Below are 496294 nucleotides of genomic sequence, written 5' to 3' on the forward strand. Positions count from 1 at the left end.
CAGTGAATATTCAGGGGTGATTTCCTTTAGGATTGTCTGGTTTGATCTTGTTGTCCAGAGGACTCTCAAGAGTCTTCTCCAGCACCACAGTTCTGGTTTTAGCATTCTAAAAACGCCAAGAATATCAAGACTCCATTTTGGCATTTGGCTCCATAGTTCACATTTTTCACATGATGATTTCAAATATTTAGAGATCAATTTCTAAGTTTAGAGATAGCACAAATGACTTTTTTGTTGGGTTGGGTTGAGTTGGATTTTTATACCCACTTGTTTTGCCTGGTTTAAGTGTTTCACCACATACAGTTATGGAAAGGGAAATGTGCTCCCTTCTGTCTTAAAATAAAGAGATTCCACCACTACATAACAAGTAAACTAGGCAGAATTCACCTGGATTTTTAAAGATTTATGTTTGGCAATTCTCACATTCAGTTGGAAAGCAAAATTGATTCCAACTTACAAAGTAGCACATGGAAGGATGACTTTCTCTCTGGAATTTCTCGGTGATTCCACAGCCATGTGTTCCATGGAAGGGCTGTGTTTCCTAACTTCCCCCTTCCCCAATAAACAATTGAGGAGGAGATGACGAGTGGGGAGTTGTGGGGAGTGGACCAGATTGTCAGTTTAGGACCCTAAGAGGACAATTCATGTTTGACTTCATCCTTGTAATAGAAGGCCGTGGGGCACATTTACAGGAATGATTGTGCCCTCCTGGCTGTCCTGCCACAGCATGTATGGTTTCCATCATGTATGAAGGTCTCTGTGGGCCTCTGTGGCCTCCAGTAGTTGTCCAACTCCCTATCCTGTTATGCGGAACACGATGGCAGGAACTGCTTATAGGCAGAAACCTGCTTGAGAAAATGATCTGTTGTTTAACGTGTTTCAGGGTTCCCTGATAGCTCAGTTGGTAAAGAATCCACCCACAATGTGGGAGACCTGGGTTCGATCCCTGGGTGGGGAAGATCCCCTGGAGAAGGGAATGGCTACCCACTCCAGTATTCTGGCCTGGAGAATCCCATGGACTGTATAGTCCATGGGGTTGCAAAGAGCTGGACACAACTGAGTGACTTTCAATTTTACTTAAAGTGTTTCAGACTCCCCTCTAGCCCCAGTGAGCATTGTCCCAAACCAGTCAGTAGTGAACCCCTGTTCCCATCTTTAAGAGTAAAACCCAGTGCATCTGAAGGTCCTTAGTTGCTGCACAAACATGGTAAGCTTTTTAATTCTGAACTTTCATAATTTCCCTGAATTAATATAGTTTAAATGCAATTTTGGCTTATTGCTGTTTTGTTATATCCATGGAGCTTAACTTTAGGATAAAATTACATTTGAAACGTCATGGTATGAATACAAGCAATGCCTGTGTTTATCTCCTGACTGTGCAGAACAGGGTGATCAGAGTGGAGATGGCTCTGGTCAGAGCACAAGTGCCCTGTTTCCAGGTGTGTTTCCCTCCTGTCTTTCCAGGAGTCACCCACCTGGACTCCATCACTATTTTTCAAGCTCTTCAATAAAGTGTGAATTGTCACTCAAATGGTAAAGAATCTACCTGCAATGTGGGAGACTCAGGTTCAATCCCTGGGTCAGGAAGATCCCCTGGAGGAGAGCATGGCCACTCCAGTATTCTTGCCTGGAGACTTCCAGGGATAAGGAAGCCTGGTGGACTACAGTCCATGGGATCACAGAGAGTCAGACATGACTGAGTGACGAACACACACACCCCTAGAAACTATTAAGCTTGCTTGTTTAATTTTTGTAGTGAAAATACATATTGAGATTGAAAAACCAGAGTGACACCAGGCTTGAGGAGGGTGAGTGGAGAGCTCATGGCCAGTCTTTTCACCTCACCTTGTCTCCTGTAATAAAGCCCTTGCGAGGGTTGGGGTGTAGCAACATAGTTGCATAGGATGCTGAGATGAACAGAGTTGATGTAAATCCCCAAAGACACAAAACTATTAAATTACAACTGGATTTCAATTCAGAAGTATTTGAACAATCAGGACAAAGCTGATACCGGCAAATAAAGGTGGGTTCTCAAAGGACCAATTTTCTAACTTCAACTATGGACTTACTTTTCCTAACATTAGTGCTATAAAATTCAGTACATCAATTCAGTTCACTCAGTCGTGTCTGACTCTTTGCAACCGCATGGACTGCAGCACGCCAGGCTTCACTGTCCATCAGAACTCCTGGAGCTTACTCAAACTTATGTCCATCACATCAGTGATGCCATCCAACCATCTCATCCTCTGTTGTCCCCTTCTCCTCCTGCCTTCAATCTTTCCCAGCATCAGGATCTTTTCAAATGAGTCTATTCTTCACATCAGTTGGCCACAGTATTGGAGTTTCAGCTTCAGCATCAGTGCTTCCAATGAATATTCAGGACTGATTTCCTTTAGGATGGACTGGTTGGGTCTCCTTGCAGTCCAAAGGACTCTCTCAAGAGTCTTCTCCAACACCACAGTTCAAAATCATCAATTCTTTGGTGCTCAGCTTTCTTTATAGTCCAACTCTCACATCCATATATGACTACTGGAAAAACCATAGCTTTGACTAGATGGACATTTTTTGGTAAAGTAATGCCTCTGTTTTTGAATATGCTTTCTAGGTTGGTCATAGCTTTTCTTCCAAGGAGCAAGGGTCTTTTAATTTCATGGCTGCAGTCACCATCTACAGTGATTTTGGAACCCCACCAAATAAAGTCTCTCACTGTTTCCACTGTTTCCCATCTATTTTGCAATACACAGCTTGACTACAGTACTGAGTGGATACATTCAGCCTGAAATGTAGTGACCAACACTCAACAGTATGGCTTTGCTGGGTCTCTTGATTGGTTTGCTACAGGAATAACCAGAAATAATTATTATAAGAATTAAAAAATGGCCTCAACTGGTGGGGAGAGTAGATGTCAGAAGGCTGGCAAACCTTACATATGCATGTGTTATGAGGAAATTTATTTTTAAAGGAGACAGAAAGCAATAATTATTCAGTTAGTATGAATTTTTATTGTGCATTTTTAATCTAAATTTAGAGTGAAATGTCAGTAGGAAAACACATTTAAGAAAAATTTTATATATATAAAAAAAAGTATCTCCTAAATAGTAAGCTTAAAAAACAAATTTTGCCCATTAGCCCCTAAGAGAGCTTCAAATGCAACAACTACCAAAACATTTATTTTAATAATTCATCTAAAATAAATTCCCCAACTTATGTATACAGACTTAATTGTGTCATAGTTGTTGATGATTTCCATGTTGTTTGCATTAAGGCATTTAGAAAGAAAATTAAAATATAATTGGAACAAACTGTAAGTTGTAAAAATCTTAAAGGAAAACATCTTTTCCTCACTATAATAATTCTTTGTCAAAAATATATCATTATTTAGGGGGTAGGGGAGGGAAGGATTGGGAGTTTAGGATTAGCAGATGTGAATTATTATATACAGGATGAGTAAACAACAATGTCCAACTGTATAGGACAAGGAACAATATTCAATATCGTGTAATAAATCTTCAGTTCAGTTCAGTCGCTCAGTCGTGTCCGACTCTTTGTGACCCCGTGAACCGCAGCACACTAGGCCTCCCTGTCCATCACCAACTCTCAGAGTCCACCCAAACCCATGTCCATTGAGTCAGTGATGCCATCCAGCCATCTCATCCTCTGTCATCCCCTTCTCTTCCTGCCCCCAATCCCTCCCAGCATCAGGGTCTTTTCAAATGAGTCAGCTCTTCGCATCAGGTGGCCAAATTATTGGAGTTTCAGCTTCAGCATCAGTGCTTCCAAAGAACACCCAGGACTGATCTCCTTTAGGATGGACTGGTTGGATCTCCTTGCAGTCCAAGGGACTCTCAAGAGTCTTCTCCAACACCACAGTTCAAAAGCATCAATTCTTCAGTGCTCAGCTTTCTTTATAGTCCAACTCTCACATCCATACATGACTACTGGAAAAACCATAGTCTTGACTAGACGGACCTTTGTTGGCAAAGTAATGTCTCTGCTTTTTAATATGCTATCTAGGTTGGTCATAACTTTCCTTCCAAGGAGTAAGCGTCTTTTAATTTCATGGCTGCAGTCACCATCTGCAGTGATTTTGGAGCCCAGAAAAATAAAGTCTGACACTGTTTCCCCATCTATCCGCCATGAAGCGATGGGACTGAATGCCATGATCTTGGTTTACTGAATGCTGAGCTTTAAGCCAACTTTTTCACTCTCCTCTTTCACTTTCATCAAGAGGCTTTTTAGTTCCTCTTCACTTTCTTCCATAAGGATGGTGTCATCTGCGTATCTGAAGTTATTGATAATTCTCCCAGCAATTTTGATTCCAGCTTGTGCTTCCTCCAGCCCAGCGTTCCTCATGATGTACTCTGCACAGAAGTTAAATAAGCAGGGTGACAATATACAGCCTTGACGTACTCCTTTTCCTCTTTGGAACCAGTCTGTTGTTTCATGTCCAGTTCTAACTGCTATTTCCTTACCTACATACAGATTTCTCAAGAGGCAGGTCAGGTGGTCTGGTATTCCCGTTTCTTTCAGAATTTTCCACCGTTTATTGTGATCCACACAGTCAAAGGCTTTGGCATAGTCAATAAAGATCTTTTTCTGGAACTCTCTTGCTTTTTCCATGATCCAGCGGATGTTGGCAATTTGATCTCTGGTTCCTCTGCCTTTTCTAAAACCAGCTTGAACATCTGGAAGTCCACAGTTCATGTATTGCTGAAGCCTGGCTTGGAGAATTTTGAGCATTACTTTACTAGCATGTGAGATGAGTGCAATTGTGTGGTAGTTTGAGCATTCTTTGGCATTGCCTTTCTTTGGGATTGGAATGAAAACTGACCTTTTCCAGTCCTGTGGCCACTGCTGAGTCTTCCAAATTTGCTGGCATATTGAGTGTAGCACTTTCACAGCATCATCTTTCAGGATTTGGAATAGCTCAACTGGAATTCCATCACCTCCACTAGCTTTGGTCCTAGTCATGCTTTCTAAGGCCCACTTGACTTCACATTCCAGGATGTTTGGCTCTAGGTCAGTGATCACACCATCGCGATTATCTGGGTCGTGAAAGTCTTTTTTGTACAGTTCTTCTGCGTATTCTTGCCACGTCTTCTTAATATCTTCTGCTTCTGTTAGGTCCATACCATTTCTGTCCTTTTTGAGCCCATCTTTGCATAAAATGTTCCCTTGGTATCTCTAATTTTCTTGAAGAGATCTCTAGTCTTTCCCATTCTATTTTTTCCCTCTATTTCTTTGTATTGATCGCTGAGGAAGGCTTTCTTATCTCTCCTTGCTACTCTTTGGAACTCTGCATTCAAATGGGTATATCTTTCCTTTTTCCTTTGCTTTTCACTTCCCTTCTTTTCACAGCTATTTGTAAGGCCTCCTAAGGCAGCCATTTTGCTTTTTTGCATTTCTTTTTCTTGGGTATGGTCTTGATTCCTGTCTCCTGTTCAGTGTCATGAACCCCCATCCATAGTTCAAAGCATAATGGAAAAGAATATGAAAAAGAATATACATTTATGTAACTGAGTCACTTTGCTGTTCAGAAGAAATCAACACAACATTGTAAGTCAACCATACATCAATAAATTTTTTAAAAATAGATCATTCTTATCACTCTTTTCATGTTAAATAGATTAGATACTGGATACTACTAAATGTTCTTGAAGGCTCTGACCTTTTATTTTAAATTGGAGTAAAATGAAAGAAGCAAACATACAGACTAATTGAGGTTACTTATTTTAAGTAGAGCCGGAGGTTCAGGTCACAGAGGGGCATTATGTGAGGAAAAAAATGATGCAGAAGTGTCACAGATTTCTTTATATTCTTTATAATACATAATATTATATAATAATATTTCTTTATTGGATATTATTAAAGCCCTATCTGTGCTGGGTGCCTGTAAACTGGAGGTCATCACACCATCTGCTCAGTCACTGGTAATTTAGTGACAGAGGCAGATGAGGATACAAGGAATTCGAACTACAGAAATAATTGGATTCTGTGTATTACAACGTTGTAGTCTGACTGAGGATGGAGAATCACACAGAAAGCCACGTTAGACCTTAGAATACGGTTCTTTCTTGAGAAAAACATGTTTTCTTAACTAAATCCTGAATAAAGGTTAGGGCTTCAGCTTGGCCAAGAGGTGAAAAAAATACTTCGAATCAGAATCAAAATACATGTTCAGGTAAGAAGTCGAGAAAAGTTGTCTCTGGAAAACAGAGTGACTCAGATAGTTTAACTTTTGTGGTAAATACATGTAAGTAAAGAACACAGTAAGTATGTAACAAGAATAACCATTAGTTAAAAGAATAGCTTACTACAGGTGGGAGAATAATATTGTTGTGAAAAATGGAGAAAAACTAGGAGAATTCAGTGTGCAAGATATGATGATTGTATGCTCCTAACCATGAATATGAGTACATATCTACTTCACAATTAGAAGAGAAAGGAAATCATAACATTTCTGCATTTTTATTAGTGGATTATTAAAATTTAAAATAAGGAAGATACTTTGAAAAATATTGGCTTACTTGTTTTCTAAAATATTAATGCTAACTTAATAGTAATGGGTTTTCCAACATAATTTTAAAAGTCAGCAGATTTCAGAATAACCCCATAATTAATTTAGAGTCCTGGAATGATTCATTTTACAGTTTTGATGACTCATTATAATTGAGTTAAACTTCCTACAGATCAGATCAGATCAGTCGCTCAGTAGTGTCCAACTCTTTTCGACCCCATGAATCACAGCACGCCAGGCCTCCCTGTCCATCACCAACTCCTAGAATTCACTGAGACTCACGTCCATCGAGTCAGTGATGCTATCCAGACATCTCATCCTCTGTCGTCCCCTTCTCCTCCTGCCCCCAATCCCTCCCAGCATCAGAGTCTTTTCCAATGAGTCAACTCTTCGCATGAGGTGGCCAAAGTACTGGAGTTTCAGCTTTAGCATCATTCCTTCCAAAGAAATCCCAAGGCTGATCTCCTTCAGAATGGACGGGTTGGATCTCCTTGCAGTCCAAGGGCCTCTCAAGAGTCTTCTGCAACACCACAGTTCAAAAGCATCAATTCTTCGGTGCTCAGCCTTCTTCACAGTCCAACTCTCACATCCATACATGACATCAGGAAGAACCATAGCCTTGACTAGACAGACCTTTGTTGGCAAAGTAATGTCTCTGCTTTTCAATATGCTATCTAGGTTGGTCATAACTTTCCTTCCAAGGAGTAAGCGTCTTTTAATTTCATGGCTGCAGTCACCATCTGCAGTGATTTTGGAGCCCAGAAAAATAAAGTCTGATACTGTTTCCACTGTTTTCCCATCTAATTCCCATAAAGTGATGGGATCGGATGCCATGATCTTCGTTTTCTGAATGTTGAACTTTAAGCCAACTTTTTCACTCTCCTCTTTCACTTTCAACAAGAGGCTTTTTAGTTCCTCTTCAATTTCTGCCATAAGGGTGGTGTCATCTGCATATCTGAGGTTATTGATATTTCTCCCGGCAATCTTGATTCCAGCTTGTGTTTCTTCCAGTCCAGGGTTTCTCATGAAGTACTCTGCATATAAGTTAAACAGGGTGACAATATACAGCCTTGACATACTCCTTTTCCTATTTGGAACCAGTCTGTTGTTCCATGTCCAGTTCTAATTGTTGCTTCCTGACCTGCATACAAATTTTTCAAGAGGCAGATCAGGTGGTCTGGTATTCCCATCTCTTTCAGAATTTTCCACAGTTTATAGTGATCCACACAGTCAAAGGCTTTGGCATAGTCAATAAAGATCTTTTTCTGGAACTCTCTTGCTTTTTCCAGGACCCAGCAGATGTTGGCAATTTGATCTCCCGTTCCTCTGCCTTTTCTAAAACCAGCTTGAACATCAGGAAGTTCACAGTTCATGTATTGCTGAAGCCTGGCTTGGAGAATTTTGAGCATTACTTTATTGCGGGTGAGATGAGTGCAATTGTGTGGTAGTCTGAGCATTCTTTGGCATTGCCTTTCTTTGGGATTGGAATGAAAACTGACCTTTTCCAGTCCTGTGGCCACTGCTGAGTCTTCCAAATTTGCTGGCATATTGAGTGTAGCACTTTCACAGCATCATCTTTCAGGATTTGGAATAGCTCAACTGGAATTCCATCACCTCCACTAGCTTTGGTCCTAGTCATGCTTTCTAAGGCCCACTTGACTTCACATTCCAGGATGTTTGGCTCTAGGTCAGTGATCACACCATCGCGATTATCTGGGTCGTGAAAGTCTTTTTTGTACAGTTCTTCTGCGTATTCTTGCCACGTCTTCTTAATATCTTCTGCTTCTGTTAGGTCCATACCATTTCTGTCCTTTTTGAGCCCATCTTTGCATAAAATGTTCCCTTGGTATCTCTAATTTTCTTGAAGAGATCTCTAGTCTTTCCCATTCTATTTTTTCCCTCTATTTCTTTGTATTGATCGCTGAGGAAGGCTTTCTTATCTCTCCTTGCTACTCTTTGGAACTCTGCATTCAAATGGGTATATCTTTCCTTTTTCCTTTGCTTTTCACTTCCCTTCTTTTCACAGCTATTTGTAAGGCCTCCTAAGGCAGCCATTTTGCTTTTTTGCATTTCTTTTTCTTGGGTATGGTCTTGATTCCTGTCTCCTGTTCAGTGTCATGAACCCCCATCCATAGTTCAAAGCATAATGGAAAAGAATATGAAAAAGAATATACATTTATGTAACTGAGTCACTTTGCTGTTCAGAAGAAATCAACACAACATTGTAAGTCAACCATACATCAATAAATTTTTTAAAAATAGATCATTCTTATCACTCTTTTCATGTTAAATAGATTAGATACTGGATACTACTAAATGTTCTTGAAGGCTCTGACCTTTTATTTTAAATTGGAGTAAAATGAAAGAAGCAAACATACAGACTAATTGAGGTTACTTATTTTAAGTAGAGCCGGAGGTTCAGGTCACAGAGGGGCATTATGTGAGGAAAAAAATGATGCAGAAGTGTCACAGATTTCTTTATATTCTTTATAATACATAATATTATATAATAATATTTCTTTATTGGATATTATTAAAGCCCTATCTGTGCTGGGTGCCTGTAAACTGGAGGTCATCACACCATCTGCTCAGTCACTGGTAATTTAGTGACAGAGGCAGATGAGGATACAAGGAATTCGAACTACAGAAATAATTGGATTCTGTGTATTACAACGTTGTAGTCTGACTGAGGATGGAGAATCACACAGAAAGCCACGTTAGACCTTAGAATACGGTTCTTTCTTGAGAAAAACATGTTTTCTTAACTAAATCCTGAATAAAGGTTAGGGCTTCAGCTTGGCCAAGAGGTGAAAAAAATACTTCGAATCAGAATCAAAATACATGTTCAGGTAAGAAGTCGAGAAAAGTTGTCTCTGGAAAACAGAGTGACTCAGATAGTTTAACTTTTGTGGTAAATACATGTAAGTAAAGAACACAGTAAGTATGTAACAAGAATAACCATTAGTTAAAAGAATAGCTTACTACAGGTGGGAGAATAATATTGTTGTGAAAAATGGAGAAAAACTAGGAGAATTCAGTGTGCAAGATATGATGATTGTATGCTCCTAACCATGAATATGAGTACATATCTACTTCACAATTAGAAGAGAAAGGAAATCATAACATTTCTGCATTTTTATTAGTGGATTATTAAAATTTAAAATAAGGAAGATACTTTGAAAAATATTGGCTTACTTGTTTTCTAAAATATTAATGCTAACTTAATAGTAATGGGTTTTCCAACATAATTTTAAAAGTCAGCAGATTTCAGAATAACCCCATAATTAATTTAGAGTCCTGGAATGATTCATTTTACAGTTTTGATGACTCATTATAATTGAGTTAAACTTCCTACAGATCAGATCAGATCAGTCGCTCAGTAGTGTCCAACTCTTTTCGACCCCATGAATCACAGCACGCCAGGCCTCCCTGTCCATCACCAACTCCTAGAATTCACTGAGACTCACGTCCATCGAGTCAGTGATGCTATCCAGACATCTCATCCTCTGTCGTCCCCTTCTCCTCCTGCCCCCAATCCCTCCCAGCATCAGAGTCTTTTCCAATGAGTCAACTCTTCGCATGAGGTGGCCAAAGTACTGGAGTTTCAGCTTTAGCATCATTCCTTCCAAAGAAATCCCAAGGCTGATCTCCTTCAGAATGGACGGGTTGGATCTCCTTGCAGTCCAAGGGCCTCTCAAGAGTCTTCTGCAACACCACAGTTCAAAAGCATCAATTCTTCGGTGCTCAGCCTTCTTCACAGTCCAACTCTCACATCCATACATGACATCAGGAAGAACCATAGCCTTGACTAGACAGACCTTTGTTGGCAAAGTAATGTCTCTGCTTTTCAATATGCTATCTAGGTTGGTCATAACTTTCCTTCCAAGGAGTAAGCGTCTTTTAATTTCATGGCTGCAGTCACCATCTGCAGTGATTTTGGAGCCCAGAAAAATAAAGTCTGATACTGTTTCCACTGTTTTCCCATCTAATTCCCATAAAGTGATGGGATCGGATGCCATGATCTTCGTTTTCTGAATGTTGAACTTTAAGCCAACTTTTTCACTCTCCTCTTTCACTTTCAACAAGAGGCTTTTTAGTTCCTCTTCAATTTCTGCCATAAGGGTGGTGTCATCTGCATATCTGAGGTTATTGATATTTCTCCCGGCAATCTTGATTCCAGCTTGTGTTTCTTCCAGTCCAGGGTTTCTCATGAAGTACTCTGCATATAAGTTAAACAGGGTGACAATATACAGCCTTGACATACTCCTTTTCCTATTTGGAACCAGTCTGTTGTTCCATGTCCAGTTCTAATTGTTGCTTCCTGACCTGCATACAAATTTTTCAAGAGGCAGATCAGGTGGTCTGGTATTCCCATCTCTTTCAGAATTTTCCACAGTTTATAGTGATCCACACAGTCAAAGGCTTTGGCATAGTCAATAAAGATCTTTTTCTGGAACTCTCTTGCTTTTTCCAGGACCCAGCAGATGTTGGCAATTTGATCTCCCGTTCCTCTGCCTTTTCTAAAACCAGCTTGAACATCAGGAAGTTCACAGTTCATGTATTGCTGAAGCCTGGCTTGGAGAATTTTGAGCATTACTTTATTGCGGGTGAGATGAGTGCAATTGTGTGGTAGTCTGAGCATTCTTTGGCATTGCCTTTCTTTGGGATTGGAATGAAAACTGACCTTTTCCAGTCCTGTGGCCACTGCTGAGTTTCCCAAATTTGCTGGCATATTGAGTGCAGCACTTTCACAGCATCATCTTTCAGGATTTGGAATAGCTCAACTGGAATTCCATCACCTCCACTAGCTTTGGTCCTAGTCATGCTTTCTAAGGCCCACTTGACTTCACATTCCAGGATGTCTGGCTCTAGGTCAGTGATCACACCATCATGATTATCTGGGTCGTGAACATCTTTTTTGTACAGCTCTTCTGTGTATTCTTGCCATCTCTTCTTAATATCTTCTGCTTCTGTTAGGTCCATATCATTTCTGTCCTTTATCGAGCCCATCTTTGCATGAAATGTTCCTTTGGTCTCTGATTTTGTTGAAGAGATCTCTAGTCTTTCCCATTCTGTTGTTTTCCTCTATTTCTTTGCATTGTTTGCTGAAGAAGGCTTTCTTATCTCTTCTTGCTCTTCTTTGGAACTCTGTATTCAGATTTTATACCTTTCCTTTTCTCCTTTGCTTTTAGCTTCTCTTCTTTTCACAGCTATTTGTAAGGCCTCTCCAGACAGCCATTTTGCTTTTTTGCATTTCTTTTCCATGGGGATGGTCTTAATCCCTGTCTCCTGTACAATGTCACGAACCTCATTCCATAGTTCATCAGGCACTCTATCAGATCTAGGCCCTTAAATCTATTTCTCACTTCCACTGTGTAATCATAAGGGATTTGATTTAGGTCATACCTGAATGATCTAGTGATTTTCCCTACTTTCTTCAATTTAAGTCTGAATTTGGCAATAAGGAGTTCATGGTCTGAGCCACAGTCAGCTCCTGGTTTTGTTTTTGCTGACTGTATAGAGTTTCTCCATCTTTGGCTGCAAAGAATATAATCATTCTGATTTCGATGTTGACCATCTGGTGATGTCCATGTATAGAGTCTTCTCTTGTGTTGTTGGAAGAGGGTGTTTGTTATGACCAGTGCATTTTCTTGGCAAAACTCTATTAGTCTTTGCCCTGCTTCATTCCATATTCCAAGGCCAAATTTGCCTGTTACTCCAGGTGTTTCTTGACTTCCTACTTTTGCATTACAGTCCCCTATAATGAAAAGGACACCTTTTTTGGGTGTTAGTTCTAAAAGGTCTTTTAGCTCTTCATAGAACCATTTAACTTCAGCTTCTTCAGCGTTTCTGGTTGGGGCATAGACTTGGATTACTGTGATATTGAATGGTTTGCCTTGGAAACGAACAGAGATCATTCTGTCGTTTTTGAGATTGCATCCAAGTACTGCTTTTCGGACTCTTTTGTTGACCATGATGGCTACTCCATTTCTTCTGAGGGATTCCTGCCTGCAGTAGTGGATATAATGGTCATCTGAGTTAAATTCACCCATTCCAGTCCATTTCAGTTCGCTGATTCCTAGAATGTCGACATTCACTCTTGCCAACTCTTGTTTGACCACTTCCAATTTGCCTTGATTCATGGACCTGACATTCCAGGTTCCCATGCAATATTGCTCTTTACAGCACTGGACCTTGCTTCTATCACCAGTCACATCCACAGCTGGGTATTCTTTTTGCTTTGGCTCCACCCCTTCATTCTTTCTGGAGTTATTTCTCCATTGATCTCCAGTAGCATACTGGGCACTTACAGACCTGGGGAGTTCCTCTTTCAGTATCCTATCATTTTGCCTTTTCATACTGTTCATGGGGTTCTCAAGGCAAGAATACTGAAGTGGTTTGCCATTCCCTTCTCCAGTGGACCACATTCTGTCAGATCTCTCCACCATGACCCGCCCATCTTGGTTTGCTCCACGGGCATGGCTTAGTTTCATTGAGTTAGACAAGGTTGTGGTCCTAGTGTGATTAGATTGACTAGTTTTCTGTGAGTATGGTTTCAGTGTGTCTGCCCTCTGACGCCCTCTTGCAACACCTACCATCTTACTTGGGTTTCTCTTACCTTGGGTGTGGGGTATCTCTTCACAGCTGCTCCAGCAAAGTGCAGCCATTGCACCTTACCTTGGATGAGGGGTATCTCCTCACCACCGCCCTTCCTGACCTTCAACGTGGGATAGCTCCTCTACGCCCTCCTGCGCCTGCGCAGCCACGGCTCCTTGGGTGTGGGGTAGTTCCTCCCACCTGCCTCCCCTGGCCTCGGGCTTAGGGGTGTGGGCTATCTCCTCCCGGCGGCCGCCCGGACCTCAGACGTGGGGTAACTCCTCTCGTCACCACCCCTGACCTCGGACACTGGATATCTCCTCTCGGCCTCCCCTCCGACCTCGGATGCAGGGTAGCTCCTCTCGGCTGTTCCTGCGCCATCGCAGTCTGGTACTCTCGGCCTCTGCCCCTGACCTCGGACGTGGGGTAACTCCTCTTGGCCGCTACCCTTTGGGCATGGGGTCCTCCTGGCTTCTGCCCCTGACCTCGGACGTGGGGTGGCTCCTCTCGTCTGCGCTTAGCGTGCTGGTCACAGCCACCTGCGCTTAGCGTGCTGGTCGCAGCTGAGAACATATACATTGAATTTTAAGAAGTTTTTTAAAATCTGAATTTTATTTATTTACTTTAGAATATTGTATTGGTTTTGCCATACATTGACATGAATCAGCCAGGGGTGTACATGTGTTCCCCATCCTGAACCCACCTCCCACCTCCCTCCCCATCCCATCCCTCTGGGTCATCCCAGTGCACCAGCCCTGAGCACCCTGTATCATGCATCAAACATGGACTGGTAATCCATTTCACATGTGATAATTTACATATTTCAATGCCATTCTCCCATATCATCCTGCCCTCGCCCTCTCCCACAGGGTCCAAAAGACTGTTCTATATATCTGTGTCTCTTTTGCTGTCTCTCATACATGGTTATCGTTACCATCTTTCTAAATTCCATATATATGCATTAGTATACTGTATTGGTGTTCTTCTTTCTGGTTTGCTTCATTCTGTATAATAGGCTCCAGTTTCATCCACCTCATTAGAATGGATTCAAATGTATTCTTTTTAATGGCTGAGTAATATTCCATTGTGTGTATGTACCACAGCTTTCTTATCCATTTGTCTGCTGATGGACATCTAGGTTGCTTCCATGTCCCGGCTATTATAAACAGTGCTGTGATGAACATTGGGGTACACGTGTCTCTTTAAATTCTGGTTTCCTCGGTGTGTATGCCCAGCAGTGGGATTGTTGGGTCATATGGCAGTTCTATTTCCAGTTTTTAAGGAATCTCCACACTGTTCTCCATAGTGGCTATACTAGTTTGCATTCCCACCAACAGTGTAAGAGGGTTCCCTTTTCTCCACACCCTCTCCAGCATTTATTACTTGTAGACTTTTGGATAGCAGCCATCCTGACTGGCATGAAATGGTACCTCATTGTGGTTTTGATTTGCATTTCTCTGATAACGAGTGATGTTGAGCGTCTTTTCATGTGTTTGTTAGCCATCTGTATGTCTTTTTTTGGAGAAATGTTTGTTTAGTTCTTTGGCCCACTTTTTGATTAATTCATTTATTTTTCTGGAATTGAGCTGTAGGAGTTGCTTGTATATTTTTGAGATTAATTCTTTGTCCGTTGCTTCGTATGCTATTATTTTCTCCCATTCTGAAGGCTGTCTTTTCACCTTACTTATAGTTTCCTTTGTTGTGCAGAAGCTTTTAATTTTAATTAGGTCCCATTTGCTTATTTTTGCTTTTATTTCCAATATTCTGGGAGGTGGGTCATAGAGGATCTTGCTATGGCTTATGTCGGAGAGTGTTTTGCCTATGTTTTACTCTAGTTTTATAACCAGTTTTCCCAGCACCACTTGTTAAAGAGATTGTCTTTTCTCCATTGTATATTCTTGTCTCCTTTGTCAAGGATAAGGTGTCCACAGGTGCATGGATTTATCTCTGGGCTTTCTATTTTGTTCCATTGATCTATATTTCTGTCTTTGTGCCAGTACTATACTATCTTGATGACTGTGGCTTTGTAGTAGAGCCTGAAGTCAGGCAGGTTGATTCCTCCAGTTCCATTCTTCTTTCTCAAGACTGCTTTGGCTATTCGAGGTTTTTTGTATTTCCATACAAATTGTGAAATTATTTGTTCTAGTTCTCTGAAAAGTACTATTGGTAGCTTGATAGGGATTGCATTGAATTTATAGATTGCTTTGGGTAGTATACTCATTTTCACTATATTGATCCTTCTGATCCCTGAACATGGTATATTTCTCCATCTATTTGTGTCCTCTTAGATTTCTTTCATCAGTGTTTTATAGTTTTCTATATACAGGTCTTTTGTTTCTTTAGGTAGATATATTCCTAAGTATTTTATTATTTTTGTTGCAATGGTGAATGGAATTTTTTCCTTAATTTCTCTTTTTGTTTTCTCATTGTTCGTGTATAGGAATGTGAGGTATTTCTGTGAGTTGATTTTATATCCTGCAACTTTACTATATTCGTTGATTAGCTCTATTCATTTTCTGGTGGATTCTTTCTATGTAGAGGATCATGTCATCTGCAAACAGTGAGAGTTTTACTTCTTCTTTTCCAATATGGATTCCTTTTATTTCTTTTTCTGCTCTGATTGCTGTGGCCAAAACTTCCAAACCTATGTTGAATAGTAGTGGTGAGAGTGGGAACCCTTGTCTTGTTCCTGACTTTGGGGGAAATGCTTTCAATTTTTCACCATTGAGGATAATGTTTGCTGTGGGTTTGTCATATACAGCTTTTATTATGTTGAGGTATATTCTTTCTATTCATGCTTTCTGGAGGGTTTTTTATCATAAATGGATGTTGAATTTTGTCAAAGGCTTTCTCTGCATCTATTTCTATGCATAATCATATGGTTTTTATCTTTCAATTTGTTAATGTGGTGTATTACATTGATTGATTTGCAGATATTGAAGAATCCTCGCATCCCTGGGATAAAGCACACTTGGTCATGATGTATGGTCTTTTAAATCTGTTGTTGGATTCTGTTTGCTAGAATTTTGTTAAGGATTTTTGCATCTATGTTCATCTGTGATATTGGCCTGTAGTTTTCTTTCTTTCTTTCTTTTTTTGTGGCATCTTTGTCAGTTTTAGTATTAGGGTGATGGTGGCCTCATAGAATGAGTATGGAAGTTTACCTTCCTCTGCAATTTTCTGGAAGAGTTTGAGTAGGATAGGTGTTAGCTCTTCTCTAAATTTTTGGTAGAATTCAGCTGTGAAGCCGTCAGGTCCTAGGCTTTTGTTGGTTGGAAGATTTCTGTTTACTGTTTCAATTTTCATGCTTGTGATGAGTCTGTTAAAATTTTCTATTTCTTCCTGGTTCAGTTTTGGAAAATTGTACTTTTCTAAGGATTTGTGCATTTCTTCCAAGTTGTCCATTTTATTGGCATATAGGTGCTGATAGTAGTCTCTTATGATCCTGTGTATTTCTGTGTTGTCTGCTGTGATCTCTCCATTTTCATTTCTAATTTTGTTGATTTTTCTCCCTTTGTTTCTTGATGAGTCTGGCTAATGGTTTGTCAATTTTATTTATCTTCTCAAAGACCCAGCTTTTGGCTTTGTTGGTTTTTGCTATGGTCTCTTTTATTTCTTTTGCATTTATTTCTTCCCTAATTTTTAAGATTTCTTTCCTTCTACTAACCCTGGGGTTCTTCATTTCTTCCTGTTCAAGTTGCTTTAGGTGTAGTTAGGTTATTTATTTGAATTTTTTCTTGTTTCTTGAGGTAAGCCTGTATTGCTATGAACCTTCCCCTTAGCACTGCTTTTACAGTGTCCCATAGGTTTTGGGTTGTTGTGTTTTCATTTTCATTCGTTTCTATGCATATTTTGATTTCCTTTTTTGATTTCTTCTGTGATTTGTTATTCAGCAGTGTGTTGTTCAGCCTCCATATGTTGGCATTTTAAATAGTTTTTCTCCTGTAATTGACATCTAATCTTACTGCATTGTGGTCAGAAAAGATGCTTGGAATGATTTCAATTTTTTTGAATTTACCAAGGCTAGATATATGGCCCAGAGAAGGCAGCCCACTCCAGTACTCTTGCCTGGAAAATCCCATGGGTGGAAGATCCTGGTAGGCTGCAGCCATGGGGTCGTGAAGAGTTGGACACAACTGAGCGATTTCACTTTCACTTTTCACTTTCATGCATTGGAGAAGGAAATGGCAACCCACTCCAGTGTTCTTGCCTAGAGAATCCCAGGGACGGGGGAGCCTGGTGGGCTGCCGTCTATGGGGTCGCACAGAGTCGGACACAACTGAAGTGATTTAGCAGCAGCAGCAGATTTATGGCCCAGGATGTGATCTGTCCTGGAGAAGGTTCCATGTGCACTTGAGAAAAAGGTGAAATTCATTGTTTTGGGGTGAAATGTCCTATAGATATCTTAGGTCTAATTGGTCTTTGCATCATTTAAAGTTTGTTTCCTTGTTAATTTTGTTTAGTTGATCTATCCATAGGTGTGAGAGGGGTATTAAAGTCTCCCTGTATTATAGTGTTATTGTTAATTTCCCCTTTCAAACTTGTTAGCATTTGTCTTACATATTGCAGTGCTCCTATGTTGGGTGCATATATATTTATAATTGTTATAGCTTCTTCTTGGATTGATAATTTGATCATTATGTAGTGTCCTTCTTTGTCTCTCTTCACAGCCTTTGTTTTAAAGTCTATTTTATCTGATATGAGTATTGCTACTCCTGCTTTCTTTTGGTCTCTACTCACATGGAATATCTTTTTCCAGCCCTTTACTTTCAATCTGTATGTGTCCCTCCCTTCTTTCGAGGTGGGTCTCTTGTAGACAACATATATAGGGGTCTTGTTTTTGTATCCATTCAGCCAGTCTTTGTCTTTTGGTTGGGGCATTCAACCCATTTACATTTAAGGTAATTATTGATAAGTATGATCCCATTGCCATTTACTTTATTGTTTTGGGTTTGAGTTTATACACCCTTTCTGTGTTCCCTGTTTAAAGAAGATTCTTTAGCATTTGTTGGAGAGTTAGTTTGGTGGTGCTGAATTCTCTCAGCTTTTGCTTATCTGTAAAGCTTTTGATTTCTCCTTCATATTTGAATGAGATCCTTGCTGGGTACAGTAATCTGGGCTGTAGGTTATTTTCTTTCATGACTTTAAGTATGTCCTGCCATTCCCTCCTGGCCTGAAGAGCTTTTATTGAAAGATCAGCTGTTATCCTTATAGGAATCCCCTTGTGTGTTATTTGTTATTTTTCCCTTGCTGCTTTTAATATTTGTTCTTTGTGTTTGATCTTTGTTAATTTGATTAATATGTGTCTTGGGGTGTTTCACCTTGGGTTTATCCAGAGTTTGGGACTCTCTGGGTTTCTTGGACTTGGGTGATTATTTCCTTCCCCATTTTAGGGAAGTTTTCTCAAGTATCTTCTCATGGTCTTTCTTTTTGTCTTCTTCTGGGACTCCTATGATTTGAATGTTGGGGCATTAAACATTGTCCGAGAGGTCTCTGAGGTTGTCCTCATTTCTTTTAATTATTTTTTCTTTTTTTCTCTCTGTTTCATTTATTTCTACCATTCTATCTTCTACCTCACTTATCCTATCTTCTGCCTCCATTATTCTACTGTTGATTCCCTCCAGAGTGTTTTTGATCTCATTTATTGCATTATTCATTGGTCTTTTTTTTTTTTTTTAATAAAATGCCTCTGGGCATTTTCCTACATTATTCAGTGTGATTCTATTAACCTCAAGGTTGAGTTTTGCATGATGAACATTATAACTGACATTCTCTGTCTGTATTCAAACAGGCTGCAACCCCGATCCTCAGATCTTGCTTACCAAAGGGGAATTAAAATGTTTAGCTGAGTGAGAACAAGATTAAATATTGTTGCATTTCATCCTTTGAATAGCATTTTTAGCTCTTTGTGGGACAATATATGAAGGTTATTGATTAATTGAAAACAAACATGGTTGACCATTAAGACTGGGCAGAATTTGTCTTTTGTTGGTGAGCATTATTGGGCTGTAAAACCACAGACTAATTTTTACCATTACTTCAAAAGATGACTAGAAAGTACTTACAAAAATGAGTGTCACATAAAAAAATCAATTATTGCTTATCGTTTCTGATATTGTTATTTTGATTATTCAAAAAAGCTTTCACTTTGGATCAAAAATAATTCATTCCTTTTCAAAAGCTCTTTTAACATGTGTTTAGGTAACTGACGTCTAAAAACATGTTATTTTTCACTCAAGAAGGACAGATGTCTAGATAATATATAATAGATACTATCATGTGCAAGGAGATACATTAAGGTTATTCAAAGATAGAAGCATACCATTCACTTCTCTCAAAGTCAGATCAAGGGATAAATCTGAGATAGAAAGATGTATTTAATGCTATGTTAAATTTTCTGTACTGGAGTAATACATGAATTCAAGAAAATAAATATTTTAATTGGCCCCAATAGCACAATAAAATGTAAAACATGTGAATAAAGAGATAATATGGATGTTTAACAGAATACACAGGAAACAGACTGTCAAGGTTGAAATTTTAGTTCTCCTTCTCTAGTTACATGATGGCAGGCAAGACTCTTTAAGTATTTCTGCCTGTTCATTTGCTCATCTGAAAAATGGAGAAAACTGTCTGTCTCATTTGGTTTGCTGAAGAATTAAATAAGTTCTCATAGAATGCCCCAAAACACAGCTTGACATGTAGAATACACAATATATATGCTTTTATTTCATGTGTACCATGCTGTTCTGTCTTGGTAGTTAAGACCAAACACATTCATGACATTTAAAAATTAATAAATGGCATGTATATATGTATGCTGCTACTTCTAAGTTGCTTCAGTCATGTCCGACTCTGTGCAACCCCATAGATGGCAGCCCACCAGGCTCTGCCGTCCCTGGGATTCTCTAGGCAAGAACACTGGAGTGGGTTGCCATTTCCTTCTCCAATGCATGAAATTGAAAAGTGAAAGTGAAGTCGCTCAGTCGTGTCTGACCCTCAGTGACCCCATGGACTGCAACCCACCAGGCTCCTCCATCCATGGGGTTTTCCAGGCAAGAGTACTGGAGTGGGGTGCCATCACCTTCTCCGGTATATATGTATATGTATGTATAAATGAATAACTTTGCTATATATATACATACACACACACACACATTTTTTTTTAAGATTTATTTTCATGATCCCTCATTATAAGATATTGAGTATACTCCCCTGTGCTATAGAGTAGGTCCCTGTTGACTACTTTATAGATAGTCATGTATACATTTTAATCCCAAATTAATAATTTATCCCCTTCCTCCCCACTTTTATAACCATAAGTTTGTTTTCTATGTCTGTGATGCTATTTCTGTTTTGAAAAAGTCCATTTGTATCATTTTTTCCACATATAAGCAATATTATACAATATTTGTCTTTCTCTGTCTCAGTATGATAATCTCTAGGTTCATCCATGCTGTTGCAAATGGATTTCATTATTTTTAATGACTGGGTAATACTAGTGTGTGTGTGTATGTACATACATATGTATTACATTTTCTTCATTCAACTGTCAGTGGACATTTTGGTTGCTCCTATGACTTGGCTGTTGTAATTAGTGATGTAATGAACCTTGGGGGTTCATATGTTTTTTTCAAATTACAGTTTTCTCTGGATATATGCCCAGGAGTGGGATTTCAGGATTATATGGTAGCTCTATTTTTAGTTTTTAAAGGAACCTCCATACTGTTCTTCAGGGCTTTCAGGTGGCTCAGTGGCAAAGAATCCACCTGCCAATGCATGTAATGTGGTTTCAATCCCTGGGTTGGGGAAATCCCCTAGAGGAGAGCACTCCAGTATTCTTGTCTGGAGAATCCCAAGGACAGAGGAGCCTGGTGGGCTACAATCCATGGGGTTGAAAAGAGTTGGACTTGACTGAGCTACTGAGAAGGATTATGCTACTCCCTCTACCTCAAGTCTTAGGTAAACATATTTTATCCTGGATCTTGGCATCTTGTAAACCAACCATACATTTTTACAATCCTTCTGTATCAGCACGTATGAATCAGACTTAATTTTTTATTTTCAGGCACATTCACCAGCTGCCATGCATGGGGGATGCCAGATACTTGCTCTCCTCAATCTCAGTGCCCAGGTAATGGGCTTGTGAGCAGAGCCAACAAGCTGCTCCCTCCCTGGGCATGGGGTTAGCATGAATAATGCAGAGATTCTTGTGGTGGGTCTAGAGCCCTGGGGACAGCATCAAGTGCTCCCTGGTGGTAGGTCCATATATTGCCAGGTGAGCCAGGCCAGACTGGGGACAGCATGCTGCAGTAACACCAAGCCACCAGGGGTGGCGCTGTCCAGCAGGGAGAACCCAGTACAGTTCAGTCGCTCAGTCATGCCCAACTCTTTGCGACCCCATGGACTGCAGGACACCAGGCCTCCCTGTCTATTGCCAACTCCTGGAGTTTACTCACACTCATGTCAGTTGAGTCGGTGATGACATCCAGCCATCTTATCCTCTGTCGTCCCCTTCTCCTCTTGCCTTCAATCTTTCCCAGCATCAGGGTCTTTGCCAATGACTGAGTTCTTTGCATCAGGTGGCCAAAGTACTGGAGTTTCAACTTCAGTATCAGTCCTTCCAGTGAATATTCAGGACTGATTTCCTTTTGGATGGACTGGTTGGATCTCCTTGCAGTCCAAAGGACACTCAAGAGTCTTCTCCAACACCACAGTTCAAAAGCATCGATTCTTCAGTGGTCAGCTTTCTTTATAGTCCAACTCTCACATCCATACATGACTATTGGAAAAACCATAACTTTGACTAGATGGACCTTTGTTGGCAAGGTAATGTCTTTGCTTTTTAATATGCTGTCTAGGTTGGTCATAACTTTTTTTCCAAGGAGCAAGGGTCTTTTAATTTCATGGCTGTAGCCACCATCTGCAATGATTTTGGAGCTCAAAATGATAAAGTCTGTCACTATTTCCATTGTTTCCCCATCTATTTGCCATGAAGTGATGGGACTGGATGCCATGATCTTAGTTTTCTGAATGTTGAGTTTTAAGCCAACTTTTTCACTCTCCTCTTTCACTTTCATCAAGAGGTTCTTAAGTTCTTCTTCACTTTATGCCATAAGGCTGGTGTCATCTGCATATCTGAGGTTATTGATATTTCTCCCAGCAATCTTGATTCCAGCTTGTGCTTCCTCCAGCCCAGCATTTCTCATGATGTACTCTGCATATAAGTTAAATAAGCAGGGTGACAATATAGAGCCTTGACGTACTCCTTTCTCGATTTGGAACCAGTCTGTTGTTCCATGTCTAGTTCTAACTGTTGCTTCCTGATCTGCATACAGATTTCTCAAGAGGCAGGTCAGGTGGTCTGGTATTCCCATCTCTTTAAGAATTTTCCAGAGTTTGTTATGGTCCACACAGTCAAATGCTTTGGCATACTCAATAAAGCAGAAATAGATGTTTTTCTGGAACTCTCTTGCTTTTTCAATGATCCAATAAATGTTGGCAATTTGACCTCTGGTTCTTCTTTTTCTAAATCCAGCTTGAATACCTGAAAGTTCACAGTTCATGTACTGTTGAAACCTGGCTCGAATTTTGACCGTTACTTTACTAGTGTATGAGATGAGTGCAATTGTGCAATAGTTTGAGCATTCTTTGGCATTGCTTTTCTTTGTGATTGGAATGAAAACTGACCTTTTCCAGTCCTGTGGCCACTGCTGAACTTTACAAATTTGCTGGCATATTGAGTGTAGCACTTTTACAGCATCATCTTTTGGGATCTGAAATAGAGCAACTGGAATTCCATCATCTCCACTAGCTTTGTTCGTAGTGATGCTTCCTAAGGCCCACTTGACTTCACATTCCAGGATGTCTGGCTCTAGGTTGGTGATCACACTATCATGATTATCTGGTTCATTAAGATCTTTTTTTGTATAGTTCTTCTGTGTATTCTTGTCACTTATTATTAATATCTTCTGCTTCTGTTAGGTCCATACCATTTCTGTCCTTTATTGTGCCCATCTTTGAGTGAAATGTTCCCTTGGTATCTCTAATTTTCTTGAAGAGATCTCAGTGCCACTCAAAAGGCCCCAGCTCCATAGCACACTAAGCTTAACCATATATTTGTGTTTCTTCTATCTGCATATGTGAATGTAATTGTTTTCAGATGTGCAGTATTCTATTAATTGGCTAAGCTAGAATTTAGTCAATCTGCTGTTGAAGAACATTTAGGCCATTTCTAGTATTTCTCTATGATGCCACCATGAAATCCTCTTTCTACAGCGATGCATCAATCAGAGTCTGAATATACAGAATTCTAAGCAGCACTGCCTAAGAGAACATGTACCTTGTAGTGTTGCTAAGTCTTACCTAATCACTCTCTGAAGTGGTGTCCAGATCTCCTCCCTACCCATCTCAAGAGACACCTGGACACTGGGTCCCATTTCCCCTCCAGCCCCGCCCCAAACCTCCACCTTCGTCCTTGCCTCTCACTGCCCCCTTTCTGCATGTTATTAAATGCTGCTGCTGCCCTAGGAAATCAAATGCAGGGTACAGTTATTTTCTCAGTTATGCTTCTTAAGAATGAAGGTGAGATACAATTCATAGAATTTACCCTTTTAATGTATACATATAAGTCAAAGGTTTTTCTTCTTTACTATTAAAAATGGGGGGTTTGTGTTGCAGTGATCACCACAATCTATGTTAGAACACTGCTGTCACCCACTAAACTTGAACGGAGCCCCTCAGCAGTCCTCCTCCTCCTCACTCCAGCCTCCAGCTTTAGGCAACCATTACTCTCTGTATAGATTTGGCTGCTCTGGATATTGCATATAAATACAATCATTCAATACATTTTTTTTTTTTTTGGTGAATGGCTTCTTGTATTTAGCATAATGTTTTCAAAATAGTACTCCATTGTAAGGAAGTACCACTCTTTGTTGATCTCTTCACTAGTTGATGGACATTTGGGCTGTTCCCACATTTGGACACTTGGGAATAATGCTGGTATAAACATTCATGTACAGATTTATGTGTGAATATATGTTTTTTAGTTCTGTTGCTCATATGTGTTGGAGTGGAATTGCTGAACCTTGTGGTAACCCCATGTTTCAACTACCCAATGAATGACTGCCAGGCTGTTTTCCACAGCTGCCTTACCATTGTTACCTTCCCATCAACACAGTACAAACATTCTAATTCCTGCACATCTTTGCCTCCACTTGTTTGTCAATATGGTCTGAGCCACCCTAGTGGGTGTGAAGTGGTTTTCATTTTTGTTTCCCTAATGATCAATGATGTTGAGCATCTTTTCATTTGCTTGTTGGTCATTTTTGTCTTTGGAGAAATGTGTATTCAAATTGGTTGCCAGTGTTTTCGTTAGGTTATCTGCCTACGTACTATTTAGCTATAAGGGTTTACGTATTCTGAATATAAGTCCCTGAGTAGACACATGGCTTGCACTTTCTCCCATTTGATTTGGGGTGGGGGGAGGCCACTTCAATTTTCTTAGTATTTATTTTTTATTTATTTGGCTGTGCTGGGTCTTAGTTGTGCTATGTGGTATCTAGTTCCCTGACCAGGGATCAAACCTGGGCTCCCATTGGAGCATGAAGTCTTAGCCACTGGACTACCAGGGAAGTTCTGGGGGCTTTGACTTTAATGGAAAAATCAATTTATTTTGTTTCTTACACAAGTTTTGCATTAGAGTTGCCTTTCAAACTAACTTGTTTTAGTATCCATTTAAAGATAATCACTTTTTTTTTTCAGTTTATCTACTGACTGGAGACAATTAAGAGGTGGTTTATTTTTATCCATAAAAACAGAGTGTAGCCATAACTCTGAAATGAATGGCTCCTGTTGAAGCATTACTTACACACAGACTTTTCTCATTAGTTGAATGGGGGGCTTGCTTGTGATTCAAATTATTTTGTGAGGGAAATTGTTTTTTCTGACAATAAGCTCATCATCACATGAGAAGAAAGATTACTTGTTAAAGCAAGCTGCTGTTTTGTTAGATTAAAAAGAAATGGGGCAGTGCAAAAAAAATAGCAAAGTGATGGTTCCCGTCAGGCTGACTGGACCAGTAAACTCCGACATCCACAGAGTATAGTGCATGGCTTGCTGGGGTGTTCGTAGACGCAAATTACTAGAGAGTGTGTCTTGGAGAGAGGAGGGCAGATAACCACAGGATTTGGCTCAGAGCAAGAGAAAACTTCACTATCATTAGTGTTAGCCTATTTTCATTATCTCAAAATAATAGAACCCCACTGAAAGCACCATCTCATTGATGGCTGACTGTAATTTAAAGCTTTTCTATGTAAAAGGTCTTAGTTTGGAAAGGTGAATTTAGAGTATTTTATGATTAATTATCCCTTTTGGTCAAGTTTTTTGTTTTTCAAGTGTGATATTACACAGTTAGTATATATTTCCCTCAGGATATTGATAAAAGTTTTATGACATGAGTACATCAGGGACATCCATTGCCAAGTACTATACTTTCCTCTGAAAGGCTGCTCAGTGTCAAATCCTACATTGAAGTACTCTTCTGTGTACAATTAATATGTTAGTAGCACTCTGTAAGTAAAGTAGAAAGTAGCTGATACTATTCAGGAGAAACGTAGTGCTCATCATCTCATCTCCGTGAGAGATGCTGCTTCTCATCTGTGTTAGTAGCAACATAAGTGAAGATGTGTGTGAGAAGAGCTTTAGCACAAAGCAAACCCTCATACTGACTCTCAATCTTGACAGCAATAGGGAACTGACTCTTTACTGAGATTTCAGACGAATAAATAGGCTCAAGAATGTTGTAATTCCTCCTGGATCACAAAACTAGCAAGTAGATAAGGTAAGCTTCACATCTACTGTTTTTTCCAAACATTTTTCATGTCTAGTTAGTACTTGAGATAGACATAAAGAAGGCAGGCACATTTGTCTCTTCTGTCTAAAACAAACTTCGTTCTCATGTATGTCATGAACATCTTTCTACATCATTATGTAATCTTTGTTCTCTAGTGACATATACTAAGCTGTCTTCTATTTAATGTAACACACTGTATAAGATTGATGTAAGAAGCAATTCATTTAAGATAGATGTGTGAGATACCCAGGTTATTTCTGATTTCATGTATTAAAAATAATCCTACTATACACATACCTGAATATGCAAAAAAAAAAATGATCACATTTGTCGATTAAAATTTTAGAGGTAGAATCGTTGATAAAAGAATACTGTCAAATTGTATACATTTCACACACTCACCAAAAATGAACATTCAGGTGCCTTTTTCTAGACCACCCCAAATCATTGTTAAGAAACTTCAACATTCTCATAGCTGAAAATGATCTACCTTTATTGTCATAATACATATTTTTCAAGTTAAGATCTTTTCATAGTTTGTTGGCCATTTTATATTTAATATTCTTGGGGTAACGTAGTTTGTTTATTCTTTTGCATTTCCACTTTGCCTTTTTTCCTGTTTTTCAAAAATATCTCTTTGTAAATTAAGGATATTCTGTGTCTTGCATATTTATTGCATTTATACCAGCTGATATTTTCTATTTTGCTGCCAGTGAAGGGGACTTTTTTCCAAATACATGAGTCTTTCCCATTATTTTTGTTTCTGTCTCTTTCAAATCACATCTTTTCTATCACACTCAGCTCAGTCATCTGCAGACCAATCTGATACTTGCTTTGAAAAATCACGTAAGTGCAGCATACCTTGCCTTTCCAGCTCATATTTCCCAGTCTTTTCGGTGTATGTCACCTTGAAAAGTAAACCCTTCCCTTTCAAGTCTGGATGATACCTGATACACATGAAAGGGAAGAAATCAACAAGGATTAATCATAACCTCTCCTTTTATCATAATATATTATTTCTCTTATTTAGACATTAATGGTTCTCTTAAAAATTTGTCATTCCTTTGAGTTTCACATTTATAGTTAAAATTGAAAAATATAGACATGAACTTCAATTAACAAACTCTTTCTCATTTTGATCTCAAAAACAGTAGTAGTAAATTTGACACCTTATTTATAGGTTGAGTATCCTTTGTAAATGGGGACACACGTATGAATTACCTCAGAGCCTATATTATGTACAACTCACTGTGTCACAGCTACTGTCTCATGCATATCATGCAAGACCCTTTATGTTCAAGTTCTATGATGAATTAGTGCAGAAGCAAAGGGTTAACTTGCAAAGGAGACTGTGAAGGTGCATCTGGAATCTCCCTTTCTCAGCCCATGCAGGGTGGTTGCTGAGGCCTGGGTAGAGTCCCACTCTGACAGTGGGGCGTGGTCTGCATTGAGGCTCTCGTGTGTCCGGCAGGGATGGCCTGTCTCTCCTGGTCAGTTTCATTCTCATCTCAGGGACAGCTTTCTTCCATCAGATGATGAAGGGGTGACATGGCTGTCAGGCCAGGATAAGGGCCCTGAGTTTTCATGGTGCAGACAGGACCCAGGTTGTCTTGGAAGGAACACCCATTGGTGCCCCCACCTCTACGCAGACATGATGATTAGATGGCCCTCCAGGAAGTACTCACATAACCATCCAGTCCCCAGTTGTCATTCTCAAAATTGCTGATGAAAATATCCACTGGCTCTTTAGTCTGAAAAGCTTTCAGAAATAAGTGGGCCTCCTTCTTGTAAACTCCTAGGAAAGAATCACTGTGTTATTCTTACATCATAGGAATGCTTAGGAGTTAGGAAGGCAGGCACTCAGCTCATTTATGTGGAATATGATACAGAATGGATAGTGTTTTCAATAACAGAGATTAATTTTATTTTTAATATTTAGCTGCAGTCCTTTTTTCCTAAAAATCACCTCTTACTGAAGTCCTCATCTGTCTCAAGTAAGTATTGTTTACTTCACTCAATTCAACATTTTTATCCCACAGAAGGAACAAAAGTAACATACATTCAGTTATATTAATTCTTTAAGTCCAGCGTTTTTATTCAGTTTTTACTCATTCTGAGGACAGGGGTATGGAGTATAAGAAAGAAAAAGAGACTTAACCTAGAGGATTAAACTACTGTGTATGAAATAAACAAGCTACATGGATATACTGCTTAGCACAGGGAATATACCAAATATTTTACAATAATTTTAAGTGGAGAATAATCTATAAAAATATTGAATCACTAAAAAAAAGTCTTGATAAATACAGCTATATTCAAAATACATGTGGACGACCTTTAAAATATTTTTTATTGGAGTATAACTGATTAAACATGTTGTATGTTTCTGTTAAAAAAATAAATAAAAGAGAGCAAAAAAAATACATGTGGAGAGTTCATACAAAATTCTTACAAAATTTAAAACATAAATATTTCTAAATCAATATAAAAAAAAGACACACCATAACAATAGTCCCAAATACAGTTACTTATACAGATCAATTGCACTTATTAAAATGAAATGAATGGCATGGAGGACAAAGGTCCTTGGAATGATTGCTGAATGCCTTTGTCCAGGGGGTCAGGGTGTATGTGTGGGGTGGCGGGGGGATGTGTTTGCAGCATGGCTAGTTCCCTACCCAGAGGAGGAACCAAATATATAAGTAAACAAATGAACAGATATTAAATAATAACAACAATGAACCCAAATGTCTTCTGTGCAGAGAGACCGGTTAAAGGGAAAGTCACACTGTTCATTTCAGGGACTCTGGCAATTAATTCCCACTTCCTCCCATCACAGAAGCAACCCTCTAACATCACAGAAGAGTGGCCACTGGCTAATCGCACAGGATGGAAGGGAACCCACAGACAAGAAAGACCCGTGAATGGGGAGGACCCGAGGACGAGAAGGACCCACGGACAAGGAGGACCATCTAACGAGTTGACTCCGGGCTGCTGTCCTGAGTCAGCAGCTCTGTGTTCCTGGCATCCAGTTTAACAAATAAAACTCTGAAACCCACTTCTAAAAACTGTCAGTAGAGATAAGATTCAGGAGATTTTTATGGCAGTTAAATTTCAGCACCTCACAGAACACCAGGTCCTGGTTGATCCTCCAGAAGCGTGACTTCCACTTCCTCCTCTATGGTCTTTCCCAATCAGACTATACATGGCAGGTGGACTTCTGTCCACTGGGACTCAGTCTGAACAACTCTTGATCCAACTTCTTTCCCAAGTCCAAACCTCAGTCTGAACAACCCTTGATCCAACTTCTTTCCCAAATCTCCAGAGTCACACTGGAGAACATTTCCTTTGAGGGAAAAAAATTCAAACTCCATGAAGAGAAATATTATCCAAAGGACCTGAGTGAGCCTATGAAATCTGAATATTTTCAAAGTCTCAGTTTTTTCTGACACAGGACTAGATTTGAGCACCTGGTCTATCTCATTTATACATTCACAGGGTCAAGGGGCAAAGAAATTTTGGAAACCCTAGATCACGAATTCATAAATAAGTACCTATTAAAAATCTGTGAGTATGAATTATTTTTCTTTTCCTACATCCGGACTGTGTGCACCATTTTTAGATGTTTTCCCAGCCAGGGAAGCAGGAAAGTGAGATGTGAGGAATGGGAGGAGTCCTGAGTGGCTCTCAAACTTTCTGAGGTGAACCATGTGTCTGTCTAGTCATCAGTAACCTGTGGGTACCCCTTGGGGGCCCTTTATGTTCAGAACCAGGGCTGGGGCTTGTGGGTAACTCAGAGTCTGAACCCTTTAGGAGTTAAGTCTATAAAAAAAAGATACATTGTTGTAAGAAGTGAGATAATTAAAAAAAAAACAAACAGAAGTCAGTAGATTCAGTGTGAAGGTGCTTCTGTGTCCTATAGGTTGAGAGTGTGGGTTTGGGATTCTAATCACTGAGATTCTGATCGCAGAGTTCAAATCCTACTCCTGTACTGTCACTTAGGAAGGTTTCTTAGTTTTCCTGGGCATCTCTTTTTTTTAACCAGTAAAAAAAAATGTGTTTAATAATAATACTTAAATCACAAAATTGATATAAGAAGGAAAAGGACAATGTATATAAAGAGCTTAAAACTGTGTCTGTTACTTAAAAATAAACCAGAGCTGGTGCTTTTTTAAAAAAAAATTGCTTTTTTAAACTGAGACACATCAGTAAAAGCTCACCAGGAGCAAACAAGTTTTACAGAATGACAGAGAGAGGCTATCAAAACTGTGAATTTTGGAGATGTGACTATCTGGACATAAATCTTACATCTTTGCTGTAACAGGATCTGTGTGTAATCTGGAGCAAATTAATTTGCCTTTCTGTACTGGTTTTGTAACCTTTAAAGTGAGGAAACAGAACTGTCCTGCCCATCATGAGATGACATAGTGAGAGGCAGCAGGTGCAAAGCCCAGGTGACGTCAGCCAGCACTTGGCCTGGCGTTGGCGCCCCCTTGACCAGAAGACTGACAGGGGGTCTGGTGAGGGAGAGCCCTGGGCGCCTACCTGTCAACTTCAGATCCCCCTGGGAGGCTTCAATGTAGGTCGTGTTCACTTTGCTGCTCGCTGCGTTGAAACAGTTCAACAGTTGGGGTCACAGGCTATCTTTTCCCTGAATATTCATAATATCCCTTCCACAGCGAATGGATGAAAAACACATCTGAAGGAACTGTGGGGGGAAAAGCAGACAAATGTTAGCACACAAGGAACAATTACACTTAGACATGTTGCTCAGTTAAGACATCACGACATTGACAATGGTGAGGACAAAAATGACCTGTCTCCATGTCCCCTCACTTAGGTTTATGAGTCAGATGAGCCAAGCGGGGAGCAGGCAGGTTTACTGAGAGATGCAGACAAGCATCTGTCACTGGGGTGGACACCAGTGCACCCGTGTTACCAGCTCCACCAGGGCCAGCGTGCGCAGTGAACTGGGACTGCTGACACTAGGTAAGATCTCATCAGGCTGACCTGAAAACCACTACTGCTACTTCACTGAATACCCAAGTCCACTTGCTGTGGGAAGACTTGGCAGGCTCAGGGGAACTGACATCTGCCAGGGCTCTTCTGCCCTCAGAAAGCCTACACTTCACAGCACCACTCTGACTGCAGAGACCCAGCTTACAGAAACAAAGATGCTTTATTTCCCAAGGTCTTTATTTTGTAAGTAAAGCCAATCTCTCATCTAACTCTTCTGCTCTACTCTATACGAGAATTATATTATATATATATAATTTTATATATAATATATAATAATTATATAATTATGTTATATAATTATATATTTATGTTATGAAAGAAAGTGAAAATGAAGTCGCTCAGTCATGTCTGACTCTTTGCGAATCTGTGGACTGTAGCCCACCAGGCTCCTCTGTCCATGGGATTCTCCAGGCAAGAGTACTGGAGTGGGTTGCCATTTCCTTCTCCAGGGGATCTTCCCAACCCAGGGATTGAATCCAGGTCTCCTGCATTGCAGGCAGACGCTTTACCCTCTGAGCCACCAGGGAAGCCCCATTTATGTTCTATATATATATTCTTATAGAGTATATTCTCTCATAGAGAATATACTTCTCTTATATATAATTATATATATTGTATATTATATAATTATATAATATGAAATTATATATTTATATTATATTATAAATAATATATTTATAATTATTATAAATAATATACAATATATATAATTATATGTAAGAGAAGTATATTCTCCTATAGAGAATATACTCTACTTTATAAGAAATAGTCCAGAAATAGCAAGAAATCTAGACTAAATGATGTCAAAAACAAAAAGCAGAAAGTTTTCTTAAAACATCAATTTGCCTGGGACAGGAATTCTTACAAAGATTATTGAGCTATTCTTTCTTTGCACTGGTTACAAAAAAGTTAAACTTCTTTTTCACATTTCTGCTAATATGTATAAAATCCTACTATTTTCACAATATTGCTATAACATTTTACAGGCAAACTGATGTAAATCTATATCAGTGAATGTACTCAATCTCAATTTCTCTCTGCTTTGCTTCTCATGATAATGTGTAAATTGTTTAATTGGACAAGATCCACCATGAGTGGTAATGGTCAGAACATATTTTTGAACTTCCTAGGTAGAAAGAAAGATGCTTGTCTCCCTAAGTGTGTCTTTTTTTTTTTTTTTTAGCAAATGCACTTATGGACACAACGTGATGAAGACAAGCATGGTGTCCCTGGCTGTGCGTTTCTTTCCAGTTCCACTGGAAGTTTGCCTGTCTTCCCATATAGGCTGACACTGTAAGACATCGCCTAACAAGAGAACAACAGATGTCAGCACTTGTAGGGCTTTGATGGACCCAACTTCCTAATAGTAATCATTTTAAGACTCAAGTAAGTTTGAAGCAGACACGACACAGGCCTCTGACACAGCTGCTGATTGATCAGGACACTGAACAAGCCTGCCCGTCATCAGCAGCATCACCAAGGCCCGCTTTTAATCAGCAAGCCCAGAATACCTCATCTTCCTTTTCTGAAATAAATACCTTTTAAATAGTATCCAGATCGTTTTCCCCGGTCAGAAGGGACACACTCAGTGGAAGCAGTGATGCACAGAGGTGCGCCTTGGTCAGGTGGGCCAGCGGGAGCAGCAGCAGGTCTGCGGGGCAGGTCAGCTGTGGCCACTGGGGACCTGAAGGATCCTTTGGGGTCCTTGTCCTCTCACCTGCTGCTGCTGGTTTGCGGTATAATATAACCATCACAGCGGAGGTGCTAGACTGTGCCCCTAAACTAAGAAACCTGTTTCTTCAGTGCTTCCTTTCAGAGAGGAGAGGGCACACTGAGATAAAGTTTGCAACTCTGTGACTGATTCATATTGATGTTTGGTAGAGACCAATGCAATATTGTAAAGCAATTATCCTTCAATTAAAAATAAATTAATTTAAAAAAGAGCCTGCAGACTTTTCACTGTCCACGACAAAACCAGCAAAAACACAGAACAAACATACCGCCACCACCCACTGTGTTTCCCTCCATCGAAGAAAACATTGCCTGGATAGAGCACTGCTTTCTGTGTTTGATTTGTAAGTAACATTTACATAGAACAGTCCAGAAAAGAATTTTAAGGTAGGTCTCATATTTCATGGTATACAATGCATGACTTCCTTTAAGCATATTGGAACTTTTTGCCTCATCTAAAAATTAAATGCAAAACCTAGCCATCTGTGACTGAACTATATAGCATTTCATATACCCTCTTCACATTTGATCCTGGAACAGAGTTTATGTCTAAGAAACCAGTGTGAACACCTGAATGAAGAAAACACCAAAAAATGCAACTTACATAAGTGTTTTATGTTCTATTTTTTTAAGTTTGACTTACACTATGATTTGGAGAACACACTGTATTGTTTAAATATTCTCTAAATTTATAACAGATACAACAGGCCAGGTGATTTGGAATAACCAACATCTTCATTAGGAAATAAACCTGCACCTCTCCTGTTTGCTACAGCATACATTAAGCAAGGTATCACACACAACAGAAAGTGAGAATTAATGTATCAGAGGCAGAGGATGTCTGATTATGGAGATACTCGGGGAAGGATATAGCCCCACATTTGAACTGCTGGAATGCACAGCTGATGCTGTTATGATGTGTTGTTTACTGTGGCTTCCTCGTGTGGAGAAAAGACACACAACCCTCTTTATAAGGCTCTCTGTTATACAACATTCTGGGTTAACATCTGATGTCCAGTTTTGCCTATAAAGTGCCCAAGGTACCTATCAGTAAAACAGGGTGGGACAATGGAGGTTTTCCTTTCAGATAAAGTATTGTTTTTCCAAAATTCTTCAAGAGATGGGAATACCAGACCACCTGACCTGCCTCCTGAGAAAAATGTATGCAGGTCAAGAAGCAACAGTTAGAACTAGACATGGAACAACAGACTGGTTCCAAATAGGGAAAGGAGTACATCAAGGTTGTATATTGTCACCCTGCTTATTTATTTAACTTATATGCAGAGCACATCATGAGAAATGCTGGACTGTATGAAGCACAAGCTGGAATCAAGATTGCCAGGAGAAATATCAACAATCTCACATATGCAGATGACACCACCCTTTTTCACCCTTCTTGATGAAGAAGAACCCTTGATGAAAGTGAAAGAGGAGAGTGAAAAAGTTGGCTTAAAACTCAACATTCAGAAAACTAAGATCATGGCATCTGGTCTCATCACTTCATGGCAAACAGATGGGGAAACAATGGAAACAGTGACAGACTTTATTTTCTTGAGCTCCAAAATCACTGCAGCTGGTGACTGCAGCCTTGAAATTAAAAGACAATTGTTCCTTGGAAGAAAAGTTATGATCAATCTAGACAGCACATTAAAAAGCAGAGACATTACCTTGCCAACAAAGGTCCATCTAGTCAAGGCTACGGTTTTTCCAGTGGTCATGTATGGATGTGAGAGTTGGATTATAAAGAAAGCTGAGTGCTGAAGAACTGATGCTTTTGAACTGTGGTGTTGGAGAAGACTCTTGAGAGTCCCCTGGACTGCAAGGAGATCCAACCAGTCCATCCTAAAGGAAATCAGTCCTGAATATTCATTGGAAGGACTGATGTTGAAGCTGAAACTCCAATACAATCTTCACACCTGATGTGAAGAACTGACTCATTTGAAAAGACTGAGTCCCGGCATTTCCCTGATGCTGGGAAAGATTAAAGGTGGGAGGAGAAGGGGACGACAGAGGATGAGATGGTTGGATATGGCATCACCGATTCAATGGACATGAATTTGAGTAAACTCCAGGAATTGGCAATGGACAGGGAGGCCTGGCATGCTGCATGCAGTCCATGGGATCACAGAGTCAGACATGACTGAGCAACTGAACTGAACTGATTGTTGTTCCATTAATAAACCACAGTTATGAAAGAAACAGGAATCTGTATGGGCTTGGTATTTTAAATAACTGAAACATTAACTTGTTCATGGACTAAAGGAATCAGAAATTTGTTTATATGGCTGCACATAGTAGAAAACAGATCACCTTATTTGATTTAAGTCTGTAACTTTTCTGGGTTAAAAACCTGGAGTTTTAGTAACTGTTTCATTAACTTCTCTCCTTTACCTACAAGTAAAAAGACAAATTATCACTTTCAAAAAACATTTATTTTCAAATATGTTTGAAAAATATCAAACCAAAGCAAGGTTTGTTTCTCCAGATTTCTTGAATGCACAAAATAGGAACATGTTATACATCTCCACTTTAAACCCACATATTCGCAGCAGATTATCCTTTGCTTTTGTGGGAAAACTGAGGTTCGTAGTGGAAATCAACTTGGATCTGACTTGGGCATTCAGTGTATTACAACAGAGAGCTTGTAAAGGAGGATATTTAAGCCCTTTCTCACTCCTCTTTGGAAACTCTGTCTCCAAGGCAAAGGTAATTTACAAAATTACTATAAAAGAACCATAATTCCTCTCAGTTTTCCAAGCATTCACTACCATCAATGAACTCACGAAGTAGCAGTGAACAACATCAAAACACTTCACCTGCAAAATGTTTAATTTGGTTTGTCAACTTAGATTTAACTCATAATCTCTTCACTTTCATAGTTTTGTATCAAGCTGCAAATTAACACTTTTTAAAAGTATGTATCTGACTTTATGAGAGAGGGGCAAAGGAAAAGAAACATTAAGTGTCTTAATTCCTAACCTGAATTCAACAGAGAAGCTTTCTGGGTGGATTCTGACAGAGAAGGTTGTTTCCATGGAATTCCAACAGAGAGTCTGAGGATTCCAAGAAAATCCTGACAGAAAGGTGTGTAAGGGGTTTCTGGTAGAATCCTGAGGGGAAGAATGGGGTTTCTGGTGGGATCCTGAGGGGCAGAAGGGGGTTTTTCCTGGGGAATCCTGACCCACAGGAAGAGAATTCTCTTTCAGAATTGAGAGCGAGAACTACTAACAGGCTCTAAGAACCTACCGCTAAAGGCATGGGCTGTATCACACTCTGTCATGTCCATTTCTAATGCTTAGCTGTCATCTCTAATTATGGTTTGGCAGAGAAGCCGAAGGTGTGATGCTATCAGCTCTGAGTCGGTGTTACTTTTATTTGTAAATACACAACTCTGTGAGTCATTAGTGCATTATTCTGGTGTTCATCGTTTTTGTAAGTTTAGAAAGCAGAACCAATGTCAAAGACACATAAACTTATATTCTACCACCAAATATCTGTGTGGTCTCCAAAATAACAGACCTATGTTATATATTCACCAATATTGGTGATCTTTGCCCATTTTCATTAAAAAAATACATTTTCCAAAGACATAATGTATTTTACTTTCCTTTTAACGCATAGCACGTTTCTCTTTGACTTATAATGTGATCTGCAAATAATGAGATCTGCATCTCTCCTGAACTTCTGCCACCTCTGCATCCAATACAGACTGCACACATACTCACACACACACAGCTCACACACAGCAAGCATGGATTTGGGGGGATAACAGACAGTGCCTCCAAGAGGCTACTCCTTGGGGTTCTTCCACCTGGACACGAGTCTGTTCTGCAGGGACTCACTCTCACTTCTCACCAGTGACTTACTTTACAGACAGGGGACCTCCCTGTCCATTTCATGTCTGATTTACACATCCTGTGCTCAGACCCACCCCAGAAGAAGAATCCTGGATGGCAGGTGTACACCAAAGTGCAGCCAAAGGTGGGGAGGTCGATGGCTCTTAGGTCCGCGTGGGCTGGTGTTTCAGGCTGGCGGCAGGTGTGAGCTAAAATGGGATTTAGCCCATTAGTAAGTCCACTGTAGACTAAGCATGTGTGTCTAAGGAAATACAGCAAAAGAGCTGGAAACAGCTATAAACTTAGTTTGCCATTTAAAAATGAGAATACAAGAGCTTTACAGATCAATGACATTCTGGTCTCTGCAGCTTACGGCACAGCGAAGCCTTGATGTTGCCAGTTCTCTCTCTTCCTCTTCCCCTGCCCCTCTCTCGCTCTCTAGTCCTCCTCTATCATCTATTTATTATCGATCTAATCTCCTTCTCTGCATACATGTGTGTAATTATGTACAGAAATTTAGAAATCATAGCTTTAAAATAAACACTTCTGACATACTATTAAGATAAATGATATGTTAAATTTCCTTAAAAGAGCGGTCTTTAAACACAGATTAATGTGTATTTTATTTTACTGTTTTTTTTTCCAGTGCTCTGTAGAAACACTCGTTATTCAAATGACAGGCAGGAAGCGGTAGCAGCAAGGGGTGAGGGCAGCCAGGTGGGGGCTAGGCAGGTAATGTGTATTTTAAAATATGCTTTGATTTTTGTTCAATGGCAGCTAGAAAATTTACTGCCCAGTTAAATGAGTAATTAATTTTGGTAAAAATCCACCATGTGTTTAGAAATTAATTGAAATATAGATTCCTCCTTCCTTTAAAAATACCATTTAGGGGTAAATAAGGTTGTAACTGTTTTCACTGTTTAGTTGCTAAGTGTGTCTGACCTTTGCGACCATGGGCTATAGCCTGCCAGGTTCCTCTGGCTGTGGGATTTTCCACAGATTCTGGAAACAACTAGTGGTTCCCAAATGGGAAAGGCAGGCAGGGGAGGGATAAATTAGAGGAGTTTAACATACATACATACACACACACACACACATACTACTATATATAAAATAGATAACCAATAGGAACCTACTGTATAGCACAGGGAGCTCTACTCAATATTCTGTAATTATCTATATGAGAAACAAATCTGAAAAAGATGGATATATGTTTATTTATACCTGAAATGATTGCTGTACAGATGAACATTGATAATAACATTGATTATAAACTATATCCAAATATAAAAAAATTATATTAAAAAGAAAAACTGCCCCCAAATACCCAAATCATTATATTCTTCTCACTTTGATATTTATTGTGTGCTAAGTCACTTCGGTCGCGTCCAAATCTTTGCAACCTTATGGACTGCAGCACACCAGGCTACTCTGCCCACGGGATTCTCCAGCCAAGAGTACTGGAGTGGGTTGCCATTCCTTTCTCCAGGGGATCTTCCCGACCCAGGGATCAGACCTACATCTGTTATGAATCCTGCACTGCCAGGTGGGTTCCTTACCTCTAGCGCCACCTAGGAAGCCCAAACTTTGATATTGTTTTATATTTTTTGCTTATAAGTTTATATAATGATGTTTTTTCACCTTCAGTAGCAATATTTTATTTACAGGTAAGCCGACTCTTTGCGACCCCATGAATCGCAGCATGCCAGGCCTCCCTGACCATCATCAACTCCCGGAGTTCACCCAGACTCACATCTGTCGAGTCAGTGATGCCATCCAGCCATCTCATCCTCTGCTGTTCCCTTCTCCTCCTGACCCCAATCCCTCCCAGCATCAGAGTCTTTTCCAATGAGTCAACTCTTTGAATGAGGTGGCCACAGTACTGTAGTTTCAGCTTCAGCATCATTCCCTCCAAAGAAATCCCAGGGCTGATCTCCTTCAGAATGGACTGGTTGGATCTCCTTGCAGTCCAAGGGACTCTCAAGAGTCTTCTCCAACAGCACAGTTCAAAAGCATCAGTTCTTTGGCGCTCAGCCTTCTTCACAGTCCAACTCTCACATCCATACATGACCACAGGAAAAACCATAGCCTTGACTAGACGAACCTTTGTTGGCAAAGTAATGTCTCTGCTTTTTAATATGCTATCTAGGTTGGTCATAACTTTCCTTCCAAGGAGTAAGCATCTTTTAATTTCATGGCTGCAGTCACCATCTGCAGTGATTTTGGAGCCCAGAAAAATAAAGTCTGACACTGTTTCCACTGTTTCCCCATCTATTTCCCATGAAGTGCCAATCCTATTTAAAATATGCATCAATGCACGCACAAATGGAATCAACATTATTCAACACATTTTGCTTTTACTTACAACTAGCAATTTGTACTTTAACATAGTAAGGAGTTGTAGAATTTAGTCATTTTATGTACACTGAGTTAATTACTGTCATCAAATATATGCTCTTTAGTGGCTAAAACATAGCTTTGCAAAGCAAAAAGACATAGGGTGATGAGATCCCTCAATAGGCTGCTTACAAAAAACTCATTTCAGGGTGAAAGACACAGGACAGAAAGTGAGAGGATAGAAAAAGATTTCATGCAAGTGGGACCAAGAAAGCAAGAGTAGTAATACTTCTATCAGACAAAACATTTAAAATCAAAGGATAAAAAAGGCAAAAAGAGCATTATATAATGCTTGAAGGATCCATGCAATAAGAGAATGTTTGTTAACATATACATATCTAATATAGGATCACCTAACATATATAAAAGGGCTTCCCTAGTGGCTAGGTGGTAAACAACCTGCCTGCCAATGCAAGAGATGTGGTTCAATCCCTGGGTTGGGAAGATCCCCTGGAGGAAATAGCAACCCACTTGCCTGGGAAATCCCAGAGACAGAGGAGCCTGCCAGTCTACAGTCCATGGGGTTGCAGAGTCAGACACTACTTAGCAACTAAACATAAACAACATATAAAGCAAATATTAATAGATATATTAATAGACATGAAGACAGAGATTGATAATAGAAGGAGACTAACAGCCCAGTGACATCCAAAAAAAAAGTATAAGACAGTTAAAAATATTAATAAGTCAATCATAACCTTAAATGATATAACAGATCAGTTGGACTTAATTGATATCCATAGGTCATATCATCTAACAAAGCAGAATTTCAGTATTTTTGAAGTGCACATGGAATATTTTCAAGGATAGATCATCTACTAGGTCAAGAAATAAGCCTCAACAAATATAAGGGGATAGAATTCATATCAAGCATTTTTCCCACTGTTACATCAACTGAAGAGAATAAATTGAAAAAAGAACATGTGGAGACTAAACATGCTTCTGAAAAGAATCTATGTGTCAACAGTGAGATCAAAAAGGAACTGAAATACCTTAGACAAATGAAACAGATGGGGAAACAGTGGAAACAGTGTCAGACTTTATTTTTTTGGGTTCCAAAATCACCGAAGATGGTGACTGCAGCCATGAAATTAAAAGACATTTACTCCTTGGAAGAAAAGTTATGACCAACCTAGATAGCATATTGAAAAGCAGAGACATTACTTTGTCAACAAAGGTCTGTCTAGTCAAGGCTATGGTTTTTCCCGTGGTCATGTATGGATGTGAGAGTTGGACTGTGAAGAAAGCTGAGCAACGAAGAATTGATGCTTTTGAACTGTGGTGTTGGAGAAGACTCCTGAGAGTCCCTTGGACTGCAAGGAGATCCAACCAGTCCATTCTGAAGGAGATCAGCCCTGGGATTTCTTTGGAAGGAATGATGCAAAAGCTGAAACTCCAGTACTTTGGCCACCTCATGTGAAGAGTTGACTCATTGGAAAAGACTCTGACGCTGGGAGGGATTGGGGTCAGGAGGAGAAGGGGACAACAGAGAATGAGATGGCTGGATGGCATCACTGACTCGATGGACGTGAGTTTGAGTGAACTCCGGGAGTTGGTGTTGGACAGGGAGGCCTGGAGTGCTGTGATTCATGGGGTGACAAAGAGTCAGACACGAGTGAGCGACTGAACTGAACTGAGACAACAAATGAAAGTGAAACACAACTCTATGTAATTTACTGAACTCTGCCACGTTAGTTCTAAGAGGGAAGTTCATAGTAATATAGACCTTCAAGGAATAATAAAAATTCAAACAACGTAACCTACCAAGTAAAAGAATTAGCAAAACAAAAACAGCATAATGTGAACAGAAGGAAGGAAATGAAGATCAGAGAGAAAATAAAAGATCAATGAAACCATGCACTATTGAAAAAGATAAAATTGATAAACTTTTTAGCCAGACTCACAAAAAAAAAAAAAGAACCCAAATAAAATAAGAAATAAATGGATACATAACAGGTACCATGAAAATCCAAAAAAAAAAAAAATCATATTCTATGAATAACTATAGGCCAACAAATAGGACAAATTAGAAAATGGAAAATTTTCTAGAAACCTACAGAGTGCAAAGACTGAGTCAAGCAGAATTAGACAATTTGAACTGATCACCAGAAGTGAATCTGAATTTGTAATTAAAAAAACAAAAGTCTCATTAAAGAAAAGTCTGACCCAGTCTAATCTACAAGGTAATTCTACCTGGCACACAAAGGATTGCGTGCCTCTATCTACCCTTCTGAAACTCTTCCAAGTAATTCACTGCAGAGGGAACACTCCCAAATGCATTCCATGAAGCCACCCATCATCCTGACATGAAAACCAGACAAAGACACTACAAAATAAAAAATTACAGTCCAACACCTTTGGCGAACACACATGCAAAAATCTTCAATAAAGTATGAGCAAACCAAATTCAACAATACACAAAAAGGATCAAATACCACTCTCAAATTGGACTCATTCCAGGGTTGCAGGGAGGGTTCAACATATGTAAAATGAAAACAAAAAGTGATAACTACACTAAAAAAAGGAAGACTGAAACATAATCTTCATTTCAATAGATGCAAAATAGCTTTTGATAAAATGCACCATCCATCCAGGCTAAAACTTCTCGACAAAGTGGGTATAGAGGGAACATGTCTCAACATAAAAAAGGTCACTAAAGCAAACCCACAGCCAATATATAACACTCAACAGTGAAAAGCTGAAAGCCTTTCTGCTAAATTCAGGAACAAGACAAGAATGCCTACTCTCACCACTTTTATTCAAAATAGTATTGGAAGCCCTAGACAGAGCAAGTCAGACACAGCAAGAAATAAATGGTACCCAGCTGGAAGCAAAGAGGTGCAAATGTCCAGATGACACTATCAAGAACCCTAAAGTCTCCACATAAAAACTATGAGAACTAATGAATTCAGCAAGCTTGTTAATATACAGAAATAAGTTGCATTCCTATATACTAATAATAAAATATCACAATGAGAAAATTAAAAAAAAAAAAAAAACACCACTAATCCTGTTTAAAGTCACATTAAGAAAAAAACCCTATGAATAAAACTTAACCAAGGCATTGAAAAGACTATAGGCTAAAAACAATATAAAACATTGTTAAAAAATATAGAAAATGATTAAAAGAAATGGAAAGATACTTCATGCTCTTGGATTGAAAGAATTATTAAAATGGCCATAATATGTAAATCAATCTACACATTTAAGTCAATCCCTATCAAACTGTGTGAATATTATTCATGGAACTAGAATAATCAAAAAACTGGTAGAGAACTATAAAACACTCCAAATTTCCAAAGCAATCTTTAAAAAAAGAGCAAAGCTGGAAGTATGATACTCCCAGACTTCTGTCTATACTACAAAGCTCAGTAATTGAACCAGTGTTGTATTGGTAGAAAAACAGATATACAGCAATGTTACAGAGTATAGAGCCTAGGAATAAACTGACATACCTACCGTCAATTAATCTACAAAGGAGGCAAGACTATACAATGGAGAAAAGACCACCTCAACAAGTGGTGCTAGGAAAGCTGGACAACCACATATAAAAAAAAAGATAATTCTACTATGCGAGGTGACAGAACATGCTAAATTCAAAATTATTTTGAGACCTAAATATAAGACATAAAACCACAGAATCCATACAAAAGAAGATAGGAGCCTCTGACATATATGACAGCACTATTTCTTGATTCAGTCACTTAAAACCAAAGAAACTGAAGCAAACAAAACAAACAATAATTTAAAAAGACACACACAAATGAGACCAAATTACACATAAAAGCTTTTGCACAAAAGTCATCAACAAAAAAACGGCTGAATGGAAAGTACTATTTGCAAATGGCATGACCAGCAAGGGGTTAATAATTAAGATATACCAACAGCTCATACAACTCTGTACCAAAAAAAAAAAAAAAAAAAAGATCCAATCAAAAAAATGGGTAGAAGATTCCAACCAACATTTTTTCCAGAGAAGACACATAGATGGCAAACAGGCACGTGCAAAGAGGCTCCACACTGGTTATTAAAAGAGAAATGCAAACCAAAATTACAATGAGGTTTCATCCCAAATCAGTCAGAATGGCCACCATCAAAAAGTGTACAAATAATAAATGTCGGGGAAGATGTAGAGAATAGGGAACTCTTGTACTCTTTTATGAGAATGTAAAATGGGATAGCCACTATGTAAAACAGCACAAAGGTTCCTTAAAAAAACAAAATTGCAACTACCACATGATCCAGCATTTCTCCTCCTGGGCTCATTTTGGAAAAACATACACACACACACACACAAATACTAATCTGAAAACATACGTGCACCACAACATCCATAGCTGCACTACTTAAAACAGCCAAGATACGGAAGGCACCTAAGTGCCCAATACAGAAGAAGGGATAAAGAAGGCACAAACACACAATGGGAAAAAGACTAAAATAAAATGAAATAATGCCATCTGCAGCAACGTGGATGGACCTGGAGAATATTACGCTTAGAGAAACAAGTCAGAGAAGACAAATACTATATGGTATCACTTCATATGTGGAATCTAAGAAATGCAAACGGATGTATGTGTATAACAGAAACAGACACACAAAACTTACAGAAAACAAACTTATAGTTACCAAAGGGGAAATGAAGCAGGGAGACACAAAGTGGGGCAAATGTGAATACATGAAACAGATAAGCAACTAGGATCAACTGCATAGCACAGGGAACTGTACCCATTATTGTGTAAGAATTTATAATGGAGTATAGTCTGTAAAAACACTGAGTCACTATGCTGTACTCCTGAAACACCATACTTCCAGAGAGAAGGACCCATCCCCCAGAGCGGGTCACCCACACATGGAAGAACAGCTACAACTGCAGAGGGTCTCCCCAAGGAGCAAGAGGTCTGGGTCCCATACCAGGCTCCCCAGAATGGGGGTCTTGTAACAGGGAGACAAGCCCCTAGACAGTTTGCTTTTGAAGGACAGTAGGGCTTACTTTCAGGAGACTGGATGTCCTGGGTTTACAGCCACTGGGAACAGCTATCTGGGATCTCACTGTCCCACATGGACATGTGCCAGCCACCACCACTGTGGGATCCTCCCTCTAGCTGGTCAGCCTCAGGGGCCAGCCCTGCCCCTACCCAACAGCCTGTGGGCACCAGGACTGAGATGCTCAGGCTCTGCAACCAACTGGGCAAGGACAAGCCCCACCCAGCAGAAGGCCACTCTAAGCGCCCCACCACCACCCCACCCGCCAGCTCACAGATGCCCCACACATGGCCCTGCCCATCAGAGGGCCCGGGACCTGGCTCCACACACAAGCAGTGCACAGGCCCTAGATCAGGGACACCCAGAGCCCTGTAGCCAGAGACCCCATACCCAGCCCTGCCCACCAGTAAGCCTGCTCCAGCCTTGAAGACATCCTCACCTAGCAGTGGGAAGATACCAGCTGCAGGACAACTACAGCCTGCTGTGACAGGACCCAGCCCACTCACCAGCAGGCCAACACAAGCATCAGGTGTCACGCCACCCATCAGCGGTCTGACACCAGCCACGGAGCTCAGAGGCCCTCAGCCAGACCCCAGGACTGGCTCTTCCTGCCAAAGGGCCAGCACTCACCCCAGGACCCAGTGTCGCCACCTGGCGGGTGGGGAACAGCCCTGGGATTACCTGGAGCTCGACTTAGCCCACCTGTGAGCCAGCACTAGCCCCGGGGACCCCCCATGATTCTGCAGCCACCCTCTCAGGACCTCCCCCTACAACCAAAATCTAGCAGCCTCTGTGCAAAGCAGGGCCTGGCAACCCAATGGATGGGAGGGCCAGCCACGCCTACCAAACAGACCACCCATAGTATTCAGCCTTGAATACCATGCACAGGACCTATGCAGCCTTCACGGGGAACCCTAGAGCATACAGCTCTGGTCACAAGAGGGGAGTGTGCTTCTGGGACACGGAGGATGTCTCCTACAAGGGCCACTTGTCCAAGTTCAGGAAAATGAACCAAACATCACCTACACAAAGTGCAGCAATTTAGGCAAGATGAGGAGACAGAGGAACATGGTCCAAATGAAGGGACCAGTTCTTCTTAGAATTTATGTGAAGACAGGGAATCTACCTGAGGAGGATGATCATAAAGCTGACTGAAGAACTAAGGAGAAGAACAGATTAACCGAGTAAGAAGAGAGAAGTTTTAAACAGTTAAAAAAAATATTAAAAACCCACCAGAGATGAAGAATATAATTGAAATCAGTACAGCAGAAGACATCAACAGATTGAAGCAGAGGAACAGATCAATGAGCTGAAAGGCAGTAGTGAAAATCACTGATGCTGAACAGAAAAAATAAGAAATGGTAGTTTAAGAGACATCTGGGACATCAAGTAACTAATATTCACATTATAAAAGCCCTAGAAAGGGAAGAGCTAAGGAGTAGAGAACACGTTAGAAGAAAGAGCTGAAAACTTCCCAAACTAGAGAGTAAACAGACTTCCAGGTCCAGGAAGCACTGAGAGTCCCAAACAGGATTCACCCAAAGAGGGTCACATCAGGACACACTGTAAGTAAAATGGCAAAGGTTGGATGGAACATTAGAAGCAGCAAAGAAAAAGCAACAGGTAACAACAAGGGAAATTACCATAACGCTTTCAGCTGACTTCTCAACACCAACTCACAGGCCAGAAGTGAGCAGCACAATATATGTAATGTGACCAAGAATACTCTGTCCTGTAAGACTCTCATTCACACTTGATGAAGAGTTTAAGAACTTCATACACAAGGAAAATCTAAAAAGTCCAGCACCACCAAACCAGCTTTACAAGATATGTTACAGGACTTCTCTAAGCAAAGAAAGAGAAGGCCACAACTAAAACATGAAACTTATAAAAGGAAAACACTCAATGGTAAAGGCAAAAATTTTAGTAAAGCTACTAAATTATGCACACAACTGGTAAGAAGGTTACAATTCAATTTAATATAATCATCTACAAAATGGGTATAAAATACGACAAAGACAGTAACCTAAGGTCAGGACAGTAAAAATGCAGGATTGTTAAAATGTATCTGAAATTCAGGGACAGCAACTTAAAATAGTCCCATATACAGATTATATAACCTCATGGTAATGACAAACCCCAATCAACAATATTCCACAGTGATACAAACAACACAGGAAATTTAAACACTGAAGATTGTCATTAAAACTCCAAGTACATAAAGGAATAAAAACAACCCTGACACAATAACATAATGGCATTAAGTACATACAAATCAAAAGTTAAAGTAAATGTCCTAAATGCTCCAATCCAAAGACAGAATGATGGGACGCTAAAGCAAAACCCTTGTATACACTGCCTACAAGACACTCACTCTACATCTAAAGATACAGACTAAAGTGAGGGGATGAAAAGTAGTAGTCTATACAAATGGAAACCAAAAGAAAGTCAAGGTAGCAATACTTACCAGACAAAACAGACTTTAAAACAAACACTGTTACAAGAAACAAAGGATTGTGTATAATAACCAAGAGATGAATCCAAAAATATACCCTTGGAGGAGGGCATGGCAACCCACTTCAGTGTTCTTGCCTGGAGAATCCCTTGGACAGAGGAGCCTGGCAGGCTACAGTCCATGACGTTGCAGAGTTGACACGACTAAGCGACTAACACTTTCACTTTTTTTCATTGTAAATATACATGCCCCAAAGTAGGTGCTGGAGAAGGCAATGGCACCTCACTCCAGTACTCTTGCCTGGAAAATCCCATGGGCGGAGGAGCCTGGTAGGCTGCAGTCCATGGGGTTGCTAAGAGTCGGACACGACTGAGCGTCTTCACTTTCACTTTTCACTTCCATGCATTGGAGAAGGAAATGGCAACCCACTCCAGTGTTCTTGCCTGGAGAATCCCAGGGACAGGGAAGCCTGGTGGGCTGCCATCTATGGGGTCGCACAGAGTCGGACACGACTGAAGTGACTTAGCAGCAAAGTAGGTACACCTAAATATATAAGAGAAGTATTTACATAAAGTGAGAAACTGACAGAAGCAAAATAATAACAGAGGACTTAATGATCAGTGGACAGATCACCCAGATAGAAAAATCAATAAAGAAACACCAGCCTTAAATGACACAGTGGTTCAGATGGACTTTATATATGTACACACACACACACACAAACACACATATATTTAGATTATTCCATTCAAAAGCAGAATACATATTCTTTTCAAGTGCACATGGAACATTCCCCTGGATACATCACATGCTAGGCCTCAATACAAGCCTTGATAATTAAGAAAAAAGAAATAATATCAGTGATCTCTGACTACAACACTATGAGACTATAAATCAACAAGAACACTGCAAGAAGCACAAACCCATGGAGGGTAAACAATACACTACTAAATAACCAATGGACCACTGAAGAAGTCAAAGAAGCAATTTAAAAAAACACTTGGAGACAAATGAAAACAAAAACACGACGATCCAAAAAATCTATCAGATGCAATGAAGGCAGTTCTAAGAGGGAAGTTGCAGTGATATCAGTTTACCTCAGGAAACAAGAAAAATCTCTAACATTCTAACCTTATGCCCAAAGGAACAGATAAAGAATAAACAACCCCAAATTGAGAAGGAAAGAAATCTTAAAGATCAGAGGAGATAAGTGAATAATAAATTGAAAAACAGATAAGATCAAGGAAACAAACAGCTGGTTTCTTGAAGAGTGAAACAAAACTGATAAACCTTTAAACAGACTCAATCATGAAAAAAAGAGAGGGGGCCCTAATCAATAAAATTCAGAAATAAAAAAGAAGTTAAAATTGGCACCACAGAAATACAAAAGATCATGAGAGACTATTATGAGTAACTATGGTTTTTCCTGTGGTCATGTATGGATGTGAGAGTTGGACTGTGAAGAAGGCTGAGCGCCAAAGAATTGATGCTTTTTGAACTGTGGTGTTGGAGAAGACTCTTCAGAGTCACTTGGACTGCAAGGAGATCCAACCAGTCCATTCTGAAGGAGATCAGCCCTGGGATTTCTTTGGAAGGAATGATGTGAAAGCTGAAACTCCAGTACTTTGGCCACCTCATGTGAAGAGTTGACTCATTGGAAAAGACTCTGATGCTGGGAGGGATTGGGGGCAGGAGGAGAAGGGGACAGCAGAGGATGAGATGGCTGGATGGCATCACTGACTCGATGGACATGAGTTTGAGTGAACTCCAGGAGTTGGTGATGGACAGGGAGGCCTGGCCTGCTGCGATTCATGGGGTCACAAAGAGTTGGACACGACTGAGCGACTGAACTGAACTGATACATCAATAAAATAAACAAGCTAGAAGAAATGGACAAATTCTCTGAAATGTACAATCTCCCAAGACTAAACCAAGAATAGAAACCACCAACAGACCAATTACTGGTACTGAAATTTAACCAGTAATTTAAAACTCCCAACTAACAGAAGACCAGGACTAGATGGCTTCACAGGTGAATTCTACTGGACATTTAGAGAAGAGTTAATACTGACCCTACTGAAACCATTCCACAAAAACTGCAGAGGAAGGAACACTTCTGAACTCATTCTGAGGCCAGCATCACCCTGTGGCCAAAACCAGACAAATCACAGAAACAAGAAAGTTGCAGGCCTGTAACACTGATGAACATAGATGTAAACTCCTCAATAAATTAGCAAGGACATCCAGGAATTCATTAAAAGGACCACACATCATGATCAAGTGAGTTTTATCTTAGGGATGAAGGATGGTTCAGTATCCACTGTCCTTGTGATACACCACAGTAACAAGTCAAATCAAAGCCATATTACCATCTCAGTAGATGCAAAGAAAGCTTTTAACAAAGGTCAACAGCCATTTATGATAAAACCTGAAAGTGGGTATAGAGGAAACATATCTCAGCATAAAGACCATGTACATAAGTGCATAATTAACATCAGACTCACCAGTGAAAAGATGAAACATACCTTCTAAGATCAGAAACAAGACAAGGATGTCCAGCCTAGCCATTTTTAGTCAACATAGTTTTAAAAGTCCTAGTGACAGCAATCAAATAGAAAGCAATAAAAGGAATCTAAATTGGAAATTAAACTGTCACTGTTTCCAGGTGACATGATACTCTACACAGAAAATCCCAAACGTGCTACTAGACAACTACTAGAGCTCAATGAATTTGGTAAGTTTGCAGGATACAGAATTAATATACAGAAATGCCTTGTTATTTGTGCACACTAACAAGCTATCAGAGAAATTAAGGAAACAATCCTATTTACAATCACACCAAAAAAAGAAAAGGAATAACTAGGAATAAGCTTACCTAACGTGGCTCACCTGTAGTGAGGAAACAATAGAGACACGGGTGAGTGACACAGCACCACTGTATGGAAGGACAGACCATGTTCTTAGATTGGAATAATCAATATTGTTAAAATGACCACACTACCCAATGTCACCTGAAATTCAATACAACCCCCTATGAAACATCAATGAGAGTGTTCACTGACTGCAACAAATAATTTTGAGGTGTGTATGGAAAACCAAGAGAATTTGAAGAGCCAAAACCACCCATTAAGAATGGTCCCATTCCCTGACTTCAGACTACAAAGCTGATCAAAACACACAACACTGGCAAAAAAAAGACACACAGACCAATGGAACAGGACAGATTCCAGAAAGTAACCCATACACTCATGATGAATCAACAAAAGGGGCAAGAATACATACTGGGGAAACAATCTCTTCAATAAGTGGTGCTAGCAAGACTGGACAGACACAGGTAAAAGAACAAAATTAGAACATGCAGTCACACCACCTAGAAAAATAAAATCAAAATGGATTAAAGTCCTAAGGGTATGACCACAAACCACAAAATTCCTAGATGAAAACATAGGCAGACATGTGATATAAATCACAGCAGTATCTTCTGTATTTTTCTCCTAACACAAACAAGCAAAAACAAACAAATGGGACTCAATTAAACCTATATCACTGACAAAATGAAAAGAACCTGCTGAAAGGGAGAAAATATTTGCTAATAATATGACCAATAAAGGGTTAATATCCAAAGTATATAAAACAGCTCATACAACTCAGTATCAAATGAACAATCTGATTAAAAAATGGGCAGAGAAACTGAAAAGACAGTTTTCCAAAGAAGAAATGCAAATTCCCTAGAGGCACATGAAAAGATGTTCAACATCACTGGCTTATCAGGGAAATGCAAGTCAAAACCATAGTGAAGTTTCACCTTGTACTTGTCAAAATGAAAAGTAAAAAGTGTTTAGTTATCAGTCATGCCTGATTCTTTGTGACTCCCTGGACCCCTGCCAGGCTCCTCTGTCCTTGAAAACTATCCAGGCAAGAATACTGGAGTGGGGTAGCCACTCCCTTCTTCAGGGGATCTTCCCCATCTAGGGATCGAACCTGGGTCTCCCGCATTACAGGCAGATTCTTTACTGGATATCCTCAAAAAGAGAATGAGCACTGGTGAGGATGTGGATTAAAGGGAGCGCTCCTACACTGCTGGTGGGAATGTAAATTGGTGCAGCCACTATGCAGAACACAGTAGTGGAAAAAATTAAAAATAGAACTAACAAGAGATTCAGCAATCCCACTCCTGAGTACATATACAAAGAAAATGACAACACTAACTGGAAAAGAAACGTGCAACTCAAAGGTCACAGCAGCAGTACTTACAAAAGAGGCAGCTAGGGAGATCTGAGCCCACCCCAGGCCTGCAGTCACACTGCGAGTCCATGCCCTACTGACCAGCCTCTTGCTAAACGCACAGCCACCAACCGCGAGGTCCTGATGCCTGGCCTAAGTGTGTTCCCCTCAGGCCCCCAGCATCACCCAAGTCCTCGTGGCCTGAAGACCACGTGGCCTCTCTCTGCACAGAAAGAAGGTCCACATCTTCTCACCATCATTCCATCCCTCCAGCTGCCTCAGGGGATCCGGACCAGCCTCCCCCTGGCCTCTTCCCGCCGGTGCCCAGGCCTGTCCAGGCCTTTCTCAGCAGCCCTCCTCCACCATCACTTGCCCATTTCCCTGACAGTCACCCCTTCTGCTTGGTGACAGTCAGCCCACAAACGTGCAGTGACCGTTCCCGACACTGAGACCTCCTGGATCTCACATCTTCAACTGCCACTATTCCTCTTCACAGAGAACTCTGAAAGAGCCTCCTGCACACGCGATCCCACTTTCCCGGCAGCCCCCGCCCTCTGTCTCCCTGAGACGGGCTTGGCTCCCTCGTGGCATGCCCCCACCCTGCCATGGTGGCTCCCATGCCTGACCCTCAAGGGCACTCACACATTCACTTCCCCATCTCAAGGTTCCTCCTTGCAGATCCTGGACACGACCTTGTCTCGGTCCCTCCACCTCCCCAAGACCCCTCACCACTGTGCACTCCAGAGGCCAGCCCACCTTCCTCGCGGGTCTCAGTCAGGCCTGTCCCCCTAGGCTTCCAGGTTTTCCCTCTGCTCCAGCTGCACAGCCAGCTTCCCCCAGGTGACTCCAGGGTGTCCAAAACCCATCGAGCCCCACATCACCCCAAACCAGCCTCTTCTTGTCTTTCCTCAGCTTCTTCCGTAAAGGGCTCATCTTCAGTCACTGTTGTTTAAGTCAATACTCCTGGGACCTTCCTGGATGCCACTCCGTCAGCATGTCCTGCCGGCTGCACCTGCAGGACGTGCCCAGAACCCTCATCATCACCTCCGTCCACACCTCCCCATCTTCCCAGCCTCCACCTTGGCTGCCCGTCACAGCCTGGTCCACGTGGCAGAGCCACCCCGTTCCTGAAAGTCACCACACAGCTGTCCTCAGCTGAAGAACCGTGCCCCCCACCCCAGTGACTCTGCTCTCAAGGTAAGAGCCCCAGTCCCCACACCACAGCCAGGCCACTGGCACAGCTCCCCGGAATGGCTGGGTCCCCACTGGCCCCATGCACCTTTCCCTCCCTACTATTTCCTTACTTATGGGCCAGGGTTCCAGGCACCAGTCTGGTACGACCAGACTGAACAGACACTGAAACAGGTGTGAGCTCTCCTCACTATTTAAGTTAAGGATAAATTGGCAAAAATTAACAATAATTTACTCTTCTCAGTGAATGGTTGGTTTTGGAAAGCAGTTCTATAAGACAGGAAATGTTATGTCAATATTTAATGGGTTGAATACATTTTAATGGTTACTACAAATGAAAACCAAAACAAGCATGGACTCAGCCCAGCAAATCTCAGCCCCATGCTGTCCTCTGTGAAGTCAGGAGGCAGCTGGTCCCAACAGCAGACACGTGAGGATGCTGCCCGACAGGACACATGGTGGCCACTCCTCCATCCTTGGGTCCCATCATTGTCCACCCCCAGATGCTTGTCAGGACAGCAGAAGATCCAGGAAAGAGAGATTCATTCCTGCTGTGGACTTTGATGTCGGGGCGAGGTCAGGCTCACATCCCACTCTGGGGGCAACAGCCAGGAGCAGGGTGGGGCCACCAACAGGAAGTCAGTGAGAGGAAATGGCAGGGTGGGGGTGCGTCTGTCGAACTCCTATAACAGCAGGACCATGAGCCGAATCCTCAGAGCCTGGAGGACAGACGTCCAAGATCAACTCACTGCAGATTCAGTGTCTGGTGAGGCCCCTTCCTGGTTCACACACGATGCCTTCTCCCTGTGTCCTCAAGTGGCAGAAGGGTTGGGGGCACTCTGATCCCTTTCATGGGGGGCTCCACCCTCATGACCTCATCACTCCCCAAAGACCAACACCACCACCCTGGGCATTTGGATTCAACCTGAGTTTTGGGGGGATACACACTCAGACTGCAGCAGAATGACCCCACTAAACCGACCTACAGGATTCATGCTGAAGACAGGCAGGGGATCAGACCTCAGTATCGGGGAGTGGGGGACGAGCAGTCTGGTCTGATGTTGAGCCTGGCGAGCTCTGACTAATCGGACTCAACAGGAATCTTGCTAAAACTGGACAATAAAGAGACAGACCCCAAAGCCTGAGGAGTCAGGACCTTGCTGGCAGCCACTCAGAGGAGCCTGACTACAGTCTGGTCCATGAGAGACTGTGACCCTCCCCCATCCAGCCCACTTGTCACTGTCACTCTGGCCCAGACTGTCCCTTCTCCACAGTTCAGGGGGGCCCACAGCATTCCTGGACCCCCAGTCCTTCTCCCAGAACTCCACAGGCTCCCCCTGAGGCAAATGACAGGGAGACCTGGGAGAGAACTTGGGCTCATGTCTATCACCAGGACTTGACCACACAATGTGACCCATGTGAACTGGTATCCAGGGCATATAAAGCTCGCTGACACTACGCTGCAGTCTTCTATGTGTATAGACTTAGGTCTGAACAGTGCACACACGGTAATACCTCACTGCTAAAAAGTGCTAACCAGCAACTGAGCTTTCCAAGTCAGAAAAGTAAGATTACTGATCACGAATCAAATAATGAAAGTCTGAAATACCCTAAGTGTAACTAAAATATGACAAAGTGAGCAAATGCTGTTGGAAAACTGGCACCATATTTGCTCAAGGCAGGGTTGCCACAAACCTTTGATTAGTAAGAAACACAGCATCTGCAGAGCACAAAACAGAGGGCACCTACATCCCTGGGACACTCCCTGCATGGGTAGCAGCTGCCCAGGAGAGATGTCTGTTTACTGATCCAGGGTCCCCTGAGGAGCATCCACCATCGGTGCAGGACCACCCCTCACCCCCTGGCCCCTCAAATGATGGTATTTCCCAGAGTGGTCAGGGGACTGGACCCTCATCCTCCAAGTTCAGAGCCCACCATCTTTGGACAGCTGGATCTGGAAAAGCACTCCTGACAGCAGTCCACACCCGCCCTGGATCCTGGTCACACAGAATTCCTGCTGCCCTGGGTCTCCCTGACCTTCCGCCCCCACTCAGGAAGTGCTCCAGACAAGAGGGAAGACAGACTTACCTCCAAGCTCTGAACAATTAGAAGACTAGTCACTTCTGATAATGAGGTACATGGTCTTCAGGACTGACTGGCAAGGCCTGGCATCTGAGGATGCTGAGCCCAGCTGCACTGGGTTGCCCGTCAGTGGCTTTCTGGGGATGAAGCACACAGGCACCCTCCTAGACAACATGTCACAGGTGAAGTACTGCCACTGTTCGTGGGCCAGCTTCGTTCTGCCGGGCGCACACCCAGCCAAGACACTGAGATGCCAAGGCTGTCAGCAAACAGGGCTTATTTATGAGGCAGCCACGCGAGGAGACTGGAGAACAAATCTCAGGTCTGCCTTCCAGAAGTCATGGAGCTGGAGTACTGATGGGACAGTGAACAGGGCCGCCTGGGCACTAGGATTAAAAAGGTGCCTAAACATCCTTGTGCACAGGCGTGACTAGGCTCCAAGCCTCTGCATGTTCACAAGGTCATCAGCTCACCTCACCAGGTGAGGTGTTGGTGGTTGAGATGGTCCTATCCCATCTCAACCAGCTCAGCCCACATTCAACAGAGCCACCTCCAAGTCCCTAGAGGACAACTCAGATAAACAGCTAATTGATTAGGCTCTGAACTGCTTGGAGGACATGCAAGCCTTCACAACCCTGATTAGGGACAGCAGGTAGAATGGGTATAGCCTGCAGGCTCTGGGTTCACTGACCCCCTCATTTGTGATTGTGCTTCAATCTGGGGAAAGGGGTGAGGGCAGCTTTGGCAACTTTCTGCTGTAAGGAGACCCAACAAGGGCTTGAAGAGTCGAACTACTTAGCACTCGTCTGAGTGTATTTTCTTATTTATGGTTCCATGTTAACATTCACCCCAACAAAAAATAGCTCCTGCACCAGCTGTCAAGGCAGCCACAGGCCCAAGGCTGGTAACTGAAACTGCAAAGATGGACCATCAAGGGGCACAGGGGATGCCAGCCATGGCTAACGTTCAGGATTTTTAGGGGTTTTATCCATGGAAAAGGAATGCAAAATCAGGAAGTCAATAAATACCTGGAGTAACAGGCAAATTTGGCCTTGGAGTACAGAATGAAGTAGGGCAAAGGCTAACAGAGTTTTCCCCAAGAGAATACACTGGTCATAGCAAACACCCTCTTCCAACAACACAAGAGAAGACTTTACACAATGAACATCACCAGATGGTTGATACAGAAATCAGACTGAGTATATTCTTTGCAACCAAAGATGGAGATGCTCTAAACAGTCAGCAAAAACAAGACTGGGAGCTGACTGTGGCTCATATCATGAACTCCTTATTGCCAAATTCAGAAGGAAATTGAAGAAAAGTAGGGAAAACCACTAGACCATTCAGGTATGACCTAAATCAAATCCCTTACAATTATACAGTGCAAGTGACAAATAGATTCAAGAGTTTAGATCTGATAGAGTGCCTGAAGAACTATGGACAGAGGTTCATGACATTGTATAGGAAGCAGTGATCAAGACCATCCCCAAGAAAAAGAAATGCAAAAAGGCAAAATGGTTATCTGAGGAGGCCTCACAAATAGCTGTGAAAAGAGAAGTGAAAGGCAAAGGAGAAAAGGAATGATATACCCATTTAAATGCAGAGTTCCAAAGAATAGCAAGGAGAGATAACAAAGTCTTCCTCAGTGATCAATGAAAAGAAATAGAGGAAAATAATACAAGGGGAACGACTAGAGATCTCTTTGAGAAAATTAGATATACCAAGGGAATATTTCATGCAAAGATGGGCACAATAAAGGACAGAAACGGTATGGACCTAGCAGAAGATATTAAGAAGAGGTGACAAGAATACACAGGAGAGCTATACAAAAAAGATCTTCATGACCCAGATAACCATGATGGTGTGATCCCTCACCTAGAGCCAAACATCCTGGAATATGAAGTTAAGTTGGCCTCAGGAAGCATCACTATGAACAAAGCTAGTGGAGGTGATGGAATTCCAGTTGAGCTATTTCAAATCCTAAAATATAATGCTGTGAAAATGGTGCATTCAATATGTCAGCAAACTTGGAAAATGCAGCAGTGGCCACAGGACTGGAAAAGGTCAGATTTCATTCCAATCCCAAAAAAAGGCAATGCCAAAGAATGTTCAAACTACTGCACAATTTCACTCATCTCACACGCTAGTAAAGTAATGCTCAAAATTCTCCAAGCCAGGCTTCAGCAGTACGTGAACTGTGAACTTCCAGATGTTCAAGCTGGTTTTAGAAAAGGCAGAGGAACCAGAGATCAAACTGCCAGCATCCACTGGATCATCAAAAAAGGAAGAGAAACATCTACTTCTACTTTATTGACTATGCCAAAGCCTCTGACTATGTGGATCACAAAAAACTGTGGAAAATTCTGAAAGAGATGGGAAATACCAGACCCAGATACATCTATTTGCCGGTAAAGAAGCAACAGTTAGAACTGGACATAGAATAACAGACTGGTTCCAAATTGAGAAAGGAGTTCATCAAGGCTATATATTGTCACCCTGCTGATTTAACTTATATGCAGAGTACATCATGAGAAATGCTGGACTGGAAGAAGCACAAGCTGGAATCAAGACTGCTGGGAGAAATATCAATAACTTCAGATATGCAGATGACACCATCCTTATGGCAGAAAGTGAAAAAGAACTAAAGAGCCTCTTGATGAAAGTGAAAGAGGAGAGTGAAAAAGTTGGCTTAAAGCTCATCATTCAGAAAACTAAAATCATGGCATCCGGTCCCATCACTTCATGGCAAATACATGGGGAAACAATGAAAACAGTGACAGACTTTATTTTTCAGGGCTCCAAAATCACTGCAGATGGTGACTGCAGCCATGAAATTAAAAGATGCTTGCTCCTTGGAAGGAAAGTTATGACCAACCTAGACAGCATATTAAAAAGCAGAGACATTACTTTGCCAGCAAAGGTCCATCTAGTCAAGGCTATGGTTTTTCCAGTAGTCACATATGGATGTGAGAGTTAGATATAAAGAAGGCTGAGCACAGAAGAATTGATGCTTTTCAACTGTGGTGTTGGAGAAGCCTCTTGAGAGTCCCTTGGACTGCAAGGAGATCCAACCAGTCCATCCTAAAGGAAATCAGTCCTGAATGTTCATTGGAAGGAATGATGCTAAAGCTGAAACTCCAATACTTGGCCACCTGATGCAAATAACTGACTCATTTGAAAAGACCTCGATGCTGGGAAAGATTGAAGGCAGCAGGAGAAGGGGATGACAGAGGATGAGATGGTTGGATGGCATCACCAACTCAATGGATTGAGTTTGAGTAAACTCTGGGTGTTGGTGATGGACAGGGAAACCTGGCGTGCTGCAGTCCATGGGACTGCAAAGAGTTGGACACTACTGAAATGAAGTGATCCAGGGAAAGGAGGGGACAGGTGATCACTCAATTGATAGGTTACATCTGAAGTCAGTGAAGTTACCTGTGGTCAGAAAATTGACTAGCACAACCAAGGGGTCAGCACAAGCTGGTACAGAAACAGGTTTTGTAAGACAGAGCTGTTGCCAGAGAGATTACCCTCTTCTACTAATGTGGCAGAAATCCTCATCCTTACCTACTTCTACCACTGCAGAAGTCCTCCCAAGCCTGGGAGGTTAGAAACAAAGGCATCACAAAAGAATACGTCCTCCTCATAACCTAGCAAGTCTTTATGTTCCCTTCCAAAGGGTCCGACTTGAACAAAGCCACCACGGCCGCAAACCCACTCATCTTGGTTTCTTTCTTGCAGGGATTTTTTTTTTTTTCTTGCTGCTTCTGAACAGCAATTTGAGGTCTGTCGAGGTTGCTCTGCCCCTGGGAGAAACCAGTGTCTAGAACCAGTGAAGTTTGGACAACTTTGGTCAAGATCCTCCTTCTACAGCATAGTTTTCATTCCCCATTGCAGTTCTCCTGAGAGCCTGTCCAGCAGGGATGAAGCCAGTCTTCTGGATGTTCATCTTCCAAGATTCCAGTCTAGAAGTCCCCTGTCTCCTCCTTTAAAAGTGTCATGAGAAGAGTTTTCTGTTGAGTCCAAAGTTGGGGGTCCAGATGTGGCAGAGCCCAGTCACTCCCAGGACCCCTACAGTCTCTTCCGGTGGCAATTGCAATCCTGGTTAGAGCTCTACCCCTCCCCCATCAGCTCTTTGTCCTTGAGTTCAAAACTCCAAATATTTAGCAGATGGCTGAGAATCTGCCTTCTTCCTGGACACCTTATAGCCTCATTCAGAAAAGAAGTTTGAAGTCAAACCGGTACCCTGGTCTCAGGTGTCCTCTGTCCCCTAGTGATCAGAGTATCATCTACATCCTAGAGCAGGGCCTCCCTGTTTAGTTCAAGGTCCTCCAAGTGTGGCCAGGACTTCAAGTATTGTGAACTTGTAAGTCCCTGAGGAAGCACTAACTCCTTTATCTCCATCTTCCCACTCGAAAGCAGACTTGGGATTCAAAACTCAAGGGTGTGCAAAAAAGGCCTTCTTCAAGTCCATAACGGTCACCCAACAAGAGTCTCTGGACAAAGTCATGAGCAGAGGATGGGCTAGGGACAGAAATGCATTCCTACAACCTATTAAGTGCTCTTTAGTCAGGTACAAACACTCAGCTGTGGACCAGCCAATCACAAAGTGACCATCAGAAGCATACTGGGTCATCCTGGAGGAAGGCTGTTAGGAGTCCACCCCAGGGTTTGCTTCCTCCTTTTCATGGATACTGGATAAGACCTGGATGCCTGCCCCCTGCAGAGCCTGACCCTTACAGCTGTGCCCATCTCCCCTTTTCCCAGCAAGCGCATATGCCCATCCCCCAGACTCGCCCTCTGGGGTTTCTCTCCCAGAACTGCCACTGTAGAGCCTACAACTCGCAGGACTGCTCTGGTGGTGCTTTAAAATCCACCCGGTGTCCAGGTGCAGAGGAATACACTGGCACTTAGTTCAGTCAATCTCATCCCAGAGAGGGAGTGAGGCCATCAGGCATGGACAGAAAGCTATTAGGGGCTCTTCCCCCGCTGGAGAAAAGTTTTTCTCTAGGGTCCTCTGACGCCCCTTGCTACTAACAGTCTCAAAGAAGGTTTAGAAAGCCGGGTATTTAAAACCAAGTTCCCTGACTCCCATGTAGTGATTTCCATCTGCCAAGTGACCCAGAGCTCCAGGTGGGAGGCAGTGGTGACTTGGCAGCCTCACCCTTGGTCGCTGTCACTGTCAGTTACCTGGGGCAGTGGTGCCACCTGTTTACCTTCTTCAAGAGTTACAGCATGGGACACTATTCCAGGGTCCCTCCTGCCTGCAGTATACACATTAGTAAGGTCCCACTACTAGGTGCCCCATTCGAATGGGGGTTTAAGGCCTCCTCAGTTCAGTTCAGTCACTCAGTCGTGTCTGACTCTTTGTGACCCCATGAATCGCAGCACGCCAGGGCTCCCTGTCCATCACCAACTCCCGGAGTTCACTCAGACTCACGTCCATTGAGTCGGTGATGCCATCCAGCCATCTCATCCTCTGTCGTCCCCTTTTCCTCCTGCCCCCAATCTCTCCCAGCATCAGAGTCTTTTCCAATAAGTCAACTCTTTACATGAGGTGGCCAAAGTACTGGAGTTTCAGCTTTAGCATCATTCCTTCCATAGAACACCCAGAGTTGATCTCCTTTAGAATGGACTGGTTGGATCTCTACCTTTTCCCAAGTCCCTTGTGGGGGTCGTGGTTTGGTTCATTCTTTCATGAATCCAGGCTTCCCTGGTGGCTCAGATGGTGAAGCGTCTGCCTGCAATGCAGGAGACCCGGGTTCAATCCCTGAGTTGGGAAGATCCTCTGGAGAAGGAAATGGGAACCCATTCCAGTATTCTTGCCTGGAAAATCCCATGGATGGAGGAGCCTGGTAGGCTATAGTCCATGGGGTCGCAAAGAGTCTGATACGACTGAGGGACTTCACTTTCATTTTTCATGAGTTCAGGCAGCCGCCAGCACAATGGAACATTTCATTCTCCACTGTTTCCTTTTCTCCTGAAATTGATCCCTGCAAACACAAACTTAGGGCCATTCCAACAAGTTGAGACATCGGTATCCTTAAAGCACCCCCCATCCTTCGCAGCTTCTTCTGCTGTCCAAGTTGCTCTGAAAAGTGAGAATCATGGGACCATTTTAAATTCCCTGGATCCTCATGGTCTGTATCTGTATTGCCAGTAGGCTTTACAGACCCTTCTAGAAATTCTGAAGGCTCCTCATTCAGTTTCTGGTTTACCTTTTGTACTTCATTAAGGCTTCTTTCAGACATGACTGAGCGACTGAACTGAACTGAAGGCTTCTTTGTTTTGGCCCCCTCTTCACAGCACTGCAAGAATGCAATCTCTATGATGGTCACGTTTCAGCCTGTCCTCAGCACTCACATCCCAACTGGGATGTGCTCACACAGCTACACTTGCTGCAGCCCGAGCTGAGTCACCAGGGGTTTCTGTAGAAGCCCATCTGAGAAGTCCTTCTGAGCTTTATCCTGCACTATTCTACTTTTTTCTGAAGTGAGAAGGGTGTTTAATACACTTTGAACATCTCCCCAGGTCAGGCTGCTGATTGCAAGAGAAAAAAAAAAAAAAGATTGAAAGTGTTTTCTGTCCCCTTGGGGTCATCTCTGTAAGTTGGCATACTATTCTTCCAAATAAGTTCAAAGGTGCAGAAGAAGAGTGGACCTAGATCCATCCCACCCACCTTGCATTCACACCCCCAAGGGGAACTTGCTTTAACAGATGTTGCCCCACCTGAGTTTGGGTAGCTTTCTAGCCCAATCAGGTGCCCCAGTGGGTTTGACTGACAGCAAGTCATCCTCCTTTTCACTAAAACCAAGCAAAACAGCTTTCCTTCCTTCCCTGTGGGACTTTGTATCTTCCTGGCACAGGTGTATTCTGATACAACATAGGAGACTGTAAAAAAGCATTTCACTTTCCCATTTACAAAACCAATCTGCTTGAAAACTTGTACTGTAACTTAAGAATCTATTTCCAGGCTGTTTTCCTCTGGAGTCTAAAGGATGTTGTGGCCATGCAGAGAGAGAGAGAGAGAGAAAGAAAGGCAGGGGGCAGTAGAGAAGTGGGCAGGAAGAAAACCACCTTTTCCTTGGGCGTGGTTTCATAAGTCAAGGTCACCCAACTTTGGTGAACACAGTTTAAGGGAATCACAAGCGGGGGGGTTGCAATTAGCACCTCCCATTCTGAAGCGGCTTTGCTTCCAGTGGTCACAGCAATGAAATGTAAGGGTCCTTGCTGTGGTGACCAAGAAGCTTAGTCCCCAATAGCCAATTCTTGTTTTTCTTACAGAACCTTTACTTATTATAACACAAAACAGGAAACAACGCAGATGTCATTCAACAGGTAAATAAACTGTAATACACCCAAACAATGAGACAGTAACTTGGCAATGAAAATGAAAAGACCACTGAAGCCCTCAATCTATATGAATCTCCAAAGAATTACTGAGTGAAAAAAGCCAAAGGTTACATACCGTAAGATTGCATTTAAACAGCACCTATGAAAATGGGGAAATTACAGAACTGGAGATAAGGATGAATAAGGTAGCAGGGACAGGAGGTAAGCAGGTGTAGCCATTTAAAGTTAGGAACAAGGTTTTTGTGGGCACTTACGTGTTCTGTTTTCTTGAAAGCTCAGTCTGTAAAGACTTCCCTTGATGCTCAGTCTGTAAAGAATCTACCTGTGATGCAGCAGACTTGGGTTCAATTCCTAGATCGGGAAGATCCCCTGGAGAAGGAAAGGCAACCCACTCCAGTATTCTTGCCTGGGAAATCCTATGGACAGAGGATCCTGGTGGGCTACAGTCCATGCGATCACAAAGAGCTGGACATGACTGAAGCAACCTGGCATGTGACTGTATCAGGGTCAGTACGCTAGTTCCTATGTTTAACTATAGTTTTTCACAGGAGTTATTATGAGGGAAATTGGATAAAGAGCATACAGGATCTCCATATTATTCCAACGTCCAATTTCAACAATTATCCACAAAAGTTTAACAAAAGAAGTTCTCCACATCAGACGTCTCATCCACACACTTCTGTACTCTACACAACCTCACGCAGATTAAAGTGTATTTTCTTAATTTGTATAATTTTCTTAAGAGTTGAGCAGCATATTAAGTTTATTACCATTTTGGATAACTGTTTCTTGCACAGAACCAAGATCTGGGGCATTCTTTCATCAACCATAACCCAGAGGCCAAATCTCTACAGTTAAGCCAGTCAGACATGTCAGACATAAACAGACGTGAACAAAGGAGACCCAACACCAGAGCCCCGGGCTCCAGCCCTGGTGTTTCAGCTGCCGTGTGAGCTCTCAGCCGTGTCCAGCTCTTTGCGGCCCCATGTGGACTGAAGTCCTCCAAGCTCCTCTGTCCATGGGATTCTCCAGGAAGAATACTGGAGTGGGTTGCCATGCCCGTCTCCAGGGGATCTTCCTGACCCAGGGATGGAATTTGCATCTCTTGAATTGGCAGACGGGTTCTTTATCGCTGAGCAACCCCAATCCGGGAAGCCCCTCAGCTGCCAGACTTTGCATAATAGTCTCCAAAGCCCTCCAGCCGGCCTCGAGCCCCGCCCTGGTCAGGACAAGCCTACGACCTGGCACAGGTGCGTCTCGTTAACGAGGCAACACACCCAGAAGACATCTTGCTGCTGCTGCTAAGTCGCGCCAGTTGTGTCCGATTCTGTGCGACCCCATAGACGGAAGCCCACCAGGCTCTTCTGTCCCTGGGATTCTCCAGGCAAGAACACTGGAGTGGGTTGCAATTTCCTTCTCCAATGCATGAAAGTGAAAAGTGAAAGTGAAGTCGCTCAGTTGTGTCCGACTCTTAGCGACCCCATGGACTGTAGCCTAGCAGGCTCCTCCGTCCATGGGATTTTCCTGGCAAGAGTACTGGAGTGGGGTGCCATCACCTTCTCCGGACATCTTCCTACCCAAACTCTAAAACCGCTTTTCTGCCACAAAACGAAACAGCACAGGAGGTCAGGGTGCCCGGTGAGGGCTGGAGAGGCGGCCCTGGAGCAGAGGGACCCGAGGCTCAGGCTGGGCCTCCCGGTCCCTGGGAGGGGCGAAGTCCTTGGGCCGAGGTCCCCCTGTAATTCCTCCTTCCCGGCCCACTTCCAAATCCATCACCAAATTCGTTACCAAGCTGGTTTTGTTTGATGCAAAACAAACTGAGGTGAAGCACGGAGAGGGGTCACTCACAGCGAGACGAGAGGGGTCAGCAAGCTTCCAAAACGCCTCAGCGAAGCCCAAGGACTGACAGGAAAGAAGCAGCGAACAGCTGACCCGGGCTGCGTGGACTTGGGGACTCAGGGCGTGAGGAGCGTGGATGTGGGAACACAGGTGCGGGTGGAGCTAGACCCGAGGTCGCAGAGCGTGGGGTTGTGGCCCTGGGGGGCGTGGACGTGGGAGCGCAGGGCATGGGGGGCGTGGACGTAAGGTTGTAGAGCGTGGGGGCGTGGGCGTGCGGGGCGTGGATGCAGGGAACAGAGGGCGTGAGAGATGTGGATGCGATTCCGCAGGGCATGGGAAACGAGGGGGTGTGGGGAACCGGGGGTGCGGTGCGCAGGCAGCCAGGGGAGGCCGGGAATCCCGATTTAGAAAGGTGCCCAGTGGTTCCTGTGCACAGGTACAACTAGGCTCCAGGCCTCCAAACATCACAAGGTCCCCAGGCCTGTGCAGACCCAGCTGAGGGGTCAGTGGTCCTATCCAGTCTCAATCGTCTCAGCCCAAACTAGGCAGCTGAGACCGCGAAGGCCTGGAAAACTTGGGGAAAACCGCTTACTGTTGAGACTGCAGGCCGCTTGGAGGACAAGACTTCTTAAAACGACCTTGATTGGTGAGGGCAGCTGCAGTGGGTTTCAGCTTGAGCATCAAAGGAGCGATGGGGCTGTGATCCTTGACTTACAAGGAAGTATTAGAAATGTCACTGGTCAAGGGACTAAACTACTTGGGGCATGGGTCAAGGCCCCAGGAAACGGATTGTGAGGTTGAGACTTGGCCTTACTACTGACAGGCTCATTTTTATTTAATGGAATAAAGCCTTCCCAGGCAGCAAGGCTAATGCCCTTACAATGAAAAAAATAATTTTTGTTTCACTAAATATTAAATTCCAGTTTTGTTAATTAGGTTTGTGTTTGCAAAGCTCACTTCCCAGTTAGTTCCTTGCTATTGTGTTATATTGCTAAAAAGTTTAATTAAGCTATTAAGGGACACTCTAAGTTTCTAAAGCTTATCTCACTAATCTATCTTTAGATAAAGATCAGATGCCTCAGTGACCTGCAACCAGAGATTTATACATTGTGAAAAAGACATATTTCAAAGGACCATCACCAACCTGGACAGAGTATAATGGAGAAGGGTTAATTTTAAATTTACACTGGATCTGCTTCTGTGACTTTATCCCTTTTTTGTTATTATAAACATTCATAATGGCCTGCCTGAGGGAGATAACCTAAGCAACCCACCTGTGAAGGACTGTAAGGCTTGCCATTCTAGGGACATTTGCAAGGATTGAATAGTTTTTACTTTATTTCCTCACCTTCCACCCCACCCCACCCCCATCTCTGATCCAGAAAAGAACCCGGCAACCAGGCCTTAACAAGATGGTTATTTTGAGGCACTAGCCTGCCATTGTCTTGATCAGCTTTCTTTGAATAAAGTCTCTTCTTGCCTCATCCCCTCATCTCACAGATTCATCGGCCTGTCATATGGTGAACAGAGTGAGCCTGGACTCCTAACAACTTGGCTTAGCCAGCCAGGAGCCTCACTGCTGGTGGCTAGCCGGCCCCAATCAGGGAATATTGGGGCAAGCCCTTGGCAGCTGCTGGGGCCATTCGTCCTGAGGGTCTTTCCTTCAAGATTCCCTGTAATGGTACCAGCAGCCCCCAGCACTTGGCAGTTGAGACAAGGACCCGACAAACTTCTAAGAGTTGATGGACTTGATTTCATTTGTAGGTTAAGTCTACCCAATTCAACTGCCAGTTCAGCCAGTTTGCTTGTTTTTATGTACCCTTTTGTGTTAACAGCCCATGGGCTCAATTTTGGAGGGTAAGTCGCTCCAGTGAGAACACTGGGAACATTTCCATCCCCGACCCCCTCCCCCGCCCCTGCCCCACCAATTTGTGCTTTTCTGTAAGGGACAAGCCAGTTTGGTTGGGGTACCCTGTTGGAGAGGGAAAATGTTGTTGGACTCCACTCTGAACTGGTTCATTTGGAAACTAGTTCTTGTGGGGCAAGTCCACCCTAGTTGGATTTAGCTCATTTGTTTTGTAGGGTACATTTACCTGATTTGGGAATTGGCTCAGTTGGAAATGATTCATTGGGGAGCTATTTTTTGGGGGAGGGTAGCCTAGCTGTAATTAGTTCATTTGTGTAGTAGGGTAAACTTGTTTACCTGATTGAGGGAATCAGTTCATCTGTGCATGGATGCTGAAATTTGTGCCATTTTTGCTGAAATTTGTCTGCATGTTTTGGGCTTTGGTGTTATAAAGCTTACAAAATGGGAAATATTTCATCTATCCCAAAGAAAAGATCTTTGGGGTGAATATTAGATACGGTAAGATCAGAAGAGCAATGGCCTCTGAATGGCTCACATTTAAACAATCTGGCAGTCACATCTGTTAAAACTCAACACTCAAAACACAAAGATCATGGCATCTGGTCCCATCACTTCATGGGAAATAGATAGGGAAACAATGGAAACAGTAACAGACTTTATTTTCTTGGGTTCCAAAATAACTGCAGATGATGACTGCAGCCTTGAAATTAAAAGATGCTTGCTCCTTGAAAGAAAAGCTATGACCAACCTAGACAACATATTAAAAAGCAGAGACATTACTTTGCTGACAAAGGTCCATCTAGTCAAAGCTATGGCTTTTTCACTAGTCATGTATGGGGATGTGAGCATTGGACCGTAAAGAAAGCTGAACGCTGAAGAATTGATGCTTTTGAACTGTAGTATTGGAGAAGACTCTTGAGAGTCCCTTGGACAGCAAGGAGATCAATCCAGTCAATCCTAAAAGAAATCAGTTCTGAATATTCATTAGAAGGACTGATGCTAAAGCTGAGGCTTCAATACTTTGGCCACCTAATGTGAAGAATGGATTCATTGGAAAAGACCTTGATGCTGGGAAAGATTGAAGGTGGGAGGAGAATGGGATGACAGAGGATGAGATGGTTGGACAGCATCAGCGACTCGAAGGACATGAGTTTGAGCAAGCTCCGAGAGTTGGTGATGGACAGGGAAACCTGGTATGCTGCAGTTCATGAGGTCACAAAGAGTTATACACGACTGAGCGACTGAACTGACTGACTGGCAGTCAGAAGCACTTTACAAAGGTGAGGAATACTCTGAAAAGGAAAAGACCTGGGGCTCCCTTGGACTTGAGGCATCCAATTCTAATTTCCCCTAAAGAAGCCCTGGATAACTTTGACAGTGAGGAACAAGTTGATTGACTCTCTAATAGCTACTACTCTCCTTTGTAAATTAAATGCTTGAATAATCTTTTCCCCAGAACAGCTTGACATCAGGGTCCCACTGGGGCCTTTTTGACCTTGTCCAATCTGGGGAGCTTCACCTACTCTCTGGTGGGCTTTGGCGCCAATTTGGGGTGTTCTCCTTATGAAGGGCAACTGTTTATAAGGCACTTTGGAGAAAGGTCACTGGTCTAATGGGACTAGGAAGTCATGTTAATGTGACTTTCTGGCTGGCTAGGTTTGGGTTTATTCTGGTTACTTTGGTAATGTACTACCCTGGTGGCTCAGACAGTAAAGAATCTGCCTGCAGTGCAGGAGACTCAGTTCAATCCCTGGGTCAGGAATATCCCCTAGAGAAGGTGTTGGCAACCCACTCCAGTATTCTTGCCTGGAAAATCCCATGGACAGAGGAGCCTGGCAGGCTGCAGTCCATGGGGTCGCAAAGAGTCGGACATGACTGAGCAACCAATACTTTTCTACTTTCGGTAATGAGCAGACATCTGGTACTAAGGGCTTCCACTATGGTTTTCTCATTTCTTTCTCCTCGAACCCTCTGTGAACAGGTGAGTGACTGTAGAAACAATTGAGGAACTCTGTGTGTACCCACTGTGCCCCAGTACTGTCACTCAAGTGGGTAAGGGCTCTCCTTTCTTCTTCCTCCCTTAAGCTGAGGACCAGGCTAATGGGATTACAGGGCAGATTCCTCAGACCCTCTACCCTATCTCTCCTCTTGCCTTCCCCTCTTTCTTGTGGGAGCCTGGGTGTTGCCCCTAGGCCTTCCTGAGGGGCCTTCTCCCTTAGGCTATTAGGAGAAGAGGTGAAGCTTTCCAACACGGGTGGGTAGATGTATCAGTCCTTGTTGGGGAGGCCACCCAATTCTTTCGCAAAGGAGGGAAAAGCAAAACTGTCCTTGGTTTACAAGTGTAGCCTTCACAGGACTAGAAGGGTGGCTCCAAAAGTCCTTTCACCACTCCCAAAAGCTTCCCTGTCCATCTTATGAAGCTTGCCAATATTAAACAAAGGGGAAACAAAGTCATCCTAGAAAGAACTTGCCTTTATCTTTGAGATGCAAATATCCTCTCTGGTCTTCTCTGTTGTCTTTTGAATGCAAATTTGAAAAGAGTAGAAGAATTTAGAAGTTGGCTTGTCTGATGTAATTAAAAGTTGCTTTTTCTATAAATATTTAGCCACCTAGCCAAGTGAGCCTGACTTGTTTCATCTGTGAGAACCCCAATTTTAATACAATCTTTTTGTAAACTAATGGGTTTATATTACTGGACCTGACTGAAGGTTGAAACCAAAATAACTGCGACTTCAATGTGTGTCTGTGTCTTTTGGTTTTTTTTTTAACCACATTGCCATGGTTAATGAGTTTCAGTTTCACATGAACTGGGAAATAGGGTTAATATTAAATTAGTAACTGGTGAATCCCAGGGACGGGGGAGCCTAGTGGGCTGCCATCTATGGGGTCACACAGAGTCAGACACGACTGAAGTGACTTAGCAGCAGCAGCAGCATTAATGTTTAAGTTTGTTGATCTAATAATAATATAGACATGTCTTGAGTCATCAACATGTTAAGTATAATATTAAGTATAATACTTTCATTTTGTTTAGGTTTAACATAAATTAGGACTTCCCTGGTGGCTCAGATGGTAAAGCGTCTGTCTACAATGAGGGAAACCTGGGTTTGATCCCTGGGTTGGGAAGATTCCCTGGAGAAGGAAATGGCAACCCACTCCAGTATTCTTGCCTAGAAAATCCTGTGGATGGAGGAGCCTGGTACAGGTTACTGTCCATGGGGTCGCAAAGAGTTGGATATGATTGAGCCATTTCACTTTAACATAAATAAGTTACTATATCTGTTACAAATTTGTCAGCCAAAATATACCTCAATGTGAAAAAAACTTTAAGAAAACGAAGACACATGTTTTCAGTAGAAGGTGTGAGAAATAAAAAAAAAAAAATACTTAAGAGTTATGCATAGTGAAAGTGAAGTCGCTCAGTCCTGTCCTACTCTTTGCAACCCTGTGGACTGTAGCCCAACATGCTCCTCTGTCCATGGGATTTTCCAGGCAAGAGTACTGGAGTGGGTTGCCATTAAGAGTTATGCATGGATTCCTAAAACCAGATTGAATTTGGTTGGGTGAGTAAATCTTGGTGAATGGATCCTGTGTGGGAGTAAGCTAGGACATGGACTTGTCTTTTCTTTCTGTTGAGAGAAAAGCTCTCTTGGAATGTCATTTTGATGGTGGAGTAAATGAGCTTTTTGCCTTTAAGTGATGTGTATTCGCTTTGAGATCTCTGGTTACTTTAGTTAAGAAATAAGTATTATCCAAGCCCTTTGTCAACAGATCAGATGTTTAACCATGACTTTCCAGTCTTTTGTCATTTATAGATACTTTTGTATTCTGATGCTGAACAAAAAGGGCTTCATTATCAAGGAGATATACAGGAAGGCAGTGGAAGCAGTTCCACATCAACATGATGACTGTGTGAGAATGCCAGCCCACACAGATTAAAACAAGGCTGTCCTGCCCCTGGGCCCCTAGACCAGGTATCCTGAGATTTTTGCTCCCTGACCTCAGGGTCGACACCCCACTCAGTCTTAAAGCAATTACAGAAGGCAGACCTTCACCCCTCTGCTTCCCGTAAGAATATAGGAGTAAAATCTGAGGAGGGAAATGAAACAGGAAATGGGGCAGGACACAAGCTCTGAAAGAATGACATTACCCAAGGACATTACACAGGCTGAATATAAGCAAATATGTCCAGGATGGTGGAGTGGTCAATTTCCACTAGACCTTAAGCCTCAATATACGCTGTTTGTAACATATCAGCAAGCTAAGTGATACACCCACAAGTGGGTGGAGGCCCAATTAAATGTAAAGAAACTTTTAGAAATACATGTTTTAGGATCTCTCCAGATAGTCTACAACTTAAAAGTTAAAATTATGTTAAATTAAGTGATAAAAGGGTTTTTGTACATGATCATTTAGGATTAACTATGGTTTAAAATAAGTCTAATTGAATAAATGAAACTTTAAGCTAATGTAAAACATAAATTTGACTTTTCTCTCTCTCAAAACAGACACATTTTCTGAAGATGCTAAACTGCCTCTTGATACAGAGTTCAAGTGTATTTAATCTGTATTTGCCTTCAAAGTCTTTTATTGTCATTTTGGCTAAGTTTCACAGTGACCCATGGTAAAACATTACTTGGTGCTCCTTTGACAAGATTTCCCAAATCAAATTATAATAAAGTTCCTTTGACTTCCAGCTAACTTTGGAGTCTTTCAAAGGGGCCCCTGAGGGACCCCAAAGGGAGATATTAAACTAATCAGGTTCATTTGATATATTAAGCTACAAGGGAAGAGATGTCAAATGAATAATAAACTTTAAGTTATGTGGAAAATGGTACATATATTCTAGAGAGTATATGGAGTTCCTAAGAATTTAATGTGTCCTGATAGAATATTATCAGTCATAATTTTAGTTATGAAGGTTTTTTTTTCCATTTATTTATTTATTTATTTTACTTTACAATATTGTATTGGTTTTGCCATACATTGACTTGAATCCACCATGAGTGTACAAGTGTTCCCCATTCTGAACCCCACTCCCGCCTCCCTCCCTATCCCATCCCTCTGGGTCATCCCAGTGCACCAGCCCTGAGCACCCTGTATTATGCATCGAATCTGGACTGGCGATTCGTTTCACATGTGATAATTTACATGTTTCAATGCCATTCTCCCATATCATCCCACCCTTGCCCTCTCCCACAGAGTCCAAAAGACTGTTCTATACATCTGTGTCTCTTGCTGTCTCGCATACAGGGTTATCGTTACCATCTTTCTAAATTCCATATATATGCGTTAGTATACTGTATTGGTGTTTTTCTTTCTGGCTTGAAGGTTTTGTATATTATAGCAGTAAGCAGATTTAAACTTGCCTTCTTTAAGTCTTTGTTAATATACACAGTTATGGTTTCACTTTGATGCCTTTGTAAAAATGCTTCCTCTTCAAGAAAATTTATGAAAAAGACTTTCAGATACATACAAGTTTCTGACTTTTAGAAAATAACACTGAGCTGAGTTTAAAAAAAAAAAAAAACAATTCAAATGAGAAACCTCAAGATTTCATAAAGCTGTTAACAAAAGGGATTAGTTACATAGAACTGAGGAAACTGGTAAATATGGTTGTAATTTTTATGGTCTCTATTTCAAAGGATTACTGGTTTAAATCTGTGTTTTCTAGATGTAAGAAAAAAACTTCTTCAATTAATTCTGACTTGCAATAAATTGGTAGATTATGCCTTTTGGAATATTAATCTTTTTCTCTCTACCTGGTTGATTCTGCCAGTAACATATGGTTGTCTCAAAGATTAAGCTGTGCACAACTGTGCATGGCCAGTACAATGAAACTGCAGATAGCTCATTAAATCAGTTATGGTTCCTTTGGTCACTCGATTATTAAAACTGGGCTATAACTAGTTATACTAATCATTAGCTAAATTTGTTCTTTGTTTACAAACTGGCTTTGTAGCTCTGCATTGCATAATGTCATTGTCTGTGTTACTTATATACTGTTTAATTTGTAAGATTGTTGTTCTTACAGTAACCAGTGTGTCAATCAGGCCTCCAACAATACTTCTATGATTAAACATTCAGAGGAAATAATTGTAATAGTGTGATTCTAGATATGGGAAGAAGCAACAAAGGAAACTGTCTGATGGATTCAAGTTATAAAGAATCCAGAGAATTTTAATTATTGATGAGGCCTGGTCCCAAACTTAACAGCTGTAGTGACATATCAATAATTTTTTAACTGAACTGGGATGAGCCTCCCAGTGGATTGGGACAAATGCTGATTATGAAATGTTTCCCAGTAATGGTCATTCATGACCAGGAGCAGAAGACCAGAGAAATGGAATCAGCGAATGGAGCCCTTCAGTGTGAGCCAGTGAACCCCGAGAAAGGAAATGCCTGCCACCTAGCAGTCCTTAGACTTCAGCCACTCCAACCACTCCCTATGGTTAACCTTGAGGAAACTGAGAAGCAGGATTACAGGCCCCAGTTAGATAAGATAAATAAATTGGATTTAATGAACCCTGACTCTTGCATCTTCCCATGCATAGAAGAGTGCTAAAATTTTAAACTTGAGATGCTTGCTGCCTCTTATATTTGAAGTTCAATATTTCTAAATCTACAGGTGTAAAGTAGGCACTTTCCCAAGAGTAAAACAAGGAAGAGAAGTAATGCTTCCTAAGGCCCACTTGACTTCACACTCCAGAATGTCTGGCTCTAGGTGAGTGACCATACCATCATGGTTGTCTAGTTGTTAAGACATTTCTGTTCAATTCTTCTGTGTATTCTTGCCACCTCTTCTTAATATCTTCTGCTTCTGTTAGGTCGATACCATTTCTGTCCTTTATTGTGCCCATCTTTGCATGAAATACTCCCTTGTTGTCTCTAATTTTCTTCAAGAGACATATTTAAATGCATATTTATTTACCTACTTATTCTGCCTTAAAATTGTTTTATATTTAATACTTTGTTTACATGTATTGAGCTGTGTTAGTCTGTTGGTTCATGAGTTCACAAAGGGTACCACACATCTTTTTATTTCACTTAATCTCCATCACAACTATGTTACCTCCTATGAGTCTCAGAGTAGTTAAATGACACAAGTAACTAAAGAGCTCTGCTCTAATCCATGAGCTTCTAGAACATGACAGAACACAGGGAAGTGCTGAGGAAAGGACACATGATGGGCATAAGTTTCACGTAATTTTTTTAAATTGGTTTATCTTACAGAATTAAGTAATGAATTTTAAATAAATAAATGTGTTAACCATTTTCTTAGTATATTTTAAATACATTTCAGTTTTTAAATGGTTTTTACAAAAAAATTGCAAAGACAGTACAGAAAGTTCCCAAATGTTCAAAAACCAGTTTCCCGTTTTATTAACATACTATATAAGTATGGTATATTGGATACAATTAATGAATCTATGCAGATAGATTATTATAAACGAAAGTGTATTTTATTCACATTTCCTTAGTATTTACTGACTGTCCCTTTTCTGTTCCAGGATCCTGTGCAGCATAATGCATTACATTTATTCTTTGTCTTTCCCTAAAATTCTGAAAGAGATGGGAATACCACACCACCTGACCTGCCTCTTGAGAAATCTGTATACAGGTCAGGAAACAACAGTTAGAACTGGACATGGAACAACAGACTGGTTCCAAATAGGAAAAGGAGTATGTCAAGGCTGTATATTGCCACCCTGCTTATTTAATTTATATGCAGAGTATATCATGAGAAATGCTGGACTGGAAGAAGCACAAGCTGGAATCAAGATTGCCGGGAGAAATATCAATAACCTCAGATATGCAGATGACACCACCCTTATGGCAGAAAGTGAAGAGGAACTAAAAAGCCTCTTGATGAAGGTGAAAGAGGAGAGTGAAAACGTTGGCTTAAAACTCAACATTTGGAAAACAAAGACCATGGCATCCAGTCCCATCACTTCATGGGAAATAGATGGGGAATCAGTGTCAGACTTTATTTTTTGGGGCTCCAAAATCACTGCAGATGGTGACTGCAGCCATGAAATTAAAAGACGCTTACTCCTTGGAAGGAAAGTTATGACCAACCTAGACAGCATATTGAAAAGCAGAGATATTACTTTGCCAACAAAGGTCTGTCTAGTCAAGGCTATGGTTTTTCCAGTGGTCATGTATGGATGTGAGAGTTGGACTGTGAAAAAAGCTGAACGCTGAAGAATTGATGCTTTTGAACTGTGGTGTTGGAGAAGACTCTTGAGAGTCCCTTGGACTGCAAGGAGATCCAACCAGTCCATTCTGAAGGAGATCAGCCCTGGGATTTCTTTGGAAGGAATGATGCTAAAGCTGAAACTCCAGTACTTTGGCCGCCTCATGCTAAGAGTTGACTCACTGGAAAAGACTCTGATGCTGGGAGGGATTGGGGGCAGGAGGAGAAGGGGACAACAGAGGATGAGATGGCTGGATGGCATCACCGACTCGATGGATGTGAGTCTGAATGAACTCTGGGAGTTGGTGATGGACAGGGAGGCCTGGCGTGCTGCAATTCATGGGGTCGCAAAGAGTCGGACACGACTGAGCGGCTAAACTGAAGCTGAATATCAGCTTAGGGATGGTCAAGTCCATCCCCAAGAAAAAGAAATGCAAAAAGGCAAAATGGTTTTCTAAAGAGGTCTTACAAATAGTTGAGAAAAGAAGAGAAGCTGAAGGCAAAGGAGAAAGGGAAAGATATACCCATTTGAATGCAGAGCTCCAAAGAACAGCAAGGGAAGATAAGAAAGCCTTCCTCAGTGATCAATGCAAAGAAATAGAGGAAAACAATAGAAAGGGAAAGACTAGAGATCTCTTTGAGAAAATTAGAGATACCAAGGGAATATTTCATGCAAAGATGGGCACAATAAAGGACAGAAATGGTATGGACCTAACAGAAGCAGAAGATATTAAGAAGAGGCGGCAAGAATACATAGAAGAACTATACAAAAAAGATTTTCATGACCCAGATAACCACGATGGTGTGATCACTCACCTAGAACCAGACATCCTGGAATGCAAAGTTAAGTGGGTCTTAGGAAGCATCAGTATGAAGAAAGCTAGTGAAGGTGATGGAACTCCAGTGAGCTATTTCAGCCTTAAAATGATGCTGTTCAAGTGCTGCTTTCAGTATGCCAGCAAATTTGGAAAACTCAGCAATGGCTACAGGACTGGAAAAGGTCAGTTTTCATTCCAATCTCAAAGAAAGGCAATGCCAAAGAATGCTCAAACTACTTTTGAGAATTGAGAATGTGTTGGGAATGCTCAAACACAATTGCACTCATCTCACATGCCAGCAAAGTAATTCTCAAAATTCTCCAAGACAGATTTCAACAGTATGTGAACTGTGAACTTCCAGATGTTCAAGCTGGAAGGCAGAAAATGCAGAGGAACCATAGGTTAAATTGCCAACATCTGTTGGATCATCGAAAAAACAAGAGAGTTCCAGAAAAACATCTACTTCTGCTTATTGACTACGCCAAAACCTTTGACTGTGTGGATCACAACAAACTCTGGAAAATTCTTAAAGAGGGGGGAATACCACACCACTTGACCTGACTCCTGAGAAATCTGTATGCAGGTCAAGAAGCAAAATTAGAACTGGATATGGAACAACAGACTGGTTCCAAATTGGGAAAGGAGTATGTCACGGCTGTATATTGTCACCCTGCTTATTTAACTTATATGCTGAGTACATAATGAGAAATGCTGGAGTGGATGAAGAACATGCTGGAATCAAGATTGCTGGGAGAAGTGTCAATAACCTCAGATATGCAGATGACATCACCTTTATGGCAGAAAGCAAAGAACTAAAGAGTCTCTTGATGAAAGTGAAAGTGGAGAGTGAAAAAGTTGGCTTACAACTCAGCATTCAGAAAACTTTTAAGATCATGGTATCCAGTCCCATCACTTCATGGCAAATACATGGAGAAACAATGGAAACAGTGACAGACTATTTTTCTGGGCTCCCAAATCACTGCAGATGATAGGTGCAGCCATGAAATTAAAGGATGTTTGCTCCTTGGAAGCAAAGCTATGAACAACCTAGATACCATATTAAAAGGCAGAGACATTACTTTGCCAACAAAGGTTCATCTAGTCAAAGCTATGGTATTTCCAGCTGTGATGTATGTATGTATGTGAGAGTTGGACTATAAAGAAAGCTAAGTGCCAAAGAATTGATGCTTTTGAACTGTGGTGTTGTAGAAGACTCTTGAGAATCCCTTGGACTGCAAGGAGATCCAACCCGTCCATCCTAAAGGAAATCAGTCCTGAATAGTCACTGGAAAGACTTATGCTGAAGCTGAAACTACAATACCATGGCCACCTGATGCGAAGAACTAACTCATTGGAAAAGACCCTGATGCTAGGAGAGATTGAAGGCGGGAGGAGATGGAGACAACAGAGGATGACTCAATGGGTATGAGTTTGAGTAAGTTCCCTGAGTTGGTGATGGACAGGGAAGCCTGGCATGTTGCAGTCCATGGGATCACAGACAACTGAGCTGGACAGCTGAGCAACTGAACTGAACTGATCCCTAAGCTGCTCTTGGCTGTGACTAATTCTCAGATTTTCTATGTTTTTGATGACTCTGGTAGTTTTAAGGGATACTAGTCAGATGGGGCATTTGTAGAATGCCCCTCTATTGTCATGTCTGATATTTTCTTATGATAAAACTGAGTTCAGAAGTTTTGGGGAGAAAGATCACAGAGATAAAAATGCAATTCTTATTACATAATACATCATTTTTATTACACACATACTATGGACATGATTTATGTCTGTTGATGCAGACCTTGATATTGTGTGGCTGAAAGAGTTATTGTCAGGTTTTCATTGCAAAATTACCATTTATCCCCTTTTCTGTGTTGTACTTTTTGGAAAGAAGTCTTTCTTATACACAGTCCATATAGAAGGGGAAAAAATCACCTCTCTGAGGGAAGAGCATCTACATGAATTATTTGAAGTTCCTTCACTTAGGAGATTTGTCTTTCCTCTGTCATTTATTTATTTATTCATTTAGTTAATTACAGTTCTTTGAGAATAAACTCGCTTTTTCCCCCTCTAGTCCTGGGAATGCAGGCTGTTATTTTCACAACTACCACTGAGCAGGGGATGGGAATGAAACTGGAGTTAGTTGAAATTTCACAAAATTCTGTTCTTACTGAAAATTGGTCTGAATATGATCAAACTGGCACCAAGAAAGCAAGTGATGGAAGTATGAAATCAGTGTCATTACTATATCTGGAAATGTGTGTAGTATTCTGAAAAGATATAAAGAAGGTTTCTTGATTGGATAATATTTTTTTCCTTCACAATTAAGCTTTACACCTTATTTTATTGTTCATGTGAAAATATATCTAAACAATAAGTATGAATTGTATTCTTAAAAGTACCACAGAATCCTCGCAGTACATTTAAATTCAGGGATTATAACAGCAAATGATATAAGATACAGCAGAAGTAAAAGATAACAATGAAAAGCAATTTGGACAAGAAATGCAGATTGAAAAGCAATAGAACAATGTTACTAGAACACCTCAATGCCAAACTATTTTCTTCCTTCCCTTGTCACTCACTAGCTTAGACTTAAACTGAGCTTTAAAGGCCACGACTGTTGAACCTGCTTAATGGGACAAAGGCTCTTTGCCAATTTTCAAATTTGTCAGGAATGCTAAAGTCATGTTAGGGTATAAATGTCCTATCCAGGAGCTAGAAGGCATCCAAGTGCAAATTACATTCTGCTTGGCACCTGCAGGCTTGGAGAAAGGACTTTTTGCATTTTTCTCTCCTCTGCCAAAAATCTATTGGGAGAGAATTTTCCAAGAATTCTCAATAGATGCACCTGAAGTCATTATAGATCAGTGATTCTCAACCTGTGCCATGCATTTTAATCACTGTTGAGCTATAAATATTCTCATGCCAAAGTCTCATCTCCAGAGATGCTGATTTAATTGAGCTGGAGTGTATTCTGGGAAGTGATTTTAAAAGCCCCTAGGTATTCTAATTTACAGCCAACATTGTGAATAATGGATATCCTCAGCCTGGGAATTAAAGGAGACTCTAAAAATAAGCATATTTATTTTTCCCATTTTCCTGTCACTAGGTAGGATCATCTCTTACTGAGCCCAGATATCAGTTATAAGATAGCTTGTTTTCTGATCATCTGCTTGCTATTAGCTAGTCCTTCCACTCCTTCTAGGATCTACCCTTTAATTAACTCTTTTCTCCACATGCTATCTATTTAAACATATGAATTTAAATTTATATCTTTCCAAGATATGAGCAAGATAATTTTGAGGGTGATGGTGAATGCATAGGAACAAAAACTTCTGCAAGGTTATTATTTATAAATCTATATATTTGTTTATCTTTGGTAGGCCTTGATGTCTTACACACCTACATCTAAGTAGATATAGCATTTTAGAGACAACAAACATTTTTAATCCTAAATTTCTTTATTTTTCACATCAATATGTGTACATTAATATGTGCATAATTTTTTAAAGTTTTCAGTTTTTCAGGTTTTTTTTTTTTTGGTTGTAAGAAACATTTTTGTGTTTAAGTCCTAATATCATTGAACTAGTAAATATCAATACATTGACTGAAGCTAAACTTTATGACCTTTTAATCACTTTTCACTTTCCTGCATTGGAGAAGGAAATGGCAACCCACTCCAGTGTTCTTGCCTGGAGAATCCCAGGGACGGGGGAGCCTGGTGGGCTGCCGTCTATGGGGACGCACAGAGTCGGACACAAATGAAGCGACTTAGCAGCAGCAGCAGCAGCAGCAGCAACACTGTTGGATTTTCCTAGGTGGCGCTAGTGGTAAAGAACTCACCTGCCAAATGCAGAAGATACAAGAATCGCAGGTTCAATGGTTAGGAAGATCCACTAAAGAAGAAAATGGCAATCCACTCCAGTATTCTTGCCTGGAGAATCCCACGGATGGAGGAGCCATGTCCATGGTGTCACAGAGTTGGAAATGACGGAAGCAACTTAGCACATACCACTATTGTATTGCTTGGTGTCCGAGAATGGTTTGACAGCATATGCTAGTAAGTTTTCACTGTTTCGTCTACCTTCAGTTCAGTTCAGTTCAGTTGCTCAGTCGGGTCCGACTCTTTGCAACCCTATGAATCGCAGCATGCCAGGCCTCCCTGTCCATCACCAACTCCCGGAGTTCACTCAGACTCACGTCCATTGGGTCAATGAAGCCATCCAGCCATCTCATCCTCTGTCGTCCCCTTCTCCTCCTGTCCCCAATCCCTCTCAGCATCAGAGTCTTTTCCAGTAAGTCAACTCTTTGCATGAGGTGGCCAAAGTACTGAAGTTTCAGCTTTAGCATCATTCCTTCCAAAGAAATCCCAGGGCTGATCTCCTTCAGAATGGATCTCCTTGCAGTGCAGGGGACTCTCAAGAGTCTTCTCCAACACTGCAGTTCAAAAGCATCAATTCTTCAGCGCTCAGCCTTCTTCACAGTCCAACTCTCACATCCATACATGACCACTGGAAAAACCATAGTCTTGACTAGACGGACCTTTATTGGCAAAGTAAGTCTCTGCTTTTGAATATGCTATCTAGGTTGGTCACAACTTTCCTTCCAGGGAACTATCAAATAAGAACATTACTCATTGAACTAGATTCCTTGGGATATAAGCTTTGAACTGTTTTCAAAGGCATTTGTAGCAATCTGAAGAGAAAATTAACTAGTCTTCTACCAAATTAAAAAAGTATAGAGAGAAATAAACAATATTTTTGCTGGAGATTTTACTGTATATAATTCCAATAAGTAATATTTATGTTCAGATAAATAGCACTATTGAATTCTTATGACTGTCATATAATACCTATCTGGTTCCAATTTCTTTAAAATATTGTCATTATAATTGTTACAGAATCCCTCCCAGGAGTAAAGGCTTGCTTGGTGTCCCTATAGTAGCAGATACCAACTAATAAAGCTGTTTCAGATTCAGATTATTTTTGTATACCAATTACCTAGGCATAAATCAGAACTACTCCCCCTTATGTTCTCATTGATAATGAAGCAAGCCATAGTCTTATTAAACCTAAGGGCATATTTTGCTTTGGAGATAAAAATTATTGACCTACTTTCCTTCTGCTTCTTTTTCTCCTATAACAATCACTAAGCATAAAATGCCAAGTATAAAATTTTATTTCCTTATAGCATGTGGTAAGAATATTTTGTATGATTTATGTTTTCCTCTCCAGGGCTTATCTATCAATCTATTATTTAGGCCATAAGAGGAAGCCACTAGAAAGTCAATAAAAGAACTTAAGCAGAGGGAAACACTGACAAGATTAAAGTTTTAGAAAGATACCTCAAGTGGTTAAACAGAGGACAAGATCAAGGGACATGAAGCTGGAAGCAGGTAAAGTAAAAAGATTGCTATAATGGGTGATCAATAGAGGGGCAGTGGTAACTAAAAAGAGAAAAGGAGTTGGATTTGAGAAATTCAAGTGTGATAATGTTGGTAAGAATTTGCTAGGATATGGAAGCAGTAAAAAAAAAAATGGATCATTCTTCTAAGAAATTTGGTAGTGAAGATAAGGGCAGACAGATCAAAGGAAGCTCCAATTTTTTAGGTCATTGGTGTGACCACATTTTTAATTAGAAAGGAAGAAGAGGAAGGAGATATTGAAATCCTATGTGAGAGAAATTAGTGCAAGTTCCATAGGAAGCTATAAGGAATATGGCCATGAGACCAAATACAGCAGCTAGACAATGAAATTGGCACTTACAAAGAGAGATAATTTGATAAGGAAGAGTAAAGAACATGTAACTTTTGATGTAAAAGTCAATCAAAGAAACAAACAACTGAGATGCCAATAACCTGTATTTTCTCAGGGAAAAAATGTACATTTGGAGGAGCCTTTGACTTTGATGGAAAAAACACTAAAGATCTCCATATTAAATCCTGACCCCATACCAGTGCTCTAACTCTATTAATTCAAATCTTTCCTAGAGAATTTCTCACTTCTGCTAAGGTGTCCAGCTTCTACTTTGTTTTCAAATGCTGAAAAACACAAGTTTGAGGAAGCACACTTGCTCTCCAAGAGTGAAATGTAGGACATTAGAATAGATAAGGAGTTATATAATGAAAAGTGCCTTTGAACAGGTAGACAAAAAAAAAAAAGTAAACGTGATACCAAAACGTGATGCACACTAAACTTAAACATTTAATTCAGTATAAGTTTAGTAAGTTAAAAATATGAATGCCTTAAATTCTAACAGATTACTCTATAAGATTAAACACACTTGGAATTCACTACCTTCTTGAGTGTTCAAGCCTCTTCTAAAGACAGGCACTGTTTCTAATCGGATGTCTGTAAGTAATTTTGTATGCAGGTAGAGAGAAGCTAGCGCTGCTCTGAGTTTTGGCTGATGCTGACTTTCTGCTGTGCTGCAAGTCATTTGCAAGCTGCATTGATGAGGACACTCTCACTACTCTCTCTTATGCAACCCTGGAGAATGGCTTTGGAATTTATTATCAAATGCCTTTTCTGCTATGATATTAAAGAACTCAACATCAGTGTAAGAAATTTAGTGCCAAGCAACATTTGTGAGTGCAGACTGTGGAGTTTGACAGATTATTGACATCCTGTTTTCTTCTCCTTCATTTCTTCTCCTTCATTACTGACACTTTGCACAGTTTACTTGAAGTTTTGAATCATTAACTATTAATGTGATGATTCAAAAACATTGAGTATAATTCAGTGGGATTATATGTTAACATTTCTAGCACACTTTCTGGAATGGAGCATTACCAATAGTGTGTATGCTAATTTGCTTCAGTCACATCTGATTCTGCGACCCCATGGACAGTAGCCCGCCAGGCTCCTCTGTCCATGGGATTCTCCAGGCAAGAACAGTGGAGTGGGTTGCCATATCCTCTCCTCCAGAGGATCTTCCCAACTCAGGGATCAAGCCTAAGTCTTTTACATTGGCAGGCGGGATCTTTACCACTACACCACCAGGGAAACCCACAGGGAAGCTAGGAATGGAGCATGCCTAGCTGTTAAGAGCAGACTCTGAAGCTATACTACCTGGGTTGAATCTTGGTTCTGCCATTTACTAGCTGCATGTAAAAAGACTATATCTTAAAATGAAAGTTAAAGGGAATTTTTGTGCTTTTATAGCAAGACAAATCCTTTTATTTTTACATTTTTCAAATAAATCCTAAGCAAAAAGTCCAGTATTTGAACTTAAGTAAGGTGGCTCAATGGAGAAGGCAATGGCACCCCACTCCATTACTCTTGCCTGGAAAATCCCATGGATGGAGGAGCCTGGTGGGCTGCAGTCCATGGGGTCGCTGAGGGTCGGACACAACTGAGCGACTTCACTTTCACTTCTCACTTTCATGCATTGGAGAAGGAAGTGGTAACCCACTCCAGTGTTCTTGCCTGGAGAACCCCAGGGATGGGGGAGCCTGGTGGACTACAGTCCATGGGGTCATACACGACTGAGCAACTAAGCACACAGCACAAAAAGAGCAGGACTCGCTCCTTTCTTGCAGGTGCTAAGTGGCCGCATAGTCCCTCTGTACTCAACCTCCTCTTCCCTCTTGGGGGATCACTGTATAAATCCTGTATAAATCCAGAAATTCAAAGAATTAATTTGAAAAACATCCTTATAGACCAATATTCTCATTTTATAACTCAGTGCTATCGTTAAAAGTATTATTTGTTTCAAACCTCTCGGTCTGAACAGAATGTTACATAACCATCCATGTGAGAGTATCCACTGTAGAAGTCTAAATGGAGTTTGAACAATTAAAATTAAAACAAATATAAATCAAAATAACTCCAACTTTCACCAAAAGGACTTCTCAAAACCACAGGAAAACAAGAGCTTTTTGTATGTGTTGAAATTAGTTTTTTGGATCATGCTGATTAAATGGGGCTTCCAAGATGGTTCAGCCAGTAAAGAACTTGCCTACAATACAGAACACCCAGGAAGACTTGGGTTCAATCCCTGGGTTGGGAAGATCCCCTGGAGGAGGGCATGGCAACCCACTCCAGTACCCTTACCTGGAAACTCCCATAGACAGAGGAGCCTGGCTAGCTACAGTCCATAGGTTTGCAAAGAGTCAGACTGAAGTGACCTAAAATGCATGCACGCTGATTAAACTTTAGGGAACTTGCCTTACTGTTTCATCCCCATGACAGTTAAATCTTAATGATTTCAAAGAAAATTTGAACCTTGTTCTCATGATGATGGTTGAATTATTCAAGATTTTATGAAATCATGGCAGAGTTTTGGGAGTCTTCCATGGTGCTAGCTTTAGGGCATCATATTCTATAGGTAGCCATCTTTGAGCTTCCATTTATAAAAGCAAAAACATTTTGAGTCTTGAAAAATTCTTAAAATCAAATGGATGTGTTCCCTATACTAAGAAGTTATGTCCATCAGTTATAATCTTATCAGCAACTCTGCCCATTTGGAAGCATTTACATTATTTTTTGTGCAATTATAAATTTGATGTCTTCTGTACCTAGTGCAGGTTAAGAGAGGATACCACTGTGCATGTATCAATAAACTACATATAATTTTCCTTAAGGGAACCTCAATTATTACAAGATAGTAGCAAGTTTATTTTTGAACATGATCAATATTATTGCAGATTTTACCAGATAGCATAATATATTTAATAGATTGGGCAACTGATTTATTTGCAATTTTTCAGACATATAAACTGCATAGTAATCTTCTCTTTTTGTTCATGTTGGGAAATAATTTTTAAAAACTTTTCTTTATCAGTAATAATATTACACAGATAATGAAATTCTTTGTGTAGTTCTAACCACCTAAACTTTTAAAGTAGAAAACTGGGTTCTTTTTTATCTTTATATATCTAGGACCTGGAATGTGGCAGACATTGAGATGGGGGAGTGGACAAAAGGGAGGGACAGTGGAAAGGAAAATTAATAGCAGATACATTTCTAAAATTATAAGTTAAATATGCTTTGGAATTAGAGGTCTCATTTTACCTGTAAACTTAACTCCAGCGTATAAAATTTATTGGGATATTTGAAGACCATCACTACTAGATCCCAAATGAATAACTTGTCAGTTTAACTGAAACCTGTATTCTTAGAGTTTTTATTGCCATGTTTTGCATTTTTAATGTCATTAAAAAAAAATCTTTTGGTCAACAAAGAACCTATACCAATAATAATAACAACAACAACAAATATGCCATCCACAATAACAGCAACAATAGAAACAGTAGCAGTAAGAAAAATGGTTCAGACAGTAAAGAATCTGCCTGCAATGCAGGAGACCCAGGTTCAATCCCTGGGTCAGGAAGATCTGCTGAAGAAGGGAATGGCTACACACTCTATTATCCTTGCCTGGAGATTTCCATGAAGAGAGGAGCCTGGCAGGCTACAGAGCATGGGTCACAAAGAGCTGGGCGCAACTGAGCAACTAACACTTTCACTTTCATGACCTTTCTAGTTAAAATATTTCACAATGCATACATTTTAATGTTATCAAAACAAAACAGAGTATCTCTTATTATGCCATATTTTAAACAACAACAAAAAAATGAAACCCTAAATCCAGTCTTTTGAACCAAGTCTAGGCATTTTTCCTCATAGTCTTATGTACACACCTTTAATGCGTTATAGACATTCTAACAAAAACAAGGGTGAAAACTAAGTGTATTTGTTGCTTCACATGCTCTCACAGCTAGTATTTATTGAGCACTCTTATAACTGAGAAAGCTTTGCTTCAGGAAAGAGCTCATTACACTCTAAGAACTGAAGTAAGACTCTTCTGGGGAAAGGAAGGCAGGGGACAGGACCTTAGCCATAGAAACTACTGGTGCTTTTAAAAGAGACATTTCTCCAAAGAAGACATACAGATGGCTAACAAACACATGAAAAGATGCTCAACATCACTCATTATCAGAGAAATGCAAATCAAAACTACAATGAGGTACCATTTCACGCCAGTCAGAATGGCTGCGATCCAAAAATCTACAAGCAATAAATGCTGGAGAGGGTGTGGAGAAAAGGGAACCCTCTTACACTGTTGGTGGGAATGCAAACTAGTACAGCCACTATGGAGAACAGTGTGGAGATTCCTTAAAAAACTGGAAATAGAACTGCCTTATGATCCAGCAATCCCACTGCTGGGCATACACACTGAGGAAACCAGAAGGGAAAGAGACACGTGTACCCCAATGTTCATCGCAGCACTGTTTATAATAGCCAGGACATGGAAGCAACCTAGATGTCCATCAGCAGATGAATGGATAAGAAAGTGGTGGTACATATACACAATGGAGTATTACTCAGCCATTAAAAAGAATACATTTGAATCAGTTCTAATGAGGTGGATGAAACTGGAGCCTATTATACACAGTGAAGTAAGCCAGAAAGAAAAACACCAATACAGTATACTAACGCATATATATGGAATTTAGAAAGATGGTAACAATAACCCTGTATACGAGACAGCAAAAGAGACACTGATGTATAGAACAGTCTTTTGGACTCTGTGGGAGAGGGAGAGGGTGGGATGATTTGGGAGAATGGCATTGAAATATGTATAATATCATATAAGAAACAAGTTGCCAGTCCAGGTTTGATGCACGATACTGGATGCTTGGGGCTGGTGCACTGGGACGACCCAGAGGGATGGTATGGGGAGGGAGGAGGGAGGAAGGTTCAGGATGGGGAACACATGTATACCTGTGACAGATTCATTTTGATATATGGCAAAACCAATACAATATTGTAAAGTTAAATAAAAAAAAAAAGAATACGATGTCAGAGGAAATATTTTTTAAGCTTTCCTATAAATTGTGAGTCACCTGTTTAATAAGAAGTATAAGATAAGATATGAAATTAACAAAATCATGGTCTTTTAATAACAAGTGCTACAGATGATCAGTTTCCTAAAGGAAATATTGATATGTATAATATATGAAAAAAGATGTGTCTATTTTTAGAGCCAAGTTTTCTTGAGGAAATGCTTTTGAGTTAGTACTTGACAAAGTATGCCTCTTCCTAGATATTCTTTAAGCATACATACTAAGTTTTTATTTTTTAACATCTGTAAAATACTGATAAGCATTCATAATACCAGCATTTAAAGAGAGATGACTAATTTGAAGTATGCACATTTGAAATAATCTTAACATATGTTTATATTTTAAAACTAAAAAGAACACAGTATTTAATGTCTAGAAATAACTAAAATATGTTTCCATGTCATTGAAGAGTTCTCAATCATCCACTTAATGACTACATTGAATTCCATCACTTTTCTCTAATTTTCACATTGTGTTTTACCTCTAACTTTGTCACAGAGCGCATTTATAAATCATTGTCTTGAAAGTTTCCTGTTGATGAGAAAATTATAGTAGATACTGAGGCAAAAGAGCAAGTGTGACATTCTTAATAAGAAGACCAGGAAACAGCTGAACTATGTGTAGGCTCAAAATATGCTATTGAAAGTGAAAGTCACTCAGTTGTGTCTGACTCTTTGCAACCCCATGGACTATACCGTCCATGGAATTCTCCAGGCCAGAATACTGGAGTGGGTAGCTTTTCCCTTCTCCAGGGGAATCTTCCCAACCCAGGGATACAACCCAGGTCTCCCGCATTGCAGGCCGATTCTTTACCAGCTGAGCCACAAGGGAAGCCCAGAATATTCTATTACTAGCTTTTAAAATATGGAAATGCTAACATATCAGAGTAAGTGAAGTACACTAACATTTGTTTGCCAAACTATTTATAACAACATTATTTATGCTGGTGAAAGCTCACTTATTTAAAAGAATGCAGATTAAATTAAAATTTATATTCATACAGTGCATCATTAAACAGCCATTAAATGTGTCGAAAACAAAATGTTGGAGAGCTTGGAAAATGCTCCAATATATTAATTACTCAACATCTTTCTAAGGTATATATGAATGATAGCAAATCATATGTACCATCAAACCCAAATTTGAGAAGAGAAACAACTGATTAAAAAATATATATCTGGATTGAAGTACAGCTAATTAAAAAATATACCTGGATTGAAGTTTTATGTGTGATTTTATCTTTTAAATATATTTTTTAAATTCTGTTATTTGAAACACATATTGTTAATAAAAATATTCACTCTTAAATGGAATCTTATAATAGGTGAGTTTTAAATGACATCCTGTAAGACTTTATAGGAAATTAAGACATAGTGTTAAATGATGTGTCTGTACATTCTTTCTCCTTTTTGTAACTCCTAAAATCAAATCACTGCCCCTCCAAATTTTGTCACATATGCATGGTAACACAGAATGCATCATTTCCCTATAGCATTACTCACAAATAACACTTTTGTTCTAACAGAATTTGTTTTCCCTCACACACTATCCAGTTATCATGGAAACTTGTATCTCAGAAAGCACCTTTGAAATGATTTCATTTTCTTTCCCAATACTAAAAGATTGGCACATTTTCATTAAGCAGTAGAAAATATTTAAACAGTTATCACTGATTTGAAAGCCAAAGCTAGTTTCACAAAAGTTTGATAAGTATTCTTACATTTCTAGTAAGAAAATAGTTTTGAGATTCATTTTAAATTCTATTAGATACAACTGAAATTGGAATACCTAAAAATAAACAGTATTACACTTTAAAAGCAAAAGATATTTTTATTGATGTTACAATAACAGGAAAACCTCTAACTGTAATTCAAAGTCAAGCTTTGTCTTGTGTTCTTATCTTTACTACTACTTGTCAGTTTTTGAAATTAGTTTTATATCCTCATGTTCAACTTCATTAAAATAAGGCTCTGACTATAAAAACTTTTACCTAAAGTGCAGTTCTATTCAGTTATTGGTAAAATATTACAGCTGTTCTAATAAAGTGGGAAACAGAATATTATAAACATAATTGAGGGCAAAAATTCTTCCATAGAATATTAACTATACCTCTGGTTTCTTCTTGTTTAGTCATCAAGTCGTGTCTGACTCCTTGCAACCCCATGGACTGTAGCCTGCCAGGTTCCTCCGTCTATGGAATTTTTCCAGGTAAGAATACTAGAGTGGGTTGTCATTTCCTCTTCCAGGGGATCTTCCCAACCTAGGGACCAAACCTGCATCTCCTGAATTGGCAGGTAGATTATCATTGAGCCACTAGGAAAGTTAATTTATGTCATCATCTAATTACTCAGTTTCACATAATTCCATATAATGTCCTAAAAAGACAGTTCATTGTTTTCTGTGCAGATAACATGCCAGGCTACATGATTGTTTTTCATTAACTATTATTTTATTCAATAAATAAGGCCATATTTCAAGAATGTTAGGGGTCTGCTTGCCATGGTTAAGACACTCTCCCTTACTCTGCTTCACTGTTAAGTAACAATGTCAGGTCCACTGAGGAGAACCGGGCTGATCAACTACGGGCAGTGTGGAATTCTGAAGTCTGATTACTAATAGCAATATCCATAATAACAATTAATATCTTAGCATTTGACAGTAATTGGGCTGGGCTTCCCTGGTGACTCAGATGATAAGGAATTCACCTGCAATGTAGGAGACTTGGATGTGATTCCTGAGTCAAGAAGATCCCCTGGAGCAGCAAATGTCAACCCACTCCAGTATTCTTGCCTGGAGAATTCCAAGGACAGAGAAGCCTGGTGAGCAACAGTCTGTGGGGTCACAAAGAGTCATACACGACTGAGCAACTAACAACAGCAACACTATGCTAAATATACACAGGCTGGGATGGTGGATCCTCAAAACAATGTTTTTACAGATGTTATCAAACTCATTTAATGAGTTAAAAGAAATCTGAAACATAGAGAAAATATATGATTTATTGGGAGTACAGATGGGGCAAACAGTAGAGGCAAGACTTAAATCTTTGTCTATTTGTCTCCAGAATTATCAACAGCTATTACTTTTCCAGAGAAATAGGAGTAAGTACAGAAAAGGAAAACTGCAAAGCTTTGGTTTAGAAGAGTTAGGGAGATTCGCTTTTCCAGGGGATCTTCCTGACCTAGGGATTGAACCCAGGTCTACTGCATTGCAGGCATATGCTTTACTTTCTGAACCACCAGTGAAGCCCCACAAGAAAGGAAAATTGCAACACATTGATTTAGAAGAGTTAGGGAGACTTTTAACAAGATCAGTATATAAAAATTTATGAACAGAAGCCCAACAGAATTAGAAAGCAGTGGAGCAAATTCTTGAATGAAGAAATTAGAAACAAAATAAAAGATCCAAAACTATTGCCATAAATATATTTGATACAAATATGTATTAATTATGGATTCTGGTTAGACATAAATCACCATCAAAGCTTTTACTTTCTAGGAAATTAACCCTGAATATTCATTGGAAGAACTGGTGCTGAAGCTCCAATACTTTGACTACCTGATACAAAGGACCGACTCATTTGAAAAGACCCTGATGCTGGGAAAGAATGAGGGCAAGAAGAGACAGGGATAGCTGAAGATGAAATGGTAAGATAACATCACTGATTCAATGGACATGAATTTGAGCAAACTCCAAGAGATAATGAGAGACAGGGAGGCCTGGCATGCTGCAGTCCATGGGGTCGCAAAGAGGTGGACACAACTGAGTGACCAAACAACAACAACTTGAGGTGATGGGAAGTCCCTCTCCTTAAATGTGGGATACACATGCCAACTTCCTTTGCAAGGAAAAATATATGGAAAGAGCAATGTTACCATGGAGAAACCACCCTTCCTGTCACGTGATTAGCATTTACAAGCACTCCATGCTGAGAGCACTTGCTCTTGGTATGATTTGGCAATAATAGCACTTTACTTCTGTGTTCTTCCTCCTCCATATCCATAACTTCAGTCTCATCATGGGAAAATAAAAAGTCAACATTCAACTGAGGGGTATTCTACAAAATTCTTGACCAATGTACCTCAAAATTATCAAGGTCATCAAACACATGAAAGTTTGTTAAAAGCCTAAGAAGACAGGACTATGAAATGTATTATTCTGGATAAGAGAAAAGAAAAAGAAAAAAAAAAGATTAATTCAAGATGAAGCCTATATCATAATGCATGTTGTTAGTTGCACAGTGGTGTCTGACTCTTTGTGACCCCATGAACTGTAGCCTGTTAGGTGCCTCTGTCCATGGGATTCTCCAGGCAAGAGTACTGGAGTGGGTTGCCATTCCATTCTCCAGGGGATCTTCCCAACCCAGGGACTGAACCCAGATCTCCCACATTGCAGGCAGATTCTTTACCTTCTGAGCCACCAAGGAAGACACTTCACTGTGTGCTGCTGCCACTGCTGCTGAGTCACTTCAGTCGTGTCCGACTCTGTGTGACCCCATAGACGGCAGCCCACCAGGCTCCCCCGTCCCTGGGATTCTCCAGGCAAGAACATTGGAGTGGGTTGCCATTTTCTTCTCCAGTGCATGAAAGTGAAAAGTGAAAGTGAAGTCATTCAGTCGTGTCCGACCTTCAGTGACCCCATGGACTGCAGCCTTCCAGGCTCCTCCGTCCATGGGATTTTCCAGGCAAGAGTACTGGAGTGGGGTGCCATTGCCTTCTCCGCACTTATGTGCTATTCTACCCGAAAACCCATAACTTTAGTATAATCGTGAGAAAACATCACAGCATCCCAATGTGGGGACATTGTTTAAAATACTGCACTGGTATTCTTCAGAATTCTCAAAGATATGAAAAGCAAGGTACTTGAAAAATGGTCACAGATGGAGTATTCCTAGTCATGATTTTTTTTTTTTTAATGCAATGTAGGGACTTCCCTGGTGGTCCAGTGGTTGGGTGTTTGCCTTGCAATGCAGGGGACATGGTTTCCTGGTCAGGAAACTGGGATCCCAAGTGCAGTAGAGCAACTAGGCCAGCATGTCACAAACTGAGCCTGTATGCCACAACTAGAGAGTCTGTGCACCACAACGAAAGGTCCCACATGATGCAAACAAGATCCTGGGTGCTGCAATTAAGACCTGACACAGCCAAAGAAATAAATTTGAAAAAATCCAACATGGATTCCTGGACTGGATCCAGGAACAGGAAAAAGATGTGAGGGGAAAACTTGTGAAATCTGAATAAAGCCTTGCATATAGACAATAATAATAATGTATCAGTATTGATTATTGGTTCTCTAATCCAAACATTAAAAGAAACTCGGTGTGTGTGTGTATATATATATGTGTGAAGTTGAAAATGTATGTGTATATATTTCATGTTTTTAAAATGAACTGAAACTAGCATGTAAAGAAAATTTATAAATTTGCATGCATATGGATGTGGCCAAGACTAGGTGTCACCACCAAGAACTAAAAGCAGCTATTGCTACAATAATAGATGAGTTTAATTTTCAATTTACTTTAATGCTATTTCAATACTGCAAGAAAACAAACAAAATTTATACAGGAGAATCAAGATTGTTTTTTCAGGTTTCTCACACAAAAAACCCAAAATACAATAGAATTGTTCTTTTGTCACAAATGAACAAAAGAATCCTATGTTTTAATTTAATCCTATTCTTTAATTTACCCTTTGGGTAACTATAATTTTTGGTCTGAATGCCTCAGAAGATTGTTAAAGCTAGTGTTTATTTAATTCTCCTGAGTTTTTATTGGTTTTGTTCTCTGGGAGCACCTGTACTTTGGGGCTATGAGGGGAAAATGTGTTGGATATACATTTTAGCTAAAGTAAATGAATGCTTTTGACTCTTTCTAAGGTTTTGGTTTTTGCAGCTCTTCCATAGTTTATCTCTATCCAGGCATTCCCAAGTTTTAAGCTGTTTTTACCCAAACTGAAATCAAACCTTTTCTAAGTCATTCCTTTCCCTTATGTTCTGTACTTCCTGTTGAATTCTCTAAATGATGCAATTTCTAACCTCTTTTAATTTCCCAATTTAAGATGAATTCTCAGTTTCCATAGATTCTACCTCACTTCCATTGCTATTTTAGTTCATTTCCTTGTTACCCCAAAGGTTTCTTGTTAGTTTGTCTAACAGCCTTTGGTTTTACAGCAGTTGTAAATTTATATAAAAATTGAGCTGAGAATGTTTCCATATACGCTGTCCCAACATATGCACAAACTCCTCCACTACCAACACCTCACACTACAGTAGTATATTTGTTACAATTGATCAACATACATAGACTCACTGCTATTAACAGAGGTCAGTGGTTTACCTTGCAGTTCTTTCTTGATTCTGTGCAGTCTGTGGGTTTTGACAAATATATAACAGCATGATGTATATCTACCACTGTGGTATCATACAGAATAGTTTCATTGCCCTAAAAATCCTCTGTGCTCTGCCAATTCATCCTCTTTCAACTAACTCTTGGCAAACACTGATCTTTTTACTGTCTTCATAGTTTTGCATTTTTTCAGAATGTAACATAGTTAGGATCATCCACTATGCAGACTGTTCAGACTGGTTTCTGCTACTTACTAATATGCATTTAAAATTCCTCCATGTCTTTTCATGGCTTAATAGCTCACTTTCATTTTAGCACTGAATAATATTCCATCATGTGGACCTATAAGGGTTTATTTATTCATTCATCTACTGTGCTTCCCTAGTAGCTCGGCTGGCAAAAAATCCACCTGCAATGCAGGAGACCTAGGTTCAATTCCCTGGAGGAGGGCATGGCAACCCACTCCAGTATTCTTGCCTGGAGAATCCCCACAGACAGAGGAGCCTGGTGGGCTACAGTTCATGGGGTCACAGAGAGTCAGACATGACTGAGTGTTGAGTTGATATTCACCTTTGAACATCTACCAACGGGCATGATTGCTGAGCAATCATATTGTAAGTATACGTTTAGGTATGCAACAAATTGCCAAACTATCTTCCAAAGTGGTTTTACCACTTTGCATTCCCACCAGCAATTAATAAGAATTCCTGTCGCTCCACATCCTTTTCCGCACTTGGTATTCTTTTAGATAATTCTAATAGATATGTAGTAGTGTGTCACTATTATTTTAATTTGCAATCCCCTAATGATATATAGGGAAGAAGAATGATATATATAGGAAGAATGATATATGAAGAACTAAAGAGCCTCTTGATGAAAGTGAAAGAGGAGAGTGAAAAAGTTGGCTTAAAGCTCAACATTCAGAAAACTAAGATCATGGCATCTGGTCCCATCACTTCATGGCAAATAGATGGGGAAACAGTGTAAACAGTGGCTGACTTTATTTTTCTGGGCTCCAAAAATCACTGCAGATGATGACTGCAGCCATGAAGTTAAAAGGCGCTTACTCCTTGGAAGGAAAGTTATGACCAACCTAGACAGCATATTAAACAGCAGAGACATTACTTTGTCAACAAAGGTCTGTCTAGTCAAGGCTATGGTTTTTTCAGTGGTCATGTATGGATGTGAGAGTTAGACTATAAAGAAAGCTGAGTGCCGAAGAATTGATGCTTTTCAACTGTGGTGTTGTAGAAAACTCTTGAGAGTCCCTTGGACTGCAAGGAGATCCAACCAGTCTATCCTAAAGGAAATCAGTCCTGGGTGTTCATTGGAAGGACTGATGATGAAGCTGAAACTCCAATACTTTGGCCACCTGATACGAAGAGATGACTCATTTGAAAAGACCCTAATGCTGGGAAAGATTGAAGGTAGGAGGAGAAGGGGACAACAGAGGATGAGATTGTTGGATAGCATCACTGACTTAATGGACATGAGTTTGGGTAAACTCCGGGAGTTGGTGATGGACAGGGAGGCCTGGCGTGCTGAAGTTCATGGGGTCGCAAGGAGTCGGACACAACTGAGTGACTGAACTGAACTGAATGACATATATTGAACATCTTTTCATATGCCTATTTGCCTATTTGTATGTCTTCAGTGTGATGTCTGTTCAAGACTTTTGCTGACTTTTGAAATCAAGTTTTTCATCGTTTTATTGTTAAATTTTAAAATTTTATTGTGTATGTTGGATAACAGTCCTTTATCAGACGTGTCTTCTGCAAATACTGACTCTCGGTCTGTGTGGCCTATCTTCTCATTCTCTTGACACTACGTTTCTCACAGCAGGATGAAGTCCAGCCCATTGATTATTTATGTCATGGACCATGACTTTAGTATTGCATCTTAAAAGTTATCACTATACCTAGGTCATCTAGGTTTGCTCCTGTGTTATATTCTAGAACGTTCACAGTGTTGAATTTTACACTTAGGTCTATGATTCATTTTGGTTTAATTTTATGAAGGTTGTAATTTTTTTTTTAGGGTGTAGTCTTTGTCTAGATTTTTTTTTTTCATATGGATGTTCAGTTTTTCCTGTACTATTAGTTGAAAAGACTTTATTTTTCTCATTGTATTGCTTTTGATTTTTTGTCAAAGATTAGTTGATCTGGAATATAGTTGACTATATTTACATGGGTCTGTATCTAGGCTATTTTGTTCCACTGGTCTATTCTTTAGCTAATACCATACTGCCTAGATTGCTGTAGCTTTATTCTAAGCCTTGAAGTCAGAAGTTAGGCCATAAAAACTTTATTTTTTTAAAGTAAACTTTCTTTGCTTTCCTCACCCTGAATTGGTTTATGTTCCAATTTTGCTCACACATCACTACCACATCATTTTGACAAGGGCTCTAATCATTACTCACCCCAGCTTTGAAAACTATAAGAAATCCTATGGATTGGTTTTTCAGTTAAGTACACACTATGTAGTTCAATTTCTGAACTCCCTATTTACCCTTGTAGCATCATCTTCCAGGACTACCCTATTTTCCCTATAGTGAATCAAAAATGGTCAACCTTCTTGTTCCTGGATCCTTCTGATTAAACAGCTTATCTTTGCTTATGCTGTTTTCTTTACTAAAACGTTTTCCTTTATTCTTTACATAACATTCAAAATCCCCTCTCTCAGATCAGATCAGATCAGATGAGTCACTCAGTCATGTCCGACTCTTTGAGACCCCATGAATTGCAGCACACCAGGCCTCCCTGTCCATCACCGACTCCCGGAGTTCACTCAGACTCACGTCCATCGACTCAGTGATGCCATCCAGCCATCTCATCCTCTGTCGTCCCCTTCTCCTCTTGCCCCCAATCCCTCCCAGCATCAGAGTCTTTTCCAATGAGTCAACTCTTCACATGAGGTGGCCAAAGTACTGGAGTTTCAGCTTTAGCATAATTCCTTCCAAAGAAATCCCAGGGCTGATCCCCTTCAGAATGGACTGGTTGGATCTCCTTGCAGTCCAAGGGACTCTCAAGAGTCTTCTCCAACACCACTGTTCAAAAGCATCAATTCTTTGGCGCTCAGCCTTCTTCACAGTCCAAATCTCACATCCATACATGACCACAGGAAAAACCATAGCCTTGACTAGACGAACCTTTGTTGGCAAAGTAATGTCTCTGCTTTTGAATATGCTATCTATGTTGGTCATAACTTTCCTTCCAAGGAGTAAGCGTCTTTTAATTTCATGGCTGCAGTCACCATCTGTAGTGATTTTGGAGCCCAGAAAAATAAAGTCAGCCACTGTTTACACTGTTTCCCCATCTATTTGCCATGAAGTGATGGGACCAGATGCCATGATCTTCGTTTTCTAAATGTTGAGCTTTAAGCCAACTTTTTCACTCTCCACTTTCATTTTCATCAAGAGGCTTTTTAGTTCCTCTTCACTTTCTGCCATAAGGGTAGTGTCATCTGCATATCTGAGGTTATTGATATTTCTCCCAGCAATCTTGATTCCAGTTTGTGTTTCTTCCAGTCCAGTGTTTCTTATGATGTACTCTGCATAGAAGTTAAATAAACAGGGTGACAATATACAGCCTTGATGAACTCCTTTTCCTATTTGGAACCAGTCTGTTGTTCCATGTCCAGTTATAACTGTTGCTTCCTGACCTGCATACAAATTTCTCAAGAGGCAGATCAGGTGGTCTGGTATTCCCATCTCTTGAAGAATTTTCCACAGTTTATTGTGATCCACACAATCAAAGGCTTTGGAATAGTCAATAAAGCAGAAATAGATGTTTTTCTGGAACTCTCTTGCTTTTTCCATGATCCAGCGGATGTTGGCAATTTGATCTCTGGTTCCTCTGCCTTTTCTAAAACCAGCTTGAACATCAGGAAGTTCACGGTTCACATATTGCTGAAGCCTGGCTTGGAGAATTTTGAGCATTACTTTACTAGCGTGTGAGATGAGTGCAATTGTGCGGTAGTTTGAGCATTCTTTGGCATTGCCTTTCTTTGGGATTGGAATGAAAACTGACCTTTTCCAGTCCTGTGGCCACTGCTGAGTTTTCCAAATTTGCTGGCATATTGAGTGCAGCACTTTCACAGCATCATCTTTCAGGATTTGGAATAGCTCAACTGGAATTCCATCACCTCCACTAGCTTTGTTCGTAGTGATGCTTTCTAAGGCCCACTTGACTTCACATTCCAGGATGTCTGGCTCTAGGTCAGTGATCACACCTCTCTCAAATAAGCATAAAATATTAATATATTTTTTGTTACTATCCAAAATGAATGTTGTATCTATTTCTTCATTCTAAATATAAATGTGCTTATATCCTCTTTTATCATCTGAATCCCCTTTGCAGTATAGTTATATCTGTACATAGAGTGTGTACACTGAGTACAAAGACACCCCTTACTTACTTTTGTATCCCCAGCAGCCTTATCTCAGTGCCCTGATCTGTCTGTTGTTTTTAATTAAAAGTGGACTCCAAAAATGTTGAAAATTTTAATGTGATTAGAGAGAAAAAAACTTTTATTTTCAACTTAATTTTCTATAAATTTTGAGGTAATATACATGTATATGAGATGTAAAAAGCAGGGGCCCTCTAGAACTAAGAAAATAATCAAAAAAGGAAATAAGAAGGGCAGATTTCATGCCTTTTTAAGAGTCCATGATTAAGTTACCTTGAAAAACATTAGTATCAATAAGAGTAATATCTTTTATTTAGTTATTTTTTAACCACAAGCCAAGAAGTTTGGGTGACCTGATTTATAATCTTTTAGTAAAATAATAGACTTTAGTTTCTCTTGTTTCTCTGAGGTTTTGCCAGGAATTATTTTTCTTAGGTTTCTTTTTTTTAATAATGGCCCTTGATTTTAATTTATTAGCAGTATTATTTTTATAGGAATGTTTACATACTAACATATCTTGTTTGTTAAAGCAAAAGTTACACCAGACAAAGTTAAATAGGCAAGAAAGACTTTATTCAAGGTTATAACAGTAGAGGACACAGGCCAGAAGTAAAATCTGAACTCAACTCAGCTGAAACAAAGGCAAGAGGGCTGAGCTGGTGGAAAAGTACTGGAGGACTTGGGGAGAGGTCTACCAATGAAATGTTTGGAGTGTAGTTACTCTTGAGTTTGCTAATGTTCTTCTCTGTGATTAAGCCATGTGTGTTTGCTAATAGGTGCCTATCAAAGTAAGACTCCTACTATCCCACTGGGCCTCTGAGATGGGGTGATATTTTCCTTATGATTGTAATTCAAAGCAATGGTTCTCAGGTCCTTAAGAAAGACATCCATGGGAATTAAAACTGACAAGAGATTTGTTTTAAAAGTTTTTTACGTGTCTCAAAGGGGCAGGAAAATGACTCACAAGTTTTCTAAAGTAAGTGCTCTTAGAAAAAGGAAGTCAGGGGATACAGTCAGAAAGAAGACTGTCTAAAGTTTATTCAAGTTAGAGGGACATTAAGGTCTTCTTGTTCTTTTTAAAAAGTGTGGGTACACCCTCTGAGTCTTAGAATGTACTTTTTTTCCCCCACATCTAATGTTATTTAGTAGTTGTTTTTCACATTACATAGACATTCTTTATTTTTGTTTTTTTGTTTTTAGTTTTCCAGTTGTACCACGTGGCATGTAGGATCCTAATTGTCTGACCAGGGATCAAACTCACGGCCCTGCATCTGAAGCATGGAGTCTTAACCACTGGATCATCAGGGAAGTCCCTAGAAGTTACTATTGAAAATATTAAAAGCTAAAATAAAATGATCCCTAATATATTGTAGGGTTTGTTTTAACTTCATTTTGTCTTTACAATTAATCCAGACTATGTGTACTATAATCCCAACTTCTTAAAGGAGTTCTGTCATATGTTATAACATAGATGAAACTTGAAGACATTATGGTAGTGAAATAAGCCAGTCACAGAGAGACAAATACCATGTGATTTTGCTTGTCTGAGGTATCTAATATAGTCAAACTCAGAAGAGCAGAAAGTAGAATGGTGGCTTTCAGGGGCTTTAGAGAATGGGAAATGGAGAGTTGTTGTTCAATGGGTATAGAGATTCAATCATGCCAGATGAATTCCTAGAAACCTGCTGTATAACATGTGCATTTAATTAACAATACTGTACTATAAACATTTAAGATTCTGTTAAGAGGGTAGATTTTATATATATTGTGTGTGTGTTTTATCACAATTATAAAAATAAAAAGAAATTAATTAGGAGAGAGGTTAAAAATATGGATATTTGCCTGTCAACTTAGTGAGTCATGGACCCAGATTCAGACCCAGAAGCCTATTTCAAAGCCTGGACACTCAGTCATCAGTTTTAGCTGACTTCCACTGTGGTTGAGTGCTTCCCAGGTGGCTCAGGAGTAAAGAGTGTACCTGCCAACTCAGGAGACACCAGAGAGGTGGGTTCGATCTCTGAGTTAGGAAGATCTCTTGGAGGAGGAAATTGCAACCCACTCTAGTATTCTTGTCTGGGAAATTCCATGGACAGAGGAGCCTGGTGGGCTGCAGCTAAAGAGTCGGACACGACTGAGCACTCTACATTGTAGTTGGGGATTATTGTGGTGTACTCAGAATAAGTAGAGTTGTAAAGATGTGCAGTCACTCTAACAATCAAATGTGAGGTAGAACCTAGGGTCTCTATGTTGGATTCTATAACATTGCTTGGGACTAGCATTTCTGAGACTCATCCTTCTCATCTAGATACAGGATAGAGTGACATTTTCTCCCCATTGTGCTCAATTAAGGACAAGATTAAATCATCCAAAGGAAATCATTCCTAAACTTTGTGAATATTGATAATTGATCTTTTAACTGTGGAATCTTAAATCAATGTTGATGACAACCTTCATCCTCTCCAACACTGCAAACCCCCACCATGAGGAAATACATAAGGAAAATAAGAAAACTAAGAACAAATGCATCTTCAAAGTTAGCCACCAAATCCAAACCTCTTTAGAACCGGATATACATGTATTATCTACATTTGCCTTTCCTTGGAACAGTACTATTCAAGAGAAAGATGAGAGCCACAGCTGTAACTTCAAATTGACTATTCAATTGCTTCACTGGTTACTCAGTGGTAAGGGATCCACTTGCCAATGCAGGAGACTCAGGTTCAATCCTGGGTCAGGGAAGATCCCCTGGAGAAGGGAATGGCTACCCACTGCAGTATTCTTACCTGGAAAACCCCATGGACAGAGTAGGCTGGTGGGCTGCAGTCCATGGGGTCACAAAGAGTCAGACATGACTTAGCAACTGACAACAATGTGTTAAAAAAAAAAAAGATGACAACAACAGCAACCCTAAAACTAAGCTGGCTGAAATTAATTTTAATGCTATACTTTAACCCAATAGCCAAAATAATGCCATGTCAGAATATAGTCAATATGAAAATTATTAATGAGATAGTTTTGTTGAGTCCTCAAAATCTGCTGTTTATGTCAGATTAACAGAACATCTCAATTCCAATATTAAATGTTTATCTATGTAATTGATCAGTATTTAGATTTCATGAAATTCAAAGTTGACAAAGGCAACTCAGATATCCAAGTTGCTCCAAAGATGCTTAAGCTTTCTACCAAATGAACTTAGTAGCAGTTTTAAATTCACTAAAATTAAATAAAATTTACAATTCATTCCTCTGTTGCACTAGCAAAACTAAAAAATAATCGTATGTAACTGCCTGCCAGACTGGAAAGCCCAACACTGAAACCTCTGGAGCTTGTGTCCTCATCCCTACTGATACTTACTGTTGAGATATTCAGTGTGTGTGAGGGGAGGAATAACACAGACAAAAGCCAAAGCTATACATTACACAGTCTTGGGCATTCTGATCAGGAAGAGACATGAGAGAGGTCAAATGCAACCTAGATTATGCTACAGTAAATTTTGGACTTCATTAGTACAAACAGTCTATTTTATAAATGAGGAAACAGACCACTGGCAGAGAAAGCAACTTGTCTGATGGCACACAGTGAATGACTAGAAGAACCCCAGACCATTGCCTACAGGACACAGGGCTACCAACATCTTTGGAAGAGTAGCCCCAGACAGAGTGCCAGTGGAAAAGAAGTTTCAAAGCATTTAGACAGATACAAGTCCCAAGATTAGATTTTATAGGAAAACCTCTTTATTAGGCTAAGTATTGAGAGTGGGCCCATATCCTACTTTGACTTGACTCTTCCAAGCCTGACACTGGTGAGACAAGAAATGAAAGAGATCTTTATGAAAAAAATACAATCTGGCCCTGCAGTATCAGTGCCAGTCCTGGACTTTATAACTCTTGAGGAGACAAGGCTTCAATGGATAATAAATTGCAGTAGGCAAGTCGATATTTTATCTATCTTCAGAAAGACAATGAAGACCCAGAATCTGAAACTTCTAAAGTAGCATTTATTATGACTCCGAATCCTACCTTCCAACTTTTACTTTAAGTCCTGAATGTTGAGATCAACTAATCACAGATAATAAGGTCTAGAAAGGGTCTAAGGAATTTCGCAATGTTCTTTTCATTAAATAAAAGGATGTTCCACCAAGACAGAATGCATGATGCTCTTCTGGAGTAGATCCATTTATTTCAAATAAATTTATATTAATAATCTATGTTATCTGTTGTTTCACAAATCCAGGGAGGAGAGATCTAGATGCTTAATTCTGCCAAAATCCTAACACTGAGATTTTATCACATTTTCTTGGTGGAAATGGAGAAAGCAACTTCCTGGGGTGTTCATGAATTTCTTCTAATTGTGTATTTGTGCACGTATATTTGCTGGAGATAAAGTTCACTTCTATTTTTAATTTAAAAATATTCAAACAATAGACCACTTGAGGAAAATAGCACATTGTTAATTTATACTTGACAATTAACTATACATGAACCAAACAGCTGTACAAACTAATGCATTCTTTCTTTTGATTTTCTCCTATTATTATAGAAAGGTTGCTTTCATCCATGGAGTGAGCTAGTGATCTGAGGAAATCTCAATGTATTATGTCAGTCTGTACAAGTGTTATATAAATATGTTCACCATAAGACTAAACCTGCCAAGACAGTAAGAATATTTCTATCCATTAGTCATAGCATATTCTTACTTAGAAAATTGAAAAATTTTGCAGTATTTTTCTTAAGATTCATTAAAAGGAATCTGCTGTAAATCACAGATTGGTTTGTTAGTGAAGCAAAAGCATGCGTGTGATCCTCTATGTATATCTCCATGAAATAGTACAAACTTTTCTATCCTTACTTTAAATACATATATTTGAACACTTACTATGTCTTAAGCATTTAAGAGGATACAAAAAACAAAAAACAGGCTTCCCTTGTGGCTCAGCTGGTAAAGAATCCACCTGCAATGCAGGAGACCTGAGTTCAGTCCCTGGGTTGGGAAGATCCCCTGGAGAAGGGAAAGACTACCAACTCCAGTATTCTGGCCTAGAGAATTCCATGGACTACAGTCCATGGGGTCAGAAAGAGTTGGACACAACTGAGCAACTTTCACTTTCAAAATGTAGAAGAACAGAAGACTTTGAGCTCAAATAAATTTATGAAAATAATGTGATAATCTCATTTGGGATATAATTCCATTGAACACCAGCAGTTCAAATTTCAATGAAATTATAGAGTTTCAAAGTTAAGAACTGTATAATGTGCATCATTTGATGTCTTTGATATATAAAAATATACTTTAGCTTCAAAGTTCATTTGCACTGTTGCAATTATGTCATATTTTACATCAACCATATATATCTAGATGTTGAAACTACATCCATTTTTTTGTTTCATATTTTTCTAATTTTCTTTTCTCAAGTCTTTACCGTGTGATGTTAGAAGTCATGATACCTTTCAGGGTGAATCCAGCATAGGGAGAAAACTCAACATCACCATGTATGACTCTAAACATGTAAAATTAATGTTATAAAGGGCTTCATGGCACTTAACATGAAACAGTGACATACACATTTTCATAATGCTAATACACACCACCATGAAACTTTCTCTTCATATATCATATATACTATATTTCACCCCCAAGTATGAGAAACATGCTTTGGGGATGTGAAGTACGCAGGTGACCCCTTAGAAGGTGTAGCAGGTTTTAAGTCGTTCGTGGACCCGAGCTCTTAGAGATGAGAGCAGGATAAGCAGACTTAGCCACCTGCTCATTTCTATATCCACTGTATGCTATTGAAATACAAAGAAAACAGGATGGGATTTTGCAGTATTCTCCCCAGAAATTAAATTTAACTTGTACGATGTGTGCATGCTAAATTGCTTCAGTCGTGTCTGACTCTGTGACCTCATGCACCATAGCCTGCCAGGCTTCTCTGTCTATGGGACTCTCCAGGTAAGAATACTGGAATGGGTTGCCATGCCCTTCTCCAGGGGATCTTTCCAACCCAAGAATCGAACCTGTGTCTCTTATGTGTCCTACATTGGTAGGCGGGTTCTTTACCACTAGTGCCACCTGGGAAGCCCCAATAGAGGCATCTTACTACATCATACTAGAAGAAGAGAGGTTTTTGTTTTTTTTTTTTAACCTTAAAATGATAAAAAAAAGAATATTTTTTAAAATGTGAAGTTGAACTCTATTTTTCTCTAGACATAGTAGGTATAGTAGTTTTGGTTCTAGGATTTTGGTAGATTCAGTCCAATTTGGACTTGAGAAAGAAGGAATAATGATCACATAGAAAAAGATTTGGAACCAGAGCTTCAGTGGTGTGATTCACAAACCTGAACTAGTCTGCTGAAACTCTTGATACTTGGAAAGAAGTGAGGTTGAATCTAAGGAAATGAGGCAGATAACAAAAATAAACTTTCAGCCTCTATTTCTCAAGCCAGTTGCCGAATATTTTCATTTTTTAATGAATGGATTCAGGTATTTACTTAAATACACCAATGATACAAGATAGAATATAACAGAGTTAATAAAAAGTAGACGTAAAGTGCTCTGCAGTTCAATAAAAGTGTAATTTACTTTAATGGGGCAAAAGGGAAGGAAATCCAAGAGGACTTTGAACAAGAGTGGGCACTGATGCTGTACATTGAAAGGTGGGTATATCTTTAAGAGTGTGAGCAAATGTGCAGACAGGAAATATCAGATTGCATTCAGTATAGCCAGGGTATAGCATGCATGAGGTGGCTGTGAGCACAGGAAAAGAGAGTTTGACTAGCTTGGAGAGGGCCTTGCAATGCAACATAAGGTATCTAAACTAATTAGATAGTAGCAGAGGTTTGTCAGTGTTTGTGTGTAATTGAGTACAATGGTCAGAACTTGATTTGGGGGGACAAAAAATAGCTTTGCATGCTTGCGACCTGTGCCTTTGCACAAGACTCTTATTCAGAAGGGTGCCACACTTATGCAGTCACTGTCTTAAACGCTGTATTGACTTTATCTTTCTAAGTGAAATCTGATGAGGAACATGTATGGCAGGAGAAAACATGTTTGTAATACGTACCATTTCTGTCATCCCATTTGTGACGCCCCATGATAACAAAACTCTGGCTGACCCAGGCTGTGTGGAAGGTTAGCCAGAAATAAAGTGAGTACAATAAGTATATTTTGTCTGTGATTAACAGGGGGCACAGACAGCCCCAAGAGGCCACATTACCATTTTATCTAGAGAAAGTATCAAGCACAAAATGAAAATAAATATGTTCTAAGAGATACAAACAACCAGGAAATCCTGTCATAATCTTTCTGATTAGTTATACTCTGTATTAGCCAATCATTTAGGCTGAAAGTGATGATATAGAATGAAAGGCAACATATAGGACCTTTTCCCTTCAATCTTTCCTTCCCTATCAGTAAATCAAAAGTAGAGTATGTTAGTAGAAAGTGCATATACCAATAATTAAGTGAAAGTAAAAAAAGTTAGTTTTGTCCAGCATTTCATTCTGATAATAGGACACACATACATACTATGCAAGCTATATGCACACATATGCAAGCCACAAAATACCAAATGTGTAATGTTGGTGATTTGTGTACAGGTTTGGTATTTATTTGTAACACTGGCATGAATAAAAATAAACAATACAACTTATGCTAATAATTTAAATTTTAACTTTAATTAGACCAACTTTAAATAGTCACTAAAAACAAGCAAACATGGGAAGTAGGAAGAAGGAATACAGGAATAGATGTGCTTTTCCTTATTCCCCCACTGAGTGCAACTGAAGTCCTTAAACATTATGTATAAAGCAAATATAAGAAGATGGAAATCTTAGAGAAAAGGCAGAAGAGCTGGAGTCTACTGGACTCAAGAAATGAATTCCCAAGGGATTTCTTTATGTTTTCCATATCAAAGACTTGGAACTGAAAAAAGCCAGCAATCTGGAAATGCCAAAGAGTGAAAGAGAGAAAAGGAGCGTGCTGCAGTCCATGGGCTTGTGAAGAGTTGGACACGAGTTAGCAGCTGAACAACAGCAACAGCTGACCAGACTGTCCTCCACTTTCAGATGCTAATCAGAAACCCAAGTTTTACCTGCATTTCTGACCAACTAGCTATAAAACAGAGGTTTCCATGCCTCCCTCATTAGGTTTGATTAATTTGAGAGAGGGGCTTACAGGACTCAAGAACAGAGTTTACTCACTAGCTTACCAGTTTATTACACAGCAACCAGATAAAGAGATACACAGGGTGAGATCCCAAACAAAGCAGCTTAGATCCTAGTTTGGAGTCCAGCATGGTGGCATGTGGAAGAGCTGTGGTTTACCAACTTGGAAGCTCTCCAAACCCCATCCTCCTAGGTTTTTGTGGAAGCTTGGCTACAAAGGCATGACTGATTAACTCACTGGTCACAGGCTATTGATTCAACTTCAAGCCTTTCTTACCTCTTCAGAGATCAGGATGGGACCAGAAGTTTCAATCCTCTGATCACACGGTTTGCTTCCCTGCCAACCAATGCCCATCCTCAGATCGTTTCCAAAAGTCACTTTATTAACAGAAACTCAAGTGTGCTTAAAGGGGTTTGTTAGAAATATCAAGATAACTTTCTCTCTCATTACGAAAGTCCAGAGGTTTTAAGAGCTCTAGGCCGATTGAGTGACTTCACTTTCACTTTCATGCATTGGAGAAGGAAATGGCAACCCACTCCAGTGTTCTTGCCTGGAGAATCCCAGGGACGGAGGAGCCTGGTGGGCTGCCGTCTATGGGGTCACACAAAGTCGGACACAACTGAAGCGACTTAGCAGCAGCAGCAGGCCGGAATTAGAAGAGACCAAATATTTCTTTCTTATGATAAATATCAATATCATACCAACTCTTTCTATTCAAAGCACCAGAAGTAGTTTAACATGACAGAAAGTTTTAGACAATTGTCTCTATTCCAGCCAAATACCGCAGGAAATAATTGAGTCTCCATCTTCAGTCATATCAACAAAGGACTTCCATCCCACCTGGGAGTAATGGAGTCTTCTTCCTCTCCCAGTTGGGGTGAAGTCAGAAATAATTTAGTGCAGATTCAGGACTTTCAAACCTCATCATGATGACAAGTCCACCTCCTCTGTGGTGCCACGTGGGGAGTTGTATCTAGGTGCTCCTACAACTCCCAGTTAGGGTAGTGTCATCAGAGGCCTCACAAAGAGCTGAACTGTCACTCCCACCTCTCATATCAAGAAACCCCTTCTCCATATCAGGTATCAAAGACCAAGAAGAGAATCTGGATGTTTTTTGTTTGTTTTCATTGAAATTTAGTTGATTTACAATACTATGTAAATCTTGTTTCAGTTGTACAGCATAGTGATTCATTTATTAATATTTTGCAGATTATATTCCATTACAGTTATTACAAATTTTGGGCATTATCCCTGTGCTATAAAATAAGCAACAGTAAATCCTCATTGCTTAGTTTATGTATAGTAATTTGTATGTGTTAAAAATCACATACTTCTGCTTTGTCCTTCCCCCACTCCCAGAACCTGGACTTCTACTCCCACCTGGAAACGAGGAAATGATGAATGTAGGAAGAAGCCCACTGAAACAGGAGGTTTAAATAAGATCTGGAATCTCATAATTAAAGAATAATTCATTATAATAAAAAAATCACCCATTATAATAAAAACCATAAAAACATTTTTGGGATACCAGATATTCAAATTCCATATGCTTGACACCTAAAGTATAGTGCATAAAAAGAAAAATTGATGAACTTTATCCAAATTAAAACCTTTTGCTCTCTGAAACCTTGTTGAGAGAGGATGAAAAGACAAACTAAGTCTAAGAGAAAATATTTTCAAACTACAATATTTGCAAGCTCAAAACATGTGCTTAAAGACTACTAACTAGATTTGTATAGAACTCTCATTTGTATAGAACTAGAACTCTCAAAACTGAACTGTAAAAGTATAAACCACCCAATTTGAAAATGGATATAAGGGCAGCTCTTTCACTAAAGAGGATACGGAAGTGTCAGATAAACATATAAAATGATGTTTAACATTTTAGCCACTGATGAAATATAAATTAAAACCACAATGATACATGACTCCATGCCTATTGAAATGTTTAAGATAAAAATAAAAATTAAATACAAACAAACAAATAAAATAACTGCATAGGGACACACCAAATTCTTACAAGGATATAGAGAAACTGATGATATATATAATGTTGGTGGGAATGTAAAATAACACAGCCACTTTGGGAAACAGTCTATCATTTCTTTAAGAAATATTCACAGAATTACCATAAAATCAATCCATCACACTCCTGGGCATTTATCTAGAGAAATGAAGACTTACGCTTACACAAAATCCTGTCTATTGATGTTCCTAGCAACACTATTCAAAATTGCCCCAAGCTGGAAAGAGTCCAGGTGTTCTTCAACAAATAAACAGTTAAGAAACTGATATATCTATAACATGGATCTCCATTCAGCACTAAGTAAGAATGAGCTATTGATATCCAACATGAATGGACTGCCAGGGAGTTATGCTGAGTTGTGGGGTGGCGGGGGGGAGAAACCCTCCCCAAAGATTACTTACTTTGTGATTATATATTTCACTTATATAATATTCTTGAAATGATAAGATTATAAAATGGGGCAGTCGTTAATCATTGCCAGGGGTTAAGTACTAGGAAGTGTGAGTTTGGGAAGAAAGTGCAACTGACTGTAAAAGGCCAACATGAGAGATCCTTATTACTGTAACTTTGCAAGATGTCATCAATGGGGATCACTGGGTAAAGGAACATGGGGTCTTTCTGGATTGTTTCCTAGAAACTGCATGTAGATCTATAATTATTTCTACATTAAAAAAGTTTATAAAATCATCAAACTAAAACACACACACACACACACACAATAAAAGTCACCATGCCAGGTTGAGAGAGAGAGATCATAGAAATAAGGAGAACTTTCGTTTCAGAAAAAGCTAAAGTTTATGTTCAGTACCTTTAATAGCACTTCTTTCCTGCTTTTTAGACAAGGAGGGTCCATATTTTAATTTAGCACTAGGTCCCCCAAATTATGTAGCTGATTTTATATAGGGAAAATGTGTCTGTGCTTTGTCCCATTTTTATGAAACTTTGAAAAATGTGTGAACTCATTAAGTGGGATTTTGATAAGGGACACCTTAGAATCTGTTTGCTATCTGCTGTCTTGAAAGACTTTCAATTTCTGCTTCATGTGACAAGGAGAGAGTCTACTCAAACTTGCAATTTTCCCCTCAATTCATTCACTTTTCCTCTCTGTCAGTTGTCCACTCCTCTCTAATCTCTCTTCCCATCACCAAGTTCCACAGTCCTCCTCTGGGTCATTTCAGAAATCTTGACTCCATGGTACCAATCGGAGGTGCTCTCTCTAACCCTGCCTCAGTATGCTTTGCATCTCTACTTCCAAAAACCTACATGTTCTAGTGCAAGAAACGTTCAAACTTCAGATATTTAAAGATCAAATACAGTTAAGGGCCAAGTGAGCAATGAAATTGGGTGAAATGAGTTGTTATAACAACTATAAGAACAACTTATAAGAAGGAAGCCATTTGTTAGGATTGAGTATGTTTGCAAGCCTGAGTCACTAGTCCTTATCTCTGGCTGTATAGTAATATCACCTGGATTTGTTTTTGTTTTGTTTTGTTTTGTTTTTAACAATATACTGATGTCCAGGAGCCATCCCTGAACAACTATATCTGAATCTCTGATCAAAGTGTCAGGGCATATTGTTTATATTTTTAAGTTTTCTCAGAGAACAGATGTATAGACAAGGCTAAAGAATCAATTGTTCTTAAATGTAAATAAGCATAAGAATCACTTGAAAAGTTTCAAAAATTCAGATTACAGGTAATTTCTCAGCAAATTCTAAATGAAAGCAATAAATGATACTCAGAAATAGTCATTTTAGTGCAACTGACCCCCATCCCCTGCCCCACAAACATCCTAGGACTGATTTTGATGTAGAGGGCTTGTTGACCAATATATAAGACAATTTTAGATAGACACATCTTTCCTAGAAATGTGTCAATATTCAGTTACTGGTGCCCAAAATTCCCCTGATATATATTCATTTTTTTTTAACAGCTCACACTATTTTATTTCTCTGTTATTGTATTTATTTCTCTGTATTGTATTTCTCATGGTATTGTGGTTTAATCAAAGTTGAATGTATTTTTTTTTAATTTTTATTTTATTTTTAAACTTTACATAATTGTATTAGTTTTGCCAAATATCAAAATGAATCCGCCACAGGTATACATGTGTTCCCCATCCTGAACCCTCCTCCCTCCTCTCTCCCCATACCATCCCTCTGGGTCGTCCCAGTGCACTAGCCCCAAGCATCCAGTATCGAGCATCGAACCTGGACTGGCAACTCGTTTCTTACATGATATTTTACATGTTTCAATGTCATTCTCCCAAATCTTCCCACCCTCTCCCTCTCCCACAGAGTCCATAAGACTGTTCTGTACATCAGTGTCTCTTTTGCTGTCTCGTACACCGGGTTATTGTTACCATCTTTCTAAATTCCATATATATGCATTAGTATACTGTATTTATGTTTTTCCTTCTGGCTTATTTCACTCTGTATAATAGGCTCCAGTTTCATCCACCTCATTAGAACTGATTCAAATGTATTCTTTTTAATGGCTGAGTAATACTCCATTGTGTATATGTACCATAGCTTTCGTGTACCCCAATGTTCATCGCAGCACTGTTTACAATAGCCAGGACATGGAAGCAACCTAGATGTCCATCAGCAGATGAATGGATAAGAAAGCTATGGTACATATATATTCATTTTTAAAAGGCCAAAACCTTAATAAACCTCCTAAATTGTGAGTTTGTTGGTAGAAATGGTAGACTATGATCTTTGAGACTATGGATTTTAGACTTGATAGTGGGTAAGTGGGACTGATCCAAGACTCATGTTTTATGTAACAACATGTCTGTTATGTTCTATTGTGAGGCTGCAAGACTGATCAAAAAGTTGATGTGAGATACAAATCTTATATAATCTCACCAGAAGAATCACCCTTTTTGCACTTAAAGAACGAAAGTCAAGTTGAGGTGAATACAGTGTCTCCTGGGCAGGGTCTTAGCTAACCTACTAGTTTTGTATTGAGCACAAAACAGCAACATACTCAGCTCAGCCCTTACATTAAAAAAAAAAAACACAAACATAATGGGGTAGGAAGAGGATGGCTCCACAACCAAGTAGAACGCAGCAGAAGGGTAGCATTTATTGTCTATTCTTTTCCTGGTCTTTTCTAGACATCTTATTATGTAAGTCATCCAATTTAATTCCCCTTTACAAGTGTGAAAGAACTGTTATTTTATTTTTTGAAGATTCAAGAAAACTCAAGCTAAGAGGAGTGAAGCAATGTGCCCAAGGTCACTTGTTTGATGCATAGTGTAATACCAACTATAGTACTAACGATATAGCACCACATGCTGAGGCATTATTCTATTCAGTATTTTATTCTACACAAACTGTCTCCTCTGCACCTTAAAACAACCCCAGGATGTGTATGGGGAAATGGATGCTTAGAGAGATTGAGTAATGTGCCTAAAGCCTTGTATTGCAAACGATAGTGCTGGCAGTTAAGCACAGGGAGTCTGTCTCTGCAGTCTTTTCACTGTTTGCTGCAGTGATCACAAACCCTAGCATGCATGTCTCTACAAGGGATCTGCAGCTCTGCTCAGGACAAAGTAACAGGGACCAAGAGAGACCAGGCAGGCAGACCCAGAGTATGAATAAAAGAGGTTTCCTTATAATTCTACTAACTCTGTGTTAACTCATAGTAGTGAAGCTATAAAAATACGCGATGGAAATCATATAGTGGAAAAATAAGGGTTTGGAAAGAAGAAAAAAAAAATCTGAGTTCAAATGCAGCTTGTTTTTGCTAGATGACCAAGGCCTTGGTTTCTTTAAGCGTGTCTGGCTATAAGTCCAATAGGTCAATGAAGAGTGAAAAGTTACATGAATGTGTTCAGGCCCAGTCACGTGGTAGATATTTGGTAAATGTTAGGACACGACTGAGCGACTTCACTTTCACTTTTCACTTTCATGCACGGGAGAAGGAAATGGCAACCCACTCCAGTGTTCTTGCCTGGAGAATCCCAGGGACGGGGGAGCCTGGTGGGCTGCTGTCTCGCACAGAGTCGGACACGACTGAAGCGACTTAACAGCAGCAGCAGCAGCAGTTTATACATTATTGTTTTCAATCAGAATTTTGTACTATGATCTTAAATGACTATTTAGAGTGGATATATCAGCTAACAGTTTACTTATTTTATTTTCTTATATTTCTTGTTATTCCTTTGAGGGTACACCACAACTCTGAAATAAGAGAATGTATTCTATCTATTGATACACACATACACACACACACACACACACACACACACACACACACATATATATGACACTAAGGGATGTTTTTAAACACTGAGGCATTGTTGATAGGTGACAGAATCAGGTAGTGTTAAAGAGACCATTCTCAACTCCAAGATTCTACAGCCATCAGAAATCTCAGTGAAAGTTGACAGGGGCGCATCTCATCTCTCAGTGGAAAAATGACTGTTGAATGGCAGAAAGCGAAGAGGGACTAAAGAGCCTCTTGGTGAAGGTGAAAGAGGAGAGTGAAAAAGCTGGCTTAAAACTCAACATTCAAAAAGCAAAGATCATGGCATCTGGTCCTATCACTTCATGGCAAATAGAAGGAGAGAAAGTAGAAACAGTGTCAGATTTTATTTTCTTGGGCTCCCAAATCACTGCAGATGGTAACTGCAGCCATGAAATTAAAAAACACTTGCTCCTTGAAAGAAAAGTTATGACAAACCTAGACAGTGTATTAAAGTAAATATCACTTTGCAGACAAAGATACATATAGTTAAAGCTATGGTTTTTTCCAGTAACATGTACAGATGTGAGAACTGGACCATCAAGAAGGCTGAGTGCCAAAGAATTGATGCTTTTGAAACGCGGTGTTGGAGAAGACCCTTGAGAGTCCCTTGGACTGCATGGAGATCAATCATTCAGTCCTAAAGGAAATTAAACTTGAATATTCATCAGAAGGACTAGTGCTGAAGCTGAAGCTCCATATTTTGGCCACATGATGTGAAGAGCCAACTCATTGGAAAAGACACTAATGTTGGGAAAGACTGAGGGCAAGAGAAGAAGTGGGAGACAGAGGACGAGACGGTTGAATGACATCATCGACTCAATGGACATGAGTTTGAGCAAACTCCAGGAGATAGTGAAAAAGAGGGAAACCTGGGGAGCTGCAGTCCATAGTGTCGCAGTGTCCAACATGACTGAGTGACTAAACAACAACAGCAGCAGTTCAAATCTAGTTCCAGTTCCAAATAGTAACAATCACAGTTATCTTTATTCAAGATCACTCAGTTATCTTGTTCACTCTAATTTTGGAAAACAAAACCAAATGAAAATTCACATACCTTTATTGAGGTTCAATAGGAGGAAATGGAGAAGGCAATGGCAACCCACTCCAGTACTCTTGCCTGGAAAATCCCATGGATGGAGGAGCCTGGTAGGCTGCAATCCATGGGGTCGCTAAGAGTCAGACATGACTGAGGGACTTCACTTTCACTTTTCATTTTCATGCATTGGAGAAGGAAATGGCAACCCACTCCAGTGTTCTTGCCTGGAGAATCCCAGGGACAGAGGAGCCTGGTGGGCTGCCATCTATGGGGTCGCACAGAGTCGGACACGACTGAAGCGACTTAGCAGCAGCAGCAGCAGCAGGAGGAGGAAAATGTCTTTGACTAAGGGAAAAAAATGAAATCATGAAACAAAAGGCCCTCCAAGCTGTCTATGGGCTGGTGACTACACTGTGTCCTTTCTCAGGGACCTGAGTTCTCTGTGAGTAAAAAGCAAAGTGAGCCATCTAACCACTATCGGTCACATCCGACTCTGAACCCATACAAGGGAGAACACTCAGCCTTGAACTCCAGAGAAAATAGATTTTAATCCTGCTTTTATTGATTCTTAATTGCAACACTTTGAGGAAGTGGCTTCAATATTCTGAATTTCTCTTTGCCTATATAATGTAAAAACAGTAGATCTCAAACTCCATGGTAGTTAAACATCTCCTGTCAAGACTTTTTTAAAAAAAGTGCATACACAGGTAGCATTTTTTTTTTTTTTCTTATTAGAATGTAGTAGATCAGGGGTTGGGCTCAGGAATCTAAAACAATTTACAAAATAGAATTAGGTTAATCTTTGATTAATGTATGCTCATGCTTTAAGAAATGTTGACACTCATGCCTGTCATGTTTACTATAACCATATCTATATATATCTTATGTACATATGATATATATATATATGTATATATATCAGTTCAGTTCAGTTTTTTATATATATATATATATATATATTTTTTTTTTTCCTCACAATTAGTTCTCACAAAAATCTTGCTCTGGAATTTAATTGAAGATTTGTGAACCAGGGACAGGCTGGCCAGGGATAGTGTCAGGGATCATATTCTCAGATATCTTTCCAGATTCCATATGCTGCCTGTACTCTTCAAGGAATATAGGAATTAGCTTTGATCCTTTGATTCTCTTTAATAGACTCAGAAAATTTGAAATGCATCATCAAGAGCTTAGGGAAATATTACATTTTCAGTTTGAGGTATATTTAAATTACTTTCAAATGAGTTGTTATTCTCAGTAGTTTTGCTTAAATGATAATATTGAAATCAAATGAAGGGAGAAAAGAATATACCTTGCCCCATCCCATTTCCTACAGCTCGTAAATGTGCCTCACATTGTTTCATAGCATATCTACAATTAAACAAAGTGTGCATTTTTATTTTAACTTAGGAAATATGACTTAATGCTCAATTTAAATGGGTCTGGTAATGCCTCCATCTCCTAGAGGTAAAATACGTTTAAATTTTCTCAATAAACTGGGAAATGAAAAGCATCAATGGCTTTTGCTTAGCCCTGGGAGCCCTGTTTAGTTTTCTGTTGTTACACTTGCTTGCCCATCCCTGACCAGGGGGAGTTTATTCAACAGGATGGTGTTGTTTAGGGACAATGAGAAGAGAGAGTCTGTCAAAAGTAATAAATCCTACAACAGAGAACAGAAACTTGTGTCAGGCTTTTCAAGTTAAAACTGAGTTTTGGCAGAGATTTGCAAAATTCTTGTTTGCTTACAGGCCACGTTTATTGTGTGCTGTTTGCTGGCTCAAATAAGTTGTTGGCAGACACTTGGTTTAAAAAAAAAAAAAAAGAAATTATATATGACTTTCACAACTTCTGGTATTGGCCAGAGATCACATACTCTCACTACTTTGGGCAACAATTCTTCAGACCATCTGAATAGTTTGATTTTATTTATTTATTTATTTTATTTTATTTTGTTTTTAAACTTTACATAATTGTATTAGTTTTGCCAAATATCAAAATGAATCCGCCACAGGTATACATGTGTTCCCCATCCTGAACCCTCCTCCCTCCTCCCTCCCCATACCATCCCTCTGGGTCGTCCCAGTGCACTAGCCCCAAGCATCCAGTATCGTGCATCGAACCTGGACTGGCAACTCATTTCTTACATGATAGTTTGATTTTATACATAGAATTCTGACAACTGTGGAATTTTTTAAGGAACAGTCTTGACTCTCAGTATTGCAGAGCTGATGTATAACTTTCAAGGTCTTTGGATCAATTGGCTGCTTTCTCATCGTCTATCTGTCATGCAACACCTGAATTCAGAGTGTGCCATAATGCTACTCTAATTTTTTTTTATCAGAAATGAGGGATTACTTATTAAAGGGACTACAATTTAAAATATATAAGCTATGCTAAAATGTATGATAGAGAGATGGTTTAGTCCCTAAGTCACAGCTGACTTTTTGTGACCCCATGGACTGCATGTAGCCTTCCAGGCTCCTCTGTACATAGGATTTCCCAGGTGAGAACACTGGAGTGGCTTGCCATTTCCTTCTCCAGGAAATCTTCCCAACCCAGGGATCAAACCCAGGTCTCCTGCATTGCAGGCAATCTTCTACATTGCAGGTAGATTCTTTATTGACTGAGCCACCAGGGAAGTACAGAGAGATGGTCAAGTTAATTATGTACAAATACAGTGCAGTCTAATAAATTGCGTACTTATACTTTTAATTATTCTGAGTTATTTAAATGTAGTTGAGAAAACTCATGAGATTAAATTGGCCTTTTTTGCAATGTAGAACAATAATGAATACATCAAATGGGATTAGAACAATAGGCAGAAAGTGCAGAATCAAAACAAAAATTCACAATGAAAGAAATTGACAAATCACTCTGTCAGAAATAAGTTCTGTATACCAGAAATAAATTTTAAAATTATCGGACTTTATTTTTTGAGGTAGAAAAAAAATAGTTAAAAATAAATGAAAACCAAAAGAACCAAATTAAGGATCCTTTGGGACAGACCACTCTAAAAAACAGAAGCAAAATGGGAAGAAAAAAGCACACACTAAGAGAACACTTCTCAAAAAAACAAGGTAGTTATTGACAAGATACTTTCTCTGTTAAACATAAAAGGAAAAACAATAAGAAAACAAAACAAAATAAAAAGTAAACCATGCGCTTATAAGAAAAGTAATAGGAAACCCAAGGAAATGGCAACCCACTTCAGTACTCTTCCCTGGAAAATCCCATGGATGGAGGAGCCTGGTAGGCTACAGTCCATGGGATCGCAAAGAGTCAGACATGACTGAGAGACTTTACTTTTCACTTTTGACAATTCCAGGACACTTGGAGATAGTAGTTAAAATGGTGATATCTGGGGTTATAAAAAGTAAAATAATTGCATGTTGTCATTGCCACTCTCAAACATTTATTATTATAAAAGAGATTTTGATGGAAGGCTGAGGAAGTCATAGGAAAAATACTAAACATAAATGCTCAGTTGAGTTTAATTTTGCTCCATCTTCTATGTGCAGAAATCTTCATATAAGGAAACACATATTTTTATTTAACCTTATAATAATCTTCTATGAGCAATAATAATCACTACGAACAAAGCTAGTGGAGAGGTGTAATTCCAGTTGAGCTATTTCAAATCCTAAAAGATGATGCTGTCAAAGTGCTGCACTCAATATGCCAGCAAATTTGGAAAACTCAGCAGTGGCCACAGGACTGGAAAAGGTCAGTTCTCACTCCAATCCCAAAGAAAGGTGATGCCAAAGAATGCTCAAACTACTGCACAATTATACTCACATCACACACTAGTAATGCTCAAAATTCTCCAAGCCAGGTTTCAGCGATACCTGCACTGTGAACTTCCAGATGTTCAAGATTTTAGAAAAGGCAGAGGAACCAGAGATCAAATTGCCAACATCCTCTGGATCATCAAAAAAACAAGATAGTTCCAGAAAAACATCTATTTCTGCTATATTGACTATGCCAAAGCTTTTGACTGTGTGGATCACAATAAACTGTGGAAAATTCTGAAAGAGATGGGAATACCAGACCACCTGACTTGCCTCTTGAGAAATCTATATGCAGGTCAGGAAGCAACAGTTAGAACTGGACATGGAACAACAGACTGGTTCCAAATTGGGAAAGGAGTATGTCAAGGCTGTATACTGTCACCCTGCTTTTTTAACTTATATGCAGAGTACATCATTAAAAATGCTGGGCTGGATGAAGCACAAGTAGGAATCAAGATTGCTGTGAGAAATATCAATAACCTCAGATATGCAGATGACACCACTCTTATGGCAGAAAGTGAAGAACTAAAGACCTCTTGATGAAAGTGAAAGAGGAGAGTGAAAAAGTTGGCTTAAAGCTCAACATTCAGAAAACTAAGATCAAGGCATCTGGTCCCATTACATCATGGCAAATAGATGGGGAAACAGCGGAAAGAAGGCTGACTATTTTTGGGGCTCCAAAATCACTGCAGATGGTGATTGCAGCCATGAAATAAAAAGACGCATACTCCTTGGAAGGAAAGTTATGACCAACCTAGACAGCGTATTAAAAAGCAGAGACATTACTGTGCCAACAAAGGTCCATCTAGTCAAGGCCATGGTTTTTCCAGTGATCATGTATGGATGTGAGAGTTGGACTATAAAGAAAGCTGAGTGCCGAAGAACTGGTGCTTTTGAACTGTGGTGTTGGCGAAGACTCTTGAGAGTCCTTTGGATTGCAAAGAGGTCCAACCAGTCCATCCTAAAGGAGATCAGTCCTGAGTGTTCATTGGAAGAACTGATATTGAAGCTGAAACTCCAATACTTTGGCCACCTGATATGAAGAACTGGTTCATTTGAAAAGCCCCTGATGGTGGGAAAGATTGAGGGCAGGAGGAGAAGGGGATGACAGAGGATAAGATGGTTGGATGGCATCACCGGCTCATTGGACATGAATTTGGGTAAACTTCGGGAGTTGGTGATGGACAGGGAGGCCTCGCGTGCTGTGGTCCATCGGTTCACAAAGGGTCGAACACAACTGAGCAACTAAACTGAGCTGAATAATCATTTGTATTATTATTTTGCTTGCTTTTCAGTTGAGAAGGCAGAACATCAAAGGAATGATGTAACTTTCTCAGGTTCATACAATCAATAAGTATGAAAGGAACTATAATCTGAGAGAGTCTAACACAGTTCTTTCCATTACACCGAATTGCCTCGTGGAAGGGGCCAGTCGTTAATTCACATTTTTGAGCAATTTTCATTTGCTTCTTGAGTTAAGTTGTATGTATCATCTCATTTTACTAGGAGGTCAACATTGAGAATAAGTATCATTTTTTTTCTAACTTATAAGTAAGGTAGGGAGATTAGTAGATGCAAAATTTGTTTCTCAAACACTGAACCATGTGTAAATGTTGCTTGTGTTGAAATCTTCCACATTCCTACATGTAGAACAAACAACCAAAAAAATGAGAAACATGATAAAGTGATTTTTCTATGAAATTCTCTCTCCCTGTTTTGAGAATTGACACTTTCTTTTCATTTTTGAAATACTGGTGGAAAGATAGCAGTAGTAGTGTTGTGTACACCTATTGGTTTAGTATGAAGTTTCAAAGTAGCAATTACAATATTTTTATTTAATTTTACTCTGTGTTCATTAACATATAATTCAAAAAAACTGTAAAGGTTTTAATTGTTTTGGAAAAAGAATAAAATTTTAAAATTACAACTTTTACTTGACATTTAATAGAAAAAAATAGGAGAGTTTTAAAACACTGATAAATGAAAAGAACCATATTTTAAATTTTATGGTGGAAATGATTCTAGTAGCTTCTACATCTATTTTTCGTATGAGATTTTTATTCTCATTTGGGAAATTGAGCATTTCAATGTTTTCAATATTTCTTTAACCCTGCTTCAAACCTTCAAGGTCTAATGGACATATTTAATTCTTCTCCCTCTAGTACCTCTTTTTAAAAGATTGCTTGAGCAGAGAACCCTCCCTGATACACATTAAAATTTCTTTGAAAAAAGTGAATAAGACAGGGTCTCTGTAGAACTGAACAATTCATGAAAGATTTGGAGCTCAGAAAGATTTAGAGCTCAAAGCTTGTAAAATTAAACCTTTAAATTTTCTTGAATGACTATACTTGTCTCTTAAATTATCATTCCATTTCACCTCTTTTCCTTTCTTTATAGTACAAAAAGTCATAATATTATAACTCTTTTAAACGTAAGTCAAATCATACCATCCTTCCCCTTAAGACTATTCAATGGTCTCCCATTAAATTAATAAAATATCCTTATCTTTTGCTACTCTACCTATGGCTCACTCACCCTTGTCTCTATGGTATGCATAGAACTTCCAAACACGTCTTGCCTCTAGGTCTCTGCTCCTTTTTTCTTCCACGGCTGCTATTCTTCCAGTATCACATGTTTTAGTCCGTCTCAGATTCTAGTCAAATACCACCTTATCTGAGATGTGTACGATGATATCCTATGTAAAATAGTGTCCTCCACTCTACCACCCCAATCCTATCACTTTCTACCTCCAAGTTTGTCCTGAGAATATTTATTATACTTAACATTACACTTAATATTGATTTGTTAGCTGTCCAAAATACACTCTCCTTTAAAGGACAGACTTTATCTCTTTTGTTTCTGGCTGTTTTCTTAGTTGACACAAAGTAGTGCCTCACTAAATAATGATGGAAAAATGAATGGAAAGCTCACTTTCTTAGTGCTCCCATTGCTTCTTTGTCGTTGGTATTATAGTGAGAATCACTCTGAAATTAATATATTCTCAGTCCAAACCCTGGTTCTGCCCCTTGCAGGTTAATTAGCCTTGTTAAACTGAGGCAAGTCTTGAATCCTCCCTGAAATTACCCTTGCCTGTAAACTATAAGATCCACAACCACCCTCCTTTCCTCACAGGACTGCTAGGATGGCCAAATGAGATAAAGATAAAACTTCTAAGTATGGTTCTAAAAGGATTATATTTAAGGTGACTGATGGCATAACAAGTACATCTAGTTTAGTTTTAGATTGAGTTTAATATCTTGTTGGTTAGAAATACATGGAATGATACACTGAACAATTGTATTTTAGGGGTGCAACTTTCTTCCATTATTCAACATCATATAACAACATTTTTGGGGGGACAACTGACAGTATATCTTTCCTGGTATAATTAACAGCCTGTTTTGATGTAAGTGGTATTCCAAGTAGATTTTACTCTACACATGTATGTGCACCAACAACTATTCTTCAGATTTTAAAAGATGGTTAGATGCATCCGCTATAATAATAAACTGACACATTTAAAGGACTCAAATTTGCATGCCAGTGGCAACAGAGGGTAAATCTGGGATTTGTTTTGAATATTGAAAAAGTGTTCATAAAAGCAGTGGATGCTTGTGATAAACATGTAACATTTTATGGACATGTGAGTGTTGTCGCTTTAATCTTCCTCTCAAAGTCACTAGAATATCCCAGACAAAATATTAAAGAAATAAGACAAGATTAAAGAGTCTGAACACACAGAAAATTAAAGAAGAGGTATAAATCGCACGTCTTCATATTGGCAACTTAATGGGCTTTATTTTTCTTTCTGCTTGAATCTGTAATAGTGTTAAAGGTGTTAACTGATCACTGAAAATAATAATCATTCTAATAATCATCTAATCATCCTCCATGCAGGATATCTGTGATGAGGTCTCCCTAGCAGTGGCTCCTTCTGGAAGCTATGAGTTTCATGGGTTTTTGCTATGTGCTTGTAAATCACCATGAACTGTAATTACCGCCTTAAAAATAGAAGATCTTAAATTTGACATTGTATTCAAAGTACTACAGAAACCTGAGGATATCTGTTGGAGTGGGGATAAGAAGGAACTAGAGACTTGATCTTGAAAAAGGAAATCTGATGAATGTTAAAGTATAATTTTCAAAAAGAAAAAAATCACTCCACATACATGTAGAATACATATTCAAAGATTCTATACAATTATTAATTAAGAATAAAAGTTGTAAGATGTTATGACTAGTTCAAATAGTACTTGGGAAGCTTAGTGTACATAGAAAATTTGACAAAGAAATACCAAGTCAAGAGTGCTTTATATAGAAATCTAATTAATGCCTAGTGGGGCCATAAACCATAATCCCTGGGATTATTTGTTCTGCTAGAGATAAATTATTTGCCTCTCTACCTGACAAAAATCTACAGGTTAATATCTATGCTTATGAAATTATGAAGCAGCCCAATCAATGTAAATGTTATCAAAGTTGCAAGTTCAGAACTGCACTAAAAAAAAAGCACTCAGAAACCTGTTTGCTCATTTCCAAGTTTCAGATAATTATTCTGACAGAAAGGAATAAGTTTCAGGAGCAGAAAGTTTGTCTTTATCTAATCCATAATGCATTTTGAGTAACAATTAGGCCAGTATCAATGGTTGTGAAAAGGATTATATAGTGACAATTTGTGATAAGCTAGCCATTTGGTAGATCATTAAAGTACCTGAAACTGGACAGTTTCTTGAATATAGTGTTTGCTTCAGGCCCTTCTGTGACTACAAGGAAGGTTAAGAAGTACAGCCAGACTGAAATTCAGTGAAGCTCTATTTTGTACTCCTTAAGAAAAAACAACATGCTCACACTGCTATATTAAAAATGGATAACCAACAAGGACTTATTGTATAGCTCAGGGAACTCTGCTCAGTAATAAGTAACAACCTAAATGGGGAAAGAGTTTGAAAATGAATAGATACATGTACTTGTCTAACTGCATGACTTTGCTGTACACCTGAAACTAACAAAATATTATTAATCAACTGTGCCCCAATATAAAATAAAAAGTTAAAGAAAAAAAAATCAGATACTATAGTGATTTTAATTTCAATATTAGAAACTGGTTTCTGAGGGACCATATACTGGAACAACTCTGAGCTGAATCACTAAATTAAATCTTAAGTAAAAAGAATAGAGAACTCAAGAGAATAAAGTGAAAAATCAAATCACATAACTTTATTCTTACACTTCTATAGGTTCCCAGTCACTGAAGATTCAAACATCCCCCCAAGACCAACATAAGGCACTAGGGATCTGGCTTCTGGCTATTTCTCTGACCTCATGTCCCGCCACCACTCACTGCCCGCAGTATTCTTTAGCCAGAGCAGCCCCATGGTAAAAATAACTCAAAAAATTAATATAAAAGGGTATATCTCAATATAATAAAGATCATATAATAATCAGTGGGCTTCCCTGGTGGCTCAGACAGTAAAGAATCTGGCTGCAACACAGGAGACCTGGGTTCCACCCCTGGGCTGGGAAGATCCCCTGGAGGAGGGCATGGCAACCCACTCTAGTATTCTTGCCTGGAGAATTCCCCATGGACAGAAGGACCCTGGCCGACTACAATCCATGGGGCCACAAAGAGTTGGACATGACTGAGAGACTAAGCACATATCATAATCAATAATATTAACTCATTAACCAACCCAGTTATGGTTGAAAGTGAAAGTGACGTCGCTCAGTCAGGTCCGACTCTTTGCAACCCCACAGACTGACTGTAGCCTACCAGTCTCCTCTGTCCATGGGATTTTCCAGGCAAGAGTACTGGAGTGGGTTGCCGTTTCCTTCTCCAGAGGATCTTCCTGACCCAGGGATTGAATCCAGGTCTTCCACATTGTAGGCAGACGCTTTACCGCCTGAGCTACCAGGGAAGTCCTGGTTATGGTTGAGTAACGGTTAACTCATTAACCAACCTAGGGGTTGAACCCAGGTCTCCTGCATTACAGGTGGATTCTTTACCAACTGAGCCACAAGTGAAGCCCAAGAATACTACAGTGTGTAGCCTATCCCTTCTCCAGTGGATCTTTCCAACCCAGGAATCTAAGTGGGGTCTCCTGCATTGCAGGCAGATTCTTTACCAACTGAACTATCAGGGAAGCCCAATATTAACTAATTATATATTAACATATATAATGTTTTATGTGTGTGTGTGTGTATACATATACACACACACACACACACACATATATATGAATGACATGCCCACAGCTAACATCACAGAAATGGAAAAAGCTGAAAACTTTTCTTCCAAGATGAGGCATAAGACAACACTTCCCACTCTCACCACTTCTATTCAATATAGAACTAGAGGCCCTAGCAAAGCAATTAGGCAAGTAAAGAAAAATAAAAGGCATCCATATTAGACAGTAAGAAGTAAAACTCTTTCTGTTTCCAGATTGCATATTATATACAGAAAACCCTAAAGACTCCAAAAATTCTATTTAATAGAACTAATAAATTAATTCAGTAAAGTTTTAGAATACAATGTTAATATACAAAGATCAGTTGCATTTCTATACACTAAAAATGAACTATCAGAAAGAGAAATGAAGATCACAACCTTATTTATAATAGAATCTACAAGAATACTTTAACCACGGAGATGAAAGAACAGTACAATGAAAATTATAAGACACTGACGAAAAAGACTGAAGACCCAAATAAATGGAATGATATTCTAAATTCATGGATTATAAGAATGACTATTATTAAATATCCACACTACCCAAAGCAATATACAGATTCAAGACAAGAGCTATCAAAATTCCAGTGGCATTTTCACAGAAACAGAAAAAGCAACTCTAAAATTTGTATTGAATCACGAAGACCTCAAAGAGTCAAGCAATCTTGAGAATGCTCAAAGCCATCACACTTTCTGATTTTAAACTATATTACAAAGTTATAGAATTAAAACAGTATTGTATAGCTATAAAAATAGAAACAGAGGCCAATGGGTGAAGAGTTTTAGTTATGATAGATGAAGAATTCTGGAAATGGATAGTTATGATGGTTGAACAACTCCATGAATGTACTTAATACCACTGAACCATATATTTTCAAACAGTTAATATAGAAAGCTTTATGTTATACATATTTTACCAAAATAAAAAAAGTTAAAAAAAACTTAAAAATAGCTCAGAAATAATCCTACACATATACAGTCAATTAATCTTTGACAAGAGTGATAAGAATACAAAATGGGGAAAGGATAATCTCTTCAATAAATGGTTTTGGGAAAACTAGATATCCACATACAAACAAGTGAAATTGGACCATACCTAATACTATACACAAAAATCAACTTGAAATGGATTAAAGGCTAAAAAAACCTATGACTGAAATAATAAAACACTTTGAATAATACCTAGGAAGGAAAGTCCTTGATATTTGTCTTACAATAATTTTTTGGATGTAACAGATAAGGCACAGCAAGACAAACAAATTAGTAAATAAACAAACAAATGGGATTATATCAAACTAAAAATCTTCAACATAGCAAAGAAACAACAGAGTAAAGAGACAACAGAATGGTAGAAAATATTTGCAAATAATACACTGATGGGGTTAATATCAAATTCAAATGCATATAAAAACTCATACACATCATAGACACTCACATACAATTAAAAATTGGGCAAAGTATCCAGGTAGATGTTTCTCCAAAGAAAACATACAAATAGCCAACAGGTATATGAAAAGGTATCCAACATTTCCATTCATCAGGAAAATGCAAATGAAACCAACAATAAGATATCACTTCACATCTGTTAGAATGGCTATCATTGAAAAAAAAAAAAAAAATGTAGACAACAAGAGTGGGTGGGGACACAGGGACAAGGAACCCAGGTCAGTGAAAATGTAATTTGGTATAGTCATTATGGGAAACAGTGTAGAGTTTCATCAAAAAATTTAAAATAGACCTGCCATATGATCCAGCACTACCACATTTGGTAATTTTTCCATAGGAGTTGAAATCAGGATCTCAAAAACACACCTGCACTCTCAGGCTCATTGTAGCATTATTCACAATAGCCAAGATATGCAAACAGCCTAAATGTCTATCAACAGCTGACTGGATAAAGAAGATGTTGCATATACATACAATGGAATACTATTCAACTTTTAAAATGAAGGGAATCCTGCCAGTTGCGATATTCAGTTCAGTTTAGTTCAGTCACTCAGTTGTGTCCAACTCTTTACGACCCCATGAATTGCAGCACGCCAGGCCTCCCTGTCTATCACCATCTCCTGGAGTTCACTCAAATTCACGTCCATCAAGTCAGTGATGCCATCCAACCATCTCATCCTCTGGCGTCCCCTCTTCCTCCTGCCCTCAATCCCTCCCAGCATCAGAGTCTTTTCCAATGAGTCAACTCTTCGCATGAGGTGGCCAAAGTACTGGAGTTTCAGCATTAGCATCATTCCTTCCAAAGAAATCCTAGGGCTGATCTCCTTCAGAATGGACTGGTTGGATCTCCTTGCAGTCCAAGAGACTCTCAAGAGTCTTCTCAAACACCACAGTTCAAAAGCATCAATTCTTTGGTGCTCAGCTTTCGTCACAGTCCAACTTTCACATCCATACATGACCACTGAAAAAACCATAGCCTTGACTAGATAGACCTCTGTTGGCAAAGTAATGTCTCTGCTCTTCAATATGCTATCTAGGTTGGTCGTAACTTTTCTTCCAACATTACGCTAATTGAAATAAACCAAAGAAACAAAGACAAAAATATATTATGATCTAATTATGTGGACTCTGAAATACTCAAATTTAAAACAGAGAAGAGATGATGCTTGACAAGAACTGAGAGGAAGAGGGAATGGGAGGTGATGGGTCAAATGATACAAAGTTTCAGTTACACGAAATAAATTCTGAAGATCCACTGCACAGCATGGTGCCTACAGTTAACAATACTGTATTATGTACTTAAATTATTTTTTAATGATGATAGATCTTGTTTAGAGTTCTTTCAACACACATAATAACAACAATAATAATAATGGAGGCAAGAGGAAACTTTGAAGGGTGATGGATATGTGTTTGGTTTTGATGGTGGTAATGATTATAAACTTATCTCCAAACTTATCAAGTTATATACATTAGTATATATAGCTTTTTGTTTTCAAATTACAACTCAATAAAGTGATTTTAAGACAAAGGTGAAAATATTAAAGAAAATAAAGTTTTAAAAAACACATAATTCAATTATCCTACTAACTTTTCCAATTATGTATTGCATATGCCCAGTACTTGCTAAGAATTTGGTAGAAATATGGGTACTGATTTGAACAAGTAGTTTTCTGGTTAAATGTAAGGAAAATATTTTAATTAGTGTTTCAAGTATGACTACATTGCTGAGTGAGTAAGAAGAAACATTCTCAAGGTCTTTAGAAGATATATTTCAAGTGAAAGGAAAGGGTTGTCAAAACTTCTTTGAAAATAAGTGAGTGGGAGATAAAATTATTCCATGTCTATCTTGTCTTCAAGATAAGATCACAAAGAATCCAGATCAAAAACAGTCAAATAGGACTGATGGACTGAACTGACTGATCTTGTCTTCAAATCAATATAGTATATGGAGGTGGATTAATGTGTTTACTAAGACAAGGAGCACACAAGATCAAGTTATCTTTGTGTAGAATGAGCACTGAGTAAGACTACCTGTGTGACACTCTTCAAGGAATGGGTCTGCCATATATATATTTTTTTCTTTCTACCCCCTTTTATGTTTACCTGTATCTCAAAAGTAAAAGTGAAAGTTGCTCAACTCTTTGCAACTCCATAGACATAGCCCATGGAATTTGAGACCAGAATATTGGAGTGGGTAGCCTTTCCCTTCTCCAGGGGACCTTCCCAACCCAGGGATCAAACCCAGGTCTTGCGCATAGAAGGCAGATTTTTTACCAGCTGAGCCACAAGAGAAGCCCAACCTGTATCTTATCTTTGTCCTTTTCCTGTCTCCCTCCATTCTATCTCCATCCTTTATTGTTTTATATAATGAGAGGTTCTCAAGGCAAGAATACTGAAGTGGTTTGTCATCTCCTTCTTCAGTGGACCAGGTTTTGTCAGCCATGAAATTAAAAGACGCTTGCTCCTTGGAAGAAAACTATGACAAACCTAGCCAGCATATTAAAAAGCAGAGACATTACTTTGCCAACAAAGGTCTGTATATCAAAGCTATGGATTTCCAGTAGTCATGTATGGATGTGAGAGTTGGACCATAAAGAAAGCTGAATGCCGAAGAATTGATGCTTTTGAACTGAGGTGTTGGAGTAGACTCTTGAGAGTCCCTTAGACTACAAGTCCATCCTAAAGGATATCAGTCCTGAATATTCACTGGAAGGACTGATGCTGAAGCTGAAACTCCAATATTTTGGTCATCTAATGCAAAGAACTGACTGCTTAGAAAAGACCCTAATAAAAGATTGAAGTCAGGAGGAGAAGGGGATGACAGAGGATGAGATGGTTGGATGGACATGAGTTTGAGCAAGCTCTGGGAGTTGGTGATGGACAGTGAAGCCAGGCATGCTGCAATCCATGGGGTCACAAAGAGTCGGACATGACTGAGTGACTGAACTGAATTGAAAAATGTGAAGCATTTTACTTGGTAAATTAGATGAGTCAGTGGATAAACATCAAACAACAAATGCAGTTCAGTGGATGCAGGTCAAAAAGATTGGTTAAATAAGTTTAGTATATTTCAATTCACAAGTCTGTTCCAGCTGGAGAGAGGGACGAGTTTATTAGACTGCTCCATACTCTCATGTGCTTGTGTTCAATGGCACTTTTTTTGCCTGGTATATCATGAACTGTCAATCAGCATAGCTTCCTCCTGGAGACCATCTCTGGTTCCATCAATCTTTGTTAAGCTCCTTTATCATAATTTCCTGATTTCATGTGTTTACTTATTATTAATAACTTCTTGGTTTTGATTTACTTTCATATTCTATGAGAAAAAAAAAAAAAAAACTTTATATGTTGCTATCTTACCTGGGACTGCATTGTTAGCAGTGTCCCAGAGCAGATTATTTTCCTGAACTTAGAATTATTTGAGATACAACTCTTTTTTAATATTCCTGTGAATCTGTCCATGGAAATTTTCACCATAGCCACCAGAATTCATTTATTTGAGATTAGGAAACCATTGTCTTCGGTTCTATATATATATAACGATGGTCTCTAAATCACAACTTTATTTATACTGCATTAAAGGAATACTTAGACTACTTCTACAGAATTTTTAAATTGTGAAGAATGACACTGTTATTTATAATAAGAAACACATATTTGGTCCATCCAGTTTCCAGTGCAGAGTTTCTAAAAACCTTGCAATCTCTTAAGTGTGTCTTTTATTATGTTAATAACATGACTTTTGGAATGCCCTTAGATCACTTAAGGCAGGAGGCTGGTTGCCAGGGGGACCAGCCTAGTGTTGGAGGGTTGACACTCTCTGTCCCATCCCTTGACCTCAAAAGAGGGGAGAGAAGCTGGGAGTTGAATCAATTGCCAATGGCCAATGGTTTATTCAATCATGCCTACACATGGAAGCCTCCATAAAAATCCAAAAGGACAGGGTCCAGAGAGCTTCTGTGTTGATGAAAAGTGGAGATGTCAGAGGAGTTACACCCTGAAGAGGTCATGGAAGCTCCATGTTTTGCTCTTACATTTCCCTATGCATCTCATCCATCTGGCTGTTCCTAAGTTACATTCTTATATAATAAATGGCAATCTAATAAATAAAATATTTTTCTGAGTTCTGTGAGCTGCTCTAGAAAATTAATTGAACCCAAGGAGGAGGTTGTGGGAACATCTAATCTGCTGCCAGGACTGATCTCCTTTAGGATGGGCTGGTTGGATCTCCTTGCAGTCCAAGGGACTCTCAAGAGTCTTCTCTTTGTCTTCTTCTTCTAGGACTCCTATGATTCGAATGTTTTGGCATTTACTATTGTCCTGGAGGTCTCTGAGATTGTCCTCATTTCTTTTAATTTGTTTTTCTTTTTCCCTCTCTGATTCATTTATTTCTACCATTCTATCTTCTATTTCACTAATCCTATCTTCTGCCTCTGTTATTCTACTACCTGATGCCTCCAGAGTGTTTTTGATCTCATTTATTGCATTATTAATTATATATTGACTCTTTTTTATTTCTTCTAGGTCCTTGTTAAAACTTTCTTGCATTTTCTCAAAAGGGGTGTTCAGGATGGGGAACACGTGTACACCTGTGGCAGATGCATGTTGATGTATGGCAAAACCAATACAATATTGTAAAGTAAAATAATAATAATAATAAAATAATTTAAAAAAAAGAAATATATATATAAAAAAGAGTCTTCTCCAACACCACAGTTCAAAAGCATCAATTCTTTGGTGCTTAGCTTACTTTATGATCCAACTCTCACATCCATACATGACTACTGGAAAAACCATAGCCTTGACTAGATGGGCCTTTGTCAGCAAAGTGATGTCGCTGCTTTTTAATATGCTGTCTAGGTTGGTCATAGCTTTTCTTCCAAGGAGCAAGCATCTTTTAATTTCATGGCTGCAGTCACCATTTGTAGTGATTTTGGAGACCAAGAAAATAAAGTCATCACTGTTTCCACTGTTTCCCCATCTATTTGCCATGAAGTGATGGGACTGGATGCCATGATCTTAATTTTCTGAATGTTGAGCTTTAAGCCAACTTTTTCACTCTCCTCTTTCACTTTCATCAAGGGGCTCTTTAGTTCTTCTTCACTTTCTGCCATAAAGGTGGTATTATCTGCATATCTGAGGTTATTGATATTTCTCCTGGCAATCTTGATTCCAGCTTGTGCTTCCTCCAGCCTAGCATTTCTCGTGATGTACTCTGCAGATAAGTTATATAAGCAGGGTGACAATATACAGACTTAACATACTCCTTTTCCTATTTGGAACCAGTCTGTTGTTCCATGTCCAGTTCTAACTGTTGCTTCCTGACCTACATGCAGGTTTCTCAAGAGGCAAGTCAGGTGGTCTGGTATTCCAATCTCTTTAAGAATTTTCCAGTTTATTGTGATCCACACAGTCAAAGGCTTTGGCATAGTCAATAAAGCAGAAATAGATGTGAGAAATAGCGCGTGAGATGAGTGCAATTTTACGGTAGTTTGAGCATTGCTTGCCATTGTCCTTCTTTGGGATTGGAATGAAATCTGACCTGAGCATTGTTTGCCATTGTCCTTTGGGATTGGAATGAAATCTGACCTTTCCCAGTCCTGTGGCCACTGCTCAGTTTTCCACATTTGCTGGCATATTGAGCACAGCACTTTCACAGCATCATCTTTTAGGATTTGAAATAGCTCAACTGGAATTCCATCACCTCCACTACCTTTATTCGTAGTGATGCTTCCTAAGGCCCACTTGACTTCACATGCCAGGATGTCTGGCTCTAGGTGAGTAATCACATCATCATGGTTGTCTGGGTCATGAAGATCTTTTTCGTGTAGTTCTTCTGTGTATCCTTGCCACCTCTTCTTAGTACCTTCTGCTTCTGTTAGACCCATACCATTTTTGTCCTTTATTGTGCCCATCTTTGCATTAAGTGTTCCCTTGATATCTTTTTTTTTTTTTTATTGTTTGACTCCACTTTTATGAAGTTCTTAGAATAGGCAAATTCACAGAGAAAGAAAGTAAAATACAGGTTATGAAGAAATAGGGATGTTACTAGTTTTCTTAAAGAGATCTCTAGTCTTTCCCATTCTATTGTTTCCCTCTATTTCTTTGCACTGATCACCAAGGAAAGCTTTCTTATCTCTCCTTGCTATTCTTTAGAACTCTGCATTCAAATGGGTATACCTTTACTTTTCTCCTTTGCCTTTAGCTTCTCTTATTTTATCAGCTATTTTTAAGGCATCCTGAGACAACCATTTTGCCTTTCTGCATTTTATTTTTCTTGGGATTGGTCTTGATCACTGCCTCCTGTACAATGTCATGAACCTCCATCCATAGTTCTTCAGGCACTCTATTAGATCTAATCCCTGGAATATATTTGTCACTTCCACTGTATAAGTGTAAGGGATTTGATCTAGGTCATACATGAATGGTCTAGTGGTTTTCCCTACTTTGTTCAATTTAAGTCTGAATTTGGCAATAAGGAGTTCATGATCTGAGCCACAGTCAGCTCCTGGTCTTGTTTTTGCTGACTGTATAGAGCTTCTTTATCTTGGCTGCAAAGAAAATAATCAATCTGATTTCAGTATTGACCATCTGCTGATGTCCATGTGTAGAGTCTTCTCTTGTGTTGTTGGAAGAAGGTGCTTACTATGATCAGTGTGTTCTGTTGGCAAACTTCTGTTAGCCTATCGCTGTTTTATTTTGTACTCCAAGGCCAAACTTGCCTGTTACTTCAGGTATCTCTTGACCTCCTACTTTTTGCATTCCAGTCCCATATGATGGGGACCTGAAAAGGACACCTTTTCAGGTGTTAGTTCTAGAAGGTCTTTTAGGTCTTCATAGGACTGTTCAACTTTGTGTTCTTCAGCATTACTGGTTGGGGCATAGACTTGGATTACTGTGATATTGAATGGTTTGCCTTGGAAATGAACAGATTATTCTGTCATTTTTGAGACTGCACCCAAGTACTGCATTTCTGCTCTTTTGTTGACTATGAGGGCTACTCCACTTCTTCTAAGGGATTCTTGCCCACAGTAGTAGATATAATGGTCATCTGAATTAAATTTGCCCATTCCAGTCCATTTTAGTTCACTGATTCCTAAAATGTCCATGTTCACTCTTTCCATCTGTTTGACCACTTCTAATTTATCTTGATTCATGGACTTAACATTCCAGGTTCCTACGCAATATTGCTCTTTACAGCATCGGACTTTACTTCCATCACCAGTCACATCCAAAACTGGGTATTGTTTTTGCTTCATCATAGCTTCCTTTTTTCTATCATTCATTTAATATTACCCTTACCACTTCTAACACCTCAGCAGGTTGATTTCCCTATGTTTCTGTAAGAGCTATTTCTCACAGAAATAACTTCATCATTGAAATGAATGAGTCACTATAATAATCAGTGAAATAATCTCTTATCAGTTATTTTCCAATGAAAACTGTTATTATTTAGAAATAATGTATTGTGATATATCTTGTTTCCAAAGTTCTCCATGCCACCACTGTAGAATGGCAACCTTGTATCTCTTTGGTAATCAGAATCTAGTGTCCCAGCCAATACAGTAACCCCTTCTATGTTGTTGGCTTAGCCACATGAAGGGACTAAAATAGTTTATATCCACCCCATATTAGTCAGGAGTCTATTTAAATCTTAGTGATTTTGCTTCAACTTTATATTATTGTTATTATAATATAATTATATAATATTATAATATTATTAATATTATATTATAATAATATTATTATTATCCTCCCTCTTCAGTGTAAATATCTACACCTACCCTGTTAGGCATTTCTTTTCTAGCTCTTCTTATGGAATGAGATTTCCATCTTTTATAATTGTTTCTAATAGTAACTTAAAATTGCATCTTAGATCCCTAATAGTATGAAGACATTATCTGAGCTTATTATATTAACAATTCACTGAGCATCATTTTATGAATTAAAGTGAATGTTTTGTCCATTGTTGACAGTGATGTCATTACTACATACCGATAGGGATTTCCCTGGTGGTACAGTGGATGAGAATACGCTTGCCAATGCAGTGAATATGGCTTCAATCTCTGGTCTGGGAAGATTATACCTGCTATCGAGCAACTAAGCCCATGCGCCACAACTACTGAGCCCAAGCTCTAGAGCCTGTGAGCCACACTACTGAGCCTGTATGCCACAACCGCTGAAACCCATGTGCCGAGAGCCTGTATTCCCTAGCAAGACAAGCCACTGCAATGAGATGCCTATGCATCACAACAAAGAGTAGTCGCTGCTCACTGCAGCTAGAGAAAGACCACACAAAGCAACGCAGACCCAGTGCAATCAAAAATAAATTAATTAATTAATGAAAAAAAAACATGCTGGATGGATAAGTGGTATATACATAAAATGTAATCCTAAGCTGCAGGGGAAATAGAATATTATTAATATAGAATACTTATGTTCCAGGAGTATTTTTATTATTTGATTATAATTGTGTTGCATGGTTACCTTATTTTCTTGCAAACTATTTATTATAATATTGATATACTTTTTGTTTATAAACAAAATTGAAATGCAAGACAGCAAGGTAATTCTTGTGGACTTCACATTTGCAAATAGCAGTATAGTGATCTGAAGGTAGAATTTCTTAAGGGTCATGTTCCTTTTAGAACAATACAAAACTGTCCATCTCCAGAAGACTTGATTGTTGTTCTTCTAAGTTTAGCATATAATAAAACTTAATCATTTAGAGGAAACATTGTTCTAAAGACATTTTAATTCTTGCAAAATAAAGAGAACTTGAGGCTAATGGACTTGAGTATTATGTCAGACTCAGGGTCCTGTAATCACTATAATTCCACACAAAGGAGCCTGAAATTGCATGAGAGTAGAAGTTTAATAGTTGAGGGTTGCTCTATAAAAAACTCTAAAGCTATAAATGGAAATTCAGATGTGAGCCAAAGAAGAGGCAGGTAATGATTTAACACTGTGTTTTAAATCCTGTATTTATGGTAATTTGTTAAGAATTACTGTTACTTTTTTCGGAATAACTTTTATATAACCAATTATTTTGAAAATTGCAACTGAGGAAATGGTATCTGATTCAGTTTTAAATGAAACTTGTAAAAAGAAACAACATTATTTGGGAGAAAAGGATATTATGTGAAATAATCCTAGCCTGCATTCAATAGGCTGTTGGTGGATAACCTGATATTTGAATGACTGTCCATGCTATATGAAACAATCATACCAAACAGAGCACATTAAAACAGAGCTATGACAATAACCCACCTTTTTAAGTAAGCTGTATTTCTTCATCTATTTTCATGGCTCTCAGCAATCAAGCTCTTGCAGAGTACCTGCATTACCTCACTGGCAGACTCACCAAGAGGTAAATGTGGATCAATCACAGTCACAGATGATAAATGAAAGAAAATTGATGGGAGGTGCTGCCATTTACCCTAAATTTGGGGTACGCAGGGAACCAGGGTCATGAGTAGCTGACTGATGTTTTATAGTTGGAAGACAATCTTCAATCAAGTGACTGATTTGTCACTGAACCCAGATTTCATAAGAAAGATTCTGCACTACTCAGTCAAGCAGGAGAACAAGTGTATTCAGTTCCACAGTGTATTCCATGCCTTTCCTGTAAGCAGTGCTGAGGAGTAAAAAGGACATATCTGAGCACACATACAGTAGTAATAACAATAATGGATAATTTATATGCATGTTTTCTATGTCCCTTTCACTGGCTAAGCATTCATAACAGCACTAAGAAGAGAATCGTTGTTAGTATTATCACTAATTACATGCAAGGTAAAAGAGGTTTAGAGAGGTTAAATTACCTCCTAACATGTACATAGACAAATGAGCCTTTTTAAAATTAGAATTATATGTGTGTGTGTGTGTATCCAAATTCTCACAGATTGTGTCATTTGTTCATCACAACTACCCATTTTAAAGTAAAAGAAACTGTGGCTCCAAGAAGGTATTGGTCCTAGCACAGAAATGTAATTGCCCACTTTAGACGATTTTAATCAGTGATCTAATCTGAAATATGTGCGAGAGGGTTCACCATCCCTATGAATAACTGGTCTACTTCTTCAAAGATGATTTTATCTGTTGAAATAACTCATGTTTGGGGGAGAAAACCTTTTAATCTTCAGATATTGAGTGACTATGAGCTTCACAGAGAAACTGTCTAGGATTGAGGGCCATGAATAGATTTTTATCATAATTAGAGTATTTTAAAATGATCCAATTATTCATTACAGAACATCATTCAGAAATTATTTTAGTCTATGTATTTTGGCTAATTGGTTTCAGTTAGTATAATATATTATACTGAATGATATTATAATATGAATGTTAAAAGTGTTAGTTTTAAGCTTGTGGATGATGAAGGCTATAGATTACATAGTAGACTGAAATATTAATGGGCTTTCCTGGTTGCTCAGCAGTAACAAAATTCAGGAGACATGGGTTTGATCTCTGGATTGGGAAGATGCCCTGGAGAAAGAAATGGCAACCCACTCCAGTGTTCTTGTTTGGGAAATCCCATGGACAGAGGAGCCTGGTGGGCTACAATCCATGGAATCTCAAAAGAGTCAGACACGACAAAATATAAATAGGATAGGGCAGGATGCAATCTGTGAGCCATGGAGAATTGGATGAACCATTCTCTACACATGTTATAGAAAGACGACTAATCTGCAGCTGTGAAAAAAGTAAAATGAAAGCTAGCCTAAATACAAGTGCCCTCTCTGGTAAGGAAGAGACTCCTTCTTGCAAGGATTTTCTCTTTAACAGGCAGGTTTTAATTTTACACATTGATTACCCAGGGAACACTCAGAAAACAGGTTTTGGGAGTCTGTGATTTCTATAAACAAATAAATCAGGAAGGTGAGATAATGGACACAGTTTTAGTAATGATACAATAAAAGGGCATATCATTGCAAATACAGAACCCTATCACAGATATAAAATAACTCAATGTCCAAAGTGAATTTAGAAGAGAAGTAATCCTATTGTATTATTCAGATGAGAAATCTATGGCTTACACAAGGTTAAGCTGCCTCTCAGGGGTAAAATAAGACATCTGATGCTTTTTTGTACAGGTTATCAGAACACAGAACTGCTTCACAATTTGAATGGGAAAAAATAATATAAATCAGGAACAATTCTATAATTCCCAAGAGATAAAAAAGAACCACAAAGAATACAGGAATAATAGATATAGGGAACAGCCACTGTGTTCATGACTGAGAGAGAATGTCCAAAAAGAAAGAAACTTGGAAGGCAACCATCGTCAACTAAACAAATTAAGATTTTGTTGGACAGCCTGTGCTTTTAAATAATGGAAAGGTTTAAGGAGGTGCCACAGGCTGTGGCCAGAGGAACTCTTTGAGATGCTGCCCACTAGGATGCCACTGATATTCATTGGACCAAAAGAGAAAAACATTTCTAAAATTGAACTCGCCTGGTGGTCCAGTGGTGAAGAGTCTGGGCTCCCACTGCAGGGGCACAAGTTCCATCCGACTGGAGAAGTTGTGTGCACTGCACAGTGCAGTCAAAGGGAAAGGAAAACAAAACCTAGAAGAAAGAAAGAAATTCACGGGAAGGGATGACCGCTAGATGCTCCACACACTCGTGCAGGAGCTGGAAGAGAGGAGAACACCTGAACCAGTATGAGAAGACCCTTCCTCCTCCAGCGTTCACCCTGCACTCTCTAAAGGAAAAGCAGGATATCATCCCATTTGGCAAAGAAGAAAGTTTTATAGGCCCAGGTCTGGTATCATAAAGCAGGACAAAGGAGACTAAATTTGAATTAAAGAATGAACTGATAACCGGCAGTCCATCACATAAAGAAGCACAGGCTGGAATCAAGATAATCAGAGATATATCAGTCACCTCAGATGTGCAGATGACACCACCCTTATGGCAGAAAGCCAAGAGGAACTAAACAGCCTGTTGATGAAAGTGAAAGAGGAGAGTGAAAAAGTTGGCTTAAAACTTAACATTCAAAAAACTAAGATCATGGCATTTGGTCCCATCACTTCATGGCAAATAGATGGGGAAACAATGGAAACAATGAGAGACTTCATTTTCTTGGCCTCCAAAATCATTTTGGATGGTGACTGCAGCCATGAAATTAAAACACACTTGTTCCTTGGAAGAAAAGCTATGACAAACCTAGACAGCATATTAAAAAGCAGAGGCATTATTTTGCCAGCAAAGGTTGGAATAGTCAAAGCTATGGTTTTTCCAGGAGTCACATATGGATGTGAGAGTTGGACTATAAAGAAGGCTGAGCACCAAAGAATTGATGCTTCTGAACTGTGGTGTTGGAGAAGGCTCTTGAGAGTCTCTTGGACTGCGAGGAGATCAAACCAGCCAATCCTCAAGGAAATCAACCTTAAATATTTATTTGATGGACTGATGCTGAAATTGAAGCTTCAGTACTTTGGTCACCTGATGCAAAGAGCCAACTCACTGGAAAAGACCCTGATACTGGGAAAGACTGAGGACAGGAGGAGAAGGGGATGACAGAGGGTATGATGGTTGAAATGGCATCACTGACTCAACAGACATGAGTTTGAGCAAACTCTGGGAGATGGTGAAGGACAGGGAAGCCTGGTGTGCTGCAGTCCACGGGGTCTCAGAGAGTAAGACACAACTGAGCAATGAACAACAACAATCACATAAGGGTGTTTTATGAACTAAAGATATTAAGATATTTTGAAAATGACGGGGAGGGATATATATATATATATATATATAGGCATTATTAGTCTGCTATTCAACTGTAAAATCTACACTGCTTTTTGTTCAGTATGACCAGAGTGTACCAGATATTTATTTATCCATGTAATGGTTAATTTTCTGTCAATTTGACTTGCTTAATATCTGATAAAACATTATTCCTGGTGTGTTTGTGATAGTGTTGCTGGTAGAGATTACTAGCATTTGAATTAGTAGCCTGAAAGCAAAGAAGATTGCCATTTACCAATGTGGGTGGGCATTATTCAATCTGTTAAGATTCTAAATGAGGGGAGGGGGGAAGGGGTTAAAGACCCTTCTGGAAGGGGATTTGGGCCACAAAACCAAGCAATTTGTTGGAGCCAGCTCTCAATGGCAAGGGAAATTAAGAATGGAAAACAGAGGGGGAGAACAGGTACCAACTGTGATCCAGAAACCAACTGTAGTGAGTGGGTATAGTTCTGGCCACTACTTTATGTCTTCTAAGTATCTCTACAGGAAGAAAGACCTAGAAAGCTTGGTCAGAGTTGAGTCCTGAACATTTATATACAAGTTGATTAATGCAGTACAAAGGGTAAACAGTAACATTCAAGGTCATCTGCTATTTTTATATCCCTTCAAGAAAAAAACAAATCTGTGATATTGCAAGAGTACAGTTGGTTGATAATCTCCAGCATTCTGCACCCACTTCCATTTTCAAACCAACGCCATGGTCATGCCAGGCAGCCTGAGTCAGTGACTGAGAAATGGCCTGTCCATTTCTGTCCCCTGCATAACCTCTCTCCCAGGCAGTCCTTGCTTTAAACATTCCTGTTGAACTGACCAAATATTGCAGATCAGCATTAACATGAAGCATCTCCCTATCAATTCCTGATTTCTCCTCCCTTTCTTTTCTCAGATCGCAAACCTGCATCATACTTTGAAGGCTTTCTTTGTTCAGTGCTGCTCGCTCTCACTTTTGTCTCTCATAGAAATCAATCCCTAACTTGGTTTCAGTGCCTGAGTTCTGGTGACCAAACTGACATAGAAAATGGCTCTTAAATGCAAAAAGAAACTAATGATTCAGGAAGGACAGGAAAATTGCTACAGAAATGTCCATGAGTAAAAGAAGAAACAATAAGGCCCTATGTTTATTAGGTAAAAAATAAGGCACAAGGGTAACAGGAGGACAATTGTAAGAGCGGAGATAATTGTAAATGAACAGAAACCAGACCGAATACTATGAAATCATGAAATTTTAAAATGAAATTTAAAATCTAAAACTAAAATATGCAGAGAAAATATTTATACCTTTGTTTAAAACTGTGCTTATGGTGCATGTACATGAACAAAGAAGGTAAAGAAAAACATGTCTATTTTATTCTGTCTGGAGGCTAATTACATGAATTAATTTCTCCCAATTAATTTGCATCCTGTGTTGGTTGTCTGTAATTACTCTCCAGAGAGCTTTTCATAAGCTATTTTAAGAATGAATGGTTGTGGGCATAACGATTATACAGTCTGTGGTGAGTCAAAGGACTACACTTCAGATGGTATTTTGAGGTCAGTCTGACTAGTTGGAGATACAGACAAGCAAATAGGCAATGCCAGTGCAGTGCTAAGTGTCTCATGAAATATTTCATACATATATAAATATGTAGAAAATGCAGTAATGTAACAATGACAGTGTTATTTAGCAGACATTAACATTTGCCATACTTGTTTAGGAACAGACTAAAGAGACAACAATGGCAATCATCTATGGTAATTTCATAACCTGGAATTGAGCCCTTACTGAGAGCTAGCTGCTGTGTTACACACAGGGACACAGCAAAGAACAGAAGAGAAATGATTCTTCCTTCAGGGATATGAAGTTCAGTATGTCTGGATCTATCCATATCTTTCCATTTCCACAGCTATTACTCCAGGAAAGCCACAATCTCATGTAGATGTTGACTACTTCCTACACTGCCTTCTACCCCAGGACTTTAATACAGCGTAGTAACTCTACCCAGTACACTCTTTTCCAGCTCACCTGTATGTCTTATCTTAATTTTCACTTCCTTTGGGAAGATTTCCCTCATCCCAGACAGATTAATCATCTTCATTCATTATTTCAAGGCTACGTGTATTTGTTAGAACACTTACCACAGTTATACTGAACTAGCTGATGATATATATAAGGCTCCAATGCCTACACTTCCCCTCACCTGACAACCAGATGAAATGAGGATAGTCTCTTTCCTGCCCTCTGCTGCCATCCCATGTACATAACATAACAGGCAATTCTCAGTAAGTGCTGGGTTCCAGTGATAAAAGGATCACAAACAGCTGCCATATTGCCTTTGATTCTTAAATACAGCTAACCTTTGATTTCTCCCTTCTAACCCCTTCTTTGCATACAAATTGTTTAGTAAAAGTTCCCCTGTATGTGTGAAGGAATAATGGGGTGATCTTTTGAGAAAAGCACCTGGTTTAAAACAAAAAGACACATTGTTAGAGTGCTTAGTAAATTTCCTATAGAAATATTTTCTTCTATGAATGCAGCATAAAATGTTAATAGAAATTATGGGTGAATGTCTTCCTTAGAGGTGGAAGATAATATGTGAGTTTATGAATAGATGCAGGGCAAGCAATTGTATATTTCAAATTTCTTGGGGATGAATTTCTAAGGTAAAATGTGTATGCTCTGAATACTCGTGTAAACATTCTATGTATTTTAACCACAGAGCTGTTATTTTTTTTAGAAATTGTCTGCTGCTATATATTGTTTCAGGATCTGTGGGTTCATATTAATCTTTCAGGCCATTGTTTATTTGAGGGGCCAAGGGAAGAGCTGAATAAATTTACATAAAGGCAATTGATTTCTAGCAGAAGAAGTAAACGCTTGTTCTCAAAGATCTATCTGACATAACAAGTGGCTAAGTTTGGCTCAGAACAAAGAAGCTAATTCACTTGACTCTAGCTTCCATTTTACTTCCAGAAAGGATGGGAACGTCCAACAAGTCACTTATGTCACTTGTAGGAAGACCTCAGTGGATTGGTAGAAATACCTAGGTTGCTTTATTAAGTTAAAAAAAAACCTGGTCATTTGGCCATAAAATGCTCAGTTCTATTTCTTTTCTTCTCCCTCTTTCCTTCTCTTCCCACCTCCTTTCCCTGCACTCATCTTCCTCTTTCCCCTTTGAAATTTCTTTTTCATCTCTCATAGTCAATTTTCCTTTTTTTCCTGCTAAAATTGTCATCCCTACAACTCAGAGTTTCTGTAGCAGGAACAGTTAAAATTATTTCTGAAATGGAGTAAGTAGGTTTTCAGTAACAGTTTTAATGAACTCACCATGATTATTCAAGGGCCTCATTTTTAGCGCATGAACCTCATGACATCTGCTGCTTAATCAGAAGACAACTTTACCACTTTCTAGACTTGATTTATATTTTAGATGACAAATGTAATTGGGAAACTTTTTTTTCCAACATACATGGCAATGTATATATATATATATAATGCACACATAAATTTCCTTGAATGGATATTTTTTTATCACAGCGACATAAAAATTACACAATGGAGTTCATCTTTGAACAAATGGCTCATGCTTTCATAGTTTAATTCTAATTATTCAACTAATGGCTACTAGTTCATGATAATTTTCTTCAAACTGAGGAGTCATTTAATATAATTAATCATCAAATAGATTATCAAGAGTTAATCTATTTAATTCCACCTTCAAACACATTTTGCAAAATGATGGCTGTTTGTCCATGAAATAGTTTTCATTGAGAGTTTTTGTCTCTACTCTATTTCCAATTTTAGGCTAACACTAGCTGGAGTGATGAAAAGATAAAAATTCCATATTTTCTGGAGTTGTTCAAGGTTTGAAAGTGAAAAAAATTATATAGAGGAGTGAGTATTTTTTGTGTGAAATATGAAAGGACAAATGGAGACATGTATTTTGACAGTCATCTACTAATAAGATAGGCATCCTAGCAATAGGGACTCTACAGACCAAGACAGTCAAGTAAGATGTATACTTATTTGGATCCAATAAGAATATGCATTCCTCTTAAGACTCCTTATTAATTCTATTGATATGATATTTTAATGAAAAGCATTTGGAAGAGAGATAATCATTTATAATCATGTAAATACATAAATATAATTATATATATTATTATATTTATAATATAAATAAATAAAATAAATATAGTAAATATTTATTTATAAATAAATAAAATCATAAATAATATAAATTTATTTATAAATAATATAAATATTTATAAATATTATTATAAATAATATAAAATATAATATTATTATATAATATGTAATAAATATAATATAATATTTATAATCAAATAATATAAATAAATAGTTATTGAAAGCTATACTTTACATTTTATGTATATATTCCAATTAATAAATTAGGTGGTTTTAGCCTTACACTGCAAATAAGAAAAAATAATTTTAAAGACTGCTATTTGTCCCAGATCTCAAAGTATTAAAAAAGAGTCCATATCTCTATGGCAGTACAATACATATTGTCTCATAGTAGTAAATGAGCTCTGCCCTAGCTATAATAGGGAGTAGAATTTTATAAATGCTTCTAATCCATCTCTCTCTCCCTAGTTCAAAATGTTCCACTTTACAACATATCAAAGATTGGAAGACATTTTTAATGCCAACTAGGGAATGATGTTAGCATTGCAGGCCACTCTCTCTTATAACTAGTCAGTCTTGCCATTGTATCACAAAAGCAATGATACTAGTTGCTTTTGAACCCAGAAAGGATCAGCTGCAGCTACAAAGAACAGAGGAAGGGAAACACACACATTCCACACACACGCACAGAGACAGAGATGGTGCAGGAGAAGTAAGAGAGGGCAAGATATTGCTAGTATGTTGTGCTCAGATGTTCAGTCACGTGTGACTCTTTGCAACCCCATGGAGTGTAGCCCACCAGGCTGCTCTGTCCATGGGATTCTCCCAGCAAGCATGCTGGAATAGGATGCCATTTCCTTCTCCAGGGGATCTTCCTGATCCAGGGATCGAACTTGCATCTCTTTTGTCTCCTGCATTTGCAGGTGGGTTCTTTACCACTAGTGCCACCTGGGAAGTCCCTATTGCTAGTATATGCCACTCAATACCAGAACATAGTGCCTTTGGGGTTATTATTGAAGGAAAGTTACACGGCTCAAAATAGCCTGGAGTTAAAACTCCCCTCCAGGTCCTCCCCACCATTCTATGCAAAACAAAGAACTCTCTCACGGGAAGAAAAAAATGGACATTAAGGTTGATTACGCCCAGCTCCCAGTTGGTCCAGCCTCTGGCCAATTTCCAAAATTCCTTGCCCCTGCTGCTGCAAGATAACTACTCCGAACAACCCTGGAGAACAACAGGCCCCCTTAAGACAGTAGCTTTCCACATACATGCCTATATATACTTACTCTTTTCTTAGGTTAGGGTAGCAGCTCACTAATCTGACTGCTGCCCCTTCTCACCTCATTAAAGGCGATCTGTTCCTGTAAAGTGCTGGTCTCGTTCTTTTTCTGAATCTCACCTTCTCTAACTCCCTTACCTTACAATTCTCCAAGACATGTGTATAGAATAAATACAGTATATAATAAAAATTCATAATCACCTAGAACAATATTATTAGGTTTTTAAATCATTTAGAATCAGTAATGTTTGTAAAATTGAGAATATGGAAAGTTAATATACTCTGCTAGCTCAGTTCTTGCCTGGAGAATCCCAGGGACGGGGAGGCCTGGTGGCTGCCGTCTATGGGGTCGCACAGATTCGGACACGACTGAAGCGACTTAGCAGCAGCACAGTTAGTCCATAAGTCAGTATGTATGAAAACAGCTTACATTTTGTGAAATCACTCAATTGAAAGTTTGTTTTAATGGAAGACATTTTTTAAGGTGTACTTGTCAACCCTAAACTTTCATTACGTCTTTGCTAACACCACCATCTTAAAACAACAACAAAAACCCTCTCACTTAACACACACCTCTCTACATACGACAAAGCCTATGCAATCATAACAAAGCCAAGAGTTCACATCTGCTAAGAAGCAGACACATGGACACTTTTCCCATTCCTGTCACCTTGCTCAGTGAGTGACCACAGATCTCTCATGTCTTCAGTGTGCTTTTGCAGGACCCCTTCTCATTAACAATGATGGAATCACAGAATTCTTTATAAGACTATAAGCATTGGGAATTTCAAGAGGAGACAGAAAATAGAACTCAAAATTGTTTCTGAAAACAATGAAGGAAAGCCACCTTCTGTGGAAGGCATTAACAGGCCATTTAAAATCTGAGGGCACTTTAACCTGAGAGAGAATAGAAGAGTTAAATAGAGTTAAATAGAAGAACTTGGGCTTCTATTGAGGAATGGTGAGAAACAAGTAAGATTTTCACATATCTGGAATACCTGGTTCCTATTCCATCAAAATTAAAATAGGTTAAAGAATCTAGGAATAAAATTAACTATTATTTCATTGCAATCTCAATCCAATTCCCAACTAGAATTTCTATTGGCTTTTATGAGTCAATCTCATATTTATCTCATTAAAATAGCCATAAAAATTTGCAGCTCATGTGGATGTACATAAGATAGGTATCATCTTGAACTAAGTGATATTTTAATGTAAACAAAGTAAAACTCTGAGATACTGATAGAGAAATAATAGGATAATATAGGATTTAAGAGAGGTATAATGATGGTATTTTGAGACAAATGAACTTATTAAGTGTTAATAGTGAATATTTATCTCTCTTTGATGTAATAATATCTTTTAAAATGATTCATAACCCTTTTAAATTAAAGCTGGTGTTTTCATTTTTTCTTTCCAAGAGACACATAAGAAATGGATCTAATATTAGGTTGCATTACTCTTGAACAATTGCTGTAGAAATATCCTAATTTCAGATCTTCATTCCTTCTCTCCATCCCTCCCTCCTCCCCCCATCTCCCTGTATGCTGGGCTCCACAGGAGCATCTGGTCCCAGCTTCCCCTAGTCTCTACCATCTGCCTCCATATTCTCCTGGAAATCATTTTCCTATCACCTCCCATCTCCAAATACACTACTTGTCACTAAGCATTATGTACTAAAGACATCCTCAACAAAACACATATTTGAAGTATGTATATATACATGTATACATGTACATATTTGAACTATATATGTGCATGTATATATATATATATATAAAATATATACAACTATGTATCCTAGTATAGGCTCATATATTAGGATCATCTTATGTATGTCTCAGTGGTCCGAATCAGTCAGACTACCTGTCCACTTTGGTTGAGTTCTGTGGAAATTTTATTTTCCCAACTGTTCAAAACTTAAATTTCTTCAAGTATGAATCTGTTTTTGATAGACCATTTGGGGCCTTTGAAACATGGACCTACATTACAATTATTCTTCTAAAATGGTTTTGTGACAGTCTCCTTTTAAAACAGACAGGAAGATAGATGAGATAACAAAAAACTATTTATTTGTAGGAATTGATTTTTCAATGATTGGCATCTAAATGCAAAGTAAATACAGTTTCATTTCCTCCCACTGCCGTGAAGCAAATCTGTCAATCTAAGGTCCCCTAAACCCACTGTCCCATTCACCATTCTAAAATAAAAGAATGGTTTCCATTAATCAGAGCACAAAGCTTGAAACCTAGCTTCTTGGGCCAATTTATCATGATTTTCTATATAGTCTTTAACAAATCTATTAAATTATGTACTCATACTCTAATGATTAATAGAAACGTTGGAAACAAATGCCAAGAATTAGAACATTTCTTAGTATTTTTATTATCTTCCTTTTTGCTTTTTCAAACTGTCGAGTGGAGTTCTTAGCCTGGATATTAGCACTAGGAGCTAAAATTTAAACTATGCTAATAACATTTTAATTTTAAGTTGAAGCTATAAAGTTTCAAATTAGAGTATAAAGAGAAAGGGAGAGTAATTTGTTGTTTTGTCTATTTTGTGACAGGTTTTGAAAATTATGTGAAAATTTTAACTTTTTCCACTTTGATGGCCCCCATCCAATGCCAAAACAAGTAACTTGAATCAGTCATACTGTATTACCTTCTTTGAATGGAACTTTCTCAATGTAGCATAAAATGCATTTTTAAGAAAATATTTAATTATGCGAAAGCTAAATATGGTTTGTAATCCATGTGCTAGTGCAGATAAAGGGCCAAGACATTTCTGTCCAGAGATGTATATAATTCAGTCACCATTCTTCTGCCTATAGTCAGTGACTAAAGTTTTAACAGCCGTCTCTTTACAGCTAAACCACAGAAAGTATAAAATAAGAACAAAGGCTTTGGAAGTTTAATGTTTTTGTCTGCCACATGGAATTTTCCAAAATTCATTTGACGTTTAAGCACAATCCAAATATAAACATCTCAATGAAAAGTTCCACTTCAAATATACTAAATAAGGCCAAGAGATAGTTATGCAAAATGAAATGATACCACTAAAGGAACCAGAAAACAGTTCCTATCATCATTTGCTAACAAAAACCTCAATATAAGAAACAGAAATAATACATGGTGAGGAGAAATGTACACCAAGTCCCAGATGTCCTCTTAGTCAAGATAATCTCACTTTCTCTGATTTTTCTGTGTGAAAGTGTGCCTATTTCTCTTGCCAAAGTGGGATGATAGAGGTTCCCTACCCAACAGAGAAATCAAGTCCCTGCTATGCCAAACAGGATTTAATAAGGTATTGGGGTGAAATGATCCTTAGATCACTGATGTATTCTGTCATACTACATACAATCTTGCTACAAAATTATGACTCAAAGAGGGATCTGGAGAGCAGATTCAACCTGTATCACCTTGGACTTGTTAGGCATGCAGAATTTTATGCCTATCCTGGATCAACTGATTCACAGGCTAGTTTTAACAAGATCCCCAGGTGGTTGGTATTTGCACTGAAGTTTGAGACACACTTCTGTTCTGCAGCATCACCTCCAAATATTCCTCCCGGCTTCCTTGACCATCTTCCAGTTACTAGGTAATCACTCTCCAGGGTAGCTTTTTCAGTATTAAACAGCTCTCAAAGTAAAGAAGTTATCTCTGAGCTTTTTTAAGGTAAAGATATTCTTCTCTATTACTTCCACCTAATAGTCAAAAATCTTTCCCTTCAAGCCACTCAGAAAATATTCGGTCCCCTTTTTAAATTTTAGGACTGTCTTTTAAATAATTGCAAATAGGACTTGATTCTTATTCTCATCATCTCTAGCTATTTTAACTATGCCTCAAATGTCCTATTTAGTTTCTCTTAAATATGTTGGAAGCTGTATACTAAAATCCACCATATTTATTTCTACAATGCATGGTTTCCAATATTGAATATGATATTCTAGGCGTAGTTTGACCAATGCCGAATTGAGAAGGATTATCTACTCATTTACTGTACATGTTCCACCTTCAATAATATAGCCTCACAAATGCATATGACTCATACTGATTGTACAGATTCTTAGAATCCTAGTTATTTCTCCTTAACAAAGGGCTTAGCTCCTTCTCTATCACCCATGACAAGTTGATTCTTTTACCCAAAAGTAAGATTGTACGAAAATGGACAAAGACATCGATAGTTACGGGCCTTCTTACCTAAAGTAACTACAGTTAACTAAAATTTTCCTCTCATTTCTTCAAAATTAGACTCAGTACATCAACTGATTCAATTGAGATGAATTAGATAATGATTTTTGTAAGTTATGAATTTATTATTAATAGATCTTCCAGGTTAATGTTCTTTGAAGACAATGCATGATGCCATTATCCTTTATACCTGAGAGATCAAGATTGTGATATATTATCCTTTATAACAGTTCTTAATAAGTTTGAGTTTAAATACTCTGGGGATTCATGAATTAAAAAAGTATTTTTCCTACAGGCTGATATATAAACATCTTGGTAAATAAACATGATTGGAAAATATGTGATTTGATTTCCAAACAACTGCTTGCTTTTAATGAAGGACTCTGAAGAACCAATGTGGTAAATAGAATGGTCTCCAAAGATTGTTGTTCAGTTGCAAAGTCATGTCCAACCCTTTTGAGACCCAGTGAACTGTAGCCCATCAGGCTCCCTGTGTCCATGGTATTTCTCAGGCAAAAATACTGGAGTGGGTTGCCATTTCCTCCTCCAAGGGATCTTTACGACCTATAGATAGAACTTACCTCTTGTATTGGCGGGGAGATTCTTCACCAGTGAGCCACCTGGGAAGCTGAAATACCCATACCTATTCCTTGTAACCTGTAAATATGTTTTGTTACATAGCAAAAGAGACTTTTAAGATGTAATTAAGGTTTTCTAACCCCTCAAAGGGAGGTTATTCTGGATTTTCTGGGTAGATCCAATCTAATCACATGAGCCCTTGTGAAGAGAGACTTTTCTCTTGCTGGAGGTAGAAGAGACGGCACAGAAGGAGAGCTGAAAGAGATTCAGAGTGAGAGATTTCAATTCTTTTGTGCTGGCTTGAAAATGAAGAAGGAAACAGAGGCACGCAGGTGGCCAGAGTTGAGAGAATCTCCCTGGAAACAGGCAGCAAGCAAACAGGGATCTCTGCATGGAGCTGAATTCTATCAACAGCCTAAAAGGAATGTTACCCTGCTTCCACCTTGATTTCAGCCTAGTAAAACACGTTATGACAGGGATCCCAGCTATATTTTTTTCACAGTGATTTTAAACTTACCAACAGGTAACCTGAACAAAGCATTTGTGCTTTTTTGCCCACAGCTTGGTTTTGGGAGTGTTTGATTTGCAAAGAATCGAGAGCTAGCACATTACATCTTTAAAACAAAAGAAGGAAGAAATTGTATTATCTAAATGCATGCTGAAGAGAAATACATAAATGCTGTAGCTGAAAAATGGCTTAAACAACAGCTCACTATTTTTCCATATATCTCCAATGAGATACGTTAATTATTTGGAGAAACAAGTTTATTTAAATAACTTACTGAACCCACATATATAGTGCTATAAGTAATGATCTACACAAAAACACCACAAGAGTATTTTGGGGACTCTGATGTTTGGATGCCTCATGCCCAAGGACACAGAGCTGATCAACAATAACACTGAAATTTGAACACTGTAAATCCAGCCGTTACTTCTGTGTTCTTAATCACTATTTTATTCAATGGCACAGAGTATATGATCAATAAATACTAGATTCTCTCTTTTATCTTCTCTTTGATCACGTGCCAGGGAAGATATTTAGATTCAGGATGCTTATGAGTTCTTATCCTTATATTTTAATAAGCCATGGAAACTTCTAACATGCTGATTATGGCATTTAGTTAACTTCTCTGAAAGATGCTATGGTGCATCTTTCCATATATATCATAAAATTCTTATTTCATCTTGTACATTAGAAATCATTGCTGTTTTTATTTTTCATTTTAAAGAGTGCCTTGGTTTCAAACACCTTTATAATCTTAATTTCCGTGACAACTCTTTCTTCTGGTTGTCCTTCTACCTGTCTGGCTAGAAAGGGGTGGCTCTAGTCATTTACAACACAGTGATTCACAATTTTTACAGGCTATACTACATTTTTAGTTATTATAAAATATTGACTATATTCCCCCATCCCGGATCTAATTCTGAGATATGTGGAGAGTTTCGATACTCCTACACCATATTTCCAAAAGTATGAGACTTTGTCCAACTTCAAGTCCCTTAGGTTCTGTTCTCTATACCTAGAACACTCTTCTATTATATATGAATTACCTGCAACATTTGAATCCTTCAGGTCTCCAAAGACATTTTCTATCACAATGCTATATTTTATTTATATTTCTTATGTTAGGAGCTTCCCAGGTAGCACTAGTGGTAAAGAACCTGACTGCCAGTGCCGGAGATGTAAGAGATTTGAGAGACAAAGGTTTGATCCCAGGGCCAGGGAGATCCCCTGGAGGGAGGGCTTGGCAACCCCACTCCAGTATTCTTGCCTGGAGAATACCATGGACAGAGGAGCCTGGCAGGCTATAGTCCATGTCACAAAGAGCTGAACACGACTGAAACGACTTAGCATACAAGGATGCATAGTAAAAAATGCATACAACTTTATTTAATTGCTCACTTGATCATTATTTATCTGTCCACATAAGAACTGAAAAATCATAAAAGAAAGACCAAGGTTGTTTTGTTCATTGACGTGTTCCTAAAACATACGGCAGTGTCCAAGTGTAGCAGAAATAAATGCACTAAATATTTATTAAATAGATTAAATGAGAGGAAATAAACTAACCATGCCCTCACAGTTATTATTATCTTAAAGCTATTTATTATTCTCTCAGTAGGAAATAGGACAAAAGCATTTACAAATGTCCAAATATTCTAGCAAGGAAAAAAAGTGTTATTTGTTTCTTAGACTCCTGCTTAGCAAAGACCAACATGGTCTGTCCTTCTTCTAGATAAACTGAAAATATCATTTACATATAAATAAATAGGGAATTCCTTCAGGTCACAAGCAAATGATGTGTAAGTTTATGGGTACTTTCTCCAGCAAAGAATCCATATCTCATTTTATGAGACTGTCAAAGATTTGAATATGAACATTTAAGTACGTTTTAATTACTGCCTTCTTATATATTTATTTTATCATGGTTTTAGATATATAACTACTTCTAGAATTTACAGGATGACGGCTTAAATAGCTGAACTTTAATTTCCTAGATTAATAATATTTTTATTAAATATCTGCTTTGTACAAGTATGGAACAGAGGATAAATAAGGAGACTAATACACATCCAGTGACTTGCAATAGAGATGTTTGTAATACAAAAAAAAAAAACATTTTTAATAGTCTGCTCACAGTGCTGCTGCTCAGTATATATTATTTCTCATAAATAGAGATAATGCTTCACTGTTTAGAGTGATCTAGCAGCATTTGCTACTTTATGAATTAAGCTTCATTTTTTCCATATGCTTGGAATATCAGAGACTGGACTTTCAGTAATGTTACTAACAAGATACAAATGTGATGTTTTATTCATTGTATTATTGAGGCAACTCCAAAATGGCCCAGAACTTGACAATGACTTTAATAATCTGTGGCCTTCTCAACTCAATAACTTATCAACTTTGATTGTCCCAGCAGATTTTGTGACTAATTTTAGGAGGTAATCTCAAGCAGGATACCATGCAAGTGGATGTACTGTTCCTTCTCCATCACCACCTTTAAGATTAGAGATGCATCTCTTCCTGAACTTGTGATGGGAAGACTGATATATAACTAAATAAAATACAGCACAATTTAAAATTGGGATGTGACTAAGCATTATGAAGGATAAGGGGATAATCTAATTTTAATTATAGCTAAGAGATCCAGGAAGACTGTATTTAGGAAGTACACTTAAATCAGTCCATTTATAAGAGACAAATGCATGCATACATACTCCAAGGGCTAAACCTTATACATAAAATTTATGCCTGCAGTCATAATAGGGAATCTGGCATAAGTCTTAGCTTCCTCCTTCAAATAATAAGAAAACTGGGAAATAAATTTTTGAAAATTTTTCTTAAACACTGAAAAATAAGAATTGCAGGGCTTTGATTTCCAAGAGAAAGGAGAAAAGAATGAGGTGAGCCCCTATGATCAAACCTGGCTTTCTGCCCAAAGATGCTTTCTGAGCCACTGCACAAGGATGAGGATCCGAACGTAACACAGTGATTTCCCTAAGTTGACAGGAGAAGTCTGTAATATAGAAAGTCAGAAGTGGCCAGATGAGTACAGCACACAGGTTATTTCCTAGAGGATGGAGTTACTCAGAAAAGTGGCTCCATAAACTTTTGTAACCCTACCTTACCCCATCTTTGAATCTGTTGCTGAATATTATGCACAGAAAGTCAAAGTGAGTTTCCCAGAAAAGAAATAGATGGATCCTCTAACTTTGAGAAAGTCACTGGCATAATGAGACATTACAATCCTTACCAAAGACCTGCCCCCAACCCTAAAAAAGGCAAACAAAAATGTATGTATTTTAATGTTTAACGTTTTTGCATAAACTTATTTTTTTGTTGTTGTTATTAACAAATAGAAGGTATATATAACAATTTTAATGTTTCCGTTTGTCTTTTTTAGGGTTGAGGGTAGGTCCTCTGTCATGTAAAGCAGGAACTTCCTGATGTTCCAGCTGGTTTTAGAAAAATCAAAGGAACCAGAGATCAAATTGCCAACATCCACTGGATCATTGAAAAAGCAAGAGAGTTCCAGGAAAACATCTATTTCTGCTTTATTGACTATGTCAAAGCCTTTGACTGTGTGGCTCACAATAAATTGTGGAAAATTCTTCAAGAGATGGGAATACCACACCACCTGACCTGCCTCTTGATATATCTATATGCAGGTCAGGAAGCAACAGTTAGAACTGGACATGGAACAACAGATTGGTTCCAAATAGGAAAAGGAGTACATCAAGGCTGTATATTGTCACCCTGCTTATTTAACTTATATGCAGAGTACATCATGTGAAATGCTGGGCTGGAAGAAGCACAAGATGGAATCAAGATTGCCGGAAGAATATCAATAACCTCAGATATGCAGATGATACCACCCTTATGGCAGAAAGTGAAGAACTAAAGATCTTCTTGATGAAAGTGAAAGAGGAGAGTGTAAAAGTTGGCTTAAAGCTCAACATTCGGAAAATGAAGATCATGGCATCTGGTCCCATCACTTCATGGTAAATAGATGGGGAAACAGTGGAAACAGTGATGACTTTATTTTTTGGGGTTCCAAAATCATTGCAGATGGTGACTGCAGCCATGAAATTAAAAGACACTTACTCCTTGGAAGGAAAGTTATGACCAACCTATATAGCATATTCAAAAGCAGAGACATTACTTTGCCAACAAAGGTCCATCTAGTCAAGATTATGGTTTTTCCAGTGGTCATGTATGAATGTGAGAGTTGGACTACAAAGAAAGCTGAGCACCAAAGAATTGATACTTTTCAACTGTGGTGTTGGAGAAGACTCTTGAAAGTCCCTTGGACTGCAAGGAGATCCAACCAGTCCATCCTAAAGGAGATCAGTCCTGGGTGTTCATTGGAAGGACAGATGCTGAAGCTGAAACTGCAATACTTTGGCCACCTGATGCGAAGAGCTGACTCATTTGAAAAGACCCCGATGCTGGGAAAGATTGAAGGCAGGAGGAGAAGGGGATGACAGAGGATGAGACATTTGGATGGCATCACCGACTCAATGGACATGAGTTTGGGTAGGCTCTGGGAGCTGGTGATGGTCAGGGAGGCTTGGCGTGCTGCAGTTCATGGGGTCGCAAAGAGTCAGACATGACTGAGTGACTGAACTGAACTTCTGTCAAGATTGTAATGTTTTATTATGCCTATGACTTTCTCAAAACTAAAGGATCCAGCTGTTTCTCTTCTAGTGTACTCAGTTTGATCCCCTGTGCATAATATTCAGCAACGGATGCAAAGGTGGGGTGGGGTAGGGTTGTGAAGATATAGAAACCTTAATATGCATATAAATATATGTACATTTCTAGCATTTATGTTTCACTCTTAATTCCATATCCCATGTTTAGAGCTTTTCTGACGTACTGAATATTCTCAGTCCAATGTTTTTGTTATAATAAATGAAATATGACCTCCTATTTCGGAGAAGGCAATGGCACCCCACTCCAGTACTCTTGCCTGGAAAGTCCCATGGGCATAGGAGCCTGGTAGGCTGCAGTCCATGGGGTTGCTAAGAGTTGGACACAATGGTATGTCTTCACTTTCACTTTCATGCATTGGAGAAGGAAATGGCAATCCACTCCAGTGTTCTTGCCTGGAGAATCCCAGGGATGGGAGCCTGGTAAGCTGCCATCTATGGGGTCGCACAGAGTTGGACATGACTGAAGTGACTTAGCAGTAGCAGACCTCCTATTTACGAAGACAATCATACATCTCTGAAGGCACCATCTCTTTGACTTGTCAGTAGTCAGTGTATGATTATCAATTAGGACAACTTTTGTAATATCCTTTTATTATGCCTATATAAAATGAAAAGTGAAAGTTACTCAGTCCGACTCTGCAATCCCATGGACTATAGCCTGCCTGGCTCCTCTGTGCATGGAATTCTCCAGGCAAGAGTACTGTTATGGGTTACCATTTCCTTCTCCAGGGGACATTCCTGACTCAGGGATCAAACAAAGGTCTCTTAATTTGCAAGCAGATTCTTATCAACTGAGCCACTGTGGAATCCCATTTCTTCTATATAAGCCTGCTGATTTATATTGTCTGACTTTAATATCTGATGAGCAAATATACTGTTAAAGCAAAGTAAACAATCTTATAACAAAGAACTGGCTGTATAACTTCAGTGGTCATTCCTATCTCAAATGTGTGTGAATCTGTAATTTTTCTTCGAGTTTAAATCAACTCTGATGATACAGCTGCTAAAAATCTCATGTGGTTAGTACCCATTTTGCCAGAAGTTTAGGTAAGCCTTTCAAAATCTTTGAAATTTTATTGCTTTCCATTATAATATATATTATATTTTTTGAGTTTGATATTTTTTTAGCCTTCTTTACTTCTAAAATAAATAGTCAAGAAGGTCAATCTCTGTTCATTTCTCTTTTAACCTATCCATGTGTGCATTCATGCACTTCTCTTTTATAAATAAAATACTAGAGGGAGCTTATAGTTTAATCACATATTATATAAGGTTTTTAAAAAACATAAGGTGAGGAACCTAGGAAATATAAGCCTTTAAAAACGTTGGGAAGTTGTATAAATGAAGCATGATGACAAGACCACTAATATTTGCTGCAGTTGGGTGGTGGATATTCAATATAGTCTGTTTTTACACTGAATAAATTTGGAACTTCAATAATAAAAAGACTTTTCAAAATTTATAAAATTTATAATTAGAATAATCTGGTCTTAAGTCTCAGGTCTACCAATGACTAGCTATGACCTTGAACAAATTTCCAAATTTCTTTTTGAAGCTCAATGTCATCATCTCTAAATTAAGATAATGTTCCCTTATAAAATAGTTCCATAAAAATAAAATAGATAATTTATTCCACCTTCCAAGCACAGTTCAGGGCCTCAGTTTATCCATATAGTGTCTTTCTGTTAACTGAAAGATTCCCTTCCCCAAGACATCTTACTGCCATTAAAACATAATTTGAATATCTGCATTTGACTACAATATGAATAGAGTGCCAGTGTTGTGCAATACACAGCATGCTCAGCTATATGCAGCATCATTAAGCTGTCACAAAGTGACCACTAAATGCATCATTATTATAATTATCCTTTGTCAACAAAGTCATATAAGGTTGGAAGGAACTGGGGACACTGACATTACACATCAATTAGTACATGGAGAAGGAATTTCTGTCTTGAGACTCTGACCCTGATTTGATCAATTTTGTTTTCAGATATCCAAAATTGCCTTAGTAAAACCACTTTTGTTAGTCCGGAAGTGAGAACAATGTACCACAGCTCTAACCACCAGCCTCTCCATGAAAAAGTACTGGAGGCTCCTTTGACCTCACAGAACACTTTCAAGGATGTCTTTCTGATTTTTATCCCTAATTGTCCCTTTTCCCCCACTATTAAGTTTTTCCCTTTAATGCAGCTGCTTCAAATCATTTTTATCAGAAAAAAAATGAGATATTTAGATAAACACAATAAATACAAAAGCCATTTGAAGTGGAAAATTGCAAAATTTCACATTTTCTGGAATTGCTGAGCAGAGATAGAGTCATTTTATGAATTGTGAGATTGCACTGAGTAGAATACTAATGAGATATGGAGACTTAGCATACTTTATAACATGTCACTGCTATACTTTGTGGAATTGAGATTAGAAGACAGCACAAGTGGTTTCCACTGACTATTATGCAATGAATGATATTATTCTCAATATGATTATATCTCTACTTTGTAACTCCTTGAACCAAAGTCACACCTCTTAAATCAACATAAAATACTGAGCTGAGAGCTGACAATACATTGTTGTTTCGACCTTCTATTTTTATTGACCTAAAACCCACTTAGAAAGTAATTTATCAACTATAGATATCTTGTTATAGCTGTAGAATGTAATTTACTTAGATGCATACTTTATACTTGAAATTTAATCCTCAGAGTGATCCTAGAAATTAGATACAGCTTCATCCTATATTCAGAAGGGTAAGATGAAACACTTTGACATGTGTACTACATACATTTATGTAATATAATCACTCTATTAATATAAATGTATTTACAATCTTAGATAACATTTAAAAAAAAAACACATCTTCCTCCTCTCATTGTTCTGCTTTGACTTCAGGTTAATTAAACATTTAACAGACTCATGGATATGGGGAGAGGGGAGGAGAGGGTGAGATGTATGGGTAGAGTAACATGGAAACTTACATTACCATATGTAAAATAGATAGTCAATGGGAATTTGCTATATGTCTTAGGAAACTCAAACAGGGGCTCTGTATCAGCCTAGAGGGATGGGATGGGGAGGAAGAAGGGAGGGAGGTTCAAGAGGGAGGGGATATATGTATAACTATGGCTGATTCATGTTGAGGTTTGACAGAAAACAACAAAATTCTATAAAGCAATTATCCTTCAATTAAAAAAATAAATTTTTAAAAATTAATGGCCTCTTATATCAATGTACCATTTTCATAATATTATACATTCTATTTCTGCTGCTGCTGCTAAGTCGCTTCAGTCGCGTCTGACTCTGTGCGACCCCATAGACGGCAGCCCACCAGACTCCTCTGTCCCTGGGAGTCTCCAGGCAAGAACACTGGAGTGGGTTGCCATTTCCTTGTCCAATGCATGAAAGTGAAAAGTGAAAGTGAAGTTGCTCAGTCGTGTCTGATTCTTAGCGACCCCATGGACTGTAGCCTACCAGGCTCCTCCGCCCATGGGATTTTCCAGGCAAGAGTACTGGAGTGGGGTGCCATTGCCATCTCCCTTAATTGTTTCTAGTATTTTTAAATTTGAAACAGAGAGAATGCATCTAAAAGCATCTCTCTGTTTTGAATTTTGGGCTTCTAGTTGTAATTTTAGAGTTATTTCCTAGAATTAGCTTTCCTGAGTAGAGCATTTGAATTTCTGCATAACAACTCTTTTAAAAAGAATATACCAATTTACCATAGAAACAGTAATATAACTATGGTCCTATGGACTTTATGGTAACAACTATATTTATTTGGTTAGAGTAAAACCAATGCTGGGATATTGTTTTAAATACGCATTTCTTTTGATCATCCACAAGGGTGATTTACTATTTGCCTTTCAAATGTTCACTGCCTGTTTGTACCCATTTACCTTTTCAAAATTCACCACTAAGTGTGAGCTATCTATTTAATCTTTTTCTATGTTTCATAGTATTTTCAAAGAGGAAAAAATAAATTTAAAAAAGCAAACAAACAAAAAAATACTGTTCCACTAGTACACATTCAGAGTTTCCATGATGCCAGTTTTCTAAGTGACTAGGCTTAAATGGGTTAAATGTATGGAACAATGTGTTCTACTAGAGAAACACTCAGATTCTTAGAGCAGGCCTTGTTGTTGTTCAGTCACGCCCAACTCCTTGTGACCTCATGGACTGCAGAGCACCAGGCTTCACCATCCTTCACTGTTGCCTGGAGTTTGCTCAAACTCATGCCCTTTGAGTCGGTGATGCCATCCAACCATCTCATTCTCTGTCACTGCCATCTCTTCCTGCCCTCAATCTTTCCCAGCATCAGTGTCTTTTCCAATGAGTCAACTTTTAGCATTCCAGATCCATTTATATAAACAATATTTAGCACTGTTTGATTCCTATGTGATCAAAATAGCATTCTTATGATTTCGGCCTCTCCTGTGTGTGGCACTTACACCATGTGTTGCTTTCTGCTGGGAACATTGTTCTCAACTTTCCTGCAACTGGAACAGATCTCAGCATATCAGATCTCCACCAACACTTTCTCTCTGTCTTTTCTTTTTTTTTTGTAAATACTTATTCAGTATCCTGCTCCTTAGAAGAAAAGCTATGACAAACCTATACAGGGTATTAAAAAGCAGAAATATTATTTTGCCAACAAAAGTCCATATAGTCAAAGCTATGGTTTTTCCAGTAGTCATGTATGGATGTGAGGGTTGGACCATAAAGAAGGCTGAGCAGTGAAGAATTGATGCTTTCAAATATGGTGCTAGAAAAGACTCTTGAGAGTCTCTTGGATAGCAAGGAGATCCAACTAGTCAACCCTAAAGGAAATCAACCCTGAATATTCATTGGAAGGACTGATGCTGAAGCTGAAACTTCAATACTTTGGCCACCTGGTATGAAGAGCTGACTCACTGGAAAAGACCCTGATGCTGGGAAAGACTGAAGGCAGGAGGAGAAGGGTACTAGAGAGACAAGATGGTTGGATGGCATCACCAACTCAATGGACATGAGTTTGAACAAACTCCAGGAGATGGTGAAGGACAGGGAAGATTGGCATGCTGCAGTCGGGTCAGACATGACTTAGCAACTGAACAATAGCAATCTCAGTATTCAGTTGATCTTTCTAAAAGGCAGACAATTTAAGCCAATAGAGAAAAAATTATTCTGCTACAGCAATTATAGATCCACACTTCAAAACACATTAAATAACCTTTGCTTTGCAGCACACACAAAATTTAACTCTAAATATATCATGAATCTAAATGTGAAACCTAGAACAATAAGCCTTTAAAACAAAATATATAAGATTTTTTTTGTGACCCTGGTTTAAGACATTATTTCTTACAATTCAAAAACATGCATAAATTTAAAAATGATAAGTTCAATTTCATTTAATTTGAAAACTTCTTTCTCAAAAGATACTATTGAGAAAATTAAAAGGCAAGTGAACAATTGGAGAAATTTTAACAGATATATATCTAATAAAAAATATTTTACTAACATGTACAAAGAATCCTCTTAATGCAATAATAATAAAAATACATCAATTTGCATATATACTTCATGTAATAAGGTATATTAGTGGCTTATAAGCACATGAAAAATCATTGTAAATCATTAGTCATCAGCAAAATCTAAATTAAAACCTCAATGTGATTCTTCTACATATTTATTAAAGTAGATAAAATTTAGGAGAATGATAATATTTTGCATTGGCAATGATATGAACCAACTGGAATGTATATATACATTGCTTTGGGGAATATATAATTGTAGAAACACTTTAAAAAGAGTTTAGGAATTTCTTAAATGTTAGACACATACTTATACAACCTATATATCATACTATTGAATTTTCAGTGAGAAGAATCAATATCTTAGATCAGACAATTAAAATATGTCAACTCAAAGAATTGGTCATAACTATTTATACTGGCTGCATTCATAGTTCTCTAAAATTGGAAACACATTAAATGTACTTCAACTGGTAAATATTAAAAAGTAAATTGTAATATATAGTGAAATTCTACTCATAAATCAACATGAAAATTTACTGCTATACACAGAAACATGGATAAATCTCAAAATATCATGCTGAAGTGAAATAAGCCACATATAATGGAGATACCATATGATGCCATTGATACAGACAATCAGAAGACAAATGTAACTATAGTGACATTTAGGAGACTTATCAGTTGAAGTAGAGATTCCAAGTGGGAAAGAACACATGGAAGTTTTGGGGAGTAATGGAAGTATCCTATTTCTTGACTGTGATGGTGACTTGACTCTATACACTTGTCAAAAGTTACTACTACGCACTTGAAATGGATGTGTTTATTACATATTAATTTCAGTCAATAAATGTGATACTATCAATTTCTTAAATTTCCAGAAGGCAGAGATAAAAGACTCCTCTCCCATTTCATGCCTAGTTGGCTTCTATATAAATCCATAATATGCCTAGATTGTTAACCTACCTCAACTTTTTCTTTGGGTAGTTTATTCTACAAATCTTACTCTGTTTTTGGGTCAAACAAAATTTAACTTTGGGTTACTGGATCTGCAGTAATCACCTGGCACTTTAATACTATTCTCTCCCCCTGGGCGATTCCTAATTCAACTTCCTGTAGGCTTTTAGGTTTTTCACAACTCCTATTGTTATGTTAAAAAAAAAAAAAAACAACATTAGCTCAGTTAAGCAGAAAGAAGTGTGCTCATCTTCTCCTTCCAGAACACCAAAATTGCAATTACTTGCTGAACAAGCAGCAAGAGGAGGACGTTGGAACCCACCAAAAAAAGATACCCACATCCAAGGACAAAGAAGAAGCTGCAATGAGATAGTACAAGGAGTGCAATCATGTTAAAATCAAATCCCATACCCAATGGATGGGCGACCCACAAAGTGGAAAACAGTAATGCCAAAGAAGTTCTCACATTTTTGCAAAGGTTCTTGGACCCACATCAGTTTTTTCAGTTGGGAATCCCCAGGGAATCTGAGTTTGAAGGCGAGAGGGCTTTGATTATAGAACTTCCTCATGACTGAGAGAAGCAGAGACTCTTGGAGGGTACAAACAAAACCGTGTGCACACCAGGACTCAGGGGAAAGGAGCAGTGACTCCACAAGAGAACCTGCCTGTGAGTGTTTGAGGGTCTCCTGTGGAGGTGTCAGTCAGCAGTGGCCTGCTGTGGGGACAATTCAGTTCAGTCACTCAGTCCTGTCCAACTCTTCGCGACCCCATGAACTGCAGCACGCCAGGCCTCCCTGTCCATCACCAACTCCCGGAGTCCACTCAAACCCATGTCCATTGAGTCAGTGATGCCATCCAACCATCTCATCCTCTGTCATCCCCTTCTCCTCCTGCCCTCAATCTTTCCCAGCATCAGGGTCTTTTCAAATGAGTCAGCTTTTCACATAAGTGGCCAAAGTATTGGAGTTTCAGCTTCAACATCAGTCCTTCCAATGAACACTCAGGACTGATCTCCTTTAGGATGAACTGGTTGGATCTCCTTGCAGTCCAAGGGACTCTCAAGAGTCTTCTCCAACACCACAGTTCAAAAGCATCAATTCTTCAGCACTCAGCTTTCTTCACAGTCCAACTCTCACATCCATACATAACCACTGGAAAAACCATAGCTTTGACTAGATGGACCTTTGTTGGTGAAGTAATGTCTCTGCTTTTGAATATGCTCTCTAGGTTGGTCATAACTTTCCTTCCAAGGAGTAAGCATCTTTTAATTTCATGGCTGCAGTCACCACCTGCGGTGATTTTGGAGCCCAGAAAAATAAAGTCAGCCACTGTTTCCACTGTTTCTCCATCTATTTGCCATGAAGTGATGGGACCGGATGCCATGATCTTAGTTTTATGAATGTTGAGTTTTAAGCCAACTTTTTCACTCTTCTCTTTCACTTTCATCAAGAGGCTCTTTAGTTCTTCTTTACTTTCTGCCATAAGGGTGGTGTCATCTGCATATCTGAGGTTATTGATATTTCTCCCGGCAATCTTGATTCCAGCTTGTGCTTCCTCCAGCCCAGAGTTTCTCGTAATGTACTCTGCATATAAGTTAAATAAGCAGGGTGACAATATACAGCCTTGACGTACTCCTTTTCCTATTTGGAACCAAATAGTGCGGGGACAGGGGCACTGGTAATAACAGTCCTGGGAGGCACATGTTGGCATAAGCCCTCTTGGAGTTTACCTTCAGCCGTATCATAGAGCCTGTGGACTCCAGGACTGGGCTGCCTTGAGCCAGACAACTAGTAGGGAAGGAGAACAGCCCTACCCATCAGCAGAAAATTGGATTAAAGATTTACTGAGCATGGCCCTGACCACCAGAGCAAGACCCAGTTTTATCCACAGCTAGCCCTTCCCATCAGGAAGCTTACACAAGCCTCTTATCCACATCCATCAGACAGAAAAAGGAAGAATACATCCTACAGCCTCCAGAATAAAAACCATAATCACAGAAAGCTAACCAAAACGATCACATGGATCACAGCCTTGTGTAACTCAATGAAGCTATGAGCCATGCCATATGGGGCCACCCAAGATGGATGGGTCATGGTAGAAAGTTCTGATAAAACGTGGTCCACTGAAGAAGGAAATGGCAAACTACCCCAGTATTCTTGCCTCAAGAACCCCATGAACAGTATTAAAATATCTGTACCTTAATTGAGGATAGGGCAGGCAACAGCTAATCTGTCTAGTAGAAACCTGGAGGACGGGTAGGAATTTTTCAGTTTTAGGGAATTGGAGGTGGGGATATCATATGAGCCATCAACATGATAAGGCTTTAAGTAGTGTTTGGTATTCTATCTATCGTAAACAGATAAAGGATAGAATTGAAAAAAAAATACTCAAGAGAGTCTGCAACATTCTTTCTAGAAGAACCTACATAATAGATATTGTTGTAAGATTTTTTAAAATGCTATGTCTATTTAGAGGCTTCCCAGGTGGTTCGGGGGCTTCCCTGATAGCTCAGTTGGTAAAGAATCCACCTGCAATGCAGGAGACCCTGGTTCGATTACTGGGTCAGGAAGATCCACTGGAGAAGGGATAGGCTACCCTCTCCAGTATTCTTGGGCTTCCCTTGTGGCTCAACTGGTAAAGAATCTGCCTGCAATGCGGAAGACCTGAGTTCAGTCCCTGAGTTGGGAAGATCCCCTGGAGAAGGGAAAGATACCCACTCCAGTATTCTGGCCTGCAGAATTCCATGAACTGTGTAAGGTCACAGAATCACAAAAAGTCAGACACGACTGAATGACTTTCACTTTCACTTTTCAGGTGCTTTGGTGGTAAATAATCTACCTGCCAATGGAGAAAACTCAAACTCAATCCCTGGGTCAGGAAGATCCCCTGAGAAGGAAATGGCAACCCACTCTTGGCTGGAAAATCCCATGGACTGAGGAGCCTGGTGGGCTACAGTCCATGGGGTCACAAAAGAGTCAGACAACTTAGCAACCTAAACGTGTCTATTTAAAATTTAATTTCCAAAATTGTTCCTATTCTATAATTTATGTAAACTAGATATTTATAGTCATTCATGACCTGAGGAAGATTACATTTCTGAGATGTGAATCAGAGCTTTGCAGTTTACAATGTCATAAAGGAGAAGCCTAACCATAATGCCATGAAGTAAAGTGAAGTCAAGTCGCTCAGTCGTGTCCGACTCTTTGTGACCCTATGGACTGAAGCCTACCGGGCTCCTCCGTCCATGGGATTTTCCAGGCAAGAGTACTGGAGTGGGTTGCCATTTCCTTCTCCAGAGGATCTTCCCGACCCAGGGCTCGAACCCGGGTCTCCCGCAGTGTAGGCAGACGCTCTACCGTCTGAGCCACAAGGGAAGCCCTGGATGCCATAAAGGAGAAGCCTAACCATAATGCCATAGCTGAGAAGAAATATTTTTATTTTTTGTATCTCTCTGTTCATGATTAAAATCCATAATAGAGCATATGTTGAGGGAAGATTATGTTAGGAGCCAATCCTCTTTCTCTATTAGCATAATAAGAGGATATAAGTTTCTGTAGTGAGAGGCATTCTCCCCAATAATGTCATATAACATGAGAATCAGGAATAATTTTCTATCAAAGAAAATCAATATATTAAGCAAGAGAATGGATGCTGAGCCCTCACTAAAAATTGCTAAACAATCACAACAGAGATCACAGGATAAGTAAACCTTTTCCATTCCCCATTTGGGAGTTAGCTCAGTATTCTATGTAATATAAAAGCCACAGCAACACTAAATATGTTCAGGGAGAACAGTCTTATAACAGGTAGACACATTTACCAGCTATTATGATTTAATTTTGCCTCTACTGCCTCTACTGCTTTCTGAAGGTTTCCATTTTAAAAGAGGTCATTTACAAAACTTCATCCTGTTTGATATACCAGAACAATAATAAAGTGATTAAACCTTATCTCCCATGATTATGGGTTGGGAGTGTTTTTTCTTTGAATCACCAAACTGTACAGGCAAACATACAGCTTTCTAACTTGATCCATGCACAGAGGCATGGATTTTTCACAATGAATTCCAATATTAAATACAGTGGCTATTTAAAAGGAAAGGAAAAGGATAATGACACAACATGCATTGATCATGATATTTGAAGGTCTCTTCATCCTACTTAAATTTGCACAATAAAATAAACCCCAAAGAGGTCTGAGGTCTTGAGAATTCTGCTTTGCTTTAAAGATAATTGACAGTTGCTATTGAATATTATTATTTAACTTCTTTTTATTTTAATTGAGTTTTAGTTGATCTATCATTACTATGATGGCAACTACTTAAACATTGAAGGATGACATCTATCTCTTGATTCGGGAAGAATCACTCACACACACAAACACACAGCACACAGCTTACTGTTCCAGTGTAAGGATTCCAAGATATAGCTGCCTGTATAAATAATCTCATTGGATTTACAAGGGCAACTGCTGCCAAATTTTCTGATCTTGATGAATTACAAAATGAGGCAGTGAGTGGGAGATAGGTTTATTGTAAGAAATGTTTTGTCACACTCCAAATTTTGGAAATTCTGCTATAAGTTTCAGAATTAGGAGATAAAATTACTCTAGTGACTTTACCAAAGGAATTAATTGCCATGCCTGACAGCAAATAGCGTTGAAAATTTCTCAGAGAATCATTTCTCTGCTCATTAGCATCTTCAAAATGAATTAGCTCACAGCCACTTGAATGGAATGCCACAGTGCATTCTCACTATGGCATATAAAGATCAAGGTTTCCTATTTTCGGTTTCATGCATAATTAACTGATTCAGAGAATAAGTCAGAAGAATTCATTCATATGTTTCCCTTCTCACCATTTTAGAGATGCCTAAGGGAAAAATGCATGACCCCCAAGTCACTTGACTCATTGAAGACATACTGAAATTTATGTGTTTAGAGTGTCAACAAATTCCACAGCAAACTAGCAGAAACAAAGCCTTCATGTGTATATATGTGTGTGCGCGTTTATTTTTTGCTTGTTTTAAGACAGTGGGCTGAAAATTCCAGAATCAAGAGATATATGTCATCCTTCAATTACTTTCCTCTTAACTTCCTTGTCTGACCAAGGAGGTGATTTAGAACACATGGTGATTGATGACTCCCTTTCAGCACAATATATCACTGCTCTTCCCAGACATTTCCAGTGATGAGTAGAAATCTTGCATGTGTAGTCCAACCTAAGGGAATGATTGAATCATTTGGAAGAAACTTAGAAATGTATAGAGGTGCCATAACTGATATAAAGTGAAGGGGATGTGCTGCCATTTTCTGAAAGAGACCTGATTGCGCAAACTTTCAGCCACACCATTTATGTGTTTGAGAGAAGCTGTGATAAAGAAAAAAGTAATGGTTTTCTGCAAAAAGAGACAGATGATCAGAACTGATAGCACTTCTATTTTATAAAGGATAATTGGCCTATGTTAGAAAGCATCTCAAGTCACTTTCATAATTAGACTGGGAAATGACTTCTTTCTGCCAGAGGATTTGTGCCAATGACTTGAATCCATACTTCTGGCCACTATTTATCCTTCCTGCATGAAGAATTCAAGCAATGCTGATCACTGTTCTGTGATTATTAGTGACTCAGACTTCTCAGAAGTGCTCGACCTTGAAAAATAAAGTTAGCAAAGTGTGACAGAAAAGTAATATTCCACAAAGACCAAAAAAGAAGCACCTAAAATGGTACAATTTGGCTGAAATAATCCAAAGTGAAATTTAGGCACGCATCAACCTCCTTGGTTTAGTGCTTCATCTCTGGTGTATATTTGTAGATAGATAAATGTAGACATGCTTTCTGAGTAAGTGACATAGGTCTCCAATTGTTCCATTCTTTTAAAGAATATCTTTCGGATGGGAAGTCTCTCTTTCATTTATCAGAGCTTTGACTCTGATATGTACACTTTTTAATATTTTGCACAGAACATCTCCAGAATGTAGTTAAATTCATTTAGTTGTGATGGAAGAGTAAAAGGTTTTATCTGGACCCTTTTTATAAAGATTCAGTACATCACGTCAAATTGGTTTTCAGTGAGTTCTTTCATTTTGTTTTTAGTAAAATAACCAGTTTAAGACCACCTAACTGGAAAATACAAAAGTATTAGTTTTATTAAATATATACAGTTTTTTTTTTCTTACAGAAATAAGCAGATAGTATTTTATGTGGTATATACTGCTACAATCAAAGGAGAAATTCCTCTTGTAACTTACTCTCTACTTTGGAATCCAACAGACTCAAATTAGAGCCAAGAACTGGCCAGCCCCGAAGTCTAATTCATACTAACTGAACATCACTTAAATCCGTGGTAAAAAAACATAATACTTTCAGATGACACCAGTTCCAGACTCCAAATTTTGGAAAAAACATCGATGACCTTGAGCAATTATGAATCACCCAGATGATCAAAGTCCTGTGTGTGTGTGTCTGTGTGTGTGTGTGTTTGTGTGTACCTAAAAATGAACAAATGGCAGAAAATTAGGGAAGTCTGAGTTAGACTGATTATTATGTAATACTATGTTTTTTTTCATAGGTTGAAGTGTCATTCTGACATCATCCAGTCAAATGTGTGGGTTTACTTATTTTGAAAAAAAGTAAAACAAAAAATAAATGTTTAACATAAAATATCAATGTGCTTATTTTTTTGTCTGATGTCTCATACAAATGATCAGTTTCTTCAGAATCAAATAAATTCAGTCATAATTTTTACTCTGATATATTCATTCAGTTCAATAAATGAATAAAGTGGATCCTGATGGATCAATGCTGCAAGTGAGTCATGAAGCAAAAGCTGTGGTTATTTCAATTCTGTGTACCTGAGATTTGAAACCAAGGAAATAAAATAGCCAGAAGTGTTTAAACTTTGCTTAATGTATTTCTTAAACTCAAAACGGAGTCTTTTTCTTTTACTGACTTCAACAGGTTAAGACTTTAATTTCAGGGAAATCAAAGTAAGCAGGAAGGAACAGCACTTGAGGCCTGATAGAGTCAGTAGGTTGGAATTAGTTCTGAAACCAGCATCAGAGTTTCTGAAGCAGAAATGAAGTCTCAGAGGCCATGGAAACAGATTCCCAAGGATACTGTTAACAAAGTACCACAAACTGGGTGACAGAAAACAATAGAAACTTACTGTATCACAGTTATGGAGGCTAGAATTCTAAAATAAAGTGTTGGCAGACCAGCACTTTGGTGAAAACTGTAAAGGAATCTTTCTGTGTGTCTTCCTAGCTGCTGGTAGTTTGTTGGCAATCCTTTTTCTTTGCTTGTGGAACTATCACTCTAATTCTTTGCATTCACATGGCATTCTCCAGTGTGTCTTCACATTTTCCCTCTGTGTGTCTATCTCTGTGTCCAAGTTTCTCCTTTTTATATTTTAACCAGGCTTATTGAATTCAGGAATTCAACCTCATTTTAACTTGGCTACTTCTCTAAAGACCCTGTTTCCAAATGAAGTCACATTCTGAGGCATGGGGGCCATGACTTAATTGTCTTTTGTGCGGGGATACAGCTCAACACATAATAAGCACAAATTATGTTCCAAATATAATAGAGGAAAACAATAGAATGGGAAAGACTAGAGATCTCTTCAAGAAAATTAGAGATACCAAGGGAACATTTCATGCAAAGATGGGCTCAATAAAGGACAGAAATCATATGGACCTAACAGAAGCAGAAGATATTAGGAAGAGGTGGCAAGAATACACAGAAGAACTGTATAAAAAAGATCTTCATGACCCAGATAATCACGATAGTATGATCACTCACCTAGAGCCAGACATCCTGGAAGGTGAAGTCAAGTGGGCCTTAGAAAGCATCACTACGAACAAAGCTAGCGGAGGTGATGGAATTCCAGGTGAGCTATGTCAAATCCTAAAAGTTGATACTGTGAAAGTGCTGCACTCAACACGCCAGCAAATTTGGAAAACTCAGCAGTGGTCACAGGACTAGAAAAGGTCAGTTTTCATCCCAATCCCAAAGAAAGGCAATGCCAAAGAATGCTCAAACTACTGCACAATAGCACTCATCTCACATGCTAGTAAAGTAATGCTCAAAATCCTCCAAGCCAGGCTTCAGCAATATGTGAACTGTGAACTTCCAGATGTTCAAGCTGGTTTTAGAAAACACAGAGGAATCAAAGTTCAAATTGCCAACATCTGCTGGATCATTGAAAAAGCAAGAGAGTTCCAGAAAAACATCTATTTCTGCTTTATTGACTATGCCAAAGCCTTTGACTGTGTGTATCACAATAAACTGTGGAAAATTCTGAAAGAGATGGGAATACCTGACCTGCCTCCTGAAAAATCTGTATGCAGGTCAGGAAGCAACAGTTAGAACTAGACATGGAACAACAGATTGGTTCCAAATAGGAAAAGGAGTACGTCAAGGCTGTATATTGTCACCCTACTTATTTAACTTATATGCAGAGAACATCATGAGAAACGCTGGGCTGGAGGAAGCACAAGCTGGAATCAAGATTGTTGGGAGAAATATCAATAATCTCAGATATGCAGATGACACCACCCTTATGGCAGAAAATGAAGAAGAATTAAAGAGCTTCTTGATGAAAGTGAAAGAGGAGAGTGAAAAAGTTGGCTTAAAGCTCAACATTCAGAAAATGAAGATCATGGCATCTGGTTCCATCACTTCATGGGAAATAGATGGGGAAACAGTGGAAACAGTGTCAGACTTTATTTTTGGGGGCTCCAAAACCACTGCGGATGGTGATTGCAGCCATGAAATTAAAAGACGCTTACTCCTTGGAAGGAAAGTTATGATCAACCTAGACAGCATATTCAAAAGCAGAGACATTACTTCATCAACAAAGGTCCGTCTAGTCAAAGCTATGGTTTTTCCAGTGGTCATGTATGGTTGTGAGAGTTGGAGTATAAAGAAAGCTGAGCACTGAAGAATTGATGCTTTTGAACTGTGGTGTTGGAGAAGACTCTTGAGAGTCCCTTAGACTGCAAGGAGATCCAACCAGTCCATCCTAAAGGAGATCAGTCCTGAGTGTTCATTGGAAGCACTCATGTTGAAGCTGAAACTCCAGTACTTTGGCCACCTGATGTGAAGAGCTGAGTCATTGGAAAAGATTCTGATGCTGGGTAATATTGAAAGCAGGAGGAGAAGGCGAAGACAGAGGATGAGATGGTTGGATGGCATCACCAACTCAATGGACATGAGTTTGGGTAAACTCCAGGAATTGATGATAGACAGGGAGGCCTGGTGTTCTGTGGTCCATGGGGTCACAGAGAGTTGGACACGAATGAGTGACTGAATTGAACTGATGTTCTAAACACTTTTCTAATGTCAAACATACAGTGGTGAAAGCACTGAATCATTGATGTTTAAGGATTATATGAGTTATATGAGATCAGATAGTATTGAGTTATAAAGAAAAACATAAAGGAGAAACAAGCATAAGGAGTGTGATCAGAGTGAAAGACATTTTATATGAGTTTTAGGAAAGGATGCTTTTAAGAGGTGACATTTTTAAAGGATTTCAAGTAATTGAGAGACTAGACATCCAAGTACCAGGTAGAAGAGTACTGTGGGCACAGAACAGCCCTGTGTTCAAATACCTTGAAATTAGACAGTACTTGGCATGGCTGAGAAACAGCAAGTAGCCTAGTGTGGCTGGCAGACAAAGTGAAACAATGGTTGTATATGGAGCCACAATTGCCAAAAACATGGCCAGAGAAAGTTGAGAAAATGTTCCTAGATTTAAGGAGAATGTATGACAAAATTAAACTTACATATATACTTGTGTAACTTACCATTTTAATTCAACTCTCTATTGATCTCACCTTGTACATTGTAATCAATATAAGTTCCTTTCTTGCCACTGTTTACTCTTTAAAATACTTTCAAAATTTTATTTATCTAATATGCTTCACTAGCCTTAACCTAGTACAATTATTTCAATAAATCAATTTTTCTCTGACTTATTATAAATAATTTTTATTTTTTTCTATTTCTCTAATTTTGATAACAGTTCATACATTTTCTTTTCAAATTTGAGCATTATTTGAAATGTAGTCTGATGTGCTGGCCTTTATTTCTTTATACTCAGTTCAATGTAAAACTCACCAAATCATATTATTTTAACATTTAGTTTTATAGGCAAAGTTCTGGATTTTAAATTTTAAAACTCAAGGTCTCCTTTATATCTGCTTATAATTCCCATTATTGGAATAATCCAATTAGATACCTTAACATAAATTCAAACTCAAGTTGCAAAATCCCATTTTCTTCAAAGGAAAATCTAAATTTATTTCCCTAGTGATATTACCATTTATTCCTTAGATGATATTATTCGGTCTCACCTACTTGCTATTCAATGTCACTTTGATTTTTCCATGTTTCCCTTTATTCCTTTGCTCATCAAAACCTATTAATTTCTTTATTCAAAGTACTGCTCTATCATATAAAACTTCCTATCAATTTATGCAGTGGCTCACAGCAACAGCATAATATAATTAGCATGTGAATTATCTCAGCAATACTATAAAGGATGATATTATTTTTACTTCATAGATGAATAATATCTTTTATGTATCTCTATAGTAGATAACTTACTCAAATTTGCAGGAACCTTGAGTGAAACTCAAGTCCCCTTCAAACCCAGTGTATGTTCCCAGATAGCTTATGCCTATATCAAAGCTGAGTACTAAATTAAAGAGAAGTTAATAACAGGAGAGCTAACTTCCTCCTTGACTAACATTTGTTGTAGAGTTTAAATGTGGGAAATAAATGACCTTTCAACAACATCATTTCAAGCTGTCCCTTTTATGCCATTTAATCCCTATAAACTTAGTAGTAGTATGCCTTTTTGTGCCTTATTTTAGTAACTTGGATCTTCCCTCATTTTGTCCCTAATCTGGCTTCTGGATAGTAATTTGTCAATTTCCTTTTTTGTCTTTTTGAATAACCAATTTTGGATTATTGATTTTTTTCTACTGTGCTTTTAACAGCTTTATTGAAATATAATTGACATAAGTCACACATTTATAGTGTAAAGATTTTTTTTTGTACTATGTTTACAGAGCTATACAATGACAATCAAAATATTTACATTGTGCCAAAAAGAAACACCAAATCTTTAGCTGCCACCTCCCAATTATCCCTATCTCCCCCAGTCATAGGTAACCACGAATCTATTTTCTCTATACATTGTTGTTGTTCAGTCACTAAGTCGTATCTGACCCTTTGTGACCCTCATGGACAATAGCATGCCAGGCTCCTCTGTCCTTTACTATCTCCTGGCGTTTGCTCAAATTCATGTCCACTAAGTCCGTGACACTGCCTAACCATCTCATCCTCTGCTGCCCTCTTCTCCTTTTGCCGTCAATCATTCCCAGCATCAGGGTCCATTCCAGTGGTTCAGCTCTTCTCATCAATGGCCAAAGTATTATTTTGCCCATTCTGGACATTTCATATCGATGTTTATTTCACATTCACCACTAGTACATGTGCTTTTGTGATTAACTTCTTTCACTTAGCATAGTATTTTCAAGATTCACCCATACTGCAGTGTGTATCAGTACTTCATTCATTTTGTATGTTTTTAAAAATATTAAGTATATATGAATTCTCTTATATATAAGCTGAAGAACTGAGATTTTCAGAAATTATGATTTACCCAGTGTCAAAGAGTAAATGGTAAATGGTGAAACTGGGTTATAAAACTAAGACTGACCCAAGCTTATTCTACTTGCCTGAGCTGCTTAAACATAATGATGGCTAAACTGAATTCATATAATACTCCTTGAGGAAATTATTTTTATATTCCATTTTATACCTGAATTGACTGAGACACAAGGAGGTAAAATATCTTGCCCCAAATCAGATGTCTGCATAGCAGAGAGTCAGACTGACTCCAAAGACCAGCTCACTGAAAACCCAACTTAACTGCTCAGGACAAGGACACAATGATAGAAGAAGCTACCTTTTATTGAAAAGCCAAAAGAGGCATTCAGTTTGGAGAGAAAAAGTAACATACATGCAACAAAGAAAGAATCTAAAAAAGGACGTAAGAAGTTAGGAGTTAAGAACTGAATGTAGGAGGGAGTATACTCCTGTTTAAAAATTAAAAACATGCTACTGTGGTAAGGAGACCACAATCAACCCAGTTTCAAAGATTTGCACAAAAGAGGGAAAATATTTCCAAGTCCTTTTTAGAACATGATTTTATGACTCTGTGAGCATCATCTCTACTTTTTGAGAATATACAATAATTTCATATTTTTTATTTTCTTGAAATCTATATTTTCTCAGTTTCAGATAGATGACCTAAGTTATTTGCATAAAAACAAGGAATGAACAGATGGCTGTTTGACTAAGTATTGTCTTCTGAATGGAGATATAATCCATCATTATGTGTGGCCTTTTATAGAAGCTTCAAAAACAATATAGACTCGAAAGAAAAACATAGCCCCTGAATACAACGTGCTGCTGCTGCTGCTAAGTCGCTTCAGTCGTGTCCGACTCTGTGCAACCCCACGGACTGCAGCCTACCAGGTTTCTCCATCTCTGGGATTCTCCAGGCAAGAACACTGGAGTGGGTTGCCATTTTCTTCTCCAATGCATGCAAGTGGAAAGTGAAAGTGAAGTCGCTCAGTCATGTCTGACTCTTAGCGACCCCATGGACTACAGCCTACCAGGCTCCTCCATCCATGGGATTTTCCAGGCAACAGTACTGGAGTGGGGTGCCATTGCCTTCTCCAAATACAGCATAGGTGTTATAATTAATGAATTAGATCGAATAGAAGTTTAAAGTTGGATAGCTATTTTAAACAGATACTGAGGAAAATTGGCAAGGTGCAGAAATACATGTATAGTGTGAAATTCATGTAAATTTGACCAATTCACTGAAAAATATTTGCTGTGAACAAACATGCACAGAACAAAAGCATAAAATATGAATGGGGAAAATACACTCTATTGTCAGGTTTCTAAGTTGCATCTAGAAAAAGACTCTGAAGAGTGTATAAAGAAGACAAAATCCAAATGTATTATTTTATCTCTTAAAGAAAATATTTTGAACAAACATAGGAACAATTGAAAGAGGTTAGTATTTTGATAATAAACATGAAAGAAAATGAATATCCCTCAGTCGTGTCCAATTCTTTGCAACCCCATGGAGTGTATACAGGGAATTCTCTACACTACAATACTGGAGTGGGTACTTGTTCCCTTCTCCAGAGAATCTTCCCACCCCAGGGATTGACCCCAGGTCTCCCACATTGCAGGCAGATTCTTTACAGCTGAGTCACAAGGGAAGCACAAGAACACTGGAGTGAGTAGCCTATCCCTTCTCCAGAGGATCTTCCCAGCCCAGGAATACAAACCAGGGTCTCCTGCATTGCAGGCAGATTCTTTACCAACTGAGCTATCAGGGAAGCCTCATTCAAGTATGATCTAAACCAAATCCCTTATTTTTATAATGTTATAAATAGGAAAAAAAAAAAAAAAGACAAAGTCAAACAAGTATGTATATGACACATTTTCTGTAAAACTATCATGGCAAAAAATATCTGGGTAAGAAAATGTGTAAAGAGTTAAATTAACACAGAGCACAGAGGGTGGAATGTGTGAGTAAATAGATTATCTAAGACACTCAGGAAACAAGAGGGAGTCATAATTCAAACCTCAACTATTAACTGTAATTTTACAATTACTTTGTTTTTTCTTATGGGGTTTAATTGAGGTGAGATGATAGAACTGAAAAAAAATTTAAAAAAAAACAAAAAAGGCATATACTGAAAATATGTATAATTTATGTTAACCTCCAGGTTGATTATTTATACCAACATCTGTTATTTTAAAAGAGAAGCTTGTAAAGCAAATATAGATGTATGTTAGCTAATTAAAATTAATATAGGCTCACTTCATAAACTCAAGCTAAGACATATGTAGCAACTGATATAACATTTGAGTTGCAAACACATATACATTTGAGTTGCAAACACTTATACATTTGAGTTGCAAAACTCAAGCTAAGACATATGTAGCAACTGATATACATTAGTAAGAGTAATAATGAGGAGGAGGAGGAGGAGACAGTGTTTCATTTCAGAAATTCAAAGCATTAGACTGCAGAGCCCAAATCCAAGAGTAGAATGCAGACATTTTATCTGGCCATCACAAATATAGGAAGCAGAGTGAGGATGAAGGAAAGAGTATGGTGTGTTCACATGGCTCATAGAAATCTTGCATGTGGACTACAGAGAAATCATCCCTACATGGAAAGGGGGATTGAAGGAATGCATTTGCCTGGCGTTGTTCAGTCACTCAGCTGCGTCTGACTCTTTGTGACCCCAGGGACGGCTGCATGCCATGCTTCTCTGTCCTTCACTATCTCCCAGAGTTTGTTCAAATTCATGTCCACTGAGTCAATGATGCCATCCAATCATCTCACCTCTGTTGCCCACTTCTCCTCCTGCCTTCAATCTTTCCCGGCATCAGGGTCATTTGCCTGGCTCCCTCCCATTTCCTGTCTGTCACTGTTCCTCTATACTTCAGGGAATCAAAACCCTCCTTGAGGGCTTCTCTAGTGGTTCTATGGTAAAGAATTTGCATGTCTATGCAAAAGACACAGGTTCAATCCCTGATCTGGGAGGATTCTACATGCCATAAAATGACTAAGCCTATACGCCACAACTATTGAACCTGTGCTCTAGAACCTGGGAGCTGTGACTACTGGATGGAGTCCATGCTGTGCATCAAGAGAAGTCACCACAATGAGAAGCCTGTGCACTGCAACTAGAGTGACCCCGCTTTCTGCAACTAGAGAAAAGCCCACACAGCAACAAAGACCTAGCACAGCCACATTTTTTTTAAAAGCCTCCTTTAGTAGAAGCATGACTGTTATAAGGGAAAAAATGTTGGTAATGATATGGAGAAAGTGGAAGCCTTATACACGGTTGGTTGGAATGTAAAGTGGTGCAACCAGTATGGAAAACTATAAATATAGTTTCCTCAACAAAGAAAAATAGTACTACCATGAGATTCAGCGATCCTATTTCTAAGTGTAGGCTTCCAAAAATTGAAATCAGGATCTCAGATGGATTTCTGCACTCTCATGTTCATTGCAGCATTATTCACAATAGCAAGCAACCTAAATGTCCATCAACAGATAAACGGAATGTAGTATACACATTCAGTGGGATATTATTCAGCCTCATAAAGGGAGATAATTCTGTTATTTGTGGCAACATGGATGAACTTGGAGTACAGTATGATAAGAGAAATAAACTGGTCACAAAAAGACAAACACTGAGTGATTCCACATATATGAAGTTACTAAAATAGTCAAACCTTTGGAAGTAGAGAGTAGAAATGGTGGTTTCTAGAGGTGGTGGGTGAAGAAGGCAATGGCACCCCACTCCAGTACTCTTGCCTGGAAAATCCCGTGGACGGAAGAGCCTGGTAGGCTGCAGTCCATGGGGTCGCTGAGGGTCGGACACGACTGAGCGACTTCACTTTCACTTTTCACTTTCATGCATTGGAGAAGGAAATGGCAACCCATTCCGGTGTTCTTACCTGGAGAATCCCAGGGACGGGGGAGCCTGGTGGGCTGCAGTCTATGGGGTCGCACAGAGTCGGACACGACTGAAGTGACTTAGCAGAGGTGGTAGGGAGGGGGGATATGGGAAGTTGCTGTTCAATGGGTATAAAGTCTTAGTTATACAAGATTAATAAGTTCTAGAGATCTGCTGTACAACTTTGTGCCTAAGTGTTAACAATACTGTAGATGTATTTAATACTTTTTTTAAGAGACTAGATCTCACATTAAGCATGTTTACCACAATTAAAAAATTATTACAGTGGAAATAGGTAAGCCTGAAGCATAAAGTATTGCTGTTAGAGATCAGTAGAATTATTTGGAAGATGAAACAGTTTAAAAAAAAGAGTCATCAATGGTTGATTATTCTGTACACTGCTATCTGATTCCATCTATCTTTTATGGGACTAGAGAAAAAAGAAATATAAAATCACTTTCTCTTTAGCAACGATGAACTCTGAAGCACCATCTTGGGAGGTGTTCAATAAAAGTTTATTTCAAATTATGCCATTATAGGAGAAGCAACCAGGCTATGCCATTAGACTGACAGATCCATATTTCTGCTTCATTTGCTATCTCTGTGACTTTGGGCAAATTGCATAATCTGTGTTTTAATTCACTCACAAATCAATTGAGGATAGTAATATATTATTCCATGGATATTCTCAAGTAATATGTGAGATCATAAATATGAATCATTAACCACAGTGCCTGGCATTTAGTAGAAAATCAATGTATATCAATTTATTCTCCTCACTATTTTGAATGATTATTTGGGTGTCATGAGAAATTTTATTCATTACAAGCATCACTGCTGCAATATTAATACATAATTAGATTATGGGATAAAATGATATTAATTGCCTGTTCAGTCAGTGGTCATACCATTTTTAGCAACTTCGAGAAATACTTGCAATGAGAATGACTTTGCAATGAAGATAAAGTAAAACAAAACCTTAGTATCCTAGGAATGTGATGATTCTAAGCATAGGTTATTTGTCTTTGACAGAAAACCTGGATGTTTGCTAGGTTTTATTCCAAATTCCTGAGGGAGAGGAGATTGAATTTTTTTTCCAGAAAAATCTCAATTCTAAGTCTAGTTATCAAGAAGAGACACGTGTCATTAGAATGTATTCATTTTATGCATAGCTGATACTGAGTATAAGCACATGTATCTATGGTTCTTTTGCAATAATGTACATTTCATCTAAAAATTCATGCATAATGATAAAATATATGCCCATTAGGAAATAAGTTGCTGTGTTAACTTTGTGATGGCAGACTAAACCAAGTTAAACATGGGAAATGTGTTATGATTCTAATTCCTAATATCTCTGATCTGCAGTGAATATCTACAAGTGAGCATTGAAAAGATCCAAATGTGATCATTAGGTAGGTAGAAATTTAAACTTGTTTTTAGTAAGACTAATATGTAAAATTCAGTGGAGCTTCATGTGACATGAGATTTACGTGTGTGTCTCTTTAATAGCTTAAAATTTTACCTTTTCAATTAGGTTCCAACATCATAGATCTTTTTCAACATTCTGATAAAGGTCAACAGAAAGTTTTCTTTTCAAGCTTATTGATCTCTCCCTTAGCTACTTGCCTTTTGATTCCTTTCACTTGGTCTTCCACTGTCTTGGTGGTATCTTAACTGGTCCTTTATTCTCTTCAGCTTTCTCTCTCTCTCACAGCTGTTGAGTTGAGTTTGTTTACTTATAGTTCTTCTTATGTCTAGTTTCTGCTGAGAAACCTTCCTAACTGTCTACTGTCCAATATAGAGTCAATACTAAACAGTTTAGGGGGTTTCCCTGGCAGTCCGGTTATTAAGAATTCATCTGCCAATGCAGGGGACATGGATTCAACCCGTTGTCCAGGAAGATCCCACATGACACGGAGCCACTAAGCCCCCGTGACACAACTACTGAACCCACGTGCCCTAGAGCCCATGCTCTGAACAGAGAGAAACCCCTGCAAGGAGAAGCCTGTGCACCACATCTTGAAATAGCCCACCTAGAGAAAGCCTGCAGACAACAACGAAGGGCCTGTGTGCCACAGCTAAGACAGCACAGCCACACAAAATACTTTTTTTAAAAAAAAACTGAATATTTAGATTTCAAAACCTAAAGGATTTGGCTCCTCCAATCTACTTTCCAGTCTTTTCTCTCACTGACATATGAATCACTGCATATCAATTTCAACTCATATTTTACTTTTATCAAAAAAAAATTCTCTAATTACATCAGAGTTTGCTTCCATAAACTTAATTTCTAATGATTTATAGCTCCCTGTTGACAATCACTTCATTGCACCCAGCATAAAACATTACTCATATCCATGATTTCTAAAATTTCAAAGGCAACATGCAAGGAGAAACTTATTTTAAAACTGACTTTCTGTCCTTTCTCACTGGATTACTGGAGAAGGGACAAAGGCACCACAGGGATGCCTCCCAAGTGTTGGGAAGAAACTAAGCAAAATAATTTAATTTGGCATGTTTTAATATGCAAAACATAATAAATTAAAATTGTGGGCTTCGGGGGGTAAAGAACTTCAAGTCAGTGTGGAACTAAATTGCTCAATATAACAAGTCTGTTTTTAAATAGTCATGGTGTTTGGGAGGGTGATAAAAAATATGAAGATGACTAAAAAATAGCTATGAAGTTGATCAGATTATGGAGAGGAGCTTTTAGCCTGGCTGGATTCTTGAACCATGCTCAGGGACATTCCCATTCAAAGAAAGGAATATTTTTCTCAACATAGCAGCAGACTGGAAATGAAAGGTTAAGAAGTAGTAAGACAAGTATGGATTCATGACTCTGTAAAGGAACATGCCACATGGACTTGACAACCAGTGATTTCTAATATCCAATTTTACATTCTCCTCTGCCCATGGAATTCTCCAGGAAAGAATACTGGAGTGGGTTGCTGTACCCTCCTCCAGAGCAACACAGATGGACCTTCTCCAGGGGAATTTTCCAACCCAGGGATCGAAACTTGGTCTCCCATTTTGCTGGTGGATTAGCTTCCCTGGTGGCTCAGATGGTAAATTAACTTGTCAAAGGAAAATTCTCCATGAATCTAACAGTATTTAAACTTTGAGGCTGCTTATTATGTACATTCCAAGGCCAAACTTGCCTGTTACCCCAGATGTTTCTTGACTTCCTACTTTTGCATTCCAGTCCCCTATAATGAAAAGGACATCTTTTTTGGGTGTTAGTTCTAAAAGGTCTTATAGGTCTTCATAGAACCGTTTAACTTCAGCTTCTTCAGCGTTACTAGTTGGAATACGGAATGAAGCAGGGCAAAGATTAATAGAGTTTTGCCAAGAAAATGCACTGGTCATAACAAACACCCTCTTCCAACAACACAAGAGAAGACTCTATACATGGACACCACCAGATGGTCAACACTGAAATCAGATTGATTATGTTCTTTGCAGCCAAAGATGGAGAAGCTCTATACAGTCAGCAAAAACAAGACCAGGAGCTGACTGTGGCTCAGACCATGAACTCCTTATTGCCAAATTCAGACTTAAATTGAAGAAAGTAGGGAAAACCACTAGACCACTCAGGTATGACCTACATCAAACCCCTTATGATTATACAGTGGAAGTGAGAAATAGATTTAAGGGCCTAGATCTGATAGATAGAGTGCCTGATGAACTATGGAATGAGGTTCATGACATTGTACAGGAGACAGGGACCAAGACAATCCCCATGGAAAAGAAATGCAAAAAAGCAAAATGGCTGTCTGGGGAGGCCTTACAAATAACTGTGAAAAGAAGAGAAGTGAAAAGCAAAGGAGAAAAGGAAAGATATAAACATCTGAATGCAGAGTTCCAAAGAATAGCAAGAAGAGATAAGAAAGCCTTCTTCAGCAATCAATGCAAAGAAATAGAGGAAAACAACAGAATGGGAAAGACTAGGGATCTCTTCAAGAAAATCAGAGATACCAAAGGAACATTTCATGCAAAGATGGGCTCGATAAAGGACAGAAATGGTATGGACCTAACAGAAGCAGAAGATATTAAGAAGAGATGGCAAGAATACACAGAAGAACTGTACAAAAAAGATCGTCACGACCCAGATAATCACGATGGTGTGATCACTGACCTAGAGCCAGACATCCTGGAATGTGAAGTCAAGTGGGCCTTAGAAAGCATCACTATGAACAAAGCTAGTGGAGGTGATGGAATTCCAGTTGAGCTATTCCAAATCCTGAAAGATGATGCTGTGAAAGTGCTGCACTCAATATGCCAGCAAATTTGGAAAACTCAAAAGCATCTATTTCTGCTTTATTGACTATGCCAAAGCCTTTGACTGTGTGGATCACAATCAACTGTGGAAAATTCTGAAAGAGATGGGAATACCAGACCATTTGACCTGCCTCTTGAGAAACCTGTATGCAGGAGAGGAATCAACAGTTAGAACTGGACATGGAACAACAGACTGGTTCCAAATAGGAAAAGGAGTACATCAAGGCTGTATATTGTCACCCTGTTTATTTAACTTATATGCAGAGTACATTATGAGAAACGCTGGACTGGAAGAAACACAAGCTGGAATCAAGATTGCTGGGAGAAATATCAATAACCTCAGATATGCAGATGACACCACGCTTATGGCAGAAAGTGAAGAGGAACTAAAAAGCCTCTTAAGGAAAGTGAAAGAGGAGAGTGAAAAAGTTTCCTTAAAGCTCAACATTCAGAAAACGAAGATCATGGCATCCGGTCCCATCACTTCATGGGAAATAGATGGGGAAACAGTGGAAACTGTCCGACTTTATTTTTTCTGGGCTCCAAAATCACTGCAGATGGTGACTGCAGCCATGAAATTAAAAGATGCTTACTCCTTGGAAGGAAAGTTATGACCAACCTAGATAGCATATTCAAAAGCAGAGACATTACTTTGCCAACAAAGGTTCATCTAGTCAAGGCTATGGTTTTTCCAGTGGTCATGTATGGATGTGAGAGTTGAACTGTGAAGAAAGCTGAGCGCCGAAGAATTGATGCTTTTGAACTGTGGTGTTGGAGAAGACTCTTGAGAGTCCCTTGGACTGCAAGGAGATCCAACCAGTGCATTCTGAAGGAGATCAGCCCTGGGATTTCTTTGGAAGGAATGATGCTAAAGCTGAAACTCCAGTACTTCGGCCACCTCATGCGAAGAGTTGACTCACTGGAAAAGACTCTGATGCTGGGAGGGATTAGGGGCAGGAGGAGAAGGGGATGACAGAGGATGAGATGGCTGGATGACATCTCTGACTCAATGGACGTGAATCTCAGTGAACTCCGGGAGTTGGTGATGGACAGGGAGGCCTGGCGTGCTGCGATTCATGGGGTCGCAGAGTCAGACATTACTGAGCGACTGATCTGATCTGATCTGATCTGAGTAAGAAAAGTTGAGTTTGGAGTTGTTCATTTAGTGTAGGTTTAAAGAAGTATATTTTATACTTAATTATAATGTTCACATACAGTTATACAAGAATATGTTTAACATGCAACTGAACTCAGGTAGCTCTGTTGATCTCCAGGGATATTTGGAAGTCTAACAACAACACTTGGCCAAGATAAAGATGAAATATACTAGTTAATGAATTTTATTCCGATGTTGAAAACACAAAATTCCCTTGGGAGCACCCTGTACTAGCTTGTCTTCCTTGTTTATCATATACATATGTACTTACACAGCCTGGATTTAGCTACATGACCAGCAGGACATGAGTCCGTTCAGTGAACTCATTCACTGATTTCCCTGAAAAATTGTGTCTTTTACATATCTTAGGTAGTTTAAGTGTTCTTGCCTGGAGAATCCCTGGGACAAGGGAGCCTGGTGGGCTGCCGTCTGTGGGGTCGCACAGAGTTGGACACGACTGAAGCAACTTAGCAGCAGCAGGTGCTCATAACATAAAAACAATGCATGTTCTATGAGACCCACAAAGGACAAGTAGGGACTATGCCTAGATATCTTAAAAAGTGAAAGTCATGTCCAACTCTTTGCAACCCCATAGACTATACATTCCATGGAATTCTCCAGGCCAGAGTACTGGAGTCGGTAGCCTTTCCCTTCTCCAGGGGATCTTCCCAACCCAGGGATCGAACCCAGGTCTACCCGCATTGTGGGCAGATTCTTTACCTACTGAACCACAAGGGAAGCCCAAAATACTGGAGTGGGTAGCCTATCCCTTCTCCAGCACATCTTCTCAACCCAGGAATCAAACTGGGGTCTCCTGCATTGCAGGCAGATTCTTTAGCAGTTGAGCCACCAGGGAAGCCCTTGCTACTACAGAAGCCCTAACTGCTAAACACTGTTTGTACTAATTCTACTGTTAGTTTCTTTTTCCTTTCTTAAATTCTTACATGTGTATGCCCTACAAAGTCCCAAGAATCCTTTCAATTATGTAACTCGGTGTCATAACTTGTTACCTTGCTGCTGCTACTGCTGCTAAGTCGCTTCAGTCGTGTCCGACTCTGTGCGACCCCATAGACGGCAGCCCACCAGGCTCCCCTGTCCCTGGGATTCTCCAGGCAAGAACACAGGAGTGGGTTGCCATTTCCTTCTCCAATGCATGAAAGTGAAAAGTGAAAGTGAAGTCGCTCAGTTGTGTCTGACTCCCAGCGACCGCATGGACTGCAGCCCACCAGGCTCCTCCGTCCGTGGGATTTTCCAGGCAAGAGTACTGGAGTGGGATGCCATTGCCTTCTCCACCTTGTTACCTTAGTTATGACCAAACATACGTGAACTGGAATAACACCTGATAGTTTTATAACCAACTGCTGTGTTGAAACTTTCCTTTGTTAAAAAAAATGCAAGGCCAGAGGTACTACAGTACCAGTATGCCCTACATCATCTGTGTTTAGCACTGAATATAAGTAGTAAAAACAATACAAGATTTGAAAATTACAGAGTAAAAAGCTACCCTATGTAAATTCTTATGGTCATCAGACTCATAAAATTTTAAGTGGAAAATTCAGTTCTCATCAATGCTTAATTGAAAAGGTACTTCATTCTTGTCAGGCATACTCTTGATTAACTGTATACAATTACATATGAATCATATAATTTTTGATAAAATATATCAAAATATTGGCATTTGTGGAGGAGGAACTTTCAGAAGTACTGTAGAAAGTAAGTATATTTAGCAGTGATACCGCATTACATTAATTTCAACTCTCAATAGCAAAAGTTCATTTTCTTCAACCTAAAGAGATTAAAGAGAAACATCTTATATTCTCTGTGTGTATAATATATGCTATTATATATACTGTACAAATTAAGCCCGTGGTCATCTTAACAAAGATAAAACATTTGTCAAAATACAGCACACTTCATTGATTAAAACACTCAAAAATTAGTAATAATAGGGAATTTCCTTAATATTGAAAAAATGTATTTATGAAAAACACACAGCTAACATCATGTTTGATGGTGAAAGACTGAATATACCACAGTCGGACACGACTGAGCTACTGATATGATCTGATCTGATCTGAAGATTAAAAGCAAGGCAAAGATATCTGCTTCCATCACTTCTATTTGACAATATACCAGAGGGTCTTTCAGGGCAATTAGGTAGGAACAAGCAATACAAGTCAGACAAGAAAGGATGGAACACAATTATCTCCATTTACAATGGCATGATATTTTCTAAGAGAAATCTTAATATAAACACACAAACTAGACCTATTAAGTTTCAGTACACTGCTTGCAATGGTAGAAGATAAATATGAAAAATTGAAGTTCTATACACTAGCAATTAAAAATAAAAACTGAAATTAAAAATTCCATTTTTGATAGCATTAAAGAACAAATATTTAAGAATAAATTTAATTAAAGAGAATAATTATACACTGAAAATAACAAAATACTGTTGAAATAAATTCATCTTTGTTTACTTCAGTCTTTTATTTATAAATATATATACGAAATGGAATCTACTATCAAATTTTCCCCCACTTTTTCTGTTTTATACTCATTTTGTATAAGACTGTTGTGAAATAAAAATAAGACTACAACATGGATTAATTTGAGGTTAATATTATAGGAAACTAAAGATCACTACTATAAGGAAATTATCTTACTGAATTAATCAAATAGTTACTACAGTTCTCATAAAAATTCAGTAGTTAAAGGGTTAAGGATTTCTGCAGTCCTTGATCAAAAATAACATGTCTTGATCCTAAGGCAAACATTTTTCTTTGCAAATGTGAAATTGCAGAACACAGTTTCCCAGTTTTTCTTATTCTTATGTATCTACTTGAGAAAACAGATCAATTATAACTAACCTCAGGGAAATGGTTTGCTTTGGCCTACATCACACTTCTGTTTCTTAGTATTCTTTTCTCATGACCATACTAATGCTTGTAACATACAAAATATCTGCCTACTGCCAGAAGTCAGGATATGCTCATTTCAAACTGATCCTCTTACTCAAACAGCCAAAAAGCTTTCTTTCCCTTTTTCATCTGTTTTTTGGGGGTTTCACTTTAGGACTTTCAACAAAGAGGATGATAGAGTATGTCTTTTCATTCTAATTACAACAAAAGTGGAAAATTAAAAAAAGAAACAACTTTGGAGGGTCAAGATCTTTTTAAGGTTAAATGTGTAAATGCTTAATATATTCTTGTTGCTGTGAGAGTTAATCTTAACCAAAAACTTTTATTTATTACTCAACATATAAAAGCTTAATGTATATCATGAGGTTGGTAATGAAGCAACACTAGTAAAATACTTCTGCTATAGTAAACTACATCCTTGATCTGGCTACATAATGTTTATTTCAGGAAGATGTACTTTTACCTTTATGCTGTAAACACATTCACCACGTTTGTTAGAATTTACACAACACTGCATGTGGCCTAATTATCATTATATAATTGGTCTACTGCTACATCTTTGTCCCCTTATCAGTCAGAAAACATCATACTCTCTTTTTTCTTGCTTTACATTCTTCCCAGAGAATACTAGAAATTAAGTCTTTCTAGTATATTACAATCCAAACACTTAAATTCCATGCTTGCATGAAAATAGGAGCAGAACAACATACATTGCTAATTTTTTTTTTTTTTTAAGGCTCTATAGGGATTAGGACTTTGATTAACTAGGCAGCCTCAGTTCAGTTCAGTTCAGTTCAGTCGCTCAGTTGTGTCCAACTCTTTGTGACCCCATGAATCGCAGCACGCCAGGCCTCCCTGTCCATCACCAACTCCTGGAGTTCACTGAGACTCACATCCATCGAGTCAGTGATGCCATCCAGCCATCTCACCCTCTGTCGTCCCCTTCTCCTCCTGCCCCAATCCCTCCCAGCATCAGAGTCTTTTCCAATGAGTCAACTCTTTGCATGAGGTGGCCAAAGTACTGGAGTTTCAGCTTTAGCATCGTTCCTTCCAAAGAAATCCCAGGGCTGATCTCCTTCAGAATGGACTGGTTGGATCTCCTCGCAGTCCAAGGGACTCTCAAAAGTCTTCTCCAACATCACAGTTCAAAAGCATCAATTCTTCAGTGCTCAGATTTCTTTATGGTCCAACTCTCACATCCATACATGACCACTGGAGGCAGCCTCAGGGACCATTAAAACTCTGATCTGAAATCCCTCCAATTACAATTATTCTTTACTACTTTTAGTGTTTAGAGTCTAAAGAGTGTCTGTGCCTCCACAATTAAGAATCACTCTTTGTCTGGACAGCAACATGTAAAAGAATGAAATTATAACACTTCCTAACACCATGCATAAAGATAAACTCAAAATGGATTAAAGACCTAAATTTAGGACCAGAAACTACAAAACTCTTAGAGGAAAACATTGGCAGAACACTCTACGACATAAATCATAGCAAGATCCTCTGTGACTCATCTCTTAGAATAATGGAAATAAAAACAAAAATAAACAAGTGGGACCTAATTAAACCTAAAGGCTTTGTATAGCAAAGGACACTATAAACAAAGTGAAAAGATAACTCTCAGAATGGGAAAAAATAATAGCAAATGAAACAACTGATGAAGGATTAAGTTTCAAAAATATACAAGCAGCTCATACACATCAATACCAGGAAAAGAAACAATCCAATCAAGAAGTGGGGAAAAGACTGAAATAAGCATTTCTCCAAAGAAGACATACAGATGGCTAATAAACACATGAAAAGATGCTCAATATTGCTGATTACTAAGGAAATGCAAATCAGAACTACAATGAGATATCCCCTCATACTGGTCAGAATGGCCTCCATCATCAAAAAATCTACAAACAATAAATGCTGCAGAGGGTGTGGAGCACTGTTGGTGGGAATGCAAATAAATGCAAATTGACACAGCCACTATGGAGAAGACTATGGGGATTCCTTTAAAAACTAGGAATAAAACCACCATATGACCCAGCAATCCAAGTCAAAAAGAGAAAAATAAATATCTCATGCTAATGCATATATATGGAATCTAGAAAGATGCCGCTGATGAACCTATTTACAGAGCAGCAATGGAGACAAAGACATTGAAAACAGACTTACGGACATAGCTGTGGCGGGGGAAGGAGTGGGTGGGAGGTATGGAGAGAGTAACATGGAAATATACACTACCATATGTAAAATAGATAGCCAATGGGAATTTGCTCTATGACTCAGGGAACTCAAACTGGCCCTCAGTAACAACCTAAGGGGTGGGATGGGGAGGGAGGTGAGAGGGATGTTCAAGTGGGAGGGTACATAGGTAAAACTATGGCTGATTTATGTTGATGTTTGGTAGAAACCAACACAATATTGTAAAACAATTATCCTTTAATTAGCAATAAATAAATTTAAAAAAGAATCACTGTTTTTGAGGTGCAGAGTGTGGTAGTGGTTATTGGGTGGTGGTGGTAGTGGTGGTCTAGAAAGTTCATTATCTACGTCTACACATAAGAATTATCTTAGAATATTGGAAATAAAAGCAAAAATAAACAAATGGGACCTAATTAAAATTAAAAGCTCTGCACAACAAAGGAAACTATAAGCAAGGTGAAAAGACAGCCTTCAGAATGGGAGAAAATAATAGCAAATGAAGCAACTGACAAACAACCAATCTCAAAAATATACAAGCAACTCCTGAAGCTCAATTCCAGAAAAATAAATGACCCAATCAAAAAATGGGCCAAAGAACTAAATAGACATTTCTCCAAAGAAGACATACAGATGGCTAACAAAAACATGAAAAGATGCTCAACATCACTCATTATCAAGGAAATGCAAATCAAAACCACAATGAGGTACCATTTCATGCCAGTCAGAATGGCTGCTCTCCAAAAGTCTACAAGCAATAAATACTGGAGAGGGTGTGGAGAAAAGGGAACCCTCTTACACTGTTGGTGGGAATGCAAACTAGTACAGCCACTATGGAGAACAGTGTGGAGGTTCCTTAAAAAACTGGAAATAGAAGTGCCTTATGATCCAGCAATCCCACTGCTGGGCATACACACTGAGGAAACCAGAAGGGAAAGAGACACGTGTACCCCAATGTTCATCACAGCACTGTTTATAATAGCCAGGACATGGAAGCAACCTAGATGTCCATCAGCAGATGAATGGATAAGAAAGCAGTGGTACATATACACAATGGAGTATTACTCAGCCATTAAAAAGAATACATTTGAATCAGTTCTAATGAGGTGGATGAAACTGGAGCCTATTATACAGAGTGAAGTAAGCCAGAAATAAAAACACCAATACAGTATACTAATGCATATATATGGAATTTAGAAAGATGGTAACGATAACCCTGTATGCGAGACAGCAAAAGAGACACAGATGTATAGAACAGTCTTTTGGACTCTGTGGGAGAGGGAGAGAGGGGGATGATTTGGGAGAATGGCATTGAAACATGTATAATATCATAATATAAATGAATCACCAGTCCAGCTTTGATGCAGGATACAGGATGCTTGGGGCTGGTGCACTGGGACGACCCAGAGGGATGGTATGGGGAGGGAGGTGGGAGGGGAATTCAGGATGGGGAGCACATGTACACCCGTGGCGGATTCATGTTGATGTATGGCAAAACCAATACAATATTGTAAAGTAATTAGCTTCCAATTAAAATAAATAAATTTAAATTAAAAAAATTATCTTGGGTAGGTTTTGTACTTAAATTCTGATTACATCAGACATGGCTGATTCTAGGTGTCTAAAGTTAAGGCTTGGGAATCTCTTTGTTTTAAAACATCTACAAGAATTTTTGTGAAACAAGTATGTAAACTAGCATTTAAGGAAAAAATTATCTGGATTCCACTAAACCTGTTGTCTCTGATCAGTTTACTAAGTACATTTTATTGTACTTTTATTTGTTTTATTTTACTTTTATTATTTTCATTGTATTTTTTACATTTTAATGTACTTACTAAGTACATGTTATTGTACATTTCAAAAGAACCGTGTACTCTGCTTCTTAGGAGTAAAAATTCACTTATAGCCTTTACCTTGAAGTACTTTCTAGCTAATCATAAGTAAAATAAAAGAAAGACAAAGCAAGGACTGCATCATCTTTTGCATTATTTTCTTTTTTATAATTTTTATGAATAAACTAGTCTTTTTCAGGACCAAGTTATAAAGTCAATATTAACCAATATTAAAAGGGAAAGAGATGATACATTTTTAAACAAGGTCTGCCCAGAATAATTTATACATCAGCAATCCAGACAGATTATATGACTTTTCCAAAGTCACAGTCCTTCATGACTTCAGAATCAGGACTTAAACTCTTTTGGATATTAGTTCAACACACCTCTTATCATACCATACTGTTTATTATATAATTAAAGAATTATAGGATTTATCTCTTCAGATTTTTCTATGATATCAAAAATCCAATAATTCTTTTCAAAATATAATTGACATGACTATCCTATCCAAAAGAAATAGAGCAGTTTGGAAATTCAAATCTGTAATTTGAGGTTTCAACCTTAACTATTTAGTTACGTAAGTTTTCTTCCCACATCCCTCCTGGCACAGTGTCTTCAGGCCCATCCACCCTTTATTTTAAAGCTCCACCATAATTTATTAACACTTTTATCAAGTAACTGAACGTTATCTTATGTCATTCTTCACCCTTCTGAAATGACTTGCTATTTTTAGGAAGTATTTATAAGAAACATAAGCTTCTCAAAAGTGGTTCATTATATGGAAAACATACCTATTTTGCCTTTTATATCCTTTTTAAACAACTTTACTGAGTAGTACCAAAAAGAATAATTCACACCAATTACCATACTGTAGTTTCAAGAAATGGCAAAATGCTTTAGTGATCCATACATATCATGTTGAAAGAAATTTCTAATATTTGTTCCCACAGTCATCTTATGAAATTGTATTTTCATAGTAAAAGTTCTCTAGACTATAAACTCTGACAAATGATTGCTTCTTCTCTACAGAGCCTCTTAAGTCATAGAGGTGTTTATAGCACTGAGTAACTGGCAGTATTTGAAAACAATTTTCACACATTTGGCATTTATAGCAGACAAACTGCCCCATGAGCACTGTATCTGGGACTGTTCCTAAAAAGATAATTTGATAATTTTACTTTTAATATTCCTTGGGAAATTAGAACCTAGTCAATAATAATTACTTTTTATCTAAGTCACACTAAATGGATTATTTATAGCAAATTAAGTATGTTGCAGCTTGGAACAGATGGAAAAGATCTAACAAATATTTCACTGGAAGAGAATAAATTGACCCTAACATGGGTTCATGAGACACAAGGGAAATTTGAGGGAGTTGATTCTGTGTATGTGAACAAAACACATTTATATTATGATGACATATTTATAACTTGTGAATATATATATTCCTATTGCTAGTGTTATTAAAAAGCAATAGAAATGCATTTTATGAGAAAAATAGTTGCTTGGAAAAGGGTATTTGTACTCAACCAAATCTTAAAGGTAGAAGTTGACCCATGTATTGAAAAATCTTCTGTTGGCCTCTCTAAATAAATACTAACCTTTTTTATTTTATTTTACTTTTTTTTTCTGTACTCTGTACCCAGGACAGTTGAATAGTATGCAGATATCAGTGACACCCTGGCTGTTTGGGTTTGACCAATGGAGAACACTAACAATATACAGCAAAGAGAAAGAACTAAGGACAGCATATTTGTTTCTCCAGGTTCCTTCCTGCAGGGCTGCCTGGGAAATCTTGATCATCCTTTGAGCAAAAATCACAGACCCTTCAAGATGGTTTTATCCACAAAGATCTGTCTCCACGTTCAGATAATTGCTGCCTGCCTTTACCCATGGGGTGGTGACCATGACCTGCTTGTTAGAATCCCCTTTGTACGTTACTGTAGCTTGTAGCTTATCTATAACCTACCCACCCCTCTGGAAGCTGTTCCTTTACATGCACTGTCCATAAATTATCCAAATTTGAGTATGCCATCTGTTTCTTGTCATGACAGTGAATGATACAAACTATGTCCTTTGCTTTGTTTAATCACTAAATGGAGCTCATTATGTTATTCATTTTTCTGCCCTTTCTTCCCACAACTATTCCTTTAATTTCCCCTGTCCTACTGCTCCAATGAGCTTCCCTGGTGGCTCAGACAGTAAAGCATATATCCACATGATATCAAAGTCTGAAACTGGTGTCCTTACATTTTTTCATATCTTTTGTCTTCCATCTGATACTTACGATTGATATAACTTTCTGTGTTTTTTTGTTTGTTTGTTTGTTTGTTTAGGGGGATTTCTCATCTTGGAACAGCTTTACTCCTTGCTTTCCAGGAAAATTTCTATTTTCATTTAAAATACAAACTCAGATAAAATGCCTTCCAGTGAGCTGACCCTGAAGCAGTCACCCATGCCTAGTGTAACTATTGATATTGAGTCCCATCCTGCTTCAGAATCCCATTCTTGCTTCTATCTGTTTGGGGTTGTATTTTGTTTGTTTGCACAGCATACTTCCTCAACCAGACACAGAACTCTTCAAGGCAAAAAATGCTTATTCATTTCCTATCTCAGAGGTTTATCAAAGTACTCGAGAAAGTTAAAGTGCCTGATGAATGTTTTTTAATTAGAGTTACTTCAGTATCTTGTTTAGTTATTTTTCATGCAACATACTCAAGCTGTCAGAATTCATAGGCCCTAACTTCCAAGACTAAGGACGTGTACTTCTTACCTTAGGGAAGTGATGAGATGGGGAGGAGGTTTACAGAAGAAACACATGAACAAACATAAGCGGGACAGTTCTTCCAAACTCTCCAACTGTGACAAAATCTAGTGCTGTAAGTAATGTTATGGACAATTCTTGCAAATCTCTTTCTAACTTCATCATTTCAACATCACTAAATCAGTTTGGTCTCAAAATTCTGGTACTTCAAATGATGAGTTACATTTATGAATTATTTGCACTCAACTGTATAGGCTGGCTTCCTTGGTGGTAAAGAACCCGCCTGCCAATGCAGGAGATGTGGGTTCGGTCCCTGGGTTGGAAAGATCCCCTAGTAGTAAATGGCCACCCACTCCAGTATTCTTGCCTGGGAAATACCAAGGATAGAGGAGCTTGGTGGGCTACAGCTCACAGGGTCCCAAGGGAGTCAGATACGACTCAGCAATTAAACAAAAAACAACAGTATAGACAATACCTGGACACAGCTTCCTAGTGAGTTCACCGGGTTCTACTTTGCATACTATTTTCCTCAAGTAATACAGGCTAAGTTGGTGTCATAGTTTGACAACAGCATGATTTACTTTGGCAATACACATTCTCCTTTGATGCTCTGTTCTTGCAGGCTCTACTTGGACGACATACTCATGGGAAATGGAACATCTTACAGACTTAACATCCCTTTTGTTGTTTTTAAATACAATAGTAGTAGTAGTGTTAGTCACACAGTCGTGTTCAACTCTGCGACCTCACAGAATGTAGCCCACCAGGCTCCTTTTCTATGGGATTCTCCAGGCAAGAATTCTGGAGGGGTTGCCATTCTCTTCTCCAGAGGGTCTTCCGACCCAGGGATTGAACCTGGGTCTCTTGCATTGCAGGCAGATTCTTTACCATCTGAAATACAGGGAAGTCCCTTAAATAAATAGTTCTAAATTTTAAAAAGTGCTCTACTTGTAACAACTGAAGCAAATAATTTACACGTGACAAATTTGCATGAGGCATTCCAGAGCCACAGCCCTGTCTAAATTGCCCAAAATCATCCAGTCTAAACTGAGATGGCAATCATCTCTGACCACCTACCCTCACCAGGCCCCATTTTTATACCCAGAACTATGCATTTTAATGTTGGCCTAAGAGTGGAGCATGGTTTAGCAACTAAACACATCATTTAATCCTTCTCAGATGAGTTCAGTTACTCAGTCGTGTCCAGCTCTTTGTGATCCCATGGAATGCAGCACGTGAGGCCTCCCTGTCCATCACCAACTCCGGGAATTTATCCAAACTCATGTCCATCGAGTTGGTGATGCCATCCAACCATCTCATCCTCTGTTGTCCCTTTCTCTCTTGCTTTCAATATTTCCCAGCATCAGGGTCTTTTCAAAGTAGTCAGTTCTTCACATCAGGTGGCCAAAGTATTGGAGTTATGGCTTCAACATCAGTCCTTCCAATGAACACCCAGGACTGATCTCCTTTAGGATGGACTGGTTGGATCTCCTTGCAGTCCAAGGGACTCTCAAGAGTCTTCTCCAATACCACAGTTCAAAAATATCAATTCTTCAGCACTTAGCTTTCTATATGGTCCAACTCTCGCTTCCCTACATGACTAATGGAAAAACTATAGATTTAACTAGACAGACCTTTGTTGGCAAAGTAATGTCTCTGCTTTTTAATATGCTGTTTAGGTTGGTCATAACTCTCCTTCCAAGGAGTAAGCGTCTTTTAATTTCATGGCTGCAGTCACCATCTGCAATGATTTTGGAGCCCCCAAAAATAAAGTCATCACTGTTTCCAGTTTCCCCATCTATTTGCCATGAAGTGATGAGACCAGATGCCATGATCTTAGTTTAATGAATGTTGAGCTTTAAGCCAACTTTTTCACTCTCCTCTTTCACTTTCATCAAGAGGCTCTTTAGTTCTTCACTTTCTGCCATAAGGGTGGTGTCATCTGCATATCTGAGGTTATTGGCATTTCTCCCAGCAATCTAGATTCCAGCTTGTGCTTCTTCCAGCCCAGCGTTTCTCATGATGTACTCTGCACAGAAGTTATATAAGTAGGGTGACAATATACAGCCTTGACGTACTCCTTTTCCTATTTGGAACCACTCTGTTGTTCCATGTCCAGTTCTAACTTGCTTCCTGACCTGCATACAGGTTTCTCAAGAGGCAGGTCAGGTGCTCTGGTATTCCCATCTCTTTCAGAATTTTCCACAGTTTATTGTGATCTACACAGTCAAAGGCTTTGACATAGTCAATAAAGCAGAAATAGATGTTTTTCTGGAACTCTCTTGCTTTTTCCATGATCCAGCGGATGTTGGCAATTTGATCTCTGGTTCCTCTGCCTTTTCTAAAACCAGCTTGAACATCTGGAAATTCATGGTTCACATATGGCTGAAGCTTGGCTTGGAGAATTTTGAGCATTACTTTACTAGCATGTGAGATGAGTGCAACTGTGCGGTAGTTTGAGCATTCTTTGGCATTGCCTTTCTTTGGGATTGGGATGAAAACTGACATTTTCCAGTCCTGTGGCCACTGCTGAGTTTTCCAAATTTGCTCGTATATTGACTGCAGCACTTTCACAGCATCATCTTTTAGGATTTGAAATAGCTCAACCCGGAATTCCATCACCTCCACTAGCTTTGTTCGTAGTGATGCTTCCTAAAGCCCAGGATGTCTGCTTTAGGTGAGTGATCACACCATCATGATTATCTGGGTCATGAAGCTTTCTTTTTTTACAGTTCTACTGTGTATTCTTGCCACTTCTTCTTAATATCTTCTACTTCTGTTAGGTCCATACCATTTCTGTCCTTTATTGAGACCATCTTTGCATGAAATGTTCCCATGGTATCTCTAATTTTCTTGAAGAGATCTCTAGTCTTTCTCATTCTATCGTTTTCCTCTATTTCTTTGCATTGATCACTGAGGAGGGCTTTCTTATCTCTCCTTGCTATTCTTTAAAACTCTGCATTCAGATGGGTATGTCTTTCCTTTTCTCCTTTGCTTTTCATTTCTCTTCTTTTCACAGGTATTTGTAAGTCCTCCTCAGACAGCCATTTGGCTTTTTCTCATTTCTTTTTCTTGGGGATGGTCTTGATCCGTGTCTCCTGTACAGTGTCATGAACTCCATCCACAGCTCATCAGGCACTCTATCAGATCTAGTCCCTTAAATCTATTTCTCACTTACCCTGTATAATCGCAAGGGATTTGATTTAGGTCATACCTGAATGGCCTAGTGGTTCCCCCTACTTTCTTTGGTTTAAGTCTGAATTTGGCAATAGGAGTTCACAATCTGAGCCACAGTCAGTTCCCAGTCTTGTTTTTGCTGACTGTATAGAGCTTCTCCATCTTTGGCTGCAAAGAATATAATCAATCTGATTTTGGTGTTGACCATCTGGTGACATCCATGTGTAGAGTCTTCTCTTGTGTTGTTGGAAGAGGCTGTTTGCTATAACCAGTGAGTTCTCTTGGCAAAACTCTATTAGCCTTTGCCCTGATTCATTCTGTACTCCAAGGCCAAAATCCTTCTACTTCTATTCGGTTAAGTTATAATGAATCTGGCAAAGAAGACTTTCTATAAACTCCCTACTTCATGGTCCTGACCTTTGATAAAAGATCAGAAGTAATTATTTAACATCTATAAATAATTTTTGAAAATGTTATAGTGTCAAAACCTAAGAATGCTTATTCCAGATCATATTTTTCATTATATGATTTCAAAGGAAATATTTCTCCTCACCAGAGGTAGCTTAAGTAACAGTGTAATTTAAAATATTGTTTTATTACTTTTTCCACATTAAAACTATAAGAATTAGAAACTTCCTCACCTCCTACATTCAGTTAATTGAAGAAGAGAATGATCAATTTAATGCTTATTGGAACAGAGAGACAAACTTTAAACTCTACAGTCCATCTCCACACACACATATACATTGAAAGTTGAAATAAATTTTATTGGTGCTCTTATCTGGTTTTTCTACGTGTTATGTGAAAAAACTTGATGAATTCAGTTATAAGCTTCTACTCCTATACTCTGTGTGTGTGTGTATGTGTGTGTGTGTGTGTATTCGTATATATTCTTTTCCAAAGCTCTTCTCCACCCAGTCCTCTCTTCAGCTTTACTCTTCATAAAATCTTGCTTTGAAAAAAAAATCTATTAAACATAACAAAATTTTCTTGTTGATGACCTCAGGCTTTCAAAAGCACAATTCTCTTCCATATTTTCTGGAAAACAAATGCATCTGTTAATGAAGAACTGTTCATAATGCCTGATGCAATATATTTAGTGTCTGAAAAGCTCTGAAGAAAGCACTTTTCTTCTAAGTCATGAGTAAATTCTAGGCCTATAAACAGCAGCAAAGGTGGACATGAGAGAGCAAGAGAGAGATGATACAGGTATAGACATAGATTGATAGACACAATATACATACATATATATATACACATATGTGTGTGCTAAGTCACTTCAGTCATGTCTGACTTTTGCAACCCTATGGACTGTAGCTCACTAGAATCCTCTGTCCATGGGATTCTCCAAACAAGAATTCTGGAGTGGGTTACCATGTCCTCCTCCAGGGGATCTTCCTCATATGTATATACAAGGACATATAGATACACACACATATTTCCATTATTTATTTCTGAAATCAAATGGACTTGGGAAAAAATGGTATAGAGAATATCACATCTAAGCATGATGCATTTAACAGTTGTGTAAAAAGCGAAAACTAACATCATTTGAAAGACCTCACCATTCCTTCGGATTTTAGAAACAATTTAATTGAGTTTGCATCTAAAATGGGAGAATCAACATAACAAACTCATGATGTAAACACCAGTCTCAAATGCAAAATGGTGGTTTGCTAATGGGGCATTTAATAGAAAGCAACAACAATATTTTGGCTTTTACTGCAACCTATAACACGTTTATTCTCCAAGCCAGGCTTCAGCAATATGTGAACCATGAATTTCCAGATGTTCAAGCTGGTTTTAGAAAAGGCAGAGGAATTAGAGTTCAAATTGCCAACATCTGCTGGATCATCAAAAAAGCAAGAGAGTTCCAGAAGAACATCTATTTCTGCTATATTGACTATGCCAAAGTCTTTGATTGTGTAGATCACAATAAACTGTGGAAAATTCTGAAAGAGATGGGAATACCAGATCAGCTGACCTGCCTCTTGAGAAATCTGTATGCAGGTCAGGAAGCAACAGTTAGAACTGGACATGGAACAATAGACTGGTTCCAAATAGGAAAAGGAGTACGTCAAGGCTGTATATTGTCACCCTGCTTATTTAACTTCTGTGCAGAGTACATCATGAGAAATGCTGGGCTGGAAGAAGCACAAGCTGGAATCAAGATTGCTGGGAGAAATGCCAATAACCTCAGATATGCAGATGACACCACCCTTACGGCAGAAAGTGAAGAAGAACTAAAGAGCCTCTTGATGAAAGTGAAAGAGGAGAGTGAAAAAGTTGGCTTAAAACTCAACATTCAGAAAACTAAGATCATGGCATCTGGTCTCATCAGTTCAGTTCAGTTCAGTTGCTCAGTCATGTCTGCCTTTTTGTGACCCCATGAATCACAGCACACCAGGCCTCCCTGTCCATCACCAACTCCCGGAGTTCACTCAAACTCATGTCCATCGAGTTAGTGATGCCATCCAGCCATCTCATCCTCTGTCGTCCCCTTCTCCTCCTGCCCCCAATCCCTCCCAGCACCAGTGTCTTTTCCATTGAGTCAACTCTTCGCATGAGGTGGCTAAAGTATTGGAGTTTCAGCTTTAGCATCAGTCCTTCCAATGAACACCCAGGACTGATCTCCTTAAGGATGGCCTGGCTGGATCTCCTTGCAGTCCAAGGGACTCTCAAGAGTCTTCTCCAACACCACAGTTCAAAAGCATCAATTCTTCGGCGCTCAGCTTTCTTCACAGTCCAACTCTCACATCCATACATGACCACAGGAAAAACCATAGCCTTGACTAGATGGACCTTTGTTGGCAAAGTAATGTCTCTGCTTTTTAATATGCTGTCTAGGTTGGTCATAGCTTTTCTTCCAAGGAGCAAGTGTCTTTTTATTTCATGGCTGTAGTCACCATCTGCAGTGATTTTGGAGCCCCAAAAAATAAAGTCTGACACTGTTTCCACTGTTTCCTCATCTATTTCCCATGAAGTGATGGGACCAGATGCCATGATCTTTGTTTTCTGAATGTTGAGCTTTAAGCCAAATTTTTCACTCTACTCTTTCACTTTCATCAAGAGGCTTTTTAGTTCCTCTTCACTTTCTGCCATAAGGGTGGTGTCATCTGCATATCTGAGGTTATTGATATTTCTCCCGGCAGTCTAGATTTCAGCTTGTGCTTCATCCAGTCCAGCGTTTCTCATGATGTACTCTGCATATAAGTTAAATAAGCAGGGTGACAATATACAGTCTTGATGTACTCCTTTTCCTATTTGGATCTGGTCTCATCACTTCATGGCAAATAGATGGCGAAGCTGGAAACAGTGGTGACTTTATTTTGGGGGGGCTCCAAAATCATTGCAGATGGTGACTGCAGCTATGAAATTAAAAGACACTTACTCCTTGGAAGGCAAGTTATGACCAACCTAGACAGCATATTCAAAAACAGAGACATTACTTTGCTAACAAAGGTCTGTCTAGACAAAGCTATGGTTTTTCCATTAGTCATGTAGGGAAGCAAGAGTTGTATCACAAAATAGCTGAGCACTGAAGAACTGATGGGTTTTTTTTTTTTTATTGCCTTTCGAAAGAAAGATTTATTTTTTTAATTTAAATTTATTTATTTTAATTGGAGGCTAATTACTTTACAATATTGTATTGGTTTGCCATACATCAGAAGACTCTTGAGAGTCCTTTGGATTGCAAGGAGATCCAACCAGTCCATCCTAAAGGAGATAAGTCCTGAATATTCATTGGAAGGGCTGATGCTAAAGCCGAAACTCCAATACTCTGGTCACCTGATGCAAAGAACTGAGTCACTGGAAAAGACTCTGATGCTGGGAAAGATTGAAGGCAGAAGGAGAAGTTGAGATGGTTGGATGGCATCACTGACTCAATGGATTGAGTTTGAGCAAGCTCTGGGTATTGGTGATGGACAGGAAAGCCTGGTGTGCTGCAATCCATGGGGTGGCAAAGTGTCAGACACTACTGAACAACTGAACTGAGCTGACTGATATACAGATATTTACTTCTGCTTATTCCTTCAACCAGAATTTCTTTCCACTTATCCTACTTATTCAGAGCCTACCAATTCTATACAACTTACTACTTGATCTATGTCTTATTTAAAGCATTATCCTTTTGGAAGTCATAATATTCCATCAAAGTTTCAAATCTAAATCATTTGGAAAGCAGCTATGCTTACCACTATTCCACCAATGCTCAAAAGTGTAAATTCTTTGAAGCTTAAATTTTTGCCCATTATTTACTTTATGCTGGCATCTCTCCACTCCTCAGTGTCCATTACAACACTATAGACAAACGTCTAAACATAAAAATTCTATTTTAAAACAGATTATAGGTGTAAAACACCTAGCAAGGAAACAGGTGTATATTAATTAAATAATTTGCTTAAAGTAAATATCATTTAATTCTCAAAATTTGAGTATCAGATTTCCCTAAACATTTTTTGGTATTCTACCTAATTGTTTACAGAACAGTAATCAGGGGAATGTGCTTCACAGGTGGAACAGTGAATCTACCTGCAATGCAAGAGACGTGAGTTCAATCCCTGGATCAGGAAGATCCCCTCGAGTAGGAAATTGCCACCCACGCCAGTCTTCTTGCCTGGAAAATTCCATGGACAGAGGAGCCTGGTGGGCTACAGTCCATGAGGTCTCAAAGAGCCAGACAAAACTGAGCACACATGCATGCAAATGAGGGAAGAGGGAAGAAAGCTGACACATAACAATAGTTTTATTTCAAGTATAATTTATAGTGAAATGATATCTTTAAGGTATTGAAAACAGATATATAAGCACATATGTATATTAATATATGTATGCATATACACACATAAACAGTCATTGAAGATCTACACAATGAAAATGAAAATATATGATGAAAGTATCTTTCAAATTATGAAAATGAAAGTAAAAGTGTTTGTTGCTCAGTTGTGTTCGACTCTTTTTGCAATCCTGTGGACTGTATAGGCTTCCAGGTGCCTCTGTCCATGGAATTTTCTAGGCAAGAATATTGGAGTGAGTAGTCATTCCCTTCTCCAGGGCATCTTTTTGACCCAAGGATTGAACCCAGATTGCCCATACTTCAGGCCAATTCTTTACCATCTGAGCCTCCAGGGAAGCCCTTCAAATTATAATAAATCATAAATAAAACTAAGAATTTGATGGCAGCAAGCCTGTACCACACTAAATAATACAGAAAGTTTCTCAGGGAAATTACATAAGATGGATACTCAGATCTTTAGAAATAAATGGTGCTGAAATGGTAGATACATGTATAAATGCAAGAACATTCTCCCAATTTATTTATAAAAAACATAATTAGAAGCCAATTCTGACACTGAATTGTGGGTTTTAGAGCATATACAGATGCAATGCATATAACAAATATGCTGCAAAGAATAGTGAGTATGTGAGTGCTACTGCTGCTGCTGCTAAGTCACTTCAGTCGTGTCCAACTCTGTGCGACCCCATAGATGGCAGCCCACCAGGCTCCCTTGTCCCTGGGATTCTCCAGGCAAGAACACTGGAGTGGGTTGCCATTTCCATGGAACTGTGCATTTCAAGGATTTTACATTTAAGATAAAGTGGTAGTATATTAATTCTAAGCAGTTTCCAAAATTTAAGGAAATATGTTTTAGTTACTAGAACAACCACTAAAATAAATTAAGTAAAATAAACTAATGCAAAGAGTTATGGCTAAAAAGTAAGTAGAAAAACTAAAGTTGAATTCTAAATAATATTTACCAGAGAAGATAAGATGGTAGATGTGTAAGCAAGCAGCAGATTTTGACAAATTTTCTGTGCACTGAAACAAGTTTGGAATTATCATAAAGACCAAGGAGAGCCCCTGTGGGGTCTTTTTTGATCTTGGACAAGGTTTGATTTGCCCTTGGATGGATCACTCTGGGTCCTATGTGGAGAGAAATATTACTAGACATTTAGATGAGAAAAACACAGACCAATGGGATCATTACTACAGAATCAAATTAAAAATCAGAAGAGCCTGAATTATGGCAATGACAATAAATGAAACTGAAAAAGAAAGACGGGAGGTCAATAATTTTGAAGCAAACAGAACAGATCAGATTTAGTAATTGATTGGATTTAGGGCTATGATGGGAAATAGGGGACTCTGATGTATGTGCCTCAATCAACATTATAAAATCCTCTTAAAAAATTCTTGAACTTCAGTGAGAAAGGTTTTCCTGAGGAAAGAAGTATATTCAGTGATTCTACTTTTATCTTCTGAAATTCTTTAAAATTCTTGTTCACATTGAGGAATAGTGTGCTAGATGTTGAGATGACAATTATAGCCAATTTTCAAGTCCAATATTACAAATAGCTCCTGAATATGGACTGTGGTTCTAAACTTGATTAAGCAATTCTGGGATGGATTATTGCCTGCATTTTTTCAAAGACAAACAACTTACAACTGCACTCACAGACTTTAGAACCCTGCCAAGAAAGGTGGTGTTAATGGTAAAGAATCTGCCAGTCAATGAAGGAGATGCTAGAGATACAGGTTCAATACCTGGGTTAGGAAGATCCCCTGGAAAAGGAAATGGCAACCCATTCCAATATTCTTGCCTGGAAAATTCCATGGACAGAGGAGCCTGGCAGGCTACAGTCCATGGGGCTGCAAAGAGTGGGACACGACTAAGTGACTGAACACACACAAGAACACGGGTAAACAATGAAGTTCTTCAGTTCAGTTCAGTTGCTCAGTCATGTCCAACTCCTTTCGACCCCATGGATTGCAGCACGCCAGACTTCCCTGTCCATCACCAACTCCTGGAGCTTGCTCAAACTCATGTACATAGAGTTGGTGATGCATCCAACCATCTCATCCTCTGTTGTCCCCTTCTCCTCCCACATTCAATCTCTCCCAGCATCAGGGTCTTTTCAAATGAGTCAGTTCTTCACATCAGGTTGCCAAAGTATTGGAGCCTCAGCTTCAGCATCAGTCCTTCCAATGAACATTCAGGACTGATGTCCTTTAGGACTGACTGGTCGGATCTCCTTGCAGTCCAAGGGACTCTAAAGAGTCTTCTTCAACACCACAGTTCAAAAGCATCAATACTTTAGCACTCAGTTTTCTTTATAGTCCAACTCTCACATCCATGCATGACTACTGGATGCCTCTGCTTTTTAATATGCTATCTATGTTTGTCATAGCTTTTCTTTCAAGCTCTTAGGGTTTTACAAAAGACAGTAAGTAATTAAATGTCAAAGTAAGTGACTGTAAATAATGAAATCTCCTACTACCCCTGGTTTAAATGGCCAAGATACAAATGATGAGGATGGTCCTCTCCACTATTTTAGTTACTGTCAGTAATTTTAGTTACTGACAAGAAAGTCCACAAAAATACTTTTGCAGTCTTTACTGCATTTATAGGCTATTTCTTTCTTTCTTTTTTTTTTTTAAAGGAAACCATATAAATTTTTGGAACATAAAAATATTGATTTCACTTTCTACTTTTTGTTTTATTTTCTAAAATATATAAATCCGCTGCTGCTGCTAAGTCGCTTCAGTCGTGTCCGACTCTGTGCGACCCCATAGACGGCAGCCCACCAGGCTCCCACATCCCTGGGATTCTCCAGGCAAGAACACTGGAGTGGGTTGCCATTTCCTTCTCCAATGCATGAAAGTGAAAAGTGAAAGTGAAGTGGCTCAGTCATGTCCGACTCTTCATGACCCCATGGACTGCAGCCTACCAGGCTCCTCGCTCCATGGGATTTTCCAGGCAAGACTACTGGAGTGGGGTGCCATTGCCTTCTCCGATAAACCTGTTAAGTGGAAACAAACTTACAACTAGATTAAAATGAAGCTTCATGTTTGTCAATACCTGTTATTTCTGAATGATAGATCAAGTTTTTATTATTTAGTTATTACTTTCAAATGTAACTGTAGCATTAGAGTGCGCACTATCTGTTAAAATTTGAAAGGCTAAATGAAGAATATTAAAAATGAGTTAAATCCTGACTAGTTTTGATGACAGTCTAAATGGCATTCACAAAGAGATTTTTTTTTCCCTTCAAGTGCTGATGGGAATTTTGGTGTCAGACAAATGTCTGCTAGAATCCAAAGAGCATTGCATCATTATGGTATTCTGTTATAGCTCCCTAGGTAGCTAACTCCTGTCTCCTCATTAGAAATAAAGTGGCAGCACTGATGATGACCTTCACCTTGCCCAGGAACCGTCCTTGCTGACAAAAAGTCAAATGCAATGTGACATAAACCCGACTGAGATACAAGTTAGACAGATTGGAATTTTCATGAAGCTCTGAACCATGCAGAGGTGCCACAGACTGAGGAAGTCCCTTAGCTCAACTATCAGGCCAAAGAACGAACCCCAGATAGGACTGTTAAGGGCTAAATTGTGCGTTTAAAAGCTCACATCCTGAAGTCTATTTCCCATTATCTCAGTATGCCACTATATTTGATGATAGGGCTTTTAAACAGGTGATTATGGAAAAAGGAAGCCAGATGAGTGGGTCCTAATCCAATATGAGTGATATCTACATAAGAAGAGATTAGGACACAGGCATGCACAGAGGAAAGACCACAGGAAGATACAGAGAAAAGATGGCCATTTACAAGCTAAAGGAGAATGGTCCTTAGAGGAAACCAACCCTGATGAATACCTGATCTTGGACTTCCAGCTTCTCTTGAGAAAATAAACTTCTGCTGTTAAGTCACCTAGTCTGTGGCACTTGGTTATGGCATTCCTATCAACCTAGTACATGAGCATAAGCTCCAGCCCAGGTGGAACTTCATACTGTCATTTAACCAATCTTTACAGCATGTAGCCCCCCCAAAGGAAAGACTTTATCCCTTAAATTACAGGAAATTTGATGTGACTCACCTAATTAAAATTATATGTCAGTGTCCTTATATCCACCTGTTTGCCAATGCTGTTTGCCGTGATTTAATCCCATCTCTTTTTGACACTGTGAACAGAAGAAACAGCCATTCTCTGATTTTAATTACAATTAGCAAAACTAGAACATCTTTTATACTCAAGGAATGATCCTATATATCTTGGCAACCAAATCAGTCTTGAAATTTAAGAATGAATTGCAGTACTGTGTCATAACTGTGCTTTCATCAGAAAGCAACTGCCCAAGAATATTAACCTTATTTTGACATATAGGTACACTGGAGAATATGTCTTCTAGAAATGATGACCAGGTTTTTTGAATTCCAAACTAAAATGCGTGGTATGAAAAAGAATTTTTTAAAATGTGAACTGTGTGTGAATTCATATGGATGAAAAGTTTTACAATTGTATAAACATTAAATCCACTTTTATGGGTCCATTTAATGAATTGCCATTACTGTAAAAAGAAATATCCTAGGAAATTAGAATTATAAGGAGAACTCAATATATACATTGGTTGTGCCTCAAGGGAGAAACTTACTAGCTCAGATTCATTGTGGGAGTTTTAAATAAGAAAAAAAAAATGCTTGAAGAGAGTACAGAAAGTTCTTCCTTCAATTTATGACTGATACATATGGACCAAGCAAGCCCCAGGCATATTAGCTTCAGGCAAGGATGCAGATTTTGATTAAGGAAAAGTCCCAGCTCATATATGCAGGACAATTTATAAATGCTCTCTCTTTATAAAGAGAGTCTGTGATCAATTTGCAAATTGGGAAGAAGGAGCCATAGAGTCTTTTCAGAAGAGAAAGAGGAAGCAGACTTTTAGATACCTCTCCCACTCCTTGATGATATACTAATATGATCATGGTAGAGAGAATGCAGGGGACAGGCAAAGCTCCCAGCAAAAGTTGTTCAGATGAAAGATCTTGGATTTATTCTTGATGAACAAGAGAGAGAGAAAAAAAGGGGAACTGGCATTCACAATACTTACTTACAAGTCATTTATATAAGATTCAGTGCTTAAGAAAAAAAAAAACGAAAAACCCTTTTAGCTGTACCATCTTAATAATATCCTTTAGGTGTCCTAAAGTGGGAAAACAACATTCTAGCCCAGAATCAATTTTATGTAAGAACCCAAGGGATACAGAAGAAAAAAATCAAGACAAGTACAATGCAAAGAGAACTTCAGAGTATTCCAAACAGTAATCATTTTCTATAGCCAGAAAACCATTTTACTAGAACCGAGCAATGAGATCATAAAGATCTACTAGATCCCTCTGGATGGTAACATCTTTATAACTTTATCACTGCTAATGTTTTGCATGTAATCTCACACCAAAATCATAAGCAATGATTTTTAAAGATTCACCTGGTACCTATATAAATATCAAGAGTTATAAACATCTCTAGGTGTTATTAGATATATGAATCGAGGCACCATAAGCTGACATGTATATCAAGATACTGGTGTCCATAGTTGCTAACCTAGATAACTACACTTTTTTTTTTTTTTTTTTTACAAAGAACATTTTATTAAACGGTTTGACTGAATTATTTATCACAAATGAGTAAATTAGCCAGGAGACAAATCCAATGGCCAGGGTCTGTTCAGGAAAGAGTCAAACAAAAGAGCAATCAGTAATTTTACACTGTATTAGGGAATAGTTATTTCTAGTGAGCTGTGGGAAATTTGGGACTGATACATAGAGGAAGTAAAAAATTCAGAGAATGCTGCCATATTTGTAGAATGAAGAGTAGGTCCTAAAACAAGGAAAAGGAATCTAAATATGTTTAAGAAGAAGCAGGTCTCACAATGACTTGAAAGCAATGGTTGAGTCAAGGAAGAACACATAACTTTGTATTATGGAAGCACATGGAGGCAGATTAGAATAGAGAAGGCTGGGGTTAAGATATTGAGAAATCCGAGTACCAGGTAGGAACAGAACACTGAAGGATATTATTTGGGGAAAGATTAGCATCAGATCATAGTTCAGCTAGATGAATTGAGTCAACAAAACAACTGAAAATTGGTTCTGCTGCTGCTTCTGCTGGTAAGTCACTTCAGTCGTGTCCGATTCTGTGCAACCCCATAGATGGCAGCCCACCAGGCTCCACCGTCCCTGGGATTCTCCAGGCAAGAACACTGGAGTGGGTTGCCATTTCCTTCTCTAATGCATGAAAGTGAAAAGTGAAAGTGAAGTCGCTCAGTCGTGTCCGACTCTTCGTGACCCCATGGACTTCAGCCTACCAGGCTCCTCCGCCCATGGGATTTCCCAGGCAAGAGTACTGGAGTGGGTTGCTATTGCCTTCTCCGGAAAATTGGTTCAGAAATGGTTAAATCAACCACCACAATACCAGCTTCAATTTCTATCCTAAAATACATCTCTTTTTTTTTGTACCCCTCAGCTCTTTGAGAGAGAACAGGGTAGATAATATTTTATAATATCACCATTATTATTTTTAATATAGAATAAGGTCCCAGAGTCATAACCACAGAAACCAAGTGTGTTGTTAGATCTGAGGGACAAGCGTGTGTTTGGAAAAAGATGATAAGTCATGATATAAAGGGACAGGACTAATGGTGGAGGTATGAAGGGAAGCATGTAGTCTGTAGGTTCACACTTTTGTCCCTGAAGGGGCTTTGGGTATCAGGCACAGTAAACACTGGTTTAAGTCTTTATATACACTTCAAGGTCTGGATTAAACATACGGTTTTAAAAAGAAAAACAAGTGAAAGGCTCTGGATGGAGAAACAACCCAATTGCTTAGCTAATAAGACACCCATATGCCATATTCCTTAAACATTATGTGTGTGCAAAATGTAATGAAACATTGAGCACACTGTAATTAACTTCAGTTTCTTCCTACTTATGGCTGATGTGGGAGGAGTATAAGGAATAAAGCCCAAGGAAGAAAACCAAAACCTTCTCTCCACATAAAAGGCAACACGACTCTTTGCTATTTGTCTCTCTCTTTTTCCATCTCTTCCTTCTGTTAACTAGGATTAGTAAGACGTCCCTTGGCATTTACCAGTATGAGAAACAGCCCTGCCTCTTTGTTCTCTTTCCAACAATCCCCGTCCTCCTAGGACTGAAATTATAAATTGAACTAGGTCTTGCCTCCTGAACATGGATGACTGCCTATTCCTACCTCATTCTTTCTTTTTAATCAAACACCTATGTGGAAGCACTAATTGCTGCAGGAGCTTATAGCAAGTGATTAGTCAGAGGTTAGTAAGTTATTACTATTTGGATATAGGCTCAGGACAATAGGGAGCACACTGAGAATTTTAGGCATACTGACATCTGTACTGCTACAGAGTTCTGCCCTGAGATTTATGGAACAAGCCTATGCAACAACAGAATGAGGTACTGTTCCATATTTGCCATCGTACCCTGAGCCTGTGACTTCTTCTGAGCCATCAAAGTAAAGCCGAAGCAGAATTAGGCCGTCACTAATCAGCATAACATAGCTGGGAAAACACATAAACATATCCCCTGGTTTCAGTTCACATTCTTGATCTCTAACATCAAGTGGGTCCGCAATTTCTTTACATAACTACATGTTTTTAATTCTTGAACTCCATTGGTCTGCTAGACATTATTTCTTATGTACTCCTCTCTCCTGGTCCCTCTAATACCATCTCTTTATCCTCATTGTCTGCTTGGCACATTGTTTCACTGCTTCCACCCACTGACATGCATCTTTACCCATATTTTCTGCCTAGTCTTCTGTTGTAGGTAAACATTTTGTGTTCCCAGAAGAGCCAGTCATGTCATTTGTGCCATGGATTCCATGATTATGGAAGGGTATTGCTCTGGTAATTACACTTTCCTTTGGCTTTATTATCACTTCTATTTTATTTGTTATTTGTTTAGCATACAGACCAGATATGACTTCTCACATCCTTTAATAAAGCCCACTCTCACCCTCTCTTTCTTTATGACAAACAAAAGACCCACTTTCTCCAAAGAGCTATCTATAGTATGTCTTTGCCCACTCTATCTTTAACTCATTTTAAATCAAACACCTGCTCTATCAAAATAACAGTTCTCAAGATCCTTAGTGGGTTCTAATTTGCTATATATGATTATAATCTTATTATTAGTTTTTTAAAAGAGTGAAAGTGTTAGTCATTCAGTCCTGTCCAACACTTTGCGACCCCATGGACTGTAGCCCGCCAGGCTTCTTGGCCCATGGAATTCTCCAGGCAAGAATATGGGAGGGGGTTGCCATTCCCTTCTCCAGGAGATCTTCCTGACCCAGGGATTGATCTCGGGTCTCCTGCATTGCAGGCAGATTTTTTACCATCTGAGACACCAGTGTAGCCCCCTGCTGCTGCTGCTCCTGCTAAGTCGCTTCAGTCGTGTCTGACTCTGTGCAACCCCGTAGATGGCCTCCTACCAGGCTCCCCCATCCCTGGGATTCTCCAGGCAAGAACACTGGCGTGGGTTACCATTTCCTTCTCCAATGCATGAAAATGAAAAGTGAAAGTGAAGTCGCTTAGTCATGTCCGACTCTTAGCCTCATTAGTTAATAACTCATTTAATCCTTTTATCCTTCTTGAAACACTGACTTTCTGGCTTCCAAGCAACCATTCTTTTTTTGTCCTGCCAGTATCACTTCTCACTCCCTTTTACTAGTACTTTTCAACTTTCTGATGTCTCAACAATGGAATTCCTTTCATCTATACTAACTTTTATTCTGATCTTACCCAGGGTCCCACCTTCAAATTCCATATATAGACTGATGAAGATATATATTTCCAATGTGAATGATAGACTCCAATATCCAGTTATTTACTCAACAAATCAACTGAAATGTGTAATAGCCATCTTAATCTTAACACTTTCAAAACTGAACTCTTAATCTCCCCCCTAATTCTACAATGCACTTAATCTTCTCTGCTTACATAATGGCATCTCCTTCAAGTTGCTTAGGCCAAAGCTTTTAAAATCACTTTTAACTACTCTCTTCCCCTTGCCCCCTCTAAGTTACTACATCAGTCCACCAGTGACATTTTTACCATCAAGATATGCCTATAAATCTTCACATTTACAGCTAACATTTCATACTAACCACCACCATCTTCATCTTGCTTCCTCCACAAGCCTCCCAATTTACCTTTTAAGGCATGGGTATTTCTCAAAAGAGTAAACAGAATGATCCTCAAAGCCCACTATACCACTCAGAATAAAAGTCAAAGTCTGCCGGGAGCCGGCGGTGAGGAGCTGCACTCGTGGCAAAAGTCATGAGGAAGGAGGCTCGGCATACGCAAAGGCAGGATCGAGCCTCAGGAGTCCCCCTGGAAATTCTCGAGCATCTACCCCCAAAACCAGAGTCTGCCTACTTTCTGCTTTGTGCTCTCACCTACACCTCTGACTTTACGGGGGGGCTGTCCCCCACTACCTCTCTCTGAAAAAAGAGTTAACTTACAGCTCCAGTTAATAAAGTTCCTGGGTGTGATAGTGTTTCAACCTACAAACTCCTTTGGAAGTCCTCTAGCCTGCCTGAATACGTTTTTCCAGCCACATGTGATTGCTCAGAGCCTCGCAACTGTGAGAGGGATGAGATGTTCTAAACTGTCTAAACACAGATTCCTTTAAGCAGTTAAAAGATTGATTAGAAATTGTATTGGTGAAGGGTTTTTCACTTGTTGGGCCAATGTTTGCTGCTAAGTCTCCATATCCCTTACCTGCTGTGTCCCTGGCAGTGTATTGATTAATATAATTGGTGTAAATAGTAGCTTTAATGTTTGTAACCTTGGACCCTTGAGTTAATTCTTTTTCTTGTTATAGCCCACCATACCTTTGCCCTATAGGAATGCAACTTTATCTAATGCTTTTGGAGGGTGGCGCCTGACTTTAGAATAATCACCTTTAGAGAAAAATAAGTTTCTTAAAATGTTAACAGGCCTCCGGTCCAGAAGAAGATGCAAATCACCTAAACTTTTGCATATGATAAGTTTGCAGGAAGAAAGCCTGGCTTACTGCATGACTCTACCCCTTCCCCCATTATCCTTTATGCATAACTTAAGGTACAAAACCTACTTTGGAAAATAAAGTGCGGGGCCTTGTTCACCGAAGCTTGGTCTCCCCATGTCGTTCTTTCTCTCACCTTCTGGCTGAATTATTCAGCCTCTTTTCTCCACTGAATTTCCTCACGGAGCTATCCTTATTTCAGCCTCTTTTCTCCACTGAATTTCCTCACTGAGCTATCCTTATTCTATTACTCTTTATATCCTTAATTAACGTTTAATTAAACAGTTGTTTCCTGATCCTCGCTGACGCCGTCCCCACTTCGAATTCCCTGTATCCATCCGGGCTGGACCCCGGCAAAAGTCATTACCAAAAGGCCTACAAAACACTGTCATCTGGCTCCTTGTTAACTTTCTGAGCTCTTCTCCTAAGCTCCCTCTGGCCCATTCTACACAAACCACATTCTCCCTTGCTTTGCCTCAACATACTACTCATGTCACTACTCAAGGCATTTTTCAGTTTTTTTTTTTTTTTCTCCCACCTGAAATGCTCTCCCCCAAGATATCTGCTTGTCTTACTACCTAAGCCTAGGATTTTATTCAAATATCATCTGTTTGGCAGAGATTTTCCTGACTACTCTATTTAAAACTGGAAACTCTACTCTTGAAATTCTAGTCATTTCCTAATTTGTTGTTCTTCATAACACCTAAGTCTCTGGAAAAACATTTATTTCACTTATTTAGTTCTTGCTCTGTCTCACTTTCTTGGAGTCTTGTGACTTGCAGTGTTGTTTCTGATGGAGAGCAGCACTGTAACTCCTTGGGGGCTTGTTACTAACTCAGAATACCAGACCACGTGCCAAGCCTACTGCATCTGGATCTGCTCTCTAAAGATCCCCAGGAGAATAACATGCTGGAATTCTCATGAGGAATAACAGGTTTGTCTTTGTTTTTCTGGCATATAAGCAAATGCTCATTCAACATTTTTAAAGTGAACAAATACATTCCTTAGCCTTAATAACATATGAGCAAGAACAAAACTCATATTCTACTCTAACAGGAAGGATGGACTGTGGGGTTGAAAAATGACTGTACTGAGTGAGCCAGGGACAGCAGTAGAATTACAAATGCTGTATTCTGTCAAGTTTGATGTCGCACTGTTTATAGATTGGAAGCAAAATTCCAGAGCACACTCTTTCAACTTTAAGATCAGCTAGCACCATTATACACCCCGCCCCATATTATTTCTGTGAAATAACTAAAATTGTAGAATTTATAAGAACATGAGCTGAATTTACAATTAAAACAATTGAAACAGAAATAATACATTCTATACTGAAGCCGTTAAGCTCAAAGGCAACTAACCTGCCAAAGGCAAAGAATGGTTTGAAAACAGTTTGAACCCTGGGAGAAATGTTTTGCTTTAAAAACTCAAATCTGAACCTAATTATCTTATAAGTAATCAAACATCTACATACATGCAGTGATCATCTTAGGCCAATACTAGAATTGTTGAAATAGATTATGGTAAAAGGAAATATATTCTTGTACTTGTTTTCTGAAAGTCCAAAATACAAATGCATTTTTTTTATTCAATGAGATATTTATGCTGTGTAGAAGTTATTGTGCTGATTTCTATACACTCTAATTTTAGTCTAATGGTAATTTGCACATGATTTTGCTGACAACTTGGAAACTCTACATGCGTGGTTGATAGAAAATTCTAATAATTGCTCCCTCTTAGCATAGCACTGGCTTCTACTGTGGATAGACTATCATCACTTTTAAGTGGGTCAACAATAGGTGAAATCTGTAATTTTTGTTTGCATCATTATTAAGAAGTACTGTCTTTCAGAATTACAAATGTCTTCAACTATAGGAAAATTAAAGCAAAGTCTGGTTCTAAAGTGAAAAATGTATTGATTTTTGGTTACACACTCTAATTGGTGGGAAAGAGGAAATTGAAATGACTAATATCAAAAAGTTTCAGTGTGCTGACAATTGACATGTTTATAATTATATTTTGGTTGGTATTTATGTCACCCAGAAAAATAATACAGTCTGTAAAGGGGTTAAAAATAGAGGAAAATACTACCTATAGATCTGAAAAAAGAAAATGAGAGAATACAATTAGAAATAACAAGGATGGACATTTTTACCAGATAATGGATGAGCATACTTACTCAAGAAGAAGTCAAATAATGAACTTAAATAGGGAAAGGACTGCATTTCTGGTCTAGATTAAGGAGATCAGAGTTTGGAATTCTATTCTGTGAGACATCTTTGCTTATTTCACAACACAATCCCATTTTGTAACTGTTCTGATCCTCAATTTTCACTTTTCTAAAATGGAGAATTTAGTATGCATCATAAAAACCTCACTCATTGATATTTACGAGAATAAATGAGATGAAATGAACTATGGAAAACTGTTATAGAAAACTAACCAGTACTAAGTCATAATGTTACAGCTTTGGGTTTAGAAGAAAATTGATGGTGAAAAGATTTTATGCTTTAGTTCAGCCACTTTCATTTTGGCTGAACTGTCATCCTCTAGAAATGACAGAGGTGGGAGGTAGCAGACCAGAGAAGAGTTATAGTAGAAACAAAGAATCAGAGCCAGAGGTGGTCAGGAGCAATTAAAATGCCATCAGAATTTCCTAAAACGTTGAGAGCAGGGGAATAAGAGTTTCAGGGGGAATGGGATTTGGTCATTCTTTGAGCAATTATTACTCTATTAGGCCAAAGTACTTCCAGGCAGCAATTACTTAGGTCAGGGTCTGAGTAATATATAATCATCTGCTGTGCTGGCAAAGATTTAAATAACTACTGAAATATGAACCAGAGGTTTCAATAAGCAAACACCAAAAATACTCATAGAAGCACATCACATCTGACTACAATTCATAGTTTTAAAGTAATATTCTCTATTATTCAAGATAATGTCTGATTATTTTTCACATTGAAGAAAAGACAGTTCTGTGACAATCTCATGCTAGCCATAGGTTATTTATATTGCTGTTGGCCCACTTAAGAATAAAAATGTTTAAGAATAGTGTATATTGAAGAGTGTATAAAGAACTTTCCTCATCTTTCATCTGTTCCCAGAAGTTTTGCTATCTTCCTTTTACATATGAGAAAGTCGAGATGGCATGTCCAAGGCTACCGGGTAAAGGTGTGAAAACAAGATTCACACATTTTTACTTATATTATTCTACAAACATTGCTAATTCTTTTCACCACTTTCTTTTTTTCTCCTGTTATTTGATTAATGGTGAATATCTAATTTCCAAAGCTAATAATCTAATTTTTCTGGAATTTTAATTATATGTTTATTTTTAGAATACCAGACCACCCTACCTGCTACTGAGAAATCTGTATACAGGTCAAGAAGCAACAGTTAGAACTGGACATGGAACAACAGACTGGTTCTGAATTGGAAAATGAGTACGTAAAGGCTGTATATTGTCACCCTGCTTATTTAACTGAGATGCAGAGTATATCATGTGAAATGCCAGGCTGGATGACACAAGCTGCAATCAAGATTGCCGGGAGAAACATCAATAACCTCAGATATGCAGATGATACCACTCTTATCGTAGAAAGTGAAGAACCAAAGAGTCTCTTGATGAAAGTGAAAGAGGAGAGTGAAAAAGTTGGCTTAAAACTCAAGATTCAAAAAACAAAGTTTATGGCATCTGGTCCCATCACTTCATGCAAATAAATGGGGAAACAATGGAAACTGTGACAGACTTTATTTTCTTGGGCTCCAAAATCACTGCATATGGTGACTGCAGCCATGAAATTAAAAGATGCTTGCTTGTTGGAAGAAAATCTATGACCAACCTAGACAACATATTAAAAAGCAGACATTACTTACAGACAAAGATCTGTCTAGTCAAAGCTATGGATTTTCCAGTAGTCATGTATGGATGTGAGAGTTGGACTATAAAGAAAGCTGAGCACCAAAGAATTGACGCTTTTGAACTGTGATGTTGCAGAAGACTCTTGAGAGTCCCTTGGACTGCACAGATATCCAAACAGTCCATCCTAAAGGAGATCAGTCCTGGGTGTTCATTGGAAGGACCGATGCTGAAGCTGAAACTGCAATACTTTGGCCACCTGATGTGAAGAACTGACTCAATGGAAAAGATTCTGATGCTGGGAAAGATTGAAGGCAAGAGGAGAAGGGGACAACAGAGGATGAGATGGTTGGATGGCATCACCAACTCGATGGACAAGTCAAGCAAGCTCCGGGGGTTGGTGATGGACAGGGAAGCCTGGCGTGCTGCAGTCCATGGGGTACCAAAGAATCGGACACCACTGAGCAACTGAACTGAACTGATTTTTGGTAATGGAGAGAAACAGAATATCAGAAACTCACAAATATATTTTGTGAGTTAAAAAATCTCAAATACCAGTAAAATCGATCATCTTTTTTAAAGACAATTAATTCTAACAGACAGAAAAGTGAAACCTATATACAATAAAACAAGAGTACCATATAGAGAAAAAAATAGTTCTATTGGATATTGATACTGTGTGGACCATTGGACTAATTCTCAGTCTATTTTGCTGTGCACATGATTTGAATTCATTGCAAATCAAAAATAATTACATATACTAGGTGGTATTCATCTCTACAACTTTCACAGAAGATATATAGCTTCAGGAATTTAATAACTCATATATTTCTATCAAAAACTTTACTGATAGAATATAAATATCAATTATCCATGGTATAATTTATGCTACATAAAATTCAAATCTCTTAAAACTGAAAATGAAAGCAATAGAGACTATTTGTCCTAATCTCCTTTTGTGGTATAATTTTTTTCTAGGAAACACTTATTTTTAACAGTAAATAATAAGCTTATTATATAATTTTAAGATACATAAATTACTAACAGAATTCATGGTTAAAGCATCTACAGATCTGATCAACCACAGAATTTTTTTTCAACCTTCTATTGTAGTTAACATAAATAACTGTAGTTCACCAATAGATACCATTACTTATGATGACTTTGATAGTTAACATTATTAAATTGGTTTCAATTTGTAACCAGTGAAAACAGAAACTGTAGCAGTTAATAAATTAGTTGATAATTGCTAAAGCTTCAAAATGCAGTGAAAAGGTGACTTCTTAAATTAGATAAATTAGATTGAGTCTTGAATCTAATTTGAAAAGTGCTATTTGGACTTTGCAACATTTTTAGCTTTTCTTAGTCTTTGGTTTCTCACACAATATGGCTTATGGCAAAAGATTTTTTTTTTCCCACAAAAAGATAATATTGTGAGTTCCTATTTTTTTTAAATTTTATTTTATTTAACTTTACAATATTTTATTGGTCTTGCCATATATCAAAATGAATCTGCCACAGGTATACATGTGTTCCCCATCCTGAACCCTCCTCCCTCCTCCCTCCCCATACCATTCCTCTGGGTCGTCCCAGTACACCAGCCCCAAGCATCCAGTATCATGCTCTTAGCAATGATCAAAAAACTCCTAGCACACATATAGTTATTACTGAAGCTGATGTAATAAAGCACATATCTTTTTTTTTAAAGTGAAACTGTTTTTAGATTATTTGATATTTTTGAGATGAATACTCTTCCCAGAGTATATATCCCCAATTTTTTTCCTAAAAAGAGCCACAATGAATATTCTTCTTTTATCATTTTTCAATTTTTTTCTGTATTTTATAGTGACATATTTCATAGTGATCAGAGTACCAGAGAAAGGCCATATGACAGCTGAGGAACATAGAATAATAAATATAAGATTTTTTTAGTATAGTTTTTTTTGAGGGGCAGTTAACTTTAGAGTAATTATTTCAAGTTTAGTCCACTGTTGAATTAAAATTAAAATATTTTTCTTGTAAGAAATTATGATGTAAATCTCTCAGTACATGAAATTAACACTGCAGTTTTCTTTGGGACTGCAAGCTTCTTTTGACCTAGGTTGGAATGTATATAATGTCTCTTCTGGCACATTGTACTGGCCAGACAAATTTCTAGGGTAGGTAGAGATGCAAGGAAAGGATAATTAAGGCCTCTTCAGGATGGTAAATAATTTTCTGCCATATTGATCTGTCACAATTAAACATAGTAAGTTTTGCATTTAATAGTGTAGTTTACTTTGTGTCCCAAAGCATTCCTACTATGATCTATTGAAAAGTAACCTAGCATTTTCTAAAAGAGAAATAAGTCAGTGAAAAAAGCCTTGATGTCAGTGAAAATAATAGAGAACAGCAACTATAATCACAAAACTTTGGCACGGACTATTCAGTACTGCCTAGAAACGTAACCTCTGAAGAGAACAGGCACAGAGGAGCAACAAATAACCACACTTGCAAGCATCAGTCATATCCTGAAGGGGAAGAGAAGCAAAAGCAATCAGGGGTTCACATGCCAAGCTGTTTATATTCTCGTTGTACACTGGATTAGAACAGCACATCTAGGCATATTCGTTTCCAGAATTTTATTATTATACATTTTGTTCTGGAATGGGAAAGAGTTTATATTGTGTCTGGGAAAAATTATATGCCTCTGTAGTTGATAATGGCAAACCACCCTACCATCCTGCAGAGAGAGCAATTACAGATTCGTGTGGCACTATTTCAAGGCCATAAATATGCTCAGTACCATAAGAGACTGTATCTTCTTTAAGCAAATGAGTTCATGAGAAAGAGAAAAAAATGGATTACCTAGACTGCCCTCTAGTTAGGCTGCCTAATTAATCACGTTGAGTAAATTCTAAAAAGAATACCCTTAAACTGTTCTCAATGCAGGTCTCCAAGGACACAAAAAATGAAAAGTGACACTGGCAACTGATCACAGGGCCAGGCACAGAGCAAGGATTAACTCAGTGGAAGCTGCTGTTTTAAAACATCTTTGAAAAGTCACTAATGTTAAGCACTGAAATCATAACTCCTATTCAGACAGACACCTGCATTATATCAGATTTCCTGGGTGGCTCAGTGGAGTGGTAAAGAATCCGCCTGCCAATGCAAGAACCACAGGTTTGATCTCTGGGTCAGGAAGATCCCCTGGAGAAGGAACTGGCAACCCATTCCAGTATTCTTGCCAGGATAATCCTAGGGACAGAGGATCCTCGCAGGCTACAGTCCATGGGGTTGCAAAGAGTCAAACATGACTGAAGCAACTGAGCACGCACACACACCACATTATATTATGGAGATGCTTTGACATACCGCGTAGATTAATATCAAAAATGAAAGAGTTGTATACGTTTTAAGATCTTTGTACAGTTCTTGCGTGTATTCTTTCCATCTCTTCTTGATCTCTTCTGCATTTACTAGGTCTCTTCCGTTTCTGTCCTTTATTGTGCCCATCTTTGGGTGAAATGTTCCCTTGATATTTCCAATTTCCTGAAGAGATCTCTAGCCTAATCCCTTCTCTTGTTTTCCTCTATTTTTACACACTGTTCATTGAAAAAGGTCTTCTTGTCTCTCCTTGATAATCTTTGGAACTCTGCATTTAGTTGGATGTACCTTCCCTTTTCTCCCTTGCTTTTCACTTCTTTCTTTAGCTATTTGTAACCACTTGGCCTTCGTTTCTTTTCTTTTCTTTGGGGATGGTCTTGATTACTGCCTCCTGTACAATGTTACAGAGCTCTGTCCATAGTTCTTCAGGCACTCTGTTTAATAGATCTAACCCCTTGAATCTATTCATCATCTCCACTGCCTATTCAATAGGGGATTTGATTTACGTGTACCTGGCTGGCCTAGTGATTTTCCCCACTTCCTTTATGGTTTAAGCCTGAATTTTGCTATGAGAAGCTGATGATCTGAGCCACAGTCAGTTCCAGGTCTTATATCTGCCAACTGTATACAGCTTATCCATCTTCAGCTACAAAGAATATAATCAACTTGATTTCAGTATCGACCACTTGGTGATGTTCATGTATAGAGTTATCTCTTGTGTTGTTGAAAAAGGGTATATGCTATGACAAGTGCATTCTCTTGGAATTCAGTTAGCCTTTGCCCTGCCTCATTTTGTTCTTCAAGGCCAAACTAGCTTGTTACTCCAGGTATCTCTTGACTTCCTACTTTCACATTCGAATCCCCAATGATGAATAGAACATTTTTGGTGCTAGTTCTAGGAGATCTTCTAGTTCTTAATAGAACTGATCAACTTCAGCTTCTTTGGCATCGGTGGTAGGGGCACAGTCTTGGATTACTGTAATGTTGAATGGCTTGCCTTGGAAATGAACTGAGATCATTCTGTCATTTTTGAGGTTGCAACCAAGTACTGCATTTCAGACTCTCTTGCTGATTGTTAGGGCTGCTCCATTTCTTATAAGGGATTCTTGCCCACAGTAGTAGATATAATGGTCATCTGAATTAAATTTGCCCATTCCTGTCCATTTTAGTTCACCAGTTCCTGAGATGTCGGTGTTTAGATACAGAAGAGATGGAAAGAATACATAGAAAAACTGTACAAAAAAGATCTTAATTAACCATATAACTGGTTAATTATATGGTGTGGTCAGTCACTCAGAACCAGACATTCTGGAGTATGAAGTCAAGTGGGCCTTAGGAAGCACTGCTATCAATAAAACTAGTGGGTGTGATGGAATTCCTGCCTTCAAACTGTGGTGCTAAAGACTCCTGAGAGTCCCCTGGACAGCAAGGAGATCAAACCAGTCAGTCTTAGGGGAAATCAACCCTGAATACTCATTGGAAGGACTGATGCTGAAACTGAAGCTCCAGTATTTTGGTCACCTGATGTTAACTGCCAACTCTTTGGAAAAGTCCCTGATGCTGGGAAAGATTGAGGGCAGAAGGAGAAGAGGGCATCAGGGGATGAGATGGCTGGATGGCATAACTAATACAACTGACATGAACTTGGGCAAACTTCAGGAGACAGTGAGGGACGAGGCCGGCCTGGTGTGCCATAGTCCATGAGGTCACAAAGAGTTGGACATGACTGGGTGACTGAACAACAACAATACCTTTTAAGAACATATCATCAAATCATATACATTAAACTATCAAAAATATAGAGTGTTTCCTTTCTTATGTTGACTAACTGGAATAAGTGGACACACAAAGAAGTCGCTCAGTCGTGTCCAACTCTTTGTGACCCCATGGATTGTAGCCCACCAGGCTCCTTGGTCCATAGGATTTTCCAGGCATGAATACTGGAGTGGGTTGCCGTTTCCTTCTCCAGGAATAAGTGGACAGCCACTAGTAATTACTGGGGAATTTCCTTGCAGTCAGCACTGTTATTAACACTATGAATTCCAAAAGACCTATAAGGTACAGTTCATATTTACAAAAGCTTTACACTCTAGTAGGGAGAGAAAATGTTCACAAGAGGAAGTTTTAAAATCAATTAGAATACCTGAATGGCACCCCACTCCAGTACTCTTGCCTGGAAAATCCCATGGGCGGAAGAGCCTGGTAGGCTGCAGTCCATGAGGTCGCTAAGAGTCGGACATGACTGAGCGACTTCACTTTGACTTTTCACTTTATGCATTGGAGAAGGAAATGGCAACCCACTCCAGTATTCTTTCCTGGAGAATCCCACGGATGGGGGAGCCTGGTGGGCTGCCATCTATGGGGTCACACAGAGTCAGACACGACTGAAGCGACTTAGCAGAAGCAGCACAGAATACCTGAAAAACAGAGAATCATGGAATAAGAAGATACCATAAATTAATTTATTCTTCCATTTGGGAGCATTTGGGAAATGGAATCGAAAACTTCAGAGAGATATGGTTATACTGAGAGAGAAAGTAGCATGAACATTTTCATATTTCTGCACAGTCTAGGCTTTATGAGTGAATAGCAGACATACCTTGGAAGTTAGAAATAGCACATTGCTCTGGAGGGACTTAATTCATATTTCCCCTGGAGTCATTTGCTTCCTTCCAGGATGGGAAAGCTCTCTTCTCAGAATGGCTTTATGTTCCAAGGCAAAGATCTCTCTCTGGAAGAGAGGAGAAGAAGACATGCCATGGCTCTACATAAGTTGCTAAGCCTTTCAATTCAGGAGTTCCTCTCCTCCTGTGGTACCTCTGTTCTGGGAAAATCAGGAGTAGAGCAATGATGGGAAGCACAAGATGCTCTGTGAGTAAATGGTGTGTGCTTTGATCCAGAAGTCTCCTGTAAGTACACACAAGAATGTATATGAATATATATGTGTATGTATATATGTGTGAGTATATATAGATAATATGCATCATATATACCTCACAAAGAAATACATACATATACTACCTACACAACACACTATGTCAGGTTAAGTGTTAGCTTAAAAATTGTAAAGTATGAATCTTCATAGCTTCAAACTTAGCAAGCTATCTTCCCTAAAGAGCTTACAGTCTGGTGGGGCTTACAGTAGCTAAGATGAATACCAAAGCAGCTAAAAACTGTACCAGCCTTCACTGTAAATTCTGAGAAATTCCTTGACCTAAAAAGACACAAAGAATATAGGAGGTCTTATAGGAAATATGCCGATAACTCTATAAGTAGTGAAAGTTTTTGTTTTTGTCAGTTTTTTTTTTTTCCCCTGAAGATTAAAAAAGAAGTAAGAGAGAAAAGCAAAGCAAATGGCAGAAAGCTTTCCTAATAAAATGAAATAGCATGCATTAAAGGCAGGGAGGGAATGATCGTGCAGCTCATTCAGATAACACTAGATGATTAATAATGAAGCAGAAGCAGTGTTTACAAAAGGAAGGGACTCAATATTTCTTGAGCTCCTGTGTGTCATGTACTAGTTACTGTACATATATTAACTCCTCTAATCTCTGTTCTGTCCCTCTTTGGAGGATTATCATCCACATTTCACAGATAGGGAACTTAAAATAACATGCCAAGAAATACATAATTAAGAAACCATGGACCTAGCATTCAGGCCCTCATCTTTCTGACTTTAAAATCTGTATTGTTTTCATTCAGGCCATGGCACTGAGTTCTTAAATATTAATTAGATATACAAGATATTTCTAACAGTAAATTATTTCTACTTTGCATTAACTAGATATTCATTTGTTTCCTCTTTGCTCACTCTGAGAAGATTCACTGTAGTTTTATTTTTTTTCCATTAATGTCAAATTTTGAACATAGCTCAAATAGGGGATAAAAAATATGTAGTGCCGCTGATGTTAGTTCACACATGCATCTAATTTAAAAAATTTGAGGTAATGTATGTGAAAGGTCTTTTTCCATTACCATGAAAAATCAGGGGTTAAATATAATATTTAACTAAATGTTAATATATTTATTAATATAAATATAAACTAAAATATTAATAATACCAAAGGAAAAAATACTAATTAAATACAAAAATTATAATTACAATGATAGAAAAAGATATTTTTCAAAGGATGCTACTTGTTTACTACAAAACTGAATCATATAACCACTAAATGGATGAAAAAATATGATATATCTATGTAGTGAAATATTATTTAGTTGTAAGAAATTAAATACTAATATATACTACTATGTGAATGAATGTTGAAAATACACTATGCTAAGTGGAAGAAGCCAGTCATAAAAAAAAAAATTATGCTGGCAGTTATATAAAATGTCTAGACTAGACAAATCCATTGAGACAGAATGGCTACCCACTGCAGAATTCTTGCCTGGGGAAATCCCACGAACAGAGGAACCTGGCAGGCTACGGTCCATGGAGACACAAAAGAGTGGGACATGACTGAGCAGCTAAGACTTTCACTTTAGGGCTTCCTTGGTGGTTCAGACAGTAAAGAATCTGCCTGCAGTACAGGAGACCTGAGTTCGATCACAGGGTCAGGAAGATTCCCTGGAGAAGGAAATGGCTACACACTCCAGTATTCCTGCCTGGAGAATCCCATGGACAGAGGAGCCTGATGGATCCATGGAGTCACAAAGAGTAGGATGCAACTGAGCAACTAATGCATGCATACATACATTGAGACAGAAAGTAGTTTATTTTAGTGGTTTTCAGAGGATGGGGATAACGGAGGAATTTAGAGGCATGGGGTTCCTCTAAAGATGGTAAAAATATTCTAGAAAGACACTGATGAGGATTACACAGAACTGTAAACTTACTAAAACCTGCTTAACTGTACACTTCAAAATAGTTAAAATGGTGAATTGTATGTAATGTGAATTTTATATAATTTTTCAATGGAATACATGACAACAAATATCTGGTGCAAAGGTTACAAATATTCTATGTCCTTAGAAGACATTACTAAATTTTCCCAAAATTATGTTTTTCTAAGCCTAACAGAGTCCTGTTAAATATAGTATCCCAGGCAGCTAAACTAATCAACTAGAGAATCTGGGTCAATATATACCTGCCATCCCTAGAGACTAATTTATCTCGAGTACCTTTCAATCCAAACATATCTGAATGGCATTTATTGGTATTGAAATTCTAAGATACATGTCAATATTTAAGATAACTAGTGACTTGGATAATACAAGTAATGGGGGAATTTCTCTATGCAAGAATTTCCAGTGTATTATAAAAAGCCCAATACTAATCTAGGAGCCTTAACAGTATAAGAGAAGTGTATGGCATGTCTTCACTTCCTTTATATCTTACAGCAGGGGTCCCCAATCTCCAGGATCTAAGCCTGAAGACCTGAGGTGAAGCTGATGTAATAATAACAGAAATAAAGTGCACAATAATGTAATGTCCTTGAATCATCCCCAAACCATCCCAACCCCCAGTCTGCGGAAAAACTGTCTTCTATGAAATCAGTTCCTGGTGCCAAAAGGGTTTGGGGCTGTTGTCTTACACTATTTTTTTTTTTTTTTTGTATTACTCATTTGCTCCATTTCGTAGTTTTGAAAAGACAAGAATTCGTACATTCAAGATTGAAATGCAAAGTAAACGTATTTCTGCGTGAGAGTATCCATCAGAGGGAGACCTGTGGCAATACAGGTGGCCATTCCAAGCCTATTCCTCAAAATAGCCTTCCTATATCAGCTCCATTTATAACTGCTTTTTCCAGAGGACATTATAATATGCTGGGGATGCTCTGGCCTATGTCACTCAGATAAAATAACCTTGACTTCATTTTCTTTTTCTGCTATCTATGTGTATTTTCCTCCCACACCTCCTGTGTTTTCTTTTCATTATCTCTATTTATCCTGAAGGTATTTGAGAGAGAACACATAACCATAGAATAATCTAAAGAAAAACATGTTTAAAAACAAAGAACTTAAGAAGAATCTCTTTTGAGTTTTCAAAAGGAAAGGTGTTAGCACTTGGAAAACTATGATAATTTTAGCTGGGTTATGTGCTTTGCATTACACAATCATTTGCCACCTTCTAAATGGATTATTGAACCAAAGTCAGAATCACTGAAGGCTGCCATGAAAGCCAACTGTTTCCATTTTCCCATTTTAAATAGAAAACAAATTAAATTGCATGACATTTTTCATGAATCTAAATGAATCTTTTATTGTTAAAGATAACAAGGGGTACAAACTGCATAGATGAGATCTGGAGCATAAATGCCTAGGAGACAGTGTCATCATTTTAAAACACAATATTCACTGATAATATAAAGTCATTAACATCAACTGAAAAGGGCAAGGGCTGTTATCCCTCTCAGAGATTTTTTCCCTCTGAGTCAAAATCTAAGAATTTTTGTTTCATTTTTAAATATCTTGGAGACTAGCCACTCCTTTTGCTGAGGTCTGCATTCTTCAGAAGCAAGTATTTTAAGTCCCTCCATGTTATGAATCACCTGCAATATATACATCAGCGTGTTTGGGCACTGGGGCTCCCACTACAATGCCACTAAGAAATTTACTGCCCTCGAGGAACTCAGAGGTGTGTTTCTGGGTGGGACGTGGGATTCTAGTATGTTCTAAATGCAAGGCATGAACTTTCTCCTTATTTTTATGATAAATGAACCAGACTTAATGGTCCTGTGGCTTATACCAGCTATCTTTTTAAGGGAAAATTATTTCTTTTTCTCTTAAATATTTAGCATGCAGAAAGTGAAAATGTCAGTCAGTCATGTCAGACTCTTTGTGATCGCATAGACTGTAGCCCACCAGGCCCTTCTGTCCATGGAATTCTCCAGGCAAGAATACTGGAATGAGTAGCCATTGCCTTCTCCAGGGGACTTTCCCGACCCAGGGATCGAACCTGGGTCTCCTGCATTACCGGCAGATTCTTTATCGTCTAAGCCACCAGGGAAGCCCATGCTGTGTTTGCCTCAATGTATAATAACATATCTCTATGAAATGCCCATCTTTGGTAATACAAAGCCAACTTGAAATTGATTTATTTTCCGTGGTAGAGGAGGGCATAGTCTGTGCTGGTGAATGGACATGGGTGTGGTGGTTGCTGATTTCCTCCTGAGTGTTCCCAGGGAGCCACTGCCTTCACATTGTTAGTAATACTAACAAATCAGTGCCTCCTGGAATGCCAGTTTATCTTTTCAAACTTTATGATATCTAAACTTTTACAAGTGCTTCATAGTTCATGTTTTGAACTTATTTTTTTCCCACATAACTATATTTTTCATGAATTTGAGTTGTTTCTTCAGTTTCTCCACCACAAATTCTGCTAGTATGGGTTTTGATTAAAAACAGTGTATAGAAATGCAGCTGGCCTGACAGAATGATGAATCCTTCAGACACTGAAATAAGATTTCATGTATTTGGCTGGACAGGGTGAATTAATTTTTCTTTTTCCTTCTATACAATGAAACCAAGAAAAAGAATCAACTATGCCTTTTTTTTTTTTTTAATAATCATGCGGTTTTCCAGCATTTGGATCATCCTCAAAACTTAGTATCTGTCAACTTCATTCTGTCCTCATCCAATCCATGATGAGTAGCAACAAATATGGAAACAGAGATATTTATTTAGTCAAGATTTCAAATAACTTCCTATGCAATTCCCTAAAATGACTAACCAAGGGTAAGCTACGTGATCATGCTGTATTACAGCAGTAATAAATTTACTGTCTCTGAGCCAGAGTTTCTATTTTTCCTTCCTGTCCTCTCCACTAACCTAAATCTTGATGACTTGCGAGACCCACTCAATTTCTATCCAGACAAGGAGCTATTCTGACCATTTTAGTTCTCATCCAAAGTGATGTGATTTAAGGACTTGCTTCTAGAGGCAGACAGACTTTGATGGAAACCTTGAGTTCATCTGTCATTTGCTGTGTAATTTTGGCAAGTTTAATATTTCTTATCTCAGTCTCCTCATATGAATAAGAAACATTCTCTCACTATATTTTCATAGGCTTAAGAGACCTGGATGGAAAGTGTATAATCTTTACACACTTTATACATAGGAGAGTGTATAATCCACTTTAGATGACACTACTTGTCATCTAGTTTAAAACTCTGGCTAGATCATGCACATCTCTCTCTGGATCTTTTTGGTTTACATAATTATGTATACATTTGACCCTCATTTCTTCAACTATTTAAAAAATATTATCAAAATCAGGAACTGAATTGTTGACATTACATGCATTTGTTATACAGAGGGTATAAGTGATCAGGCAAAAAAAAAAAATAGGGTCAATAATCTTGCCACTGAGAAGAGAAGTCTAAGTGAAACTCAAAGTTACTCTATGGAAGGATGGAAGGAAAAGTGGAATGAATGTCTGGGCAAGAGTGTTCCTGGCAGAGGGGAAAATAGAGTAAAAGCTTAAAACAAAGCATATCTGGGGTATTCAAAAGGCAGCAAGGAAGGCTATATGTCTAGGACAGATATGAGGAGGGGGTTAGCAGTAAAAATGTGGGCAAAATAGTAAGGGGGTGGCCATGTTGGATCTGCAGACCATTGGTGGCTCAGTGATAAAGAGTCTGCCCACAATGCAGGAGCCTAAGGGGGACGTGGGTTTGATTCCTAGGTTGGGAAGATGCCATGGAGGAAGAAATGGCAACCCACTCCAGTATTTTTGCCTGGGCAATCCCAAGGACAGAGGAGGCTGGTGGGCTCCAGTTCATGGAATCACAGAATTAGACAAGACTGAGTGACCACGTGCACACCAGGTCCCTGTTGGGCTCGTGCTTAATTTTAGTGGTGAGCTCCATTCCATGCTAAGAATGATGTTAAACAAATGAAGACAGTGAGAATGGTAAACATAGAAGATGAAGTTTTAGAAGAGATAACAGTTTTCTTCCACACTGTTGATCAGTCTTTTTCCTCTTGTCTAGCCTGTGCTTTAGAGGGATGCGTATCTTCAGTGGACCAAGTGCATTCACACTGCATCACAAGGGAGAGAAAGAATATTGTTTTCTGTTGATGTTGCTTAGAGGAAATAAAGTTTCATAAACGGGAGCAAAGGGATTTTCTGTTGCTCCTAAATAATTTCTATGAGGGTAAATGGCCTTGAATTCCAATGAGACAAAGGAAGGAAACATATTGAAGGAAAAACATATAATTTTGTTATCATAGTATATCTTATTATAACCTTCAAGAAACAGGGTAGATGAGAGATCTTGACTTTTAATTCAAATATCCCTAGTTCCATGCCAACCTGAACAGAGAGGTTACACAGCTTAGCTCTCACTAGGAGGTAATCACTGATGTCCTCTGTGATCTAAGAGTGGGATAATGCTTGCTATAAGACAAGCATAAGGTATTCAAGATGCCTAGCATATAGCCGCAGACTGATTCCAAATCAGGAATGGGGGAAGTCAAAGCTGTATAGTGTCACCTTGCTTATTTAACTTATATGCAGAGTACATCATGAGAAATGCTGGGCTGGAGGAAGCACAAACTGGAATCAAGATTGCCGGGAGAAATATCAATAACCTCAGATATGCAGATAACACCACCCTTATGGCAGAAAGTGAAGAAGAACTAAAGAGCCTCTTGATGAAAGTGAAAGAAGAGAGTGAAAAATTTGGCTTAAAGCTCAACATTCACAAAACTAAGGTCATGGCATATGGTCCCAGCACTTCATGGCAAACAAATGGGGAAACAGCGAGAGACTTAATTTTGGGGGCTCCAAAATCACTGCAGATGGTGACAGCAGCCATGAAATTAAAAGACACTTGCTCCTTGGAAGAAAAGTTATGACCAACATAGACAGCTTATTAAAAAGCAGAGACATTACTTTGCCAACAAAGGTCCGTATGGTCAAAGCTATGGTTTTTCTAGTAGTCATGTATGGATGTGAGAGTTGGACTATAAAGAAAGCTGAGCACAGAATAATTGATTCTTTTGAACTGTGGTGTTGAAGAAGACTCTTGAGAGTCCCTTGGACTGCAAGGAGATCTAACCAGTCCATCCTAAAGGAAATGAGTGCTGAATATTCATTGGAAGGACTGATGCTGAAGCTAAAACTCCAATATTTCGGCCACCTGATGCAAAGTACTGACTCATTTGAAAAGACCCTGATGCTGGGAAATATTGAAAGCAGGAGGAGAAGGGGACAACAGAGGATGAGATGGTTGGATGGCATCACCGACTCAATGGACATGAGTTTGAATAAACTCCAGGAGTTGGTGATGGACAGGGAGGCCTGGTGTGCTGCAGTCCATGGGGTTGCAAAGAGTTGGACACGACTGAACAACTGAACTGAACTGAACTGAGCATATAGAAGTTTCTCACTATTGGCACAGGAAACTATTACATTCATTGGTATGTTTTTTAGAGACTATTTCCAGATTCTATCTTCCAAACCTTGTTACTTGGTCTTTCCTGTATTCTGTTCTCAGATCCCCACACAGAATGTTTCCATTATTAACCCTTTGTTCTATGCATAACAATCAAAAGTGCCAATTTCCAGCTGAATTTCACTCCAGCCTGGGTAAGAAAAATACTATTCCTCCCCTACACACCCTCACTATAACTCCCCCAAGGAAGACTAAAATGTATCTGAAGTAGTTATCTAAATAACTATTAAGTCACTGTGGTCAATTTAGACAGCCAATTTAGAGGGTGCTGATTAAAGAAACACCAGATTCATTTTCCTCCATTGCCATGTTGGTATCTTGCTGTATCTGTAATTCTCTACTTAATAGAATTAAAATGACAATAAACATATATACTTGTTCATTTTCTTATTCAGTGATGAATGACTGGTTGAACTTTTCCTGGGTACCAGACATTGTTCAAGGTGTGGGATTTATTAATGGACAAGTTAGACAAGATGTCTGCTTTTAAAAAATGGGTTCCTCAACTGTTCTCTCTCATAATTTACTATTCTCTGCTTCTACATTCTGCATGTCAATGGGACATGGGATGTCTTAATTCTGCTTCATGATCCCCGCGTTAAAACTCTGAATATGGTAACCAGCCATGTGCCAGGCCTGAGCTAATTACTTTGGGTTATAAAAAGGTGTGAGATACCATTACTGTCTGAAGAAGCCTGAAAAGTGAAAGTGTAGTCATTCAGTTGTGTCCAACTCTTTGTGATCCCATGGATGTCTAGTTATATACCTCTTTCTTTCAGGTATAGTCTTTTTAATTTTATTTTATTTTTAAACTTTACAATATTGCATTGGTTCTGCCATATATCAAAATGAATCTGCCACAGGCATGCACGTGTTCCCCATCCTGAACCCTCCTCCTTCCTCCCTCTCCATACCATCCCTCTGGGTCGTCCCAGTGCACCAGCCCCAAGCATCCAGTATCGTGCATCGAATCTGGACTGGTGACTCGTTTCATATATGATATTATACATATTTCAGGCACAAGCCTTATTTATCAATTCTGGCATGAGCCAATGGGCTGGGCTTCACCCTGCCCCTCATTTTAGGCTAAAATAACAGGACCAGATGGTATTGGTTTTATTAGACTATTAAGATTCTTAATTATATAGTGAGGGTTTTAAGAGAGGAATTTTTCTTACATGATATTCAAATAAAATATTAAGGCTAAGATAATAAAATGGGGCTTGTTTATGAAGAGTGTTTATTCTCCTGAGTAATAGTTACTATAGAGTCAGAGAAGTAGAATACAGCAGGAGAAGATGGAAGGATCCTTTATATATCAGGTTTAAATTTTTGGGACTCCATACTCTGCTTTCCAGATCCTAACAATTTTGATATTACAGAAAGAAGACAGCATTCACCTTCTTTAAATTGAAGGTTGTACAACCCCTTATTCCATCCCCATTTTCAGCATTATAAGACCTTCTGAGTAATAAAAAGTGAAACTACAGAATCATAAATTGTGAGATGTAGAAAGACTCTTAAAGGTCATGTTGCCCTAGATTTTATGTGTTGGATGAGTATCTGCTGTACCACGGAAATTCAACATAGTTGACTGCATGTTGGCGAAGAATTTGTGATCCAATTTCACTCTTATAACGTGTGCTAAAAGTAAGGTATTAGACAAATGGTTAGCAGTATGAAAGCCCCTTTTAAACTTTACTCTTTCAATTTTACTTCCTTTTAAACATTAAACACAATCAATAATGCAGCTCTATCAGAAGAGCTTTTGGAATCATGGAAACACTCAATGGGTCTAGGAATTTTGTAGACCAACATTCCTATGGATGTTTCAAGTATCTGGCATTCTGTCATGGTGTCTTATTTATTCAAGTAAATGTAGCAATGCTACACATGGAAATACCAAGTGAACCTATCTTAAAAAACTCTTACACAGTTCATAATTACCAAATACAGAGAAAATGTCCACATGTAATGTCCACTAATACTTAGTGTTAAATTTTGAAAAGTTAAATGAATACAAAATAATTAGTCACTTTGAACATAAGAAACACACAAAACATTAGTCACTCAGTTGTATCCAGCTCTTTGCGAGCTCATGGACTATAGCCCACCAGGCTCTTCTGTCCATGGAATTCTCCAGGCAAGAATATTGGAGTGGGTAGCCATTCCCTTCTCCAGGGCATCTTCCCGACCCAGGGATCGAACCCAGGTCTCCCTGGGTTGTATCCAGCTCTTTGCGAGCTCGTGGACTATAGCCCACCAGGCTCTTCTGTCCATGGGATTCTCCAGGCAAGAATACTGGAGTGGGTTGCCATTCCTTCTCCAGGGGATCTTCCTGACCCAGGGATCAAATCCAGGTCTCCTGCATTCCAGGCAGATGCTTTAACCTCTGAGCCACCAGGGAAGCCATAGTATCAATAACTTCTGCACAAAATAAGACCGTTTTATGGAGATAATTCTATTTATATGTGATCCTCCTGCTCAGACTCAGTCTCCGTTATTTCTCTCAGTGCTGCTGAGCTGCAGGGCAGGTGCTCCAGCTGCATGATGGGCATTTTTGAAGAATAGATTCTACCAAATTTATGCTTTACCTAACTTGCACAGTAGCTAATAGGGACCAGACTATAGAAATGAGTGTAATATCCAACAGAGACTTCACTGAGCTACTATACACAGAAGGACTGAGATCTCTTTATAAACAATACAGACGCTCAAGGATAAAAAAAACAGCCATTTTCAATGCTAAATTGTTCGTCTGAAGATCAATGGATGACAAGATTATGATAAATTAGAGAAGCAAATGATATGGGTAGCTTCAGATCTATGCTATTTTGTTGTTACATCTGCATAGTGTTCTCATTGATTACCTAGTGAGACGGCACTTGATATTAATATGAGGACTTCAGTTCAGTTCAGATCAGTTGCTCAGTTGTGTCTGACTCTGCATCCCCCCATGGACTGCAGTACACCAGCTTCCCTGTACATCACCAATTCCCAGAGCTTACTCAAACTCATGTCCATTGAGTTGGTGATGCCATCCAACCATCTCATCCTCTGTCATCCCCTTCCTATCCTGCCTTCAATGTTTCCCAGCATCAGGGTCTTTTCCAATAAGTCAGTTCTTCACATCAGATGGCCAAAGGATTGGAGTTTCAGCTTCAGTATCAGTTCTTCCAATGAATATTCTGGACTGATTTCCTTTAGGATGGACTGGTTAGATCTCCTTGCAGTCCAAGGGACTCTCAAGAGTCTTCTCTAACACCATAGTTCAAAAGCATCAATTCTTTTGCATCCAGCTTTCTTTATACTCCAACTCTCACATCCATACATGACCACTGGAAAAACCATAGCCTTGACTAGATGGACCTTTGTTGGCAAAGTAATGTCTCTTCTTTTTAATATGCTGTCTAGGTTGGTCAAAATATAAGACCAATATGAGAACTTAACTAAACATTATTTAAAACTGAAGATCTCTCTACACATGCATGAGCATTTGCATACATATGCATGCATGCTTACATCTGAAATAATGTAAAGGTATGTAATACAAGTATATATACATGCACATATTTAATAATTGAATATGCTTTTATTATACATGTTTATATTAATTCTAATTCCATATGGTGGGATTCAATTATTCTTTGTCCATTCAAATGATTTCATGTAACATGGAAATTTTTGGTGTTTTTAAAGATATATATTTAACCCACTGCCTATCAAAGCAGCAACATTATTTATGTCTGAATTCCTCATCTGTGAATATAAGACTGTCATCAGAAATAAATGAGATAGTATATGTAAATTGCTTGATACATAGTAATTACTCTGAAAAACTCTTTAATACGTTTTAAAAATATATACATATACTCTATTTTCCATAACAGTGAAGTCTGTATAACATTATCTCTACTTATTTTGACCACAGACTATTGAGAAATGTTATGGCACAACTTATTGAAGCTCATTACATTTAACACTTGGTAGTAAAATACTGAGCAATAGAGCATTTCATTTAACCCAAATTTACTTCATTAGAAGGTAATTAACTTGTAATATTCAATATTAATAAACTAAGAGACTTAATTTCATGAAGATCAATGACTTTTTGATGTTATGTAAATAAAAAGGGCAATGTATAAAATTATTTTCTAAAATATGCATTAGTATACTTTAAACATAAGTATCAAAAAGGAATAAAATATTTCCAACTCTCTTCTTGAATTTGTAGTAAGTATGCTTTTAGTTAGTGTAACTTCAAAGCAGAGATATAATATGTTAAGCAGATAGTCAACAGTTTTGCAACATGTACAGAAAATCATTTCTACTATTTTTGAATTTCAGTGAATGGAAATAAGGCAACCGAATTGCAGAAGGAAGATAAAGCTTACTGGTACTAGTCTCACTACCTCATTAGCTTTCACACAGTCTCACAATTCATAAACCATGCTTCTTCCCAGCAATTGTAGAAAATGTGAAGCTAGATTCATTTTCTGTTTCAAATATAATGTGTAATTATGATTCCATATATGTTTAGCATTTATGGCTCATTTTCTCCAAATCAAAATAATTTGGAGCAGCTTACAGGGAAAATAAAATGTAAGATAGGGAAATTAGGGATGTAAGTCCACAGAGAGTATCAAAATTGAGCTACAAAGTCAAGAGGAGTGTCTAAGTGGCAAGTACCTTCTCCCAGGAGAAATTCATAATGGCAGTTTAACACAGGGAACCCACCTCACACTTCCTAGGATGATGAAGAAAAATAAATGGAATTATAGTATACTGTTTGTACCACTTAACTGATAGTGCTGAGTAATTTTGGATAGAGAAAAGCCAAACATTGATTAGAACAAGGTTCAGCTACCACTCAGTAATCCTCAAACTCATCTGATGTCCACAAACAAGTCTGAAATTCCTCCCACATTTTAAGACTTTATAAATGGGACGTTACTATCATAACCACACACTGAGCCTCTACTTTGTGCCAGCAACATGGGAGTGGCCAAGGCTATGTAAATGGTATAGGATACAACTTTAGAAGGCCCTATTCACCTGGTGATCATGGAAATTATAACAATAATGAGCACATGGAAGTGAAGTGTATTGAGGGAGAGGAGGCTTCTTTTGAACCATACAAAGTACTGCATAGGATATCAGTTCCCAGAGCTGCGCTTAAATATTGAATATGTTATCATTTTACTCTTAAAATGCCCTAATTATAAAGAAATATTAACTGAATTTTTCAGATTAAGAAACTGAGGCTTAGAAAAGTAGATATTTGCTGAAGAAAAAAGGGTTTACTTGACAGAGCTAGGATTTGAAATCAAAGTATTGTAATTACAAAACCCATACTTTCAACTGAAATTATACATTAAAAGAATATAGAGGATTTCAGCTATAAATAATATAGTGTGAAGAAAGAGTCCAGGATTATATTTAGAATACATGTGGTAGCATGCAGTTAGGTAGTTGTTACACAGAGGAATTGGGAGGAGCATCAACTATGTTGAAAGCCAGTGCTATGTCATCCACATTACAAAGAAAATCCCCCACAAGGTGGGCTCTCTCTCTCTGAAGTAGGTTGCTTCACATAAACTATTCTGAAGATACCATACTGTGAGAAGTCATCAATGTGCGAGTGCATGCCACATCTACTTATCCAATATGATTATTTGTTCCTAACCCATAAACATAGATGAAAGAAAGTGAAAGTGAAAGTTGCTCAGTTGTGTCTGACTCTTTGTGACCCCATGAGTCAACTATATGGTCCATGGAATTCTCCAGGCCAGAATACTGGAGTGGGTAGCTGTTCCCTTCTCCAAGGGATTTTCCAAACCCAATGATCAAATGCAGGTCATGTTGCAGGTGGATTCTTTACCAGCTGAGCCACCAGGGAAGCCCAATAAACATGGACAGCTTTTGATAAACCTAATTATCAGTTTCTGCAAGGATCAATTTTTTTTTAAAATATAAGGACACATTGATGGAAAAAAATAATTTCAAATGACTTTCTTGACAGTTTTCAAGGTCCATTTTTTAATGCACCTGCCTTTTTATATCTTATGTCTATAATTGACTATTTCATAAATATCGAGCAACTGGCTCCCAAACTATTGAAGATTCAGGTTGCCAAAATGTTTCTGTAAGCATCAAGTTTGCATTTGAACATTCAGTGGGGCTTCCCTGATAGCTCAGACAGTAAAGAATCTGCCTGCAATTCAGGAGACCCAGGTTTGATCCCTGGATCGGGGAGATCCCCTGGAGAAGGAAATGGCAACACATTCCAATGTTCTTGCCTGGAAAATCCCATGGACAGAGGAGTCTGGTGCGCTGCAGTCCATGGGGTCGCAGAGTTGGACATGACTGAGCACACACATATACATACATAATCTTCAAACTACATTGTAAAGAGCTGGAAGATCTAACCCTCAGTTACATTGATTCAGCTCAAGAATGTACTATACTTAGGATTTCCAGACCATATCCATTATCTGATGTTCTTTATTATGTAATGATGATCATTAGACTAATGCAATGAATCATATTACTTGAAATATGTGATTAAACCTTTCAAAATATTACTAGATATAATAATTTATAGCATCTGGTAAGTCAGTCCCTAAGTACTCCATCATATTTATACTCTTTAGAGGTCACAATAAATGTGGGTTTGGGAACAGTTGTTAATATTTTAATCATGAATAAATTAAGACAAAGATAAAGGTGTGACATATTTAAGATCTCAAAGCTATCAAGTGTTGGTCATTAAATATTTATGGGCCTTTTTTACTTCACTACCATTACTCTTCAACATTATTCTATAACGTTAATTCATATTTGCTTCCTATTTTGTCTTTTAATCAAATATCAAATCATATAGCAACAAGTTATAAAATGTAACTTATTCTCCTGTTGTTTTATCAATTCCCATAGTTAACCACTTTGTTTTAGGCCAGGATAATTCTTGCTGAAATGTAGCTTCTTTTCCAAACTTTTCAAAACATAGCCAATGGGTTGTGTGTCCTTAGTCACTCAGTCATGTCCAACTCTTGCAACCCCATAGACTGTAGCCTGCCAGGCTCCTCTGTCCATGGGATTCTCCAAGCAAGAATACTAGAGTGGGTTGCCATTTTCTTCTCCAGGGGATCTTCCTGACCCAGGAATTGAACCCAGGTCTCCTGCATTGCAAGCAGACTCTTTACCGAGTGAGCTATGGGGGAAGCATTGGCCAACGGGTTATTCTTCTAAAAAACACAGCACTTATCACACATAATTCCTTTGCTCAAGAGAATGTCTCCCTATTCTCTAGTTAATGAAACTAACATTCCTAAACTCCATGGTTTCAATCCTTCAATGTATAAATATTAGCTGAATATTTATGGAGAATGTAAGCCACATTCTTAGAACTTGTTATTTTAAATAGTAACACTTTAAGAAATACTAACTCAGTCCTGGATTCATTAATTTTGACCTAAGTATCTTTATGTCATATATCAGCTACTCATTCATTTTATATACTTTTTACTTTGTCCTGGGGCTTCTAGAAGATAACACTCAAAAAAGATAAGAATAATGTTCCCAGACTTCAGACAATACTACAAAGCTACAGTAATCAAAATAGCATGTCATTGGTACAAAAACAGACATATGAATAAACAGAAGAGAGTAGAGAGCCCAGAAATAATACCACACACCTATAGCCAACTAATCTTCAACAAAGGAGGCAAGACTATATGATGAGGAAAGGACAGTCTCTTTAGCAAACTGTGTTGGTAAAGTTGGACAGTGGCATGTAAATCAATGAAGTTAGAACACATCCTGAACCATACACAAAAGTTAGCTCAAAATAGCTGAAAGACTTAAATATAAGACACAACACCATAAAACTATATTTTACCAGTGTTTTCTTAAATCAGTCTCCAAAGGCAATAGAAATAAAAGCAAAAAAAAAAAAAGGACCTAATTAAACTTACAAGATTTTGCACAGCAAACGAAACCATAAACAGATGAAAAGACAACCTACAGAATAAAGTATTTGCAAATAATGTGACCAATAGGGCTTTATTGCCAAAATATACAAACAGCTCAAGCAACTCAACAAAAATACAGCCCAGTCAAAAAGTGGGCAGAGGCCTTAACAGACATTTCTCTACAGAAGATCTATAGAGGGCCAGAAGGCACATGAAAAGATGCTCAATATCATTATTACAGAAATACAAATCAAAACTACAATGAGATACCGCCTCACACTGGTCAGAATGGCCAGCATTAAAATGTCTACACATAAATTCAGGAGAGGGTTAAGAGGAAAGGGAACCCCCTCTACACTGTAATCTCACAGTACTCCAACATCAAGCATATCTGACAAATTCATATCTTCTTTTTGAAGAAAACCTGACTTCATATGGATCCATATTATGTGTCTTGCCTTAGCTACTTCACAAAACTTCTGCTTATTTGAAACTAGAGATAAGCAGACTTTGAAATTCCAAGGTTAAGCTAGTTTAATGGCCCTTTAAAACATTTTCATATAAAATCACATTTTTATAACCTCCATAGAAAATCCTGGTTACTTAATTAGCTACATATTTTAGAGCACATAAATATGTTTCAAACATCATTACTGCTTTCTTTGGGAATGGGGCCTAATATATTGTACCTTCCAACTAATTTCCATTTTTTCAGATAAAGTATTAGAGATAAAAATATAGTAACAGAGTACACTTTTCACATGAAATTATTTATCTCCTTCTTCTTTCCTGTCATATTCTCAGTATTATTTGTCTATATTTAGATGAGTCAGATTAGGAAGCCAAGGACCATAGAAGGAGAATAAAAATTTATGCTATTAATAAACAATTACATAAACATATGGAAATATTCCTTTTTGTGAAGTTGATCTTTCATCTACTGAGTATTCATTATGCTTTCTCAACCCACTATCATATTTATAATAACAATGTTTGAAATTGTGCTAATATATAGAACATATTACGTTAATAGTGAAAGTGAAAGTGAAGTCGCTCAGTCGTGTCCGACCCTTTGTGATCCCATGGACTGTAGCCTATCAGTTTCCTCCGTCCATGGGATTTTCCAGGCAAGAATACTGGAGTGGGTTTCCATTTCCTTCTCCAGGGGATCTTCCCAACCCAGGAATTGAACCTGGGTCTCCTGCATTGCAGGCAGACGCTTTACCGTCTGAGCCACATTAATAGTACACATACACATGAATAATTCTGGGCCCTACAGACAAAGGCTACCAATATTTGCTGTGGTGCTATGTCCCAATACATAATTTTATCAAATCTGAAATCCACTATATAGAAAAGGTAAACTGATTCCCTGATTAGACATGGTATAATTTTATCTATTTTCCTTGAAATAAAAGTTAAATATTTTCTTCCATGGACTCAATTTATACTGGTCTTCTTAGAGTATTTACCACTCATATGAAAAATAATTTAAGTACAGGTTTTGATGAATAGGATCTTTCATGATTAGTGTTTTTTAATGAGTAAATCATCCTCTAGAAAGAGTTTGCACGGTTGGTACTGTCTTCCTTCCTTCCTTCCTGTGTTCTCTCTCTCTCTCCCCATTTATGTAAGAATTAGATCTTATACACATAAAGGAGTTGATAAGGGAAGTGAAATTATGGCAGAGAGAGTTGAAAGATTGTGGAGAGAGTCCTTAATATGCACATATGAAACACTGGCTTGAGTGGACAAGTTGGAACATGCTAGGAAATCTGAAAAAGGAAAAGTACATCTATCTAATAAATTGAAATCATAAAGAAGGAGTTTGTGTATAAGTCTATGGGAAGCTGTTCCCTCTCTGCAAGTGCTGCTTCTGTGAGACTCTAGCCAAGGATCTGGTGGAACACCAGGGGTTGTTATTCCTGAAGATGGAAAATGAGTTGGATACAAAGTCAGGAATATGTGTTCAAATGGAACTCAATGAGCTTCTCTGTGACTGTCAGTCCTGTGTCTAACTGCAATCACCTTCCAAGTGAAATGCTTCAACTTCACTTCTGCCTTCCAAATCTTTCAAAGGAAGTTCCATTTTGGCTACCCTAACTTGGAGCCATAAGGCAAAGTTGATGCCAGGAACAACAGTTCGCAGCTTTACAAATCAACATGGTACAAACCATCAAAACATCAGCTTAATAGAAATTAATCATGAACAAAAAGCAACACTAAGGTAAGGAAAAGATCAGTAAAATCAGTAAGTTGTAGTCAATTGTTCAGAGGTCTATGATATGGAAGGACTAAGGACATAGATTTATTTTTATCACTAAGAAGAAAGTGTCCAAAGAAAACAGTATTAACATTTATTGAATCTTACAATAGGTAAGTTAATATACTAGGATATTTGCAATACTGTCTCCTTCAAATTTAAAAACAAACTTTCACAATTCGATATGAATATATCTTTTTAAAAGATTTCAAAACTGAGCCTAAAAATCATATAGGACTATGATGTAGTTAATATTATTTGTTGCAAGATGAGATAGGCAAATATATATATATATATATTTGAGAACAATGAATTGCATATAAATAGCTTACTATGGACCTTCCTTACTGAAATAAGGACAACAGAAATAGAATTATAAAGCTTGTCTGTTATATAATTTAATGCTCTTATACAATGTCCTTCTATAATTTCTCCCCAGTAGATAAAAACTCAAACATCATGACAACAAAATACTCTGAATTTGTAATTTTGGTCTTTAGATACTGAAACCTTGGATAAGTACCATAAAACTTTATAAATCCATATGTTTTTGTCTGTATAAAAAGGATAACACTACATATCTCATATTTTTCATGAGAATTAAATGAGGACAATAATTTCTCACAATATCCAGGCAATGTTAAACATCCAGCTATTGCCAGCCATTATGAGTAAAATGAAAATATGAAAACTTTATCAGTCTATATCTATCTATCCATCCATTAATCCATCCATGTATGACTTCCAAGTAGCTTAGCAGATGTAAATGTAAAGGCAAACTGCAGTTATCCTATCAGCCCAGCAGTTTTTGAATTAACAATGCTCAGATATCCTCTGTGTCATTTTGTTTTATTTCCATCTCATCAATACTACCCACAAAACTTTTATGACAACTTCCTTGAAAAGTTTTGGAAAGAACAGTAGTAATAAATCAATAATTAAAGAACTACCATTAGCCTTGTCTTTAATGGGCAATAATTTTGCCCATTGAATATGCCACTACTACTGTTTTTAATTTGGAACATTTGCTATACTTGGGCTATCATCTTACAGTCAAATGTTAGAAGCCTTCATAACTCTCTGAACCATATAAAACTCAGTGAAGCATTTCCCATAATGACAAAGACAATTTTTTGTGTCTCTCCCTAAGCTGGCTTAGAAATACTTTGCCTATCTCCTAAGAGCTGATCTAAGCAGTCTGTGGACATCCGAACTTTGAATTGTGAGTCAAGTGGAGCAATGTAAAAAGTCAGTAATTCATGCAATGATGCCAACAGCCCCTTAAGCAAATTCAACTAAATGAAAAAGAAAATCCAGATAATCTACTACTGATGGTGGAACTGCTCTTCATGAAATTTAATATCGGGCTTCCCAGGTGGTGTTAGTGGTAAAGAACCTGCCTGCCAGTGCGGGAGATGTGGTTTTGACCCATGGATTGGGAAGATGCCTTGGAGAAGGGCATGGCAACCAACTGTACTATTCTTGCCTGGAGAATCCTATGGACAGAGGAGCCTGGTGGTTAATAGTCTGTAGGGTCATGAAGAGTCAGACATGACTGAAGCATCTTAGCACAAACAAATTTAGTGTCAGACAAGATTGATTTTATTCATAATCATTAACTAGATTTATTTTCTATAGTTTTCTAGTAACAAAACATATTGGGCCCCCTTGTCCTTTAATGAAGCAACAGTCTGGAAAAACCAGTCACACCATTTCATGGCTCAGTGCTACAAAACTGCTGTACTTAATAGAGTATTGATTGTGGCAAGCAGATACACAAAACTAACAGTTGGGAACGGTCCCAGGACACTTGAGAAGTTAAGTGGCATTACATTTTAGATTTCTGGAAAGTGTGCACACAATTCCCTTAAGAGTTACTGTCACACTATTTCAAGCTGTTCCCTTAGAATAAAAATGCTGACAAACATCTAGAAGGCAATGGAGAGCTCCTAGGAACAGACGTCCCTCTAGACTTAACAGAGTCGGAGTACAAAGGGACTCTTTTGGCAAGATTATTTTTCCTACTAATCTATGGATGAAACATGTCCCTCTAAATGCTTTCTATGGCTTATGCTATAAACAAGCTTCTTCCTTGATTATCTCTTGATTATTCCCTTTTAGATTTATTTTTCTCTGTGTAAAATGAGAATAAGAATCATCTAGAAATTTATACCAACAACAAAGCTAAAACTTATTATTGGCAATTTTTCAAAGGTGCTCAGTAAATAGTCATTATTATTTCAGCTGGAAAAGTCTTTTTAAAGACTCTTTTAAATCAAAAGATCGCAAAGTTTTGATTTTCGTTTGTTTTTCCTATCAGTGACTCCAAGCAAACTATGGAGAGCTCTACAGACAAACTTGGCAATTAGTTGGAGAAAGCAGAACAAATAATATATCTTTTCTTATGTAAGGAATTTCCAACAAACTGCTATTATAGAAATGTAAAATAAAACTCAAATTCTAAATTGCTCTTTTCCTGCGTCACAACTGAGCAAACACAGGGAGTCTAACTGGAATAAATACCTTCTGATTACCAACTATCATACTGCATATTCAGCTGCTGATTATGTCAGAGTTGTACTTAGTGTTCTCATATGCTTTATTACAGCCTTGAAATTGGACTCAGGACAGCCTTAATTTTAATTAATTCTTTCAAAAAATATATAGCCCCAATCTTCTTGTGTTTATGTTCTCTAACATTTTGAGGTCATCTTTTCCTTTATTTTTTAGGCAGAACAAAGTTGTAGAGAACTAGTTGCACATTTATTGTTAATTCCAGGTCTTTCTGTAAGTTCCCAAAGAGACTTCACTGGGTAAATCTCATTCTAATTCCATACTGTTTTTGAATTTTTGGATTTTTTTTTCTCAACTACTCCCTATGTTCTCTTATCTAATATTAATGCAAATATGGGCTTCTTTAAATGACCCCAGAAGTGAAAGCCGCTCAGTTGTGTCTGACTCTTTGCGACCCCATGGACTGGATTCTCCAAGCCAGAATACTGGAGTGGGTAGCCGTTTCCTTCTTTTAGGGATCTTCTGGACCCAGGTCTCTGGCATTGCAGGCTGATTCTCTACCAACCGTGCCAACAGGGAAGCCCTCATGAGCCTCAAGAGCTCATTAACTCAATAGATTTGCTGGCAGTGTACTTAACTGAAGGTTTGAAATCATGGTAGAATTGGGATAGACATAACATTATTAAATAATTTTCATAAGAATATACCATAGATCAACAAGGATTTATGTAGTTACATATGCACACATATATGAGTGTATGTTCGTCCTAAAGACATTCCTGTCATGAAAATTTCTTATTTGTTAACTTTTTTTCCAGCATCTTCTAGGGTTCTCTTATTACTCTGAATGTGATTCTCTCATCCTGGTAAATACTGACTGCACAATGCTGCAAGGAAGTACATTCTATCATGCAAGTTTGTTCATATAATTCTTTTCTTATAAAAATTATGTTAACATAAGTTTTGTGTTATGGGTTTTTGTTATTTGTAAGTAAATAAAAGAATTCTTTAAATTAAAAAAAAATGTTTCAGTATTCTATATTTTTTTCAGAATAAAATTTACATCTTTTCTAACATGAAAAATAACTCTGAATAATTCTGCTTATGATAACTTTCAATTCCAGTAACTCTACTATTTTTATCTAAACCTAAAACAAATGGCATGACTTATGTTACATATTGAACACAGAGTTTTAGGTAAGTGCATCATAGATTCTGTGCAGTACTGAGGATTTGGGCTCTGTGCCTGCCTCTGACCCACAGCAGAGGCAGCAGCAGAACCTGGCCACAGGAAAATGCCTGGATTCCAAAAAGAATATTTCATTACAGAAATTTTAAAAAGAATTCTTCTGTTAATAACAAGGAGGAAAGTGAACCACAGTCATAAATGAGTTATTAGAGTTAATTGCTAAAAGTTAAACAGGATGAGAACAGATGTTTATAAAATAAGGACAATAATAATAAGGAAATACAAGGACAGTTAAATATGTCAAACTGGTTATGATATGATTATTCTTAAATATATTTAATTTTAAAACCTGCAATTAGTTACACATAACTAATGACAAGTTAGTGGTAATCAACAGTAATGTCTATGCTCATTTTACAAGTGATAAGACCTTATTTTATGTTCATGATATTTTTATTAGAGTAGAGATTACATACAGTCAAGATAAGAGGACATGAGTGCAAATGTTAGATTGTAGAGTAGGACTAGTTCAATGGATTTTGAAGATCAAGCTCCAGAAACTACCTAGTTGCATAGTGCCACGTACATTAAACAACAATCTAATGACTAATGGTGCTTCTTAAGTGTTTCAATACTAGGAAAGGAGAGTTCATTTTTAAGGTCATCTCAGTTACTGAACAGAGAAGGCAATGGCACCCCACTCCAGTACTCTTGCCTGGAAAACCCCATGGATGGAGGAGCCTGGTAGGCTGCAGTCCATGAGGTTGCTAGGAGTTGGACACAACTGAGCGACTTCACTTTCATTTTTCACTTTCATGCATTGGAGAAGGAAATGGCAACCCACTCCAGTGTTCTTGCCTGGAGAATCCCAGGGATGGAGGAGCCTGGCGGGCTGCTGACTCTGGGGTCGCACAGAGTTGGACACGACTGAAGTGACTTAGCAGCAGCAGCAGCAGTTACTGAAAGGGAATATCCTTTCATTTTTTTGGTTAAAATATTTTTATTGAGGTTTAATTTATACACAATCTATTGTAATTAAACATACAACTGAGCATCTTGACATAAGTATATGGGCTTCCCTCATAGCTCAGTCGGTAAATCATCTGCCTGCAATGCAGGAGACCTGGTTCAATTCCTGGGTCAGGAAGATCCCCTGGAGAAGGAAATGGCAACCCACTCCAGTATTCTTGCCTGGAGAATCTCATGGACAGAGGAGCCTGGCAGGCTACTACAGTCCATGGGGTCACAAGAGTCAAACACGACTTGGTGACTAAACCACCACGACCACATAAGTATATGCCTATGGTCAAGAAAATGAGCATACACGTCACTCCAAAAGTTTCCCTGTGCCCTTCGTAATCTCCTTGTTTTGTACCTACTTGGCCTCTCAGCTCCACATTCTCAGTTTACAGAGTCAGCTGACTCTACATGGGCTCCCATCTAAACCCTGGCCCAGAAAGTTTCTCAAAACAAAAGTATGAAAAATTTTGGGGGGTTTCTTAATTTGTTTCCAACCTCTGAGGGATCACTGATGTCGAACATCTTGAAAACTATTGTTTCACTTATGCTGTGTGTTCTGCTATTATTGCTTTAGATGGGAACTTAAATATAGTCTATTACTTCAGCTTGTCCTGAAGATTCTTTTATTTTTTAATTCAACAGCTTTTTTGTTCTTTGAACAGCTCACATCACGTAGGATCAAAACATTCTTATCACTCAGACAGTACAAGGATATAGAAGTCACTTCCCAAGAACCTGGGACAAAGACTACCCAAATTCATTGTTACCCAATATCCATATTAATTTATGTTTTCCTGAAAATAAGGATGAAGTTTTTGGATCAGAGGCAGATGAACTGTTTATTTACAGAATACATTAGTGCCAGTTCCCATGGCTCATTTCCTCCTTGCATAACACAGTGTTTACCATATACACCTTGCACACATAGGGGAACAATCCCGGAATTATGAATCACACAGCTTATGTAGGAGCTAATCTATTTCCTCCTCTTCTTCATTGAAAGGGAGAGCTTGAAATGTGAATAAATATTTTCTCGAGGGAAGAGGGATGGTCTGTACCCTGAAATGGAAGCAATTTGGCTCCAGGTGAGATGAAAAACGTATTAGTAATCCATTTCAATCTTCTCAATCTGGTATAACAAAATCCCATAAAATGTGTGTCTTAAGCATCATGGATACCTCTACTATATCACAAACATCTCCATATGTGAAAGATCTATGTGCCATGCCCTGTGCTTGAACTGGAAACGTGGTTTCTGTAGGGCCCTAGGTTGATTATTTACTCTGTAACTGACACTGTGGTGTACATCCTGCAAGACAAACATGTGCACACACACATACTCATATATACTCACACAGAAGCAGTCCAGTGCAAGGAAACCCTCCCTGTCTTTGCTCCCTGGCAACTGGCAACATCTTTGTTCCCTGGCAACTGGGACCTGGCAACATTTCAGTTACTGATCCGGATAATTAAGATTTTATTCCAACTTAATCATGGCATAAGGTTTATCTCTAATGTCAAGAATGACCTTATTCGAGTTGGTACAAGTTATTGATATTTGCTTTATATTTTAAACACATATGTACATATAAACTATGTAAAATATGGGGTATATTTGTGAATGTAGTACATTTAATTTATCCATCCTAAAGTGGTAAAGTGTTCTGCTAGTGTTCCAAAGAGAAATGAATCTTTTACACCTGCTCTATATTCTTATTCTTCTAGTTTTACAGATATTCTTTCTGTGGTATCCTCACAGTCTTGTACTTCATTCAGTTCAGTTGCTCAGTCATGTCTGACTCTTTTTGACCCCATACACCTCAGCATGCCAGGCCTCCCTGTCCATCACCAAGTGCTGGAGTTTACTCAAACTCATGTTCATTGAGTCAGTGATGCCATCCAACCATCTCATCCTCTGTCGTCCCCTTCTCCTCCTGCCTTCAATCTTTCCCAGCATCAGGGTCTTTTCAAATGACTCAGCTCTTCACTTCAGGTGTACAAAGTATTGGAGTTTCAGCTTCAACATCAGTCCTTCCAATGAACATTCAGGACTGATTTCCTTCAGGATGGACTCACTGGATCTCTTTGCGGTCCAAGGGACTCTGGAGTCTTCTTCAACACCACAGTTCAACAGCATCAATTCTTCAGTGCTCAGCTTTCTTTATAGTCCATTTCTCACATCTGTACATGAACACTGGAAAAACCATAGCTTGGACTAGATGGACCTTTGTTGGCAAAGTAATGTCTCTGCTTTTTAATATGCTGTCTAGGTTGGTCATACCTTTTCTTCCAAGGAGCAAGTGTCTTTTTATTTCATGGCTGTAGTCACCATCTGCAGTGATTTTGGAGCCCCAAAAAATAAAGTCTGACACTGTTTCCACTGTTTCTCAGCTACTTGCCATGAATTGATGGGACCAGATGCATGATCTTAGTTTTCTGAATGTTGAGTTTTAAGCCAACATTTTCACTCTCCTCTTCCACTTTCATCAAGAGGCTCTTTAGTTCTTCTTCGCTTTCTGCCATAAGGGTGGTGTCATCTGCATATCTGAGGTTATTGATATTTCTCCCGGCAATCTTGATTCCAGCTTGTGCTTCATCCAGCCCAGTGTTTCTCATGATGTACTCTGCATATAAGTTAAATAAGCAGGGTGACAATATACAGCCTTGACATACTCCTTTTCCTATTTGGAACCAGTCTGTTGTTCCATGTCCAGTTCTAACTGTTGCTTCCTAACCTGCACACGGTTTCTCAAGAGGCAGGTCCGGTGGTCTGGTATTCCCATCTCTTTCAGAATTTTCCATAGTTTATTGTAAGCCACACAATCAAAGGCCTTTGCATAGTCAATAAAGCAGAAATAGATGTTTTTCTGGGAATCTCTTGCTTTTTCAATGATCCATTGGATGGCAACTATTTGATCTCTGGTTCCTCTGCTATTTCTAAAACTAGCTTGAACATCTGGAAGTTTATGGTTCACGTATTGTTGAAGCCTGGCTTGAAGAATTTTGAGCATTAGTTTAGTAGCATGTGAGATGAATTCTAGAAAGTGAATAAGAACTAAAGAGCCTCTTGATGAAAGTGAAAGAGGAGAGTGAAAAAGTTGACAACGCTCAACATTCAGAAAACGAAGATCGTGGCACCTGGTCCCATCACTTCATGGCAAATAGATGGGGAAACAGTGGAAACAGTGGCTGACTTTATTTTTCTGGCCTCCAAAATCACTGCAGCAGGTGACTGCAGCCAGGAAGTTAAAAGATGCTTACTCCTTTGAAGGAAAGTTATGACCAACCTAGACAGCATATTAAAAAGCAGAGACATTACTTTGCCAACAAAGGTCCATCTAGTCAAGGCTATGGTTTTTCCAGTGGCCAGGTATGGGTGTGAGAGTTGGACTATAAAGAAAGCTGAGCACTGAAGAATTGAGGCTTTTGAACTGTGGTGTTGGAGAAGACTCTTGAGAGTCCCTTGGACTGCAAGGACATCCAACCAGTCCATCCTAAAGGAGATCAGTCCTGGGTGTTCATTGGAAGGACTGATGTTGAAGCTGAAACTCCTATACTTTGTACACCTGATGTGAAGAGCTGACTCATTTGAAAAGACCCTGATGCTGGGAGGGATTGGGGGCAGGAGGAGAAGGGGACGACAGAGGATGAGACGATTGGATGGCATCACCGACTCGATGGACATGGGTTTGGTTGGACTCCAGGAGTTGGTGATGGACAGGGAGGCCTGGTGTGCTGTGGTTCATGTGGTCGCAAAGAGTCAGACACGACTGAGTGACTGAACTGAACTAAACTGAACTGAGATGAACGCAACTGTTCAGTAGTTTGAGCATTCTTTGGCATTGCCTTTCTTTGGGACTGGAATGAAAACTGACCTTTTCCAGTCCTGTGGCCACTGCTGAGTTTTCCAAATTTGCTGGTATAATGAGTGCAGCACTTTCACAGCATCATCTTTTAGGATTTGAAATAGCTCAACTGGAATTCCATCACCGCCACTAGCTTTGTTCATAGTAATTATTCTGTGCTAGAATTCTTAATATTTTAATTCTGAAAATCTGGTTCTATCTGTAATAATTTTTAATCTGTGAATGGGTAAATGCTCAAGTTTCAATTAAATAAAGGATTAGTTAAGTAACATTTTTAAAAATGTTGCTTTTTTCCAATATATGCAGCAAAATGCTGGCTCTTTGCATTCCTTAAAATAACTCCTGTCTTTAATCGTAACATTATATGCTGGGAAAATGTAAGGAATTTCTGCATGAAAAAGCTTTAGGGACAGTGGAAACTGATTTTTGCATTTTACAGGTCACTGGCCAGAATCTGTTCAAACAGCCGCCTGTGAATGTAAGATGACTCAAAAAATCAGTATATGATTGTCATGGTCTACTCTGACCAATCGTGATCCAAGACATAGACACACTGGACAGAGAAGCAGGTGTTGTGTAGGCCCCTAATAGGATACGCCTATGTATTTTGTACAGTTTCTGAGAAAATTAAGTGAGAATGTATGCAAGCATCTATCCCAAGGGAAATATTTAATATTAGCCCTAAAATATTAGATATAGTTGTTATTCCTAGTACTATTCATTTATATGCTACGTGACAGCAAGATCTCATTTAAATTTATATCTGATGTTTCACAACTTAAGGAATCAGATATTAACATCTTGGTGATTAGTACATTTGCTTTTTTTTCATTTTAATTCAACTGCCACTGTTCATCACTTGTTAAAATTTCTCAGAAAATTCCAAATTAGATTGCAACATAAGCTTAATTAGAACTAGTACCATTTTTCAAAAATTTTCTGAATAAATTTTTCATATTTTGTCTTCAACCTGTTTCTGAATAAAATGTCAAACCAAGTGGGCAGGTATATATTAAAACTCAACATAATTATGCTTGTCCTCTTTAAACCAAATATCAGGTTGATTGTCTAGTTTTCCCAGTTATTTTGATGAACTCATAGCCTATGATTTCCAGTTTGCTGTTTGAAGATCTACCAAAACTTCTCAGTCCACCCTTCTAAGATATGCTTAAATTCACTTCTTCTGACCTTTTCTTTATTTTTAATTTGCATTGGCATATAGTTGGTTTACAGTGCTATGTTAGTTTCAGGTGTACAGCAAAGTGAATCAGTTGTACAAACACATACACCTACTCTTTTTTTTAATGCTTTTCCCTTAAAGGCCATTACAGAGAATTGAGTAGAGTTCCCTGTGCTATATAGCAGGTTCTTATTGTTATCTGTTTTATATATAATAGTGTATATATGTCAAAAGGAAAACACCTTCTATTTGACACAGAATGAGAATTATTTTTAAAAAAGACATTTCCCACCAACAGTGTAAGAGGCAAACTAGTACAGCCACTATGGAGAACAGTGTGCAGATTCCTTAAAAAACTGGAAATAGAACTGCCTTATGATCCAGCAATCCCACTGCTGGGCATACACACTGAGGAAACCAGAAGGGAAAGAGACACGTGTACCCCAATGTTCATTGCAGCACTGTTTATAATAGCCAGGACATGGAAGCAACCTAGATGTCCATCAGCAGATGAATGGATAAGAAAGTGGTGGTACATATACACAATGGAGTATTACTCAGCCATGAAAAAGAATACATTTGAATCAGTTCTAATGAGGTGGATGAAACTGGAGCCTATTATACAGAGTGAAGTAAGCCAGAAGGAAAAACATAAATACAGTATACTAACGCATATATATGGAATTTAGAAAGATGGTAACAATAACCCAGTGTACGAGACAGCAAAAGAGACACTGATGTACAGAACAGTCTTATGGACTCTGTGGGAGAGGGAGAGGGTGGGAAGATTTGGGAGAATGACATTGAAACATGTAAAATATCATGTAAGAAACGAGTTGCCAGTCCAGGTTCGATACACGAGACTGGATGCTTGGGGCTAGTGCACTGGGACGACCCAGAGGGATGGTATGGGGAGGGAGGAGGGAGGAGGGTTCAGGATGGGGAACACATGTATACCTGTGGCGGATTCATTTTGATATTTGGCAAAACTAATACAATTATGTAAAGTTTAAAAATAAAATAAAATAAAATAAAATAAAAAGACATTTCCCTACAGATCTTCAAATTGATAATGAACTGCTGTTCTTAGTCACTCAGTCAAGTCTGACTCTGTGACTCCGTGGACTGAAGCATGCCAGACTTCCCTGTTCTTCATCATCTGCTGGAGCTTGCTCAAACTCATGTCCATTGAGTCGGTGATGCCATCCAACCATCTCATCCTCTGTCGTCCCCTTCTCCTTCTGCCTTCAATCTTTCCCAGGAGGAGAAGGGGATGACAGAGGAAAATCAACCTGATATTTGGTTAATGAATTGCTACTGGATTGCTAATATTTTTGATCAAGATTAAATCCTAGTGGATGAAGTACATATAATCATGGACTTCATGTTATAAAATGAAGATTGTGAAAGGAATTCCTGGAACAGAAGGATGTAGACAACTTGCAAGATAGGTCAGTTCTCTCTTGAAAACAAGAATTTGTCATGATTAACTTTTCTAAAACTTGCAAGTAATTAGTCACTCAGTCCTGTCTGACTCTTTGTGATCCCATGGACTATAGCCCACAAGGCTCCTCTGTACATGGAATTCTCCAGGCAAGAATACTGGAGTGGGTAGCCATTCCCTTCTCCAGGGGATATTCCCGACCCAGGGATCAAATCCAGGTCTCCCATATTTCAGGCAGATTCTTTACCAAAATCTTTCTAACAAAGGACATCTCAAATGCCACCTATGGCTTATTCTTATTGATATTTGACAGAAAACAACAAAATTCTGTAAAGCAATTATCCTTCAATTTAAAAATAATTTTTTAAAAAGTGATTATGAGACCAATCAAGTCTAGGAAAACTGGGTGACAAATATGTTTATTTAAAGTTTCTTAACTTCCCAGGTGGCACTAGTGGTAAAGACCTTGCCTGCCAATGCAGGAGATCTAAGAGTCACAGGTTCGATCCCTGGGTGGGGAAGATCCCCTGAAGGAGGGCATAGCAACCCACTCCAGTATTCTTGCCTGGAGTATCCCATGGACAGAGGAGCCTGGTGCTACAGTCCATGGAGTCTCAAAGAGTCAGACACAACTGAAGTGACTTAGCCCTAGCCCAAATTATTACTCTAATATAAATGATAATGTAAACCCCAGGATGATTGGAAAAATACTGTTAAAGGAAATTACTTCCTGAGGTGTTGTGGGTTATTTTTTCATCAGTTATATTTTAATATTTTACACTTAAACATATCAAAGACATGATAATAGAAAAATTAAAACCATGACCCATAGAGATTTTTTTCAGTTATTATTGCTAGTGATTGCACATATAACAGCCATATAATACTCTTTGTGCAATTCAATTCTTTTCAACTTGAGGTATGTTTTGTGGCTCAGCATATATATTTTAATAAACACATTACTAGTATTTTTAAAGACTGTATATCCTGCTGTTTTTGTGTGGAAGTTTTGTACGTTTCAACGAGGCCAAGTTGCTTCATAATGTTTTCTACCTTCTTTCCTATTCATACTGAATTTCTATATACTTTTCCTACAATAATGAGAAAGAAATCTGTGCTCTCCAACTAAAATGGAGTATTCATCTGTTTTTCCCTTCAGTTAGTTTTGCTTCATCTCTATTATAGCTCTTTATTGAGTCTATGTTCATGTACGTTCATTATATACACATTGACTTGAACTTATCATTTGTTGTGTCTCTTTATCATGAATATTCTATAATTTGAAGTAGACTTATTATGGTATTAATATACCTCTGCTTTATCTTTGGTTTGGATTTTATCTAGTTTATCCCTGATTTTATAAAATGTAATCCTAAGTTGTTTTTTTTTTTTTACCATAAACTACAAAGCTTCATTTCTTTGCCTGTGTGGATCCCTGGAGTGATTTCAAAAATATATGTAGGTTAAATTCTTCTCTGTTGTGATTGTAGGTCATATTTTGGCAATTATGTTAGAATAATCTTTTAGTTTAAAAGTGTATCAAACAAATGTATTTCAGAAAATAATAAAACCGTGACTAAGATGTTAACATTTGTCCTTAGCTTATAGATTAATATTTTTAATTTTAGAGAAATAGGTAAATTACCTACCACACAATCCTTTCTCTTCTCCCTTCTGTGTTGCAATAACCACCATTCTGAAGGGTATGAGAAATAGAAAAGTCAAAAGCTACTTCTATAGTAGGAAATAGTCTGTTTCTATTATTTCTTTTGAGAACTCGGAGGTTTAAAGTCATGGGGCTAAGTTCTGTTATCCATCAAGAGGCCACACAAAGTTTGATTTAGTGTGATGCAATATATCTGGACCCATCCTGCAATTTTAAACAGGAAGCATGGACCAAGAGAGGAGAATTTACTCACTCAATGCAATGAGAACCAGTCTATGTTCATTGCTCTGACTACCAGAGATCTCTGTGTTAAGGGTAATAATATCCCTACTAGCATTCTTTCTTATTCTCCTTACAGCAAAAAGTAGTTGTTACAGTTGGGGATTTATTTTTTTCTCTTCCCTAAAGAAAACACAGAAAACTTGAGTTCTGTGTCCTAGGGGGTTGTACTTTTAAGCAGGTTGGATTTATAAGCCCTGGGAAGATAGTGCTATGGTAGGAATTCAGCATCCTTCTATTCAGTCATCACATACTAGCCTGGGATCTCTGTTCTGGGTTGGATTTTACTTGGTGGCTCAGCAGATCACACCAATCCTAGTTTTCCCAGGTACAAGTATTACATATATGATGGCTGTGTTTAGGTAACTGCTCCTCCTTAAAAGTTCCTTTGTCCTCATTTGCACCCAACTGAGTTCCTGCCTAGAAACCGTATTTATGAAAAAAATAAATAAAAGATACAGCAAATACAAGCTATCAAAAGGCATATTTTTCCTCTTACTACATCCCTGGGTCCATGCAGTCAACAAACTTTATATCACATGCTATCTAAATGTCTGGAGATAGAGGCAAAATCTGATCTATTGTGAGAATTATATAGGATAGAATAGAATAACATATAGAATAACATAGGAATCTGAGCAGATAAGTAGTTGAGTGCAGACTGGTCTTCATGAAGTAGAAAGAATTTGAACTGAATGCTGAAGAAATGAGAGAAAAGCAGAAAGAGCAGAAGGTACAAGCAGAATGCAAATCTCCCCTGATAAGCACCTTTGAGTCATTTCGGGAGTTCCAGCTTTCAGCCCCCTGCCATCCCAACCACTGAACTGCTTGTCGATACTGATGTCCCTCTAAGCACAAATTTCTTACTGGTATAAGGAGGATCCTCTGAGTCATCCCCTGAAACATAGGCCTCTGCTGATTTTTATTACATAATGTAGCAAATTTAACAAGACTATTTCCATGAAGCATGTTAATTTTTCCTCCACCACCTATCATGACAATTTGGCTTTTTTGCCTCATTGCTTTTTTTCTATTTTTTTGGAGCCACCATAGCCACCATAGCATCTGGCTCTCCTTATCTCCTAGGATTCAAGGTGTTGAAGTCTGTAATTCATGTGAATGTTCCCATATTGATAAAATCTGTGTTTCACCTTAGTTGATCCAGCATCCTCTGACTTCAGTTTCATCAGTACTTCCCTAGCTCTCAATAGTGGACTTTGGCTAATTCCCATAAAGCCTTGGGTTGATCAGTCATTAGATAAGGGCTACCTTTAGAAGCAGTGGTGTGTGCACATGACCACCATAAGGCTTCAGTGTCAGCTTCAAACCAAAGCAATACAGCAATTAAAAGGAAGAATAGGTAGATCCATATAAACATATGGTGTGGACCATACTTGTTTTACTATGTAGATAAAAATTTATTTAGAATATAAAAGGCCTAATAAAATGTGTAGGCATTTCAATACAAAATGATATAAAAATGAAGAGACTGAGGATGCATGGAATTAGGAAAAGTTAGAAAATAAGTAAGTGTATGATCAGTTTTTGCTGCTTCCCTTAGCCTCACCCCCTTGACAGCCTCTCTAGTTTCCTGAGGAGAAGGCACATGACAGAATTTTCAGAAATTTACTTACTTAAAAATTGAGTTTCTCTTTTTTTCCCCCATGACCTTTATACATACATGTATGTGCACATGTGTCTATGTTCATGTCATGCAAATAAGCTTGCATTAAGTCAAATTCCATCAGTTCAGTCAGTTCAGTCACTCAGTCGTGTCTGACGCTTTGCAACCCCATGAATTGCAGCACGGTAGGCCTCCCTGTCCATCACCAACACCCAGAGTTCACTCAAACTCACGTCCATCGAGTTGGTGATGCCATCCAGCCATCTCATCCTCTGTCATCCCCTTCTCCTCCTGCCCCCAATCCCTCCCAGCATCAGAGTCTTTTCCAATGAGTCAACTCTTCGCATGAGGTGGCCAAAGTATTGGAGTTTCAGCTTTAGCATCAGTCCTTCCAATGAATACCCAGGACTGATCTCCTTCAGGATGGCCTGGCTGGATCTCCTTGCAGTCCAAGGGACTCTCAAGAGTCTTCTCCAACACCACAGTTCAAAAGCATCAATTCTTCGGCGCTCATCTTTCTTCACAGTCAAACTCTCACATCCATACATGACCACTGGAAAAACCACAGCCTTGAATAGATGGACCTTTGTTGGCAAAGTAATGTCTCTGCTTTTTAATATGCTGTCTAAGTTGGTCATAACTTTCCATCCAAGGAGTAAGCGTCTTTTAATTTCATGGCTGCAGTCACCATCTGCGGTGATTTGGGAGCCCCAAAAAATAAAGTCTGACACCGTTTCCCCATCTATTTGCCATGAAGTAATGGGACCAGATGCCATGATCTTAGTTTTCTGAATGTTGAGCTTTAAGCCAACTTTTTCACTCTCCACTTTCACTTTCATCAAGAAGCTTTTTAGTTCCTCTTCACTTTCTGCCATAAGGGTGGTGTCATCTGCATATCTGAGGTTACTGATATTTCTCCCAGCAATTTTGATTCCAGCTTGTGCTTCCTCCAGCCCAGCGTTTCTCATGATGTACTCTGCATAGAAGTTAAATAAACAGGGTGACAATATACAGCCTTGACATACTCCTTTTCCTATTTGGAACCAGTCTGTTGTTCCATGTCCAGTTCTAACTGTTGCTTCCTGACCTGCATAAAGGTTTCTCAAGAGGCAGGTCAGGTAGTCTGGTATTCCCATCTCTTTCAGAATTTCCCACAGTTTATTGTGATCCACACAGTCAAAGGCTTTGGCATAGTCAATAAAGCAGAAATAGATGTTTTTCTGAAACTCCCTTGCTTTTCTGAAACTCTCTTGCTTTTCACTGATCCAGCGGATGTTGGCAATTTGATCTCTGGTTCCTCTGCCTTTTCTAAAACCAGCTTGAACATCAGGAAGTTCACGGTTCACATATTGCTGAAGCCTGGCTTGGAGAATTTTGAGCATTACTTTACTAGCGTGTGAGATGAGTGTGATTGTGTGGTAGTTTGAGCATTCTTTGGCATTGCCTTTCTTTAGGATTGGAATGAAAACTGACCTTTTCCAGTCCTGTGGCCACTGCTGAGTTTTCCAAATTTGCTGGCATATTGAATGCAGCACTTTCACAGCATCATCTTTTAGGATTTGAAATAGCTCAACTAGAATTCCATCACCTCCTCTAGCTTTGTTCATAGTGATTCTAAGGCCCACTTGACTTCACATTCCAGGATGTCTGGCTCTAGGTCAGTGATCACACCATCGTGATTATCTGGGTCAGGAAGATCATTTTTGTACAGTTCTTCTGTGTATTCTTGCCACCTCTTCTTAATATCTTCTGCTTCCCTTTTCTGTCCTTTATTGAGCCCATGTTAGCATGAAATGTTCCCTTGGTATCTCTAATTTTCTTGAAGAGATCTCTAGTCTTTCCCATTCTGTTGTTTTCCTCTATTTCTTTTCATTGATCGCTGAGGAAGGCTCTCTGATCTCTCCTTGATAATCTTTGGAACTCTGCATTCAGATGGGAATATCTTTCCTTTTCTCCTTTGCTTTTCACTTATCTTCTTTTCACAGCTATTTGTAAGGCCTCCCAGACAGCCATTTTGCTTTTTTGCATTTCTTTTCCATGGGGATGGTCTTGATCCCTTTCATCTGTACAATGTCACAACCTCCGTCCATAGTTCATCAGGCACTCTATCTATAAGATCTAGTCCCTTAAATGTATTTCTCACTTCCACTGTATAATCTTAAGGGATTTTATTTAGATCATACCTGAATGGTCTAGTGGTTTTCCCTACTTTCTTCAATTTAAGTCTGAATTTGGCAATAAGGAGTTCATGATCTGAGCCACAGTCAGCTCCTGGTCTTGTTTTTGCTGACTGTATAGAGCTTCTCCATCTTTGGCTGCAAAGAATATAATCAATCTGATTTCAGTGTTGACCATCTGGTGATGTCCATGTGTAGAGTCTTCTCTTGTGTTGTTGGAAGAGGGTGTTTGTTATGACCAGTGCGTTTTCTTGGCAAAACTCTATTAGCCTTTGCCCTGCTTCATTCTGTATTCCAAGGCCAAATTTGCCTGTTACCCCAGGTGTTTTTTGACTTCCTACTTTTGCATTCCAGTTCCCTATAATGAAAAGAATATCTTTTTTGGGTGTTAGTTCTAACACTGAAAATTCCATAGAAGGTCTTATTATTCTCCTAGCCCATTCTAGAGAATTTACATACTATTGAATTGAAAGCTCTAATATATTTGAAGATTTATAATTAAATTGCTGATCATCAATGGCATGAATATTCTGATGCCTCCAGTGACAGAATAGTCACCACACTTCACCCAGTTTAACTCACCCCTTGCAGAGCATTGCTCCATTAGCCATATTCCTCTTTGGTTTGTCTCTTATTATATGACCATGAAAACAAACTAGGACAGTGGCCTCCAACTGATCAGTCAAGAGTTTAATTTCCATTACCTGTGGAGCTTTCTAGAACCGCACAGGTCTTTTTTTTTAAATTAGAATTGCATATGTCTTGTCTTCCACCACCACCCCCACCCCCCCGCACCCTTCCTGAGGATCCAGTAAATACATTCCTAGTAGGATGGAGGCATAAGTGAGATTATCATCAGAATCTCTGAGTCTATGAAGAAAATTTCAGATTATGAAAGTATGAGTTCTTACTCCAAGGCTTTGGTGTGTTTTTTCCTTAAAACAATTATTTTTCTAAATTGTAAAGAGAATAATATTAAGTTATATATCCACAGTAGAGTAGGTAATTCTTACTTGGAAAAATGTTTTGCTTTCAACTACTACATGAAGTTGTATATGATTTTATTCTCTAGATCGATGATACCTTAACTAAAAGGCAACAGAATTCTTAAATTTAAGTAAACTTTAGTACTAAAGATATTCGGGTTGAAATCTGGGTTCTTTCACTTACTAGTATGTGACATGGGAAACAATTACTGTTTATCCCCCTGTTCTCATCTAAAATTAGGAATAATAATGTCTGCCACATGGGACTATTATGGATGAAAGGCAATATTGTGTGCCATTGTTGGTATATAGTAATCCCTTTATAAATTATAGTTTTACTTTTATTTGATTAATTTTAAAATCCCTTACAACTCTAAAATAAAAGATTCCCTTTTACACGTGGAATTTATCACACTCTGAATGTGAAAAAGCAGCATGTAGTTTATTTCCAAACATAATTAGTGCATCTATTTTAGCCATCATTGCTGGCATTAACAATAAGCTGATTAATAATATATACTCAGTGGTTAAATGCTATAAAGAAATTTTATGGTAACATTTAAAGTTGATCACCTTTAAAGCTTGGCACTAAAATGTAAAGCAATGAATTAATCATGTTAATTAATCTAACAATTTCAGTACGATGTGTCTAACATAAAATACAATATTAATTAAAATAAATAGTATATATTTGCACTCAGTAAAATGAATCAACCTAAAGTTTACTGAGAAAAATAACCACAATTAGCAAATGACTTTCTAAAGAATTTGTAGGCTTATAAAGAGTTCTGAGTCAAAAAATATTCTCATGTATTTTTGAATTCTGTTAAGAATAATGTCTTTAGTCTGTACAGTTACAAAGAAGCAAGTGATAAAATCAAACAAAATATCATTCATTTCATTTCATTCAAAGAAAACCACATCTGCTTATCCTTGAACCCCAGCTTCAAAAAGCACAGGGAATCCTAATTGTAGCAGGAATGTGGAATATTTATTGAGTCTAGCTACCTCATTAGTATTTCTATACTCAGCCTAGTCTCACAATTCATAAAATGTGTCTCTGCTAAGTAATTCCAGAAAATGGGAAGCTTCATTTATTTTTCATTTCAAATATAATTTGTTTTTGCTAGTGTATTTATTTAGGATGTATATCACATTTTCCCTAAACCAAAACCATTTGAAGCAGCTTACAAGACAAACATAATGCAGAATAAAACAATTTAAGGATAAAATTGGTTTTTATCAGTAATGGTTTTTCCAGTAGTCATGTACAGATGTGACAGTTGGACCGTAAAGAAGGCTGAGTGCTAAAGAATTGAGGATTTCCAACAGTGGTGTTGGAGAAGACTCTTAAGTCCCTTGGACAGCAAAGAGATCAAACCAGTCAATCCTAAAGGAAATCAATCCAGAATACACATTGGAAGGACTGATGCTGAAGATCCAATACTCTGGCCACCTGATACCAATTCGACTCATGGGAAAATAACTTGATGCTGGGAAAGATTGAAGGCAGGAGCAGAAGGAGGTGACAGAGGATGAGATGGTTGGATTGCATCACTGACTCAATGGACATGAGTTTGAGCAAACTCTGAGATGTCAGGAAGGACAGGGAAGCCTGGCATGCTGCATTCCATGGGGGTGCAAAGAGTCAGACATGACTTGGCAACTGAAGAACAGCAAGGATAAAAGTCAAATGGAACTATCAATATGAAAAGTAAGCTGAGTCTACCTCCTCCCTCCCAAGGATAGGCTATGCTTACAAAGTCCGGCACTCAAAAACCACCTCATGGTGTCCTGGTAGGTGAATTAAAATGACCTACTAAGAAAACTGTGTACACAGAAAATTTGAGATTTGATGAAGGCAGAGGGAACTGGAAATACTGAGTGCATGGTGACGGTCCTCAAACCCATCTCCTATGCCCTGGAATTCTCCCATGTATGGAGGTAACTGCTTTCTATCATTCTTCTACAGCTTTAGTCACTGAGAATTAATATAAGAAATTAGTTTACATTTATTTTACATCAATACTTTAATGATGCTGGATACAGTATTGAAGATATAGGCCCCACAATAGGGATGGTGACATCTTCCATGAGGCCAAAGTAAATTGTACTATACACTATGACATTTTCCTTGTAGATGGTAGGAAGGGATCATGAGAAAGAGGAGTTTTTTCATATTAATGCCTAAATATCATGTGTTCAAATCAGTTTAGTTCAGTTCACTCAGTCGTGTCAAACTCTTTGTGACCCCATGAACTGCAGCACGCCAGGTTTCCCTGTCCATCACCAACTCCTGGAGCTCCCTCAAACTCATGTCCATTGACTTGGTGATGCCATCCAAGAATTTCATCCTCTGTCATCCCCTTCTCCTTCCGCCTTCAATCTTTCCCAGCATCAGGGTCTGTTCAAATAAGTCAGTTCTTCCCATCAGGAGGCCAAAGTATTGAGTTTCGGCTTCAGCATCAGTCCTTCCAATGAATATTCAGGACTGATATCATTTAGGATAGACTGTTTGGATTTCCTTGCAGTTCAAGGGACTCTCAAGAGTCTTTTCCAACACCACAATTCAAAAGCATCAATTCTTTGGCACTCAGCTTTCTTTATAGTCCAACTCTGACATTCATACATGACACTTGAAAAACCATAGCCTTGACTAGACGGACATTAGTTGTCTCTGCTTTTTAATATGCTGTCTAGGCTGGTCATAGTTTTTCTTCCAAGGAGGAAACATCTTTTAATTTCATGGCTGCAGTCACCATCTGCAGTGATTTTGGAGGCCAAAAGAATAAAGTCTGTCACTGTTTCCATTATTTCCTCATCTATATGCCATGAAGTGATGGGACCAGATGCCATGACCTTAGCCATGACCAGTCTGTTGTTCGATGTTTCCTTCTAACTGTTTCTTCCTGACCTCCATACAGGTTTTTCAAGAAGCAGGTCAGGTGGTCTGGGATTCCCATCTCTTTCAGAATTTTCCACAGTTTATTGTGATCCACACAGTCAAAGGCTTTGGCATAGTCAATAAAGCAGAAATAGATGTTTTTCTGGAACTCTCTTGCTTTTTTCCATGATCCAGCAGATGTTGGCAATTTGATCTCTGGTTCCTCTGCCTTTTCTAAAACCAGCTTGAGTGTCTGGAAGTTCATGGTTCATGTACTGCTGAAGCCTGGCTTGGAGAATTTTGAGCATTACTTTACTAGCATGTGAGATCAGTGCAACTGTGCGGTAGTTTGAGCATTCTTTGGCATTGCCTTTCTTTGGGATTGGAATGAAAACTGACATTTTCCAGTCCTATGGCCACTGCTGAGTTTTCCAAATTTGCTGGCATATTGAGTGCAGCACTTTCACAGCGTAATCTTTCAGGATTTGAAATAGCTCAACCTCCACCACCTTTCTTTGTAGTGATGCTTCCTAAGGCCCACTTGACTTCACATTCCAGGATGTCTGGCTCTAGGTAAGTGATCACACCATCGTGATTATCTTGGTCATGAAGATCTTTTTTGTACAGTTCTTCTGTGTATTCTTGTCACCTCTTCTTAATATTTTCTAGTCAAGGCTATGGTTTTTCCAGTGTTCATGTATGGATATGAGAGTTGGACTATAACGAAAGCTGAGCACCAAAGAATTGATGCTTTTGAACTGTGGTGTTGGAGAAGACTCTTGAGAGTCCCTTGAACTGCAAGGACATCCAACCAGTCCATCCTAAAGGAGATCAGTCCTGGGTTTTCATTGGAAGGACTGATGTTGAAGCTGAAAGTCCTATACTTTGGACACCTGATGTGAAGAGCTGACACATTTGAAAAGCCCTGATGTTGGAAAAGACTGAGGGCAGGAGGAGAAGGGGATGACAGAGGATGAGATGGTTGGATGGCATCACCAACTCAATGGACATGGCTGTGGGTAGACTCCAGGAGTTGGTGATGGACAGGGAGGCCTGGCAAGCTGCAGTTCATGGGGTGGCAAATAGTCGACTGCATGACTAAATGGAACTGAATGCCTACTAAATACAATTGATTGCCTCTAGAATAAACTCAGAAACCTCTTAGTATGGCTCTCATGGTCCTTCTTGAGCTGGCCTATTCCTACCATCATGAAAGCCTAACTTCCTTTTTATTTCAGGATTTTCCCAACTTTCTCTAATCAAAAATCAAGTTTGTTTTCATCTGTAAACAATTTGCCTTCCCAAAGTTAATATCACATGACCCTGCCATTAAGCTGAGGGAGGGGCTGCTTGGTAGTAGAGTCCTTAGGATGCGAGTAAAATGCTGGTGGAGGCTAGTTACAAGCTGAGCTTTTAAGAAACGATGCTAGCTCTTCCTTCTGTCTGGGTGTTTTTCTCATATTGAGTACCTAAATCAAAATAGATCTGTACTTCAAGGAACATTTGCTTTCTGACTCTTCCCCTTTAACTTTTATTTTTTCTTCTCAATTAGGGATCATATTTCTACCATTAAAGAAACTTTGTATTTCCTGTGAATTAATATCTTAATCAGTATTCAGTATGTTAAGAGTGAGATCTGTCTGTGCCTACTTTCAATTACATTGCAAACCTGTGGATGCTCTTTTGACATCTCCAATTGAAGAGATCACATACATCTCAACAGTTCTTTAAAATGTACATACCAGTTAACATCTGCCTCTGGCCATTTTTATGTCAGGCAACATCAGGTAAGTATCTCCAAAAGTCAGCAAAAAACAAAACAAAACAAGTAATCTTTAATGTGTTTTTTTGTTGTTGTTACTACTTTTGTTTTGGCAAAATACTCAAGTGAATTTCCTCTGAGCAAGGGGAGACAAAAATGAGCAATAGAAAATACGTTTTGTATGGATTTCCTTTCTTTCCCCTCTTATATCTGTGTCCTTGTGCCATATTACACATTGTTTATAAATGAGAGTCAGAATAGGGATGAAAAAGGCAAAAAGAAATTTAGTCTATTATGAAACATTCCATCACCATAAGGAAAGGCTCTTTCCCTAAAGTTAAGCTTTCTGATTGTGAATATTTATCATGTTTGCTAAGCTATTCAGGAAACACTTTATGACAACACATTTTACTAATATACGGAAAGACATAAGTTTAGGATACTATTAATTTATTAGTAACTCAACACCTTAGACCATTAGAAATGATTTACTATTGATGGTGGAGATTGTCACTATATTTAATATAGACAATATTGACTATAGATAAGACATAGAGTCTTTATTTTCTTCTAACATGTACAAAGGGGAAAGAAGCTCAGGAAGGGACATCTAGTCATTTCATTTCATAACTGAGTGCTACAAAACTGGTACAACTAATAACATATTGATGAGGCAAATACAAATAATTTGCTGAGTTTGGAGTAGTCCTGGAAGTTAAATAAGCTGTTCCCCTTGATCATTTATTTAAATACTATTAGAACTCAATTTTCCATCTAAAGGAAAATAACAAAACCTACTGTATAAAGTTTGTGGGTAATTAAATGCTACCAAAATTAATAGCTAGCATGCAATGGCTGCTTAGTAAATGATTACTCTAATTATCTAACCTGGCTATTCTTCTAGATCATAGCTCCAGAGCCTTTCAACAGTGGCTGAATGCACACTTTGCCAGGTTTAGAGATATAGTAAGGAATTATATAAAGAAAGAACACGTATCATATTCATCTTCTGAGTTTTCATAGCAGTTAGGAGGTAACATTTTGTAGCATCTATAATCACTTTTGAATATAAAAGATAAGTAAAATGAGACATACTAATTTGTCCCAAGTTACACACTGAACAAGCATCACAGAATTAGAGCTTTTGCCTGATTTCCAACATAGATATACATTACTTTAAGAATCTCATAGTTTGTACAAAGCTTTCTCATGAAAAATGCTTTAAAATTATTTTTTAAATTGTAACTTGAATATCTCTAGTTTGTATGTCCACAAGTTAGCTAGGATTTGGGGATTGCTTTCTCCCTAACATTTAGGGAAAAAAATAGAAGGCCATGGGGAGCTCCTCCCATATACAATATTAAATCCAGGACCTCACTCATAGTTTTGTGAACTATCAGAGTCTCTTGGTCAACTCCCACTTCAAATGTCCTACTCCTTTAGACTTTTAGAAGTATTCTGTCTTGACTCATGGATAGTCTCTTCTCTTTTCTCCATGTCAACCAAAATTCCAATAACTCAAGGCAGTGGTGCACTGTATATTTTATAAAGATAACAATGGATAATGATGGCAAGCTATTAGATAATGGAATCAGATTATGTAAATCAGAAAAGATCAGTTAAGAAATGTAGTTGATTATTAAAAATAATTTGCCTCAAGTTTCCCAGTCATTTACCAGCAAATTCTCACTTGTCAGTTTCCCACTTATGATGGTTATTTGTGTGTGTGCCAACTTGACTAGATAATGGGGTACCCAGGTATTAGGCTAAACCTTATTTCTGGGTCTCTATGAGGACATTTCTGGGTGAAATTGGCATTGGAATACATAGACTCAGTAAAGTGGTTTGCCATCCTCAATATGGATGAGCACAATCCAATCTAATAAGGGCCTGAATGGGACAAATAGGCAGAGGATGAAAGAATTCAGCTTTTCTGTCTTGAGCTGGGACACCTCTCTGTGCTCCTGGTTCTCAATTCTCTAGACTCAGATTACAATCTTCATCATGTGTCTGCTCAGTCGTTCACTCGTGTCAAACTCTTTGTGGCCCCATGTGCTGTAGCCCACGAGGTTCCTCTGTCCATGGGATTCTCCAGGCAAGTATACTGGAGCAGGCTGCCATTTTCTACTCCAGGGGACCTTCCCCACACAGGGATCAAACCTGTGTCTCTGGCACCTCCTGCATTGGCATGAAGATTCTTTACCAGTGAGCCACCCAGGAAGCCCAATCTACATCAGAGGCTTCCTATTTCTTGGGCTTTTAGACTTGGACTAAGTTATACCACCAGCTTTCCTGAGTCTCCAGTTGGCAGATGGCAGAACTTCTTAGCCTCTGTAAACTGCACGAGCAAATTCTTTGTAATAAATATCGTCTATACACACCTATTGGTCCTGTTTTTCTAGAGAATCCTAATACAACCCCCATTTCCACACTTATCCCAGGATTCCCTCTGTGCTGTGATTTTGTGTTCCCATTCACCAGATCATTGCAAGAGACTCTTACTAGTCTTTGTCTGATGTTCAAGCTGGTTTTAGAAAAGGCAGAGGAACCAGAGATCAAATTGCCAACATCAGCTGGATCATGGAAAAAGCAAATGAGTTCCAGAAAAACATCTATTTCTGCTTTATTGACTATGCCAAAGCCTTTGACTGTGTGGATCACAATAAACTGTGGGAAATTCTGAAAGAGATGGGAAGACCAGAGCACCTGACCTGCCTCTTGAGAAATCTGTATGCAGGTCAGGAAGCAACAGTTAGAACTGGACATGGAACAACAGACTGGTTCCAAATAGGAAAAGGAGTACGTCAAGGCTGTATATTGTCACCCTGCTTATTTAACTTCTATGCAGAGTACATCATGAGAAACACTGGGCTGGAGGAAGCACAAGCTGGAATCAAGATTGCCGGGAGAAATATCAATAACCTCAGATATGCAGATGACACCACCTTATGGCAGAAAGTGAAGAGGAACTCAAAAGCCTCTTGATGAAAGTGAAAGAGGAGAGTGAAAAAGTTGGCTTAAAGCTCAACATTCAGAAAACTAAGATCATGGCATCCGGTCCCATCACTTCATGGAAAATAGATGGGGAAACAGTGGAAACAGTGTCAGACTTTATTTTGGGGGGCTCCAAAATCACTGCAGATGGTGACTGCAGCCATGAAATTAAAAGACGCTTACTCCTTGGAAGGAAAGTTATGACCAACCTAGATAGCATATTCAAAAGCAGAGACATTACTTTGCCAACAAAGGTCCGTCTAGTCAAGGCTATGGTTTTTCCAGTGGTCATATATGGATGTGAGAGTTGGACTGTGAAGAAGGCTGAGCACCGAAGAATTGATGCTTTTGAACTGTGGTGTTGGAGAAGACTCTTGAGAGTCCGTTGGACTGCAAGGAGATCCAACCAGTGCATTCTGAAGGAGATCAGTCCTGGGATTTCTTTGGAAGGAATGATGCTAAAGCTGAAACTCCAGTACTTTGGCTACCTCATGCGAAGGGTTGACTCATTGGAAAAGACTCTGATGCTGGGAGGGATTGGGGGCAGGAGGAGAAGGGGATGACAGAGGATGAGATGGCTGGATGGCATCACTGACTCGATGGACGTGAGTCTGGGTGAACTCCGGGAGTTGGTGATGGACAGCGAGGCCTGGCGTGCTGTGATTCATGGGGTCGCCAAGAGTCGGACGCGACTGAACTGAACTGAGTCTTTGTCTTCCCTTTTGTTTTCTCAACTCATTACTTCTAAATTTTATTCTATATGTCCCTGTTCCCTTTCTAAAATATGTCAGAATGGTTCAATGGCCTCCTTTGCTTCCAGGATAACATCCACATTTTTTTAATAATACATAAAACACTCCTGCTATCTGATCTTTATCAGTTAATGTCACTGTGCTCTCACACCTATTTTACCTAAAAATAACATGAGGTATCTTATATTTTGAATACAAATTTTAAGTAATACTAACTTACTTATCTTCAGTAGGCTGGGATATAAACTCCATAATTGACTCAGCATATAAAAGGGGACCTGGGTCCCAAAAGGCAAATTGATTAAAGCAATGCACACATGTGATTTCAAGTCACAACCAAGTTATGTATACCACTAAAGTTTAAACTAGATGTAAGCAGATGTCAATAAAAATTAACCTAACTCATATCCATGGAATAATGAAGCAAACTGCATTAAATTGACCATAAGCCAAGGAAAACATAGTTATACATATATGAAGCTAATAATACAAAGAATGTAAAATATTTTAAGTTGTAGCTTGATCATAACTATTAATAATAATTAGGTCCAGGCTATGACCAAATAAACTGTATGCCAAATATAAACTTCATAGTTACATACTAAAATATTCATCAAAAGGTTTCATTAAATTTTCACCAAAGCATCTTGTCCATGGAATTGAGATATAAAAATCCAAAGGACATTGGTGTGCTGTGGAGCAGGAATGGCTCATACAGCTTTATCAGAATCTAGGTAAAACATTCTACCTTCTTGGGCTATATTTATAAAATGATATTCTGATTGCTAGTGGGATTTCCAGATTTTTAAAGGACTCAAACATTTCAGTTATTAAAAAGGAAAAACACTGACTCTTGTTCTCTCATTGTCATGCTCCCTTGACTAAAATACTTTGAAATGACTGAGGAAAAAAATCCTTAAACCTGGAGGCTAAGAAATAGATTTGGATTGTAATGAATCAACCAATGTTCGGACCCAAGAAAGTGGACAGCTACCAAAAATGACCTCTTATTTCCCTCATCTTCCTCAAGGTCCTTTCAGGGTCACTTGATTTGTTCTTTCAACTTACTGGCATAGCCCTTAGAAAGCCTTTGGAAACAGCAGAACAGTCTGTGAACGAGGATGTGAAGGGTGTTGTTACACACAAGTAAACTAAGGATATTTCACTGCACTGAGAATCATGCGATTCATTTTCCTAAGAAAACGGAGGAGCCAATCCAAAACCTCCTTGGCCAGGTAAGATCTTTCCTGAGTAGTTCACGAGCATCAGAAAGCAAATCACATACATGTTAGCTTATGTTTTCAGTACACTTTTTAGGAAATAGTGAAATCTCAAAACTCTTACTGATATTAAAGTCTCCTAACTAGCCAATGGATGCTATTCTTACATTCTTTCATTTAACAAATAGCTACCAGACAGCACTTGTCCTCAGGGCAGAAGTTGAAGTTTGAAGACTTGTTGTGGGGAAAAAAAAAAAAGGTTAAAAGAAGTGCTGCCGGTGTGTGTGTGTGTGTGTGTGTGTGTGTTAGTTGCTCAGTCGTGTCTGAATCTTTGTGACCACATAGGGTGTTGCCCACCAGGCTTCTCCATCCATGTGCTTTTCCAGGCAAGAATACTGGAATGGGTTGGCATTTCCTTCTCCAGGGGATCTTCCTGACCCAGGGATCAAACCTGGGTCTCCTGCATTGCAGGCAGACTTTTTACCCTCTGAGCCACCAGGCAAGTTGCTGATAACTAGCACTGAATGGGGTTACACACAGTGGGGTCGTGACAATAAAGCAATGGAACAAATTTCTGGAGTACATACCAATCCACATGTGACTCTCTCAAATACAGCAGGGGATGGCCTGTTTTTCACTCGAAGAGCCTCAGAGACTAGGAGGAGGGAATAGAGGGAAGAGCAGAAGGGAATAGAGACCCAAAATGGCTTGCTCATGAAGACTAAGAAGACACTTACAGGTGAATGGGAACGTTAGCATCATGTTGAATGCACTGCAGAGAAGCAAAATACTTACAAAATCTAAGGGATCAAGACAGTTTTGAAAGTAAATTTGCAAATATCATGTTTTGTGCACATTGCAAAGAGAAATATAAATAAAACTATGCCAAAGCCTTTGACTACGTGGATCACAATAAACTGTGGAAAATTCTGAAAGAGTTGGGAATACCAGACCACCTGATCTGCCTCTTGAGAAACCTGTATGCAGATCAGGAAGCCACAGTTAGAACTGGACATGGAACAACAGACTGGTTCCAAATAGGAAAAGGAGTACGTCAAGGCTGTATATTGTCACCCTGCTTATTTAACTTCTATGCAGAGTACATCATGAGAAACGCTGGGCTGGAGGAAGCACAAGCCAGAATCAAGACTCCCGGGAGAAATATCAATAACCTCAGATATGCAGATGACACCACCCTTATGGCAGAAAGTGAAGAGGAACTCAAAAGCCTCTTGATGAAAGTGAAAGTGGAGAGTGATAAAGTTGGCTTACAGCTCAACATTCAGAAAACGAAGATCATGGCATCCGGTCCCATCACTTCATGGGAAATAGATGGGGAAACAGTGGAAACAGTGTCAGACTTTATTTTGGGGGGCTCCAAAATCACTGCAGATGGTGATTGCAATCATGAAATTAAAAGACGCTTACTCCGTGGAAGGAAAGTTATGACCAACCTAGATAGCATATTCAAAAGCAGACATCACTTTGCCAACAAAGGTCTGTCGAGTCAAAGCTATGGTTTTTCCAGTGGTCATGTATGGATTTGAGAGTTGGACTATAAAGAAAGCTGAGTGCCGAAGAATTGATGCTTTTGAACTGCGGTGTTGGAGAAGACTCTTGAGAGTCCCTTGGACTGCAAGGAGATCCAACCAGTCCATCCTAAAGGAGATCAGTCCTGGGTGTTCATTGGAAGGACTGATGTTGAAGCCATAACTCCAATAGTTTGGACACCTGATGCGAGGAGCTGACTCATTTGAAAAGACCCTGATGCTGGGAAAGATTGAGGGCAGGAGGAGAAGGGAACAACAGAGGATGAGATGGTTGGATGGCATCACTGACTCGATGGACATCGGTTTGGGTGAACTCTGGGAGTTGGTGATGGACAGGGAGGCCGGGTGTGCTGCGGTTCATGAGGTCACAAAGAGTCGGACATAACTGAGCGACTGAACTGAACTGATGCAAATTCTTGGAGAAAAAATTGTAAGCTATCCAGGAGAGCATCAGCACATGCTGAAAATAGAGGACTTTGACCAGACAAAAATACTGGCTAAAAAACTGTATTCACTTCTAGCAAATGAAGAAATTATAAGCTTCTGTACAGAGTGTATATATGTACACCTATATTAATGTATAAAATAGGTACCCTGTATTTTTCACTAACTTGAGTACAACTCAACCTATCTGATTAACTGCAAGGAGATTTCAGATCATTCAAAATTACAATTAGTTTGGACCAAATTCAAAGTTATAAGAAGCAGATTGTGACACAGTGACTTTCCCAGCCCTGATTATTCACAGACAACAAATGTCTTACTTTAGTTGCATCTTATATACACATGATGGTGTTGACAGGTATTGGAAAACAATATCCTGCCTGCAACATAACATGCCATCAATGGTAACTATAGAAAATATATTTGAAGCTCATTCTATAACTATAGAACTACTGACCTATGGGTGAAAATTCTACCTCTCCTCAAGTTTCTATTTCCTAATTTACATTTTGAAGCTCCCTGGTGGTTCAGACAGTAAAGAAACTGCTTGCAATGCAGGAGACCCGGGTTCAATCCCTGGGTTGGGAAGATCCCCTGGAGAAGGGAATGCCAACCCATTCCAGTATTCTTGCCTGGGAAATACCATAAACAGAGGAGTCTGGAGAGCTACAGTCTGTGGAATCACAAAAGAGTCAGACACAACTGAGCAAATAACACACACAAACACAATATCATACTTGAAATTTTCTATTTTAGGCTACTTTACTGAATTCAAAGCTGTCTCTAATTTTTTTATTGCGTAAAAATGTCTCAACCCCACCCAAACATAAGTATTGGTGAAGAGAGATATGATACCATTCAATTCCTTGATTTTTTTTCAAATTTTGTATTGTCTTAACAAAATAAGGCCTTATCAGAATAATTTTAAGTTCACAATAAAATTGACAGGGAGGTATAGATATTTTCGAGATACTCTTTGCCCCGACACATGAATTGTCTCTCCCACTATCAACATCACTCACTAGAATTTTTTTAAACAAGTATGAACCTACATCGACACATCTTAAGCACACAAAGTTCATAGTTTACTTTAAGGTTCAGTCTTGGTATTGTACATCCTATGGGTTTGGACTAGTGTATCATGATACAGGTCCATCAACATAGTATCATGCAGTATATTTTCTCTTAGCTAAACATCCTCTTTGCTCTGCCTACTGCACCCTCCCCAACACTATAAATCATTGATTCCTTTAATACTCCCAAAAGTTTGCATTTCCAAAAATATCATGGAGTTGGAAATCAAATTACTTTCACTTAGTAATATATATTTGGAGTTTCTGTGTGTTTTTCATTCCTTGATAGCTCAGTTCTTTTTAGTGCTGAGGAATACATTTTTTTTTTAAATAAAAAACATGGAATATCATCTTTAGATATCCATGAGGTAACTAGAGATGGTACCTGATTTACGATGCTTTGAGTTATGATTTTTTTACTTCAAGGTAGGGCAAAAGCGGAAGTATTCTGTAGAAACCAAACTTTAAAGTCTGAATTTTGATCTTTTCCTGGGCTATCGATATGTGGTCTAATATGTTCGTGATGCTGGGCAGCAGCAAAGAGCCCTCGTTCCCAGCCAGCCACACAATTACACAGATAAATAACTGATACACTTAGAACCATTCTGTACCCATTCAACCGTTCTGCTTTTCACTTGCAGTACATACTCAATACATTTCATGAGAGATTCAACACTTTATTATAAAATAGGCTTTCTGTTAGATAATTTTGCCCACTTGTAAGCTAATATAAGTGTTCTGAGCATATTAGGCTAGGCTAAACTATTGGTTAGGTGTATTAAATGCATTTTCTAATTGTAATACTCAGCTTACAATGGGCTTATTGGGATGTAGCCACATTGTAAGTAAAGGAAGATTGGTAAATACAAATAAAATGGATACTTTTAATGGAAGAGAACAGGAGTGAGAGAGGGTAAATCTTGAAAGGCTTGCTGAAAAGTGTATATAGAAAGCTGACTCAAAACAAAACAAGGTTTTCAACAATTACATCAACAAAACCCTTTTAAACTCAAAGAAAAATCACATATCCACACACATCCATGATGGGAATGACCCCTGAGGTCACAGAGTCTATTCTTTAGCTATTGGAGTCTGCTTTACTTTGCTTCACAATTTATTTTGCTCATCTGGCTTACCAAGTCAGACAAAATGAACAGACACAGGATAAAATGACCTTCATTGAGCACAATCATCAACACACTAGCCTCACTGAGCCTCAACATGCTCAGCCTCAGCAAAGTTGGCCCAGTGACAAGTCCACGCAAACTGTCAGCAAATCATTCATTGGCTGCAGGGAAGGCAGAGAGATGGGGTCCACAGGGATGTCCGGTTGTCTTCACAGATAGGAGCTGATTTTCAGCCAAAAGCTTAGATAAAACTATCTATCCACTAAGCAAAGAAAATATTTAATTTCTCTAAAATAAATTTAGAAAGGTTAAAGTATACCCAGCTCGAGCATTTCTTTACTTCATCCCTAATCTTTAGTAATACTTTTTTTTTTTAACATGTTACAGATTTCTGGATAATACCAGACCTCAGCAGATGTCTTCTAATGACAATAACTTTCTCAGTATTAGCAGTGGAATCTTCCCATGCCCATGGGGAAGATCTTGCTGTTCTATTTCTGTAAACTCCTCCTTGATGTCCTGGATGAGTTGTTATATCCTCTTAAAGTACGGTATATGTGATGGGATAAGCATGGTTTTTAGAGTCAGCTCAGATCTTAGCCCCCCTCACTTATTTTGTTGTCACTTTGAGTCATTTAGTGTCTTTAGACCTTAGCTCTCCCTTTATCCTCCTACAAAAATATAAAGTAACATTAATTAGAAATATGTTTAGCTACATACAACAGGAAGCTATCACTGATTTAAGCAGAGGTGCATTTTTCTCACACACAAAAGAATCCAGATGTAAGGCATTACAGTTGTTGATTCAGCTTCTTTTTAATGAAAGTAGAAATTCAAACTGTTTTTGTGTTCCTACCCTATCATCCTTAGTGTGCTGAATTTATTCTTAACATCTGTTGTTTCAAGGTCACAAGATAGATTCAGCCACTGAACATTTTATTATTAGGGTTCAAGGCAGGAAGCAAAGAACAGACAGTGCCAGGGTTTGTCTGTTTGGGCTTCCCTTCTCTAGGAAAGCAGACGTTCTATAAAGTTGTCCCTACTACCAGAAGTTTTCCCCTTATTTATCACTGTCCAGAAGTGAAAAATGTGGCCAGACCTTGGCTTCAAGAAAGACTCAGAAATCGCAGATTATCTGTCTTAACTGATCAAGACCAATCATGATGCATCATAAGACAGGATATATTAGAAGGAACTTATGTTCGGGTTAGTACCAACACATGCCACCCACTGACTTTGATGATTTGTTGTGATGATTAAATGCAAGTGTATGTAAACGCAAATCCAGAGTAAACGCTAAGTAAATGTTAGTCTGACAATATTGCTTATAGTTGTGTGTCTGCCTTGCCCTATGGTATCTTAGGGTATTAATTGCTCTCCGAGGCCAGACATCATATTTAATTCATCCATAGACACCACACACTACCAAAAATAGTAAATCTGGGAGCAATAGCTCGGGAATTGGTACATTTACAATTAAGCCTTTAACTTCTGTGGCTGTTACTGGGTTGGCCAAAAGGTTCTTTTGTGTTTTACTACATTTTATATTAAGAATATATACATATAAAGGGTGGTATTCAAATAATATATAACTAAAATGACAACAACATTCAGTAGGCTCTGCTATGTCTCCAGCATGTCTTAATTGTTACGGATAAAGAATTAATTGTGGTCCAGTCTAAACCTGTGTCAGTGCATCTGACACACGGACTCTGCAGCTTTGTCTCTTACACTCTGTCCTATATTTGAAGGCCAGTTCCTCACTTTAGGGCTCTTACTGCTGACAGTTCTCACTAGTTATCCCTGGTGATAGCATCATGTTGCTGTAGTTTCGGCCTTCTACTAGAAAAGTAATCTCTCTAAATTCCAGAAACTGCATTTTCTCTACAGGACCAGATGTTCATGCTCTGGTGCAAGTTGACTCCATTCTCTTGTTCCACACAATGGGATTAAGCATCCCTTTTTGTCTGGAAACACTTCTTTTATTTAGAAACTTTTGGCCAACCTAATAGTAAATAATATAATATCACCTTCATTTGAAAACACTCAAATTAGACTTAACCTTTGTGAAGTCTGGGACTACAGGAGTTCTTTTATCAGCTCTCCAGATGATTGATCTTTATGTACTATTTGAATAAAATAATAAGAGTATGGCCAGTCATGTCTAATAATCAGTTCTAAATCATGGAATACATTTCTTGTCATGACTAGACTTTAAAAACATCTTTATATTTCATGAGGGGCTTCCCTGGTGGTTCAGACAGCAAAGAACTGGCCTGCAATGTGGGAGAGACCCAAATTCAATCCCTGGGCCAGGAAGATCCCCTGGAGAAGAAAATGGCAACCCACTCCAGTATTCTCGCCTGGAAAATCCCATGGATGGAGGAGTCTGGAGGGCTATGGGGTCACAAAGAGTCGGAAACAGCTGAGCAACTGATAACTAACTAACCTTTTGTTTCTTGCTGGACTAATAATGCATTGGTTCCTCACTTCCAATAACATCTTCATATGACCTTTAAGATACATAAGGAAAATTAATAGTTCTGTATCTGACATATATTAATTAAAATTAATAATTAAAATTAAATGACTTTTTATATATTTGGAATAATAAATACTACTACTGTTGCTATATATTTTTAGCCAAGAATGAATTCCAGTAGCAAGAAATGAGCAAAACCATAACTTCACGGAAATAAAAATAAAGATATGAAAGGTAACTGGGTTGAAAAATGACAAGCATCAAGAAAAGTCAAATGATTCCATAACATACAAAATATTAGTCATGAGCATTTTCTAAAGCCAATTACACTGAAAATGTTTGAGATATCATTCGTGTTATATTGGAAATATATCTCTTAGGTCACTCAGCCATGTCTGGCTCTTTGCAACTCCTTGGACTATAGCCCGCCAGGCTCCTCTGTCCATAGGATCTTTCTGACCCAGGAACTGAACTAGTGAGAGGGTAACAGGCAGGAAGGCCAGGGGTCTCCAAAGGAGGAAATAGCCTGCAAGTGTCAGACATTTTTATTTCTCTTAAGAGGCAGGAGGAAACAAACTAGCGATATTTTTTTCCTTCTTTATACAAATTTAGGCAATGGCACCCCGCTCCGGTACTCGTGCCTGGAAAATCCTATGGACGGAGGAGCCTGGTAGGCTGCAGTCCATGGGGTCGCGAAGAGTTGGACACAACTGAGCGACTTCACTTTCACTTTTCACTTTCATGCATTGGAGAAGGAAATGGCAACCCACTCTAGTGTTCTTGCCTGGAGAATCCCAGGGACGGGGGAGCCTGGTGGGCTGCTGTCTATGGGGTCGCACAGAGTCGGACACGACTGAAGCGACTTAGCAGCATACAAATTTAAAAGGAGGTTTCTCTTAAAATACTGTGTTGCAATAATGACACCTGGTTTCACCTGAAGTTAATTATTCTCAAACCTGGAGAAAACCAATGCCTTTTTCTTATGGAAATGTTTGTCTTAAGCTATGCTAATGTACTATGTATTTACCCCAAACTCTGTCTTCAAGTTGGTTCCACCTAATGGCTCAGAACCTACTTGACAAACCAGTATGTTATACTCAGATATTGTTCTCCTAATCTATGTAAATGAAAGTATTTATATGGTGATCTGCCCTTCTTCAAGATTCAAGTTAATCATTTTATGGCCCAGGATGAACCATTTGGTGCCAAGATTATCCCAAAATGCATCTTATGGGTGAGGGGCCTGGTGCCATTCTGACTTTTAAGACATTCCTTTCTTTTATTAACAACTGCTAGTGACTATATAACATCCAGCTGAAGACTAGCAGGGGGGTACTCTTTCTGCCCCCTTCTGATGCCTATGTCAGAAGCTTTCTCTATCTCCTTTATACTTTAATAAAACTTTAGTACACAAAAGCTCTGAGCGATCAAGCCTCGTCTCTAGCCCCGGGTTGAATTTGTCTCCTCTGGAGGCCAAGAATCCCGGCGTCTTTGCGTGATTCAACAACAACCTTTCACTAGTCTCCACCAGAAAAGCCCTAAAAATGTATTCTGGTTAATTCATTATAGGAAAAATTGGTCAAAACAAGATTTTTGACTTCATTATTGTTTTGTTTTGCATGACTCCTATAACCTTTAATACATTAATATACTATGAGTTTCAAGAGGAAGAGATGACACAAAGTGTTTCCCAAAAACATTCTATCAAAGAAATTCTATTCAAATACTGGACAGGTCTAGTGTGCTGAGGAACATATTTTGGAGAATAATGGCTAAATAACTCTGTATAACATGTCACCAGATGGTCAATACTGAAACCAGATTGATTATATTCTTTGCAGCCAAAGATGGAGAAACTCTATACGGTCAGCAAAAACAAGACTAGGAGCTGACTGTGGCTCAGATCATGAGCTCCTTATTGCCAAATTCAAACTTAAATTGAAGAAAGTAGGGAAAACCACTAGGCCACTCAGATATGACCTAAAGTCTCTTACGATTATACAGTGCAAATGATGAATAGATTCAAGGGATTAGATCTGTTAGACAGAGCACCTAAAGAACTATGGATGGAGGTCCATAACACTGTACAAGAGGTGGTGATCAAAACCATTGCCAAGAAAAAGAAATGCAAAAAGACAAAATGGTTGTCTGAGGAAACCTTATAAATGGCAGAGAAAAGACGAGAAGCAGAAGGCAAAGGAGAAAAGGAAAGATATACCCATCTGAATGCAGAGTACCAAAGAATAGCAAGGAAAGATAAGCAAGCCTTCCTAAGTGAACAATGCAAAGAAATAGAGGAAAACAAAAGAATGGGGAAAACTAGAGATCTTTTCAAGAAAATTAGAGATGCCAAGGGAATGTTTCATGCAAAGATTGGCACATTAAGGGACAGTAATAGTATGGACCTAACAGAAACAAAAGGTATTAAGAAGACGTGGCAAGAATACAAAGAACTATACAAAAAAGATCTTCATAACCCAAGTAACCATGATGGTGTGATCACTCACCTTGACCCAGATGTCTTGGAGTGAAAATCAAATGGGGCTTAAGAAACATCAATAATACTGAAGTGTTTTCCAGTCCCTTCTCCAGTGGATCACATTTTGTCAGAACTCTCCACCATGACCCGTCCATCTTGGGTAGCCCTACAAGGTATGGCTCATAGTTTCATTGAGTTAGACAAGGCTGTGGTCCATGTGATCAGATTGGTTAGTTTTCTGTGATTGTGGTTTTCATAGCATCTGATGAAGGGTAAAAGGCTTATGGAAGCTTTCTGTTGGGAGAGACTGACTGAGGGGAAAACTGGATCTTGTTCTAATGGACTGGGCCATGCTCAGTAAATCTTTAATCCAATTTTCTCTTGACAGGTGGACTGTGTTCCCACCCTGTTATTTACGTGGGGCCAAACTATGGTGGAGGTAATGAAGATAATGGTGACCTCCTTCAAAAGGTCCCACGCACACACTGCTACATTCAGTGCCCCCAACCCTGCAGCAACCACCACCGACCCACGCGTCCACCAGAGACTCCTGGGCACTCATGGGCAAGTCTGGGTCAGTCTCTTGTGGGGTCACTGCTTCTTTCTCCTGGGTCCTGGTGCACACAAGGTTCTGTTTGTGCCCTCCAAGAGTCTATTTACCAGTCCTGTGTAACTTCTGGCAGCTCTATGGGAGGGTTAATGGCGACCTCCTCCAAGAGGGCTTATGCCACACCAGGTCTGCTGCACCCAGAGCCCCTGCTCCTGCGGCAGTCCACTGGTGACCTGTACCTCCATAGGAGACACTCAAAACCAGACCACCTGACCTGCCTCTTGAGAAATCTGTATGCAGGTCAAGAAGCAACATTTAGAATTGGACATGGAACAACAGACTGGTTCCAAGTAGGAAAAGGAGTACATCTAGGCTATATTTCATCACCCTGATTATTTAACTTCTTATATGCAGAGTACACCATGAGAAACGCTGGGTTGACTGAAGCACAATCTGGAATCAAGATTGCCGGGAGAAATATCAATAGCCTCAGAAATGCAGATGATACCAAAGTTATGGCAGAAAACAAAGAAGAACTAAAGAGCCTCTTGATGAAAGTGAAAGAGGAGAGTGAAAAAGCTGGCTTAAAACTCAACATTCAAAAAACAAAGATTATGACATCTGCTCCTATCACTTCATGGCAAATAGATGGGGAAACAGTGACAGACTTTATTTTTCTGGGCTCCAAAATCACTGCAGATAATGACTGCAGCCATGAAATTAAAAGATGTTTGCTCCTTGGAAGAAAAGTTATGACCAAACTAGACAACATATTAAAAAGCAGAGACATTACTTTCCCAACAAAAATCCATCTAAGTTAAAGCTATGGTTTTTCCAGTAGTCATGTATGGATGTGAGAGTTGGACTATAAAGAAAGCTGAGTGCTGAAGAATTGAGGCTTTTGAACCGTGGTGTTGGAGAAGACTCTTGAGAGTCCCTTGGACTGCACGGAGATCCAACCAATCCATATTAAATGAAATCATTACTGAATATTCATTGGAAGTACTGATGTTGAAGCTCAAACTCCAATACTTTGGCCACCTGAAGCAAAGAGCTGACTCATTTGAAAAGACCCCAATGCTGGGAAAGATTGAAGGCAGGAGAAGAGGATGACAAAGGATGAGATGGTTGGATGGCTTCACCAACTCAATGGACATGAGTTTGATGAGTAAGCTCCAGGAGTTGGTGATAGACAGGGAGGCCTGGTGTGCTACAGACCATGGGGCCGAAAAGAGTAGGACATGACTGAGTGACTGAACTGAACTGAATTAGGAAATATCACTACAAACCAAGCTAGTAGAGGTGATGGAATTTCAGATGAGCTATTTCAAATCCTAAAACATGATACTGTTAAAGTTCTACACTCAATATGCCAGCAAATTTGGAAAACTCAGCAGTGACCACAGGACTGGAAAAGGGCAGTTTTCATTTCAATCCCAAAGAAGGACAATGCCAATGTTCAAACTACCACACAATTGCTTTCATCTCACATGTAATGCTCAAAATTCTCCAAGTAAGGCTTCAACAGTACATTACCTGAGAACTCCCAGATGTTCAAGCTGGATTTAGAAAAGGCAGAAGAACCAGAGATCAAATTGCCAATACATGACTCATTGGAAAAGACCCTAATGTTGGGAGGGATTGGGGGCAGGAGGAGAAGGGGATGACAGAGGGTGAGATGGCTGGATGGCATCACTGACTCAATGGACATGATTTTGGGTGGATTCCAGGAGTTGGTGATGGACAGGGAGGCCTGGGGTGCTGCGATTCATGGGGTCGCAGAGTCGGACATGACTGAGTGACTGAACTGAACTAATTAGATTATAGAAAAAGCAAGAGAATTCCATAAAAACATCTACTTCTGCTTCATTAATTGCGCTGAAGCCTCCGACTGTGTGGATCACAACAAATTGTGGAAAATCCTTAAGTAGATGGGAGTACCAGACCGCCTGACCTGCCTCCTGAGAAATCTGTATGCAGGTCAAAAAGTTAGAAATGGACATGTCACCCTGCAAATTTAACTTATACGCAGAGTACATTATGTGAAATGTGAATGAAGCACGGCTGGAATCAAGATTGCGGGGAGAAATATCAATAACCTCAGATATGCAGATGACACCACCCTTATGGCAGAAAGTGAAGAACTAAAGAGCCTCTTAACGAAAATGAAAGAGGAGAGTGAAAAAGCTGGCTCAAAGTTCAACATTCGAAAACAAAGATCATGACATCTGGTCCCATCACTTCATGGCAAATAGATAAGCAAATAATGGTAACAGTGACAGACCTTTTTTCTTGGGCTCCAAAAACACTGCAGATGGTGACTTAGCCATGAAATTAGGAGATCTTGCTCTTTGGAATAAAAACTATGACAAACCTAGACATCGTATTAAAAAGCAGAGACATTACTTTGCTGACAAGCGTTCATATAGTCAAGGCTATTTCTTCTCCAGTAGTCATGTACAGATGTGAGTTGGACCATAAAGAAAGCTGAGCGGTGAAGAACTGATGTTTTTGAACTATGGTGTTAGAGAAGACTCTTCAGAGTTCTTTGGACTGCACGGAGATACAATCAGTCCACCCTAAATGAAATCAACCCTGAATATTCATTGCAAGGACTGATGCTGAAGTTGAAGCTCCAATATTTTGGCCATAATGCGAAGAACTGACACGTTGGAAAAGACTCTGATGCTGGAGAAGATTGAAAGCAGGAGGTGAAGGGGACAACATAGGCTAAGATGGTTGGATGGCATCATCAGCTCGATGGTGGATGGCATCACTGACTCAATGGACATGAGTCTGAGCAATTCCAGGAGATGTTGAAGGACAGAGAAGCCTGGAGTGTTGCAGTTCATGGGATCACCATGAGTCAGACATGACTGAGCAAACGAACAACACGAACAACAACTCTTTACAGAAATACTACCTGGAAGACTGTTCACCTCACTAAGCTAAAAGGGGCACAGTAAATTATAGCTTTAAGCCAAAAAGAAAAAAAGATACTTCTAGACAAAAAGGGACATTTAATCCCATTGTGTGGACCAACAAAATCAACTAGCACGAGGACAGAAACACCTGGTCCTTTAAAGAAAAATGCAGTTTCTGGAGTTTAGAGAGGTTACTTTTCTGATAGAGGGCAGAGATTTCAGCCACATGACGTTATTACCGGGGATAATAATGAGAACTGTCAGCAGTAACAGGCCTAAAATAAGGAGCAGGATTTCAAATATAGAAGGACTTCAAAGATGGCCTTGGGTTTCCCCGGTGGCTCAAACAGTAAAGAATCTGCCTGCAATGCAGGAAACCAGTGTTCGATCCCTGGATTGGGAAGATCCCCTGGAGAAGGAAACGGCTACCCACTCCAGTATTCTGGCTTGGAGAATTCCATGGACAGAGAAGCCTGACAGGCTACAGTCCATGGGGTTGGAAAGAGCTGGACACAACTGAGTGACTTTCACCCAAAGATGGTCTTTATCTGTAACAATTAAGATGTGCTGGAGAGCCCATCTTAGCAGAGAGCCCATACATAGCAGAGCCCACTGTATGGTATTAGTTTGTTGTACATTATTTGAGTATCACACTGTGTGTGTATATAAAAACCATGGCTTTGACCATACTTGATTATTAGATGCAAGAATCTTGAAATCTGAATGTGCAAAACCTAAGAGCCTTCCACAGAATTCTGTCCATATTTCTAAACATAGCAAAATCCTCGAGATCACAATTTCTCACCAAAAAAAGAAATAGAGAAGTTAATACAATTTCAGTTGTTGCTTAATAGCAAGTAAACACAAGACATGTACACACAGTAGACAGTTACAACCCCTGCCTTTTAAGGTCCCTATCTTCTAGGCCTCCAAACATGCCCATGCAGTGAGTGAGTAAGCCTGCATTAAATACTGTCACACACAAACTTTAAGGAATTTGGGAAAAGTGTGTTGAAAAGGAAGAAATTTTCCTCTATCCTTCTAGGCTTCTCTGGCTGGTCTAAAATTTAAACTGACAGGAGGCAATCAGACTAAAGCTTAATAACAGGTATCTATGGGGGAGATCCAGGAAAACTAAGTAACTCACCAAAAGGCTGAAACTCTCACCTTAAATACCACTGTCAGCTTAAGACTACAGAGGATGTTCAGAGGAGTGATTTGGGACTTCAAAGGGGAGGGAGGCAACTGACATGGAGATGGAAAAGCAAATGTTTGGTAAACACATGCTCACTGGGACCAGCAGAAATAATGGGAAACAGAGAGCACTCTGCTTCCTTGGCCTTGCCTAGTTCCCCCCACCATATACCACCTTTCTGGTGACAGCTCTATTTCAGCAAAGGCCCTCTATCAAATTTCAGGCAGTTATAGGGGAAAGGTCAAAGTTTCTTCCTGAGTCTTTTGGACCTTGATTGTTTAAAACTTGAAATGATCCACAAGCTAAAGAGATATTTTGCAAATTTTGTGCCCCTGCTGCTGCTACTGCTGCTGTCACTTCAGTCGTATCCGACTCTGTGTGACCCCATAGATGGCAGCCCACCAGGCTCCCCCTTCCCTGAGATTATCCAGGTAAGAACACTGGAGTGGGTTGCCATTTCCTTCTCCAATGCATGAAAGTGAAAAGTGAAAGTGAAGTCGCTCAGTTATGTCCAACGCTTAGCCATCCCATGGACTGTAGCCCACCAGGCTCCTCCATCCATGGGGATTTCCAGGCAAGAGTACTGGAGTGGGGTACCATTGCCTTAGTGCCAAATATAATTTATGGGGGAAAAAAAACCCCAACTGCCTCCATAAAGACTTTTCATATTTAAGCAAGTAAACATTAAAAATTTAGGTAAGTGTCTTGTAAACACAAAAAGCAACAAATGAGTATTAATCAGTGAACTAATGACAATAATTATACAAGGAGTAGGAAACTTAATATAAATAAATTCAACACTCTCTAGGAGCTTAAAAGATGAAGTGATCTCCAGAGCTATGAATTCAAAATAAGCTGTGAGAGAAAAACAAGAGATTTCAGATAATTAATGCCTTAGCGATTCTCATTCTTTGACTGACCTAGACTCACTTAGAGTATCAGTCCCCATGATATGCCTAAATTCATGACAAATGAGCCACTGTATCTCAGGGTCCAAACACTGCTTGAAAGGTTATTGAGTCTTGGAGTGACTTGACAAAGTCAACCCCAGAGATGAAAAATTTCCATAGAAAAGCTACTGGATAAAATTAAATATTTCTGCTTGTTCTACAAATAATTAACCACAGTTGACAAAAAAGTCAATCTAACAAAGAAATGGAAAATTTTAAATCATAGATCAATGATAAATTATAAAAACTTATGCATCTTTTTGTGTCCTTTTTGAAGTCTTGCTTTCAAAAATCAATCACAGCTTGATGAATGAAAGATGATTAAATGCTACATCTAGAATAAAGAGTTTTTCACAGACATCAGCCATGCAAAGACGTGCAACAGTCTCCAGGCAGAAAATAGCAAGTACAAAAAACCTGAGGGGGAGATAAGCCAGTCCCATTTCAGTTACAGAAAGAAAGCCAGTGTGACAGCACATGGTTACCACAGGAGCAGAGGGTCAAAGTGCAGCCAGAGATAGAGGCAAAAGTCAAATAATAATACATCACTATAAAGGATTGTTGCTTGTGAATGTGAACTATGTAATAATAAAATAATGGACCTGTTTGCAGTGGCACTTAAGGTTAAAAACTCCCTCTATCATGCATTTTTATGATGAACCATGTGCAAACTCCAAATAAGCTGAGAGAGATGATCAGCAGAGTAAGGAAAATAGACTGAACACAAGTGAGAATTATAGACCTCGTGAAATGGAAGCCATGTTACAAATGAAGGGAAGGGAATAAGCAGCACGTCTCTAGAGCTACACTGAGTCCTGCTCAACTCTGTCTCCCAGTTCTAATTAGTGTGGGTCCTTATGAGAACAAATATTTGCTTTCCTGATTTAAAACGAATACATTTGAAAGGAAGGACAGAGTGTAGAAGAGTGTGTAAGTTAGTCACTCAGTCGTGTTCAACTCTTGCCACCCCAAGAACTGTAGCCCACCAGGTTCCTCTGTTCATGCAATTCTCTAGGAAAGAATACTGAAGTGGGTCACCATTTCCTTCTCCAGGGGATCTTCCTGACCCAGGGATCAAACCCAGGTCTCCTGCACTGCAGGCAGATTCTTTACCATCTGAGCCACCAGGGAAGCCTGTGTATAAGAGTAGGAAGGAGCATTTCAGTAATTAGAGGGTTTGGCAGAGGATGAGGAGAGAACAATGGCTGAGAATAAATTGCCAGAGAGAAGACTGAAAAAGTTTCACCATAGAAACCAAGAAAATAGCAATATTATGAAATAAAGAACCAAATTATTAAACACCTAAAGCTCCTATCGGGAAAAGAGTAACACCAGATGGAGGCAGAGTATGTCAAAGATGAGATAAAAAATAAATCGCCAGACAGAAAACACTAAAGGAAAGTGATTTATACCACGGCCTGAAATGAATGCTTCAACATTCACTGGACTGTGGATTACCATTCATAAGCATCTTGACCTGTGAGTTGAGAAGACAGAGATGAGAGAGGCTACTGATTATTGATCTTATACTTTGGACAGAAATTGGACTGAAGCCTAGTTAAAGACACAGGTCTGGAGCCTGATTTACCAGCTGAGTGATGGTGAGCAATTTACTTTCATTCTGGGCTTCAGTTTTCTCACTGAAATGTTGGGTTTCAGTACCTGTCTCACAGGATTTTGGTGTTCTACTGTGTTTAACATGATACCTGCTATGCAGTGATACTCCATAAGTGTTAACCAGTATATATATGCTTTGGAGAAGACTCTTGAGAGTCCCTTGGACTGCAAGGAGATCCAACCAGTCCATTCTGAAGGAGATCAGTCCTGGGTGTTCATTGGAAGGACTGATGCTGAAGCTGAAACTCCAACACTTTGGCCACCACATGCAAAGAGTTAACTCATCGGAAAAGACCCTGATGCTGGGAGGGATTGGGGGCAGGAGGAGAAGGGGACAACAGAGGATGAGATGGTTGGATGGCATCATCGAATCGATTGACATGAGTTTGGGTAAACTCCAGGAGCTGATGATGGACAGGGAGGCCTGGCGTGCTGTGATTCATGAGGTCGCAAAGAGTCAGACACAACTAAGCAACTGAACTGAACTGAATCTTCACTATAATCCATGAGGCAAGTATTATCACCATTTTTTTTTTATTGTCACCCTGCTTATTTAACTTATTTTAATTTTAATTGGAGGCTAATTACTTTACAATATTGTGGGGGTTTTTGTCATACATTCACATGAATCAGCCATGGGTGCACATGTGTTTCCCATCCTGAACCCTCCCTCCCAACTCCCTCCCCATCCCATCCCTCAGGGTCATCCCAGTGCACCAGCCCTGAGCACCCTGTCTCATGCATCAAACCTGGACTGGCGATCTATTTCACATATGATAATATATATGTTTCAATGCTATTCTCTCAAATCATCCCACCCTCACCTTCTCCCACAGAGTCTAACAGTCTGTTCTTTACATCTGTGTCTCTTTTGCTGTCTCACATATAGGGTCATCATTACCATATTTCTAAATTCCATATATATGCCTTAATATACTGTATTGGTGTTTTTCTTTCTGACTTACTTCGCCCTGTATAATAGGCTCCAGTTTCATCCACCTCATTAGAACTGATTCAAATGCATTCTTTTTAATAGCTGAGTAATATTCCATTGTGTGTATGTACCACAGCTTTCTTATCCATTCATCTGCCAATGGACATCTAGGTTGCTTCCATGTCCTGGTTATTGTAAACAGTGCTGTGATGAACACTGGGGTTATCATCTTGATCTGAGATGAGGAAAAGGAAGTTTAAGAAATCTGGGCTGACTTGCTGATCTTATAGAAGTGCTGCTGCTGCTAAGTCGCTTCAGTCGTGTCTGACTCTGTGCAACCCCATAGACGGCAGCCCACCAGGCTCCCCCGTCCCTGGGATTCTCCAGGCAAGAACACTGGAGTGGGTTGCCATTTCCTTCTCCAATGCATGAAAGTGAAAAGTGAAGTCGCTCAGTCATGTCCGACTCTTCGCGACCCCATGGACTGCAGCCCACCAGGCTCCTCCGTCCATGGGATTTTCCAGGCAAGAGTACTGGAGTGGGGTGCCTTCTCCAATAGAAGTGCATGGTAGCTCAAAGATTAGTATCTAGGTCTTTCAGTTCAGTAGCCAATGGCTTTCCCACTCCGCCTTCCTCCCTAAGACCTTGACTTGTTCATATGCAGACATAGTCTCAAGATGAGATGAAAATTTTCACTCAAGAATTGTTCCAAGTGGCAATTCCAGTACTAAGAAAGAAGTAAGCCTATTAAGTGCACAGCTTTGTTTCAGAGCCTGGGTTCAGTTCAGTTGTGCAGTCATGTCCAACTCTTTGCAACCCCATGGACTGCAGCATGCCAGGCCTCCCTGTCCATCACCAACTCCAAGAGCTTGCTCAATCTCATGTCCATTGAGTCAGTGATGCCCTCCAACCATCTTGTCCTCTGTGTCCCCCTCTCCTGCTGGGTTAGGGGGATATAAAGAAATACAGAAAATAATAACCCTATAGATTAAATGTTAAGGCTAAATTTGGAGGGGAGAAAAGTATTGCTGTCTTCCAAGAGGCATCACTGAAGTAAATTTACTGCATTTGAAAGTCTGTTTCATAGTCTTTCAAATTTGCCAGTATTTCAAAAGGGAATCTCTTTTGAATTTGAGCTTGTTAGGGACAAACTAACATTGACCAAGAATAACACATTAAAATCTGTCCAACCCTCAAAGGAAATGTCTTTGAAATACTGAAAGCACTTAAAATTCCCTAGTTCTTTATATGAGATGCTTAAGTCAGAGAAAGCAAAATGCAACTGTTATAAATTTTACATCGTAACTCATTAATGCCTTCAACAGAAGCAAACTATTTTCAATCTAAATGAAAACATCTGGACAGCTAAATAAGGCCTTACAATTTTAATTCACATTTCAACACTTTATGTATCAGGAAATTTTATTAAAAAAAACAAAAACAAAAAACTCTACAGGAGGTTAGCTATATATAATTTTCTTAAAAAAAAAAAAGAGAGAGCAAAACCTCAACCCCCACCCCCGCCACAATACTTAAGAATAACTATTAAATAATTGTTGAGGAGTAAACCACACATTTAAAATTTAGCCACATTATCACAAAATAAAGTCTTTAATGAAGAAATCAGAAATCATATGCCTCTAATAACATTTGGTTGGGAATTTAGCACAGAAGGAAGTCAATGAACAAAACCATCACATGGCAATTAATTTTGTACAAAATGGTAATGGTCCAATTAGTTAAATGCAGAAACCATTTCGAAATTCTGTCATGATTTAAAAATCAAGGAGTTACTTATTAAACCCTTGCTGGGTGACAGGCTGCTGCTTGCAGAAACCAAGTAGTTTCAGACATAACATTACATTGTGAATCATCAACCATCATTAAAAAACACACATATACAAATATTTTCATGGTTAAAGGAACTGAACAGAGATATTGAAGCCTAGACACTTTCATTTTTTAGGGCTGCATGGTGGAGAAAGAAAGGAATATTAATATTTTAAATATCTACCTTGAACTAAATGATATACTAAATTCTTTAAATATCCTATTTTTTTTATATGTTGAATATTTGAAAGCTTTAATGGAAGGAGAATCTATATCAAACACACTTCTAATTAAACATATAATTTTTTAATTTATAAATATTATATAATTTGTAAGGATTATATGATAATTTATAGTCTGAAACATTAAAAGTTTATATTTTCTTCTAAAATGTTGGTTAACTGCTTTGGGTATCAGCTAAAACATTATCTTTCTAGAGAGACTTCATTTCTGGCAGTTGATTTGGAAGAAGAAGAAAAGGAATGAACATCTAAATGTCAGAAGGTCCTAAAATTCTGATGTATGATATTAACCCAAATAATCATTCACAAAAATTAAACTATAATAGGCTATATGCTGCTGCTATGCTCAGTTGTGTCCAACTCATTGTCACACCTATAGACTTGCAGGCTCCTTTGTCTGTGGAATTTTCCAGGCAAGAACACTGAAGTGGGTTGCCATTTCTTACTCCGATAGGCTATATAGAATAAACTTATTTTTTCTAATTTATCTTTTTCACTGCATTGAGTTGAAAATTCAGTAAAAAAAAAAAAAAAATAGTGATATTTAAACTCCATTTCCAAATATTACATTTATATAGTTCTAATGTGCATGGATTCATTGTGGTTTTTTTTTCTATATTGAAATAAAAATGGCTATCTCTGAGTTCTCTGGCAATAAAATATCTCCAAAGAAAAACACAATATAAAATTCAAATATCATTTATAGTTACTTTAGATAGATTAAAATCACAAAAAAAGGAAATATTTTTTCCAATATACAAATTAAGAAATTCTATGATTTCCCAGCCTCTAACCACACATATGGCTTGCCAGGTGGTGCAATGGTAAAGAATACACTTGCCAATACAGGAGACACAGGAGAATCAAATTTGATCCCCAGGTCAGTAAGATCCCCTGGAGGAGGAAATGGCAAACAACTCCAGTGTTCTTGCCTGGAGAATTCCATGGACAGAGAAGCCTGGTAGGCTACAGTCCATGGGGCCACAAAAAGGTAGGCATGAAAGCACATATACACAGATATGCAACGGTACATATGTTCCTGGTGTATACTTTATATACACCATACAGTATAACCAGGTTGTTAGATATCTCACTTTTTTAGTTCAACAACTGATGTAACATGTAGAGACAGAAAAGAGCAAAAAATTAAGAGATGGACTCGTAGTGTCACAAGCAAAATTAACAAGGCTTCTGTGTATCTGAAGCCAATATAGGTCTAAAAAATGATTCCAGTCACCTTTGCTTTGTCGTATAATGATTTACACCAAATAAATTCTTGCACTGTTAAGAAAGTTCTAGGACCAACAACAGATTTCCAAACCTGGGGGTCTTGCAAAGAGACTGAGAATCCCCAGAGAATTTGACTTTGGAGGCCAGTGGGATTTGATTACAGAACTTACACAAGACTGGGGAAATAAACAGGGTACCAACAAAACTTTGTGTGCACCAGAACCCAGGAGAAAGGAATAGTGACCCAAAAAGGCTGACCCAGACTTGCTAAAAAGCAAAATGGCTGTCTGAGGAGGCCTTACAAATAGCTGTGAAAAGAAGAGAAGTGAAAAGCAAAGGAGAAAAGGAAAGATATACCCATTTGAATGCAGATTTCCAAAGAATAGCAAGGAGAGATAAGAATGCCTTCCTCAGTGATCAATGCAAAGAGATAGAGGAAAACAACAGAATGGGAAAGACTAGAGATCTCATCAAGAAAGTTAGAGATACCAAGGGAACATTTCATGCAAAGATGGGCTCGATAAAGGACAGAAATCGTATGGACCTAACAGAAGCAGAAGATATTAAGAAGAAGTGGCAAAAATACACAGAAGAACTGTACAAAAAAGATCTTCATGAACAAGATAATCACAATGGTGTGATCACTCACACTCACCTAGAGCCAGACATCCTGGAATGTGAAGTCAAGTGGGCCTTAGGAAGCATCACTATGAAGAAAGTTAGTGGAGGTGATGGAATTCCAGTTGAGCTATTTCAAATCCTAAAAGATGATGCTATGAAAGTGCTGCACTCAATATGCCAGCAAATTTGGAAAACTCAGCAGTGGCCACAGGACTGGAAAAGGTCAGTTTTCATTCCAATCCCAAAGAAAGGCAATGCCAAACAATGCTCAAACTACCACACAATTGCACTCATCTCACACGCTAGTAAAGTAATGCTCAAAATTCTCCAAGCCAGGCTTCAGCAATAGGTGAATTGTAAACTTCCTGATGTACAAGCTGGTTTTAGAAAAGGCAGAGGAACCAGAGATCAAATTGCTAACATCTGCCAGATCATCAAAAAAGCAAAATAGTTCCATCTATTTCTGTTTTATTGACTATGCCAAAGATTTTGACTGTGTGGATCACAATAAACTGTGGAAAATTCTGAAAGAGATGGGAATACCAGACCACCTGACCTGCCTCTTGAGAAACCTGTATGCAGGTCAGGAAGCAACAGTTAAAACTGTTTTCTAAAGGAAATCAGTCCTGAATATTCATTGGAAAGACTGTTGCTGAAGCTGAAACTCCTATACTTTGGTCACCTGATGCAAAGAACTGACTCACTGGAAAAGACCCTGATGCTGGGAAAGATTGAAGGCGTTAGAAGGGGACGACAGAGGATGAGATGGTTGGATGGCATCACTGACTCAATGGACATGAGTTTGAGCAACCTCTGGGAGTTGCTGATGGACAGCAACGCCTGGCATGCTACAGCCATGGGGTCGCAAAGAGTCAGATATGACTGAGTGACTGAACTGAACTGATAATGATTTATATCTTCTAAAACAGTTCATTATCTTCTGCCTGATAAGCCTAATATGAACTTAAAACTCAGTTCAAATTACTATCCTAGCTTGTATATATTGCAATGTGCTTGTTTTCCTTCCTATGGAATTCCACATCACTTTATATAAATCCCTCCCAAATCTATAATGCTTTTATAGCAATTATATCAAAACTACTTTCCCCCTTAACCTATGTTACCCCAATGAAGATCACCTTCATTGACTAGCAAAGATTTGGGCCATGAGATATGCAATAACTATTCCTTTGTACCATACTAAGGGTCTTCAGTCACAAGTCAGCATAAGGTTTAGAAATTATTTTTAGATCACATTAACTAGCAGAGAAGGAAAATGCCTCTTAATTCAGCTTGAGTTATTTAGTCCCCTTCTCTAAATCAGTGCATATGTCTTGTGGTCGTTCTCTATTCTTAGGCCACTTCTTTTGTGCAAAATCAGCATAAGAACTAGTGTATCATTACTTATCAGCTCATTTCCAAAACCTCAAATAGAGAATTTCCTAAATTGAAAGAATCAAAAAATCAATGGCATTCAAATGTGACAGAACATGAAACACAACTTTAAGTAACAAGAACCATAGATACTGTGAAACAAAATTGTTTTGCCTCATGGAAATATAAACTTTTTAAATCTTAGAGTTTTCTGATATGTAGGGAGAGTAAATATATGAGGAGAAAATATTTGGGACAGAAAATTAGCTAATATTCCCAGGCATTCATGTGTCACTGGAGTCTGATTTATTTTATCATTTCTGTCCTTGCTGCTCACTTACCATTTCTTGCATCTTTGAACTTGGTTAGACCTTATAACACTGCAGGGTTGGGTTCCAGGATACTGTCCCCTAGAAGCCTTTATGGCTTCGTGGTTAATGGCAGTGACTTTGATATGAATCCTTACTGCTGGCTCCCATTTCTTGCCTCACTGAGTTTGCTTAGACCATGCAAGTAAATACTTGTGAGTGGGACCCCCGCAGGGTGTAGATATTGCTGTGGGGAACTGGAATTGTTTTAGGGTAGTTTGGCCAGGAATTCCTATCCTAATTCCTTCAAGATGGGCTTTACTCAGTCCAGAAATTTTCAGTAAAAGCTATCTTCTCTTTTCATGTGTTGGTTTTGGGAAAGCCTGAAGCCTAAAGCAATTCTTTTTTGGTTATCTCCCCAGCTTTCCTTATTGGAGACAATTGTGTAGCCTACCAATGACACTGTTGAATACATAGCGTTGACAAGCCATTTGAAAAAAATTAGATAACTGGCATAAACACTGTATGAGTTTGGAGTTATAAAACCCCACTGAGAATATTCTGGAAGCCAATGGACCTTCTCCCCAGAAACTCTGTTGTTGAATGAACGAACAGAACACAAATTAGATGGAACTTCAGTAACTCTCATCACTGCTTAAGTACTTAGTCTTGCTATCAAACTCATTTACAACAGTCAAGCCCTTCTCATTGTGCTACATTTATAGTCCATTTAATTTTGCCCACATTCATAACTTTTTTTTCTTTTTTCCAGGATGAAGAACTGGGTCTCCCTGGCCAAATTATCCTAAAAATAATTCCAGGACCACACAGTAATATCCATACCTTTACATATCAAGAATCCTATATGTTAAGTATATAATGATTATATAATTTATATTCTTTAGCGCAGATGAAGAAAATGAGATTCAAGCCAAGTAACATCAAGAAAACTATGGCCTTTCCCGGGCTTTTGATTGTATCTACTGCTTTCCTTGTCCAGAACCCACTTTATCTTCCTCTATGCTTATTTAAGGCAATGGCAACCCACTCCAGTACTCTTGCTTGGAAAATCCCATGGATGGAGGAGCCTGGTAGGCTGCAGTCCATGGGGTCGCTAAGAGTTGAACATGACTGAGCGACTTCACTTTCACTTTTTACTTTCATGCATTGGAGGAGGAAATGCAACCCACTCCAGTGTTCTTGCCTGGAGAATCCCAGGGACGGCGGGGCCTGGTGGGCTGCCGTCTATGGGGTTGCACAGAGTCGGACACGACTGAAGCGACTTAGCAGCATACTTATTTAAATATAAAACATCTTATTGCTTTAGATTTAAGTAAGCAGAATTATATTAATTATATAATTTATAATCCTTTATACAGATGAAGAAAATGAGACACAAAGAACTAACTTACCCAAACAATAAAAGCTAATGGAAGGGCTTTCAAAGCATAAGTATCTGAAGAAACCACAGCCAATTCATTATTGACTCTTTTTCTTCATTGACGAGTGACATGAAATGGGGCCAGCTTTGCCACTATACAGAACTAGGTTCAAAACATCTTTCAATTCCTTGAGGTTTAAGGAAAGGAATCACTTTTAAAATTCACTTTCCTAAATTTTAAGAGGATAATACCACCTATCTTTTACAGCGGGAAAATTTTACTCAGAATTTATGTTAAATACCTTGCAAACTCAAGCTTCTCAAGAAATAACTATTTCTTCCTTTAAAGTTGTTGTCATTATAATAGTTCCATGAAGTGAAATAGTAACCTGTCTTAACATGAACTCAAGTTTTCATTAATATTCAAAGATGCTTATAGGGATGTCAAGTGGGGAACCCAAAAAGTGGTAACAAATCTCTTAAATTCCACAACTTTAAATTTCAATAGTGGATGAAGACTAACATTTTACTTGACTGACAATTTATTCTAAATAGAAAACAGAGGTAATTATCACTCACATTTATGCAGAAGAGCATTGAGACCTTAAATAACTGTACAGTCAATGACTTACTTATACAGATGAGGATATTGAAGCCCAGAGAGGTTGTCTGACTTCCCTAAAATCTTATAGCTGATTAGCAATAGAGCCAGGATTTGACTTGGTTTTATGTCAAGAAAGTACATTGGAAAAAAATCATCTTTAGACTCTAACTAATAGCAATATAAGATGGATAAAAACATAAAAATTACAAAACAAAAATCTTTCAAATGTGAAAATGATTAGGGTGCAGTAAGAACCCATTTTCTATAAGGCATTTTATTCACAAATGTCCTACAGTTCAGGTGCTTTATATATAGAAATAGGAAATAACACTGTGTTTTATTTTGAAAGCAGCAAATCTAGTCACCAGCTAAGCTGAGTCTTAATACCAGATATTTATCTACTTAAATGGGGTGAGAAAAATGAGGGAAGAGAAATTGGGCGGGGGTGGAGGGAGGTAAGGGGGCAGAGAGAGAGAGAGACAGAGACTATTTCTGTGAGTGTCTTGCGTGGATAATTAATATCTCTAAACTATACAGTGGCACCCCACTCCAGCACTCTTGCCTGGAGAATCCCATGGATGGAGGAGCCTGGTGGGCTGCAGTCCATGGGGTCGCTAGGAGTTGGACATGACTAAGCGACTTCACTTTCACTTTTCACTTTCATGCATTGGAGAAGGAAATGGCAACCACTCCAGTGTTCTTGCCTGGAGAATCCCAGGGACGGCGGAGCCTGGTGGGCTGCCGTCTATGGGGTCGCACAGAGTCGGACACAACTGAAGCGACTTAGCAGCAAACTGTTTCCCATTTCAAAAATATAGTATATATTTATATATGAGTTTCATGGTACAGGGGTACATGCTGACACTGCCAGGATGTCACATTTTTCCAGAGAGAGTTGTTTCTAGGTGCCCTTCTATATCCAGGTTAAAATCAACTCTATGAGACACTGCTTACCACTAACACCCAGATGAACACTCAAAGAATACTGGCTTTTTATAATTAAGTTTAAAGTTCCTTACACCTCTGATCTGGGTTGTCTAAATATGAGATGTCAAAGGCCTTTCCAAAGTTAACATGCAATCAGCAATATATTTTGTCTTTAGGATGAAACTGAATATATTAAGCATATACATTATTGATAATCTATTTGGTTATGACTACATAAAAGGTCAGGATAGACTCAAAGATTCTAAAACTAAACAGAGCAGCTGCAGAATGAACAAAAGAAGCTCTGTGTCATACATGAGTATTTTTTCCAAATACACTTGTTTTAAATGACAACTTCCACTTAAGAAAATTCAACCTTGAGTTTCTGCTCTACATTCACTCATTTCTAAGCTCTCACTTCTTTGCAAGTATTTGCTCACTATTCTCTATAAGCATTTTATATTATATTCCTAGAAGAAAGGAAATATTTCACTTGCTTCAATTTCAGCAATTGCTTCCACTGAAGAACCAAAGAATTTGCTTTTCTTTAAAACACTATTCTTCATAATATGTACTTTCTCATCAAAGGAGAATTACCTCTATAGAAATTTAACAAAAACATGGATTAGGGAGGAAAATAAGACTAATTTTACCTTAAAAATCAAGAAATGTTTTAAAGATATGCAGTATTCTTTCATCATTCAGAAATGAGTTGTGACAGTCATTCAGTTAAGATTTTGGAATACTATAATAGAAAACCCCTGGGGCTCCATTTTCAACAAAACATGCATAGCTTCCTTATCAGAGAGACAGTGATCATAAATGTATATGACATATGTAAATATCACCTAAAACATAGGATACCATTTTCACAGCAATTTGATGAAAAAATATGCAATTTGGGTATCAGTAACAGCCCCTAAATAATGTCAGAGTTGCCTTTCAAAGTTTTACTTGGCTGCACTTAATTATTAATGGCTTATAGTATATGAGACACTGGGCAAAGAGGCTTTCAGAAGATTTAGCATCTTGTTGAAGAATAAACTGATGTTAATTATCATTAAAACAAACTACTTGACATTTATAAGAGTCTCCTGAAAGATAAAAAAATCCATATGTGTATATATATATACATACATACATATATATATAAAGCATCCCAATTATTTTTGCCGATTTTAAAGAAAACCTGCTTAAATATTCTCTTTATGAGGAAATGGGCTTCCCTGGTTGCTCCGTTGGTAAAGGATCCACCTGTAATACAGGAGACTTGGGTTTGATTCCTGGATTGGGAAGATCCCCTGAAGAAGGGAAAGGCCACCCACTCCAGTATTCTGGCCTGAAGAATTCCATTGAATATATAGTCTATGGGGTTGCAAAGAGTTGGACACAACTGAGTGCCTTTCACTTTCACTTTGGGCTTCCCCAGTGGCTCAGCTGGTAAAAACTTGCCTGCCAATGCAGGAATGCCAGACGTGGGTTTAATCCCTCAGTCAGGAAGATTCCCTGGAGAAGGAAATGGCAACTCACTCTAGTCTCACTCCAATATTCTTGCCTAGAAAATTCCAAGGACAGAGGAATTTGTCCATGGTTGGCTACAGTCCACGAATTCACAAAGAGTCGGACACGACTGAGAGCACACATGCCTTTATGAGGAAATTATTTAGGCCAAGGAGAAGCATGTTAGCATTTTTATTCTTAGTAACCAATAAGGACTTTGCCAGAGAGAAAGCTACTTGTCACTAATAATAAATTAGGTTGTCTAAATAGTCACAACCTTTCAAAGTTAGAAGGCATCTTATATGTTAGTTCATACAACTGATCCATTTTGCAATCAAGGAAACTGAGGACCAGGGAGTTAAGAAATTTGATAAATTAGGCTATAGCAACATTAACCTCTCATATCTCACAAAATAAAATTACTTTTAATTATGATAATGCTTTTCTACCATTTTTGGTGTTTGCTACACCATACTTCCACAGGACTGGAAAATATCAGTTTTCATTCCAATTCTAAAGAAGGACAATGCCAAAGAATGTTCAAATTACCACACAATTAGGCTTATTACACTCTTGCCTGGAAAATCCAATGGACGGAGGAGCCTGGTGGGCTGCAGTCCATGGGGTCATGAAGAGTCAGACACGACTGAGCGACTTCACTTTCACTTTTCACTTTCATGCATTGGAGAAGGAAATGGCAACCCACTCCAGTGTTCTTGCCTGGAGAATCCCAGAGACGGGGGAGCCTGGTGGGCTGCCGTCTATGGGGTCGTACAGAGTCGGACACGACTGAAGCGACTTAGCAGCAGCAGCAGCAAGGTAATACTCAAAATCCTTCAAGTTAAGCTTCAACAGTACATAAACTGAGAACTTCCAGATGTATAAGCTGGATTTACAAAAGGCAGAGGAACCAGAGATCAAATTGCCAAGGAGATCCAATCAGTCCATTCTAAAGGAGATCAGTCCTGGGTGTTCTTTGGAAGGAATGATGCTAAAGCTGAAACTCCAGTACTTTGGCCACCTCATGAGAAGAGTTGACTCATTGGAAAAGACGCTGATGCTGGGAGGGATTGGGGGCAGGAGGAGAAGGGGACAACAGAGGATGAGATGGCTGGATGGCATCACCAACTCGATGGACGTGAGTTTGAGTGAACTCCGGGAGTTGGTGATGAACAGAGAGGCCTGGCGTGCTATAATTCATGGGGTTGCAAAGAGTCGAACACGACTGAGCGACTGAACTGAACTGAATCACAGAAAAAGCAAGGGAATTTCAGGAATACGTCTACTTCTGTTTCATTGACTATGCTAAAGATTGTGACTGTGTCCAATTCCAAGTGAAAGTAGCTCAGTCATGTCTGACTCTTTGCAACCCCATAGACATAGTCCATGGAATTCTCCAGGCCAGAATACTGGAGTGGATAGCTGTTCCTTTCTCCTGGGGATCTTCCCAATCCAGGGATTAAACCCAGGTCTCCCACATTGCAGGAAGATTCTTTACCAGCTGAGCAACCAGGGAAGCCCAAGAATACTGGAGTAGGTAGCCTATCCCTTCTCCAGCAGATCTTCCCAACCCAGGAACAAAACCAGGGTCTCCTGCATTATGGGCAAATTCTTTACCAGCTGAGCCACTGGGGAAGCCCTTGATGTGTGGATCACAACAAACTGTGGAAAATTCCTATATAGATGGGAATACCAGACCACCTTAAGTGCCTCCTGAGACCTCTATGCAGGTCAAGAAGCAACAGATCCAGACATGGAACAATGGACTGGTTCAAAATTGGGAAAGGAGGACAGGACTGTACAATGTCACCCTGCTAATTTAATTTATATGCAGAGTACATCATACAAAATGCTGGGTTGGATGTAGTGAAAGCTGGAATCAAGATTGCCCGGAGAAATGCCAATAATCTCAGATATGCAGATGTTACCACCCTAACAGCAGAAAGCAAAGAAGAACTAAAGAACTTCTTGATGAATGTGAAAGAGGAGAGTGAAAAAGTTGCCTTATAGCTTAACATTCAAAAAAACTTAAGATTATGGCATCTGGTTCCATCACTTCATGGTAAATAGATGTGGAAAAAATGGAAACAGCGGCAAATTTTCTTTTATTGGGCTCCAAAATCACTGAGGACAGTGACTACAACTATTAAATTAAAAGCTCCTTGGGAGCAAAGCTATGATAAACCATAGTAAAGCATATTAAAAAGCAGAGACATCACTTTGCCAACAAAGGTCCATATAGTCAAAGCTATGGTTTTTCCAGTAGTCATGTATGGATGTGAGAACTGGACCATAAAGAAGACTGAGTGCTAAAGAACTGATGCTTTCAAATTGTGGTGCTTGAAAGACTTTTGAGAGTTCCTTGGATGGCAAGGAAATCAAACCAGTCAATCCTAAAGGAAATCAACCCTGAATATTCCTTGGAAGGACTGATGCTGAAGCTGAAGCTCCAGTACTTTGGCCACTTGATGCGAAGAGCTGACTCATTGGAAAAGACACTGATGCTGGGAAAGATTGAGGGCAGGAGAAGGGGATGGCAGAGGATAAGATGGCTGGATGGCATCACTGACTAAATGGACATGAGTTTGAGCAAACTCCAGGAGTTGGTAAAGGACAGGGAAGCCTGGTATGCTGCAGTCTGTGGGGTCGCAAAGAGTCAGATATGACTTAGCAACTGAACAACACACCATACTTCTTTGGCCAGTGATAAGTTTAATCTGCAGATCTTGAACCATGAATATTTCCCCCTTTTCTTTTTAGTTAAGAAAAAAATGAGGTTTGAAATTATAGGCACAAAATTTTACTCATATTTTTGCCTTATTCAAAGAGATAACCCTTCAATTGCCTCTCAAGTGCAGGCTGAGTTATTCTGAAGAAAAGTTTTCTCTTAATGTTTATCTTCCAATTAACATTCATTTTTATGGCTTCCAGTTAAAAATGGAAAAATTAGTATCACACACATACCATTTTCTTAGCTGCAACTTTCAGATAAATTGGTTCCATAAAAATCATTCCAAAAATGAATCTATTTCAAGTCAGCCTACATATAGTTTTAAAAATACACTATTGAATCATTACCTGTCTCTTCATTGGTTCACATCTGAAGTGACATTTATAGCAACTCCCACTTATTAAACCTTCACTCTTTAACAATTTTAGGCTCCTCTCTGTGGAATTACAGTGATTAATGGCTTCATTCTGACATGACCCTCTCACAATAGAACAAAGTTCATTAGCTGCAAGACTGTGCTAAATTTTCAAATCAGTACAGAAATAGAATTAAAGTATCTTTCAAATAAACTTTACTCAAATATATAAAGTTTTATTATATGCAAAATCTAGGGGAACATTAGTCAACCATGGCAGCTAAGCTACTAAAAAGAAACATGGCACTTGGAGTAATAAATTCTGCCTTCAAGTAACATTTATGCTGTCCACCATCTTTTAACAATGTACAATTCCTCTGTTGCCTATAAATTTCAGGGTATTTTTTTAAGGATATTAACATTAAAATGTAAGATATATAATTAAATAATTAATGCAATATAAATATCTTCAAACTATATAAAACCTGCCAAGCAAATAGAAATTGCACAATAAATACAACCTCATTAAACAGCAAGGATCACATAATACATATGAATTACTTATCCATGAATGTCTAAGAAGCTATCTTTGTCCTTAGAGGGCTAATTTTTTTAAAGTTTCTCAATAAAAAATAATTGTTTTAAGCTAATGAAATAATATTTCACATCTATGGAATCAATATTCCAAAACACAAGATCAGAAGTAATTATAAGAGAACTAGATGTAAATGAAAAAAAAAAGAAAAAGATTAAACACCAGATAGAGGGAGATACATAGCACATGAGGAGTAGGTATTTCCACTGTGGTAAAAGAGAATAAAAAAGTAGCACATAGAGACAATACCTCATAACCTTGTGAAATAAATCTTGGACTGCTAGCCACTGACAACTGGCACTTATGTAAGGTTGAAATCAGGTTAGAGCAATATAGTAGATTAGCTCTGGAATGATAATATCATGATGAGAGCTATGGTTAATACACACCTGTGTGATGTGGTAGAGGGTGGGGTTTGGAATTGTAATTTTCAGACACAAAAAGATCCCACTTACCTAGACTTGAGAAATGCGATAGATTAAATTACTGCATCAAGTTATTGACTCAATATTCCCTCAAATACATACACTCTATGGAAAGTATATTCCATTCCAACATTTAATGGGTTCAACCATGTGGCTTGTTTGGCCTGATGACGGGAAGAGTGTGCATTTCCTGCTTAACTTGAAAAATGAAGACCTTTCCACTTGTTTTGGCTAACAGGATAGTAGCAGATATGGAATAAGTCTTGATGTGTTTGTGTGGATGGGCATGTTCAGAATGCCCCCTTCAATATCATGAGCAGTACTTCCCCTATTTACTCCTGTACCAACCACCTGCAAGCCAAGAAGAAAGTCCTTGCTAGAAACTGAATCCTCCAGGACCTTGATCCTGGATTTCTAGCCTCCAGAACTGTGAAAAACTAAATCTGTTGTTTAAGCCAACCAGTCTGCACTATTTTGTTAGGGCAGCCTTTGCAACTATAGGGGTTTCCCAGGTGGCTCAGCTGTAAAGAATCCACCTGCCAATGCAGGAAATGCAGGTTTGATCCCTAGGTCAGGAAGATGCCCTGGAGAAGGAAATGGCAACCCGCTCCATTATCCTTGCCTGGGATACCCAATGAACAGAGGAGCTTGGCAGGCTACAGTCTATGGGGTCACAAAAGAATTGGACACGACTTAGCCACTAAACAACTGCAACAAAAAGGATATACATCCAGAGAAGATTTGGGTTTCCTAGCAGAGAAAACAAAAATATGCTGAGTTGTTAGGAATGGGTAAGCTTAATATGAAATCAGTGGTAGCAGACAGCAGCTGTAAGTCTGCCTCCTTGCAGTTGGCAATGAAGCAGCTATGCTTTATGTTAATTTTTAATTCCTTTTACCTGTTATCTTCTATGAAGATTAATGACTGTGCCTCACTTTTAAATTTAAATTCAGCTGGCAGTATAAAATCACATGTACCATCTCTCCAATACTCTCCTCCTTATCAAGGAGACTCCAGGAAAGAAAGGAATGTGTACAATCTCTTTTTAAGAATGTAAGACCTTCTGCTAAACAGAATATTTTCTAGGAGGAGAGTGCTTATCTATTGAATTATCTTAGTATGATGTCCCAAATTACAATTGCTTATAAGAAACAAACTTGGGATATGTGGATTTATGAGCCTGTCATTCTTAAAAAGTGGTTTATAAAGTAGTGACCATCTGAGGTATAGAATGGAGATGCTCCAAAACCTACCCAAGTATTTCACTAATAAAGAGGGACCAAGGATGTCCCCAAATGAGCCAGACTTTTTCCTGTTTAGACTGTGCCTCTTGATTAATTTCAAGGATGCAGACATCAGGAAAAATCTAACACTAGATGCAATCTGATTTGTGTGAATCTGATTTGATAATGTGATCTTGTGTTACCTCACCCATTTTTTCAACACCTTTATTCCACTCTATAGTCCAGGAGACAGATCTGCATAGACTGCATCTACATCTTTGAGCTGGTCAATGGATGACACTGACAGGGTTCAGGAGTATAGGCTGGGTAAAAGTTGGGATATTGATACATCTCCTGCTGCTGTTGTCTGCCTGCCTTGCTGTTGGTATGACAGAGACTGTGTGCCAAAGCAGTAGTTCCCAAACTTTTTGCAATCAGGGACCGATTTTGTGGGAGACAAACTGGGGGTAGGGGAGTGGTTTTGTGAGGATTCAAGTACATTACATTTATTTTGCACTTGATTTCTATATATATAATACAATGCCACCACTGATCTGACAGGAAGGAGTGGTCTGCAGCCTGTAGGTTGGGGACCCCTGTTCTAAGTATTACCTCTGTGAGCTGGCATTTCTTCTATGGTTTAGTTTTCATTACCCTTATTTTCTTCTCTTGGTCTTTAAGCCTATGTGTGGCAACAGTTTGGCAGGGTTCGTCTGTGACTGCTTCACAGTTTTTCATGGATATTTTATCCTATTGGAGAAGGCAATGTCACCCCACTCCAGTACTCTTGCTGGAAAGTCCCATGGACGGAGGAGCCTGGTAAGCTGCAGTCCATGGGGTCGCTAAGACTCAGACACGACTAAGCAACTTCACTTTCACTTTTCACTTTCATACATTGGAGAAGGAAATGGCAACCCACTCCAGTGTTCTTGCCTGGAGAATCCCAGGGATGGGGGAGCCTTGTGGGCTGCCATCTATGGGGTCGCACAGAGTCAGACACGACTGAAGCAACTTAGCAGTAGCAGTATACCTCAGCAAGTTATCCTACATCAAAATCTTCAAGTGTGATTTGTTTTCTATCAGGACCCCAACTTTTACTTTCATTAGTAAAGTTTAATAAACAAGATTTCTTCCTAGTGATATTATTTTAGTCTCTAACATACAGACTAAAATTTCCTTTAGAGAGAGCATTTTAGTTTGTACTTTAGGAACAATTTTTAAACTCTTTATTTTCAAATAACTACACCCAGCTAGGAGGTAATGTATTTGAACTATGAAGATCTTAAAAAATGAGAGTGAATCTGGGATTCGTGTAACTACAGACAACGGAGCTGGGGAAGCCTGGGAGATCTCTGGTTTCCTCAGAGAAAGTATGTTCCTTAATATTCTGCTTTTTATACTCTTAGTTAATAGCATCCTTGAATTGCTTCAATTTTTCTAAGTCACAGATTTATAGATTATTAGAACCAGAAGGGGCCTTAGAAATAATCCTGTTACTTCCTTCAGCTGGCATGCAAGGAAACTCTGACCAAGGCTGACCAGTGTGTTAGTCACTCAGTCGTGTCCGACTCTTTTGCGAGCCCATGGACCATAACCCGCCAGGCTCCTCTGTCCATGGAATTCTCCAGGCAAGAATACTGGAGAGGGTTAGCACAGTCAAGTCTGGTTCCGCTTCTCCTAACATATCACATGTATCAATGGCAGCAGAGTCACAAATTTTTGACAGCAAACTGCTCCATACACAAAATGATTTTACCTTTCTTACAGAGTGTTTGTCATGATTGTATAGGATAATAAATATAAAGGATGGAGAACTAGAGTTGACATATGGTAAGTAATCAATGTTTATTGTTGGCATGATAACACAGACAAAACCCTTGAAAAATAGTGCATGCCTGTTTGACATAAACTATTTGGCACCGAACTATGTTTATTAAAACATAAGGTTCTCGGAATGTCAAGATAAATCAAAGGGACTGGCTTTGCCCCCACAAATATTATAAGGTTTTAGTAGTGTTTGCATGTTTTAAAAATATGGAAGAATCCTAAATAACCTGGTATGGACTGCAAAAATAGCTAGGATCTCAGGAAGGAGGGATCACAAAGTATGAGAAGAAACCATGAGGATGCCTGATGTAAGCTGAATATTGAATAATGGTAAGAATTTGGGAAGATATAGAGGAGGAAAACACACTTAATGTAGGAGTAAGACCATGGACAAAGGAACAAATTTTCATTTGTCCATCCATTCATCTATTCACTCCAGATATTACAAACCTACAATATGACACACAAAATTCTAAGCAGGAAAATATGTCAGTGAACAAAATTCCCCCACTGTAGAACAATATTCTACTGGAAGAAATAGTTGATAAAGAAATGTACAAGTAAATAATCAGATGAGAATTACCATTATGCTGGGTGGGTTGTTTTATTGGATGGTCAGAGATGCTTTCACTGATACAGCTACATTTCAGCAGAAGCCAAAAGAAATGAGAGGGATTCAAAGCCTGTGGGTAAAGACAGTGGTCATGACAAAGGGTATAGGCCTGGAGAGCCAGTTCTGTGTTCTCATGGGTACTGTTTTAAGCAGTGTAAGTCCAGAATGGAACAACTCTAAACTTTCAATGGTTTTGATAGAGTATAATTCTCTTCATGTTAAAGTCCTTGTTCCTGTTCCTTTTTAAAATGCTTTTGAAAGTCACTCAGTCATGTCCAACTCTTTGCAAGACAATGGACTGTATAGTCCATGGAATTCTCTAGGCCAGAACACTGGAGTAGGTAGCCTTTCCTTCTCCAGGGGATCTTTCCAACCCAGGGATCAAACCCAGGTCTCCCGCATTGCAGGCAGATTCTTTACCGTCTGAGCCACCAGGGAAGCCCAAAATACCTTTAGTGATTTCTGTTTTATTCTTTAATCCTAACACAGTATTTGAAAGCACAGCTGCAGATCCACAAAGATGAAAATATGAGATCAGGTATTTGACCAGTTAATCCTGCTTGGTAATTAAGACATCAGCATTGGTAGAATATGGATACAGATGGTCATCTTCATGGTAGGGCAAAAGAGTGGTAAAAGCGTCAGTTGCTCAGTCACGTCCAACTCTTTGTGACCCCATGGATTGCAGCCACACAAGCTTCTCTATCCATGGGATTCTCCAGGCAAGAATATTGAGTGGTTAGCCATTCTCTTCTCCAAGGGATCTTTCCAACCCAGGGGTTGAACCCAGGTCTCCTGCATTGTGGGCAGATTCTTTACAGTCTGAGCCACCAGGGAAGCCCAAAAGAGTGTTAAATGGTTATTACTCAAATAATCAGCCTATGATGGTCTAGAATAAAATGCATAATAAAGGCAAGGCTTTGTCACAGGTAGTATTGAGTCATCCAATCTATTATGAAGCCAAAATAAATATAAGAATTAGGGCAGAGTTGGTGGCCAAATTGCTAATTCTGATATCATTGGGATCTTAAAGAAAATAAAAATCTGAGTTTAATTCTCTTCTCAGAAGGCATGGTGAAAGAATCAGATCTTTTATGACAAGGCTAAGAATAATGCTTATCTCATAGCCACAGGGATCATATATTTGAAAAACTCAGCTGAACATTACCACTGGATTTTATGTCATTGTACTATAATTTAAGTTACATTAACATCACCACAAATCCCATTTAACAGTTAGAGCTATAAGAGACAAAAATTTTGAAAATAGAAAAAAACAGCAAATTTGAATATCAGGAATGAAATCCCGTGAGCCTAGCTCCTCACCAGCACAAGCAACCATCCTATTCTGTGTAATAAGGCTGGTCCTGAAGCAGATTTAAGGATCTCCTGAAGCAGGTATCCAACTAAAGAACAGCAGTTCTGTTCATTCCCCATGATCACCACCCTCACTTCCTCCAGATAACTCTACTATTAGTAGAGTTATCTACTAGTCTTAAATAGGGGAAATAATTCAAAGTCTGACTAGGAACAGAGAGATTAAATGTGGAAAATAAATTACAAGAGTACATTCATTTCTATCAGAATAATTGGGAGAGTACATGCTGTGATATATTCTCATTCTGCTAAACAAGGAAGAGAGCATAACATCAGACTGGGAAATAATTACAAATATGAGTGAATTTAGTAAGATTATGGATCCTGGATCCATTGTGTTAGCTCAACTAACTAGGGATGCACCTAATATTTTTTTGGAAGTTGACCAAAACCTCTACTGAGAAGTAGCCTGAAATAAACTTGAGACATCAGAAATTTCTATGAAAAACTTAAAGAACTTGAAATTTTAAGTAGACATGACTGATTTAATAAAACACAAGATCCAACTATTTTATCTATGTAAACCAAACTTAAAAGATACCTAAAGTGTATGTGTGTGTATATAAGCATGATATATATATCAAGCTTATAAGCATGATATATATGTGTGTGTGTGTATATATACACACACACACATATATATCATGCTTATAAGCAGTCAAAAAAAGGTGAGAAGTGGCTCTGCTCATATTAGACATATCACTACTGGACAAACAATATTACCAAAACGAAAAATTTCAACTCACAGAGATAAAAGGATCAGTCCAGCAAGAGAATATGTGTTTACTTATTTAACAAAACTTCAATATTCAAATGAAAAGCTAGAAATTAGATAAATAGAAACAGAACTGCCATACGATCCAGCAATACCACTGCTAGGCATACACCGTGAGGAAACCAGAATTGAAAGAGACAAATATGCCCCAATGTTCACTGCAGCACTATTTACAATAGCTAGGACATGGAAGCAATCCATTGGCAGATAAACGGATAAGAAAGTTATGGTACATATACACAATGGAATATTATTCAGCTATAAAAAGGAACACATTTGAGTCAGTTCTAATGAGATGGATGAACCTGGAGCCTATTATACAGAGTGAAATAAGTCACTCTGAATTACTTAATAGAAAGAGAAAGACAAATACTGTATATTAATGCATATATATATGGAATTTAGAAAGATGTTACCAATGATTCTACATGCATGGCAACAAACGAGACACATATGTAAAGTACAGACTTTTGGGAGAGGAGCTAAGATGGCGGAGGAATTGGACGGGGAGAACACTTTCTCCCTCACAAATACGTCAAAAGAACATTTAAATGCCGAGTAAATTCCACAAAACAACTTCTGAATGATGGCAGAGGACATTAGGCACTGCCGGGGTCCAGCCCCGGCTGATCCAGGGTATTCGAAGGAGAGACGACGTAGGCGAAGATCAGGAAACAATTGCTTAATTAAACTTTAATTAAGGATATAAAGAGTAATAGAATAAGGATAGCTCAGTGAGGAAATTCAGTGGAGAAAAGAGGCTGAAATAAGGATAGCTCAGTGAGGAAATTCAGTGGAGAAAAGAGGCTGAAATAAGGATAGCTCAGTGAGGAAATTCAGTGGAGAAAAGAGGCTGAAATAAGGATAGCTCAGTGAGGAAATTCAGTGGAGAAAAGAGGATGAATAATTCAGCCAGAAGGTAAGAGAAAGAACGACATGGTGAGACCAAGTTTTGGTGAACAAGGCCCCGCACTTTATTTTCCAAAGTAGTTTTTATACCTTAAGTTATGCATAGAGGATAATGGGGGAAGGGGTAGAGTCATGCAGTAAGCCAGGCTTTCTTCCTGCAAACTTATCATATGCAAAAGTTTAGGTGATTTGCATCATCTTCTGGCCCGGAGGCCTTTTTCTCTAAAGGTGATTATTCTAAAGTCAGGCGCCAGCCTCCAAAAAGCATTAGATAAAGTTGCATTCCTACAGAGCAAAGGTGTGGTGGGCTATAACAAGAAAAAGAATTAACTCAAGGGTCCCAGGTTACAAACATTAAAGCTACTACTTACACCAATTATATTAATCAATACACTGCCAGGGACACAGCAGATAAGGGATATGGAAACTTAGCAGCAAACATTGGCCCAACGAGTGAAAATCCCTTCACCAATACAATTTCTAATCAATCTTTTAACTGCTCAAAGGAATCTGTATTTAGACAGTTTAGAACATCTCCTGCCTCTCACAGTTGGGAGGCTCTGAACAATCACGTGTGGCCGGAAAAACCTATTCAGGCAGGCTAGAGGATTTCCAAAGGAGTTTGTAGGTTAAACACTGTCACACCCAGGAATTATTAACTGGAGCTGTAAGCTAACTCTTTTTTTTTCAGAGAGAGGTAGTGGGGGACAGCCCCCCGTAAAGTCAGAGGTGTAGGTGAAAGCACAAAGCAGAAAGTAGGCAGACTCTGGTTTTGGGGCTAGATGCTCAAGAATTTCCAGGGGGACTCCTGAAGCTCGATCCCGCCTTTGCATATGCCGAGCCTCCTTCCTCATGACCTTTGTCATGGGCAGAGTTCCTCACGCTGGCTCCTGGCAGTGATAGAATTCCAGTTGAGCTATTCCAGATCCTGAAAGATGATGCTGTGGAAAGTGCTGCACTCAATATGCAATATGCACTCAATATGCAATATGCCAGCTCCCGGCATCTCCCCCTTTTTTATTTCTTAAAACGGCCAGATGCAGCTCAGTCACGAGCTTTTGAATGTTCTGCCGAAGAATCCTGACAATACAAGGAAGAATGATTATGAGAAGCAAAATTAGAATTAAAGATATTAGACAGAATGTTTTTTCCAGAAATAAAAGTTAGAGAAGGTGTGAAATAAGTCATTAGCTGCTCCAGCGGCGGTAAAATCCAGTCGAGAGTGTTCCAGGGTCTGTATTTGATTATGAAGTTTCCCTAAGTCCAGGCCAATGTCAGAGCTGTTCCAAACACCTGAAATATGATTTGTAATTTTTTTCCCATTTATAATCTGTCTCGTTTACCTTTAAAGATGTCACACATCTCCACCGGTAATCAGCGTGGCAAGACAGAGCCATTTTCACTTTTAAAGCCTGTAACTCAGTCCCAATATGCATTATTGGTTCTTCCAAGGCATCTACTCTCATCTCCAGTTTTCTATCTATAACTTCCTGTGTTGTTAAGAAAAATTTTTAGACATGGTACCAACATATTGGGCAGTATGCACTTGTTGAGTCAATGATATTGCTGCCACAGTAACAGAAGCAATTGCTGCTATTAAAGCTGATATTCCTAAAATAAGTAGGCCCACAAATTGTCACGATCGCATTAAATCCTGAAGTTGTTGTAATACAGCAAGACTATAGTTATATTAATAAGTGGTTACATCATAAGATAAGGTGGACATTGTAACACTACAAAGGAGCAAACATTATATTGAGGGTTTAAACAAGATGAGAGCATGCATTGTTCACAAGTCACTACATTGGGTCCACCAGTGAAAAGTCACATGTACATTAAGTTTTCCAGAATCATTGGTAAAGAGAAAAACATAAGGAGAGGATAGACAAGCCAAAACAGAATAAGTAGAATTATTTTTTGGTTGGAGTTCGCGCTTCAGCAGCCCCAACGGAATCTTGATGTTTATCTTGCCTCCCCTTCTGGCGGGCTCCTCTTTTGTGATCGAAGCAATGGGGGAACTGGATGTCTGGGGGACTGCAACATGGCGAATCAGTCTGTCCCAGATGTAAATTGGAGAATCTGCATCCCGTGGAAAAATACAAGCACATCCTCGACCGCTAGTTAATAATGGGTCAGGACCCTTCCTTTGTCCTGAGAGGAGGTCCTTCCATTTGACTAATGGTTTTGCATTTAATTGCTCCAGGCACCAATGATGAAACATTGCAGTAGTTCCAGCCAGACCATTATTTAGAATATTTATTATGAAAAGAGCATTTTGCAAGATTTGATGGGGACAGCTATGCTTAAATTCCCCTTCTTTTTAATTTTTGAATTTGGATTTTTAATGTTTGATGCGCTTTTTCAACAATGGCCTGTCCCTGGGGGTTATAAGGGATGACAGTATTATGTTTAATTTGAAACTTTATACAAAATTCCTGAAAAGACTTAGAAGTGTAAGCAGGAGCATTGTCAGTTTTCAGGGCTTTTAGCAGGCTCAAATATGAAAAACAAGTAAAGAGATGTTGTATTACATCTTTAATTGCTTCCCCTGTACGAGCAATTGCAATAATAACATGAGAAAAGGTGTCTACAGTTAAAGAACAAAGGACAGTTTTCCAAATGAAGAAACATGAGTTACATCCATTTGCCAGAGTACGTTAGGTTTGAGACCGCGAGGATTAACTCCCATAGGTAGACTATTATAAACAGTGGGGCAATATAAGCAAGAACGCACAATTTCTCGAGCAGTCTCTCTGGGAATTTGGAATTGATATCTTAAAGCAGTAGCGTATTGATGAAGTGAATGAGAGGCTCTGGCCTCCTCAATCACAGTAGCCACTGTATTTCTGGTTAACAAGTTAGCCAAATCATTAAAGGCATTTTAAGGGCCGGGCAATCTGGAATGAGCCCGAATGTGTCCAATGAAAAATATTTTATTTCTTTTCCAAACTTGTTGCTGTAATTTAGTTAACAAATAAAATATGGTAGTTTTATTTTCAGACAAAAACCGCAATTTCAATGTGTGGAAACAACCTGACAATATACTGAGAATCAGAATAAAGGTTAAATTCCTCATCTGCAAACATAGCAAAAGCCTTTATGACTTGTTATTTCAGCGCTTTGAGCTGAAGTTTCCTGTGTTTCTAAAACCTTTTGGTGATTTTTAGTAACTATGGAGGCTTTACCGTTTGCTGACCCATCAGTAAAAACTATCTGAGCATTTGGAATAGGAGATTGTTTACATCTGACGGGAAAAATAACTGGATGTCTGGATATAAAATTCAGCAAAACATGCGAGGGTAAATGATGTAAAATTTTGACCAAAATAGTTTCCTATAACAATCTGCCAATTTTCATCAAACATTAGAAGAGCACCAAGTTGTTCCTTATTATATGGGATTACAATTTCTGATGGCTCTTTACCAAATAATCCAATGTTCTGCTTTTTTCTTTTAATATCAAAGTAGCTGTCAATCCTGGATAAGAAGCCGCTACTTTTTTAGTTTGAGTGGGAAGATGGACCCACTCTAAGGGGCCGTTTTGCTATAAAACCAAATTTTTGTCTGGTTACCCCAATTACACCTATGGGGGTTTTATGGCAAAGGAATTGTCAAGCAGTTGTCAATTTAATTTTTTAAATTTTTAAAATTTACATTTTAACAACATAAATTTAGAGATATGTTAATTTAGGTCTAATGTTTAGTTTAGGTCTCTGTATAAATTTAAATAATAAATGTTTAACCTCCTTATCTCATTTTAGTATACAGATATACCTAAATGTAAAATGTATTTATATATGGCAACAAGTATAAACTTACTGACATAATCAATATACTTGAATTAATCTTTATAATTAATACATTAATTAATATATATTACAGCAATACAACACGTACACAGCTAATACCAACCAACACAAACCAATGTACTGTAATAATACATGTCAATCATACATAACATAATTATACAGTATATAGAACATATATCATCACAGCACATCAATCCATACCAATTAATATCAGCCACACACACATTACATTACTGCAATATATATTTAATTGTACAGTACATATATAATATGCATACATAGTATACACATTAATTTATATACAAATTGATTAAGTATAGGTCTATAAATAGAATTAGATATACCTTTATTATATTTTATTTATACCCATACCTAATTAGGCAAACTGTAATTAGGCAAATATATTATGTATTTATAACAATATATAAAGTATTGTTAATTGTACTGCCTGTTGATAACTAAGAAATTGAGAAAACCCTTCTCTGAGTATCTCTTACTTGAGACAGCACATCCCTCCCCCATAGGGTAAAGGGGAGCGTAGGAACTACATAGGGTTGGAAAGTTCCACAGGTATCCTCAAACTGCCAATCTAACATTTTTGAACTTTTAACTACTGTGGGGGCTTGAGGGCAAATAAAACAAAATTTGACCCCTGAAATCTATCAGGGCAACTTGCCAATCATCACTATTTTGTAAAAGACTTGCAGTTGATCCTTACTGAGTGAAAAGTAACCCATTGTCTTCAAAAGGAGAGAGAAGAAATCCAGCTCGACCCACCAGAACACCGACACAAGCTTCCCTAACCTAGAAACCTTGACAAGCCACCTGTACAAACCCACACAGAGTGAGGAAACACCAAAATAAAGAGAACTCCACAAACTGCCAGAATACAGAAAGGACACCCAAAACTCAGCATTTTAAACAAGATGAATTTTATATCCTGCAACTTTACTATAGTCATTGATTATTTCTAGTAATTTTCTGGTGGAATCTTTAGGGTTTTCTATGTAGAGGATCATGTCATCTGCAAATAGTGAGAGTTTTACTTCTTCTTTTCCAATTTGGATTCCTTTTATTTCTTTTTCTGCTCTGATTGCTGTGGCCAAAACTTCCAAACTATGTTGAATAATAATGGTGAAAGTGGGCACCCTTGTCTTGTTCCTGACTTTAGAGGAAATGCTTTCAATTTTTCACCATTGAGGATAATGTTTGCTGTGGGTTTGTCATATATAGCTTTTATTATGTTGAGGTATGTTCCTTCTATTCCTGCTTTCTGGAGAGTTTTTATCATAAATGGATGTTGAATTTTGTCAAAGGCTTTCTCTGCATCTATTGAGATAATCATATGGTTTTTATTTTTCAATTTGTTAATGTGGTGTATTACATTGATTGTTTTGCGGATATTGAAGAATCCTTGCATCCCTGGGATAAAGCCCACTTGATCATGGTGTATGATCTTTTTAATGTGTTGTTGGGTTCTGATTGCTAGAATTTTGTTAAGGATTTTTGCATCTATGTTCATCAGTGATATTGGCCTGTAGTTTTCTTTTTTTGTGGCATCTTTGTCAGGTTTTGCTATTAGGGTGATGGTGGCCTCATAGAATGAGTTTGGAAGTTTACCTTCCTCTGCAATTTTTTGGAAGAGTTTGAGTAGGATAGGTGTTAGCTCTTCTCTAAATTTTTGGTAGAATTCAGCTGTGAAGCCGTCTGGACCGGGGCTTTTGTTTGCTGGAAGATTTTTGATTACAGTTTCAATTTCCGTGCTTGTGATGGGTCTGTTAAGATTTTCTATTTCTTCCTGGTCGAGTTTTGGAAAGTTGTACTTTTCTAAGAATTTGTCCATTTCTTCCACGTTGTCCATTTTATTGGCATATAATTGTTGATAGTAGTCTCTTATGATCCTTCGTATTTCTGTGTTGTCTGTTGTGATCTCTCCATTTTCATTTCTAATTTTGTTGATTTGATTTTTCTCCCTTTGTTTCTTGATGAGTCTGGCTAATGGTTTGTCAATTTTATTTATCCTTTCAAAGAACAAGCTTTTGGCTTTGTTGATTTTTGCTATGGTCTCTTTTGTTTCTTTTGCATTTATTTCTGCTCACTGGTGAAAGAAATCAAAGAGGACACTAATAGATGGAGAAATATACCATGTTCATGGATTGGAAGAATCAATATAGTGAAAATGAGTATACTACCCAAAGCAATTTATAGATTCAACGCAATCCCTATCAAGCTACCAACAGTATTCTTCACAGAGCTAGAATAAATAATTTCACAATTTGTATGGAAATACAAAAAACCTCGAATAGCCAAAGCGATCTTGAGAAAGAAGAATGGAACTGGACGAATCAACCTACCTGACTTCAGGCTCTACTACAAAGCCACAATTATCAAGACAGTATGGTACTGGCACAAAGACAGAAATATTGATCAATGGAATAAAATAGAAAGCCCAGAGATAAACCCACACACATATGGACACCTTATCTTTGACAAAGGAGGCAAGAATATACAATGGATTAAAGACAATCTCTTTAACAAGTGGTGCTGGGAAATCTGCTCAACCACTTGTAAAAGAATGAAACTAGACCACTTTCTAACACCATACACAAAAATAAACTCAAAATGGATTAAAGATCTCAACGTAAGACCAGAAACTATAAAACTCCTAGAGGAGAACATAGGCAAAACACTCTCCGACATACATCACAGCAGGATCCTCTATGACCCACCTCCCAGAATATTGGAAATAAAAGCAAAAATAAACAAATGGGACCTAATTAACCTTAAAAGCTTCTGCACATCAAAGGAAACTATTAGCAAGGTGAAAAGACAGCCTTCAGAATGGGAGAAAATAATAGCAAATGAAGCAACCGACAAACAACTAATCTCAAAAATATACAAGCAACTCCTACAGCTCAACTCCAGAAAAATAAACGACCCAAACAAAAAATGGGCCAAAGAACTAAATAGACATTTCTCCAAAGAAGACATACAGATGGCTAACAAACACATGAAAAGATGCTCAACATCACTCATTATCAGAGAAATGCAAATCAAAACCACTATGAGGAACCATTTCACACCAGTCAGAATGGCTGCGATCCAAATGTCTACAAATAATAAATGCTGGAGAGGGTGTGGAGAAAAGGGAACCCTCTTACACTGTTGGTGGGAATGCAAACTAGTACAGCCACTATGGAGAACAGTGTGGAGATTCCTTAAAAAACTGGAAATAGAACTGCCTTATGATCCAGCAATCCCACTGCTGGGCATACACACTGAGGAAACCAGAAGGGAAAGAGACACGTGTACCCCAATGTTCACCGCAGCACTGTTTATAATAGCCAGGACATGGAAGCAACCTAGATGTCCATCTGCAGATGAATGGATAAGAAAGCTGTGGTACATATACACAATGGAGTATTACTCAGCCATTAAAAAGAATACATTTGAATCAGTTCTAATGAGGTGGATGAAACTGGAGCCTATTATACAGAATGAAGTAAGCCAGAAGGAAAAACACCAATACAGTATACTAACGCATATATATGGAATTTAGAAAGATGGTAACAATAACCCTGTATACGAGACAGCAAAAGAGACACTGATGTATAGAACAGTCTTTTGGACTCTGTGGGAGAGGGAGAGGGAGAGGGTGGGATGATTTGGGAGAATGGCATTGAAATATGTATAATATCATATAAGAAACGAGTCGCCAGTCCAGGTTCGATGCACGATACTGGATGCTTGGGGCTAGTGCACTGGGACGACCCAGAGGGATGGTATGGGGAGGGAGGAGGGAGGAGGGTTCTGGATGGGGAACACATGTATACCTGTGGTGGATTCATTTCGATATATGGCAAAACCAATACAATATTGTAAAGTTAAATAAAATAAAATTAAAAAAAAAAAAAGAACAGACTTTTGGACTCAGTGGGAGAAGGAGAGGGTGGGATGATTTGAGAGAATATCACTGAGACTTGTACATTACCATATGTAAAACAGACGACCAGTGTAAGTTCAGTGCATGAAGCAGGGTACCCAAAGTGGGTGCTCTGGGACAACCCAGAGAGATGGTATGGGGAGGGATGTGGGAGGGGGTGTTCAGAATAGGGGGACACATATGCACTCATGGCTGATTCATGTCAATGTATGGCAAAAATCATCACAATATTGTAAAGTAATTATTCTCCAATTAAAAAATGTTTTTAAATGAAAAAATAAAACTAGAACTAAAAAAAGAAATAAGCACAATTATATTTGGAGATTTAAATATAACACTCAGTAATTAATTAAATAGAAAATCAGTAAGGGCATAGAAAATTTGAATAATATAATCAACCAAATTTATCTGATATTTACAGAATATTCCAAAAAAATAGAAAGACATGCATTTTTTCCAACTTCACAGAAAACACTTAATAAAATAAACCACATCCTATTCTGTCACAAAATACTTATAATAAGTGTTAAACAGCTTAAGTCACATAAATAAGTTCTTTTACCACAACGGAATCAAGTTAAAAGTAGAAAAATATCTGGGAAAGACCACATACTTGGAAATTAGATATTCTTCTAGTATACCATGGGTCAAATAAATTGCAAGGAAAATTAGAAAATATTTAGAAATGAAAATAAAAACCATGTAAAAATTTCAGGATGCACCTAAGGCAGTACTACAAGGCAAATATATAGCATTAACTGGGAATCAGGAGAGGCTGAAGACTAAAAAAGAAGCATTATTTGCATTTTAAAAGTGTGTAACTAAGACCCATTTGTTTGGAAAGGCAATTTATTTTCAGTCCATGTTTCTGAATTACTAGCAATGTGTATCAAATGGCTGTTTCATGAGAAAGTGCAGATTTAGCATGATTTTTTTCTAAATCAGAAAAATAGAATAATAAAGCAGAGAAAAAGTTAATTGACACATATGTCTAATTAAGGCAATCCTTATTCCAATTGATGCAGCTGATGGTAAATGTGTTAGACTAGGAGTTAGTGCTCCCAGTATTCATGCTCCCTGACTGACAACATCTCTAGGCAAGTGACACTCCCTCTTTGAAACTTAGTTTCTTCACCTATACAGTGAATGAGCTACATTTAGGCAGGGAGGAGCAACCCACGCCCGAGGCCAGGGGTGGTGGCCGGGAGGACCAAGGAGCTGTGGCTGCATGGGCGCAGGAGGGCCTAGAGGAGCTATCCCACGTTGAAGGTCAGGAAGGGCGGCAGTGAGGAGATACCCCTCGTTCAAGGTAAGGAGCAATGGCTGCGCTTTGCTGGAGCAGCCATGAAGAGATACCCCATGCACAAGGTAAGAGAAACACAAGTAAGAGGGTAGGTATTGCAAGAAGGCATCAGAGGGCAGACACACTGAAACCATACTCACAGAAAACTAGTCAATCTAATCACACTAGGACCACAGCCTTGTCTAACTCAATGAAACAGCCATGCCCATGGGGCAACCCAAGATGGGCGGGTCATGCTGGAGAGATCTGACAGAATGTGGTCCACTGGAGAAGGGAATGGCAGACGACTTCAGTATTCTTGCCTTGAGAACCCCATGAACAGGATGAAAAGGCAAAATGATACGATACTGAAAGAGGAACTCCCCAGGTCAGTAGGTGCCAAATATGCTACTGGAGATCAGTGGAGAAATAACTCCAGAAAGAATGAAGGGATGGAGCCAAAGCAAAAAGAATACCCAGTTGTGGATGTGACTGGTAATAGAAGCAAGGTCCGATGCTGTAAAGAGCTATATTGCATAGGAACCTGGAATGTCAGGCCCATGAATCAAGGCAAGTTGGAAGTGGTCAAACAAGATATGGCAAGAGTGAATGTTGACATTCTAGGAATCAGCGAACTAAAATGGACTGGAATGGGTGAATTCAACTCAGATGACCATTATATCTACTACTGTGGGCAGGAATCCCTCAGAAGAAATGGAGTAGCCATCATGGTCAACAAAAGAGTCTGAAATGCAGTACTTAGATGCAATCTCAAAAATGACAGAATGATCTCTGTTCATTTCCAAGGCAAACCATTCAATATCACAGTAATCCAAGTCTATGCCCCAACCAGTAATGCTGAAGAAGCTGAAGTTGAACGGTTCTATGAAGACCTACAAGACCTTTTAGAACTAACACCCAAAAAAGATGTCATTTTCATTATAGGGGACTGGAATGCAAAAGTAGGAAGTCAAGAAACACCTGGAGTAACAGGCAAATTTGGCCTTGGAATATGCATTGAAGCAGGGCAAAGACTAATAGAGTTTTGCCAAGAAAATGCACTGGTCATAACAAACACCCTCTTCCAACAACACAAGAGAAGACTCTATACATGGACATCACCAGATGGTCAACACTGAAATCAGATTGATTATATTCTTTGCAACCAAAGATGGAGAAGCGCTATACAGTCAGCAAAAACAAGACCAGGAGCTGACTGTGGCTCAGACCATGAACTCCTTATTGCAAATTCAGACTTAAATTGAAGAAAGTAGGGGAAACCACTAGACCATTCAGGTATGACCTAAATCAAATCCCTTATGATTATACAATGGAAGTGAGAAATAGATTTAAGGGCCTAGATCTGATAGAGTGCCTGATGAACTATGGAATGAGGTTCGTGACATTGTACAGGAGACAGGGATCAAGACCATCCCCATAGAAAAGAAATGCAAAAAAGCAAAATGGCTGTTTGGGGAGGCCTTAGAAATAGCTGTGAAAAGAAGAGAAGCGAAAAGCAAAGGAGAAAAGGAAAGATATAAACATCTGAATGCAGAATCCCAAAGAATATCAAGAAGAGATAAGAAAGCCTTCTTCAGCAATCAATGCAAAGAAATAGAGGAAAACAACAGAATGGGAAAGACTAGAGATCTCTTCAAGAACATCACAGATACCAAAGGAACATTTCATGCAAAGATGAGCTCGATAAAGGACAGAAATGGTATGTACCTGACAGAAGCAAAAGATATTAAGAAGAGATGGCAAGAATACACAGAAGAACTGTACGAAAAAGATCTTCACGATCCAGATAAACACGATGGTGTGATCACTGACCTAGAGCCAGACATCCTGGAATGTGAAGTCAAGTGGGCCTTAGAAAGCATGACTAGGAACAAAGTTAGTGGAGGTAATGGAATTCCAGTTGAGCTCTTTCAAATCCTGAAAGATGATGCTGTGAAAGTGCTGCACTCAATATGGCAGAAAATTTGGAAAACTCAGCAGCAGCCACAGGACTGGAAAAGGTCAGTTTTCATTTCAATCCCAAAGAAAGGCAATGCCAAAGAATGCTCAAACTACTGCACAATTGCACTCATCTCACACGCTAGCAAAGTAATGCTCAAAATTCTTCAAGCCAGGCTTCAGCAGTATGTGAACCATGAACTTCCTGATGTTCAAGTTAGTTTTAGAAAAGGCAGAGGAACCAGAGATCAAATTCCCAACATCTGCTGGATCATGGAAAAGCAAGAGAGTTCCAGAAAAACATCTATTTTTGCTTTATTGACTATGCCAAAGCCTTTGACTATGTGGATCACAATAAACTGTGGGAAATTCTGAAAGAGATGGGAATACCAGACCACCTGACCTGCTTCTTGAGAAATCTGTATGCAGGTCAGGAAGAAACAGTTAGAACTGGACATGGAACAAAAGACTGGTTCCAAATAGGAAAAGGAGTGCGTCAAGGCTGTATATTGTCACCCTGTTTATTTAACTTATATACAGAGTACATGATGAGAAACGCTGGACTGGAAGAAACACAAGCTGGAATCAAGATTGCCGGGAGAAATATCAATAACCTCAGATATGCAGATGACACCACCCTTATGGCAGAAAGTGAAGAGGAACTCAAAAGCCTCTTGATGAAAGTGAAAGTGGAGAGTGAAAAAGTTGGCTTAAAGCTCAACATTCAGAAAACGAAGATCATGGCATCCGGTCCCACCACTTCATGGGAAATAGATGAGGAAACAGTGGAAACAGTGTCAGATTTATTTTTCTGGGCTCCAAAATCACTGCAGATGGTGACTGCAGCCATGAAATTAAAAGACGCTTACTCCTTGGAAGGAAAGTTATGACCAACCTAGATAGCATATTCAAAAGCAGAGACATTACTTTGCCAACAAAGGTTCGTCTAGTCAAGGCTATGTGCCGGGAGCTGGCATATTGCATATTGAGTGCATATTGCGTGCATATTGCATATTGAGTGCATATTGCATATTGAGTGCATATTGCATATTGAGTGCAGCACTTTCCACAGCATCATCTTTCAGGATCTGGAGTAGCTCAACTGGAATTCTATCACTGCCAGGAGCCAGCGTGAGGAACTCCGCCCATGACAAAGGTCATGAGGAAGGAGGCTCGGCATATTCAAAGGCGGGATCAAGCTTCAGGAGTCCCCCTGGAAATTCTCAAGCATATACCCCCAAAACCAGAGTCTGCCTACTTTCTGCTTTGTGCTTTCACCTACACCTCTGACTTTACGGGGGGCTGTTCCCCACTACCTCTCTGAAGAAAGAGTTAGCTTACAGTTCCAGTTAATAATTCCTGGGTGTGACAGTGTTTAACCTACAAACTCCTTTGGAAATCCTCTAGCCTATCTGAATAGGTTTTTCCGGCCACATGTGATTGTTCAGAGCCTCCCAACTGTGAGAGGCAGGAGATGTTCTAAACTGTCTAAAACACAGATTCTTTTGAGTAGTTAAAAGATTGATTAGAAATTGTATTGGTGAAGGGATTTTCACTTGTTGGGCCAATGTTTGCTGCTAAGTCTCCATATCCCTTACCTGCTGTGTCCCTGGCAGTGTATTGATTAATATAATTGGTGTAAGTAGTAGCTTTAATGTTTGTAACCTGGGACCCTGAGTTAATTCTTTTTCTTGTTATAGCCCACCACACCTTTGCTCTGTAGGAATGCAACTTTATCTAATGCTTTTGGAGGGTGGCTCCTGACCAATCACCTTTAGAGAAAAATAAGTTTTCTGAAGAAAAGGTCTTAAAATATTAACAGGCCTCCGGGCCAGAAGATGATGCAAATCACCTAAGCTTTTGCATATGATAAGTTTGCAGGAAGAAAGCCTGGTTTGCTGCAAGACTCTACCCCTTCCCCCATTATCCTCTATGCATAACTTAAGGTATAAAAACTACTTTGAAAAATAAAGTGCGGGCCTTGTTCACCGAAACTTGGTCTCACCATGTCGTTCTTTCTCTTACCTTCTGGCTGAATTATTCATCCTCTTTTCTCCACTGAATTTCCTCACTGAGCTATCCTTATTTCAGCCTCTTTTCTCCACTGAATTTCTTCACTGAGCTATCCTCATTTTATTACTCTTTATATCCTTAATTAACGTTTAATTAAGCAATTGTTTCCTGATCTTCGCCTACGCCGTCTCTCCTTCGAATACCCTGGATCAGCCGGGGCTGGTCCCCGGCAGCTATGGTTTTTCCAGTGGTCACGTATGGATGTGAGAGTTGGACTGTGAAGAAGGCTGAACGCCGAAGAATTGATTCTTTTGAACTGCAGTGTTGGAAAAGACTCTTGAGAGTCCCTTGGACTGCAAGGAGATCCAACCAGTCCATTCTGAAGGAGATCGGCCCTGGGATTTCTTTGAAAGGAATGATGCTAAAGCTGAAACTCTCATGCAAAGAGTTGACTCATTGGAAAAGACTCTGATGCTGGGAGGGATTGGAGGCAGGAGGAGAAGGGAACGGCAGAGGATGAGATGGCTGGATGGCATCACTGACTCGATGGACGTGAGTCTGGGTGAACTCTGGGAGTTGGTGATGGACAGGGAGGCCTGGCGTGCTGCGATTCATGGGGTCGCAAAGAGTCAGACATGACTGAGAGACTGATCTGATCTGATCTGAATCCTATCTTGATAAATGTATACTTTTATTTGACAAAAATCATTAAGCTCCTGATAACACATATTTTGTGAAGTGCTGTAGGAAACACAAAGATTTTTGTGGCTCCTTTTCTCAAATTGCTTATAATTTATTACCTAAAACACCTTATAAAAGTAATAGAAATATCAATTCACCTGTGATACAGCCTAAACATGAGCATAAACCAAATCCTATGAGGATCAAGAAGAAAGAGCTAACACTTTCTTAGCAAAGGTCACAGAATAATGGATATCTGTATTTGCGTATCATTGATTGGGTGACCTCTTTATCTAGCATAGCTTTTCTTCACATTCTCCAGATCAACAAATTCACCCTCAATATTTAGAAGTCCACAAGATTTATGGCAAGAAAATAAGATGTGTCACATTATCACCTGCTCTAAGGTCAGGTATTGTACAGGATCCTTATCTATTAGGCAGAACAGCCAGCTGGTTAGAAAAAAAAAAAAAAAAAGAAAACTACTTACCATCTCTGCAAAGTCTGACATGAGGCACAACTGCTTCTTTTTTTAAAAAAGTACCACAGTAATGAGAAGGTTTTGTATGAAGTGACCTCTTCATGTTGTTTGATGCAGTAGAGCCAGAATGATGTTTCTAGAAATCTGTTCTCTGGGTCAAATAATAGCAGAGCACAATTAGTCTAGAAAAAATTAATCCACCTTATGTGAAAATTTCAAAGCTTGCAATAGTGACATACATAGTAACTATTGGGAAAAGGGCAAAGGAGGTTTACATAAATCCCTGGAAAAGTGCATGTTTAATTTGAAAATCCTGGCATAATTTTCTCTTTGCTCTAGGACTTGATTTACACATTTTTCTTTTCTTACCATCCCTAGGCAATGACTGCCATGGAATAATTCCCTCTGATAATAAATGCGCACGTGAACAAAACTGCAGGAAACCAAGCAAATCTCCTAGTTCCATTGTTTTCTTTCCTTTCCCTCAGCCCATTAAGACAAAATGAATATTGGCTATATTTAGGAGTTAAAAACATTGAAAATAATGTTTACACTGAGTCTTAACCCCTAACTGAAAATTAAAATAAAATGTGCAATTTCTTTAATTCTTACTATACTATAAAACAATATGAAGCACAATTTCAATCCCCAGGAAAATGAAATGGAGTATGTATAGCCTTTATTTTCTCTATGTGACTCCAATATTAGCCTTTAAGAAAAGCTGCTGAAAATAACCCATCATTTTAAAGTAATTTAAAGACACCCCAAACTGAAAATTCAGTATGCCCCTTAGCTCTCCATGATCCATTTCAAATTTTCTAAGTCTATTTTAAAAACTACCAGAGAATCCAAAGGCCATTTCCTAAATAGCCCCACCAGACTTACAGAAAATAAATACAGTGTGTGCTGTGAACTCAAGAAGATAGCTCATGATAAGGGGACTTCGAGGCAAACTTTGGCTCTTGAAGCTCAGAAATCTAGAAATTGTACAGCAGCTTTTTGAGAAGCTAGTGATATACAGATATAGACACTTATGGGATTTTAAGGTTTGTTAAAATACTGTGTATGTAACATTTATTAGTGACATCTCAAATCAAGATGTTAATGTCAATGTTTCTCAAAGTGTGAAATAAAAACTATTGCTAGCAGACATATAAGTGGCCTTGTTACAAGTCCACCATTTATAATTCACCCTAAAATTTAGGAACATTAGCCGACATTACATGCATAAGGAAGCCAGCACTCAGAATAATAGCCAGCCGTCCACAAGACAACCAAAGTCAGGATTCTAATTCAAGGCTTTCTCCCTTATGTGACTTTCTCCCCTATGTGATCAACAAAAATCAAAATGTTTCTCTTTTGCTTTTTAAAATTATTTATTTATTTTGGCCGTCCTGGGTCATCACTGCTGCACACCAGCTTTCTCTAGTTGTGGCAAACGAGGGCTATCCTCCAGCTGTGTTGCTCAGGCTTCTCCTTGCAGTGACTTCTCTTACTGTGGAAAACAGGCTCTAGGCACAGGCTTGGAATCTTCCCAGACCAGCAATCAAATCCATATCCCCTGCACTGGCAGGTGAATTCTTAACCCCTGGACCACCAGAGATGTCTGTCCTTTGCTTTTAATTCACTAAAATATCAAATGTGCTGCTATCAGCTTTCACTGTAATCTCTCATGGCCATTGGATCCTGGAGTCGAAAGAAAACTTTACGTTACCTATTTCTCACAGCCCCAATGCTTCAACGATAAATTTTCATTATTCAATAATACAATTTCCTACCTCTACATGTGGCTCCTATTTCTAGATACTTTTCAAAAACAGCTCATTTTATATGGAATTGATATGCTCTCCCACTATTTCCACTGGCTGTTAGATTCTGTCCACCGGTTGTTAGATTCTGCTGAGAGGTGTATCATATATAGTTCTGTAAAACCACTTCTATTTAAGCTGACCTTATCTAACTTCAGAGTATTGAATCTCCAGCATTATTACTAACACATGACCCTTAACTAATTGTATTGAATTAATCCATGAGTGTCAACTGCTAAGCAATAATTCATACAATGATTTTATTCACAAAACAAGAATCTTATGAGGTTTAATCATTCTGATGTCTTTGGGAATTCTGGAGGCATTTCATTGGTAGGACAAAAAGTTTGTTCAGATTTTTCCATAAGGTGCTATGAAAAATTCAAACATTTTGGCCAACCCAATATTTGAGAATCTACTCCAACCATTCTGGGGGCTTCCCAGGTGGTGCTAGTGATAAAGAATGTGCCCACCAATGCAGGAGACATAAGAGACGTCGGTTCAATCCCTGGATCAGGAAGATTCCCTGGAGAAGGAAATGGCGACCCACTCCAGTATTCCTGCATGGAGAATCTTATGGACAGTGGAGCCTGGTGGGCTACAGTCCATGGGGTTGCAAAGAGTCAGACACAATTGAAGTGACTTAGCACAAACTCCAACCATTCCAAACAAGTCTAAATTATGTAAGCTTTTCCACTGATCATGTCGTGTGTCTGAAGCACATGTCAAAATTGCTCAGGTTGAGCACTATCTACTATAGAGGCCCAATTACAGTATCACTGGGAAGTAGAAAATGAGGATCCCAGAGATTGAATTTGGGTCATCTGAAATCCCACCTTACGTACAAATGTGCAGTAATAACTGCAGTTTTGGTTCTTGTAATCTTTTCAGATGAAGTTGTCTTTGGAACTAAGATTTTTTTTTTTTTTTTTTTAATTTCCTAAACCACTGTGTCCAAGAATTCAGGGTATTTTGTCAATGTCTATATTTATGTCAACATTTGATATTTTAGGACATGCTCAGATGGAGACTGTGCTCTAAAATCAAGAGAGTACATTTACCCAGGAGCCAATATTGAGATTCTGGTTTCGGACAGGAACTCACATGGAGTGATTTGGTTTATTTGGATTCTTACCACTGTCCCTCCATGAATTCTCTCCCCATCCATGAAATAATAAGAGAAACTAAAGAGCAAAGTGGACAGAAATAATACCCAGTAATCTAAAATGACATTATAAAATAATCATTATAAAAATGAACTCTAACATGTTATCAAGTACCTTTCATGGGATAGGTGTTATGTTTACTTCATTTCACTCCCTGAATGACTTATTGGTGAGGCATCATTCCCTTTTAAAAAAAAAAATTACAATGTTGTGTTGGTTTCTGCTGTACAACAATGTAAATCAGCCATAGTTGTACATATGTCCCCTCCCTGTCTAGCCTCCCACCCCTCTCCCTACCCAACCTGTCCAGGTCATCACAGAGCACTGGGTTGGGTTCCCTGTGTTATACAGAACTTCTCACCAGCTATCCATTTTACACTGATACTACATATGTTTATGCTACTTGCTCCATTCATCCCTCTCCCCCTCAGCCTCATTCCCTTTTAAAGATTGTAAAAATGAAGTTTATTCACCCAGAAAGGAAAAACAAAGCATCTGAACCCAAGTGAAAATGATATGACCATTCACATACTATGATGTGTTGTGTAAGAATGAAAAAGAGATTACTAAATTTCCACTGAACAATAAAAACGTTTCATTTTTGCCTGCAGCTTCTACAATTAGTTCTCCTGTGCTGTTGCCTATACGGCACCAGAACTTTTAAGCAATCAGAATCTATTGGTACCTTATAAATAAGTGAATGATGATGTAGTCTCATTCAGAATTAAATTTTGAGCTAACATTTGAGACAATTTCCTAGATATTCTCTAAAAGAAGCATTTCTGGATAAAGAAAACTCTGGAAATAGTGGAAATAGAAATCAGGAAACTGCCGCCTTAAAATAAATGACCACCACAACATTAACACCCAAGTTGGAGTATTTTAGTCTTCGAAAAAAATCTCTTCAGCAAGACTCTCTCCCCTGCACATAAGTTGGCATCGCTGTAAATAGCATGATGAGAAAGCTAAATATGGTTTGCTTTGTAGAGAAACAGCAGTGCTTCGTGACTGTCACAGCAAAGCACTGACATGGCTCAAAATAAAATACCTGTGCTCAAGTCCTGGCTCCATCATTTCTAATGTGAGGCTTTAGACACCTGGCATAATCTAGACATCTGTGTCTTCATCTGTGAAATGGGGATGATGTTACAACTGATAGGCTGTAAACTCTGTGAGGCTCAAAGGAGACTGTGTTGTACACTTTGTTTCCAAACTTGGTTGCAAAGGGGAATCACTCTGAGAGCTCTGAAAATTATTTATGCCTGCATCCACCACCAGGCACCAAGGCTTAAGAGGTCTAGTGTGTGATCTGGGATTTAGAGCGTGAATGAAATCTCCAGGTGATTCTAATAAGCACATAAGTGTGGTAGCTGCTGTTCTACTACCATACAAATACGAGCTGTGACTCAGCATATAATGTTCTATCATTATTGGTAACACCAGATATGCAACCTTGGGCACACTGATTAACCTGACGGAAAGCAGTTTTTTTGAAGGGAAAAATTTTAAAAGGTTATATTAACTAATGGAGAAGGCAATGGCACCCCACTCCAGTACTCTTGCCTGGAAAATCCCACGGACAGAGGAGCCTAGTAGGCTGCAGACCATGGGGTTGTGAAGAGTCGGACACGACTGAGTGACTTCACTTTCACTTTTCCCTTTCATGCATTGGAGGAGGAAATGGCAACCCACTCCAGTGTTCTTGCCTGGAGAATCCCAGGGACAGGGGAGCCTGGTGAGCTGCTGTCTATGGGGTCGCACAGAGTCAGACACGACTGAAGTGACTTAGCAGCAGCATATTAACTAAGTTAATGTGAAATGTCCAGCAAAAAGCCTGGGTATAAGCACATAGAAAAAAAAAATGTTATTTTCCTTCCTTTTCCCTTAAATTATCTTGCAATTCTGTCTTTACCACTATGAATACTGACTCTTGAGAGTCCCTTGGACTGCAAGGAGATCAAACCAATCAATCCTCAAGGAAATCAACCCTGAAGGAAGGACTGATGCTGAAGCTGAAGCTCCAATACTTTAAATGTATTTGGTCACCTGATGCAAAGAGCAGACTCATCGGAAAAGACCTGATGCTGGGAAAGATTGAAGACAGGAGGAGAAGGGGATGACAGAAGATGAGATGGTTGGATGGCATCACTGACTCAACTGACATGAGTTTGAGCAAGCTCTGGAAGATGGTGAAGAACGAGGAAGCCTGGCACGCTGCAGTCCATGGGTTGCAGAGTCAGACATGACTAAGCCACTGAACAAAGGACCGATAGCGAGTATGATGCTCTGGCTCTACAAGAAGTGTAACATTAACAAACTGTCACACAACTCATTCTTGCTATACTGAAAGAATTACCCCTACCTGCTCTAAAATCTCCTGCTTCTCACATTTGCTTACTGAATCACTTTTTTTTTTTAAACAGCTCAAAATTTCCTTCTTGCCAGAAGCCTTCTTTATCTCCTGTTATCCCACTTTTAAGAGTAAATCACTTCTTCCTATTAAACTATAAATCATTTTCTGCCCCTCCTCGACATTAAGTTCTACTTTTACTGCACTTGTATATGCCTTTAATCTCTAAGATTTGAGAGGAAGATTGTTGAGCAATTTACTCTTTCTTTGATCTCCACCAGTACAGAAAGATGGCTAGATCTATTTTATTTATTCTAACTTATTACATGCTCCAACCTAATTTTAAGTTCAGTTTCAAACAGCAAGTTTCCAATTTTGTCAACCACACTGAAGACAGAGTTTGAGTACATCCAATACTCACTGACATTTGCTTTTGTCCAAACAAAATTTGGAGAAGGAAATGGCAACCTACTCCAGTATTCTTGCCTGGAAAATCCATGGACAGAGAAGCCTGGCTGGCTACAGTCCATGGGGTCGCAAAGAGTCAACCTCGACTGAGCACCAGCAAAATGTATAAGCTTAATTCTTTCAAAGTCCTAGAACTATAAGCTTATCACATTTCTGAGGTGTGACAAAGCACTGGGCACTAGGCACAGCTTCACATGTTACAAAAGCATCTGCTATTATCATTAAAGGTATAAATCTCATTCCCTCAACGTGATGCTTCTGTAGTCTGGGTTTTATTTACTTGCTGGAAATAATACCATAGAAGCACTTCTTGACTTCTTTTTCCAACAGTATTCCACCTGGTGATTTTGGGAATAGCCAAAAAAAAAAAAAAAAGTGCTAAACCTGTTAGTCATTTACTCATCTAGGTATCTTCATTAACAGCCCTAAATCCCAGTTCTAAAATCTTAATGAGAAACCCACGTACTTCTAACAGTTAATTTGCTTAGACTTGATGAGAAAATTTTAGATGTTGTATACCTTAGTTCTACAGTGACACAAACTAGCATTTTAAAATAATGAAACCTCTGCTTTTATGTTAAGCACAATTAGACCCTTGCTAATTTTATACCTTGAGAATCCCACTATCAGGAACTTGGATTTTCTTCCTTTGTTAACTAAACCTGAAAGAGTTCTGTGTTTTGGGGTCACTGTGATAGAATAATGGCCCTCCAAAAATATGTGTATATGTGTGCTCAATAGCTCAGTCATGTGGGACTCTGCAACCCCATGGACTGTAGCCCGCCAGGCTCCTCTGTCCATGGAATTTTCCAGGCAGAAATACTGGAGTGGGTCACCATTTCCTACTTTAGGGGTCTTCCTGACCCAGAGATTAAACCCAAGGTCATTTGCATCTTCTGCACTGGCAGGCAGATTCTTTACCACTGTGCCACCTGGGAAGTCCCCCTCCAAAAATAGTCAGTACTTTAATCCCTGGGATCTGTGAATATGTTACTTTAAATTATAGATGGCATTTCAGATGTGATTAATAAAGTAATTATTCTGAATCAGCCAGGTGGGCCCAATTAATTCACAGGGATCCTTAAAGTGTGAGGATTACTTCTGGCTGGGGTAAGAGAGATGAAATGACAGAAGAGGAAGCAGAGATTTCGAATGTGAGACATTCTATCTCCCTCTGCTGGCTCTGAAGATAGAGGGAGCGTTAACAGAGAGCCAAGGAACACAGGTGACCTTCATCAGTGAAGAAGGCTCCTGAGCAGACAGCCAGCAGGAATACAGGCCCTCTGCCCTACAAACACATGAACTCAATTCTGCCAACAAAACAAGGGAATGGATTGTCCACTAAGGATCTCCAGAAAGGACCGCAGTCTCCTTACCATTTTGATTTTAGCCCATGAGACCCTAGTCAGACTTCTGCTCTATAGGCTTGTAAAATAACAACTGTTTTAAGCTACTGTTTGTAGTAATTTGTCATGTTAGAATGAGAATGTTAATACAGACATTTTGTTGAGACTCAAGAAAGAAAAAAAAAATGTTTAAAGATGACATTACCGAACCAAATCTGTTTGCCCAACACGACAGACAAATGCTGATGCCAATACACTTGCAAGACTCGCTGTGGAGGAATAGCTTATTCACAAGGCAGCCCAGCGATGACACCAGAGATCAAGCCTCACTCACCTTCTCAAGGGGAGGGGGTTGGGGTATTTATGGGCTAAGCAGGCAGGTCTTTGGCATGGGGAAATGTGATTGGAGGTAAGGGGGAAAGGGCGTTTAACAATGTTCTGTGCAGGCACAAATGGAGGTCCTTAGAAGGCTAGGAGGGTGGAGCTTTCCAGAGCGCCCCTGTCAAAAGACGATTTATAAAGACACCTATGCTGGCCTAGCTATAGGGAGAGTGGGCCTAAGTAGCCCCAGCTGGTTATTGGATAGGAATGGGCAAGTCTCTGTAAAACAACTGGTTTAGGTGAAGCTGAGAGTGAATGCAATTAAACAGATGGAAAACAAAACAAAATAACTAAAATAAAGAGAACTTAAACAGTGACAGCAGTTTAAGAACCATGCATTGCACTGCATGTAAACTATACCTCCATAAAACTGATTTGTAAAAAATAGCATCTCAGAATATTTTCCCTTTGTAGGCAATAGTCTGGTTAAGAATGAAAAAACTAAGAAAGCAGGAAGAAAGAGGTCAGTTGTCAGGGTGATGTCTGAATAGGAAGTAGGGTAGATCCAGAGAGTTAAGTGAAGCAGTGAACTTTTCAGAAAAGTAGGTAAAGTTCATCTGTTTTAACATGAGGGATGCCAGACTAAATAGATGTTTAACATTTAACAGAAAAATGGAGCATAGAAAACGCTTCTGTTTTCTCATTTAAACATGACTAATGCTAGTAAATGGAGGTGAGGAAATACAAAAGTATTGGAAGTTTGAACAAAGATTTTTTTTTTTAAGTGTGAAACAGTGTTTCAGGAGTGGGAGAGTCCTGGCCTTAGATCTGCTGCTCACCTGTTCCCTCTGCTCTTTGGGCTTCCTTTTACTGAGATTCTTTTCTTCATCATTGAGGTGTCCTGTTTGAGCAGCAGTGGTTGCAGAGGCTGCAGTGCCAGTTTCACAGTCTTTGTTACAGGTTGATCATCACCAAGGAAACTCAGAGTGGGAGTTTGGAGGTGCAGGGAAGGAACCTACAGGATGGAGCTGGAGTGCACCCCATGCAGTTACACAACACTTCTCTGATTTCTGCTTGGTTTCTCAGGTTCCTTGCAGATTCCAGGGCCCTGTGATTTTAAGTAAGCCCTGGGCTCCCAGCAGACAGGGACAACTGGAGGCTCTAGGACTGCAAGTGGAAGCTCTAGGGTGGACGTGCAGGGGAGCTCATGAGAGGAACTTCCAGGCAGAGTAACAAGAGAGGGGTCAGGGACTACAAGTGTCCCATTTTGACAGGAACTTACAAGAGGGGACTGATCTGACTCAGTTACAAAGCAAATGTCCAGGTGTTGGGGCTCTAAAAACCACACAGAGAAGTCTGGATGCTAGAGAGCGCTCCCTAGCCTTGTTCTGTCAGCCAGCTTCTTCCTTTCAGCAGCATCCTTCAGCATTAGCTCTGGAAAGAGGTCAGTTTAGACCTAGATGCCATTTCTGAGCTCTCACAACCTAAGCACTTCGTCTTCTAATCTATTCACTCACTAGAAACAAAGCTCTTTACTGGAACCTCCGTGGTGACATACCTATTGCTCATGGCCTTTGGATCTGAGTTTTCCTAGGGTCATCAAAGGAGCTGTGTCAAATGCAAAGCCAAGGAATCTGAACTTTAAGGAGAGCTCTTGTTCTGGTTTAGTGAAAGGGAAAGGAATTGGAGAAGGAGGTATTAAACTCCATGGAGAATGAAGGAAGACTCTGAAAAAATTATGGCAAAACAGGGGCAATGATACTGAAATTATTGACATGTACAAAAGATGGTAAATGGCCCAGGTTACCTTCATGATAAGGTTAGAGTAGACCAGATCACTGTTGTTGGTTTGCAAACTCAGGAGTTTTCAGAATGAAATCTGAAACTGGCCCCTGCACTTGGAGGTCAGGGAGAGACCAAAGAAAGAGGCAGGACTTGAAGACTTAGCTGGCAAGTAGTTTTTATAAGCAAGGGAGTTTCCATATTAAGCTTCATAAACAACCAATACACTTGCAACCATTCTGTATATATAAGCCATTTTGTTTTTCATTTTCAGTAGAATATTCAGTAAGTTACACAACATTTTATTATAAAATAGGCTTTGTGTGAGATGATTTTGCCCAACTGTAGGCTAATGTATTTCATGCATGTTTAAAGAGGCAAGGCTAAGCTATGATGTTCTTTAGTGGCTCAGTGGTAAAGAATCTGCCTGCCAAGCAGGAGACCTGAATTTGATCCCTGGGTCAGGAATATCCCCTGGAGGAGGAAATGGCAACCCATTCTAGTATTCTTGCCTGGGAAATCCCATGGACAGAGGAATGGGGTGATGACATTAGTTGGATCATCGAAAAACCAAGAGTTCCAGAAAAACATCTATTTCTGCTTTATTGACTATGCCAAAGCCTTTGACTGTGTGGATCACAACAAACTGTGGAAAATTCTTAAAGAGATGGGAGTACCAGACCACCTTACCATCTTCCTGAGAAATCCATATGCAGGTCAAGAATTAACAGTTAGAACTTGACATGGGCCAACAGACTGGTTGCAAAATGGAAAAGGAGTACGACAAGGCTGTATATTGTCACCCTGCTTGTTTAACTTATATGCAGAGTATATCATGTGAAATGCCAGGCTGGATGAAGCACAAGCTATAATAAAGATTGCCAGGAGAAATACCAATAACCTCAGATATGCCGATGATACCTCCCTTATGGCAGAAAGTGAAGAAGAACTAAAGAGCCTCTAGATGAAAATGAAAGAGGAGAGTGAAAAAGTTGGCTTAAAACTCAACATTCAGAAAACTAAGAATATGGCATCTGTTCCCATCCCTTCATGGCATATAGATGGGGAAACAATGGAAACAGTGAGACTTTATTTTCTTGGACTCCAAAATCACTGTAGATGGTGATTGCAGCCATGAAATTAAAGAATGCTTGCTCCTTGGAAGAAAAGCTATGATCAACCTAGACAGCATATTAAAAAGCAGAGACATTACTTTGCCAACAAAGGTCTGTCTAGTCAAAGCTATGTTTTTTCCAGTAGTAATGTATGGATGTGATAGTTGGACTATAAAGAAAGCTGAGCACCAAAGAATTGATGCTTTTGAATTGTGATGTTGGAGAAGATTCTTGTGAGTCCCTTGAGCTGCAAGGAGATCCAACCAGTCCATCCTAAGGGAAATCAGTCCTGAATATTCATTGGAAGGACTGATGCTGAAGCTGAAGCTCCAGTACTCTGGCCACCTGATGTGAAGAACAAACTCATTTGAACAGACCCTGATGCTGGGAGGCAGGAGAAGGGGACGACAGAGCAGGTATGAGATGGTTGGATGAAATCACTGACTCATTAGACATGAGTTTGAGTAAGCTCTGGGAGTTGGTGATGGACAGGGAAGACTGGCATGCTGCAGTCCATGGGGTCGCAAAGAATCAGACACAACTGAGTGAACAGAACTAAGCCATACGCATAAATCCTGAGATGGGAGGGGGAACCTAAGTAGCTTGGCTGGGATGCAGATTTTATGCAAGAAAGGCAACACATACCTAGAGAGGTGTGGTTAAACACTTACTTCAACCCATTGTAGAGCAACATCTTGTAGTAAACATTTGTTTTGGTGATATTTTCTAAGTTCCTCAATGGTGAATAACTGGCTAGTGTGCTGAAAACCAGGAGCTTTGCTCTGGACATACTTCCTGTCAGAACCTGGTGAGCAAATAATCTGCAAGAAGAAACAGCAAGTCTTTCAGTGGAAAATCAGCTGTGTTGGTACAAACAGGCCCATGTAGAATGGGAGGAGTCTCATTCCAGCATGGGTAACAGTCTATATGGAGCAGAGATTCTAGCCTTTGATGAATGTCAACCTGCCCTAATGTTGTCTAATGAACTCTTATAATGGGGCTTTCACCAGGGTTGTTCTGGAGCTGTTAAGCTGGTCCCAGTTAACATCATGGGACCAAGGGTCCACTGTGTCACCACACTAACTAAAGTGGATGAGGAGTTGGTAGGTGTGGATGAAGGGTCAGGATCATAAACATCTCCTCTGGCTGATGATGCTATAAATCATTTTTGAGAAGAGTCATTTTCTGCCAACAGGAGATGTTATGATTCACCTGTGGAAAGAGTTCTATTTTCAAAAAGACATATATTTGTTTCACTCTTGGCATTCTTCCACATTCTGTGAATTAAAGATACTTGGAATGACTGACTGCCAAAATGCAGAGCGCTCTGGAAAACACAATGAATGAATCTCTGTTCAAATAAGAACTTTCTATATCATAAATGAAAGCTGGTATTCAAAGCCTTAGTGTTCCATACCCAGGCCCTTTTCTAATAGATGCATGTTGATAATCTTCCCTGGTGGCTCAGATGGTGAAGAATCTGCCTGCAATGCAGGAGACCTGGGTTCAATTCTGGATTGGGAAGATCCCCTGGAGGAAGGTATGGCAATCCACTCTAGTATTCTTGCCTGGACAATCCCCATGGACAGAGGAGCATGGTGGGCTACAGTCCATGGGGTTGCACAGAGTCAGATATGACTGAGCAACTAATAGCAGGTCACATTGTATAGCAATCACACACATTCCCTTTTAACACAGTGGTGACATTTCATTTGGTTTGGAATAGCAAGCAGCCTCAACATTTTCCCCACTGATATGAATTTAACTGGCTCATTCTTAGATTGCCACAAGCATTGAGTTGACCAAAACTTTTGTTTGCTTTTTATTTTCCTGTAAGATGGCTCTGGCAGCACTTAGTTCTCTTTAAGTTCATTTGAAAGAATTGTCTTAGCTCGTATTGTGCAGCTGGCACATTAGCATGCATTTAAAAAAAAAAAAAAAAAACACTTAACCTGTACTGGATAATTTTTGTGTAGCCATTTTAACATTGAAGATGGAAGAAAAAAGTAACATTTTTGCATATTATGCTTTATTATTTAAAGAAAGGTAAACACAAAACTGAACACAGAAAAGGTATGTGCAGTATATGGAGATGCTGCTATGACTGAAGTCAAAAGTGGTTTGTGAAGTTTCATCCTTGAGATTTCTCATTGGATGATGCTCCATGGTCATAAAGACCAGTTGAAGTCAATAGTGATAAAATCAAGTTATTAATTAATAACAACAAATGTTATACCATGTGGGAGAGAGCTGACATACTCAAAATATCCAATTCAAGTGTAGAAAATAATTTATACCACCTTGGTTATGTTAATTGCTTTGGTGTTTGGGTTCACATAAATTAAGAAAAAAAAAAACTTCTTGAAGGTATTTTTGCATGTGATTCTGTACTTAAACGTAATGAAAATGCTCTTTTTTAAAACATACTGTGATGAGCTATGAAAAGTAGATACTGTACAATAATGTGGAATTGAAAGACCATGGGGTGAGCAAAATGAACCACTGCTAAATATACCAAAGGCCAGTATTCTTCCAAAGAAGGTGATGATGTATAGGGTGGGATTGGAAGGGAGTTCTCTATTATGAGCTCCTTCCAGAAAACCAAATGATTAATCCTGCAAGTACTGCTCCCATTGAGACCAACTGAAAGCAGCACTCAACAACAAGCAACCAGAATTAGTCAACAGAAAATGAATAATCTATCATCAGGATAATGCAAAACTGCCTGTTTTTTGGATGACAGGGTAAAATTGTTATAGCTTAGCTGGGAAGTCCTGATTCACCTGCTGTATTCTGCAGATATTGCACCTTTGGATTTCTGTTTATTTTGGTTTTTACAGAATTCTCTTAATGGAAAAAAATTCAATTTCCCTTAAAACTGTAAATGGAACCTGGAACAGTTCTTTGTCCCAAAAAATAAGAAGCTTGGGGAAGATGAAATTATGAAGTTGCCTGAGAAGGGACAGAAGATAAGGCTTCCCAGGTGGCACAGTGGTAAAGAATCCACTGCCAGGGCAGGAGTTGCAAAGGACATGGGTCCAAGCTCTGGGTTGGGAAGATCCCTTGGAGTAGGAAATGGCAACCCACTCTAGTACACTTGACTGGAAAATTCCATGGACAGATGAACCAGGCAGATTATAATCCATGGGGTCACAAGAGTCAGACATGCCTGAGCATGCATCTTTACCTTTTTTTTAGTGAAACAAAACAGTGAATATATTGTTTAGCAAACTTCTTGGTGAAATGAAAAAATGTCTTTTATCTTTACTTAAAAACTGAAGGATGGCCAACCTAATAGCTATACTGCTGCTGCTAAGTCACTTCAGTCGTGTCCAACTCTGTGCGACCCCATAGATGGCAGCCCACCAAGCTCCCCCATCCCTGGGATTCTCCAGGCAAGAACACTGGAGTGGGTTGCCATCTCCTAGTAGCTATATAAGCAGTCAATTCCATTTCTCTAGGGTATAGAATTATTTAAGCATTCTAAGGAAGATCTACAAGGTAGGTCAGGTTCAAATGCTAAGCTCCTAGGGGATATTACCCACTTTCCAACCTCTAGCAAAAATACTGAAATAGACATACCAGATGTCGCTCAATCTTAGAGTCAAGGATAAAGCTTATTACAAGATGGATATACAATGATCTGGAAGGATGTGATCATGGAGGAGCATTAAGATCAAATATCATGAACTTTTTTTCCTTCTATGCAAATTATAATAATTCAGTTAGTTTGGGAATCTTCTGATGTCCTATTCTTCCCTTGTCAACCTTAAATCTTTGGTATAAGGGTTTCACACCAAAAAATGGTTTGATCTACAACTAAGTACATTAGAGTAAACATTAGCTCCTATCAAAAGTATTTTCCACCATCAACAGGTGAATGGATGAAGTTGTGGTACATATACACAATGGAATACTACTCAGCCATAAAAAGGAACGCATAGGAGTCAGTTCTAATGATGTGGATGAACCTAGAGACTATTATACAGAGTGAAGTAAGTCAGAAAGAGAAAGATAAATATCATATACTAACACATATATATATGGAATATAGAAAAATGGTACTGAAGAATTTATTTGCAGGTCATCAAAAAAGCAAGAGAGTTCCAGAAAAACATCTATTTCTGCTTTATTGACTATGCCAAAGCCTTTGACTACGTGGATCACAATAAACTGTAGACAATTCTGAAAGAGATGAGAATACCAGACCACCTGACTTGCCTCTTGAGAAACCTGTATGCAGGTCAGGAAGCAACAGTTAGAACTGGACATGGAACAACAGACTGGTTTCAAATAGGAAAAGGAGTACGTCAAGGCTGTATATTGTCACCCTGCTTATTTAACTTCTATGCAGAGTACATCATGAGAAACACTGGGCTGGAGGAAACACAAGCTGGAATCAAGATTGCCAGGAGAAATATCAATAACCTCAGATATGCAGATGACACCACCCTATGGCATAAAGTGAAGAACTAAAAAGCCTCTTGATGAAAGTGAAAGAGGAGAGTGAAAAAAGCTGGCTTAAAGCTCAACATTCAGAAAACTAAGATCATGGCATCTGGTCCCATCACTTCATGGGAAATAGATGGGGAAACAGTGGAAACAGTGTCAGACTTTTTTGGGGGGGCTCCAAAATGATTGCAGATGGTGATTGCTGCCATGAAATTAAAAGACGCTTGCTCCTTGGAAGGAAAGTTATCACCAACCTAGATAGCACATTCAAAAGCAGAGACATTACTTTACCAACAAAGATCCATCTAGTCAAGGCTACAGTTTTTCCAGTGGTCATGTATGGATGTGAGAGTTGGACTGCGAAGAAAGCTGAGTGCCAAAGAATTGATGAGTTTGAACTGCTGTGTTGAAGAAGACTCTTGAGAGTCCCTTGGACTGCAAGGAGGTCCAACTAGTCCATCCTAAAGGAGATCAGTCCTGGGTGTTCATTGGAAGGACTGATGCTGAAGCTGAAACTCCAATACTTTAGCCACCTCATGAGAAGAGTTGACTCATTGGGAAGGACCCTGATGCTGGGAGGGATTGGGGGCAGAAGGAGAAGGAGACGACAGAGGATGAGATGGCTGGATGGCATCACCAACTCGATGGACATGAGTTTGAGTGAACTCCAGGAGTTGGTGATGGACAGAGAGGCCTGGCGTGCTGTGATTCATGGGGTCGCAAAGAGTCAGACATGACTGAGCAACTGAACTGACTGAATGGAAAAACTGACATAGAGAATAGACTTACGGACATGCAGAGAGGGGAGGAGAAGGTGAGATGTATGGAGAGAGAAACATGGAAACTTACATTACCATATATAAAGTAGATAGCCAACAGGAATTTGCTGTATGTCTCAGGAAACTCAAACAGTGGCTCTGTATCAACCTAGAGGGGTGGGGTAGGGAGGGAGGTGGAAGGGAGGGGACATGTATACTTATGGCTGATTCATGCTGAGGTTTGACAGAAAACAACAAAATTCTGTAAAGCAATTATCCTTCAATTAAAAAATAAATAAATATCTTTTTAAAGAAGAAAGGAAAATGTATTTTCCAATTCTTCTGCTTATAGCCCCAAACCCAACACTACCTCTGTGTTGGTCCATTATTATTCAACCCACCAAGTCTTTTGAAATATTGTTCCTGAGATAAGAGTTTCCAAGAAGAGAAATGAAAAATAATCTCATAGGAGGTGATGGTATTTGCAATGATTCATTCTATAACATAAATGCAATACAATAATGTGGAATTGAAGAGACCATGGAGTCAGTAAAATGAACCACCACTAAGCATATCAAAGGCCAGTCCTCATCCAAAGAAAGTGATGATATGTGTGGTGAGATTGGAAGGGAGTTCTCTAATATGAGCTCCTTCCAGAAAACCAAATGAGTAATTCTGCAAGTACTACTCCAAACTAGACCAACTGAAAGCAGCAATCAACAACAAGCCTGTCACAATATGTTTTAAAAAAGAAATGCAACACAGCAAAATGGTTTTCTGAGGAGGCCTTACAAATAGCTGAGAAAAGAAGAGAAGCAAAAGGCAAAGAAGAGGGAAAGATATACCCATCTGAATGCAGAGTTCCAAAGGATAGCAAGAGAGATAAGAAAGCCTTCTTAAGTGAACAATGCAAAGAAATAGAGGAAAACAATAGAATAGGAAAGACTACTGATCTCTTCAATAAAATTAGAGGCTTCTGGTTCAAGATTGTGGAGTAGAAGGACGTGCACTCATCTCCTCCTGCAAGAGCACCAAAATTGCAACTAGCTGTTGAACCATCACCAACAGGAAGTCACTGGAACCCACCAAAAAAAGATGCCCCATGTTCAAAGACAAAGAAGAAGCCACAGCAAGACAGTAGGAGGGGCATAATCACAATAAAATCAAATCCCATACCTGCTGGGTGGGTGAACCACAGACTGGAGAACAATAATATAAAAGAAGTTCTCACACTATTGTGAAGGTTCTAAACCCCACATCAGGCTTCCCAGCCTGAGGATCCAACAAAGGGACTTGGAATCCCCTGGGAATCTGGCCTTGAGGGCCAGCAGGATTTGATTGTAGGCCTTCCAGAGGACTGAAGGATACAGACACTCCAGGCTTGGAGGGCACAAACAAAATTTTTTGTGCACCAAGATCCAGAGGAGAACAGCAGTGACCACAGGAGACTGAACCAAAACTATCTGCTAGTGTTAGAGGGCCTCCTGAGGAGGCGTGGGTTGGCAGGGGCTCACCAAATGGACTGGAGAAAGCAATGGCCACCCACTCCAGTACTCTTGCCTGGAAAATCCCATGGGCGGAGGGGCCTGGTGGGCTGCAGTCCATGGAGTCGCTAAGAGTCAGACATGACTGAGCGACTCCACTTTATTTTTTCACTTTCATGCATTGGAGAAGGAAATGGCAACCCACTCCAGTGTTCTTGCCTGGAGAATCCCAGGGATGGGGGAACCTGGTGGCCTGCTATCTATGGGGTCTCACAGAGTCGGACACGACTGAAGCAACTTAGCAGCAGCAACAGCAGCAGCACCAAATGGACAGGGGCGCCAGAAGGCCCCTCTTGGTGTAAATCCTCTTGAAGTTTGCCATTAACCCTACCATACAGCCCAGGGTTGGGTCATCTTAAGCAAAACAACTACCAGGAAGGGAGTTCAACACCACCCATCAGCAGATAATTGGATTAAAGTTTTACTGAGCAAGGCCCTGCCCACCTGAGCAAGACCCAGTTTTGCCCACCACCAGTCCTTCCCCATCAAGAAGCTTACCCAAGCCTCTTAGCTTCATCCATCAAAGGGCAGATAGAAGAAGCACAGTCTCACAACAGCTAACACAAAACCATATTACAGAAATTTAATCATGATGAAAAAGCAGAAAGTTATGTCCCAGATAAAGTGACAAGATAAAATCCCAGAAAAACAATTAACTGAAGTGGAGCTAGCCAATCTTCCAGAAAAAGAATTCAGAATAATGATAGTGAAGATGATCCAGGATCTTGGAGAAAGAATGGAGGCAAAGATTGAGAAGATGCAAGAAATGTTTACCAAAGAAGTAGAAGAACTAAAGAAAAAACAAACAGAAATGAATAATACATTAGAAGGAATCAATAGCAGAATAACTGAGGCAGAAGAATAGATAAATGAACTGGAGGACAGAATAGTAGAAACCACTTCCACCAAACAGAATATAGAAAAAAGAATGAAAAGAAATGAAGACAGCCTAAGAGATCTCTAGGACATTAAATGCATCAACATTTGCATTATAGGGGTCCCCGAAGGAGAAGAGAGTGAGAAAGGACCTGAGAAAATATTTGAAGGGGTAATAGCTGAAAACTTCCCGAACATAGGAAAGGAAATAGTCAGTCAAGTTCAGGAAGTACAGAGAGTCTCAGGCAGGATAAACCCAAGAAGGAACACACCAAGACACACAGTAATCAAACTGACAAAAATTAAAGACAGAGATAAAATATTAAAAGCAACAAGGGGAAAATAACAAATAATACATAAGGGAACTGCCATCAGGCTATCAGCTGATTTTTCTACAAGCTGGAAGGGAATGGCATGATATATTTAAAATGATGAAAGGGAAGAACCTACAACCAAGAATATTCTGCCTATCAAGACTCTCATTCAGATTTGATGGAGAAATCAAAAAGCTTTCCAGACAAGCAAAAATTAAGGGAACTCAACACCACCAAACCAGCTTTATAACAAATGCTAAAGAAATTTCTCTAGGCGGGAAACATAAGAGAAGGAAAAGATCTACAGAAAATAAACCCAAAACAATTAAGAAAATGGTAATAGGACCATACGCATTGATATACTTTAAATGTAAATGGATTAAATACACCAACCAAAAGACATAGACTGGCTGGGTGGGTGAAAATATGTGCACATATGCACTTCCATTTACTGATCACTCTGCTTGAAACCCCCAAATTGTATGTAATTATTTTACGTTGTTAAGTTAATCATGTTCCCATTATGACTTGCAATTATAATTATCTTTTATTTTTGCCTGACTATTTATTGTGAAAGCTGATAAATATTTTTGCTATTGTGATTATGTAACTATTACTCACTTATTATCATTGTATCATGATTGGTCAACAGAAAAATAATAGCACTCTATATCACCAAAACTAGGATCTAACAGAAAAACCTGTAACCATTTTTAAAATCCAGATGCATTTCAGAATTATTTTGACATTTTTTGAAAAATACAAATGCACAGGTATTGCTTTTTTTTCCCAGAGCACCAGATATGTTTTTAATGAGCAATCATGTTTAAAAACAACTGGACTATATGATGACCTTTACTTTTATCTAGACTGTTTCACTTTTTCAATTTCATATTCAGTGCTTCTTTCATTTACTTTATGTTCTCCAATTTCTCTAACTCTTCTCTTTTTATGTTCTTTCTCAGCCTTTATCAAGTGTAATAGAAAAGTTTATATATATATACATATATGTATTTTTGAAAACATTAATTTTTGCCTAACTAAAAAAATTATTACATTTTGATTACACTTGTTTGACTTAGTATGAATAGAATGCTAGATTTCTAATTAAAAAATAGATATGCAACAAGTAACAAAGTTTACTGTATAGAATAGGAAACTATAGTCAATATCTTGTAATAACCTATGATGGACAATAATTTCAAGAATAATATATGGGTATTTGTATAACTGAATCACCATGCTGTGTACCTGGAACATTGTAAGTCAACTATTCTTCAATAATATATATATATATATATATTTTTTTTTTTTTAATTAGAGTTAACAAAGAACATTTCACACAAAGATGGGCACAATAAAGGACAGAAACAGTATGGACTTAACAGAAGCAGAAGATATTAACAAGAAGTGGCCAGAATAAACAGAAGAACTGTACATAAAAGATCTTAGTGACTTGGATAATTACAATGGTGTAATCATTCACCTAGAAACAGACATTCTGGAGTGAAGTCAAGTGGGCTTTAAGAAGCATTACTGCAAACAAAGCTAGTGTAGGTAATGGAATTCCAGCTGAACTATACCAAATCCTAAAAGATGATCCTGGTAAAGTGCTGCCCTCAGTATGCCAGCAAATTTAGAAAACTCAGCAATGGCCACATGACTGGAAAATATCAGTCTTCATTTTGATCCCAAAGAAGAGTAATGGCAAAGAATGTTCAAACTACAGCACAACTGTGCTCTTTTCCCATGCTAGCAAGGTAATGCTCAAAATCCTTCAAGCTAGGCTTCAACATTATGTGAACCAAGTACTTCCAGATGTATAAACTGCATATAGAAAAGTCAGAGGAACCAGACATCAAATTGCCAACATCTGTTGGATCATCAAAAAATCAAGAGAGTTCGAGAAAAACATCTGCTTCTCCTTCTTTAACTAAACTAAAGCCTTTGACTGTGTGGACTATAAAAATGTGTGTAATATTCTTAAAGAGGTGGAAATACCAGACCACTTTATCTGCCTCCTGAGAAACCTGTATGCAGGTCAAGAAGCAACAGTTAGAACTGGACATGCAACAGACTGGTTCCAAAATGGGAAAAGAGTATGTCAAGGCTGTACATTGTCACTCTGTTTATTTAACTTATATATAAAGTACCTTATGCAAAATGCTGGCTGGATGAAGCACAAGCTGGAATCAAGATTACTGGGAGAAATATCAATAACTTCAGATATGAAGATGACACCACCCTTAAGGTAGAAAGAGAAGAGGAACAAAAGGGCCTCTTGATGAAGGTGAAAGAGTATGAAAAGAATTTGCTCAAAACTCAACATTCAAAAAATGAAGACCATGGCATCTGGTCACATCAGTTCAGTTCAGTCACTCAGTCGTGTCCGACTCTTTGCGACCCCATAAATCTCAGCATGACAGGCCGCCCTGTCCATCATCAACTCCCGGAGTTCACTCAGACTCACGTCCATCACTTCATGGCAAATAGATGGGGAAACAATGGAAACAGTGAGACTTTATTTTCTTAGGCTCTGAAACCACTGCAGACCGTCACTATAGCCATGAAATTAAAGACGCTTGCTCCTTGGAAGAAAAGCTATGACAAAGCTAGACAGATTATTTAAAATCAGAGACATCACTTCTCTGATAAAGGTCTGTATAGTCAAAGCTATTGTTTTTCCAGTAGTCATGTATGGATGTGAGAATTGGACCATAAAGAAGACTGGGCTCCAAAGAACTGATGCTTTGGAACTGTGGTGCTGGTGAAGACTCTTAAGAGTCCCTTGGACTGCAAGGAGATCAAACCAGTCCATCCTAAAGGAAATCAGTCCTGAATAGTCAGTGGAAGGACTGATGCTGAAGCTGAAGCTCCAATACTTTGGCCACCTGATACGAAGAACTGACTCACTGGAACAGACCCTAATTCTGGGAAAGACTGAGGGCAGGAGGAGAAAGGGGATGACAGCGAATGAGATGGTTGGATGGCATCATAGATCCAACGGACATAAGTTTGAGCCAACTCCAGGAGATAGTGAAAGACAGGGAAGCTTGGTGTGCTGCAATTTATGGGGTCACAAAGAGTCAGACACAATTGAGTGACTGAAAAACAACAGTTCTATAACACAGAACCTGCTGTATTTGCACCGAAGGGCCTTCTTATTCTCTAGAGTTCCCTTTTTAATCTTTTTTCCCTAACTCAAGGTAATACATTTTTACTCTCATTGGTTTCCCAGATTTTCTCACTGTTTTAATTATGTGTAGTGGAAAAAAATAGACTTTGGCTTCAGACTGAATTGGACTCACTCCCAGCTCTATCATTTTTTTGTCTTCCTTGCTGCGTGTGTGTGTGTGTGTGTGTGTGTGTGTGTGTGTGTGTGTGCGTGTGCAGGCACACACATGTAAGTGCTTATTTGTATTCCATCTTTGCAACAGCATGGAATGTAGCCCAACCCTCCAGGTTACTCTGTCCATGGGATTTTCCTAGAAAAAATATTGGAGTGGGTTGCCATTTCCTTCTCCAAGATATCTTTCTTGCCATATTTAACTGTTAAAATCCTTTCCTCTATTTGCAAGCTTAGTTCAAATGGTATCGCCTTCATGAAGACTTCCTTAAATATTTTGGAACTAAAGAGATTTTGGAGGCATTCAATTCCAATGGTTCCTTTTTATGCCTCTTTAATTCTGTTCTCTATACTTATTTGTATATGTCTTCAACCAAATGCAAATCCTGGTTTAATACGCTTCTTGCTTTGTAACCTTGATGTAATTGCTTATGTTCTTAAAGTTGTTATTATCCAAACAATAAAATGGGAAAGGGGAAGATAATCTATGTATTTCTCATTATTATTTTGCTGATTAAATATGATAAAATATTTTGTGGGTCTAGGGGAATGGCTGATACACAATATTGCAATATTCACAATAGTTTCCTCACTCTATTGCTTTTACTGAGTGTAACTTACTCACAGCAGGAACTGTCACTTTTTTGTGTATTATAGAGCAAGCATTTCATCATATACCTCAGTCCATATATATATTGCCTATATTGAACTTAGTAGATGGCTACTTTTATCATCATTTGCCAATTTTAGATCACTTGTTGGTAAAGCTGGTGAGAGAAGGCTATCTCTCAGGAGAAGGCAGCAGTAGCTATCTCACATTTTATCAAGACTAAAGTATTCTCTCTTTGTCTCTAGACAACTTAATCTTCATTTTTATACCACCCTTTGTATTCGTTCTCATTCCCATTCAGAAACCAAATAAAAAAACCAGAAAATAAAAAACAGAACCCAGAAAGACCTTTAGTGGTCTCAAATATTTATTCAACAGTCATCTGTGCTGAACTTGCTCACCTTCCTGACCTCCCAAATAACCATAAATCTTTCTCTTTAAAAGTATACAATAGATGAGGCCATGATCTAAATCTATTAACAAGTTAACATATCAAAGACTCATTGTTTATAAATGCCTGTTCATTGATCTAGGAGTAAAGGTTTTTATCTTTGCCTCAGGAAAAAAAAAACAAACCAGTGTTGGCCAAATTAGTCATCTACTCAGAGCCTGTGAGATGAGACATTGGAAAAAGGTTTTAGCAGATCACCATTCTACACAGAATCCTCTGACTAAAGACCTTAGACAAGGGCCTCTTTCACAGAAGACAGACCAGTCTGTGGAATTCACAAATTCCATCATTGATGCATAGTATTTCGCCCCCAATTCCAAAAAGCACTAGATTTATGGCCTGGGATGACTTGCCTGGTGCCAAGATTATCTCAGAATACATCTTGTGGGTGAGGAGCCTGGTGCCATTCTCCGATTTTTGAGACATTCCTTTCTTTCATTAACAGACTGCTAGTAACTTCTCCCCTGGAGAAGAAAATGGCAACCCGCTCCAGTATCCTTGCCTGGAGAATCCCATGGACGGAGGAGCCTGGTAGGCTACAGTCCCCGGGGTCACAAAGAGTCGGACACGACTGAGCGACTTTTTTTTTACTTACTTTACTTAGATCTTCCTAGGTTTTGAGATTCATGATGGCAACCTGGTGGTACCAGTTAAGCTCAGATGGGCATTTCTTTAAATCTTCCATGATACAACTCACCACAGTAGGGAGAAATTGACTACAGTATTTTTTTTTTTCCTACTGTGCTGGATTTGTTGCTGTACATGGGCTTTCTCTAGTTGGGGCGAGAGGGGGCTACTCTCTGGTTGCACAGCACAGGCTTCATACTGCGGTGGCTTCCAGTGTTGTAGAGCGCAGGCTCTAGAGCACATGAGGCTTCACCACAGTTACGGTGTACGGGCTTAGCTGCCATGCAGCGTGTAGAATCTTTCCAGACCAGGGATCGAACCCATGTCCCCTGAATTGGCTGGCAAATTCTTAACCACTGGAGCACCAGATAAAATCACTATAGTAATCACCAAAATCACGTATTAAATACACACTGATGGGATAGCTTTCTAAGACATCAGAAGATAGGATCAGTTCTTCCCTCATCTATAACCAACACAATCCTAGAAAAACTATAAAGTCAGACATGAATTGGAATCTTGCCCCACAGGATAATTTGAGGATCTCCAAATAGATTTTGTACCATTTCTTCCCTCTGTGGGTTATGAATTTTTACTAGTAATTGTGTGTTTATTTTGGGGGCACTAAGAATTGAATTTCACTGCGACTTAAAATGGCTTTAAAAACTATTATATATTTGCGTTCTTTACCTAAGCCATTCCAACCCAGCTATTTAGTGAGAGGTGAAAACATTTTATTGGGAGTGCTACTTTGAATGAGGTAAAGCTTAGTAAAGTGTTATTCACTCAGTCATGTCTGACTTTCTGCAATCCCATGGACTGTAGCCCACCAGGCAACTTTGTCCATGGGATTCTCCAGGCAAGAATACTGGAGGGGGTTGCCATTCACTTCTCCAGGGGATCTTCCTGACCCAGGGATCAAATCCAGGTCTTCTGCCCTGCAGGGAGATATGTTACCATCTGAGCCACCTGGGAAGTCCAGCTCCTTACTAAAAAATGACAGGAAATGTCCTTCAACACACGGTACTCTAGAAAAGTGGGAGGAATACACGACATGTAAAAACGCAAATAGACCAAACTATCAGACACTCTTGATATTCTATACCCTCAAGGACCAATCTTTCTTAGGATTACCATGAGGTAATCCTAGATTTGTTGTTATTGCTGTTTAGTTGGTAAGTTGTGTGTTACTGTTCGCAACCCCATGGACTGCAGCACCATCTCCTGTCCTTCATCATCTCTGTCAACTGATTATCAACAGATTATCTTCCATCAACTGATCACTTGCAAACCTACATTTTGGGAATATCTCTAGCCTAACTTTAAAACCTTTTAGCTAAAATTTACCCAAACTTTTCAGGTAAATATTATAAGGGGTTAAGCAATATATCTCACTCCTGTCATTAACAGAACAGCTGTTTTTCCTTTCCAACCACCTCATCAGTGAAATCCAGTGTGTAGAAAACAACTCATAGAAAGTTGAACATCACTGAAAAGGACTATATCGAATATTCAACTCTAACAGAGCCGTTAAAGTAGAAGGAATTGATCCTTGGATACACATTTCACAACGAAAATCACAACACTCATCTGACAACAATTGGAAAGTCATAGCCATCAGAGATTACAAACCCAGGTTGCCCAGAGAACCACAGAGGTCAACAACTGCCCCAAGATCCTTGGCACAAACAAACAGCTGCATGAAGTAGAACAGCTTTCATCAAAGAGCAATGGGAAAAGATTCTCCTGTTAAATGGCAGACTCGCCTTTGAATGCTTTGGTTCCTTATCTTTCTGGCCATATTTTCTTTTTATTTGTTTAAGTGTATAAACTTTTAAAGAATTTATTAGGCTGCATGGGGGGCTATTCTGTAGTTGCAGTGCACAAACTTTTCATTGCAGTGGCTTCTGTTGGTATAGAGCATGGGCTTTGAGACATGTTGGCTTCAGCAGTTAGGCATGTGAGCTCAGCAGTTGCAGTGTGTGGGTTTATTTGCCCTGCAGGATGAGGAATCTTCCCAGACCAGGGATCAAACCCATTTCCCCTGCTTTGCCAGGTGGATTCTTAACCACTGGACTATCAGGGAAGTTCTAAGTTATGCACTTTTGATTTAGCCTATCATGTTTTTCTTACTAAAAATAATAATTTGCCTAACTCTTTTATACTCAGTCATCACTCTAAGTGTAATTAAGTTCCTTAAGATGTTACTAGTGTAGACAACTTTAAATGTATTAATAATGACTATTTTTGTAAGTAGTAACTAAACAAAGAGAAGTATCCCTGACCTAGAAGAAGATAAAAATGGATTTGTGGCATAATAGTTGAATGATTATCATAACAATTCTCAAAGAAAATATGCTTAAAAGTTTACCTAAGTTGACAGTATTTTTATTGTATAACTCCTATGTTCTTTAAATATGTGGAAATAAGACTCTTTGATGGTAACCCAGGGCAGGGCTGGATGTTCTGTGGGCCTTTTAGACCTCTGCAGCTGCAAGACTCCCCAAACCCTCAGTAAAACATGTCTGCTTATAAAGCATATGAAGGAATAGCATATTTCCTAGGAAATAGCCTTTTAAGAATATGAATCCCACCAGGAACTGAATAATTTGAGGCAATTTTTAAAATATGTCTTTTACTTTGTTTGATGTGATAAATGACATAACCCAAGTCGGGAGTTGGTGATGGACAGGGAGGCCTGGTGTGCTGTGGTTCATGGGGTTGCAAAGAGTCGGATACAACTGAGCAACTGAACTGAACTGAACTGAAGTCTATGTGTACAACATAACAGCTTAAATTCCTTAGCCTGAGTAATTATGTAACACAGTAAAGGCCATACTTATTTTTGTCCAACCAGCATCACTGCTAACACTTCATGTTGTACTGGATTAAAGATCAACTGTGGCTTGATTGCTGCTGCTGCTGCTAAGTCGCTTCAGTCGTGTCCAACTCTGTGCAACCCCATAGACGGTAGCCCACCAGGCTCCACCGTCCCTGGGATTCTCCAGTCAAGAACACTGGAGTGGGTTGCCATTTAGGGAGGGGTTTATTAAATGCAATCAAAAGGGCTTGCGTTGCCTTGGTTTTGTGGCAGTGGATGCTACTTGCAGCGCAGTGTTTCACGAAGTTTAACTTACCAATGCCATTAACTGTACATTCCAATGACACTGATAGAGAAGACAGGAGTGTAAGATTTGCTCACTAAGCCCTGGATACTAGATAATCATTTATGCAGCAACATACTCAGTGTGCTCCTAAAACACAAATCCTATTCTCAAAATATTCAGCTGAGTAAGGGAGACACGACACACAGACAAATAAAACATGACATAAGTTTCACAACAGTGGTCATGGAAAATTATTTTTGGCTCTTAGAGTTGCACTATGGTAACAGTAAGATGCAATTTGCAAAAAGAACCCATCAAATCCACTATTTAATTTTGATGACAGCATATATTAAAAATGAGAAAAATAAAGCTTAAAAAATAATGACATGTACAATTGTCAATTACAAGTACAATTACCTATTCAACCAATAGGTAAGCTATGTGACAGGTCCAATCATTCCACTCAACAGTGAACAATTCCAGGAATAAAATACAGCCCAGATGCTAGGACTTTTCCTTAGGTGTATTATTTTGCACTCTACATATCATGCTAAAATAAGGCTATTCAACTGAACTAAACAGTGTGTGTAGTGAAATAGCTGAAAGTATTTGGTTGTTCTAGAATGTGAAACAAAATAATTAAAGGCAAATAAGTGTGTACAATAAATCACATAAGATTTGAGGGAAGGAGAACTACTGATATATTTGCTGTGGTTTGTAATATCTGCAAATAATGAATGTGGCAAGAGGCAATGAAATGTATGAATATTTTGACAAAGTTAGTTCAAATTAGCTCACTTAAAAATATGGTTAAAAGGCTTTTGAGTCTCTACTGACAAATATTATACTATTGCACAACCATAATTCAATTTTCTCTTTGTTAAAATACCAGATGGATCTTTGACTATTTAGTCTTTTCCTTAAAATATAGACTAAATCTTTATTTATATTGTGGGTCATCTGTCCACTTAGCAAAGGTCCTATCATGCTCATGCTTAGTCACTCAGTCATGTATGACTCTGTGCGACCCCATGGGCTGTAGCCCGCCAGGCTCCTCTGTCCATCGGATTTTCTAGGCAATAATACTGGAGTGGGTAGCCATTGCCTTCTCCAGGAGATGTTCCCAACCTAGGAATCGAACCCAGGTCTCCTGCGTTGCAAGTGTATTCTTTACCATCTAAGCCACCAGGGAAGCTACGTGCTGTGCTGTGCTTAGTCGTTCAGTCGTATCCGACTCTGTGACCCTGTGGACTACATGTAGTCCACGAGTTTCCTCTGTCCATGGGATTCTCCAGGCAAGAATAGTGGAGTGGATTGCCATGCCCTCCTCCAGGGGATCTTCCCAACCCAGGGATCAAATCCAGGTTTCCCACATTGCAGGCAGATTCTTTACCATCTAAGCCACCAGGGAAGCCCAAGGGAAGCTATAACAATCTTCAAATCTGCTTTTGAGAAACCATCCCTCCAACATTCTTAATCTTTTTTATTTTTTATTATTTTTTAATAAATTTATTTATTTTAATTGGAGGTTAATTACTTTACAATATTGTATTGGTTTTGCCATACATTAACATGAATCTGCCACAGGTATACACGTGTTCCCCACCCCGAACCCTTCTCCCTCCTCCCTCCCCATACCATCCCTCTGGGTCGTCTCAGTGCACCAGCCCCAAGCATCCAGTATCATGCATCGAACTTGGACTGGCGACTCATTTCATATGATATTATACATGTTTCAGTGCCATTCTCCCAAATCATCCCACCCTCTCCCTCTCCCACAGAGTCCAACAACATTCTTAATCTTTAAATTTCTAGGATTGCTAATTCTATCTACAGCTACCAGAGTAGATAGGCAGCCCAAGACAAGCCAAACAGACCTAGTATAATCTAACACCACAACTCTTCTTGGAGTCATTAGACACAAACAAACAAAATGAGAAGGATATAAACCTGCTGAGACCTACCCTACCTTCAGGAGATGAGAGCTTATTTGCAAAAGAAGCCAAGAGCAAGAGAAACACAGCTAACAGTTGAAGAGCATCCAAAAAATTAATTTAAGCCACTGGATCAAGCTTCACTTGAAATCAGCAATGTCATATTTTAATTATGTGACCCAATAAATTTCCATTTGCTTAAGCCACACTGAGTTAGGGGTTTCTGTCACTTGTTCAATGTAGGTATCAATAAAAATTTAGTGGTATAAATCATCTACAGAAGTCAAATAATGAATTTAAGTATTCTCAATCTTTAAAAGAAATTAACATGACTCTTAAAATAAATCAACAGGAATCAAATGTATTTTAAAAAGTTTAATGGCGTTGAACACCGATTTGAAGTAAGTTCACTAAAACTTAACACCAAGTTCCTTCTGAATTTATCATCTCAATATGAAAATCTGTTATCTTGTTTTACTATGAGTTCTAAACAGAAACACACTGTATATATAATCTTTAATTTAAAATAAGAAAGAAAATGGAGTGCCCATCAAATAAAATATTTAAAAAGAAACTACTTCAAAACAGAAAAAAAATTTCAAAATCATCTCTAGAGTAGAAAATCAAGAATTATCACAATACTTTGATATATATTCTACAAAACAATTCACACCTTTAATATACAAGCAATTTTTGACTTTGTATTCTGAGGCTGTTCAGCCTCCAGTGACATCAAATAGTCTAGGCTAATAGCACCACCTAGTGTTCTGAACTGGTCACTATCTGAGACTCATTGTCTCCTACTTCCCTTTGCAGCTAAAGGAACATGGGCTAGTCTCCTACTATTTTTTCTGTATTTAATAATAGTTTCAAAATCTATTCCTATATTTCCTTCAGATAACTTGTGCTTTGTTATTGCATGCCTTAAGTTTGGCATGCCCTTTATTATTTTTAGATAGCAAAAACAAATGTTTTTCACCTTAAGGAATTAAATTTCCTTAAAATTATGTTATGTTCTGCTATTTTTATTTTAAAACATTGTTTTATCAGTATGCTTAATAGACAATAAAACTAGAATCATTCTCTGTTCTCAGATACATAACACTCCAATCTTAAATGACTTGCATACTATAACATTCTTATGCTATCTTCCAAACATAGGACCCTAAATTCAGAAAAATAAAATTAAGTTTTTACACCCCAAATTATGTGGTGTTCCTTAGCAAAATATCAAAAGTTGTCTCCTTCAGGATGTAAACCTGAGCATAGCACTGACAAGCAAAGATAATACAACTAGGTATATTATGCTCCATATTACTTTTATCCTTAGCAATATCCCTTGCCTTGAAATACTACCAATGTCTTTCACGGAGCAAAAGCTTTTCATCTTGATGAGGTCCAATATATCCATTTTTTTTAAGATCATGCTTTTTATGTTCTAAGAACTCTTTAAGTAATCCAAGATTACTAAAATTTTCTACTATTATTGTATTAGAAGTTTTAAACTAAATTTAAAAAATTTCATTTTTGAGTTACATATTCCTTCTCTGATGCTCTTTCTTTCTTTATGTAGATTTGAGTTCCTCACCTATATTGTTTTCCTTATTTCTGAAGAACTTCTTTTGACATTTCTTGCAATTATAAATAGTCCACTCTTTTCTTGTATGTGTGGTTTCTGATGGGAAGTCTGACATAATTCTTATCTTTGTTCCTCAATAGATAAGGATTTTTTTTTTTCCTCCTGTCTGATTTCTTTACAGATTTTTTTGTCTTTGATTTTCTGCAATTCGAATATAGTATGTCTAGTGTTTGGCTTTGCTTCAGTGTTTCTTTTAAAGAATTCCAGACGCAGTCCACAAGATGGTAGCAAACATCAATTTATTATTTAGGCTAGTATGACTCAAGGGTCAAAGCAAAAAGAAATAATGGAATTTACAATAGCACTAGTAAATGAATCTCACCAATCCGGGGGAAAGAACCTTCATCTGGCTCTCTGCAGCTGGGAAGTCCTGGGGTCAGCACACCAGAGCCTCAGCAGGAACACCATCCACTCAGTTCCGTTCAGCTCAGTCGCTCAGTCGTGTCTGACGCTTTGCCACCCCATGGACTGTAGCACGTCAGGTCTCCCTGTCCATCCTCCTAGAGTTTACTCAAACTTGTGTCCATCGTGTCAGTCATGCCATCCAATCATCTCATCCTCTGTCGTCCCCTTCTCCTCCCGCCTTCAATCTTTCCCAGCATCAGGGTCTTTTCAAATGAGTCAGTTCTTCACATCAGGTAGCCAAAGTATTGAAGTTTCAGCTTCAACATCAGTCCTACCAATGAACACCCAGGACTTATCTCCTTTAGGATGGACTGGTTGGACCTCCTTGCAGTCCAAGGGACTCTCAAGAGTCTTCTCCAACACCACAGTTCCAAAGCATCAACTCTTTATCAACACCATCCACTACATGCACGCATTCATGGAGGGGACCTTGCCTTAAGTGTGGATGACTGCCATATTTACACCTTACAGAGTTGTTTGTTCTCAAAGGAGTTCAACGACTTTGCAGCACTAGGGAGGTGGAAAACAATCCGGTCCTCCTTTGATTGTCCAGATCAAAGGGGGAAAACAGTATTCCCAAAACTCTTACTGTTCCTGATCTTTATCCCTTTCTTGGTGGGTGCTTCATGATATTTCCATTCTTCGTTGTGTTTAAGTTCATAAGTTACAAGCAATGAACACAGTGCATCAGGTCACGCATCTGGCGCATGCGTCATCAAGACCAAATGACACAGTAACATAACCACAGCATTACAGCAAGGTATGGAACTTTTAGTAATTGTCCTGCTTCAGGTTCTCTGAGTTTCCCAAATCTGTGTTTTCGTTTTTGTTATTAATTTTGGAAGTTTTTCAGTCATTATTACTTCAAATAGTTCGTGTTATGGGGGTTCTCCTGTAATTAACTCTTTGTTTCTCTCTTGCTGCCTTTAGAATCCTCTATTTTTAACTTTTGCCATTTGTATTATGTCTTGCTGTAGGTCTGTTTGGGTTCATCTTGTCTGGAGCTCTCTGTGCTTTCTGTATCATCATATCTGTTTTCTTCTTTAGGTTAGGGACATTTTCAGCCATAACTTGTTCAAATACATTTTCAATTCCTCATCTCTTTCTTCTCCTTCTGGAATCCTTTGTATGCACAGATCAGCACACTTTGTATTATACCCAAAGTCTCTTATATTGCTTTCATTTTTTTTTAATTTGATTTTTCTGTCTACTGTTTTAATTGGGTAATTTCCATTACTCTGTTTTTAAGATAACTGATTTATTCTGCATTATTCATTCTGCTGTTCTTTGCCTTTGGTTCTGCTTTCATCTCAGAAAATGAATTTCCTAATTTTTCTTGTGTCTGCTTTATAATTTGTAGTTCCTTCTTACAGTAATATGCATTTCTGTTCACAGCATTTTTTCATTCCTTAATTATTTTCATTACCTCCTTTTTGAACTTGGTTTCAAATTCATTATCTATAAAATGTTACAGAAAAACCCAAATGAACTTTTTGACTATCCCAATATTATACAGAAGGGGTCTGTATAATTATTCGTTCCATCAGGGTAATTCTCATAGTCTTTTAAGTGGGAATGGCTCCTCTGATTCTTCATTCTGTGTATATTCCTCTTATTTTTTGAGTTAGGAGAAACAATTATCTACTGTATAGTCCTGGAGGGCTATTTATATGCAGGACTTTCCTAATACATAGCTTGACCCCCTCACTCCCTAAGTAGAATCCCTGAGCCCAAGATATCCTTCTCCTCTTTTGTGTCTCCTGCTAAAGGGGGTCAGTCCCGACCTGATCACTTCTCATACGTTCCTGAGTCTGTGTGTATCTTTCTTTACAGCCTTGGCTGTAGAACAAGTGTTCAGCTTGTCCTCAAGTGAATTTAGCGAGAGTTGCTTTATATTTTTGGTAATTTTGATGTTTTAGCGAGCGTTCTCCCACTCTGCCATCTTGATCTCCTCTACCCTGAGATCCTCTTAATTGCCATTAACAAGAATTTCAACCTCTTCAATCCCAGCATCAATGTGAGCAGTGACAGGGAAGAGCAGGGGAAGGTGGTCTTCTCTGTCTGCACTTGATCCCAGACCCAAACCCAAAAGACCTTTCTAGTCACTGTCACCCTCACTTCATCCACCCTCCTGGCCACGCATCTTGAGAGGTTATCTGTGTTTGCTGTGTCTAGTTCTTTACCTCTCACCTCTCCATCAAAACTGCTCTCTGAGTTACGAACAAAGTCCTCACTATTAAATCCATTCAACTCTTTTAGTGCTTGGTCTTTCAGCATCATCAGACGCTACCACCCACTTCCTCCCTCCAGAATGCTCTCTGCCCACATTAGTCGGGGTGGCAGGCTGTGCTGGGGTAACTGTGCTCAGTTGTAAGGGCCTGAGCAGTTCTTACCAGGGGGGCAGAATCCTACCACGGACACAGGAGGGCACAACTGGGGCTGCTGGCGAAGGCGGCAATGGCCACCATCTTTTTCTTGGCTCCATGGGCCCACTTGCCTGGTTTTCCTCACATCTCCCTTGGTCCTCCCAGGCTTCTCTACTCTTCTCTACTTCCCTGGGCTGCTTCTCAACTCAGCCCACACTCTGTGTTCCCCAAGGTGCTGTCTTCTCGTCTCCCTCTTCCAACTCCACTGGATTACCTCATGTGGGAGCATAGTTTCTTGAAGCTCTTAAAATTCCAGTACTGGCCCTATACACCTGACTGCCTCCTGGGCTTTCTTGGCTGTCCCTCTAGCTGGTCCCAACCACGGCCTGCCTCGCACAGCAGCTCTGTGGCACAGCTGGACTCTACCCTCTTGCTTCTTTCCCCATCTGAGGGCCTGAGGTCCTTCATGTGGGTGGTGTCTCTGGGCTGGAGCTGAGGAGAGTGAGGCCAGACAGTCCAGCTGTGCAACTTCAGACTCTCTCTGCTCCCCTAGGACATCTTGACCACTCACCCCTTCACTAAGTTCTCCAACTGGAGCAGCAGCAACACCTTCTTCCACATCACCACTGGGAACCTGGTACATGGAGCAAACTCCTCTGTGAAACATCACTGGTGAGAGCGCTTCCTTCCAGGCCTGGGGGGCTCCCTAGCCCCACTTGCAGCTTCAGCCATCCTCCCAGCCCCCACATCACAGGAGAAGTGTGCAGCTTAGCCTGTGGTCAGGGTCAAGTTAGATCAGGTTAGGTCTGGGGTAGGGGCTTAATGTAGAGCTGAGGAACACATCACCCACTCAGGGTCTATGTCCCAGTGTCTTTAATATTTAGAGATTGAGCCTTTAGTCATTGAGGTCAACTGCAGAGCCATTAGCAATGAGGCCTCCTGAAACTGAGCTCAGTTGGTACAGCCTTTATGATCACTCCTGGAGACAGGCATTCAGGATTTGAGGGACCCAAAAACCAGCACCTTAATGTAGGGTCACAACAACTTAAAATCCTAGAATTTGGGTGGATGAATCCATACCTTCAGCTGCTGGCTAGGGAGACTGAGTCCAGATGGGGGCAGGATTTGTCTTTGTCCAGGCTTCTGTCCACTGCAGTTTCCTGGGAGCTGTCTGTGTTCTGGGTCTGAGTGGACAGCCATGTCCTTCTCGGTGCTCTGTTTATCTTCTTGCTGCTGTTTTCAGGGCTACAAGATGGATGACCTCCCGACTCCCTGTATTAGCCAGATGCTCACAGCCATGAGCAAACAGTGGGGCCCCAGGAGTGGCGAGGGAACAGTGGGCAGGTGGCTCTGGCCCCGTGCCTGCTCTCCAGGCTCAGGACCATCAGCAACCTCTGCAGCCGGGGGAAGACTCTGACTACCCAGGCAGGGAGGCTGGGCTGGCTGGCCACCATGACAGTATCACCGTGCCCTCTGACCCTTCTTCCAGTGAGGTGGCCTTGCCAGGAGGCAGAACTCCCTCCATTCACCCTGAAGCACGTTGTTGGTTCTACTCCAGGCTTACTGTGACCTTGCCATCGTAAGAGCCCGTGCTCCTCGGATGTCATTCGTAACTCAGACTAGTCCTACCACGTGACCTCTTTTGACTTTCTGTGCATGGCCTGGAAACATAACCAAAGGGATGACCTAGTTCTCCACACTGGAACAATCAAACCAAGATTATCCTGAAACCTAAGGGACTGGCTTAATTCCCCAAACTCCAGGAGCCTCAGCTGGTGTGAGGGAGACAGAACTCTTTTATATATAACAGTGTGAGTGCTGAGCTGCTGCTCAAATCTTCCCTGATGACTTCAGACATAAAGCCTGTGTTTATCTTCTGGCCCTGCAGTGTCTTTGCTGGTGGGAAGGGGGACGGGGTATTGTGTGGGGCCAGGACACGGTCCTGTTGGTGAGCGATCTATATAAGCATCTCTGTGTTCTGCAAGTGCAGGGTCAAGCTAGTCTGGGACTGGGGGCTGGGGAGCCTGAGTGCACAAGGTGCTTGAAAGGGGCTTAAAGGGATGGGCTGGGACCAGGGCAGGATGGGCGGGGCAATGCTGGATGTCATCCTGGGAGGTAGAGACCTACATGTGGTTGGCTGGAGATCCAGAGGGGGAACCAGCTTCTGTACCTTACCTAGAGCCAGTGGATCCAGAGTGGCACTTGAATCCTGCCAGAAATATCTCCTTGGTCAATCAAGAAACCTCCAAGAACCCCAGAACCTCCAAGAACCGTGCTGCCTGGGGTTAAATCCGTATGTCCAGTGGGAGCCTGTAAAATATTACTTTGTGACCAGGATGGAACAACGAAGTTTGGGCATGACCTGGGCAGGTCTTGGGTGGGGTCTTCAGACAGAGAAGGTATGATGTGGGGTGGGACATCCCTCTGAACTGTGGCTAGGCTGAGAGCCGGGAGAGGTGACAGGGGAGAATCCTCTTGCCTCTGGCATGTTAGGGATCTGTCCTCAAGGCCCCTGATACTTCAGCACAGCCAGCCTGCTCACTTGTCCTCAAATGCACAAGCATCTGGGGTCACCTGCATGTAGGTGACAAACCACTCCACAGGGAGTGCTGTTCCTGGTCTCCAGATGCCTGTGTGGGAGGGGGAGGGGCTGGTTGTTGAAACAAAGTCCCCAGACCACACAGCCCTGCTTTCTGGGATGACAATGCGGCTATCCGAGGCAGCCCTGCCCCACCAATGTTTATAGGACTCCACAGTCAGCCCAGGGAAGGTGCTGTGGTGTCTGCTCCTGCCCATTACCATATACACGGGAACATGAGCCCTGGACAAGGAGGGTGAGTAGATGATGGTCACACAGTGGAACACAACTTCCTGCTTCTAACACAGGGTTCTCAGCTCGAGTCAAAAGTCAGCTTCAAGGTCAAAAGCCACTGGGTAGGTATGGGATTATGCCCATCATCCCACTGGAGAATCAGCCAGTGACAAGCTATAAGGAAGCACCCCATGCACACTGTACGACTGGATGTGTGAGTGGGGTGAGATCTTTGCCCCCGCTCATGCCCATGCCACCTCTCCTTCTCTGACTCTGGACGGCATCACTCTGGCATTCCTCCCTTGACTTTGTCAGCCTGAGTAACCGCAGAGGGCCCCAAAGATTGTATCAATTACCTTCTCAGTTCCTGAGAGGTTGCCTTTACTTATAGTCTGATGTTCACCACAGCCACTCCTTTAGTGGGGAATATTATGAAGGGTTAGGATGAGACAGATCCTCTGACACCTGGAGAACAACCAGCTCCAACTCCAGAATCACACTCTTTCCCCTCTGATCGTCCCCTGGAGAGGAAAGGCAAGACCAGAGTGGTTTTCTTGAGAGCCTCCCTGGCTCTTCCGTACCCCTTTCCTGATCTCTCTCTACCATCAAGTTGCCCTGGGCACAGAGAGGGAGAAAAAGGAGAAGGAGGCAAGTTGTGACTAATTATTCTTTGAAGACAGCCCAAAAGGGGGAGAAGGACATGCTGGATGTGGTGGAAACCATCATAAAAGAGGATTATTGGGGGGAGTCAATGGTGGGGGGGCTTTTCAGTTTACGTTTCAGGAGGAGGCTTCTCCGTGAAGGGAACTGTAGGTTCATTTGCCTCCAAGGTAAGCAATACAATTTTGAGGGTGGCCTCTCTGTTGGTTTCTGAAGTGGGTGCTTGGATGGGTTCAAAAGCTGGCTCAGTGGGCACTGGTTGTCCAACATCATCTGTGGGATGCATGGTTGGTGCAGTGGTTTCATTGACAACCTCTGGTATAATGACTTCAGAGTCTGGATATTCCATTTCGCTCTTGATTAAAAGTCCAGGTATTTCCACAACTTCCAAAACTTCATCACGGAGGCTTGCACTTGGAGTTTCTATGGGACAGCAAAGAAAACAACACAGATTCTTTCAAAGTCGCTTCTCCAATCTTTGCCTGTCATGTGACAGAATCCTAGTCATCTTTAAAATGTCAGCTCCTCACTTACCATTTTAGATTCTTTCCCCCTAGTTCTCCTCCCTATCCAGCCTTTGGGAAGACTTTGCTATGGTCCTCAGTTTATCAAGGTGCTTGAGTTTAAGAGTCTGTTGTGTGAGGTTCTCACTCAAATGGGAGCACTCGGAAGGCTGAAATCAACATTTGCTTAAAGTTCATGGATTTCATAACCACTGCTTCCAAAGCAGCTTGAATAGAAAAATGAACACATCCTCCACTAGAATGGGAGCTTTTTAAGGACAGAGACTTTGTCTTGCTTGCCACCCCATATACATTGCTCAGGAGTATCTGTCACACAATAATTGCTCAGAAAATAGTTTTTTATTTTTTTTCAAATTGAACAGTAGAAACAATAGATGATGGAGACTTTTTCTAGTAATGCAGCTAGGAAATGGACTCTTATCAAAGACAAATTTGAAACTGGATACTGTATGAAACCAAGAAGACATCTTAAATTTATCTAAGAATTTACAATATAATGAGGAACAGTAGAGCTGAAATCTAGAAGAGAGTGAAAATCCAAAGCAGTCAGTCCAGAATCCAGTTATTTTGCCCTGAGTGTAATTTCACTCTTGAAGAAACAGCTGCACACATGAGCTTCATTTCTTTGTCAGCTTCATAGAAAGAAGGGGATTTTTATCAGGCTTGAATTGAATTTGTAATTCAATTCTATGATATCCAATATCTACAATATTGAGTTTTTAAATTCATTTTTGTGTTATATTGCTCCATTTACCTAGGTCTTATTTTTCCTCATTAAACTTTTTGTAGTTTACAACGAACAATCATCTATCTTTGTAAGAGCTTACAATAATTTCCTAAAATTCCTAGTTAATGTTTTATGCTGTTATCAGTTCAATTTCAGTCGCTAGGTTGTGTCTGACTCTTTGCAACCCCAGGGACTGCAGTACACCAGGCTTCCCTGTCCATCACCAACTTCTGGAGCTTGCTCAAACTCATGTCCATGTCCATTGAGTCAGTGATGCCATCCAACCATCTCATCCTCTGTTGTCCCTCTCCTTCTGCCTTCAGTTTTTCCCAGCATCAGGGTCTTTTCCAATGAATCCATTTTTTGCATCTGGTGGCCAAAGTATTGGAGCTTTAGCCTCAGTATCAGTCCTTCCAGTGAATATTCAGGACTGATTTCCTTTAGGATTGACTGGTTTGATCTCCTTGCAGTCCAAGGGACTCTCAAGAGTCTTATCTAACACCATAGTTCAAAAAGCATCAATTCCTCGGTGCTCAGCTTTTTTATGGTCCAACTCTCACATCCATATGTGACTACTGGAAAAAGCATAGCTTTGACTAGACAGACCTTTGTCAGTATTTATAACTTGGTTATAAATGATGCTACTTCAATTATTGTCAATCAATTTCTCTTATTAAGAATTTATCAATTCTATTAATCTTTCCTAAGAACAAACTTTCATTTTTAAAAATTTCTCTGTTGTTTCATCTATTCCATTGCTCCTATCTATATTATTTCCTTTCTTTTACTTGGAAAAAAAATTTACTTAGCTTTTTAAGATTGGTTTCATATTGATTAAGTTTCTACCTTAACAATCTTCCTTCTAACATTTAGAGTTACAAATTTCCTTCTAGGTTCAGCTTTATGCTGTACCCCACAAATTTTTCCATTATATAGGCATTATCCTTTAAAAATATTTTCCAATTTCCATTGTGATTGATCCCTTTATCAATGAAATGTTTATAGATATTCATTAATTTCCAGCATTTAGAGGATTATCTAGATATTTTATTGTTTCTAACTTAATTCCTTTTGTGATCACAGAACAAAAGTGTGTGATTTTGATCTTTTGAAATTTATTGATGACACAGTTTATTACATTTTCTTATTTTTGACATCCCTAATTATTGTAATTTTAGTCATTTTTACTACTTTTGTTTTTTTAATCTTCATACTTCCTTTATAAGTGATCAATCTCCTACCTTTATTATATATGTACATTTTCCAGTGAGATTTTTACTTTTGCAAGCTTCCTTATTATCAGTTAGTGCCATTTCTTTTCAACTTAAAGAACTCCCTTTAACATTTCTTATAGAACTGGTTTAGTGGTGATGAACCTCATCTAGCTTTTGTTTATCTGGGAAACTCTTGATCTCTCCTTCAACTTTTGATGGGTAGAGAATTCCTGGTTGATCATATTCAAGACCATTAATTTTAACTCTTTATCAGGTAGACTGCTTATCTTGATTTCATTTAGTTCTTTTTCTGAGGTTTAGTCTTGTTATTTTGTTTGGAACATATTTCTCTGTCCCCTCATTTTGCCTAATTCTCTCTGTATTAGGTAAATCAGCAAATTCTTCTAGATTCATTTTATGGCTAGCAATGTACATTTGAAAATGTTGTGTATTCTGCAGTTGTTAAGAATATTTTCTGTCAATTAGGTCACATTCACTGAAAATATTCAGATATCTTTTCTGATTTAATTTTTTGGGTGTTTAGTTGTTCTCTCAGGCAATGAGAGAAGAATCTTAAAATCTCTAAGTATGATTTCTCTCTTTCATCTTTTTTTTAATATGTTTTGAAGCTCTGCTATTAAGTATATATAGTGGTTTCCTGATACATCATCTGTTTTATCATTATGAAACCTTTATTTCTAACAATGTTCCATGCTTTGAAGTTTTTCCAGATATTATTTCTGAGGCTTATTGTTTACATGGCATATTATTTTCTTTCTTTTTGGTTTTACTCTATGTTTTTGTATTTTAAGTATTTCTTTTGTAGACAGCATATATGTTGTTCCTGCTTCTATCCAGTCTGACAATTCCTACACATGTTTTGAGAATTTGGTTCATTTATATTTAATGTAATTAATAAAATGATTGAATTTATCACTACCATGTTTCAACTTGTTCTCTATTTGTTTGGTGTAATATTTTGTTTTCTTTGTTCTCTTTTTCCTCAATCCATGCTACAAGAGGTATTTTCCTGCTGGCTTTGAAGAATTAAGATGTCATGCTGTGAAAAAGCCTTATGACTAGGACCTGAAGGTAGTCTCTAGGACCTTAGAGCAAAACTATTCCAAGAATGATTAAGGAAACATGGATGGCTTCAATCTTGCAATTGTAAGGAACTGAATTCTTCCAACAACCCATGAGCTTGGAAGAGGACTCTGGTGTCTCAGATGAGATTGTAGCCCAGGCCAATACCTTGATGTTATCCTCATGAGACCTTGTACAGAGGACTCAGCAAAACTATGCCTAGACTCCTTGTCCAATAAACTGTAAGATGATAAATTTGTGTTTTTTTGAGCTGCTAGGTCTCAGGTAATTTGTTACATAGCAATTAAAAACTAACCATACAGTAATACAATATTTCTAAAATGAAGCACAAAATTAAACAGGCTAGGGACTTCCCTAGCATGGCTAAGACTCCATGCTTTCAACGCAGGGGGCCCAGGTTCACTCCCTAGCCAGGGAACTAGATCCCACATGCTGCAACCAAGAGTTTGTGTGCAGCAACTAAAAATCCCACATGCCACAACTATGACCTGGTACAGTCAAAAAAATTAAATAGGCTAAAAATAAAAGCAAATGGTCTTGGCAACCCATGGGATAATAAGAAACCACCTAACATCTGGTAACTGAAAGAGGATAGTGGCAGAAAAATATTAGAAAAAATACAGTCTCAAAATTTATACTCTTACTGATGTAAGAAGTTCAGCAAGATAAAAACACTCATACACACTAAGGTAAATCACCTTACTGAAAACCAGTAGTAAAAGGAACAATCTTAAAAAGTAGCCAGAGTAAAAGAACATGTTACAAGTAGAGGAACAATGATAAAAAATAGAAGACTTCTTTTCTGGAAGACTTTTCATAAGAAACCACTAGATACAGAAGACAAAAGATTGGACTTTTTTAAAGGGCTGCAAAATGCATCCTAAAGCTAGAGAGGTGGCAGCAGCAGGACATGCCCCTCTGCGGCAGTCGTGGTGTAATACTCGACACTGCTAGTGTTGGAGGCTATAATCTCCCCACTCTGGCTGGGTCCGGGCTGTGGCTCCTGCTTCTTTCCAGTTTTCCTTGTTCCTTCCCTGATTCTAAACTTAGGCCTTTGCCTTGTAGGCGTCTCTTTGAGGTACTCAAAGAGTATTTCTACACATTTATGTAGATCATGCAAAACTGGTTTTTGTAAATGGGCAACTAAAAACTCTCAAAAACAGGAAAAAGTCTTAATTTATTTTCTACTCATCTTAGTTTCTTCACATTTCAACCTGGTGGGAATTCAGGGTCAAGTAAACCGTGCTTTCCTAAGGCATTATAATTACTTCTTTCATTCAAATGTAAACAGTTCTTTTAACTTTCCTTCAAAACTTCTCTTCCATCCATGGTTTTCTCATCATTTTCACATTCTTTTATTTCTTGGTTGGATTACTGTTATGGGCTACATACCACACAAATTCATATGTTAAAGCCCTAACCACTAGCACTTCAATATAGGACTAATTTAGGAGATAAATCTTTTAAAGACATGATCAAAATGAGGCCATTATGGTGAGCCCTGATCCAGTCTGAGCAGAGAAGAGAAAATCTGGAGACACTGAGGACACTGGGGGTTTGTGTGTGCACAGAGAAATCAGAGTGTGAGGACATAGCAAGAAAGTGGGCATCTGTAAGCCAAGGAGAGAGGCCCCAGAAGAAAGCAAATCTGATGATGCACTGATGTTGTGCCTCTAGCCTCCAGAACTGTAAGAAAAATCAGTTTCTGTTGCTAAAGGCACCCAGTCTGTGGTATTTTGTTTGGGAAGCCCTGGATTACTAATATAACTACTAAAAAGCATAAGGCAGCTGGAACACAGTCTTCAGTCATCTTAAAAGCCAGCAGAGTGATCTTTTTAAAATGTGTTAAACTCAGTTACTGGAAATCTCTATCTTAAGAAATTTGTATCAGCTTGGTTAAACCAATCAAGTTTATAGTAGGAAAGACAATTGCTCTTCAAATTTCTGAACTTGGTTTTCATGGTCCCTATGAATCCATTCCTGCAACTCTAAGTAATGTTTGTGTTGAACACTCTGCCAGTTGGTACACATCTCATGATCTATACCACTGTCCATAAGAAATTAAATTAATTCATGATTTTGTGACTGTTTCAACTTTACTTAAGGCTCCACAAGCTATGGGAGGAAACTGCATCATGTACTGCACAGTCTTCTGCCTCCTAAATGGTTTTCCCTTTGACATTGCACTGGCTTCCCAAACCAGTAACTCACTGTGTGATTATCCCCACAACCTCCTGAAATATAAACTCTAGCTTCCCTTCCCTTACTGGACCTATATCACTTACTCAGCCCTTAGTTATCCTGCTGATCAATAAGTTATTCTGCTGTTCTATCCCTTTACACAGAAGTCTAAGCATATTATTCCCTTGCTTGAAACTCGTTCACCATTTCCCAATTGCTTATATGCAGAGGTCTAGACTCTAGACCACAACTCCAGGGTCTTTGCAATTTTTTCCTTCCACCTTCCAACATACATCACACCTGAAGCCACATAGAGCACACTGAGCTGTGATCAACACGGTGGCTTCTCTGTCCTGGAACTAGATGCCTGAACCAAAGATGTCAACTGTTATACCTTCGCCTGCTTCCTCACTGCTCCTGTGGGCCAGAAGCTCTTTCCTCTTGAACCACCCTCCATAGACAGCTTTCAGGTGCTTCAGCCTCTCAGAATGCCTGGCACAAAGCAGGTACTCAATAATAATCATGTGATGAATTAATATATGAACAAGAGAGCAAATATACACCCACATTCAAAATCTTCCAAGAAATCTCACTGCTTAGAGGATAAAGTCCACAATGAATTCTGATGTCAAGAGCTCTCTAGAATCTGTGCCCAGCCTATTTCTCCTAACTTCTCACTGGTTCCCACTCCATAATTTTAGACTCCTTAAATTCTTGAGAGAAACATTAAAGGTAGGCCCTGCTTTCTGGAGGCAATGACTTCCTAAAGGCCTCTGACTTTACCTGTGTAACTGGTGATACCATGGAGGATTTTTTCACTCTGGCTCTCTCTCCTCCTAGAATGAAGCAGAGGGACCGTGAGCCTCACAGACCTCTTCCAAAGTGAAAATAATACAAGCAGTGGCCAGAAAAGAACATTACCCAGTTAAATGCTACCTTAGGTGGAGGGATTGTAGTTTCCTCCTTTAAAAGATAACTCAGATGAGGAAATGATGGGCATGATGAGATCTAAAGAACCATGGAGTATCTTTCAGCTAAAATTTTTCTACCAGATGTCCCCTCTTCTGCCTGAACCTTGTAATCTCGTAGCATTTTCCCCTCAAGAATTCCCAAATGTCATTTTCTTGGACAGATACAAAGACTATGGTCTGGAAAGGGGCAGTGATTTCCCCAGTCAGCCAGCAACTACAGGAAAAGCCAGGACTAAAACCCAGGTTTCCTGGAGGGGGAGCTTGCTCTTTACACAGCACCCTGCTGTGTCCCATCCTGTGGAAGGTGGGGAGGTGGAGGCACTTGTTCTGAACAACCTTCAACCCCTGTCCTCTCCCAACTGATCCACAAGGGATCTGCAGAAACAGGCTTTGATTAAGCTTTAGTGAGAGTCCTTATCCATAGGATATGGTCTCATGTAGAGGAGGTAGACAGGGTGTGAGGAGCTGCAGGCAGCATGAGAAGAAACAGGAGGTTTGGAAGAGAAAACCCTTAAAACCCTGTCTCCCTGAGGATTTGCCACGTGGGACTATGAGAAGAATGTAACTGTTTTTTCTTAAACTTCCATCAAATCACGTATATTTTTATTTGGGGGAAAAAAACATTTAAAATTACAAACATATACTTACCAATAAAAATGAAATATGGCAACAATGAAAACTGCAGAAAGAATATCCATGAAAATCCACATGAATAGATAGAACTTTGGTGTCTGCAAAACAGAAAACACAGTTTTAGGCATTTACAGTTGGAGAACATTGTAGATCATGTGGATCAAGTCCCTTGCTTGGCTGTCAGGGATGGAGCAGGGGCAGAGCAGGGAGGGGAACCTTGATTGCCGGGATTGAAGTCAAACACAGAGAATACCTGCTGCTAACCTAACATGTAATCCCCGCTTTACATGTGTTGAGGGCTCTACAAGGGCTAAAACACTTCACACACCTCATTTCCCTGGACCCTCAACAGAGGTCTGAGGGAGTCGCAGAGATGTCACAGAGCAAGTCTTCTCTGGACCCAGGACTACAGCCCAAGTTCCTTGGCTTCCAGTGCTCTATGTGTTCACGGCACAGCTTCCCAAACCTGGCCGTGCATCCAAATCTACCTGAGCCGCAGCCTTTGGTAAGACAGCTTCCTGGGCCTCATTAGCGACTCAGGAATCAGAACTTCTGCATCTTTAACAAGCTCCCAGAAACAAGCCACCAGTCTGTGAACCGGCATTTAGGAATCATTCTTCTAAGTCATTGTGCTTCAAATAAGCATGCTGAAATTATCATTCTTAACTAAGACTAACATGCCTACTGCTTGAGGCTCCTTGACTGAATCACCCATTTTACAGACCTCCATCTCCTAGCTTCACTTGCATGAGTTTTTAAATTCCCTGGTTTGATCTTCCCTTTCTACTTGCATTATTTCACCTCCAATACTACATGATGGTACTGGGTCTGGCATTTTTTTCTTTCTTATGCCATTTTCCACTCTATCCCAAGGTCTTTTTTTGGACTGATTAGTAGAAAGAAAGAAGAGAAAGAAAGAAACGATAGTAATGATTTTACTATTAGTAATGATAATAATATTATCCTTATTATATTATATAATAATATTATCATTATTATAATTATTATCATAACAATAACATGAATGATGGTGATAATGATGAGAACTAATATTAATGAGCAATTATAGGAGAATACACAGAAGAACTGTACAAAAAAGATCTTCACGACCCAGATAATCATGATGGTGTGATCCTTGACCTAAGCCAGACATCCTGGAATGTGAAGTCAAGTGGGCCTTAGAAAGCATCACTACGAACAAAGCTAGTGGAGGTGATGGAATTCCAGTGGAGCTATTTTCAAATCCTAAAAGATGATGCTGTGAAAGTGCTGCACTCAATATACCAGCAAATTTGGAAAACTCAGCAGTGGCCACAGGACTGGAAAAGGTCAGTTTTCATTCCAATCCCAAAGAAAGGCAATGCCAAAGAATGCTCAGACTACTGTTTTCATTCCAATGACAAAGAATGCTCAAACTATCGCACAATTGAACTCATCTCACATGCTAGTAAAGTAATGCTCAAAATTCTCCAAGCCAGGCTTCAGCAATATGTGAACCGTGAACTTCCTGATGTTCAAGCTGGTTTTAGAAAAGGCAGAGGAACCAGAGATCAAATTGCCAACATCCGCTGGATCATGGAAAAAGCAAGAGAGTTCCAGAAAAATATCTATCTCTGTTTTATTGACTATGCCAAAGCCTTTGACTGTGTGGATCACAATAAACTGTGGAAAATTCTGAAAGAGATGGGAATACCAGACCACCTGTCCTCCCTCTTGAGAAATCTGTACGCAGGTCAGGAAGCAACAGTTAGAACTGGACATGGAACAACAGACTGGTTCCAAATAGGAAAAGGAGTATGTCAAGGCTGTATATTGTCACCCTGCTTATTTAACTTATATGCAGAGTACATCATGAGAAACGCTGGACTGGAAGAAACACAAGCTGGAACCAAGATTGCCGGGAGAAATATCAATAACCTCAGATATGCAGATGACACCACCCTTATGGCAGAAAGTGAAGAGGAACTCAAAAGCCTCTTGATGAAAGTGAAAGTGGAGAGTGAAAAAGTTGGCTTAAAGCTCAACATTCAGAAAACGAAGATCATGGCATTCGGTCCCATCACTTCATGGGAAATAGATGGGGAAACAGTGGAAACAGTGTCAGACTTTATTTTTCTGGGCTCCAAAATCACTGCAGATAGTGACTGCAGCCATGAAATTAAAAGACGCTTACTCCTTGGAAGGAAAGTTATGACCAACCTAGATAGCATATTCAAAAGCAGAGACATTACTTTGCCAACAAAGGTCCGTCTAGTCAAGGCTATGGTTTTTCCAGTGGTCATGTATGGATGTGAAAGTTGGACTGTGAAGAAGGCTGAGTGCCAAAGAATTGATGCTTTTGAACTGTGGTGTTGGAGAAGACTCTTGAGAGTCCCTTGGACTGCAAGGAGATCCAACCAGTGCATTCTGAAGGAGATCAGCCCTGGGATTTCTTTGGAAGGAATGATGCTAAAGCTGAAACTCCAGTACTTTGGCCACCTCAAACGAAGAGTTGACTCATTGGAAAAGACTCTGATGCTGGGAGGGATTGGGGGCAGGAGGAGAAGGGGACGACAGAGGATGAGATGGCTGGATGGCATCACTGACTCGATGGACGTGAGTCTGAGTGAACTCCGGGAGATGGTGATGGACAGGGAGGCCTGGCGTGCTGTGATTCATGGAGTCGCGAAGAGTCGGACATGAATGAGCGACTGAACTGAACTGAACTAAATTGAAGGAAGTGTTCTAAGCATATTAAGGATATTTTCACAGCTAATCCTTCAAATAGCTCTAGTAGGCAGGTACAGCAGAAGCTTTCAACCAAGTTCCACTAATCCAAGGCTCCTAATGCCCTCTCAGAACCTGACCAATGCCTTGGCCTCCTCCAGGATGCCCACCAGGTGGGCTGCACAGTCAATAAGAATCAGTTGTTTTTACTGTCCATATGGCTTTAGAACAGCTGCACTTGTTATGATTGTGTGGTATAATTAAATGTTGCTTAGATGTGTAAAAGCTGAGTAAAAAAAATATGACATTTTCAAGGGATACTAAGTCAATGCTTTTTAAAAGTTGATGATGACAGAAAAAGTCATTAAAAAATAAACTGCAGGACTTCCTTCGTGGTGCAGTGAATAAAAATCTACCTACCAATGCAGGAGATGCAGGAGACACAGGTTCAGTCCCTGGGTTGGGAGGGCCCCCTGGAGGAGGAAATGACAACCCATTTCAGTATTCTTTCCTGGAGAATACCATGGACAGAGGAGCCTGGTAGGTTACAGTCCATAGGGTCACAAAAAGTCAGACACAACTGAGCATGCACACATTCATTGAAGGGGACATGTGCTCAACCCCTGCTTTGGGAAGAGTTCACGTGCTGCAGAGCAAACTAAAGACCATGTGCCACAACTACAGAGTGTGCACTTGAGAGCCCGCAAGCCGCAGCGTCTAAGCCTGTGTGCCACAACCACTGGAGCCCACGTGCTCTAGGGCCCAAGAACTACAGCTACTGAGCCTGTGCACCCTAGAGCCTGTGTGACAAGCGAAGACACTGAAATGAGAAGCCTGCTCGTTACAACAAAGAGTAGCCTCTCCTTGGTGCAACTAGAGAAAGCCCACACAAAGCAACAAAGGCCCAGTGCAGCCCTAAATAAATAAGTAAAAATAAACTGCAAATGAATTAGATGTGAGTGACACACTAAGAGACTGGGGGTGAAGGGATTATTATAAAAATCTGGCTGGATTCCTCATTCTCCCAATGACTTTAAGTTACTTTTGTGCTTTAAGACTCGGACATGACTTAGTGACTGAAAAACAAAAAAAGGAAACAAACTTAGAAATCATAGCTGGTTCATTTGGAAGTATATATAAGCAAGTGAATACAGAATTCAATCAGCTAAAATACCCTCAAATGAAAGACCTTGAGTCTATGTCAAAAGGTGAATGAATACTTTAAAATGTATTAGGTATGTATGTGGTGGATTGCTTATAAAATAATCACAATATTCCTCCCCACATGCAGGCCTGTATGCAATATGACTTGGTTGTTCCTCTCTAGCAAGAGCTAACATCTGTTGCTCCCTGCCCTACCTTGAATCTGGACTTGACCATGTCATTATCTTTGGTCTGTAGAACATTAGCAAACATCAGATTAGGAGATCCTTAGAAAGGCACATGCACTGGGGCTTGACCTCTCTAACTACTAAGAAGCCAGCACCACCAGGAGAACATAAGTAAAGCTGGCCTCCTTGAGGAGGAGTGACCAAATGAAGGGAGACAACAGTCATTCCAGGTAAGACCCTAGACCTGTGGATGAGGCCATTCTAGACACCCAGTCCAACCAAACTGGTTGAGACCAGAGAAAGCGTTCAGCCATTATACAGAATGTGAAAAACAAATATTTTAAGCCACTAAGTATTAGGCCACTAAGTTTTTTCAACATGGTCAAATTCAGGCTTAGACCAAAGAAAGTGGGGGAAACCACTAGGCCAGTCAGGTACAACTTAAATCAAATTCCTGTTAATACACAGTGGAGGTGATGAATAGATTCAAGGGATTAGATCCAGTAAACAGAGTGCCTGAAGAACTGTGGGCAGAGGTCCATACACTGTACAGGAGGCAGTGAACCAAACCATCCCAAAGAAAAAGAAATGCAAGAAGGTAAATGTTTGTCTGATGAGGCTTTACAAACAGCTGAGGAAAGGAGAAGTGAAAAACAAGAAAGGGAAAGGTATACCCATCTAAATGCAGAGTTCCAGAGAATAGCAAGGAGAGACAAGAAGGCCTTCTTCAAAGAACAGCGCAAAGAAACAGGAAAATAGCAGAAAGGATAAGATTAGAGATCTCTTCAAGAAAACTGGAAATATCAAAGTAACATTTCATCCAAAGATAGGCATAGGAAAAGACAGAAACAGTAAAGGCCTAACAGAAGCAGAAAAGATCAAGAAGAGATGGAAAGAATACATAGAAGAACTGTACAAAAAAGATTTTAATGACCCAGATAACCACGATGGTGTAATCAGTCACCCAGAGCCAGACATTCTGGAGTGTGAAGTCAAGTGGGCCTTAGGAAGCACTGCTGCCGATAAAGCTAGTAGAGGTGATGGAATTCCAGCAGAGCTACTTAAAATCCTAAAGATGATGCTATTAAAGTGCTGCATTTAATATGTCAGCAAATTTAGAAAACACAGCAGTGGCCATAGAACTGGAAAAGGTCAATCCTCATCCCAGTTCCCAAGAAGGTACTAAAGAATGTTCAAATCACTGGACAACTGCTCTCATCTCCCATGCTAGTAAGGTTATTCTCAAAATCCTCCAAGCTAGGCTTCAGCATTATGTGAAACAAGAACTGCCAGGTATTCAAGCTGGGTTTAGAGAAGGTAGAGGAACCAGAGATGAAATTGGCAACATTTGCTGGACCATTGAGAAAGCAAGAGAATTGCAGAAAAATGTCTACCTCCATTTCATTGACTATGCCAAAGCCTTTGACTGTGTATATCATAACAAACTGTGGGAAACTCTTAAAGAAACGGGAATACCACATCATCTTACCTGTCTCCTGAGAAACCTGTATGCGGGTCAAGAAACAACAATACCCTGAATGGAACAACTGACTAGTTCAGGATTAAAAAAGGAGTACAACAAGGCTTTTTATTGTCATCCAGTTTGTTTAACCTATATGCTGAACACATCATGAGAAATGCACCTCTGGATGAGTTACAAGCTGGAATCAAGACTCCTGGAAGAAACACCAACAACCTCAGTTATATGGATGATACTACTCTAATGGCAGAAAGCAAAGAGGAACTAAAGAGCCTCTTGATTAGGGTAAAGGAGGAGAGTGAAAAAGCTGGCTTACAACTCAACATTCAAAAAACTAAGATAGTGCCATCCAGTCCCATCAGTTCAGTTCCGTTCAGTTCAGTCGCTCAGTCGTGTCCGACTCTTTGCGACCCCATGAATCGCAGCACGCCAGGCCTCCCTGTCCATCACCAACTCTTGGAGTTCACTCAGCCTCATGTCCATCGAGTCAGTGATGCCATCCAGCCATCTCATCCTCTGTTGTCCCCTTCTCCTCCTGCCCCCAATCCCTCCCAGCATCAGAGTCTTTTCCAATGAGTCAACTCTTCGCATGAGGTGGCCAAAGTACTGGTTTCTGCTTTAGCATCATTCCTTCCAAAGAAATCCCAGGGCTCATCTCCTTCAGAATGGACTGGTTGGATCTTCTTGCTGTCCAAGGGACTCTCATACTTCATGGCAAATAGAAGGGAAAAAAGGGAAAGCAGTGATAGATTTTATTTTCTTGGGCTTTAAAATCACTGTAGCTGGTGAGTGCAGCCATGACATTAAAAGAAGATTGCTTCTTGGCAGAAAAGCTGTGACAAACCTAGAAAGTGTGTTAAAAAGCAAAGACATCACTTTGCAGACAAAGGTCTATATCAGTCAGTTCAGTTCAGTCATTCAGTAATATCTGACTCTTTGCGACAGTCCCATGGACTACAGCAAGACAGGCTTCCCTGTGCATTACCAACTCCCTGAGCTTACTCAAACTCATGTCCATCAAGTCGGTGATGCCATCCAACCATCTCATCCTCTGTCCTCCCCTTCTCCTCCCACCTTCAATCTTTCCCAGTATCAGGGTCTTTTCCAATGAGTCAGTTCTTCGCATCAGGTGGCCAAAATATTGGAGCTTCAGCTTCAACATCAATCCTTCCAATTCAGTATTGATTTCCTTTAGGATTGACTGATCGGATCTCCTTGCAGTCCAAGGGACTCTCGATAGTCTTTTCCAACACCACAGTTCAAAAGCATCAGTTCTTCAGCCCTCAGCTTTCTTTATAGTCCATCTCACACATCCTTTACACGACCCCTGGAAAAACCATAGCCTTGACTTAGATGGACCTTTGTTGGCAAAGTAATGTCTCTGCTTTTTAATATGCTGTCTAGGTTGGTCATAGCTTTTCTTCTAAGGAACAATGGTCTTTTAATTTCATGGCTGCAGTCACCATCTGCAGTACTTTTGGAGCCCTCAAAAATAAAGCCTCTCACTGTTTCCTTTATTTCCCCATCTATTTTCCATGAAGGAGTTCGTCAAGGCTGTATATTGTCACCCTGCTTATTTAACTTATATGCAGAGTACATCATGAGAAACGCTGGGCTGGAAGAAGCACAAGCTGGAATCAAGATTGCCGGGAGAAATATCAATAACCTCAGATATGCAGATGACACCACCCTTATGGCAGAAAGTGAAGAGGAACTCAAAAGCCTCTTGATGAAAGTGAAAGTGGAGAGTGAAAAAGTTGGCTTAAAGCTCAACATTCAGAAAACGAAGATCATGGCATCCGGTCCCACTACTTCATGGGAAATAGATGGGGAAACAGTGGAAACAGTGTCAGACTTTATTTTTCTGGGCTCCAAAATCACTGCAGATGGTGACTGCAGCCATGAAATTAAAAGACGCTTACTCCTTGGAAGGAAAGTTATGACCAACCTAGATAGCATATTCAAAAGCAGAGACATTACTTTGTCAACAAAGGTTCTTCTAGTCAAGGCTATGGTTTTTCCTGTGGTCATGTATGGATGTGAGAGTTGGACTGTGAAGAAGGCTGAGTGCCAAAGAATTGATGCTTTTGAACTGTGGTGTTGGAGAAGACTCTTGAGAGTCTCTTGGACTGCAAGGAGATCCAACCAGTCCATTCTGAAGGAGATCAGCCCTGGGATTTCTTTGGAAGGAATGATGCTAAAGCTGAAACTCCAGTACTTTGGCCACCTCATGGGAAGAGTTGACTCACTGGAAAAGACTCTGATGCTGGGAGGGATTGGGGGCAGGAGGAGAAGAGGATGACAGAGGATGAGATGGCTGGATTGCATCACTGACTTGATGGACGTGAGTCTGAGTGAACTCCGGAAGTTGCTGATGGACAGGGAGGCCTGGCGTGCTGCGATTCATGGGGTCGCAAAGAGTTGGACATGACTGAGTGACTGATCTGATCTGATCTGATGGGAGCAGATGCCAAGATCTTAGTTTTCTGAATGTTGAGTTTTAAGCCAACTTTTTCACTCTCCTCTTTCACTTTCATCAAGAGGCTCTTTAGTTCTTCTTCGCTACCTGCCATAAGGGTGGTGTCAACTGCATATCTGAGGTAATTGATATTTCTCCCAGCAATCTTGATTCCAGCTTGTGCTTCATCCTCCCAGCATTTCTCATGATGTGCTCTGCATAAAAGTTAAATAAGCAGGGTGACAATATGCAGCCTTGATGTACTCCTTTACCGATTTGGAACCAGTCTTTTGTTCCATGTCCAGCTTCTAGACCTGCATACAGATTTCTCAGGAGGCAGGTCAGGTGGTATGGTATTCCCATCTCTTGAAGAATTTTCCATAGTTTGTTGTGATCCACACAGTAGAAGGTCTGTATACAAAGGTCTGGACAGTCAAGGCTGTGGTCTTTCCAGTAGTCATGTATGGATGTGAGAGCTGGACCATAAAGAAGGCAGAGCACTGAAGAATTGATGCTTTCAAACTGTGGTGTTGGAGAAGATGCTTGAGAGTCCCTTAGAGAACAAGGAGACCAAACCAGTCAATCTTAAAGTAAATCAACCCTGAATATTCATTCAAAGGACTGAGGCTGGCTGACGCTCTGCTGTGTGCTTAGTCACTCAGTCATGACTAAGTCTTTGTGACCCCATGAACTATAGCCTGCCAGGCTCCTCTATCCATGGGGATTCTCCAGGTAAGAATACTGGAGTAGGTTGCCATGCCCGCCTGCCGGGGATATTCTCAACCCAGGGATCGAACCCAGGTCTCCTGCAATGCAAGTGGATTCTTTACCATATGAGCCACAAGGGAAGACCTGGATAAAGCTACCTGATGCAAACAACTGACTCATTGGAAAACACCCTGATGCTAGAAAGACTAAAGGCAGAAGAAGAGGGTGACAGATGATGAGATGGTTGGATGGCATCACCAATTCAACAGACATGAACTTGGGCAAACTCCAGAGATAGTGCGGGACAAGAAAGCCATGGGGTGCTGCAGTCCATGGCGTCATAAAGAGTTGGACAAGACTTGGCGACCAAACAACAACAACAAAAATGCTAACAGACCACACATCATTTATTTCCCAATTCCTCGTTTTAAATTTTTGAATTAATAGAACACTAAGCAGAGAGGATTATATTGGATAAAAATGCTTCCATTGTAGTACTTTTGATACTCAATTTACAAATAAGCAAACTGAGGCCAAGACAGGTTAACTAACATTTCCAGGTTCACACAATAGGTGGCCAGGATCTGAACCTGCATATTCTAACTCAGGGTGAGGGTTGCTTAGGAGGGTCCTTGGAATACTGGCTCCACCTTCCTGAACAAACTGACCTTGGGTCCTTTAAAACAAGTCCAGGCCAGGTGTAGAAAGAAGTTTTTGACTTTACGTCTTTTACACTCTGAATTTTGATTCACATGAATTTATTAACAATTCAAATATTAAAATGAAAATTTTACTTAATAAAGTTTTATTTAATATATTCAAAGGGACAACTATCAGACATTACTGATGTAGGAGGATAGGATTATGGAGGGGTATACTGCTTTCTAACTTATGCATTTTATAATGATTAATTTTACATACTGAACAAGTTTACTCTGTAATCAATTTTTAAAAATAAAATTGTTAGAAAATTATATAGTCTATGAATGAAGGAGGATAGTACAGAGACAGACAAGTGGAGAGGCTTCATCTATGCCAAGGGACCTGCCACCCAAGGTTTCCTTGAGGGTCATCTGCAGAGGGCTGCCCAAGGCACCAAGGGAGAAGGGGTATGCAGTTTTACACTGCCACCAGAAGGCCTCAATGCAGTACTGGCCCGATGAGATTGTGTGCTTGGCCCCGATCACCTCGCACCTGCTCCTGACTCTGATCAAGTCAGAAACAAGGGCCAGTGAGGCTGCAGCTATGGAGAAAGCAATCTAAAATATTTAAGTTTCTCATTTAGGTGTCTCTGCCTAAAATTTTAATGTTCAAGGCAGTTTAGACTTGGGGTTATTACTCTGGATTAGACACTTGATGCTGAGCTGAGGCTTTTTGGTGATTAAAAAGAACTTTAAAAATTATCTCAGAGTGACTAGAGAAACTATGGAATCTGAGTGAGAGCTTATTCAGGGGTAGGAAAAGACCTAGCTCACAAAGCAGATTTCTGCTGTGGGCCATTGTTCCTGACTTAGTCATCCTGCTCTATGCTGATAAAAAATACAGGCTCTATAGCAGTTAACTGGTTAGCTGGGGCTGTCTTCATAGGTAAGTGATGGGATTTAGTTGCAAGTATAAACCAGGTGTTCAGATCCCCACACCTCTAACCACAAGCTGTAGCTGGATAGTTACACTCTCCTTTTCAAAAGCATTTTGCTTAGGACACACAGTGTTCATTTTGGAATCAAGTATACTTTGTTTTACTGGAGAAGGAAATGGCAACCCACTCCAGTGTTCTTGCCTGGAGAATCCCAGGGATGGGGGAGCCTGGTGGGCTGCCATCTCTGGGGTCGCACAGAGTCGGACACGACTGAAGTGACTTAGCAGCAGTAGCAGCATACTTGATTTTCTCCACAAACCTCATGTCACTAGCATTGTTGCTGTGCCTTCAGAAAGGAGGGGTTGCAGTAACAAAACTCTGGAGTCAGACCTCATTCTGATCTTGGAGTGGAGTGCCATTGCCTTCTCCGGTCAAGGATATTAATAACATCAAATTTCAGATTTCCCATGGGAATGCTCCTAGTGGCTAACCCAGAGGGCTGAATTACATTATGCATGAAAGGCACATTGTGAGGATTCAATAAAGAGTGATGATTATACCAATAATACCAATTTCTGCCTGAAAAATCACAGAAGAATCTAGGTGAGAGAATACAGAATGCCCCCTCTCCAATGTCACATAAGTTTCTGCTCTTAACTAGCTCCCCTGGAGACTGCACAGTGGGCAATGTAGGGTGGAGAGGGGACAGAGACTCCTACTGTATTAGATTTGGAAGAACAATCTGGACAATCAGCTCACTATGAAGTAGTAAGGGTGATTTATCTCCTTCAGGATCTGAATATTGTCTGTGGTCACTGAGTGAATCCTGGAGCACCAGGCCAGTGAGAAGAGCCAAGGTTCATTGACGATGTATAAGTTGATGGTGATGTTAGCTGCTTTATATTCTCTGGGAAGAAAAAGAACCCGTAGGAAATTAAGACTTAATCTCACACTCATCATCTAAAAGGGAACTGGTCACCATATTTGTAAAAGGTGTTTACTTAAATCACAAGAAGCAGTTGGTCATGTGACATCTTATGATACGACATGCTGAATTAGCTCGTGTTTCAATGAGGACAAAGGACTAGATTTAATACCTTTGCTCCTGTACCAACAGTAGTATTTTTCTATTTTTTAAATTTTTATTGAAATATAGTTGATTTACAATGTTGTGTTAGTTTCAGGTTTATAGCAAAGTGATTCATAGTATATGCTGCTGCTGCTGCTGCTAAGTCACTTCAGTCGTGTCCAACTCTGTGCGACCCCAGAGACGGCAGCCCACCAGGCTCCCCCATCCCTGGGATTCTCCAGGCAAGAAAACTGGAGTGGGTTGCCATTTCCTTCTCCAAGGCATGAAAGTGAAAAGTGAAAGTGAAGTCGCTCAGTCGTATCCGACTCTTAGTGACCCCATGGACTGCAGCCTACCAGGCTCCTCTGCCCATGGGATTTTCCAGGCAAGAGTACTGGAGTGGGTTGCCATTGTCTACATATATCTAAATCTATATTCTTTTTAGATACTTTTCCATTGTAGGTTACTATAAGATCTTGAGTATAGTTTCCTATGCTGTACAATAGGTCCTTACTATATTTTAAATATAGTAGTGTGTTTATTTTAATTCCAAACTTCTAATTTATCCCTCCCCCCTTTCTCTTTGGTAACTATAAGCTTGTTCTCTATGTTAACAGTAATAGTAGTATTTTAGTAAAGTACATGCCCCAAGACAAAAAAGGAAGAAAGAAAGAGAGGGAGGGAGGGATGAAACAGGAAAGCCCTGTTAGAAGGAAAAGGCAATCCACTCCAGTATTCTTGCCTGAAATTTTCATGGATGGAGAAACCTGGCAGGCTACAGTCCATGGGGTTGCAAAGAGTTGGACATGACTGATGTCATATAAATATTCCTACAATTTGCACCCATAAGCTGATATGCACCAGCTCCAGTACACTATTGTGTAGAAAATGTACTTACTTCCATCAGAATGCTTAACACCCATTATGCTACCTGCTTTCCTATCAGTCTTCTTTACTTGACTGTAGCAAATTAAAAGCAGAGATTCTGTGTTACTCATCTCTGTATACCCAGTAACTGCTTCATAAACAGTTAACTGAAGGAAAAAAGAAATGAATACCAATATGGTAAATATTTGTACTTCAAATATAAAGAATTTTTTAAAGCACTTAGTAGGGAAAATGGAACCCAAATTTCCCTATGCACTGCATGCTAAGTCACTTCAGTTGTGTCCAGCTCTTTGCAACCCCAAGGACTATAGCCCACCAGGCTCCTCTGTCCATGGGATTTTCTAGGCAAGAATTCTGGAGTGGGTTGCCATTTCCTTCTCCAGGAGATCTTCCCAACCCAGGCATTGAACCCACACCTCTTACGTCTCCTGCACTGGCAGTTGGGTTCTTCACCACTAGCACCACCTGCGTGTCGGTAGATATTTGTACACTGTCTATAGAGACAGAAAGTAAGTAGAGCGTCTAGTAATTCTAGTCAAGTTGTCATTTTCAGGGAAAACTTCTCACAAAATATACCATGTAAATCCCTTCAAAATTTTTCCTTCACCCTGAGATGACATAGCATATTGGAAACAGCTATGTGCAAGTCTGCATTTGAATCTAGCTTTGTCTTGTACTAGCTTCGCAGGCTGTTAGGCTCAGTATATAAGCTGTAAGAGAAAAATAATACTATCACTTTCACAGTAGCACTTACAATTAGTTACCCAATATGCTAGAAATGTCTCTAAGACAATTCTTCAGATCACCAGAAGATTAGGAAACAGAAATAAGGAAACAGTAGTAAAATTTTTTGAAGCCAACACACAAAAACCATTCACAATTTCTATCTATTAATAATGAGCCTATAGAAACTGAAACACAATATGCCATTAGCAATCACCCCAAAGAATGTAAATACATAGGTATTAACAAACATAGGATCTGTAAGCCCAAAACTAAAAAGTATTGATGAAGGTAATCAAAGAATATTTTAAAAGTGAAGAGACACATGTATTTATGAATTGGAAAAGTCAGCATCATACAGATGTCAGTTCTCCTCAAACTGATCTGTAGGTTAATGCAATTCTTACCAAAATACCACCAAGTTTTCCTTGGTTTGTTTATTTTCTTCTGTACAATTAACCTTTGCATGCGTGTGTGCTAAGTCGCTTCAGTCCAGTTCGACTCTTTGCAACCTTATGGACTGTAGCCTGCCAGGCTCCTCTGTCCTAACTGATTCTACAATGTATGTCAAAAGACTCAGCCCAAAATTAATTAAAACTATATTGAAAAAGAAGAGTAAAGTGAGAGAGAATCACTGTACCCAGTATTAAGGCACACTGTACAGCTACAGCAATCAAAACAGTGTGGTATTAGGGAAGGAGCAGACATATGGAACAGTGGGACATAATTTGAAACCCAGAAACAGACCCACACAAATGTCAAAATGATTTTTTACAAAGGTCCAAAAGCAACTTAATGGGATAAGGAGAAGTTTTTTCAACAAACTGGACTAGAGCAATTGGCCAAAAACATATAGGCATAGGCAAAAAAAAAAAAAAAAGAAGAAGAAATTTTAACACCACACACACACTTAATATAAAAATTGACTCAAATGGATCATAGACAAATATATAATGTAAATTATAAAACTTGCAGGAAAAATTGAGACCTGTGGGCTATACAAAGAACTCGTAGACTCAACAGTAAAAAGCATGATTCATAAAAGGGAAAACTGATGTTAGACCTAATCAAAATTTTAAAACTCTTGTTCTGTGGAAGACTGTGTAGGAGACGCTACAGACCAGAAACAGACTGGGACAAAATATATGCAAACAAAATACCCAACAAAGGATGATATCTATAATACAGAAAGAACTCTCAAAACTCAACAATAAAATTCAGTTAAGAATGATAAGACATTTCACCGAAGAGGACAGACCAAGGCAACTAAGAACATGATAAGACAGACATTCAGTATCATTCATTACCCACCAGAGAATGATAATTAAAACCACAGTGGGATATCACTACACAGCTATAGAATGGCTACAGTAAAAATGACAATGGCTGGAGTAGGAAATGGCAACCCCCTCCAGGATTCTTGCCTGGAAAATTCAAAATTCCATGGACAGAGGAGGCTGGCGGGCTACAGTCCATGGGGTCACAAGAGTTGGACTCAACTGACTTTCACTTTCAAAAGAAAGAATAAAAAAAAAAAATCACCAGCTAGCAGTCACATAGTTGGTTCTGAAGGACAACTGTTATTTGATTCTGTTTTGATTTCTGGAGAAGATCAGGTTCTTTTAGTACTCATGTATAGGTTTTCTCTTCTTTAGAATTAAAGGACAAAGCTGAAAGAGTATTCTATATACCTATGAAAATTAAAGTGCATATCCGATCCCATTGATTTATTAGTACTCACACAGCCTTGTGAAAAGTGCATGAGGCACCAGGTCCAATGGGGGCACATTCATTCTCACAGAAAAGGGTAGCATTTCAGGGTCAGGAACCATGGTAAAAACCACCATATGATCCAGCAATCCTACACCTAGGCATATACCCTTAGGAAACCACAATTGAACAAGACAAATGCATCCCATTGTTCACTGCAGCACTATTTACAATAGCTAGAACATGGAAGCATGTCCATGCCCATGGATGTCCATCTGTCGAGAGATGAATGGATAAAGAAGTCTTGCTACATATACACAATGGAATATTACTCCGCCATTAAAAGGAATGCATTTGAGTCAGTTCTGATGAGGTGGATGAACCTAAAGCCTATTATACAGAGTGAAGTGAGTCAGAAAGAGAAAGATGAATATCATATTCTAACACATATATTTGGAATCTAGAAGAATGGTAGTGAAGAATTTATTTATAGGGCAGCAATGGAGAAAAAGACATAGATAATAGATTTATGGACATGGGGAGAGGGGAGGAGACAGTGAGATGTATGGAAAAAGTAACATGGAAATTTACATTACCATATGTAAAATAGATAGTCAAGGGGAATTTGCTGTATGGCTAAGGAAACTCAAACAGGGCCCTGTATCAAACTAGAGGGGTGGGATGGGGAGGGAGATGAGAGGGAGGTTCAAAAGGGAGGGGATATATGTATACCTATGGCTGATTCATGTTGAGGTTTGACAGAAAATAAAATTCTACAAAGCAATTATCCTTCAATAAAAAATAAAAGGAAAACAAACAAACAAAAACTATTACTTACAAAATGTTAGATTTAAAATATTGAAAACTTTAATTTTCATATCAGATATTTCAATATCCATAAAGCAATTATATGGCAAAATAATTTCTATTCAGTGTTGGTGCATTAAATGGGTTAGCATTGATTCACGATAACAAAATAAACTGAACTATGGATTAATATATATAAATAAATCCCAGGGGAAGTTAAAAAAATATTTTGGAAAACAATTATGTTCAAAATCTAAAAATAAATGGAAATGTATGACTTAAAAAGACACAAAACCAAAGTCTCTGTGCCTTGCAGACTGCTGATTAGAAGCTTCAGGGATTTTCACAACATAAATCTTTGTTTTGTGTGCTGTTTATTCAAACAAATTAATTTAACGATGTGCAATAAAAATTTTCTCAAAGCAAAAAAAAAAAAAAAGACAATGGCAAAAACTGGTAAGGACAGAGAGGCTCTGAATCATCATACATTACTAGTAGGATGTAAAGAGGTACAGGCCCTCTGAAAATGTTTGGAAGTGTCTTACAAATTACATAAAATTTACAGTTTCTTATAAAACTGAAAACTACCATACCCCAGCAATTGCATTCCTGCCATTAACCCATTAATCCATTCTTGCCATTAATCTTGCCATTAATTCTAGCCATTAATCCCATAGAAGTAACAACTTATATTCATGGCAAACAATTCTCAGAAGATAGCAGATAAAGAAGCCCCAGGAACCTGATCTTATTCTGGACCATTACACTGGCAAATCTGTCTAATGTAACTATTAATATTTTTATACTATGGAGTCTATTTAAGTCTTACAACTTTCAGTGAAGCTCTAGATGTTATAGTTAAAAAGTTATAGCTCAGTTCAGTTCAGTCACTCAGTCGTGTCTGACTCTTTGCAATCCCATGAACCACAGCATGCCAGGCCTCCCTGTCTATCACCAACTCCCTGAGCTTACTCAAACTCATGTCCATTAAGTCAGTATGCCATCCAACCATCTCATCCTCTGTCGTTCCCTTCTCCTCCTGCCTCAATCTTTCCCAGCATCAGGGTCTTTTCAAATGAGGCAGCTCTTCACATCAGGTGGCCAAAGTATTGGAGTTTCAGCTTCAACATCAGTCCTTCCAATGAGCACCCAGAACTGGTCTCTTTAGGATGGACTGGTTGGATCTCCTTGCAGTCCAAGGGACTCTCAAGAGTCTTCTCCAACACCACAGTTCAAAAGCATCAATATCAGCACTCAGCTTTCTTTATAGTTCAACTCTCACATCCATACATGACTACTGGAAAAAAACATAGTCTTGACTAGACAGACCTTGGTTGGCAAAGTAATGTCTCTGCTTTTGAATATGCTGTCTAGGTTGGTCATAACTTTACTTCCAAGGATTAAGCATCTTTTAATTTCATGGCTGCAATCAACATCTGCAGTGATTTTGGAGCCCCCCCCCCAAAATAAAGTTAGCCACTGTTTCCACTGTTTCCCCATCTATTTGCCATGAAGTGATGGGAGGAGATGCCAAGATCTTAGTTTTCTGAATGTTGATTTTAAGCCAACTTTTTCACTCTCCTTTTTCACTTTCATCAAGAGGCTCTTTAGTTCTTCACTTTCTGCCATAAGGGTGGTGTCATCTGCATATCTGAGGTTATTGATATTTCTCCCAGCAATCTTGATTCTAGCTTGTGCTTTATCCAGCCCAGCATTTCTCATGATGTACTCTGCATATAAGTTAAATAAGCAGGGTGACAATAAAAACAACAAAAAAAAGCCTTGATGAACTCCTTTTCCTATTTGGAACCAGTCTGTTGTGTCATGTCCAGTTCTAACTGTTGCTTCCTGACCTGCATACAGGTTTCTCAAGTTGCAGGTCAGGTGGTCTGATATGCCCATCTCTTTCAGAATTTTCCATGGTTTATTATGATCCACACAGTCAAAGGCTTTGGCATAGTCAATAAAGCAGTAATACATGTTTTTCTGGAACTTTCTTGCTTTTTAGATGATCCAGCAGATGTTGGCAATTTGATCTCTGGCTCCTCTGCCTTCTTTAAAACCAGCTTGAATATCTGGAAGTTCACGGTTCATGTATTGCTGAAGCCTGGCTTGGACTGTGGTCAATTTCAGCAATTAGCACAGTAGTAGTTACCCATTCCTAGAGAAGGTGATGGCATCCCACTCCAGTACTCTTGCCTGGAAAATCCCATGGAAGGAGGAGCCTGGTAGGCTGCAGTCCATGGGGTCACTAAGAGTCAGACATGACCAGCGACTTCACTTTCACTTTTCACTTCCATGCATTGGAGAAGGAAATGGCAACCCACTCCAGTGTTCTTGCCTGGAGAATCCTGGGTATGGGGAAGCCTGGTGGGAGGCCATCTATTGGGTCACACAGAGTTGGACATGACTGAAGTGACTTAGCAGCAGCAGCAGCAGTTACCCATTCCACACTTCCAGCCCCATGACAGGCAGCTGTGCCCATGTTCCTAGAGCAGTGTGCACACAGCTTATGGGAGCCAAGATGGGCAAAAAGGTCACTATCCCCCAATTATTGGGGATCTGTGCTCTGATCACTGATTGCTGCTTCTGGCCACAGATGTGCACAGAAAGATGAGTGCAAGCACTGTTGTCTCCTCACTGCCTCCCCCCACCTCCACCATCACCACTGTGGCAATCTTTCCTCTTCCCACTAAAATGATTTCCAGTGGTTTAAAAGTCCATTGCTCTTTCCTTCCCATCTTTCAGTTACGTCTTTTTCCCCTTCTGGGAGCCAAACATTAAAGATTAGGACATCAAAAAGCAATTACATATATAGGGAAAGTTACAAAGTGACCACATATGTCCAGGGAAAGACACATTAGAGACCTGAGAAGACCTTAAGTTTATACCCCCAGGCTGACTGTTGGCATAGAGACAGCCAAAATACAAACAAGTAACAAAAAGCAGCAAACCCTGGGGAAAGGGGAGAATCTGATTTCAAGAGTTGCCAGATAATTATTTTCAACTGTTCAGTTTTTAAGAAAAATCACAAAGCGTAAAAAGAAACAAGAAAGTATGGTTCATTCAAAGGAAAAACTAAATCTAAAAAATCTGTCCCTGGAAAAGAGCAGATGGCTGATACACAAGACAAAAACTTTTCCATCCTAAAGATACTCAGAGAACTAAAGGAAGATGTAGATAGAGTTTTTTAAATATATGAAGAAAATGGAAACATTAATAAAGAGACAGAAAACCTAGAAAATACTAGAGCCAAATTCTAGAGCTGAAAGTCACAATAACTGTAATGAAAAACTGACTATTAAGATTCAAAGGCAGATTTGATCAGCAGAAGAAAGAATCAGTGAACTAGAAGATAGATCAATAGATATTTATGATTCCGAAGAAAAGAAGCAAAAGATTGAAGAAAAGGAAACAGAGCCTATCTGTGGGACATCATAAAACAAGTCAATATATGTATTTCTAGGTTCCAAAAGAAGGACAGAGAAAGAGGCAGAGAGAATATTTGAAGAAATAATTGCTGAATGCCCAAATTTGATAAAAGATATGTATGTAAATATCCAATGAACTCTAAGTAAGATGAACTCAAAGAGATACACCCTATGACACACTATAATCAAACTTTCAAAAGCCAAAGGCAAAGGAAGAATCTTGAAATCACCAAGAGAAGCAACTTGCCACATACAAGGTATCCTCAATCACATTCTCAGACTTCTCATCAGGCTTTGGTAGACAGCAGGCAGTGGGTCCAAATATTCAAAGTGTTAAAAGAAAAAAACTGTCAACCAAGATTCATAAACCCAGCAAAACCTATCTTTCAAATATAAGAGGTATAAAACCAAATAACAAATCTGAGTCCATATTAGACCTTTTATTTTTTAACTTTAATCTGTGTATTCTATTGCTTTTGAGACAAGCAAGAATGTTGCCTATAGCCTGAAATGCTCAGGATAACCCATTCTCAAGGTTCTGACCTCTAAAGGTATAACATTTTCCTATACATGTAGAGATAAAAAGTTCAGAACAGAGAATAACATTTGTCTTATTGGAGATTCACAGGCACAAAGGGAAATTTAAGACATTTCCAGATAAACTAAAGCTGAAGGACTTCATGACCACTAGACCAGCCCTGTAGGAAAAACTCAAGAGAATCCTCCAGTTGAGTTCAGTCACTCAGTCGTGTCCAACTCTTTGTGACCATGGACCCACAGCACGCCAGGCCTCCCTGTCCATCACCAACTCCCGGAGTTTACCCAAACTCATGTCCATTGAGTCGGTGATGCCACCCAACCATCTCATCCTCTGTTGTCCCCTTCTCCTCCTGCCTGCAATCTTTCCCAGCATCAGGGTCTTTTCCAATGAGTCAGTTCTTTGCATCAGGTAGTCAAGGGACAGTAAGTCAAAATCTTACAGACACATAAAGATCTCAATAAAAGTCAATGGCAAATATAAAAGCTAGTATTATTTTTAACAATTTTGTAACTATAAGTCTTTATTTCACACATAATTTAGTAAAAAATCTAAGGGAGAGAGTCAGAATTATTAGTCTAACAGCTACTAATTTTGTAACTTTGTTTTATCAACTCCACATGTTGTCTTCTGCATAATTTGAGAAACTATTGCATTTATAAGAATTATTAGTTTATCTTTGAGGCACATAGTGTATATAAAGATAAATTTTTCTGACATCAATAAGTGAAACTGGAGTTATAAAGAAGAAGATTTATTGCATGTTACTGACTTTAAGCTGGTAAAAATTCAATCACAGTATCATAACTTTAGGATGGTAAGTGTAATTCCCATGGTAACCACAAAAACCTTTGTGGTTAAAAAAATGCATAAAAAGGGAAACAAGAAAAGGATTTAAGTATTATACTACAAAAAAAAAAAAAAAAAAGCAATGAAACATAAAGGAAAACAGAAAAGTAGAAAATAAGGGGGAAAATTATAAGGTATACAAAATTAACAAGTTAAAATAACTGATAACAGAAACAATATTTACAAAAAAGACAGCAGTAAAAACATGATAATAGTCTTCCCTCTTTTCAGTAATTATTTTAAATGTAAATAAACTCTCCAATCAAACAGATTGGCAGAATGCATAAAAACATATGACCCGTCTTTATGCTGTTTACAAGAGGCTCATTCTAGATCCAAAGGCACAAATAGATTGCAAGTGAAAGGACAGAAAAGTTATTCCATGCAAACAGTAACTAAAAAGATCATGGGTGGCTATACTAACAACAGACAAAACAGGCACTATGTCAAAAAGCTAATATGTGGAAAAGAAAGACATTACATATTAATAAAAGTTTCAATATAGCAAGAAGATATAGTAATTATAAACATTTATCTGCCTAATGACAGGACAGTAAAATTTACAAAGTAAACACTGACAGAACTGACAGAACTAAAATAGTTGGAAATTTTAATATCCCACTCTCAATATGAATAGAACAATCAGACAGAAGATAAGTAGGGAAAGAGAGGACTTAATCAACACAAGAAACTATTTCTAAGACACAGAATGCTCAACCCAATGACAGCATACACATTCTTCTCAAATGCATATGTGACAATTCCCAGTTTAGATATAGTAGACCACAAATTAAGTCTCAACAGATATGAAAAGATAAATATCAAAGTAACCTATCCAACCACAACACAATAAAGTTAGAAGTCTAACAAAAGGAAAATTGGAAAATTCACATATTTGTGGGACTTAACACACTTCCTGAGCTTCCCTGGTGGCTCAGATGGTAAAGAATCCACTTGCAATGCAGGAGACCTGGGTTTGATCCCTGAATTGGGAACAACCCCTGGAGAAGGGCATGGCAACCAGACCCAGTAATCTTGCCTGAAGAATCCCCATAGACAGAGGAGTCTGGCAGGCTACAGTCCATGGGGTCACAAAGAGTTGGACGTGACTGAGTGACTAAGCACACAATACACTTTCAAGAAACTAATGGATAAAGAAAGAAATCACAAGGGAAATGAGAAAATACATGGAGATGAATGAAAATGAAAACACCAAAATTTGTGGGATGCACCAAAGTTCATAGACGGTGCTGGGGGAGGGGGAATCCATGGCTATCAATACTTACATTTAAAAAATCAAAGGATTTTTGCATCTATGTTCATCAGTAATATTGGCCTGTAATTTTCTTTTCTGTGATATCTCTCTCTGCTTTTGGTATCAGAGTGATGGCAGCCTGACACAATGAGTTTAGAAGTGTTCCTTTCAAACAATATCATCAATGTCACAGAAGAACACAGGTGCAAAATTCCTCAACAAAATATGAGCAAACCAAATCCAACAATACATTAAAAGGCTCATATACCATGATCAAGTGGGATATATCCCAGAATTGCAAGAATTTTTCAATAGTATCAAATACTGTGATATACCACATTAAGAAACTGAAGAATAAAACCCATATGATCATCTCAATAGATGCAGAAAAAGCTTTTGATAAATTTAAACATCCATTGATAAGAAAAACTAAGAAATTGAGAAAACAGGGAACATACCTCAACATAATAAAGGCCACATATATGACAAATCCATGACTAACATCATACTTAAAGTTAAAAAGCTGAAAGCACTTCCTCTAAGATCAGATCAGGAATAAGACAAGAAGACCCATTCCCATCACTCTCATTCAACATAGGTTTGGAAATCCTAGACTCAGCAATAAGAGAAAAAAGAAAATGAATCCAAACTGGAAAAGAAGAAGTAAAGCTGTCAATGTTTGTAGATGACACATTATCCACAGAAAATCCTAACACTACTAGAAAACCACCAGAACTCATCAATAAATTCAGTAAAGCTGCAAAATGCAAAATTAATGTGTATGAATCCATTGGACTTCTATACAGTAACAACAAAATATCCAAAAGAGAAACTAAGGAACCAATCCCATTTACCACTGTATCATAAACAATAATATACCTGGGAATTAACCTACCTAAGGAGGCAAAAGGCCTGTACTTCGATAACTGTTAAAATGTTAGTGAAAGAAACTAAAGACAGTACAAAAAGGATGGAAAGATATACTGTGCTCTTGGAATAGAAAAATCAATACTGTTAACAACTTACTGATCACAGACCTATCAATAAGTTTTTTGTTACCCAAATATTACTGACTGGAGATGTATTAATATTCATTTACATAACAAATTGCTGGTCACAGGTGTTAGCTTCTGTAAAATTCCTGCTGTCAATAATTTGTTAAAATGGCCATACTACCCAAGACAATACACAGATTCAGGTAAATCCCTATCAAATTACCAATGGCACTTTCCACAGAACTATAACAAAAAATTTAAAAATTTGTACACAAACACAAAAGACCCTAAAGAGCTAAAACAGTCTTAAGAACAAAGGGGCTGGAGGTCACAGTCCCTCACTTCAGACTATACTACAAAGCTCTGTAATCAAAACAGTATAGTACTGGCACAAAAACCGAAGTCTAAATAAATGGAACACGATATAAAGAACAGAAATAAACCCACACACATATGGTCAATTAATCTTCAACAAAGGAGGCGAGACTACATAATGGAGAAAAGGCAGTCTCTTCAATAAGTGGTGCTGGAAAACTAGACAGCTAGAAGCAAAATAATAAAATTATCAGGTTCAATGCACGATACTGGATGCTTGGGGCTAGTGCACTGGGACGAACCAGAGGGATGGTATGGGGAGGGAGGAGGGAGGAGGGTTCAGGATGGGGAGCACATGTATACCTGTGATGGATTCATTTTGATATTTGGCAAAACTAATACAATTATGTAAAGTTTAAAAATAAAATAAAATTTAAAAAAATAAAATAAAATAAAATTAGAACACTCTCTAACACCATACACAAAAATAAAAAAAGACCTAAACATAAGGCAAGCTACTATAAAAGTGTTAGAAGAATACTTAGGATACTCTCTGACATAAATCACATCTTTTTCAATCCATCTCCAGGAGTAATGAAAATAAAAACAATAACAAATGGAACATAATTAAACTTAAAAGCTTTTACACAGCAAAGGATACCATAAACAAATGAAAGGACAACCCACAGAATAGGAGAAAATATTTGCAAATTAAGTGACTGACAAGGGATTAAGCTACAAAATATACAAATAGCTCATGCAGCTCAATAGCAAAAAAGCAAACAATCCAAGCAAAAAATGGGCAGCAAATCTAAATAGGCATTTTTCCAAAGAAGACATGCAGATGGCCAAAATGTACATGAAAAGATGCTCAACATCACTAATTATTCAGTTCAGTTCAGTCACTCAGTCATGTCCGACTCTTTGCGACCCGTGGAATGCAGCACGCCAGGCTTCCCTGTCCATCACCGACTCCTGGAGCTTTCTCAAACTCAAGTCCATCAAGTTGGTGATGCCATCCAACCATCTTATCCGCTGTTGTCCCCTTCTCCTGCCTTCAATCTTTCCCAGCATCAGTGTCAACGCAAATAAAAACTATGAGGCATCACTGCACACTAGTCAGAATGGCCATTATCAAAAAATCTACAAACAATAAATGCTGAAGAAGGTGTGGAGAAAAGGGAATCCTCCCACACTCCTGGTGGGCATGTAAATTGGTACAGCCACTGAGAAGAACAGTATGGAGTTTCCTTAGAAAGCTAAAAATATACTTACCATGTGATCCAGCAATCCCATTTGGGCATACACTCAGAGAAAAATCTAATTCAAAAGATATGTGTACCCAATGTTCACAGCAGCAACCTTTACAATCTTGCAAGACATGGAAGCAATCTAAATGTCCACTGACAGATACATGTATAAAGATGCTATGATGTGTGTGTGTCACAATGGAATATTACTCAGTCATAAAAAGAATGACATAATGCCATTTGCAGCAACATGGATGAACCAAGCAATGGTCATATTAAGTGAAGTCAGACTGCAAAAGACAAATATCATATGATATCACCTTAATGGAATCTGAAAAATGATACAAACAAATTTATTTACAAAACAGAAACATAAAAAACAAATTTATGGTTGCCTAAGGGGAAATGGTGGGCAGGGAAAATTAAGAGTTTGGGATTAAGATATAAACATTATCAAATATAAAATAAACAAGAAGGGAACTTGTGTATAGCACATGAAATTACATTCAAAACTTGTAACAACCTATAATGGAAAGCAATTTGAAAAATTAAATAAATATATACATATATATGTATATATATATATGAAAAAATTTGCTGTACCCTGAAACTAACACTACATTGTAAATCAACCATACTTCAATTAAAATTTTTTAAAAAGAAATACTATGCACAATATGAAAAAATATAATTAACATTGCTGTATGTTACATGTGAAAGCTGTTAAGTGAGGAAATCCTAAGAGTTCTCATCACAAGGAAAAACCTTCTATTTCTCCAATTATGTATCTATATGAGATGATGGATATTTATTCAACTTCTTGTGATAATCATTTAATGATGAATGTAAGCAAATTGATTATATATGCTGTACAACTTAAACCTACAGAGCTATATGCATATTTTAATAAAAGTGAAAGGAAAGAAGAATTTTCAAAAAACAGGAAAGATTTCATATCAACCATACAACCTTACAGCTTAAGAAACTAGAAAAAGAAGAACAAATTGAGCCCCATAGCAAAAGGAAGAAAATAATGAAGACTAGAAAAGACATAAACAAAATAAAGAACAGAAAACCAATAAAGAAAATCAAAGAAACCAAAAGTTAGTTCTCTGAAAACATAAACAAAATTAATAAGCTTTTAGCTAGAGGTACTATGATAAAGAGAAGAGACTCAAATTACTGAATCAGAAATGAAAGTGGGCACATTATTACAAGTTTTACAGAAATAAAAGGATTATAAGGGATATAGCAGTATGACCAATTGTATCTCAACAAATTGGATAGCCAAGGTGAAAAGGACAAAATCCTAAAATCAAGAAACCTACCATGACTGTATTATGAAGAATTAGAAAATATAAATAGATATATAATCAGTAAGGAGACTGAACAATATACAGCCTTGATGTACTCTTTTTCCTATTTGGAACCAGTCTGTTGTTCCATGTCCAGTTCTAACTATTGCTTCTTAACCTGCATATAGGTTTCTCAAGAGGCAGGTCAGGTAGTCTGGTATTCCCATCTCTTTCAGAATTTTCCACAGTTTATTGTGATCCACACAGTCAAAGGCTTTGGCATAGTCAATAAAGCAGAAATAGTTGTTTTTCTGGAACTCTCCTGCTTTTTCCATGATCCAGCAGATGTTGGCAATTTGATCTCTGGTTCCTCTGCCTTTTCTAAATCCAGCTTGAACATCTGAAAGTTCACAGTTCACGTATTGCTGAAGCCTGGCTTGGAGAATTTTGAGCATTACTTTACTAGCATGTGAGATAAGTACAATTGTGCAGTAGTTTGAGCATTCTTTGGCATTGCCTTTCTTTGGGATTGGAATGAAAACTGACCTTTTCCAGTCCTGTGGCCACTGCTGAATTTTGCTGGCATATTGAGTGCAGCACTTTCACAGCATCATCTTTCAGGATTTGAAATAGCTCACTGGAATTCCATCACCTCCACTAGGTTTGTTCATAGTGATGCTTTCTAAGGCCCACTTGACTTCATATTCCAGGATGTCTGGCTCTAGGTCAGTGATCACACCATTGTGATTATCTGGGTCGTGAAGATCTTTTTTGTACTGTTCTTCTGTGTATTCTTGCCACCTCTTCTGTTAGGTCCATACCATCTCTGTCCTTTATCAAGCCCATCTTTGCATGAAATGTTCCCTTGGTATCTCTGATTTTCTTGAAGCGATCTCTAGTCTTTCCCATTCTGTTGTTTTCCTCTATTTTTTGCATTGATCGCTGAGGAAGGCTTTCTGATCTCTCCTTGCTATTCTCTGGAACTCTGCATTCAGATGTTTATATCTTTCCTTTTCTCCTTTGCTTTTTGCTTCTCTTCTTTTCAGAATATTTGTAAGGCCTCCGCAGACAGCCATTTTGCTTTTTTGCATTTCTTTTCCATGGGGATGGTCTTGATCCCTCTCTCCTATACAATGTCACGAACCTCTGTCCATAGTTCATCAGGCACTCTGTCTATCAGATCTAGTCCCCTTAAATCTATTTCTCACTTTCACTGTATAATCATAAGGGATTTGATTTAGGTCATACCTGAATGGTGTAGTGGTTTTTCCCTACTTTCTTCAATTTAAGTCTGAATTTGGCAATAAGGAGTTCATGATCTGAGCCACAGTCAGCTCCTGGTCTTGTTTTTGCTGACTGTATAGAGCTTCTCCATCTTTGGCTACAAAGAATATAATCAATCTGATTTCGGTGTTGACCATCTGGTGATGTTCATGTATAGAGTCTTCTCTTGTGTTGTTGGAAGAGAGTGTTTGCTATGACCAGTGTGTTCTTTTGGCAAAACTCTATTAGCCTTTGCCCTGCTTCATTCCGTATTCTAAGGCCAAATTTGCCTGTTACTCCAGGTGTTTCTTGACTTCCTACTTTTGCATTCCAGTGCCCTATGATGAAAAGGACATCTTTTTTGGGTGTTAGTTCTTAAAGGTCTTGTAGGTCTTCATAGAACTGTTCAACCATTCAGCACAGTGGCTACACTTTGCTGGAGCAGCCATGAAGAGATACCCCACGTCCAAGGTAAGAGAAACCCAAGTAAGATGGTAGATATTGAGAGAGGGCATCAGAGGGCAGACACACTGAAACCATAATCACAGAAAACTAGCCAATCTGATCACATGGATCACAGCCTTGCATTCCAGTCTCCTATAATGAAAAGGACATCTTTTGGGGGTGTTAGTTCTAAAAGGTCTTGTAGGTCTTCATAGAACTGTTCAGCTTCTTCAGCGTTACTTGTTGGGGCATAGGCTTGGATCACCATGATATTGAATGGCCTCTGTTGCAGCGCTGAGCAAGCATAGGCTAAAAGGATATGCTAAATCTATAAATTTAGCTACATCTATATCTCAAAGGAAACTCTGTCTCTGATAAATTTAGAATTATCTGAAAAAAAAAAAACCTTAAAATCTAACAGAAATGGTATATGGATTAATGTAAACAGTGATTAATAAATTTTAAAATGTTACTTTACTACCAGATACTTTTAATTCTGAAAATGTATTTCTAATAATAATAATTATAAATGTGATGATTAATAATTTTTCTTTCTTCTCATACTTGGCTGTCTCAAATTTTTTAAAACAATGATTTAGCTATGTTATTTACTATTGCTATAAGAGATCTGGATATTGGGATCACAAAGTCATTTATAAGGTACTGGAATCTGGAAGAGGAAATCAATAACGTTTTGAGTTCTGACTTTTCAATACTTACATTGTATAAAGAGAAAAATACCAAGAATACACAAAAGTGGGTTGATTGGAGGACAGGAGAAGGGGCCATAGACTATGTTCCAATAACAGAGTCTACCCTTTGATAAACGTTTTAGGGCAGATAGGGAGAAAACGATAACAAGAAGAAATTTGGGAATTCCACGAAGATGGCCAAACCCAGAAATCCTGAGATGGGAGGAGGAACCTAAATTACTCGGCTAGGATGCAGATTTTGTTCAAGAAAGGCAACACATGCCAAGAGGGGTTAAACACTTACTTCAAGCCATTGTAGAACAACCTCTTATAGTCAACATTTATTCTAGTGATATTTTCTTTTCTAAGTTCTTCAACGGTGAATAACCGGCTGATGTGCTGAAAACCAGGAGCTTTGCTCCTGACATACTTCCTATCAGAATCTGGTAACCAGAAAATCTGCAAGGAGAAACAGGAAGTCTTTCAGTGGAAAATCAGCTGTGTTGGTACAAACAGCCCCATGTAGAATGGGAGGCGTTTCATTCAAGCATGGATAACAGTCTATAGGGAGCAGAGATTTTAGTCTTTGATGAATGAGTTAACCTGCCCTAATGTTGTCCAGTGAACTCTTAAAATGCGGCTGTCACTAGTTTTGTTCTGGAGCTGAGTTTTCCCAGTTAACATCACGGGACCAAAGGTGAGCTGTGTCACCACACTAGCTAAAGTGGATGAGGAGTTTGTAGGTGTGGATAAAGGGTCAGTATCATAATCATCTCCTCTGGCTGATGATGCTATAAATCATTTTTGAGAAGAGTCATTTTCTGCCAACAGGAGATGCTCTCCACTCATCTGTGGAAAGAGTTCTATTTGGAAAAAGACATATATTTGTTTCTCTCATAGCATTCTTCCACATTCTGAAAATTAAAGATATTTGGAATGACTGACTGACAAAATGAAGAGTGCTCTGGAAAACATGATGAATCTCTGTTCTAATAAGAACTTTCTATATCATAAATGAAAGCTGCTATTCAAAGCCTTAGTGCTCCATACTCAGGCCCTTTTCTAAGAGATGTACACTGGTGGTGATGCAGCTCACATCATATAGCCATTACATACATTCCCTTTTATTTCATTTGGTTTGGAACAGCAAACAGCCTCAATGTTTTCCCCACTGATATAAATTTAACTGGCTCATTCTTAGATTGGCACATGTATTGGGTTCACCAAAAATTTTGTTTTCTTTTTTTTCCTGTAAGATGGCTCTAGCAGCACTTAGTTGTCTTTAACTTCATTTTAAACAATTTTCTTATATTGCATTGTAACAGCTGGCACTCATTAGTGAGCATTAAAAAAATATAAATTTGGAGAATTTTTGTATAGCCATTTTAATATTTAAAATTGAAGAAAAAGTCACATTTTTCATATATTATGCTTTATCATTTGAATAAAGGTAAAAACACAACTGAAATGCAAAAAAAAAAAAAAAAAAGATATGTGCCATGTATGGAGAGAAAAGTGCAGAAAAGCAAAATGGCTATCTGGGGAGGCCTTACAAATAGCTGTGAAAAGAAGAGAAATATTGGCTCTATTGACTTACATCAGTGCAGTTAAAAGGGTCAGTTAACACACATAAAGTTCCTTGTATAATTAGCAAATCTAGAGTCAGATTGTGTTAAACAACTACTAAGGCTATTAAATGAGGTTCTGTCTAGAGAGTATATAGAGAATCTAGAATTCCTCTTTTAATAGTCCCTATCATTCCAGAGCTCTTTTTCTCACTACTACTTTAAAAATTGGAAGTTCACTTGAACCAGTTTTCACATGTATAGCTACAAATATGGGCAAATTTCTCTCTCCTTTTCCTGCTCATCATTGATCTTTCTTACTACCTGTAATGCTGAGACAGTGTGCAACGAGGGACACCATACAGTTTGCCTAGGAAGGTGTGTAGGCATTGGTTCCAAATACCAATTGTATGTGTATCCTTAGTTGGGGTCTGGGGGCTTGTCATACCAGATTGAATGACATGTAATCTCAAATATGCTCTTCAGATATGATGTTGACAACACAATTTTTCCAGTTATATCCAGTGTAAAGGGGGGCATATTTCTATTCAATTTATGTAGATGACTGCATTGCCCTGAAACATAGTGATTCAGTAAAAAGAATTTGTACCTGAATTCAGAGACGTGGTGAGAACAAGTTACTAAATATTGGGTTGGCCAAAAAGCTCCTTCAGTTGTTAAATAAAAATGAAACACATATTTTTCATTTTTAAAAAGGTGTTTATTGAACATCATATTGACCTTTTTGTCCCACTACCTTCTGCCATTTTTCTGGCAACTTTGTAATTCTATCTTCCAAAACTTTTCGTCTTTTTGAACAAAGAACTCTTCCTTATGCAGTCTTTCAGGGAATTGAATTTTTTTCCACTAAAAGAATTTTGTGAAGACCAAAATCAATGGAAATCCAAAGGCACAATGTCTGGTGAATATGACAGTTGAATCAGAACTTGCCAGCCAAGCTGTAACAGTTTTTGCCTGATCATCAAATAAACATGCAGTCTTATGTTACACTGTTGGAAGATTATTTTCTGTTGACTAATTCTGGATGCCTTTCATTGAATGCTGCTTTCAGTTAGTCTAACTGAGAGCAGTGCTTGTTGGAATTTATTGTTTGCTTTTCCTGAAGAAATTCATATTGGAGGACTCCCTTTGAAACCCACTATATACACAACATCACTTTCTATGGGTGAGGGCCAGCTTTTGGTGTGTTTGATGGTGGTTCATTTTGCTTATGCTTGATCTCTTCCATTCCACATTATTGTACAGTATCCACTTTTCATCATCCATCACAATTGGTTTTAGGGAATGTTTTTGTTATGTTTAAGCAGAGTTGTATGAAATATTTTCAAGAAGATCCTTTTCACGTAACTTATGTAGAACCCAAGTATCAAAGCAATAAACATAATCAAGTTAGTGAAAATGATTTTGAGTGCTTGATTTGGATATTTTGAGTATGTTGGCTATCTCTTTGTGGTGTAACTTTGTTCTTAATTAATATCTTGATTTGATTGCTATCAATTTCAACTAGTCTCCAGTCCAGTGAGAAATCTCCAGCACTAAATTTCGCAAACCACTTTTGACATGTTCCATCAGTCACAGCACCTTCTCCATACACTGCATTTTTGGGGGCGTGTTTCAGTTGTGCTTTTGCCTTTCTTGAAATAATAGGGAAAAAAAAGAAATAATAGAAGTATAATATGCTGAAATTTTTGCTTTTTTGAGTCCATCTTCCATATTAAAATGGCCACACAATTGCTGCATGATTCAGGGAACTCAGATCTGGTGCTCTGTAACAACATGGAGGGATGGGATGGGGTGGGAGGTGGAGGGAGGTTCATGAGGGAGGATACATATGTAATACCTATGACTGATTCATGCTGCTATGTGGCAGAAAACAGTACAATTTTAAAAAGTTATTATGCTGGATTAAAAATAAAATAGCCACACAAAAAGTCACCAATTTTCATAAGTTTTAAAAAAATGCACACTGATATGACAGCAGTCACAATAGAACCTAAGAAAATTGTTTTGAATGAAGTTAAAGGCAGTTAATTGTTTCTAGAGCCATCTTATGAGAAAAGACCAATGAACCTTTTGGCCACCCCAATGTTTATTATGTCATGCCTTCTTGATATTTTTGCCCTTTTATCATTACATCATGACTTTCTTTGTACCTTGTTATCATTTTGCCTTGAGATTTATTTTTTGGGGGCATAAGCATGACTATACCTGCTTTCTTTTATTTACCATTCGCTTGGAATATCATCTTCAGTTCTTTCATTTTGAGTCTGTATGTGTCTTTAGAATTGAAACGAGTGTCCTGAAGACACCATGCAGTTCAGTCTTGATTTTTAATCCATCCCACCACCCCGTGCCTTTTGATTTGGTGAGTTCAATCCATTTACATCTCAGATGATTGTTGATATATAAGAACATACTACTGCGAATTTGTCTTTTGTCTTTTGACTGTTTCATATCTCCATTGTTTCTTTTTACTTGTGCTCTGTCTTTTCAATTGGTGATTTTCCATGCTTGTTTGCTCAGTTTTCCTCTTTATGTTTGCTGTCTGTGCTCTAGATTTTTGTTTTCTGAGTACTATGAGGTTTGCATAGAAAATCTTTCTCATAGTTTGAATAGGTCTTTTCCTGTTGAGAGCAATTTATCTAAATTTGCTGTCCTTCCTTTTTATATTTTTACTGTAGAAATTCTGTCTCTTTATTCTGTGAGTTTGTTGCACATTGTGGTAGCTAGTTATTTTCAAAAGTCTTTCCTTTAATCTTTATGTTTAATGTTTACCACTTTACTCTAAACTAGAGTTATAGTTTTCTCCCTTAACTGAGAGCTGTGTATACTTTTATCTTCTCATTTCAGGTGGAAGAGCTCCTGTCAGCATTTCTTGTAAGGCAGATTTAGTGGTGAAGAACTCTTTCAGCTTTGTTTGTCTGGGAGAGCCTGAATTTCTCCTTCATATCTAAAGAATAACTTTGTTAGATTATTATTTGTTAGAGTATTCTGGGCAAGCATTTTCTTTCTTTTTTTTTTTTTCTTTTTTTTTTCCTGTTTCCTTTTATTTTATTTTTTTAATTTCATTTTATTTTTAAACTTTACATAATTGTATTAGTTTTGCCAAATATCAAAATGAATCCACCACAGGTATACATGTGTTCCCCATCCTGAACCCTCCTCCCTCCTCCCTCCCCATACCATCCCTCTGGGTCGTCCCAGTGCACTAGCCCCAAGCATCCAGTATCATGCATCGAACCTGGACTGGCATCTCGTTTCATACATGATATTTTACATGTTTCAATGCCATTCTCCCAAATCTTCCCACCCTCTCCCTCTCCCACAGAGTCCATAAGACTGTTCTATACATCAGTGTCTCTTTTGCTGCCTCGTACACAGGGTTATCGTTACCCTCTTTCTAAATTCCATATATATGCGTTAGTATACTGTATTGGTGTTTTTCCTTCTGGCTTACTTCACTTTGTGTAATAGGCTCCAGTTTCATCCACCTCATTAGAACTGATTCAAATGTATTCTTTTTAATGGCTGAGTAATACTCCATTGTGTATATGTACCATAGCTTTCTTATCCATTCATCTGCTGATGGGCATCTAGGTTGTTTCCATGTCATGGCTATTATAAACAGTGCTGCGATGAACATTGGGGTACACGTGTCTCTTTCCCTTCTGGTTTCCTCAGTGTGTATGCCCAACAGTGGGATTGCTGGATCATAAGGCAGTTCTATTTCCAGTTTTTTAAGGAATCTCCACACTGTTCTCCATAGTGGCTGTACTAGTTTGCATTCCCACCAACAGTGTAAGAGAGTTCCCTTTTCTCCACATCGTCTCCAGCATTTATTATTTGTAGACTTTTGGATTGCAGCCATTCTCTTTCAATACTTTCAGTATGTCATTCCACTCTTTTCTGGCCTATCGAGTTGTTGCTGGTGGTCTAATTGGGGGTTCCTTTGGGCAATACTTAATTTCCCCCCCTGGTTTCCTTCATTTATCATTGACCCTGACACCTTGATTATAATGTATCTTGGAGAAGGTCATCTTACACTGAGATGAGGTGATCTATTAGCTTTTTGGATTTGTACCTGGATTTGTCCAAAGCCAAAGACCTGGATTTATCCAGGTTTTTGCCCAGGTTTAGGAAGTCCCCAGCTATTACTTCTTAACATAAATGCTGTGCCCCCTTTTCCTTCTCTTAGTTTGGTAGGTACACCCATTATCTGTATTTTGCTATCCTAATGAATGTGATTAAAAAGTCTTAGTTCTCTCTCCTCTTCCATCTGAAACATTTGTAGATTCCTTTCTTCCAGGTTATTTATTCTTTCATTTGATTTGTTCTATTTCAAAGATTTTCTCATGCATTCTTCATTGTATTTGTTGGGTTCTTAAGCTCCAGAATTTGGGTTTGGTCTTTTTTAAGAATTGAAAAATTCCCAAAATTAAAACACACAGAGACACCTCTAAATAACCCATAGAGAAAGTGGGAAGTCTCAGAGAAAATTAGATATATTTTGAATTGAATGTAAAAAAAAATACAATATTGGGACTCCCGTGGTGGTCCAGTTACCAGTGCAGGGAACCCAGGTTTGATCCCTGGTCTGAGAAGATCCCACATGCTATGGAGCAGCTAAGCCATATTTGCCATAACTGCTGAGCCCATGTGCCCCAGCTACTGAAGCCTCTGTGCCTAGAGCCTGTGCTTGACAATGGAAAGCCACTGCAATGAGAAGCTCGTGCCCTGCAAAGAAGAGTAGCCCCCCTTTGCTGCAATTAGAGAAGGCCCATGCATTGAGCAATGAAGATACAGCACAGCCAAAAATAAATAAAATATTATAAAAATTTGATGGAATGCAACTACGGCAGTGATTAGAGAAAAAAACTCCTAGGATTATCTGTTTATATTAGGAAAGAAGAATATCAATCAAAAGTCTAAGCTTCCTCTTTGATAAGCTAGAAAAAGAGGGTCATATTTAACTTGTAGTAAACAGAAGAGAAAAAAGAGTAAATGGTATGAATCGGTGAAATGGGAACAGAGAAAAAGAAAACATAAATGAAACAAAACCTTATTCTTCAAAGAGATCAACAAAATTGATAAACATCTGGTCAACTGACTAAGACAAAAAGAGGAAACATACAAATTTCCAATATTGGGAAGGAAAGAATGTGCTTTAATACAGACCCTCTAGTCATTACCAAAGGTAATAATGAAAGTGAACAGTGGAGCTGGCTCACATTGGCTCACAAGAACAAAATATTACATTTCAGATCTTTTAGAACCAGTTGTTAATCCAGTTATGAAATTGGGCATGGTTGTAGTATTTAAGTAACAAAAGTTGGCAAACTCTATAAATCAGGTCTTTATATTTCTGGAGAGCCCTTTGCATACTATAGTCTAGGAAGAACACCATGCACATAAATCTGCTAGTTTAGATGAAATGGAACAGTTCTCTGTATCATGAAAATTCAATTAACAATCAAGAAAAAAAAAAAAAAAGAATTTTATTTGAGCCAAACTACCGCACATTTGCACTCATCTCACAGGCTAGTAAAGTAAAGCTCAAAACTCTCCAAGCCAGGCTTCAGCAATATGTGAACCGTGAACTTCCAGATGTTCAACTGGTTTTAGAAAAGGCAGAGGAACCAGAGATCAAATTGCCAACATCTGCTGGATCATGGAAAAAGGAAGAGAGTTCCAGAAAAACATCTATTTCTGCTTTATTGACTATGCCAAAGCCTTTGACTACGTGGATCACAATAAACTGTGGAAAATCCTGAAAGAGATGGGAATACCAGACCACCTGACCTGTCTCTTGAGAAACCTGTATGCAGATCAGGAAGCAACAGTTAGAACTGGACATGGAACAACAGACTGGTTCCAAATAAGAAAAGGAGTACATCAAGGCTGTATATTGTCACCCTGCTTATTTAACTTATATGAAGAGTACGTCATGAGAAACGCTGGACTGGAAGAAACACAAGCTGGAATCAAGATTGCCAGGAGAAATATCAATAACCTCAGATATGCAGATGACACCACCCTTATGGCAGAAAGTGAAGAGGAACTAAAAAGCCTCTTGATGAAAGTGAAAGAGGAGAGTGAAAAAGTTGGCTTAAAGCTCAACATTCAGAAAACGAAGATCATGGCATCCAGTCCCATCACTTCATGGAAAATAGATGGGGAAAGAGTGGAAACAGTGTCAGACTTTATTTTTGGGGGGCTCCAAAATCACTGCAGATGATGACTGCAGCCATGAAATTAAAAGACACTTACTCCATGGAAGGGAAGTTATGACCAACCTAGATAGCATATTCAAAAGCAAAGACATTACTTTTCCAACAAAGGTCCGTCTAGTCAAGGCTATGGCTTTTCCTGTGGTCATGTATGGATGTGAGAGTTGGACTGTGAAGAAGGCTGAGTGTCAAAGAATTGATGCTTTTGAACTGTGGTGTTGGAGAAGACTCTTGAGAGTCCCTTGGACTGCAAGGAGATCCAACCAGTCCATTCTGAAGGAGATCAGCCCTGGGATTTCTTGGGAAGGAATGATGCTAAAGCTGAAACTCCAGTACTTTGGCCACCTCATGTGAAGAGTTGACTCATTGGAAAAGACTCTGATGCTGGGAGGGATTGGGGGCAGGAGAAGAAGGGGACGACAGAGGATGAGATGGCTGGATGGCATCACTGACTTGATGGACGTGAGTCTTGGTGAACTCTGGGAGTTGGTGATGGGCAGGGAGGCCTGTTGTGCTGCAATTCATGGGGTCGCAAAGAGTCAGACACAACTGAGCAATTGAACTGACTGATGGAGAAGGTGCTGTGACTGACGGAACAAGTTAAAAGTGGTTTGTGGAAGTTTCATGCTCGAGATTTCTCGCTGGATGATCCTCCATGGTCATAAAGATCAGTTGAAGTTGAGAGCATCCAAATCAAGTGTAGAAAATCATTTTTACCACCTTGGTTATGTTAATTGCTTTGATGTTTCCATTCTACATAAATTAAGAAAAAAAAAAACAAAAAACAAAAAAACTTCCTGAAGGTATTTTTGCATGAGATTATTTACTTAAACATAATGAAAATGTTATGTATTAAAACATATTGTGATGGGTGATGAAAAGTAGATTCTGTACAATAATGTGGAATTGAAGAGCCCAAGGGGCCAGCAAAATGAACCACCAGTAAACACACCAAAGGCTGGCGTTCATCCAAAGAAGGTGATAATGTATAGGGTGGGACTGGAAGGGAGTTCTCTATTATGAACTCTTTCCAGAAAACCAAATGATTAGTTATTCAAGTACTTTTCCCAGTTAGACCAACTGAAAGCAGCACTCAACAACAAGCAACTAGAATTAGTCAACAGAAAATGAATAATATCCCATCAGGATAATGCAAAACCATCTGCTTTCTTGATGACCAGGTAAAAACTGGTACAGCTTAGCTGGGAAGTTCTGATTCATCTGTCATATTCAGCAGACATTGCATCTTTGGATTTCCATTTCTTTTGGTCTTTATAAAATTCTCTTAATGGAAAAAATGTCAATTCCCCAGAAAACTGTAAATGGCACCTAGAACAGTTCTTTGCCCCAAAAAATAAGTTTTGGGGAAATGAAATTATGAGGTTGCCTGAAAAATAGCAGAAGATAAGGCTTCCCAGGTGGCACAATGGTAAAGAATCCACCTGCCAGTGCAGAAGTTGCAAGAGACATGGGTTTGATCTCTGGGTTGGAAAGAATCCTTGGAGTAGGAAATGGCAACCCACTCTAGTACATGGACAGAGGAACCAAGCAAGTTATACTCCATAGGGTTGCAGATAATTGGACACAATTGAGCACACACCTTTACCTTATTTTAAGTGAAACAGAACAGTGAATACATTGTCCAATAAACTCCTTGGTGAAAATGAAAAATGTGTCTTTTATTTTTACTTAAAAACCGAAGGAATTTTTGGCCAACCCCGTAGCTATATAAGCAGCCAATTCCATTTCTCTAGGGAGTAGAATCGTTTAAGCATTCCAGGGAAGATCTACAAGGTTCATCAGGTTCAAATGCTATGCTCCTGTAACAAGTTACCCACTTCCCAACCTCTAGTGTGAATATTGAGATAGACATACCAGAGGTTGCTCTATCTTAGAGTCAAGGATCACGCTTACTACAAGATGGATATACGATGATCTGGAAGGATGTGATTGTGGAGGAGCATTAAGATCAAATATAACCAACTTTTTTTCCTTCTGTGCAAGTTCCAATAACTCAGATAGTTTTGGAATCTTCTGATTTCTTGCTCTTTCCTTATCAGCCTCTGATAATGGTTTCATACGAAAAAATGGTTTGATCTAAAAATAAGTACATCAGAGAAAACATTAGCTCCTATCAAAAGTATTTTCCAATTCTCATGATTTTAGCCCCACACCCAGCCCTATCTCTGTGCTGATCCATTACCATTCAACCCACCAGGTTTCCTGAAATACTGGTCCTGAGACAAGAGTTGCCAAGAAGAGAAATAAAATATAATCTCCATAGCTAGTAATGGTATTTGCAATGATTTATTCTAGAACATAAAGGAAATACAATAATGTGGAATTAAAGAGACCATGTGGCCAGCAAAATGAACCTCTATTAAGCATATCAAAGGCCAGTCTGCATTCAAAAAAAGTGATGGTTTGTATGGTGGGATTCTAAGGGAGTTCTTTATTATGAGGTCCTTCCAGAAAACCAAATGAATAATTTTGCAAGTACTGCTCCCAATTAGGCCAACTGAAAGCAGCAATCAACAGCAAGCCCATCACAATATGTTTTTTTTTTAAAAGAAATGCATTGAGTCAAAACGGGCATCTGATGAGGCCTTACAAATAGCTGAGAAAAGAAGAGAAGTGAAAGGCAAAGGAGAAAATTAAAGATATACCCATCTGAATTCAGCATTCCAAAAAATAGCAAGGATAGATAAGAAAGTCTTAAGTGAACAATGCAAAGAAATAGAGGAAAACAACAAAATGGGAAAGACTAGTGATCTCTTCAAGAAAAGTGGAGATACCGAGGAAACATTTCATGCTAAGATGGGCACAATAAAGGATAGAAATGAAGTGGACCTAACAGAAGCAGGAGATACTAAGAAGAGGTGGCAAGAATACTCAAAAGAACTGTATAAAAAAGGTCTTCATGACCAGATCACCATGATGGTGTGGTCACTCAAGTCAAGTAGGCCTTAGGAAGCATTACTGCGAACCAAGCTAATGGAGGTGATGGAATTCCAGCTGAGCTACTTCAAATTGTAAAGAACAATGCTGTGAAAGTGCTGCACTCAATATGCCAGCAAATTTGGAAAAGTCAGCAGTGGCCACAAGACTGGGAAAGGTCAGTTTTTATTCTAATCCCAAAAAGGGCAAAGCCAAAGAATGTTCAAACCACTGCACAATTGCACTCATTTCACATGCTAGCAAGGTAAAGCTCAAAATTCTCTAAGCGAGGCTTTAGCAGTATATGAACTAACTCACAGTCTGGGTTTAGAAAATGGATGGTATGGGGAGGGAGGTGGGAGGGGGGTTCAGGATGGGAACACGTGTACACCCATGGCAGATTCATGTTGATGTATGGCAAAACCAATACAATATTGTAATTAGCCTCCAATTCAAATAAATAAATTTATATCAAAAAATAGAAAAGGCAGGGGCAGACATGTTGATATTTGGCAGAAAACAACAAAATTCTGTAAAGCAATTATACTTCAATTAAAATAAATAAATTAACTTTTAAAAAAAGAAAATGCAGAGGAACCATAGATCAAATTGCCAACATCCACTGGATCATAGAAAAGCAACAGAATTCCAGAAAACCATCTCCTTCTGCTTCATTGACTATGCTAAATCCTTTGACTGTGTGGATCACAACAACCTGTGGAAAATTCTTAAAGATATGGGAATACCAGACCACCTTATCTGCCTCCTGAGAAACCTGTATGCAGGTCAAAGAGCAACATTTAGAACTGGCCATGGAACAACGGAGTGGTTCCAAATTGGGGAAGGAGTACATCAAGGCTGTATATTGTCCCCCTGCTTATTTAATTAATATATAGAGTATATCATGTAAAATGCCAGCTGGATGAATCACAAGCTGGAATCAAGATTGCTAGGAGAAATATCAACAGCCTCAGATATGCACATGATACCACCCAATGGCAGAAAGCAAAGAAGAATTAAAGAGCCTCCTGATGAAGGTGAAAGAGGAGAATGAAAAAGCTGGCTTAAAACTCAACATTCAAAAAAACTAAGATCATGGCATCTGGTCCCATCACTTCATGGCAAATAGATGGGGAAACAATGGAAACAGTGAAAGTATTTTCTTGGGCTTGAAAACCACTGCTGATGGTGACTGCCACCACTAAATTAAAAGATGCTCGCTCTTTGGAAGAAAGCCATGACAAACTTATACAGAGTATTCAAAAACAGAGACATCGCTTTGGCAACAAAGGTCCGTCTAGTCAAAGCTATGGTTTTTCCAGTAGTCATGAATGCCAGAGTTGGATCATAAAGAAAGCTGAATGCTGAAGAATTGATGCTTTCAAACTGTGGAGCTGGAAAAGACTCTTGAGAGTCTCTTGAACTGTAAGGAGATCAAACCAGTCAATCTTAAAAGAAATCAACCCTGAACACTCACTAGAAGAACTGATGCCGAAATTGAAGATACAATACTTTGGCCACTAGATGCAAACAGCTGACTAATTGGAATAGACCCAAATGCTGGAAAAATTAAGAACAGGAGGAGAAGGGAATGGCAGAGGATGAGATGGTTGGATGGCATCATAGGTCAATGGACATGAGATTGAAACAACTCTGGGAGACAGTGAAGGACAGGGAAGCTTGGTGTGCTGCAGTCCCTGGGGTTACAAAGGTTCAGACATGAATGAACAACTGAGCAACAACAATTTATAACATAGAACCTGCTGTATTTGCACTGAAGGGTATTCTTATTCTTCTCTAGACCTCCCTTTTCAACCTTTTTTTTAAACTTAAGGTAATAAAATTCATATTTTCTTTCATTGGTTACCCACATTTTCTCTTACTGTTTTAGTTATTTGTAGTGAAAAAAAAAAAAAAAAAAAAGACTTCAGCTTCAGACTAAACTGGACTCAACTCCCACTCTATCACTTATTTGTGTTCCTTGCTGTGTGTGTGTGTGTGCGCGCGTGCGCATGTGTGTGTGTGCACACACAACATGCCCTCTGTCATGTTCGACTCTTTGCAACCCCATGGAAGGTAGCCCAATCTGCCTGGCTCCTCTGTTGACAGGATTTTCCTGGAAAAAATACTGGAGTGGGTTGCCATTTCCTTCTCCAAGGGATCTTCCTTGCCATATTCAATTGTTAAAATCCATTCCTCTATTTGTAAAGTTTAGCTCAAATGATACCTCCTTCATGAAGACTTCCTCAAATATTTCTAAACTAAAGAGAGCTTGGTGGCATTCAACTCCAATGGTTCATTTTTAAACCTCTTTAATACTGCTCTCTATTCTTGTTTGTATAGGTCTTACACCAAATTCAAATTCTGGCTTCATACGCTCTTGCTTTGTAACCTTGATAAAATCACTTATATTCTCAAAGTGTCTATTATCCAAACTATACAATGGGGAAAGGGAGGAATAATCTACATATTCCTCAGGGTTATTTTGTTGATTGAATATGATAAAATATTTTCTAGGTCTAGGAGAATGTCTTGTACACAGAATATTGTGCAATTCACAGTAGTTCCCTCACTCTACTGCTTCTACTGACTGCAACTTTCTCAACTGTCACTTTTTTGCATATTACACAGCATTTCATCTTACATCTCAGTCCATATATATGTTGCCTATATTGAACTTAGTAGATGGCTACTTTTCCAATTTTTGCCAATTTTAGATCACTTATTGGTGAAGCTGGTGAGAGAAGGAATTTCACTCGGAGGAATGAAACAGTAGCTGCCTCACATTTTCTCAAGACTAAAGTATGCTCTCTTTGTCTCCACACAATTTTTTTCTTCACACTTATCCCACTGTTTGTATTTGTTCCCATTCCTAGTCATAAAAAAACAGAAACTGAAAAGACCTTCAGTGACCTCAAAATATCTATTCAACAGTCACCTTTGCTGAACTTGCACACCTTCATGATCTTCCAGATAACCATAAATCTTTTCTCTTTAAAAGTACTCATTTTGATATTTGGCAAAACTAATACAATTATGTAAAGTTTAAAAATAAAATAAAATTTTAAAAAAATAAATAAATGAAAAATAAAAAATAAAAAAATGAAAGTACTCAAAACAGGAGGCCAAGGTCTAAATCTACCAACAAGTTAACACACATCAAAGACTCATTGTTTAAGGCCAATTCCTTGATCTAGAAGTAACACTTTTTATTTTTGCCTCAGGAAAAAAAAAAAAAAAGCAATCTTGGCCACATTAGTCATCTACTCATAGCCTGTACGATGAGACTTTAGAGGAAAGGTTTTAGCAGATCATCATACAACACAGAATGCTCTGACTAAAGTCCTTAGCCAGGGGCCTCTTTCACAGAAGACAGACCAGTCTATGGAATTCACATATTCCATCATTGATGTGTAGCATCTGACCCCCAATTCTGAAAAGAAACACTAGATCAACTTAGGTTTTGAGCTTCGTAATGGCAAACTGGTAGTACCAATTAAGCTCAAATGCATATTTCTTCAAATCTTCCATGATACAACTCACCACAGTAGGGAGAAATTGACTACAGTATTAATTTTTTGACTGTGCAGGGTCTTTGTTGCTGTGTGTGGGCTTTCCCTAGTTGGGGTGAGTGAGGCCACTCTCTAGTTGCACAGCACAGGCTTCTCATTGCAGTGGCTTCCATTGCTGTGGAGTACAGGATCTAGAGCACGCAGGCTTCCACAGTTATGGTACATGGGCTTATTTGCCATGCAGCATGCAAACGCTTCCCAGACAAGAGATTAAACCCATGTCCCCTGAATTGGCTGGGGAATTCTTAACCACTGGGCCGCCGGTTAAGTTCAAAGTCACTATAGTATTAAATAAAAACTGATAGGGTAACTTTCTAAGACATCAGAAGATATGAGCAGTTCTTCCCTAATCTATAACCAACATAATCCTAGAAAAACTATGAAGGTCAGACATGAATTGGAACCTTGCGCCAAAGGATCCTTTGAGGATCTCCAAATAAATTTTATTCAATTTCTTCCCTCTGTGGGTTATGAATTTCTACCAGCAATTATGTGCTTATTTGCGTTATTATATATTTGTCTTCTTTACCTAAGCCATTCCAACCTAGCTTAGTGAGAGGTGAAAACATTTTATTGGGAGTTTTACTTTAAATTAGGTGAAGCTTTGCTCCTTACTAAAATAATTTCCTGTCCTTAAACACACAATACTCTTGAAAAGTGGGACGAATGCATGACATGTAAAAAACTGCAATCAGCCAAACTTCAGATGCTCTTGACATTCCATACCCTCAAAAACCACTCATTTTCTCTTCGACTTTGTGTTCTTTCCCATCAGGTAATCCCAGATTTGCTGTTATTATTATTCAGTCTCTAAGTTGTGTTGGCTCTTTGCGACCCCATGGACTGCAGGACACAAGGTTCCCTGTCCTTCACTATCCAAGAATCCTAGATTATCTTCTGTCAGCTAATCGCTTGCAGGCCTACATTTCAGAAATATCTCTACACTAGCTTTAAAACTTTCCAGCTATAATTTACCAAGGCTCTTTCAGGCAAATATTATAAGGGATTAGGCAATATATCTCACTTCTATAATTAACAGAACGGCTCTTTTCCTTGCCAACCACCTCATCAGTGAAATCCAGTGTATAGAAAACAACACATAGAAAGACTGCCATTGAACATTACTGGAAAGGACCATATCAAATACATCGAATACTCTTAACTCAATAGAGCCATTAAAGTAGAAAGAATTGATCCCTGGATACACATTTCCCAAGCAAAATCACAATACCCATCTGACAACAATTAGAAGGTCATACCCAATAGCAATGATAAACCCAGGTTTCCCAGAGAACCACAGAAGTCAACAGTTCAGTTCAGTTGATCAGTTGTGTCTGACTCTTTGTGACCCCATGGACTGCAGCACACCAGGCTTCCCTGTCCATCACCAACTCCTGGAGCCTGCTCCAACTCATGTCCATTGAGTCAGTGATGCCATCCAACCATCTCATCCTCTGTCCTTCCCTTCTCCTCCTGCCTTCAATCTTTCCCAGCATCAGGGTCTTTTCCAGTGAGTCGGTTCTTCAGATCAGGTGGCCAAAGTACTGGAGCTTCAGCTTCAGCATCAGTCCTTCCAATGAATATTCAGGGTTGATTTCCTTTACAATTGACTTGTTTGATCTCCTTTCAGTCCAAGGGACTCTCAAGAGTCTTCTCCAACACCACAGTTCAAAAGCATCAATTCTTCAGTGCTCAGCCTTCTTCACAGTCCAACTCTCACACCCATACATGACTGCTGGAAAAAGCATAGCTTTGACCAGACAGACCTTTGTCAATAATATCTCTGCTTTTTAATGTGCTGCCTATGTTCGTTATAGCTTTTCTTCAAAGGAGGAAGCATCTGTTAATTTCATGGCTGCTGGCAGCATCTGCAGTGATTTTGGAGCCCCCGAAAATAGTCTATCACTGTTTCCATTGTTTCCCCATCATTTGCCATGAAGTGATGGGACCAGATGCCATGATCTTTGTTTTTTGAACGTTGAGTTTTAAACCAGCTTTTTCAGTCTCCTCTTTCACTTTAATCAAGAGGCTCCTCTATTCCTACATTCCTTCTGCCGTAAGGGTGGTGTCATCTGCATATCTGAGGTTATTGATATTTCTCCCAGCAATCTTGATTCCAGCTTGTGCTTCATCCAGCCTGGCATTTTGCATGATGTACTCTGCATAAGTTAAACAAGCAAGGTGACAATATACAGCCTTGACATACTCCTTTCCCAACTTGGAACCAGTCCATTGTTCCATGTCCAGTTCTAATTGTTGCTTCTTGACCTGCATACAGATTTCTCAGGAGGCAGGTCAGGTGGTCTAGTATTTCCATCTCTTTAAGAGTTTTCCACAGTTTGTTGTGATCCACACAGTCAAAGGCTTTGGTGGACTCAATAAAGCAGAAGTAGATGCTTTTCTGGAACTCTCTTGCTTGACATCTCCAACGGATGTTGGCAATTTGATCTCTGGTTTTTCTGCCGTTTCTAAATCCTGCTTGAACATCTGGAAGTTCTCAGTTCACATACTGTTGAAGCCTTCCTTGGAGAATTTTGAGCATTACTTTGCTAGCATGTGAGATGAGTGCAGTTGTGTGGTAGTCTGACCATTCTTTGGCATTGCTTTTCTTTGGGGTTGGAATAAAAACTGACCTTTTCCAGTCCTGTGGCCACTGCTGAGTTTTCCAGACTTGCTGGCAAATTGAATACAGTACTTTAATAGCTTCATATAACAGCTAAATGAACAGAAGTCAGCAGCTGCCCCAACATCCTTGACACAAGCAAACAGCTGCATGAAGTAGCACAGCTTTCATCAAAGAGCCTTGGGAAAAGATTCTCCTGTTAAATGCCAGACTCTGCTTTGAATGCATTCATTCCTCATCTTTCTGGCCGTATTTCCTTTTATTGTTTTAGGCTTATATACTTTTAAAGAATTTGTTTAGGCTGCATGGGGGCTATTCTCTAGCTGCAGTGCACAAACTTCTCATTGAGGTGGACTCACTTGTGTAGAGCATGGACTTTAGGACATGCGAGCTTTAGTAGTTACAGCACGTGGGCTCAGTAATTGTGCCACATGGGTTTAGTTGCCCGACAGCATGAGGAATCTTTCCAGGCCAGGGATCAAACCCATTTCCTCTACATCAGCAGGTGGACTTTTAACCACTGGACCATCAGCGAAGTCCTAAGGTTATATACTTTTTATTTCGCCTATCATATTTCTCTTACTAAAAATAATAATTTGCTTAACTCTAAGCTTTTCTACACAATCATCACTCTAACTGTAATTAAGTTTCTCCAAGATGTTAGTAGTTTAGACAATTTGAAATTTTATTAATAATGATTATTTTCATGTATGTATTTAATGATTATTTAGTGATTATTTCATGTATCTAACAATTATTTCATTTAGGTACTACTCTTCATGTAATACCTAAATGAAAAGAAACATCTCTGACCTAGAAGAAAATAAAATGTACTTTTGGTGTAATAGTTGAATGATTTTCATGACAATTCTCAAAGGAAACATAATCAAAGTTTACCAAAGTTGATAGCATTTTTCTTGTATAACTCCTGTGTTCTTTAAATATGTGGCAATCAGGTTTTTTGCTGGTAACACAGGGCAGGGTTAGATAGTCTGTGGGCCTGTTAGACCTCTTCAACTGCAGGACTCTCCAAACCCTCAGTAAACCATATCCGCTTAATAAGCATATGAAGGAATAACATATTTCCTAGGAAACAGGCCTCTAAGGATATGGATCCCACCACCAGGAACTAATCGGAGGTGATTTTAAAAATGTGTCTTTCACTTTGTTTGATGGGATAAATGACATAACCCAAGGCTTAGGTGTATAACATAACAGTTTAAATTCCTTAGCCTGAGTGCTGCTGTGCTTAGTCGCTTAGTACCTTCTGACTCTTTGTGACCCCATGGTGTGTAGCCCGCCAGGCCCCTCTGTCCATGGGGATTCCCCAGGGAAGAATGCTGGAGTGGGTTGCCAAGCCCTCCTCCAGGGGCTCTTCCCAACCCAGGGATCAAACCCAGGTCTCCCGCATTGTAGGCAGATTCTTTACCAGCTAAGCTACCAGGGAAGCCCTTAGCCTTAAAAGTGCCATTAACTGTATATTTTCAATGATACTGACAGAGAAGAAAGGAGTGTAAGATTTACTTACTAAGCCCTAAGTACTAGATAATCATTCATTCAGCAAGTATACTCTGCGTGCTCCTAAAACACAAATCCTGTTATCAAAATATTCAATTTAGTAAGGGAGATAAGACACAGAGACAAATAAAACATAAGTTTCATGACAGCAGTCACTGAAAATTATTTTGGGCTCTTCTTAGAATTGGACTATGGTAACAATAAGATGTTCTGGTCTGGTATTTCCCTCTCTCTAAGAGCTTTCCACTGTTTGTCATGATCCATACAATTAAAGGCTCCAGTGTAAGGGAGATCAACCCTGAATACTCACTGGAAGGACTGATGCTGAAGCTCCCGTTTTGGTCATCTGATGCAAACAGATAACTTATTAGAAAAGTCCCTGATGCTGGGAAAAACTGAGGGCAGAAGGAGAAAAGGGCCTCAGAGGACGAGATGGCTAGACTGATCACTGATGCAATGAACATGAACTTGGGCAAACTCCAGGAGATGTTGAGGGACAGGGAGGCCTGGTGTGCTGCAGTCCATGGGGTTGCAAAGGTCAGACATGATTGGGCAACAGGACAACAACAGTAAGATGCAATGTGCAAAAAAAAAGAAAGAAAGAAAGAAACACCAAATGCAGTATTTAATTTGACCACAGGATATATTAAAAATGAGAAAACTAAAGCTTAAAAAATAATCACAAGTACAATTTTCAACTAACAGGTAAACTGGAAGTGACATGTCCAGTCATTAAACTCAACAGTGACTGAAAATTTTCAGTCATTATTACTTCAAATATTTCTTCTGTTCCTTTCCCTCATTCTTCTCCATTTGGTTTTCTTATTACATATATGTTATATGCTTTGTAATTGTCCCACAATTCTTGGCTATTCTGACTTGCCCTTTTTGTTCACTTTCCTCTTTGCATTTCGGTTTAGGAAGTTTCTAGACATCTTCAATGGCACTGATTTCTTCCTAATCCTTGATGAGGATGAGCCCATCAGAGGCATTCTTCATTTCTATTAAATATTTTTGCTTTGGAAGCTTTTCATTTGATTCTTTCTTAGAGCTTCTGCTTACATCTCTCTGCTTACATTGCCTCTTTTCTTGCATGTTGTCTACTTTCTTCATTAGAGCTCTTAATATATTAATCATGGTTATTTTATATTTGCTGATATATCCAATATCTGTATTATATCTGAATCTGGTAGTGATACTTGCTTTGTCTCTTCATACTGTGCTTATTCTTATTCTTTAGAATATTTTAGAATTTTTTGTTGGAAGCTAGACATGATGTAATGGATAAAAGAAACTGAGATAATTGTGCTTTTAGTGTGAGCTTTTATGTGAATCTACTAAGACCTGAACTATGTCTAATGTTTGCTGTAGCTATAGGTACCATAGGATACAGTTTTCTTGTTTTATTTTGTGTCCCACCCTATTTCTGTGGTTTCCTTAAGAACTCCTTCTTGAACACAGTCTGTGTTGCAGCTCTCATTCATAATCCATTTTTATTATACTGAAGCCCGGTTCATGTACTGGTAAGGTATCAGGGAAGGAAAGCATTCTATAATCTTATGACTAAATCTTCATTTTTTCAGTGGTTTGAGTCTTTGAGCTATGACTCAGAAGCATTTCTTAGCATTTTATCTCCACCCTTACATGAGACAAAAAAGCTAGAAGGAAATGGAGTTGGTTATTTGGTTTTCTGGCGTGTTAAATAACGTTCTGCTAAAGTGGTTCCCCTTGGGCACTTTGTAATGGAGAACATGATGTATTGACAAAAAAAAAAAGCAAACGGGACTTAACTGAACTTAAAAGCTTTTGCACAAGGAAGGAAATTCTAAGCAAGGTGAAATGACAACTCTCAGAATGGGAGAAAATAATAGCAAACAAAACAACTGACAAAGAATCAATCTCCAAAATAAACAATCAGTTCATGCAGCTCACTACTAGAAAAATAAACAACCCAATCAAAAAGTGGGCAAAAGACCTAAACAGACATTTCTCCAGAGAAGACATACAGATGGCTAGCAAACACATGAAAAGATGCTCAACATCGCTCATTACTATAGACATTCAAATCAAAACCACAATGAGGTATCATCTCATGCAAATCAGAATGGCCATCGTCAAAATGTCTACAGACAATAAATGCTAGAGAGGGTATGGAGAAAAGGGAACCCTCTTAAACTGTTGGTAGGAATGCAAATTGATATAACCACTATGGAGAAAAGTATAGAGATTCCTTAAAAAACTAGGAATAGAACTACCAAAGGACCCAGCAGTCCCACTACTGGGCATATACCCTGAGGAAACCATACCCTTGTATTTAATGCAGCACTATTTACAATAGCTAGGACATGGAAGCAACCTAGATGTCCATCGGCAGGTGAATGGGTAAGGAAGTTATGGTGCATGGGTGCTAAGTCGCTTCAGTCATGTGCAAGACTATGGACTGCAGCTTGCCAGGCTCCTCTGTCCATGGGATTTTCCAGGCAAGAATGCTAGAGTGGGTTGCCATTCCCTCCTCCAGGGGATCTTCCTGACCCAGGGATTGAACCTACATCTATTACATCTAACCTCTACTGGCAGGTGGGTTGTTTACCACTAACAGCACCTGGGAAACACAAGGCAGCTGTGGCACATATGCACAATGGAATATTACTCAGCTATAAAAAGAAACACATTTGAGTCAGTTCTAATGAGGTGGATGAACCCTGAGCCTATTATACCGAGTCAAGTAAGTCAGAAAGAGAACAATAAATGTCATATATTAACACATATATATGGAATCTAGAAAGATGGTACCAACATGCCTACATGTAAGACAGCAAAGGAGGCACAGACATAAAGAACAGACTTTTGGACTCAGTTGGAGAAGGAGAAGATGGGATGATTTGAGAGAATACCACTGAAACATACATTACCATATGTAAACAGATAGTCAGTGGGAGTTTGATGTATAACACGGGGTACACAAAGCTGGTGCCCTGTGACAAGCTGGAGGGCTGGGGTGGGGAGGAGGTAGGAGGGAGGTTCAGGATGGAAGGGACACATGAATGCCTATGGCTGATTCATACTGATGTATGGCAAAAACCATCATAATATTGTAAAGTAATTATTCTGCAATTAAAAAAAAATTTTTTTAACAGCTACTTTTTCCTCCTCCAGCCCAAAACAGGAGAGGGCTTTTTGTTTGTTTTTCCTCACTCTTAACTACAAGAACCTGATGGAGTTCCTGGAAGGAAAAGCCATAAAAGTATGGGGCCCTGTATAAAACTAGGCCTGCAAGAACTTTTAAGTCTCAGGATAGTCCACACTCAGCCTCCAGTAATTATTCAAAATGACCTCCTAGGTAAACTACTTGTACCTGCTGCTGACTCCGGTGGCTTCTACTTCTGGAAACTTGATTTTGATTGTGATTCCCTATTCATCTGTCTCTCCAGATTTCAGAGGGCTGCTTTGCCTTGTGACTTCATTTCTCAGATAGATCTAAGAGTCATTTATTTTCAAGTTGGCTCTTTTCTCTTGTTTTAAGGATAGGACTGACAACTTCCAAGCTCTTTGTATGTCAAAGTGGAAACCAGAAGTCCTCTTTGACTAGATTAAGGTTTGGGGGGTTTGTTTTTTTCTGTAAATATTGACCTTGTATTCATGTCCAAACTAAACTCAGTTCTTAGATATTGCTATAGATTGCCAGGGATTTTATACAATCAGGTCCTCTGCAAATAGAAAGAGTTTTATTTCTTCCTTTCCAACAGCTATGCCTATTTACTCCCTATTGTACTGGTGATGACTCAATATAATGTTGAATTGATTGGTAAGATAACCTCTGTTTTTCCAAGTCTTATGGAAAATGAATTAATTCAGTCTTTCACCACTAGTATAATGACAGCTATAAGTATATAATAGATTACCTCTAACAAGTTTAAAAAGTTTCTATTTTTAATATACAGTTTTTTTAAAAAAAGAACAGAGTTGAATTTTATCAAATGATCTTTCTGCATGTATTGAGATTATATGACTTTCTTCTTTGTGTATGTTAACATGATAAAAAAGTCATTCATTTTTAAACTGTAAACACCAACCTTGCACTGTCATGGGAAAAAATACCTTTGATCCATTCTGCTTTTTACATATTGTTGGAATTTTTGAGGATATTTCTATCTATATTCATGAGGGGTATCAGTCTTCAGATTTCTTAAAATGCCTTTTTACGTATTTGTTATCAGAGAAATACTGGGCTTATCTAATTTACACAAGGAATTATCCTCTCTTGTTGGATTTTCTAGAAGATACTTATGGAATCAGTATAATTTGTTTTTCTTCTACACATGGTAGAATTCACCAATGAGCACAAGTGCACCTGGAATTTTCTGTTGGAACTTTTTACACTACAAACTCAGTTTCTTTAATAGATATATAACACTGTTTAGGTTATATATTTCTTATTGAGTTTTTCAAAAGATAAAATTTTGTATTTTAAGGCAAGAAAAGAAAATTTAAGGATATAATGCTCTTTCCTGGGCCTCCTTCCCCCCCACCCCACTCTTTTAACATACAGTGTGCATCTGCCTTGTACATCTACCAGATCTCCTCAAAGGTAGGAATGCCTGCTCAGCTGTAAAGATCGTTTTTTGCTTTTCTTCTGATGTTACCAATGTAACTTCTTAAAAGATTTGCTTTCTTTCTCAACTCTGTAAGGGTTCACAGTGACTTGCTACTCACTTTATATGTGCTTATCTGGACTATTTATCTTTGTGGAATTGAAGTAAAATGTCAGCATGTCATTTTGATGTATGATCATTTGTCTCATAAACATATATGATTGTGTCTTCAACGTCAACCACTGCAATAGTTCTCAGAGCTTCTGAGAGTCTGTCTCCTGGTTTATAATCTTCAGTTCAGTTCAGTTCAGTTCAGTCGCTCAGTCTGTCTGACTCTTTGCGACCCCACGAATCCCAGCACGCCAGGCCTCCCTGTCCATCACCAACTCCCGGAGTTCACTCAAATTCATGTCCATTGAGTTGGTGATGCCATCCAGCCATCTCATCCTCTGTCATCCCCTTTTCCTCCTGCCCCCAATCTCTCCCAGCATCGGAGTCTTTTCCAATGAGTCAACTCTTCACATGAGGTGGCCAAAGTATTGGAGTTTCAGCTTTACCATCACTCCTTCCAAAGAACACCCAGGACTGATCTCCTTTAGAATGGACTGGTTGGATCTCCTTGCAGTCCAAGGGACTCTCAAGAGTCTTCTCCAACACCACAGTTCAAAAGCATCAATTCTTCAGTGCTCAGCTTTCTTCAAGTCCAACTTTCACATCCATGACCACTGGAAAAACCATAGCCTTGACTAGACGGACCTTTGTAGGCAAAGTAATATCTGTTTTTTAATATTCTATCTAGGTTGGTCATAACTTTCCTTCCAAGGAGTAAGCGTCTTTTAATTTCATGGCTGCAATCACCATCTGCAGTGATTTTGGGGCCCCCCAAAAATCAAGTTTCCACTGTTTCCCCATCTATTTGCCATGAAGTGATGGGACCAGATGCCATGATCTTAGTTTTCTGAATGTTGAGCTTTTTTTTTTTTATTGAAATAATATTTATTTAAGGATGTATTATCCACAACGGACTATTATAGAACTTTTTCACTCTCCTCTTTCGCTTTCATCAAGAGGCTTTTTAGTTCCTCTTCATTTTCTGCCATAAGGGTGGTGTCATCTGCATATCTGAAGTTATTGATATTTCTCCCAGCAATCTTGATTCCAGCTGTGCTTCTTCCAGCCCAGCGTTTATCATGATGTACACTGCATAGAAGTTAAATAAGCAGGGTGACAATATATAGCCTTGATGTACTCCTTTTCTTATTTGGAACCAGTCTGTTTTTCCATGTCCAGTTCTAACTGTTACTTCCTGATCTGCATACAGGTTTCTCAAGAGGCAGGTCAGATGGTCTGGTATTTCCATCTCTTGAAGAATTTCCCACAGTTTATTGTGATCCACACAGTCAAAGGCTTTGGCATAGTCAATAAAGCAGAAATAGATGTTTTTCTGGAACTCTCTTCCTTTTTCCATGATCCAGTGGATGTTGGCAATTTGATCTCTGGTTCCTCTGCCTTTTCTAAAACCAGTTGAACATCTGGAAGTTCACGATTCACATATTGCTGAAGCCTGGCTTGGAGAATTTTGAGCATTACTTTACTAGCGTGTGAGATGAGTGCAATTGTGTGGTAGTTTGGCTCAAATAAAATTCTTTTTTTTTTTTTTCTTAACTTGATTGTTAATTGAATTTTCATGATACAGAGAATTGTTCCATTTCATCCAAACTAGCAGATTTATGTGCATGGTGTTGTTCCTAGACTATAGTATGCAAAGGGCTCTCCAGGAATATAAAGACCTGATTTATAGAGTTTGCCAACTTTTGTTACTTAAATACTACCACCATGCCCAATTTCATAACTGGATTAACAACTGGTTCTGAAAGATCTGAAATGTAATATTTCGTTCTTGTGAGCCAATGTGAGCCAGCTCCACTGTTCACTTTCATTATTACCTTTGGTAATGACTAGAGGGTCTATACTAAAGCACATTCTTTCCTTCCCAATATTGGAAATTTGTGTTTTTGTCAACACAATTTTTTGACAAAAATTCCTCTTTTTGTCTTAGTCAATTGACCAGATGTTTATCAATTTTGTTGATCTCTTTGAAGAATAAGGTTTTGTTTCATTTATGTTTTCTTTTTCTCTGTTCCCATTTCACCGATTTATGCCATTTATTTTTTTTTTTCTCTTCTGATTACTACAAGTTAAATTTGACCCTCTTTTTCTAGCTTATCAAAGAGGAAGCTTAGATTTTTGATTGAGATTCTTCTTTCCTAATATAAACAGATAATCCTAGGAGGTTTTCTCTAATCACTGCCGTAGTTGCATTCCACCAAATTTTAAAAATATTTTATTTATTTTTGGCTGTGCTGCATCTTCAGCACAGGCCTTCTCTAATTGCAGCAAAGGGGGGCTACTCTTCTTTGCAGTGGACGAGCTTCTCATTGCAGTGGCTTTCCATTGTCAAGCACAGGCTCTAGGCATGCAGGCTTCAGTAGCTGCGGTACATGGGCTCAGCAGTTATGGCAAATATGGCTTAGCTGCTCCAGGGCATGTGGGATCTTCTCAGACCAGGGATCAAACCTGGGTTCCCTGAACTGGTAACTGGACCACCAGGGGAGTCCCAATGTTGTATTTTTTGTATATTCAATTCAAAATAAATCTAATTTTCTCTGAGACTTCCCACTTTCTCTATGGGTTATTTAGAGGTGTCTCTGTGTGTTTTAATTTTGGGAATTTTTCAATTCTTAAAAAAGACCAAACCCAAATTCTGGAGCTTAAGAACCCAACAAATACAATGAAGAATTCATGAGAAAATCTTTGAAATAGAACAAATCAAATGAAAGAATACATGACCTGGAAGAAAGGAATCTACAAATGTTTCAGGTGGAAGAGGAGAGAGAAATAAGATTTTTTAAAAAGTGAAGAAACATTATCACATTCATTAGGACAGCAAAATACAGATAATGGGTGTACCTACCAAACCAAGAGAAGGAAAAGGGGGCACAGCATTTATGTAAAGAAGTAATAGCTGAAGACTTCCCAAATCTGGGCAAAAACCTGGACAAATCCAGGTCTTTGTCTTTGGACAAATCCAGGTACAAATCCACAAAGCTAATAGATCACCTCATCTCAGTGTAAGATGACCTTCTCCAAGACACATTATAATCAAGGTGTCAGGGTCAGTGATAAATAAAGGAAACCAGGGAGGGAAATTAAGTATTGCCCAAAGGAACCCCCAATTAGACTACCAGCAACAACTCGATAGGCCAGGAAAGAGTGGAATGACATACTGAAAGTATTGAAAGATTTTTAAATGCTTGCCCAGAATACTCTAACAAATAATAATCTAACAAAGTTATTCTTTAGATATAAAGGAGAAATTCAGGCTCTCCCAGACAAACAAAGCTGAAAGAGTTCTTCACCACTAAATCTGCCTTACAAGAAATGCTGACAGGAGCTCTTCCACCTGAAATGAGAATATAAAAGTATACACAGCTCTCAGTTAAGGGAGAAAACTATAACTCTAGTTTAGAGTAAAGTGGTAAACATTAAACATAAAGATTAAAGGAAAGACTTTTGAAAATAACTATAGCTACCACAATGTGTAACAAACTCACAGAATAAAGAGACAGAATTTCTACAGTAAAAATATAAAAAGGGAGGACAGCAAATTAAGATAAATTGCTATCAACAGGAAAAGACCTATTCAAACTATGAGAAAGATTTTCTATGCAAACCTCATAGTACTCAGAAAACAAAAATCTAGAGCACAGACAGCAAACATAAAGAGGAAAACCGAGCAAACAAGCATGGAAAATCACCAATTGAAAAGACAGAAGCACAAGTAAAAAGAAACAATGGAGATATGAAACAGTCAAAAGACAAAAGACAAACTCGCAGTAGTATGTTCTTATATATCAACAATCATCTGAGATGTAAATGGATTGAACTCACCAAATCAAAAGGCACGGGGTGGTGGGATGGATTAAAAATCAAGACTGAACTGCATGGTGTCTTCAGGACACTCGTTTCAATTCTAAAGACACATACAGACTCAAAATGAAAGAACTGAGAGGGAGAGGGTGGGAAGATTTGGGAGAATGGCAATGAAACATGTAAAATATCATGTAGGAAACGAGTTGCCAGTCCAGGTTCGATGCACGATGCTGGATGCTTGGGGCTGGTGCACCGGGACAGCCCAGAGGGATGGTATGGGGAGGGAGGAGGGAGGAGGGTTCGGGATGGGGAACACATGTATACCTGTGGCGGATTCATTTTGATATTTGGCAAAACTAATACAATTATGTAAAGTTTAAAAATAAAATAAAATTTAAAACAAAACAAATAAATAAAAAAACAAAACAAAACAAAACAAAAAAAAGAGAAAGAACTGAAGCTGATATTCCAAGCGAATGGTAAATAAAATAAAGCAGGTATAGTCATGCTTATGCCCCCAAAAAATAAATCTCAAGGCAAAATGATAACAAGGTACAAAGAAAGTCATGATGTAATGATAAAAGGGCAAAAATATCAAGAAGGCATGACATAATAAACATTGGGGTGGCCAAAAGGTTCATTGGTCTTTTCTCATAAGATGGCTCTAGAAACAATTAACTGCCTTTAACTTCATTCAAAACAATTTTCTTAGCTTCTATTGTGACTGCTGTCATATCAGTGTGCATTTTTTTAAAACTTATAAAAATTGGTGACTTTTTGTGTGGCTATTTTATTTTTAATCCAGCATAATAACTTTTTTAAATTGTGCTGTTTTCTGCCACATAGCAGCATGAATCAGTCATAGGCATTACATATGTATCCTCCCTCATGAACCTCCCTCCACCTCCCACCCCATCCCATCCCTCCATGTTGTTACAGAGCACCAGATCTGAGTTCCCTGAATCATGCAGAAATTGTGTGGCCATTTTAATATGGAAGATGGAATCAAAAAAGCAAAAATTTCAGCATATTATACTTCTATTATTTCAAGAAAGGCAAAAGCACAACTGAAACACGCCCCCAAAAAATGCACAGTGTATGGAGAAGGTGCTGTGACTGATGGAACATGTCAAAAGTGGTTTGCGAAATTTAGTGCTGGAGATTTCTCACTGGACTGGAGACTAGTTGAAATTGATAGCAATCAAATCAAGATATTAATTAAGAACAAAGTTACACCACAAAGAGATAGCCAACATACTCAAAATATCCAAATCAAGCACTCAAAATCATTTTCACTAACTTGATTATGTTTATTGCTTTGATACTTGGGTTCTACATAAGTTACATGAAAAGGATCTTCTTGAAAATATTTCATACAACTCTCTACTTAAACATAACAAAAACATTCCCTAAAACCAATTGTGATGGATTATGAAAAGTGGATACTGTACAATAATGTGGAATGGAAGAGATCAAGCATAAGCAAAATGAACCACCATCAAACACACCAAAAGCTGGCCCTCACCCATAGAAAGTGATGTTGTGTATATAGTGGGTTTCAAAGGGAGTCCTCCAATATGAATTTCTTCAGGAAAAGCAAACAATAAATTCCAACAAGCACTGCTCTCAGTTAGACTAACTGAAAGCAGCATTCAATGAAAGGCATCCAGAATTAGTCAACAGAAAATAATCTTCCAACAGTGTAACATAAGACTGCATGTTTATTTGATGATCAGGCAAAAACTGTTACAGCTTGGCTGGCAAGTTCTGATTCAACTGTCATATTCACCAGACATTGTGCCTTTGGATTTCCATTGATTTTGGTCTTCGCAAAATTCTTTTAGTGGAAAAAAATTCAATTCCCTGAAAGACTGCATAAGGAAGAGTTCTTTGTTCAAAAAGACGAAAAGTTTTGGAAGATAGAATTACAAAGTTGCCAGAAAAATGGCAGAAGGTAGTGGGACAAAAAGGTCAATATGATGTTCAATAAACACCTTGGTAAAAATGAAAAATACGTGTTTCATTTTTATTTAACAACTGAAGGAGCTTTTTGGCCAACCCAATATTTAGTAACTTGTTCTCACCATGTCTCTGAATTCAGGTACAAATTCTTTTTACTGAATCACTATGTTTCAGGGCAATGCAGTCATCTACATAAATTGAATAGAAATATGCCCCCCTTTACACTGGATATAACTGGAAAAATTGTGTTGTCAACATCATATCTGAAGAGCATATTTGAGATTACATGTCATTCAATCTGGTATGACAAGCCCCCAGTCCCCAACTAAGGATACACATACAATTGGTATTTGGAACCAATGCCTACACGCCTTCCTAGGCAAACTGTATGGTGTCCCTCGTTGCACACTGTCTCAGCATTACAGGTAGTAAGAAAGATCAGTGATGAGCAGGAAAAGGAGAGAGAAATTTGCCCATATTTGTAGCTATACATGTGAAAACTGGTTCAAGTGAACTTCCAATTTTTAAAGTAGTGGTGAGAAAAAGAGCTCTGGAATGATAGGGACTATTAAAAGAGGAATTCTAGATTCTCTATATACTCTCTAGACAGAACCTCATTTAATAGCCTTAGTAGTTGTTTAACACAATCTGACTCCAGATTTGCTAATTATACAAGGAACTTTATGTGCGTTAACTGACCCTTTTAACTGCACTGATATAAGTCAATAGAGCCAAATAATACAAAATCACAACAAGACCAGCCTCTAAATAATCTAGAGTTTATTTATGATCACAAGAGAGGGCCTAAATTATTCAAAACTCAGAATTAAGACTTGTTGAACCCTCCAGTATTAGAGTAGCATTTTTTCTTACCAGGCACACCTAAGTGTCATTGGACTCTTAGGGGAATGTACCTTTCTTTGAATTATTTACTATTAATTAGGGGCAGACAATATAAAGTTAGATGTTGACTTCTATAAAACTGATAAAGAGGAAAATATTTTTGTCCAGTCAAGATGCAAATGAGTTTTGATAGAGAACTCTAAAAGTAAACTGTACTGTCATAGAGTATATTAACCAAAATAATACACTAGATTTGTATCCAACTTAGCAATGTAATTTCAGCATTACTTTGTTGTACTGAGTATTTGCATGTTGGTTTCTCACTTTTCTTTTGAGTGGGTTTTGCCATCCTTTTTGTTCCTACATTAATGTGTTAATTAAAACTTATACTCTGCTTACTATCTATATGTATGAGAATTATATCTCTAATTTTGAGATTTATACTTTCAAAAAGGATATAAAATGTTCCACACAAAGGTTGGTTTTACTGGAGAAAGGGGAACTCAGCTGTTTCCAGGGACAACTCCTAAAATTTCTGTATCTATTTTTATTTCACTATTGATCAGATTAACAACTTAATTTTCACAAGAAATCTCAAGAAGAACAAATATACTAACAATCATCAACTCACCACCATATCAATCCATAATGATACCCATCCAAATGAAGAACAACCCAGAATACATTTCACAAAGAAAACCAATTTATCTTGCTATGGAAAATTATCCAAACATCCAAATCTTTAAATTATGTGCTATCATCACTCTGACCACCTGTGAACACACAGCATGCAAGCAAAGAAAGTTCCACAGTCAAATCTGGAGTCTGGTAGGCTACAGTCCATGGGGTCGCAAAGAGTTAGACATGACTGAATAACTATTACTTGCACTCAGATAACCATATTTGAAGCTGAGGTCTCAGGATACTCCTCAGTAGCCAAAGCAATAGCAAAACAAAGCTCTGCAAGCATACCATCTAAATATGCTGATAGGAAGCCGTTAATCCTAAAAGAAGCCACCGAAATTTATTACAATAACATATCCAATCACACCACTTACCAGTGTGACTTTTACCAGCCATGTAGATACAGTAATATTCTTTTCATCTGGAACATGCATTTGACAAAACATTGCTGCTGCTGCCAAGTCACTTCAGTTGTGTCCGACTCTGTGTGACCCTATGGAGTGCAGCCTACCAGGCTCCTCCATCCATGGGATTTTCTGGGCAACAGTATTGGAGTGGGGTGACAAAACATTATCTATGGCTAACTAAGACAATATATACATACATTCTAATGAAGTATCTCTAGTTTCTGTTGTCCATTCATGTATGATGAGATATATACAGAGCCTACACACAGAAACCCATACTGAAACCCATATCAAATTGATCCCATTACTTTCATATATGGTAACAGTGCTTATAGACTATGTACTCATATGAAAATAAGTATTCTAAAGTGATACAATCATTACACATCAATCTTCAGCTATTCCTTATATTAACACTAGTTAATAGAATGAATTTGAAGTGGATAAATCTACCCTCACATAATTGTTTACTTTTCATATTTTTATTATGAAAAAAGATTAAATTTGTCCTCTAGATTAACATTAAATATAAATAAAATTCCTAGTACATAACCAAAAGTATTTCAAAGTTTGTTTCCCTAATTACACTATTACCTGATAGGAGAGCTATTATTACAGCTGCCCCCAACTATCCTAGCTTTGCTGCCATAGGTGCTAGTAATATGAATGCTTGCTTCTCATATATTTGCTTTCAAAAACAAAGACTCAAAATGCAAAAACCACCACAATATTGTAAATTAGCCTTCAATTAAAATAATTATTTTTTTAAAAAATGAGTATATCTGATTGATAAAACCTAGTTTGTGTGGATTCCCTCTAGACATATGATAACCTGGAAAATGTAATTTGTTGTCTTAACTATTTGGAAAATAATTCTGAGAAAGTCAGGCTTGACTTTCATCACATGCAAATTTGACCTTTTGTTTTACCCATTTAAAATACTCAGGATAATTCTAAACTCTCTAACTTGTTATTTAGGCACTGCTATAGTCTTCTTATAACATATTTTCCTGATTCTTCTCTCAATCTCTCTCTCCCTTCTCCTCCCTACCACTTCTTCCCTTCTTTCTTACACACTCATACACACACACACACACACACACACATACTCCATATCCCCTCTTGTCCATTATGGTATAATCTCAAACAAATCACTATCATTGCCCTTGTTGCTGCTGCTGCTGCTGCTGCTAAATTGCTTCAGTCGTGTCCGACTCTGTGCAATCCCATAGACGGCCTCCCACGAGGCTCCCCCATCCCTGGGACTCTCCAGGCAAGAACACTGCAGTGGGTTGCCACTTCCTTCTCCAATGTATGAAAGTGAAAAGTTAAAGAGAAGTCTCTCAGTCGTGTCCGACTTTTAGCGACCCCATGGACTGCAGCCTAGCAGGCTCCTCCATCCATGGGATTTTCCAGGCAAGAGTACTGTAGTGGGGTGGCATTACCTTCTCCTCATTGCCCTTGGTTCCCCTTAAAAATGATCTTATTTTAGCTCAAATGGTACCTTTGCATGAAATGTTCTCCAACTCTTTCAAGTAGAAACCTTCACACTTGCATCAAGATTACAGATGTACACACTGTATTTATCTCCAGGAGTAGCACATGACCATACAAGAGAGAGTAAATGCAGGGTTTTGGACCCAAGAAATATGTCTTACCCATGAACCTGAAAACCATTTGCCTGCATTCAGAGTTGACAGGAAATCCCAATTAAAAAAGCTACTGTGTTCGTGGGAAGCATTTGGCATGACATCCAAGATATTGGTTGTTCTTCTCAAGTCATAATCATGCATGAGAAAAGGCACCTTATCCAAGCTGCAGGCAGAGGGGAAAACAGGAGAAAGGATCAATATATTGAATTCAATTATCTTGGTAGATAGGGTTCTTAGAAAGTCCATCAAGTTCACAAGTCTTACTAGGGTTCCTTACTCCAACCCAACTCTCATCAAAGGACTACGTACCAGTAAGTCATAGTTGATGTCAATATTTTAATGTCTTAGGGATAAACCTTTTCTGGTGCATAATAATAATGTTTATGATGAAAGAATAACTTCTCTATGCATGAAATTTTCAGAATGGAGAAAAAGACAGGTACAGAAGTGATGTGGATGTAAAGTGAATGGGGTGAGGATGGGGCAAGGCCTTGTGGGCCTCAGAGTCATAGTAAGTAGGCACTCGGGCAATCTTCTTGTGTTTTTCTGGCCTATTCTCCAGCTAGGCACCTGCCATGAGTATTTCTTGCCCCAGACACTTCACATCAGATGGTGTTATTAGAAAAGATCCTGGTTTTGTTTCCTGATATTTACCTTGAAGAATCTTGAGAATCTCTCTTCTTTTTTCTCAATATTTACCTTGAGAATCTCTCTTCTTTTCTCATTAAAAAAATATTTTTGATATTTTTATCTCATTTAATATCTCATTAATATCTCATTTAATGAGATATATTTATATCTCATTAAAAATATTTTCTGATATTTACCTTGAAGAATCTTGAGAATCTCTCTTCTAAAGAGAGAACTAAGAAGTGAACTCTGTAATGGCTATGAGAGAGTAACAGGATGGAAACTTAACATCCTTCCCATAAACCACTAGAAAACTTGACATAATAAGGCAATAATTTTTTCAGCCAATGGACAACAGGGAGCACAGTATGATGGTCTTGGAGAAAAGGTAAACAAATAAGTAGGCTCTACCATTCTCCAGGCTTTTGTCTTGCAGGTGAATACTAGACTGTACTACTGGGAAGAAAACTCTAAAAGGGACCCAGAAATTGTGTGAAAAGAGAAAAAAAAAAAGTCAGATGGAGGACAGGTCAAGAGACTTTGTGGACTAGAGTTCCATAGGGAATTGAGCTATGCTAAAAAGAAGATTGTTAGGGAAATACATAAAGATTTTCCTTCAGTTTATGACTATATATCAAGTGTACCTTTGCAGAGTAAAATTCTCTGAAGCTTGCCAAGATCAAGGAAAAGAAAAATTACCAGAAATTTCTAAGACAATTTGGACACCTCCTACTAGGTGTGTGAATTATTCAAAGTCTATCCAGTGAGAATGAACAGATGTCAATAGTTACTCAGGCATTCTCTAGAGACTCCAGAGGGCAACACTTTTGAAATGGGGATAATTTAGAACTAGAATGACTGTAGAACTTCCACTAAAGAGCTTAAAAGCAAGCCTCCAAAGAATTTAACTAATTTCCAAATCAACTTAACTGCCTGCTACAGAAAGTCTAAAATTCTTTGAAGGAGAACAAGAAATTTTAGTAACCAACATGGTAAAATCACAAAGTGCAGTATGTAAACAAAATTTACTTGACAGGTAAAGAAACAGAATAACTTACCTATAATCAGGAGAAATTATCTAATGATGGCAAACTTGGAAATGAAAGGGGTAATAAAATTAATAAATAAGGATTATAAATTATATAAAACATAAATATAAATAATGTATAAAACAGATGTAAGATATGAACATAATGAAGACATAACTATAAGAAATAAAAAATAAAGGAAATTCCAGAGCTGAAATAATAACTGAAATGAAAATTTCATTGGATGAAATTATCAGCAGATTAGTTATTACAGATGATGTAAAGATCAATGGATTTTCAAATGTAGGAATAGAATTTATCCAAATTATATATGTATGATAGAGTCCTAAGAGGAGGGGGTGAACAGGAAAAACATTTGAGGAAATGAAAGTTTAAAAAATCTCCAAATTTCATAAAATGTATGTACCAATATATCCAAGAATATTAATATATATGAAAAGTGATAAATATAAGAGTACACACACACACACACACGTTAAGAATTATTGTAATACAGTCTTATAAGTTTTCAACTCCTCCAGAACTACAAGACATAAAAAAATAGGAAAGTACAGTCCACTCAAAGGCAAAAGTTAAATCAACAGAAACTATCTTTGAAAAAGAGCTCATATGAGGTATACTCATATTATGAGTATGAGTACTCATAATAAAGATATTACATGTTAAAGATACTCAAAGAATTTGTGGATAAAGTCAAAAAATAATATATGAATAAAATGGACATATTAATAAAGAGATTAAAAAAAAACTAAAAATAAACCAGAAAAAAAATTCTGGAGCTAAAATGTAGAAGAACTAAATAAAAAATTGACTAGAGGGATCCAAAAGCAAATTTAAGGCAGAAGAAAAAAATCAATGAACTTGAAGATAGGACAATGCAAGTTACTGAGTCTGAGGAAGGGATTAAAAAAAGATTGTAGAAAAGTAAAGAGTCTAAGGTCACCCAGACACCAAAGCTAGACAAGCATTACCAAAAAGGAAACTACAGATCAATATCCCTTAGGAAGAGTGATGCAAAAATGCTCAACAAAATACCAGCAAATACCAGCAAATACTCAGCAAATACTCAGCAAATACTAGCAAATACTCAGCAGTGTAATAACAGGATTATAAACCATGACCAAGTGGGATTTATTCTGACATGCAAGGATAGTTCAACATATCAAAATCCATCAGTGTCATACACCACACTGATAGAATAAAAGGGTGGGGAATGATAATCCCAACTGATGCAGAGAAAGCATTTAACAAAATTTTATGCCCTTTCACGATAAAAATACTAAACAGACTAGAAGCAGCAGGAAACTACCCCGGGACTTCCCTGGAGGACCAGTGGCTGGGACTCTGTGTTCCCAGTGCAGAGGGCTGGGGTTCAATCTCTGGTCCAGCAGCTAGATCCCGCATGCTACAACTGGGAGTTCACACGCTGCAATGAAGGATCTGCTATGTGGTAACTGGGGATGCTGCAGGCTGCAACAAAGATCCAAGATACTGCATGGTGCAACTAAGAGCTGCCACAGCCAAGTAAATAAATATTTTTAAAAAGAATAAAAAGAAGGAAACTATCCCAATATAATTAAACACATATATGAAAAATCCAGAGTGAACACTGTGCTCAATGGTGAAAGACTGAAAGCTTTTCCTCTAAGATTAAGAACAAGGCAAGGATGTCTGCTTTTGGAATCCCTATTCATAGTAATCCTGGGAATTCTAGCCAGAGCAATTAGGCAACACAGGGAAATAAAGAACATACAGACTGAAAAGAAATAAAATTAACCTCTGTTTTTAGATGATATTATCTCACGTACAGAAAATTCTAAGATTACACATACAGAAAAGAAAACCAATAAATGAATTCAGTAAAGCAGCAGGATACAAAGTCAACACACAAAATCAGTTGCATTTCTATACACTAAGATTGAACAATCTGAAAAAGAAATTACAAAAGCAACTGTGTTAATACCCATTTAGTGAAAGAATAAAGTACATAAAAGGGGGTAAAAGATAACACAGTGAAGTATAGAACACAAGCTGAAATAAAGGAGAGAGGACACATATAAATGGAGACAATCCCATGTTCATGGATTGAAAGACCACATTGTTAAGACCTCAAAACTGCCCAAAGCAATCTACAGATTCACTGCAACCTAGTAACAAAATCTCAGTAACATTTAAGAAATAGAAACATTCAACCTAAAATTCACATGGAATCACAAGGATCCCAAATAGCCAGAACAATCTTGAAAAAGAAGAACAAAACCAGAGGACTCACATTTCCTGATTTCAAAATGTACTATAAAGCAACAGCAATCAAAATAGTATGGTACTGGCACAAAGACAGACAAATAAAACAATAGAGTAGACAGCCCAGAAACAAAGCCCCACTTATATGATCAAATGATTTTTGACAGGACTGCCAAGGCCGTTCAACAGGGAAAAGATAACTTTTTCCACAAATTGTCAGGAAAACTTGGATAGTCACATGAAAAGAATGAAACTGGGCCTTTACTTAATATCATATATAAAAATTAACTCAAAATTAATAAAAAACCTAATGTAAGGAATAAAACATTAAAGTTCTTATAAGAAAACATAGAGGAAAAATCATGACATTGAATTCGGCAATTTTTTTTTCTACGATGACGAAACTAGAAGCAAAAACAAAAATTTAAGCAAATTGGCTTCGTGAAAATAAAAAATGTTATACATCAAAAGACACTATTGACAACCTAAAAAGGTATCCCATAAACAAGCAGAAAATATTTGCAAGTCATATGTGTGATAAGGGATTAAAATTCAGAATATAAAGAAAAGTCCTAAATCTCAACAACAACAAAAACAAACAATCCAAAAATGGGCAGAGGACTTGACTACATATTTGTCTAAAGACTTGGACTGGGAAATAATTAAATGAAAAGGAGTCAACATCACTAATCACTGGGGAAATGTAAATCAACTATAATGAGATGCCACCTCACAAAGATTAAGATGGCTCCTATCAAAAAGCAGAAACCAATAAGGTTTGTTGTTATTGGTGAGAGTGTGGAGAAACTGGAACCCTTGTACACTGTTGGTGGGAACACAAGGTGGTACAGCCAATTTGGAAAAGAGTAATGGCAATTCCTCAAAAAATTAAAAATGGAATTACCATATGATCCAGCAACCAAAAGAACTGAAAGCTGGGTCTCAATGAGGCATTTATGCACCCATGTTATGTGGTATATTATACATACAGTAGAATATCATTCATCCTTTTAGGAGGGAAATCCTGCAATATGCTACAACATGAATAAACCTTCAGGACTTTAAGCTAAGTGATACAAGCCAGTAATATACAAAAAGTACTATATGATTCCACTTATACGAAGTGCTTAGAGTAATCAAAATCATAAAGGAGGAAAGTAGAATGGGATTGCCAGGGTCTGGGGCTGAGGAAGAGGAGGAAGGATTGAAAGTGATATTTAAAGAGTAAGAGATCCAGTTTTACAATATAAAAAGAGTTTGAGAGATGAATGGTTGAAGGTTGGGCAACATTATATATACATATAATATACTATATACATATATATATAGTATATATATATAGAATATATATATATTCAGTTCAGTCACTCAGTCATGTCCAACTCTTTGTGACCCATGGACCACAACAAGCCAGGCTTCCCTGTCCATCTCCAGCTCCCACAGCTTGCTCAAACTCATGTCCATTGAGTTGGTGATGCCATCCAACCATCTCATCCTCTGCCCTCCCCTTCTCCTCCTGCCTTCAATCTTTCCCAGAATCAGGGTCTTTTGAAATGAGTCACTTCTTTGCATCAGGTAGCCAAAACTGGAGTTTCAGCTTCAGGATCAGTCCTTCCAATGAATATTCAGGACTATTTTCGTTTAGGATTGACTGGTTTGATCTCCTGAGGGCTGACTGCTTGGATCTCTTTGCAGTCCAAGGGACTCTCAAGAGTCTTCTCCAACACCACAGTTCAAAAGCATCAATTCTTCGGTGCTTAGCTTTCTTTATGGTCCAACTCTCACATCTATACATGACTACTGGAAAAACCATAGCTTTGACTAGATGGACCTTTGTTGGCAAAGTAATGTCACTGCTTTGTAATATGCTGTCTAGGTTAGTCATAGCTTTTCTTCCAAGGAATAAGCATCTTTTAAATAATGGCTGCAGTCACCATCTGCAGTGACTTTTGGCCAAAAAAGATAAAATCTCTCACTTTTCCATTGTTTCCCCATCTATTCGCCACGAAGGGATGGGACCAGAGATCATGATCTTAGTTTTCTGAATGTTGAGCTTTAAGCCAACTTTTTCACTCTCCTCTTTCACTTTCATTAAGAGGCTCTTTAGTCCTTCGCTTTCTGCCATAAGGGTGGTGTCATCTGCATATCGGAGCTTAGTGACATTTCTCCTACAAATCTTTATTCCAGCTTCTACTTTATCCAGCCTGGCATTTTGCATGATGTAATCTGAATATAAGTTAAATAATCAGGGTGACAATATACAGCCTTGATGTACTCCTTTCCCAATGCGGAACAGGTCTGTTGTTCCACGAACAGTTCTGTTGCTCCTTGACCTGCATACAGATTTCTCAGGAGGCATGTCACTTGCTTTGGTACTGCCATCTCTTGAAGAATTTTCCCCACTTTGTTGTGATCCACCAAGTCAAAGGCTTTGGTGGAGTCAGTAAAAAAGAAGTAGATGTTTTTCTGGAACTCTCACTTTTTCAATGATCCAACGGATGTTGGCAATTTGATCTCTGGTTCCTCTGCCTTTTCTAAATCAAGCTTGAACATCTAGAAGTTCATACTTCATGTACTGCTGAAGCCTGGCTTAGAAAATTTTGAGCATTATTTTGTTAGCATGTGAGATGACTACAATTGTGCTGTAGTTTCAACATTCTTGGGCATTGCCTTTCTTTGGGATTGGAATGAAAAATGACATTTTCCAGACCTGTGGCCAATGATAAGTTTTCCAAATTTGCTGGCGTATTGAGTGTAGCACTTTCACAGCATCATCTTTTACAATTTGAAATAGCTCAACTGGAATTCCATCACCTCCACTAGCTTTCTTCATAGTGATCTTTCCTAAGGCCCACTTGACATCAGACTCCAGGATGTCCGGCTCAAGGTGAGTGATCACACCATCGTGTTTATCTGGGCCATGAAAATCTTTTTTGTACAGTTCTTCTGTGTATTATTCCCACCTCTTGTTAATATCTTCTGCTTCTGTTAGGCCCATACCATTTTTGTCCTTTATTGTGCCCAACTTTGCATGAAATGTTCCCTTGGTATCTCAGTTTTCTTGAAGAGAACTCTAAAGTTTCCCATTCTATTGTTTTTCTCTGTTTCTTTGCATGGATCGCTGAGGAGTACTTTCTTATCTCTCCTTGCTATTTTTTGGAACTCCTTATTCAAATGGGTATATCTTTCCTTTTCTCCTTTTACTTTAGCTTCTCTTTTCTCAGCTATTTGTAAGGCCTTCTCAGACAACTTTTTACCATTTTTCATTTCTTTTTCCTGGGGATCCTCTTTATCACTGCCTCTTGTACAATGTCATGAACCTCCACCTATAGTTCTTCATGCACTCTATCACATCTAATCTCTTGAATCTATTGGTCACTTCCACTGTATAATCATAAAGGATTTGATTTAGATCATACCTGAATGGTCTAGTGGTTTTCCCTACTTTCTTCAATTTAAGTTTGAATTGGCAATAAGGAGTTCAAAATGAGCCACACTCAGCTCCTAGTCTTGTTTTTGCTGACTGTACAGAGCTTCGCCATCTTTGACTGCAAAGAATATAATCAATCTCATTTTGGTACTGACCATCTGGTGTGTCCATGTGTAGAGACTTCTCTTGTGTTGCTGGAAGAGATTGCTTACTATGACCAGTGTGTTCTCTTGGCAAAACTCTGTTAGCCTTTGACCTGCTTCATTTTGTAATCTAAGGCCAAATTTGCCTGTTACTTCAGGTATCTCTTGACTTCCTACTTTAGCATTCCAGTCCCCTATCATGAAAAGGACATATTTTGGGGGTGTTAGTTCTAGAACGTCTTGTAGGTCTTCATAAAACTGTTAAACTTCAGCTTCTTCAGCATTAGTGGTCAGGGCATAGACTTGGATGACTGTTATATTGAATGGTTTGTGTTGGAAATGAAGAGAGATCATTCTGTTGTTTTTCAGATTCCATCCAAGTACTGCATTTCAGACTCTCTTGTTTACTATGAGGGCTATTCCAGCTCTTCTAAGGGATTCTTTCCCATAGTAGTAAATATAATGGTCATTTGAGTTAAATTCACCCATCCCAGCCCTTTTTAGTTCACTGATTCCTAAAATGTCAGTGTTCACTCTTGCCATCTCCTGTTTGACCACTTCCAATTTGCCTTGACTCATCAACCTAACATTCCAGGTTTCCAAGGAATATTGCTCTTTACAACATCAGACTTTACTTCCATCACCTGTCACATCCACAACTGGGTGTTGTTTTTGCTTTGCCTCTATCTCTTCTCTTTCTAGAGGTATTTCTCCACTTATCTCCCTTAGCATTTTGGGCACCTACCGTGCTGGGGAATTCATCTTTCAAGGTCCTATCTTTTTGCCTTTTCATACTGTTCATGGGGTTCTCAAGGTGAGAATACTGAAGTTGTTTGCCATTCCCTTCTCCAGTGGACCACGTTTTGTCAGAATCCTCCACCATGACCCATCCATCTTGGGTGGCACTACAAGGCATGGCTCATAGTTTCATTGAGTTAGACAAGGCTAAAATATAAATATAAATATATACATATATATATATAAATATATATATATATATATATATATAACACCACTAAAGCATGCATTTAAAAATTATTAAGATGGGGGTCATTTTGTTGTTTTTGAGATTGCACCCAAGTACTGCATTTTGGACTCTTCTGTTGACTATTCTTGCCCACAGTAGTAGATATAATGGTCACCTGAATTAAATTCACCCATTCCAGTCCATTTTAGTTCACTGATTTCTAAAATGTCCATGTTCACTCCTGCCACCTCCTGTTTGACCACTTCCAATTTACCTTGATTCATAGACCTAATATTGCAGATTTCCTATGTTCTTTACAGCATTGGACTTTAATTCCATCATCAGTCACTTCCACAACTGGGTGTTGTTTTTGCTTTGGCATCACCAGATGGTTAATACCAAAATGAGATTGATTATATTCTTTGCAGCCAAAGATGGAGAAGCTCTATACAGTCAGCAAAATCAAGACCTGGAGCTGACTGTGGCTCAGATCATGAACACCTTATTGCAAAATTCAGACTTATATTGAAGAAAGTAGGGAATCCACTAGACCATTCAGTTAAATTAAATCCCTTACAGTTATACAGTAGAAGTGATAGATTCAAGGGATTACATCTGATAGACAGAGTGCTTGAAAAACTATGGACAAAGGTTTATGACATTGTATAGGAAGCAATCATCAAGACCATCCCCAAGAAAAAGAAATGCAAAAAGGCAAAATGGTTGTCTGACGAGGTTTTACAAAGAACTGAGAAAAGAAGAGAAGCTAAAGTAAAAGGAGAAAGGAAAAGATATCCATTTGAATGCAGAGTTCCAAAGAATAGCAAGGAGAGATAATAAAAAGCCTTCCTCAGTGATCAATGCAAAGAAATAGAGGAAACAATAGAATGGGAAAGACTAGAGATCTCTTCAAGAAAATTAGAGATACCAAGGGAATATTTCATGCAAAGATGGGCACAATAAAGGACATAAATTGTATGGACCTCACAGAAGCAGAAGATATTAACAAGAGGTGGGAAGAATACACAGAAGAACTATACAAAAAAGGTCTTCATGACCCAGATAACCATAATACTGTGATGACTCACACAGAGCCAGACAACCTAGAGTCTGAAGTCAAGTGGGCCTTAAGAAGCATCAGTACGAAGAAAGCTAGTGGAGGTGATGGAATTCCAGTTGACCTGTTTCAAATCCTGAAAGATGATGCTATGAAAGTGCTGCACTCAATATGCCAGCAAATTTGGAAAACTCAGCAGTGGCCACAGGACTGGAAAACGCCCAGCCTCCGTTTTCATTCCAATCCCAAAGAAAGGCAATGCCAAAGAATGCTCAAACTACTGTACAATTGCACTCATCTCACATGCTAGTAAAGTAATGCTCAAAATTCTCCAAGCCAGGCTTCAGCAATACGTGAACCATGAACTTCCAGATGTTCAAGCTGGTTTTAGAAAATGCAGAGGAACCAGAGATCAAATTGCCAACATCCGCTGGATCATGGAAAAAGCAAGAGAGTTCCAAAAAAATACCTACATCTGCTGCACTGACTATGTCAAAGCCTTGACTGTGTGGATCACAACAAAGTGTGGAAAATTCTTCAAGAGATGGGAATAGCAGACCACCTTACATGCCTCCTGAGAAATCTGTATGCATGTCAAGAAGCAACAGTTAGATCCACACATGGAACAACAGACTGGTTCCAAATTGGGAAAGGAGTACATCAAGGCTGTATATTGTCACCCTGCTTATTTAACTTCTATGCAGAGTACATCATGCAAAATGTCAGGCTGGATGAGGCATAAGCTGGAATCAAGATTGCTGGGAGAAATATCAATAATCCCAGATATGCAGATGACACCATTCTTATGGCAAAAAGCAAAGAGGAACTAAAGAGCCTCTTGATGAAAATGAAACAGGAGAGAGAAAAAGCTGTCTTAAAGCTCAACATTCAAAAAACAAGGATCATGTCATAGTAAATAGATGGGGAACCAATGGAAACAGTGACAGACTTTATTTTCTTGGGTTCCAAAATCATTGCAGATTGTGACTGCAGACATGAAATAAAAAGATGCTTGTTCCTTGGAATAAAAGCTATGACTAACCTAGATAGCATATTACAAAGCAGAGGCATTACTTTTCCAACAAAGGTCCATCTAGTCAAAGCTATGGTTTTTCTAGTAGTCAAGTATGGATGTGAGAGTTGGACCATAAAAAAAGCTGAGTGCCAAATAATTGGTGCTTTCAAACTGTGTCATTGGAGAAAACTCTTGATAGTACCTTGGACTGCAAGGAGATCAAACCAGTCAATCCTAAAGGAAATCAGTCCTGAATATTCATTGAAAGGACTGATGATGAATCCAATACTTTGGCCACCTAATGTAAAAAACTGACTCATTGGAAAAGACCCTGATGCTGGGAAAGATTGAAGGCTGGAGGAGAAGGGAACAACAGAGTATAAGATGGTTGGATGGCATCACCCATTTGATGGACATGAGTTTGAGTAAGCTCCAGGAGTTGGTGATGGACAGGGAAGCCTGGCATGCTGCAGTGCATGGGGTTGCAAAGAGTCAGACATGACTGGGCAACTGAACTGAATGGAACATTTTATGTTTTTTTTTTTCCCATAATTTTTAAAAATTGAAATAAAATAAAGGCCACCATAATATATTCCCCTAGGAAACCAACACAGATGACATTTGTTTTTCTGGTGAATAAGTATATCTAAAAGTGGAAAGATGCAGAATTAAAAGTACATATGTTTAAAACAGTCATATCTATGTTATTAGTACTATGCTTAAGAAACCTGTGTATTTAGATATGTAAAATAGATAGTCAATGGGAATTTGCCGCATGGCTCAGGAAACTCAAACAGGGGCTCTGTGTCAACCTACAGGGATGGATTGGGGATGGAGATGGGAAGAAAGTTCAAGAGGGAGGGGGCATATATATGGCTGATACATGTTGAGGTTTGACAGAAAATAACAAAATTCTGCAAAGCAATTATCGTTCAATTAAAAATTAATTAATTAAAAAAATAAATCTTTGGGCATTTAATATTTCAGGTAAATTTATATTTGGGCCCATTTTACCTTTGTAACTTCAATTTAAAATGTTAAATAGAGCAACTGACTGAGATTTATGATTATAAAATAAAATCTTACTACATTTACAAAATAATTTGAAAGATGTAAAAGCATTAAAGTCAATATAGTTTTCATCTAATGTGTTAGATTTATATGAATTACTTAAGTATTCTGAAAAGATTGAAATCAGACTACTGGGTACCTAAAAATGAAATATATTAAATTTATAACTGCAGTTTAAAACTAAAATGGCTGTAAGTTAAATATTAAAAAACCATTTAAACTTTCAGCTCTGTTTTTGCATGGAATAAACACAACACTGCTTAGGAAGAGAGGAGTCTCTGGGCTGTAGTGATCCTGTATTATTCTGGGAAACAGGTTTTTTAATATTATGCTCTTTGTAAATAGAAGCAACATTAAAGTACATTTGGATGCTTATATGCAAAAAAAATAAGAATAATAAAAAAGAAACAAAAATAAAATAAAACATCTAAAGTATTTAATTAACTAAAAAGGCCATTAACTACTTTTCAAAAGCTCTCAAATAAAATGTGAGACTTATAGAGGAAAACATCAGCTGAACACCCTTTGACATAAACCACAGCAAGATCCTCTAGGACCCACCTCCTAGAGTAATGAAAATAAAAATAAACAACTGGGACCCAATTCAAGTTAAAAGCTTTTGCACAGCAAAGGAAACTATACACAAGGTGAAAAGACAACCCTCAGAATGGGAGAAAATAATAGCAAATGAAACTGATAAGTATTAATCTACAAAACAAACAAGCAGCTCATGCAGCTCAGCACCAGAAAAACAACGCAATCAAAAAGTGGGCAGAAGACCTAAACAGATATTTCTCCAAAAAAAGACTGTAAAGACAACAGATGGAAAATAAACAGGAAAATTTTATTATTAGAGAAATGAAAATCAAAACTACAATGAGGTATCACCTTGCACTGGTCAGAATGGCCATCATCAAAAAGTCTACAAACAATGAATTCTGAAAAGAATGCGGAGAAAAAGGAACCCTCTTGCACTGTTGGCAGGAATGTAAACTGATACAGCCTCTACGATGAACAGTATGGAACTTCCGTAAAAACACTAGGAATAAAACTATGATATGAGCCAGCAATCCCACTACTGGGCATAAAATCTTAGAAAACCACGATTGAAAAAGACACAGGCATCCCATATAATTGAGAGGACAGTGCTGACTTATCACAGGTCCTCAGAGGTACTTCTCTCTCTTCCCCACCCCTCCCTTAAGCATACACACACACACACACACACACACACACACACACACACACACCCCCAGCCTGACCATAATACCTGTAATCACTGGCCATTCCCCAACACTTAACAATTTTAGTCCTCTGAGGATTTCAACCATTGTACATTTTTTTTTCATTTTTAAAAAATACATTTATTAGGCTTGTATTAGGTATTAGTTGTACATTTTTAAATTACCACCTAGGTCCTTTCAGCTCTAACCTGTAAACTTTGAGCATATTACACCTCTTTGTTTCTTTTTCTTTCACTACTTTTAATCTGTTTTCCTCTCATTCTAGGTAAAATTCAGAAAATGAAAAAGAAAAGAGTTCATCATTGTCCCGTTTAAGTTCTTGCTCCCAGAAACATTTCCTGAAATTCACTGGCCACATACACATACACATGTGTACAAACATTCAATAGCTAGGATTGGGAAGCAACCTAGATCCTTTGACAGATGAATGGATAAAGAAGCTGTGGTATATATATATAATAGAATGTTACTTAACCGAAACAAGGAACACATTTGAGTCAATTCAAATGAAGTGGATGAACCTAAGAGATTGTTATACAGAGTGAAGTCACAAAAAGAAAAACAAATATCATATATTCATGCATATATATGGGATCTAGAGAACTGGGACTGATTAACCTATTTGCAGGGCCACAGTAGAGAACTGACTTTGTGGACACAGTGAGGCAATGAGAAAGTGAGACAAATTGAGACTCTAGCATTGACACATATATTTTACTATATGTAAAATTTATAGCCAGTGGGAATTTGCTGTATGATACAAGGAGCTCAAACCTGGTGCTCTGTGACAACTTAGAAGGGTGGGTGGGGTGGGAAGTGGGAGGGTCATTAAAGAGGGAGGGGACACATGTATACCTATGGCTGATTCACGTTGATGTATGGCAGAAAGCAGGACAAGATTGTAAAACAATTATCCTCCAATTAAAAATAAATAATTTTTAAATGTGGCTAATATGGTAAGTGAATGTTTAAGTTTATAAGAAATTGCCAAACTATAATTCAGAGTGGCTACACTATTTTACAATCCTCCACAATATATAAGAGATTCATTCAGCTATCTGCATCCTTGCCAGTATTTGCTAGCCAATATATTTTTTCCAACCATTATATTTGTGTGTAGTGATACCTTATGACTTTGCTTTTCTCTAATGGTTAATGATGTTATCCATATTTTCATGTTCTTGATTGCCATCTGTGTATTTTCTTGGGTGAAGGGCCAAGAAAACATTAGAAGCCCCCTTTATAAAGGGCTTGTTTCTTTACTGTTCAGTTGATAGAATTCTTATATTCTGCATACAAGTCCTATGTTGCATATGGGTTTGCAAATATTTTATCCCAGTCTGCATTTTGTTTCTTCACAGGGTCTTTCAAAAGACAAATGTTTATTTTCATAAAGTTTAATTTTACAATTTTTCTTTATGGAACGTGTTTGTAGTGTCATATCTTCACCTAATGCAAGCTCACAAAGATTTTTTTTCCTATGGTTTCTTGTCAAAGTTTTGGAGTTTTACATTTAGATCTATTATTCATTTTGAGCTACTTTTTGTATAAGGTATGAGGTAAAGCATGAGGTTCTCCTCTACTCTCACTTCCAAAACGGAAGTTCGTGTTCCAACGCCTTTTATTAGAAAGACCGTCTTTATTTTACTGATCTTCAACCTTTGGTTAAAAAAACAAAACAAAACACACACACGGGTTTATGTACTGGGATCTGTTTCTGGAATCCCTATCCTGTTGAACTGATTTGCATGTCTGATTCTTCTCTATCACTGCCTTGTTCAGATTACTGTGGCTAGACAGTATGTCTTGAAATCACACAGTGTGATTCCTCTAACTTTATTCTTCTTTATCAGTATTGGTATAGCTATCCTAGTTCCCCTATCTTTCCTATAAACTTTAGAATCAGATTGTCTGGGGTTTTTTTTTAAGCTGGTGGAATTCTTTTCTGTTTAAAAATTTCTATTTTGAGATAACTGTAGATTCACTTGGGTTTGTAAGAAATAATACCATGTCAAAAATACAATATTGAAGAAAATAAGAAGAAGAAAAAAAACAAAGTCACAGAGTGAAGTAAGCCAGAAAGAAAAACACCAATACAGTATACTAACACATATATACGGAATTTAGAAAGATGGTAACGAAAATGTGAGACAGCAAAAGAGACACAGATGTACAGAACAGTCTTTTGGACTCTGTGGGAGAGGGACGGGGGGATGATTTGGGAGAATGGCATTAAAACATGTATAATATCATATAAGAAATGAATCGCCAGTCCAGGTTCGATGCAGGATACAGGAAGCTTGGGGCTGGTGCACTGGGAAGACCCAGAGGGGTGGTATGGGGAGGGAGGTGGGAGGGGGGTTCAGGATGGGGAACACGTGTACACCTGTGGCAGATGCATGTGGATGTATGGCAAAACCAATACAATATTGTAAAGTAAAAAAAAATAATAATAAAAATAAAATAAGAAAATTTAAAAATTTAAAAAAAGAAAAAAAAGAAATAATACGATGAGATTTCCCCAACAGTAACGTCTTGACTGTAGTCCAATGTTCCAAGGAAATAGATATTGATAAAATCACTGATCTTATTCAGATTTCATTAGCTTTACATGTACTTGTATGTGTACATGCTCATTTTATCACATGGACAGATTCAGGTGACAACCACCACAGTCAAGAGGCAAAGCAGTAAAGATGTGAGAGCAATTTTTATCATTTATAGCCACAGCCACCATGCTCTCTCCCCTTCATCATTCCAGGCAACCACTGATTTATTTTCAATCACTTAATTTTATCATTTTGAAAATTATATAGTAAAGAAAGCATATAGTATGTAACCTTTAGAGGGTAGCTTTTTTCATGCAGCACAGTTCCCATGAGACTCATCCAAACTGTTGCATGTATCACTAGATCACTCCTTTTTATTGCTGAGTACTATTTCATGGTATGGATATAACACAGTTTGATCATTTACCTCTTGAACCTCTTTTTTTTAATTTAAATTTATTTATTTTACTTGGAGGTTAATTACAATATTGTATTGGTTTTGCCATACTCTTTTTTTTAATTTAAATTTATTTATTTTACTTGGAGGTTAATTACAATATTGTATTGGTTTTGCCATACATCAACATGAATCTGCCACCGGTGTACACGTGCTCCCCATCCTGAACCCCCCTCCCACCTCCCTCTCTGTACCATCCCTCTGGGTCATCCCAGTGCACCAGCCCCAAGCATCCTGTATCCTGCATCAAACCTGGACAGGCGATTCGTTTCTTATATGATATTATACATGTTTCAATGCCATTCTTCCAGACATTAAAAAGAATACATTTGAATCAGTTCTAATGAGGTGGATGAAACTGGAGCCTATTATACAGAGTGAAGTAAGCCAGAAAGAAAAACACCAATACAGTATACTAACGCATATATATGGAATTTAGGAAGATGGTAATGATAATTCTGTATGCGAGAGAGCAAAAGAGGCACAGGTGTATACAATAGTCTTTTGGCCGTTTGAACCTCTTGAAGAATGATGGGGTTGTGCAGATATTGCTCATTATAAATAAAGCTGCTATGAACATTAACATAAAGCTCTTTGTATGAACATCAATTTTTCCCCCCTCTGGAATAAATTTGCAGTAGTGTGATTTCTGGGTTGTATGGTAAGTACATATTTGGCATTTGAAGAAAGTGCCAAACTTACCAGAGCAGTTATACCATTCTACATTTTCACCAGTAATGTGTAAGTGATCCAGTTTATCCACCATCATTAGGAGATATCACTATTTGTTAAACTTAGCCATTCTGATAAGTGAGTAGTGATAGAAGTTTTCATTTTCCTAGTATCTAATGAAGTTGAACATTTTTTCATGTGCCTATTTGCTATCTGTGTATCCTTTCAGGTAAAGTGACTGTTCATGAATTTTCTAACTGGGTTGTTTGGAATTTTTTTATCCTGTTGAGTTTCAATGTTTCCTATATATTTTAGATACAAGCCTTTTGTCAGATACATATTTTACAAATATTGCCTCTTCATCTGATACTTTTCTTTTTATCCTCCTCAAAAGATCTTTCACAGAACAGAAGTGTTTTACTTTGAGATCCCTTTATGATTTTTTTTTTTCATTTCATGGATAGTGCTTTTGGTATAAAGTCTAGGAACGCTTTGCCAGCCCTACATCCCAAAGATTTTCCCCACTTTGGTTTTCTAAATATTTTTTAATTCTATATTTTGTGTTTAAATCCATAATCAATTTTCAGTTTTTGTACTTATTTCCCTTCTAGACCATGAAGATTAGATTGAGAGTCACTTTTATTGTTTCTGATGTCCAGTTGCTCTGGGACTCCATTGAAAAGGCTGTTTTTTCTTCCAGTGTTTACCTTTTTTTCATTTATATTCATTGTGGTAAAATATATAAAACATAAAAGTTGCCATTTTAAGAGCATTTTAACTATTCAATTCAGTGGCACTGCTTGCATACACAATGTTATACAAACATCAATACTATCTATTTCTAAAACTTTCTTTTTTTTTTTTTTTTCGAGGGAAGAATACTGGATGAGTTGCCATTTCCTTCTCCAGGGGATCTTTCTGACCCAGGGATAGAACCCATGTCTCATGCATCTCCTGCATCGGCAGGCAGATTCTTTACCACTGAGCCACCTGGGAAGCCCTAGTTAGTGGTGACAGACACCAAAATGATCATAAGCTCTGTAACCATTAAGTAACTCCCCAGCCCTCGATCCCTCTCTCCTGGTAACTTTAGTTTACTTTCTGTCTCTATAAATTTGCCTACTGTAGATATTTCATACACACAGAGTTATACTGTATCTTTTTATTTCTAGCTAGTTTCACCTTAGCGTATTGTTTCCATCTTCCCTGATAGCTCAGTTGGTAAAGAATCTGCATGCAATGAGGGAAACCTGGGTTCAATCCCTGGGTCAGGAAGGTCCCTTAGAGAAGGGAAAGGCTACCCACTCCAGGATTCTGGCCTGGAAAATTCCATGGTTGCAAAGAGTTGAACACAACTGAGTGACTTTCACTTTCACATTGATTTCAAGGTTCATCCATATTGTAACAACCCTGTCGTAGCAGACCTTATCCATTTTTATGGCTGAATAATATTGTTTTATATATATATATATGAAAATATATATACACACCATATTTTATTTATTAATTCACTTGCTGATAGATCCTTGGTTTGTTTCTAAGTTTCGTCTATTATTCACTCTGAAATCCAAGATCATGATTTACCCTTGTATTTTCTTCTAAGAGTTTTATGCTTTCCCCTCTTACATTTATGTCACTGATCCATTTTGAGTTCAGTTCAGTTCAGTTGCTCAGTCGTGTCCAACTCTTTGAGTTAACTTTTATATATATATATATATATATATATATATATATATATATATATATATAGTGTGAGGCATTGGTCAATGAATTGCCCTGCGTCTTTGTCAAAATCAAAAGGCATCAAGAAAATGAAAGAGAACTCACAACAGAATTAAATTTTTGCAAATCACATGTCAAACACAGGAGACATTCTCTTTAGCTCATGAATTATCTAGAATTGGGTTTGTTTAGTTACCGAGTGTATGGAGATTTTCTTATTAACTTTGTTATTCATTTCTAGTGTGATTCTGTTGTGGCCAGAGAACTCATTCTGTATGATTTCAGTACGTTTAAATTTGCTGAGGGTTTTTTTTTGGGGGGGCAGGATACAGTGTATATTATATGATTTGCAGACACTGGGAAAGAACACATCTTCTGCTGTTCCTGCACTGAGTTTTCTATCAGTGTCACGTAGATCCTGTTGGCTGATGGCATAGTTCAGCACCATCTTGTATCTTTAGTAGTTTTGTTTAGTCTTTACATCAATTACTAAGAGAAAGGTGGTGTTGTTCTCAACTATAGTTATAGGTTTATTTATTTCTCCTTTAGATTTGTTGCATTTGCTTTATGTACATTGGAGCTCTATTCTTGGGTTCATACACATTCAGAATTGTTATGTCTTCTTGATGAATTTACTGTTTTAAAGTCATTGTGTAATGCCCCTTGTTTCTTCTGTTTTTCTTTGCTCTGAAGTTTAGTTTGTCAAATATTAATATAACTACTCCATCTCTGACTTGTATATTTTTTCCATTCTTTTATTTTAATCTATCTATTTGTTGCTTTTCATTCACTAAGTCACGCACAACTCTTGGGCTATAGTCCATGGGGTCACAAAGAGTGAGACATGACTGAGTGACTAAGCACAGAGTGAGTCTTAGGTACTAACTTTGTCAGATATTTGTCTGGGTTTCCCTGGTGGCTCAGATGGTAAAGAATCTGCCAGGAATGTGGGAGACCGGGTTCGATCCCTGGGTTGGGAAGATCCCCTGGGGGGGGAATAGCTACTCACTCCAATATTCTGGCCTGCAGAATTCCATGGACTTCTCCATGGGGTCGCAAAGAGTCGGACATGAATGAGCAACTTTCACTTACTTTGTCCAACTCTTTGCATCCCCATGGACTACAGCACACCAGGCTTCCCTGACTTTCGCCATCTCCTGGAGTTTGCTGAAACTCGTGTCCACCCAGTGGTTGGTGTCCAACCATTTCATCCTCTGCCATTCCCTTTTCCTCCTGCCTTCTATCTTTCCCAGCATCAGGGTCTCTTCTAGTGAGTTGGCTCTTAGCATCATAATTCTCTGTTAGAGAAATTTTATGATAGGTGCTTTAATTTTTTTTAAGAAAATAATTCCAACACCTCTTTCTTTTGCTGTTGACATCTATTAATTACCCTTTCTTGCTCAAGTTGAGATTTTTATAAGTTTTGGTATGATGAAAATTTTGGATCATATCCTAGCCATTAAGAATATTTAGAGATTCTGGTTCCTGTTGAAATTGCATTTAACAGTTAGTTAACCTATTTTGGTTCAAAAATACATGTCCTGGTTCATGCTTATAGGCTGTGGTTCAAATTACAATTTAGTTTTCAAAGAGGCTTTGTAATGCTTCTCTAGTCTTTATGTACTACCCAGAGGTCAATCTAAAACATGGATGGTATTCCAAACCAATGTTTAATTATTAAATCTTCTACTCTGTTATGTCTGTGTAGTTTCACATACATGTTATATGAAGAGCTGCACAAGATTTATATACAGGTTTTTAGACTTCCTTTCTCCAGTATGGTAGTGCCTCCAAAAATTAAATACAGAATTATTGTGTGATCCTGCAATTCCACTTTGGGGTATATACTAAAAAGACTGAAAGAAGGTTCTTTAAAAGATAGTTGTACGTTCATGTTCATAGTAGCATTATTCAAAATAGCCAAGAGGTGGAAGAAAACCAAATGTTTTCAGCAAATAAATGGATAAGCAAAATGTGGCATATATATACATTAGAATATTATTCAGTCTAAAAAAGGATGGAAATTCTGTTGCATGCCACAACATGGATGAACCTTGAAGACATTATGTTAAATTAAATAAAACAGTCACAAAAAGATAAATACTGTATGGTTCCACCTATATGTGGTATCTAAGATAGTCAAATTCATAGAAACAGAAAGTAGAAAGATGGTTATCCAGAACTGAAGAAGGAAAGGGAAGTTGTTTAATGGCTACAGGATTTCAGATCTGCAAGACAAAAAAGTTCCAGAGATTTGTTTCGCAGCAATGTGTATATACTTAACATTACTGAACTGGATACTTAAAGACGTCTATGATGGTCAATTTTATATGCTTTTTAACAGAATTTTTTAAAAAGAAGGAAATTCTGTCATCTGTTTACAGTATAGATGAATTTGTCATTCGGCAAATGACAAATTTGCCTGGTAGCTGAGCTGGTAAAGAATCTGCTTGCAATGCGGGAGACCTGGGTTCAATCCTTGGGTTGGGAAGATCCCCTGGAGAAGGGAAAGGCTACCCACTCCAGTATTCTGGCCTGGAGAATTCTATGGACTGTACAGTCCATGGAGTCACAGAGTCGGAGATGACTGAGTGACTTTCACTTTCATCCCTTTGGGCTTCCCTTGTAGCTCAGCTGGCAAAGAATCCACCTGCAATGCAGGAGACCTGGGTTTGATCCATGGGTTGGGAAGATCCCCTAGAGAAGAGAAAGGCTACCCACTCCAGTATTCTGGCCTCGAGAATCCCATGGACTGTATAGCCATGGGGTCACAAAAAGTCGGAGAAGACTAAGCGACTTTCAGTTCACTCACTTTCAAAGTGAAAGGAGTCAGACATAGACTAATGTTGAACAATTATATGAGATAACTAAAATAGTTAAATTTATAGAGAAAAATAGGATAGTGGTTGTCAGAATTTGGGTGGAGGGGAGATGAAGGAGCTTTTATTGAACAGGTACAGAGTTTCAGCTTGAGAAGATGAAAAGTTGTAGAGACGGATGGTGGTGATGGTAGCAAAACAAGGTGAATATACTGAATGTCATTAAACTGTACACTAAAAAGTAGATTGGGCTTCTCTGGTGGTAAAGAATCTGCCTGCAAAGCTAGAGATGTGGGTTTGATCCCTGGGTCAGGAAGATACCCTAGAGAAGGAAATGGCAATCAACTCCAGAATTCTTGCCTGGGAAATCTCATGGACAGAGGAGCCTGGTGGGCTACAGTCCATGGGGTCACAAAAGAGTCAGACATGACTTAGTGAGTAAACAATAAAAAAAGTAGATAAATGTATATGTATACCAGATTCACCTGAAACTAACACAACACTGCAAATCAACAGTGAGTGCTAAGTCACTTCAGACATGTCAGACTCTTTGCAACCCTACGGACTGTAGCCTGCCAACCTCCTCTGTCCATGGGATTCTCTAGGCAAGAACACTGGAGTGGGTTGCCATGCCCTTCTCCAGGGCATCTTCCCAACTCAGGGATTGAACCCAAATCTCTTAAGTCTCCTGCATTGGCAGGTGGGTTCTTTACCACTAGCACCACCTGGGAAGCCCAAATACACTCCAATTAAAAAAAAAACAACTGTTTAATGGTTAACATGGTAAGTTTTATGCTAAATATATTTTACCAGAAAAAAATCACTTTCTCTAGAAAACATCTCTCAGTAATCCTCCCTCTCCTCTTAAGTGGGCAGAGACCAGAGAGTACCACCTCTGACATAAGGGCAGGAGTCATTACAGGGATCTGCTCATACCCTTCAGGGCCACAGCCTCAAGCTGTGAGAGAGAGGAGAGTGCTTTTCTGTGGTGTTGCCCTGAGTAGGACAGGTATGGTCAAAACATTTATAGCCTGCTGGGTGACCCTAATGCCAATTGTCTGGCTACAAAAAGCAGATTTTTGTGAGGCTTTTTTTTTTTCCCCTATGCATCTGTAGGTGTTTCTGTACAGGTCTCTTCAGAGGTCATGTCAGGATATATGAGGAAAATAACAAAATAACCAACAGGGAAACTTGCTTTAATACTAGCAAGTTCCTTCAGTCTTACAAACCCAGGCAGTCCACCTTCATTTCTTCACCTTTCAGAGTCTTTTGTCAGAAGTTTGGTGAATTTTTTCCAGTTTTTAATTTTTTTTTTCATGTGTTTGTAAATCTTGGAAAGAATAGGGTAGAATGTGTAGAAGTTCTAATAGAGCTACTTGTGCATTTCCACAGTCCTGTTTTCCTCTTTTATTAGTTAACAACTTTTTACTACTTAGTAATTCTTGATATTACATTTTCCTGTTCTAGGTACTGCTGCGGTATTTCTGTTCTGGCTAGACTGAGTGATATGCAATTTTTATTAATGATGAAGTGTAAACTATGACCATCAATATGGATGATGGAGGTATGTAGAAGTAGACTGGAAATGAAGACATCAACATACAGAGAAACTAAAGTGTTGGGAGGATCATCGACACTGAAGTTGAAGTCACAAGAGAGAAAGTCCATGTGCCAGGAGCTCACTGTCTCAGCACCATGACCACATTAGGTCATGACCATGAGGCACTTGCACAATGAAAGGGAAGCTCTGAAAGAACATCCAGTTTCAATCTGATTCAGATAGCTTACATGGAACAGCTGGGTAACATCACTGTTAGGTAATGTCAAGAGCCCTAGTCTGGGGTCAGGAAATCTAGTTCTAATTCTGGCTTTATCATGTACATTCTAGCCTTACGTCCTCAGCAATACATTTATCTTCTTTGAATTCAGGCTCAAACCACAGTTCTTCACTGTGAAATAGGATGTTCATTTCTTTTCTGTTTGCCTCACAGAAGGCTGGGAAGGGAGTAGTACATGCCACATTCTCTAATATAACCAACCGATGGTTCGTCTCTACTTTCGGCTGCCCAAGGACATACATTCTACAGAAAAGCATGGGATTTGTCCTCGTCCCTGCTAGGATCCAAGTCTTCCTTTGTTGTCCCTTGGACATTGCTAGAGCCTACTGCCCAAATCCATGATGATTCTCCCTCACAGATTCTCAGATAAGTCCTTCTAAACAATAAGCTAATCTGTTCTCTAAAACCTACCATGGCTGCCCAGTACACATTTAGGGATCTCTGTGATCCAGTCTCAGCCAGCCTTACAGCCATACCTTCCCCCTCACATAGGCCCCTCACGTCCCCAAAGTGGACTACTCTTGGCATCCATACAGATCAGCTCACAGATCTACAAACTTGCTATTCCTCCTTTGGACACCTTTGACTAAGCTGTTGCCTCTGCCCAGAATATTCTTGTTCTCCACCTCTGCTTGGGAAAATACTATTTTGCCTTCAAGGCTCAACCCAAACACTGTTCTGAGCACACAGATCATTTTTCACAAAAGAGGTGGCCTCTTCCTCCTTCACTGAGGTTCCACTGCATTTGCCTTACTCTTCTCTGGAAGGCGCTCACAACAAATGGTCCTATACTGTGTTTATTTGTAAACATGCCATGTCTCTTCACTGACTGCAAACAGCTCTTAGGCACGACTCTGTCTCACTCATCTGCCTCTCACTAGCACTCAGAAGAAGGATATAGTAGGAATGCCTAGAAAATGTTAGTTAAATAGATTGCTAAGGTAGGACACAGAAGTAAGCTGCAAGCATGTTTGCAGGGAGGACAAATTTGAGCTATGTGTGGAGACTATATAGAGTGTGTGATTTATAAGCCTGTGATTGAGAATGTAGAGATGCAGAGACGTGGTTTGTAAAGGAGAAGTGATTCATGTATTGTGTTATGTGCAGATGTGCCAGGAGAATAAGGGAGAAACTCCCAGGGCTTGCCCTCTCTACAGCTTGGGCCAGGCTGGAGTCATCCACTAGTCTTTTCTCCTCCCACTCTGGTCCCTTCTTTCCTACCTTATTTGTACATCACTCTCCAGTCCATGGGCCCCATATTCAACAGCTTTCTCAAAGGACATTATGGTATTCTCAGGCCCCAGCTGTGGAAGAAAAGGACATCAGGCCTTTAATCTCACAGTCTTTTCTACTGACATCCCTTTTAGGGTAGGGAGGGAGCCCAGTAAGAAAAGACTTTAGGAAGAGAGTTTGGCTCCCTTGGCTCTTTATTCAAATCTGATTTGGAGACTCTGCTCATCTGGGGCAATGTCACTGAGTCACAATAAAGAGAAATGGACAGAGAATTAGGTGACCTGGGTTCAAGTCCAATCTCTACATTTAACTCTTTTTTCTTGTCATCTCAAGTCAACTCCTTTACTTTTCCAGGGAGTTCCAAGGATCTGATGTGCCCTCCACACCCATGCACACCTGTACTCACCAACATCCATCATGCTCAGACCTACCATGGGTGCACCTCTATGTCCAAAGAAGTTTGGCTTGGGCCCTAATTTATCCTTCTCTTGAACGCAGGCAGAATAAATCCCAAATGGCACCACATAGAGACACAAAAGTATAAGAACAAAGGGCAACCCAATAGCCACTTGTAAAGCTGAAAAAGTTGGAAGGAGAAAGTGACAAAAAAGAAAGGAAGAATGGAGAACCATCCCAAGCAAGTAACTATCCTCAAAACAACAGTAAGTAAATACTCAGCACATGGGTTCACTGCATCTGTAGACTCACTGATTTACTGTCAATTTCTGTCACATCCCCGTATTCTTTCAGTGATTTGAAAATGAAAAAAAGTGTTATCCAAATAAAAGTTTATTATTAAGTGAAAATTATTACAAATGCAAATTTACAAGGGAATGAATTGTACAGGAGGTGAGAAGGAGAGGGAATGTTAAGGAATAACTTCTAAGAAGGAGGAGGAGTTTGGTTGGTTCTGAGAAAGCCCTCAAGCCCTTAAAGGTCAGCCTAAAATACCCCGTATTGAAGACAGAGGGTGGTAGTGGAAGAGATACTAGTTGAAAGAAATCCCCACATTCAAAGCCAGAATTTACTATTTTCTAATTTTGTAACTCACACACATTGTTTAACCTCTTTGGTCTTCATTTTCTTCATTCTGAATAATGGCACTATTTTGCTACTAACATCGATCTCATATAATTGATATGACAGTGTTGACTTGTCACAGATCCTCAGTATATAATAGATACTTCTCTCTTCCCACCCCTCTTTGAGACACACACACATACAACCTGACCATAATACTTGTTATCACTGGCCATTCCCCAACACTTATTATTTTAGAGGATTTTTACTCTAAGGATTTTACCCATTTGAACATTTAAAAATTACCACCTATGTCACTTTCAAATTTAGATCTGCCAGCTCTAACTTCTCAATTTTGTGTGCATGTTACACCTCTTGTTTCTTTTTCTTTCAATACTTGTAATCTGGAATCTTCTCATTCTAGCTAAAATTCAGGAAATGAAAAAGAAAGAATTCATTATTGTCCCCTTTAAGTTCTTGCTCCCAAAAAAAATTTCCTAAAATTCACTGGCCACGTACACATACCCACATGTATGAATACCTAATGGCAGCACTATCAGTTAAGTTTTTATCTTTCATGCACTCTTGCACAACCCAGGCAACAAGCACTCCCTATCTAACCATCAGTAAAAAAGAGAGACAGAAAGCCCTCCTAGTTTCTCAGTAAAGGCGCTGAGAGATAACTCCATTCTCAAAATAGTTTCACATACAGCTCTGATTCTTTGTTTCCATAATATTAGGGCAAAGAATGGAGAGGAAACAGGGGCAGAGGGAGACATTTCTGCTTCTGTGGAAGTCCTCAGATGTGACAGGAACTCACCAGGGACTGCTTTGAAGGACTAAGATGTATCCAGGGGATATCTCCACCTGGTTCTTAAGTTGAAAATAGTAGTATTGGAATACAACCTAAAAGAACTATGACTTGTACCATCATTGTTCAAAAAAAATTAAAAATTTCCTCTACCCTCCCTAAAACTACTCCAATTTATTTCCAGGCAGTCAACCTATAATAACAGGGAGGAAATTCTCATTTTTCTAGAAGGAGAATCCTTCTTTAGAAGAAGGTATGTTTGATCAGAGAAATGCTATGACAGTCCATGTAGGGTTGTGAGTTTGACCAGAAGGAGCATGCCTAAGTAACAAGCTAAATGAATTTCAAAAAGCTACAGTGCTGGCTATCTACCAAGCTTGTTTGGTTAAGTGAAGTACACTCGCTAAAGCCAGAGCTGGAAGAATCAGGAAAGGTTCCACCCACAGGACATACTTTCTCCTTCCAAATGGATCAAGTAGATGGCCACAGGCCACGAAAGCAAAACCATCACAGATATGTTGCTCAGGTGTATGTAGGAAGCAAAGATCTGGGAGAAAATTCAAAAGTCAGCCTAAACACATCTGGACAGACAGGGCTACAACTAAGGATGGTGCTTACCTGCAATGACAGCCCAATGGTGAGCCACGTGTCTTTCCAGTAAGTTAATAAAATCCATAACAAAAATGAGCAAAACAGAATTGTTATCAGAATCAGGATCTGGAGAAATAAAAAGAATATCTTGACTTCTAAGCACTAAACTTGGATCAGAACTGTCCTTGGGAAACATATGTACTCACAATTTCAGGGACCTCATTACCTCATCTTTTTAATCTAATCATTCTTTAACAGTGAAGTGAAGTCGCTCAGTCATGTCCAGCTCTTTGCCACCCCATGGACTGTAGCCTCTGAGGCTCCTCCATCAATGGGATTTTCCAGCCAAGAGTACTGGAGTGGGTTGCCAGTACATGGATCTAATAATTTACCTTCCTTGCTGCTTTATGCAGCATGGCTGGAAAAAAAAAAAAGCCTACACAGCTATGTGGTCTGATTCCTTTACTGATTTATTATCTCCATGTCTGCTTGGCCCTCAACATTGCTTGGCAGGTCTCATTCAGTTTCAAAAATAAGCATTACAAATATTCAGGTTTTTTTTAATATGACTCAATACAATCTCAGGTAAACAGTATTTTGTTCAATATGTGTTTTCCCCAAATAGACTATAAGCTTCATGAGATCAGGGATGATATTTGTTTATGATTATATATTTGGTGTCTTTAGAATGTCTGACACAGTAAATTTTATATAAATATTTGGTGAACAGATGAAAAAACCTGCTGGCCAGAAAACTATATTTAGCCATAGGTAAACACTGAGACCAAGAAGATATAATTTTAACTTCTTCCCTTCAAATAGAGAATTTTCTATATCTGTGTTGCTCCTAGACAGTGCTTGGTTTCCTCCCTTCCATAATTCTGTATTTTAATAACTCACAAAATAACTCTGGGTCTTGCTGCCTTCAATGGTTAATTTTTCAAACATTTAAGGAAGAAATATTTCAACTTTAACAAACTCTCCCAGAGAATAAAGAGGGAATTTTCTCTAACTTGTTTTTTGAAGCCAACAGGGACATTATAGGAAGCAAAAACTACAGTCCAAACTCTTTTATATATAGATCCACATAGAGGTGAAAATCTTAAATAACTTATCAGCAAAAAATGCATCACAATACAAACTTTAATAGACAAATCAGACTCACATGAATCTCATGTGATTCTGTGATCTTACTCAACACGAAGCTTTACTAACGATTTAAGGCATTAAGCAACTTAGCACGCATGCACACACACACGCAAGGTACAGATAAAACAGTTTTCCTTGGAGAAATCTGTGAAATGCAGGTACTCAAAGGTCTTTCCTCTCTTATATTAGGATACATTCTGGTCTGGGACTTAAAATGTGAGGTGCGTTCTAAGCAAAGTATGTGGAAACATTTCTCCACAGAAGGAATCTTTGAGTTATGGTGGATCCTTTTCTCATATATTCCATTAACTATACAACTCCAGCCAGCCATGCCTCCCACTTACAAATCTATAAATTCCAGATTTATTTATTGCAAGCAACCTAGATACAACAGGTTAGAATCCTGTTGTATAGACATTTTCATAGATAAGGACTATCTATGTATTCTGGCTAATAAATATCTTTAGTACATTTATTAGGAGGTTGGGTTATTAGCTATTTATAAAGAGTTTTGATTGAGATCATTCATTGCTCTCTGAACATGCCTAGGCAGAAGGGAATACACTATTAGGCCTGGTACTAATCCTTTCCTCCAAGATTTCTTCTTTTTTTTTGGTTTAGTTATGTGATTGCTTATTTATTTATTTATTTTAATTGGAGGTAATTACTTTACAATAGTATTGTGGTTTTTGCCATACATTGACATGAATCAGCCATAGGTATACATGTGCCTCACTATCCTGAAACCCCCTCTCACCCGCCTCCTCACTCCATCCAATACTGGAAATAGAACTGCCATACAACCCAGCAATCCCACCACTATGCATACACACCAAGGAAACCAGAACTAAAAGAGACACGTGTACCTCAATGTTCACTGCAGCACTGTTTACAATAGCTAGGACATGGAAGCAATCTAGATGTCCATAGGCAGATAAATAGATAAGGAAGTTGTACACATACACAATGGAATATTACTCAGCTATAAAAAAGAACGCATTTGAGTCAGTTCTAATGAGGTGAATGAAACTGGAGCCTATTACACAGAGTAAAAGTAAGCCAGAATGAGAAACACCAATGCACTGTATTAAAGCATATATATAGAATTTAGAAAGACAGTAACGATGACCCCATATCAAGACAGCAAAAGAGACACAGATGTAAAGAACAGACTTTTGGACTATGTAGGAGAAGCAACGGTGAGACAATATGGGACAACGCAGGTTTACTCTTTTCACACCGAAATTCCAAGCCCTAAAGAAACTCCCCTGCCAGGAAGATTTAAAGTTAACAGGTATAAAGGCCTAACCAAATTAGTTATCTAACAAGGGTATTTCAACTCTTCTCATATCCAGTTTCACCACTTTTCATTGGCTATGGATTCATAACAGCAATTAGATCGCACAATACCTCAAGAGATAAAAGCATTTCAACAAAACCCTGTAGAAAATGTGTAAGAATGAATTCAAAGGATGCTAGCCAAGGAGGAGGAAAATGTAATATTAAGGATGCTAGACAAGGAGAAAATAAAGTAATATTAAATCAGTCTGGATTTATTGATATGTGTGCATTTATCAAAGACTCTGAATTCAATATACCAGCATCTAGGTATTATGCCTCCAATACTCTTGCCTAAAGAATCCCGTGGACAGAGGAGCCTGGTGGGCTGCTGTCCATAGGGTTGTACAGACTCGGACATGACTCAAGCAACTTAGAATGCATGCATGCATGCATTGGAGAAGGAAATGGCAACCCACTCCAGTATTCTTGCCTGGAGAATCCCAGGGACAGAGGAGCCTGGTGGGCTGCCGGCTATGGGGTCGCACAGAGTTGGACACGACTGAAGTGACTTAGCAGCAGCAGCAGCAGCAGCAGAACCAACTTAGCAGCAGCAGCAGCAGCAGCAGGTAATATGCATCTCAAAGAGGTTCTAATTGCTTGGTTATCTGAAACTTTGGCTCAATAGTAGCCCATGCTTTATAAAATTAGGATGCCAGCAATTTCTTGGTGTAATGTGGAAGAAAAAATCCAATGATTTATTTAGAAAAGGTTACTGGAATGATATTAATATCACCTGTGATAAGCTAACCTGCTTCATATTGGGCTCTATGGGAGGTTTCAGAAGACACTGAGAAACACATTGGTGAGGAAAGTGTCAGCATCCTTGAAAAGCACTGGAGTGGCCATGCTTTATGCCTGGATAAAGGTGAGAGGTGCTGCCACAGAAACGGGCTTCCTGAGTTCAAAGGCAATGATGAGATTCTGCTGTGGCAGAGGCCAAGTAGCAGTGCTGACTGCCAGAGGCAAGGTATGCATGGTTTCTGTAATAGACACAAGCCTGGAATGGTAATCAGAATGGTTTAACCCACAGGGACCCTTGGTAGTGACAAACTGCTCATGGTGTCCCAACTCCAAAACCTGCAGGAATCTCAGTAAGGCCTATAGGTTCAGTCTGCAATTTCTTGTTTCCCTGTATGAGCCTATGACTTTAATTTCCATTCATCCTAATTCTTTTTTTTTTTTTTTTTATTCTTCCAATTTTATTTTATTTTTAAACTTTACATAATTGTATTAGTTTTGCCAAATATCAAAATGAATCCGCCACAGGTATACATGTGTTCCCCATCCCGAACCCTCCTCCCTCCTCCCTCCCCATACCATCCCTCTGGGTCATCCCAGTGCACCAGCCCCAAGCATCCAGCATCATGCATCGAACCTGGACTGGCAACTCGTTTCCTACATGATATTTTACATGTTTCATTGCCATTCTCCCAAATCTTCCCACCCTCTCCCTCTCCCACAGAGTCCATAAGACTGTTCTATACATCAGTGTCTCTTTTGCTGTCTCGTACACCGGGTTATTGTTATATTCAGTTCATACTTCCCTTTTGAGTAAAAGGAAATTTAAGGCAACCACTCAGAGTTTGACATGTTCCTTGATTTGAGAAAACACAAAGAATGTTATCAAAACCATGCCGGAAAAAGTCTATAAATAGCAAGAGGATGTGCTGGAGATGCTCAAGCCCATGGCAGAACTAGACAAGGGAGGAAATGTTGGAAATGACCTGCATGTCTTCAGATGTTGGGTCAGTGATGCCTCCTTCTTTATACCAGATATGGATCCTTTGTTACTGCTAGTATAATTTTATTTTTTAATTTATTTATTTTTAAAAAGTTTTATCAGAATATAGTTGCTTCACAATGTTGTGTTAGTTTCTATCATACACCAAATTGAATCAGCTGTATGTAGACATATATCCCCTCCTTTTTGGATTTCTTTCCCGTTTAGGTTGCAACAGAGCACTAATTAGAGTTCCCTGGGCTAAATGGTAGGTTCTCATTAGTTATCTAACTTATACACAGTTATTAATAGTGTATATATGTCAATCCCAAGCTCCCAACTCATTTCACCCACTTCCCTTCTAGTGTAATTTTAAATGGTTCCAAACTAAGGGATAGTCAAAGGACCTCAACAAAGAAATTTCAGGGAGTATAGGAAGACAAGTATTGAGTGTACCAAGAGAGTTGCAGTCAAGGTTCTCAGTGGTAAGGTGTTTGAAAATACGCAAGGAAAAATCCACAGGATTAAGAGCCAAAAACTGCATCTACTTGGTCCTGATGAAAGTTAACTCCTCCTTGTGGGACTGTGTTCTTTCACCCTATCGCTCCTTCCCCTGATCCATACACTGGAATCAAGGTAAAAGACAATCATACTCTTTCCATCACTGCAGGTTTCCAGGCCTGGGTCATGTGAAACAGGGGAAGGGAAAAGTCTCATAAAGTTTGAGTTCAGTCTACTACGATGAATTGAAATTCTTAGTGACTGAAATGAGAAAGTTCTTGTGACTCTAAAGGACTGGGAAAATAATGGAGCTTGCCCAGGATTTTATGGGGATAGAGAGAACAGAGTCACAGAGTGAGTTTTAACATGGAGTAGTGGGAAAAAATTAAGTTTGGGTTCAGTTTGATTGGTAAGCCAGTTTCATCTGTTGGAAACTGATTTTAGTTGAAACAGTGTAACCAGATTGCTTCTTTCTAAGGGAGGCAAAGAAAGGGGAAGCTCTGCATTTAACTCTTGGCGCCAAAGAGGCACATTCAGTCCTGATCTCAGGTCTCCTATGAAGATTCAAATGTCTTACCTTATGATACCAGTGCAGGAATAGTTGATTTTTTTCCCAACACAACAAAAATTCAAGTACCTGAAAAAACAAGAAAGAAGAGATTGTTTTGAAATCACCAAGATACTACCCGAAACACTGTTCTGAACTCAAAATTCCTTACACAGTCTGGATTATCTTCACTTCTTGATGCTATGCTAAGTCACTTCAGTCGTGTCCAACTCTGTGCGACTCCATAGACGGTAGCCTACCAGGCTCCCCCGTCCCTGGGATTCTCCAGGCAAGAACACTGGAGTGGGTTGCCATTTCCTTCTCCAATGCATGAAAGTGAAAAGTGAAAGTGATGTTGCTCAGCTGTGTCTGACTCTTGGTGACCCCACGGACTGCACCCTACCAGGCTCCTCCGTCCATGGGATTTTCCAGGCAAGAGTACTGGAGTGGGGTGCCATTGATACACCTGTTCTTTTCAGCATCTAAGAGATTGCCACCCTATCCCTCTGCCTAAATAGCTCTCCCTCGCCATGCTACTGACCCTTCAAACACAGTTCACATGTCACCTCCTAGTCGTAACTTTCACCAGCAATCCAGAGAGAATTTATTATTATCTTCTCTGGGATTCTGTGACAATCAGTACACTGATATTCCTGAGTTCCTACAATTTTCTTTTCCCTGTGATGGAGCTTATTAGTGGTATTACATAGAGACACGAGTGAGGGAACAGAGGTCAGGAGCCAGCCCTTCCAAGGGTCATTTAAAATTTCTTTTTTGGGACTTCCTTGGTGGTCCAGTGGTTTAGAATCTGCCTTGTTATGCAGGGGTTTGATCCCTGGTAGGGGAACTAAGATCCCACACACAGAGGAAAAACTTAGCCACACACCACAGCTAGAGAGTTCATGCACCTCCATGAAAGATCCTGAATGATGAAACTAAGACCCAAAGGCAGCCAAATAAATACATAATTTTTAAAATCTTTTTTGTTACAACTGTTAAGCATTGTTGTTAACATAGGTATAAGTCAGTAAATCTAGATTAGATTTGAACTAAATCTAAGTCGTCACCAAGTCAGTGTGGAGATGCAGATTGAAAACTGGAGTCTTCAGATGCTTAGGATATTGAGAATTTGACTGTATAAGGCATTCACCTTTTTTTTTCAAAATAATTTTATGGATATGATTTTATTTGTACTTTGGTGGTGGTGGTTTAGTTGCTAAGTCATGCCTGATTCTTGAGACCTCATGGACTGTAGCTCACCAGGCTTCTCTGTCTATTCCATGCAGGAATACTGGAGTGGGTTTGCCATTTCTTTCTCTAGCAGATATTTCAAACCCAGGGATCAAATGTGGGTCTCCTGCATTGCAGGCAGATTCTTTACCAATTGAGCCACCAGGCCATTACTTGTACTTAATCAAGCTTTATAAAATGTCAATTTATTAACTGTCTCATTTGAAATAAATAATTCTCATTTGAAAGAAGAAACTGAGGCTCAGAAGAGTTATATGACTTGGTCAAGGTTACAAAATAACTTAAAGATAAAGCAGAAATAGAATTCAGGTCTCCTCTGTTGTTGCTACTGTATCCAAAAAGAGGTAGCCTAGAGTACAAGGTTGTTTAAAAAAAAAAAATGGCTTATTGGACACTGGAAGTCCGTCTTAGAAGTTACCTAAACCATTTTATTTTGATTATGTATGAGTGCAGTATAATTCAGTGGCCAGATTCTTGCCCCAAACACATCATTCATCTGCATTTTCCTCATTAAAAGTAAAAGGTTCTCACTATTTCTCTGTACAGAATCCCTCGATGCAATGACTTTCAGAATGATAATACTAGAAATCTGATTTATACCATGTGTCTTAGCATACTTTTCAGGCTTTCTAAAATCTATCACAAGCCTATTGTTTTAGTCAGATACTTCATTTTTCTTCAATATCCTCTACATGCTAACAGTACAATTCTTCCCTCTTATCTAGTCAAACCCCATATATCCCTATCTCTGTCTTGCTGAATCTGTCGTGAAATTCCCATGATCTCGACTTTCTTCCCCACTCCCATAAACACATGTCTAAATCCAACATCCTTTCAAGATGCCCCTCCTGTGCCACCTCTTCCTCGAAGCATCACTTAATCCTCTTGACTGAAGGTCTTCCTTCTTAGAACCCAGAACTTTTTTAGGTCTCTCTAATGACAATTATGGAGAAGGCAATGGCACCCCACTCCAGTACTCTTGCCTGGAAACTCCCATGGACAGAGGATCCTGGAAGGCTGCAGTCCATGGGGTCACTAAGGGTCAAACACGACTGAGCAACTTCATTTTCACTTTTCACTTTCATGCATTGGAGAAGGAAATGGCAACCCACTCCAGTGTTCTTGCCTGGAGAATCCCAGGGATGGGGGAGCCTGGTGGGCTGCCGTCTATGGGGTCACACAGAGTTGGACACGACTGAAGCGACTTAGCAGCAGCAGCAGCAATAATGACCATTATAATGCTCTGTCTGTGTTGGTTATTTTTGTCTATGACTTACTTCCCTAATCGATTCTAAACTCATTGAATTAAGGAGCATTATAACTTTCTCACACCTCTTTATTTGAGGCACCCTGTATGAAAACAAAAATTACACCTCTTCGTTCTCTGTAACCTCAGTACTTATCACTCAAATAATGATTAATACATTTTGCTGAAATAAATATTTATGCAAATGGAAACTGATTTAGGGGTTGGGTTCTTTAGTATCAGACAGGCTATCATTGGGGACAAGGAATCATGGAATCAGAGCAGGATACTTGTGTCCTATTTTCAAGTGGGCACTGAAAAATTCCAGTAACCTAAAAGTTAGTCTTCCATAAGCTTTCCACTTCTGCAGGCTCCTCTGCTGCCTGGTCTCAATTTTTTCATACTAGGTGACACTACTATGTCCAGTGTGAATTTCTCACACTACATGACACTACTATGTCAGGAAACAGGCGGTGTCTCTATTGCATAAAGATATTTGCTAAAATGTACTTGGAACCTGACCAGGAGACTAGCTGTTTTTCTGGAACTCTCTTGCTTTTTCCATGATCCAGCAGATGTTGGCAATTTGATCTCTGGTTCCTCTGCCTTTTCTAAAACCAGCTTGAACATCTGGAAGTTCACAGTTCACATATTGCTGAAGCCTGGCTTGGAGAATTTTGAGCATTACTTTACTAGCATGTGAGATGAGTGCAATTGTGCAGTAGTTTGAGCATTCTTTGGCATTGCCTTTCTTTGGGATTGGAATGAAAACGGACGTTTTCCAGTCCTGTGGCCACTGCTGAGTTTTCCAAATGTGCTGGCATATTGAGTGCAGCACCTTCACAGCATCATCTTTCAGGATTTGAAATAGCTCAACTGGAATTCCATCACCTTCACTAGCTTTGTTCATAGTGATGCTTTCTAAGGCCCACTGGACTTCACATTCCAGGATGTCTGGCTCTAGGTCAGTGATCACACCATTGTGATTATCTGGGTCGTGAAGATCTTTTTTGTACAGTTCTTCTGTGTATTCTTGCCATCTCTTCTTAATATCTTCTGCTTCTGTTAGGTCCATACCATTTCTGTTCTTTATCGAGCCCATCTTTGCATGAAATGTTCCCTTGGTATCTCTAATTTTCTTGAAGAGATCTCTAGTCTCTCCCATTCTGTTGTTTTCCTCTATTTCTTTGTACTAATCACTGAGGAAGGCTGAGCGCCGAAGAATTGATGCTTTTGAGCTGTGGTGCTGGAGAAGACTCTTGAGAGTCCCTTGGACTGCAAAGAGATCCAACCAATCCATTCTGAAGAAGATCAGCCCCGGGATTTCTTTGGAGGGAATGATGCTGAAGCTGAAACTCCAGTACTTTGGCCACCTCATGCGAAGAGTTGACTCATTGGAAAAGACTCTGATGCTGAGAGGGATCGGGGGCAGGAGGAGAAGGGGATGACAGAGGATGAGATGGCTGGATGGCATCACTGACTCGATGGACGTGAGTCTGAGTGAACTCCGGGAGTTGGTGATGGACAGGGAGGTCTGGCGTGCTGCGATTCATGGGGTCTCAAAGAGTCGGACACAACTGAGCAACTGAACTGAACTGAGTAAACAGGTTTAGCACACTAGGTAATTTGTAAGCCACAGAAAGACTGATTCTCAGGAGACAAGCTATGAAATGAGTAGATCAATGTGCAGAAGTACTACCATATGAAAGTGTGACCATCTAAAATGACAATACTATGTGAGTCAGAAAATAAGCCATGAAACACAGGAAGAGAATAAGGATGTTCTGGCATCCTTACGAAGGGTCAAAGTGGAAAGACACACCCTCTACCAGCACAAGTCTATTCCTCACATCTCTCCTTCCTCCCTAATATTCAAGTAGCTGATTCAAATCTGAACTCTGCCAGGAGCGATCTTATGGCTCCCAGCACCAACTGGGAACCATACTACTGACAGAGCACTTCATGAGACTACTCAGGAAGGGAGTGGGGAAAATGGGAAACATTACTCACCAGTAGCAATGTTGTGTAGGCAGCCAGGATCCCAAGGAAACTCAGCAAGACAATGGACCAAAAGAACCAGACTCCTGTACCTAGGAAAACAACCCTGCAGAAATGTGTTTCAATTTCTAAAACATAGAAGTTAGTAGTATCTCTGTCAAGGATAAGGTATAAGACTGGACTAGATGAGGCATAATAGAACAATTAAAAAAAATAACATAACATAAAAAAATAAGAAGGGGGATAAGAAGAGGAGCAATTTGGGAACAGATGTGTGAAGATCTTTGGGGATATTTAGTTGAGAAGTTTTAACTTTGTTCGTAGACAATCAGGTACTTTAATGGGGTTCTATACGAGTTGTATAGTTTTTAAATTTATTTAGAATACATACTCAAAAATTACATACTCTTTAAAAAAATATAGAAATTCTGGAATGTCAAAAAAGGAAAAGTGATCCATAAGTTCACTGCTGTCATATAGTTAATACTTTCCATTTCACCAGATTTCTTATCCATATATGTTTTCTTATATAACAGCAAGTCACTATATTAATATCTATATTTGGTGTAAGAGTTTGGACCCCTTAAAAACAGTTCTGGTCTTTTTTGTCCCTAAAGTAGTCTATGAGATAAAACTGCTAATACATTGATTTGTTAAGTTAAACAATATTATAATTAGTCTAGGTATTATATGTCACAGAATTTAGACTCTTCATTTCAAGATAACAGAAATTATTTCCCCTCCATATGAGACCTAGAGAAATTATATTTTAATGATACAAAATATAGATTACTGAACATATGACTACATTCAATATAAGAAAAATTTCTCTTTGGTCAGGGTTGAGAAAGGACACCAAGAGAAAGAAATAGACAAGCAGCTATCCTAGGCAAGACTGATCCCAGATCGAGACACTCAGAAGAGTACTCTGTAAAATGTGATCTCACAGCAGGAATCAGAAAATGTGTGAATAATGTTAACAAATTAATCTGTTTGTGTGCTTAGTTGCTCAGTTGTGTCCAACTCTTTGCACAACTGGACTGAAGCCTGCCTGAAGTCCCCGTGGACTGAAGCCTGCCAGGTTCCTTTGTCCATGGGGATTCTTAAGGCAAGAATACTAGAGTGGGTTGCCATGCCCTCCTCCAGGGGATCTCCCCAAACCAGGGATCAAACCCGGGTGTCCTGCATTGCAGGTGGATTCTTTACCATCTGAACCACCAGGGAGGCCCATGAATACTGGAGTGGGTAGCCTATCCCTTCTCCAGGGAATCTTCCCAACCCAGGAATTGAACCAGGGTCTCCTGCATTGCAGGCGGATTCTTCATCAGCTGAGATAACAGGAAAGGCCAATAAATTAACCTAATAAAGTCAACTAATATAATAATTTGCAGAAAAAATATAATAGAACAATTAGAAAAGAACCATAAAAAATATATTCAAGATCTCCACAGAATTAAATGACTCATATCCACGTAACAAGAATAGAACATTTAAATGCAAGCAGAGTAATGACCAAATAATGAAATAAAGGAAAAAAAAAAACATGCAGGATAGACATAAAGTGTTAGTCATTCAGTCATGTCCGACTCTTTGTGACCCCATGGACTGCAGCTCCTCTGTCCATGGGATTCTCTAGGCAAGAATACTAGAGTGGGTTGCCATTTCCTTCTCCAGGGGATCTTCCCAATCTAGGGATTGAACCCACGTCTCCTGCATTGCAGGCAAATTCTTTACTGTCTGAGCCACCAGGGAATCCACATAAGCAGTCTAAATGTAGCCAAAGAATTAATTAAATGGCTTATGCAAGTAGTGATATTGACTTTAATTTCCAGGTGAGAAAGAAAAGTTAATTTTAGCCTTTAATTGTGCCTCTATCTTTTCAAACCATTTCTCTAGTCACATCAGATTTTTCCCTCTTTATCAACATAATGGTCTTCTTTTCTATACTCACTCACATGTAAATATTCAAAATTAGTAGAGTTACAAATTCTCCCACCAAAGTCAGAAGTTCCACCCACAGGCTGAGTACTTCTGTCAAAGGAAGAACTATGATATTTTTCTCTCTTTTTCTCTCCCCTTCTTCTACTTTAGGTGATGGTGGTGGGGTAACACAAGGGAGTGAGAACAATGAGAATAGTTTGCTTGGGTGACTGTTTATACACATCAGAGGGAATTGAAAAAGCAACTGGGATTATACAGTTACTCAAGACTATACAGTAGTATGAGTATGACATATATATGCAAAGGTATGACAAACCTAGACAATGTGTTGAAAATCAGACATCACTCTGCCAACAAATGTCTATATGGTCAAGGCTCTGTTCTTCCCAGTGGTCACATACAGTTGTGAAAGCTAGATTATGAGGAAGGCAGAATGCCAAAGAATTGAGGCCTTCAAACTGTGGTGCTGGAGAAGACTCCTGAGAGTCCCTTGGACAGCAAGGAGATCAAACCAGTCAATCTTAAAGGAAATCAACCCTGAACATTCATTGGAAAGACTGATGCTGAAGCTGAAGCTCCAGTATTTTAGTCACCTGATGTGAACAGCTGACTTACTAGAAAAGTCCCTGATGCTGGAAAAGATTGAGGGCAGAAGGAGAAGACAGCATCAGAGGATGAGATGGCTGGATGGCATCATCAATGCAATGGATGTGAACTTGGGAAAACTCCAGCAGATGGAGAAGGACAGGGAGGCATGATGTGCTGTAGTCCATGGGGTCCCAAAGAGTTGGACACAACTGGGTGGCTGAACAACAACAACAACAACTTAATACATAAAGTAACTAGAGAAAGAACAAGAAAATTTCAGTAATTTCCTTTTACTGAAAATAGTAAAAGGAAAGAAATCATAAAGATCATAATAGAAATAAATGAAATAGAGACAAAGAAAACAATAGCAAAGATCAATGAAACTAAAAGCTGTTTCTTTGAAAAGATAAAATTATAAACATTTAGCCAGACTCATCAAGAAAAATGGGAGAGGACTCAAATCATTCACATTAGAAATGACAAACAAGAAATTAAAACAGACACCACGGAAATACACAGGATCATAAGAGACTATTACAAGCAACTATATGCAAAAAAAAAAAGGACAACCTAGAAGAAATGGACAAATTCTTAGAAAGTTACAACCTTCCAAGACTGAAACAGAAAGAGATAGAAAATATGAAGACCAATCATATGTACTGAAATTGAAAGTGTGATTAAAAGTCTTTCAATAAATAAAAGTCCAGGACCAGATGGCTTCATGGGCAAATTCCATCAAACATTTAGAGAGGAGTTAACATCTATCCCTATGAAACTATTCCAAAGAAATTGCAGAAGAAAGAATATTCCCAAACTTATTCTGTGAGGCCACCAACACTCTGGTACCAAAATCAGACAAAGATATCACAAAAAAGGAAATTATAGGTCAATAACAGTGATTAATATAGATGCAAAAATCCTCAACAAAATTCTAGCAAACTGAAAATAATGAATCGAATTAAAAGAATCATATACCATCAAGTGGCATTTATCCCAGATATGCAAGGATTCTTCAATATATACAAATACTTCAGTATGATATACCATATCAACAAGTTAAAGGGTAAAAAAATCATAAGATTATCTCAATAGATGCAGAAAAACCTTCTGACGAAAACTCAATAGCCATATATGATAAAAAACAAAAAAAATCCAGAAAGTGAGCAAAGAGGGAACATACGTCAATATATTAAAGGCTACATATGACAAACCCACAGTTAACATCATACTCAACAGCCAAAAGCTGTTTCCTCTAATGTCACAAACAAGACAACAATGTCCATTCTCACCAGCTTTATTCAATTTTGGAAGTCCTGGCCATGGCATTCAGAGGAGATAAAGAAATGCAATAAATTCAACTTGAAAAAGAATAAGTAAAACTGTCACTATTTGCAGATGACATTATACTATACGTAGAAAATCCTAAAGATGCTACCAGAGAGCTACTAGAGCTCATCAATTAATTTGGTACAGTTGCAGAATACAAAATTAATACACAGAATTCTATTACCTTTCTACACATTCAGTTCAGTTCAGTCACTCAGTTGTGTCTGACTCTTTGACAATGAAAATATCAGAAAGAGAAATTTAAGAAACAAACTCATTTATCATAGCATCAAAAGTATAAAATACCTAGGAAAAACCTACCTAAGGAGGCAAAAAACCTGTACTCTAAAAACCATAAGACACTGATGAAAGAAATCAAAGATGGAAAGACAAAACATGTTCTTGGATTGGAAGAATCAATATTGTCAAAATGACTATACACCCAAGGCAACCTACAGATTCAATACAATCCATATCAAAATACCAATGCCATATTTCACAGAACTAGAACAAAAAAATTTAAACTTGTATGGGAACACAAAGACCCTGAATAGCCAAAGCAATCTTTGGAAAGAAAAAGAGCTGGAGGAATTAGGCTTCCTTATTTCACACTATACTACAAAACTACAGTAATCAAAACAGTATGGCACAAAGGTAGAAATACAGATCAATGGAACAGGACAGAAAAACTAGAAGTAAACTCACATACATATGCTCAACTAATGCATGATAAAAGGGGCAAGAATATATAATGGAGAAAATACAGTCTCTTCAATAAATGGGTCTGGGAAAACTAGACAGCTACTTTTAAAAGAATGAGATTAGAACATTCTTTAACACCATACACAAAAATAAAATAAGTAAGAACACTCTTTCACATAAGTTTCAGCAAAATATTTTTTGATACATCTTCTAGAGTAATGGGGAAAAAAAGAAACAAATGGAACCTACTTAAACTCAAAAGCCTTTGCACAGCAAAGGAAACCATTAACAAAATGAAAAGACAACACACATAATGTGAGAAAATATTTGCACATTATCTGACTGACATGATATTAACCTATAAAACAAACAACTCATGCATCTTAATAGGAAACACACAATGAAATAAAAAAGTGGGCAGAAGACTACATTTCTCCAAAGAAGAAATAGAGATGGCCAACAAACACATGAAAAGATGCTCAACACTGCTATTTATTAGAGAAATGCAATTCAAAACTACAATGAGATATCACCTCACACCAGTCAGTATGGCCATCATTTAAAAACATCTGTAGCACTATGTACAATAGCCAAGACATGGAAGAAACCTTAGTGTCCACAGATGACTTAATTTTTTAAATGTGGTATATACTTACACATGCATACCACAGGGAGCATTATTCAGTCATATAAAACATGAAAAATGTCATTTATGACAACATGGATAGACCCAGTCAGCATTATGCTAATTGAAATCAGTCAGAGAGAAAAAGATAAATAAGATATGACCTCACTTATACATGAAAGATAAAAACAAACCAACCAAACTAACTCATAGACACAGAGAACAGATTGGTGGTTGCCAGAGGACAGGGGTGAGAGGTGGACAAATGAGTGAAGATGGATAAAAAGGTGTAAACTTCCAATTATAAAATAAACATGCCCTGGGGACAAAATGCATACAGCATGGTAACTATAGTTACAAATGCAGTATTGTATATTTGAAAGTTGCTAAAAGAAAGTTTCTTAAAAATTCTCATCACACACAAAATCTGAAATTATGTGTGATGAAGAATATTAACCAGACTTACTATGGTGATCATTCCACAATATAAAGAAATAGCAAATCATTATGCTATAATATATACTTAACAGAAATGTAACATTATATTTCAATTACATCTCAATGTAAAGTTATTTAAAACTGAGGGAAATTCTATAAAGAAATGAAACATTTCTTATTTCCAATATTGTGGAGAAACTTAGAACTTAACTCTAAATAAAGAATGCATATAAATGAGAAAATTAGATTCCACAAGATAAATATATTCAAACAGAGAGAACTAAAAAGAAAATAAGTTACTAAATAAACAAATTTTGATACCTGGTAAATAATTAAAATAAAACAAATTTCATCTATAAAATTAATAAAAACAATTAAAAATTAGAATAGTCAATGCTGTCAATGGAGGGTTAAAACAGAAAGTCAAATACCTCTATTGTGAATGGAAACTGTACTATCTTTTGAGAAATACTTTGGTAATAGGCACAATGAGTTTTACTAGTGTTTATTCTTCTTGACTGAATAATGCCACTTGTGGGAATTTCCTGTAAGACCGTAAGTCAGAACACAAAGATTTCTCTTCACTCTTATTTTACAAAAACAGAAAATTAATCATAAAGCCTAACAATAAAAAGTGGTTAAGTAAGCACACTATACTACCTTCATATCAGGAAATACTTTAAAACCATTTAAAGTGATTATCATTAAGAGTTTTAATAATTTGTCAAAATGTGTACAACTATTTTAAATGAGAGAAAAAATAAAAATTATATATATAGTATGAACATAATATAAAAACAGGCACAGGAAAAAAGACTGGGAAGTATACCAAGTGATTGCTACTCAAGAATAAGACGATATTATCTACTTTTCTACATTTCTTAATGTTTAAAATAACAAACCATACTTTACTTCTACGAAGGAAAAAATAAACTATACTACATTTTTTAAAAGCCTCACACTCAAAGATACCCCTTTTCCCCTCAAAGACCAACTAATGGGTACGCTGTACCAGTCAGGCCAGAAAAACTGGAAGAGCCAGGAGCAGTCCAGAGTAGGAACTGGGCTACAAATGTGCTGAGATTGGACACTGTTTCTGTCTCCAGAGTCTTAGGAAACCCAGTGGGGACAGAAGGAAGAAGTAGAGGCTGGAGGTGAGGCAGAGACATCAGGGTTCATGGACCAAGATCATGAAGACTAACTGGTGTAAGCATCAGTGAACACAGGCAAAAGAGGCTGAGGAACAAGGGAGTCATCTGAATAGAAGGACTGGAAGCACAAAGAAATCTCCCCTCTGAGCCAGATTTGGTCTAAGAGTGAGACTGAGCAGGGAAGGGAGGTATAGCAGCTGAGGGTGCTGAGCATGCTTACGCTTCCCCAGAGTCAGGCCTCCCATCCACCAGCTGCAAAACTACAACTTTGTCCACCCTCCCTCTTATGTCACCAGATTTTTTCAGTCTGAAGTAAGACCCATGTGGTAATTATACCAAAGAGCCCTTACACAAATGAAAATACAAAAAGTGAAACTCACCAGTCAAAGCCATTGAATTCATTTGAAGTTTCTATCCATGTGAAAAGTAAAAGCGTAGACAAGCAAAATGACACAATCAACCAAGGTAAAATAATCGCTCTCTCTGGGAAGAGAAAAAAGGAGGTCTCATTTAGCTCCATTTATCCGTGGTACCTCAGCAACATCTGTTTATATTCCCCAAAGGTCTATACAGTTACAGTGAAGCATTACCCTCCTCAGGCTGGAGAGACCACTGTATTCTTTTACCCTAATGGAATTTTGTGAAGCCTATTTATAACATTATAATCATAAGGGATTTGGTTTAGGTCTACCTTAATGACTTAGTGGTTTTCCCTACTTTCTTCAATTTAAGTCTGAATTTTGCAATAAGGAGTTCATGATCTGAACCACAGTCAGTTCCTGGTCCTGTTTTGCTGACTGTATAGAGTTTCTCCATCTTTGGCTGCAAAGAATATAATCAATCTGATTTCAGTATTGAGCATCTGGTGAAGTTCATGTGTAGAGTCGTCTCTTGTGTTGTTGGAAGAGGGTGTTTGCTATGATATGTGCATTCTCTTGGCAAAACTGTTAGCCTTTGCCCTGCTTCATTTTGAACTTCAAGGCCAAACTTGTCAGTTACTCCAGGTATATCTTGACTTCCTACTTTTGCATTCCAGTTCCCTATGATGAAAAGGACACCTTTTTTTGCTGTTAGTTCTAGGTCTTGTAGGTCTTCAAAAACTGTTCAGCTTCTTCAGCATTAGCGGTTGGGGCATGGACTTGAATTAGTGAGATACTGAATGGTTTGCCTCGGAAACAAACAGAGGTCAATCTGTCATTTTTGAACCTGTACCCAAGTACTGGATTTTGGAATCTTTTGTTGACTATGAGGGGGTGACTCCATTTCTTCTAAGGGATTCTTGCCCACAGTAGTAGATATAATGGTCACCTGAATTAAATTTGCCCATTCCAGTCCATTTTAGTTCACTGATTCCTAAAATGTCGATGTTCACTCTTGCCATCTCCTGTTTGCTGCTGCTGCTGCTAAGTCGCTTCAGTCGTGTCCGGCCCTGTGCAACCCCATAGACGGCAGCCCACCAGGCTCCCCCATCCCTGGGATTCTCCAGGCAAGAATACTGGAGTGGACTGCCATTTCCTTCTCCAATGCATGAAAGTGGAAAGTGAAAGTGAAGTCACTCAGTTGTGTCCGACTTAGTGACCCCATGGACTGCAGCCTACCAGGCCCTCCATCCATGGGATTTTCCAGGCAAGAGCACTTCCAATTTACCTTGATTTATGGACTGAATACTCCAGGTTCCTATGCAATATTGTTCTTTACAGCATCAGACTTTATTTTCACCACCAGACACATCCACAACAGGGTGTTATTTCCACTTTGGCTCCATCTCTTCATTCTTTCTGGAGTTATTTCTCCACTCTTCTCCAGTAGCATATTGGGCACTTACCAACCTGGGGAGTTCATTTTTCAGTGTCATATATTTTTGCCTTTTCACATTGTTCATGGGGTTCTCAAGGCAAGAATACTGAAGTGGTTTACCATTCCCTTCTCCAGTGGACCACATTCTGTCAGAACTCCCCACCATGGCCCATCTGTCTTGCATGGCCATACATAGCATGGCTCATAGTTTTATTGAGTTAGAAATGTGATCCATGTGATCTGCTTGGTTAGTTCTCTGGGATTGTGGTTTTCGTTCTATCTGCTCTCTGATGGGTGAGGAAAAGAGGATTGTGGAAGCTTCCTGATGGGAGGGACTTGCTGTAGTTCTTCAGAGTGCCTGAAGAACTATGGATGGAGGTACAGGAGGCAGTTATCAAAAACATCCCCAGGAAGAAGAAATGCAAAAAGACAAAATGGTTGTCTGAGGGGGACTTAAAATAGCTGAGAAAAGAAGAGAAGTGAAAGGCAAAGGAGAAAAGGAAAGATATACCCATCTGAATGCAGAGTTCCAAAGAACAGCAAGGAGAGATAAGAAAGCCTTCCTAAGTGATCAGTGTAAAAAAATAGAAGAAAAAATATAATGGTAAAGACTAGAGTCTCAAAGTTCTAATGAGGTGGATGAAACTGGAGCCTATTATACAGAGTGAAGTAAGCCAGAAAGAAAAATACCAATACCATATACTAACGCATATATATGGAATTTAGAAAGATGGTAACGACAACCCTGTATGTGAGACACAGATGTATAGAACAGTCTTTCGGACTCTGTGGGAGAGAGAGGGGGTATGATTTGGGAGAATGGCATCAAAACATGTATAATATCATCTAAGAAACGAATCGCCAGTCCAGGTTTGATGCAGGATACAGGAAGCTTGGGGCTGGTGCACTGGGATGACCCAGAGGGATGGTATGGGGAGGAAGGGGGGTTCAGGATGGGGAACACGTGTACACCCATGGTGGATGCATGTTGATGTATGGCAAAACCAATACAATATTGTAAAGTAAAAATAATAATAATAATAAAATATATATATATTTAAATAAAAAAGAAAGTGATGAGAAAAAAAAAGAAAAAAAGAAAATTAAAAATACAAAGGGAACATTTCATGTAAAGATGGGCACAATAAAGGACAGAAATGGGATGGACCTAAAAGAAGCAGAAGATATAAAGAAGACGTGGCAAGAATACACAGAAGAACTACATTAAAAAGACCTTCATGACCCAGATAAACACAATGCTGTGATCATTCACCTAGACCCAGACATCCTGGAAGTCAAGTGAGCCTTAGGAAACATCACTACAAACAAAGCTAGTGGAGTTGATGGAATTCCAGCTAAGCTATTTCAAATCCTAAAACCTGATGCTGTTAAAGTGCTGTACTCAATATGCCAGCAAATCTGGAAAACTCATCAGTGGCCACAGGACTGGAAAAGGTCAGTTTTCATTCCAATCCCAAAGAAAGGCAATGCCAAAGAATGTTCAAACTACTGCACAATGGCACTCATTCCACACTCTAGTAAAGTAACGCTCAAAATTCTCCAAACTAGGCTTCAACAGTATGTGAACCAAGAACTTCCAGATGTTCAAGCTGGATTTAGAAAAGGCAGAGGAACCAGAGGTCAACATGTCAAAATCTGTGAGATCATTGAAAAAGCAATAGAATTCCAGAAAAAAAAATCTGCTTTCTGCTTCATTGCCTATGCTAAACCTTTGAGTATACAGATCACAAGAAACTGTGGAAAATTCTTAAAGAGTTAGGAATACCAGACCACTTTACCCACCTCGAGACCTGTATGCAGGTCAAAAAAAAAAAAAAACAGTTAAAACCAAACATGGAACAATGGACTGGTTCCAAATTGGGAATGGAGTACATCAAACCTGTATATTGTCACCCTGCTTATTTAACTTATATGCAGAGTACATCATGAGAAATGCCGGGCTGGATGAAGCACAAGCTGGAATCAAGATTGCCTGGAGAAATATCAGTAACCTCAGATATGCAGATGACACCACCCTTATGGCAATAAGCAAAGCGGAACTAAAGAGCCTCTTGATGAAGGTGAAAGAGGAGAGTGAAAAAGCTGGCTTAACAGTCAACACTGAAAAAACTAAGATCATATCACCTGATCCCATCACTTAATGGCAAGTAGATGGGAAAACAATGGAAACAGTGAGAGGTTTTATCTTTTGGGGCTCCAAAATCACTGCAGATGGTGACTTCAGCCATGAAATTAAGACACTTGCTCCTTGGAAGAAAAGCTATGACCAACATAGACAGCATATTAAAAAGCAGAGACATTACTTTGCCAACAAAGGTCCATCTGTCAAAGCTATATTTCCAGTAGTCATGTATGAATGTGAGAGTTGGACTATAAAGAAAGCTGAGAGCCAAAGAGTTGATGCTTTTGAACTGTGGTGTTGGAGAAGATTCTTGAGAGGCCCTTGGACTACAAGGAGATCCAACCAGTCCATCCTAAAGGAAATCAGTCCTGAATATTCATTGGGAGGACTGATGCTGAAGCTCAAACTCCAATACTTTGGCCATGTGAAGTGAAGAACTGACTCATTTGAAAAGACCTGATGCTGGAAAAGTTTGAAGGCGGGAGGAGAAGGGGACGACAGAGGATGAGATGGTTGGATGGCATCACTGACTCCATGGACATGAGTTTGAGTAAACTCTGGGAGCTGGTGATGGACAGGGAGACCTGGTGTGCTGCAGTCCATGGGGTCACTAAGAGTCAGACATGACTGAGAGATTGAACTGAACTGATACTCTCTACATAAAACATGTGTGCCCTTCTAAAAACATATATCAGATAAAGTCAATCCCCTGCTCACAACTCTTCCAGAACTTTCTACTATACAAGAATATCACCCAAACTACCTGCCATGGCCCAAAGATTCTACATGGTCAAGCCTTGCCCATTCCTGACCTCCACTCATTCTACCAACTGATGCTATTTCTGTACTCCAGCCACACTGGTTTTCTTTCTGTATCTAGAACATGACCAAATCTGTTCCTACCTCAAGAGTTTCACACTTACTGGTTCCTCTGCCTGAAATATTTTTGCCCCTATGCACATACATAGCTGGCCCCTGTGTCTTCTTAACAGACTGCTCAGATAACATTGTCTCAAACCAGTCTTCTATAACCACGTTCCCATTGCATAACACATTTTCCTATGTATTATCTTCAGAGCTCTTCTCTGTAGCCAAAGCCATCTTTCTTCACTGCCGTTTACTACCTAACTCATCCTACTAGATCGTGAGGTGCAGGAGGGTTAGAAGCCTTAATGGTCTTATTCATTGTGGCACACATTCAATAAACCTGATGAATAAATCCATTTTATTTTGATTTATTTATTTATTTATTTATTTTGCTGCTATTCATTCAAAAATGTTCAAAGCCTCCACTCTGTTATCAGGATAAATTTCAAATATTTTAGTTTGACATAAAGGTACTTCATAATTTGGTTAACACATTTTTTCCATCCAATCACTTATTGTTTATTGCCATGTATGCATAAATTCAACAATGGAAATTCTTTTTTCACTAAACACACTACTGTGTTTCTCAATATCTTAAAAATCTCTAGGGACTCTTTACTGCTTACATGGCAGAAATCAAATTCTTAAAACCACACAACATCTGTCCTGCCTCCATCTCTAGCTTCAGTTCGCACCACTTCTCCCTTCTTATCCTCTGTTCCACCTAAAATACACCTTATACTAAACCCTTTGACTCCTCCTCCAATACCATTTCTTCTGCCATTCTCTATTCTTTAGCTATCCAATTCTGATCACCTTTAACCTTCTAAATAAAGTTATTTTTGATCCATTACACATGATGTATGTAGGCACACACACACACACACACACAATTATAGCACTTCTCTCAAGGCAAAAGAAAGTGTGGTCAGTCTCCCCCCGCCTAACTCTCCGTACCAAAGAGCAGCAGCAGAGTGGTCATCTAGCTTTCTTCTCCTGTTTGGCTTCCCAGTTGCAGCCATAGCAGCCATTAAGGAAAGTCATATAGCATTCATAGTTGAAGTTGCGTTTAATCCATGAATTAAAGTTTTTCAATCTTCCTGTCTCCTCATTCTCAGTCTCAGTCCTGTCAATGTCATCCATGGTTCACCCTTTTGCTGGAATGGTAAATAAAACAGTCAGAATCCGGTAGCTCCTTCAAACATTTCCTACCCTACAATTCTACAGAATATTCTATCAACAATAGATAGGTCTTTCAAAAGTTCTATCTTGGAAGATGCACTGGATTTGGTGTAGAAGAATAGAGCTCCACCCTCTCTTTCCCATGAACTAGTTTAGTGCTTATTGCAGACATTACACTATTCAATGTTTAATTTTCTTACCTCTAAAATGGTACCATATTCTCTGCCCTAGCCAACTAATAGATGTTGAAAACATCAAGTCAGATAATAGATACGAATGTGTTTTTAAAACTGTAGTGTGGTCTTGAAGTAGCTTTAGAACTTAGAGGCATGGGTGAAGTGTATGAAAAAACACAATCCTTGGCTAATGAGTTACTCAGACACACACATGCCTTCCCATTGTCATTCTCTTCTCTCACATATGGCTTTTTGAGAGCCTCAATCAAAAATGATGGATGATTCAGAACAGCAGTGGCTGAAATTAGACGTTTATTTTTGCTTTTGCCATAAAAATTGCCCCAAAATGGTATAAACAAATAATGTGGTATGTGGCTTCCCAGTGTCATTAGAACTGAGAACCTTCCAGTCTGCTCTTCCATTTCAGCACATGGTTCCTTCTCAGGGTACAAACTGGAAGCTCAAACTACGACTATCACTTCAAATACCAACTAGCAGGAAGGAAGGAAGAACAAAGAAGGGTGCTCCCCTTTAAGGATATTTCAAGAAATTGGACATGACATTTCATTAACAGGTGTTTTCAATATTGTAAAGTAATTAGCCTCTAACTAAAATAAATAAATTTAATTTTTTTAAAAAAGGAAAAACAGATATTGAAAGATATCTAGTTGTCACTACCACATTTTCTCGTCCCCCTGTGACAGGATAAAATTCTCAGAACTTCCAGAGAATGTGTGGAATTGGGGGAAGAAAGAAAAAATTAAATCAAATGACAAAAAATCTTAGAGTTGATCCCAGATGACAGTCTTTGCCCCTGAAAACTTTGTTATGCTCCATTTTTTTGTGTGAAAGACACTCTAATGTAGCTAAGAACACAGCGTCTGAATGCTCACATCTGGCCAAAATGGAATAATAAAGGCTAGAGTAAATTGCCCACATTAAATGATTTAAAAACTGCAAAATATGAAATAGGTTTCAGACAGCATACAATAAGCAGTGAAGGAGAGCAATCCTCGATAGAAGGAAGACAAAGGAAGTGAATGTTATGAATGTCTCACTTAAAATCTCACTTTCTAGGGTAAAGCGCTGGGTGTGGGTATGTAGTAGAGCCTGGCAGTATCCCAGACTGAGCAAAAATAAACAGGAGTTGAGGGAGACTAGTGTTCCCCTGTGTCTCTCCTGTGTTTCTCAATTGAATACTAATCAATACATGCTTTAAAAGAACTTATCTGAGAGTAGGGAGCGAACCACACAAAAAAAGTGTGAGTCAATTTCCAGGGCTCATAAAAGGCTGGGGATAGTTTCCACCAAAGCAGAAAAACCTTGCATGCGGCACCAGGTAGCATACTTAGAAGGGCATTTCCTCAGTAGTGCAAAAAAATAAAAATAAAAAAGGCCTACATTAAAGGCTGCTATGGTCTGGCCAAACAAACTTAAAGGTGAGCCTCAAAATAGTGGAGCAACATCTTTAAAGGACTGAAGAAATAAAGAAACAAATATGTTAACCTAGAATTCGACACACAACAATGAAAGTCATAAAAAAAAGAAAGAAGTGAAATAAAGACCCTTTCAGATACTAAAAACTGGAGAATTATTCAACAGGTGACTTCTACTATGAGAAATGTTAAAGAAGGTCTGTTGATAAGAAGGGAAAAAGTGCCAGGTTGAGAATGGACACCTCAATAAACGAATGAAGTACAATGGAAATAGTAAATATATGTGTGGGTGTAAATATGTGTACACTCCATGGACTGTAGCCTGCCAGGCTCCTCTGCCCATAGAACTCTCCAGGCCAGAATACTAGAGTGGGTAGCCGTTTCCTTCTCCAGGGGATCTTCCCAACCCAGGGATTGAACCCAGGTCTTCCACATTGCAGGCAAATTCTTTACCATCTGAGCCACCAGGGAAGCCCATAGGTATAAAAGAATGTTCTTATTTATAAAATCACTTTAGAAGATAACTGAATATTTAAAGACAAAATCATAATCATGATGACTGCAGCTTATCACAGCTGTAATCAAAGACCAAATTTGCCTGTTACTTCAGTATCTCTTGACTTCCTACTTTTACATTCCAGTCCCCTATGATGAAAAGGACATCTTTCTGGGTGTTAGTTCTAAAAGGTCTTGTAGGTCTTCATAGAACTGTTCATCTTCAGCTTTTTCAGCATTACTGACTGGGGCACAGACTTGGATTACTGTAATATTGAATGACTTGCCTTGGAAATGAACAGAGATCATTCTGTCATTTTTGAGATTGCATCCAAGTACTGCACTTCGGACTCTCTTGTTGACTATGAGGGCTACTCCATTTCTTCTAAGGGATTCCTGCCCACAGTAGTAGACATGATGGTCATCTGAGTTAAATTCACCCATGCCAGTCCATTTTAGTTAGCCGATTCCTAAAATGTCAATGTTCCCTCTTGCCATCTCCTGTTTGACCACTTCCAATTTACCTTGATTCATGGACCTAACATTCCAGGTTCCTATGCAATACTGCTCTTTACAGCATCAGACTTCCTCCATCACCAGTCACATCCACAGCTGGGTGTTGTTTCTGCTTTGGCTCCATCTCTTCATTCTTTCTGGAGTTATTTCTCCACTCTTCTCCAGTAGCATATTGGTCATCTACAGACCTGAGGAGTTCATCTTTCAGTATCCTATCTTTTTGCCTTTTCATACTGTTCATTGGGTTCTCAAGGCAAGAATACTGAAGTGGTTTGCCATCCCCTTCTCCAGTGGACCATGTTTTGTCAGAACTGTCCACCATGACCCATCCATCTTGGGTGGACCTACACGGTGTGGCTATGCTGCTGCTGCTGCTAAGTTGCTTCAGTCGTGTCCGACTCTGTGCGACCCCATAGACGGCAGCCCACCAGGCTCCCCCATCCCTGGGATTCTCCAGGCAAGAATATTGGAGTGGGTTGCCATTTCCTTCTCTCAGTATGGCTATACTTCAGTATAAAATTAAAAGTTAGAAAAAAAAAAAAAACCTAAAAAACAAAAAGTCAGCCCTCAGAGTGGGAGAATGTACTTGCAAATGAAGCTACTGATAAGGAGATTAATCTCCAAAATACACAAACAGCTCATGCAGCTCAAAAATAAAATGTAAAAGAATCAAAAAATGGGCAGAAGACCTAAATAGACATTTCTCCAAAGAAGACACAAAGATGGCCAAGAGACACCTGAAAAGGTACTCAACATCACTAATTATTAGATAAATGCAAATCAAAATTACAATGAAGTAATTGTAATTACTTCTCTTGTGGCTCAGCTGGTAAAGAATCTGCCTGCAATGCAAGAGACATGGGTTCAATCCCTGGGTTGGGAAGATCCCCTGGGGAAGGGAAAGGCTGCCCACTCCAGTATTCTGACCTGGAGAATTCCATGGACTGTATAGTTTATGGAGTCACAAAGAGTTGGACACGACTGAGCTACTTTCACTTCACTTCTTCTTCACCACCTCACAGCAGTCAGAATAGCCATCGTCAAAATATCTACAATCAATCAATGCTGGGGAGGGTGTGGAGAAAATGAAACCCTCCCACAATGTGGAAATGTAAATTGGTTTAGCCATTATGCAGAACAGTATAGAGGTTCCTTAAAAAGCTAAAATAGAGCTATCATATGATGCAGCAACACCCTTCCTGGGCACGTGTCTGGAAAAAACTGTAATTTGAGAAGAAATATGAACCCCAAAGTTCATTGCAGTAGTATTTACAATAGCCAGGACATTTAAGCAGCCTAAATGTCCGCTGACAAAGGAACTGATAAACAAGATGTGATATATATATATATATATATATATATATACACACACACACACACACATATACACACACACAATGTATATGGAATGGACGGAGAAGGCAATGGCACCCCACTCCAGTATTCTTGCCTGGAAAATCCATGGACAGAGGAGCCTGGTAGGCTGCAGTCCATGGAGTCGCAAAGAGTCGGACACGACTGAGCGACTTCACTTTCACTTTTCTCTTTCATGCATTGGAGAAGGAAATGGCAACCCACTCCAGTATTCTTGCCTGGAGAATCCCAGGGATGGCGGAGCCTAGTGGGCTGCCATCTATGGGGTCACACAGAGTTGGACACGACTGAAGTGACTTAGCATTAGCATATGGAATGGAATGGAAACTTTGTTATTTAGTCACTGGGTCATGTCCAACTCTGGTAGCCTTGTGGACTGTAGCTGGCCAGGCTCCTCTGTCCATGAGATTTTGCAAGCAAGAATACTGGAGGGGGCTGCAGTTTCCTTCTCCAGGAGATCTTCCTAACACTGTGATCAAACCCATGTCTCCTGCATCGGCAGGTGTATTCTAATGGAATATTCGCCTTTTAAAAAATAAGGAAAAATTGTAAAATATGTGTAATTCAAGCTACTAGAAATAATAAGGGAAATATTTCAGCATATAGGAAAGTAAGCTATGTGTTTTCAGTGCAAGAAAGTATGAAAAACAGAAATACATTTTGTTAAGGGAAAACAAAGTTATTTTGTCCTAATCTTGGTTATTTCTAAATGGGAGTGAAAATAAAGGATAAGCTAATATGGATACACTGGAGAAGGAAATGGCAGCCCACTCCAGTATTCTTGCCTGGAAAATCCCATAGACAAAGGATCCTGGCAGGCTACAATCCATGGGGTCACAAAAGAGTTGGACATGACTTAGCGACTAAACAACAATATGCATACATAAAATTGCAGATAGTTTATGGAAAAGGAACCCTGAGAAAAGAGTTTTGCACATGGTCAGGAATGGTTAGGATTAGACTGGATTGTAATTAGGTAAATGAATCTAATTAGGGACTTTGATATTAAAAATAAATGTAAGACTGAAGTTTGATGTTCTCTCTGTTAAGAGAATCCAGTTTTCTTGGAATAGTGAGTTGTTTTGGATTACAGACTTTACATTTCTTACCTATTAAGTGATCTGTTGTAACTGTCTCTATTTGCCTTTGAAAGAACACTGGAGTGGGTTGCTGTTTCCTTCTCCATAGTAAAACTTAGGTTAAGTGAATAACTTGTGCTTTACAGTCCCCTTAAAACACTATCTGACCAAGTATTTTGAAACTTTTTTAATATTTCTGACAAAATTCCAAGGATCAAATTCTAACTAAAGTTTTTTTGGATCTTGAGTTAACTTTGGGATGTTTCAGAGGGGCCCTGAAGCATCTCAGTGAGAAATATTAAACTAATTAGAATTACTTGATATTTTAAACTACATGAAAAGCATTAGAAACTGAGTGGTGATAAATCTCAAGTTATACTGTATGGGTAACTGTCATTAATATAAATGTCCTAGAAATCATATGAAATTTCTACAAATTGGCTATGTCCTAGTATAATAATACCAGTCATAATTCTAGCTACTATCATCACACATTGTATGTCACCTTGGTAATCATGTTTCTTTGTCAGTTGCATTGTGGTCAGATATTTAATCAAGACTTTTAAGTTTTATTTGTCATTCAAAGAGATTTATTGTTTCACTCTGATGCTTTTTGCAAAAGGGGCTTCATTAATTTAAAAAAAAAGATTCATAGAAAGGAATTTTGACAAGTACAGGTTTCTGAAAACATTCAGATCAGACTACTCAACTGAGCAAGAAATTACGGAAATCTAATGGAAACACTGATGGAACCCTGATGGTTTCTTCAAACTGTTAACAAAATATTAAGATCAAGGATTACTATGTAGGACAGATGAATATAAATAGGATGATTATAACTGATGAATATAATTATGTTTTATAGTTTTTATCTGAAATATTACTGACTTTTAATCTGTGATTTCCAGATATGGGGAAAGCTTTCCTCTTAAGCTAATTATGACATATAGTAACCTGGTAGGTTATATCTTTGTAAGTAAAATTGAAACATTTATCTCTTTATCCAAGCCCTTCACAATTGGAAACTCAGTATTTTTACTTTCATGGAAATATAGCTACTTGCATGAGTTTACTAAGAATTTGTTCTCCTTATAACAGGATACAGTAATGATTGCTATATTACCATGTCTTTAAGTGGAATGTCCTATTTGGAAAATACATAAGATCAAATATGACCTGACAGCATCAAAGAACTAAAGTGGACTTTATGGAACCATAAAGTCCCTTGAAAAAAACAATTGTGGTTCAGTAACAAAATCTTATGGGTAAACCTCCTGGCTACAGTACAATCAAGCCAAAAATCAATCAGAAAATAACTAGAAAAACTCACATTTGAGAATGAAACACTGTATTCATTTAAAAAAAAAAAAACATGAGTCAAAGGAAAATAATTACAATTAAATGAGAAAAAAATTTTAATTGGTTGATGTTGAAATTCCAACATGAATTGTAATACAGATATTGCAAATATTGGTCAAGGAAAGACATTGTGAACAAAAGTTATGTGACTGGAAGGAAGGTATACTGCTTGAATACTGAATAAAAGAAAGCATTCTAACCAGAATCATTACCATAATCATATCCCACATATCTACCAATTCTTTACCTTTGCATTTACCAGCCAAGGTGGCCAAATTCACATGAAAATTTAGTAATATTTAGAGAAAGACTAATAAACATGGTTCCTCTTATAGGATTACTTGGAATTACTTACATATTTGATTCTCTGGTTTCCAAACCCATACATCCAAAACTCTACTACAATCTCAATCTAGTTTCTCACAGGCATCTCAAAAGTACATGTATCCAAAACCAAACCCTTGACTTTCCCTCCAAAACCAATCCCTTGACTTTCCCTCCAAAACCTATTTCTCTTGAGATCAGTTCTATTAGTAAAGGGTACCACTGTTCACCCAGTCATCTGAGGCAAAATCCAGGATGCGGCCGTCAGGACTGAGAAGGTAAAACAAGAGCTACCCAAGAGACATGAAAAACTAAAGAACTGGACAAAATGCATGCAACAACTCGAAAAGGCAGCCATGAGCAATGACCCTTGAGAAGAGAAACAAGAGTACCATTCACACCTGCAGGACTTCCTGATAAGCTGAGCCGCTGGGCCTGCACAGGGACTGCAGGGCTTGGTGACTCCCCACCCTAAGCCCACCCCACCTGCCCTGCATGGGGGCTGTGGGCCGGCTTAGGTGCACAGGTGCCCTCCGTTCTCAGAGTCCTTCCTTGAGTAGGGAAGGATGATTCACCAGAGGTAGTGAGCTGACAGGATACGGTGCCCCAGGTTTGCCTGTCAACTTGAGAGTATTAATAATGTAGCTTCCTCCTTCTGGAAATGCTTAAAGGGTAAGCAAGGAGCTGTACGTACTGTGATTTCACAACCCTTAACCTAAATCGGGAATTCAGGCTAGAAAAGGCCAACGTCTCTCAAGATGGCGGCCAGGCAGCAGGAAGCGCCCATGGCTGCAGGTGTGGGTGTGTATGGCCAGGGGCGTGGCCTCAGGTGTCCAGTCAGACACTAAGGCTAATGCCCAACCTTTGTTCAGAGCAGCACACTTTAAATGTCTTCTAAGGTATAGCCGGTTTGTTTTGTCTCGCTTTTTCTAAAAATAACTTACACATAAACTTAGTTCTTGTCCATCATTTAGTTCAGCCAGTACCCCAGTTTTGTCATTAATTCCTTTTTTTTTTTTTGCTGTTTTTTTCTTTTTCTCTTCACTAATCTGCTTCAAAAATGAACTGTTTTACCTTTTTTGTTTGATCTCTGATTCTTCCAGGCATTTCTCTAGCTCTGACTTCATTTCTGACCCCTAGACTCATATTCAGCTGCTTACTGGTCATCTTCATCTGAATGTCCTGCTGTAGACACCTCAGATTCAGTAAACCCTAACCTAAATGATCTTTCCCTTCGAATACACTCCGTCACCTCTGCCTCCAAATCGCTAAATGACAAGATTTGAAACCAATACCTCATTTGTAATTCTTCCCTTTTTCCTTTCCAACCCCACTCCCATGGATACTTACTAAATTCTGATTATTATTCTTCCTTCTTATTTCCCCTAGTCACTTGAATTCAGTGCCCACTAGGTCCATAATCATCACCCTGGTACCAACTACTTAGTAGTTCTATGGTAAGTGTTAAGGTAAGAATCTAACTACTTCCAGTTTATCTTTCCCAAAATTTACCTATCAAGAGTTGGCTAGTGATATTTTTAAAAACACAGGCCTCACCATGGTTAAAATTCATTCCTAAGGTTAAAGTTTTAGCTCCTTAAAGTGGATCCTGCCTTCCTTTCCAGCTTCATCTTCCTGCTACTCTCTTTCACCCCCCCTCAGCAAAAGTGGGGAAAACTCCCACAAAAGCAAACCCCTATACTGCTCCCCTAGATCATTATATATCTTTAATCATGTTGTCCCTACTGCCAGGTTGACCCACTTACCCCACCCAGCTTTCACCTGTTAACATCTCTTGTTGGTGTAAGACTTAGTTCAGGAAGCTGATCATCTTTGATCATCACCTCAGAACCATACTCAGTTAAATACTTCCTCCTCTTGTCCTATATGTACCTTGAAATCATTCTATCTAGTGAGATTAGGTAGCAATCAAGGGATTAAGAAATATTTTGTGATATGAAGATTTTCTAAAACTTTATTCTGACTCCTTCTTTAGACACTTTTTTCTCTTCTCTGAAATGACACAAGTTCTAGAGATTGGACCCATGATAAGACCTGATCCTATCATTTCTGATTTTAAAGCAGAAGCAAGACAAAATTAAAGCATGCAAAGCAGAATATAAAAAGGGTATCAAAGAGTTTATCAAATAAGTCTAAGTATCACATTTTTATTTCAAAGAACGTTAAGTACTTAATCTCTGTATATGGCTTCAAACCTGACTGCAAAAAATAGTTAAAGAAGTTGATTCAAAGACATGATGTAGCATAAGAGACCACAGTTCCCACTGATATCTGGAAAATATTTTTTCCCAGCTCTATTGTCCTAAAAGAACTGACACAGTTTTAACACGTTATTCATCTAATTAAGTGGTTATTTTGTAATGAATACTGTTCAAAGTCTAATGGGACATAAATGATCTTAGACAAAAAGTATGATGAACTCATATAAGACTGTACTTGAAAAACTGAGTTATCTTTTTAAAGACACTTTCAAACCTGCAAACAAAGAATGTCAGTCATTTTTTTCAAAACTCCACTCTCCTATAGAGTAGGAGCTCTTAGTCAAATAGTTCCAAAAGGGGCAAACCGACCTAAAATAAAGTTTTTTTCTAGTGATCACTCTTACACTATCATCTAGGGAGAAATTCTACTGGAAACAACGTAAGAGAGTTTGCAGTTTGCTATAGTCCATAAGATCTGTTTCATATACTTTGCAAACATATGTATACACACACAAACACAGTCATTTGCTATTTAAACATCTAGGCTGGTGCACTGTCATTTGGGCCTTTTGTACAGAAAAATATCAGAAGCTAGCAATATTTTAAAAAACACCCAAATTCCTAAATTGCCCTGCAGTGTACAGTCTAGTCAATAGCAATCTCCAACTTTATATGTAGCTTTCTAATTATTGTAAGAGCATTCTGTTGATTACTGCTTGGACTGAAGGATGAAAGTGTTGTCACTCAGTCATGTCTGACTCTTTGTGACCCCATGGACTGTAGCCTGTCATGCTCCTCTGTCTGTGGAATTTCCCAGGCAAGAATACTGGAGTGGGTAGCCAATCCCTACTCTAGGGTATCTTCCTGAAGATCTGAAGGATGAGTCAGGAGTTGTTTTAAGTACCAGTTACCTAAATCTGCAAAAAAATAAAATTGACACACAAAAAAGGATAAACTCAAGACCTATTGATACCTGTCCTTATCAGCTGAGTGCCAGCCTTTGATTTCTCTATCTTGACATCATGCTGGGGCTTGATGCCAGACTCTAGTCAATTGCACAGCAGTGTATCAAGCCCAAAGTCTGGACATTATCCTTGTTAAATACATATGGTATTCCTACTTTAGCAACTGTCCTTTTTATTAAAAGTAATGAATCTCCTCATGAAAGCTCATTGAAATTAATATTTTTACTCTTGCTGCTGCTGTTGCTGCTGCTAAGTTGCTTCAGTCGTGTCCGACTCTGTGTGACCCCATAGACGGCAGCCCACCAGGCTCCCCCGGCCCTGGGATTCTCCAGGCAAGAATACTGGAGTGGGTTGCCATTTCTTTCTCCAATGCATGAAAGTGAAAAGTGAAAGTGAAGTCGCTCAGTCGTGTACGACTCTTAGCGACCCCATGGACTGCAGCCTATCAGGCTCCTCCGTCCATGGGATTTTCCAGGCAAGAGTACTGGAGTGGGGTGCCATTGCCTTCTCCCTTTTTGCTCTTAATGCACTCATAATGAAGAAATACTGAACAGCAAGTTTGAAAGAGCAACTAAATGGTACTATTAGGATTGAAATCCTTAATAATTTGCCAAGAAAAAAAAGAGAATCCCATGCTTTTGAACAGATTCAGGTTGTTATCAGTGTTCATTGGCCTTTGATTCTATGGAATAGAAACCAGTTATTGGCTAAGATGCTTAAATATAACTAGTTATTGATTCTTCTACAAAACTTCCACAGTAGCGCATGTAAAAGTTTTTGTGGCATACAAGTCTGATAAATCAGGTAATTTCAAGCATTATAAAGTGAAAGTGTTAGTCTCTCAGTAGTTTCCAACTCTTTGCAACCCCATGGACTGTAGCCCACCAGGTTCCTCTGTCTATGGAATTCTCCAGGCAAGAATACTGGAGTGAGTAGCCAATCCCATCTCCAGAGGATTTTCCTGACCCAGGGATCAAACCCAGGTCTCCTGCACTGCAGGCAGATTCTTTACTATCTGAACATTATAAAACAGGACTGCATTTATGTGTTAAATACCTTGCGCATATCATTTACTTCCCCACAGTCTTAGCATTAGATATCACCATTGTACTCATTTCACAGATCTAGAAATTGATACTCAAAGGTTAAGTAGCTGCTCCATAATCACATATACATCTGACTCATAAATTATTCTGGTCTATTTGATGCAACATGTTTTTCCCTAGACCTGGGTCCTTCAGTTAAGCAGCTATGAGACACCTGTGGCTAATTAAGATTTAATTAATAAAAAGTAAATAAAAATGAAAGTCATTTTCTGAGCTACTAACCACATTTCAAGTGCTTAACAGCCATGTATGGCTAGTAGCTACTGTACTGGACAAAGAAGGTAGAGAAAGTTAGTCCTGTAAGTTTACTGGACAGTGCTGGTCTAGAATCGCAGGTAATTGGAATGCCCTCCCTCTTTGCTGATAATGAGAACTATATGAAGTACCTTGTTACTTTGACTTCATGGAAGTTCAATTTCAAAATTTAAGCTCAACTATAGCAAAACATCTATTTCTGCTTTATTGACTATGCCAAAGCCTTTGACTGTGTGCATCACAATAAACTGTGGAAAATTCTGAAAGAGATAGGAATACCAGACCACCTGACCTGCTTCTTGAGAAACCTGTATGCAGGTCAGGAAGCAACAGTTTGAACTGGACGTGGAACAACAGACTGGTTCCAAATAGGAAAAGGAGTACATCAAGGCTGTATATTGTCACCCTGCCTATTTAACTTATATGCAGAGTACATCATGAGAAACGCTGGGCTGGAAGAAGCACAAGCTAGAATCAAGATTGCCAGGAGAAAAATCAATAACCTCAAATATGCAGATGACACCACCCTTATGGCAGAAAGTGAAGAGGAACTAAAAAGCCTCTTGAAGAAAGTGAGAGTGGAGAGTGAAAAGGTTGGCTTAAAGCTGAACATTCAGAAAACGAAGATCATGACATCTGGTCCCATCACTTCATGGGAAATAGATGGGGAAACAGTGGAAACAGTGTCAGACTTTGTTTTTTGGGCTCCAAAATCACTGCAGATGGCAATCGCAGCCATGAAATTAAAAGACGCTTACTCCTTGGAAGGAAAGTTATGACCAACCTAGATAGCATATTGAAAAGCAGAGACATTACTTTGCCAACAAAGGTCCTTCTAGTCAAGCTATGGTTTTTCCAGTGGTCATGTATGGATGTGAGAGTTGGACTGTGAAGAAAGCTGAGTGCCGAAGAATTGATACTTTTGAACTGTAGTGCTGGAGAAGACTCTTGAGAGTCCCTTGGACTGCAAGGAGATCCAACCAGTCCATCTTAAAGGAGATCAGTCCTGGGTGTTCACTGGAAGGACTGATGCTGAAGCTGAAACTCCAATACTTTGGCCACCTCATGTGAAGAGTTGACTCATTGGAAAAGACTCTGATGCTGAGAGGGATTGGGGGCAGGAGGAGAAGGGGATGACAGAGGATGAGATGGCTGGATGGCATTACTGACTCAATGGACGTGAGTTTGAGTGAACTCCGGGAGTTGGTGATGGACAGGGAGGCCTGGCGTGCTGCGATTCATGGGGTCGCAAGAGTCGGACATGACTGAGTGACTGAACTGAACTGAACTGAACTGATAGCAGTACTGACTTCCAAAGTTTAAGCTCAAGTATAACAATATTTTAGCCCCCATGAAAAACATATCTGCATCATCATTTCCTTGAGCCTAATTTTCTGTGTTTATTAATTACTACTTCATTGAAAAAGTTCTTGTTGTAGGTGTTCTTAAGTCATTTGCAGCAAAGGTCAGGAAATAAATATAAATAAAAATCAGGACACCTCATCTGGTTTTGCATGACCTCCCTGGTATAAGGTGCAGAATAGTCAACTATATGCTATCTACAAGAAACTCACTTCAAAAATAACAATATGATCAGGATAAAAGTAAGTGGATGGAAAGGTTATATCATGTAAACATAAATCAAAGAAATGCAGAAGAGGCTACATTCATACCAGATAGATTATATTTCAGAGAAAAGATAATTACTAGAAACACAGAAGGACATTATATAATGATAAAGGGCTGATCCACAAAGAAGACATAGCTATTCTAAGTTTGTGTGCAGCAGACAACAGAATTGCAAAATATGTGAATGAAAACCTGATAGAACTGAAAGGTAAAATACATGGATCTGCAATAGTTTAAGTTTTCAACATTAAACTCCGAAAAGTTAATAGGACAGTTAGACTGAAAATCAGCAAATATATACAGGAATTCAACAACAGCATCAACAAATAGGATCTAATTGATATTTATAGAACATTCCATCCAACAGCATCAGTATCTACATTCATTTCAAATTCTTATGGAACATACACCAATATGACCATGGTGGTCTTAAAACAAACCTTGACAGTTTAAAAGGAGTTAAATCATACACAGTGTGTTCTATGATACACTGGAATCAAACTAGTAATCATAGCAGAGCAATAACATGAATTTCTGCAAATATTCGGAAACTAAACCACACACTTTGAAATAATCTATGGGTAAAAAAGCAAGTCTCGAGGTAAATTATAAATATATGTTGAACTCAATGAAAGTGAAAATACAACACACAATTTGTGGGTCATACCTAAGGCTGTGATGAAAGAATTCTAACAAAAAATATTCAATGGATAGCAAAATAAATAAAATTAAGAAAAAATTTGGAAACTCACTTCACAAAAGAGTAAAATCACAATAAAATACTACAGTACACACACCAGATTTGTTATGATGAAATGGTCTGAGACTATCAAACGTTAGCAAGGAACTGAGCAATGAGAGCAACGCTGAGCAAAAAATATGAACTCCCAGATTGGTGGCTGATAAAACTGGCACAACTTCTTTGGAAAACTCTTAGGAAATATCTCAAAAAGTTGAAGATACATATGCTCTACTATCTAATAAATCCACACCTAGAATATCTCCTAGGTAAACGTGCTTATGGGCACTAAATATACAACACTGCTCATAGCAGCATTGCTTGTCATAGCCCCAAAGAGAAGAAAAAAAAATCCAAATGCTCATTGATAAGAATTAATAAATAATGTCAGCACATTCAGGCAACTGAATAACATGGAGCAAACAAAGCCAGATGACCAAACAGTACATATACCAGGCCTTTATCATAGGATTTACTGGAGGAAACCAATAGCAGGTTTGGAAGTCTGCTGCTGCTTATTCCATTTGTACTCAACACACAGGAATGAGAAGGCCCCTTGGTCTTGCATATATACGACTGTGTAGTGTCGTCTAATCCCCTCCCATCCCCCTTCACTGCCAATGAGGGAGGTTGTTGCTTCACAAAGGAAGAGGTTGGAAAAGCATAGAATGGTAAGCCTCGTAAGAGTTGTGATCCAATAGCTGCATGACATGACAGAACTGTGGCTTCTAGTCTCTTCCACCGTTTCATCATATATCAGTTAGGAGTTAGGCTCTCATCAGATTAACCATTTACCACCACACAGTCAAAGTGAGGAAATCCTTGGGTCAGTGTCAAGCCTGCCTGCTGGTGGGCCAAACCATGATCTAACATTCCTTCTATCTTAGCAAGATAAGAAATCCAATTGTAACAAACTATAGAAATGACCCCTGAAAGTATTAATTCTAAAAAAAAAAAGAAAAGAAAAGAAAGAAATCCAATTGTACCTGTCCTTTTAGTAAGATAATGGAGGATCTCCTGTGCCTTTATTGTTTATTTTTAATTGTTTTTCCCCTCATAAACCAACACTAAAAGTCACAAGTCCTTTATCAATCTTGATCTCTTGATCTAAAAGGCAAAACCACATAGCATTATAGGAGATATCCACTCCCTTAGCCCTCCTACAATTAGCTCCTCACCTGGAGGTGGGGATGGAGAGTGTGATGGTTAACTCTATGAGTCAACTTGACTGGGCCATGGGAAGCCCAGTATCTGGTTAAACATTATTTCTGTGCGGATCTGAGAGGGTGTTCCTAGAAGAGATTATCATTTGAGTTGGTGGACTGGATAAAGCTGATGGCCCTCCTTGGTGGGGTAGGCATCATCCAATTAATTGAGGGCCCAAGAAGAACAAAAAAGTAGAGGAAGATTGCTCGCTGCTTGACTATTCACCTGGGACATGGATCTTCTCCTGGCCTCAGTGCTCTTGGTTCTTAGGCATCAGACTTTGACTAGAATCTACACTACTGCTCTTTGGCTGTCTAGCCTTCAAACTACACCACTGGCTTTCATGGGTCTCCAACTTGCAAATGCAGATCATGGGACTTCTCAGCCTTTGTAACTGCCTAGTCAATATCTTATAATACACAAACATTTGGGACCCATTTCGCTTAATCAATTAATATTTAAAATAAAAGTGAAAAGAAGAATGAATACATGTTGAAGCACATAGTGATAAAAGGACATCTTATCTGCAACTTAATTTCAAATGATTCTGGAAGAAGAAATATCTATGTCATAATATATTTTTTTCTTAGATTTTCTTAAGTTTGAAACTATTTCAAAATTTAAAATTGGCATTCCCACCAACAGTGTAAGAGGGAAAAGAAAGGAAGCAGAAAAGGAAAGGAAGAAAGAAAGGCATACTCCAATTAGAGTATACTCCTTTTATTGAAGGAAATTAAACTTGTCCTTCAGAGGCAATGGTACCTCAGAGTATGACAGGATAGCCAATGGGGCTGACATGACAAGCCACAATGCTGGCCAGGGGTCCTACCATAATGGGAGGACCAAAACCACAGAGACAGCAGGATAGAGCTAACATTCAGTGCAAACATTTCTATTTGTAGAGAGCTTGGCCAAGCATTGTAAAAACAAGGTCCCCTCACAACTGGCAGACTACCATCTGGGGCCAACAAACCCATCCAAAACTAATATATAGTCAGATTTGGAGATCCTTCTCTTTAAGGATTGAAGGCCATCACAGGATCTTAATTTTTAGCTCCTTATGCAAGATGGAAAAAAGAGGCCAGCTTCTTGATGAACAGCCTTTCTCTAAAAGCAGTTACATTTTTTATCCTGACTTCTCACACTGCTCTCACCCAGCATGTGCCTACATACTTTGCAATGCTCTACACAGGAAAAGATGTGAGTGGAACCCTAGGGAATTTAGGGAGTCAAAAGCTGCTACGTAGATAAAACTATTTCATGCAAAATAGGATGGAAAACAGAATTGAGTCAAGAGCCTCCAAAACAGTTGCTCGCTGCACACACAAAGTAAAATATGGCAGTCCTCTCTCCCATATCAGGACCACCCAAAATAATGGTCCAGAAGTTGGCCATTTAACATCCTCGGCAGGCTGCAAAACCCCATGGCATTCTTCAAGATATTTCAGGTTGTTAGATGCAAGCTATTACATTTAGAATGGATGGTATGTCCAGAGATAAACTCACTCACCTATGGCCAACTAAGGTATGACAAAGGAGGTAAGAATATGCAATGAAGAAAAGACAAGACTCTTCAATAAGTGGTGCTGGGAAAACTGGACAGTAACAAGTAAAAGAGGGGCTTCTCCAATGGCTCAATGGGGAAAGAAACTGCCTGTAATGCTGGAGACACAGGAGACATGGGTTCGATCTTTGGGTCAGGAAGATCCCCTGAAGGAGGAAATGGCAACCCACTCCAGTATTCTTGCCTGGGAAATCCCAAGGACAGAGGAGCCTGGCAGACTACAGTCCAAAAGGTCACAAAGAGTCAGACGTGGCTGAGCACACATACATGCACATGTAAAAGAATGAAATTACAAACTCTCTAATACTATACACATAAATAAACTCAAAATGGATTAAAGATATGAATATAACTCCAGACATCATAAACTATTAAAGGAAAACACAGGTAGAACATGCTTTGACATATATAATAGCAAGATATTTTTTGACTCACCTCCTAGAGTTATGGACATAAAAAAATATATATGTATAGGACCTAACTAAACACATTTGCACAGCAAAGGAAACCATAAACAAGATGAAAAGATAACCTTAAGAATGGGTGAAAATAATTTCAAACAAAGCAACCGAAAAAAATGATTAATGTCCAAAACACAAAAATAACTCATTCAGCTCAATATCAAGAAAAGAAACAACCCAATAAAAAAATGGACGAAAGAACTAAATAGACACTTTCCCAAAGAAGACATACATGTGGCCACCAAAGACATGAAAAGATGTTCACACCACTAATTATTAGAGAAATGTAATCAAAACTACAATAAGGTATTGCCTCACACCAGTCAGAATGGCCATCATGAAAAAATCTACAAACAATAAATGCTGGAGAGGGTGTGAAGAAAAGGGAACTCCCACTACAGGGCACAAAGCCCTAGAAAACCATCATTCAAAAGATGCATGCCCCAAAATTCATAGTAGCACTATTCTAAATATTCTAAATAGAGCTGCTTCAAGGACATGGACACCACCTGATTGTCCATCAACAGAGGGATGGATATAAAAAGTGTGGTAAATATACATACAATGCAATATTATTCATCCATAAAAAGTAACGAACCTGGGTCACTTGTAGAGAGATGGATGGACCTAGAGAGTGACATACAGAATGAAGTCAGAAAGAGAAAAACAAATATTGTATTTTAATGCATATATGTGGAATCTAAAAAATTATAAACCTATTTGCAAAGCAGAAATAGGCACAGACGTAAAGAACAAATATATGTATACCATGGGAAAAGGGAGGTGGGAGAAATTAAGAGATTGGGAGTGACACATGTACACTATTGATATTATATATATAATAGATAGCTAATGAGAACATATTGTACAGCACAGGGAACTATACTTAGGCACTGTGGTGATCTGAACTGGAAGGAAGTCCAAAAGGGAAGGGACGTATGTATATGTACGGCTGATTCATTATGCTGTACAGAAAAAACTAATGTAGCATTGTAAAGAAATTATACTCCAAATAAAAATAATTTAGAAAGGCTTCAAATTAGGTATTATAAATATGTTCAAAGAATTAAAATAAAGTATAATAATGAATCAACAAATATAGATTCTCATTATTAAAAAAAAAAACAACAAAGGATATACTGGAGTTGAAGAATAACATAGTAAATGAAAAATCTTACTTGTGATGCTAAACAAAGGATTCAGCCCAGGAGAAGAAAGAATTAGTGAATTTGAAGAAAGATCCATAAAAATTTCCCAATATAAGGAACCTGGAGGGGGAAAAGATTGAAGAAAAAGTAACAGAGTATCAAAGAACTGTGGGACAACATAAAACACACCAACATACAAAAATGGAAAAGTCTGAGGGAGAGAAAAAAAAAGAAGAGAAAAATATTTTAAAACTAATGGAGAAAAATTTCCCAAGTTTGATGAAAAATATTAATATAGAGATGCAAGAATCCCAAAACATACACAAAGTAAGAAAATACATGAGGATTCATACATAGAGACATCATAGTCAGACTGATAAGTCAAAGCCAAAATAAAAATACTGAAAGCATCAAGAGAAAAATGGTGCATGATGCAAAATGACAATATGATTAAAAACTAACTTCTTACTTGAACCATGAAGGCTAGAGAGCAGTAGGATAACATATTCAAAGGAATGTTTTAAATGAAGAAAGCTATATCCAACAAAACTATATTTTAAAAATGAAGGTGAATTAAGGAAATACCCAGATAAAAAAGGGCAAGGAGAATTTGCTGCCAGCAGAGCTGTTTACAAATAATACTGAAGGAAGTCTGCCAGAGCTGTTTAAAAATAATACTGAAGGAAGTCTGCCAGACTAAGAAGAAATAATACAAATGGTAACTTAAATCCACAAATATAATCAAAGAGCAGAAGAAATGGTAAATTGGAAAATTAACGTGAAAGATTCTATAAGTACATTTTTTCCTTCCATTATTTTATTTAAAAGACAGAAGATTGTATAAAATAATCATTATAACACTTTACTGTTGGGCTTATATCAATGTGTGTGTGTGTCTGTATGGAATTCAGTTTGTGTTGGTCAGAAGAACAGTATGATAAATTAAAATGTATATTTCAATCCTGAGTGCCACCACTAAGAAATATGTTTTTTTTAAAAGAGTAGAAATAGTGAAATAAAAGTATTTATTTAACAAAAGAAGACACTGAAGGAGAAACAGGAAAATTCAGGATCCATATAGAATACAAACAGCAAATGGCAAATGTAAATCCAAATATATCCATAATTACACACTATAAAATCAAAGTCATGAGTATGTTGAAACCAAAACAATGGAAAAGATATACTATGCAAACAGGAACCATAAGAAAGTTGAAGTAGCTGTCAGTTCAGTTCAGTTCATTTGTTCAGTCATGTCCCACTCTTTGCGACTCCATGGACTGCAGCATGCCAGGCTCCCCTGTCCATCACCAACTCCTGGAGCTTGCTCAAACTCATGTCCACCGAGTCAGTGATGCCATCCAACCATCTCATCTTCTGTCGTCACCTTCTCCTTCTGCCTTTCATCTTTCCCAGCACGAGGGTCTTTTCCAATGAGTCAGTTCTTTACATCAGGTAGCCAAAGTATTGGAGCTTCAGCTTCAGCCTCACTCTTTCCAATGAATATCCAGGACTGATTTCCTATAGGATTGACTGGTTTGATCTCCTTGAAGTCCAAGGGACTCTCTAGAGTCTTCTCCAACACCACAGTTCAAAAGCATCAATTCTTCGGCACTCAGCTTTCTTTATGGTCCAACAAGAATCGAATGGTATAATTTTATAAACAAAAATTTAAAAACCTGTTAGAAATTAAATGTTAGAAAAGAAATAAAAAATTTGACAGATTGAAAGATGAATTTGAGGGAATCTCCCATAAATTAAAATAAAATGAAGACAAGGATAATATCATATGTGAAATGAATTGCCAGTCCAGGTTCGATGCATGATACAGGATGCTTAGGGCTGGTGTACTGGGATGACCCAGAGGGATGGTATGGGGAGGGAGGTGGGAGAGGGGACCAGGATGGGGAACACGTATACACCCATGGTGGATTCACGTTGATGTATGGCAAAACCAACACAATAAAAAAAGAAAAGAAAAGAAAATATATGAACGAATGAAATATATGAAAAATAGAGAATCAGAACAGAAAGCTTATAATCTGAATAAAAAGAATTCCTGAAAGAAAACAGAGGGGAAGAACTCATCAACAAAACACCTCAAACTAATTTTCTAAAGCAAAAGGCAGACTTTCCAGGTTGAAAGTGTCCACAAAGCTCCTCACAAAATAAAGAGGTGAATATAAGGAAGCAGTAATAAAATTTGAACGTGATGGTAACAAAAATGCCACAAGCTTCTCAACTGAAGAAGAAAATAAAGAAGCAGGAATAAAATGGTTTTGGACATCAATAGCCAGTGCGGAAATGTAAATGACAAAAGTACAATGTTTTCCAAATTCCAATGGAAAATTTTCAACCTGATTAGAATTCCATACTGTCAAGTATAAATCAAATCTGAGAGTAGAATAGAAATACTCCATTTTGAGACCTCAAAGATACTAAATATTTACTTTCCATTTACTTTCCCAAACCTACTGTAATATAGGCTCCACCAACTGCAAAAGCAAACTAAAACTGAGGAAAGCACTGCACAGAAACTCCAACTCCAAAATTCAAAAATACTACCACGTCAATACTGCAGGGAGATCCCAGAACGACAGTTGTTAGTTACAAGGATTTTAGTTCTGTTTGATTTTAATCTAATAGTTGAGAAAAATATAAGTTTTAAAGTAAATGTTCATAATCACCAACCCTGGAGGTTATTATTATTACCATTTGGTGTTTAGCCTTTCCAAGATCACCTATGGGTGATAAAACCAGAACTTTACACGTGCAAAGCTGTCTTTATATTGACATCAAGCTTGAAGGCTAGTTTGATCTTGCCAATTGTGATCACACTGATGAACCTAGAGAGTATTATGCCATGTGAAATAAGTCAGAGAGAAAGACAAATACCATATGATTTCACTTACACATGGAATCTAAAAATCAAAATAATCATACATAACAATACAGAAGAAACAGATTCACAGATACAGTGAACATTTGGTTGCCTGAGGTGAGGCATGTAGGAGGATGAATAAAATGTGTGAAGGCAATTAACAAGTATAAACTTACAGTTATAAAATAAGTAAGTCACAAGGACATAACGTACAGCACAGGGAATACAGTCAACACGGTAACAACTTTTATGGTAACATGGTAGCTTGAACTATCACAGTGATCATTTTGTAACACATAAAAATACTGAATTACTATGTTGTACTTCCAAAACTAATATCATATTCTAAGTCAGTTACACTTCAGTGAAAAAAAGAAAAAATTATCTTGTGTAAGCTTGGAATCAAAATTCTGCTACCTCATGTGAATTGCAAAATGGAGACTGCCCCTCCTGTTTCGAATACAGAATTTAAAATAATTTATCCATGAAGATGACCCATGACTCATTCCTGTTTCTCTCTCAGCCAGTATTTTCTAGAGCTTGTCTGATTTTACTAGGATTTTCCCTTTTTATACACATTAAGCTATGGTTTCTTCTGCTCCAATCAATCTGATTTTATCTGCTTTCTCTCTTCCATGAATTTCTGGCAATGGTCCATATTTATATCCTGTTTTTATGCTGGTGCATTATTTTGAATTGATTTTTATGTATCTTTTCTGAAGTTAAGAGGAGAAGGCAATGGCATCTGAAGTTAACCAATTTAACACAGCAAGAGAGATAGGCTAATTTTATTTATTTATTTTTAACTGGGCTGGGTCTTTGTTGCTGCGTAGGCTTTTCTTTAGTCACAGCAAGCAGGGGCTGCTCTCTAGTTGCAGTGCACAGGTTCTCACTGCAATAGGTTCCCTTGTTGCAGAGCATGGGCTCTAAGGCATGTGAATTTCAGTACCTTGGAATCTCAGTAACTGTAACTCTCAGGCCCAAGAGCAAGGCTCAATAGTTTGGGTGCACAGGCTTTGTTGATCACAGGCATGTGGAATCTTCCTGGACCAGGACTGAACCCATGTCTCCTGCATTGGTTGGTGGATTCTTTACACTGAGCCAACAGGGAAGCCCTCAAATTTATTCAGATATTGTAGTTTACACTACACATCCAGCTACATCAATATCTGATCTAAAATACTTCCATAGCTTCAGCACAAAGTCCAAGTTCTCTGGCCTAACATGATATATCTTTAAGTTGGCTTTTGTTCATGTCACCTCACACAAAAACTATTGCCCTTTCCTCTGGCTAGGATCATTAGCAGTGCTTATCTGACATTATAAATTCTTATTTATATTTCTGAATCCTCACTAAATTGTGAGATCAAGAGCAAAGACCTTACTAGTCCTTGAGTCTTTCGTACCGAAAGAGCCTATTACATAGAAAGTGTTCATTTTATAAATGAGAATTCAGGCACTATAATGCTAGAATTTGAGGGCCAGATCTCAGATCAGTGAGCCACAAATAAAACGATTCTGGAGCTTGAAGGAAACTTGAAGATCATCTTTGTTAAATGAACCCATAGTTAAGGTGCCAGCAGCTCCGGGCGAACCTCATTGTACTACCAGACAGAGTAAATTACTCCATAAAATATGACCCCCACTGTATACTAATTACACATCTCTTGCAGCCCTCAACCTCTATTCTGTTGTTAATTTTTTCTTAAGGACAAAGATAGAGCATTATTCAACTTTGTATCATCAATACCTCAGCAAAAGAAGGTGCTACAAAAACATGTGTGCTATGAGTGAATAAATAAAAGCTCAGGAGAACTGAATTTTGTGTTGGTCTCTACTACTGACTCATCCAGGGTACAGAGTCTTTTAATCTCTCTGATTCATTGTTTCTTGTGTCATGGAGATAACAATTCCATCCGCTTATTTTACAAAACAAGTCAAATGATCCATGTGAAACTAGTATGAAAACAATGCCAGGTTACTATAATACAAACCATATCCCCTACATAATACTAACAAGCAGATAAAGAGGACTGAGTCACAGGGACATGTTCTGAATTGGGGCAGAAATAATCTTGACAGCCTGGTGGTTTTAATTGTAGATTCTAAACCAATACAGGTTTTTACCAAGCAGGTGTTATCCCCTCTGCCATATGGCATGCGCCCCAGGGCTCCTTTTTGCCTCTAAGGAACAACAGACCAAAGGCTTTACTGCAGTCTCCTTTATAAGACCTCTCCAACATCTTCTTTCTCAGTTCCCTGCCACAGTGAAAAAAAAATCCAGGACAGGGACTCAGAATATCCTAGTTCTAATCTGGTATACCACCAATAGCATTTATGAGCCTTCAGGAAAGTCTGTTTTCTCACCTGCAAAGTGGGGAGGATAATATTTTCTTCACAAGGTAATTGTGTTATATATGCTAACATATATAAATTTATTAACACAGTGCCTGGCACATATTAGCTATTCAATAAATAACAGCTATTACTCCTTCTATGAAAGCGTAAAAACTTTTGAGCCACAAAGCATGGCTCAGCTTCATTCAGGCCTCTTCTTCAATAATTTACAGTTCAACAGCTGGGAGAAATTCCCAAAGACCTTAACATTTGCAAATTCATCCTCGTCTTTTAATTACATCTCTTCCGTTTGATGAAAGAGTGAATAAGGGGAAAGCAATAAATATTGAGAATCACATACCTACTGCCATTAACCCTTCTTGATTTCAGCTTTATCTTTTATAAAATGAAGATAATAAACTGCTTCATAAAACACCTGTGAATATTAAAATAGATACTGAATAAGAAAGGAGCTGGTGTGCCACAAGGTGTTGGATATGTGAAAATATGTTTTATAATTGATAAGGGTACAAATGACTCAGAGCAAACCAATCCCCACTGCTGGAAGCATGGTTCAAAGTATTTGGGGTGGTTATTTAGCATTGTGTTAGAATGTATGACTCCCCCATTTAAAATGTTTCAATAGCGTCTCATTATGGTTGCTGCTGCTGCTGCTGCTAAGTCGCTTCAGTCGTGTCCGACTCTGTGCAACCCCATCAACAGCAGCCCACCAGGCCCCACCGTCCCTGGGATTCTCCAGGCAAGAATACTGGAGTGGGTTGCCATTTCCTTCTCCAGTGCATGAAAGTGAAAAGTGAAAATGAAGTCGCTCAGTCCTGTCCAACCCTCAGCGACCCCATGGACTGCAGCCTTCCAGGCTCCTCCGTCAATGGGATTTTCCAGGCAAGAGTACTGAAGTGGGGTGCCATTGCCTTCTCTGCAGCCATCTACAAATGCAACCCAGCTAAATAGGCTTAAATATTTACCTTTCTAGGCTCAATCTGCTAGGAGAAGGTTACTCAAATGGACTTGAGTTTGAGTAAACTCCAGGAGTTGGTGATGGACAAGGAGACCTGGTGTCCTGCAGTCCACAGAGTTACAAAGAGTTGGACATGACTGAGCAACTGAATTGACTGAACTGACCTAGGTCACCATAGAGCACTGAGTAGAGTTCCATCTGCTATACAGTAGGTTCTCAATAGTTAGCTGTTTTATGCATGGTACTGTATATATGTCAATCCCAACCTCCCAATTCAACCCACTCTCTCCCTTTCCCCTTTGGTATCCATCTTTGTTCTCTACATCTGTGTCTCTATTTCTGCTTTGCAAATAAGTTCATCTGTATCATTTTTCTAGGTTTCATAAATAAGCAGTGTTACATGATGTTTGTTTTTCTCTTTCTGACTTACTTCATTCTGTATGACAGTTTCTGGGGCCAACCACAATCTCTGCAAATGATACAATTTCATTCCTTTTTAGGCTGAGTAAGATTCTATTGTATATATGTACCACATCTTCTTTATCCATTTTTATGCTGATGGACAATTAGGATGCTTCCATGTCCTGGCTACCGTGAATAAGGTTGCAGTGAACATTGGAGTGTGTGTATCTTATGGAATTATGGTTTTCTCTGGGTATAAGCCCAAGATTGGGATTGCTGGATCATGTGTGTGTTAGTTGCTCAGTCATGTCCAACTCTTTGCACTCCCATCAACTGTAGCCTGCCAGGCTCCTCTGTCCATGGAATTCTCCAGGAAAAAATACTGGAGTGGATAGCCATTCCTTCCTACAGGGGATTTTCCCGATCCAGGATACAGCCCAAGTCTCCTACACTACAGGCAGATTCTTTACTGTCTGAGCCACCAGGGAAGCCCCAGGGTCATAGGATAGTTCTACTTTTAGTTTTTCAAGGAACTTCCATACTGTTCTCCATAGAGGCTGTATCAATTTACTATCCCACCAAACAGTGCAAGAGGGTTCCCTTTTGTCCACAGTCTCTCCAGCATTTATTGTTTGTAGTTTTTTGATGCTGGCCATTCTGACCAGTGTGAGGTGATACCTCATTGTGGTTTTGATTTGCATTTCTCAAATAATTAGTGATGTTGATCTTTTCATATGTTTGTTGGCTATCTTGTCTGTATGTCTTCATTGGAGAAATGTCTATTTAGGTCTTCCACTCATTTTTGGATTGAGTTGTTTGTTTTCATATTGAGCTGCATGAACAGCTTCTATATTTGGGGCATTAATCCCTTATCAGTGGCACTGTTTGAAATTATTTTCTCCCATTCGGAGGATTTTCTTTCCATTTATTTATGATTTCCTTTGATGTGCAAAAACGTTTAAGTTTACTAAGGTCCCATTTATTTTTTATTATTCTAGAGAGTGGATCAGAAAAGGTCTTGCTGTGATTTATATCAAAAATTGTTCTGCCTATGTTTTCCTCTAAGAGTTTTATAGTATCTGGCCTTACATTCAAGTCTTCAATCCATTTTGAATTTATTTTTGTGTATGGTGCTAGAGGGTGTTCTAATTTCATTTTTCCACATGTAGCTGTCCAGTTTTCCCACTACCACTTACTAAAGAGCTTATCTTTCCTTCACTGTATATTCTTGTCTCCACTGTCATAGATTAGGGGACTGTAGGTATATGGGCTTATCTCTGGGCTTTCTATTCAGTTCAGTTGGCCTATATTTCTGTGCCAATACCATACTGTTATGATGACTATAGCTTTTTAGTATAGTCTGAAGCCAGGAAGCCCGATTCCCCTAGTTCCATTTTTCTTTCTCAAGATTGCTTTGATCCATTGTATATTCTTGCCTCCTTTGTCAAAGATAAGGTGTCCATATGTGCATGGATTTATCTCTGGGCTTTCTATTTTGTTCCATTGATCTATATTTCTGTCTTTGTGCCAGTACCATACTGTCTTGATAACTGTGGCTTTGTAGTAGAGCATGAAGTCAGGTAGGTTGATTCCTCCAGTTCCATTCTTCTTTCTCAAGATCGCTTTGGCTATTCGAGGTTTTTTGTTTTTCCTGGGAAATCTGGTCAACCACTTGTAAAAGAATGAAACTAGAACACTTTCTAACACCATACACAAAAATAAACTCAAAATGGATTAAAGATCTCAACGTAAGACCAGAAACTATAAAACTCCTAGAGGAGAACATAGGCAAAACACTCTCTTAACATACATCACAGCAGGATCCTCTATGACCCACCTCCCAGAATATTGGAAATAAAAGCAAAAATAAACAAATGGGACCTAATTAACCTTAAAAGCTTCTGCACATCAAAGGAAACTATTAGCAAGGTGAAAAGACAGCCTTCAGAATGGGAGAAAATCATAGCAAATGAAGCAACTGACAAACAACTAATCTCAAAAATATACAAGCAACTCCTACAGCTCAACTCCAGAAAAATAAATGGCCCAATCAAAAAATGGGCCAAGGAACTAAATAGACATTTCTCCAAAGAAGACATACAGATGGCTAACAAACACATGAAAAGATGCTCAACATCACTCATTATCAGAGAAATGCAAATCAAAACCACTATAAGGTACCATTTCACTCCAGTCAGAATGGCTGCAATCCAAAAGTCTACAAATAATAAATGCTGGAGAGGGTGTGGAGAAAAGGGAACCCTCTTACACTGTTGGTGGGAATGCAAACTAGTACAGCCACTATGGAGAACAGTGTGGAGATTCCTTAAAAAACTGGAAATAGAACTGCCTTATGATCCAGCAATCCCACTGCTGGGCATACACACCGAGGAAACCAGAAGGGAAAGAGACACATGTACCCCAATGTTCATCGCAGCACTGTTTATAATAGCCAGGACATGGAAGCAACCTAGATGTCCATCAGCAGATGAATGGATAAGAAAGCTGTGGTACATATACACAATGGAGTATTACTCAGCCATTAAAAAGAATACATTTGAATCAGTTCTAATGAGGTGGATGAAACTGGAGCCGATTATACAGAGTGAAGCAAGCCAGAAAGAAAAACACCAATACAGTATACTAACGCATATATATGGAATTTAGAAAGATGGTAACAATAACCCAGTGTACGAGACAGCAAAAGAGACACTGATGTATAGAACAGTCTTATGGACTCTGTGGGAGAGGGAGAGGGTGGGAAGATTTGGGAGAATGGCATTGAAACATGTAAAATATCATGTAAGAAACGAGTTGCCAATCCAGGTTCGATGCACGATTCTGGATGCTTGAGGCTAGTGCACTGGGATGACCCAGAGGGATGGTATGGGGAGGGAGGAGGGAGGAGGGTTCAGGATGGGGAACACATGTATACCTGTGGCGGATTCATTTTGATATTTGGCAAAACTAATACAATTATGTAAAGTTTAAAAATAAAATAAAATAAAAAAAAGAAAATTAGAAAAAGAAAAAAGATTGTTTTGGCTAGTCAGGGTATTTTGTGTTTCCATACAAAATGTAAAATTTTTTGTTCTCCGAAAGATGCCATTGGCAATTAGGGATTGCACTGAGTCTGTAGATTACTTTGGACAGTATAGTCATTTTCAACAATTTGATTCTTCCAATCCAAGAACAAGGAGTATCTTTCCATTTCTTCATATCGTTTTCTATTTATCAGTGTCTATTTTGGCTAATGTGAGTTGTATCTCCCATCAGCTTGCCATTTCTGTTTGTGTGAAATATCTTTCTCCATCCCCTCACTTTCAATCTATGTGTGTCCTTTGCCCTGAGCTGGGTCTCTGTACAGGCAGAATATTGTAGGCACTTTTTTTTTTTTTTGGTATCCAGTCTTCCACTCTATGTCTTTTGACTGGAGCATTCAGTCCATTGACTTTTAAGGTAATTATTGACCAATATGTATTTGTTGCCATATTAAACTTTCCTTTCTAGTTGTTTCTTCTTTGTTCCTTTATTTTTCTTTTTGTGGTGTCATGATTTAGTTTTATTTTATGCTTTTTGTTTTTGTGAGTATTCTGTATGTTTTCAATTTGTGTTTGCTGTGTTTTTCAAATATGTTAACCCTTCCTGTATCTTCTTGCTTTAGAATGACATAGAGGCTCAAATACATTCTAAAAAAATATATATACATTTTCTTACTCTTTCCCCACATTTCATGATTTTGATGTCCTCTTTCACATTTTCATGTTTATGCTTTTGCTATTCCTTATGTCTTTGCTTTCATGAATAGTTTTGTTTGATGTGTATACTGGCTAATTGAACTTACTGTCCAATTTGATTTACTCATTATATCTTCTTCTTTTCTATTTAGAGATTACCTTTCAATATTTCTGTTAGGACAGGTTTTTGCTTGTCTGAAAAAAATCTTTATTCTCCTAAATGATAATCTTGCTGTGTAGAGTATTTCAGCCTGCAGGCTTTTCACATTCAAGACTTAGAATATATATTTCCACTCCCTTCTGGCTTGCATTGTTTCTGTAGAGAAATCAGCTGATAGCCTTGTGGGAGTTCCCTTGTAATTTACTCTTTGCTCTTGTCTTGCTGCCTTTAGAATCCTTTTGCTTTAATTTTTGTCATTTTTATTATAATATGTCCTGGTGTATGTTTGTCTGGGTTCATCTTGTTTGGGCTTTCTGTGCTTCCTGAATCATCATATATGTTTCTTTCTTTAAGGTTGGGAAGTTTTCAGCCACAATTTCTTCAAATACATTTTCAATCCCCTTATTCCTTTCTTCTCCTTCTGGAATCCCTGATATGCATAGATGGCACACATTATATTATACCCCAAGTCTCTTAATATTGTTTTCACCTTTTTTCATTTGTCTTTCTGTTTTAACTGGGTCATTTCTATTATTCTATCTTTCAGATCACTAATTCCTTCTGCATTATTCATTCTGCTAATTTTTGCCTTTAGTTCAGCTTTCACCTCAGCAAATGAATTTTCTAATTTTTCTTGGTTCCTTCTCATGGTTTCTAGTTCCTTTTTACAGTAATCTGAATTTCTGTTGATAGCCTTTTTTTTAATTCCTTGAGTATTTTTGTTACATACTTTTTGAACTATCTATGTTACACAAAACCTGAATGAATTTTTGGCTATCTATCCCAGTATTATACTGAAGAGGTCTGTTTCACTGTTTATTCCATCAGGCTAATTCTCATTGTCTTTTAACTGGAAGAGGTTCCTCTGATTCTTCATTTTGTGTATATTCCTCTTACTCTTTGAATTAGGAGAAACAATTATCTACTATATAGTCTTGCAGAGCTATTTATATGCAGAACTTTCCCTGGTTTGTTGGTGTGGATTTAACATTTTTTAGCACAGAGACTGTTTTGGTTCGGATGCTTGCCTTCTCTTTCCTTAGTATGCGCTGGTCATTATCCCCTTGAAAGAATATACAGTT

General features: G+C 38.7%; 1 protein-coding gene and 4 long non-coding RNA genes across 32 annotated transcripts; 2 read left to right on the forward strand and 3 right to left on the reverse strand.

The window, feature by feature from the left end:
- Positions 1-24749: 24749 nt before the first annotated feature.
- On the forward strand, positions 24750-28959 carry LOC147342469 (uncharacterized). The gene is made up of 3 exons (XR_015158154.1): positions 24750-25955; positions 27907-27961; positions 28807-28959. It is a non-coding gene; the product is annotated as an uncharacterized LOC147342469 (long non-coding RNA).
- Positions 26437-321293, reverse strand: LOC147342470 (uncharacterized). 27 transcript variants are annotated; one of them, XR_015158126.1, is made up of 11 exons: positions 320998-321292; positions 316743-316812; positions 313664-313805; positions 215937-216026; positions 215719-215850; positions 215263-215536; positions 199896-199980; positions 30513-30675; positions 29089-29313; positions 27653-27762; positions 26437-26914 (listed from the first exon to the last, which is right to left on the reverse strand). It is a non-coding gene; the product is annotated as an uncharacterized LOC147342470 (long non-coding RNA). The 27 variants fall into 27 exon arrangements; XR_015158129.1 differs by lacking the exon at positions 29089-29313 and having other exon boundaries at positions 320998-321293; XR_015158128.1 differs by lacking the exon at positions 29089-29313 and having other exon boundaries at positions 26437-27762; positions 320998-321293.
- LOC147342471 (uncharacterized) lies at positions 52089-63225 on the reverse strand. 2 transcript variants are annotated; one of them, XR_015158151.1, is made up of 4 exons: positions 63087-63214; positions 61493-61607; positions 53892-54022; positions 52089-52522 (listed from the first exon to the last, which is right to left on the reverse strand). It is a non-coding gene; the product is annotated as an uncharacterized LOC147342471 (long non-coding RNA). The 2 variants fall into 2 exon arrangements; XR_015158152.1 differs by lacking the exon at positions 61493-61607 and having other exon boundaries at positions 63087-63225.
- Positions 63586-64447, forward strand: LOC147342472 (uncharacterized). Its single transcript, XR_015158153.1, has 2 exons — positions 63586-63723; positions 64140-64447. It is a non-coding gene; the product is annotated as an uncharacterized LOC147342472 (long non-coding RNA).
- Positions 321294-349914: 28621 nt separating the features above from the next.
- On the reverse strand, positions 349915-466623 carry LOC147342473 (glycerophosphodiester phosphodiesterase 6-like). Its single transcript, XM_086384137.1, is given in 17 exon segments — positions 349915-350013; positions 350015-350334; positions 356056-356153; positions 357281-357363; positions 368287-368434; positions 385356-385510; positions 394740-394961; positions 417594-417750; positions 441716-441798; positions 442159-442304; positions 443094-443171; positions 444012-444105; positions 444177-444275; positions 449438-449497; positions 453915-454008; positions 461054-461154; positions 466468-466623. Coding segments are annotated over 17 exon segments (2193 nt in total).
- Between the last annotated feature and the right edge of the window lie 29671 nt (positions 466624-496294).

The sequence above is a fragment of the Bos grunniens genome, chromosome 29 (assembly GCF_055505025.1).
Source record: "Bos grunniens cultivar Pamir isolate PY7600 chromosome 29, Bosgru_T2T1.0, whole genome shotgun sequence".
Lineage (NCBI taxonomy): Eukaryota > Metazoa > Chordata > Mammalia > Artiodactyla > Bovidae > Bos > Bos grunniens.